At 49.4% G+C, this 460,971-nt stretch overlaps 9 protein-coding genes, 1 long non-coding RNA gene, 2 other non-coding genes and 3 pseudogenes across 14 annotated transcripts; 5 read left to right on the forward strand and 10 right to left on the reverse strand.

The window, feature by feature from the left end:
• Positions 1–4,193: 4,193 nt before the first annotated feature.
• Positions 4,194–4,310, forward strand: LOC133748912 (5S ribosomal RNA; annotated as a pseudogene).
• A 1,678-nt stretch (positions 4,311–5,988) lies between these two features.
• LOC133748492 (ATP-dependent RNA helicase DDX19B) lies at positions 5,989–35,195 on the reverse strand. Its single transcript, XM_062177316.1, has 12 exons — positions 35,048–35,195; positions 24,655–24,703; positions 23,412–23,465; positions 22,591–22,726; positions 21,850–21,942; positions 17,318–17,420; positions 13,902–14,016; positions 11,417–11,594; positions 10,536–10,773; positions 9,838–10,000; positions 9,179–9,370; positions 5,989–8,801 (listed from the first exon to the last, which is right to left on the reverse strand). Exons 1-12 carry the CDS (start codon positions 35,102–35,104, stop codon positions 8,740–8,742), a joined length of 1,440 nt encoding a protein of 479 aa, XP_062033300.1. The 5' UTR covers positions 35,105–35,195; the 3' UTR covers positions 5,989–8,739.
• LOC133748496 (dolichol-phosphate mannosyltransferase subunit 1-like) lies at positions 14,837–16,750 on the reverse strand (annotated as a pseudogene).
• Positions 35,196–41,034: 5,839 nt separating the features above from the next.
• On the forward strand, positions 41,035–62,756 carry AARS1 (alanyl-tRNA synthetase 1). Of its 2 annotated transcripts, none has more exons than XM_062177315.1 (21): positions 41,035–41,128; positions 43,687–43,851; positions 46,126–46,314; positions 46,952–47,097; positions 49,546–49,737; positions 50,251–50,395; positions 50,754–50,899; positions 51,770–51,878; positions 52,025–52,175; positions 53,162–53,286; positions 53,907–54,051; positions 54,856–55,034; positions 55,512–55,625; positions 56,534–56,740; positions 57,230–57,414; positions 59,016–59,124; positions 60,445–60,558; positions 61,053–61,172; positions 61,300–61,386; positions 61,696–61,809; positions 62,214–62,756. In XM_062177315.1, the coding sequence occupies exons 2-21, from the start codon at positions 43,708–43,710 to the stop codon at positions 62,397–62,399; spliced, it is 2,907 nt and encodes a 968-aa protein (XP_062033299.1). In that variant the 5' UTR covers positions 41,035–41,128; positions 43,687–43,707; the 3' UTR covers positions 62,400–62,756. The 2 variants fall into 2 exon arrangements, with proteins under 2 accessions (XP_062033299.1, XP_062033298.1); XM_062177314.1 differs by lacking the exon at positions 41,035–41,128 and adding an exon at positions 41,135–41,431.
• A 1,323-nt stretch (positions 62,757–64,079) lies between these two features.
• On the forward strand, positions 64,080–65,995 carry EXOSC6 (exosome component 6). Its single transcript, XM_062176658.1, has one exon. The coding sequence runs from the start codon at positions 64,107–64,109 to the stop codon at positions 64,920–64,922; it is 816 nt and encodes a 271-aa protein (XP_062032642.1). The 5' UTR covers positions 64,080–64,106; the 3' UTR covers positions 64,923–65,995.
• Positions 65,996–66,509: 514 nt separating this feature from the next.
• Positions 66,510–70,484, reverse strand: LOC133747735 (RNA-binding Raly-like protein). The gene is made up of 6 exons (XM_062176038.1): positions 70,414–70,484; positions 67,796–67,852; positions 67,570–67,715; positions 67,325–67,438; positions 66,912–67,054; positions 66,510–66,548 (listed from the first exon to the last, which is right to left on the reverse strand). The coding sequence occupies exons 1-6, from the start codon at positions 70,482–70,484 to the stop codon at positions 66,510–66,512; spliced, it is 570 nt and encodes a 189-aa protein (XP_062032022.1).
• Positions 68,783–68,853, forward strand: TRNAG-GCC (transfer RNA glycine (anticodon GCC)). The gene has a single exon. It is a non-coding gene; the product is annotated as a tRNA-Gly (tRNA).
• Positions 70,485–76,066: 5,582 nt separating the features above from the next.
• Positions 76,067–92,328, reverse strand: LOC133748156 (C-type lectin domain family 18 member A-like). Of its 2 annotated transcripts, XM_062176754.1 has the most exons (13): positions 92,302–92,328; positions 90,156–90,249; positions 89,548–89,639; positions 87,521–87,748; positions 80,874–80,971; positions 80,384–80,505; positions 80,095–80,202; positions 79,452–79,544; positions 78,685–78,791; positions 77,909–78,038; positions 77,504–77,600; positions 76,614–76,705; positions 76,067–76,156 (listed from the first exon to the last, which is right to left on the reverse strand). In XM_062176754.1, exons 1-13 carry the CDS (start codon positions 92,326–92,328, stop codon positions 76,119–76,121), a joined length of 1,326 nt encoding a protein of 441 aa, XP_062032738.1. In that variant the 3' UTR covers positions 76,067–76,118. The 2 variants fall into 2 exon arrangements, with proteins under 2 accessions (XP_062032738.1, XP_062032739.1); XM_062176755.1 differs by lacking the exon at positions 87,521–87,748.
• A 3,354-nt stretch (positions 92,329–95,682) lies between these two features.
• Positions 95,683–152,406, forward strand: PDPR (pyruvate dehydrogenase phosphatase regulatory subunit). The gene is made up of 18 exons (XM_062176563.1): positions 95,683–95,872; positions 107,137–107,419; positions 115,687–115,820; positions 132,319–132,400; positions 132,494–132,657; positions 133,295–133,416; positions 134,164–134,281; positions 134,991–135,140; positions 137,226–137,418; positions 139,349–139,473; positions 142,090–142,245; positions 142,418–142,551; positions 142,850–142,998; positions 143,437–143,549; positions 144,887–144,981; positions 147,295–147,384; positions 150,239–150,421; positions 151,353–152,406. Exons 2-18 carry the CDS (start codon positions 107,196–107,198, stop codon positions 151,752–151,754), a joined length of 2,634 nt encoding a protein of 877 aa, XP_062032547.1. The 5' UTR covers positions 95,683–95,872; positions 107,137–107,195; the 3' UTR covers positions 151,755–152,406.
• Positions 143,515–167,123, reverse strand: LOC133748042 (uncharacterized). The gene is made up of 5 exons (XR_009864431.1): positions 166,931–167,123; positions 154,342–154,479; positions 151,199–151,382; positions 150,547–150,650; positions 143,515–143,602 (listed from the first exon to the last, which is right to left on the reverse strand). It is a non-coding gene; the product is annotated as an uncharacterized LOC133748042 (long non-coding RNA).
• A 10,036-nt stretch (positions 167,124–177,159) lies between these two features.
• GLG1 (golgi glycoprotein 1) lies at positions 177,160–304,527 on the reverse strand. The gene is made up of 26 exons (XM_062177548.1): positions 304,080–304,527; positions 245,418–245,450; positions 236,263–236,349; positions 231,526–231,741; positions 228,384–228,587; positions 226,842–226,913; positions 225,465–225,648; positions 224,247–224,461; positions 216,967–217,088; positions 215,148–215,249; positions 213,596–213,749; positions 208,864–209,001; positions 204,333–204,419; positions 202,072–202,134; positions 201,252–201,365; positions 200,274–200,362; positions 198,031–198,148; positions 196,828–196,920; positions 191,903–192,040; positions 190,207–190,330; positions 189,008–189,150; positions 188,808–188,909; positions 187,790–187,897; positions 184,705–184,825; positions 183,909–184,015; positions 177,160–181,427 (listed from the first exon to the last, which is right to left on the reverse strand). The coding sequence occupies exons 1-26, from the start codon at positions 304,521–304,523 to the stop codon at positions 181,260–181,262; spliced, it is 3,546 nt and encodes a 1,181-aa protein (XP_062033532.1). The 5' UTR covers positions 304,524–304,527; the 3' UTR covers positions 177,160–181,259.
• A 565-nt stretch (positions 304,528–305,092) lies between these two features.
• LOC133747737 (interleukin enhancer-binding factor 2-like) lies at positions 305,093–316,130 on the reverse strand (annotated as a pseudogene).
• A 950-nt stretch (positions 316,131–317,080) lies between these two features.
• RFWD3 (ring finger and WD repeat domain 3) lies at positions 317,081–369,987 on the reverse strand. The gene is made up of 13 exons (XM_062176417.1): positions 369,879–369,987; positions 358,228–359,095; positions 347,539–347,741; positions 342,589–342,659; positions 340,401–340,592; positions 340,228–340,319; positions 337,591–337,705; positions 336,545–336,773; positions 333,126–333,276; positions 328,366–328,542; positions 323,771–323,985; positions 321,558–321,769; positions 317,081–319,370 (listed from the first exon to the last, which is right to left on the reverse strand). Exons 2-13 carry the CDS (start codon positions 359,091–359,093, stop codon positions 319,227–319,229), a joined length of 2,667 nt encoding a protein of 888 aa, XP_062032401.1. The 5' UTR covers positions 359,094–359,095; positions 369,879–369,987; the 3' UTR covers positions 317,081–319,226.
• Positions 326,849–326,955, reverse strand: LOC133748936 (U6 spliceosomal RNA). Its single transcript, XR_009864534.1, has one exon. It is a non-coding gene; the product is annotated as a U6 spliceosomal RNA (small nuclear RNA).
• Positions 369,988–385,113: 15,126 nt separating the features above from the next.
• Positions 385,114–437,970, reverse strand: FA2H (fatty acid 2-hydroxylase). Its single transcript, XM_062176959.1, has 7 exons — positions 437,701–437,970; positions 407,707–407,799; positions 396,818–396,960; positions 396,158–396,264; positions 390,200–390,372; positions 388,237–388,489; positions 385,114–385,280 (listed from the first exon to the last, which is right to left on the reverse strand). Exons 1-7 carry the CDS (start codon positions 437,968–437,970, stop codon positions 385,201–385,203), a joined length of 1,119 nt encoding a protein of 372 aa, XP_062032943.1. The 3' UTR covers positions 385,114–385,200.
• Between the last annotated feature and the right edge of the window lie 23,001 nt (positions 437,971–460,971).

A 460,971-nucleotide genomic window follows, 5' to 3' on the forward strand; every position in this document is an offset into this window, starting at 1 on the left:
AAAAGCATGGACCCTGGAGTCACACTGCTGGGGCTTGAAGCCTAACTTGCTACTTCTCACTGTAGGGCAAATTACTGAGCCTCTATGTGCCTGCTTCCTCACCTGTAAAATGGGAATCAAAAGGTTTGTGAGGAGTGAATGAGTTAATCATGTGGATTTTTAGAAGACTGCCTGACATAGCAATGTTGATAAAGAAAATACAGGGCACTGGAATATGATGATAGAGGGGCACACCTTCCTGAGAAGCAGTTTTTACCTTAGAAATAGGAAAGATTAGAGGAGCCCATGTTCTTTTTTTATTTTATTTTTATTTTTTGACAGGCAGAGTGGACAGTGAGAGAGAGAGAGACAGATAGAAAGGTCTTCCTTTGCCGTTGGTTCACCCTCCAATGGCGGCTGGCGCGCTGATCCGATGGCAGGAGCCAGGTGCTTATCCTGGTCTCCCGTGGGGTGCAGGGCCCAAGCACTTGGGCCATCCTCCACTGCACTCCCTGGCCACAGCAGAGAGCTGGCCTGGAAGAGGGGCAACCTGGACAGAATCCGGTGCCCCGACCGGGACTAGAACCCAGGGTGCCGGCGCCGCAAGGTGGAGGATTAGCCTAGTGAGCCGTGGCGCCAGCTGAGGAGCCCATGTTCTGACACAGCAGGTTAAGCTACTGCTTGCAAAGGCTGGAAACTTCAATTGGAGACCCAGTTGGAGTCCTGCTGCTCCACTTCTGATCCAGCTCCCTGCTAATGTGCCTGAGAAAGCAGCTGATGATGGTCCAAGTGCTTGGGCCCCTGCCACTGTCCTCTTCTCTTAGAAGGAATCTAGAGACCAACTACCAAGCTGTGAAGATCAAAGACCAGGTGAAGGGACCCAGAAGTCCCATGAGCCCAGGCACAAGCTCAGGGAAGGCAGCAATACAAGTGAGCCTCAGAGACCAGCTGAGCCATTGAGCCAACTCCCAAAACTGTGCAAAAGCTGCTGGTTTACACCATTGTTCTGAGGTGATTTCTGACACAGCAATGGCTTGTTCACACAAAAGGACTTGGTGATTATTGACTGATGGGCAGGGAAGGAATCCACAATAAATCCAAGGTTTCTGGCTTGAGCAAAAACAACTGTAACACTGTTCTGTGAGGTAAAGTAGAGGAAGAGCTGAGGGGAGGTGGCAGTTTTTATGGAGTAGGGTCTTTGGTGGCAGTATGAGATGATGGGCTTCATATAGGCCATGTTGGTACAGACATCCCAGGTGCAAGTGCTGTTGCTCCTACAATCCTAGAGCTCAGTAATTAGGTCTTGGTATAGATTTGGGAGTCACTAGCAGGCAAACAAAGCCACAGGAAAGAACAAGATTGTGGCCAGCGCTGCAACTCACTTGGCTGATCCTCCGCCTGCGGCGCCGGCATCCTGGGTTCTAGTCCCAGTTGGGGCGCTGGATTCTGTCCCGGTTGCTCCTCTTCCAGTCCAGTTCTCTGCTGTGGCCCAGGAGTGCAGTGGAGGATGGCCAAAGTGCTTGGGCCCTGCACCCTCATGGGAGACCAGGAGGAAGCACCTGGCTCCTGGCTTTGGATCGGCGCAGCGCACTGGCCGTAGCAGCCATTTTGGGGGTGAACCAGCGGAAGGAAGACCTTTCTGTCTCTCTCACTGTCTTAACTCTGCCTGTCCCCCCCCCCCCAAAAAAAAAAAAAAAAAGAACAAGATTGCTTGAAGCAGAGGAGAAGTGGTACAGAACAGAGAGAGGCGTGAGCAGTGGTCTTAAGTGAATAGAAGAGCTGGCCGAGGAGACTGAACTGAGTTCAGAGGGAAGGAAGATTACTGAGTGGGGAATGTCAGTTTGGTGGCCAACAAGAGTGGCTGCAGGGATTGTCCATGGTGTAAACGCTAAATCACATATGATGATGGAAGTGTTTTTAGGATTAGCAACATGTAGGCCATCAGCGTCCTGGATGAAGGTAACTTCAGGAGTGCTGGGGTAGAAGTCAGGCTGCAGAGCCATGAGTAATGGGATTCAGTACATAGAAGCCACTCAGACAAGAACTGGCAATCAAGGATAAATGTACAGGATGTAGAGGATGAGGACAATAGGGTTGAATGTTGTCAGGTATGTTTAAACATCATTTGAGAAAAAGGTAATGGGATGGGAAAATAGAATATATGAGGAGAGTCAGTGGAGCAAGGCCTTAAAAAGGACAGAGAATGAACTGGGAGAGAAATTTAGATAATAAGGAAATATCTCCCATTGGAATAGGCAGGAGAGGGGACGACAGGTACACTTGGAGAAGGTCTGGTAAAAGAAGGTTAAGAAAGTTTATGTTCATCATTCACTGGAGTAGGAAAATTATTTGTACGGCTGAGGGAGATGATTGGGTTGGAAGTCTAAGGTGAATTAAAGTCTTGAAATGGGCCCAGCAGAATGTGTAATGTGGGGAGTTACCCAGAAGAGCCATGGGAAAAGAAGCATTGCAGCTCTCTCTGACGCTGTCCTCTCCACTGATGTCATATAAAGTCTGGTTAATTGAACACTATTTAATTTGTTTTTCTGATATAATCCTACTTGTTTCAGAAATCAACAAAGCAATGCCTAAACACTGGGACCTGGTCTATTGCAAAACCTAGACTCAAGTGGCATTGGTTTATCTGGACAATTTCTAGGCAAATTTAGCAGGTACGGGGGAGGAAAATAAATTGACCAGAGGATAATAAACCTAGCATACTGCACCACCTAACTTAACCAGGGGCTTACTCAATGGAAGCAGGGAAGTTTGCTTTCAGAGATAAGCTGAAATCTAAGGCCATCTGTCTGTTCAACTGGGGAATCTCAAGGATGCTGGAAGCCTATAGATGAGGATATCAGGAAGTCATGAAGACTCCCAAAGCACGCAGCAGTGCTTCTAGAAGAGTTCTGTCTAGACAACTCCACCCCTCTGCAACCCAAAGATAGCCATAGGGTCATGCTACAGAGTCACATAAAACAAAGATCTGCTCCTCACTTCTTGACTCTGCCTATGAGACATGGCTGAGGCAGAGGGGATAGTGTCTCAGCTGAGCAAGCTTCATGGAATACTTTTTTCCTCTACCCACTAGTCCTGTCCCCCATTTCACAACTTGGAACTACTGTGGAGACGGCCTTTGCTGCATACAAAGCCAGAACTGTTTCTAAGTCAAGGTAGAAGCACCCAACATTTTCACCTAGGCTCTAATTTCACAACAGGTATTTGAAGTCATTATGGGGACACATGGTCTCAAATATAAAATTAAGGAAACAGGGTACAGGAGCCTCTTGGCATTAGCCCCTCAAGTTGCCCTCACCTCCACTGTCACTTTTGGAAGAAGCTACAAACAGATTTGGACCACAGAATAGGAAACATTTATTCTCAAGATGAAAAGCAAAGTCAAGTAAAATTGCAGGAGGTTCCCAGGTATCTGGTGTCCATATTCAGGACCAAGAGAAACATGAAGAGGGTCCCTGGAATCAATAACAGCTTGAGTGTGTTGGACAAAGAGGGGTCACTTCTTTCTTTTAAAGGTGACAATACAGCTAGGTATGAGATTTAACACTGATCTCAACCGTTCCTTCCAAACCTCCTATGTTATTTTTTCCCTGGATGATTTTGCATAGTCAGTCTAATTTTGAAGAGCCTCAATTCAGTTTGGAGTAACAATAAGCCTACCACTCCTTCGCTATCCCTTCAATAGTCCTTCATCTGTGTTCTCAATGCTATCTCGGCACTGCTGGGTGATGGAACTCATGCAATGAAATCTGATTTTTCAACTGCCAGTCTCTTTTTTCCTCCAATATAGTCAATATCCTTGTGTACCTCTGCTAGGCCAATTTTCCCAAAAAACAATTTCATAACTTCCTTGCTAAGATTTAACAATCTACGACAATTTACTTTTAAATCCAAATACAATTTGCCATGATTTGAATATAGTATTCTCTCTCAAATTCATGATGAAACTTAGATACCCAATGCCACAGTACTGAGAAGTACAAGAGTGATCGACAGTGTTGAGAATTATTAGGTTATGAGGGCTCACATGAATGGGATCAGCAACTTTATAGGATGGCTGGAGATCAAAAGGTTCATCAATGCCCTTCAACCTTTCTGCCATGTGAGGGAGGACACAGTCCTCCTCCCCTCCAGAGAAGGCAGCAACAAGGCACTACCTGGGAATTAGAGAGCAGCCCCCAATAGACAACAATCTAGTCTACAGCCTTACCACCCGAACACGCCTGATCTCGTCTGATCTCGGAAGCTAAGCAGGGCCAGGCCTGGTTAGTACTTGGATGGGAGACTGCCTGGGAATACCGGTGCTGTAAGCTGGGCCGGCACTGCGGCTCACTAGGTTAATCCTCCACCTGCAGCGCCGGCATCCTGGGTTCTAGTCCCGGTTGGGGCGCCGGATTTTGTCCCGGTTGCTCCTCTTCCAGTCCAGCTCTCTGCTGTGACCCGGGAGTGCAGTGGAGGATGGCCCAAGTGCTTGGGCCCTGCACCCGCATGGGAGACAGAGAGAAGCACCTGGCTCCTGGCTTCGGATCGGCGCAGCAGCCATTGGGGGGTGAACCAACGGAAAAGGAAGACCTTTCTCTCTGTGTCTTTCTCTCTCTCACTGTCCACTCTGCCTGTCAAAAAATAAATTAATTAATTAAAATTTAAAAAAAAAAAAAAAGACCACAATCTAGCCGGTACACTGATCTTGGACTCCCTGTTCTTTATTTTTATTTATCTATTTATTTAAAGATTTATTTATTTATTTGAAAGTCGAACTGGCGCCCATATGGGATGCTGGCGCTGCAGGGGGCAGCTTTACCCGCTACGCCAAAGCACCGGCCCCCTCCCTATTCTTTATAAATTACCCAGTCTCAACTGTTTTGTTATAGCAGCATAAAAATGGACCAACACACCATTCAGACAATCAGATATTTATTTTGTACCTGATGAGACTTTTCTCTGCCCACACAGCCAGGCTGCTCTGCTCACTATCCCACCAGTATCCATGGTAATCCTGGTAAACTTGCTTTTAGTCTTGATATTCCCATCTCCTGCTAAGTGCACTTTTCTTGTCACTTGAAAAAAAAAACAGGGAGAAGACCTATCTCCAAACCCTATTTCTTTTCCTTTCCTAGGACTAGAAGAATGGAAAGTAAATGCTTTATATGTACTGGGACTACCTTCCTTCTGAATAGTTAGCCCGCATCCTCTGGCTTACCAGCAGAAAAGGAGTATGAGTAACCCTCTGCAACTGAGCAGGGCCCTTGGCTTATGGAGACATGCCAAATACTCATGCTGAAGCAATGTCAACGCTGAAATAGAATAATAATACCTGGTCAGAACTAGCCTAAGGAATAACATGTGACTCTTCATTCATATATGATTGCTTATACCAACAGCCAAAAACATACTGTTCTTTCCTTCTTATGCTTATTATGTCTAAATAACAATGAATACTTCATAATTAAGTTCAATTGACATTGATAAAGAATACATCAACAGTTTAGCTTTTATGCACACAGCTAATGAAAGACACTAAGTAAAAAAGAAAATCCACTATTTATGAATAACAAACAACTAGAACGTTGCATCAAACCAAAATTACCTTTTTCCAAGTTTCTCTGTTTTAGAGTAGTTTTTTCATATATAAAAACTTACTAAAATCAGTAAAGAATGCCTGGAGACTGAAGGGCACCAAGCACAATACATTTTTACCTCACTGATGTATGTCTCTAGGCTGCACAAGGTCACTGAGGCAGCTATGGACAGTTGAGCCCTGGGAGCCAGGCAACAGCAAGAATAAATATGGATTGTAGTGACACTGAAGTGACATTCCAGAGCCATACACAAGTGGATTTTACCTTTTTTAAAGGCACATTTTCCGTTGGGAGTCTACCCAGGAAAACAGGTTTACTCAAACTACAGCATATACTTCTGAAGACCCCAAGAAAGCCATCTAGTGAATTCCTAGAGATCCAAAACCCCAGAGTAAGAAATGGTGATCTCTACTTCTTTTTTTTTTTTGACAGGCAGAGTGGACAGTGAGAGAGAGAGAGACAGAGAGAAAGGTCTTCCTTTTGCCGTTGGTTCACCCTCCAATGGCCGCCGCGATGTGGCCGGCACACCGCGCTGATCTGATGGCAGGAGCCAGGTGCTTCTCCTGGTCTCCCATGGGGTGCAGGGCCCAAGCACTTGGGCCATCCTCCACTGCACTCCCTGGCCACAGCAGAGAGCTGGCCTGGAAGAGGGGCAACCGGGACAGGATCGGTGCCCCGACCGGGACTAGAACCCGGTGTGCCGGCGCCGCAAGGCGGAGGATTAGCCTGTTAAGCCACGGCGCCGGCCGTGATCTCTACTTCTACAAGACACAGATTTGCTCCCACTATTAAACAGCCTGTAGCACACTACTTCCCACTCTGCTCAGATTTAGGGCTACGGATGTCGTGAGGAAAGGGGGAGGGTGTGAAGCCTGCAGCCTGCGGAAGAGTCCATACTTCATTAAGACTTCAGGACTTTCTCCTCACAAGATTCTCAAGACGGATCAGAGTTGACCGAGGCATATAGAACACTATGCAGTGAAGCACCTCCTGAGGAACGGTGGTGGATTTGGCAGTCTGTGGGGTTCTGTCATGTCAGAATTAAGGAAACCACCTGGAGGCTCAGAATGGCCTCCTCTTTCCCCAGGAGACCGAGCTGGCCCTAACACACAGAATATTTACAAGGAGGATCTGGGATCAGAACAGCCCTTATCAGTGGCTGGCATTGCAGCATGGCAGGTAAAGCCACTGCCTGCGATGCTGGTATCCCATATGGGTGTGCAGGTTCAAATCCCGGCTGCTCCACTTACAATCAGCTCTCTGGTAATGGGCCTGGGAAAGCAACCAAAGATAGCCCTAGTACTTGGACTCCTGTACCCACATGGGAGACCCAGAAGAAACTTCTGGCTCCTATCTGACCCAGCACTAGCCACTGTAACCATTTGGGGAATGAATCAACAGATGGAAAATCTCTTTCTCTCTGTCTCTACTACTCTCTCTGTAACCCTGCCTTTAAAATCAATAAAAATCTTTAAAAAAGAAAACAATCCTCATCGCATGAAATTCCTCTTCTAGCTCCTACACATAAAGTGGCCACAGATTCCTTTTGGCTGAGGTTCCACAATGCTCTGGTAACTCATTTTCAACTCATCTTTGCTTGGTCATTCTGTGGGTATCAACAGCCTTGGCCAGGCATGAGGAAGTGTCCATCACTGTTATGTACTCTAACTGTTCTACACAAAGAAGCCAAGTAAAGGACAAGCACAGGCAATGGTGATCACACTTGCCTTGGACACACGAATGGCTGTAGTCGATCTAGTCTCACAGCTGCACTTATATGTATCCCAAGCACTGTGAACACGGATATTCAGAATCCCTTTACAACAAAGACAACAAATATTTGGGCCAACATTGTGGTGTAGCAGATAAAGTTGCAGCCTGCGACACAGGCATCCCATATGGGTACTAGTTCGTGTCTCAGCTGCTCTGCTTCCAATCCTGTTCCTTACTAATGGCCTGGGAAAAGTAGAAGATGGCCCAAGTGCCTGGGCCCCTACTATCCACACAGGAGATCTAGATGAAGCTCCTATCTCCTGGCTACAGCCTGACTCAGCCTTGACTGTTACAGCCATCTGCAGAGTGAACCAGCAGATGGAAGATCTCTCTCCCTCTCTCTCTCTGACAAACTTTGAAATAGATCAATCAATATTAAAAAAAAAAAAAAAAAAAGCCAAATATCAAAAGTCATTTCCCTGCACTAACAAAACTTGCCTTCTAAAATCTGAAGAAAAGCAAGCACGTGTATCTATTGCTGACACATTTAGAGCTGTTCTGAGGCTGGCTATTAGAGACTTACACCATAAAATTCAGTAGGGACCCAAACCTCAAATCACCTCTTTTGTTTTTACTTTGGGGCTACTAAAGGGACAAGGTGATGTCAGAAATGGAAAGATGATGCAGAGATCTCTGAGACCACCTTTTAACCACTAATTCTCCACAGAAACGGCTCAAGCACAAGTAAAGGACCCACCAATAATCAGATACACACTATACACAGATGGCACCTGCTAAAAAACACAAGTGTGGGACCTGCAAACCAAGACCACATACCAGGACCCAGAAGTGGGCATTCTGATCTTTGCTTAGCAGACCCCATTCCTTCCTGTTTGTAGGTACTAGGACATGGGCCAAGTACTAAGAACTCCTATGACCAAAGCAAAACAGGGCTCACAGGCCTCCAATGCAGCTTCAGGCCTCCTCTAAACACAAGGGCTGGCTTACCCACCTATCCTACTTGGGCCTCTCCCTAATGCTTCATCTTCACCACTATACTACCACTTCAAATGAGAGGGAGACTGCCCTATAGCTCCAACCATGGAACAGGCAGGAGCTGCTCTATGGTACTCTGGGCAAGAAACTGGCCACAGCATCTGCATTAGCATAATGATGGGCCAAAAAAAAAAAAAAAAAAAAAAAGACAAAATTTGCAAAAGGTCAATTTCTGTGTATTCACGCCTAATCTTCCAGAGTTTTGTCAACAATTTTTTCTACCATCCCCCATCATTTGCACAAATTTTTGTCAAGTCCAAACGTAATTTAAAATGAGGTAGGTAGTTTCTACACGCGCCGTCTTCTCGGTGACAGTCAAGGTCTTGGCTGTGAAAGCTCTCATCTCCCAGCAGGGCCTGTGCCAAGGGTGGACACCAGTGACAGGCAGAACTTCTCAGTTGGCTATTTTCTCAATCTCATCCAAATCATCCGTGTCCAGTCTTTCTATCTTCTTATCTGGGGGGAAAACAAGGGTCAACGGGAGATGAAGACAGGCTTGGCGTGGAGACGCAGCTGTGGTGTGACTGAGAGGGACAGCCCAGCCGGAAAGGGAAGACACGGGAACACGCCCCGCTCAGGGATACAGCGATACTTCATCTCGCCCAAGGGCTTCCAGGCCCTGGGCAGCAGGCAGAGCCCCTTTCCCCCAAGCCCGGCCATGCCATTTCACTCCCTGAACTCTGCAGATGTGTTCCCCAAGAACTCCCATAAGGTAGGAAGGGAGAGGAGATATGCAGTGCAAAGGCCTCTCAGACCCGTGGGGAAACTTCCCCTCCCCAACCTGCCCAGGAAAGGGCACCGGGCGGGGGGGACGGGACCCAGCAGGGACTCACTAAAATGCTCCTGGATTCTGTTCAGGATGTTCATGCTGTGCTTGCTGTCAACCATGTTCACGGCCAGGCCCCTCTTGCCAAAGCGGCCGGTGCGCCCGATCCGGTGCAGGTAGGTCTCATTGTCTGGGTTCCCATCCTTGTCCACGGGAAGATCAAAGTTGATGACGACAGACACTTGTTCAACATCGATACCTGCATGAAGGGGGGTTGGAGACAGAAGGGAGTCAGGGCTGGAAAAAAGTCAGTGTTGCCCACAGTCAGGCCACTGCACATTCACATGCGGTGAGGGAAAGAGCCTGGGTCAGGCCACCTCTGGGATGTGAGGACACAGACTGGCATGTAGCAGAAGCCAGAGGAAAAGAACAGAGCGTTGGCAGGTGTCAACACAATGGTAGAATCAGTAAGAAAGCCCCTGCAGACGCAAGTATGTCCAGGTATAGCTAGAAGCTCAGGTGAGTGTACGTTTCCTCCCACCAAGCCACGACTCTGGGCTCTGTGCAGCTTCTCATCCCGAGGGGATCCTAGTCTCTCTGAGAAAGCAATGTCAGCCCAACCCCACCACCTTGCCTGGGCCACCTGAGTTTCCGTGGTAAAGCCTTTCTCTGGCTAACAGGGCCTGGGACCCCAAGCCTGGCAGGTAGGACACACTCTCTGCTCACCGCGGGCACACACGTTGGTGGTCACCAGAACCTTCTCTTTGCCCTCTCGGAAGCGCTCAATCACAGCTGCTCTCTGCTCCACCACCATTTCTCCACTCAGCAGGGCCACCTGGTGGCCTTCCTTTGACAGCTCTGCTGCCAACCAGCTGGCTGTTTTGCGGGTCTGGAGTGAAAAAAATGGTTTTAAATATAAAGACCTATGGGTAAAAAAATGCAGATGCTTGCAAAAGAGTGGTCTGTTGCCAATCAAATACACAAAAGCTCTGTGCTGAGTTCACTCAGCACAACAGGCTGAAACTGTCTCATAGAGAATGTCAGACCCATGATTGTTTTGGGAGAGACAAATTAAGTGCTCTTGGCTTTTCGTTCAGCAAGCGTACGCATTCAGCCCAAGATCTTTATTCCAAAACAGTCTACGTTCCTTATGCTTAACAATTACTTCAGGGGCTTTAACCTGAGGTTTTTCCCAAGTGATCGCTAAGAAGTGGGTAGAGGTAGGGATTCCACCCTCACAACAGCTCCCCCTGGTAACTCACTGCAGCCTGAGGAGCCTAGGCTCAGGGGCAGGAGGAGGCGATTCATCATTTCCTGCCTGCTGTGCCCTGCCCACGGTGGGAGCTGGGTCCTCCCCAGCACTAAGGTGGGGTCTCCAGGCAGTGGGCAGAGCAGCCCAGCAGGCACCTGCTGCTGCTACTCACGTGGCAGAAGATCATGGCCTGAGCGATGGTGATGGCCCCATACAGGTTGCACAGGGCCTGGAACTTCTCATCTCTGTTGTTGCACAGGACGTAGTACTGCTTGATGGTATCCAAAGTCTCCTCCTCGCGCTTCAGTTTGATCACGTTTGGGTCTGGGACCACTTTCTGGGCAAACTTCCACACAGAGTCTTCAAAGGTCGCAGAGAAAAGGAGCATCTGGCAGTTCCTGGGCAGCATCCTGCAAGGCAGGGCCCGGGCATCTGACATGACCCTGAGGCTCTCAGCAGGAATAACAGCCCCACAGCTTGCCCGCTTGCTTGGCTGTGCCCCCAGGGAGGCTACGGGTGCTGTGCAGCATCCCAGGGAGGCCCAGGGGAGGAGCTGAGCCCCAGGTCTCCTGTCTTGTCTTTTTTTTTTTTTTTAGATTATTTATTTATTTATTTGTCAGGTAGAGTTACAGACTGTGAGAGGGAGAGACAGAGAAAGGACTTCCTTTTCCGTTGGTTCACCCCCCAAATGGCCGCTAAGGCCGGAGCTATGCCATCCGAAGCCAGGAGCCAGGTGCTTCCTCCTGGTCTCCCAGTTGATGCAGGGCCCAAGCACTTGGGCCATCCTCCACTGCCCTCCCGGGCCACAGCAGAGAGCTGGACTGGAAGAGGAGCAATCAGGACTAGAACCCGGAGCCCATATGGGATTCCGGCGCCGCAGGCGGAGGATTAGCCAAGTGAGCCATGGCTCCGGCCCCCAGGTCTCCTGTCTTAACTCGGGCTGGGAGTATGCTCAGTGCTGATCAAGCGAATGCTCTAAGTCCCGAGCAGAGAGCCTGAGAGGGCTAGAAGAGGTGTCTGAAGCACGGGACAAGAGGCTGCCCCGGTTCCTACCTCTGGATGCGGATGCTCTGATCCTGGTGGCCCTGAGTGGCTATCATCACGTCAGCCTCGTCCAGAACAAACACCTTGATCTTCTTGGGGTCAATGAACTTGAGTTTGGAGCACCAGTCCAGGACAGTCCCTGGGGTGCCAATGACAATCTGCTCACTGATCTTCTGCCCTCTTTCCACTGTGGAGACAAGATGTTTTCCTCAGCAATTCCCATGGCAAGTTCTGCTTTCTCTTCTGAGAAATCCTGATGCTATCGTGTTTTTTTTTGTTTTGTTTTGTTTTGTTTTGTTTTTTTGACAGGCAGAGTGGACAGTGAGAGAGAAAGAGAAATAAAGAAAGGTCTTCCTTTGCCGTTGGTTCAGCCTCCAATGGCCGCCGTGGCCGGCGCACTGCGGCCAGCGCACCGCTCTGATCCCAAGGCAGGAGCCAGGTGCTTCTCCTGGTCTCCCATGCGGGTGCAGGGCCCAAGCACTTGGGCCATCCTCCACTGCCCTCCCTGGCCACAGCATAGAGCTGGCCTGGAAGACGGGCAACCGGGACAGAATCCAGTGCCCCGACCAGGACTAGAACCCGGTGTGCCGGCACCGCTAGGCAGAGGATTAGCCTGTTGAGCCACGGCGCCAGCCACTATTGTGTATTTGAATGCAAATGTTTTACTGTCTACATTAATATTTTAATAAAATGTCAGACTACCACTACAGTATAAGGGACAGAAAAACAGACAAAAATTCTGAAGATATAAGCTATAAAAAATTAAAAAGAATGAAACCTTTTTAGTGGCTTTCTTTTCATTATGTATAATCATCTAATTATTTCAGGTTTCTGGTATACTTATATTTTTCTAAATTTCCTTTTTTTAAAAAAGATTTACTTATTTATTTGAAAGAGTTACAGAGAAACAGAGAGACAGAGACAGAGAGGTCTTCCAGTCATTGCTGGTTCATCCCCAAACAGCCACAATGGCCGGAACTGAGCCAATCTGAAGCCAGGAGCCTGGAGCTTCTTCTGGATCTCCTTCAGTGCAGGGGCCCAAGGACTTGGGCCACCTTCCTTGCTCTCTCAGGAACATTAGCACTGAGCTGGATCAGAACTGGAGCAGCAGGGACTGGAACCAGCACCCATATGGGATGCTGGTGCTGCATGTCAGGATTTTATTTTTTAAAGATTCATTCATTTTTATTAATTTTTTTTTTTTTTTTGGGGACAGGCAGAGTGGACAGTAGAGGGAGACAGAGAGAAAGGTCTTCCTTTTTGCGGTTGGTTCACCCTCCAATGGCCGCCGCGGTAGGCGCGCTGCGGCCGGCGCACCACGCTGTTCCAATGGCAGGAGCCAGGTGCTTCTCCTGGTCTCCCATGGGGTGCAGGGCCCAAGCACTTGGGCCTTCCTCCACTGCACTCCCTGACCACAGCAGAGAGCTGGCCTGGAAGAGGGGCAACCGGAACAGGATCGGTGCCCCGACCGGGACTAGAACCCGGTGTGCCGGCGCCGCAAGGCGGAGGATTAGCCTGTTAAGCCATGGCGCCGGCTTAATTTTTATTTTTTTTAAGAATTATTTATTTGAAAAGCAGAGTTAAAGAGAGGCAGAGCCAGAGAGAGACAGACAGAAAGAGAGAGAGAAAGAGATAGAAAGGTCTTCCATCTGCTAGTTCACTCCCCAAATGGTTGCAATGGGCCGGAGCTGAGCCTATCCAATGCCAGGGGGTAGAAGCTTCTTCTGGGTCTCCCACATGGGTGTAGGGGCCCAAGGAGTTGGGCCATCTTCCACTGATTTCCCAGGCCATAGCAGAGAACTGGATCGGAAGTACAGCAACCGGGACTGGAACTAGCACCCATATGAGATGCTGGCACTGCAGGCAGTGGCTTTACCAGCTAAGCCACATTGCCAGCTCCACAGGCCGGGGTCTTAACCTGCAGTACCACAGCGCCAATCCCTCATCTTTTTAAATTTTTAAGATTCATTTATGGGGCCACGGCTATGGCATAGCAGGTAATGCTGCCATTTTTGCACCAGCATCTCATATGAGCACTGGTTCAAGACCCAGCTGCACCACTTCTGATCCAGCTCCCTGCTAATGTGCCTGGGAAAGCAGCAGAAGATGGCCATAGTCCTTGGGCCTCTGCACTCACATAGAAGCTCCTGGCTCCTGGCCTCAGAATGGCCCATCTCCAGCCATTGTGGCTATTTGGGGAGTGAACGCATGGATGCAAGATCTTTCTCTGTCTCTTCCTTTCTCTCTGTAACTCTGTCTTTCAATTAAAAAGTTTTAAAAAAGAAATAATTATAATGTCTGAAAATTATTGTCAAATGGTTCAAATAAAACATGCACACAAATATATAGAAAAAAATCAAATAGAGCAAAATGTTAGGTGAGAGCACATATGTATTCATTATTATTATATCAACTATTCAGTATCTTTTGAAATATTTGAAAAATCAAAGTAAGTAGTTAGGTTAATGATACAGGATCCCATCTTCATACTCACATTTATTGCCTCGGACAGCGTATGCTAGTTTCAGTTCAGGGTAAAATCTGCCCATCTGCTCAATCACTTTTCCGGTTTGAAGGGCAAGTTCATATGTTGGGGAGAGGCACAGACACTGGGAGGGAAAGAGTGCAGCGTTAGAATTCAGAACAACAGGCCTTTGCAAAGAGGAATTACACAAGGATTCAGTCATCGCTCCAGCTGAAGGTGAAGCAACAAATATGTAAAATTTTTTAAGATTTATTTATTGTAAAGGCATAGTTACAGAGAGGGAGAGGGCAAGACAGAGAGAATAAGATTTACCTTCCATCTGCTGGTTTCACTCCCCAGATGCCCGCAACAGCCCATGTTGGGCCAGACCAAAACCAGGAGTCGGGAGTTTCATCCAGGTCTCCCACTTGGGTGGCAGAGGTCCAAGTACTTGGGCCTTCCTAACGCACATCAGCAGGGAGCTGGATCAGAAGTGGAGTGGCCAGGACTTAAATGGGCCCCCACAAGGGATGCTGGCAGCGACTTAAGCCATGCCACAAAGAGGGCCCCAAAGAATATGCAAATTAATATGTAAACCATTTGACTCTTCAAGCTGCAGAGTCGTAATTCTTTTTTTTTTTTTTTTTTTAATTTTTGACAGGCAGAGTGGACAGTGAGAGACAGAGACAGAGAGAAAGGTCTTCCTTTTTCCGTTGGTTCACCCTCCAATGGCCGCCGCGGTAGCGCGCTGCGGCCGGCGCACCGCGCTGTTCCGATGGCAGGAGCCAGGTGCTTCTCCTGGTCTCCCATGGGGTGCAGGGCCCAAGGACTTGGGCCATCCTCCACTGCACTCCCTGGCCACAGCAGAGAGCTGGCCTGGAAGAGGGGCAACCGGGACAGGATCGGTGCCCCGACCGGGACTAGAACCCGGTGTGCCGGCGCCGCTAGGCGGAGGATTAGCCTATTGAGCCGCGGCGCCGGCAGTCGTAATTCTTCTCAGGGGTCAGGACCCTGCTTGGTAAAGACACGTGAAAACAGCCGTTCACCTCTGGAGTGCAAAACACCCCCAGGAGTAAGGATTTGAAATTCCAACTAGAGATTAGTTTCCTTTTCCTTTGCTAAGGAAGTTCTAAGAACTTTCTTTTTTTATGTAAAAAACATATACATTTATTTACAGGTCTTAATACAGCAAAAACATAAATCAAAGTTGAGAATATTGCTCATCCAACCAGTAAATTTGAAATTATTTTTTAGTATAAAATGGTATTTTTCCAAAAAATGGATTTGCATGGAATTTACCTTCCCTTTTTTTGTTTTTTTTTTTTTAATTTTTGACAGGCAGAGTGGACAGTAGAGGGAGACAGAGAGAAAGATCTTCCTTTTTGCCGTTGGTTCACTCTCCAATGGCCGCCGCGGTAGGCACGCTGCGGCCCGCAGCACTTGTGAACCTAGATATGAACCTAGATGTGAACCGATGGCAGGAGCCAGGTGCTTCTCCTGGTCTCCCATGCGGGTGCAGGGCCCAAGCACTTGGGCCATCCTCCACTGCCTTGTCGGGCCACAGCAGAGAGCTGGCCTGGAAGAGGGGCAACCGGAACAGGATCGGTGCCCCGACCAGGACTAGAACCCGGTGTGCCGGCGCCGCAAGGCGGAGGATTAGCCTACTGAGCCACGGCGCCGGCTTACCTTCCCTTCTTGTTCATGCTCTAAGAGTACATGTTACAGACATCAGTAATCAGGCTGCTTTCATGCTTAAATTCAAATGAACATGGTAAGCACAAAGCAGCAACTGTCTTTTATGTAGTAGCGGAAAGAGTCAATAATCCGTTCAAGGATGAGACTATTTCATTTCCTCCCAACTTGGATTCACCATAAACACGATCCACAAATGATATTGGGATCCTCAGCAATGATATAATTCAGCTGTCTTGCCCAAACAATCATCTTCATCTGGAAGAAGTTGCCTTCAGAAACACATATTTCTATTAACTTCTGTAGAACTTCTTTTCCATATACTCTGAAACTTCTTGTTAGATCAGATGCTCCTGGTCTCAATGAAATCTTGGTAATAAAATTGGCCCCAGGGCTGATCATTTTTCTTTTCAGATCCCAGCCATATACACCTTCATTTCCTTTGTAGTGAGTTCCAGAGACAATATCAAAATTTCCTTCCTTTTGTTTCGTGGTCTGACAGATCAGCATCCATTATAATGATGTAGTTTCCTGTAGCATGTTCCACTCCATGCAGTTCCTAGCCCCAACTTCTTCTCTCAGGTCTCAGAAGAATTTTTTCTGACCCGTGGATCTTCTCCAGCTGTTCAGCCACATCTCGTTCCATCTGGGCTCCCATCATCTATGATTCCACTCTCGGAGAAGCTTTTCACTAGCAGCCACACAACGGGCAGCAGGTTCTCATGCTCACTGTAGGTCGGCAAAAGCACGGAATACTTGTCCTGTCACCCGCCGCATCCCTCAGGCTCGCGCCAAAATCCGGTGAGCTTCTGACTCCCTTCCGTGGAGGCCATGGCGAACTACCAGAACTTTCTAACAGATGCCAATTGCAGATAAAGGAGCCAAGCCTGTCAGCAATATCCCAGAACTGGCAAATCACGGGAAAGGGAACAGTATTTTTGTTACCACTGCAAGATTAACCATATTGTTTGTGTTCAACTTGCAGAGCTCAAGTTTATGTAAAAAGTAATACATAGGGCACTCATTTGGTTCAGCAGCTTATTCTGCTCAAGACATGTCACTTATGATTCCAGCTTCCTGCTAATATGCACCCTGGGAAGCAGTGCTAATGGCTCAGGTTCCTTGGTCCCGGCCACTAGTTAGGAAACCCAGATTAAATTCTGGGCTCCTGGCTCCAGCTGTTGCAGACATTTGGTGGAGTGAACCAGCAGAAAGAATATCTCTGTCTGCTTTTCTTCCTGTCTCTGTCCCTCTGCTTTTCAAATAAATAAATAATTAATAATAATAATAATAATAAAATAACGCAGTTTGGCTTTCTGTCCACCAAATGGACTTTCCCTCCTAACTATACTTAAGTAGAAAATCCAGGGGGCTGGCGCTGTGACATAGCAGGTAACGCCACCGCCTGCAGTGCTGACATCCCTTATGGGCACTGGTTCAAGCCCCGGCTGCACCAATTCCGATCCAGCTCTCTGCTATGGCCTGGGAAAGCAGTAGAAGATGGCCCAAGTTCTTGGGCCCCTGCACCCGCGTGGGAGACCTGGAAGAAGCTCCTGGCTCCTGGCTGCAGATTGGCCCAGCTCCGGCCATTGTGGCCAATTGGGAAATGAACCAGCAGATGGAAGACCCTGCTCTCTCTCTCTGTCTCTGTCTCTCTCTCTCTCTCTGCCTCTCCTTTTCTCTGTGTAACTCTGACCTTCAAATAAATAAATAAGTCGTAAAAAAAAAGAAATCAAAATTTACCAGATCCTTACCTGGGGGTATTTGTTTGCAGGTTCCACTTGGCTGAGCATGGCCAACACAAAAGCAGCTGTTTTACCAGTACCAGACTGAGACTGGGCAATTAAATTCTGTGGGCTACACAAGAGAACCAACTGTTTAGGAGCTTAATTTCAAATAAACTTTAGTTAATAAAAATGAAAAATAAAGCCCAATAAGTTAGTTTAAAATTCATTTATAGAAGACGACATTGGCTTCTGCAACAATTACATATGCTAGGTTCACAAGTACAGCAGACTATAGAGAGAAAATTTTGTGGTGGGATTCAAAGCATTTTACGTCTGATCTGCTCTCTATACAGCTACTGATTCTTTTTTGTTGTTGTGGTTATTCAATAAACTCTTTTATTCTAGTTCACAGATTTTTCCATTATAACACTTGTGAGTACTAACACTAAGTAAGGAGACCCCTCCTCAAATTACACAGTAACTAACACGGAGTTTAACATGGAGTAAATTTTGGGTGAAAGGCATTAAAAATTAAGATACCAGGGCCACGACCGTGTGTATGTAGAGAAACACTTTAAGCTCTGGTTTTTCAGAATAACACCATTTTAGAAAATAATTCTGAAAAAGTATAACAAAACTCAACAGTAAACAAAAAGCAAAATCAAGCAAACCAAATACTTGGGGTGGACATGCAAACTTCCAGGCTTTTGGCCCTAGGACCTGGAAGTGGGTTTGTGGGTTTCATAGAAATTTCTCGGCCGGCGCCGTGGCTCAACAGGCTAATCCTCCGCCTTGCGGTGCCGGCACACCGGGTTCTAGTCCCGGTCGGGGCACCGATCCTGTCCCGGTTGCCCCTCTTCCAGGCCAGCTCTCTGCTGTGGCCAGGGAGTGCAGTGGAGGATGGCCCAAGTGCTTGGGCCCTGCACCCCATGGGAGACCAGGAGAAGCACCTGGCTCCTGCCATCGGAACAGCGCGGTGCGCCGGCCGCAGTGCGCTACCGCGGCGGCCATTGGAGGGTGAACCAACGGAAAAAGGAAGACCTTTCTCTCTGTCTCTCTCTCTCACTGTCCACTCTGCCTGTCAAAAAAAAAAAAAGAAATTTCTCTATAGAAGGGCCGATGCTGTGGCACAACGGGTTAACTCTGTGGCCTGAAGCGCCGGCATCCCATAAGGACGCCAGTTCAAGACCCAGCTGCTCCACTTCCGATCCAGCTCTCTGCTATGGCCTGGGAAAGCAGAAGATGGCCCAAGTCCTTGGTCCCCTGCACCCACATGGGAGACCCAGAGGAAGCTCCTGGCTCCTGACTTCGGATCGGCGCAGCTCTGGCCGTTGCAGCCAATTGGGGAGTGAACCATCAGATGGAAGACCATTCTCTCTGTGCCTCTTCTCTCTCTGTGTAACTCTGACTTTCAAATAAATAAATAAATAAATAAATCTTTAAAAAAAATTTCTCTGCAGAAAGGAATGTCAGGGCCTGGCGTGACCATGGTGGCCCTGCTCTGACACTGTGGTGTTCCCAAGTCCTGTCTCTTCAGAGAGGAAAGTAGTGTGTCTGTCACAGCTGCCTGGGACTGCTCAGTGGGGCCTATATTCCCAGTCCTTTTGAGAACAGTCCCAAATCCCAAAAAGGCATTGCATCCCTGAGGCAGCCCAGAGGCAGCAGGGAGACAATCAGCGTGGGCCCTAGGCTGTGCGGGAGCTGCCCAAGTAGTTTACAGAGAGCAGGTGGGCCTTGGTGTTGATCACCCAGTCTTCCAGGAAGAGCATGTCATCACTGGAGACCAGAAGGCAGAAATACTTCAGTGTCTCCGCTAGGAAGAAACTCTGCTGCTTGTTGTCGTGGCTGGGGATGATGCTCTACACATCCTGAATCCTCAAGGAGCCGGCTTCTGTCTGGTAGTATTTCTCCAAAGCCATTACCACTTCCTGTAGACTGTGTCATGGGTCTGGTACCACAGGTACATGCAGCTCTCAACCACCTCAGACTGCAGCATATAGTAGCTCTCACTCAGCTGGGTGGCCTCCTCTCTGTTAGAGTTGAATCAAAAGGCTTTGGGCTTTAGTTTGGAATCTGGGTGGGCACTGGCGCCACAGCTCACTAGGCTAACCCTCTGCCTGTGGCACCGGCATACTGGGTTCTAGTCCCGGTTGGGGCACCGGTTCTGTCCCGGTTGCTCCTCTTCCAGGCCAGCTCTCTGCTGTGGCCCGGGAGCGCAGTGGAGGATGGCCCAAGTGCTTGGGCCCTGCACCCTCATGGGAGACCAGGAGTAAGTGCCTGGCTCCTGGCTTCGGATTGGCGCAGCGTGCTGGCGTAGCCATTTGAGGGATGAACCAACAGAAAAAGAAAGACCTTTCTCTGTCTCTCTCTCTCTCTCACTGTCTAACTCTGCCTGTTTTTTTTTTTAAAAAAAAAAGGAATCTGGGTGGGCATACAATTCCTGGCATGTCTTGGTACTCTGGGGTGTGAAATCTCAGTGATACCACTGATTTTTAATTTTTTTTATTTTTTACTGCTTTATTTATTTATTTGAAAGGAAGAATTACAGAGAGGCAGAGAGAGAGAGAGAGAAAGAGAGAAAGGTCTTCCATCTGCTGGTTCACTCCCCAGATGGCCGCAATGGGCGGAGCTGCACCAATCCAAAGCCTGGAGCCAGGAGCTTCTTCCGGGTCTCCCACATGGGTGCAGGGGCCCAAGGACTTAGGCCATCTTCTACTGTTATTCTAGGCCACAGCAGAGAGCTGGATGGGAATTGGCACAGTCATGACTCGAACTGGAGCACATATGGGATTACGGCACTGCAGGTGGCAACTTTAACCCACTGCACCACAGCACTGGCCCCTACTGATTCTTTTAACATGTGAATCAGCTCATGGATACTTCTCCGCTCAAAAGCATTCCCATCACTGCTTATTTCATTCAGAATATAAAATCCTTATAGCATCCTGCAAGGGCCTTACCTGATCTGCCTTCCCATTATCTCTTGGATCTCATCTCCTGCTACTCTCTCTCCCTCCCTCCATCTACTCCACCATAATGACCTCAATGCTACAGAAGACATGCCAGCCAAGTCCCCTGTAGAACTTCTGTACTGGCTGTATTCTGCCTAAGACAAATGTCCCCAGTAAGACCACCCTAATTCTCTCCTCTCCTTCAAGTTTTTTTTTTTTTTTTTTTTTTTAATTTTTGACAGGCAGAGTGGACAGTAGAGGGAGATAGAGAGAAAGGTCTTCCTTTTTTTTTTTTTTGACAGGCAGAGTGGACAGTGAGAGAGACAGAGAGAAAGGTCTTCCTTTTGCCGTTGGTTCACCCTCCAATGGCCACCGCGGTAGGCGCGCTGCGGCCCGCGCACCGCGCTGATCCGGTGGCAGGAGCCAGGTGCTTATCCTGGTCTCCCATGGGGTGCAGGGCCCAAGGACTTGAGCCATCCTCCACTGCACTCCCTAGCCACAGCAGAGAGCTGGCCTGGAAGAGGGGCAACCGGGACAGGATCGGTGCCCCGACCGGGACTAGAACCCGGTGTGCCGGCGCCGCAAGGCAGAGGATTAGCCTAGTGAGCCGCGGCGCCGGCGGAGAAAGGTCTTCCTTTTTGCCGTTGGTTCACCCTCCAATGGCCACCGCGGTAGGCGTGCTGCGGCCGGCGCACCGCGCTGTTCCGATGGCAGGAGCCAGGTGCTTACCCTGGTCTCCCATGGGGTGCAGGGCCCAAGAACTTGGGCCATCCTCCACTGCACTCCCTGGCCACAGCAGAGAGCTGGCCTGGAAGAGGGGCAACTGGGACAGGATCGGTGCCCCGACCAGGACTAGAACCCGGTGTGCCGGCACCGCAAGGCGGAGGATTAGCCTGTTGAGCCACGGCGCCGGCCTTCCTTCAAGTCTTTGCCCAAGTGCCTCCTACTTTATGAGATTCTACCCTAATGAGCTAACTGAAAAGTGAAAGTGTAATCTACTTTGAAATGCCTTAAAATAAACAAGATGTAGGCTTCCAATGGCAGGATTTGGAGCAGGGATGGGAAGAATCAGATTTGGCTCCTTTAAGGTGGCAAAAAACAGTCCCCATAGTAGCCCAAGAGGTAGGGTCTCTCCCTCTCTGTAATTCTGTCTTTCAAATAAATATATAAATCTTTAAGAAAACCAAAATTTTAAAAAATAAAAAATTATTTGAAAGGCAGAGTGGCAAAGACAGAGAGAGAGCTTCCATCCCCCAATTTACTCTCTAAATGCCTACAATGCTGGAGCTGGAGCAGATCAAAGCCAGGAACCAGGAACTATCCTCTTCTCCCATGAACCCAAGTACCTGGGCCATCATTTGCTGCCTTCCAGATGCATTAGCAGGAACCTGGATCAGAAGTGGAGACAGGACTCAAGCCCAGGCACTCCAATGAGATGCTGTGTCTCAAACAGAGGCTTAACTCACTGTACCACAATGCCCATCCCTTTCACACTGTTTTCTAAATTTTCTAAATACAGCATGTACTATTTGCATAATTCTTAAAATCAATACAATTTTTAAAACACAGAAAATTAAAAATAGAAGACAGCCATATTAGGATACATACGGTTCAGCAAGCATCAGAGGCAAAGCGTTCTCTTGGATCTTGGATGGCCGGTTGAAACCCATGGCATAGACTCCCTGGAGAAGCTGTGGTTTCCTAGAGAAACAAAGATGAAAGCCACAGTCTCTTTAGTTGAGGAACACAGCAAAAAAAATTTTTTTTCTCTTTTTTAATGTTACACAGTTTATAAGTAATGATAATTGCATTATGATAACCTCCTTTTTTTTTTTTTTTTTTTTGACAGGCAGAGTGGACAGTGAGAGAGAGAGAGAGACAGAGAGAAAGGGCTTCCTTTTTGCCATTGGTTCACCCTCCAATGGCCGCCGCAGCCGGTGCGCTGCAGCTGGCGCATCGCACTGATCTGAAGGCAGGAGCCAGGTGCTTCTCTTGGTCTCCCATGTGGGTGCAGGACCCAAGGACTTGGACCATCCTCCACTGCACTCCCGGGCCGAGAGCTGGCCTGGAAGAGGGGCAACCAGGACAGAATCCAGTGCCCTGACCGGGACTAGAACCCGGTGTGCCGGCGCCGCAGGCGGAGAATTAGCCTATTGAGCCACGGCGCCGGCCGCACATTATGATAACCTCAACATAATGTGTGAGTGCAGTGAGTTAAGCCTCATTTGTAATTTACTTAGTAGTTCAAATAAAATTCCTTTATTAAACCTATGTTAGCTAAAAAATGTTCTGCGTGAAAAAAATACATATAATAGGTCTGGGAGAGACAGAAAGTACACAAATACTCACAGCCGGAGCTCCTCAAAAGACTTCACAGAGTAGAGGGGGGAGTTGGGATCCCGTTGTAGGACTTCCACTTGGTTTGTGTTATCGACAAGGTTGCTTCTGATCAGTTTGTTGAGCAATGACTGGGCAGCTCTGTCCTCTGTCAGGAAAAAGAAGAAATAGTTTCAAAGGTCCATAAACCACGAGTTGATGAACTCATCAACTGCCACTGGTATTTTAAGTAATAGCATGTAATTGTACAAGTACAAGGCACTTAACAGTTTAATCTGTAATTATAATTAAAAAGTTTGTTTTATTAAAAAGGTTATAATCCTCACATCACACGACTCAGGACCCTGTGAATATTTTAACAACCCTCCTTTCCTGAGGGTGTCTGTCTGTTCCTCTAGTCCCAAATATTTATTCTTCAGTTTGCATGCAGTATAAAGTTATTGTTATCAAGTGCATTCCAACAATGAAAACAACTGGAAGTAACAGTCTGTATCTTGATATGGTATAAGTTTTTCATAGCTTGTCATTCACATTAAATGCATCAAGATGCCATTGCATTTAACTTCATTAGACAATGAGGATACAACCTAAAATTCCTTTTAAAACACTCCTTATGAGAAAATCATTCAGGGAATTTTCTGCCCGAAGTTCATCAATGTTCAATGTAAAAATTTGTCTAAAATGTAAATTATTAGAATTTCTTCACTAATTGACTATTGAACACTTATAGGAGCACTGTAACTCCTGCTGAAGTCAAGTTGGATATAAAAATGAAGCCTCCCTAACAATCCATTTTCTTAGAACTTCATTTATAAGCTCTGAGGCTGTGTTACCTTTTTCTTCTTCATCTGTGTTCTCTGTATTAGCACTGGTCTTGACAACAGCACCTTTATGAGACACAAAATGACCATCAATCAAAACCATATCCCATAATCAACAACTGTAGGAATTCAAATTCTGAAACTAGGGGCCAGTGCCGTGGTGTTAATAGGCTAAGCCTCCGCCTGCAGTGCTGGATCTCATTTGGGCACCAGTTCGAGTCCCACTTGTCCTGCTTCCAGCTCCTTGATAACGGGCCTGGGAAAGCAGCAGAAGCTGGCCCAAGTGTTTGGGTCCCTGCACCTGTGTGGGAGACCCAGAAGATGCTCCTGGCTCCTGGCTTTGGCCTGACCCAGTGGGGAGTGAACCAGTGGATGGTTCTCTCCTTCTCTCCAACTCTCTCCCCTACTCTCTCTGTATCTCTGCCTTTCAAATAAATAAATACATCTTTTAAAAAAATCTATTACACTATAAATGTAAAGCCCTGGAGAAAAAAATTAGTAAGGAAACCCAGACACTGATTAAAAAAAATGTCAAAGTTTCTAAATCAGCTAAGGTATGAAACACTGTTGCTTCAATTTCAATTATTTTCTATTCCAGGTCCTCCCACCCTACTTCAAAATCTAACATTTAGTTCTCTCATAGTATCAATATCTCCAAAGTATTACAGAAAGATGATTATTAACAGTCAGTGATCAGAAACCACCTTGATGCTCAACAGTGGAGTATCTATGCAAATCACACAATGCCATTAAAATTCTAGGTGTATAAACTGCTGATTGGTAGAAATATAAAAACAAGTTATAGTTATGTAAAAGTATTATGTGAATTCAGAGTAGGGTAAATGCCAGATTTCTCCCCTGTAATATTAAATACATAAACAAAAATTTGGTGTTGAACCTAGACTTTTGATAGAATTTTGATATGATTTTAGATAATTAGAATAGGTAAACTCTCAGGTCACTCATAATCATTCCAAACTGATGAACATTTTAAAAAGTAACAAATAATAGTTGGCAGTATAGTGCCAAAGTTTGGAATAAATTTAATACTTTATAAACCAATTAGGTAGGCTCATTCTTATAATAAGCACTTTGTGATTACAATCTAGTTTATTAATTCCCAAACGGAAAGACTGCCAGTATCTGCCAGTCCTTTGGTACAAATACAGTTTTTTTTTTTTTTCTAGGCAGTTGTTATGCCAAAACAGAAATACTCAAGGAAATCACATTTGTTTTCAAACTAGCTTTTACTCACCATTGGCATCCGGTTTGATTTTCTCATCCTTAAGATGCAAGTTGCTCAACTAAATGGAGAATATGGAGGGAGGAAAGTGTCAGGAGAATCACTTACAAGATGTTAAAGTCAACAGAGGCTTCCCAACAAACAGGGAGAAAACAGCCCCTCTCCCAAGACCGATTCATTAGGCTGCTATTCTGGGTTCCTTTTGTTTGCCAAATGACTGAATGAAAATAAACAAAAATGTCCATAAATGCAGTAGGAAAAAATGATTACCGAGCCGCTTAAAATCCATACTTCCTAATTATAACCCTAGAGAGAATTATAATTGATGAGTTTGCTTAACTCCTGATTACAAAGACTCTCTCAGGGGAATATCATTGTTAGAGTTGTCACTCCCTCACAGTCCAAACAAGACACTGAAGATACCCAAAGAACGCAGTCACACTACAGACACAGCCAAGGAGGGAGCACTGCACTGACAGCACCTGCAGGAGGGAAGCAGTATAGTAGAGGACTTGTTGAAGCCACAGCACACAGCATGCTGACACACAGCCAACATCCAAGTCACCTTATGCTTCGTGTCTCATACTCTTAACTGGGAACAGCCCCGAGGATCACTGTGTAATCACAATACCCACAGGCTGAAGTCGGGATAGAAAGGAAGAGACAGATCAGAGAGACGTTTCAAAGAAAGGATTCTTAGGACTTAAATCAGACAATGGAACTAGGGATCTCCTGGCAGGACTCCTCTCTCCCCTGTAAGAACGCACCTATCCTGGGCAGGCACTGAGGCATAGTACATTAAGCTTAAACAGGTAACTGCATCCCAGCTGCTCTGCTTCTGATCCAGCTTCCTGGTAATGCATCCTGGGAGGCAACAGATGACGGCTCAAATGCTTGGCCCCTGCCACCCTCAGGGGAGGCCCAGATGGCATTCTGGGCTCCTGGCCCAGCTCTGACTGTTGCAGGCATTTGGGGAGTGAATCAGCAGACAGAAGCTATCTCTCTCCCTCTTTCTCTTTGATACTCAGCCTTTAAAGTAGATAGAAATAAACAAACATATGATCTGGACATTCCATTCCTGGGAATTTACTCAAAGAAATTGAAATCAGCATACAAAAGAGTTATCTATACCCCCCCATATTTATTGCAGCTGAATTCACAATAGCTAAGATATGGAATCAACCTAGGTGCCTGTCAACTGAAGACTGGATAAAGAAACTACATGGGGGGGGGGGGGACAGTGCTGCAACACAGCAGATAAAGCTGCTGCCTACAGTACCGGCATCCCATATGGGCGCCAGTTTGAGTCCCAGCTGCTCCACTTCCAATCCAGCTCTCTGCTATGGCCTGGGAAAGCAGTGGAAGATGGCCCAAGTCCTTGGGCCCCTGAACCCACATGCGAGACCTGGAAGAAGCTCCTGGCTCCTGGCTTCGGATTGGCGCAGCTCCAGCTGTTGCAACCAATTGGGAGTGAACCAGTGGATGCAAGACCTCTCTCTCTGCATCTCTTTCTCTCTCTGTGTAACTCTATCAAGTAAATAAATAAATCTTAAAAAAAATAATAATAATCTATGGGATATGTACACCATGGAATACTACAGTGGTAAAAAAAAATGAAATCTTGTTGTTTGCAACAAAATGGATGCTACTGGAAAACATTCTAATTAGTGAAATAAGCCAGTCCCAAAAAGACAAATACTATATGCTCTCCCTGATCTGTGGTAACTAACAGAGTACCCAAAAGGTAATCTATAGAAATGAAATTGACATTTTGTTTTGCCTTTTGTTGGTTTTTCTGGGTCATAAAATGATTTCCAATGAGGGCGCAAGGAAATTGATTTCTGCTTTTTTGGTCCAAAGAAATAGAGCAAAGAATGGTATCTGAACTAACTGCTTTCAACATAAGTTTTAGCATTAGTTCACTAACAATACCGCAGGTAATGCAAACTTTGCTGCAGTGCCACTTCTGTGTGTAGGCTTGAAAGCCTTACTACCTAATTATTTGAACTATTGCCACTGCTTCCTAGGGTCTGTGTTGGCTGGCAGCTGGGGTCAGGAGCTGAAACTGGGAATCAAACTCAGCTACTTGGCTGTAGGAGAGGAATCTGGAATCAACCACTAGGCCAAATGTCTACCCCAGATGAACTCTCACTGTTTTATGATGATTGCCGTTTTATGCTGATTTCTTTTTTTTTTTTTTTTTTGGCCAGCTTCCTTTCCTGCTAGTCTATCCAATGTGTTCTTCTTCTGAGTCTCCTTTCTCCAACACCAAAGCACATAGACACTAGAAATTTCTTATCAGCTTCTGTGAAGTGAAGCAGGGCTCCTCTATTCTGAACTAATCACTCATTAAAACAAGTTTTAATTACTCCCTCCCCAACCTCCCCCCTCTTTCCTTGGTTCTTGGGAGGAGGGCAATAAAATTTAATACATACAGAACCTGGTGGTGCTTTAAAAAATAAAAATTTGGTTTTGTTAATTTTCTTTTTTAAAAATAATTTTATTAAGATTTATTTATTTGGCTGGTGCCGTGGCTCACTTGGCTAATCCTCCGCCTGCGGTGCTGGCACACTGGGTTCTAGTCCCAGCTGGGGTGCCAAATTCTGTCTCAGTTGCTCCTCTTCCAGTCCAGCTCTTTGCTGTGGCCCGGGAGTGCAGTGGAGGATGGCTCAAGTGCTTGGGCCCTGCACCCGCATGGGAGACCAGGAGGAAGCACCTGGCTCCTGGCTTCGGATCGGCTCAGCATCAGCTGTGACGGCCATTTTGGGGGGTGAACCAACAGAAAAAGGAAGACCTTTCTCTCTGTCTCTCCCTTTTTCTCTCACAGTCTAACTCTGCCTGTCCAAAAAAAAAAAAAAAAAGAAAAGGATTAATTTATTTATTTGAAAGGCAGAGTTACAGAGAGGCAGAGGTGGGGAGTAGAGAGAAAGAGAGAGAGAAGAGGTCTTCCATTCACTGGTTCACTCCCAAGGTGGCCACAACAGTCAGAGCTGGGCCGATCCAAAGCCAGGAGCCTGGAGCTTCTTCTGGGGCCTCCCACATGGGTGCAGGGGCAGCCAGGACTAGAACCAGCACCCATATGAGATGCCAAGACTGTAGGTAGTGGCTTTAACCACTGTGCCACAGCACCAGCCCCAATTTTGGTAATTTTCATTCTTCTACCCTTTATTAAATGATGTCTCAGGTCTTGCTACATATTTTGTTCGTTTACCTGCCTTATACTAGACTCAGAGGTAAATTAAAAATAGAAATATCTTCTGTCATTCCAGGAATTGTGTTCTGTTTTTTTTTTTCCCCCCCAGAAACCTTTTATTTAAGGTATATAAACTTCTTTTCTTTTTTTTTTTTTTTTTTTTTTTTTTTTGGACAGGCAGAGTAGACAGTGAGAGAGAGAGACAGAGAGAAAGGTCTTCCTTTGCCGTTGGTTCACCCTCCAATGGCCGCCGCGGCCGGCGCACCACGCTGATCCGATGGCAGGAGCCAGGTGCTTCTCCTGGTCTCCCATGGGGTGCAGGGCCCAAGCACTTGGGCCATCCTCCACTGCCTTGTCGGGCCACAGCAGAGAGCTGGCCTGGAAGAGGGGCAGCCGGGACAGAACCGGCGCCCCGACCGGGACTAGAACCTGGTGTGCCGGCGCCGCAAGGCGGAGGATTAGCCTAGTGAGCCGGCGCCGGCCTTAAGGTATATAAACTTCATACATTTCATAAATACAAATTAGGAACATAGTGATTCCTCCCACCTTACCTTCCCTCCCACCCGTACTCCCACCCTTCTCCCTCCCTCTCCTATTCTCTTTCTTATTTTTTACTAAGATCTATTTTCAACTTGCTTTATACACATAAGATTAACTCTATACTAAGTAGAGAGTTCAACAAATAATATGGGAAAAAAAAAAAAAAAAACACCAAAAACCCTGTTCCTCAACAGTTGAGACAAGGGCTGTCAAAGTCATGGTATCTCAAAATGTCAATTTCATTTCTATAGATTACCTTTTGGGTACTCTGTTAGTTACCACAGATCAGGGAGAGCATATAGTATTTGTCTTTTTGGGACTGGCTTATTTCACTAATTAGAAGGTTTTCCAGTTGCATCCATTTTGTTGCAAACAACAAGATTTCATTTTTTTTTTTACCACTGTAGTATTCCATGGTATACATATCCCATAGATTCTTTTTTTTTTTTTTAAGATTTATTTATTTACTTGATAGAGTTACACAGAGAGAGAAGGAGATGCAAATTGGCCAAAGCCTTGCTCTTATAATATCTACATTTTTTCAATGCTTTTAACTAATATGTTAGTTTTTAAGATGTTAAAATAATAGAAAACTGGGGCCAGTGTTGTAGCACAGCAGGTTAAGCTGCTGTTTGTGATGGCAGCATCCTACATTGGTGCTCAGAATCAAGTCCCAGCTTCTCCACATCGAATCCAGTTTTCTGCTAAAGTGCCTGGGAAGGCAGCAGGGGGCCGTCTGGCTGTTTAAATCTTTAAAAAGATTTATGTATTTATTTGAAAGGCAGAGTCACACACACACACACACACACACAGATCTTCCATCCATTGGCTCACTACCCAGATGGCTGCAACAGCCAGTGCTGAGCCAGGCAAAGCCAGGAGCTTCTTCCAGGTCTCCCACATGGATGGCAAGGACTCAAACACTTGGGCCATCTTCTGCTGCTTTTCCCAGGCAAGGAACTGGATCAGAAGAGGAGCAGATAGGGTGTGAACTGGTGTCCATATGGGATGCCAACGTCGCGGGTGGCAGCTTTACTCACTTTGCGACAATGCTGGCCCCAAATAAATAAATCAATAAATTTTTTTTTTTTTGACAGGCAGAGTGGACAGTGAGAGAGAGACAGAGAGAAAGGTCTTCCTTTGCTGTTGGTTCACCCTCCAATGGCTGCCACGGCTGGCGCACTGCAGCCGGCGCACTGCGCTGATCCCAAGGCAGGAGCCAGGTGCTTATCCTGGTCTCCCATGCGGGTACAGGGCCCAAGCACTTGGGCCATCCTCCACTGCCTTCCCTGGCCACAGCAGAGAGCTGGCCTGGAAGAGGAGCAACCGGGACAAAATCTGGCACCCTGACCAGGACTAGAACCCGGTGTGCCGGCGCCGCAAGGTGGAGGATTAGCCTAGTGAGCCACGGCGCCAGCCCCAATCAATAAATCTTAAAGCTACTTGAGAAAGGATTCTTGAGACATAAGGAAAATCTAACATATGCTAAACAGAGATTACCTTAGGCAAAACATTGAAGCAGAAGACTTAAAAAATCTCACCAATTTTGGGATCCCTTTGTCCTCTAAACTGAAAAAGATGTCTCCAAGCAGAAGAGGAGCCACTGGGGAATGCGAAAAGTAAATAAACAGAATCTAATATTCACTTACCTAAAATGAGTAAGAGAGGAAGCTTGACAAATACTTAAAATACAGACTGAACAATGTGTGCTCTGTACACATCACAGACACCTACTCAGGCAGCCTCTGCGCGGTGCCTCGATGGGAGGAGTTCCACAGGACAGGAGTCAACAGCATCTTGACTCATTTCTCTGGTTTTACAATGCTCTGATCTATTACCATTTACTTGGGCATGGTTAAGCAGCATTACAAATACTATTTATGTTCAACTAACTAATTTGCACAAAAGAGATAATTCATTAAGACTGCTGCAAAGAAAGTGAGATACAGGTAACAGCACCAACAACAGTGGTAGCTGCTAAATCAGGCATGTCCATAATTCAGTGGGGTAGTTTCTACGATTATTCTCATCCTACAGATGAAGAGACTGAGGCAGACAAGTTACATAATTTGTCCAAGATCATATAACTAAGTGATGGACCCAGGAAAACCAATCAAAGTCTGTTTCTGAAGACTAAGGTCTTAACTTCTACGTAACAGTGACTCTCATTGTTAACACCAAGTAATTGCTGTTTTGGAAAACAGCCTGCCAATTTCTCCACAGTTAAACACAGAGTTTATCACACAATCTAGCAGTCCCACTTCTAGCGATGTGCCCAAGAGAACTGAAAATATATGTCCACACAGAAACCTGTCACAAACGATCACAGCAACATTCTTAAAAAAAAAAAAAAAAAAAAAAAAAAAAAAGGATGTATTTATTTATTTGAGAGGCAGAGTCCCAGACAAAGAGAGGGAAATACAGAGATCCACTGGTTCACTCCCCAAATGGCCACAATAGCCAGAGTTGGGCCAACCCGAAGCCAGGAGCCAGGAGCATTTTCCAGTCTCCCACATGGGTGCAAGGGCCCAAGCACTTGGGCCATCTTCCACTGCTTTCCCAGACCATTAGCAAAGAGCTGGATCAGAAGAGGAGTAGACAGGAGCATCCCATATGGGATGTCGGTGCCACAGGCAGAGGCTTACCTTACTCAGCCACAGCTACAGCCCTAGCAATAAAACAGAATAAAGCCCTGTACCGATACTATTGAAAACATTCTGCTAAGTAAAAGAATCCAGTCACAAAGGATGACTTAGGAGGTGCTGTGTGATACTGTGTATATTAAATGTTCAGAAGAAGCAAATCTGTAAAGAAGCAGAAGCCAGCTTATGGGTTGCCAAGCCTAGGGTGGTTTCAGAGAAATGGTTTTAGTGACTGCTAAGGGTTAAAGAGTTTCTTTTTAGGGTGATGTAATGCTGTAAATTTTAATATACTGATGGCTGTGCAATTTTGTGTATGAATCTACTGAGAACTAGCAAGCTATATACTTTATTAATTTATTTGAAAGGCAGAGTTACAGAGAAGCAGAGGCAGAGAAAGAGGGAGCGAGCGAACGAGAAAATCTTCCATCTGCTGGATCACTCCCCAAAGGACCACAATGGCTGGAGCTGGGCTGACCTGAAGCCAGGAGCCAGGAACTTCTTCTGGGTCTCCCATGTGGGTGCAGGGACCCAAGAACTTGGGCCATCTTCTATTGCTTTCCCAGGCCATAGCAGAGAGCTGGATTGGAAGTGGAGTTGCCAAGACTCAAACTGATGCCCATATGGGATGCCAGCGCTTCAGGCTGGGGCTTTAACCTGCTGCACCAAAGCACTGGCCCTAGAGCTATATACTTTAAACAGCTGAAGTGTGTAGTATGCAAATTACATCTCAAATACTATTATTTAAAAAAAAGTAACACGGGGCCGTCTTTGTGACAGAGGGTAAAGCAGCAACATACAACATTGGCATTACATATGGGCAACAGTGGTTCTTGTCCTGGCTGCTCCAATTCCGATCCAGCTCGCTGCTAGTGTTCATGGGAAAACAAAGGAAGATGGCCCAAGTCTCTGGGCCACTGCCACCCACATGAGAGACCCAGAAGAAGCTCCTGGCTCCTGGTTTCTGCTTGGCCCAGCCCTGGCTGTTGCAACTATTTGGGGTGTAAACCAGGGAATGAAAGATTTCTCTCCCTCGCTCTCTCTCCTCTCTGTAACTCTGCCTATAAAATAAATACATTTTAAAAAAATTAAATAGGGGCCGGCGCGGTGGCGCATTGGGTTAACACCCTGGCCTGAAGCACTGGCATCCCATATGGGCACCGGTTCAAGTCCCGCCTGCTCCACTTCCTATACAGCTCTCTGCTGTGGCCTGGGAAAGCAGTGGAAGATGGCCCAAGTCCTTGGGCCCCTGCACCCACATGGGAGACCCACAAGAAGCTCCTGGCTCCTGGCTTCCCATCAACGCAGCTCTGGCTGTTGCAACCAACTAGAGAGTGAACCATCGGGTGGAAGACCTCTCTCTCTCTCTCTGTGTAACTCTGACACTCAAATAAATAAAAATAAATCTTTAAAAAATTAAATAAAAATTAAAAAATAAATGCATATTATTAAATTATTATAAAGTTCGAGCCTAATAAAAACAAAAGGGGTTAAATGTTTTATATATGTTTTATTATCACAGAGAAAATTATTCTGAGTTTCTGTTTTGTGTGTTTTTTAAAGATTTATTTATTTATTTATTTGAAAGGCAGTGTTACACAGACAAAAAGTAGACATTTTGGGGGCCAGCTCTGTGGCATAGCAGGTTAGGTTGCCTGCAATGCCAGCATTCCATAAGGGCACCAGTTCCAATCCATCTCCCTGCTAATGTGCCTGGGAAAGCAGCAGAAGATGGCCTGAGTGCTTGGCCCCTGCTACCCATGTGGGAACCAGGATGAAGCTCCTGGCTTCAGGATGGCTCAACCCCAACTATTGTGGCCATTTGGGTAGTGCAGTGAACAAGCAGATGGAATATAACTCTATTTCTCCTTCTCTCATGTTCTAAAACAAAATTAAAGGGCCAGTCCAAGAGATCCAGCATTTAACTAAAAGAGCTCTGTAAAAGAGGGACTAAATAAAAGATGAAGGCGAGGAAATCAACAATGAATTAGTCAAGAAAATTTCCTGTAACTGAAGGACAAGAATGTTCCAAATTTAAGAGACTTGTCTAGTATACAAGTAAAATGGATGCAAACAGACCCATACCAAGCAAGACATGTATCACTTTTTGTATCTGCTGAACAAACAGAAGGATGCTCCAGACTTGTAAAGGGAAAAACAACTCACATGAGGAATCATAATTGTCTCACACATCTCAACAAATACCGAAGTCTAGAAGGCAATGGAAAAATGCCTTTAAAATCTGGAAGGAAAGTAATTTTCAACCTATAATACTATTATCCAAATGATAGGACAAAATAAGGTATCTTTAGACATGCAGTTTTTCGACAAAAAAATTTACTTCCCATACACCTCCAGAAAGCTGACCAAAGGCTGCACTAAAATAAAGGAACAAATCAAGGAAGATGAAGACAGGGATACAGAAAGGAGAGGATCTAACCCAAGAGAAAAAAGCAATTGCCAGAACAGGGCGAAATTAAATATTCTCTATTCCTCTTCACCTCCCAAAATGCACTGTGCTCTATACACAGGAGTGACTAGTTCAGTTTGAAACAAACTAACAGCCTGGGAGAGATGTAATTGATAGAATAGGTAATTGTCTGAACTTTTTAAAAACATTTATTTATTTATTTGAAAGGCAGAGTTACAGAAAAGCAGAGGCAAACAGAGACAGAGATCTTCCATCTACTGGTTCACTCCCGAATGGCCCAACAGCTGGAACTGGGCCAATTGGAAGCCAGGAGCCAGGAGCTTCTTCTGGATCTCCCACGTGGTTGCAGGGGCCCAAACACTGGATTGGAAGTGAAGCAGCCAGGACTCAAACTGCCACCCACATGGGATGCTGGCAAACATCTTGAGATAAGCTTAGACAACTGGCAAAGAGATTGGAATGAACTGATAATACATACAAAATACATGAAGCACAAACACAAAGCAAATAAAAGTTCAAAGGAAACAGTTTTATAGGAAAGTAGTTTTCATGAGTTGGTAGTATAAACATGGAATACTTTAAAAATCACAAAATTATAATGAAAAGAAGGAACACAGAAAAGTGTGTGCAATTGTGGTGGCGGAAGACATAGGGAAAAGTCACAAGTCAATATTTAAAACTGATTACTGAGGAAGTAGCAAAACAGGCATGTTATTTAGGAAATGAAGAGTAAATATTGAGGCTAGCGCTGTGGCACAGCAGGTTAAAGCCCTGGTCTGAAGCGCTCGCATCTCATATGGGTGCCAGTTCAAGTCCCAGCTGCTCTTCCGATCCAGCTCTCAGCTATGGCCTGGGAAAGCATAATTTGCCCAATTCCTTGGGCCCTGCACCCACACAGAAGGCCTGGAAGAAGCTCCTGGCTCCTGGCTTTGGATCAGCGCAGCTCCAGCCATTGCGGCCATCTGGGGAGTGAACCAGCAGATGGAAGATACTTCTCTCTCTGTCTCTACCTCTCTCTGTAACTGTCTTTCAAATCAAATAAAATAAATCTTAAAAAAAAAAAAAGAGTAAATATTGTCCATCTATCCCAAGAGAAAATTAAGTCGCCTTTCAGAAGGAAAAAATTGTCAAGAACCACGGTTTTAAAACTATTTGACTATAAATTACATTCATGCATAAACTGTTTTTATCAACTATAAAAAAATAAGACAGGCTTACAGAAACATAGTACTAACAGAAGTAGATGCAAAGCCCACCAGAACAGAGTGCTGAGGTGACAGAAATTAACGCTTAACACATATTCTGCTTACTGTGTGTCAGTCCCAGAAAAACAGAAGGAAGCTAAGAGGATCAGGGGAGGCTTTCCTGGCTGCCAGAACCCCCCAGCGCAGGGCGAGTGCAAGCTGGAGCAGTCCGGCGGCGGGCGCTGTAAGGATGGGAGCGCTCACCTGCCTTCCTGAGCCGGACTGCTCAGCCTCTTCTGGGGCAGGCTCTACCATTCCCCTCCCCAGGACCCACCCCAGCTGGGGCTGTTCTTTCCCAGGGATCAAGTCCCCATCCAGAACTGGCCCCTTGACCCTTTTATGGCTGAAAGCGACCCACCGACTCAGCCGCCGCTTCCTGCTCGTCTACCGCCAGAGCCCACGAGTCGGTGGCCATGGTCCCGAGCGCGGGTGGGACCCTCGATGTGGCGGATTCGCCCGCGCGCACAACGCGGCCGTGGGCTCCGGGGCGTCGCGGCGAGCCCGGTTCCGGCCCCGGCCCCGCGGAGGGGGAAGTCATTCGCTGCCAGTGCCGGGCACCGGAAACGGCGCGCCGCAGTGACGTCAGAGCCCGCGCCCCGACAGCCGCCGCCGCTCTCCGCTCCGGGCTGCGGCTTCCGCTGCCTTGAGACCCCCGCTCCCCAGCCCTCCACAGTGCAGGCTTCCTTCCTAAATTGAGGGAGTCATCTTCATGTGCACCAACTCAGGTCAACCGACTTCCCAACCAAAGAACAAAATCACATCGCGGCATAGCGTGGAGGCACAGAAGACGCTCACACACATCCGACAGACCCAAACAAATGTCAACAAGCTGCTGCTTGGGGTAATGGCATTCCATTTCAGAGCGTAAAGTGCAAGTTCTGGGTCCTCCGCACTTCCCACCTAGCTTCCTGCTAGGAGGGCACCCAGGAGGCAGCCCAGCCGATGATGGCCCAGGCCCAGGCGCTTGGGTTCCTGCCATATCAGTGGGAGACCCAGATGGAGGTATGGGCTCCTGCCTTCAGCCTGGCCCAGCCCTGGCTATTGCCAAGGAGTGAACAGGGCGTGAACCAGCAGATGGAAGCTCTGTCTCCCCGTCTCTGTCATTCTGCATTTCAAATAGATAAAGGCTACTTTTTTAAAAACTGTATTTCAGACAAGCAAGAAAGTAAACAACAGATATCTAGGTTTTCACCACTAGGCTTAAGAAATAAACACGCATCGAGATCCTAGACTCTCTTACGTTCACCGCCAACACGTCTGTTCGACGTGAGATTCTTGAAAGAACCCGGTTCCCCAAAGTAGGGCGCCGAGAAAGGAGAGCCAGGGAATAAGGGCACCCGGACTTGAATTCAGTCTCCGGCAATTACTCCCCAGTGACCGCAGGCGGCCTCGGCTTCCCGCGAAACCCCGGCGTGTACCCCCCAGCTCCCAATTCCGCACGGCGCCGGGCGCACCACCAGGGCTCCATGTATATTCGCTCCCATTAGTCCTTTCCCCTCTCCTCGGGGGTGGGAGCGAGAAAGACGCCCAAACAGGAGCGAAAGCGGTCTCGCTTCTACCCGCACAGATACTCACATCGGCCACGGGCAGGGGGAGCGGAAACCGCCCCAAGGCTCGACCTCGGAAACGGCCAGTCGCCCCAGCCATCGCAGCTCAGCATGGCGGTTAGCCTCCCCAACCGCCGCTGGCAGCCCCGGTGGTGCCCGAGTCTCATTGGCGGAAGCCGGTCCCGCCAGCCAATCAGCTGACGGGATGGCACATACAATTCCCGGGCATGCGCACACGAGGACTTTGGGGCCAAAGACCAGCGCTAGCTTCCCGGGGAGCTTCCTGAGGGCAGAGCAGTATCTGGTTTCTTTGATGTTAATCTTCAGAGATTGTGTAGTGATTGGTTATGCTGCAGCCTGCAGCACTGGCATCCCATGTAAGTGCCGGTTCAGGTCCCGGCTGCTCCACTTCTGATCCCAGCTCCCAGCTAATGCACCTGGGAAAGCAGCAGAACATGGCCCAACTGGTTGTACGTATGTAGGAGACCCAGAAGAAGCTCCCGGCCCCTGCCAGGCTGTTGGAGTCATTTGGGGAGTGAACCAGCAGATGGAAGACCTCTTTCTGTGTGTGTCTCCCTATCTGTAATTCTGCCTTTCAAATACATAAATATTTTTTTAAAAGACTAACATACAGGGGCCGGCGCTGTGGCGCAGCGGGTTATCGCCCTGGCCTGCAGTGCTGGCATCCCATATGGGCGACGGTTCGAGACCCGGCTGCTCCACTTCCTATCCAGCCCTCTGCTATGGCCTGGGAAAGCAGTAGAAGATGGCCCAAGTCCTCGGGCCCCTGCACCAACATGGGAGACCCAGAAGAAGCTCCTGGCTTTGGATTGGTGCAGCTCCGGCCGTTGCGGCCAACTTAGAAGTGAACCATCTGGTAGAAAACCTCTCTCTGCCTCTCTTCTCTCTGTGTAACTCTGACTTTCAAGTAAAATAAATAAATCTTTTAAAAAGACTAACATACAGAAGCCATTCAAATAGTGAATATAATGGATAAAGTAAGTGCACCTGCCAGGTAGATAAGTTTTTTTCTTTGTATCTAAACTAATAGGCGTAGACAATCCTGTAGTCCCTCAGCAAAACCTCAGGCCCCATCCAGAGCTATTAAACCAGGATCTGTATTTTCATTTTTTATTTATTTTTTTATTTTTGACAGGCAGAGTGGACAGTGAGAGAGAGAGACAGAGAGAAAGGTCTTCCTTTGCCATTGGTTCACCCTCCAATGGCCGCCGTGGCCAGCTCGCTGAGCGCACTGCACTGATCCGAAGGCAGGAGCCAGGTGCTTCTCCTGGTCTCCCATGGGGTGCAGGGCCCAAGCACTTGGACCATCCTCCACTGCCTTCCCGGGCCACAGCAGAGAGCTGGCCTGGAAGAGGGGCAATCGAGACAGAATCTGGCGCCCCGACCGGGACTAGAACCCGGCATGCCGGCACCGCAGGCAGAGTATTAGCCTATTGAGCTACGGCGGCACAGGCCAGGATCTGTATTTTTATTTTTTATTTATTTTATTTTTATTTTTTGACAGGCAGAGTGGACAGTGAGAGAGAGAGACAAAGGTCTTCCTTTTTGCCATTGGTTCACCCTCCAATGGCCGCTGTGGCCGGCTCATCTCACTGATCCGAAGCCAGGAGCCAGGTGCTTCTCCTGGTCTCCCATGCGGGTGCAGGGCCCAAGCACTTGGGCCATCCTCCACTGCCTTCCCAGGCCATAGCAGAGAGCTGGCCTGGAAGAGGGGCAATCAGGACAGAATCCGGTGCCCCAACCGGGACTAGAACCCGGTGTACCGGCGCCGCAAGGCAGAGGATTAGCCTGTTAAGCCACGGCGCTTGCCAAGGATCTGTATTTTTAAAAAATTATTTATTTATTTGAAAAGAAGAGTTACAGAGAGAGGGGGAGAGACATCTTCCATCTGCTGGCTCACTCCCCAGATGACCACAACAGTGGGGGATGTAACCAGGACTCGAACCACAACCTAATGGATGCCCACATTAAGCCACAATGCCAGTCCCCTCTTAGAGCAGCTTGAAACAAGCATTCAGGCACTTTCATTTGACCAGACAGCAACTCACTGAACATTCTAGGCCCATTTATAGACGCAAATATACTAAGTGAGAAAATATAGGACCATGTCCTTCCAAAACTAAGTATGTTAGTTGTGCTACCTTGAACCCCTGTTAGCTTCTTCAGGCCCCAAGGTGGGGTTCCACAAATGTTCTACTGGAGAGCAAGACACATGTACAGCACTCAGTGCCACCTACAGGCCTATTTGCTTAGCCTAGAATAAATTAGGAATTTGCCAGAGGCTTCCTAACATATACAAGTTGTGTATTGCATTGGCATTCTGACATGTAGTTGACATTATTTACAAGAGAAAAATATCCCAGAGAACTGGGTGATTACAAAAGAATGTTACTTTGCTGCTTCAATTACAATTTCTCTTAATGTATATCCAACCAGTTATTGGATGAGTGAAAAAATTTGTCTCTATTTTTTTCAATTAAGTTATAACAACCACAACTTGGGCAGCAGAGCAAAGTTACTGAGAGTACAACCTAGTCTAATTAATTTTGAAAGTACAATCTGGCCAGCGCCGCAGCTCACTAGGCTAATCCTCCGCCTGCAGTGCCGGCACACGGGGTTCTAGTCCCGGTTGGGGCACCAGATTCTGTCCCGGTTGCCCCTCTTCCAGGCCAGCTCTCTGCTGTGGCCCTGGAGTGCAGTGGAGGATGGCCCAGGTCCTTGGGCCCTGCACCCCATGGGAGACCAGGAGAAGCACCTGGCTCCTGGCTTCGGATCAGCGAGATGTGCCCGCCGCAGCGGCCATTGGAGGGTGAACCAACGGCAAAAAGGAAGACCTTTCTCTCTGTCTCTCTCTCTCACTGTCCACTCTGCCTGTCAAAAAAAAAAAAAAAAAAGTAGAATCTGTACACACATGTCATTCTGTGGTGGCATAGAAATCTCAATTTTCAGGTGGCTTAGGCTAAATGTGTTATTTGGGACCAATTTTTTTTTTTTTTTTGACACTGCACTCCCGGGCCATAGTAGAGAGCTGGCCTGGAAGAGGGGCAACCGGGACAGAATCCGGCGCCCCGACCAGGACTAGAACCCGGTGTGCCAGCGCCACTAGGCAGAGGATTAGCCTGTCGAGCCACGGTGCCGGTTTGGGACCAATTTTTTTTTTAAGGTTTATTTATTTATTTACTTGAAAGGCAGAGTTACAGCAAGACAGATGCAAAGAAAGAGAGGGCTTCCACTACTGATTCACTCCCCAAATGGCCACAACGGCGGAGGTGAGCTGATCCAGAACCAGGAGCCAGGAGCTTCTCCCAGGTCTCCAACCTGTGTGCAGAGGCCCAAGGACTTGGGGCATATTCCACTGCTTTCCTAGGTGCATTATCAGGGAGTAGATCAGAAGTGGTGCAGCTGGGACTTGAACTAGCACCCATATGGGATGCTGGAGCTGCAGGCTGGGGTTTTAACCCTCTGCGCCACAGAACCCACCCCTTGGAGCCAATTTGGATCAAAATAAACACTTGTCCCTCTTGCTATTGCTTTTATCTGTGTTCACTAACCCTCCTTAAAATGCATATAAGGTTACATGGGATCAATATCTTAGCTCAATGGCTGCTGCATACTAAGTGTCAGGCAATGTTAGGTATGATGATTATTAGTTTCTATGAACTGGGATGCTGAATCAAGTCTTTAGTTTTTACTGGCTTTTGAGCTTGACCTATTTTTTATTTTTAAAGGTTTATTTTATTTATTTGAAAGCATTATAGAGAGAGGCAGAGGGAGGGAGGGAGATTGAAATGTCTTCCATCTGCTGGTTCACTCCATAAATGACTGCAACGGCCAGAGCTGAACCGGTCTGAAGCCAAGAGCCAGGAGCTTTCTTCAGGTCTCCCACTTGGACTTGGGCCATCTTCCACTGCTATCCCAAGCCATAACAGAGAGCTGGATCGGATGCAGAGCAGCCGGGACTCACACCGGCATCCCTAAACCGGCACCCATATGGAATGCCCGTGCTGCAGATCTGGGCTTCAACCCGCTGCACCACAGTGCTGGCCTCTTGACCTTCTATTTGAAAGGATACATGTCTACATGAAGAAGTATTTTCTGAAGAGTCTGTAACCAAGTTATGATCAGCAGTACAAAAACCATGTATTTGGATATACCAGATGATGTAGTAATAATGCAAGGATTAAGAGGACATGAGTTTGGATCCTGGTTCTGCAACTTGGTAGTCACTGAGAAGATAGTTTCCATATAAATCAACAGGAGACATCAGCTGGTCTAATATACAGTTTAAATAAAATTAAGTAAAATGTTCAGTACATTGCATACAAATATTAACTATTATTTTTCAGAGGCAAATGGAGGTCCAGATGTCAGATGTCCGCCCAGTTGTCCCTCAACTGCTGCTATTTCTTTCACGCCAAATTTTAGAAAGTCTTACAAGTCTATGAATGGGCACCTTAAGTAAAAATCTTTAAAAGTCTGCACTTCAATTAACAGAACTATATCAGCACCTGTGACCTCTACCAAAAACAGAGTACCATCCCGCCTTCTAAGTGACGTCAACTATCGGTATTTTGCGTACGCAAACCAAAATGTCTGCCATCAGGAGCCGCATCCGTCCCTTTCCCGTGACGCATCCGCGCCCCGTCTTTCCCGGCCATTGCATCAGCCTACTTGGAGACGCCGTCCCAGAAACAGACTGATAACGGTGATTCGTACTCAAGCTGATTGGCATATCCTTGGACCAATAATATCCCGTGAGGAGTAGGGCGCAGCGGGGCACTTTCCATTGGCGCGCTCTGATTGGGCGCGGCGGCGCCGGTTGCGGCCAATCGTGGGCCGGGTTGGACACTACTGCGCTACGGCTGCAGCAGGTAACCTCGGGCTCCTGGCCGGTGTGGGGGCCCCTGAGGGAGGAACTAGACGACCCTGAGGAGAAGGAGGCGGCTCCCCACAAGTTCTGCGGCTGGGCCAGGGCTTGGATAAAGAGCGCGGCGGCCGCAGAAGGCCCCTGGGCCCGGCGGCGCGCGGCCGGAGGAACCCCGGCTTGGGCAGGAGTGGGGCCGGAGCGGGGCTTGTCAGCCCCCTGGCGTCCTGCAGGCGAAGCGGCCGCGGGTGGACGTGCTGAGGACCGCGACCTTGGGGGATCACCGTTGCCGTACCCACCCTGAGCTGAGGTTCGCTCCCCTGGGGGAGGTGTGTGTGGGTGGGGGGGATAAGATAGAAGGGTGACCCAAATGGGTGGAGTCTCGCTATCAGCCATCCCCTAAATTCTTAAAAAAAAATTAACGTTCCAATCCAGGCCTTCCTGGACCATCGTGTTAAGCCAAGTGGTCTTCCAGACGGTCTGCCTTTACCCCGTTGTACTCTGAGAGTTGATTCGGAACTTGGTACTAAAGGCTTGGTGCACCTGGTCATGAAATAGGTACTTGGCGACCATGTGGCCCTGTGCTGAGGGGACACGGTCGTGGTAAGCCCCTGCCGGTCCTGCTTGCCAGGGGACAGGACTTGGGCACTAACCAAGCCACCAAATGCATGTGAATATTATGGAGACAGGGTTCTGTGAGACAAAAAAAAGGGGGACCTAGCCTGGAAGAAGGAGCCTGGCTTAAATAAGTGTCTTTGGAACTGAGATATCAAAAATGAGAAATTGACACGGGGAAGGGAAGGGAGTCAGACTGGGCCAGACGGCTTACCTGGCCCATGAGGAGCAGGCTGCAAGGTCCTGCAGCTGCCAGCAGTGTGACTCCCGCAGGGGAGTGGAATCCCAGGTCTGGCCTTTGTGCTGCTGTGTATGGCTTTCCAGTGTATTTATGTTGAATAAATGAATGGGCGGTGGCGATGGGGACACAGCTTTGAATAGTCCCAACCTCCGTAGGGCTTCCTGTCAATGTTTGGATCCTTTAACACAGCACTGCAGTTCTTTCTGTACGTGATGGCCTTTCTCTGAAAGGCACAGACTCTCATTCATCTTGGTTCCCAGCCCGTAGTATGCGTTCATTGTGTTGAATGAGTAAGCAAAAATGGGGAGAATTTTTTAAATATTTATTCATTTGAAAGAGCTACAAAGAAACAGGCAGTGAAACACAGAGAATGTCATCCACTGTTTCGGTCCCCAGATGGCTGTAATGACCAATGCTGGGCCAGGCCGAAGCCAGGAGCTTCATCCGGGTCTTCCATGTGGGTGGCAGGGGCCCAAGTACTTGGGCCATCTTCTGCTGCTTTTCCCAGGCCATTAGCAGGTAGCTGGATCAGAAGTGGAGCAGCCAGGACATGAACCAGTGGTCCTGTGGGATGCCAGCATCGCAGGCAGTGGCTTTACCTGCTATACCATAACACTGGGCCCCGCAGGCAGTCTCTTACACAGATAGCTCCATTCCCACATCCACTTTTGCTAACACAAGCCCCACAAAGATATCTCGTCAAGTTTAGAGGATGCTGGCTTTGGAGATAAGAAACTTACTCTAGGCGTGTAGATTAACAGAGTTGGAAGGAGCTTTGGAGATCATCCAGCAGGCCCTCCTTATGTAAGTGAACTGAAGTGACTCCCTGAAGGATTTGGAACTCAGGTTTTCCCTGGTTGGTTTCCTTATTTGACTTTAAAGACCAAGGGGTGGGGGGCAGCATTGTGGTGCAGCCGATTAAGCCATCCTGTATCTGAGTGCTGGTGCAGCCTGGCCAGACCTGGCTGTTGTGGCCATCTGGGGAGTGAACCAGTGGATGAAAGATCTCTATCCCTTCTCTGTCTGTCACTCCTTTCAAATAAATAAATCTTTTTTTTTTTTTTTAAGATTATGACTGTGTTTTTTTTTTTTTTCTTTTTTGTAAGATTTATTTATTTATTTGAAAGAGTTACAGAGAGAGATCAATCTGCTGGCTCACTCCCCAGATGGCTGCAACATCAGGGCTGGGTCAGGCCAAAGCCAGAGCCAGGAGCTTCGTCCTGGTCCCCACCTTGGGTGGCAGGGGCCCAAAGCCATTAGCAAGTAGCTGGTTCAGAAGTAGAACATCCTGGACATGAACTGGTGCGTGTATGGGAAGCCAGTGTTGGAGGTGGTGGCTTTACCCTCTGCACCACATAGCTGGCCCCTGTGACTGTCTTTTTCTAATTCCCGACCTAGGGACTGGTACAGGGTAGGTATTTGGTACATATGTGTCGAATGAATGAATATATGAGCAAACCTCCTGCTCTCTTGGTGAGTTGTTGTATTGAGCCTGTTGAGGCTGGCATAGGAAGGAAGGATTGACGGGACTGCTGTCTGCTGGTACAGCAAGTTTTGCTTTGATGATGACTTTAACCTTGGACGTTACAACATAGGATTTTAGGACCAAACAGATGACTTGGCTTGAGAAGCTGGGAGTCTTGCATAATGCCTACTTATTTTTTAGTTTCAATTCTCCTAATTTTCTTCCCATCTTTTTTTCTGGCTAGTTCTCTCAGCTGACTTTCAAGATGGACTCATTCCTAACCGCAAGTGAAATCCGGCAGCGGTTTATAGATTTCTTCAAGAGAAATGAGCACACGTATGTTCATTCGTCTGCCACCATCCCGTTGGATGATCCTACTTTGCTCTTTGCCAATGCAGGCATGAACCAGGTAAGGGTTGTTTCCCTGTCCCCGTGGCTGGTTGTTCACGTGGGAAGCAGAATAGCAGGAATGAAAGCATAGCCTCTGGACTCAGTATTTTGCTCTCTCACTTACTTTGTAATCTTGTGGAACTTCCTTTATGTTGCGCACCTCAGTGTCCTTCTCTGTGAAATGAGGAATAATAATAGTGCCTTCCTGGAGGCCACAGCGAGGAGTGAATAAGCCAGTGCACGCACAATGCTTTTATTTAGCACGCATTGTTGGAAACTAATAAACACTCAAACAAGAGCTGTCATTTTTAATTTTTATTAATTTTTAATTATGATGATGGGAGGCCTCCCCACCATGGGTGAGACTTGTGAGACTGCTGTCTTGTTGTAAAAGATTTTTTTTTCTTCTAAATATACACACATACACATATATTAATGTTTATTTTTCATCTATTTAAACGCAGTATAACAGAGAAAGATCTTCTGTCTGCTTGTTCCCTCCCCAAATGCCTGCAATAGCCAGGGCAAGGTTGAAGCCTGGAGCCAGGAACGCCATCCAAATCTCCCATGTGGAAGGCAATGGCCAAGCACTTGAGGCCTCATCTGCCACCCTCCAGGATGCATTAGCACGCAGCTTATTGGAGGTCCTGGAGCAGCCAAGCTTCAAACCTGTACTCCGATATGGGGCATAGTGTCACAAAACTTAACCCACTGCACCACAAAGCATGCCTAAGGATTTGTGTTTTAAATTTCTTTCATATATTTTAAAAGCACAGGGAAAGAGAGGCAGAAACAGGCAGACAGAGAGAGAGAGTTCATCCATTGATTCACACCGCAAATGCCTGCAGTAGCCAGAGCTAGAGCAGGCTAGAGCCAGGAGCCAGGAATTCAGTCTGGATCTCCCTACCTGATTACGTGAGCAGTCACTGCTGCCTCCCAGTATGTGTATTAGGAAGAAGCTGGATTTAAGGGTAGAGCCAGGACCTGAATCCAAGCACTCTGAAATGGGGTGCAGGTGTCCTGACCAGTCTCAACCACTCAGCCAGATGCCTGTCCCCTGAGGAATACCTGACTTTTGTTGTTGTTGTTATTACAACTTGAAATAGAATTTATTGGGGATATGCTCTTGTTTAGGTACTGTGTTACCTGCTGGGCGTACAAAGATAAGGGAGATAATTTTTGCTTTTATGAAGTGCATGATGTAGGATAAGACAGTTCAGTTGAAAAGGTGTGTTTTTGCAATGACGGAAGTGTTCAATATCTTTGCTGCCCAGTGTGGTAGCTACCAGCCATGTGTGATTATTGAGCTAGTGTGACTGAGGAATCGAATGCTTACTTTTTTCAAATACTAATTATTTTAATGTTAATTAATTTTACTTTACATAATCACAAGTATCTAGTGGTTGCCAAGTTGAACAGCACCAAATTGACAGGCCTAGGAGGAAAAATTAGGCAGAGCTGCATGAATAACAGTGATGAATCAAAGTATGACTTCATAAAGCCAGAGTAAGGTAGCACCCTCTCTACACATCCAGTCATTCACCAGATTGTACTGATCCACTTCCTTACTATGTCTCAGATTTCTCCTCCTCATCACCGTTACTACCAAATGAGTATATCAGTTTTTTCAAAAAGGATTTATTTATTTATTTGATTGGCAGAGAGAGTGATTGGTCTTCCATCCACTGGTTCACTCCCCAAATAACCACAATGGCTATGGCTAGGCCAGGCTGAAGCCAGGAACCAGGAGGTTCTTCCAGGTCTCCCACATGAGTGCAGAGGCCCAAGGACTTGGGCCATCTTCCACTGCCTTCTCAGGCACATTAGCAAGGAGCTAGATCAGAAGTAGAGCAGCTGGGACTCAAACCAGCGCCCATATGGGATGCCAGCACTGCAGGCAGAGGCTTAACCTTCTATGCCACCGTGCCAGCCCCGAGCATATCAGATTTAGAATACGTTTTTCAGAAAGATAACATTAGCCCTGAACGTCAGATATTTGTGAAAAAGCACAGGTTTCACACGTGAACCTGTGGCTGCTCAGATTTAGTAGGCTGTTCCACTGCATGATAGTATCACTGTATCGGTAGCGGTGAAGAATAAAAGGAAACTAGGTCCAGAGAGAAGCTGCTCCGAAATAAGCTGCCTCTGCTTCCTTTGCAGCCAACCTCCTGCTTCTGTATTCCGGCCTCACTAAATCCAAACCGCAGTTTGTGTTTGTTTTCCTGCCAACTTGTGGCCACCTGACATAAACTGAAGAACTTTAAAAGTTGAACTGTTCCCCTTCTGTTTTCAGTTCAAACCTATCTTCCTGAACACCATTGACCCAACTCACCCCATGGCAAAGCTGAGCAGAGCTGCCAATACCCAGAAGTGCATCCGGGCTGGGGGCAAACACAACGACTTGGATGACGTGGGCAAGGATGTTTATCATCACACCTTCTTTGAGATGTTGGGCTCTTGGTCTTTTGGAGATTACTTCAAGGTAAGCCCAAAGCAGAAGAACCATTGGGGTTCTGAGTAAAGTGATCATTTCCATTGAGGAAAATAAGCTCTAATTGTACTTGTTTTGAAATACGGAGTATTATCTAGGAGGTTCAGGAGCAAAGGACATTTATGGATTCTAAGACTTCTTAAAGTGTGATGATTTTTTAAAAAGATTTGTTTATTTTACTTGAAAGGCTGAGTTAGAGAAGAGAGAGAGGCAGAAATCTTCCATCTGGTGGTTTACCCCCCAAATGTCTGCAGTGGCTAGAGCTGGGTCAGACTGAGCAAAGAGCTTCTTCCAGGTCTCCCATGTGGGTGCAGGGCCCTAAGCACTTGGGCCGTCCTCTGCTGCTTTCCCAAGCACATTAGCGGAGAGGTGGATTAGAAGTGGAGCAATGGGGAATCAAACCAGTGCCCATATGGGATGCCAGCATCTCAGATGGCCGCTTAACCCACTACACCACAGTGTCAGCCCTGATGGTTTATTTTTATATTGAATTTCTTGGGTGAATCAGTTCTGAATGTGGTTGAATTTATAGTGAAGATGTTATAGTTTTGAATCCATTCTCAGGGTCTTGTGTTTTCTACTCATCCTAAGTAGATGCTGGTTTGTTCATGTTCCATATCTTTTGTAGGAATTGGCGTGTAAAATGGCCCTTGAGCTTCTCACCCAAGAGTTTGGCATTCCCATTGAAAGACTCTACGTTACTTATTTTGGTGGGGATGAAACAGCAGGTTTAGAACCGGATTTGGAGTGCAAACAGATCTGGCAGAATTTGGGGTAAGAACACAACTCACTTGTTGAGCGTGTGGAGGATGAAGTGATTCCTGACCGCAGTGCCCAGGAGGGGTCTTATGGTTGGGAGTGCACTGCAGGTAGAAGTGACTCGCAGTGATTTACCTTTGATGCCTTCATTGCTTCTTAGTCGATTTGATCACTTTTTGTTGAAAGCTGACTCAAGAATCTCCAATTTTTTTTTTGCTCTTTATGTATTTTTTAATTTACACATCTAATGTGTATGTTGTAAAAATTTAAACCATAGAAATGTAGAAAATAGGAGGTATAAGATTGCTAAAGTTGATCATTGTTGGTAGCTGGATACCACAGGAATCATCTCCCAGACCTTTTTCATATTCCTGTATCTGTGTGAATGTGTACATGTGTCTTTCAACATAGTGGTATCCTTCGTATGACAGTTTGTTTTTTAGAAATGTACTGACTTAAAATAGAATTGTGAAAAGGGGAGTTTTGTTTTTGAATATATGTGAGACAGAGAAAAAGCTCCTACCTGCTAGTTCACTCCTCAAATGTCCATCACAGCTTGAACTGGGCGAGGGCAAAACTGGGAGTTGGAAACTTAATTTAGGTCTTGCACGTGGGCAGCAGAGACCCAGCTACATTACTCATGCTATTGTCTCTAGGGCCTGCACTACCAAAAAGCAGGAGTCAGGATCCAGAGCTGAGCATTGAATACAGGTGTCTTTTTTTTTTTTTTTTGAAAGGCAGAGTTACAACAGAGAGAGAAGTAGGGAGAGACAGAGAATTCATCCATTGGTTCACACCCCAAGTAGCCACAATGGCCAGGACTGGGCCAGCCTGAAGCCAGGAGTCAGAAGGTTCTTCTGCATCTCCTACATGGGTGCCAGGGCCCAAGCAATTGGGCCATCTTCTGCTTTCCTGGACTTATCAGCAGGAGCTGGATCAGAAGTGGAGCAGCCAGGTCTCTAACCGGTGCCCATATGGAATTCTGGCATCACAAGCAATGGCTTTACCTGCCCACCACAACACTGACCCAGAACCCAAGGACTTGAGCCATCACTGCTGACCCCAAAGGTGCCCTTTAATGGGAAACTGGATTGAAGCAGATGGGACTCAAACTCAGGCACTTTACCAAGTGGTATCTTAGCTACTGCATTAAAACACACCCCCGTTGTTTTAAAAAATTATTTTAAACAATTGTAAAGTATGATCATGTGGTAAAAAAAATAGCGTGATAGATAGACTACATGTGTTCTGTGCTTTGAACTTAGCAGAATTCATGAAATGCCATCAAGAGGACTCTTGAGTGTGGAGTGTCACCCTCTAGAGAGAGCAGGATGTCTGTCTCATTTCTTGTTGTTACTGATCTCTCTTATCCTTTGGTGCCTGTTGTCTTACTTTATGTGGAAGCAATGCTGCTTCTCTGTTTTATTTTTATTTGTTTTTTAAAAGATTTGCTTTTAAATTTACTTTACAGAGTTACAGCCCGGTCTTAATCAGAAGGCCAAGTATCCACCCCTAATTCTGATCATTTTCAATATAAATGTTCTGTATGTCACTTTTTAGGCTTTATCCATATCTTTACGTATTTTTATTGAATTATTGAGTTATAATTATAGCCTATGTATACTGTGTGTTCTGTGTTAGTCATACTTTATTTATTTATTTTTTTTTTTGACAGGCAGAGTAGACAGTGAGAGAGAGAGACAGAGAGAAAGGTCTTCCTTTTGCCGTTGGTTCACCCTCCAATGGCCGCCACGGCTGGCGCGCTGCGGTCAGCACACCGCGCTTGATCCGATGGCAGGAGCCAGGTGCTTCTCCTGGTCTCCCATGGGGTGCAGGGCCCAAGCACTTGGGCCATCCTCCACTGCACTCCCTGGCCACAGCAGAGAGCTGGCCTGGAAGAGGGGCAACCGGGACTAGAACCTGGTGTGCCGGCGCCGCAAGGCGGAGGATTAGCCTAGTGAGCCGCGGCGCCGGCCAGTAATACTTTTTTTTTAAATTTTTTCCTAAAGATTTATTTATTTGAAAGGCAGAATGACAGAGAGAAACAGAGATCTTCTTTCTGCTGGTTCACTCCCCAAATGGCTGCAATAGCTGGGACTGGACCAGGCCAAAGCCAGGAGCCAGTAGCTCCATCTGGGTCTCCCACATGGGTAACAGGGGCCCATGTACTTGGGCCATCCTTCCTTGCTTTGCCAGACACATTAGCAGGGAGCTGGATCAGAATCAGAGCAGCTGAGCTGGAGATGGCACTCTGATACAGGATGCGGGCTGCCCCTCTGGTAGTCACTCTTGAGGAGTCGAGTTCTGTCTCTGTAGTTGGTTTTGTATGCAGGCTTAGCATTAGTCATTGCCCAAGACTGAAACTTCCTTTACAGGCAATCATAAGGATCTCTTCTGTGGGTTAAAGTCTGGACAGGATCCTTGTCAGTGGCATAACTGGGCTTACCTTTCTGCTCTTTGCAGCCTGGATGACACCAAAATTCTCCCCGGCAACATGAAGGATAACTTCTGGGAGATGGGTGATACAGGCCCATGTGGTCCCTGCAGTGAGATCCACTACGACCGGATTGGTGGTCGAGATGCCGCACATCTCGTCAACCAGGATGACCCCAATGTGCTGGAGATCTGGAACCTTGTTTTCATCCAGTATAACAGGTGGCCTTGAGGTGGTCCTCCCTTCCTACCAAGAGCAGAACCTTTCTTTGAGCCAAGCAGAGAAGGTCAACTGCATGGCTGGTTTCTCTGCCAAAGGCTCCTGTGGGATCCTCATCTTTGGGGGCAGTGAGGATCCAGAAGTGCCCTGGAGTCTTGTGCAGCTCTTTAAATCTGATTGTCAGGTTTCCCTCTGATCTCTGGGGCAGAACCTGGCCTATTTCATAAGCTAGTCTTACCACAAAATACCCTCTTGAGGGCTACTCCTGCCATGTATTCTTGCTTTAATTTGGGCTGCTGTTTTAAAGCTCATTTCCTGGAAGCTTGCCTCACTTGTAAGTGGGCCTGCAAATACCTCTCCCTCCACTCCACTTTTCCCACCAAAGCAGGCAGAGGCAAATGGTAAATAGTCCCCGCCTGCATACTATGCCATGTAAATCAGTTTTAACCCACAGGAACTGGAGAGCTGGGAGCCCGAGTCCCTGCTTCAGCTTCCTTTTCCTTTGGACCATACAGGGAGACTGATGGTGTTCTGAAACCTCTTCCCAAGAAAAGCATTGACACGGGTATGGGCCTGGAGCGACTGGTGTCCGTGCTGCAGAATAAGATGTCCAACTATGACACTGACCTTTTTGTCCCTTACTTTGAAGCCATTCAGAAGGTACTGTCCCTGTTGCAAACATTGTAAACTTCTGTGGAGTTTCCTGGCGGAACTCTTAGCAGGGATGTCAAGATTAAAATAACCATGTCCTTTGCCAGCCACCTGTACCCGTTATCAGCTGCCTACTTCATTGTTGATCAAATGAGGCTGAAGGCAGAGGGCAGTGTATTTTGTTGAGTGTAGGGGTCTGGATGGAGGCTCTTTACTCCCCCTACTGTCACTTTTCTTGGGGTTCTTGGATCTGGCAAGATGGTTGTCATCCTTTCTCCTAGTGCTCCTTCATCCTCTGGGCACCTCCCTGGGCGAGGCAGCACCAGGACTGCCTCCCGCTGAGCTGACTCCTGGTTTTTATCTGTAGGGCACAGGTGCTCGACCATACACTGGGAAAGTTGGTGCTGAGGATGTCGATGGCATTGACATGGCCTATCGGGTGCTGGCTGACCATGCTCGGACCATCACGGTGGCTCTAGCTGATGGTGGCCGGCCTGACAACACAGGGAGGGGGTAAGTATGAGGCACATTGAGCAGTGATTGTACTGACACCATGAATTTGGTGATTGTGGAACTTAAAGCCAAATTTATTATTATCATTTCTTTTATATTATGGGTAGCAGGAAGGAATCCCCCCCCCCCCCTTTAAGGGACCAAGGGATTTTCAGCTTAATTTGATGAGTTGCCACTATATTAGATCTTTGCTATTCAGTTATTATATTTAAGGTTGTATGGTAGGATATTTGCAGAGACAGGTAGGGGCAAGTATTTTTTTTTTTAAGATTTATTTATTTATTTGAAAGTCACAGTTACACAGAGAGAGGAGAGGCAGAAAAAGAGAGAGGTCTTCTATCCTTTGGTCCACTCCCCAGTTGTCCACAATGGCCAGAGCTGTGCCGATCAGGAGCCAGGAGCTTCCTTCGGGTCTCCCACGAGGGTGCAAGGGCCCAAGGACTTGGGCCATCTTCTGCTGCTTTCTGAGGCCATGGCAGAGAGCTGGATCTGAAGTGGAGCAGCCCGGTTTCGAACTGGCATTCATATGGGATGCCTGCGCTTCAGGCCGGGTGTTAACCTGCTGTGCCACAGCGCTGGCCCCTGGGGCAAGTATTGATGAACCCTGGGAAACTCCATTACTGACACGCCAGACCTGGGGTCATGGAGATCTGGTCTGCACTTCCTTTGGGAAGCCAGACAAAGAGGGAACACAAACCAGAGTTTACCCTAGGGAGTGCAAAAAGAAGCAGGTTTAGGATAAAAGAAAGTCTCTGAAAGAGAAAGACAAAATGTTGGCCATGTTGCTTTGGCTAGAATTCAGTAGAAGCCATAACAGAATCCCCAGCTGGGACTATTGTCTACCAAGGGACTGCATTCTGCCTCTTACAGGTATGTGTTGAGACGAATTCTCCGCCGGGCTGTTCGATACTCCCATGAGAAACTCAATGCCAGCAGGGGTTTCTTTGCTACGTTGGTAGACGTTGTCGTCCAGTCCCTGGTAGGTACATTTCCCTGCTACCTCTTCGGTACAAAAGCAGCGCTTGAAGAGGGACAGGGTGGGAGATGGCTCACTGTCAGCGGGCATGAGGGGTCATGGACTAGTTTCTGATTTCACAGGGCACCACACCTGTTTCTCTTTGTCAGGGGGACGCATTTCCTGAGCTAAAGAAGGACCCAGACATGGTGAAAGACATCATTAATGAAGAGGAAGTGCAGTTCCTCAAGACTCTCAGCAGAGGGCGTCGCATCCTGGACAGGAAAATACAGAGCTTGGGTGACTGCAAGACCATTCCCGGTAGGGCCCAGTTTGTGTCCTCCTCTGTCCCACTGTCTCATCCTCCTGGGACAAGCAAACCTTTTTTCACAGACTGACCGTGGACTCCCGTGTTTCTCAAAGTTGAACATAATTGGTTAAACTGCTTTTGCTGTAAAATGGAATTTAGACCCGGTTGCCCCTCTTCCAGGCCAGCTCTCTGCTGTGGCCAGGGAGTGCAGTGGAGGATGGCCCAAGTGCTTGGGTGCTGCACCCCATGGGAGACCAGGAGAAGCACCTGGCTCCTGCCATCGGATCAGCGCGGTGCGCCGGCCGCAGCGCGCTACCGCAGCGGCCATTGGAGGGTGAACCAACGGCAAAAGGAAGACCTTTCTCTCTGTCTCTCTCTCTCACTGTCCACTCTGCCTGTCAAAAAAAATTAAAAAAAAAAAAAATGGAATTTAGAGTAAAATTATAAGTAATATAATGTAAGTAATACATGATTGTAGTAAAGCATTCAAACGTGTGGAAGTACAAAGTGAAAGTCTCTTTCCCACACTCATTTCTCAGATGTAACAACTCTTAAGATTCAAGGCATAAGTATCAGGATTTTCCTCTGTTTGCCTCTAAATGCAAGGAGTTGCCTGTGTGTATATTTTTCAAGCAAAAATGGGGACATTGGTATATACTGTTTTGCAGCTTGTTTTATTTTTATCAGATGGGAAAATGAATTTCAAAGTTTTTTTTTTTAATTGCAGTATCATGTGTAAAGGGAAAACATGATGGGTTTTTCACAAACTGAACGTGCTAGTGTTCAGATGAAGAAATAGAACGAGACTTCTTATGCTTCTCCCTGGTCAGTTCCAAAAGATTTCTGATGGACTTTGTGACAGGCACACAAAACCAGCACTGACTTGCCTTGTCTCTCAGTCCCCTTGTCACTCCTAGCAGCCGCCAGGGAGGGCTTGGCATTGTCAAGAAGGGGGTTATCTGTTCCTGTGTTGACATAGTTGCTTTGTGCTGTACAGGAGATACTGCTTGGCTTCTCTACGACACCTATGGGTTCCCAGTGGATCTCACTGGACTGATTGCCGAAGAGAAGGGCCTGGTGGTAGACATGGATGGCTTTGAAGAGGAGAGGAAACTAGCCCAGGTAAACAACTCGGAGAGTGAACAGGAATCCCAGCACTTACCAAGGCAGGTTGCCACAAAGCATACTTGAGTTTGGTTTCCTTAAAATCTTTTTTTTTTTAAGATTTATTTATTATTTGAAAGTCAGAGTTACACAGAGAAAGGAGAGGCGCAGAGAGAGAGAGAGAGGTCTTCCACTCGATGGTTCACTCCCCAATTGGCTGCAATGGCCAGAGCTGTGCAGATCTGCAGCCAGGAGCCAGTAGCTTCTTCCGGGTCTCCCACGTGGGTGCATGGGCCCAAGGACTTGGGCCATCTTCTACTGCTTTCCAGGCCACAGCAGAGAGCTGGGTCAGAAGAGGAGCAGCCTGGACTAGAACCTGTGTCCATGTGGGATGCCGGCGCTTCTGGCCAGGGCGTTAACCCGCTGCGCCACAGTGCTCATTATCTCGTTGGCAGAGTCTGAGGATACTGCTTAGCTTCCTGCAGTGCAGGTGGACAGCCCCTATGATGTTGCGTGAACTGACCCAAAATGTCACTAGTTCTGAGACTGGAGACTGTTGGCTAGCTTTACACAGGGAACAGTGTAGAAGTTGGAGTTTGTCAGAGTAAAGGTAACTAACGCTTTTCTCTTACTGGCAGCTGAAATCACAGGGCAAGGGAGCTGGTGGGGAAGACCTCATCATGCTGGACATCTACGCTATCGAAGAGCTCCGGGCCAAGGGCCTAGAGGCCACAGATGACTCCCCAAAGTATAATTACCACGCGGACTCCAGTGGTAGCTATGGTATGTACTGTGCTCCTTCTGTCTCTGTGTTGTCTGCCCCCCGGTAGGGGCTTTTCAGAGGCCAGATCAAGACTCGGCAGATCTCTGACAGCCTCTCCCATAGTGCTGCAGGAGTTGTGCTGTGTACTTCTGTATCCATGGCCATTCCTGGCTGCTAGTTTTCTTAACTCTTGATTTTGAAATAATTGTAGGAAGTTGTCAAAAAACTTGCAGGAAGGTTCCACTTAACTTTCTTCCAGTTTCCCTCAACTATAACATTTTACAAGAAATCAGGCAGTTTATGTCGATACACTGGAATTTTGCATCAGGATAATTGCATTCTAGAGTTAAGAAACAAACAAATAAATAGGCAATTCATGTTTTTGCTTTTTTGACCTGAGAGGGCACTTACACTGAAACCTATCTAAGGAAGCCCACAAAATGAATTCTGTACATTCTTTAGAAGATGACCTTGGACTTGGAAATTTATTACCATTTTATTGGGACTCACCAAGTTTTCTGCTAGGGTGAGCAGCCATCCCAGTTTGCTCAGAACTGTCCCAGTTTTGACACTGAAAGGCTGCATCCCAGGAAGCCCCCAAGGCCTAGACACCGGACCCTTGGTCATCCTGCTGAGTGCTGTGTTCTCTGGTGGGAAACCAGCATGCTGAGTCCTTTAGTGGAGTCCAATGGGTGCTTCCAAAATACAGTCAGACAACTGGGACCCAGGAAAAGTTTGAGAAATTGACTCCAGCAAAGCCAGCTACGACGGTGTGGATGAAGTCGCTGACCCTGTCTTCTCCCCTGTGCACTTCCCTCGAGCAGTGTTTGAGAGCACCGTGGCTACAGTGCTGGCTCTGCGCAGGGAGAAGATGTTCGTGGAAGAGGTGTCCACAGGCCAGGAGTGCGGGGTGGTGCTGGACAAAACCTGTTTCTATGCCGAACAAGGAGGGCAGATCTACGACGAGGGCTACCTGGTGAAGGTTGATGACAGCAGCGAGGACGTGAGCCAACACTTCTTCCTTGTTAGCTGGGGCGGGGGGCCAGGCATAGTGCCCCGTAGCTTCTCATGGTTCCTCAGACATTGGGGAGCAGACCCGACACTGGGTTGGGTCCCATCATCAGTGTCTGTAAAGCCGAGGGAGCTGCTGTTTGTACTTCTTTCTTTCCTAGCTATGAGATACCTTTGGAGGAGGAGTCTTGCAGCCTTGGTACTGAGGTTGATCTTTGGTTCATACAAGGTTTCTTGATAAATAGGGAGAGGCAGTTCTCTGAAGGGCAGACATCCTAGGAGAACACTCAGCCTGTGGCTCTGCCACTGCTAAGTTTTATCTTGGATGAGTTTGCCCATCTCCCCAGGCGTCAGGCTCCTTAGATGGATTGAATTCTCTGATGCTCCTTAATACTATGTGTGTATCTGAGAGAACTCATCTATCTCCAAGATGCGTTTGCCTAATGGTTCTCTCCTTGGCTCTTCTTAGAAAACCGAGTTTACAGTGAAGAATGCTCAGGTGCGTGGAGGGTACGTGCTGCACATCGGAACCATCTATGGCAGCCTGAGGGTAGGGGACCAGGTCCGGCTGTTTATCGATGAGGTGAGTGGTGCCCCCAGTGGGTCTTCGTAGTGGGCACCTCCCTCTTTGCTTGAAATTGGCCCCTCGGCGTTGACCCTCCTAAGTGAAACTGTAAGCAGAGCGCAGGAGTGTGTCTTGGTGCCTCTGTGAAGTGTGAGGGATGTAACTAAGAGCTACGAGCGGCTGTCCCCAGTGATTGCATACCTGAGTGCACTAACATCCTTGTGAACTTGTTCTTGTGGATTGCTTTTCTGACCTCAAACACTTGTCAGGACCAAGGAGCCTGTGTTGGCTAAGAGCTGGGCTCTGCTGTGTGTGACGGAGGCTCCAAAGTAGCAGCAGCCTGAAACAAGACAGCAATGCCCATTTGGCACCTAAAAGCCCAGCCAGACTCAGGGTCGCAGGGCCGAGGCTTTCCTCACTTGTTGCTCCGCCAACTGGAGTGTTGGCCTTGATTTCGTCATCCAAGAAAGAAGGGGTCAGGTACTACAAAGGGTCAGACACTAAATAATTTTGACTTTGTAGACTTTGCTTTCAAAGTTCCTCAGCTCTACTGTTTAGTGAACAGGCAGCTGTAGACAATACGTAAGCAAATGGAGGTGGCTGAGTTCCATACACCTTTTTATCAAAACAGACTATAGTTGGGATTTGGCCCATAAACCATAGTTTGCCAGTTCATGTTCTGGTGTTGGAAGAAGGGGAGAGGGGAGGGCATGCTCCTTTGCTTTCAGAATATGTGTCACTCCTGCTCTCAACCTCCTGACCAGAACTTAGTCACATGGCACAGGTATCTGCAAGGAAAGCTGGGCCGTGCCTTCATTGTAGGCAGCCATGTGTCTGGAGATTCCAGTACTGCGGGAAAGGGGGCGGTACTGCGGCATGGCTAGCAGTCCTACAGAACTCTCTGTGGCCACTTTGGCGCTTTACAGCCCCGACGGAGACCTGTCATGAGCAACCACACAGCAACCCACATTCTGAACTTCGCCCTGCGCTCAGTGCTCGGGGAAGCTGACCAGAAAGGCTCACTGGTGGCCCCTGACCGCCTTCGGTTTGACTTCACCGCCAAGGGGGCCATGTCCACTCAGCAGATCAAGAAGGCTGAAGAGATTGCTAACGAGATGATTGCTGCAGCCAAGGTAGACTGGATCTTGTCTCAGTTTTTGGGTTACGAGCCCCACTCAGTGCTCCCTCACCACCACTTTGTATTCAGAGGTTCAGCCATCCAGACGCTCTCACTGCGCTGCACTGTATTCTGCTCTGCACACAGTTTGTTTCAAGCAGTGATTCTCAAACATTGCTCTTGTAGGGGACGAGAGGGGCTGTTTGGTACATAAAGAGGGAGATCTCTGATTGCCTCTCCTTAGGCTACCTGGAGCTCTTCCAGTTGTATCTGTTTATGTAGAGCACATGCACGTACCGCCTGGGTCACAGCTTAATGGGGCAGGTGCACGTGCCCACCTTGATGCTCCTGCGTGTTCCATGATGCGTTATCTCAGGAGGCTGAGGGCACGTGCAGAGCCCTGTCAGAACCGTGGCATCTGCTTGTAAGAACCGTGCTCTTGCTGCAGCTTCCTGCTGCCCATCCAGAGAAGATTTTTCCCAGCTTTTTTTCTGTTCTTTGGCAGCCTGTCTACACCCTGGACTGTGCCCTGGCAGCAGCGAAAGCCATCCAGGGCCTGCGGGCTGTGTTTGATGAGACCTACCCCGACCCCGTGCGAGTTGTCTCCATCGGAGTGCCAGTGTCCGAGCTCTTGGAGGATCCTTCTGGGCCTGCCGGCTCCCTCACCTCTGTTGAGTTCTGTGGGGGAACGTGAGTACCGCAGGAGGAGCAGCCGTCGGTGGGGCCTCCTGCCTCTTGTGAACCTGGCACCACCCTCCGGGGACGTAGGGGATAGGCTAGCCCCGCTCTCAGTGAAGTCCTCAAAAGAGCATTTCCAAGAACCTTAGCAGTTTAGTGCCTGAGCCAGGCCCTCTGTGCCTGATGTTAACATAGCCTGGGTTGTGATGAAATGTTCTTCCTAGGAGGACAAGGTAAAAATACTGTGTTAATGCTCACCACACAGATACTTGCTGTGGTTCCCTGGGCTGACGCTAGGATTCATCAAGGCCCCGGGGTGCTCATCGAGCTCCTGATCTGGTGCCAGCCCCTTGCCACCCCAGGCACCTCACCTCATTCCTTTTCCAGCCTGAGCAGCATCTAGGGATGAGCTCAGCCCCTGAGTAGGCCACCTGGTAGGCCCAGCTCATTTTGCCTAGGAGCGAGGTTAGCATGGCCTAGAAAGTTCTGATTCCAAAGGAAGCCCACTGAAAAGCACATTCAGAAGGTCATGGTTGGCCCCATTGAGGGCCTGCAGGCCTCAAGCAGGTGGAACATGAGGCTGGAGGGATAGGATTGGGGGGACCGTGTCCCAGGCCCCTGCCCGGCTGAGGGGAGCCTCCACGTGAGTCCCACTGTGCCTGAGTACCAGTTTGCTCTCACTCTGTAGACCACAGCGACAGCTCTCAGAGACTTTGCCATGCTTGCAGAGTTAACTGTGGGAGTTCGTGAGCATTTGAGATTCTCAAACAACTGGAGAATAAAACCTGTTTGCTTAAGGGGTTGTGGTAAGATTTTAAAAAGAATCCTCCAATATTCTTACCTAGCAAACAGATACAAAAAAGGGCTCATGTTACACCAAAGGAAGGAAAATTCGCGTTTAGCCTAGTACTGCACTGGGTCGGAGCAATAGTATTGGATTAGATATTAGGGATTACACAGCACTTTTTTTTTTTTTTTTTTTTTTTTGACAGGCAGAGTGGACAGTGAGAGAGAGACAGAGAGAAAGGTCTTCCTTTTGCCGTTGGTTCACCCTCCAATGGCCGCCGCGGTAGCGCGCTGCGGCCGGCGCACCGCGCTGATCCGATGGCAGGAGCCAGGTGCCTATCCTGGTCTCCCATGGGGTGCAGGGCCCAAGGACTTGGGCCATCCTCCACTGCACTCCCTGGCCACAGCAGAGAGCTGGCCTGGAAGAGGGGCAACCGGGACAGGATCGGTGCCCCGACCGGGACTAGAACCCGGTGTGCCGGCGCCGCAAGGCGGAGGATTAGCCTAGTGAGCCGCGGCGCCAGCCGGATTACACAGCACTTGACTTCGTTTGGTCTTCACGCCCCCACAAGAGGGCGCAGTATCCCCACTTTACATGTATGAAAGCTGAAGCTCTGTATCAGAGTACTGTCAGAGTCAGGCTTTCTCCCCTTCCTCACGCGTCTTTGTCCTGGATTAGCCGGAGCCATGTTCTGGAATTCCCTGGAGCACGACGAGCCTCCACCCAGTGTTCCTGGCAGAGCTCCCCAGGGAAGGACTGCCTCCCAGGGGCCAGAGCGGGGGCACCAGGCTTCTTCCTCACCGGAGGCTTTGTGTCTGCTCTTCAGGCACCTGCGGAACTCAAGTCACGCTGGAGATTTTGTGATTGTGACTGAAGAAGCGATTGCCAAGGGTATCCGGAGGATCGTGGCTGTCACAGGTGCCGAAGCCCAGAAGGTGAGCCCACTGGGCTGCCGTGCGGCTTGTTTGAACGAGGAGAGAGGAGCCCAGCTTGAGAGCCCAAAGGGAAGACCGTGCTGCCCCAGAGTGTCCCTAGATTCGCAGCCTGGCGGAGCAGAGCCACCCTGCCTAGCTTTCCTGCCTGTCTGTGTTAGTCACCCTTTCATTGCTGTCACGGGATGCCCGGGGCAGCCTAACTTTGTAAAGGAGAAAGGTTTAGTTTGCTCACACTTCTAGAGGTTCCCAGCCCAAGATCCCGGAGGCCCCACTGGCTCCGTCCTGGCGTTGGGCTTCTTGTTAGCAGAGCCCTGAATTGGCACAGAGCCTCACATGACAAGGGATAGAGTGTGCCCCATCTATACCACCCTGGTTTCTCTCCCCACAAAGCCAGCAGGTCAGTCGTGAGGGTCCCACCCTGCTGACTTCTTCCTGGCTCATCACTTCCCAGAGCAAAGGTCCCACCTCTGAACGCTGTAATGAGATGAAGTGTCCGCCTTCTTAGGGCCATTAACAAGACCTGGGGGACTCAGCTGAGTTCAGGGGGACAAGTATTCAAGCCACAGCACAGTCTTTTTTTTTATTTGACAGGTAGAGTTATAGACAGTGAGAGAGAGAGACAGAGAGAAAGGTCTTCCTTCCGTTGGTTCACTCCCCAAATGGCCGCTAAGGCTTGTGCTGTGCCAATCCGAAGCCAGGAGCCGGTACTTCCTCCCGGTCTCCCATGCAGGTGCAGGGACCCAAATACTTGGGCCATCCTCCACTGCCCTCCCGGGCCACAGCAGAGAGCTGGACTGGAAGAAGAGCAACCGGGACTAGAACCAGCACCCATATGGGATGCCGGCACCACAGGCAGAGGATTAACCTAGTGCGCCACGGCGCCGGCCATACAGCACAGTCTTACACTTAATCGTTTGAAACGTGCGAGTTCAGCTCTGACGCATCTGTGTCTAGGAGGGGAGGCCGTGGCCCATCTCCTTGCCTATCCCTGTGCCCCTAAGGCTGTGTGCCTAGTCTGAGGTGCGGGCAGATAGAGGGACAGTTGCTCTGGAGTGGCAGAGCTGGAGAGCTGGGATTTCAGGGGGTGCCAGGGGCCCCCGATTCGCCAGTTCTCAGCCACACCCTGGACTTGAGTGTGCACTCTGCTGGCCAGGTGTGTGAGGAGGGTGCCCCTTTCCGGGGTGCGAGGCTGCCTGAGCCAAAGAGACCTCTGGTGTCTTGGGCTGTGTTGCTCTGGGACCTGCCATCGACGTGTACACAGTGAGGCTGCATGGAATTTGCCTTTCCTGGAGGTCCCAACTCTGACTGTCCCCCTCCCAGGCCCTCAGGAAAGCGGAGAGCTTGAAGAAATCGCTCTCAGTCATGGAGGCCAAAGTGAAGGCCCAGACTGCGCCGAACAAGGATGTTCAGAAGGAGATCGCCGACCTCGGAGAGGTGAGGCCAGCCCCCTCCCTGTTCAGGGACCCGCCCGGACCACACCTGCCTGAGGAACAAGAGCTCCCTGCATCCAGGCAGGTCCTGGTTCTGCGTGGCATGGGCCTTGGCTGACTCGCCCTGCTGCTCCCGGTGCTGCTGGCATGAGGGGGCAGTGGTGAAGGTGCTGAGGGAGGTGTTTCCACCCCTGCCTGCTGGTCACTGGTACCTGGGGCTTCTGGTAAGCCCACACAGCCTGTGTTCATGGCTTGGAAAGGACCAGCTCACAAGTGAGCCCCGTCTGTGCAGCTTCTCCCTCTCCATTCAGCTTGTTCCAACTGCTGCGGTCGCTCACCATGTGCCCAAGGCCCCTGCGTACCATCATGTTTGTTTTCTCTTCTGGACACTGCTCAGGGGGGACTTGGGTTCCAAGCCAGAGGGTGGATGCGCGGGCTGGAGCCTCGCGTCATAGCTCCGTGCAGCCAGATGCAGGTGGTCTTCTGTTCTGGTTCTAGGCCCTGGCCTCAGCAGTCATCCCCCAGTGGCAGAAGGATGAACTGCGGGAGACTCTGAAATCCCTGAAGAAGGTCATGGATGACCTAGACAGAGCCAGCAAAGCCGACGTGCAGAAGCGAGTGAGTCCTGTGGTGCGGCAGGCTGGCCGGGAGCCCAGAGGACCTCCTCGGCGGGCAAGACTACTGTCAGGGTGTTGGGGTCTGGGCCTTTGGCCTGAGCCTGACTTCTGGACTTACCCTCTTGCAGGTGTTGGAGAAGACAAAGCAGCTTATCGACAGCAACCCCAACCAACCCCTCGTCATCCTGGAGATGGAGAGCGGCGCCTCGGCCAAGGCAACCAGGGGCTGACCCTCACCATCACGTGTTCCCTTCCCTGCGGGTGGGCTTAGTGGCTCCGAGCCGAGTGGGCTCCTGAGGGCCCCTGTCCGGGATTGAGGTTCAGCTGAACCATGGAGAGTGGGTGGCTGGGGAGCTCTGGCTCCTGGCTGGAGGGAGGAGCAGCTCCCTGGAGGTGAGAAACAAATCCCCGAGCCAGAGTGTGGCAGGGGCCCCTCCTGGGGGGGATGGGACACTTCGAGGGCTGCACTTTGCAGGCTGCTCTGTGGCGAGCAGGGCTGTGGCCTGACCCCGGTCCTCCCACAGGCCCTGAATGAAGCCCTGAAGCTTTTCAAGACGCATTCCCCTCAGACGTCTGCCATGCTCTTCACGGTGGACAACGAGGCTGGCAAGATCACGTGCTTGTGTCAGGTCCCCCAGGTGAGAGGCGCTGCAGCCAGTGGGAGATGCCGCCCGGAGTGTTTCAGAGGGAGCTTGGTTCCTCGGGTTGTTTGCCGATGCCCATAGATGTGGGTGCAGCCCGGTTAGAAGTAGTGGGTCTCCTGCCCGCCTGCTGGTCACCGTCATCAGTACCCCACCCTTCCTGTCTCTCTGGTGAATGTGTTTAACTGTAATGGCTGTTGCCCAGCTTTGCCGCTGGCTTTGGACTCATGCTAACAGTGGCCACTGACTGCCTCCTGTACCAGCTGGGGCGTCTCTCAGCCTCCAGCATCATCATCTGGGGCAGGCGTGGGTGTCTGTGGCTCCCATCCTTTTCCTTTCTCTCCATTCACCCCGCAATCCCTCCTCTGTCCTGACCCCCATTTCGCCTTCCTGTGTTCCAGAATGCAGCCAACAGGGGCCTAAAGGCCAGTGAGTGGGTGCAGCAGGTGTCAGGCCTGATGGATGGCAAAGGTGGTGGCAAGGACGTGTCTGCCCAGGCCACGGGCAAGAATGTGGGCTGCCTACAGGAGGCACTGCAGCTGGCCACTTCCTTTGCCCAGCTGCGCCTGGGAGATGTGAAGAACTAGAGCAGGAGCAGCTTCCCTGGGAGCCATCTCCCCGTCACCCGTGTGCATCAGTCCAGCCCAGAGATCTCCGTCTGCCACAAAGACTCCTGAATGCTGGGATCTGCAAACAGCCATCCGTCCTCCTAACCCAGCAGTAACTGGACACCCCTGGGAGCTGTCCTGTGCCTCGGTCCCCCTTGACATTTCTGCCCGGAGGCCTGCACGTCAGCACTGCCCGTCTAGAACCACTGGCCCAGGATCGCTGTCTACCTGCGTCAAGTTCACATCCAGAAATGCAATTCTTTGCTGACCCGAGGCTTCTGGGTCTGCAGGTGGGAACTTGTGCTGCAGAGAATAAAGGACCATGTGCAATACTCAGTGATGCCTTCTGGTCATTACCTCCCCAGCATGCACCCCTGTGACAGCCCTTGGCTACCCGACGGTGTGTAAAACATGCTGGCTCCAGCTCAGTCCAGCCCTAAACCCTTGAACTCAGTGTTTGTGGAGACAGGGAGAGTGAGATGGAGAGAGAGGCTCTAATGATTCAGTGGTCCGAGGGGTTACAAAGCAAAGGTGCACCTGGAGAACCTCCATTGTTTTTTTCTTTTAAAGATTGATTGATTGATTTGAAGGGCAGAGTTACAGAGAAGCAGAGAGAGGTCTTCCACCCACTGGTTCACTCCCCAAAGGGCTGCAACGGCTGGAGCTGTGCCAATCCGAAGCCAGGAGCTTCTTCCTGGTCTCCCACGCAAGTGCAGGGGCCCAAGCACTTGAGCCATCTTCCACTGCTTTCCCAGGCCATAGCAGAGAGCTGGATTGGGAATGGAGCAGCTGGTCTCGAACCGGTGCTCACATCAGATGCTGGCCCTGCAGGCGGCGGCTCTGGCTCATGTCCCTCCCCTCCCGCAGAAGCTCTTCATGTGGGGTCAGGGTATGAGGTTGGAGGGCAGTCTCTGGTACAGAAGATGTTTAAGGTGCAGCTATTGCCTCCTCCTACTCTAGTGTCTGCCCATCACTCCCACTTGACCCAAAGACACTGGCCGGTCTCTGAGTCCAGTTTACCCAAGTCTAAAATGGCAGAGTTTGGAAGGTGAAGGTACTGCTTGCCTGTGCCGGCCCCAGTGGATGTCATGTCCTCTGGATACAGCGGCTGGCCCCAGAGCCCAGGTCACCGTGCTGCTGACAGTGGAGGGAGAAGGCAAAGCGGGTGCATGCTGGGGTGAGGGGCGGTTCTCAGGGTGGGGAGGGGAGGCAGAAGGGGGGTGTTGGCGTCCGTGTTAATGATACAAAGAGGCTTACATAAAGCCAGTGCTGGAGAGAGATTCCATCCATCATATAGGCCTTCGTGCCGGCCAGGGAAATGGGAGTGAGCAAGGCCAACTCGCTACTCTCTTGAGCAACCCGGTGGGGACATATAAAATAGTCCCACAGATTAGTGCAAAACTAAGATAACTACAGCCTGCATAAGTGAGAAGACTAAGCGCTCGGGTAGGACCTGGCCTGGGAGACAGAAACAACCGGCCGGTCCAGCCGTGGGCAACCTTGCTGCGGCTTCAAAGCCTCGGCGCCGCAGCCGTTCTCCCTCCGCGGCGCCAGGGGGCAGTGCAGCCGCGACTGCCTGCGGCTCTCCCGACAGCCCCCGCGCGAGCGCGCGTCTTCAAGTGGGCGGAAGAGCTGGAGCGCGCGGTGCGACAGCGGGCGGAAGCGGTGTGCTCGCCAGGCGCCGCCATGCCCGGGGACCACCGCCGCATCCGCGGACCAGACGAGTCGCAGCCGCCGCAGCTGTACGCCGCCGACGAGGAGGAGGAGCCCGCCGCCCGAGACCCGACGCGGCTGCGGCCGGTGTACGCGCGCGCCGGGCTGCTGAGCCAGGCCAAGGGCTCGGCCTACCTGGAGGCGGGAGCCACCAAGGTGCTGTGCGCCGTGTCGGGCCCACGCCAGGTCGAGGGCAGCGAGCGAGGGAGCGGCCCGGCCGGAGCCGGCGGCGAGGCCCCGGCCGCGCTGCGCGGCCGCCTGGTCTGCGATTTCCGCCGCGCGCCTTTCTCGGGCCGCCGGCGCCGGGCGCCTCCGGGCGGCGGCGAGGAGCGCGAGCTGGCCCTGGCCTTGCAGGAGGCGCTGGAGCCGGCCGTGCGCCTGAGCCGCTACCCGCGCGCGCAGCTCGAGGTGTCGGCGCTGCTGCTGGAGGACGGCGGCTCGGCCCTGGCCGCCGCCCTCACGGCCGCCGCCCTGGCCCTGGCCGACGCGGGCGTCGAGATGTACGACCTGGTGGTGGGCTGCGGCCTGAGCCGCGCGCCGGGGCCCACGCCCGCCTGGCTGCTGGACCCGACGCGGCTGGAGGAGGAGCGCGCCGCCGCCGGCCTCACCGTGGCGCTCATGCCGGTGCTCAACCAGGTGGCCGGGCTGCTGGGCAGCGGGGAGGGCGACGCGACCGAGACTTGGGCCGAAGCCGTGCGGCTGGCCCTCGAGGGCTGCCAGCGACTCTACCCGGTGCTGCAGCAGTGCCTGGTGCGGGCCGCCCGCCGCAGGGGCGCCGCCCCGCCCTGAGCCAGCGGACGAAGTGGAGCCGCGAGCGGACGGAGCGTGCGGAGATGGACGGTTGCGTTGGGACAGCTGTTTTCCAGTTCCCAGCCAGAAGCCAGTGGAGGAAGCCGCGGGATGCTTGCTTACTCCCGAGTCGGGAAGGACTTGAGCCGGCCTCGTCCGGAGAGCGGGACCTGTGTGACTCCGGAGACGATGGACAGGGCGCTGGGCCTTCTCGCAGCGGGACTAAACAACACCGTTTTTTGTTTGCGAAATACGCGTGTCTTGGTTCTTGGTACAGGATTTTAAGAGAGAGCAAGGCTCCCTGGCGGTGAGGCTCAGGACAGCACTGCCCCGCCTGTATGGCGTCCCTTGGACCGGTGAGCGGACGAGACAGGCCAGAATACTGAAGCGGCTTCAGGTTTAGATGTGGGCCATGTGCTTGGCAGGAAGACACGCCGCCACCTCCGGTGGCCCGTGAGGCTGCTGCACCGGGAGGAGAGTTGAACGGCCCCGGGAGCACTCGGGTGGCGGGGATCCCGGAGCTCATGGCTGTGCCGGGAGAGGCCGCAGCTAAGGGTTCCCGAGAGCTGGAAAGGGTTTTGCTCTGGATGGAAGCCGGACCCCAGCCTTCCGTGGCCAGGGGCACAGCAGTACAGTCAGAGGCCTGCAGTACGGCTGAGTGGGCCCCTGGGCTGCCTTCATCTGCCCGTTGTCCAGCCTGAGCCCCCGGGATCTACGCAGCATGGGCGGGGGGAGAGGGCCGGTGAACTGCGAGAAAGTTCCTGGCTTCTGGGAAAGCGAGGCTACGCTGTAGGGCAGGAGGGGAGTCTTCCTTGAACCCTGCTGGTTTGTGCTTAATGGAATCCACAGTTGGGGGGGGGGCTGGGCACCCAGCTCCGGATGAGCTGCTAAGCTTGTCTTGAAGGGCTGGCCTGGGGCAGCCCAAAGACCAGGGTGAAATTCTGGGGTCACACCACGGTCCTTTGACAGAAGAAATACAAATTTTATTTTTTTCTGTTCTGACCACATTGTCCTACAGCAGATCTACAAACACACAGGTGTCACACCAGTGAAAGACGAGATAGGAAGGGACGGGACAGAGAAAGGATATCCCTGTTCGTAAGGACAATCTGGAAGCAAAAGGGGCCCATGCAGGGCACAGACCCAGGACTTTACAGCTCCGTTTGGGGGGGGGGAGGGGCTGTGGGAACACAGGTGTGTTTCCTGAGCACCACTGGGCCTGGACAAGCTGTTGGGGCCAACTGCAGCCTGATGCTGCACACCTGGCAGGCCTAGTGTGTGGGGAGGGGGAAGGAACAGCTGGGGCAGTGCCAGGATTCAGGGCAGACGGTGCAGGGCGGGGGGGGGGTGGTTCAGGAGCCCCCTGCAAGCCAGGATGGTGAACTGTGCAGGGCGGTCTCAAGCAGCCTGTCTCCTAGCCCTGCCAGCCCTAGGACCACCATCTGGAAACCCCTCTCCCCAGGGAGGGGCTCTCCTGCTGGTCTGGTCAGTTTGCACTGCCCCGGCTCCAAAACGGGTGCCACTAGGAGGCCTGGAGATACAATACAAGAAGGTGCCTGGAGCTGGCAGGCCAGGGAGGGTTCCCACCTACTCACTGCCCTCCTGGTCTGATGTGTAACTCTTCACCTGTAAAAAAAAAACAAGCAGGTCTGGCTGAGAGCTGGGAGAAGGAAGACCGGCTGCCAACACAGTACCCAGCCCATCGTGCCGGGAGCGCGGCAGCCCAGGTCTCTTCTAGACTCCCTGAATGTCTGGGGGTCCAGACCAACCAGGAAAAAGCATTCTCCATGTGGCCCGCTCTCCGAGGGCAGCAATGCGGGCTGCTTGAGCCCAGCAGACCCAAGGACAGAGCTGGGATAAACAGCAGGGTGTTGCCTCAGGTTACAGTCCTAATCCCCACCCCCACCCCACACTCCTGTACAAGCCTCAGTGTGATCGTGCACACAGGGACCCCAAGTGGAGATGGGGAGGAGGAGCCAGGCCACTTACTGCCTGCTCTGTGCTGGTGCCTGCCTTGGCACTGTCCATCTGCGCACCGGCCCTCTGGCCCCTGGGCTCCCACTGGTTTTCAGTGCTTCTGCACCAGGCGCTCTCACTGCCTGGACCCTTGGTCTCTTCACTGTCCATTGTCCCTGTGCAAAGGGAGGCACCAGTCAGTGGAGGTCCTAGCTGGTCCAAGGAGCCACCTGATGCCCAGCACTGACTAGGTCCTGAGTCACATGGCCTGGGCAGTGTTCTGCCTCCAGAAAGTTGCTGAGTGGGTGAGGGTGATGGGACAGCCCTGGAGCCACAGGAAGAGCCAGAGCGAATGGGGAGAGGACCACCCAAGGAGAGCCTGGAAAACGAGGCAGGGCTCCAGGCACACCCCACCCCCTATCTTCAGGAACCAGGCGGGGTCTGACCTGCAGCCTGGTGCCTCTGCGGGTCCATGCGCTCCAGACTCTCCAGCAGGCTGTCCACCTGGGCCTTGATCTGGCTCAGCTCCTCCCTGATGGAGTGCAGCTCCCCAGTTGGGGCTGCAGGGAGAGGGGCCAGGGTGGGTACCCGCTGCGGGCACAGGGGCTGAGGGCAGTGCTGCCAGAGCTCCCTGGCCTGTCCTCACCACGGACACGGCCGCCCAGCTCCTCCCCACTGCCCCCTCACTCACGCTGTATCCGCCTTGGGGGCAGCGGGCCGTTCTTGGGGGCTTTGTGGGGCCCAAAGCTGCCCTTGACCCCCATGCCCGCATGGGTCCTCCGGATCCTGACGGGCACATGGTTGATGAGCGGGGGGATCCTCTGGTTTTCGTATACCCTGCGAGGACAGGGCAGAGGGAATGCGGCCAAGGTGTCCCACCTGCTCACCCCGAGGGCCGCCAGGTGGGACCCACCCACCTGTAGGGGACGTCTTCTGCGTACAGCTTGTAGTCCAGGTCACAGTGACCGCTGCTGCTGCGGAATGAGAAGGGGCCACTGTCCCGAGCCAGACTCTGGACTTGCGGGAAACACCCATGCAGCTGTCCCTAAGAACGCTGCACTCCTGACCGGAAGAGCCCCCTCAGATCTTGCCCAAGGCCTCCCCCTGGTTGGCCTCTGATAAGGAGTGGCTGCAGAGGGCAGGAAGGGGACGGTCGCCCCGCTGGCTCCTGGCCAGCCAGGCACAGCCTCCCCTTGACGGCTCCACTGCTGATCTTGGCCTGGCAAGGGATGAAGGGCAGCGTTGAGTCAGATCCCAAAGCCACAGTGGGAGTGTGGGAACCTTTAATCCTTGCGTGGGAATGGCCAGTAGGCGGACAGGCTCCGGCCGGCGCCAGCCACCTTCCCTGTTGCTGCAGGCTCTGGGAAGTAGGACCACACCGCTCCCCACCCCAACCCCCGCCTTAGGTCCCAGGTTCACACTCCAGCCACGACCCCTACTCGCTGCAGAGGACACGGCGGCCCCGTGCACCCCCTCCCGGGGATGGGGATGGGGGTGGGGGCGGGGATCCGAGCAGGGGGACTGGGTGTCTCCGGTCTGAGCTCCCCGCTGGGGCTGGGGAGGGGCTGCACCAAGGGTGGTGAAGCGCTGGGACGGTTTAGGGGACTGTGGCCCACTCCCCAGCTCGGGGCCTGCCCACGGAGGGCGGCGGGGAGGGTTCCCAGCCGCGGTCGGGGAAGCTGCTGCGGATGCTGGTTGGAGGAGACAGCAGAGCGAGCCTGCGGGTCTCAGGGCCGGGGAGGGCCTGCGCCGCCTCCTGCCGAGGTGGGGCCGGGGTCCCGGAGGACGCTGTGGTCGGGAGGGAGCGCGAGGTGACGAGTCTGGAGGGCTCAGAGGCGCTGTCGTTCGCCACGCCCCTCCCCGCCGCGACCACCTGAGCTGCAGCGAGAATGGTTCTTCCGCTTGCATTGGTGGTTCAGTGGTAGAATTCTCGCCTGCCACGCGGGAGGCCCGGGTTCGATTCCCGGCCAATGCACACTCCTCTTTTTTTTTTTTTTTCCTTCTCCCTCAGTCCCATTTCCCAAGATGACTGTTTTAAGTGTAATCCCGAATAAAGGAACCAAATCTGACCGACTGCTGCCCAAGTTGAGACAGGCAGGGTTTGGGCCAGCCTTCCCTAGTGCAGCAAGGGCTGCCCGGGCGCCTCTGCCGGGCCCATCCCCCAGGCCGGTGCCTGCACCCTTTTGGTGCCAGAGGAGCAGCGGCCGTAGCTGCCTCTGGTCTGGGTAACGGTTTCAGTCTGCAAGCCGGAAGGCTCTGTGGGTGGAGGCCAGGCCACCTCCTCAGGTATCCTCCAGGCCAGGCTGTGGGGCCAGGGGAGGGGATGTAGGTGGCCAGTCCTCACTCCATTTTGAGGCCCAAATCACGTTGCCTGGACTTGGCCAGATCTCAAGGAGCGGCCACTCAGCAGCTCAGCCAGAGCCCAACACCAACAGTGCCCCCTCTGGGCACTCTCCCAAGGGGCCAGAGCCAGCACCACAGCCTGCCCAGCACCCACTGCAGTCCCCTGGGGACAGTTGGTCCCAAAGAGGCTGCCTCTACCCATCTCTGTCCCATGTCTCTAGTGCCAGAGGCCCCTCTGAGTAGAGCCTGAGTGTTCCACTCGCCACTGCTTCTAGGTCCCCCAGGTACAGAGAAACCCAGGGAGGGCTGACACCACCGGATCCAGGACTGCTTGGGGAAGGGAAGGGGTGGAAAGAGGGAATCTGAGGGCAGCAACTGGAGCTGAGGAAGAACCGAGGGAGGAGTGGAAACGCGGGTGACACCTTCCATCAGACAGAGAGCTACAAAACCGGGTCAAGAGACCCCCTCCCAGATGAGAGTCTGCCTAGGAAACCAGCACACGGGGTACAGTTGAGCCAGTGTCTCTTGAGGTCCACCTGGAGGGTCAGAGGCACCTCGAGCAGCCCCCTGCTTCCGGGGGGATGAGCCGAGCCACAGGCCAGCAGGAACTGGCGCCGTGGGCACCGGGGTGTTTCCAGCAGCTGCCGCCTGCCTCTCCCCCCAGGCCAGCTCAAGGCAGGAGGTGCTGCAGCCATGACAGATACCCCCTGAGAAGACAGAGAAGCTGCACACACACCCTTGTCCGGTCTGTGAACGCGGATGGCGCGTTTGCTGGCAGAAGTTGGTGAGTTCCTTTCTGAAAATAGTTACACATTTCCTTAGACTTGTTTTCAGCTTCCCCATGAGGGGCAAGATGCCTCCAGGAAGATTTGCTTGCTGCTTTTCCAAATGTTTGAACCACAAGCCCCCCCACGGTGAGGCTTCCCTGGGAGAACCCAGGCCCCTGATGTCGGTGGGAAGAGGGGTGCCCTGCCCCTGCAGCAGGGCTGGGTGTGCATTCTGTCCACTGAAATGGGTGCTGGGATGCACTGGGGGAGCCCCTTTGTCTACAGACAAAATCTGAGATGGAGGGAGCTGGGACCCCTCAACCCTCAGCAGCTGAGTGAGCAGTGTCCCGTCCCAGAGGAACCCAGAGCCTGAAACAAGCCTGAAAGCGGCCTCCCTCCCAGGCAGGCCCGCAGGGAAGACTCACCCGAGGATGGCTGTGCTCCGTGGCCTCTTCTGGCCTGGCCGAGCAGGGCCAAGCCTGGGCTCCCGGGCCATGTCTACAGGAGAGCGAGCCTGAAGGGCCCAAGGAAGCAGCACATGCCACATGCTCCCTGGCTGGCCCTTCCCTGCCCCTCATCCCTGGAGGGGGCACCCACCCTGTGGATGGACAGCCTGGCCTGGCCTCCGAAGGCCCCACAGTCTCCTACCCAGGCCTGGTCCAAACCTCAGGGGTCATCCCAGGATCCCCTTAGACAAAAAGACACATGGTGCCTTTGGCACCCTTCAAAACAAAATTACCCCAAGGGCAGGAAGTGTGCCCTACTGCTTCCTTCAGCCCCAAACCATGGTCCCATTAGACCCCCATGGCCCAGGCCCTGGAACTTGGGGTGGTACCGTCCAAAGGCAGGAAGGGCTGCCTGCGATCCTCGTGTCCTCCAAGGAGACACCCAGCCTGGTCTGGGTTAATTTGAGAGTGACCTCCTGCCACCCACCCAGGACAGACAGCTTCTGGCAGGCTGCCTGCTAACTGGCCTGCCCACTGCCAGGCCCATGCCTTACACCTGCCCCTGGCTAAGCCCCTGCGCTGGCTGCTGCTCAGGGAGCCAGCGTGGCTCTGAGTAAGCAACGTGAGCGATTTTTACAAAACAGTTTGAAGTGCACAACATCATTGCCCTCAGATACACAACCACCCAGGCCCAAGATCCAGGTCGTTCACCTTGACCATAAGAGAAAGTATCGCAGAGCGATGAGGGACCTGGAGCAAGACTGGGCAGCCACCCTGAATATCCGCTCTGGCTCAGTGCTGTTGGGAAGAGGTAGCCCAAGCTCTTGACCTCTTGACAGGTTAGAAAGCCAGGAGTATTTTACTGAATCCTAATAAAGTCAATCTAACATATCTGAAATTCAAATGAAGAACCCCTCACCCTTATTTATTTATTTATTTAAAATTTATTTTATTTGAAAGATACAGACAGGCAGACAGATCTTCCATGTGCGAGTTCATGCCCCCAAATGCTCACAACAGCTGGGGCTGGGCCAGATTGAAGCCAGGAGCCAGGAACTCAACCCAGGTCTCCCATGTCAGTGGCAAGGATTCAATCAACCACTAAAGCCATTGCTTGCTGCCTTCCAAAGTGGGTGTTAGCAGGAGGCTGGACCTGAGAGTGCAGCTGTGACTCAAACCCAGGTACTCCACTATGGGACATGGATGTCCCAGTCTCTACCCCAGTCCCAAACACACATTTGCACCCACTCACACATCTCTTTTTTAGAAAATATTTTTACGGTGGTGAGTTGCATATACCAGCTAAATGCTAGCAGGAGATAGTTGTGAAAATACAAAGGCGTCCTGGATTCTGCTGACCAGTTCCCACTGCTGCTGGCGCTGAGCTATGCCCATGCTATACCCCTCTGGAAGGGTGCAGGGAGCCTCCCGCGGTCGCAGGGGTGGGGCCAGCTGAGGCTGATGGACGAAGTGGACACTGTGCAGGCAAGGATTTGAGCCAACTCTGGGGGTGGAGCGGAGGACCCCAGACTCCCCTGTATGAACTGGACAGAGATAGGGGCTGGAGGGTGCCCCTGGCCTCAGAACAGCCCTAGAATTTCCTGTGACCTGGAAGGCAGCTCGCTGGGCATCTACAATCAGCCAATCGCTGGGCCCAGACCCAGGTACACTAATATGGGATGCAGGCGTCCCAAGCTTCAGCCCAACTCCAGGTGTCGAATGCCCACCTGAGAAACGAGTTTATCATCCATGCTTTTCCCAAAAGCCAAGCACTCACTCACCGTCTCCCCAGCACCTAGCTCCACACCAGTGTCCCTTAGCCTTCACCAGGACAGCGCTGCTGTGTGGGCTCTTCCAGAGCCGATTCTCAGAGCTCTCCAGAGCTCCTGGAAACCATCAGCATCTGTGACAAACTCCTTTTCTGCCCAGAGCTGCCAGAATCGGTTTCTCTTGCTTAAAACTGAGAACCTTGATGACAAATAAAGGGCCATGGGTGGATGGAGCAAGAAGCCCTAAGGAAATAGGGGCCATTTAAGGCTGGGAGGTGGCCAGAGGACAGTGAAAATCCAGCTAGCATTAAGGGACAGGATGCTAGAAGCCATCACAGGCCACAGCAGACAGTTAATCCTCTGCAGTCCCAGAGAACAAAGCGCCCATCAAAGGCAGGGCTTTGGGGGACCCAGAGGCTCCTGGCATAGAAGAACACAAAGATCCCACTGCAGCCAGGATCTGCTGGGCAGAGTGGCTGTGCCACAGGCACCTGGCAGCTTAGGTGAGAAGAAAGACCAGCTCAGAGTCCAAATTCTTTTTTTTTTTTTTTCTTTTTTTTGACAGGCAGAGTGGACAGTGAGAGAGAGAGACAGAGAGAAAGGTCTTCCTTTGCCGTTGGTTCACCCTCCAGTGGCTGCTGCGGCCGGCGCATCGCGCTGATCTGAAGCCAGGAGCCAGGTGCTTCTCCTGGTCTCCCATGGGGTGGGGTGCAGGGCCCAAGCACTTTGGCCATCCTCCACTGCACTCCCGGGCCACAGCAGAGAGCTGGCCTGGAAGAGGGGCAACCGGGACAGGATCGGTGCCCCGACCGGGACTAGAACCCAGGGTGCCGGCGCCGCAAGGTGGAGGATTAGCCTATTGAGCTGCGGTGCCGGCAAAGTCCAAATTCTTGACTCAAGTCACCGTTAGAAAACCTAAGAATTTTAGTGGCAGCTAAGAGTCAAACAGATTAAAAAAAAAAAAATACAGCTTGATCCAATGGCTACAAAATGACTGTCAGGTGGAGTTATATACAGGAAACCCTGAAGATCAGAGACCATTAAAATAGGGCAGTATGGGAAGGTACATAGACTTTTTTTTTTTTTTTTTTTATTCGAAAGGCAGAGATAGACGGACAGAAAAAGAGAGGAGAAAGAGAACTCCTGTCTGCTGGTTCACTTCTCACGTTCCCACAACAGCTGGATCTGAGCTGGGGCAGAAACCAGGAGCTGGGAACTTAATCCAGGTCTCCCACATAGTAGCAGGAACCGGTCATCACCACTGCCTCCCAGGGTCTGGGTCACTGGGAAGGTAGACTCAGGAGTGGAGCTGAGAATTGAGCCCAGGTACCCCAGTGTGGGACACTCGCACCCTACCTGGTGGCTTAACGACTGGACCAAACACCTGGGAAGACTTGGGTGTCCCTTGGCCTCATGGAGCCCCCTTGCTGGCCAAAGCTATCCTCTGTCACTCTGAAGATCCCGGCGGCAGAAACCCACTGGCCCTTGTCCCCGTATCCCTCTCCTCCAGGGCGCACCGATAGGTGGAGCCCCAGCCTGGCCTGCGGTTAGGTGTGCTGTGCAGCCGAGGTGTGACCAGTGGTTACCAACCAGAGCGAGGAATGAGATCTCGGCAGCCGGGTTCCCCTTCCGCTCTGCGCTCTAGTGAGGAACAGATCTCCCTTAGCGGAGCTAACTTTCCCTTAAATATCTGAGGAGGAGTCTCCTGTGCGCTGTAGCCCAATACCCTTCATTTTTCTCAGTTGCCAACACATTGTTGTTGTCATTAGGCAGAGAGAGAGAGAGAGAGAGATCTTCCATCCACTGGTTTGCTCCCCAAATGGCTCTTCTGGGTCTCCCAAGTGGGTATGGAGGCCCAAGCCCTTGGGCCATCTTCCACTGCTTTAAGGGGCAGGATTGAAAGTGGAGCACCCGGGACTCGAACCTGGCGCCCACCTGGGATACCCACACCGCAGGTGGTGACTTAACTGGCTAAGCCACAGTGCTGGCCCCTACCCTTCAGTTTTCTCCAGACTTAAGAAGTCAGTGAATGTAACACAAATAGTCACTGTTGCCAAGTTGCCAACACGTTGTTGTTAGGCAGAGAGAGAGAGAGAGAGAGAGAGAGAGAGAGAGAGAGAGAGAGAGAGAGAGATCCCATCTATTGGTTCATTCCCCAAATGCCCAAATACCTGCAACATTTCGGACAAAGCCAGGAACCCAGAACTCAATCCATGTCTCCCCAGTAGATACAAAGACCCAGTTATTTGGGCCATCACCTGCTACCGACCTGGACACACGTTAGCAGGAAGCTGGGAGCAGGGAGCAGGGGGAGCCGGCACTGGAATCCAGGCTCCAGGATATGGAATTTCAGCTGTCCTAACCGCTGGACCGAACGCCCCGCCTTACCAACAGGTTTTGACCTCCCGGTCTTTACCGGCTCTCCGGCAAGAGCCAGGGAAGAAATAATTGAAGAGAAGCACGGAGGGCGTCAGGGCTCCCCCAGGTGGCACAGCCTGCAAGGGGCAGTGCAGGAGAGGGAGGCCGGGGAGCCAGCCCAAGGGCGAAGAGCGGCAGAGGAGGCGTCCTGGGGCCCAGCTTGCCCAGTCCGCACACCCTGAGGCCAATCGCCTGCCCCCCGCCGCTTCTGGCCATGAGGATCACGCAGGTGACCGGCACATCCCTCGGTCTCTCCGAGCACGGCCTGTGGACCCCTGTCTTCCCGCGCCCGCTGCCTGGAACTGAGGGGCCGTGACACCTGCCTGCCACACACCCACTGGGCGCCCGGATGGGATTCGCGATCTGGGCTCGGCTGCCCTGCCAGTGCCAGGGCTCACAGCCCCAACTCCTGGTCACCTTGAAGGTGTCCTCGCGGGCTGGGCATCTCTGGGCCGGAGGCGGGGCCTGGGGCTCGAGGGGCGGGGCCTCGGGGGCCACAGCTGCGCGTGCGCGGGCCTGGCTCCCCAAAGGGCAGGCGCGCACACCTGGCCGCTGCCCGGCTGCCCGGTGGCCGCTGTTTGGCGCGCGGGGCCCGCGGAGGTGCGCTGCGCGGCGCACAGCTGCTGCAGGCGAGGTTCTACGGGATCACACACGGGGCTGCTCTCCCAGCGCCCACGGGGCAGCAGGTGAGTGTCAGGCAAGCCCGGACCCCTGAGGCCTGCTCTTCGCCGGCGACCTTGGGCCGAAGTCGGGACCGGCTTCGTCCTTTGCGGATAGTTGATGTTGTTGAGCGCCTTGAGCCAGGGCACCGAAGACCTTGCCGTGCGTCCCCGGCTGAACAGGCTGACAGCGCCACGGAGAATGGAGAGGCTCAGGACGGCCAGACTGGGATTGGTGCCCAGCTGTGTGAACCAGGGCAAGTTACTCTACCTCTCTGTGCTCCCGTTTCTTTAATTGTAGAATGGCTGTAGGAATACTCTGCTCTCAGGGAGGACGTGTGAGCGTTTCAACGAGTTGATAAACAGCAGGTGTTTAACAGGTGTCAAGTGTTATTACACCGCGTCTGATGAGCTGGAGACCAGTCTGAATCCCCCCCCTCTTTAAAATGAGCACTTGCGAGGCTGGTGTTGATCGATAACTTAGTTTAATCCTCCGGGGGGTGCAGCTGACCCGGGCAATGTGGCTCAGATGGAAGAGGGCGTGACTTCGCACTGCTGACCCTGGCTTCTGCTGCTGTGGCCCCTGATTGAAGCCCACCTTTCCTGCCGGGGACCCCAGGCTGTCCTCGCCCCCGCCAGGCTCTTCTAGCACCCACTCCCCATCCCCCACTGGCCTCACTGCCACCCCCTGCCCAGCTCCCTGCGTGGGGCAAGACCCGAGACCCCTGGATGCTGGGATGCCGTCCGAGTCTGGCCCTTCTTCCAGTCAGGTGGGCAGACAGGCAGGCAGGGCTGGTGCACCAGGGGGTTGGCTGGGAGAGCAGCCTGGCCAGAGACCTCAGGGTCCTGGATCCCATCGGGAAATGTGCTCCTGGGCTAGAAAGGAAGAGGAAGAGAGCGAGGGTTGGTGGCAGCACAGGCAGTCCTGGGAGGGGACTGGGGCATCGGGTCCAGAAGTACCCCTCTAGCAGCTCCCTCCAGCAAGTGCTGCTGGGAGCCAGTGCAGGGCCGGGTTTCACTTCTGCCCTCCACGGTAGCTCACTGGGCTCTGAGCAGTCAGGGAACTGACAGGTCCCAAGGTAACAGCTTTCGTGGGGGGAAGAAAGGGGCCTTGGAGAAACCTGGGGGCTGGGGTGTGGCTGCTGTCCCGCCTCTGTGTGCATTTGCTGTTTGAGGCTGAGGCTGAGCCTCAGGCATCAGCACACACAAGGCCCTGTGTGCTCAGACGCACTGGGCCTGTGACTTCTATATCCTAGCAGCCTGGAGCGAGCCAGCAGTACCCCAGGGGACAGGGACCAGAGGAGAGGGACAGTATGGTGGTTTCGGGTTTTACCAAACTGGCAGATGTAACGGTTTCGGGTTTTACAGCGCTGGTCATTCCAGTTGAAAGCAGCTGAGGCCTGCAGCTCCACACAGTTGCCAAACCTGCTCGGCCAGGATGTCAGGTGTTCAGGGTAGAGGCATGAAATTAGGAGTCTGGGTCAGTTGTAAACCCTCTACCCTCAACGGGCCATCTGCATCTGGGGGCCCAGGTGCTGCAGCTCAGGGTTCCAGATCCACCCCCAAGCCCCGGTGCTGCTCCCAGATCACTGCACTCCTTCTCAGGTTAGCCAGGAGGGCTGGACAGACCCCCTCCCAGCCCCCAGGACAGCACACGCCGGGTGGCAGGGCCGGGCCTGGAACAGACGGGCCACGTCCTTGATCCTAGAAGGGAGGGTGGACTTCCTCTAGGTGGTGGGCCAGGGGCACAGGCCTGGCTGCCAGCAAGGAGGGGCCAGATACTTGGAGCCCCTGGTGGCCACACAGCCTGAGCCCTTCCACTCCTGCCACCCCTTGCCCCCCAGCATTCTTGGGTTTTGGAAACCAGGAATCTAGGTCCTCGATATAGGGTGGATGTGTGCCTGAATGGCTTAGGTGAGCAGGTGTTGGTCCAGGCACAGCACAGGTGGGGCAGTGCAGGGAGGTGAGCAGATAGCAGCTTTAGGGAAAGGAGGCACAGCCAAGGGGACAGTGGGGACAGAGGTGGCTGAAGCCTTCTGGAGTTCCCTCTCTCCTGTGGGGTGTTCCTGCTCATCTGTGTCTCCCTCCTCTCAGCGTCGTGCCCACACCGGCTGGGCCCAGACTTCCCTGCACCTGGGTACCAGGTGAGGCTGGGTGGCGGCTCTTCAGTGGGGGGTGAGGCTCAGCCAAGTGGCCTGGGGAGGGAGGGTGCCCCAGACTCACCCCTGGTTGTCAGGCTGCCCAAAGGCAAAACTGGTGAAGGAGTGGTGCTCCCCCGTGGTCCAGCGGAAGGAGTCCTTCGCGGTCTTGTAGGTGAGCCCTGGGCCGGAGTAGCCAGGGTTGGCCCATCGCCTGAGAGCCGTACCTGGGCCCCACTCTGAGCCCAGTGACCCTGAGAGGCGGGCTCGTGCCTGCTGCCTGAAGTCTTTCTGGTCCCAACCCCTAGACTCTTCACAGCGTCCGCAGAGCCCCTGGCAATCCCCCCTTCCTCCTCCCTCGCGGGGAGGGGTTGGCAGCCTGACTGTTGGCCCCGCCTGCCAAGCCCTCACTCCCTTCCTCCCCCGAAGCTGGTGGTACCTCAGCGCAGGCTGCGGCACTCACCATAGCCCCAGCCAGCCAGCTACTCACCGATCCAGAAGTTCCTGGTCTCAAAGTCCGTGTCGGTCACCTCGTTGGTGGTCTCCAGGCGGCCCAAGTAGAAGGCGAGGATGTCCTGCACTTTCTGGCTCTGGATCTGGGCTAGCACGCCGCCCTGTTCCTGTAAGTCCCACCCGGGGTCACACTGGCAGGGCCCCCAGAGCCTGAGCCAGCCCTTGTGCCCACCCTGTTGCTCCACCACGGCCACGAATGGCCAGGCTGTCATCAGCCCCACCCCCGACAGCCTCCTGCCTCTAAGCTTGGGCCGGGGCGGGGGGGGGGGGTCCCCTTCCCCTGCCCTGCCTGCTTCTCCTCTCTCTCTGCTCAGAGGCCCAACTGGGAGCCCACGGGCCCAGGCCAGGTCATACTCTCAGAAGGGTTTTGTTTGTCCCGCACAGTGTGTTGAATACATCTAAGTTGACTGCCAGCATCCATGAGTGGACACGGGCATTTCCGGTTCCCATGAGACCCCTGGATTCTGGCCACCCTGAGCTCGCATTCCTGCATGGCGGCCAACCACAGCTACAGCCCCATCCATCAGAACAGCTCCCTTAGGTAGAAGCAGGATGGGACCATGTCCTGGGCCTGTTGGGTCAGTAAGTGACCCTCTGGCTTCCGGGCCTCTGACTCTGTGACCATTGCTTTCTCCTTCTGAAGCGAATGGGATCAGGAGAAGTCAGAGGACCCATCTGTCAGCGCAGGGGCCCTCTGTGAAGACCCTTGCTTGAGACCCTGGCATCTTTGGGAAGGCAGGGGTCAGCCATCACCTGGCATTTCATCTTGGCTCCGTAATACGTGTCTGCCTCCGAAGACACCGTGAAGCAGTCTCCATCGATCCTCAGGTCACAGGTGTGGAAGGGAAAGTGCACCTTGGCTGGGGGGAGGGAGCCTGAGTTTGTGTGTGGATCTTGGCATCATGACCCTCTCCTGCTGTGCCAGGGGGCTAAGCTCAAAGTGTCCTCTCCTCTGGCCACCTGCTGCAGGCCACAGAGTGGAGAGTGGGTGTGCATCAGGGGCGTGCTGGTAGAAATATGAGTGAGTTCAATCACTTTTAAAAAAACAATCCCTGGGCCGGCGCCGTGGCTTAACAGGCTAATCCTCCGCCTTGCAGCGCCGGCACACCGGGTTCTAGTCTCGGTTGGGGCACCAGATTCTGTCCCGGTTGCCCCTCTTCCAGGCCAGCTCTCTGCTATGGCCCGGGAGTGCAGTGGAGGATGTGGCCCAAGTGCTTGGGCCCTGCACCCGCATGGGAGAACAGGAGAAACACCTGGCTCCTGGCGATCAGCGAGATGTGCCGGCCGCAGCGGCCACTGGAGGGTGAATCAACGGCAAAAAGGAAGACCTTTCTCTCTGTCTCTCTCTCTCTCACTATCCACTCTGTCAAAAAAAAAAAAAAAAAAAATCCCTGGTTTCTGGCATTTGCCAATTTCTCCCCGCCGCCAGGCCATGGTCAAACTCCTGATGTGATGGCACTGAGCGAGGAGGCGGGAAGAGATGGGAAGAGTCTCGGCAGGGGCCCTGGGGCAGGACTCACTGGCACACTGGGCTCCGCCGTAGCCGACCTGGCAGACGCAGGAGCATTCCTCCTCCCGGAATTGGCCGTGCACACACCGCACACCACACCGCACTGCCGGGACAGAACAGTGCGCTCAGCGCCCGCCCCGCAGCCCCCGTGCTGCCCCCTACAGGCCTTGAGCATCCGGGAGATGCCCACCACAGCAAGAACTTCCTGCTCAGAGACAAAGCCCACCAGGGCTTCTGGTGCTGCCGTGTGTGTGGTCTTTGATGCCCGTTATAGAGAGAAGCAAAGTGGGGTGTGGGCGGTCACCTGCCTGTGGTCACTGCTCAGGGTAGGTGGGTGGGGGCAGTGGGAAAGGATCCACCTTCCTCCCCCTGTCCTGGAGCCTAAGGGGCCCTATTGGATTCCACTTTGGATCCCCCAGGGAGCCCAGGGTCTGGCAGACGGCCTACGTGCCGTGGACGCTTATTCACTGCAGAGTGCAGAGCCGGTAAGTACATGGTCAGCGCCCTCAAGGCCTTCATGCACTTGGTGTCCTGGCCCCGGGGCACACCTGGCAGCAGGTGTGTGCTTGGCCTCCCTCCTCACCCCTCCAGGCTGTCTGTGTGTGCACTGGGTCTCCCGCACAGGTGTGGCCAGGAACGCCAGTGCTCCTCACCTTGGCAGTATCTGCCCGTGTAGCCAGGGGGACAGTGGCAGCGGCAGGTGCTCATGTTGAGTTGTCCGCCGTTCCGGCAGCTCACGCGGCATGGATTCCTGGGGACCTCTGGGCAGGTGAGGAGGGAGCTCTGAGAAGGGGCCTCCTCCCAGCAGTCCAGGCAGGTGCCTCCCAGAGCTCTGAGGGCCTGGAACAGCTGTTCAAGATGCTAGCACCCACCCCACGACCACCAGCCCAAGCCCTCGTGTGCCTGCTGCCCCAAAAGGAATGAGCAGTGGAGAGCACTTACCACAGAGCCCTCCTGCATGGTCCCAGGCTTTGAAGCAACCTGAGAGGCTGGCCGTACAGAGCGAGCACCAGGCGCCCTTCTTATAGGGGCTGATGGTCTTCCCGTTGACCTCCCAGTTGCCTCTGTGGGAACAAGCACCAGAGGGGCTGGCAGGGCCTGACCTTGGACAAGGCATGGCCAGGGACTTGCTGCCTGCCCCGCTGGCCTCTTTGGCTCCTCTGGCCCAGTCAAGGGGGTCAGGGAGCCAAGGGAGACAGGGTCTCCAGCCTAACTCTGGGCAAACTTCCAAAATCTAGGACCAGGCTTCCAGGAAGGGGCATCCATGAAGGAGCCCATGACCAGAATCTTCTGCAGCCTCTCCCTTTCTGCTTCTTCCCTCTCCCACCAACAATGCAGACTGAGATGTAAAGAGGCCTTTTGGGTGTGTCTCACCCTAAGAGGAAGGATCCCACCCAGCCCCACAGACAACCCGCCAGTCCTGGGAGCTTACCCTGGGGCATAGGCGCAGACAAAGGCTTCCATCGCCACCTGACCCACAGAGCACGCATGCCACCCGCAGCCTAGCTGGCTTGAGGTGGCCCACACGAGCTGCAAGAGATGCAGTGGCTCAGAAACCCTATCACATCACAAGGGAGACCAGGAGAAGCACCTGGCTCCCGGCTTCGGATCAGTGCGATGTGCCGTCCGCAGCGGCCATTGGAGGGTGAACCAACGGCAAAAAGGAAGACCTTTCTCTCTGTCTCTCTCTCACTATCCACTCTACCTGTCAAAAAAATAAAGAAACCCTATCACGGACTACCCCTACTCCGAATCCAGGATTCAGTGGCACAGGCCATGCATGCCAGGAGAGGGGAAGACATGACTTTTGCAACCATTCAGGCAGAGGGACAGCTTCCTTACCCACCCTGGGGGCCTCAGGAGCAGCGGCTGTGCAGGGCAGGGCTAGGGATAGGAAGGCTATCTGAGTGGAGGGGTCAGAGGGTGAGGGTTAAAGGTTATGGGTAAGTGGGGGAGAATGGCAAAAGAAGAATGTGGATGTCGTGGTCTTGTGATTGATTGCAAAGATGGCTGTGACTTATTGCCATAGTCCACTCTTTCATTTTCCATTTTTATTTTTTGAGAGGCAGAGAGAGACAGAGGGCCTCTATCTCCTGGTTCGCTCCCTAAATGCCCACAACAGTCAGGTCTAGGCTGGGGCTGGGCCAGGTTGAAGTTGTGACCTCCATCAAGGACTCCCATGTAGATGACAGGGACCCAAGTTCTTGAACCATCACCGTGTAAGGCCCTGGCACCCATGTAGGAGATCTGGATGGAGTTGCTGCCTCCTGGCTTCTGCCTGGCCCAGCCCTAGCCATTATTGCCATTTGGGGCATGGACCCACAGATGGAAGATCTCTCTGTTATCTCGCTCTTTCTGTAATTCTGTCTTATAAATATATTATTTTTAAATGACATAAAGAGGTGAGATTAATGAAATAAAGATTAAAAGGAATGAAAAGAACACTAAAAACACAAAGCTGAGTTGTTGAAAAGACTAATAAAATAGACAAACCTCTAGAAAGATTGGTAAAAAACAAGAGAGAAGGCACAAATAATACTGGGACTTTTTTTTTTGACAGGCAGAGTGGACAGTGAGAGAGAGACAGAAAGGTCTTCCTTTTGCCGTTGGTTCACCCTCCAATGGCCGCCGCGGTAGGCGCGCTGCGGCCAGTGCACCGCGCTGATCTGATGGCAGGAGCCGGGTGCTTATCCTAGTCTCCCATGGGGTGCAGGGTCCAAGCACTTGGGCCATCCTCCACTGCACTCCCTAGCCACAGCAGAGAGCTGGCCTGGAAGAGGGGCAACCAGGACTAGAACCCAGTGTGCCGGCACCGCAAGGCGGAGGATTAGCCTAGTGAGCCGCGGCGCCGGTCAATGCTGGGACTTTTTAAAAATTTGACCTATTTATTTGAAAGGTGGAGTGACAGCAACAGAGATCCATTTACTAATTCACTCCCCAAATGCCTGCAATAGCCAAGGTCAGGCTGAAGCCAGGAGCCAGGAACTCCATCTGGTACTCCCACCTGGGTAGCAAAGACCCAGGCACTTGCTCCATCATCTGCTTTTCCCAAGGTGTGCATTAGCAGGAGAGTCTGAACTAGACCCTGAGTGATCCTGCAAGGGATGTGGGCATCCGGAGCAGCAGCTTTACCTGATGAGGCAGAATGCTTGCCCCGATACTGGGAATTTACAAGGGACGTAGCTGCAGATACAGTCAAGATGTTCAGCAATCTTGGTTTAACTCTAAGTCTCTTTTAAATAATGAATAATCATGATCAATAAGTTAGAAAACATGGACTGTAGCTCTCTGCTATGGCCTGGGATAGCAGTGGAGGATGGCCAGGAGCCAGGAGCTTCTTCCAGGTCTCCCACATGGGTGCAGGGGCCCAAGCTGTTGCCTGCAGTGCTGGCATCCCATGTGGGTGCTGATTTGAGTCCTGGCTGCTCACTTCCCATCCAGCTCTCTGCTATGGCCTGGGAAGGCAGTAGAAGATGGCCCAAGTGTTTGGGCCCCTGCACCCATGTGGGAGACCTGGAAGAAGCTCCTGGCTCCTGGCTTCAGATCGATCGGCACAGCTCCAGTCGTTGCAGCCAATTGGGGAGTGAACCAGTGAATGGAAGACCTCTCTCTCTCTGTGTAACTGTGACTTTCAAATAAATAAATAAATAAAATATTTTAAAAAAAGAAAACATGGAATGGATAATTACCTAGAAAATAGAACGTGTCAAACTGCCTCAAGAAGAAATAGCTGAATCAGGAGTTAAAATCCATTCACATGTGAACATACACAGCCCAAACAAACAAACAAGTCAAAGAAGGGCCAGTTTTATAGGAGAGGAATAGCAAATATAGAAATTGTTCCAAATAGGCAATGAAGCTAACAACTCCAACTCACTTTGCACAGTCAGTGTGGCATTGCTATACCCCACATAAGGGCAGTAGGAACAAAAAAAATTAAAGGTAATTCTGATACCAATAATAACTTACAAATCAAATCCAGCAATGAATTTAAAGCAACACACACACAATCCTGCATCCCATTATTGCATATCATGTGATGAACCAAGTAGGCAGGCATTCAGAAATATTTAACCAGTAGGGCTGGGGCACTTGCCAATTAGAGCAGATCTGGGCAGGAGCACGGGCCCATGGAGACCCACTGCTGTGCCAGGCATTAACCCCTTGCTTCCAGATCGTGGGCAACATCCAAGGGATCCCTGGGAAGAAGCCTGGCCAGCTCTGTTTGGGAACTCGAGGTAGAAGCTCTTGCTTTTAATACCTGAGTATTTTAATATTTGAGGACCTGTCATAGTGTATTGGGCATAATTGAATTATAGCTGTGCAAGTAGAAATGCAGAAAGGGTTAACATTAAAAAAATGAATGTTGGGACTGTGGTTATGCTCTTTTTAAAAAAGAGCTATATTTTAGAGATAATACATTTAAGGTTTTATGGATAAAGTGATACAATGTCTGAAATGAGCTTAAAATGATGAGGAGAGGGAACTAGGCAGGGATACAGATAAAGCCACAAGGTGGTAATTGTTAAACTGGAAGTTCATTATACCATTCTGACCACTTTTTATGTTTGAAACTTTCTATAATAAGATGCTTAAAATATATGACCAGGAAGATCTGGTGATATGTGTCAGCTGTGTGTACACACACACATATACACATGCACACACACGCACACAGAGTATTCATAGAGTCCCTCACTTTAACAGGTGAAGGTAGAATCATCTAATTACTTGAATAGAGGCAGGGAGGTGTTAGATCAAATGCAGGCCCAGTCATGATTTTAAAAATGCTTAACAGGGGGCACCACTGTGGCGTAGAGGGTTAAGCTGCAGCCCCGCAGTGCCAGAATCCCATATGGGTGCTGGTTTGAGTCCCAGCTGCTCCACTTCTGATCCAGCTCCCTGCTGATGTGCCTGGAAGGCTGTAGAGGATGGCCCAAGTGTGTGGGCCCCTGTACCTGTGTGGGAGGCCTGGAAGAAGCTCCTGGCTCCTGGCTTTGGATTGACCCAGCCGCAACTATTGTGGCCATGTGGGGAGTGAACCAGCAGATGGAAAACTTCTCTGTCTCTCCCTCCCTTGCTATGTAACTCTGTCTTTCAATTAAATAAATGAATCTTTTAAAAAAATGCTTAACAGACTCAGATTAGAAGGACATGTTTGTAACTTGGAAAATTTTTTTTTAATTCATAGAAAAGAATCAAGAGCCATGAATAACCAAAATTTTTTAAGAACAATAATGTGAGGATTTTCCTGTCAAAACTTTTTATAGGCCGGCGCCGTGGCTCAACAGGCTAATCCTCCGCCTTGCGGCGCCGGCACACCGGGTTCTAGTCCCGGTTGGGGCACCGATCCTGTCCCGGTTGCCCCTCTTCCAGGCCAGCTCTCTGCTGTGGCCAGGGAGTGCAGTGGAGGATGGCTCAAGTCCTTGGGTCCTGCACCCCATGGGAGACCAGGAGAAGCACCTGGCTCCTGCCATCGGAACAGTGCGGTGCGCCGGCCGCAGCGCGCTACCGCGGCGGCCATTGGAGGGTGAACCAACGGCAAAAGGAAGACCTTTCTCTCTGTCTCTCTCTCTCACTGTCCACTCTGCCTGTCAAAAAAAAAAAAAAAAACTTTTTATAAAGTCATAATAGTTATTTTTCTTAAGATTATTTATTTGAGAAGCAGAGTTACAGAGTGAGACAGAGAAAGAGGTACTCCACCCGCTGGTTCACTCACAGGTAGCCGTGATGGCTGGGGCTGGGCCGACCTGAAGCCAGGAGCCAGGAGCTTCTCCCAGGTCCCTAGTGGTGCAGGGGCCCAAGCACTTGAGCCATCTTCCACTGCTTTCCCAGACCATAGCAGAGAGCTGGATTGAATGGAGCATCTGGGACTCAAACTGGTGCCTGTATGGGATGCTGGCACTGCAGGTGGAGGCTTAAAATTACTACACCACAGGGCTGGGCCCAGAGCTATAATAATTAAAACAAAATTTGTGCAGGGATCAACAAAAGGGCCAACAAAATGGAACAGAGAGCTGGGAATAGCACACGTGGAGCTGTGTGGCTATGGACTCTGAGGGCATCACCCATCAGCGGGGAAAACACTAAATACTCAGCAGAAGGTACCCAAGGTGAAATCAAGTCCTTACATCACACCGTGCACAAACGCCCTGGGTAGAACGACAACCTCAGGTTGAGAAAGGAGGCTGGGCATTTGACCAGTGGTTAAGCTGCTCCCAGGTCCCATCCCTCCCACACTGGAGGCTCCTGACTCCAGCTTCCTGCTAGTGCAGACCCTGGGAGGCAGCAGTGATGGGTCAAGTAGTCAGGTCCGTGCCACCCGCATGAGAGGCCTGCCTTGAGTTCTGAGCTTTCAGCTTTGGCCTGGCTGTTGTGGCATTTGGGCAGTCAACTGGCAGATGGAAGAGCTGTCTGCCTGTCTGATCTGCCATTCATATGAAATGAATAAATGAGTTGTTAAAAGATTTTTGGATATGGGCAAAGGCTATGAACGAAGGTGCAAATCAAAAACAGTGAGGTTTTTGTGCCCTTGAGATAGGCTGAAAGTAAGGAGGCTGACAGAGCCTGGGGACTGGTTTGCAGGTTTGGGCAACTGGGGCATCCACATTGGCAATGCCCAGAAGAGTTGCAGGTGCATACTGCGTATGACCAGCTGTTCCCTTCTGAGCCTCTCCAGAGAAACTCCGGACACATGCACAAGAGGCCCAGCAATAGGACTTGAGCTTCGCAGGGTGCCTTGTACTGGTAAAAATGTGGCGCCCAGCTGGATGCTGGTCAACAGCCTTTTGAATGAATAGACTGCAGCTTGTCTATAGCACAGTTTTTGTTTTGTTTTGTTTTGTTTTTGACAGGCAGAGTGGATAGTGAGGTAGACAGAGAGAAAGGTCTACCTTTTTGCCGTTGGTTCACCCTCCAATGGCCGCTGTGGCCGGCGCACCGCGCTGATCCGAAGCCAGGAGCCAGGTGCTTCTCCTGGTCTCCCATGCAGGTGCAGGGCCCAAGGACTTGGGCCACATCCTCCACTGCCTTCCCGGGCCATAGCAGAGAGCTGGCCTGGAAGAGGGGCAACTGGGACAGAATCCGGCGCCCCAACCGGTACTAGAACCTGGTGTGCCGGCGCCACAAGGCGGAGGATTAGCCTGTTGAGCCACAGCGTCGGCCCTATAGCACAGTTCTACATAGCAGTCAGGCACACGGGCCTTTGTGGACCAGAATACATCTTACAGCGCGGCCTGGCGTGACATTCACAGCATGTGAAAGGACACACATGGAGACAGCCTTCACGGAAGGTTTAAAAGTACAACCCATCTGCACAGGTGGAAAAGCTGCGAGGCTCGTGGACAGGGAGTGGCGGCACTAAAGCCTGCTTGCTGCTTGTTTCCTTTACAGTGCTCTACCCTACCAAGCACCTGAGCAGGGCCATGGATTTAACAGCTGGCACTCAGCAATGTATGTTGAATGAAGAAAGGAAATAAGGACATTTGCTTGGGAGTGATACACTTGAACTTCAGGAGGTCCCTTCTTAGGAGGGGTGGGAGGGAATGGGCAGGAGTTTAGTAACATCTACATCTAGGTAGTGGATCAGACAAGGTCTGTTTTTTGTTTTTTGTTTTTTGACAGGCAGAGTTAGAAAGGTCTTCCTTTTTCTGTTGGTTCACTCCCCAAATGGTTGCTACGGCCGGCGCTGTGCCAATCCAAAGCCAGGAGCCAGGTGCTTCTTCTGGTCTCCCATGCAGGTGCAGGGCCCAAGGACCTGGGCCATCCTTCACTGCCCTCCCGGGCCACAGCAGAGAGCTGGCTTGGAAGAGGGACAACCGGTACAGAATCGGCGCCCCAACCGGGACTAGAACCTGGTGTGCCGGCGCCGCAAGGCGGAGGATTAGCCAAGTGAGCCACGCCACCGGCCAAGGTCCGTTTTTAAATTTGTGTGTGACATAATGGACACTTAAAGTTGGAAAAAGCAAAACTAAACAATTTGGAGGAAAATTTAGGACAAACCCTAGCCTCTTTCGCGATGACCCAGCCGGCACCAGGACCTGGGAGCTGGTGTCCTGGCCTGGCCTCTGACACACTCACCTGGGTGTAGTGGGTGCAGGTGGCATTGTAGGCACACTCGGCTGCTGCGTGGCTGTACCACTGTCCCTCGGCGAACCACAGGTTGACCACTTGGACAAAGGATGCTGAGCCCCTGGGCAGCAGCTGCATGTTCCAGCCCACGTATGGGACCGGTGCTGGGCTGGGGGCCGCACTGCCGCAGAGGGCTGCCCTGGCTTGAGCCAGCTGGGCCAGGCTCTCGCTCCAGTCCTGGGAGACATCAGCGGGAGTTGTTAGTGTAAAGAATGAGACCCGTGGGCCAGGCCTCCGTGATCTGACTCCCTCATTGTCTTGGAGTTCCCATGGGTGCCGGGTCACGTGGAGGGAGATCACAGCACCGGGAGCCCTGCTTGGCTGCCTTACCCTCTGAGCATGTCGCTTTCCCTGAAACGGGGCCAGGGAAGCTCAGGCAGGACCCGTCAGGGGCTCTCCAAGGTGTGTGGGAAAGCGCAGGTGGTGTCTGACCCTGGCCACGCCCAGGGCAGAGCCTCCTCCTTCCTGAATCCTTAAGCCCCGATCAGTAACAGAATAGGCTGGGGGTGGGTGGGTGATGGGAGGGGCTTGCGCCTTTTCTTTCCCACCTGCGGGTGTGAGCCCTGGGCAGCAACCAAGCCTTGCCACGGTTTTGTGTTTGGCTAACAGTAAAGCGCCATTCACTGGCAGTGTCCCTCCTTCGATGTGCTGTGTCTCTCCCTCCTGCCTTCGTGCCCTGCCCCTGGGATGGGAGTCTGTAGGGGCCCCAGTGGGAACCAAGTGTGGGAGAGGTCTCCTGGGCCTCAGCTCTTTGGTCCCGGTGAACAGAATTCTCGGGAGCTGCCTTGTCCACGCTTCCCACCCATACAGCAGCTGACCTCCACCTGCTTAGTCCAGCTGTGTGACCTCCAGCCGTCGCCTCATCTCCGATACTCACCATCCTCATCTGTAACATGGGACAGTAAAGTGCCTACCGGCTAAGATGGTTGTGAGGATTAAACGAATGCTGGGAGGAAGGCGCCCTGCTTGGGGCTGGACCCTCAGCAGGCCACACCGCGATGTGGTTTCACTTCTGGTGGGCAAGAGTGGGGGTCGCCCTGGGGCCCCGCGGCCTGTGGGCCTGGGTCTCCAGTCTGTGCAGTGAGCAGAGCATGAGTGCTGGGAGCCCCAGAGGCAGCACAGAGGGAAGTAGCAGAGTGCCCTCAGTGGTGCTGTCTTGTGAAGCAGGGTTTTCTGCAGCTTAGACAAGGGCGCACTGGCACACTGGTCCCAGCATCCCCTGCAGGAGCACCCCACGCCAGGTGTCACAGCTGGGAGCACCCTGGCTGAGGAAGGGCAGGCAAAGCGGGGGAGAAGTAACCGCCCTCCTGGCTGCCCCACCCCCACCTCCTGGGAAACTGACCCCAGAGCTCTCAAGGTCACCTCTGTGGCCGCCAGCCTTGGAGGAGTTTATGCGAGGCAGCCATGGGGAACCCTGCCGGCCCCCACATGGTCCTGACCTCCCTCCCTGGCCGGTTAACCCAGCTGGGACTGCCAAGATCCCAACTCTGGGGCCGGAGTCGGTGAGCCCTAATTCCGCAGCCCCACGGGATGGTGCAAAACCCTACACCCCCTGCTTCTGCCATGCAAGCAAGAATGAGTAGGGAACTTGAGAGGATTCCCTCTTGGTTGTCCAGATACACCCAGGAAGGAGCACTGGGTCCTGGCCACACAGAAGGCTGCCCCAGCCCAGCGGGAGGCTTCTCCCTCCCTGTGCCCTGTCCCTCCCATCCTGCTGGCTCCTTTGTGAAGCTCCAGTCCCTGGAGGAGGGGATCCCCGCTCCATCCACAGCTCCTGATCTCCATGGCAACGGGAAGCCAGGGAAGGCCCGAGGCAGCCAGAGGGGCCTGAGCTCTGAGCCCCCTTGGGGAGGAGGAAGTGGCAGAGCCCCCAGCCATCAGGGCCCCCAGCCATCAGGGCCCCCATCCCGCTGTGGGCTTGGTGACTGCTGTCCCTTCCCACCCTGCCCTGCTGCTGGGGAGGGGGGAGTACTCACCAGTCTCTGCATGTTGGCCGCAGGGGGCTGGACCCGGCTGCGCAGGCGGTTGTGCAGGGAGAGGAGCAAGAAGCTTTCCTTCTTGCTCAGGCCTGGAGCCAGGGAGAAAAGGCTGGGCTGCAGGCACGGCTAGACCCGGCACCCGTCCCCACGGCCAGAGGGGAGTGCACCTGCCCTTAGGAAAGGAGACCTAAGATGGGAGTCTGGGGTGGGGGTGGGGGTGGAGAGCAAAGCACAGAGATGGAGGGCGAATGAGAGATGGAGAGACTAAGTAAGGCAGTGCTTGGATTGAGTGCTGGGGTTGGGGCTTGGAGGCAAAGGGGCTGGGGCTGGGCTTGCAACAGCTCCCTGACTAGGACCTCCTGGGCCGTTGAGTCTCTTGCGGGGCCTCTGATGCAGGCTGCAGCCGATACTCCTTGACCCCGATCCCAGGCCCACCCGCTTCGTTCACCTGCCTCCCCAGCCATCCATGCCTCCTGACCGCTGAACTTTCCGGGTGGGTCCCAGGTTAAATCACCCCAGGGCGGCCCAGGGCCTGGCTTGTGCAAGTCCCCTTCCAGAAGCTCACACCGCTCCCCAACCTCTGGCCTCTCTCAGGTGTCCCTTACCTCCGGGCATTGGAGCCTGCTCCTGCGGCTGCTGTAGCCTCACCTCTGCCCAGGCCATGCCAAGCAGAATCAGGAACACCGGCAGGAGGCCAGGCTGGCGGCCCCGGCCTCCCAGCCGCGGGCAGGGCTCTGGCCGAGGAATGGGCCTGTTGGGCACCGGGAGCATGGCCCGGCTCAGCCGTCCAGCTCGCTTCCAGACTGGATGGAGCTATTCACAACCTCGAGGAGTCAGGCTGGGCTGGCAGACAAAAGGGGGAGGCTGATGAGTAATCAGTGTATCCAAACAGCCTCCCTTCAGTGCTGGCATGAAAAGAGCTTCCCAGGACGCCTCTTTGCCCCGGCCTCAGAGCTGGCCAGCCCGCTCCACCGACAGCAGGCAGAGCAGTGTGCGCTGACCCCCTGGCCCCTGCTAATCATTGTAGGATTATTAGCACCCTCAGGGAGCCCCTGGAGACTCTGCTGATTGGCCCATAGACATTCCAGGGCTTTGGATGAGAGACCGATGGTGGTGCCCTGGCTGGGACGGTGTCCTCCAAGACCATCAGGGGCTTCCACTCCCAGCCTCAGCCCCAGTGAGGAGGCTGGGGCCTCGGCTGTGTGCCCTGTGGGTGGGCAGGAACTGGGTGAGACCCCAGGGGAGTTCTTTCCTTTCTTAGGCAGCTCGTATCAACCCCCAGTCATGAATTAAACATAGGCAGGAGGTAATCGCACACCACACAGGTGCCACTAGTGGGTTCCTAGGACAGTGGGCTGGGGCTGCACCTGTGCAGGGGTGGGGGTGTGCCTTTGCATACAGTCTGGTGGGGGAAGGGGGAAGGCTGGGTTGAGTCCCAGTGAATGCTACCCTCACCCACGTGACTGTGGACCAGGAGCGGGCAGAGCACGTGATGTGCTTGGCTGACTCCTGTACTGTTGGGAACAGGCTGCCCCTAGGGAAGCAGGCCGCGGAGAGAGTGGTGATTGCTGTGGTGCTGGGGCCCATGCAATCCCAGCAGAGAGAGCTGAGCCACATCTGCCCTTCAGCCCACATTTTCTTGGAAAATGCCCACATTCTTCCCTCCCACCATCCTTTGGGTTGACTGCACCATCCCAAAGGACGGCCTTGCAGGCCCACTACTTCCTCCTTGGCTTCTGACCCCTGAGCCAGCATCTTGTTTTCAGCCAGGTTTCATCTCCAGGGCTTGGCTGCAAGTGGGACCCCTGCTGGGTGGTGGACAGCATCATGGGTGTCAGGGAGCTGACGTAAGGCTGGGCCCAAGGCTCTGAAGCCAGCTGGGCTGTGTCTCCATGATATCCAGAGCCTCAGGAATGTCTTCTTCCACAAGCAAGATGATCCAGAATCTCAAACTCACAGCATGCAGATCCTGTCAGTGCTTAGCGATAGCTGCACCTTTATCAGTTTTTATTTATTTATTTGCATTTTATTTGATGGGCAAAGAGACAGACAGAAAGGAATCTCCCAGGTACTGGTTCATTTCCCAGATGCCCACAACAGCCAAGGCTAGGCCAAGTCAAAGCTGGGAGCCAGGAAGAACCTCTGGATCTCCCACATGGGTGGCAGGGAGCCACATACTTGGGCCGTCATCTGCTGTATCCCAGAGTGTACATTAGCAGGAAGCTGGATCAGAAGGGGAGCTGGGCAGGACAGGACCAGGCCAAAGCCAGGAGCTAGGAACCCCACCTCGGTCTCCCATGTCTGTGGCCAGGACTGAAGTACTTGAGCTGTCATCTGCTGCCCCCCAGGCGCAGTAGCAGGAAGTTGGATCAGAACTTGGACTTGAACTAGGCACTCCGGTATGGGGTATGGGGATCCTAGGCAGCATCTTAACCTCAGCACCAATTGTCCACACCGACAGCCAGGTTTTTTTTTTTTTTTTTTTTAGTTTATAAACCACGTTCACATAGTCACATTTAAGTTAATTCCATTGTCACAGCAATGCTGTGTGATAGCAGATTTTGTGCTCGTTTTGTAGGTAAGGAAACTGCGGCCAGCGTGTGACATGCCCGAGGTCCCCCAAGTACCTGGTGCATTCCAGCCAACCCCGCGTCTCTGCTTTCACATTCCCAGTGCTTCCATCACATCGCAGATCTCAGCACAGCATTCATAGCCCTGCTCCAGCCGGGCAATAAATGACCCCCTTCCTGCTCCTGGGCTCGTTGTCGCATGCAGCATGATGTCAGGCACTTGGGACAGGTGGGAGGATGCCAAATGCTGCGACAGGACAGGACCAGGCCAAAGCCGGGAGCTAGGAACCCCACCTGGGTCTCCCATGTCTGTGGCCAGGACTGAAGTACTTGAGCTGTCATTTGCTGCCCCTCAGGCTCAGTAGCAGGAAGTTGGATCAGAAGCAGAGGAGGGACTCAATCCCAGGCACTTTGCTATGGAACGTGGGCAACCCAAGTGATGGCTTAGTCACTGTGCCACAATGCCTACGGCCCAGATTTTAAAGTTCACATTTTGTTAGTGGACATAGTGGGTCCCTCTCTTGGGGGTGTCACCGAGTGATCAGCCTCAATCAGCCTTACTGTGACCATAAAGGCAGACGCAGGAAGCTATAGTTCCTGAGAAGAAACTACCTCTCCAAGAAGCAATTTCCTGGGGTTTTTATAGCAAGGGTTTGGCAAGTGTCCAGGACGTAGGAAATGGGGAGTGGGAGGGTGCCTCTTGTTCAAGCAAATACACCTTCATACCTTGCATGTGCAAAAACACTACTCGGCCTCCTCCTGGTGCCTTATCTTTCCCTGGTTTGTGATGGTTTGGCCTCTCTGATACAGTGTTACAAGATGAGCTTTCCCACACCCTCCTCTGAAACACAAGGTCAGCAGCCCAGAGTGTTTCAGGCCCTGTTCATCCCCCACCCCAGGTTACAGCTTTGCTGAATTTACTTCATCACGGGGGGTGCCTCCATTTACCCACCTCTCTCCGGCTCAAGCAGGGCTGACGCCTCTTCTCTCAGTCCGTATTTCCTTTTTTTTTTTTTTTTTTAAGATTTTATTTATTTGAGAGATGCAGTTACAGACAGTGATAGGGAGAGACAGAGAGAGAGGTCTTCCATCCGCTGGTTCACTCCCCAGATGGCCACAATAGCTGGAGCTGCACTGATCTGAAGCCAGGAGCCTCCTCCCAGTCTTCCACGAGGCTGCAGGGGCCCAAGCACTTGGGCCATCTTCTACTGCTTTCCATAACAGGGAGCTGGATCCGAAGAGGTGCAGCCAGGACTAGAAACAGTGCCCATATGGGATGCTGGTGCCGCAGGCAGAGGATTAACCTACTGTGCCACAGCACCACCCCCAGTATTTATTCACACACACATTATTTGAAAAGCAGAGCAGCAGAGATACACAGATAGATCTTCCCTCCACTGGTTTCCTCCCTCAAAGCCCCCAGCAGCCAGGGTTGGCCCAGGCCAAAGCCAAGGGCCTGGAACTTGATCTAGGTCTCCTGTGTGGATGTCAGGGACCCAAGCACTTGAGCCATCACTTGGCTGCCTCCCACGGTGCACATTGGCAGGAAACTGAATTGGAGGCAGAGAGGCCAGGACTCAAACCACCACTCCAGTATGGGATGCAGGCAGCCCAAGTAGTGGCTTAACCTGCTGTGCCACAACACCTGCCCCTATTTATTTTTTAATTCACACATAAAAATTGACCATATTTATAGGGTATCAAGTGATGTTTTGATACATGTATATATAGTGTAATATTCATATCAGGGTAAACATGTATCTCCTCAACTGCTTATTATTTTTTTTGTGGTGAAAACAATCTTTTAGCTTTTTTGAAATATACAGTATATTATTATTCATAGTCACCCTACTCTACAATTGAACTGTATCATGTATATTTTGTTTAGCCTTTTACTTTCCTTCATCTTGTTATGGTTTGGATAACAGATTGAATGTCCTCCAAGGCCCATGTATTAGGAGCTTGGTCCTCAAAGTCTTTTATTAATGGTTAATGAGTTAATGTTAATGGGTAATAGATTAAGAGTGCAGATTTAGGCTGGCGCTGTGGCTCACTTGGCTAATCCTCCACCTGCGGCGCTGGCACCCTGGGTTCTAGTCCCGGTTGGGGCGCTGGATTCTGTCCCGGTTGCTCCTTTTCCAGTCCAGCTCTCTGCTGTGGCCCGGGGAGGCAGTGGAGGATGGCCCAAGTGCTAGGCACCAAAGGAGGTTCATCTCAGTCCCTCCTCTGCGCAGGGCCACGCCGGAGGGGGCCTTCAAAGGGAGGCGCAGTCCTCCCTGGCTTGGTTTCTAGGTCATTCTGACAGTGTCTGCTCGCCTTCAGGGCCCAGGAACCTCAGGATGCTTCAACCCACAGCCCACAGCGCCACCTGCTGTTCCACGCGTGTGGACACAGGCTGGGAACCGGGTCCCCCTCTGTGGGCCTGGCAGACAGAACTGAGTAGCTGAACAGGGCTGGACAGGACGCCGACATCTGACGAACACTGATTCTGCGCCGCGTCTTCCCTAGGTGGCGGGGCCGTCTGCTGCTGCGTTCCCGGGGGTGGCAGGGAGCCGGGTCATAAGCAGCGCAGTCTGGACTGGAGCAGGCGCCCCAGTACCTGCTGTCCATGTTGCGGTCGGAGGCTTATCCAGCTGTGCCACAGCCCCGGCCCCTAGTGACAGAGGCCTAGAGACAGGCGAAAAACACTTCCCACCTATGGACAGAAACAAGGGAGATGTTTGCAAAGGAAGGAAAGCGAATCCAAGTCTCCTACGGAAAAATTACTCAAGAAAACAAGATCAATTCTCTGAGGCTCGGGAGTCGAGACCCGCACGGCAGCTCGTCCGGTGCCCTGTGGGAAGAGAGAGCCGCACACACACACGGAGAGCCCCGCCATCCTTCAGAACAGCGCGGCGGCCAGAGAGCCCACCGGGGCCAAGCCGCGGCCGGGAGCCCAGGACGCCGCATTTCAGGGTGGGCAGCGGAGGGCGGGGGCAGCGGACGGAGAGAGAAGCGCGCTCCCGGCAGTGCTGGCCGCGCGCGGGGTCCGGGGCGGACGCGGGTCAGCGCCCCATCGCACCCCTCCCGCCAGGAGCGCTCCTAGCCGGTGCCCCTGCCTGGTCGCCGAGCGGCTCAGGAGTCACGGGCGACGGCTCCCTGGACGCCACCGGGACTCCCCACGGCTCCTCCTTTCTCGTGCGCGCGGCCCCCAGCGTTAAACCCTCGTGGGCGCCAGCGCAGGAGCCCAGCGCCGACCGTGCGGCTGCGGGCGGCCCCGGGGACGCGGGGGCCCACGTCCCCGCACGGCGCCAGCCCTGCGGGCCAGGCGTCCCCGACGAGTGAGATCCGCCCGGGAGCAAACGGCGCGGGGCGAGGCGGCAGCCCCGTGCCCGCCGCCACTGCGGAAGTCCGGGGCCGCGGGCGCCCGGGGCTCCCAGGGCCGGGCCCCACCTGGGCGCCGCCCAGCGCCCCGGGGGCGGAGCCTCGCGAGACCCAAACAAGCCCACGCGGCGGGGGCGGGGCCTCCGCGATGACGTCACGGCGCGCCCGTGCGCGGCTGCGGTCGTGCGCCCGCCGTACCCTTGCGGAGGGGCCGTAAAGCGCGGAAGGTCGCGGGCTCCGGCTTCTTCGGAACTTGGAGTTCCTCAGCTTCGCCCCACCTCGCGGCCCTGGTCCTCGGTTCCGGCCTGAGGCGACCTCCGGCCCCCGTCGTGGTCGCCTGCTCGCCTCCGCCGAGCGGTTTCGGAGCGGGAGCCCGTGGGGCCCGTGAGGTAAGGGGACAGCGGCGGGCCGCCGTGGCCTGGCGTCCGCGCGGCCTTCTCGGCCCGGGACCCCCGGGCGTCCGTCTTCCGTGTTCGTGTCGCTCGGGGTGGTTCCCCAGCGCCGCTCCCCGTCTGTCCGCCTGGTCCTGGAGCGCGCGTCCGGGCGCCAGGACTCGGTCTGTGCCCGGTTGTGCGAGCCCCGGGCCCGCGCTCCGGCTCTTCTCGACGCCCTTCGTGCCCGGGGCGGCCGGGTGGCCTCGCTGGTGGCTGCGCCCCCGGGCTTGCACGCCGCGTCGCGCGCAGCCCCCCACCCCCGGCGCGGGGAGCCGGCTCGTGCGTCCGGCAGGTGCACTGCTTTCCCGCGGCGCGGCGCGGCTCACCTGAGCTTTAGGACTGAGCGGACCGTGCAGGGCGGGGCGGACCAAGTGACGTGGCGGAGCGCAGACCGGCGCAGCGAGCCTCCTTGTTCACGCGCGCCTTCTTGGTGCTGCTGTGGCGGTTCCCAGAGCCGAGTCAGGGTCCCAGATCCAAGTGTATAGGCCCAGGCGTGTGGACGGGACAGGCGGCGTTGGTGGTGGGCATTCGGGTCTGGCGGGAGGGTCCGGGGGTCAGTTGAGACCACCCGGCACCCGGGACCCGCAGGATCATATTCACTGGTCATGGAAACCAGGGATCTTTGGTAAAGATTTACTTATTTAGTTGAAAGTCAGAGTTACAGAGAAGACAGAGCCTGAGAGATCTTCCATCGGCTGGCTCACTCCCCAAATGGCCGCATTGGCCGGAGCTGGGCCGGACAGAAACTGGGAACTTCCTCGGGGTCTCCCACGTGGTGGCAGGGACCCGAACACTGGGGCCATCACCCGCTGTTTTTCCCAGGCCGTCTGCAGGCAGCTGGATCGGAAGTGGAGCAGCTAGAACACGGACCTGTGCCCACGTGGGATGCCCGGGTTGCCTGCGGTGGTCTTAGCGTCTGCACCACAGCCCCAGGCCGGGAACGAGTGTCCCAAATATTTCTTCAGTGGAGTCAAGAGAGAAGTTTGTGTTAATTCTCCTGTGCTTACCCAGTCTCCTGGGGACCAGCAGTGGCTTTGTGCACAGTGCTGTAACCATACAGCTAAAAACTTGGGAAGTAAGAGCTGTCGCCTTGCTCTGATTGATACAAGGAGATCTGAGCAGAACCAGCCCCGGTCTCAAAGTTGTTGGGCACAATTTATTTTTTGTAAAATATTTTATAATTTTCCAGAATTTTAAATACTTGCAATGTTTGTTTTAACAGGTAATGTGTTTTCTTTGTCTGTGACAGCACAATTTTCTCTACTGACTGTCCCTTTTTTGCTATCAAGGTTTGCTTTGGTTTTGCTGCTAAACCTGCTGTAGTTGGCTCTGGTGCCCTCCTCTCCCTGCTTTACCTCGAATCCTTTTTTTCTGCCCTCTTTTGAAGGTCACAAGGAACACAAGGTCAAAATGTTTTTCGTGGTTCTTCGTTATCTTATGCTTTTTTTTTTTTTTTAAGAGGCAGAGTGGATAGTGAGAGAGAGAGACAAAGAGAAAGGTCTCCCTTTTTGCCGTTGGTTCACCCTCCAATGGCCGCTGCGGCCGGCGCATCGTGCTGATCTGAAGCCAGGAGCCAGGTGCTTCTCCTGGTCTCCCGTGCGGGTGCAGGGCCCAAGCACTTGGACCATCCTCTACTGCCTTCCCTGGCCATAGCAGAGAGCTGGCCTGGAAGAGGGGCAACTGGGATAGAATCCGGCGCCCCGACCAGGGCTAGAACCCGGTGTGCCGGTGCCGCAAGGCGGAGGATTAGCCTGTTAAACCACGGTGCCGGCTTATCTTATGCTTTTAACATCACTTTTGTTCCATCTTGAGCCTCATCCTGTCTCTTCTGCCTCCTTTTCCGTTTCCTTTCTCCTGCTGGGGGAGGTGCGGCTTGGTCCTGTCCTCACAGCTGCCCTTGCTTTCTTTGCTCTTCAGGTTTATTTGAGCAGTGACTAAATGGGAGACTCTGGGGCCAAACCTGCAGTATTTGAAACCTGGCTGTGATGCTCACTAGGATTCTGGGATGCTGGGCCTGTTGCTGTCTGTGCCCTGTTTTTTGAACTATAGGGTGGAAATGCTGGTGTCTTTCTCATAGTGTTGTGAGGCATGAACTCATATATATATAGGAGTGCCTGGCACATTGTGGATACCTGCAAAAGCACTAGCTTTTCTCTTACTACTTTTTAAATGAAGCTCCATATTTTTCCCTAAGGTTTATTTATTTATTTAAAAGGCAGACCTACAGAGAGAGAGCGAGAGCGAGCGAGAGAATGAGCTTCTAGTGATTCACTGCTCAGGTGACTGCAGTGCCCAGGGCTGGGTCAGGCGGAAGCCAGGAGCCTGAATCTCCATCCAGATCTCCCATGTAGGTGCAGGGGCCCAAGCCCTTAGGCCAGGGAGCTGGATCAAAAGTGGAGCAGCTGGGACACGAACTGGTTACTATATGGGATGACAGTGTTGCAGACACTGGCCTCGGTTTTTTGTTTTAAAAATTGTTTCGGTTATTTAGGTATCTGCTCAAATATAAGGGCCTGGCTTTGAATTCTCTTGAATCAGTTTTCTCCCCCATCTGTCTCCTTTGTTTTCTCTTCTCTTTCAGTTATCAACATAGGAAATTACTTCAAAAAGTTCATGAAAAAGGGAATTTAATGAATTTTTTACTCTACTATCAACTTACTATGCAATTCCATGTTCCATGTAGTTTTTGAAGTTCTCTTAGATATTTCTTGGGTGTCTCTGGTGAATACTGTGGAAACTGTGAAAGAGTTAGAATTCATCCCGAGAGAGTCCCATAGTTAGGGGGAGTAATAACCAGCACTTCCATGCCAGTTGCTGTGTTCTCCTTGCATTGTGATTTGGTTTCTGCAGCAACTGTGTGACGTGGGTATTCCTGCCCACATTGTAGATGAGGGGCCTGAGGCACAGAAATTGAGCAGCACTCTAAATCATGCAGCTAACAAGAGATGGGGGAGGTGCTTTTTTTTTTTTTTTTTTAAGATTTATTTATTTAAAAGGCAGAAGTACAGAGAAAGAGGGAGAGGGAGAGACAGAGAGTGAGAGATCTTCCATCCACTGGTTCACTCTCCAAATGGCTGCAATGGCCAGGGCTCGTCCAGGCCAAATCCAAGGGCCAGGAGCTGTTTCTGAGTCTCCCATGTGGGTGCAGGGGCCCAAGCACTTGGACCATCTGCTGCTGCTTTCCCAGGTGTGTCAGCAGGGAGCTGGATTGGAGGTAGAGCAGCCAGGACATGAACCGTTGCCCATATGGGATGCCTGGGCTGCTGCGGTTTCACACACTGTGCCATAGTGCCAGCCCTGAGAGGGGGATTTTCAAACCCAGAGGTCTGCCTCCAAAACCTGGATTCCCAGCGGGGTCGCCCTGGTGCGGTGTGGTGGGTACTGTGCTGGGGAGACTACAGACTAGCCAGGGTGAGGCCTGAGACAGTCTGGACAGGCTTAGCTACCGGCAGCAGAGGTGGAGAGTAGTAGACCTAAGGCAGACGGATTTAGGACGTAGACGTGTTGGGCCTTGATGACTGACTGGGTAGGGGACTTCAGAGAAAGGGAAGGGCCCACTCAGGATTCAAGTGTGGTGTCCCTGGGGGACAAAGGAAGTGAGTGGGTTTGTGTGTAGGGTGAGACGGGTTTACCTTCAGATGTGCGATCCGGAGGAGATGGCCATTCTACATTAGATCTGCAGGCCTGAAATTCAGAGTTGTGGTGGGTTAGGCCGTGAGTCCCAGTAAAACAGGCTGTCCCTGTGGGAGAGTATGTGGAAGGAGAGGGTAACTGGGTCTCAGAGTCCTGAGGGACCGCAGCGCCCAAGGGGTGGGCCTCGGAGAGGAGCCAGCAATGATGCACTCAGGGAAGGAGGTGTGGAAAGAAACCCAGGGACTGTGTAAGGAGGAGGGAGGGGTCAGTGGTATCAACAGCTGCAGAGAGGTCGGGTGTGACCGATGGTGCCAGGAGAGTATACTTGCAAACTGGCGACAGCAAGTACTGTCAGTGCGGTGTGTGGGACAGAGGCCCAGCCGTCCGGCTGCTTTTGGTTCAGGGGAGAGCATGGGACGTGGAAAAATGAAAACAAGCAAGCCTTCCTGTATAAAAGGGTGTTTACTTCATAAAGTTCTTTGAAAAATAGAATTACGGGCAGGCGTTTGGTGCAGTGGTTAAGCCACTGTTTGAGGCCCTCACATCCCGTGTTGGAATGCCTAAATTGGAGTTCCGGCCATGGCTCCTGACTCCAGCTTCCTGCTAATGCAGCCCCTGGGAGGCAGCAGTGAGGGCTCAGGTAGTGGGGCCCTTGTCACTGAGTGTGGGAGACCTGGGTTGAGTTTGTAGTTCCCGGCTCTAGTTCTGCTGTTGCAGGTGTTTGGGAAATGATTCAGTGAGTGAGAGCTTTGTCTTTCTGCCTTTCAAATAAGGAAAAAGGAAAAAAAAAATTAAGTTCTTATTTAAAACAAAACAAAGTAGTGCTGGCACTGTGATGCAGTGTGTTAAGCTGCTACTTACGATGCCATCATCCCTTATGCTGGAGGGCTGGTTTGAGTCCCGGCTGTTCTGCTTCCCATCCAGCTTCCTGCCAATGTGCCTGGGAAGGCAGCAAATGATTGCCCAAGTACTTGGGCCTCTGCCACGTATGCAGGAGACCTGGATGGAGTTCCTTGCTCCTGGCTTTGAGCTGACCCAGCCCTGGCTGTTGTGGCCATTTGGGAGTGAACCAGCTCTCTGTGTCTGTGCCTTTTAAATAAAGAAATAAACCTTTAAAAATGGAATTTAAGAATAAGGGGTGGATATTTTGATTAAGTGAGTTAAGCTGCTGCTTGGGATGTCTGCATCCAATATTGGAATGCCTAGTTTGAGGCCCTCTGTCACTCTGCCTTTCTAATAAATAAGTCCTGAAAAAAAAAAAAAAAGGTTAATCTGGTGCAAAAACTTTTTGAAATTCATGTATGAGTTAATGTTTAGCATAGTGGTTAAGACACTGCTTGGGAAACCCACATCTCACATCAGAGTGCCTGGGTTTGAGTCCCAGCTCTGCTTCTAGTCTAGCTTCCTGCTAGTGCACATCCTGGGAGTCCGCACTGAGTGCTGATTCCCACGTGGGAAATCTGAATTAAATTCTGGACTCCTGGCTTTATAGCCTTCTCCAATCCTGGATGCATCTGGGAAATGTGCCAACTCGTGGAGGATCGCTATCTGCCTTTCAATGAAAATGAAAATGAAAAAAAATCTATGGGTAGTTATTTTTCATAATGTGCGTTTCTATGAGCTTTTTGAAGATGGCTCATGTTAATTTGTTACGAAGTAAAAAGGCCAGGTTGTTAAGAATGAATTTTGCTTAAGAAACCCTGGCAGCAGAGAATACAGTGACAAATGTAGAAGGAGAGGACTTGAGGGTGATAGGAGACAAATGCACATCACGGCACCCCGTTGCCGAACACACTGCAGTTCTGGGAAGATACCGTTAATGCTGGTTTGTGATCTCTGTGTGGTGGGAAATACTAATTTCTTCCTTTATTTGAGTTTCTGCAAAGACTGTAAGTGGTATAAGTTAGGATTTTAAAAGTTATTAATTGAAAAAAGTTGGAAAACTTTTGTTTCATTTTAGCAGTCAGGTGGGAGGGACGAGTATATAACATGGGGAGGAAGGGAGGAAGACATGGGGTTCAGGGCACTAGTGGAGGGAGACTTTCCTCCAGGTAGAGAGGGAAGAGATGGTTGCAGTTGCAAGAAGCTTCCTAGGAAGGGCTTCAGGAAATGCGATGAGACAGGCTGTCTGCTTGGAGTGAAGGAAGCCAGGAGCTGAGTGCAGCATTACTCTCAACGGAGGAAGCTGTGGGCTCAGAACCTGAATGTCCACGGAGACCTGCCTGTGGCTCACCGTGTCCTGGCCTGATAGCCTGAGCCCCCATGGAGCAAGGTCTTATTCTGTCATGACCGAGTGGGAATGGCCTGGAAGCCAGGAGGGAGTTGGTGAGGTCAGGGGAACAGGCTGGCCCTGTGGCAGTGGCCATTCCTTCAATTAAACCACATTTCCACTGGGACCAAAGGTTGAGAGGGTGTCTATGAAGGGGTGGGTGTTTAACTTGGAAGGGGTGTTCTGGTGGGCTCCGTAGAAGGAGGCTGGCTCTGGAGAGAAAAATTGGTCAAATAGGGGGCCAGTGCTGTGGGATAGCAGAGTTTAGAGATGCACTCTGTGCTGCAGTGCCGACCGGGGGTCTGGAGGCTGGCGGTGTAGTCTGTTGCTTTGATACCCATTTGTCTGTTTTCCCTCTTACCATAAGGCCTCATCTTCCTATACTTTAATTATTGCAAAATCGGGCAGTGTAGTCTTCAGTTTCTTGAAACTTGAACAGTCTTATGTTTTGTATTACATTAATTTTGTTATATATTTTGTTAATGTTTGTTATATTCAGCCTGTAATTCTGTACTGTCTACTGGACCATGTCAGGCCAACTAGCCAGAGTATTCCATAATCTGGCTTTACTTTTCTTCAGTTCTTCCTGCTCAACACTTACTGTAGGCATTCTTGCCTCCACACTAGATTTCCTTCTTTTTTGGCAAGGCAAAGCAAGAGAGATCAAGAGAGAGCGAGTGCTGTGTCTGGATCAGGCCAGAGCCAGAAACTCCATCTGGGTCTCTCACGTCGGATGCAGGAGCCCCAGTTTGCTTACCAGAGTGTTTATTAGTAGGAAGCTAGATCAGAAGTAGAGTAGTCAGGATTTTTTTTTTTTTTTAAGATTTATTTTATTTATTTGAAAGACAAAGTTACAGAGAGGTAGGGAGAGAGAAAGGTCTTCCATCTGCTGGTTCACTCCCCAGATGGCCACAACAGCAGGAGCTGCGCCAATCCCAAATGAGTTTCTTCTGGGTCACCCACGCGGATGCAGGGGCCCAACGACCTGGGCCATCCTCTAGTGCTATCCCAGGCCATAGCAGAGAGCTGGATTGGAAGAGGAGCAGCCAGGTCTTGAACTGGTGCACATATGGGATGTCGGCGCTTCAGGCCAGGGCTTTAACCCCTGCACCAAAGTGCCGGCCCTGGGATTTTTTTTTTTTTTTTAAGATTTATTTATTTGAACATCAGAGTTACATAGAGAAGGAGATGCAGAGAAAGACGTCTTCCATCCACTGGTTCACTCCCCAATTGGCTGCAATGGCCAGAGCTGCACTGATCCAAAGACAGGAGCCAGGAGCTTCCTCTGGGTCTCCCATGTGGGTGCAGGGGCCCAAGGAGTTGAGCCATCTTCCACTGCTTTCCCAGGCATTAGCAGAGAGCTGGACAGGAAGTGGAGCAGCTGGGTCTCGAACCGGCACCCATATGGGATGCTGACACTGCAGGTGGCGGCTTAACCCACTACGCCACAGTGTCAGTCCCAGTAGCCAGGATTTGAAACGGGTACTCTGATCTAGGTTGCCAATGTTCTAAGTGGCATTTAATGCTATACTACAACTCTCACCCTACACACTGGGCTTTTTACTGTTCTCTGCAAGTGTACATCATGGTCAGATTTGTTCTTTAACTTTGTTATGTTTTTCCCATTCACTTTTGTCAAAATTTGACTCTTTCAAGGATCAGTTTACATTGTAATTCCTATAGATCCTTTCCCTGGTGGTCCCAGCCTCTACTCTTCTTTCCATAACTTAATGTAGTTATTGTCTTGTGGAATTGGGTGTTAGTAAACCACCTGTGTGAATGCCAAGCATAAAATGGGGGCCCATGTTGTGGCATAGCAGGTTAAGCCACCGGCATCCCATGTGGGTGCCAGTTCGAGTCCTGGCTGCTTCACTTCTAATCTAGTTCCCTGCTGACGTGCCCGGGAAAGCAGCAGAAGATGGCTCAAGTGCTTGGGCCCCTGCACTCATGTGGGAGACCTGGAAGAATCTCCTGGCTCCTCGCTTCAGTCTGGGCTAGCTCTGGCTGTTGCAGCCATTTGGGGGTAAACCAGCGGATGGAAGGTCTCTGTCTCTATCTCTCCCCCACCCCCTACTCTGTAACTCTGCCTTTCAAATAAAATAAATAAATCTTAAGAAGAAAAAAAGCACCCTAACGTGACAAGAGTTCTTACCTTTTTTTTTTTTTTTTTAAAGATTTTTATTTATTTTACTTGAAAGAGTTACACAGAGAGAGGAGAGGCAGAAAGAGAGAGAGGTCTTCCATCTGATGGTTCACTACTCAATTGACCGCAATGGCCGGAGCTGTGCCGATCCGAAGCCAGGAGCCAGGAGCTTCTTCCGGGTCTCCCATGTGGGTGCAGGGGCCCAGGGACTTGGACCATCTTCTACTGCTTTCCCAGGCCATAGCAGAGAGCTGGACAGGAAGTGGAGCAGCTGGCTCTTGGACTGGCGCCCATATGGGATGCTGGCGCTTCAGGCCAGAGCATTAACCCACTGCACCACAGTGCTGGCCCCAGTTCTTACCTTTTCTAGGAAAAGACATTTATATTTATATTTCCAGCACATTACTCCTTTGGTTGGGCTCTAATCCTGCCTCTTTTCCTTCCTGAGGACCCCATTCTCTCTACTTTTATGGGGTTTTTTCCACAGCAGTGAATTGTCCTTGATACCTTAAAAAACAAATAGATAACTTTGCTCTACCCACATTCTATTTTTTAGAAAATAATTGTTTTATTTATCTGAAAGGCAGAGAGACAGAGACAGAAAATCTTCATTCACTGGTTTTCTCTGCAGATGGCTGCAACAGAAGGGTCTGTGCCAGGCTGCAGTGTGCCCTGAGCTCTCTCTGGGTCTCCTACACGGGTGGCAGGAGTGCATATGCTTGGGCCATTTTTGATTTCCCATGTACATTAATGGAACTGGATGGGAAGCAGGGATGCCAGGCCTGGAACCAGCTCTGAGCTATGGGATGCTGGTGTTGCTAGCAGCAGCTTATCCTGCTGCCATAACGCCAGTCCCTCTATTCCACTTTCTTCTGTAGCTTCTGTGCCATTTTTCTGATTCCCTTCAGAGTAGGATGTAGAAGGGCTGTTTCACTCCCTTATCACAGCTTCAGTTTGCTTTGATCGATCTGTTGTTCCTGCCTGTCCCCTGACAGTGTTTTTCTTCACGACATGAAAGTGTCCTCTGTGTTGTCACATCCTCGTTGGGTACCTGATCATCCTGCTTGACTGCTCCACACCGTCTGTGGTTACCCCTTCTTGAAACATTTGGCTCTTGGCTTTTGGATCACACCTCTGCCTGGCTTTCCTTATGCCTTCCTGACTGCTGCTGCTCCTCTGTGGCCAGTTCTGTCTCTGTGGCCGCTCTGTGAGTCTGCCACCTTGTCTGTATTCCTTTGTTTTCCCAATCTGTAATTGCTGGGGAAGCTCGCTCTTCTGCTCCTCTCTTAGCTCCCAGGGCTTTAGTAATAAGAATATGTTTATGCTAATGACTCACAGACCTTCTGCCCAAGTTTCCAGCTTTTGTAGCTAACAGTTGGTGTTCCCATTTGGATTCCTAGTGGGTATCTCATACTTTGACCTAAGAATGTAATATTTGCACACATACCCTTTCCCCCACTCTTCCTCCCTTCTTATTCCTAGTCTTTTACACTATATTAATTGGCATCAATTGTCTGTTAGAAAACTTAGCTATCATCCTTACTTCTGCCTTTTCCAACTGTAATATCAAGTTTGTTGGCAAGTAATTTCTATCAGTTTATTATTTTATTTGTATTTTTTTTTATTTGAAAGAGAGCTTATATCTTCTGATTCACCAGCTGGGCCAGGCCAAAGTCAGGAGTCTAGAACCCAATCCAGGTCTCAAGTAGGTGATAGGAACCTTACCACTTGAGCAATCACCTGCTGCCGCCCAGGGTCCACATTAATAGGAAGCTAGAATCAGAAGCATAGCCAGGACTCAAACCCAGGAACTCTGATTTGGAATGTGGGCCAGTTGGCACCTGAAACACTACACCAAATGCTTATCCCATGCACACTCTTATTTCTGTTCCTTCTTAACTGTCAAGTCACTTTTCTAGTGGCACTTCCTTAAAGTCCTTTCCTGACCATTCGGTTTTGTGGTTTTTTTTTTTTTTTTTTTTTTTTTACTTATTTGACAGGTAGAGTTAGAGAGAGAGAGAGAAAGGAGCCAGGTGCTTCTCCTGGTCTCCCATGGGGTGCAGGGCCCAAGCACTTGGGCCATCCTCCACTGCCCTCCTGGGCCACAGCAGAGAGCTGGACTGGAAGAGGAGCAACCGGGACTAGAACCCGGCACCCATGTGGGATTCTGGTGCCACAGGTGGAGGATTAACCAAGTGAGCCATGACGCCAGCCCTGACCATTCTGTTTTAAAAATGCCCTGGGTTACTGTATCCCATTAGCTTTATTTACTTGTTTGTTGAGTGTCCGTTCCCCCATTTGCACATATTCTCCAGTATAAGTTGCTTCCATCCGCTGGTTCACTCCTCAAATGACCACAATGGCCAGAGCTGAGCCAATTTGAAGCCAGGAGCCAGGAGCTTCCTCTGGGTCTCCCACGCAGGTGCAGGGTCCCAAGGACTTGGGCCATCTTCTACTGCTTTCCCAGGCCATAATAGAGAGCTGAATCAAAAGTGGAGCAGCCGGGACTTGAACTGGCACCCATGTGGGCTACCGGTGTTGCAGTCGGAGGATTAACCTACTGTGCCACAGCGCTGGCTCCCAGTATATTTCTTAAAGGCAGCAGTGTCCTTATTTTTGTTTATATCTGCATATAGCAAGATCTCAAAAACTTAGTAGGGCCGCAGATATTTGTGAATGAGTGATTACTGTTTTTTTTTTTTTTCTTTTCTTCTCATTTCTGGACAACTTGGAGCTTCCTGCCCCCCCCCCCTTTTTTTTTTGACAGGCAGAGTGGACAGTGAGAGAGAGAGAGACAGAGAAAGGTCTTCCTTTTCCGTAGGTTCACCCCCCAATGGCCGCTGTGGCTAGCGCGCTGTGGCCGGTGCACCGCACTGATCCGAAGCCAGGAGCCAGGTGCTTCTCCTGGTCTCCCATGGGGTGCAGGGCCCAAGGACCTGGGCCATCCTCCACTGCACTCCCGGGCCACAACAGAGAGCTGGCCTGGAAGAGGACCAACCGGGACAGAATCTGACACCCCGACCGGGACTAGAACCTGTGTGCCTGCGCCGCAGGCGGAGGATTAGCCTAATGAGCTGTGGCGCCGGCCAGATTACTGTTCTTTGTTAAATTATTTTCTTTACCTATGCACTGAGTTAAAGAGAGTGAAATAATGTCTTTTTTTTCTCTGTCTAGTTTGGACCCCTGGAATCTCAGCTACGTGAGAGCCCATCTCCGTGCTCTTAACAGACGTGATGTTCCATCGATGGCTCTCGATTGTCCGGAGACAGAGAGCCAGCCCAGCATGGCAGAGGTGTTCCTCAGCAAGAAGCAGCGCATCAGCTGCCGAGGCACATTCTGTCGCTCTGCCTGCCCAGGCACAGGTGGTCATCTGTGGGGGTGGCATCATGGGCACGTCTGTGGCCTATCACCTCTCTAAGATGGGGTGGAAGGACATCATCCTTCTGGAGCAGGGCAGGTAAGGATCTAACTGGACTTGGCTGTGGCTGAACAGTACTCACTGTATCGGGTTCTGTTATCCCCCTTCTTTCAGGGTAATGTCCCACTGAGAGCTAATCTAAATGTTGCTCAGGAGCACGAGAAGACTCAAGGTTAAATCTGTTCTTTTTAAAAATATTTATTTGTTTAAAAGGCAGAGTAAATGAGGGAGAAGGAGAGACAGAGAGAGAGCTTGCATTTGCTGGTTCCCTCCCAAATGGCTGCAACAACCAAGGCTGGGCCAGGCCAAAGCCAAGAGCCTGGAACTCCAACTGGGTCTCCCACATGGGTGGCAGGGATCCAAGCACTTGAGCCATATCCCACTGCCTTCCCATGAGCTTTAACAGGGAGATGGATCAGACATTGAGCAACTGGGACTTGAACTGGCACCCATATGGCGTGAGGTATCACAGGTGGTGGCCTAACTCACCACGCCACCATGCCAGTTCCAAGGTAGAATCTTTTGTACTTTGTTTAGTGATGCCTAATAATGATTGTGCTTTCTGGTTTTTAGAGAGTTGGCAGATTTAATGTAACAAGTGTCTTTGAAGGATATATTTGATTTTATGTTGCTCTTTTTGTTATAGTCATTCAACAGCATAAATCCTGGGGCTCAAGAGCTTTCTCTAAGCAGAAGTGAACCTGGCTACATTCTCCCTTTATTTTTATTACTTTTTTCTGTAAATAATTTTAGACTTACAGAAAAATCGAGTTCCTGTATTCTGTACACCTGTCAATGATATCTAGCATTATGAATCTTGCAGCTAATGAACCAATATTAGTGGATTAGTATTAACCTCACTTTATACTTAATTAGCATTATCCTGGATTCCATATGTGTTTCTGGCTCCTGACTCCCATCTTCCTGCTCATGTAAACCCTGGAATATTTTTCTCCCTTCTCCTTAATAACCTTATTCTGTTTCAACTTGCCGTTCAGGGCACCACAGAACATTTCATTGACATGTCTCCCTGGACTCCTTGAAACTGTGACAGCTTCTCAAACATCCTTTGTTTTTGGAGACCTTAATTGTTTTGAGTTTTCTGTAACATTTTAGTCTTTGGTAAGATTTTTTTTTTTTTTTTGACAGGCAGAGTGGATAGAGAGAGAGACAGAGAGAAGGGTCTTCCTTTTTGCCGTTGGTTTACCCTCCAATAGCCACTGCAGCCAGCGCATCGCGCTGATCCGAAGCCAGGAGCCAGGTGCTTCTCCTGGTCTCCCATGCGGGTGCAGGGCCCAAGCACTTGGGCCATCCTCCACTGCCTTCCCGGGCCATAGCAGAGAGCTGGCCTGGAAGAGGGGCAACCGGGATAGAATCCGGCGCCCCAACCGGGACTAGAACCTGGTGTGCCGGCGCCGCAAGGCGGAGGATTAGACTGTTAAGCCACGGTGCTGGCCTTTGGTAAGATTTTTTTTTTTTTTTTTTTGACAGGCAGAGTGGACAGTGAGAGAGAGACAGAGAGAAAGGTCTTCCTTTTTGCCGTTGATTCACCCTCCAATGGCCGTCGCGGTAGTGTGCTGCGGCCGGCGCACTGCGCTGATCCGATGGCAGGAGCCAGGTGCTTATCCTGGCCTCCCATGGGGTGCAGGGCCCAAGCACTTGGGCCATCCTCCACTACACTCCCTGGCCACAGCAGAGAGCTGGCCTGGAAGAGGGGCAACCGGGACAGGATCGGTGCCCCGACCGGGACTAGAACCCGGTGTGCCGGCGCCAGAAGGTGGAAGATTAGCCTAGTGAGCCACGGCGCTGGCCTGGTAAGATTTTTGATAGACCTAGATACTATCCAAATCTAAGGAAGTACAAATTACACAAAGATACTTGAACTTAGAAAACTCCACAGAATTCATCAAGGCGGGGCTGGCATTGTTGTGTAACAGGTTAAGCTTTCAGCTGCAATGCCCTTGGTTTGAGACCTGGCTGCTCCCTGCTAATGTGCCTTGGAGAGCAGTGGAAGATAACTCAAGTGCTGGGCCCCTGTACCCACGTGGGAGACGCGGAAGAAGCTCCTGGTATTGGATTGTGGCCATTTGGGGAGTAAGCCAGTAGATGGAATATCTTGTGTGCTCTCTCTTTATTATCTCTCTCTCTGTAACTCTGCCCTTCAAATAAAATAATAAATCTTAAAGAAAAAAAAAAGTAAGCTGCAGACCTGATTCCCCATTCACTGTAAGCATTTCAGAATATATGCTCAAAAACAGGCGCACCTTCCCGTATAACCACCATGCAACCATGTGCATCAGGAAACCTTGGATATGACAGTACCATTAGGTTCCTAGACCTCATTTAGATTGTACCGTGTGTCCCAGTCCTATCCATTTCCTTTCTGGCCAGGATCTTGTCCAGGAATATGAGTTGTTTGGTTGCTGTGTCTTTTTAGCCTTGAACAGTTCTTTAGTTCTTCTTGCCCCTCTTATCTGACAGTTTTAAAAAGTAGAAGCATTTTGCTCTTTGAGGTAATCCTCAACCTGGATTCAACTAAATATTTTCTTGTGATCAGACTCAGATTATATATTTTTTAAAAACACATGTGAGATAAATTTATATATTGTACCTGTTGTTCTTGTCAAGTACAAGTCCAGTGGCTTTAGTGTGTTCAGAGTTGCGCACCCATCACAAGCACATCACACCAGGAGGTTGTAGGGCTGGCCTGTTCTACCTCTGGTAGTGGTAACCCTGGTCACTCAGTTTTGTTAGTGTCCTCCAAGCACCTCTGGCACAGAAGTTAGTGTAGTCCCTCTTGTAATGGACCAGAGTACCCTGTGAGGGGGTAGGTTCTGAGATTATGCCAGTATGCTGTTCATACCAGACCTCTGCCTGCCAGACTTGGTATCAGTGACAACTACTGCCCGGGTCAGCCATCACCATGATGCTTGCCAAATGTCCTCTTACAGGCTGAAGCCAGGAGCCTGGAGCTCCATCTGGGTCTCCCATGTACTCCAGCCATCTTCTGCTTTCCCAGGTACATTAGCAGGGAGCTGGATGGGAAGTGTAGCAACTGGGACTTTAAACAGAACTCATAGGGGATGCTGGTGTTGCAGGCAGCAGCTTAAACCCACTGCGCCACAGTGCTGGCTCTTGCCCGTTATTCTTGCATGTTTACTTGGCATTTGACTGTATTCATCTATCAGTAAGGGCTTTTCCTCCTCCATTTGTTTATTTTCTCAGTTACTTACAGGATATTATTTATATATACACACACACACACACATTATCAGTTTAAACTCATATTTTTTTTTTAAAGATTTATTTATTTGAAAGAGAGAGAGAGAGAGAGAGAGAGAGAGAGAGAGATCTTCCATGTTGGGGCCGGTGCTGTGGCATAGTGGGTAAAGCCACCGCCGGCATCCCATATGGGCACCAGTTCAAGTCCTAGCTGCTCCACTTCCAATCCCGCTCTCTGGTATGACCTGGGAAAGCAGTAGAAGATGGCCCAAGTTCTTTGGCCCCTTAACCCACATGGGAAACCCAGAAGAAGCTCCTGGCTCCTGCTTTTGGATTGGTGTAGCTACGGCTTTTGCAGCCAGTTGGGGAGTGAACTAGTGGATGGAAGACCCTCTCTTTCTCTCTGTCTCTCCTCTCTCTCTGTAATTCTGTCTTTCAAATAAATAAATCTTTTTTTAAAAAAAAAGATCTTCCATTTGTGGAATTACTACACGAATGGCTGTAACAGCCAAGGCTGGGCCTGGCTGAAGCTGGAGCCCAGAGCTGCTTCCAGGTCTCAAACACTTGGGCCATCTTCTGCTGCTTTCCCAGGTACATTAGCAGGGAACTGAATTGGAAGTGGAGCAGCTGGGTCTCGAACCAGTGCCCATATAGGATGCTGGCATTGCAGGCAGAGGCTTAATCTGCTATGCCACAACACTGGCCACTTCTCATAGATTTCTGTTTTATTTAGTTAGATAATTTACAAAAGCAGAAGAGGATATTATTAAAATGGGACCAGCCTGTAAACAGAGACTATCCTAGGTTGGGATGCTTGATCTCTTACACCTGTTTTCTTAATTTCCTCTTCCTCCTCTTATTATTATTATTATTATTATTTTTAAGTTAATGTATATATTTTAAAATCAGAGTTAACAGAAGAAGAGACAGATTTTCCATTTGTGGGATCACTCCCCAGATGGTCAAAATGGCCAGCTCTGGGGTAGGCTAAAGCCAGGAGCTTCATCCAGGTGTCCAATGTGACGTGGGTGGCAGGGGCCAAAGTCTTGGGGCATCTTTTCCTGCTTGTCCCAGGCTGCTAGCAGGGAGCTGAATCAGAAGTGGAGTAACCAGGACATGAACCATCGCCCATATGGGATGCCGTGTCACAGGCAATGGCTTTACTCGCCACACCACAATGCTGGCCCCTTAATTTCCTTTTGAAAAAAGCTGTAGCTTCAAGTTCTGATGGGGAGAAGGTTAGGTCAGTTCACTTTTTGTCTCAGTAAGATGGCCATAGCTGTGTGTGGTGTTATTAAAGAGGTGTGGAGGGCCGGAGCCGTGACTCAATAGGCTAATACTCTGTTTCTCTCTCTCTCACTGTCCACTCTGCCTGTCAAAAAAAAAAAAAAAAAAAAAAAAGGTGTGGAAAGAGGACCTAGACATAGAAGTCATGATTTAATCTGTTCTTTGGTTTTTTCAGCATCAGAGCACTGCTGTGCTGCTGCAGGTGAATCCTGGCAGTCTACAGAGGTTTCCACCTTTCTGCATGGTCTTCTCTGTGCCAGGCCTTCAGTTTCTCACTTATTTCTGATGTTTTATTTCATTTATTGTTAATGTATTTTATTTGAAAGGCAGACTTAGGAGGAGAGGGAGAGAAAGAGAGAGAGATACCTTCTATCCATTGATTCGTTCCTCAAATGCCCTAAATGGCCACAACAGGACTGGGACCAAAAAAAAGAGCTTTATCCATCTCTCCCATGTGGGTGGCTGGGGCCCAAGTACTTGGACCATCTTCTGCTTTCCCAAGCCATTATCAGGGAGCTGAATCAGAAGTGTGGCATCTGGAACTCAAAACCGGCACCCATATGGGATACCAACGTTATGGGCAATGGCTTAACCCACTTCTCCACAACTCTTGCTTCCCTCCCTTCTTCCCTCAGGTTGATTTATTTATTTGAAAGGCAGAGCAGCACAGAGAGAAATTTTCCATCTGCTGGTTCACTCCCCAGCTGGCTGTAAAAGCTGGGTCTGGCCTGGGCAGAACTTTATGCTGGATGAAGCCGGGATCCAGGAGCTGTGTCTGGGTCTCCCACATGGGTGGCTGGGGCCTAAGCTCTTGGACAGTCATCCATCTGCTTCCCAGGCACATAAACAGGGAGCTGGATCAGAAGTAGAGTAGTCAGGACTAGAACTGGCATTCTGATATGGGAGGCCAGCATCGAAAAGCAGCAGCTTACCTCACTGTACCACATCATCCTTGAGAGTAGATTTTTCATAATGTAAATATTTCTTCATGGAAGGCCTTAGGAAATTTTGTCGGTTTAATTTGTTCCAAGATCATTTAATACATTAGAATTGACATTTATGAGACTGGTGCTGTGGTGTAGCAGTTAAAGCTGCCACCTGTGCTGGCGCCGCAAGGCGGAGGATTAGCTTAGTGAGCCGCAGCACTGGCCGAAAAAATTTTTTTTTAAATTATTTGCTTTTGTGGCTGGCGCCACAGCTCAATAGGCTACTCCTCTGCCTAGTGGCGCCGGCACACCAGGTTCTAGTCCTGGTCGGAGCGCTGGATTCTGTCCCGGTTGCCTGTCTTCCAGGCCAGCTCTCTGCTGTGGCCAGGGAGTGCAGTGGAGGATGGCCCAAGTGCTTGGGCCCTGCATCCCATGGGAGACCAGGAGAAGCACCTGGCTCCTGGCTTCGGATCGGCGCGGTGCGCCGGCCGCAGTGTACCAGCCGTGGTGGCCATTGGAGGGTGAACCAATGGCAAAGGAAGACCTTTCTCTCTGTCTCTCTCTCTCACTGTCCACTCTGCCTGTAAAAAAAAAAAAAAAAAAAAAAAAAAAAAAAACAAAAAAACCCAACTTGCTTTTGTTAGCTTAATTAGAATAGTTGTGTGTTTGTTTGTTTGTTTGTTTATGAGGCAGCATTGGAGGCAGGGAAAGAGAGCTTCTGTCCATTGGTTCACTTCCCAGATGGCCACAACTGCCAGGGCTGTGCCATGCTGAAGCCAGGAGCCTGGAGCTTCCTCCTGGTCTCCCATGTCGGTACAGGGGTCCAAGCACCTAGGCCATCTTCTGCTGCTTTTCCAGGTGCATTAGCAGGGAGCTGGATTGGAGTGGAACAGTTTAGTACCAAACTGGCACTCATATGGGCTATGCTACAATGCCGGCCACTGAGCTTGACTTTTTTTTTTTTTTTTTAAGATTTTATTTATTCATTTACTTTTATTTATTTATTTGAAAGGTGGAGTTATTTTATTTATTTATTTGAAAGGTGGAGTTACAGAGATACAGAGGGAGAGAGAGAGGAAAAAGAGGAAGAGAGGGGTCTTCCATCCACTGGTTCTCTCTCCAAATGGCCACAACGGCCAGAGCTGGGCCAATCTAAAGCCAGGAGCCAGGAGCTTTTCTCCCCTCTCCCCCCAGCCTGACCTTTTAAAAAAATTCCACTGGGTCTGGCACTTGGGTCTAGCCAGTAAAGCCTCTGCCTATGGCGCTGGCATCTGATATAGATGTTAGTTTGTGTCCTTACTGTTCCACTTCCAGTCCAGCTCCCTGCCTCCTGGCTCCTGGCTTCGGATCAGTCCAGCTCCAGCTGCTGTAGCCATTTGGGGAGTGAACCAGTGGATGTAAGACCTCTCCATCTCTGCTTCTCTCCCTCTGTAACTCTGTCTTTCAAATAAAATAAATAAATCTTTTTAAAAAATTAAGCCTAGCTTCTTAAAAGGTTTGGTGCTTCCTTTTGTTAGCCATTGTCCTTTATTATCTCTGCCTCCCTTCTTCTCTTAGGGCAGTGCTTCTCTACTCTGGCTGCACACTGGAATCACCTGGGGAACCTGGACCAGATACTAATGCCCAGGCTTCCCAGAACAAACCAGAACCTCTAGGAGTGTTGCTTAGCGTCCGTAGTTTTTATTTTTCAAATTTCCAGGGATCTCTGTTGTATACTCGAGGTGAGAGCCACTATCAGAGCTGCTCAAGGGGAGCTGTCCTGGTGAACTGTCACAGAGGTATAGGCAGCAGCCAGAGTTAACGGAGCTCCCATCCCAGGTCGAGTTCTACACAGTGGCTGTGCTGTGTGTCGTTCCTCGGTGTGCTGCCAGTCTGACCTGAGAAATACACTCATTCCAGTCAGGTCAGTAAGCCAGCACAGGTTAGGCAGTTGCTGAGTGCCAAATGAGTTGGAGAAAATGACCTGCTTACAACCACCACCTGCTTTCTTGGCTTCTGAGTCCTTTGTAAAACTGGGTATTTGGGCCCAAGCAATGCTTACTACAAATTAGAGGTCGTTGTTTTGCTGTGAGTTTATTTTTGAGTAGACAGTGGACTTAATGTGACTCGAGGTTGAAAACATGGGAAAGAATATGTGGGAAAAGTCTTCCTTTCATTGCTGACTTGATGACAGTGGTTTCCTTCTGTGGAGGCTGAGTCCAGACCCCTTCTCTCCATATACACAAATGTGTATCCGTAGTGAGGGGTGTGGGGGATTCATAATTTATTTTTTTCCTTTTCTTACACATGTGGTAGTTCACCTTAAATACTTGTCTTCATTTTCATTTTTATTATGATTATTCCATTTCTCATTCTTTAATAGCTGTATAATATCCATTATATAAATGAAATAATTCAAAATTTTAAGTCCCATATCAATAGACATTTAGATTATTTGAATTTTTTAGTATTTCAGACAGTACTATAATGAGAAACCATTTTTTTCCCCAAAGATTTATTTATTTATTTGAAAGGCAGAGTTACAGAGAGGCAGAGGCAGAAAGAGACGGTTCTCCATCCACTGGTTCTCTCCCCAAATGGCTGGAATGACCAGAGCTGGACCGATCTGAAGCTAGGAGCCAGGAGCTTCTTCCAGGTTTTCCATGTGGGTGCAAGGGCCCAAGGTCCTGAGCCATCTTTTACTGGTTTCCCAGGCCATAGCAGAGAGGTGGATTGGAAGTGGAGCAGCCAGGACTTGAACCAGTGCCCAGTGTCAGCACTGCCAGCAGTGGCTTTACCCACTGTGCCACAGTGCTGCCCCCATGAGGAACCTTGAACTTGTATTTACAGCTATGTGAGTCTACTTAATAGCACTTTGCATTCGTCCTCCAGACTGGCTGCTGGCACCACGCGGTTCTGTGCAGGCATCCTGAGTACCGCCAGGCACCTGACCATTGAACAGAAGATGGCAGACTACTCAAACAAACTCTACCAACAGTTAGAACAGGAAACAGGGATCCAGACAGGTAAGCAGGTCATCTACTGGTCTGACTCAGTATTGTATTTGGTCCCATACTAGGTTTGACCGGGGATTTGGTAATTAAGACTTAGGTTCTGGCCCAGACTCTGTCACTAGCCAGGTGTTAGGCAGCTCCCTTAGCTTGTTGAGCTGTCTTCAGTTTCCCTATAAAATAAGGGAATTCAATCAGAGCTTGTAATTCTTGTATTATGAATTGGCCCATTTAAAAATAGTAAACTTGGCAGCTGAACAGGAGGAGAAAGAAGTGTAGGTGCTTGACAGTTAAACTGTGGTTTAACCCACTGATGTTTACCAGTTGCTATTAAGTATGTGTCTTTTTATAAAGCATAGACATGTATTTCTTACCTGTATCATTGGTGAAAAATCTAAATAGTACTGTAGTAAGTAGGAACTGTTCCCAGAACAACAAGACTAATCTATAGCTTGACCCCATGCGATAATATGTGGGAAGAGAGCCTGTCAGTTCTTGCAAGCTCATGGTTACAGAAGCCCAGAGACAAGCTAGCCAGGAACTCTTCACTGTCCTCACCCTGAGGGACATCACTGAGTCACCATGATGTTATTGACCTCGGCCTGGCAAGAGCTGAGAGGCAGGGCTATAGCGTGAACATGGGAAAGGTACCTCCGCACTGTCTCCAGGTTTTACTGGCAGAGATGCCTCTGCATGGGACTGTTGGACACAGTTCCTTTCACTTGGAGTGAATTTCACGACAACAGCTGCTTGAATCCAGAACTGACTGGGATTTGAGTCAGAAGAGGATCCACAGAAAGAGCCAGAGATGGAGTGGCTGAGTCCAGTTACTGATGCTTTTTTGATCCCGCATTGCTCAGCTGGTTGGATTTCAGAAGAACCGTGTCATAGGCATCTGTTTCATAAGGTTAGTTGTAGGTCAGTCTGGAACTCCTTACTCGGCCTGATTGGTCTTTGATGCTGTGGAGCAGGGGTGGGTTGAATCCCCATTCAACCTCCTGAGGAGTTAGGCAAGGGAGTGTCGGGGGAATCCAGAATCTACCAGTCCCATGGAAGTATACCAGAGATGCCCTGGAAGATGACTTGGGGGGCCTTCGGCCGTGAGGAACTCTCTGTTGACTGGTGGTATTCACGTGTGATACTGTGATAATTGTTTCTCAGTGGACTGCTTTTCAATCACTGAATAAAGATGAAATGACATGCACAGTTTAGAGTTAATGAGAGGAATGGTACATGCTGATCCTCTGAAAATAATTCATCCAGATAAAGTGTGTATTGTAGGACCTCTCAGTTGCAGAGATGCCCACTTGCTCGGGAGGACGCCCAAAGATCCAGACTCCAGACCAGTTGATGCAAAAAGCACGAGGTTTTTATTGTACGTTTGCGCAAACGGGCCCCCACCTCAGGCAGTGAGGAGCCCTGAGCGGCAGTTTCACACAGGTTATATAGGCAACGAATTAGCATATTCCTAATGCGCATGCATAGGATTGGTCAGTTCAGAGGGACCATTAGCATATGGGATGCAGTGGCAACACGGGATTGGCTGGTTCGGAGGGACAATTAGCATATCGGAGAGTGCTGAGGGAGAGTGCTGAGGAGAGTGCTGAGGAGAGTGCTGAGGGAACGTGCTGAGGAGAGTGCTGAGGAGAGTGCTGAGGAGAGTGCTGAGGGGAGTGCTGAGGGAGAGTGCTGAGGAGAGTGCTGAGGGAGAGTGCTGAGGGAACGTGCTGAGGAGAGTGCTGAGGGAGAGTGGCAGCTCTGCTCTGGGCATGCCTAGAGGTTCTCTGAAGGGGATTGACTTTTCCTTCCCAGAGAACGTCCTGCCCGCTGGACTCTGGGGAACATCTAACCTCTTAAGAAGCCCCTGATATCTGCCCAGGCCTAGTTTCTTGTCCCTCTCCCCCATAAGGGTCCTTCATTCCCTCCTTTTCTTTTTGCAAAGATTTTAATCCTAAAATCTATTGGACCGGCCTGGGGAGAGCCTGCCTCACTGGAGGGAGGGAACTCTGTTCTTGCTGGACTGGGTTGGGTTCCACGTTAACAATTGTGGAGCATGGGGATTGGAAAAACAATGGGGAAAGGCCAGGAACATCACAAATATTAAACAGTTTTTGAAAGTCTTAGCTTGAGTGGGTTCTGAGTGCGCTGGAGCTTCCATTTGGCTGGTCTGTCCGGATCCTCGGGGCCCTGGGGAGGTGGTGCTCGCTTCACGTGTGAGGCGTGGACCCAAGCAGCGATTCCGTCGACCTTGAGAGCGGTGGGAGTTGTCAACAGCACAGTGAAGGGGCCTTTCCACCGGGGCTCTAGAGTCTTAGATTGGTGCCTTCGGACATACACAGCATCACCGATTTGGAAAGGATGTGGAATGGTTGTCGTCTTGGGTTGGTAGGCTGCTGCAAGAGGTTTCCAGACCTGGTTCTGGATGATCTGGAGTGCTCTCAACCGGGCCTGTAACTTAGGGGCATCGGCAACGGAGTCACTGACAAGGTCAAGCAAGCCTGCTACTGGTGGGGGCCCTCCATAAAGGATTTCGTATGGTGTCAGCCCGCAATGAGAGGGCGTGTTTCGGACCCGGAACAACACCATAGGGAGGAGTTGGACCCAGTCTTTAACACCAGTCTCCAACGCTAATTTGGTCAAGGTCTCTTTAATTGTTCTGTTCATTCTTTCTACCTGTCCTGAACTTTGGGGTCTATAGGCACAGTGCAATTTCCAATTTATGCCTAATGCTTTGGCCACCAACTGACTTACCTGGGAGACAAACGCTGGGCCATTGTCGGACCCGATTACCTTAGGCAAGCCGAACCGGGGGAAGATCTCCTCTATGATCTTCTTGACGACCACCTGGGCGGTTTCCCGTTTTGTGGGGAATGCCTCAGTCCATCCGGAGAAGGTGTCTACAAAAACTAGAAGATACTTATTCCCATAACTGCCCGGCCTTATCTCAGTGAAATCGACCTCCCAGTTGATTCCTGGTCGGTCTCCTCTTACCCTAGCTCCCTCCGGGAGCTTGAGGTGTCTGGCATTTACCTTGGCACACGGAACACAGGATTCAGTCACCTGCTGGACTAAAGAGTCAAGTCCGGGGATGTAATAAGACTGCCTATCTTCCTGTAAGGCTGCTTTTAGCTTTTTGTGTCCCAAATGAGTCCATTGATGGAGGCTGGTAATTATTTCTTTAGCCAATTGGTGTGGCAGGACTATTTTCTCTCCGAGCCTCCAAACCCTTATTTGTTCATCATACTCTGCACCGAGCCGCTGGATCGTATCTAAGTCTTGGTCCGAATAGAGGAAAGGTGGTTCCCTCGATACTTGGGTGGGCTCAATTGTCTTTAACGGGAGCACCTGTTGGCTCAGGGCTGCCGCCCTAGCGGCCTCGTCTGCCATCCTGTTTCCCCTTGCTACGGGGTCGTCTCCTCGTTGGTGCCCGGGGCAATGAATTATACTCAACATTTTGGGCAGGAACAGAGCCTGTAGAAGATCTAGGATTTCCTGCTTATTTTTAATGTCCTTGCCTGCTGAGGTTAAGAGGCCCCTTAGCCGGTATATCTCCCCATGTACATGGGCAGTGGCGAAAGCATACCGACTGTCTGTGTAAATGTTGACCTTTTTGTCTTGTGCCAGTTTTAAAGCTTGAGTTAAGGCTATGAGCTCGGCTTTTTGAGCAGAAGTTCCAGGCTTTAAGGCACTTGACCAGATAACAGTTTTTCCATCCACCACCGCTGCCCCAGCCCTCCGCTCACCGTTCTGTAGAAAGCTGCTCCCATCCGTGAACCAGGTCATTTCGGCATCCGGCAGAGGCTGGTCGGTTAGGTCTTTTCGGGTGCCGTGGGCCTCAGCCAGGATTTGATGACAGTTATGGATTACCTGGGCCTGGGGCCCCAGTTCCGGGAGCAGGGTGGCCGGGTTTAAAGAGGTGGCAGTCCCAAACCGGACCCGCTCTGAGTTTAATAACATAGTCTGGTAATGAGTTATCCGAGCATTTGAGAGCCACCAATCTGGTGGCTGGCGGATAACTGTCTCCACAGCATGAGGTGCCACTATGGTGAGAGGTTGGCCTAGAGTCAATTTATCCGAGTCTTTCACCAGAACTGCCACGGCCGCTATCATGCGGAGGCACGGAGGCCAGCCGGCCGCTACATTGTCTAGCTTTTTTGAAAAGTATGCCACCGGCTTTTTCCAGGGTCCAAGCATTTGTGTTAGCACTCCCTTCGCCACTCCCTTATTCTCATCCACGTATAATGTGAAGGGCTTGGTCATATCAGGGAGGCTCAGGGCTGGGGCTGACAATAGGGCCTTTTTTATGTTGTCAAACGCCCGCTGTTGCTCTTCTCTCCATTGAAAGGGAGCATTGGACTTCGTGAGGGGGTACAATGGGGCTGCCAGCTCCGCAAACCCAGGAATCCAAAGGCGGCAGAATCCCGCACTCCCGAGGAATTCCCGCATCTTTCTGGCATCGGTGGGGGGTGGAATTAGAGCAACCACCCTTTTTCGGCTCTCTGTCAGCCACCGTTGCCCTCCTTCTAGGAGGTAGCCTAGGTAGGCCACCTGTTTCTGACATATTTGGGCCTTTTTCGCGGAGGCTCGATAGCCCAATTCCCCCAGTCTCTGTAGCAGGGCCCCGGTACCTTTTAGGCAGTCCTGCTCAGTTTCAGCGGCAAGGAGGAGGTCGTCCACATATTGCAGGAGGACCGGGTCCGGATGGTTGACTCGGAAGTTGGCCAAATCTAGGTGCAGAGCTTCGTCAAACAAGGTAGGCGAGTTTTTAAATCCTTGGGGCAACCTTGTCCAGGTGAGTTGTCCTGAAAACCCGGTCTCTGGGTCTTTCCACTCAAAAGCAAAGATGGATTGGCTCTGAGGGCTCAGTCTTAAACAAAAGAATGCATCTTTTAGATCTAACACAGTGTACCATACGTGGGTCGGAGGCAAGGTACTTAGCAGATTGTAGGGGTTGGGCACTGTGGGATGCATATCCTCCGTTCTCCTGTTAACCTCCCGCAAGTCCTGTACCGGGCAGTAGTCACCCGTACCAGGCTTCTTTACTGGTAGTAGGGGGGTGTTCCAAGGTGAACGACAAGGTTTTAAAATGCCTAGGTGTAACAGTCTCTGGATATGTGGCCGGATACCTTCCTTAGCTTCCTTGCCCATCGGATATTGACGAACTGACACGGGAATGGCCGTGGGCTTCAGATCTATGATCAAGGGAGGCCGGTTGACGGCCAGCCCTATTCCCGCAGTCTCTGCCCAGGCCTGAGGAAAATCTGTGAGCCACTTGGGGTCCAGGGGAGCCATGGTGGACGAGGGCCTCTCGAATAATCGGTGTTCGTCCTCCAAGCGTAGTGTTAATACCTGGAGGGGCCGCCCTCCTGAGTCTGTGATGGTAGCTCCTTTCTCATGGAAGTGAATTTGGGCTCCTACCTTCGAGAGTAGGTCCCTGCCCAGGAGGGGGTAGGGGCAGTCTGGCACTAGTAAGAATGAGTGTGTCACAAGTCCTGTACTCAACTGGACCTCTCGATTGGTTGTCCAGCGATATAACTTCCCTCCAGTTGCCCCCTGAACCCAGGAAGTCTTGGAGCTTAAAGGCCCTTTTTCTGAAGTCAGTACCGAGTGCTGGGCTCCCGTGTCAATCAGGAAGGTTACCGGTCTGCCCCCCACTTCAAGGGTTATCCTGGGCTCAGGGGGGGGCTCCTGGCCCTGACTCACCTAGTCGTCTTCTTCCAGGGACAGGATTGGAACTGGTCTCTTCTTTGGTCCCTGTGTTTTCTTCGGGCAGTCTTTGACCCAGTGTCCTCTTTCTTTACAATAGGCACATTGATCTCTTTCCACCCGAGGCTTTCGTTTGTCTCCCAAGTCCCTATTCTGTCCTGGTCTACTCCTTTCTGTATCCTGCACTACGGTGGCCAAAATTCTACTAAGCTCTCGATTACGTCTTTTGTCTCTTTTGTCTTCCCTTTCCTCCTGCTCCTTGCGGATCCTTTCCTCCTTCTCCTCTCGGGTCTCCCTTTTGTTGTAAATCTTTTCTGCCTCCTTCATTAAATCTTGTATAGTATACCCCTGAAGCCCCTCTAGCCGCTGCAATTTATTGCGGATGTCCGGCGCTGACTGTCCTATAAAGGACATGATTACATCTCCCTGCCGGTCCTCTGCCAGGGGGTCAAACGGGGTGTACATACGGTAGGCTTCCATTAATCTTTCTAGGAAGCCTGCCGGCGTTTCCTCAGCCCCCTGTACTACTGCACGTACCTTGGCCAAATTGGTGGGGCGCTTTCCAGCCCCTCTGAGACCCGCAAGGAGAATCTGGCGGTAAAGACGAAGTCGCTCCCTACCAGCAACGGTGGTGTAGTCCCAATCAGGACGGGTTGAGGGAAACGCCTCCTCGATTTCGTTTGGCAGTAGGGTCGGTCGGCCATCTGCTCCAGGGACGTTTTTCCGTGCCTCAAGGTAGACACGCTGCTTTTCCTCAGTAGTGAGGAGGGTCTGCAGAAGCTGCTGACAATCATCCCAGGTGGGCTGATGAGTCAATAAAATTGACTCGATCAGCCCAGTCAGAGCCTGGGGGTCCTGAGAGAAAGAGGGGTTATGGGTTTTCCAATTGTAAAGATCGGAAGCAGAAAATGGCCAGTACTGCATCTGGCCAGCCACCGAGCGAAGAGGAAAAGCCTGCGAAGTCCAGACGCTTCCCGAGCCCCCTGCCTGCCCCCGACGGAGGCGCAGGCGGCTGGAGGGCGGGGAAGGCGCTGAGACTTCTTCTCCTGCCCTCGTGGAATCAAGGGGTGGTGCAGAAGGTTGCACATCCCGCTCTGGTTGTTGTGGGGGTTCCTGCGGGGGAGCAGGCTGGCCGGGAAGATAGGGTGGGGGAGAGTCAAAGAGCAGAAAGTCCTGATCAGCCGGAAGAACCGGTGGCTTGTCAGGTTTTGGATCTCGAATCTCCTTCAGAGGGTATAGGGAGGAGGTTGGCACAACCGGGATAGGAGGAGGGGGTAACGGGGTACGTATGGGCTCCGTCGGGAAGGAGAAGGGTTCTATCCAGGGAGGGGGGTTACGTGAAAGATCCTCCCACGTGGTAATGTAGGGCACCTGATCAGGGTGTCCATCGGATCCTGGCTGAAAGACTCGTTCCTTAATCTGTAAAATAATATCGAGGTTAAAAGTGCCGTTCCTTGGCCAGCCGACCTCGAAGGCCGGCCACTCTGAGGAACAGAATTTTGCCCATTGTTTCCTTTTAACCTCCAATGAGAGGTGGCGCGCGCGTTCTCGAACGTCCTTCCAGTGATCTAGAGTGAGACTTAAAGGGGTGGTTATTTGTTGACCCATGCGTACAAGGATTTCAGCCCAAACAAAAAGAACAGCCAATGCACAGACATATACAGTAAGCAAGACAAAACACATGGCTAGGACAAATCGAACGCTATTGCGCTATTTTTGGGAGCGGCTGCCTGACCAGCCCTCCCCGGGAAGGAGGGAGACTTGGTCTCCGACCCACCTCCAGACCACCCCGGTGCGTCTTCCGGGGGAACAGACCGAGGGTTTCCCCTCATAACCCGGAGCGTCCTCCGGGGAACGGACCAGGGGTTGCTGGGCACGCCTGCCTCCCCCACTGGTCCCACAGAGTCAGGTCAGATACTGGCCAGTCAGAATAGTTCAGTCAGAATCCAGTCAGAATACTCAAGACAAAAAACAACAGACAGAAAACACTTAATTATACCTCCAACTGGTCCTGCAGAGAATGGGTCTGAGGGCGACCTCAAGCCCCACGTTGGGCGCCAAATGTAGGACCTCTCAGTTGCAGAGATGCCCACTTGCTCGGGAGGACGCCCAAAGATCCAGACTCCAGACCAGTTGATGCAAAAAGCACGAGGTTTTTATTGTACGTTTGCGCAAACGGGCCCCCACCTCAGGCAGTGAGGAGCCCTGAGCGGCAGTTTCACACAGGTTATATAGGCAACGAATTAGCATATTCCTAATGCGCATGCATAGGATTGGTCAGTTCAGAGGGACCATTAGCATATGGGATGCAGTGGCAACACGGGATTGGCTGGTTCGGAGGGACAATTAGCATATCGGAGAGTGCTGAGGGAGAGTGCTGAGGAGAGTGCTGAGGAGAGTGCTGAGGGAACGTGCTGAGGAGAGTGCTGAGGAGAGTGCTGAGGGGAGTGCTGAGGGAGAGTGCTGAGGAGAGTGCTGAGGGAGAGTGCTGAGGGAACGTGCTGAGGAGAGTGCTGAGGGAGAGTGGCAGCTCTGCTCTGGGCATGCCTAGAGGTTCTCTGAAGGGGATTGACTTTTCCTTCCCAGAGAACGTCCTGCCCGCTGGACTCTGGGGAACATCTAACCTCTTAAGAAGCCCCTGATATCTGCCCAGGCCTAGTTTCTTGTCCCTCTCCCCCATAAGGGTCCTTCATGTATTAATGACTTTTTAATCTGAAAGACTGGACCGTTCTAATTCTACAGCCTTTGATTGTACTGAATATGAGTTTCTGAATTGCTTCTGTTTGCATGTGATAAGTTTTCAAGTTGAATGGAGTAAATGGGATCATCTGAAAATTTTAATAATTTTTTTTAAAGGGTTTATTTGAAACACAGAAGGAAGGAAGGAAAGAGAAAGAGATCTCCCACCTGCTGGTTCACTCCCCAAATGACCCTAACAGCCAGAAGTGGGCCAGACATGGGTGGCAATCACTCATGTACTTGAGCCATCTTGCACTGCTTCCCAGGTACATTAGCAAGGGTCTGGATTGGAAGTAGAGTAGCCAGGACTTGAACCAGTACTCAGATATGGGATGCCGGTGTTCCAGGTGGTGGTTTAACCTGCTGCACTGAAATTCCTGCCCCTTAATAATATTTTATTATTATATTTTTATTTGATAGGTAGAGTTATAGACAGTGAGAAATAGACAGAGAGAGAGGTCTTCCTTCCATTGGTTCACCCCTCAAATGGCCAGGAGCCAGGTGCTTCTTCCTGGTCTCCCATGTGGGTGCAGGAGCCCAAGCACTTGGGCCATCCTCACTGCACTCCTGGGCCACAGCAGAGAGCTGGCCTGGAAGAGGAGCAACCGGGACTAGAACCTGGCGCCCATATGGGATGCCGGCACCGCAGGCGGAGGATTAGCCAAGTGAGCCACGGCGCCAACCCCAACCTTAATAATATTTTGAAAGTATACCCTATATTGTTTGATCTTAAAATAAGAAAAGGTCATTCTTTTTCAGTGAGTGTTGAAGATCTGTTAGCTGCAGATGCATAGGTTTACTTGCAAGCTCTCTATTCTCCATCGGTTCATGTGTCTTATTTTTTGCCGGTATCGTGTTGTTGTTTTTTTAAACTTTTTAAAATTTTTTTTTAAAGATTTATGTGATTATTTGAAAGGCAGAGTTACAAAGAGGCAGAAGCAGAGAGAGAGGCCTTCCATTCTCTGGTTCACTCTCCAAATGGCCACAACAGCTGGTGCTGCGCCATTCTGAAGCCAGCAGTCTGGAACTTCTTACAGGTCTCCCACGTGGGTACAGGGGCCCTAGGACTTGGGCTATCTTCCACTGCTTTCCCAGACCATAGCAGAGAGCTGGATCGGAAGTGGAGCAGTCAGGACTCGAACTGATGCCCTCATGGGATGCTGGCACTGCAGACAATGGTTTTACCCGCTGTGCCACAGCTTCAGCTCCCAGTATAATGTTTTTTAATTACCATAGATTTGTTGTGTATTTCAGTCAAATAATATAATACTTCCTGCTTTGTTCTTTTTCGCACAAGATTACTTTTGGCTATTTGGGATCTTTTGTGGCTCCAAATATATATACATATATGTTTACATATATATTTGTATATATTTATATATACTTATATATAAATAAGCTTTGTGAAAAATCTCGATGTTCTGATAGAAATTGCATTGCATCTCTATATCACTTTGGATAGTGTGGAGATTCTAACAAGGATAATCCTTCCAATCCATGAATACAGAATGTCTTCCCATTTTTTTGTGTCCTCATCAATTTCTTTCACCAGTGTTTTATAGATTTCTTTGAAGAGACCTTTCGGTTTTTAGTTAAATTTATTTGTAGGTATTTTTTTCTTTTTAGCTATTGGAAATGGGATTGCTTTCTTTACTTCCTTATCTGGTAATATGCTATTGGTGTATAACCATGCTACCGATTTTTGCACATTGATTTTGTATCCTGCAATTTTGCTAAACTTGTTTATTCTAATAGTTTGTTTGTGGAGGCTTTGGAATTTTGTATGTATGAGATCATGTTGTCCACATATAGTGACAAATTGACTTTTCCTTCCCAATTTGAGTAGTTTTTATTTCTTTTTCCTATCTAATTGCTGTAGCTGGGACTTCTAGTGCTATGTAGAATAATAGTAGGCATCCTTATCTTAGAAAGACCTCAGCTTTTCCCATTCAGTATGATGTTACCTCTTGGCTTGTTAATATGTAACCCTTATTTTGTTGAGGTATATTCCTTCTTTACATATTTTCTCAATTTTTATCATGAAGGGATGTTGAATTTTTTTCTAAAAGATTTATTTATTTGAAAGAGTTACACAGAGAGAGAGAGAGAGGTCTTCCATCCGCTGGTTCACTCCCCAGTTGGCCGCAACGGCCGGAGCTGTGCCGATCCGAAGCCAGGAGCTAGGAGCTTCCTCCGGGTCTCCCACGTGGGTGCAGGGGTCCAAGGACTTGGGCCATCTTCTACTGCTTTCCCAGGCCATAGCAGAGAGCTGGACAGGAAGTGGAGCAGCCGGGTCTCGAATCAGTACCCATATGGGATGCCAGTGCTTTAGGCTAGGGCGTTAACCCATTGCACCACCACGCTGGCCCCAGGGATGTTAAATTTTATCAAATGCCTTTTCTGCCTCTATTGAGATGTATGGATTTTGTCTTTAATTCCATTGATGTGATGCAGCATGTTTTCTGCCTTGTGTATGTTGAACCATCCCTTGCATCCTGGGATGAAACTCACTGGGGCATGGTAAATAAGGTTTTTAATGTGCTGTCAGATTTGGCTCGTTAGTGTTTTGTTGAACCGTTTTGTTTTGTTTTGTTGAACCGTTTTGTTTTGTTTTGTTTTTTACAAATCTTGTGTCGAGGGATTACTTTAAATAGACTGCAGTGAGGGAGCTGCTCAGCACTACAGAACCCTGACCCAGAAGCAGGTCGTCTACGAAAGGTTTAGTGCCTGTTCCCCATGAACATGTGTTGCCTGAGAGATTTTTTTATTTTTAAAGATTTTATTATTTGAAAGACAGAGGCAGAAGCTTCCATTCTCTGGTTCACTCCTGAAATGCCCGCAACTGCCAGAGCTGGGCCGATCCAAAGCCAGGAGCCAGGAGCTTCTTCCAGGTCTCCCATGCTGGTGCAAGGGCCCAAGTAGTTGGGCCATCTTCTGCTGCTTTCCCAGGCCATAGCAGGTGTGACAGTGCTTTTTAGTTTTCTCAACATTGGATGTTATTTTAATTTTTAGTAACCTGGGAGAGGGAAAAAGTTATCAGGTTCTAATTTACATTTCTTTGACTTAAACATTATTTTATAGGTCTGTATAAAAATATATATATTTTTAAAATATTTATTTATTTCAAAGACAGAGTTACAGAGAGGCTGAGAGAGGGAGAGGTCTTCCATCCACTGGTTCACTCCCCAAATAGGTGTAATGGCTGGAGCTGGGCTGATCCAAAGCCAGGAGCCAGGAGCGTCTTACAGGTCTCCCATGCAGGTTCAGGGGCCCAAGCACTTTTGCCATCTTCTACTGCTTTCTTAGGCCATAGCAAAGAACTGGATCGGGAGTAAAGCAGCTGGGACTCGAACTGGTGCCCATATGGGCTGCCAGCACTGCAAGTGGCAGCTTAACACGCTATGCCACAGTGCCAGACCTATTTGTTCTTTGAATTGACTTCTAATATCATATATTTACTTTTATAAAAGATTTTATTTATTTGAGAGGCAGAGAGAGAGGTCTTTCATCCACTGGTTCACTCTCCAGGTGGCGGCAAGCTCCTAGGCTGATCTGAAGCCAGAAACTTCTTTCAGGTCTCTCATGTGGGTGCAGAGGCCCAATTACTTGGGCCATCTTCCGTTGCTCTCCCAGGGTATAGCAGAGAGCTGCATCGAAGAGGAGAAGTCGGGACACAAACTGGCAACCATATGGGATGCTGGTGCCACAGGCAGAGGCTTTATTACACCACAGTGCCAGCCCCCTATATTTATTTTTTAAAAAACTGATTTATAAGAGTTCTATTTTATGACTGTTTAAATTAAAATTTATTGACATAAAAATTGTATGCATTTATGGAGTGCCATGTGATGTTTCCATGTATGTATATGTTGTGTAGTGTGCAAATCAGGGCAAGTATAACTGTCTCAAACATTTATCATTAGTGGTGAAACATTAAAAATCCTTTCTTCTGGCTTTTTTGAGACAAAATACATTATCCATATCTGTAGTTATCTGACTGTGTGCAGTAGAACAGCAGAACTTGTTTCTTCTGTGTAACTGTGACTTAATACCCCATTCTGTTCTTCCCAGCCTCTACTCTGAGCTTTATGAGACCAGCTTTTTTAGATTCTGTGTATAAGTCAGATTATGTAATACTTGTCTTTCTGTCCATAACTTATTTAATGACCTCCAGTCCCATCTATGTTGTTGCAAATGACAAGATTTCATTCTTTTGTTTAGGGCTGAATGGCATTTAATGATGTGTATGTACCACTTTTTTTTCCTTTGTGTACAGTCTGTTAAAACACCATTGCTATTCCTTAGTATAAGAACACAGATCACACCTGTAGAGACCTAGGAACTACATGTAGAACAGAAACAAAATTGTAGCTGAAGCCTCACTGCTTACCAGAGCAGGATTCTGAATGGACTCAAGTGATAAAGAGAAGCTAGGCAGAGCAGGGGACAGTGCCCTCTGAATCAGACTTCATGTGCCATCATGATTATCTCCCAGGACTTTATCAGCCATGATGAGACGTCTGCCACATTTATAAGATACAGATGATCAAGGCCTGCATTGTGGCACAGTGGGTTAAGCTGTTGCCTTCCATGCTAGCATCCCCTGTGAGCGCCAGTTTGTGTCTAGGCTGCTCCACTTGCCATCCAGCTCCCTATTGACACACCTGGGAAAGCAGCAGAAAGTGGCCCAAGAATTTGGGCCACTGCCACCCACATGGAACACCTAGATGAACCTCCTGACTCCTGGCTTCAGCCTGGCTGAGCCCCAGCCATTGTGGCCATTTGGGGATTGAATCAGTGGATGGAAGGCCTCTCTCTGCCTCTCCTCTCTCTGTAACTCTGACTTTCAAATAAATTAAAAAAAAAAAAAGTCACATGAAATCACTCAAAGGCAAACTTAAAGAAGAGAGACACAGCCTTTTTTGATGGGCTGCATGTTCTTGTTACTTTCAAAAACTATTAGTTATTATTTTCTTTTAAAGATTTATTTTGGGGCCAGCGATATGGTGCAGTAGATTAAGCTGCCACCTGTGATACTGACCTCCCAGATTAGGGCATTGGTTCCAGTCCCAGTTGCTGTGCTTCTTGGTCCCGCAGAATAAATAGAAGGGGAGACACAGCGAGATCTTCCATCCGTTGATTCATACCCCAAGTGGCGGCAGCAGTTGGCTGTGCCAGGCTAAAGCCAGGAGCCTAGAACTCTATGTGGGTCTCCCACATGTGCAGAGACCCAAGCACTTGACTTCTCAGGCACATTAAGAAGAGCTTGGATTGGAGTGGAGCACCTGTGGTTTGAACTGAAACTCTGATGTGTAGGATGTGATGCCAGCACTGCTAGGGCATCGCATTGTTGCGCCACAACACCAGACCCTTTGATTTTCCTGAAGAATGGTTTAGACAGGAAAAACCACTGGAGATGCCATGGTGGCTCTTGAGTTAAGCTGCCAGTTGTGATGCCAGCATCCCATATGGGCATCAGTTTGAGTCCCAGCTGTTCTAATTCAGCTCCCTGCTAATGCACCTTGGAGAGTGGTGAAAGGTGGCCCAGGGAGTTGGGCCCTTGCCACCCCCATGGGAGACCTGGTTGGAGTTCCAGGCTTCTGACTTCAGTCTGGCCCAACCCCGGCCATTGTGGCCAATTGGAGAGTGAACTAACTGATGAGAGATCTCCCCCGCACCCCCCTTTCCTTTTCTCTGTAACTCTTTCAAATAAGTAAAATAAACCTTAAAGTAGTAAATAGGGGCTGACGCTGTGGTGTAGTAGGAAAAGCTGCCGCCTGCAGTGCCGGCATCCCATGTGGGCACTGGTTCTAGTCTCAGCTGCTCCACTTCCAATCCAGCTCTCTAGTATGGCCTGGGAAAGCAGTGGAAGATGGCCCAAGTCCTTGGGCCCCTGCACCTATGTGGTAGACCCAGAAGAAGCTCCTGGCCTCGGATCGGCCCAGCACTAGAGAGTGAGCCAACGGATAGAAGACCTCTCTCTCTGCCTCTGCCTCTGTGTAACTCTGCCTTTCAAATAAGTAAATATTAAAATATATATATATATATATACACACCTATAAAATGATGTTTCAGTGAACTTGTTGGAGTGAAGCAGCAGATGGAGTACCTCGCTCTGCCTCTGCCTCTCTGTATCTCTGCCTTTCAAATAAATCTTAGCAGATTGGCAGTTACTTTGGCTCTGTACTGCTTATCCTAACCAGCATGCTGCCTGTCACCCATGCAACACCAGGAATTGAGACAAATGGCACTGAAGTCATCTTGAGCTCGTCCTTTCATTTGAAAGTGATCTATTTGGAGCGGAGGCATTGTTTTTAAGAAAGAAAATCTCAGCCGGCGCCGCGGCTCACTAGGCTAATCCTCTGCCTGTGGCACCAGCACCCCGGGTTCTAGTCCCAGTCGGGGCGCCGGATTCTGTCTCGGTTGCCCCTCTTCCAGGCCAGCTCTCTGCTGTGGCCAGGGAGTGCAGTGGAGGATGGCCCAGGTCCTTGGGCCCTGCACCCACATGGGAGACCAGGAGAAGCACCTGGCTCCTGGCTTCAGATCAGCGTGGTGCGCCGGCCGCAGCGCGCTGACCGTGGCGGCCATTGGAGGGTGAACCAATGGCAAAGGAAGACCTTTCTCTCTGTCTCTCTCTCTCACTGTCCACTCTGCCTGTCTTAAAAAAAAAAAAAAAAGAAAAGAAAAAGAAAAAAAAAAATCTCAGCAGGTTTCTTAAAAGTAAAGTGCTTTCAAACTCTAAATAACACAAAAGACTGACATTCCAGTTCCTTCAAACTAGGACCTTCTTGTCATGGCAGTGAAGGATATATTTATCAGGTGTTTTCAAGAGAAATCAAAGAAATATTTATGATACCCTGTTGTTTTGTAAGGATACCCAATTAAACTTTGTTTTCATAAGAACTAAGACTAACTGCATTTGAGAGAGATTGTCATTGATTGACTCAAGTGAGATAATGGTTATAGATCAGGTGTGTTGATGCCAAATAAAAGAAACTCACTGTGGCTAGCTTGGGCAAAAAAAGGAGCTTGCTGGGGCCCAGCACTGTGATGTAGTGGGTAAATCCTCCGCCTGCAGTGCCAGCATCCCATATGGGCGCCGGTTCGAGTCTTGGCTGCTCCACTTCTGATCCAGCTCTCTGCTATGGCCTGGGAAAGTAGTGGAAGATGGCCCAGGTCCTTGGGCCCCTACACCCACATAGGAGACCTGGAAGAAGCTCCTGAGTCCTGGCTTCAGATCAGCGCAGCTCCAGCCATCGCCTGCGAGTTGACCAGTGGATGGAAGACCTCTGCCTCTGTAATTCTGCCTTTCAAATAAATAATCTTTTTTTTTTAATGTAAGTGCCTTTTTTAAAAAAAAAATCATTTATTTACTTGAAAGTCAGAGTTACACAGAGAAGGAGAGGCAGAGAGAAAGAGGTCTTCCATCTGGTGGTTCACTTCCCGATTGGCTGCAACGGCTGGAGCTGTACCTGTTAACGTCACAGCATTGGCCCCAATAAATACATCGTTTAAAAAAAAAAATGTAGCTTGCTGGAAGCACATTGAGGGCCTTGAGAGTTGGCAGAAAACTCTCCCCTGGTGGGGTCTGCAGGCCAGGACACTGCTGCTCCTTAGATGTCACCTCCAGCCATTCACCTCCTCGCTCAAGAGCAGGTATTCCGAGGAGAGTCTAGTTGACACGCCAGCTGCCAAGGATTTCCCTCGCCAAGGCTAGAAAGAGGAAGGGTGAGATTTTCTAAAAAGAATGAAACAGCTATGAGCTCTACATTGCATCCCCAATAGGTTTCTTCACCATGGTGACTTTATTTCGATGATGTACTTATAATATCATTTGATCCTCACAAAACTATGGACTGAGAAGGGTGGGCTGGGGAACGGAACCAGGGTTAGAGCGTCTGGTGCACTGCTCATTTTCATTGGAAGCTCAGCAGAAGCTCAGTTACCAAACATGGACACCTCGTGGCGGTCTAGGACTCAGGACAGGTCTTCTAGCCTGTAATCCAGTGGGTTTTCCACACCCATCTTTGGTCTGGTTTGTCTCAGTTGGGGCTGGTTTTTCTTGCAGGTTATGTGAGGACAGGCTCAATCTCTCTGGCCCAAACTCAGGACCGGCTGATCTCCCTGAAGCGCATCAATTCAAGGCTGAAGTATGTAAGAGGCTAGAAGCCTGTCCCGACTTTACCAACTGACCTGTGCAGGAGGGCCAGAGAATGTCATTGTCCCCTTGTGTTCTGTGGCAGTGTTATAGGCATCCCTTCTGAGATCATCTCCCCTAAGAAAGTGGCTGAACTCCACCCCCTGCTCAATGTGCACGATCTGGTCGGGGCCCTGCATGTCCCCGAGGATGCGGTGCTGTCCTCCGCTGATGTGGCTCTCGCCCTGGCCAGTGCTGCCTCTCAGAACGGTGAGCAGGTTTCTGCATTTTCTTCATGGGGGTTGGGAAGGAAGAAGTTACGTTAAAGAAGAGGTTATCTAAAAATTACTCTTCATTGATGTAGTCAGTTTCTGTTTCGGAAACTAGACCTTGAGATTTAAAAATACAATATTTGTTAAGTGTTTTTCCTCAAGACCAGATCTTTCTTGTAAGGTTGTAAGGAACTGCTTTTACTGCTAATTAATGCACTTCCGACTTTAGGTGATTTTTTTTCCTCCACAAAACAAGATGCTCCAAAGTTAGAACATTCCTTGGGGGTGTAATCCACACCATAAATGTTGGAGTGAACGAGGGGAAAATTTGCTAGCATACAGGGTGCTCTGTATTTTGGATTAACTTGATTCATAATGTGGATATTCTCTCCTCCCTGCCCCATCTTGTAAGATTCCTGGAATTTAATTATTGTGTACTGAAGTCTGATTTTAAATTAACATGCTATTTTTGATCTTGGACAAGGTCCATTTACAGTCTGAGATAGTGGTTCCTAGGCGTTTTTTGGTTTTGTAAATTAAAGCATTGACCTGATTTTTTTGTTGGGATGGAGAATCTGCTGCACTTGCCTTAGCTGTGGGACATCAGATGATGCTTCAACTCTGCCTCCACACAGGTGTTCAGATTTATGACCGCACTACTGTTCTTCATGTCATGGTCAAAAAAGGTCAAGTTACTGGTGTGGAAACAGATAAAGGACAGATTGAATGCCAGTATTTTGTCAACTGTGCTGGTCAGGTAGGTTAGCAGCAATACTGGGTTGCTGCTTTTTCTTGTTTAATGAGGATGTTCAGTTAGATACAATATTGTGACAGGCTAAACAGACATGAGTCTATACTGGGACTACATTGTTTCTTACTTGGGCTAGAAAACCCCAAATTCTTGTATTCTAAATCAGAAGCCTGTACTTATTCCTCCAAGAGTCATCGTTGACCTTTTCCTTCCTCCATGTTGGGTTCATTGGTGCCATCCTGGCCAGGAATACCAGCAAGCAGTGAGGCGCTGACGGAAATGCTTTCTGTGGGGTCTTGCTGTCGTGTTGTATTGCATTCTACAACCCAGCAGCCAGCATGTTAGGCTGTTTTACTCCCTTTCCAGAGTACTAAGCTACATCTACTTTTAAGGCCTTATACTCTACGATCTTAAGATGACCTAGGAAATACTTTTTGCCATATGAAGTTCATTTAATTATTAGTATTGGGGTTTGTGGTCGAGGTCAGGCATTTTATTAAAAGGGCCTCCTTTGACTAGCTGGTAAGTCTGTCTTCTTTTGATCTAGAAGAATTTTTATGGTTTAAAAGGTATAGTGTTGCTCCCCATCCAAACACTTGCACTAATGCAGGCTGAAACTTGGCTTCCCACACCTGACATTGTAGCAAGAGCACACAGAAGCCACTTGAAATTAAGCTGTTTTCAAGAGGCTGAACTTGCTCATTTGTATTTCTGTTCCTCTTTCCACCCAAAAATGAATCTGTCCATTTGTAGTGGGCATACGAGCTGGGTCTGTCCAACGAGGAGCCGGTTAGTATCCCGTTACATGCCTGCGAACACTTCTACCTCCTGACTCGCCCCTGGGAGACCCCTCTGCAGAGCAGCACACCAAGTGAGGACTTGCACTTTTTTTTAAGTCTTGTTTTCTTGCCAGTCTCCTGTCCTCTATGAGGAGAACTTTCTGTAAGGACAGATTGTGCCTGGAGCATGTTACAGGGAGGTGGACCCAATTCTAACATTTCATTAATAACTCTTTATGAAGGGATGGCCAAAATGGGCTTTCCATTAAGCAGTTTTTTTGTTTTTGTTTTTTGCAGACTAACTTTATTCTTAGAGGTCATTGAGAATATTTGGAGTGTAACTTGGGAGTTTTTAATTCCAGTGCTATAAATTGTAGAAATGTCATAAGTCAGCTATCAGCTTGGCTCTAGTGGCTATAGGAGAGGATCTGATAGCATTTCAGAGGTCCTGATGCCTACTGGTCTCTGCAGTCCCCATTTCTATATGGACTTTGCTTGGCACAGTGGCAGTTAATGTGGTTCATAGTTGTAAGGATTTGTCCAGGTGTCTAGGTTCCTGAGTAGGCTACAGATACTCAGAGCAGTAGTCTCTGCTGTACATCTGAGTGGGAAAATCCTCCCCCATGACCTCTAAGGATGTTTTACAGTGAATGAATGTCTGTGTTCATTAGACACTGTTTGTTAATAAGGCTATTAACTGTGTTTTTGGTTTCTTTTTCTGTCCATTTGGAGAGCTGACTTGCTTCTAAACCCTGGTTTTTCTCCTCTGCTCCCTGCTCCCTTTTCACTTCTGTCTCTCAGCTGTCGTGGACCCTGATGGAAGAATTTTTATTCGGAACTGGCAGGGTGGCATCCTGTCTGGAGGCTTTGAGAAGAACCCAAAACCAATTTTCACTGAGGGCAAGAACCAGCTGGAGATTCAGAATCTACAGGAGGACTGGGATCACTTTGGTGTGTGAACTGGGATTTTAACCATGGGCCTTGTGTTGTCTAAGGTGTTACATTTTTCAAAGCATTTCAGAAATAATTCCTTACTTAGTCTCTCTAACAACCCTGTGAGGTACACCATTGAGTTTAAAGGGCTGGCCAAGGTCGCAGCTGCTCGGTGGCAGAGGCTAGGGTTAATGACAGCTGACAGAGTTTGGCAGAGTCTAGGGGTAATGGCTCAGCTGATATTGGCTCACTGTTTGCCTAGAGTGACTGCTGAAATCTTCGGCGAGTGGGAACGTCCTTTTGGGAGCACCTCAGCTAACGTGGAAGGGCTTCTTACAGACCAGAATGATTCTGTTAATGTCATCTTTTATTAGATCATAAAATTATTTGTTGAATAATATAATCACATGGTTCCAAATTCAAAATGTGAAAGGGTCTCTCATGAAGAAATTCCCACCTATCCTTGATGGACTTGCTTTTTGTGTTTTTTTAAATGAAGTTCTTGTAAGAATTTTAAAATTTTCAAAGAGGATAGAGTAGTATGGTCCCCCTCCCAGCTCCAGTCTAGTTTCAGCTGTCAGCATTCTGCCGGTAGGTTACTCCAGGTGACACAGGTACTTTCCAGCAGGCCAAAGCCCTGTCTTCTGCAGCTATTCCGGCACAGGAAGACATTTTCTTTTAGTGTGGTCTCTTTAGAAGACACTGGAGGCCGGCGCCGTGGCTTAACAGGCTAATCCTCCGCCTTGCGGCGCCGGCACACCGGGTTCTAGTCCCGGTTGGGGTGCCTGATTCTATCCCGGTTGCCCCTCTTCCAGGCCAGCTCTCTGCTATGGCCCGGGAAGGCAGTGGAGGATGGCCCAAATCCTTGGGCCCTGTACCCGCATGGGAGACCAGGAAAAGAACCTGGCTCCTGGCTTCGGATCAGCACGATGCGCTGGCCGCAGCGGCCATTGGAGGGTAAACCAACGGCAAAAGGAAGACCTTTCTCTCTGTCTCTCACTATCCACTCTGCCTGTCAAAAAAAAAAAAAAAAACGACGACACTGTAGACTTTCCTGCTCAGAACAATCCCTTGGAGATGCCTGTCTGTAGCCACATGTGTCACCTGCCATTCTGTGACTCCTCCAGATCCTTTCTAAAGAGGTTTTTTTTTTTTTTTTTTTTTAAGTATTTTTTAAAGATTATTTTATTTATTTGAAAAGCATTGAGAGAGAGAGGAGAGACAGATATCTTCCATCTGCTGATTCACTCCCAAAATGGCCACAATGACTGGGGCTGGGCAAGACTGAAGCCAGGAGCTTCATCTAGGTCTCCCACATGGATGCAGGGGCCCAAGCACTTTTTTTCTCAGCCTATAAAGGCTAAGCATTTTCACGTGTCTTGTAATCCCATCAGGCTTTCTGTTTTCTGATAAATGTTCCAGCTAACTCTGCAAAAAAATCTTCCAGGCTGGCATTGTGGTGTGGTAGGCTAAGCTGCCACCTATGATGTTAGCATCTCATAAAGGTGCTGGTTCAAGTGCTGGCTGCTCTACTTCTGGTCCAGCTTCCTGCTAATGTGCCTAGCAAAGCAGCAGAGATGGCCCAAGTGCTTGGGCCCCTACACCCACATGGGAGTCCTGGAAAAACCCTGGGCTCCTGGCCTTGGTCTGGGCCAGCCCTAGCCATTGTGGCCATTTGAAGAGTGAACCAGCAGATCAAAGATATTTCTTTCTCTCTGCCTTTCAAATAAATAAATCTTAAAAAAAATTTTTTTTAAATGTTTTATTTGAGAGGCAGGAAAAGACAGCAAGCAAGCTTCCATCCACTGGTTCTCTCTCTTAATGTCTGCAATGGCTGGAGGTGGGCTGCTGCCAGGACTAGGAGCCAGAAACTCAGTCAGGGTCTACCATAAAGGAGTCAGGAACCCAGTGGGTCTGCATAGTGGGAATCAGGAGCTGGAGCTGGAAACTGAACCCAGGTACTTGGACGTGGTAGGAAAACATTTTAACTGCTAGGCTAAGTCTCTTTTCCTCCCAAGAGATTTTCTTCAAGGAGAGGGAATGAAGAAATATGACGAGATGAAAGTTTAATTCTCTAAAGATGGGCTTGTTTTTATTACTCAGAGCCGCTGTTGAGTTCCCTCCTACGTAGGATGCCAGAATTGGAGACTCTGGAAATCATGAAGTTGGTGAACTGCCCTGAGACCTTTACACCAGACATGAGGTGCATCATGGGCGAGTCTCCTGCAGTCCAGGGCTACTTTGTCCTGGCAGGAATGAACTCTGCTGGCCTCTCGTTTGGTGGAGGAGCTGGAAGGTAAGTCTGTCTTTCGATCATCTGTAAATACTCATCACCTTGCTGGACTGCCTCTTCTAGAATTACATATTGCTAACATGTAGTTCACTTAATGTAGTGTGATGATAACAAGAGGACACTTGTAGTTTGAGAATTGTCCCCTTCAAATTCACCTTGGAAGGCTCTCCTATATTCTATAAACAACATATTCTATAAACAACATGCAAAACATTTGGGAACTCTTCTATTGGAGTTAGCCACAGAGCTTGAAGTGAATTCTTGGTCCTTTACATGTGTGTTGGAGTTCAGACATAGCCAGGTGTTGCAAGGAAATTGCTGGATGCTCAAGCTTGGTAATGCAGGTTTTGTTTTTAAAGATTAGGTACTAATTACAAGTAAGTCACATAATCCTATGATTCCATTTACAGTGTAGTAGTCATATTCATAGAGACAGGAAGTATAGTAGTGGTTGCCAGGGAGAGAGTTTGAAAGAGATCTTCCATCTGCTGGCTCACTCCCCAAATAACCACAATGGCCAGGACTGGGCCAAGCCAAAGCCAGGAGCTTCATCCAAGTCTCCCACATGGGTGCAGAGGCCCAAGGACTTGGGCCATCATCCACTGCTTTCCCAGGCACATTAGCAGGGAGCTGGATCAGAAGTGGAGCAGCCAGGACTCTAACTGACACTGCCAGCCCCCAGAGAGTTAGTGTGTAATGGGGACAGAGTTTCTGTTTCATAAGCGTTCTGGAGATGGATGGCAGTGATGATTTCACAGCACTGTGAATGTAGCTAGTGCCACTGAACTGCACACTTAAGAATATTTGAAGATAGTAATATTATGTGTATTTTGCCATAATTAAAACATTTCTTTTAACTGAGGCCAGTTTTCCTGGCTGACATACAGAGTTGCTCTGAAAACAGTTACATAAAAGGAATTCTCAAAATGTCTGGACCAAAGATGTGGTCAGACAACTGTGTAATCTCTCACTAGGACTGATTATAGAAAGAGCTCACTGGGCTGGCACTGCAGCTCACTAGGCTAATCCTCCGCCTTGGGGCGCTGGCACACCGGGTTCTAGTCCCGGTTGGGGCGCCAGATTCTGTCCCGGTTGCCCCTCTTCCAGGCCAGCTCTCTGCTGTGGCCAGGGAGTGCAGTGGAGGATGGCCCAAGTGCTTGGGCCCTGCACCCCATGGGAGACCAGGAGAAGCACCTGGCTCCTGCCATCGGATCAGCGTGGTGCGCCGGCCGCAGCGCGCCAGCCGCACGGCGGCCATTAGAGGGTGAACCAATGGTAAAGGAAGACCTTTCTCTCTGTCTCTCTCTCTCTCTCACTGTCCATTCTGTCAAAAAAAAAAAAAAAAAAAAACCTCACTGGTTGTATAGAGTACACTTAAAAGTGTGTTTTGATTTTATTTCTTCATACATTTAGCTTATAGTTTTAATAAATTTATTTGAAAGACAAACAGAGGTCCTCCATTGGCTGGTTCACTCCCTAAATGTCCGCAGCAGCTGGGGCTGGGCCAGGCCAGAGCCAGGAGCTTCTTCCAGGTCTCCCACAAGGGTGCAGGGGCCCAAGGACTTGCACCATCTTCTGTTGCTTTCCCAAATGCATTAGCAGGGAGCTGGATTAAAAGTGGAGCAGCCAGGACTTAAACAGGTGCCCATATGGGGTGCCAGTATCACAGTGGTGGCTTTACCTGCTATGCCATGATGCCAGCCCCTTAACTTGTGTCTTAAATGCTCTAGTGAATGTTACCATTACAGTGGAAATCCTCATAGTAGTCTTACAAGAGCAGTACATGGACCCATGTTTGCTTATTCCAGAAAAGTTAAGGAAATTGCATAGAACTGTTCAACTTTGACGACATAGGATCTTTTGTTTGTTCTAGATTTGTAGAACATTGGTTTTTTCCTTCTGAGAATCATAGCTGACAATCCCATCTGAATAGGTACCTTGCTGAATGGATGGTACATGGGTATCCCTCAGAAAATGTCTGGGAACTGGACTTGAAACGTTTTGGAGCTCTCCAGAGCAGCCGAACCTTTCTGCGCCACCGGGTCATGGAAGTCATGCGTAAGTAAAGCTTCTCCCAGCGGCACCTATTAACAGTGTCTTCCCATGGCTGTTGGATCATTCTCAGGGGCAGCTTGTTCCTCAGTTCCTTAATGACTGCTATGAGTTGGGCTTCTGATATTTGACTATTTCAGACCTGAGAAAGGGGATTTATGTTCCATGGGACATTTAGGGAACCTTTTTAATATACAGGACCTTGGTTACTTCGGGGACTGGGAAGGTAGAACAGGATGTACAGGTGCAGGTGGTTTGCCGCAGCCTCACGTATGTGCTAGCCATGCTGACCTCTGTCACAGTGCATGCTCTCACTCCCACATGGTTTTGAGATCATTCTTTTCAAGGCAAAGAATTTACCATGTAATTATTTTTTTTAAGATTATTTATTTGAAAGAGTTACACAGAAAGAGGAAGAGATAGAGACAAAGAGAGGGATAGAGATCTTCTATCTACTGGTTCACTCTCCAAATGGCTGCAACGGCCGGGGCTGAGCCAGGCCAGAGCCAGGAGTCAAGAGCTTCTTCCTGATCTCTCACATGGGAGCCTGGGCCAAAGGACTTGGGCCATCTTCTGGTGCTTTCCCGGGCACATTAGCAGGGAGCTGGATTGGAAGTGGAGCAGTCAGTTCTCAGATCCGGTGCCCATATGGAATGTCAGTGTCACAGATGGTGGCTCTGCCCACTGTACCACAGCAATGGCCCCTGCTATGTTATTTTCAAAACCTTAGGCTTCTCCCAGTGACTTTGGTAATTAATCCACCGTATGGGGGCAGGCGCTGTGACGCAGCAGGTTAAAGCCCTGGCCTGAAGCGCCAGCATCCCATATGGGTGCCGGTTCTAGCCCTGGCTGCTCCTCTTCTGATCCAGCTCTCTGCTATGGCCTGGGAAAGCAGTAGAAGACAGCCCAAGTCCTTGGGCCCCTGCACCCGCATGTGTGACCCGGAAGAAGTTTCTGGCTCCTGGCTTTGGATTGGCGCAACTCTGGCAGTTGTAGCCATCTGGGGAGTGAACCAGCAGATGGAAGACCTCTCTCTCTAACTCTCTTCCAAATAAATAAAATAAATCTTTTTTAAAAAAAGAAGTCCACCATATGTTAGCAAGGTGGAAACCACACTTCTCATAAATAAAGAAGTTATTTTTGCTGTCTTTTTAAAATATTTGAAAGGTAGACACACACACACACACACACAGTACTTTCATCTACTGATTTACTCCCCAGATGACTGCAACAGCCTGGCTGAAGCCAGGAGCCAGGAACTCTATCCTGGTCTCCCATCTGAGTGGTAGGGACTCAAGTACTTGAGCAATCCCGCTGCCTCCCAGGTGCATTAGCAAGGAGCTGCATTAGAAGCAGAGTAGCTGAGACACAAATTGGCTCTCTCCAGTCCCAGGCAGTACACATCCCAAGCAGCGCCTTAGCCTGCTGTGCCACACTGGCCCCAAACATTTTTGCTCCTCTTCTCCTTGTTCTTCTTTCCTACTTTGAGGATTGGCCTCTTGATTTTAACGTGCTGTTCCTCCTTGTCTCTGATTTAGAGACAGCTTTTGTATCAGGAATTAAACCAAATCACGTAGGTTCTGACAGGTTTTAATAACATTTTCCAAATTTTGCCAAATGACATCTAAATATTTTGGGTACATGTATGATCAGGACTACATTTCCGTATTGGATGTAACCACCATTACAAGTACCTGCTTTGGGCCTGTGAGAGATGAAGGGTATAGGACTGAACCTGCAATGTGTTCAACTGCTAAGGCTCTTTAATTTTAGAAAATGTTTCAGTTGAAATGTTGAACTATTAGATTCCCCTACCCATCCTCTAGAACCTGTGGGTAACATCATTAAGTTTGAGCTTCTCCGTGGTGATATGCCACTTTTGGTGGCCTTCTGTGATTCTCATAAAATAGAAACTGCAGGCATGTTAGAAAATGCACAAGGGGAAAGGAGAACTTAGAGTATCGGGAGAGGATGACAGAGGGGCACAATACAAGGACCCAGTGTGGCTTCTGTTTCAGCCTTCCCCCCACTCCCCAATACCCATCTTTGGTTTGGAATAAATAGCGTGAGATCAGGGCTTGTCTTGGTAGAGATTAGAGATCACTCTCTTTCTGGCTGTTTTTACTTATTGCTGTTGCAGATTGGACATTAAGAGAAATGAATTCTGACCCTAGCTTTGTTATGTGAATAATGTCACTGGGACAATACAGTGCAACCTCTCAGATTTCAGAGCCACCAAATCAAGGTATGCTACGTACCCTTCACTTCAGAAATGGGTTAAATGTTAGAGAGGACATGCCTGTGAGATCTGAGACCCCAGCTCCACAAGGTGCTGTAAAGAATCAAGTGCCATTTTCCACATTGTTACTACCTGTGTCCTACTTAGATAAGGCCTTCATCTGTGCTATGTGAACAGACCAAGAGTTGTCACTGTGTAGCTCTATAGAGGGATAACGCTAGCTCTTGCAGTATTGTCCCTTTTTTCCTTCAGCATGCTTGTTATACTAGGTCGTATTTGATAAACTAGGCCACACTGCCTGGAAATTAGGCTGTTTTGAATAGGAACGACTCCAGAGTCTGCTGGATGTGCTTTGACTGACAGACTGTTCTTGTCTGTTCTAGCTCTGATGTATGATCTGAAGGTTCCCCGCTGGGACTTCCAGACTGGCAGACAGTTACGGACATCTCCTCTCTACGACCGGTTGGATGCACAGGGAGCCAGATGGATGGAGAAACATGGATTTGAGAGGCCGAAGTACTTTGTTCCACCTGACAAGGGTAAGAAGCCTCGTTTTTGCTCATTTTTTCCTCTGAGTTAATAAAAACTTACTTGTAAATCCATATAGCTAGAATGTGTCCCCAGAATAAATAGTAAAACCTACCAGACTATACGGGAGATGGCCTCATGTAAACATCTTCCTTTTTCCTCCACTTTTAATCTTTCTTGTAGACCTCCTTGCACTGGAGCAGAGCAAGACTTTTTATAAGCCAGACTGGTTTGACATTGTGGAGTCTGAAGTCAAGTGTTGTAAGGAAGCTGTGTGTGTCATTGACATGTCCTCTTTCACAAAGTTTGAGATAACAGTAAGTATTTGGGAAGCAAAATAACAGATTAGGAAATTGTGCATATTTATTGAATACCTCCATTTTTCATGTCTCTTCAAAAATGATTCTCTAAGATACTAAGATATACTAAGATATAGCTCCTTGTTTCTGACTTTTAATTTGCCTCAAGGCCCATTTAGTGTAAGAATCAATGGCTAGCTTCTCCTGGAGCTGCTCTCAATGGAAGAAATCTAGGCAGCTGAGTTTTCACAGCAGGGGTGCTGCTCCACTGTACCACCCAGCAGGTGTTGTTCTCTGCTCCACTCCCTCCCTGCAGTCTACTGGGGATCAGGCACTGGAAATCCTGCAGTACCTCTTCTCCAATGACCTGGATGTGCCCGTGGGCCACATTGTGCATACCGGCATGCTCAACGAGGGCGGGGGCTATGAGAATGACTGCAGCATCGCACGCCTGAACAAGCGCAGGTGAGGTCAGGCCCTGTTCGGTCTGTTCCCCCGAGGTACTGCTGTATTACGAGGCCTGAGGTGGAGAGGGTGCCTCGGAGACTTCTCCAGGAGACCATTATCAGCCCAGAAACTGCAGACCCATTTCCTGAACTCACGCCAACTCACTGGCGGCCCTGAACAACAAACTTCCATGGGGAAAAACCCTGGTGAAGAAGTTATCGTCCTGGGAGAAGATGCCTTATCTCCATGTTCCTGTGTCTACTTTCTTGCCACTCACAGGGCCATGGGATTCTGATTAGTCCTTGCCTGGTATACCCCAGGATGGTGCCACTGGCCTTCCCTAAAAGCTAATCGATTGTGGGATTCTCATTGCTTTGAAACCTAGATGAGAACATGATTGCTCTCTGTTCCTCTGTCTACTGCCTGGTTTTGATTAATTTGGGGTCTCACTTTCAGTTTCTTCATGATCTCTCCAACTGACCAGCAGGTCCATTGTTGGGCCTGGCTGAAGAAACGCATGCCAAGTGACAGCAGCTTGCTTCTGGAAGATGTCACCTGGAAATATACTGGTGAGGGGCCCTAGCCAGGTGTGCCATTTCTGCTTGCCACTTTTAGATGTGACCTGCAAAAAATGAGTGTAGGAATTAGCATCAAAGAGGGTATCTGGTCACAGGGAAGACTTTTTTTTTTTTTTTAAAGATTTACTTATTTGCTTGAAAGGCAAAATTAAAGAGAGATTAGAGACAGAGGAAGAGATCTTCCATCTGCTGGTTCACACCCTAAATGGTCACCATGGCTGGGGATGTGCCAGACCAAAGCCAGTAACTTCTTCCAGGTCTCCCACATGGGTACAGGGGTCCAAGGACTTGGGTCACCTGCTGCTTTCCCAGATGCATTATCAAGGAGCTGGATCGAAAGTGGAGCAGCAGAGTCTCAAACAGGTGTCCATATGGAATGCAGGCACTGTGTATGGCAGCCCAACCCCCTGTGCCAGCGCCGACCCCAGCAAAGAGATTTCTAATACTCTCCTGTTTTTTGATGAGTGGGTCAGTGCCTTGGTTTGTGTTTTTATCCATTGCTGTACCCTTTAGAGCTAACATGCAGGAGCTCAACTCTATGTTGATGAATGAGTAAATGTTACAAGTATTTTTTAATTTATTATCTAAATATTTTCCCTAAGTCCCTCCCCCAACTTTTAATGAGCACATAATTTTTAAGGATGACTTGATTTCCGGATTATATCTTCCTCAGCAGTTTTCTGGGGGATCAGCCCCTCTTCTACTTCATTCTAGGCTTAACCCTCTTTCTTCTGTCCCTTGCCCCATCAGCCTATGCTCTCCCAGGTCCTGTTCATCACAGTGGTTGGCAAACTGCGGAAGCTTACTGGACAGCAGCTGTGTTCCCGCTGCATCGGGGCAGCCAGTCTGAAATTTGCACAAGCTGCTCTCAGCAACAGCAGAGGACAGGGTGGCTGGGCAGCTCTCCTGCAGAGTCTGATTTGGGGTGGGAGCTTTTTCCATCCTGAAGGGAGGCAGACGAGAACGGGAATTATGGGAGTGGGGTATGCCTTGGGGTTGTGTCGCACTGGCCAGGACTTGATCTCATGACCATAACCACAGGAGGGTTACAGCACTTCACCCTCTTGGGCACCAGGGAGAGGAAAAGGCCATCCAGGCTCTCATGCCCGCTGTCAGTAGCTGCAGCAGCAGGCCTTGCAACAGGGCTGTATTTGCTAGAGTCAGGGTGCTTGGTATCTATCCATCCTTAGGTTGTCTGAGCAGCAGATGGACATTTTTGTGGTCTTACTGCCCAGGCCTGGCTATAGGTGAGGAAGTCCGGCAGAAGCTTCCCACTGGCTCAGCTGTCCCATGGAGCAGATGGACATCTCTTGTTCTCTTGCCTTTAGCCCTCAACCTGATTGGCCCTCGAGCTGTGGATGTGCTGTCTGAGCTGTCCTATGCCCCCATGACTCCAGATCACTTCCCAAGTCTCTTTTGCAAGGTGGGTGCTAGTAAAGTTGTGTTTTGTTTTTCGTTTCACTTATTTGAAAGACACACACACACCCCACACACACACACACACAGAGTTTACTTCCTAAATGGCACTGATGACTCAAGCCTGGATCCGGAAAACCAGTTATTGCCCCATCACCACTCCTCCCGGGAGTCTGCAGTAGTGGGAAGCTTGAGTCAGGAGTTGAAGCCAGGTATCAAACCCAGGCAGTCCAGGGCGAGATACCGGCATCTTTACTAGCGTCTTAACCACTCATCAAACACAGGTCCATTGGGTCTGTTTTCAAATGGGCCGAGAGTATTTCTTTTGTAGTGTTGACAGTTACATTTACTGTGGTGTTAGCACTGTGACAAAGTAGATGATCGTCTTTATTTTTCACCCTTCAAGCTCTTCTCATTTTAACAAGTATTAGGGTAACATCTCTGAATATTGGGTTTGTTATTTACTGGTTAAAGTTTTACATCACTGGGGCTGGCATTGTGGCACTGATTAAGCTGCCTCTTAGAATGCCAGCATGTTGTATCAGAGCGCCAGTTAGAGTTGGGGTTGCTCTGCTTCTGTGCAGGTCCCTGCCACTCGTGTGGGAGACCTAGGTGAGTTCCAGGCTCCTGGCTTCAGCCTGGCCCAGCCTCGGCTGTTGGAGACATTTGAGGAGTGAACTGATGGATGGAAGATCTCTCTTCTGTCTCTCCTGCGCCCTGTCACTCTGCCTTTAAATAAACGTGTGTGTGTGTGTATGTTGTTAGGATTATGAGACTAACTACAAACTGTCCATCAAGATCAGATCCTTTCTCTCTACTCACTGGTTCCTTTCTTATGCAGAGAGAAACTTCTGTACACCTGCTGTCTTTGGGAAGAATGGTGTAGGTGAATACAGAATTTCCTTTCTCATAAGCGGCTACCATAGCTGAATGACACAAATTATAACAATCAAAGCAGTGATAACTAAATGCTGAGCAACTGACTGGAGACCCAAACGGATATATTTCAACAACTTCTAGTAAGCAACCATGGGACAGTTATTTACTTATTTGAAATTCTGAGTTACACAGAGCAGAGGAAGAGCAGAGATCTTCCATCTGCTGATTTACTCTCCACGTGGCCACAAGAGCTGTGGCTGAGCCACGGTCAACCCAGGAACCAGGTCTTCCACATGAGTGGCAGAGGCCCAAACACTTTGGCCATCTTTCACTGCTTTTCCCATGCCGATGTTAGGGAGCTGGTTCGGAAGTGGATTAGCTGGGGCTTGAACCAGTGCCCACCTGGGATGCTGGCATTGCAGGTGGCAGCTTAGTCCGTCACACCGTGACACTGACCCCAGTACTTTTTTTTAAAGGATTTATTAATTTGGAAGGCAGAATTAGGCGAAAGCAGACAGAGACGGAGATTTCTCATTCGCTGGTTCACTCCCCAAATGGCCACAATGGCAGGAGCTGAGCCTCTCCAAAGTCAGGAGCCAAGAGCTTCTTCTGGGTCTCTTCTGTGGGTGCGGGTGTGTGTGTGTGTGTGTGTGTGTGTGTCAAGGACTTGCACCATCTTCTACTGTTTTCCCAGGCCATAGCAGAGCGCTGGATCAGAAGTTGAGCAGTAGGTTGTTTTTGTTTTTGAATATTTTATTTATTTGAAAGAGAGAGTTACAAGTTACAGAGAGAAGTAGAGCCAGAGAGAGAGGTCTTCCATTCCGCTGGTTCACTCCAAATGACCGCATCGGCCAGAGCTGAGCTGATCCAAAGCCAGAAGCCAGAAGCTTCTTCCGGGTCTCCCATGTGGGTGCAGTGGCCCAAAGAGTTGGGCCATCTTCCACCTTCCACTATTTTCCCAGGCATAGCAGAGCTGGATTGCAAGTGGAGCATCTGGGACTCAAACCAGCGCCCTTACGGGATGCTGGCACTGCAGGCTGGGGCTTTAACCCACTGTGCCAGCCCCGAGCAGTAGGGTCTTGAACTGGCACCCATATGGGTTGCTGGCACTGCAAGAGGCAGCTTTACCCGCTACGCCACAGCACTGGCCATCCCAAATGCATTTTTAATTTTAAACTGTCACATAGTAATTAATTTCAGCTTGGCTAAAACTGCTAAAATGGTGATTTTATGAGAAGAAATGTAAAGGCTGTGTTCCATTCTCACTGCCTGGAAATGGATGACTTTCAGGATGAAATCCTTTCATTAATGTGAATGGATTTCCTTTGGGCTAAACAAGGGGTACGGGCTAACAAGGGTTCCCCAGGCATCTGTTCCCTTGACACACTTACAGCCTCCCCTGGCTGGTCCCCAGGCTGACTTGTTCCCTTTGTCTGTGCAGGAGATGAGTGTGGGCTACGCAAATGGGATCCGGGTGATGAGCATGACGCACACAGGAGAGCCGGGATTCATGCTCTACATTCCCATAGAGGTAAGTGCGTTGTCTTCCTCACCCAGAGCTCCTGAGCACTGGCAGCACTGGGGCTCTAGCTGACTGGGCTTTGGGAGTTGAGGTCGGCTGCACTGAAGACATGTTGTCATTTTTAAGTTACCCTTTTTTTTTCTTTTGGCTTTCTAAAAATAGAACGCTCCAAAAAGAATTCAAAACCATCTGACCAGTTCCCCTGGACCACCACCAGTGTGTTAGTGTTAGCTTTTTTGTATATATCATACTGGAGATTTCTATGCATATGCAAGCAAATTGAAAGATGGTTTCTTAGCACCCTTAAACATACAGATGGAAGCATACTGCTGTTGTCATTTTGGCTTCTTTTACTTATCATAGAGCCCTTTATACGTCTGCACTCAAGATTTTTCTTTTTGAATTGCCACAATATTCCATCTTATAGTAGAATTGACTTTTTAAAACCAGTCTGGTTCCAGTAGACATTTCTGGTGTTTCTAAGTCCTTTGCTGGTATAAAAATTCTGCACTTGATTAAGAGTATCTTTTTCCATATTGTATGTGCCAACAGAGTTGTCAAACTTATGTCTGTTAGGTGCAAAATAGTTTGCAAGTATAATTTTTAATTGTCCTTACATGTGAGATTGGGCAATTTTTTTTTTTTTTTGAAAGATCTATTTATTCAAGGGGCAGAGTTACAGAGAAAGAGAGAGAGGCCTTCCATCCTCTGGTTCACCCCCCAGATGGCTGCAATGACCAGAACTGGGGCAGTAGGAAGCCAGGAGCAGCTTCTGGATCTCTCATGTGTGCGCAGGGGCCCCACTGCCTTCCCAGGCCACAGCAGAGCTGGAATGGAAGGAGCCATATAGGTGGTGGGGGTGAGCGAAAAAAAAAGAAATGTTAATAGTAGTAAGATTAAGGGATTATTGGGCGCATGAAGAACTGAACTAGGTCGCTGCTGTGGTCTGCCGGTGCTCACCGGGCGGCTCGCGGGTGCCGCAGTTGCTGTGGTGTTCTATCTGGAGGCCTGGGGCCTCTGCAGCCTCGTCTCATGTGGAGGCCCTGGATCCAGCCTCTGGGCCTCCCGGACTAGCTCCGTTCTTAGGATTCCCCGTGAGTCCAAGAGGTCACGGTGCCATGCCTGAATTATTTTTAGGTCACGGTGCCATGCCTGAATTATTTTTAAGCAGGCTTTGTGCTTTTGAGAAGCGGTTTTCCAGTACTACACGGAGGCAGATGGCTTGGTATCTACCAATCTCTGGTGTTTAGTGAGAAAAATGAATAGATGATGGAGACCCACGCTGTCCTTTAACAGTAGGCACCGAGTGTCAGGGCTTTCTCCTTGGCCGTCCTCTTATCTTCAGTGCAGAGGATCCAGCAGGACACGGGAAAGCTCCAAACCTGCCAGAGTTGCTGGTCGTTATTCTCATTTGTGTGCTGGTCTCTGGTGGCCTCTGCCCACCTTTGCTGATTTAATTGTTACACACACACACACACATGCTGCAGGTAAGTGCTGTCTTCAGATGCTTCTTCCACATTTGAAGCCATCTGGCTCAAGGTGGCCTACTGGCTGTCTTCAGCTTAGCGCTGCAGGAGCTGGGATGCAGCAGGTCAAGCCTCTGCCTGCAGTGCTGGTGTCCCACATGGGCACTGGTTTGAGACTGGCTGCTTTGCTTCAAACCCAGCTCCCTGTTCATATCCCTGGGAAAAGCAGCGGAACATGGCCCAACTGTTTGGGCCCCTGCGCCCCTGCACCAACGTAGGAAATCTGGTAGAAGCTCCAGGCTCCTAGCTTCAGCCATTGAGGTCATTCAGAGAGTAAACCAGCAAATGGAAGATCTGTTTGTCATTCTCTATTTGAAAGGCAGAGTTAAAGAGAGGCACAGCGAGAGAGAGGTCTTCTATCCGCTGGTTCACTCCCCAAATGGCTGCAACAGCTGGAGCTGCGCCAATTTGAAGCCAGGAGCCAGGGACTTACTCTGGGTCTCCCACATGGTTGCAAGGGCCCAAGTCCTTGGGCCATTTCCTACTGCTTTCCCAGGCCATAGCAGAAAGCTGGATCGGAAGTGGAGAAGACAGGACTCAAACCAGCACCCATATGGGATGCCGGCACTATAGGCTGCGGCTTTACCCGCTGTGCCACAGTGCTGGCCACAACTTGGCCTTTTCAACAAATTAAAAAAAAAAAAAAAAAGTCGCAGAATCAGTGAAGCTGATTTTTCCCTGTGTTGTCTTTTGCTTTCACAGTAGTAAACAGAGCATGTTTAGATAATGTTGACTTCAATTTGGAAAATCTGTTCACTTAAAATAGCTTGCAAGGCTTGATCATGTGGATGTGGCTAGTGGGCTGTTTCAGAAATGATGATTGGTCATTTGGTGAGGGCACATCTGTGGGTTGTAATTTGGTAACTGCTGTGTAATGGGATGGGCATTTGACACATTGTTAAGCTGCTGACTTGGAATGCCAACATACCCCAGAGTGGAGTGTGTGGGTCCACTTCCATTCCAGCTTCTTGCTAATGTGCATACTGGGCAGCAGCAGGTGATGGGTCAAATTTGTGGGAGATCCAGATGGAGCTCCTGGCTTCGGCCTGGCCATCACTACTATGGCCATTTGGAGAGTGAACCACTCTTTCAAATAAATGATTGCTGCACGTTAAAATCATTCTACTTGACATTTTAAAGATGTGATACAGGCATCCTGCTTTCACGGAGCAGTCGGGTTGGGGTAACCTCCAACTCTTTTCTCTGGGCTCTAATGCCAAGACTTGTCAAGGGTGACCCATTCTGGGAGTTTTACAGCCTGTCCATTCCAATAGCGTCTGCTATCACCACTTCTAGAAAACGGGGCAAACTGACCTCTCTAACGTCTCTCCCTGTAGTATGCTCTGCACGTATACAATGAGGTGATGAGTGTCGGGCAGAAATATGGAATCCGGAATGCTGGGTATTACGCTCTTCGCAGTCTCCGAATTGAGAAGTTTTTTGCCTTCTGGGGTCAGGATTTAAATACCCTCACCACGCCCCTGGAATGTGGACGGGAGTCTCGGGTGAAATTAGAGAAGGTAACGTGTTTGGATCTCCTCTGCCGCATGTGCGATGGGAAGAAGAGCTGCCAGGGCAGGGAGTGCCGAGTAGCAGCACCAGGCACATAAGGATGCCGAGGGTGTCTGCAGGATGAAGCCCTTACCTGTGGGGTGAAACACCTTCATAGGGAAACAGTTAGCATTGGCTCCGGCTTCTGAGCGGCTCTGGTGATTCATGTGGCACAGACTGTAGTCATCCTGCAGTCAGCTGCGTAATTAAAAAAAATTTTTAATGAAAGTCATCATTGAAGAGAATGTGCTGAGTCTCTCTCCCACCTCTGAACCCCACCGAGTCGCCTGCCCCTCTGCCAGAAGCAGCAGTTTCTTCGCTGAAGTGCAGCGCACCCACTCAGGTGGCTGGTACTACACACTTGCTGTGTTGTGCCTTTCCTCTGTCCACAACAAAATATCTTGGCAGCTGTTGCCTATGGTTCAGAGTATAGCTGTGGTCTCTGAGCACATTACATGACCTCTTTTTCCATTTCTCTGACATGAGTAACACGTAACTCATTTCAGAAAACAGGAAAAATGTACCAGTTACATTATGGCCCGTATTTCACCTGTCCAGACCACTGTATTGCACTCTAGTCTTGGACGTGCATTGTTTTGTACACACATGGACTTTTTGTTGGGATTATATAAAAATATTCTTCTAAAAAATCCTAGCAAGTATTTTTGAGTACTGACTTTTCATTCTGAAGATCTTTGTTTTGTGTAGTCTTCTGTTTGAAATCTGTTTAAAGGAAAAATGTTTACCTCTTGTTACAGAAATTCTGCTGGTATTTTTATATCACCATTTCCAAAGGCTGGCAGGGTGGGGCAGAGGACGCTGCGCTTGGCTGTGCTGCCTCCCATGCTCAGGGTCTTCCAGCAGATGGACAGACGCCTCAGCGTGTCCTCTCTTTCCCAGGGCATGGATTTCATCGGCCGGGATGCTCTGCTGCAACAGAAGCAGAATGGGGTGTACAAGCGCTTCACCATGTTTATCTTGGATGACCATGACACAGATCTGGACCTCTGGCCTTGGTGGGGAGAGCCCATTTATCGGAATGGGCAGTATGTAGGCAAGACCACCAGCAGTGCCTACAGCTACACCCTGGAGCGCCACGTCTGCCTGGGCTTTGTGCACAATTTTTCTGACACTGGGGAAGAGCAGGTGGTGACAGCCGATTTCATCAACCGGGGAGAGTATGAGATAGACATTGCGGGACACCGGTTCCAGGCCAAGGCCAAACTCTACCCTTTCACCTCCCTCTTCACACACAAGCGGCGAAAGGATGATGTGGAGCTGAGTGACTTGCATGGGAAGTAAACAGGGCAGCCTCGCCCCTCCTGTCATCTCATCCTGAGCAGCACCTAGGGAGCATCGCGTCGCGTCGCGACCGCATCCTGCCCGTCTTCTATTCCCTTGGTAGAATTTTCAGCCTGACCTCCTCCTAACCTTACCGCTTTGCAGCTTCTCTGGCCGTTCCATCTCCTCCTCCCCATCGCCTGAGGCTCTTCTCCCCTAGATTCCCATGGTGGCTGGGAGTCTGACAGGACAGGGGCAAGCTCCAGTTGTAGAGGTGGGTTAAGGTGACAGTCTCATCTGAAATTGTCACAAAGCAAGCTGGAATTGCACAGCTCTCAGGGTGAGAGTCTATCTCCTTTGGGCTAACATGAGTAGGGTTGCTGTGTGTGTGATGTAGCCCCAGGGAGTAGCTGTGCCTTTTAGCCAGGCAGACCGTCTCCTGTTCCATCGTGCTGTGGCTGGCATCCGATACCTCGAGCAAGAGGATGGTCATCTACCTCACTGACAAGAGGCATCGCAGGGACGCTGTCTGGCCTGCAGCAGAAGCACGCAGCTAACCTGGCACCATCCTCCTCTATCAAGGACCAGTGAGTGGGGCCTTGGGCCAGGGTGGTCTGCCTAGAGTTTTCATCCTTGTTAATCTCTGTAATAAAAATTTGTTTTTTGTTTCTTAGTGATAAGCCACAGTGCTTGAAAGGGAAAAACCATATTGCCTTTCTGTTGCTCTTCCTAGCTGATGCCCAGCAATGCCTGTGCTTGCTTTCCGCCATTCAAAGTTCCATGGCCCAGCCTGTCCGCTCTTTCGATCTGGGAAGAGGGTGAGGGCAGCTGTCTTCCTAGATGGTTAGCCAAACTTCACCGCCCTGTGACTTCCAGAGAGCTGCTGGGACCTCACGGTGTGCTCCCCCAGCCCAAACACAGCCACACAGACAGGACGGCATCGGTCCTCTGAGTGCAGAGTGTAAGTACACAAGGCTAGAGTAGACGGCTTTTCCTCGATCCAGCTATCCTTTCATATCCTCTGAATTAGAAAACGATGTGGGGCTCCCCGAAAGTGCCCTGCATATTTTTTAAGCAGTGTCTGTTCTGAAGATCAAATCTGGATGTCAAGCCAATTTTCCCTGATTTTTTGAAAGTGCTAACTGGTATTAAACTATAGCCTTTGTTGTCCTGGTGAGTGAAGGAGGTGGAAGCATCTAAGTCTACATGTGTATTAAAGGAAGTCATTTCACTTTATTAGAGAAACTTAGAATTCTTGAGTGTCTGCCTTTGGCACTTCTTTTTGATTCTTAATCTACTGAGACCGCCTCCTTCCAGACTTTTCTTGCCAATGTTCTTCTAGTCCACCTCTATCTGATAATTGACATCAGTTGTGTACCTTTTATTTTATTTTGACAGGCAGAGCGGACAGAGAGAGACAGAGAGAAAGATCTTCCTTTTCCTTTGGTTCACCCCCCAGTGGCCGCTGTGGCCGGTGTACCGCCCTGATCCGAAGGCAGGAGCCAGGTGCTTCTCCTGGTCTCCCATGCCGATGCAGGGCCCAAGCACTTGGGCCATCCTCCACTGCACTCCCTGGCCACAGCAGAGCGCTGGCCTGGAAGAGGGGCAACCGGGACAGCATCCAGCACCCTGACCAGGACTAGAACCTGGGGTGCTGGCGCCGCAGGCAGAGGATTAGCCTAGTGAGCGGCGATGCCGGCCCATACCTTTTATTTTGGAGGGAGGGTTGGTTTATTAAAGCAGCATATGATTAGAACTGTTTAAGGGGCAAGCCAAGTGTCTACCCAGCAGGGAGATGCTGTTTCCAGGCAACCAGAGAGCCGAGCAGTGAAACAGCAGTTATGAAGGAGTCGGGACGCAGGGAAAGGCCCCTGGCTAAATGCAGATGTTATGGAGATGGAAGCAGATGACACCAGGTATCTGTACTCCTCCAAGTACAAAGCATGTATACCACTCCAAAGCCATATTTGGAACTGAATCCAAACAGAAACTCTTGATTTATGCAAGTACCTTTCCAACCTCATGAACCTTAAACTTTGTTCTTTAATTGCTTCAAAGCACAACCAAATTCAGCAAATAAAAGCCACCCCTATAGTTTCAAATTGTGGTATACTTGTTCACTCATTAGCTGTGCTTGCTAAGGAGGAAGGGAAATGCGATGCTTCCAAGTCCCGGCCTCCTGTCCACCCATGTCTCATCTGTCCTTCCTCTGGCTGAGAAGGGTTAGTGAGGCAAGGTGAGCACTTGACTGCTCTGAGACACCTTGTCCGTAAGGGGGCGTCCTAGTCCTGGGGCATCAGTGAGTGCCCTGAATTCATCCGTGAAGTGACTCTTGATTCAAACATGGGCAGTGTAGATCTGTTTGGTCCTGATGTCAGCTCTCTGTGTGACCCTTCCCTGTCTCTAGCGTAACTGCTTTGTCTGTGGTGTCAAACAGATCCTAGATGGTCCAGAGGAAAGGCAAGTGTCACCTTCCTACCCACTGATGTCAGATGTTAGGACATCCTGGGCTCTTGACTAGGCTGGGGGAACCAACCAAAACACCCTAATTTGGGTGTCACTTCCATTCTTGGGGAGTGAGGCCTCATGGGTTTATGTGACCACTCACCATGGGGAGCCAGGGAGTCTCACATCCAGACCTCGCCTTTGTGAATGGGTGGCTGATACCCCTCTCGGGCATGGATCCAGCATCCCAGCTTGGCTGTGGGGCAGTGCTCCTCATTCTGTTTTACCTTGTCAGCAGAACCTGGAAACAGAAAATGCGTTGGCCTCAAACAGATGCAGACCCAGGGGTTTTAAGTTTTCTCTGAGATGTCTTTAAGTACTTCCTTCTAGCTGCTCATTGCCATATGAAGATCCTGTTTCATGACAGCGCCAAGGCCATCGGACTTACACGTAAGCTTGCCTCAAAGATTTCCCTGTGTGATACACTGCCGTCAGAAAAGCTCTGCTTCAGGAAGCTGAACTTAGAAAGCGCCTGCAGTGGCAGTCCCGTGCCACCTCCCGGGCAGGCAGGTTCAGCAGCAGCGCTCTTCCAGGAGTCCCTGCACCTCAAAATGTGAGGTGTCCCAGTGCAGCCAGACACGCCCAGCTTCCCGCTTCTTCAGCTTGTTCTTACAGAAAATTTACTGCATTGTTGTCTTCCAAGAAAGTAACTAAAACAAAGTATTCTTCAGCCTGGGTCATACACACCACCCTGCCTTGCATGCACTTGAACGCTGGTCATGGGTGGGGGTGCTGGTATGAGTGGCTTCACTACAACCCAGAGCCATGATTTCTGGCTGTTAACCCTCTGCATTTGCCCCAGTTCTCCCCATCTCAAAGAACCTAAGACAGAGGGCATCTTCTCTGACCCGCAGCCTAGTTCTAGCCCAGCAGTGGCACTGGGTTTACTCCTAGGGGAGAGCTGCTTTCAGGCCAGTGTAGTCTACAGTATTGATGACACAGGTCAACACTGAAGAATTTTCTTTCTACATTCTGCTGTCCCGCCCCCCCACCCAACAGTGATATAAGCAATATTTTTCATCAATGTAACAGACATGTTGTTATGGGTAAAGAATGTTGAACTCACAACCATGCAGGCACACAGACTCAGGAGTGCTACAGTTGAGGGGCCTATGGTAGAGGCTTAGCCAAACCCTGGTCTGTGCAGTAAGTTCTGAGTGAGCCGGGGGCCTGTCACACCTCCCTCCTCGCCACCACTTTGGCTTCCGTGTTACGGTGCTGAGCTGTCCGTCTCGCCCGTCAGCGTGGGCTTGCCTGGCTGCCCCTCATCACTACCAGCACACGGCTTCTCTAGAGGCTGGGTGTTTCTGGACATGCACGCCGCCTCTTTGTCCACAAGTCTTTTCTGCGAGCAGTACCTCTTGTTGAATCATGCATTTCTAACAGGACATTCTCCTCAGGGTGTTTCCATGTGCCTCTTTTTAATCCTTTGCAGACATCGCCCACTTTCTTGTTTCTGTCTACTAAAGAGGTAGGGACAGTGTTTTTGGCATCCTATGCCATGATTTCCTTTGCACACTGCAACCTGGCGCTTGGAGCCCCTCCCTTTGCTGAGCCAGGTTCTAGTGCCTTAACACTCCAGAATGTCATGGGTGGGCAGACACAGGAACACTGAGAAAGTTCATGTCCGGCTGGGTTCCTGTCTCCCACACAACATCTCATCCCTCAGCCCGTGGGCGGCTCCTTCCATGGGGACGGCCTAGCAGCACTCCCGGGGCAACGCGGGGACCCGCAGAGACGCACTGTAGTGCCTGCGTGGGTGAGTGTGCAGCACGCGGCCCTTTCCATGCCCCGAGACGTCAGAGGCATTGAGTAACTGGGACCTTCCCTCAAGGGCCTGGGTGACCCTGGCACACGGGTGACCGCCCTCTGTGAACACACTAACTCTGAGCACCGTATTCCCATCCAGCTGGGTTAGATGAAGGTTTTCTTTACATGTTACTGGGTTTGTAAGTGAATAAAGACGCATTTTAATCACTTGCACCATGTCCTCTGGTGAGGTGTTCTTTATCTGCCGGAACTTGTTGTGTTATGAGTTTATGTATCTGCCATCACAAAGGATCAGTGAGTACCTGGGTTACAAAGTGTAAGAAGAATCGAGCAAGGAATGCAATGCTAGCCTCCAACCTTCCTCTGAGGCCACTGTTGCTGTCACTGGACATGACTGCACAGAACCTGACACACGTGGCCCACCCATGCAGGTGTGAGCCCAGGTGATCTGCTCTACCCATCTTCCACGCACAGGTTGATTCACTGTATCTTCTCATTGCTGCATGAGAATCCCATGGGACCTCATCTGGTAACAAGTTGATCACTCACACAGCACACCTGGAGGCCACATGTACATCAGGAAGCTGGCAGCTCTGCCACTGCTGCTGCTCATCCCCAGAGCCCATGGGATGTCATGAGTCAGAGCTCTGCTGTGATACAGCTGAGATGCTTGTGGAAAAACAACCCCCCTGGACACGAGGGCTGCTGCCTGTCCTCACACAAAGCTCTGGTGCTGCAGTCTTGAGGGGCAGGAGCCAACCCTGATGATGATAAAATGATGTTGCTGAAGAATACTGACCCTGGGGCCAGCACTGCGGCGTAGCAGGTAAAGTCCTCGCCTGCAGTGCTGGCATCCCATATGGGCGCCGATTCAAGTCCAGGCTGCTCCACTTCCAATGCAGCTCTCAGCTCTGGCCTGGGAAAGCAGTGGAAGATGGCCCAAGTGCTTGGGCCCCTACACCCACGTGGGAGACCCAGAGGAGGCTCCTGGATTTGGATTGGCACAGCTCAGCTGTTGTGGCCATGTGGGGAGTGACCTGTCTTTCTCTCCTCATCCCCGCCGTTCTCTGTGTGTAACTCTGAATTTCAAATAAGTAAATCTTAAAAAAAAAAAAAAAAAAAAACCTGACCCTGATCTCAGAGGCCAACTGGGAAAGGCAGCAGCTGCTACTGCAGCTGGCCCACACAGAGGACAGCCCCCGACTGTCCTGGTAACAACCCCTAAGGTCAGAGCACCACCACCAGCAGGAACTTCTCAAGTAAACCTCCAAAGACAGCAAAGAAAGAACACTTAACTCTTAGTTGTAGAAATACAAGCTGTGGGGCCGGCACTGTGGCACAGCGGGTTAACACCTGAAGCGCCAGCATCCCATATGGGTGCCAGTTCGAGACCTGGCTGCTCCACTTCCCATCCAGCTCTCTGCCGTGGCCTGGGAAAGCAGTAGAAGATGGCCCAGGTTCTTGGGCCACTGCACCCGCGTGGAAGACCCGGAAGAAACTCCTGGCTTCGGATCGGTGCAGCTCCGGCCTTTGCAGCCAGCTAGGGAGAGAACCAGCAGATGAAAGACTCTCTCTGCCTCTCTTCTCTGTGTAACTCTTTCAAATAAATAAATAAATCTTTAAAAAAAAAAAATACAAGCTATTCTAAAAGATCTTAAAGCCACTGCGGGGTGTCCCAGAGAAAGATAGTTCCTAGAGGCACTGAGCTGTTTTTTTTTTTTTTTTTTTTTTTTTTTTTTGACAGGCAGAGTGGACAGTGAGAGAGACAGAGAGAAAGGTCTTCCTTTTTGCCGTTGGTTCACCCTCCAATGGCCGCCACGTTCAGCGCACCACGCCGATCCGAAGCCAGGAGCCAGGTGCTTCTCCTGGTCTCCCATGTGGGTGCAGGGCCCAAGAACCTGGGCCATCCTCCACTGCACTCCCGGGCCACAGCAGAGAGCTGGTCTGGAAGAGGGGCAACCGGGACAGAATCCAGTGCTCCGACCAGGACTAGAACCTGGTGTGCCAGCGCCACAGGTGGACGATTAGCCTAGTGAGCTGCGGCGCCAGCCCTCCCTCTTTCTCTTACCAGCCAAAGACAATAAAAATCTTTGGGCTCCAGGTGGCTAAAAGCCAGAAGAAAAAAGATTGCCAGTCAAGAGATCATAAATCCAAGTTAAAATTTTTTTGAAAAGAATACTAGCTATAGCAAATACAATGCTAGTCCTAGATTAGTGATTTATAAACAGATCCCTAGGGTGGGAAAATAAAAGGTAATGAACTATTTTAATACCAATGTAATAGTGCAGGCAGAGGCAGCATTGTGGCACAGCAGGTAAAAATGCTGCCTGCAGTGCCGGCATCCCATAGGGGCACCAGTTTGAGTCCTGGCTGCTCCACTTCCGATCCAGCTCTCTGCTATGGCCTGGGAAAGCAGTAGAAGATGGTCCAAGTCCTTGGGCCCCTGCACCCATGTGGGAGACCCGGAAGAAGCTCCTGGCTTCAGATCGGCACAGCTAGGGCCTCTCCTCTCTTCAAATAAATAAATCTTAAAAAAAAAAATCCACCTCTATAATTTTTTTTTAAGATTTATTTTTATTTATTTCAAAGAGTTACACAGAGGAGGAGAGGCACAGGCATAGAGAGAGAGAGGTCTTCCATCCAATGGTTCACTCCCCAACTGGCCGCAACAGCCGCGATGCGCCGATCCGAAACCACTAGCTTCTTCCGGGTCTCCCACGTGGGTGGCAAGGGCCAAGGATTTGGGCCATCTTCCACTGCTTTCCCAGGCCATAGCAGAGAGTTGGATTGAAAGTGGAGCAGCCAGGACTTGCATCGGCACCCACATGGGCTGCTGGCACTGCAAGTGGCAGCTTTACCAGCTACACCACTGCGCCGGCCCTGCCTCTATCATCTTGAGAAGGTAAGTAACACTGTAGCCTAGCCAGGTTTCCCACTTGTATATCTACTGCTGTGAAATCTGTGTTGGCTACACTGACACAATACATTACAGGTTTTTTTTTTTTTTTTTTGGGGGGGGGCAGTAGGTTAAACTGCTGCCTATGGAGCCTGCATCCCATGAACACTGGTTCAAGTCCCAGCTGCTCCACTTCCAATCTAGCTCCTTTCTAATGTGCCTGAGAAAGCAGTACAGGATGGCCTAAGTCACACCTGGGGGAGACCTAGATGAAGCTCTTGGCTTCGGTTGGCCACTGCAGCCATTGGGTGTCAACCAGTGAATGGAAAATTTCTTCCTCTAACTCTGCCTCTCACATAATTAACTAAATTTTTTTTTTTTTTTTGGACAGGCAGAGTGGCCAGTGAGAGAGAGACAGAGAGAAAGGTCTTCCTTTTGCCGTTGGTTCACCCTCCAATGGCCGCCGCGGTAGCGTGCTGCGGCCGGCGCACGGCGCTGTTCCGATGGCAGGAGCCAGGTGCTTATCCTGGTCTCCCATGGGGTGCAGAGCCCAAACACTTGGACCAACCTCCACTGCACTCCCTGGCCACAGCAGAGAGCTGGCCTGGAAGAGGGGCAACCGGGACAGGATCGGTGCCCCGACTGGGACTAGAACCCGGTGTGCCGGCGCCGCAAGGCGGAGGATTAGCCTGTTGAGCCATGGTGCTGGCCTAAATTTTTTTAATTAAGTTTTGGGCACTGACAAATCTAGCTTGGTAAAAATGGGATCCCATAAATCCCAGTTAATATGATCCCACATGGGCTGCAATGAGGCTTTCAAGGATGAAAATTATTAAATGAAGCCGGCGCTGTGGCTCAACAGGCTAATCCTCTGCCTTGCAGCGCCGGAACACAGGGTTCTAGTCCCAGTTGGGGTGCCGAATTCTATCCCGGTTGCCCCTCTTCCAGGCCAGCTCTCTGCTATGGCCCAGGAAGGCAGTGGAGGATGGCCCAAGTGCTTGGGCCCTGCACCCGCATGGGAGACCAGGAGAAGCACCTGGCTCCTGGCTTCGGATCAGTGCAATGCACTGGCCACAGCGGCCACTGGAGGGTGAACCAACGGCAAAAAGGAAGACCTTTCTCTCTGTCTCTCTCACTGTCCACTCTGCCTGTCAAAAAAAAAAAAAAAAAAAGAAAGAAAGAAAAAAGAAAATTATTCAATGAAACCTAGTTCATAACAGGGTGATTGGCCCCATTGCTTCTCCACTTAACAGCCCAACTGTGCCACCTTCTCAAACTTGAAAACAAAACCATACAAAGGGCACCTTAGGATAGATTACTACACTTCAACACTGTGATTTCAACCATCTGGGGCCCCAAACCTAATTAGTACTTAGTATCTAAACTGCTGATCCTGTTCAACCAACAACCAATAGATATTTTACTCTCAGAGATTTGGCTGCCTTTTTTTTCCAGTGCCTCTCAGCTGCACTGCCGTCACCTCTGAAGGGACTGTCCAGGTTTCCCATGGGGACCGCCTCGCCTTTGTCATCACATGCAGTCTGCAGACATATTGTGGGTCACAGCCTCTTGTAGTCTCATGCTATACCTCTAGAACACAGAGGACTCTTCGAAACAGAGGCTCCCACAGACCCAGAGCCTGTGACCGCTGTGCTGGGGTCAGTGGGAACTGCACCTCACAGCCATGTCTCCTGAGGCTCCATAAGACAGGGTGGAACCAAACCTGGGCCCTCTGGTACATTCCACCTGCAGGGGGCGGGGGCAGCTCCCCCATCCGCGGTTCCTTGCCTGATGCCAGGGTGCAGAGGAGGTCCTGCTCCCCCAGGACCTCTGACTACCTGGAAAACCTCTTGGGATTCACCAATGCCCGGTAACAGCAGCTCAGAGACTGCGAGTGGCACGACTGACCACCACACATGATGGAGCTGAGTGTAATGTCACTTTCCACCCTTCCGCCAGGAAGTCCAGAAGGTTCCTATTAAAGGATGCGACTAAGGAACAACACTCGGCTCCACTCCAGGCAGTCTTCCTAGTGTGGCCAAAAGATGAGCCAGCATCACCTTTGTCATAAACTACTGTCTCAGCACCTAACAACTATCCTCTAGGTTTTTTTTTTGTTTTTTTTTTTTTTAAAGGAATCTCTTGCCTCATAGATACCCAAAATCATCACACATCTCCATGTACACGGAGATCACAATACAAGGTCCTGCTGAGGCTGGTTTTGTGGCACAGTGGGTTAAACAGCCACCTGGGGATGCCAGTATTCCAGGCAGGAATGCCAGTTCAAGTCTTGGCTACTCTGCTTTGATCCAGCTCCCTGCTAAGGCACCTGGGAAGGCGGCAGATGATGTCCTTGGGCCCTTGCCACCCACATGGGGGACCCAAATGGAGGTCCTGGCTCCCGGCTTCAACCTGGCCCAGGCCTGGCCATTGTGGCCATTTAGGAAGTGAGCCAATGATGGAAGACTGACATCCTTCCTCCTATACCATGCTGCCTTCCAACTAATTAAGTTTAAATAAGTAAAATATAAAAACTGATGCTTATTCAGAGTTACAGACATTACATACCTCTCAGAATACACTATGACAGGCTCTTGAAATGGGCATTTCCGGGGCCGGCGCCGTGGCTCACTTGGTTAATCCTCTGCCTGTGGCACTGGCATCCCATATGGGCACTGGTTCTAGTCCTGGTTGCTCCTCTTCCAGTCCAGCCCTCTGCTGTGGCCTGGGAGGGCAGTGGAGGATGGCCCAAGTGCTTGGGCCCCTGCACCTGCGTGGGAGACCAGGAAGAAGCACCTGGCTCCTGGCTTTGGATCGGCACAGCACCAGCCGTAGCAGCCATTTGGGGAGTGGACCAGAAGAAGGAAGACCTTTCTCTCTCTCTGTCTATAACTCTACTTGTCAAATAAAAAAGAAAGACAGAAAGAAATAAATGGGCATTTCCAAATCCCTGATAGGTCACAGACAAACATGATGTTCTCACACAACTCCTTTTCAAATATCAATACAATAGGGGCTGCCACTGCCACTGTGGCATAGGTTAAGCCCCAGCCTGTGGTGTTGGCATCCCAAATGGGCACTGGTTTGATGGAAGATCTGTCTCTCCTCTCTGTATTTCTGTCTTTCAAATAAATGAATAAATCTTTTAACATTTTTTTTCAGTACAATAGACTACCAAAGGTTCTCCAGTTTATCTCAGACCTTAATCTAATTTTTTAAAGTAAATGTTCTCGCTTTACCCCATCCCACAAGACACACACACACCCCAGGACTCATTAGACGTAGACTGTACCACAGGTCAGTTAACTGCTTATGTATTCAAGGTCCCATTTGAACTTAACTTCCGCCCAAAATAAACCCTTCAGGTGCAGCTGATTGCTTGTCTGATTTACTACTGATTTGGATGCTTTCAATGGTTTATAACCAAGGACCAAGCCTTTAGGCAGACCACTATTTCAACCAATCATGACAAATGCTGAGGCCCTCATCAATTCAATTTGGTACATATTTGAAAAGGATTTTATTTTTATTTTTTGAAGATTTATTTATTTGAGAGGTAGAGTTACAGACAGAGGGAGAAACAAAGAAAAAGGTCTTCCACTTGTTGGTTCACTCCCCAAATGGCCGCAATGGCCAGAGCTGGGCCAATCTGAAGCCAAGGGCTTCTTTCAGGTCTTCCACAGGGGTGCAGGGACCCAAGCACTTGGGCCATCTTCTACTGCTTTCCCAGGCCATAGCAGAGAGCTGGATCAGAAGAAGAGCCGCCAGGACATGAACCAGTGCCCATAAGGGTCGCCGGCACTGCAGGCACACACCCAACAAGTCAGCCTGACCCAAAATCTCACAGCAGGAGCAAACAGTGCCTCAACCCAAGACTTCCAGGCTGTAAATGACATCATCCTTACACTAAACCTCTAAGACACAAGCGGACACGAGACAGGTTTTCTCTTCTGAACCCACAGCTCTGCCTAGGATCCTGATACACTCCTTGCTATCTGTTCAAATATCCACCAGGACACTTCCATACCGAAAGCGATCTAGGAGGCAGGCCACCACAGTCAGATTACTTTGCCCAGGAGGCACAAGGCCCATATCAGCGAGCCCTGAGAACAGCAGGGAGAAAGCCCCCACTGCCTGATGTTCTTTCTACCAGCTCTCCACAGCTGCCCTCCTGTGTCTCAGCTGTCTCTGAACACGACCATCACAAGCAGACTCTTCCTGGAGTCACTGGGCTGCCAGCCTGCAAATGATACCTGTGTTACATTTCAAGTACTGCTGAAGCCACACAGTAGCCCGCAATGAACTCTGGTAAGTTTATGTGGCCATGGCATTCTTGGTGAATACAGCTGGCCTGTCTCTATCTGAACCTGGCCTCTGTCACCCTTGACAGTTTCTGGTTTTCCACTTTCTCAACCTGGCTGGATCCAGATACTTGCTTACGCAAATGCCTCCTGCAGAGCACTTCCCTATGGACACAACCTACTGGACTGGCCCTGCTAACTCCCACATCTTACACAGAAAGTGACCTCTTCAGTCCAGTGTGACCTCCCAGAACTGGGCCTTCCTGCTCTAAATCCACCAGCTAAAATCCCCTGCAGCAAGTCTTTTGGATAATACTCTAGACCCCAGTAAAGTTGTTGGTCCTTGTATCCTTCTCGCTCCCTGTCTGCCCTCTACCACCTTCATGGTCATAGCCTCCAGGCTTGCCATGTACTCCCCAGGCCTGTAGCCTTTATTTTCATCTTGCTCCTAAGCATTAAAAGGGTGCTCTCCATCTTAAAGGTCCTAAATGAAAACAGATTTTTAAAAATAATTTATTCTGGCAGCCAGCGCTGTGGCAAAGAGGGTAAAGCCGCTGCCTGCAGTGCTAGCATCCTATATCGGTGCTAGTTCAAGCCCTGGCTGCTCCACTTCTGATCCAGCTCTCTGCTGTGGCCTGGGAAAGCAGTAGAAGATGGTCCAAGTTCTTGGGCCCCTGCACCCACGTGGGAGACCCAGAAGAAACTCCTGGCTCCAAACAGCGCAGCTCCAGCTATTGTGGCCAATTGGCGAGTGGACCAGCGGATGGAGGACCTCTCTCTACATCTCCTTTTCTGTGTAACTGACTTTCAAATAAAATAAATAGCCCTGGTCATTGCAGCCACTTGGGGAGTAAGTAAACCAGAGGATAGAAGATGGATCTCCTGTCTCTGCCTCCCTACCTGGAGGGAAATCTCTCTCCACAAGTGCTCTGGACCCCACGTCTTCCTCCCTTCCCCCGGCCCAGCTCCATCAACTGTCCTCTGTCTTCCATAGACCTACACTGATTCCCACTCCTTTGGCTCCCTCCCCTCAGCCCGGTAATATGCTCAAGTCCCTCCCATCTGACTTCAAAAATGAAACAAGTTTCACTACCTGATTCAACTAGCAATTTTTTTTAAAAGATGAAAATTGGGACACAGTTTGGAATTTATTAAAAAAAAAAAAAAAAGATTTATTTATTGGAAAGGTAGAGTTACAGGAGCTGGCGCTGTGGCGCAGAAGGTTAATGCCCTGGCCTACAGCGCTGGCATCCCATATGGGAGCCGGTTCAAGATCTGGCTGCTCCACTTCCGATCCAGCTCTCTGCTATGGCCTGGGAAAGCAGCAGAAGATGGCCCAAGTCCTTGGGACCCTGCATCCACGTGGGAGACCAGGAAGAAGCTCCTGGCTTCGGATTGGCACAGCTCCAGCTGTTGCAGCCAATTGGGAAGTGAACCATTGGGTGGAAGATCCCTCTCTCTCTCTGCAACTCTAATTTTCAAATAAATAAATGAATCTTAAAAAAAAAAAAAAAAAAGGTAGCGTTACAGACACTGTGCCAGGGGGCCTGCCCCTCAACTAGTAATTTTTAATTTAAGACTGTAAGGGTCGTGGAACGTCTACCACCATGGAACGACTCCAAGAGACACTCTCATGCAATCAGCAAAGGGTTTATTTTCTCCAGTATGCTGGGGCTGTCTGAACACTCAGGAACAGAGCAGCCCCGAGAGAAAGAAGGCTAGGGTTTTTAATACAGTGCAACAAACAAATGGGAGGGGGTGAGTTCATACAAAGGTCACTAAGTTACAGGAACTTATTGCAGCTCTTTCCCGGCACCTGCAAGCGTTCACAAAGCAGTTTCCCAAGGCTATTTCTCAAGCGGACGGGGACAGTTTCACAGGCAAGTGGGGACACATGTTTCAACAGAGATAGTTTGGTTCCTTATCACTATGGCTACACCTGGATTTTTGCAGTTTCAGTTTTATGGCTTTACTTTTAAGCTTTTAACCCTTCAAGACATTCTGACTGCAGAGTCAGCACTGTGGTGCAGGAGGTAAAGCTGCTAGCTACAGTGCTGGTATCCCACATGGGCGCTGGTTCAAGTCCCAGCTGCTCTACTTCCGATCCAGCTCCCTGCTAAAGGTGCCTGGGAAGGCAGCAGAGGATGGCCCGAGTGCTTGGGCCCCTGTACTTATGTGGGAGAACAGATGAAGCTCCTGGCTTCAGCCTGGTCCAACCCTGGCTGTTGTGGCCATTTGGGGGGGGGGGTGAACCAGCAGATGGACGACCTCTCTCTGATTCCGCCCACCCCCTCCCCTCTGTCTCTCCTAACTCTGCCTTTCAAATACATAAATAAATCCTTAAAAAAAAACCTGCATGATTATAAAAATTAGTCTAGGGCTCAGCACTGTGGCACAAGTTACACTGCTGCCTACAACACCAGCATCCCATAGAGGTGCCGGTTAGAGTCCCAGCAGTTGTTCCACCTGTGATCCAACTCCTTGTTAATGAGCCTGGGAAAACAGCAGAAGATGGCGGCCAAGTGCTTGGGCCCCTGCACCCACGTGGGAGACCCAGATGAAGCTCCTGGCTTCTCCTGGCCCGGTCTGGGCCACTGCTGCCATTTGGGGAGTGAACCAGCGATGGAAGGTTGATCTTTCTCCTGCTCTATCTTTCAAAAAAGTAAGTAAATGTTTTTTTTTTAAATTGATCAAACTTAACCTCCAGCTGAGGAACAACTCTTGTCTAAAAATCCGACTCAGGGACACAGCGGATGAAGCTGCACACGAGGTACCAGCATCCCTGACCGAGTGTGGGTTCCACTCCTGCTACTCCACTTCAGACATACTGCTTCCTGCTAAAGCATGCTGAGAGGGGTGCGTGGGCCCCTGCCAGCCCCGCCCACGGGAGAGATCTGCATGGAGCTCTGGACTAGTTTGAGCCTGACCCAGCTCTGGACGTTGGGAGTACCTGGGGGAACAAACCAACACATGGAAGACTTCTCTCTCTCTGTGCTTTTAAAGTAAACATACACAACAGACACATATATAAAAATAAATAAATATCAGACACTGAGCATCCACCTCCGGTGATACTGATCCTGCGGGTCCCGGGGGTCTCAGCAGGGCACGTTCTCCCACCACTGACCCCCGGACCCTCCCGCCAGACCCGAATGCCCACCACCAACGCCGCCTGTCCCGTCCACACGCCTGGGCCTATACACTTGGATCTGGGGCCCTGACTCGGCTCTGGGAACCGCCACAGCAGCACCAAGAAGGCGCGCGTGAACAAGGAGGCTCGCTGCGCCGGTCTGCGCTCCGCCACGTCACTTGGTCCGCCCCGCCCTGCACGGTCCGCTCAGTCCTAAAGCTCAGGTGAGCCGCGCCGCGCCGCGGGAAAGCAGTGCACCTGCCGGACGCACGAGCCGGCTCCCCGCGCCGGGGGTGGGGGGCTGCGCGCGACGCGGCGTGCAAGCCCGGGGGCGCAGCCACCAGCGAGGCCACCCGGCCGCCCCGGGCACGAAGGGCGTCGAGAAGAGCCGGAGCGCGGGCCCGGGGCTCGCACAACCGGGCACAGACCGAGTCCTGGCGCCCGGACGCGCGCTCCAGGACCAGGCGGACAGACGGGGAGCGGCGCTGGGGAACCACCCCGAGCGACACGAACACGGAAGACGGACGCCCGGGGGTCCCGGGCCGAGAAGGCCGCGCGGACGCCAGGCCACGGCGGCCCGCCGCTGTCCCCTTACCTCACGGGCCCCACGGGCTCCCGCTCCGAAACCGCTCGGCGGAGGCGAGCAGGCGACCACGACGGGGGCCGGAGGTCGCCTCAGGCCGGAACCGAGGACCAGGGCCGCGAGGTGGGGCGAAGCTGAGGAACTCCAAGTTCCGAAGAAGCCGGAGCCCGCGACCTTCCGCGCTTTACGGCCCCTCCGCAAGGGTACGGCGGGCGCACGACCGCAGCCGCGCACGGGCGCGCCGTGACGTCATCGCGGAGGCCCCGCCCCCGCCGCGTGGGCTTGTTTGGGTCTCGCGAGGCTCCGCCCCCGGGGCGCTGGGCGGCGCCCAGGTGGGGCCCGGCCCTGGGAGCCCCGGGCGCCCGCGGCCCCGGACTTCCGCAGTGGCGGCGGGCACGGGGCTGCCGCCTCGCCCCGCGCCGTTTGCTCCCGGGCGGATCTCACTCGTCGGGGACGCCTGGCCCGCAGGGCTGGCGCCGTGCGGGGACGTGGGCCCCCGCGTCCCCGGGGCCGCCCGCAGCCGCACGGTCGGCGCTGGGCTCCTGCGCTGGCGCCCACGAGGGTTTAACGCTGGGGGCCGCGCGCACGAGAAAGGAGGAGCCGTGGGGAGTCCCGGTGGCGTCCAGGGAGCCGTCGCCCGTGACTCCTGAGCCGCTCGGCGACCAGGCAGGGGCACCGGCTAGGAGCGCTCCTGGCGGGAGGGGTGCATGGGGCGCTGACCCGCGTCCCCCCCAGACCCTGCGCGCGGCCAGCACTGCCGGGAGCGCGCTTCTCTCTCCGTCCGCTGCCCCGCCCTCCGCTGCCCACCCTGAAATGCGGCGTCCTGGGCTCCCGGCTGCGGCTTGGCCCCGGTGGGCTCTCTGGCCGCCGCGCTGTTCTGAAGGATGGCGGGGCTGCCGTGCGGTTCTTTTTTTTTTTTTTTTTTTAAGATTTTTCATTTATTTATTTATTTGAAAGAATTGCAAAGACAGGTGGAGGAGCAGCTGGGACTAGAACCGGCGCCCATATGGGATGCCGGCTCTGCGGGCCAGGGCTTTAACCCGCTATGTCACAGCACCACCCTGCTTGTTTGGTTCTTGACTCCTGAGTGCACCGCACCCTGAGAATTGAGCTTGTTATGAAATTTGGAGGCCGGCGCCGTGGCTTAACAGGCTAATCCTCCGCCTTGCGGCCCCGGCACAGCGGGTTCTAGTCCCTGTCTGGGCGCCGGATTCTATCCCGGTTGCCCCTCTTCCAGGCCAGCTCTCTGCTGTGGCCCGGGAAGGCAGTGGAGGATGGCCCAAGTGCTTGGGCCCTGCACCCGCATGGGAGACCAGGAGAAGCACCTGGCTCCTGGCTTCGGATCAGCGAGATGTGCCGGCCGCAGCGGCCATTGGAGGGTGAACCAATGGCAAAAAGGAAGACCTTTCTCTCTGTCTCTCTCACTATCCACTCTGCCTGTCAAAAAAAAAAAAAAAGATTTTTTTTATAAAAAAGGGTAAAATATTTTAAGAGACATTTCACTAAAGAATATATGTGGGCCAGCACCGTGACATAACAGGCTAATCCTCCGCCTTGCGGCGCCAGCACACCGGGTTCTAGTCCCGGTCAGGGCGCCGGATTCTGTCCCGGTTGCCCCTCTTCCAGGCCAGCTCTGCTATGGCCCGGGAAGGCAGTGGAGGATGGCCCAAGTCCTTGGGCCCTGCACCCGTATGGGAGACCAGGAGAAGCACCTGGCTCCTGGCTTCGGATCAGCGTGATGAGCTGGCCACAGCGGCCATTGGAGGGTGAACCAATGGCAAAAAGGAAGACCTTTCTCCCTGTCTCTCTCTCTCACTGTCCACTCTGCCTGTCAAAAATTAAAAAAAAAAAAATATGTGGATGGCAAATCCATATAAGACCACAGTGTTGTCCACCATATAAGACCACCAGAGTTGTCCACCATATAAGACCACCAGAGTTGTCCCACAGCAGGTTAAGCCACCACCTGTGACAATGGCCTCCCACATGAACACCAGTTCCAATCCCAGCTGCTACACTGCTGATCCAGCGCCCTGCTAATGCATCTGTGAAAACAGCAGAGTATGGCCCAAGTGTCTAGACCCTTGCCACCCACGTGGGAGACCCAGATGGAGTTCCAGGCTCCCAGCTTCAGCCTGGCCATTGTGGCCATTTGGGGAGTGAACCAGCAGATGCAAGATATCTCTCTATGACACTCTCTCTGTAGCTCTGCCTTTCAAATAAATAAATAATATGATAAAACACAGTGAGATATTACGACACAACCAGTAGAAAGTCTAAAGCAAAAAAGGTTGACGTTAGCAGTGGTGTTGAAGATACTCTCACAGAATCACTTCCAAAAATAGCTTGGCCGTTCTCAGGATGCTAAACACACACTTAGCATATGACCCAGTCACATAACTCAAAAGTATTTACCCAAGAAAAACAACAACATACCTCCACATGAAGACTTACACACAGGAATGCCCCAGCAGCTTTACCTGAATGACCAAAAAATGGAGGAGGAAAATCAAATGTCCATCCACAGGAGAATGGATAATTAAGGTAGAGTCATACAATAAAACACAGCTCAGCAACAAAAATGAATTAACCATGGAAACGCACAACGTGAATGGCTCTGGAAATTATGGTGCTTAGGAAAGAAGCCAGGCGAAACACAAGTGTACTTACAGTCTTATTCCATGTCTATAATCATCTAGAAAATTAAACTCACCCTGAGTGACGGGAAGCAGAGCAGTGGCCACCTGGGGTGCTGGGTGCTGTGAGGGAGGGGTGACAGCCATGTTCAGGATCTTGGTGGTAATGGTTTCACAGACGTCTTCCTAAGTCAAAAACATCAAATTGTACACTCTGAGTATGTGCAGCTCACTGTGTGTTAGCTACACCTCATTTCAAGAAATAACAAATACTAGAGTGGAAAAGGAAAGAAGGGTAGGTGGAATGGGGCCCGTGGTGGTGGCCAACTTGGAAAAGGCTTCCTTCTCCAAGTGCTTCCCACCTGCTGGGCACACGTGCCAAGCCCTATACGGCAATGTCACTGGTCCCTCGAGACAAAGAAGTGACTGACACCGGTTATTTCGTGATCCGTGAGCCTTGAATCTTGGCCCCTGGGAAGGGTGGCTCAGTGCCCTGGGGGCTGGGGCCTCCCTGGCAGCCATCAGGAAACAGAGGCACCTGTTAGCTACTGGGCACTCGAGGAGGCTGGGGCACAGCCGCTGAAGGGAGAGAGGGGCAGCGAGAGGCCCCAGCACCTCCTTTGCGCAGGGGGATGCCTGCCCAGCACCCATTCTTGGTTCCTTTGCTAACTGCAACACAGCTTTCTTCTTGGAACTGCCTGTGCCGGCCAGAGTCACAAGGATCAGCTGATGGTCCCCTCTGTCGCCTGCAGCCTCAGGGCACCCGGCCCGGCCAGATCCCTGGCCACAGTGGGTGGCTGGTGTGGCAAACACCTGTCAGGTTCTGCCGTGTACACCAGCATGGTACCTAGGTCTGTGCTATCTCCCCACCACCTGTGGACGGCCTGAGAGTCAGACTGTGACAGGGACAAGGGTTGCATTTCTGACCTCAGGGCTGCAACCCCGCCTGAATAGAGGACATCTCTGGACAGCGCAGCTTTGGGTGGGTGGGTGGGGGGGCAATAAGTGACCTCCTCTGCACGACCAGCCGTGGCTGGGTTTGTTTTCACAACTGGAGCAGTTCTCTACCTCTGACCCCAGCACTCAGCTGTCTCCCCCTGCCCCTGAGGAGCCCCAGATGTTGGGGTTGGGCTGCAGCTGCACTGTGCCTGAGGCCTGGCCCCCACCCTCCACCCCTGAGGAGGAAGCTCCCAGGCCCCCCATGCTGGGGCCACAGAGAGTGCTCAGTTGAGAAGCACCGCGGCCTCACCCCAAGGCTGACTCGGAGATAGTGACCCCACCAAGGCACCAGGAAGGTGCCAGGAGGGGGATGGACAGGGCCCTAGGAAAGTGGGTGACGCTCACTGAGCTGTCTCTGTGCGCTGGACTTACCCAGCCCTACCAGAAGCAGGGGAGGTGGGCTCTATGCTCCCCACTTCATGAGTGGGGAAACAGAGGCTTAAATGACCTGTGCAAGGTCGCTCGGCCGGTGACCTGGGGCTGTGCTGGGGCTGTCAGGAGGCCGACAGGTGGCTGTCCAGGTGTTCTGCGAAGGCGGACCTGAGAACATTTATGTTTACCACATGTTTACCTTTTCCATTGCTCTTGCATTTCTGTATTTCCTCTCCCTCTAGGAATTCTTTTCATGCAAGCCTGATAGTGACAGCTCATCTCAGCTTTTCCTTGCCTATTTTAGTGGCTATCTTCATTAGGCATAAAAATGTGCTTTATATTTTTTTTTTCCATCCCCAAACTTCAGATGTGTCTTCTCATCGCCTCTGGCTCCGTGATGCTGGTAAGAGGTCAGCCGTCAGCCTCCATAGAACTCCTTTAGTGGCAGTCTCAAAAGCTTCCTTCTCCTGGCTACTCCGAAGACGTTTTTTCTCTGGGTTTCAGCTATGATTGTGTGTGTAGGTATGTGTGGGTTTTATTTTATTATTCATTTCAAATAATCCCCGACCCATCCTCTCTCCTTTTCTGAGGCTCTCATCTCGGAAGCCAGATCCTTACCCTGGGCCTCAGGGACCATTTGCTCCTCTTCTGTTTCTCATTTTCTCCTCTCCGTGCTACGGTCTAGGTATTTTCTATCAACCCACATTCTCCTGTAAAACGGAGCCTCTGCTTTCCTCCTCTGGGATAGCCAGTTGATTTTTTTGAAATAGACTTCGATTCTTCGTTGAAATTCTCTGGGCTTCAGCCACATTCTGATTTCTTAAGCATTCTGTTTGCCCTGAACATAGTCGTCTTAGTTATTTCAATTCCCTTGTAGCTGGTTACCTGGGGGTCTTACCTCTTGCCTTGTGAGTGGTGGCCGTCTCACTGAGCGCTCATGGGAACTCTTCCTGTGCCCACGCAGAGGGACTGAGTTCACATAAGGACCATCATCCTATCAGCTCAGACCCCCTCCTACAACCTCATTCAACCTTAACGACTTTTTTGGGGGGACCTCATTTTTCAAACACTGTCACACTGAGGGTTAGGGCTTCGATATATGAATTTTTGTGGGAATGGGGACACATTCAGTCCCTAACACCTAAAAGAGCTGATATTTCCGACTAGGAAACTGATACTGCGCATAAAGAACTGTAGAGGTTCTCAGTGATGTGACACCATCATAGAAAACTCTCTTCTCTGCCAGTCACACTGAGCTGACTCAAGGCTGGGATGACTTATCCACCCCCCGCCCGCCCATTTTTTTACACTTAGAAAAATCTTTTTTTTTTTTTTTTTTACTTTTTGACAGGCAGAGTGGCTAGTGAGAGAGAGAGGCAGAGAGAAAGGTCTTCCTTTTGCCATTGGTTCGCCCTCCAATGGCCGCCGCGGCTGGCGCGCTGCGGCCGGTGCACCGTGCTGTTCAGAAGGCAGGAGCCAGGTGCTTATCCTGGTCTCCCATGGGGTGCAGGACCCAACCACTTGGGCCATCCTCCACTGCACTCCTGGGCCACAGCAGAGAGCTGGCCTGGAAGAGTGGCAACTGGGACAGAATCCGGCGCCCCAACCGGGACTAGAACCTGGTGTGCCGGCGCCACTAGGCGGAGGATTAGCCTGTTGAGCCACAGCGCCGGCCTAGAAAAATCTTTTTATCTTTTTTTTTTTTTTTGACAGGCAGAGTGGACAGTGAGAGAGAGACAGAGAGAAAGGTCTTCCTTTGCCGTTGATTCACCCTCCAATGTCCGCTGCGGCTGGCGCACCGCGCTGATCCGAAGCCAGGAGCCAGGTGCTTCTCCTGGTCTCCCATGCGGGTGCAGGGCCCAAGCACTTGGACCATCCTCCATTGCCTTCCCGGGCCACAGCAGAGAGCTGGCCTGGAAGAGGGGCAACCGGGACAGAATCTGGCGCCCCGACAGGGACTAGAACCCGGTGTGCCGGCGCCGCAGGCGGAGGATTAGCCTGTTAAGCCACGGCGCCGGCCCTTTTTATCTTTTTTAAAAGTGTTTTTTTATTTTTTAAAAATCCCATTTTTTAAAAATGGGCACAGTTTTGCTTCTTAATGAGACAGAACTATCTTCTCATATGCAAGTGGCTTTCCCTGGAGTAAAAATGTCACAAGGGGCTCTCTCTCTCACTGTCCACTCTGCCTGTCAAAAATAAAAATAAATAAATAAAAATGTCACAAGGGCAAGACTTCTGTCTTGTGGTCTCCTGCATCCCAAACACTAAAAATAGGGCCTGGCCCATTCTGGACACCAGCACTTCCATATTGCCTGTTCCCAGCCCTGTGCGCCCCCTCCTAGACACACTTGTCTCCTGTCTTACAGAACTGTATCTTCCCTTCTCAGATTTCCTCACATGCTTGCACTGGGCCGAGCTGACGGCAAGTGCCTAACAGATGACCTTGGTGTTGTTTCAAGTGGTGACCCTGCTCTCTGCCCCCTCAGCTGTCTCAGGGGTCCTCCCACCCTCCCTGTTCCAGCCCAGCCTTCGGGGTGAGCAGCCACAGCAATCCACAGACCTGGTGTGCGGTGTGGGGCAGTTCTGTTAGGATCCATGTCTTGTCTTGGTACCAGCAGCTGACGGGGAGCAGCCCCACCTTCCTGCTGAGCTAGCGAGAAGGGCTCCCCTAATCTACGGCGTGGGTGAGAGCCCCGCTTCCTGGCAGAGAATGATCGACACACAAAGCCGTGCCTCAACGTGAGCAATGCCAACGCTGCCGACAAGGGCACCTCCTCCTGTGCCGTGTGGGTCTCAGGCCAGTGTATCCGGAGAGGGGTTCCTTCTGTGCTGCCAGGGCAAGTCCCAGGGTGCAGGCTGCGATGCAGCAGGGTGGCAGGGGCGTGGGGACAAAGGCTGAGGAGGCAGAGCCCAGGGAGGTGTAGGGCCAGATGAGAGGGGAGGCTGCAGGGAACGTGGAGCTGGCTGGCAGGGTTTGAGAATACACAGATAGCTCAGACCTGGACTTCCACGGCCCAGAGCAAAGAGTGCTCTGGAACACAAAATCCATGCCTGTCCTGTGCCCTCTAGGGAGTTGGGAGGTCCAGCAGAAGGGCCACAGAGCGGCGACAAGCTCAGAGCACACCCTCTGCTGAACAGGCCTGGGCTTAGAGAACAGGGAGGGAGGGGGACTCCCTAAGGCCACGGAAGGCCCGAGAGTGGAAAGGTGTGTGTGTGTGGGGGGTTTCCAGGTGACATCTTTTATTTTTATTTATTTATTTATTTTTGACAGGCAGAGTGGACAGTGAGAGAGAGAGACAGAGAGAGAGAGAGAGAGAGAGAGAGAGAGAGAGAAAGGTCTTCTTTTTCCTAAGTTTCACCCTCCAATGGCCGCTACTGCTAGCGCGCTGCAGCCGGCACACCGCGCTGATCCGAAGCCGGGAGCCAGGTGCTTCTCCTGATCTCCCATGCGGGTGCAGGGCCCAAGCACTTGGGCCATCCTCCACTGTACTCCCGGGCCATAGCAGAGAGCTGGCCTGGAAGAGGGGGGCAACCGGGACAGAATTCGGCGCCCCGACTGGGACTAGAACCCGGTGTGCCAGTGCCACATGTGGAGGATTAGCCTATTGAGCCGCGGCACCGGCCAGGTGACATCTTGCTACCTGTGGTTCCCTACAGCTCAGAGGCCACCCTGCTCCCCGATGCCTGCTTGGCTCAGCCTCATGTGGCCCCCGGACAGCACCCTGGCCCTTGACAGTCTCCTGGGTGGTGAGAGGAGGATGTCGCAGGGGAGGCTGGGGAGCCACTTGGTCAGCTGGCTGCAGCTGCCCCAGCAGGTGGCAGGGAGATCTGAGGCCTGCCGAGGCCAGCAGCACAGCAGGGCCTCCCAGGCTGTGCTGTCTCTGCATAGGGGTCCCGAGGAGTAGTGTCTGGTGCCCAGTATTCCTTCTGCAGCCACCACACCCACACCCCCATACCTGCTCTCCGCTTCCACCTTCCTCGGGAATCTCCACCTAGAGGACTTGGTGGATTGCCCCTGGCTACCTGGATATCCGGCTGGGCCCGTGTTGTGGCAAAGCGGCTCTGGCTCGGGCCTGCTGATGGCGGGTAGAATGTGCTTGTGGGACACCTGCCACGCTGTCCCACTGCCCCTCTGTTACTCCAGTGCCGCACTCCCTTTTGGGTACAGTGGAGGGAAGGTCCGTGCAGGGCGGTGTGCTCTTTCCAGGGTCCAGGAGCAGGCCAGCACTGGACTGGAATGAGACTCATGAGGACAGTGGAGACGTGGCCCTGGGTAGGGGCCCCACACACTGACCTGTCATCACCTGTGACGCCGTGGCTGAAACCGTGGCTTGACCTCCACGTCATGCTGATCCTCTCAGGTCGTCTTTGCGGAGTGAGGCATCTCCACGTGAGGGAGTCTGGGAGGCAAGCTCAGACCCTGACCAAGGCTTAGAACAGGAAGCGTGCCCAGGCTCCCAGCAGGGAACAGCCACTCAGGAGCCCTCGGAGGAGAGGAACCGCCAGCGGCCGACCACGCTGCCAGTGCTGCACTCTGAAATCCTCCTGGGGAAGTCGGGGGGCCCAGCCAAGAGCAGCTGGGTCTTGCTCTGGTTCTGCCACCAACCCTTAGTGGCCCCTGGTGTGCTTTTACCTTCTCTAGCCCTCAGCCCCACCTCCCACAGCCAGCCCTAAGGCTGTGCAGTGAATGGGACAGAACCTACACCTGTCCTTACAGAAAAGATGAATTCTCTCTGTAAGGTGGGGACCACACACAGCCCCCAAGAGAAAGCCAGGGAGGAAACGTGGCGGCGCAGGGCCAGGGGCCGGTGAGGCCAGCAGCAGACGGTTCAGCCCAGCCTCTCCCTGCACCCATTCCCCACAGCAGATCCTCCCAGCCATCACCTCCTGCTATCTGGGGCTGCTGGGCGCCACTCGGTTCTGTGGCCTGATCCTGGCTGCTCTCTTGTCCAGAAGCATCAGGGAACATCCCCTGGTTCTAGGCCGCAGGCAGACGGGAGACCCTGGAGGATGACGGACAAAGCCCTGGTGACTTCCCACTCCTTGCTCCAGCTGGCTTCCTCCTAGTGTCCCGCCCCTGCCAACACTCCGCTTCCCTCCGCTTTCCACCTGTCCAAGCCTCTCTACAAACACAGGGCGTCTGAGACAACACAGCTGTGCTGTGCTTGTTTGGGCGAGGGAGTTGGGAGTACAGGACCAGCCACACCCACAGGGTGCCCATCCAGGGTCTCAGAAGAGCCCCCACCACTCCCGGAACCTGGCTGACACCAGGGTTTCAGTTTGGACATCCAGTCCCAAAGAGGTGCCTGCAGCTCCGCCCACGCCCCCATCTCTTCATCCAGTGAGAGGCATAGGCTAAGCAAGCTCCAGTTTGGCCAAAACGCTTTACTTCTTAGCAACCTTGGAAGACAAAACCCACATGGCTTTGAGGAGTGAGAATGGCCCAGGAACGCTTACCAGAAAATCTTCACACACCAATCTGGGGGTGGGGGCAGCCCCTTCACCGTCTAAGGCCTCCGCCAGGCGGTTCATTCCGAGTCATTCCGGTGCCAGGGCTTTGGGGATGTGGTGCCCCCTGGATCTGGGCTGGGTGAACCCCACCTCCACAGGGAGCCTGAGCCGTGGACCACGTTTCCCCAGCAGGAAGCTTCCCCCAGTCACTGCAGGGCCCCGTGTGGTGTCCTCACACATGGGGGGCTGAAGGCTGCCCCAGACTCCCGGGGCAGGCTGCTGATTCGAGGAGTTTTGAGAAGAAATCTTGCATGCCAGCCTGTTTCCTCTCCCACTGACGCTGCATTACTGGAATTCAGCAGGGTCCTCACTACTTCAAGAGATCCCTGCCACGAGGAAAGTTCCTTAAGTTAATAATTTTTAGCACTCAGATGCACGTTAGCTTTGCCGAGAGTAGGAGAGGAAGAGAAAAGAGAGGCTTGGTGAAGGCCATGGACCTGAGGACCGTGTGCAAAGGGCAGATCCAGGCGCCTGTCACAGCCCTGGGCTGCAGGCACGTGCCCTCCCCACGCTGGCCCACACCAGCAGTCACTCTGAGCACATCAGCTCTGCCATGAAGAGGCCCGCTTCCCTATACAAGCCAAGAGCTCAGGCTCTCAGGAGCTCGGAGTGCGAGCAGCAGTCGGCAAGTTCGGTCACTGCTCCCGGCTTCCTAAGCTTCTCTGAGCAGGGCGGGTGGTTGGAGATTCCTCCCAGTCACCACAGAGAAGATGTAACAAGTAAAAACCTGCAAACTCTTTATTAAATTCTCCCATTTCATCTGTACAGAAAAAAATGCACATTATGTTCAGAATCTCAGTGACATCTCAAAATTACACAGCATGAACATGTAAAAACAAGTACCTGCCAGGGTTTTATACAGAGAGAGGAAACCCATTTACAAAGAGGCTGTTAATTGTACTTTTCTTTCTTTAAAAAAAAAACAAAAAAAAAAAACAAAAAGCCAGAACAGTCAGAGGCCTAGGGCCTCATACCACACCTGCTGTGCAGCCAGTCGGTGTCTTCTGCTAGGACCGACCTGGGAACGCTGTGCTGGGAGAAGCCGCTAGGGAGGCCTCCCTGCTGCCAGCTCTCCCATGGGCCCCTCTATCCAACACACTGCAGCCTGCCCTGGGGCCCTGCTGACCTCTGGGGTCGGACGTCAATTCTGTGCTGTGGGGAAGGCAAAGCACAGCATAGGGGCACTGTCTTAACTTCCTGCTTTCTGGGAAGACCCCTCGCCCCGCCCCGGGCCCTGTGCTGTGATGGATGGGGGGGGGGGAGACCACCCTCAGGGTCCTGCCGCCACCAGCCTGCACACAGCCCACCTCTTCTCGCCAGGTGACAGGCAGCTGGCTCGGGGGAGCCCACGACCCTGAAGGTTCAGGATGGATAGGATGGGAATTTGGCTTCAGACATGATTGCTCAACATGTGACCCTGGTCTGCGTGGAGGGAGGTAAATAGATCACCTGGGGGCCGGGGGCTGGCTGCAGCCCTCTGGGAACCAGAGCCCAGTGAGAGAAGAGTCCCCAAGGGCTGGGAGAGCCCACGACATCAGGATGCTGTGTTTTACAAGCTACTTGGACAGGTGCTGTGAGCAGCAAAGTGGTGAGCAATGCCAGGAGCACTCTCATCTCTGGAGTTTTTCAAATGCCTAAGAAGCTGAGATCCTCGTAAAATGCGCCCGAGCTTAGCCTGCCTGAGCCAGGCTGGGCTGGCGGAATCCTGAGGGCTTGGAGCGCAGCTGCCTTCGCCCGTCCGCGCACTCTGAATCAGTCAACTGTGGGAAAGCCCCTGCGCTCTGGATGGCAGGCCCTGGGCTGCTGGATCTTTGGGACAGCAGCAGTACCACGTGGGTGGGGCAGGAGAGCTCCCGAAGCGGCACTGATCTCGCAGGCTGCAGGAAGTCATTCGTACTACTCTTCCCTTGTGTGACAAGGTAGCAATGCGGATGTCCTCACCACTGGAAACAGGAAGACATGAAATCCGACAGCGACTTTCTGTGGCATCTTCCAGGAGAGCTGCACCTCTCCTGCCCCCTGGGCTGAGACAGCCCACAGCCGCAGTGAACGTGAGGCCGCACTTGCTCACTCAATGACAGCTCAGAGGCAGCCTGAGGATGCCCTCGGCTCCCAAGGACAGAACCGGGGCCGGTGCGAAGCCGGGCCTTTGGTGTGGCTCCCCCGTCCGCGCATCTCGCCAGCAGGCTCATCTTGGGACAGCAGTGACGGCAGAGAAGCCCAGGGTCTCACCTACAGAGCAGGAGCAGCTGGCTTTGTTCTTGACATAGAATCCAGATTTTTGGTCACCTACACCACGCGGCCTGCAGCCAGAAGCCTGGGCTCCAGTACCTTGGGAGGGCTGTGGACCACACGCTGTGTAAGAGTCCCTGAGACCCTGGCAAGGCCACATGTCAGTGACCTGGCTGCTGCACTGTCAGCCTTGCCATTGTCAAAACATCCTGACCTGCTACTGATACCATTCTTCAAGGGCTCCACACCAGAAGACACAAAAGCCAGGGTCAGGATCCACCATGGGCCCCTCCAGCAGGGGCAGGGGTCCTCTTCCGGCTGGGCTCTTGACCAGGTGACTCACACCCAGGGCTGACCTAGGATGCCAGGACCCAGGGTGCTCTGGGCTGCCAGTGAAGATGGTGCGGTACCACTTGGACTTGAGAGCAGCTCAGGCCTGGGACCCTCGAGAGCCAGTCAGGGGACCCATTCCAAGGGGGACAAGGAAGCTACTGATGACACAGGCAGAGGTATCCTTTCTATCTATCCCAACCACTTCTAAAGACAACAAACATCCCACAAACAAACTCATCACATTCCACATCTACTGCAACTAACGCGCTTTTCTCTCAGTTGGAAAGAATGGAAATATGGGAGGTATTAGAACCGCGAGGCTGAGAGGGAGGCTGCAGAGATGGTGGACCTGAACCCTGCGCTGTGGACCGCGGTGCACGTGCCCACAGCATCCGCAGTTCTTGCTCTGGAGCCTCTGCAACCCCCGCCCACCAGATGGGAACCCCAGCAGAGTGGGAATGGGCGTGCCAGAGGCGGGAGTGGGTGTGCTGCACACGTGCCACGTGTTTCAGGTTGTACGGGGCTGGAGGACGCCAGCACACGTGTGGAGAGTCAGAAAGGCCTGAGCAGCAGGACTGTGGGCACTGAGGGGCTCAGCAGCTTCCTCCGGCGACTTGGATGGCCTGGGCGGGGGTGTATGGCTGCTTCTGGAACCCAGTGCCTCCGGGAAAGGCAGCCAAGAGAAGAAAGCAAAGGAAGAAAAACACAGTACTCAAATATACGTCAGTCAGGTGAGACAGAAGGAACTTGGGCCAGCTGCTCGGCAAGCTGACGCCCCTGTGCTGACACCGCGGGAGGAGGCGTGTTCCCGGGGCCGCCCTGGACAGCAGCGGGAAGGGTGCCACGCGCGGGCCGGGGTCTGTGTGGACAGTTTTAGGCACGTCATTTATAATACTTTGTGGACATCTAACAGGTTAATAAAATATATTTATATAAATATATCTCCTACTGTACATGCTGCCCTCCTGTGCAGCCACAGGACCGCGTGCCCCAGCTCAGGCAGAGATGTGCCTGCCGGGCCAGTGACGCTGGTGCTGCTCCCCCACACCCCGAGCCTGCCCAGGAATAGGGCTCCTGTGGAGCTCAGCTCTGGAAAGGTCGATGAGTCACCAAAATACAACATTTAGCCAACGCCTACTAGAGTACGTACACGCAGCAAATAGACAAAAAGGGAAAAAAAAAAAAAAACCGGAGAAAAGTCCTCCATGTTTTAATGTAGGAACTTTCCACACCCTCTCCATGTAGAGGCCCAAAGGAGCTTGTCTGGGAATTTGCCTGGAGTGTGCGGAACAGCCAGGCTGGACTGCCAGCCGCACCCTGAGCCCACACGAACCCTCTCTAAGCCACTGTCTCTGCCTGTACTGTCGCCTGAAGAACAGAGCAGGCAGCCAAAGGCCCTGCTCCTCCTGGCTGCCCCCGCTGCCCCCACTGCCCCCGCCCGTCTTGAAGGACGCCTCCCCCACAGTCACTGTCTCCTGCTGAGGCGGAGGACTTCTGCAGCGTGGATCCAAGGCGACCGAGTTCTGGGGGAGGAGGCTTCCGGGGCTCCCACGGCCCAGGGACTGCGAGTCCAGCCTCTCGGTGCAGCGCAATGGGTGCCCGGCTTTGTCCAGGGTCGCAAACTCACGATGCCCGCGCATCCCATTTGCCTTGGCTGAGGAGGGGGCTTGTGCTTTGCTCCACTGAGATGAGATCACAGAAACACCTGGCCGTGGGGCTGCGTCCTGCAGGGGCTCCGTCAGCGTGGGAACGGGAAGGCGCTGCCATTTCAGCAGAAGGAGCAGGACAGGAGGACCGGGCAGGCTGGGGAGGGGCTTCCCACCGTCTGGCGTGCTTCTCTCCCCATCCTGTCTTCACATCACACAGTTACACAGGAGGAGGAAGAAGTGCGTTACTGTACACGTGTTCTTCTGTCCTGAAAAATTTTTTTGGTGGGTTTTTAAAAAAAGCATTTGAGTTGCAGGTCAGGTGAGCTGGGGCTGGAAGTCCTGGCCGTCCGGTTGGTGTGAGAGACGCGTCTACAGGCAGGAAAGCCCGAGGCTGCCAGCGAAGGCAGTCACTGAGAGGCCAGCTGCCGGTGCCGCGCAGGGGGCCGAGGAGGAGGACGCTGTGGACGGGATGGCGCAGTGGGCGCCTGCTGCTGCTCTACCATGGGTGTGGCATCACCTCGGAGAGGCGCGAGGTGAGTGGGGACACTATACAGGAGGGCTGTACAAACGGGCTCTGCACAGGCAGTTCCTTTGGGGGCCAAGGTGGCTCTACCTGTCCTTGAGCTCCCGTGTCACTCGCTTGGTGATCCGGCCACACATCAGGCCAATCAGGAACAAAATACAGATGCTGCCACTGATCACAGACAGGATGTAGTTCTTGGACGGGGACGTCATGACTTGCATGGCAAGGTCAGAGAAGCCATCAGCTGGGGCCACCTAGAACAAGAGACAGCAACGTGTCCACTGAGAACAGGCTGCGGGTGCTGCCGTAACCAACTTGTCCCTTTACTCTATGCTTTAGGAAGTGAAGGCAGGGGTCAAGGGGATGGACACAGGGCTACAGCTCTTTGGCCTGGTCACGAAACTGCACACGCCCACTGCCCAAAGTTAGAAACACAGACACGGTGACCAGCACTGCTGACACAGCCTGCTTCCTCGTGCCTCCTTGCCTCCCTCACAGGAAGACCAGTGGCTCAGGCAGGGGTGCGGAATGGCTGGCTCGAGGCCACAGGGGCGTACTGTTGGGTCTTCATTGTGTATGCTGTCATTTTTAGAAACAAAAGAAGAGACTGTGCTGTGTGTTGATTCTACATCCTGATTTTTCTCACCATTCCACTGTAAGCATTTCCTGCATCAAAAATAAGGTGCAGGGGCTGGCACTGCGGCAGCTCTGCTGGCATCTGCTGGCATCCTGTGAGGACGCTGTCCTGCAGGGACGCTGTCCTGTAGGGAGAGGATGCTGTCCTGTGAGGACGCTGTCCTGTGAGGACGCTGTCCTGTATGGATGCTGTCCTGTGAGGACACTGTCCTGTGAGGACGCTGTCCTGTGAGGACGCTGTCCTGTAGGGAGAGGACGCTGTCCTGTGAGGACGCTGTCCTGTATGGATGCTGTCCTGTGAGGACGCTGTCCTGTATGGATGCTGTCCTGTGAGGACGCTGTCCTGTAAGGACACTGTCCTGTGAGGACGCTGTCCTGTGAGGACGCTGTCCTGTAGGGACGCTGTCCTGTGAGGACGCTGTCCTGTATGGACGCTGTCCTGTGAGGACGCTGTCCTGTGAGGACGCTGTCCTGTATGGACACTGTCCTGTGAGGACGCTGTCCTGTATGGACGCTGTCCTGTGAGGACGCTGTCCTGTATGGACGCTGTCCTGTAGGGAGAGGACGCTGTCCTGTGAGGACGCTGTCCTGAATGGATACTGTCCTGTGAGGACGCTGTCCTGTATGGACACTGTCCTGTGAGGACGCTGTCCTGTAGGGAGAGGACGCTGTCCTGTGAGGATACTGTCCTGTGAGGACGCTGTCCTGTATGGACACTGTCCTGTGAGGACGCTGTCCTGTGAGGACGCTGTCCTGTATGGACACTGATTTGTATCCTAGCTACTCCACTTCCGATCCAACTCCCTGCTAACGGCCTGGGAAAAAACAGTGGAAGATGGCCCAAGTGCCTCGGGCCCTTCCACCCGCGTGGGAGACCCAGTGGAGTTCCAAACTCCTGGCTTCAGCCCGGCCCAGCCCTGGGCGAGGGCGAGGGCGAGTTCCCAGTGGAACTCTGTGTAGCTGTAGGGGCAGCATCAGCACTGGAAGGCTCCCTTGCTGCTGACCAAGCTGTGTTTGAGCCTTGACCTGGGTGCCTGGGAGGAGAAGGACGCAGGGACACTGGAAGCTCCTGTGTCTGTCCCACCTGCACAGCGTAGAGCAGGCAGGTGTGAGACCGTGGGGATGTGAACATCAGTGTTTGCCAGGACAGCATGGCAACCAACTGCTCAGAGCCACTCTGAAGCAACGCCTGGCCACTCGGAGGCATGGAAAGCAGCAGGGAGGCGGGACTAACGAAGGGTTCTCACCGCAGCTTCACCTAACCGACGGCTTCATTCCCCCGGGAGAAGGGGGAGGGGAGGTGGCCTCTGTGACAAACATGATCCCCTCCATCTCCTTCTATCTATGAAGACCCCTGGCTATGCCCTCTTGCCTTTTGACCCCTGACCTTGGGGCATAGGGGAGCCAGAAGAACTGGCCAAGGAGGAGTTCCTGTGGTCACTCTCCTGATGTAAGGTCACTGGAGCATCTACCCCAGGGTGGACTGAAACAAGCACAGGGATCTGGAAGCCTGGCCCAGGGGGAGAGAATCTCTGGGGTCAGGGTCCTGCAGCGCAGAGTGACCACCACGCTGTGCGCTGTGCGTGGTCGAATGAGGCGCACCCGGGAGACTGCTCTGCAGGCTACAAAACAGCGCGGTTCAGAGAACCAGGACAAACCGAGGCTGAACTTTCACGGGAAGAACATCTCCCCGGCCCGTGTCTGCCTGGGGACCAAGCACAGGGCTAGTGTCCCTGAGTCTGTTCTGTGCTCCAGGTTCCAGGCCAGCTGAGTACCCGTCCCGCAGATGCAGCCTCACGCTGCAGAAACGAGCGTCAGGACAGGTGAGGCGCATTTCTCTTCTCCCCAGCACGACGCCCCTCTCCGGTTCGGGTGACTCACTTTCCAGCCGTGGGTGACGGCCACTGTGGCACCAGGTGTGGCACTGGAAAGGCCTGCAGAGAGTCTGTGCAAGGGCGGGGGGGGGGGGTCCAGGCTTGTGGACAGCCAAGGAAGTTTAAAGGTTCACTGCCTGCTGTCTCAACAGCAGGGACAAGGACACGGGTCATCTCAAGGGGGTGACGGTGACAGAAGAGAAGGTGCAGGAAGCTGGCGCTCACCTTCGCAGCGTAGCTCCACATCTCGATGCGGTCATTGAGGCGCTTTTTGCATTCGGGCTGCAGCCTCACCCGCTTGTCCTCCAGCGCCTCCATGAGGCAGGACATTTCTGTGGAAGGAAAGAGAGGTGCGCGGCTGCGGGAACGGAGCGGCATGCGGACGGGGGAGAAGTGCGCAGCTGCGGGAACGGAGCGGTGTGGACGGGGGAAGTGCGCAGCCGTGGGAACGGAGTGGTGTGTGGATGGGGAGAGATGCAGATGGAGCCCCAACTAGGGGCTCAACGGAGTAAAATCCGTTCTGGGAGCTGACCTCAGGCCCAGCATGGACAGGAATGATGTCTAACCCCCAGGACTAGCTGTCCAGCCTCTGCAAATATCCTTTTTCTTGGGCATGCTTGGCTTGGCTCAGAAAAAACTTTTCTTTCTGTCTGGGTTCCAGCTGCACAAGGGGCCTGTTGACCAAGCCCGCGGTGGCCAGTGGGGAAGCTGATGAAGCTACTTTCGTTTGGACAAGGGGGAAAGAGGGCCAGAGTGAAGAAACACCCTTTGCTTCCATGACAAATGACTGTGCCCTTATCAAACCTTTAGCCCTGAGCAGGGCTAGGTCAGCTCAAACCTGCAGGATTTTCCATCAACTCAAGACGCCATAAAGGCCTAGCTTTGGCCTCATCTAGGCCCTGGGGATGTCGCCTGGGGTTGGGTTGCAGCTATTGACCAGGGCAGTGTGACTGATGTCTAACGGAGTATCTGCTCCTCCAGAGACAGCTTGGACCAGGCGAGAGCCAACACGGCAACTTACGGCGCCCTCGGCCGGGGGTGATGGCTGCACAGTGGTGTTTGATGTCCAGGGCACAGGCTGTGTGAAGAACGGGGTCCACAAAGATGTCCGCCTTGCTTTCCTTCAGCATGTTTAACACTTCCTGGAAGCGAAGGTCAACACAGAGAGAGCTGTTACAGCGGAAACACATTGGATCTGTTGCTGGTAAACATTTCACACACAAACAAGAAAGCCAAGCAGGGAAGGCTGAGGGTCAGCAACGGAGCCCTCACCGCAGGGGTGGCACCGTGGGGTGACGGTGGAACACAGATGTGTAGCATCTGCTTCATCCACTCATTACCTCTTCTATTTTTATTGCTGTTAATACGTTATTTTGTTACTCTAAGAAATCTGAGGAAAAAAACATCTGATCTGAAAATGAGAGTGGGGCCGGTGCTGTGGCGCAGAGGGTTAACGCCCTAGCCTGAAGCACCGGCATTTCATACGGGCACTGGTTCTAGTCCTGGCTGCTCCTCTTCCGATCCAGCTCTCTGCTATTGCCTGGGATAGCAGTGGAAGATGGCCCAAGTCCTTGGGTCCCTATACCCATGTGGGAGACCCAGAAGAAGCTCCTGGCTCCGGATCGGCACAGCTCCAGCAGTTGCGGTCCTCTGGGGAGTGAACCAGAGGATGGAAGACCTCTCTTTCTGTCTCTACCTCTCTCTGTAACTCTGTCTTTCAAATAAATAAAAGAAATCTTAAAAAAAGAAAAAGAAAATGAGAGTAATACGCTGTATTAAAATTCCCAAATAACTGTGTGTTTGTTTCACTATCCCTGTCATGCTCAAAAGGAAAAAAGAAGGGAGAGAGCATCATTTCTACTCCAACTAACCACTGAGGTAGAGAAACACCTCAGGCCTGCAGCCCCTGGCTGGTCCACTTGCAATAGCAGTTACAGGAGGCCTGGCCTGCCAAAGACGCCTCCGTACCAAAAACCAGTCTGCTCTCCATAGAAAGAGGCCATAGTCTATAAAAACAGTAACAAGGCCGGCGCCATGCCTTAACAGGCTAATCCTCCGCCTTGCGGCGCCGGCACACCGGGTTCTAGTCCCAGTTGGGGCACCGATCCTGTCCCGGTTGCCCCTCTTCCAGGCCAGCTCTCTGCTATGGCCCGGGAAGGCAGTGGAGGATGGCCCAAGTGCTTGGGCCCTGCACCCGCATGGGAGACCAGGAGAAGCACCTGGCTCCTGGCTTCGGATCAGAGCGATATGCCGGCCACAGCGGCCATTGGAGGGTGAACCAACGGCAAAAAAGGAAGACCTTTCTCTCTGTCTCTCTCTCTCTCTCTCACTATCCACTCTGCCTGTCAAAAAAACAAAACAAACACACAAACTACAAAATAAATAAATAAATATCAAGGGGGAGGAGGTTAGCCTAGTGATTAAGACACTAACTTTCCAGTTAAGACACCTATGTCAGGCTGGCGCCGCGGCTCACTAGGCTAATCCTCCGCATGCGGCACCGGTACCCTGGGTTCTAGTCCCAGTTGGGGAACCGGGTTCTAGTCCCGATTGCTCCTCTTCCAGTCCAGCTCTCTGCTGTGGCCCAGGAGTGCAGTGGAGGATGGCCCAAGTGCTTGGGTCCCTGAACCCGCATGGGAGACTGGGAGGAAGTATCCGGCTCCTGGCTTCAGACTGGCATAGCGCCAGCCGTGGTGGCCATTAGGAGAGTGAACCAACGGAAGGAAGACCTTTCTCTCTGTCTCTCTCTCACTGTCTATAACTCTCTCTCTGTCTAACTCTGCCTGGCAAAAAAAAAAAAAAAGACACCTACGTCAGATGCCACCTGCTGCTGGCAGCCCATACAGGTGCCAGTCCAAGTCCCAGCTGCTTCACTTCCAATCCAGCCCTCTGCTAATGTACCTGGGAAAGCAGCAGCAGATGGTTCAAATGCTTGGGCTCTTCCACCCACATGGAAGACCCGGAAGAAGTCCTTGGTTCCTGACTTTGGATTGGTTCATTGCCAGCCTTTTTGGCCATTTGGGGAGTGAACCAGTGGATAGAAGCGCTCTCTCTTTCTCTCTTTGTAAATCTTTCAAATAAATAAATCTTTAAAGAAAAAAAAAAAAAAAAGAAAGAAAAGAAAAAGATGCCTGTGTCCTGCACCTGAGTGTGCGAGTCTGACATCTGGCTCTGGCTCCCAGGCAATGTGCTCCCTGGGAGGCAGGATGATGGCTAAAGTAATCAGGCTCCTGCCAGTCCTCTGCGAGACCTGCACTCAGCTCTGAGCCTTGGAACTGGCTAGGGGTCACTGTGGGCATTTGGGGAGTAAACTAATGAGTGAGAGCTCTGCCTCTTAAAGAAAGAACAACATAATCAAAACACAAAGCTCAAATATTGCTTAGAACTCCTCCTCAAAGTTCTGTGGTTCTTTTTTTTTTTTTTTTCTTTCAAGATCTATGTAATGGGGCCGGCGTTGTGGCACAGAGGGCTGGGTGGCTGCCTGCAACTAGTTAAGAGTCCCGGCTGCTCCACCTCCCATCCAGCTCCCTGCTGATGCGCTGGGGAAAGCAGTGGAGGATGGCCCAGGTGCTTGGGCCCCTGCCAACCACGTGGGCTGAAGCTCTTGGCTTCAGTCCTGGCTGTTGCAGCCATTTGAGGAGTGAACCAACGGATGGAAGTTCTGTCTCTGTAACTCTGTCTTTCAAATAAATAAATAAATAAATACGTCTTTCAAAATAAAAGACAAAGCTTTTCAAAAAAGATCAAGTATATTATTTCTGAAATAAACTGAATTTTTAATTTCTTGGATTTTCACGAACACTCACTGATACACCGGTTCTGACATTTTGCTTCAGTACTGCACTCCCGGTGCCCTCCGACAACCGTCCCATCGCAAACATGAGAGGCTTTCTCCAGCAGTTAGTAGAGGTGAGAGAATGCTCAAATTATAGGAGTTTAGCAGTCAGGGTCCATATTACAGTTTGGTAAGAGGGAACAGCATAGAATGCCGGGTAGCAGGGTCTAGTTTGTGATTTTGTGAGTAGGTGTGTAGACTATAGCATTAAAATGAAGACGACAAAGGCGGAGAAAAGGAACTGAGGGAAGAGCAAGGCACTGGTGGTCACCTTCTTGCACATCTCGGTCTTGATCTTGAGCAGGTTCACTTTGAGGCACTCCTCCACTTGGCCTGTCTGCTCTTGGGCCGCTGCTTCTTCAGCACAGAGATTGGAGATCTGTTCAGACAAAAACAAGGTCTCCCCTTTGAGCACAGAAATGAGCAGTTTCCAAAGCAGGTGAATCTGGTGATTCTAACCGGGCCCTGTGCTTCACAGTGCATGGGCTCCTTCCACAGGGGCAGCTGCTGTGTCATGAACAAGGGACAGTGCTGCCAGCACCAGAAATCTTAGTTCCCAAACATGTTCACTTGGTGATCACAGCTTCCTGGTGGATTTCATGTCTCTCTGCCACACTGGCTGGCAGCCTCCATTTGGACACACAGCGCTGCAACTCAATGAATGTACCCATCTCACTGCCAACCCTGTGGCTGGAGGCAGTCTGTCCAAGAACTGTCACAAGAAAGGTGACTCCCTGACTCTGCCAAAGCAAATGATTAACAAACGTCTGGCCCAGACTCTCAATCGGGACTTATGTGCACAAGGGGTTCTAAAACACAGCCCACAGCAAAGATACAAACTTAACTTTATATACAAAGTTTTATGAGCAAGCTTCTTTAAAACATCTTTAGCGCTAATCTCCTAAAATTAACATATGTTGAACAAGGTTCTCTAGATGGCTACAAGGTCAAGTAATTTCCAAGGATGGACACTTCTTGAACAGCTATCACGGGAGCACTTCTATCTTTTTGGGCCTTCTGAGTTGACCATATAGAATAAAGAGAAGCAAAGAACAAATCATACATGGAGAACCATCAGTAAAGAATGCCCTTACTCAACAGAGAAATATGGAACCAACACTGTAGGACCCATGCTAAATCTAATCTAGTGTTGCAAAGAACCAGGAATTCAAGTGATAAAGGGCCCAGGAGATGGGTTTCAACCAAGCCTGGACTCAGCACTGAAGAGAAACTATAGTGAAGAATACCCCTCCTCCCGATCTCTGACCAGCTCTGTGCCCACGTCCTACCTCATCTGAGCAGTGCAGCTGGAGCTGGGGATCGAGTCGATAATCCAGGGCCGACTCCTGGATGATGACTCGGATTTGGTCTTCGCAGTCTGAAGACAGGCGCTGCATGGGATGCAGAGAGGACATGTCAGCCCGGAGAAGGGGGAAAAGGTCTGGGGACAACGGGACAAGAGGATGCTCCAGGGCAACCACCGGCCTACCTGGTCGGCGTATCGCAGCTTGAGGCAGGAGATGACCTGGCCTTCCAGCTCTGAATCATCCTTAGCCTTACTGAGGATCCCGTGACAGAACTTAGGTATGTCGGCTTTGCAGGCTTTCCTCAGCACGGGGTTTAAGCGGTAATCTGCAGCAGAAAGCAGGAAGTATGCCAGAAAGCTTCATCCCTGGGTTCACACGTTTTCAGAAATCCAATTCCCCATAAGGGATGTAGGGGTCAACAACCGGAGGGTGACTGGTTTGTTTCCTGGTAACTGTCTGCTGAGCTCTCACTCCTCTGCTGTCAATCGGCAGTACGAGTTCACCCAAGGGCACTGGGAATCCCTCTCTGCAGCACCTCTAAAGGGTTTGTGGGGGTGGGTGTTGTGATGTAGCGGGTTAAGGCACCGCCTGCAATACCAGCATTCCATATGAGCGCTGGTGCAAGTCCCAGCAGCTCTGTCTCTGATCCCAGACCAGTACTCTGTTGATGTGCCTGGGAAAGCAGAAGATGGCCCAAGTGTTTAGGCCACTGCAACCCATGTGGGAGACCCAGATGAAGTTCCTGGCGTTAGCCTGGCCCAATTCTGGCTGTTGTGGCCATTTGGGGAGTGGACCAGCAGGAGGAAGATCTCTCTTTTCTCTCTGTAAATCTTTAAAATAAATAAATAAATAAAAAAAAATCTTAAAAAAAACCAGCAGATAGAAGATCTGTCTCTCTCACACAATACATACATAAATCTTTAAATAAAAACAAAGGGTTTGTGGTCCCATATCCTAAGTAATCCACTCAAAGATCAAGCAAACCTCGGCAACCTTGCCCGTCACAGTTAAAACACTAGGAGACATCCTATTCTGTAAGGCAGAGTTGAAGTTTCTCTGTTCTGAACCAAATTACCTGCCACATGCATAAGTCATTAAATCTCCATTCTTTTCTAAGGAACTCAAGTCCTCATTCCTTTGCTTTGCTTTCTTTCTTAACCAATCCTCACTCCTCTTTTATCAAGGACATTTTTCTGGTTTTCAGCTTCTTCCTTCTTCCATTTTATTCTTTTTTTCTAGAAAGTCCCCCAAAGGAAGACGAAGGCAATTTGCTCACATCCAGACTCCACTGTTAAAATGCAGACAGCAAGGCACCCTGGCCGACTTTGGTAACCATATGTCCTTTCCACTCCACTCTCTACACCTATAGCCGAGCACTTACCTGTGTTCTGGGTGATCTGGCGCTTGGTTATCATCTGCTTGCACTTGGGGTCCATCAGTTCACTGTTTTTATTTTGCTTTAAGCACTGCAACATAGTTTTAGAGTCTGCTTCTGGACAGAACCTCTGCAAAGATACAAGGATTTATAAAAACAGTTATCCAATAGTGGCAACTGACCCCGACTGCGATCACTCTTCTATGACACAGCTTAGTAAAGAACTGTGTGAGAAACAGCCAGGCCAGAGCAGTGCTCATCCCAATTCTCCTTTCTTTACTTGTTCTCGACTATTTTGCACATTATTCTGCACCACCTCATTATTTGCTACTCTGTGTGGGATTGATTTCTGAACTAGATGGCTTTATTACATTACACGGCATCCCATGAGCTCAATCATTATTTAGGCATGGATGTAACACTGTACCAGGTGGCCCTCCAGCCCTCACGCTGTATGTAACTATCACCCAGTGTGATCAAGGTTGTGCCACAAGGACCCGTCTGATTCCCCCTTGCTGAGGGACTAGCCCACGTGTGCTTTACTGTGTCCTACCGGACAGGAATGAGTCTGGGGCTAGGAATCAGCCCCATTTCTGTCTACTAATCCTCAGGAATTTAAGGATCACAGTGTCTGATAAACTGATCGGGACAGTGGGGCATCACAGCTCCCTCCTCAGTTCTAATTGTAATCTACTGACATCTGAATATGGGGACATGGATTGCTGGCTGATTTTCTTTTTCATTCTCAAGATTGATTTATTCCTTTATTTGAAGAGCAGGGAGAGTGAAAAAAGAGGGAGAAGGAGATCTTCCATCGGCTGGTTTACTCTCCAAACAGCCATGTTCTGCACCAGGCCAAAGCTAGGAGCTCGGAAATGCATCCTGATCTCACTCTAGGCTGGCAGGGGTCCAAGTACCTAGACCATCATATGCTGCCTTCCCAGGCATATTAGCAAGAAGCTGGGTGAGGAGTGGCATAGCTGGGACTCCAATGTGGGATGCCAGCGAGTGGTGACTTAACTTCAGCACACAATGGTGGCCCTGGGCGCTGATTTTTTTTTTTTTTTTTTTTTAATAAAATATCACAGAACCTTCTGTACTCAGAGCTTGATAGGTCTACTTTTACGTACGACTCAGCTGTACCAGGCCCAGCTAAGGAGACTTCGTTGTTTCTAACGTTCAAAATTTTCTGTGGAATTGATTTGATAGAGTGAAAGAAGTAGCATTTTATATCAAAAGAAAACTGAAATAGCGAGTTGGAACCTTAAGGTTCATCTCTTATGTATGTGGACTGCCTAGAACATTCACCAGAGGGGCAGATGAAGCAGAGGAACCTGCAGAACAGAAACCTCTGAGTGTGGGTGAGGACCCCTGTAGGGTGCCTATCATTTAACTGCCCTCAAAACCTCTCTCAGGTTACTGCCATCCTTACACTTGTGTCTCAGGTGAGGTTGTGATTTTTAAGCATCACCTGAAGGGCTTGTGACAACAGAGTCCCTGCTCCCCTCCCAGAGATTCTGATTCGTAGATCTGAGCTTGGTTAAAAACTTGGTAAGTTCCCAGGTGTGGCTGCCACTGCTCTCCCAGAGACCACAATCGGAGAATGACTGCCTTAGCTATATAAAACAAGTTGCACAGACAAGAATTTGTTGATGTTATTTTTACCTACTGTGTGCTTGGCCCTTCGTTTTGGACTCCTTACCTTTATCATCTGCTTGCAGACCCGCATGAGTGTGTAGTCTAGTTCTGGGTCCATCATCTCTGTCTCCTGAAGCTTAAACACTTTCTGGTGGCAACGGGTACTTAGCTGCTTCTTGTTTTCTTTGAGGCATTCAATAATCTACGGCACAAAGGTTAAGGTCAAGAACCAGGGGTTGATAACCCATCAGCTGTCTGAGGAACACTAAAGCCATAAGGAAGATGCTAAGTAAATAAACCAAGGACTCAAAGCAAAGGCAATAAGGTTACAGAGTGATCAAAACAAATTCAAAAATACATTTAATATTCTCAGAACTATTCAGAAAGAAACAGTAAATAAGAATCAAGAACAGGAGTTACAAGAAGAACCAATTAAAGATGTAAGAACTGCAAAAACAAAACCCAATCGGTAGTGTCTTTAAAGAGCAAAATGGACAGAGCTGAAGAATGAACTGAAGCTGGCAAACAGGACCGAGGACCACTCACATAACGTACAAAGAAATGAAGACAAGGGGAACAGCAAAGAGAACGTTTACAGACATGTAGTAGACCAGACTCAGACGTCCAACAGCCTGGGGTGAGTTTCAGAAGGAAGAAAAACAAATGTACTAGCAGAGGTAACAATGATCAAGGGGCCAGCACTGTGGCGCAGTGGGTTAAGCCACTGCTGTGACACTGGTGTCCCTTATCAGAGCACTGATTCAAGTTCTTGGTGCTCTGCTCCTGCTTTAGCTTCCTGCTTAAGTGCCTGGGTAGGCGGTGGATGACCCAAGTACTCGAGACCCTGCCACCTAGGTGGAGCTCTGAATTGAGTTCCTGGCTTCTGGCTTCAAACTGGCACAGCCCTGGCTGTTGTGGCCGTTTAGGAAACTGAACCAGTTGTACAGAAGATCTCTCTGCCTTTCAAATAAATAAATCCTAAAAAGGAGAACAATGCTCAGGAATTTCCCAGAATTTAAGGGAGACATCAATTAAAAGACCAAAAGGGACAACTGGGATAAAGAGAGAAAAACAAAATACAAAAAAAAGTACCACCACCACACCTAATAATATTACATTTGCAGCCATGTGGGGAGTGAACCAGTGGATAGAAGATCTCTCTCTGTTTTTCCCCTCGTCTCTCTGTCACTGTGCCTTTCAAATAAATAAATCTTTAAAAAAAAAAAAAAAGACTTGCTATATATTTGAAAGGCAGAGTGGCAGAGAGGGAAGAGACACACAGAGATCTTCTGTCGACTGGGTCACTCTCCAAATGTGGAGGTATGGGCAAGGCTAAAGCCAGGAGTCAGGAGCCAGGAACTCCTTTCTGGTCTCTCACATGGGCCATCTTCCACTGCCTTGCTAGTTGCATTAGCAGGCAGCTGGATAGGAAGTGGAGTGGCCAGGACTAGAATCAGCACTCCCACATGGGAGGGTGGTGATGCAAAGGATGGCCTGCCACGTGCAGGGCGCTATGCCACAATGCTGGCCCCAGGAAAGAATTTTAATGAAGGAATTGTGCATTTCCTTCCCACAAATCCTGCTTTGGATTAGGAAATGACACTGTGACTCATTAAACTACAAGTAAAATATTACAAAACATTTACAGGAAAATATTAAAAATAAATCAAATACAGAGGCAAAATGAAATGTTTTTTCAGGAATTTCTATCCCATTGCTCATAGCACACAATACAGTTAAAACAAGTAAGATTCCCCTGGTAGCAAATTTGCAAAGAACTGGGTAGGAGGAAGAAACGGGAAGAAACAGTGGTGGGAACAGATGTTAGCAGTGCTGCTTCTATAGCCACTGTGCCTGAATGTAGTACCCTCTCTCATACGCAGGAGGTTCTGAGCAGGTGGAACTTCAGGATATTCCCTGAACTGACAGTAGAAAACACCCTGCCAGCAGGAGCAGCTATTCCCCTGTTTAGTAACAGCCGTTTTCCCTTGAACCTCTGCTGTGCATGGAAGCCCCTTCCAGCATCAAAAGCTGTCACAACGATGAAAGCTTCATGAACATCATCCCTGGCCTGCACTGACACAGGAGCAGCAGGCCCAGATCTGCAGGCTGCTTTGCCAAGAGGCACAACAGAGTATAGTTTTATTTGAAAAGCAGAGCAACACAGTGACACATACACACAGAATGATCGACCTTCCATCTGCTGGTTCAATCCTCAAGTGCCTGCAACATTCATGGATTCAATCCAAGTCGCTCACATAGGTGGCAGGGCCCCAATTACTTAAGCCATCATCTGCGGCCTCCTAGACTACATTAGAAGGAGGCTGGGTAGAAGTGGAGTTGCACACCTGTGGCATAGTGAATTAAGCAGCTGCCTGTGACACAAGTATCCTATATGGGCACCAGTTTATGTCCTGGCTGCTCCACTTCCAATCCAGCTCCCTGCTAATGTACCTGAGAAAGCAGCTGAAACAGCCCAAGTGCTTGGGCCCTTGAATCCACGAGACTCAGATGGAGTTCCAGGATCTTGGCTTTAGCCTGGCTCAGCCCTGGCTGTTGCAGCCATTTGGAGGAATAAACCAGTGGACAGAAGATCTCTCTCTCTGTTTCTGAATCTCTAGCTTGCAAATAAACAAATAAATATTTTAAAAAATAAAATAAAATTTAAAAAAGTAGAGTTGCTGGGACCTGAATCAGAACTCTGATATGGAATGCAATGTCTCAAGTGGTGGCTAACCTGCTGTACCACATATCTGACTTAAACACATACCCCCACCCCTCCAAAAAAAAAAAAGACTTGCAGGCTGGCATTGTGGTATGGTGGGTAAAGCTGCCGCCTGCAGTGCTGGTATCCCATTTGGGCGCTGGTTTCAGTCTCAGCTGCTTCACTTCCAATCCGGCTCTCTGCTATGGCCTGGGAAAGCAGTAGAAGATGGCCCAAGTACTTGGGCTCCTGCACCCGCATGGGTGACCTGGAAGCTCCTGGCTTCAAATCAGTTCAGTTCCAGCCGTTGAGGCCAACTGGGGAGTGAAACAGCAGATGGAAGACATTTCTCTCTCTCTGTCTCTCCTCTCTCTGTGTAACTCCGACTTTCAAACAAATAAATCTTTTTTTTTTTTTTTTTTAAAGCTGGTATCCCATGTAGATGTCAGTTTGAGTCTCGGCTGCTCCACTTCCAGTCCAGCTCCCTGCTAATTAATTAATTAATTAATTAAAACAGTCCAAGCGTTTGGGCCTCTGTATCCACATCGAGACCAGCAAGAAGCTCCTGGCTCCCAGCTCTGATCTGGCCAGCCCCAGCCATTACATCCATTTGGGAGTGAACCAGGGGATGAAAGATCTCTGTCTCTCCTCTCTCTGCGCAACTCTGCCTTTCTAATTTTTTTTTTCTTTTTTTTTTTTTTTTGACAGGCAGAGTAGATAATGAGAGAGACAGAGAGAAAGGTCTTCCTTTTTGCCGTTGGTTCACCCTACAACGGCCACTGCAGCCGGTGCATCTCGCTGATCCGAAGGCAGGAGCCAGGTGCTTCTCCTGGTCTCCCACGTGGGTGCAGGGCCCAAGGACTTGGGCCATCCTCCACTGCCTTCCTGGGCCATAGCAGAGAGTTGGCCTGGAAGAGGGGCAACCGGGATAGAATCCGGCGCCCCAACCGGGACTAGAACCCGGTGTGCTGGCGCCGCAAGGCAGAGGATTAGCCTGTTGAGCCACGGCGCCAGCCAGCTCTGCCTTTCTAATAATTAAGTCTTAAAAATTTTTTTTAAATAACTTATTTCTATATTATTACTAGTGATTCTGGGTAGGGCACTGTTTCCATGTACATAAAAATTTCCCAGGTGAGGGGCCAGCGCTGTGGTGTAGCAGGTAAAGCTGCCACCTGCAGTGCTGGCATCCCATATAAGTGCCGGTTCTAGTCCAGGCTTTTCCACTTCCTATCCAGCTCTCTGCTACGGCCTGGGAAAGCAGAAGAGTTGGCCCAAGTCCTTGAGCCCCTGCACCCACGTGGGAGACCTGGAGGAAGCTCTATGCTCTTGGCTTTGGATCAGCCTAGTTCCGGCTGTTGTGGCCATTTGTGGAGTGAACCAGCGGATGAAAGACTTCTTTCTCTAACTCTCCACCTTTCAAATAAATAAATTAACCTGGAAAAGCAGGAGAAGATGCCTGAATACTTGGACCCCTGCCATCAACATCAGAGACCAGGATGGAGTTTCTGTCTCCTGGCTCCAGCCTGGCTCAAATCTGGCAATTGCAGCCTTTTGGGAAATGAACCAGTACGTGGAAGAGCTCTTTCTATCTGACTTTCAAATAAATAAATAAATCTTAAGGAAAAAAAAGTTTCCCAGGTGATTCTCAAGTGCTATTAAGAGGTTCTGTGCAATGGAACACAGCAAGAGAATAATTCCTTTTGGAGCTGTAGAGTGTTGGGAAAGCTAGAGGCATCGGAAGGATCCTTAGGAGCTCATTAGGCAGACAAGATGGGTAAGGATGAAGTACCTAAAAGGGGGAACTAAAAGACAGGAGACAAGAGGACGGCACATGCAGAACGAGTGCCCTGGGCAGCTTCAGTTTCAGAACTCAGACTTTGCTGTCCTGTACCACCAGCAAAGAAGGAAAAATTAAAACGGCCACTTCACGTTATTTTCACACTTAAAAAATACAGGGGTTGGAGCTGTGTGTAGCAGATAAGGCCGCCGCCTGTGGCACTGGAGTCCCATGTGAGCACTGGTTTGGGCCCCGGCTCTCTGCTACGGCCTGGAAAAGCAGTACAAGATGGCCCTTGGGCCCCTGCACCCATGTGGGAGACCTGGAGGAAGCTCCTGGCTACTGGCTTCAGATCAGTGCAGCTCTGGCCGTTGCAGCCAGTTGGGGAGTGAACCAGCGGATGAAAGATCTCTCTCTCTCTCTCTCTCTGCCTCTCATCTCTCTGTGTAACTCTTTCAAATAAATAAATAAATCTTAAAAAAAAAAAAAAATACAGGCAAAAAACTACCTGCGCGTTGCCATACTGAACAGTGGAACAGTAGTTCTTGATGTCGCTCTTGCAGGCCTCGTATAGGTCTGGTTCCAGACGGATGTCCTCTGTCTGCATGAGAGGGAGCCAGTGTGAAGAAGTGAGCTTGTTTTACACAGGTCTCCAACATTCTAAAGCCTCAACTGCTAACTGGACCTTGTCTACTGTCACCATAGTCTTCACGGCACACAGGCAGCAGTGCAGCCACATGACAGGAAAACCCAGGACTGACTTTAGTTCCACCACTGTTGTTGCTAGGCGGCCTTGGACAGCAAAATATGTCCACCCCTCAGTGTCCTGTTGAGTCCTTCAGAGACTGCTATGAGATGACATAATATGGGAAAACCATGGTACAAATGCATGGTTCTATCTTTATTCTTATGTTTTGTTAAAAGAGCTAGGGCCAAAACCTCTGAAATCAAACAAGTCTCTATTACAGTAGCATATCGAGGCCTGATCCATTGATACAGAATTCTCACCAAATCACTGCCGCTACATGTGGACATCGGGTCAGTAATTTCTGGGATATTAATGGTGCTTGGTCTCCATTGCTAGTTTTTGCTTAGAATGAGGTGAAACAAGTATGTACCATGGCACTAAACATCTTTAAAATATTTTTAGCTGTCTTTTGACCATGCTTTGGGCTTCACCTCAAGAGTGAAACAAAAGGTCCTTTATAATGTACCCTGTAGATGCCTTTCCAGCATGCCTTGGTAATCTGTGAGCTCATCAGGGCGTGGCATTCCTGGAGAATGCTTGTTAGTCAGGGAGTGGGCTAATATCCTCCAAGCTGACACAATCAAATGCAAGGGGAAGACCTTTTGTATCGTGGCAGGGAGAGGTTGCTCTTTCCCCTCTATTCTTGTTGGGGTGAATGATGAACATTGGAGCAGGCAGCCCAGGGGCTGCAGGCAGTCATCGTGCAGGCATGTGGGGACATGGCCCAGCACAGCACAGGGGGAGGAACACACCCGGATCCTTGAGACCACTACTGATCCAATGATTATCTCACACACTTGGGGTCTGTCTTACAGCTGGACTTCCAGTTACTTATGGACATCAGCAAAACAATGAAACAAGGAACTGTCACATAGTAAAACTCTAGCACACGACGGCCTGTCTGCACCATTCGTGGCAGAGGCTCAAGTCTTCCACCTCGCCCTGGCCCTCCCCTGGCATTACCATCTCCAGCTCCTCCACGCGGAGCTGCTTGCGGCACTTCAGGGACACTCTGTGCTCCTTGGCTTCCTGCAGAGTGTCGTTGCGCACAGTGGTACTCAGGCAGATCACCACGTCCACCCTGCCAGGAAGGACAAGGCTTCAGCAAGGTGCAGGGGCCACACCATTCACCCAGAACGCATCACTCCTCTACCATCTGGCGAATGTCTGTCCTGGACGTCTCACTGCTATTCTAATGCTAAAAGCAGCGATCTGTACAGCAGTTCCCCTTATCCAGTTTCATTTTCCAGGTTTAGTTAACCTTGGGTCAACCACGGCCCAAATATATTAAACGCAAAATTCTAGAAATAAACAATTTAGGAGTTTTAAATTGTCCAAAGTTGAGTGGTACACTAATTAGCCACTCTAATCTGCCAGGGATGTGAAGTGCCCTTTTGTTCGGCATATCCACACTATGTACACTACACATTCATTAGTCACTAGGTAGCCATATTGGCTATTGGACTGACGGTCACTATACCACAGTGTTTGTGTTCAAGTGACTCTTATTTTACTTAGTAACATCCCAAAACACAAAGAGTGATGATGCTGCCATTCAGATACACCCAAGAGGAACTGTGAGGTGCTTTCTTTTAAGTGAAAATTCTTGACTTAGTGGGGAAAAACTGTATGCTGAGGTTGCTAAGATTTACAGCACTAAAAGAAATTCTGAGAGACACTCACATTCATGAAAGTTGTGTTATAGTATAGTCTTTAAAAGATTATTTTATTTTGTTTTTATTTATTTTCATTTTATTTGAAAGGCAAAGAGAATCAGATAAAGAGATGTTCCATTTCCTGGTTCACTCCTTAGATGCCCGCAACTGCCAGCCGGGAACTCTGGGCCTTCCACATGAGTAGCAGGGGCCTACGCACTGGAGTGATCATTTGCTGCATCCGGGTTACGCATTAGCAGGAAACTGGTTTGGAATGGAGTAGAGGTCCTCAAACCAGGCACTCCAATATGGGATGCGGGTGTCCCAGACTGTGACAGTCCCTCTGCCACATTCCCACACCGGCAGTATATTCTCACAAGTGTTCTATTCTATTATTATCTTATTAGTCTCCTATTGTGATTAATACATTAAATGTTACCAGAGGTATACATAGAAAAAAGCCATAAATGCATAGGATTTGTTATCGTCTGGGGTTTCAGCATCTACTAGGGATCTTGGGATTAAGAGGGTCCTACTGTGCGTCATAAAGGTCAGGGAGCAGTCTGAAGGCTGATCATGTGCCTCACTGGAGGGCAGGCCAGATAGGGGACACGTATAGGGACAGTTCACCATGTGTTTTGTTAAAAACGTGACCACATAGGAATGCTGCTCTTACTGCTGGGACTATGCCTATAACATACCTTAAAAACGCATTGCTGAAAGGCACAGAGACCTGAGAAACATGAGAGCCTGGTTTGCACCAGGGGAAACGTGGGGGCAGCCATGCTGTAGACGCTTTATCAATCTCATCACCAAGGCCTAATTCTTAAATGAACAGAGGTTGTGTGTCTCTGCTTGATAGCTAACTCAGTGAGGCGTCCGCTGCTTCTCGGAAGTCATGACGTCACGGATGAGGCGAGGGTAGACTGATTTATCCCTGACTCACACTGCAACTTACTTTGCTAAGTTCACAACCCGGATCTGCTTCATCAGTGACGCAGACTAAACCTGGAGAAAACACAAACGCTCCTGCAGCTGGTGGGCTCTTCAAATAAAAACCAGGGCAAGCATCCGGCACAGTGGCTAAGATGCCACTTGGGACACCTGCACCCATATCAGAGTGTGTGGGTATGTGTCCTGGCTCTCTCCCAATTCCGGCTTCCTGCTAATGCGGACCCCGGATGGCAGCAAGTGATGACACAAGTAGTTGTGTTCCTGGTTCCCAGTTTCAGCCTGTTCCCATGCTGGCCACTGTGGGCGTTTCAGCAGCGAATGGGAGCTTGCTTGTTCTCTTTCTCTGCCTCTCAAATAAATAAAAATAAAATAAATCATAAATTTTTGCAAAGAATTGCTACTAGGAGCTGTGGCTCTGGGTGGTCATAAAGATGATCGGTGTGACAACTAAAGTGTTTGGCAGCATGCCCGCAGGAGATAGGGGGCCTCCTGGGCTAATCCTGCCAGACAGCAGGAGGATGCCTGGCGTCCTGGTATTCATTCAGTAGCTAAGAGGGACTTTGGCAAAGCAGAACGAATCAATTAAAAGCTACATACTTCTTTTTTATGTTGGGGCAAAGTTTCAATACGTCTTCCTTGCAGGCCATTTTAAACTTGTAAGAGAACCGAAAATCCTTCATCTGCACCTGAAAGACAACAACAAAGAAAACTGGAAGCGATGGAAGCTACAGTCAGCCTCATGGGTGACATCTTCTTCACAAAGCCTTCAGAGCCTGCTTGCAAGAGGGCGGGCCTGGCCTCTGTCTCTCAGACTCTGGCTTGCCTGTCTCTCATCCGGGCCTTCACTGCCATTCCAACCACACTGGTGCCCTTTTCTCCGCCACAGGAACTATGCTCCTAGTTCTTTGCATGGTTGGCCCTGCTACTTCCTTGACATTTCTACTGCAGTACCTGCTTTTGAGATCCCTTTTCTCAACTTCACTCTCTAGCCCTAATCTGCTTAGTTTTTGTTCAGAAGCCCTGGAGACTCTACATGTATCTTCCCAGGGGTTAGGGGTGTGCCATCTCACTACCACCTCCCAGTGCTGGAACACTCATGGAATGGACAGTCAGACAGGCTCTGGCCCTGGGAAGAGGTCATTACCACGGCTGACCAGCCTGCTTCTTCCTTGTTAGTGCTTGCTGTACCAGAAACACCTCCTTAAGTCCATGTGGTAATTATGAAAAGGATGGCCTAACTTTCTTATTCAAAAATCAGATCTGGGTTGCATAATTTAAAAGGAAAAAGGGCTCAGAGTTCATTGTATTCAGACAAATTCAGTTACAGGAAATGCTTGCTTATATGTCTCTGTCTGCACATATTGGACACTCCCTAAAGGCAGGCACCAGGTTCTGTTTCTCACTGCCTAATTTCAAGGGGCCTAACACAGTGCCTGGCCAGGGCAAGTAAAATCCACCTTTCCTGAGAACAAACCTAGACAGGACAAGCGTCTGGGAAGGGCGAGCGTTCGCAGAGCAGCAGGGGCTCCAAACGAGGCAGGCAGCAGAGACGCCATCACACCAGGTGTCACTCACCAGCTGGAAGTGGGTGACTCCGATGGCGCACTTCTCATTCATGTCCTTCTGGTGCTTGTTCTGTATCAGGCACTCCATCAGGTCCCCCGAATCTATTTGGTTATCCGCTACGTCCTGGGGAAGACAGTGCACATTTACTCTTTGGTTTTAACAGGTGATGTACAAAATCTGTAGCTCAGCCCATGTAAAATACTGGACAGATTCTAGACCCCTTCACGAAGAAGACGCATTATACGTTATATCAAAATAAGCCTGAGAAATCACAAAGGAGAAACACTCAGTGGAACAAAATTTGCACGGCCAGTTGTTCTGCAAGAGACAAGAACACCAGAGACCAGTGCTCTTTTCCCTTCACTGTCCTTACAGGGTGCAGCAGCTGGCTCCAGGGTAATAATTACAGAGCCTCCTGCTCGGCAGAGCCCAATGCTTTACTCCTACAACCGAGGTCGTTCAAGGAGTGAACAAGTAATAAAATAACAGAATTCACTCAATCCTGAAGTATGAGGAGAGAGCTGGAAGGGGAAGGCACTATTTCAGATGACAATGCTTGAGCTGATGTGTGGGAAGTGACAGCCATCTTTTCCTACAAAGGGCATCCCATGACTGCTGCTAACCACAGAGGCGAATCATACAAGGCTTATGGGGATGGTGGCACCTCTCTCTAGAGCTTGTTCACATTTCCGACTTTAGCTTGTCAAAGCTGGCCATTATTCAAGAGTAATGCATGCTGAAGACAGAGAGGAGTCCAACACACCCAGGAGTCACAGTCCCAGTGAACTAAGGTCTGTTTCTAACCCTCGTTTCTCCAGACATCACTTACATGGCAGAAGTTCTGAATTATGGGCTCGCAGGCTCTCATCAGCAAGGCTTCTATTTGAATATCCTGCAGAAGATTACATACGTTAACAATTCTGCTTTAGAAAGAGCCAGAGATGGAGAGAAGAGTTTCTCTTTCTGAATCAGTAGCATCCAATGGGCAAATAATCTAGTATGTACATCTGGGGATGATCCTGGTCCTTATGCCAGACAGCCCCAGAACAGACAGAGTTTTTCCTCCACTATTCTCTGAAAGATGGATTTTCTGGAGGCAGATTCCCCCCTCCAGGCCTGAACCAAAGAGAAGGCAGAATTAAGAGGAGTGGGAGGACAAAGCACTTAGCAATCACATTAGAGAATGACAAACCTTTGGAATTTTTCAAAAAGCCACGCAGTTCAAATTGAAAAAAAGGCACAAGTGACACCCATCTCTAAGTTATAAGCTCCTAAGTCGGATCACTGGCCTCACGCCAGATGTTAAACCACCGCTTCTGGGGAGCACACACGAAACGGCTTCACGCTGAGGAACCCCGTGCAGCACTTGCCCTTCCAAGAGCTATGCACCCACAGAAGTCCTCACCAGCCCGCAGGACAGTAAGAGAGGGGCGAGGGGAGGCAAGGCACTTTTAAAAACTACACATAAATAAAAGATCAGGCCGGCGCCGCGGCTCACTAGGATAATCCTCCGACTTGCGGCGCCGGCACACCAGGTTCTAGTCCCAGTCGGGGCACCGGATTCTGTCCCGGTTGTCCCTCTTCCAGGCCAGCTCTCTGCTGTGGCCAAGGAGTGCAGTGGAGGATGGCCCAAGTGCTTGGGCCTTGCACCCCATGGGAGACCAGGAGAAGCACCTGGCTCCTGCCATCGGAACAGCGCGGTGCGCCGGCCGCAGCGTGCCAGCCGCGGCGGCCATTGGAGGGTGAACCAACGGCAAAAAGGAAGACCTTTCTGTCTCTCTCTCTCACTGTCCACTCTGCCTGTCAAAAAAATAAAATAAAATAAAAGATCAGGTGAGAAATCTAACTTTCTATCTTGCCAATTTTGACGATTCAAATAATACTAAAAGGCTTGATGAAAAATATAGCAATTCCCCATGTACCTAACTTCTGCTCTCACAAGAGAACTTTACAATTATTTTTAGAATGGAGTCTTTATTTAAAAAATAAATGTTTATTTTTCATTTATGAGCGAGCAAGAGAGGATGGCAGGGACCCAAGCACTTTAGCCATTATCTGCTGCCTCCCAGGTGTCTTACAGGAAGCTGGATCTGAACCCCACAAGCCAGGGCTCTAACCAGCACTCTGATGTGGGATGCGACATCCCAAGCAATGGCTTAAGCTGCTGCACCACAATGCCCATGCTCACCTTGACCTTTACAGCTGCCCCTCTGCCAAAGTAATAATCACTGTATTTGCAGATAATACGTGCCTGCATGAGGTTTCTGAAATCCCATGTTTTAATGTCAGTGGGTCTCAGGATGGAACAGGGATAAACATGTCTTCAGTCTTCCAACTTAACCTGGAAGTCTCAGGTTTTTATTGTGTTAAACACAGATATTACGAAATGGCCTAACAAGGAGACTAAGGCTAAGAGAACTGGAATGCGTGGACCACTCTTCAGTGTGAAGAGGAGGCTGGAAGCCCAATGGACACCCTTTATTCTGGGACAGGTTTTTTTCTTTTTTTTTTTCTTTTTTGGACAGGCAGAGTGGATAGTGAGAGAGAGAGACAGAGAGAAAGGTCTTCCTTTTTGCCGTTGGTTCACCCTCCAATGGCCGCCGCGGCCGGCGCATCTCGCTGTTCTGAAGCCAGGTGCTTCTTCTGGTCTCTCATGTGGGTGCAGGGCCCAAGGACTTGGGCCATCCTCCACTGCCTTCCCGGGCCATAGCAGAGAGCTGGCCTGGAAGAGGGGCAACCGGGACAGAATCCGGCGCCCCAACCGGGACTAGAACCCGGTGTGCCGGTGCCGCAAGGCGGAGGATTAGCCTGTTAAGGCACGGCGCCGGCCTCTGGGACAGGTTTTAACCACTGTGGTAACTCTCAAAGAAAACCAAAGGGCTGACTGCAGAGAGTATTCTTCTAGAGAAGCAAGGAAGAAGCCAGGAAGCAACACAATACACTTCTCTGTAAAGCAAATGGGCAGAACCTGATTAGATTTCTTCTGATTGCCAGGGAACCTGTACCCTCGAGTCTATGCACAGTAGAACTAAGCAGAAGAGGCCCTCTGCCAGCAGGCCCCTGCTCTCCGAGGAGCTGCATGCCGCTTACCTCCGACTCTAACTCGGTGAGGTTGCCAACTATATCTCTGCACTCCACGGCCAGGTCATCCAGATGGTCCTGGAGGCACTCGAGCTCCTGCAGACAGACAGGCAAGCCCTTGGCAATCAGCAGTCATATCAACACGTGGGGAGCTGAGATACCACTGGTCCTCTTTTCCTCTTTTAAAATCTTACTGACCAAAACACAAAAGCTTTGTTTGATTCCTGAAAACTAAGACCGTTAAAAAGATAATTACTCGGGATGTAGCCGGGAAAGGTGCTCAGGGTAAAATAGCCTTGCAAATCTCCCAGAAGGCCAAATGTATAAGTTCAGCAGGAACAGATCCTCAGGCGTCCTCAAGGTCTAAAGATCTTATCAGGCCTTTGTCTCACTCCATCCATTCCCTGCTACTCCATTTAAAATCCATGTTTTGAATACTTTTACATCTTACTTAAAAATCAGCACTTTGATGATGATCACTGGATAACACATTCATGGTGAAGGCATGGATCATTTTAAGTCTATTCATGGGTGAGGGAGGTGGGACCTGGGGTCTGGAACACAATACAGAGCTGACAGCTCCTGCAAGTTAGATCTGGGGTTCTGACCCCAGCCATCTCAAACGGATCCTCCGAGGGAAATTCCCAAACAAGTGGGCATACTAGGGCTTGGGTATCTTATGCTGTCTTGTCTGGCCTTTGGAAACCAAGCTGTAGTGACTGTAGCATTAACCCACTTGGATTTTGTTAAGAGGCTGAAGAACTCCAAGTATAACAGTAGCACATTTCTGGAGGTATAACCAACACCTATTTCTCTGTAAAGTGCTCTATTTAAGGGGTCAAGTTTAATTTACTGACTATCCCATAAGAATCAGAATGAGAAGGGAGAAGATGGGTTGTAGGAATTACAAAATAGCCATTGTAGAAGAAAAGCAGAAGGAAAAGTGCACTACACTTTTGGGAGTAAACTGGTCCCTAAGTTTCTGAATCACCACAGTCCTTGTTTCATAGGGCAGAGGCAGCATAAAGCTAAACCAGATATTTTCCTTTCCTTTTTTTCTTTAAAAAGATTTATTTATTTGAGGGGCCAACGCCGTGGAGCAGTAGGTTAATCTCTGCCTGTAGTGCCGGATCTAGTCCCAGCTGCTCCTCTTCCAATCCAGCTCTCTACTGTGGCCTGGGAAAGCAGTGGAGGATGGCCTGCGTGCTTGGGCCCCTACACCCGTGTAGGAGACTGTGAAGAAGCACTTGGTTCCTGGTTTCGGATCGGCGCAGTTCCAGCCATTGCGGCCATTTGAGGAGTGAACCAATGGAAGGAAGACCTTTCTATCTCTCCCTCTCACTGTCTGTAACTTTATTTCTCAAATAAATAAATAAAATCTTTAAAAAAAGATTTATTTATTTGAAAGTCAGAGTTACACACAGAAAGAGAAGCAGAGAGAGGTCTTCCATCCACTGGTTCACTTCCCAATTGGCGACAATGGCCAGAGCTGTGCCAATCCAAAGCCAGGAGCCAGGAGCTTCCTCTAAGTCTCCCACAGAGGTGCAGGGACCCAAGGACTTGGGCCATCTACTGCTTTCCTAGGCCACAGAAGAGAGCTAGACTGGAAGTGGAGCAGCTGGGACTCGAACTGGCGCCCATATGGGATGCTGGCAACTGTATGCGGCAGCTTTCTCCACTCCGCCGCAGCACCAGCCCCAACTATAGATATTTTCTAACAATATACCCAACAGAACTCTAGCAGGATCAGGAAGCAGACTACTGAAAATTATATTCCTATCCTCAACCGACCTGCATAGATAGCCATGTTGCTTCCCTAAATGGCCAAATCTGGTACATGTGACTTGGTCTCCCATGTAGGAGGGTGGCAAGGGTCCAAGCACTTGGGTCATCTTTTACTGCTTTCTCAGGCATATTAGCCAGGAGATGGATCAGAACTGGAACAGCCAGGACTCAAACTGGCACTCCGATATGGGACACAGAGGTTGTAAGCAGGGCTGAACCCACCGCACCACAATGCTGGTCCCATTTTTTTTTTTTTTCCAGTGTAACTTTAAAAAAAAAAAAAAGATATATTTTCTTTATTTGAAAGGCAGAGTTACAGAGAGAGGTAGAGTGAAAGAGAGAGATCTCCTATCTTCTGGTTCATTCTTCAAATAGCAACAATGGCCAGGGCTGGGCAGGCTGTAGCCAGGAGCTGCAGTTGGGTCTCCCATTTGGGTACAGGGGCCCAAGGACTTGGGCCATCTCCACTGCTTTCCCAGGTCCATTAGTAGGGAGCTGGATTGGAAGTGGAGCCGCCAAGACTTGAACTGGTGCCAATATGGGATGTTGGCATTGCAGGTGATGGCTTCACCTGCTACACCACAGCACTGGCACCTCAATGTCACTTTATAATACTCTAATTTCAGAGGGGGTTCTGCAGTGGTACATAAGCCTAAGTTACCTTCTTGGTCTAGTATTTATGTAGCTTTAAACAAACAGCTACTCCTCACTGCTGATTACTCTGCGTTCAGATGGAGCCTGAAATATCTCCCCAGCCTGGAGCAGTGAGCGCCCTCCACTGCCATCCTGGCATCTCCCGGAACAGCACTTCACTCACTCAGGGGCACAGCTTCTGTTTGAAACATTCCCCTGATGGCTGGAAACCGCGACACCCACTCCAGAGTTCCGAGAACTAGGTTCTTGTGTCACCTTCCAGGCTTTCAGTGGCCGCTGTTCAGCAGTGGGGGCCTGGTAGTCCCTATTCAATTTTTAGCCTATTCTCCGTTTTTTTCTTTTTCAATTTTTTATTTATTTGAAAGCAGAGAGAATGATGTTTCATCTGCTGTTTCACTCTCCAAATGGCCATAACTGACAGGTCTGGGCCAGGCTGCAGCCAGGATCCAGGAACTCCAGCCTGGTCTCCCACACAGGTGGTAGCTATACAAGTACTTAAGCCATCAACACCCACTGCCTTCCAGGGTGTACATTAGAAGGGAGCTGAGGGGCTGGCACTGTGGCATAGTGGGTAAAGCCACTTCCTGCAGTGCTGGCATCCCATATGGGTGCCGGTTCGAGTCCTGGCTGCTCCACTTCTTTTTTTTTTTTTTTATTTTTTTTTATTTTTGACAGGCAGAGTGGACAGTGAGAGAGAGACAGAGAGAAAGGTCTTCCTTTTGCCGTTGGTTCACCCTCCAATGGCCGCCGCGGTAGCGCGCTGCGGCCGGCGCACCGCGCTGATCCGATGGCAGGAGCCAGGTGCTTCTCCTGGTCTCCCATGGGGTGCAGGACCCAAGCACTTGGGCCATCCTCCACTGCACTCCCGGGCCACAGCAGAGAGCTGGCCTGGAAGAGGGGCAACCGGGACAGGATCGGTGCCCCGACCGGGACTAGAACCCGGTGTGCCAGCGCCGCAAGGCGGAGGATTAGCCTACTGAGCCGCGGCGCCGGCCTGCTCCACTTCTGATCCAGCTCTCTGCTATGGCCTGGGAAAGCAGTGGAAGATGGCCCAAGTCCTTGGGCCCCTGCACCCACATGGGAGACCCGGAAGAAGCTCCTGGCTTCGAATCTGCCCAGCTCCAGCTGTTGCAGCCAACTGGGGAGTGAATCAGCAGATGGAAGACCTCTCTCTCTCTCTGCCTTTCCTCTCTAGGTAACTCTTTCAAATAAATAAATATTAAAAAAAAAAAAAAAAAAAAAAAAAAAAAAGAAGGGCACGGAACTGGAGGCAGATCTGGGGCTCAAACCCAGGTACTCTGATATGGGACGTGAGTATTCCAACAGTGTCTTAACACATACCCCAAATGCCTACCCCTATCCTCCATTTTAAAGCAAGATGGAGGATAGGTTACTTTTCTATGTAACTGGCACTAATGCATTTTTTGGCTTCTTTCCCTGAACTAGGCATATCATTCACAGAAACTACTCACAACACGCAGGTAACTACTGGGAGGTGGGGTGAGACTGCCCCCTTGTTTCCATTTTCCTGTATGGAGAGGTCAGAATGGAATGGAGTAAACGTCTAGCTAAGATCAAACTGAGAAAATAACTCCACTTCCACCTGTCTGGTAGTGCTGTTCTAGGACTCCACACTATGTATGCAGACCAGTCTCTATGTATACAGTTGTATGCACCGATACTCTCCTTACTCAGAAGGACTTGCTGTGGTTTGTTAAAGTAAGAAAAAGACAATATAAGGTGGATTACGAGTAAGTTAAAAAAAATAAAAAGGAAAATATGTTAAGGAAAGCAGGAGGAACCAGCGGTAAGCTTAGTACAAAAATGGCTATCAGAAAGTCTTGGTTAGAAACAGACCATACCTTTGGTTCTAAGCTTTCTAAGAGGCAGCCGAAAAGAGGGAAAGTAATTGAATCCAAAATATGGTAACCATAACCTAATAACAAACTGGCTTCTTAGAACTTCTTCTAGAGAGAATACTGAAGAACATAATAAATTATATCTGTGAACGCAGCACAGACCTGGACTCCAGTGTTGAATTCTACATAAAAGTGTCATCAGCACAGTTACTACAAAGCAAACAGGAAGCTGTGTCACCTACCTGTCCGGTCTCTGTCTTCTCACTACACCATTTTCCCAGATCAATCAGGCACTTATCTTGCAGGGCAGGGTCCAGTTTAACATCCATGGCCCGCTGGTGTAGGATCCTCTGGACTTCAGCTCGGCACTCCCGAGAGAGCTGCATGAGATAGAGTGAGTAAAAGACTTTAATGGAACAGATCAAACGTGAGAGTACTTTGAAAGTTCATGGAAAATGAAATTAAAAGATAAATTTATTTTGGTGCAAATAATTTGAAATCTAGGGGCCAGTGTTGAGGCGTGGCAGGTTAAGCTTCTACGTGCAATGCCAGCATCCGAAATGGGTGCCACTTGAAGTCCCGGCTGCTCCACTTCCAATCTAGCTCCCTGCTAATATGCCTGGGAAATGCAGAGAAGATGGTCCGAGTCCTTCTGCCCCTGCCACCCACATGGGAGACTTGGATGAAGCCCTTGGCTCCTGGCTTCAGCTAGGCTCAGCCCTTGCCATTGTGGCTATTTGTGGAATGAACCAGCAGATAGAAGACCTCTCTATTTCTAGCTATCGCTCTCTGCAGCTCACTTTCAAATAAAAAAAGGAAATCTATAGTTTTTCAATAAGATGCATTTTCCATGAATGTTTTCTTTCTTTAAATTTATTTATTTATTTAATTTATTTATTAATTATTTGACAGGTAGAATTATAGAAAGTAGGAGAGAGAGAGAGAGAAAAGTCTTCCTTCTGCTGGTTCACTCTCCAAATGGCTGCTATGGCTGGCGCTGCGCTGATCTGAAGCCAGGAGTCAGGTGCTTTCTCCTGGTCTCCCATGTGGGTGCAGGGGCCCAAGCACTTGGGCTGTCCTCCACTGCCTTCCCGGGTCACAGCAGAGAGCTGGACTGGAAGAGGAACAAGTGGGACTAGAACCCAGCACCCATATGGGATACTGGCACTGTAGGTAGAGGATTAACCAAGTGAGCCACAGCACCAGCCCCTAAATTTATTTATTTAATTGCTGTTTTCCTCAAAAAGTTTTTAAAGATCTATTTATTTATTTGAGAGGTAGAGTTACAGACAGTGAGAAGGAGAGACAGAGAGAAAGGTTTTCTATCCACTGGTTCACTCCCCAAATGGCTGCCATGGCTGGAGCTAAGCCAATTCAAAGCCAGTAGCCAGGAGCTTCTTCCAGGTCTTCTGCATGGTACAGGACCCCAAACACCAGGGCCATCTTCTACTGCTTTCCCAGGCCACAGCAGAGAGCTGGATTGGAAGTGGAGTAACCAGAACTAGAACCGGCACCCATATGGGATGCCAGTGTTGCAGGTGGAGGATTAATCTACTGTGTCACAGTGCTGGCCTCCTTCTACAAGTTTTTAAAAAAAATATTCAGTTATTTATTTGAAAGGAAGAGTTAGAGAGAGAGAGAGGGAGAGATAAATAGAGATCTTCCATCCACTGCCCTGCTCCTTAAATGGCAACAACGGCCTGAGGTGCGCTGATCTGAGCCAAGAGCCAGGAGCCAGGTAACAGCTTGTAGCTTCCTCTAGGTCTCCCACATAGGTACAGAGGCCCAAGCACCTGGGCCATCCTCTGCACCTCTCCCAGGTCCATCAGCAGGGAGCTTGATTGGAAATGGAGCAGCTGGGACTTGAACCAGTGCCCACATGGGATTCTGGTGCCACAAGCAGCACCTTTATCCACTATACCACAGTGCTGGCCCCTCTTGAAGGTTATAAACAGCCCCTGGATATGTGGATTTCAAACCTTTCTGAACCATAATTAACTTATCTTTTAATTCCAGTTTCCATGAAATTTCTTTTTCTTTTTTTAAGATTTATTTATTTATTTGAAGGCAGAGTTACAGAGAGGCAGGGGCAGAGAGAGACAGAGAAGTTTTCCATCTGCTGGTTCATTCCCCAAATGGCCACAATGGCCAGATCCAAAGCCAGGAGCCAGGAGCTTCATCTGGGTCTCCTACGGGGGCACAAGGGTCCAAGGACGTGGGCCATCTTCTACTGCTTTCTCAGGCCACAGCAGAGAGCTGGATCAGAAGTGGAGCAGGAGCTGGCGCTGTTGTGTAGTGGGTGGGGCTGCTGCCTGCAGTGTTGGCATCACTTATGGTTCAAGTTCCAGCTGCTCCACTTCTGATCCACTCTCTGCTGTGGCCTGGGAAAGCAGTAGAGGATGGCCCAAGTCCTTGGGCCACTACACCTGCATGGGAGAACTGGGGGAAGCTCCTGGCTTCAGACTGGCACAGCTCCAACTGTTGCGGTCATCTGGGGAGTAAACTAGCAGATGGAAGACTTCTCTCTCTCTCTCTCTCTCTCTCTCTCTCTGAGTCTGCCTCTCTGAGGCTCTACCTTTTAAATAAATAAATAAATCTTAAAAAAAAAAAAAATAGAAATGGAGCAGCCAGGACTCAAACTGGTACCCATTTGAGATGCCGGCACAGCAGGCAGTGGCTTTACTCACTACACCACAGCGCTGGCCCCTCCATGAATTTTCTGATATTCTTCTATCCACGAAGACACTAGATCAAATCTGTTATCAGGGAGTGTTTCCCACACTTCATAGCTCTAATTTCTTCCAGATAAAGAATTAAGTGTTCTAGGAGGTTTGTCATGGTCCCTGTCTCCAGGAGTGCAATTATACACACCACATTTTTTAATATACTACTATACAGAATGACATCCTGTTCTGAGAGGATCCTGAAAAAATGAATTGGATTCAGTGAGATTAGAAAGTTTTCTGGGGGGCTGGTGCTGTGGCTCACTTGGTTAATCTTCCACCTGTGGCGCTGGCATCCCATATGGGCGCCGGGTTCTAGTCCCGGTTGTTCCTCTTCCAGTCCAGCTCTCTGCTGTGGCCCGGGAAGGCAGTGGAGGATGGCCCAAGTGCTTGGGCTCCTGCACCAGCATGGGAGACCAGGAAGAAGCACCTGGCTCCTGACTTTGGATTGGTGCAGCATCAGCCGTAGCAGCCATTTGGGGAGTGAACCAACGGAAGGAAGACCTTTCTCTCTGTCTTTTTCTCTCACTGTTTATAACTCTACCTGTCAAATAAATTTAAAAAAAAAGAAAAAGAAAAAAAGAAAGAAAGTTTTTTGTTTGTTTAGCAAAATTACTTTGTTATTCTATGAATGTGGAGTGGAATGCCAGATCCAGTTCTGGAGAGAATACATACTTGGTTCAGGAGAACTGAGGCACCCACAGGAGCAGGACCAGACTCCTCCAGACGAGTCAGGCAGAATTAGCAGAAAGCTGTCATTGGGGGCTCGCGCTATGGGGTAATGGGCTAAGCCTTTGCCTGCGGTGCCAGAATCCCATATGGGTGCTAGTTCAAGACCTGGTTGCCCTTCTTCTGATCCAGCTCTCTGCTATGGCCTGGGAAAAGCAGTTAAAGATGGCCCGAGTGCTTGGGCTCCTGCAGCTGTGTGGGAGGCCTGGAAGAAGCTCCTGGCTCCTGGCTTTGCATCAGCTCAGCTCCAGCTGTTGCAGCCATCTGGGGAGTGAAGCAGCAGGTGGAAGAAGACCTTTCTCTCTGTCTCTCCCTCTCATTGTCTGTAACTCTACCTCTCAAATAAATAAATAAAATCTTTTAAAAGAAAGAAAGAGAGAAAGAGAAAGAGAGAGAGAGCGCGAGAGCGAGAGAGAGCATGCGCAAGCAAGCTGGCATTGACAGGTATAGCCGGTGTCTCTGCCATGAGAAGCCCACACACTGAGGACAGGCAAGAAAGAGACTGGGCACAGGGGTTCCTTTTGGAGTCATGGAAGTTCTGAAACTAGACAGAGGTTGCAGTCACATAACATTGTGTGAATGTAATGAAAACCACTGACATTCTTTAAAACAGTAAATCTTATGTTATGTGCAATTCTGCTCCATTCAGAAAAATAGCTTATGTACCACATTCCAATCCTTTCGTCAATTGTAAGAGAAGAAAATTTTCACTCTAGTGCCTAGCAGGATGCTGGAATTTGGGAGCCCCTGTGGTTAATAAGAGGGTCATTATACAAAGAAAAAAGTAATGACAAATTCCCAGGCTTTTGTACACAGCCCTTTGAAAACTGGGTCAGGTGTGCAGCTACTGAAACACGATACTGCTTCCTCCTGAGTGGCTCTGTAAGTCCCAGACAAAATGGTTCTGCATGAAGCTCAGAAGAGGTCTTTACACACGTGCATGCAAAGTAATACCATTGCCAGTTTATGTAACAAAGCAGGAAGGAGCCACAATTCAGTATCTCAAAGCACCAGCCTGTCAGCACAGCACCAGGGCCAAGCACACTGGACTATTCTGTGAAAGGCAGCAATCGGGGCGGACGGGTAAAGAGACTGGGTGTGGATGGAGGCTTCTGCAGAGCTGTCAGGGAAGTCTCATCAATACCGCATTATGAGTTAACTGCCAAGAGCAGAAGCGTACAGAACCATTTGTATCCTGGCTAAAAGCTTCTAATGGATCTTTTAAGCTAAATAAAGTTAGGGCAGCAGAATTTAATTGCCCATTTGTGATTCAGATTTCGGTAATTTAAAGAAAAAACCTGGAAGTCTTCCCCCAATCACTTTGTTAAAAACATCAAGTCAGAAGCTGGTGGAGCAAGTGCAGACACACTCACTGAATGAAGAGGCTTCTGACAGTGCAGCAACCCCTCCCCACCGAACACTCTAAGTAGTCTTCCTCGGATGACAGAAATCAGAAGATACAGCAAACTATTTAAAAAACACGTGATGGTAAGACGAAATGAGGCCAATATGGACCACATACCCTCCTTCCCTGCTCCTCGGTGCGGTAGGCATGTCTATACAAACAGGAGAACACGGCTCCCGGAGGCATGAGTTCACTGGTTTCATTCCAGCCGTGCGTGTGGCAAAGACGCGAAGCATCTCCTTGGCACTTGCGGTAGAGGACAGGGTCCAGCCTGTAAGGTGAAGAGTCCAGGGGTAACACTGCTCACTGTACTTCCTCTTCCTATAGATGCTCCAGGTTTGCACCAGTACTTGCTTGTGTACTCACTGGTAATCACCTCCAGAGTAGCACAGAACGAAGACTACAAAAGTTTTACCTCAAAGATGCTGCCTTGGCCATGTGAGGTACTAACACTGTCACACGCAACACACACATGCCCTGGCCGAACATAAAAGCCAGGGTATAGCCACCATCAGGCAACTCACAACTTCTTATGAAGTACTTTTTTCTAAGTACAAATGAGGTTACTTGAAATTCAGTGAAATTAGAAAATGGCAAGGTAAACAGCCTCTGAGCCGACTTCCTCATAAAAGCACTCTTCCCAGGTGATCTGTAGTTCACCAGAACATGCTCACTAACCTGACATTTAACTTACAATCCAGGGGCAGTGGGCTAGGCAATGAGCCTGCTTCTCCCTGAAATGAGACCTGTGGATGTTTAATTCTGTCCACAATGTACTGTCAACTTCAAGGGAGGGCTATTTACTGGGAGGAGGGGCTCCTGGTTACCGAGTGGTTTTCAACACTACAGAGCACTTTTTTGATGAGGAGGGAAGGTATTAAAGAGAAGAAGAAAACATGATTTTGATCAAGGTGGTACACTCAGTAAACTCCAATGGCCTGAGCAAGCACAGGGAAAATGCTGCCTGGCTTTCTTTAGTCCTTTCTCAAGCTAAGCTGAAATCCCAGAAACAAAAAAATCATTAATTTCAAGTGAACTCTTTCTACATGTGGCTACAACATGTGCATTACCAGAGAAAGCTACAGACCACAGTCCTATGTCTCAGACAGAACAGGCAGGGGCTGACCTCGGGGAGCAGGAGCAGCAGTCAGAGGCACTGGCTGCCCTGGAGGTGAGGAGGGGCTGAGGCCGAAGAACTGGAAACAGTAAAAATGACCCTTCTCCGATTTCACACTGCATCCCCCCCTCCCAGCCCAGCCCCGCTTTTTTGCTAACAGGACAAAAAGGGAATTAGAGAATCAAACTGACACTTACTGATAAGAAGCTTATGATAAAAGCCAATTCCCATACCCTGTACAAATCAATAGATACAAATGTACTATTATCTTCTTAGTCATATCTGCAGATGCTTTTGCACCCCCCATCCCATGCCAGAATTGTTGAGAGATCTTTGTGGTATCAGAACATTTTAACCCTGACTTCTAAGGTAGTGGACAGACTGCTAGTGGGCTCACTCTGCTTTCAGATGCTGAGTTGAGTGCAATAAAGAATAGGTTTCTTTTCGGAGGGTTGGGGAGGATGAAGGATGTTAGCTACCTTAGAAATCAACAGTGACAAAACAGGGGAACATGCTGAGGCAATACACTTGCTCTTTCTCTAAAATACTCACTTCCAATCTCGGGAGATGAAATACTGCAGCTCTAGGAGACGGTGTTCACAGTCTTCCACCATCTTCTCTGTGTACAAATGCTCCATCAGGCAAGAGAGGATCCTAGCCGCAAAAAGAGTGGAATTGCAAGAGCTAAGTGTTCTGGATTTACTTTCCTGCGATCACTCAAGTCAACTGAACCTGACAGCGACACTGTCATCAACTTCAGAGCCACTTAGGACTTAGGGCTCACCATGCACAAGATCTGTGTGCAGTCACTTTATTTTTAACTGCTGATAAGGAAAATTTCCAACACACACATTAGCACAGAGTCATATAATAGTTACCTTTCTTCTCTATAGCTTTATCAACCTATGGCCAAGTTGTGTGTGTGTGTGTGTGTTCCCTTGCTGATATTCTGACGCAAATCCCACATACCATACACTTCAGCATGTTCCTCTAAAATATGAGAATATAACACCATTGGCACACCATCAAGAAATTTAAAAAAAAATCCCTAACATCACATAATATTTTGTTATTTGTCAAAAATTCCCCATTATCTGTCTTTTTACATATTCAATTAAATCAGGACACAGAAAAAGTTCACATATTGTATTTAGATGAAAATATCTTCCATCTACTGTAATCTGTCCTTCCTCCCTCTGCTCTCCCCTCTTTTGGTTGCTATTGCTATTTTTATATTGATAAAAAGATCTTACTTAGTCTCTAGAGTTGTCTATCTTCTCCAACCACACAACAAACATTAAGGACAGGAGCTGGTGTTGTGGCATCATGGGTTAAGCTGCTGCCTATGATGCCAGCAACCCATAACAGTGGGCTGGAAGCCCTGCTGCTTCACTTCCAATCCAGCTCCTTGATCATGCACCTAGCAAGGCAGCAGATGATGGCCCAAGTATTTCAGCCTCTACCACCCACATGGAGAAGTGGATAGAGTTCTGAGCTCCTGGCTCCAGTCTGGCCCATCCCTGATCACTGGGGCCATTTGGGGAGTGAAGCATAGACTTCTGTTTGTCATTTTACCTTTCAAATTAAAAAAAATAAAATCTTTTTCAAAAAATTAAGGAAAATGGTCATGGTTTTTCAGTTCTCCAGCCCAGCATGGGCAGCAGGAATTTCTGTACGGCACAACAATAATAAACACGGACTACATGCTATTTTTACCTTTGGATATAGCCAGCTGCAGGCTAAAAAGATTTTTGCAGAATGGGAAACCCGTCCTTATTTGCAACTTGATTTTAAGAGCTGTTTTCATACCATATGAAACAGAAGTAATGCATGGGAATCCAATACTTTTTTATAGCACTTATTCAGCCTTCCTATTCCTAGTTCTTGGATGAAAGTCCAGTATTCATTTTGTCCATGACCATCTACTACAAGTATCAGATTTTGTTTCCTATTTCAGTTATAACTGACCATTTTCTAATGATTACTAAGCAGCGAGTGCAAACAATGAGTCAATCTACAAACCAGAAGAAAAGTACAGGGCACCAACCTATGTATTATTTTATCCTGCGTGTTTTTCTCATGTTTACTTGACTACTAAACGGAATTATTTAGTGACTTAATATACAGCACAGGTCCACACATGCTCAACCACTGTCAACAAGCATCATCACACTGCTGGGTTTAGGTGTCTCTTCGTCACAGACTTAAAAGTTCTAACTCCAATACTAGTTTTGACAAAAGTTGGTATGTGTGCTCCTGGTTCAACAAAATTTCAGGGAGGATGTAAAGCACCCAAAAGTCAATGGAGGGAATGTTCTCTGCTGTCGAGTGAAACACAGTATGAATTAATACCAGAAATGAGATAACCTACATCGGGTCTCCAGATCTTATGTGTTTGCAGGCTGTCTGTATTACAGATTCACAGGCTTCATTCAAAGCTCGATCAATGCGGTAATCAGCACCAGGGTCAGTCTCCTGAATCAGTGTTTGAAGCTGCATTAAAACAAAGTAAAATGAGAAGAAAGGAAGACAGTCACTGAAGCCCCAGGGAAGAGCAGCGTCCTCTCTTCACACAATCAGCTGCTCTGACAAGGTGCCGCAGATGTCACCAGGCTAACTGAAGAGCTCTCACCAGATAACTTCCCAAGGCAGCTTATCTGCCGTGTTAGAATGTTTTCATGTTAAATCACTGTGGGGACTGCTTATCTACCTGTCCTGAACCATACCAGGATATCTGTAAAACAAGAGGTTTTTATAATCACAACTGTGCAATTAGGAAGACGGCTTCTTTCCCCTTATCTGCCTACTTGTTAATCAGACTGCAAATCTGAGACTCAGGGTGAAGTCAGGAGTGAGTGGAGAGGAACTAAGACAATTCCAGAGATCTAATTTGGTCCTAAGGACATAAAATGTGAAATTTGATGCAATGACACTGGTGTTAAAAACAAATGCCACATAACTTTTCAAGGAACTGCATGAGCCAAGTGATGAAAATTGGACAATACATGGCATAATGACAATTTTTTTAAGTAGAAGGAAAACAAGGGAATAGAAATACTGAAGAAAAAAAAGTCCTCAAAAGAGACCCATGGAAATTTTGAATTCACACCTAGAACACTTATAAAGACTTTTAGATGACCCCAATCAATGAACACGGACTACTGTTCTTAGGTGTCTTGTATTTTTTTTTTAAAGATTTATTTATTTATTTGAAAGTCATAGTTACAGAGAGACAGAGGCAGAGAGAGAGGAAGAGAGGTCTTCCATCCGCTGATTCACTCCCCAGATGGCCACAATGGACAGAGTTGTGCCAATCTGAAGCCAGGAGCCAGGAGCTTCCTCCAGATCTCCCATGCAGGTGCAGAGGCCCAAGAACTTAGGCCATCTACTATTTTCCAAGGCCATAGCAGAGAGCTGGATCGGAAGTGGAGCAGCCAGTCCTGAACCGGCACCCTTATGGGATGCCAGCACTGCAGGCAGTGGCTTTATCCACTATGCCACAGCACTGGCCTGTGTCTTGTATTTTAAGAGAGCCAGACGGCATGGGTTTTTGTGCTCCGATTATATTATATGTCCAAGGACAAATATAAGGCCTTAAGTAAACAATCTGTGTAGTTATAAAAAAAAATAACAAATTGTCCTGGGTCCTGAGATTACTGCATCCTGAGTGCTTGGTTGCAAGCCTAACTGCTCCATAAAGCAACTGGGAAACAGCAAATGATGGCTTTTGTATTCTGAGTTTCCACCATCTATGCAGGAGACTTGAATGGAGTTCTTGGCTCCTGGATTCAGCCTGTCCTAGCCCCTGCTGTAGCATGCATTTGGGGAGTGAACCAGCAGATAGGAGGTCACTGTCATTTTGCATTTAAAATAAATAAATAGGCCGGCACCGCGGCTTACTTGGCTAATCCTCCGCCTGCAGCACCAGCACCCCAGGTTCTAGTCCTGGTTGGGGTGCTGGGTTCTGTCCTGGTTGCTCCTCTTCCAGTCCAGCTCTCTGCTGTGGCCCAGGAGGGCAGTGGAGGATGGCCCAAGTCCTTGGGCCCTGCACCTGCATGGGAGACCAGGAGGAAGCACCCAGCTCCTGGCTTTGGATCGGTGCAGCGTGCCGGCCGTAGTGGCCATTTGGGGGGTGAACCAACAGAAGGAAGATCTTTCTCTCTGTCTCTCTCTCTGTCTAACTCTGCTTGTCCAAAATAAATAAATAAATAAATAACTCTTAAGAAAACAAAAAACAAAGGTCCTTTACCTTGTTAAAAGCAGATGGTATTTATTTTAACTTGCAGAAATATTAATTATTAGAACCAAGAACATAAAGCTTATAATTTACCATTTTTTTCCCTTATCTATTTTGACATAACCAACACATAAACCAAAGCTTGTTCATTCTAAGTAGACACAAAAATACCTGTCTTTCTTCAGCTGGAAATGAGAACATGGCCCTTATCATTTACTTTTGCTTGGTCCCTCCTATGTCATGTTATAAAGTAAAGGGACATGAGAACAGGTGTCTCGCGTTCAGTTTTCCATCTTTGAGGAGGCAGCTGGGATACAGAGTAAAAAGCTCTACATCTGGGACCAGAAGATCCAAGTGTTATTGAGATTTCTGACTTTGTCAGACATTAGCTTTGAGAACACGGATAAGCTGATAAAGCTCACAGTTTCAGTTTCCTTAACTGCAGAAGATGAGAAATAATAATATGCGAGGAAAGACCGGGTAAACTGCAAAGCATTTTACAGACATAAAAGATCATTATTTCTACAGATGGGGAGCAGATGGTGTTTTGGGGTGGGAATTTTCAATCCCAGAAAGCATATCTGGAAAACTACCATCGTTTTTTCCAAGTTAAAGATTGTGGAGCCTCTTCTGTGTCTCCAATTATCCTCTTTGGGCGTCGCCTGTGACCTGCACACGTCTGACCTGTGATCTCATAAGGGAGAAGAGGAAGGCTTGGTCCTTGCACGGATTTATCAGAACGCGGATCAAAGGGGAAGAACAAAAAATTCACTTCTGTTATTGTAAAAGAAGGCCAATTATCAAGGTAAGAGAAACACGAAACATTTGTAATATTTTAGGATGGAAGTTATTTGCAGTAATTCTTGGTGGCAATTTGGAGAAGCTACAAAATGCTGTAGATAGTTAGAAGATGGTCAAGTTATTAACAATTTTATGACATTTGCTGACAGAAAGCCAAAATATTTACATATTTTCTACAGAAAGTTAGGAGCAACATGGGCATCTGTAAGTCTTTGCAAGAACCACGATAGTCAAACCTTCCTGACAGGCACACTTTGAGATTCACGATGAATGTACTGACTGCAGCTACTAAAAGGAGAAAATGGGGGTAGGAGGGAGTGGTGTTGGGCACGTGGCCTAGTGGCTAAGACGCGGCTTGAGATGCCTGCATCCCACATTAGAACGCCTGGGTTTCAGTCTTGGTTCTGCTTCCGATTCCAGCTTCCTGCTACTGTGCACCCCGGGAGGCAATAGGTAATGGCTCAAGTAGTTGGGTTCCTGGCACTCACATAGGAGACATGGAATGAATTTCTGGCTCCTGACTTCAGCGGGCTCAGCCCTCGCACTGTAGGTGTTTGGGCAGTGAACCAGAAGATGGAGTCCTCGGTCTGCCTCTCAAATAAATAAAATTAAAACAAAACAAAAATAAAAATGAATGCCCATCGAACATAAGAGGCTAATGACTCAAGGGACTCTGTAACCATGAATTCACTGACAAGAGTAGGAGAAATAAATACTAAAAAAAGTGAATTGCTTTATGAGTAAACATCTGTTCCAGTCCAACACACCTCGGAAAATCAGAGAAACACTGCAGAGATGTGATTATTCCAGAGCCTTGTAAGCAGCCATGTTGGCGGGGAGAGCGTGGGCCCAGACTTGTTCAGCCATAACTGAAGAGAACTTAATAATTCGTGATCGTGATAAATCTGGAGGAGTATGTGCTCATTAACATGGTCATTTTTCTTATGCTTTACGGTTCACTACTTGTTCAGAGATCACGAAGCAGAGAATTGGGAACAAGAATGGTCAACCACGGACAGATACTGAAGACTGCTGTATTAAGGAAGAAAACTTTTGAGGTCAGAGTTGTGGTGTAATGGGCTAAAGCCTCTGCCTGCGGCGCCGGCATCCCATATGTACATGCAGCTGGGTCATGTCCACGCTGCTCCACTTCTTTTTTTTTTTGACAGGCAGAGTGGATATGTGAGAGAGAGAGACAGAGAGAAAGGTCTTCCTTTTTGCCGTTGGTTCACCCTCCAATGGCCGCTGCGGCCGGCACATCTCGCTGATCCGAAGCCAGGAGCCAGGTGCTTCTCCTGGTCTCCCATGCGGGTGCAGGGCCCAAGCACTTGGGCCATCCTCCACTGCCTTCCCGGGCCATAGCAGAGAGCTGGCCTGGAAGAGGGGCAACCGGGATAGAATCCGTGCTCCACTTCTGATCCAGCTCCCTGCTAATGCTCCTAGGAAAGCAGTGGAAGGTGGCCCAAGTGTATGGGCCCCTGCACCCATGTGGGAATCCTGGAAGAAGCTCCTGTCTCTGGATTGGCCCACGTCAGGCCATTGTGGCCACTTGGGAAGTGAACCAGCAGATGGAAGATCTCTCCGTCTCTCTCTCTCTTTGTCTTTCTCTCTCTATAACTCTGTTTTTCAAATAAATAAATCTTTTTAAAAAAAAAAAAAAATTAAAAATATTTTTCCCTGTTTGACTAACATTACTGTGGGCAAAACCATACATTTTACTATTTGAGATTACTCTCTAGGTTTTTGTTTCAGTTTTTAAAGATTTGTTTATTTATTTGAAAGGAGACAGAGACAGAGATATTCCATCTGCCGGATCACTCCATAAATGGCCACAACAACTGGAGCTGGGCCAATCTGAAGCCAAATACTTGGGCCATCTCCTGCTGCTCTCCCAGGCACATTAGCAGGGAGCTAGATCAGAACTGGAACAGCTGGGACTCAAACTACTGCCCATGTGGGATGCCAGCACTGCAGGAGGCTTTCACCTGTACCACATCGCCGGCCCCTACCCTCTGGGTTTGGGAAGCACTTTCTTTTTGGGGTACAAAGGTTGACTTCAAAGGTACTTAGCAGTTGAGTCACTTGTTCTTTTAATAAGCTAAATTCCAAAAAGCCCTAAAGTGAGCTTGCTGCCTTGAAATAAGTCAATCCAGCTTATTTTCTTTCTGTATACTTTACATGTAGCCTCAGTGGAAAGATAAGGATTATTCCTGACTGCTCCCAACCTCTGCATGATGAATTATCGATGAAACGTAAACACCACACAGGCTGTCTCCAGATTCATTTTATCTGGGCGCCGGGGCAGACCCTGATGGCGGGTTCCCTGGAACAGTCATCAACAAGACTGCTCCTGAGGAGCCCCGTCCGGACAAGCTCAAACCACAGCAGAGTCCTGCACCCTGTCCTCCAGAAGCTGGGTGCTCCAGGGAAGGGGAAGCGAGGGCCTGTTCTTCCCACCTCTGTGTGGGACACGTATGTGTGTGTGTGTCCGTGTGCACACAACAGAGCTGCTCTCTACTCTGGGTGGGTCAGGATGAGTCAGAAACTAACAGGAAATTTTATTCCACAGCAACATTCTAGGGAAATTTAGTGTTTCAGATTGTAAAATCCTGTTTATGATTAGCAGGAAAATAAAGTTCAATGAACATTTCTTATTTATTTGAAAGGCAGAGTTACAGGGAGAGGAGAGGAGGAGGAGGGAGGGGAGGAGAGGGGAGGAGAGGGGAGGGGAAGGAGAAAGAAAGAGAGATTGATTCTCCATCCTCTGGCTCACTTCCCAGATGGCTGCAACAGCCAAGGCTATGCCAGGCTGAAGTTAGGAGTCCAAGCACTTGGGCCATCTTCCACTGCTTTCCCAGGACCAAGAGCACAGAACTGGATTGCAAGCAGAACATGTGATTGGTGCCTGTATTGGGTGCTGGTGTTGCAGGTGGCAGCCCAATCTACTACGCTACAATGCTGGCTCCAGAACATTCAGTTTTCAATAAAAATGTCAACTATAGCGACTGGCGTTGTGGTGTAATGGGTTAAGTTGCTGACTGCAACACTGACATCCCATATGGGCACTGGTTTGGGTCCCAGATGCTTCACTTCCAATTTGGCTCCCTGCTAATGAGCCTGGGAAGGCACCAGAAGATGGCTAAAGTGCTTGAGCCCCTGCACCCACATGGAAACTGGGATGAAGCTCCTGGCTCCTGAGGCTTGGCCCAGCCCTGGATGTTGTGGCCATTTGGAGGTGTCTAGCTTCTTTCTTTTTCTCCATTAACTCTGCCTTTCTACTAAAAATAAAATAAATCTTGGGGCTGGTGCTGTGGCATAGTGGGTAAAGGCACCACCTGCAGTGCCGGCATTCCATATGGGCACTGGTTCGAGTCCTGGCTGTTCCACTTCTGATCCAGCTCTCTGCTATGGCCTGGGAAAGCAACAGAAGATGTTCCAAGTCCTTGGAGCCCTGCACCCACGTGGGAGACCTGAACAAGCTCCTGGCTCCTGGCTTCAGATCGGCCCAGCTCCAGCCACTGTGGCCATTTGAGGAGTGAACCAGCATATAGAAGACTTTTCTCTCTCTGCCTCTCTGTGACTCTGCCTTTCAAATAAATAAATAAAATCTTTAAAGATAAAATAAAATCTTTAAAAAATTCCAACTATAAAAAACTAATTCTGGTTTTCAAAAGTTTTTCTGATGGGAGGCTCAATTTTTTACTTGAGGACATAAAGCTAAAGTTAAATGATCTGTTGTGCTTCCTAAAATAAAGTTCACAGTACAGGGCATTTCTGTGTCATCTGGGGTTTAAATTGTCTAGTAAGGGGACAGCGCTGTGGCTCACTTGGTTAATTCTCTTCCTGCGGCACCGGCATCCCATATGGGTGCTGGTTCTAGTTCCGGTTGCTCCTCTTCCAGTCCAGCTCTCTGCTGTGTCCCGGGAGGGCAGTGGAGGATGGCCCAAGTGCTTGGGCCCTGCACCTGCATGGGAGACCAGGAGGAAGCACCTGGCTCCTGGCTTCAGATCGGTGCAGCGCTGGCAGTGGCGGGCATTTGGGGGGTGAACCAACGGAAGGAAGACCTTTCTCTCTCTCTCTCAGTGTCTATACTCTACCAGCCAAATTAAAAAAAAAAAAAATTGTCTAGTAAAAAGTAAAAAACATGGACAACAGTAACAGACATGTTGTATTTATGATAGTTGGTTAACTTTCTATCAGCTAACTGTTCTGTAGCTATTTAACTATTCACGAACTCTGGATCAAGAAAAACTATCTTCTCTGACAAAGTATGCTATCTTTATAGAATTGACTGCAAAGTTATGGTGAAGGAAGGAGGATCTCACAATTCATAGATGGCCTAGGCTAACATGAAAAGATGGTATGGTTTCAAAACGGATGTGCTCTCTTTCATAACCCTTTCTATTATAAGCTCAAGCTCTGCTCTGCAGCAAATGTCACATTTTCACTAAGATATGCCTGAGGAAATGATATTCCATGTCTGGTCCTTAGTAGCTGATGCTCACTGTGATGTCATAAATGATCCAGATAAAGCAATTTTGGACAATGTCAGGAAGAGGCCACTTAGCTGGTAAGACATGACTTTCAAAATGGCAACGAAAAATTTTCCTTACCGCCTGCTGGCAGTTCATTCCAAGGTTGCCCTTTTCGCCTCTAACTACTTTCATGAGACAATGCAGGGTTCGTCCTTTGCGATGTAAGCCGGAACAGTGGTGTTCAATCTCTCCCCGACAGCTTAGGATGATCTCAGGGCTCAGAGAAAAGTCCTCCATCAGCATGCGCCGGTAATCCAGCATCTCCCCCTGGCACTCACTGCTCACTTGTCGCCCTAGGTTAGGATGAAAGTCACAGCAAGACGGAGGGTGAGTATGAGGGTCAGCAGTCACCACATATTAAAGGTATATGTTCCCACTTGGAAGGTAATACAGCAGCTATGCTAATAGCTAGACCAAAAAGCTTGGAACTCAGCAAAAGCTTCAGCAGGGTAAAGTGAGCCCAGGCTCCAGACTCAGACTCATCCTGCCAGTGTTTTGTACTATGCAGACTTCAGACTCCTAAGCTGACACAGTGCAAAGCTTTGCCAATGGAAGTCTCACCAGTAAATTAGCTATCATGGTAAAAACAAAGCCAAACAACAATCTCTACTGGCCTATACAGTTAGAGAGTGTCGCAAGAAACTACACCTCAGATACTCACTTTAGTTCCCCCAACTTCTCTGAATCCTAAATGCCACACTGGGAAGACCTGAGATCAAAAAAATAAAAAACGGTCACCCAGCCACTGAGTTTAGATTTGAACTCATAATTTGAGGCTGAGTCTCTCTCACCCAAAGCTTATGTGCTAAATCATGCTACCCTGACACTCCTAAAAATGATGGAGTTTGCTTTTTTAAAAAAATCAAGATACTCATGGAGCCAGCGCTACAGCTTAGTTGGTAAAGCCACTGCCCACAATGCCGGCATCCCTCATGTACGCTGGTTCAAGTCCCAACTGATCCACTTCCGACTCAGCTCTCTGATGTGGCCTGGGAAAGCAGTAGAGGATGGCCCAAGTCCTTGGGCCCCTACACCCATGTTGCAGACCTGGAAGAAGCTCCTGGCTTCTAACTGGCGTGACTCCAGCTGTTGCAGGCATTTGGTAAGTGAACCAGTGGATGGAAGATCCCTCTCTATCTCTCTACCTTTATAAATCTGCTTTTCAAACAAACAAATGAAGCTTTAAAAAAATAATCAAAGATACTCTAAAGAGCAAATATTGGAAAAACCCAACATTACAGGAACAAGAGCATGAACCCAGAATGGAATGAAAGAGATAAAGAAATGGACTGCCACCTCTGTGCACGGCTGACTCCAGGCACATCAGAAGGTAGGAGAGCCTGGCTTCCCGGGACCGAGGCAGGTTTTCCACATTGCACCGGTATTTCTTCAGGTCACTCTTACAAGATTTCGCCAATGAATAACTGACTTTGTAATCCTGAGCAATCAGCTTCTGCCGAGTTGTTAGAGCTTCGCGACACTGAAGAAGGAGAACAGGCAGAGAGCTGTAAGTGCCCTTAGACAGCCCCCAGGTACCTCCAGGACAGTCAATTGTGCATCAATTGTAGTTATTACCGAAACGCCTCTCTTTGGGTGTGGTTGATCATGCTTAACTACTGTGGCAACAGTCAAGGAGCTCTGAAATTCTATGGTGAATTGCCGGTTGTTGCTACGATAGCAGTTATGTCAAACACATCAATATTTGGTAGACTCCAGCACACCACATTGACACAAAGTATTGTTTTGCTATTCAACAATATCTGTGATATAAATTTTACCAGGATCAAAGTGGCCACTGAAATAATACCTGGATGTTCCACTCTATACTTTCACAGTACAACTGTTCAATAGTAAATGATATAGGAAACTGAAATGAGAAACATGTCTTAAGTTGCACAAGAAAGTAAATGATAAAATAAAATTAATTACTTTCAAAAGCCATAAAAGATTCTTGCACTCACAGGGACAGAGAACAAACAGTAATGCAAATGCTTAATGACAGAGCTGCTGAAAATTAAATAGTGGATGACCCAGACTACCTGGTTTGGTTAGCCTAAACTGCCTGTGAATGTAGGCTGGCCTCTGTGGTTCTGATACAAAAACCTCTAATTTAGCAGACAAATCAATCTCCAACTTTTTACTGTCCAGACATCAAAATGAGAGCTTTTTTTTCGCAGTTTAAGCCAAACGTGCTTTGCTTCTTTACGTAAACCCAAGTATTTAACTTAGGGTAAGCTTTCTTATTCATTTGAACTTTGGTATGAGATCACAATAATGGGGCCGGTGCTATGGTGCAGAGGGTTAAGCTGCCACCTTTGATAATAGCATCCCACATGAACACCAGTTCAAGTCTTAGATGTTCTGCTTCTGATCCAGTTCCCTGTTGATGCACCTGGGAAAGCAGAAGATGGCCCAAGTGCTTGGGCCCCTGTCACACATGTAGGAGAACTGGATGGAACTCCAGGTTCCTGGGTTCAGCATGGCCCAGCTCTGGGTATTGTGGCCATTTGGGGAGTGAACCAACAGACTGAAGATCTCTGTCTCTCCCTCTGTAGCTATGCTTTTCAAATAAAAAAATGAATCATTTATTAAAAAAAAAAAAAGTATTAACAGGATTTGAGAAAGCTTTTAACAAAATTAATGAAATATTCATTTGTTCCAAGTAATACTGACCTTTTCACTCATGGATTCTTCAAATTTATGGTTAAAGAGGCACTTATACACTCTGCCTTCACCAGCTTGTGTCTGTAAGATGGAACATACTTATTATTATTACCATTATTTACATAGTTATGCTGTGTATTATCCACAATCTCATACAGAAATTTCTATTAAATAGAATTTGAGGGTAAATGACTTAGCCATTTATAAAACTGAGTAGCCTTTGAAAGAAAACAGTGACTATAATAAAGATGAAAAAAAATTTTCATGATGTTTGGCTACTGTCATTCGTTCCCAGATATATTGTTAATTAGGGAACCAAAAGAATGTTAGATTGAGTCTCCTTTCTTAGTTTATGACAGAGCCAATAAAACTCTCACTAGTGGCTCTGAGAGTTAAATCTGTTAATTCAAAGCAGTAGGCAGGGTAGAAGTACTCACAAGTCACCCTGGGTCCTCTGTTGTAAAGGTGGATACTATTCTATTTACAGTGTTAGAAAGTTGTTCTACAGGAGCAGCAGGTAGTAATCAAAGATTTGGTTTTAAAAGTTAGACACCTTTTGTTTCTTCACCTTAGCCAAAAACATAAATTAGTGCATCAAAGCTGAAGTCATTGAATAGGTATGAGCAGAGTTCTTAGCACAAAATAAGATGCTCATACATAAAGCAGACTTTTTGTGGTTGTTGTTTTTGGGTTTTTTGACAGGCAGAGTTAGACAGTGAGAGAGACAGAAAGAAAGGTCTTCCTGCTGTTAGTTCATCCCCCAAATGGCTGCTATGGTCGGCGTGCTGCGCCGATCTGAAGCCAGGAGCCAAGTGCTTCCTCCTGGTCTCCCATACGAGTGCAGGGCTCAAGCACTTGGGCCATCCTCCACTGCCCTCCCGGGCCACAGCAGAGAGCTGGACTGGAAGAGAAGCAACTGGGACTAGAACCCGAGGTGCCGGCGCCGCAGGCGGAGGATTAGCCTGGTGAGCCGCAGTGCCAGCCGAGCAGACTTATAAGAACAGGAATTGAGAAGATAGGGGCCAGCATTGTGGCTCAGCAGATTAATCCCAAGTTCAAGTCCTGGCTGCTTCACTTCCGATCCAGCTCCCTGCTAATGAACCTGGGAAAGCAGCGGAAAAAGGCCCAAGTGCATGGGGCCCTGCACCCACATGGAAGACCTGGAAGAAGCTCCTGGTTTCTGGCTTTGGATTGGCTCAGCTCTGGCCACTGTAGCCATTTGGGGAGTGAACCGGCAGATGGAAGATATCTCTCTCGCTCTCCCTCTATAACTCTGCCTTTCAAATAAATAAATAAATAAATAAATCTTAAAAAAAAAAAAAGAAAGAAATTGAGAAGAGAGACAAAACAGCAGAAACATATGCTGGGACAGTCAGAATCCAGCTGCTAACTAGATGGTAGATCATCAAGGATGAGCAGCCAACACTATTGTATTAGGCTGGGACCAATTCCACCTTTATTTCATGAAGGGCTTGTGATGGTCTGTTTTATTTGAGTACAGAATTTACTATATTTAAGAAGAAAAGAAGAACAGCTTCTGAACTGACTCACATTTTCACAAAAACGCTCTCGATCATCTCGGCAAGCAAAATATAAATGCCGATCCAAATGAAAGTCATCAGAGGACAGCTCAGCCACTCGAAGAATTGCCTTCTTGCATAGTTCAGACACTTGAATCTTGGGTTCTTTCTCTTCTGCTTCCTTCACCAGGCCCTTCTCCAAACACGACACCACTTCACCTTGTGAATGTGCATCCTATAAAATACAAAGAGCATGAATATTTTAAAACTTATATAGGTTTTAAATAAACATAATTTAGTTAGCAAAAAAAAGTAAAGCAAACAAAAAACCCAAGCAATACATAGCTAGCTTATTGATGCTGTATTAAGAAATCAATCACATTATAGAAGTTAAAAGAAAATGCCCTCAATAACAACTGGTTAGAATATACATATGATATATAAACAAAAATAGAGGTCCTTGGAGTTATAAGTATAGTTCACGCAGTGCTAGAACCAGGAGCCTGAAATTTTAATATCAGAAAATTCTTAAGGGGCTGGCACTATGGTGCAGCGGGTTAGTCTTGGCCTAAAGTGCCGGCATCCCATATGGGTGCTGGTTCTAGTCCCAGCTGCTCCTCTTCTGATCCAGGTCTCTGCTATGGCCTGGGAAAGTAGTAGAAGATGGCCCAAGTCCTTGGGCCCCTGCACCCACGTGGGAGACCCGGAAGAAGCTTCTGGCTCCTGGCTCCAGATCGGTGCAGTTTTGGCCGTTGCAGCTGACTGGGAAGTGAACCAGCAGATGGACGATCTCTCTCTCTGTCTCTACCTCTTTCTGTAACTCTTTCAAATAAATAAAACAAGTCTTTAAAAAAAAAAAGAAAGGAAATTCTTAAGAGATGATATTGATCCAACACTCTGATCATAGGTCATGTCAATACTGAAACAAAATCACAAATTTATCTTGATTTACTTCTAAGAGCTAGGCATTTCTCAAATAATAGTGCTTTTAGCCAGTTAAAAAAGAAAAAACTGGAAAATCCCTTGAGAAAAGAAGTTAGAGACCTTCTTTCTCCTTTTTCTACTCTATACTATCCATGACCACCACAACACTAAGTCTGTGACATTAATACTCTCTAACATTTTAAGTTTATCTTAATGTGAGTCACAAAAATTGTCACCGTTTATATACTGCTTTGGAGAGTTTTCCTAAAACAATTATATTTAATTATACATCATCCCCATAGAAACTAGAAGTATTTATTCACCTAATATTTAAGGGAATTTCCCTTAAATATTTTTCATTCAGGAGCCCCAATCTTCTATAACTCCTAAGATATACGTTAGGGGCTGGCATTGTGGTGCAGCGAGTTAAGTTGCCGCCTGCAATGCCAGCATCACATGTGAGCCCCAGTTCATGTCCCATTTCTGATACAGCTCCCTGTTAATGTGCTTGGAAGGCATCGGAAGATGGCCGGAGTACATGGGCCCCTGCCAGCCTTGGGAGACACCTGGATTAAGCTCCTGGTTTCTGGCTTTTGGTTTTGGTCCATTCCCAGCCGGTGCAGCCATTTGGGGAGTGACCAGCAGAAGGAAAGCCTTTGCATTTATATATACCAAAGGAGAAACAAACAGGCGATAGGAGAAATTTAGAGAGAAACTACCAGTCACTTATTGTTTACAATATACAAGAGATTCCTTTTGGGGCCAGCATTGTGGCACAGTGGGTAAAGCCACTGCCTGTGATGCCTGCATCTCATATGAGTGCTGTGTGTGCTAACCACTGTTTTTATGCAAACAGTGACGTATATATACAGCAAGATTAGAGAACTCATACAAGCAGTTAGAAGCTGGTTTGGTACTGAAATTTAGAGCTGGGGGAAGCTGATCAGCTGTGACCTTGGTGGTCAACAGGCAAGAATCACTACAAAAGACCTGTGGAGAAACATAATGGCCTATTCCACACTGTAGACCACCAACCACATAAGTGAAAAAGTGTTATTACTGATTCCTGCAAAGAGGGTACATAAAAAAGTCTGTGGAGGGGCTGACGCTGTGGAGCAGCTGGTTAAAGCCCTGGCCTGAGGTGCTGGCATCCCATATGGGTGTCGGTTCTAGTCCTAGCTACTCCTTTTCTGATACAGCTCTCTGCTTAAGGCCTAGAAAGGCAATAGAAGATGGCCCAAGTCTTTGGGCCCCTGCACCCACGTGGGAGACCTAGAAGAAGCTCCTGGCTCCTGGCTTTGGATAGGCGCAGCTCCAGCCATTGCAGCCATCTGGGAAGTGAACCAGCTGATGGAAGACCTCTCTCTCTCTGCCTCTCTCTATAACTCTTTCAAATAAAAAATAAATAAATTTTAAAAAAATAAATAAATAAAAAAGTCTGGAAAAACAGAGTTAAAAGATAAGTTTATTTTGGTGGAAAAAGGGTTTGAAATCCATAGGCAGTTTTTCTTGTATTTTTTAAAGATTTATTTATTTTGAAAAAGTTACAGAGATAAAGGAAGAGACACAGAGAAAGATCTGTTGGTCCATTCCTCAGATGGCTGCAATGACCAGTACTGGGCCTGGTGAAAGTCAGGGACCAGGAGCTTCTTCCAGGTCTCCCACGTTGGTGGCAGGGGCCCAAATGTGTGAGCCATCTTCTGCTGCCTTCACAGGCACATCAGCAGGGAACTGGATAGGAAGTGGAGCAGCAGGCGCCCATATAGGATGCTGGCATTGCAGGCAGCAGCTCAACCTACTACATCACAACGCTGGCTCCCATATGTAGTTTTTTTTATAATACACATTTTTCACAAACTTTTTGACAACCTCTCTGTGTATCTGAAACACTGGGGAGATTTCAACAGAGGTGAGGGCTGGAACTGGATACGCCATCCAATACCCAAAGTAAAGGCAGAAGAGAGATAAAGGCAGAAGAGCTTCTCCTTACTGGTGATTGGGCTACTGTTGTGATGACCACACTATCTTGGCAGATGCTACCTCACACTGTTTGGAAACATTCTGCTACAAACACATGAAAGGTATACCCAGGCCAACTAGCTTTGAAGGTAAGAATGCCTGAGCAAGTTTCTTTCATTTCAACTTTAAGGCCACCTCTGGTCCTCAATGTTCCCCTGCAAGCTATCCCTAGCTTTCCATTCATCAAACTCCTAAGACCTTACTACTGGTGAAGTCAATGCAGTGGGTACCTTTTCTCCAAGCCGAATGCTGCCACATTTCAGAATGTTGATGTCATTTTTGCAGTCGTCCATAAAGCCACAGATTAACCGGTAATCACTGAAAATGATGGCTGTCATCTTGGTGATGTATTGGTGACACTGATACTCAGTAATGTTGCCACGGTGATCCACCAAGCAGGAGACCAGGTAGCCTTTCCCTACTGGTTCATCAGCACATTCTTTAATCTGCTCAAAACAAAGTGGCTGTTTTATACAAGTATTCCATGCTCACATATTTTCCTGCTGATTTCCTGATCTCTTTATTTGGGAGATAAAAAAAAAAGGTTTAGAAATAAACACACTTTAAAGAAAAACACTGTACCATCTCTACTTAGATTGCTCTGCCGTCCAGGAAATACCTGACTAACATGTTTTTGCCAGAAAGTAAAAGTATGTCCAAATGCTTCCACATAATTCATCTCTAAATGAAGTAAAAAAGGTTCTTAAGATCCACAGCTTTAGTCAGTCTTACTGAGAAGTCCTTTTTGCCGAAGAATGCAGTGGACAGTGAGACGAATCTAGGCAGTAGCTCTGGAAAGCTGTGCTGGACCTGCAGTCCAGCGGCACGTCCCAAGCCAAGCTACACAGCAAAGTACTGTCGTTAGGTGAACCCAGAGGACAAGAGGAGAGAGGAAGGCAGGCACGTTACTTCTTGGCATGACATTAATGTGCTCTGAATAGGCTATGGATTTGGACACATGTGTTTTAATTTAGTAGAATCTAAGCTTAACCAGTTTGGTCTGGAACAGAAACATGTTTCGGATGATGTCCAGTACGAAAGCTGGGAGGCAAAGGCTGCTGCAAAGCTAGTCTGGGTGGCTTCGACTTGTAGTCCAGTGGATCAAACACAGGGTGACTCCATATGGCTAGTGTTCCCACAAAGTACATGCCAAACCACAACTGCTAATAAAGTAAACTGGCCCCTCAGACGCTGAAATTCAGGCATAAAAGCCTGGAATCTACTTACAGGGTTAAAAGCTTGGATTATAAAGCAGAGAAGGTTGTCTGGAAAAAGTCTATTGCGTGCAGGGAAATTAGACACAGAGTGGCATTTTCATTCAGAGGATGCAGACAAATGTAAATATTCGTTTTGAAGATAAAAAAGTGTTTCACTGACTTTTTGAAACCATTTTCTCCTCCAATACCAACTACTGAAAGTAGGCACATGAGATAAAACAAAGATGTTTTCCTTTTCCGAAAGGTATCAGTGAAGGACAAACCTCCCACTGACCAACCAGGTCTCTTTGTGTCTACACCCAGGGTCAAACTGGGAACAAGTTAAGAACTCAGTTTAAGACAGACAATTGTGTTTACTTTTAAAGAAGCAGATTTGAGAATTTTAAGTAAATAGTCACACACTGGCTCCAGAGACAGTAGAGGCCTCCAACAAAAGAGATGAATGAGCCGGCGCCGTGGCTCAACAGGCTAATCCTCCGCCTTGCGGCGCCGGCACACCGGGTTCTAGTCCCGGTCGGGGCACCGATCCTGTCCCGGTTGCCCCTCTTCCAGGCCAGCTCTCTGCTGTGGCCAGGGAGTGCAGTGGAGGATGGCCCAAGTGTTTGGGCTCTGCACCCCAGGGGAGACCAGGAGAAGCACCTGGCTCCTGCCATCGGAACAGCGCGGTGCGCCGGCCGCAGCGCGCTACCGCGGCGGCCATTGGAGGGTGAACCAACGGCAAAAGGAAGACCTTTCTCTCTGTCTCTCTCTCTCACTGTCCACTCTGCCTGTCAAAAAAAAAAAAAAAAAGAGATGAATGAGGGGTCAGCGCTGTGGTGTAGCGGGTAAAGCTGCCGCCTGCAGTACTGGCATCCCATATGGGTGCCGGTTCGAGTCCTGGCTGCTCCAATTCTGATCCTGCTATCTGCTATGGCCTGGAAAGGCAGAGGAAGATGGACTTGGGCCCATATGGGATGCCAGCACTGCAGGCGGCACTGTAACCCTGATTTTCAGATAAATAAATAAATCCTTAGAGAGAGAGAGAGAGAGAGAGAGAGAGAGAGAGAAAGAGATGAATGCAATTCTTTCAGTTTGTGTGTGTGTGTGTGTGCGTGATGCTTAAAAAAGGGGGCCATGAATCTATTATGAATTTATTTCTAGGGAAAGGTTTTGTTGTTGTTGTTGTTGAGCAAAGCACATTTTCTGAAGTGAAAGAGGAGGAGTAAGTTCTTTCAAAAATCCCAGCATTTCTAATTCAATCATGGAAAAAGTCCTGGATAAAAAATAGACCAGTGGTAGACACCTGGATTTTAAAATTATAGCAGGAAAGCCTTCATATCCTAATATTGAACAATTTAAAATTAAAAAAAAGCAAAGAAAAAGGAAAACAGAAGATATTTTGAATGACCACCCCAGTAAGAAATTACACGTACAGTTTAGCTTCAATCACTTTGGATTTTACTGAAACAGAGACCTGGTACCTATTTGTATTCCAGTTCACCACTAATTACAACAAGGTGTAGTGTGCAAAAGAGAAATTTATGCTTTTGTTCAACCGTTCTGCTGAACCACATGTATTGCTTCTCTCTTATTAAACTTAAGACTAACAGCAAAAACAGCATTAAACCACTGACACATTTAAGAACAGGAGTCAATGGGAAGTGCCTGGGGAGCAGACACACAAGGTGTCACTGGAAACACACGGTAGTCACGCTATCTGCTGACATGAGATGGAAGGCAGGCAGGTGGTATTGGCCCGGTTCCCAAGAGAAAATCAGCTTGGTCTGCGGTTTGCAAACAACTCTTCTGATGTTATTTTCTCCCTAAAGTATGATTCAAAAATTTTAAAAGAAGATTGGAGGAAGATGTATAATAAAATAGATTGCTGGGAACTATGTTCTTCTGAGTTCAATTTTCCTGACTTGAGTATAATCTCCCAGTAGAAAGAGAGAAGTATCCTGGTCACTTCAATCTTTTACAAAACTGCAACACCTCAAAAGGTCACAGAGGACCTTCATTATATAGACATTCTAAGGAAGCAGCGAATGCAGAGTGAAATCATTCTGGCAAGTATGTAAATACTCTGAACCAAATTTCCACACAGAATTCAAATTGGTATACTTTTTTTTTTTTTTGACAGGAAGAGAGGACAGTGAGAGAGAGAGACAGAGAGAAAGGTCTTCCTTTGCTGTTGGTTCACCCACCAATGGCCGCCACGGCTGGCACGCTGCGGCCGGCGCACCACGCTGATCCGAAGGCAGGAGCCAGGTGCTTCTCCTGGTCTCCCACGCGGATGCAGGGCCCAAGCACTTGGGCCATCCTCCACTGCACTCCCTGGCCACAGCAGAGAGCTGGCCTGGAAGAGGGGCAACCGAGATAGAATCCGGCGCCCCGACCGGGACTACAACCCAGTGTGCCAGCGCCGCAGGCAGAGGATTAGCCTATTGAGCCGCAGCGCCAGCCCCAAATTGGTATACATTTGATACTGACGCAAAATGGGGCAAAACAAACACCTTTATGTTTGCATGTAAGTGTACTAATGTGCCAAAAAACAAAAATCTCACCTTTTTACACTTTGATAGTGCCATAATATAGCAGGAATGCACACATATTTAAAGTTCAAGCCCAAGACCATTTGTTAGTATTTCTTTTTGTTATTAAGCAAACATCACTGCCCTTGATACTTTACATGAGCGGTTCAGTCACAGAGGTTGCTAGAGTCTGAGATGCAGAATACTAATGCAAGGAGCTAAAGGTCAGTTATTCGAGCACATACTGTTCTATCCCAAAGCTCCCAGGTAAACAGAAAGGGTCACTGCTTTAAAGATGAAAAGATATCTGATCTAGTATTAGCAGGTTTGAGGAAGACAAGAGGACCCCATAACGATGTGTAAACGAGGAACACAGCTAAGGGCTTAGCCAGGTGGGGCAAGGTGTTCCCTAAGAGCTCTGGACAATGTGGCCCTGACAAAAGCTGTCAATAGAGTCAGTTTGAAGACAGATTAGAATGGCACAAGACTTGTGACTATAATTTGGGGGTGGAAAATTAAGAATTGTTCTCTCTGAGATTCTCATCATTCATTATGCAGAAATCTTTGGCTTTCTGGAGGTTCCTATTCCTGATTAAAACAAAACAAAACAAAACAAAAAAACAAAACAAAACAAAACCCAAAATTTGAAGTAGCATGATGTTCATTAACATCAATTGTTGTTTACACTAAGCTATGAAAAATAATTCAGAATTTCTCCCATTACCATCTCTACAGAGCTAAAATTGTCACTAATTGTTTTAGTTTTTATCTTCCGTATCAATTTATAACAATATACATAATCATAGCCTCACCCTTTCCATCACAAGCTCCTAAAATCTGAAGCATATGCTGCTGGGGTTCAATGGATCCAGCTGCACAGCCAGGACACTGAGCAGTATCTGCAAGCCTCCCAGGGAAACCAGTGTCACGTGCCTCAGATCTGGCAACTGTGAGATGTGTGCAAGCAGCACTGATGACCTCAGCAGCACACTGGCTGTCTAGGGACCAAAGAACCTCATTTCCAACTGTTTCAGTCAATAGCATCCTCCTCCAAGTGTAGGTGGATGCTAACAAAAAGAAGTCTAATTACACCCTGCTTCCTAGCTCTCCAACAAGACAGATGTGAATCCTCAGACAAGTAAAGTAACTGAGTCATTCCTCTCTTAATGACTGGTCTGCTCAACGATGTAATTCTCTCTTCAGTTACTAAACATCCATCACACTCTTTTCAATAGCCTACCTCTGATATGGTAGATTTGCAAACTTCTCTGGCCACAGACTCGAATTTGGGATCTGTAGTTAGGTTCAGCTTGTAATTCCACAATAACTAGGTACAAGAGAAAAATAGAACAAAGGGGGAATATACCGTTAGAGTAGTATGCAATTGATCAACAGTTACTATAAATGACAAAAGTCTATTGTACAGAGTCAGATAAAGCATATTCCCTGTGAGGTAACAAACAGAAAGATAAAACACCACTGCATTCAAAGATAAAAAGGAAAAAACTGCAGACAAAATTAAAGTATTACCATTTTGACATACATTTCTCTTTAAGGACAATTTTTTAAGGTATGAATTAAAAATTATTTTAAAATAAATAAATATTAAAATCCCTGATCAAGTTTTCAAAGAAAATGATATATTATTTTTATAAAATATAAACAGAGGGAGAAAAATCTTCCTGTTAGTTTACTCCTCAAATGCCTGCAATAGACAGGGCTGGGCCAGGCCAAAGCCAGGAACCTGGAACTGAACCTGGGTCTCCCTTGTGGGTGGCAGGGAACCAAGCACTTGAGCCATCATCACTTGCTTCCTCAGAGGTTAGCATTAGGTAGAACTGATTGCAGAGCCAGGGCTCGAACCCAGGCATTCTGATATGGGATGCAGGTATCCCAAGCCTCATTTTAATTACTGTGCCAAATGCCTGTCCTTTCAAAGAAAACTATAGATAAGTTATCCAAGCTAAATTCTGCTTAAACCAAAAAGTCTAACCCAAGAGTTTAGATCTGCTGGGTTCAGTTTCAGATTTCATAATTGACAGTGCTTTCACAGTTCGTTTTTATTTTATTTTTTTACACTGCAAAAAGGTCATCTATTTACATGAGTGATTTAAAGACACTATGGTTTTCTTTACAAACAGATGTAGGAACAGGAATTGTCCACTTTTAAAAACTCTACATTTCAACCCTCCACTATTAGAATCCACTGAATTGTGGCATATCGAAGGCTATTTTCTGTTTCTTCCTGTTTGATGCTCCAAATGAATTTCCATCATTTCTCCATCATCTATGGCCCTGGCTCTCCTAAAAAGTCTTTGGGGACAAATCATATGGGCAGGTTTTTGACCTGCAATTAAAATACCCGAGAACGAGCCCCTCCCCTTGCCGTGTCCCCCGTCTGTGTGGTTCAGTCATCACTGTCCGACAGTGTCTCATACTGTGCTGAGAGCAGAGGGGCGGGCTCCTGCTCCCAGATCCTGTTCTGTTGGTGAGGAGCTGCCTGGTTCACAGCACAGGGGGCACATGCGATCGGTGCTGGTGGCATGCTGCTGAGCATCCGCAGTGTCAGGGGGTTATAAGGGAACTGTGTTGAGCCTGTTGAAGATGGCCTGTCTTCCCAGGCCCACCCTGGCGTCTGCCTGTGGTAGTCCCCCTCAGAATGCACAGAGGAGACCGAAGAGGGCTGTTCACTTCCCAGGTAGGCTTGCCCAGGGATGGGAGATTTGATTTCCTACTGTTTGACTTGCTAATCAGCTTTGGTTTGCAAACGCCTCCTGAATGAGGTGATGGGGTCCCCTTCCTCTCTCCGTATCTCACTACTGGTCACAACTGAGTGCTGGCGCCACTAGGCACTACTCCCACAGTCTGCGACAGGACCACTCCATGCTCCTTTACTTTGTCATCAAAGCTCCCCATGAGAGCCTTCCTGATAATGTCTTCTAGACCAAGATTACTGGCAGGATCAGCAAAAGAATGGCCTCGAGAGCTGAGCCTGATGTGGTAACCGCTGGCTGATTAAAGATCTCAGTTCCTGGCTGAGCTGCTGGAAAAATCTCCTGCTTCTTTGATTTAACCATGGGTGATGTGTTTTCAAGCTTGGTGAAGAATGAAGGCAAGTAGCTAATATCACAGTTCATTTTTATGAAAGTGAGTCACCTGGAGTCTAACTTCCAGCAATATCTATCTTCATTCCTTTAAAACACTTGACACAAATACTGTAAGTTGCATTTTACACATCTATTCTAACATTTGCTAAACTAGAAGCAGCCTAAACCCTTATTATGCTCAGGTGAGGGCTGAATATTATTTTTATCTTTATAGCTTCAAATTAAAAACTTCAATCAGCCTTTAAAACTGTTCAGATGGAGAGACAGGAAAACCTGGTAGGATGCAGGATATGAACAGATGTTTGCTGGAGGGCCCCATTCTTTTCTTTCTGACTGCTATCCTCCAAGATGGAAGGTCGGCATCAACCAGTCACTGAACCCGTCAGCGTCTCTTGAGCACCCATGACCGCGCACCACACACAGTCTCATCTCCTGCAGCACCACAGGCTCCCGGAGAAAACCAAGGTGAACATTTGTTGACTGTGTTCTAGGCACGGTGTTAGGAACCAGGAGAACAAACAGAAGTAGAGAGTAAGAGGCTGTCCAGTGGGTGGCTACGATCAGCTGTAGGAGGTAGTGAAGGCATCACCAGGTGCAACAGGAGTGCAGGGGAAGAGGGCTCTGGGCTGGGCTGGGATGGGGTTTGGCTAGGGAGCACTCAACAGAGAAAAGGCTATTTAAGTGAAACCAGTAGTTTCAGACTGAAGCACAGGGAGGAGACTGGTTTAAGTAAATGAAACGGCATGCCTGGGCGCAGGGCGAGAGAGGAATCCCAAGACCAGCAGAGGATAACTCTGGAAAGGCAAGCCACAGTCAGATCAGAAAGCCCTGTGCGCCATGTCTTTAACCCTGGAGTAACGGGCAGTCAGCCAAAGGAAAACAATGCTGGTGACATGGCCATACCTACTTTTTAGAAGTAGAAAAGGGGTCCGAGTAAAGAACATTAGGAATGACACAGACAGAGCAGCCAATTCTGGGTGAGTGCCAAGGAGTTGGTGAAGAAATAACCCAACAGGGCTGGTGTTGTGGTATAGCAGGTCAAGCTACCACAGGGACACCAGCAAGCCATATCAGAGCACCAGTTGGAGTCCTGGCTATTTCACTGTGGATACAACTCCCTAATAATGCACCTGGTAGAGTAGCAGAAGATGGTCCAAGTCCTTGGGCCCCCGACAACCACGTGGGATATCCAGAAGGAGTTCCAGGCTCTTGGCTTCTATGTGACCAAGCCTTAACTGTTGAGGCCATTTAGGAATTAGACCAATTTGATCTCTCTGTCACTCTGCCTTTCAAATAAATGAATAAATCTTAGAAAGAGTAGGATTTCTTCTCATCCCCGCAAAAACAAAAACTCTTATCTTCAACAGGACATATTAGGCCAAACTGAAAATGGGCATAAAAGCTTGACTGAAAGGATTCTGGGCCTCCTGAGATGAAGTCAACAATTCAAAGACAAGGCTGGAATTCAGGGAAATACATTCACTGTTATTTATTTACCTTTTAAAGTGTACAATTCAGTACTTTTTACTTTTTGTAAAGCTGTACAACTATCACCATTTTCTAATTCTAGAACATTCTTTTCATACCCAACAGAAACATTAAACCCATTCTATCATTCTTCATGCTCTCACCCCTATCCTCTGGCAACCTAATCTATTTTCTAGTCTTTTATTTATTATTAAATTTATTTATTTCTTTGAGAGACTGGGGCAGGGGGAGACACAGTAACACTGCTCCCTCATTTGCTGATTCACTCCCCAAATGCTCACAACAGCTGGGACTGAAGTTGGGAGCTGGGAATGCAATGCAGGTTTCCCCGGATGAGTTTGGGTGGCACAAACCCGACTTCTTGAGACACTACTGCTTCCTCTCAGGGTCTGCATTTGCAGGAAGCTGGAGTCAGGAGTCAGAGTTAGGAATTAAACCCAGGTACTCCAATGTGGGATTCAGGGTCTGACCTACCAGGTTAGATGCTTGCTCTGTAAATTTTATATTAAAGGAACTGGTCAGCAAATGGTTAATTTTAACCACAGAAGGCAACAGATCTGATTACAATTGGGAGAAGCACAAGACTGAGGGAGATTACTGACCAGTTAAGAGGCAAGAATTGATTTGGATGGAAGAACATGGTATATATTTGAGAAACGCAGAATGAAGTAATTACAGGACTAGGATATGTGGGGCAGGAGAGTGGCTCTTCATGTTCAAGCTCTTTAAAAATATAGCCTACAGCTTGTTTTATCTTTTTCCTCTTCCATCCACCCTTAATAATTTTATATCAAACCTATCTTTAAAAACCAAAACAGGGGAGCTGGTGCTGTGGTGCAGTAAGCTAAGCCTCTGCCTGCGGCACCAGCATCCCATGTGGGTGCTGGTTCATGTCCCAGCTGCTTCTCTTCTGATCCAGCTCTCTGCTTAAGGCCTAGGAAGGCAGTAGAAGTTAGCCCAAGTATTTGGGCCCCTGAACTCATGTGGGAGACCTGGAGGAAGCTTCTGGCTCCTGGTTTCGGATCAGCCCAGCTACAGCCATCGCGGCCATCTGGGGAGTGAACCAGCAGATTGAAGATCTTTCTCTCTCTCTCCCTTCCTCCCTCTATAATTCCATCTCTTAAATAAATAAATAAATAAAATCTTAAAAAAAAAAAAAGAAGCAGGCATTGTACAGCAGGTAAAGATGTTTCTTGGAACACCTTTATCCCATATTGGAGTGCCTGGAATAGAGTCCAGCTTCAACTTCTGATCCAGTTTCTTACTACTGCACCTGAGAGAGAGCAAATGATGGCTCAAGTACCTGAGTCCCTGCCACCTACGAGGGCGATGTGGATTGAGCTCCTGGCTCCTGGCTTCAGCCTGGCCCAGCTCTGGCTATTACAGGAATTTGGGGAGTAAACAGCAGGTGGAAAAATCTTTTTCTGTCGCTCTGCCATTCAAATAAATAAAAATTAGTATCTAAGCACTTTAAAAAAAAAAAAAAAAGACAGGACTATCAGGTCACTACCAAGTTCCTTTTTAAAGTCCTACATACTGGGCCAGCATTGTGGTATAGCAGGTAAAGCCACCACCTGCAATGCTAGCATACCATATAGGTGCCAGTTCATGCCCTGGCTGCTCTACTTCTGATCCAGCTCCTTGCTAATGGCCTGGGGAAAACAGTGGAAAATGGTCCAAGTGATATTTTATTTAAAAAACTTAAATAATAAAGTCCTACATACTACTCAGAGGTAAACACTGTAAATTTCTATTTCTTATGTTAATTACCTCCACATTTTTTTAAAAATGATTTATTTGAAAGTGAGAGTTACAGAGAGAGAGGGAGAGACAGATCTTCTATCCATTGGTTCACTTCCCAGATGGGGGTGTTACTTTCCATAAGGGAAGGGGGACGGAGTAAATGAGTATTCACACAAGGTGAATGTTCCAGGCAGAAAGAACAGCGTGTAAAAGCTGTCAGGCACTCTCATTCACTACTTGAGGATCAGCTGGAGGCTATTGTGGCTTCAGTGGATTTTGCATGGAGATAGCAGATAGCATCAGATAGCAAATGTTCATGCTTTTGCCTCAAGAAAGAACTCAGGATTAGAAGATAGTGAATGGTGAGCAGCAAGTGTTTTCTTGAGAAAGCGAAATTACATAGTCTACAGAGTGTAGGCTCACTGGGAGGGGAGTGGCCCAGCCTCTGACCTGTGTTTAACTTTATATGGGTCATTTAATGAAAGAGGAGCTACATTCTAACAAAGGAGAGGAATATTCCTGGCTTTCCTGGAAGTAAGCGGAGACTTCCCAGAATCTAGTTGCTGCCTTGGAGGCTGGTAGGTATGTCATTTAGCATGCTAATACATTACAAGGACCATCAATCTAGAGTAGCTCTGGCCCCCTAAACTGGTATGAGCCTGGTCCAGTTAGAGGGTCTGTTAATCCTCAGAGAGGAAACCTACCCTGCAGGCTTTGAAATCAAAGGAACCAAGAGAGGAGGTCAGGACCAGCATGTTCTGCAGGCTACAGCTAAGGACTTAGGTCAATCAGTGAGAGTATCATGATCTGACTTAGCGCCGGAGGGGTCACAGGATGCAGCACGGAGCACAGACTGTGGAGGGGCAAGACCAGAGGAGCATGAGCACTATGGAGGTTACTGCAGTCGTCCAGAAGAGACAGCAGTGAAAATGGTCAGATTCAGAACATAGTTCAGGAGAAGCAGTCAGCAAGGCTGATGATGGACTAATGGTTGCGCAGGAGAGGGGTGTGACCTGAGCAGCCTGAAGAATAGAGGAGCCACTGAGACGGGGACAACTGCAAGAGAAGAGGGTCGAAGGGCAGATGGTCAAGGATTTGGTTCTCAAAATGACTACTAGAAAGAGTAGAAATGTGGAATCACCATCGCATTGTGGAGTTTTGTGGAAAAATTTAGGCCAGAAAAGACAGGCACCACAAACTGTCAATTACTCCTCTTCAGTGGGAATCATGTGGAGGAATTCTCTCCTCCGATGACAGTTCAGACGGGAGACAGGACTCAAAGTGGGCACAGGGAGGAGGTGCCTTGGCTTAGAGATCTCATGTCCCACAGAAACCAGTACCTGTTTTTTTTTTTTTTAATGACTTATCTATTTGAAAGGCAAAGCAATAGAAAGAAGGAGACAGAAACAGAGGGGGGGAGGGGGGAGGGAGGGAGAAAGGGTGAAAGAGAAAGAGAGAGAGAGAGAGAGAATATCTTCCACCCACTCCCCAAATTGCTGCAACAGACAGGGCTGGGTCAGCGTGAAACCAGGAACCAGGACCTCTACCCCCATCTCCCACATGGGACTTGAGCCATCTTCTGCAGCCCTCCTAGGCACATTAGCAGGAAGCTGGATCAGAAGCAGAGTAGCCAGGACTTGAACTGGTACTCTGATACTGGATGCTAGTGTTACAAGCAGTGGCTTAACTCACTGTGCCACAAAACTGCTCCCAATTACTTCCTACAGATTTTATATCAACTCTCTCTATTGCTGTGCACTATTTGTTCCCAATTTCTCAATATCATGTCCTTCCCATTTGCCAGATTTTGAAGGTTTTAAGGCACACATATGTGGGTTTCTCCTCAGTTTCCATCTACTGATGGACTTGGGAGGTTCCCCCAAATCTGCCTTAATAATAATGCCACAACAAATGTCATTTAGTAAACACAACGCTATCCACGCTTAACTATACACAAATTTCTAGAAATAAAAGTTAGACAAAATCATATATATGCTGGACCAAAGCATTTTAAGTTGACTACTTTAGAATGACGTTTTTCTTATTTATATTCCCCCATTCATAGGCTTCAACAGCGTTTAGCAACTTCTTCTAAAGAACCAGAAAGGGTTAGAAACATTTTAAGTTTTGAGGAAATCCACAGTCACTGTTCCAAAGACTCCACTTTGCTATCTTGGCATGGCAAGCAACCACAGAAAATATAGAAATTCATGTGGCTATTCCAAGAAGACATTATACATAAAAACAGATAGGAGACAGGATTTGGCCCATGGTTGTAGTTTTTTAATCTGAGAGCTACAGAATGTTTAAATTATCAATACTGTACACTTATCAAACTTTTTTTATTTGCTAACCAAGTAGATAAAATACCCATTTTTCTTTTAATTTTCATGTTTCTTATAAGGGAGAATCAACTGTTTTGTTGTTTACTAGACATCTTTTTCTTCTCCTGTGAATAGTCTAATATTCATGTCCATCATCTGTTTATTAACAGTAGTTCCCATCAAAGAATATAGTCTTTTGAATCCATACAGCAAATAATTTTAAATAAGGCTGATTATATTTAGTGCAATCAAATTTTATATATATGTAATACATATAACAGATATGTAAAATATCTCTTGAGGTCATGTGATGTTTGTAGAAGTCTTCTCTCTCTTCATGTTTTCTTCTAGGATTCTGGGGATCTTATTTTATACTTTAAATCTCTAACCTACCTAGATTTTCTATAGAATGAATAGTTAGCCGAAACAGCAAAACTGCCTCTGTGTTTTGGCAGTCCCCTGTCTAATCCACCTACTACACTGTGACAGAGTGGTTCATATGCCTCTTTTAGTTCAAGTACAAACTCTCTCTTATTAAGCCTTTCCTGACATCAAACTACTCTGACACAAGTCACTTTTTTGTCTCCAATGCAAAGTACAGATTTTCCCCAAAATATACAACACTTTTGGCCGGCGCCGCGGCTCAACAGGCTAATCCTCCGCCTTGCGGCGCCGGCAACACCGGGTTCTAGTCCCGGTCGGAGCACCGATCCTGTCCCGGTTGCCCCTCTTCCAGGCCAGCTCTCTGCTGTGGCCAGGGAGTGCAGTGGAGGATGGCCCAAGTTCTTGGGCCCTGCACCCCATGGGAGACCAGGAGAAGCACCTGGCTCCTGCCATTGGAATAGCGCGGTGCGCCGGCCGCAGCGCGCCTACCGCGGCGGCCATTGGAGGGTGAACCAACGGCAAAAAGGAAGACCTTTCTCTCTGTCTCTCTCTACTGTTCACTCTGCCTGTCAAAAAAAAAATATATATATATATACAACACTTTTTGCATAGACATAATTTCATCACAGTCTCCTTTTGATGTGTTATCATGGTATCTGGATCACAGTTGACTGTATGATGACCATGAAAGAAGCCTAAAATATGGAATTCTAGGGGCTGGCACTATTGCATAACAACTAAAGCTGCGACCTGCAACACTGGCATCCCATGTGGTGCTAAATTGAGTCCCAGCTGCTCCACTTCAGATCCTGTGCCTGCTAATGAGCCTGGGGAAGCAGTGGAAGATGGCCCAAGTGCTTGGGCCCCTGCACTACTGTCGGAGACCAGGAAAAGATACTGGCTCCTGGCTCCTGGCTCCTGGCTCCTGGCTCCGGCTTGGGCTAGCCTTGGTTGTTGAGGCCATTTGGGGAGTGAAACAGTAGATGGAAGATTTCTCTCTATCTCTATCTCTCTCTCCCTCTACCTTTCAAATAAATAAATAAATAAATCTTAAAAAAAAAAAAAAAGGAATTCTGTAGCTCTAACTTGATCAGCAGAGAATACTTTCACTTAGTAGCTGTAACAGATAAAAACATTAAGCTTAAGTACATAAATATTACTTGGCAGACTTTGGTTTCTTCAACAAAGGAGTATTTGCAGAGTGTACCATGGTCCTTAAACAAAATGGATCATGCTTTTAAAGTTAAGAGAAGCAAAGAAAGCATGTTTCCCAGGACAACAGGAAAAGCATCCCAAATCTATCAACTTTTATATAAAGCACATATGAAGTACAGAAAACCCATACTTACATGATTACAGTCTGAAGAAATTTCATTTTCAGGCTAGGAGGAAAAAAAAAGAGATGATGTTAAAAAACAAGAACCTCAAGTTTTCAAACACCCTGAAATAAGCTCAAAACAAGAAATCTGAATATTCAGTATTTCTTCAACATAATGAGGAAAATGGAGTTTATCTTTTAGACTGCTGGTGAGAATTATACCAGAAAGGTACTTAAGAGACATAATCTCTTTCCTTCAATAACACATGGTAGAAAGGGGGAGATGGAAAAAGTGCACTAAATCAATAAAAAATGGTGACTTAGGGTCATTACGTGACACTTCATAATGCTGCAAGCTAAAAAGGGTCAGGTGCAATATAGGTGTCCTTTCTTTAAAGTGAGTTAAGAGATTTTTTAAAAAACAGGCTTATTAAAGAGTACAGATAAGGTCTGTCAGTGATTTGGAAATCAGTCTAATGTCACTTCTGGGGGAAGCTAGGTGACCGACACAAAAGATCTCTATGCACTACTTCAGAATTTCTTTTAAGTTTATACTTAAAACTAGAAAGTTGTCCTTTAAAGTTGGGAGCTATACATAGTCACATGAGTTCACTTTCTTCATAAGGGCAGATACATAAAGAGAAGACGAACTTTCAATTCTATGATAAAGAAAAACGAACACACCTACTAGGTTTTACCTAATATTGCACTTTGCACTGCATATCTCCTTTAGTTTCCTCATTCACACCTTTAAAGGAGATACAGCTATAGTAATACGCACCATAATAAAGCACTGCTTCTTTTGAATTTCTAAAGTATCCAACTATTAAAATGAATTAACTGAAATTTTACCAATTTAGGTTGTAAAAGGTGCCACCCACATGGGAGATCTGGCTAGAATTCCAGGCTCCTACTTCGGCTTGGCCTAGTCCGTGGCTGTCGTGGCCATTTAGGGAGTGAACCAGCAGATGGAAGATCTCTCTCTGTGTCTCTCCCTCTCTAACTCTGCCTTTCAAAGGCAGAGTGATGAGAGAAACAGGAAGGGAAAGAGAAAGAGAAAGAGAGAGAGAGAGAGAGAGAGAGAGAGAGAGACTGACCTTCTATTTGTTGGTTTACTGCACAAATGCCCACAATGGCCAGAGCTGGGCCAGACCTGAATTCCATCTGGTTTCCCACATGGGCATCACCTGCAGCCTCCCAGGATGACCAGCATCAGGAAGCCCAGGAGAGCCTCAAACCCAAGCACTCTAATACAGGATGCAGGTGTCCCAAGCAGCGTCTTACCACTATGCCAAAACTTTTAAATTTTCTTCCTATTTAAGTCACAACAGATACTTTAATGCCTTTCTTCTGAGTCTCAGGATTCAGCCTCCACGCAAAGTTAATCTAATCTCTCTACCCATTCACTTTGAATTGCTTAACTTAAATCTCTGAACAATTTTTAAACAAGAATGCTTCTAATTTACTTTGGTGGTTTTCGATCACATCCCTATTTAAATTATCCCTTAAAATTTTCCATGCCTTGTTCTCAAACAAGGCATGAAAGGCAATTAAAATCACAATCTATGGGGCTGGCGCTGTGGCGTAGCGGGTAAAGCTGCTGCCTGCAGTGCTGGCATCCCATATGGGTGCTGGTTCGGGTCTCGGCTACTCCACTTTTGATCCAGCTCTCTGCTATGGCCTGGGAAAGCAGTAGAAGATGGCCCTAGTTCTTGGGCACCTGCACCCGTGTGGGAAGCCCAGAGGAAGCTCCTGGCTCTGGATCGGCGGAGCTCCTGCTGTTGGGGCCAATTAGGGATGAAAGACCTCTCTCTCTCTCTCTCTCTCTCTCTCTCTCTCTCTCTGTGTAACTCTTTCAAGTAAATAAATAAATCTTTCAAAAAAAAAATCACAATCTACTTTACATGTATTCATTTCTATTAAACAACTTCTTTAGATTTAAGAGACATTCTTGAAAAAAAATTCAGAGGACTGGAGAACTTTCAAACTAGTGTAGTCAAATAAGATGTAAGTTGCCCATAGAGAGAAAAAAAAGTGTTGTCATAGTTACGGTCCACAGGACCTACATTAGCAAATTAATGATTGTTTTAATGCCTTGCTTTCCTACAATGGTCAACTGGATTTGTTCCCAAGTTATCACTCTCCTGTCATGGGACTTAAGTCAGATCCTCTGTTCTCTTGCAGTGATCTAAATATACATACACCTTGCTCCCACTGATGCTGAGCTGGGCCACTGACTTGCTTTGACCAATGCAATTTTAGGAGACACAATTGTGGTTGTGTGGTTTGGCCTGTAACCCCTACACTTCCACCACGCCCCAAGAGAAAAACATGTCCAGGTAGTTAATAGCAGAAAAAAAGTACAGACAGATCTGAACTCAATTTGCATTCTGGAACAAAGCCATCCCAAAGGCACAGCCATGGGTAAACAAATTGAGTGCTTGTCATTTGTAAACCCACAGAATTTTAAGAATGTTTTTTATGAAGAAGAAATGGCTATTATACTTACTATACACTTATTATACTTTCAAGCAAATAAAATAGTAAAAATCCCCCAAACTTTTAAGTTGTAACTGGTAAAAACTATGCTCTAAAATTAGTGAAGGAGGGTTGGCCTAGTGATCTAGCAGGTTGAACCACCACTTATTGGGACGCCTGGCTGGGGTCCCAGCTCCTTGCTTAGCAGCTAGCTTCCTGCTAATGCACGTGGGAAGATAACAGGTCATGGCCCAAGTATTTGAGTTTCTGCCACCCATGTGGGAGACCCAGACGTAGTATGTGGCTCCTGGCTTTTGACTAGCCCAGACTGAGATACTGCGGGCATTTGGGGAGTGAACCAGGAGATGAAAGTTCGATCTTTCTGTTGCTCTGCCTTTCAATAATTTTTTATTATTCTGTTTATTTTTTGAAGATTTATTTATTTAAAAGGCAGAGTCAAGAGAGAGAAGAGACAGAGAAATCTTTCATCTGCTAGTTTGCTCTCCAAAGGACTGCAATGGAAAGAATTGGGCCAAAGCCAGGAGCTTCTTCAATATCTCCCATGTGGGTGCAAGGCCCAAGGATTTGGGCCATTCCCTGTTGCTTTCCCAGGCTATTAGCGGGAGCTGGATTGGAAGTGGAGCAGCCAGGACACAAATCAGCTCCCATATGAAATGCTGGCATTGCAGGAGACTGCTTAACTCACTATGCCACAATGCCAACCCCTCAATATACTTCTCTCATCATATCAAACTCAAGTTGATTCTTTTTTTTTTTTTTTTTGACAGGCAGAGTGGATAGTGAGAGAGACAGAGAGAAAGGAGAGAAAGGTCTTCCTTTTTGCCGTTGGTTCATCCTCCAATGGCCGCTGCGGCCGGTGCATCTCGCTGATCCAAAGCCAGGAGCCAGGTGCTTCTCCTGGTCTCCCATGCAGGTGCAGTGCCCAAGCACTTGGGCCATCCTCCACTGCCTTCCCGGCAGAGAGCTGGCAACCGGGATAGAATCCAGAGCCCCAACTGGGACTAGAACCTGGTGTACCGGTGCTGCAAGTTGGAGGATTAGCCTGTTAAGCCACGGCGCCGGCCAAGTTGATTCATTTTGTAAAAGCAAATGTTTCTCATCACAAATTGGTCAACTTGAATAAGCAAGATGGATAACTCTGATCATTCAGTTTTAATGTTGGGGCAGAAGTTTGACATAGTGTGTGAGTAGCATCTTGGAAGGCCCGAATCCTGTTGAGTGTTTGGCTTATAGTCCCAGCTCCACTCTCCATTCCAGCTTCCCATTAATGTGCACCTTGTGAGGGAACAAGTAACCGCCCAAGTATTTGGGTCCCTGCCACCTACACATGAGACCCAAATTGAGTTCCTGGCTTCTGGCTTTGCTTTGGCCCATCTGTGGCTATTACAGGCAACTGGGGAGTGAACCAGTGGATGGGTGATCTTTTTCTATCTTGGTCTCTTTGCCTTTCACACACATAATTCTTTTTTTTTTGGGGGGGGGGGCAGAGTGGACAGTGAGAGAGAGAGAGAGAAAGGTCTTACTTTTCCATTGGTTCACCCCCCAATGGCCGCTGCGGCTGGTGCGCTCTGGCCGGCGCACTGCACTGATCCGAAGCCAGGAGCCAGGTGCTTCTCCTGGTCTCCCGAGCAGGTGCAGGGCCCAAGCACTTGGGCCATCCTCCACTGCACTCCTGGGCCACAGCAGAGAGCTGGACTGGAAGAGGAGCAACCGGGACAGAATCTGGCACCCCGACTGGGACTAGAACCCGGGGTGCCAGCGCCGCAGGCAGAGGATTAGCCTATTGAGCCGCAGCACCGGCCACATACATAATTCTTTTAAATTTTATTTATGTATATATTTATTTATTGAATTTTTAATTTTTATTTATTTATTTAATTTTTTGACAGGCAGAGTGGACAGTGAGAGAGAGAGAGAGACAGAGAGAAATGTCTTCCTTTTTGCCATTGGTTCACCCTCCAATGGCCGCCGCGGTTGGCGCGCTGCGGCCAGCGCACTGCGCTGATCCGATGGCAGGAGCCAGGTGCTTCTCCTGGTCTCCCATGGGGCGCAGGGCCCAAGTACTTGGGCCATCCTCCACTGCCCTCCCGGGCCACAGCAGAGAGCTAGCCTGGAAGAGGAGCAACTGGGACAGGACCAGTGCCCTGACTGGGACTAGAACCCGGTGTGCCGGCGCCGCAAGGCGGAGGATTAGCCTAGTGAGCTGCAGCGCTGGCCCAATTCTTTTAAATTTTAAAATGCTGGAGCTGGTACTGTGGTGTAGTAGGTTAAGCCTCCACATGCAGCACTGGCATCCCATATGGGCACCAGTTTGAGTTCTGGCTGCTCCACTTCCGATCTAGCTCCCTGCTAATAGCCTGGGAAAGCAGTGGAAGATGACCCACATGCTTACGCCCCAGTGCCCACGGGGGAGATCCAGAAGAAGCTCCTGGATCTTGGCTTCAGATGGGTCCAGCTGTGGGCCAGCAACTGGAAGACCTTTCACTGTATCTTTCCCTCTGTAACTCTGCCCATCAAATAAATAAATCTTTTGGGGAAAAAAAGTCACACATTTGCTGTAACTTTCTATCACCAGTCACCTAAGAACAAGTTGTACAAAAGGAGATCCAGAGCCTGTGCTACTGTAATTCTTTCAAATACTTTGGGACCTCACAATAATATATTTAAAATTTTGATTGTCACAATTATTCTGCTTCAGAAGAGCACTGGGGAATCTAATACCTAAAAATACAAGTACAAAGCATTGATTTAAGGCCTCTGAAACTTCGGTCTACTCCAGAAATGAAAAAAAAAAAAAGATAAGGATTCATGACTAGAGGCGGCTTTAACTTGGGACAATTCTCACACTGCAGCAAATTAATGAGGTCTGAAAAGAAACAAGTGAATTTACTAATTCTTCCTTCCCAAAAAAGTAAACACTGAACAAATGATCTCAATGCCCATGACTTACCAAAACAATGTGTTCAACAGGTTACTAACACTGTGCCTGCTGAGGCAAATCCCACAGTGGGTTAAGCTGCCCCTTGGGACACCTGCATCCCATGTTAGAGTGCTGGAACAAGTCCTGTCTATTCCATACTTCCAAACTAGCTTCCTGGGAGGCAGCAGATGATGGTTCAAATACACGGGTTCCAGCTACCCATGTGGGAAACCTGGATGAAGTCCCTTGCTCCTGGCTTCAGCCTGATCCAGCTTTGGCTGTTGTGGGCATTTGGGGAATGAACCACCAATGGGAGATCTGTCCATTTTTGTCTCTCTTTCAAATAAATAAATAAATGCTTAAAAATAAATAAATAATAAAATTGTGCCTGCTTCCAGAACAAATAATGCACTGGAATAGAGCTGGTTTATAACAGTCTTTTTCCTTTTTTAAAGATTTATGTATTTACTTGAAAGTCAGAGTTATACAAAGAGAGGAGAGGCAGAGCAAGAGAGAAGTCTTCCATCTGCTGGTTCACTCCGCAGTTGGCCGCAATGGCCAGAGCTGCACTAATCCAAAGCCAGGAGCCAGGAGCTTCTTCTGGGTCCTCCACATGGGTGCAGGGGCTCAAGGACTTGGGCCATCTTTTACTGCTTTCCCAGTCCATAGCAGAGAGCTGGATCAGAAGAGGAGCAGCCAGGATTTGAATCAGTGCCCAAAATGGGATGCCGACACTGCAGGCGGTGGCTTCACCCACTATGTCGGCCCTCTATAACAGCCTTTATTAGTTTATTTTGGAGCTGCTAAAAATTCCTAAATGTTTCTGATTTTGTTTTTGATCTCTAAGTGGGATGCAGTAGTATCTCAGTCAAAATCAAAAACAAAGCTGGCGCTGTGGCTCAACAGGCTAATCCTCCGCCTTGCAGCGCCAGCACACTGGATTCTAGTCCCGGTTGCCCCTCTTCTAGGCCAGCTCTCTGCTATGGCCCGGGAGTGCAGTGGAGGATGGCCCAAGTGCTTGGGCCCTGCACCCCATGGGAGACCAGGAGAAGCACCTGGCTTCTGGCTTCGGATCAGCACGGTGAGCTGGCCGCGGCGGCCACTGGAGGGTGAACCAACGGCAAAAGGAAGACCTTTCTCTCTCTCTCTCTCTCTCTCTCTCTCTCTCTCTCTCTCACTGTCCACTCTGCCTGTCAAAAATTTTTAAAAAAAGAAAAAATCAAAAACAATTCTTATAAATGTTAAGTTACCTCCTGAATATTTTCCTTGCTTCACCAACAGCTTATTTAATATATTACATTCTCTCTTAAAAATCCAGAAAATAAAAAAGGAAATAAAAAGGGAAAAAATGAAGAGCAGATCCTTTCCCCAAAGATGACTAACTCATTTGCTTTAGGATTTAAGATTAAGCAGATCTAGTTTACATAAGTAATTGCCACACAAAAATAGATCAGACACAACAAAATTGTCTTGCATCTGTGTATTGGCTTAAGGCTACGGTTTCCATTTATGATAAAATTCAAACATGTTTTCCCTATTTCAGTAGCTTTCTTTATGGATAGTGAGGATAGCAACCTGCTCACTGAGCAAGACTATGAAATTATTAATTGCTGTTCTCCTGGTTAACTTGTGCTAGGATTTGAGAGAAGTCATTAACCTCATTCTCTATCATGAGAATGCTTTGGATTTGAGCTATGGTGAAAAGAGAAAAAAACATCTTTCACACTCTTCTCCCATAAAAATTAGAGACTTATCTTTCTAAAACTCTCCGGTAACTTCAATAGTACAATTACCACTTCAAAATAGTTTAAAACTATGAGAAATGTCTATTTCAAATACAAGAAACTTCTAAAAAAATTGTTCTTTATTTATTTGGAAGGCAGCGTTACACAGAGAGAGAAGAGACAGAGAGCTAGACAGAGATCATCCACCCGCTGGTTCACGCCTCAAAATGGCCCAACAACCAGGGCTGGACCAGGCCAAAGCCAGGAGCCTGGAACTTCTTCCAGGTCTCTCATGCGGGTGCAGAGGCCCAAGTATTTGGGCTATCTTCTACTGCTTTCCCAGGTGCACCAGCAGGGAAGTGGAGCAGTTGAGGCTCGAACTGATGCTGAAAGGGGATGCTGGCATTGCAGGCAGTGGTTTAACCCATAACGCCACAATGTTAGCCCATATACGGATCATTTCAATGTCTCACACGAAAAGCTGTATTCTTGTGATAGGAAGTGTTCATTTAGTTCACCGATGAGAGCTTAAACCTACATTGCCAGAACAGAACATTGATTAATTCAGAAGGAAAATCCAAATCAACACCTGTTTCTGAATGAGACCTGGACTCAACAGTAAGCCATTTAGCTGTTCCCTGTTCTAAAATCGCCTGCCACAGGACACCAAAACAGTAAAGATTTCCATCCTGTATTCCAGGTCCTACTGGGCACAACCATATCACACAGCAGGAATACCAAACACATATTTGGTATAAATTTCGCTAAAAGTTATACTGATTTTGAAATTCTTCCTGAAAATACTAGAATTCTAATGAATTCTTAGTTGATGACTCCTCTTACTCCAGTGTCTGGCAGAATTTTTCATCTTAAGAAAAACTCTTTATAGATACTTAAATTTAAGAAAGTTCCTTAAAGGCATTAAGCATACCTTACAGACCGCAATACTAAGCACACACTGGGTACTCCATATAGTTTTCTTATTTGGCTGACACTGCCTCCCAGGATGCACATTAGCAGGAAGCTGGAGTCAGGAGCAGAGCCAAGACTCAAACCCTTATGCTCTGACACGGCCCCTAGGCATGCCAACTGGAATAAATGCCCACTTCTACTGATAGGAATTCTAACTTCTGGGTTTCCAAAAGCAAGCTGTCAGTTAACTGGGGGCAAACTGACAAACAGCTTCTTAAAAATGTCTTTTTGGTCCACTTTCCAGTATTTTTTTTTTTAACTGCAATTCTCTAACAAAGCTCCAAATCAAAGATCAAAGCTATGAGATGAATTAAAGCTGGACTTAACCTGCTGAAGCACAACGCCAACCCCATCTTCTAATTTTTAAAGTAAAAGTTGTGGGGTCAGCGCTGTGGTGCAGGGGGTTAAGCTGCAGCCTGTGATGCCAGCATCCCACATTTGAGTGCTGGTTTGAGACCCAGCTAGTCTGTTTCTGATTCAGTTCCCTGCTAATGGGCCAGGTAAGGCAGCTGAAGGTGGCAAACCACATGAAAGACCAGGATAGAGTTCCTGGCTCCATGATTCAGCCTGGCCCAGCCCTAGTTGTTGCAGCCATTTGGGGAGCTAACCAGTAGTTGGAAGATCTCAGTATGCCTCTCTCTGCCTCTCTGTGTCTGTCTGATGCTCTCCCTTTCAAACAAATAAATAAATCTTTTATTTAAGCAAAAGTAAATTCAGTTCTCAAGGAGCAGGTCTTTGACTTAGCAGTTAAGATGCAAATGTTGCACATTAGAGTACTTGGACTCAATTCACAGGAGGGAAAAAAAAACGTATTTATGTAGAGAGAACAAAGTCCAACAGTAGGTGGCCAATCCCAAGCAAATTCACTTGGAAATGTGAAAGGACTTCTGTTGTTGTTGTTGTTAATGATTTATTTATTTGAGGCCATCGTTAGGCTCACCAGGCTAATCCTCCACCAGGCTAATCCTCCACTTGCGGCGCCAGTACACCAGGTTCTAGTCCCGGTTGGGGCACTGGATCCTGTCCAGGTTGCTCCTCTTCCAGTCCAGCTCTCTGCTGTGGCCCGGAAGGGCAGTGGAGGACGGCCCAAGTGCTTGGGTCCTGCACCCCATGGGAGACTAGAAGCACCTGGCTCCTGGCTTCGGATCAGCGCAGTGCGCCAGCCGCAGCGGCCATTGAGGGGTGAACCAATGGAAAAGGAAGACCTTTCTGTCTCTCATTCACTGTCCACTCTGCCTGTCAAAAAAAAAAGAAAAAGAAAAAGAAAAAAAAGATTTATTTATTTGAAAGGCAGAGTTACAGAGAAAGAGGTAGAGAAGGAGGAAGAGGGGGGGGGGGAGAGAGAGAGAGCGAGAGAGCGAGAGAGCGAGAGAGAGAGAGAGACGGAGCTTCACTCACTGGTTCACTCCCCAAATGGCCGCAACAACTATGGCTGGGCTAGGCCAAAGCCAGGAGCCAGGGACTTCCTCCAGGTTTCCCATGTGGGTGGTAGGGACCCAAGCATTTGTGCTATCCTCTGCTGCCTTCCCAGGCACAGTAGCAGGGAGCTGGATGGGAATTAGAATGGGTGCCCGTATGGGATCCCAGCTTCACAAGAGAGAGCTTTACCTGCTACACCACAATGCTGCTCCCCCACCCCCCCACCCCCCCACCCCGGTCAAGGGACATTTTTAATCTCATTGACCTGAGGAACAAAACTGGTATTTACAGGCCAATGTCTGAACTACAATTTAGGAATATATACCATGAGCATTTAATAAAACCTGTCTCTATCTTACTGGGTCAAACAGTTGTAAGCAGGTATACAAATGTTTTAAATGAATTTTAAAACATAAAAATGGACTGAGTGTACCGACTGTCTTTTGTTGCACAAGACAGCACTGCATGGTGAGGAAGTGGCCCTCTGTGACAAAGCATGCCAAGAAGCACTGATTTAAATTACACTTTCCTGTTAGCATCCCAAATGGCAACATACATTCACCCACAGATTTTCGTTCTAGTCTACTGCCACTCCACCCTGAACACGCTTGATCTCATCTGATCTCGGAAGCTAAGCAGGGAAAGGCCTGTACTTGGGAAGGTTAGTACTTGGAGGGGAGATTTGTATTCTAAAATATCAATATTTTAAGGCATCTGTATTAAAAATAAAGATGACTTTTTTTAAATATAAAATACCATATTCAAATAAAAATAATTTACCAAAATTATAACTTTAAAAAGTTATACATAACTATAAGGTGTATAAATTTCAGAAATAATACCAAATATTTATACCTAATTTCTTAGTTATTTATCAATTAGCTTGAACTAGCTTTTTAAATTTCTCTCTGAGATATAAGCTATGGACTGAGCACTAACACAAGCAGTTCACAAGCAAAATCTTAATATTTTCCTTTGGGTCATTGGAAAGTTTAATTTTTTAAATTTTAATAATTTAAAAATATTTATTTATTTTATAAATAAAAGGAGAGTTACAGAAAGAGAGAGAAGCAGAGATAAAGAGAGATCTTCCATCTGCTGGTTCACTCCCCAAATGGCCCCAACAGCTGGAGCTGGGCCGATCTGAAGCCAGGATCCATGAGATTCTTCTGGGTCTCCCATGTTGGGCCATCTTCTATTGTTTTCCCAGGCTGTAGCAAAGAGCTGGATCGAAGTGGAGTAGTCAAGACTTGAACAGGTATTCATATGGGATGCCAGCGTCACAGGCAACCGCTTTACCCACTATGACAAGATGTCGACTCCTAGTTTATTTTTGTTAAAGATTTGTTTACTTTTTTGAAATGTACAGTTACACAGAGACAGACAGACAAACAGGCACTCCATCAGCTGGTTCACTCTCCAGGTGGCCACAATGGCCAGGGCTGGGCCAGGCTAAAGCCAGGAGCCTGGAGCTTATTCCAGGTCTCCCATGTGGGTGGCAGGGGCCCAAGCACTTAGAGTCAACTTCCACTGCCTTTCCCAAGCCATCAGCAGGGAGCCGGATGGGGAACAAAGCAACTGAAACAGAAACTGGCACCCACATGGGAGCTGGCACTGCAGGGCACAGCCTTACCCCTTACACCACAACGCCAGCCTCTGGGAAGTTTAATTTTATGAGCAGCCTCCAGATACAAGCACAGTAAACTGTGTGCCTCTCCAGTAAAGCATTGCACTGCCTCCATGTTCACTGAGGACTGTAGAATTCTGTCTGTTCTATTTTAAACTATATTTTAAATACAGTATATATTTAATAATAACTGTTCCAAGAATAACTGAATAAAATCACTGAAAACCAAGAAACATAATGTATATGGTAAACAAAACATACTTGTGTAATTTTTTATTTTCAGGAAAATCTGTTAATTTTATACTGGAAAGCAGTGAAAAAACAATTTCATAAAGTGAGAAACATTTAGATAAAGGACACAATGGACTAAATACCTGCTCCAGCAGAAGATGGACAATAGAAGGGGCAGAGGACAGTCATTTGAAAAACACAATGGTCTTGGGTCTAAAGGGATACAGAAATGAGGGAGGGGCTGTGGCACAGTAGGTTAATCCTCCGACTGCAACACCAGTATCCCATATGGGCACCAGTGCTAGTCTCAGCTGCTCCCCTTCCAATCCAGCTCTCTGCTACGGCCTGGGAAAGCAGTAGAGGTGGCCCAAATCCCTGGGCCCCGGCACTAGCATGGGAGACCCAGAAGAAGCTCTGGCTCCTGGCTCCTGGTTTTGGATCGGCTCAGCTCTGGCCACTGCAGCCATTCGGGAGTGAACCAGTGGATGGAAGAACTTTCTATCTCTCCCTCTCACTGTCTGTAACTCTACCTCTCAAAATAAATAAATAAAATCTTTAAAAAAGAAAAAAGAAATGCGGTAGAACGGCAATGAGTTCCTCCTATTTTGTCTAAATGCTTTAAAAGCTTCCCATCATTCAGAACATCTCAGCCCCTCTTCCCACACGCCTACACCAACTTCTGCCATCAATATTTGTAATTTCTTTTCCCTTTGGAAATCTGGTTAGGGTTGGGGAGGCAATATGAGAGGAGGCAATCAATACCAAGAAAGTACACAGTGGTGGGGCTGGTGCTATGGTATAGTGACTAAGCCTCTGCCTGCAGTGCCGGCATCCCATATGGGCGCCGATTATAGTCCCGGCTACTCCTTTTCCAATCCAGCTCTCTGCTATGGCCTGGGAAAGCAGTGGAAAATGGCCCAAGTGCTTGGGCCCCTGCACCCACATGGGAGACCTAAGAGAGTCTCCTGGCTCCTGACTTCAGTTCGGCACAGCTCTGGCTATTGTGGCCATTTTGGGGAGTGAACCAGCAGATCGAAGAACTTCCTGTATCTCCCTCTCTGTAACTTTACCTCTCAAATAATAAATAAAATCTTTATTAAAATGAATACAGTACACAGTGGTAGTAGGGTACTAAAATATTTGATTGTATTCTGAAAGGTACATACTTTCCTTGCCTGTAATAGTTACTCAGAAACTTCTGTCCAGAGCTGGGTAAGAGATTTCACAAAATTTTGAATCTGTGATTTCACAATGTGGCCAAATGTCAAAACTGGGCGGAGAAAGAACTCAACTACAGGATACCACAATGTACAGGATTCCTAATATATCCTGGTCAATACACTGGCTTCAAAGAGATAAGCATATGGGGAACAGCGGCTCTGATTCACACCAGGCAATTTCTCCTCGGTGTGGGTTTCCTGGGGTAACAGCAATCATGCCATATGGTGCAGCTTTTATTGGCATGGACAGGACAAAAGAAGCCAAAAACTTTATGTGCTATTTTGGGCCATGAAACGTGATAAACTCTAAAATTAAAACGTAAGCATCTTTAAGATTTAAAAAGAAACTTTTAAAAATTTTAAGATTTGAAAAATACTGGGCTTTTTTATAACTTAAGGCTCAATTAGAAACCATTTTTGTCAGTCTTTGCAATAAGAGATTAAACAAAAGTCAAGAGATAGAGAACAAGCATGGCAGCAATTTTCTGACAAAAAATATATTTAAGGTTTAAGAGAAACCTCTTTGGTTACAGTATAACTATAAAAGTGCAAGCCAAAGGAACAGCTTTTGGAATATTACATTTTCATAACACCAAATAAGGGCAAGTCTGCTCCTTTTTCCTGAATTAGGTTAATTATAGGTAATAAAAATAGTTTTTCGGCAGGGCTGGCACCAGGGCACAGTCGGTAAAGCCATAGCCTACAGTGCTGGCATCGAAAATGGGTGCTGGTTCAAGTCCTGGCTGTTCCACTTCCGATCCAGATCTCTGCTTTGGCCTGGGAAAGCAGTGGAAGATGGCCCAAGTACTTGGGCCCCTGTACCCACATGGGAGACCCAGAAGAAGTTCCTGGCTCCTGGCTCCTGGCTTCTGACTGACACAGCTCTGGTCGTTGCAGCCATTTGAGGAGTGAACCAACGGATGGAAGACCTCTCTCTCTCTCTCTCTCTCTCTAACTCTGTCTTTCTAATAAATAAATAAATAAATCTAAAAGAACACTACATATGTTTCTATTAAATCTATTAAAAATTAGTTTTTCCGGCCGGCGCCTTGGCTCAATAGGCTAATCCTCCGCCTAGCAGCGCCAGCACACCGGGTTCTAGTCCTGGTCGGGGCACCGGATTCTGTCCCGGTTGCCCCTCTTCCAGGCCAGCTCTCTGCTGTGGCCAGGGAGTGCAGTGGAGGATGGCCCAAATGCTTGGGCCCTGCACCCCATGGGAGACCAGGAAAAGCACCTGGCTCCTGCCATCGGATCAGCGCAGTGCGCTGGCCGCAGCGCGCCAGCCGCGGCGGCCATTGGAGGGAGGGTGAACCAACGGCAAAGGAAGACCTTTCTCTCTGTCTCTCTCTCTCTCTCACTGTCCACTCTGCCTGTCAAAAAAAAAAAAAAAAATTTGTTTTTCCTTTGCCTTAAGCTGACAAAATGGGTTTCACAAACAGCTTTATATAAGGCACTAACTTTTAAAGGCATTGCTCTCTAATATCTCCCATAACAATAAACATAAAATATCTAGAGCAGAGGTAAAATGTAAACAAGTAACATCCAAATAAAGAGCACTTTGGCCAATTCCAACATGTAAAAATATAATACAGAAGTATCAACACCACTTGTCAGAAATGCCAGCAAAATCACCATCATTTGCTAAAAATGCAAAATTCTTGGATCCTCATCCCAGACCTACAGAATCAAAACCCAGAGATGGGGCCGAGAGACCCATGCTTTGACTGGGTCACAAGGCGATTTCACAAATGCTCACATTTAAAAGCCACTGAGGTAGGGGCACTTGGACTTTTGACTTTTGAAAGCCTAGGTATGTAAATGCAGATCAGTATCACTGACATGCAATTTATTTTTTAAAAAGATTTTATTTATTTATTTAATGAGAGGCACAATGGCTGAAACTGAGCTGATCCAAAGCCAGGAGCAAGGAGCCAGGAGCTTCTTCTGGGTCTCCCACTCGGATGCAGGGGTCCAAGGATTTCAGCCTTCTTCCACTGCTTTCCCAGGCCATAGCAGAGAGCTGAATTGGAAGAAGAGCAGCCAGGACTAGAACTGGCACCCACATAGGACAATGGCACTGCAGGGAGAGGCCTAGCCCACTGCACCACAGTGCTGGGCCCTTAAAATGCAAATTAAGAACTTTTATTGTCATAAACATTCTGTTGTCCTGTTCTGGAATACTAGTATCTAGAAGCTACAAATTAATCAAGAGCCATCATAGGAAGAAGTGAGAAATGCTTTTTGGGTTTTACAAATATTTTTATTCCTTCTTGAGAGATAGTTTTGTTTTTATTTTTACCAAAAAAAAAAAAAAAAAAAAACTTTAAAGTTTCAGCTGCTTATCTGTGTGCAGGTGTGTGTGTATGCCTAGGAGTAAATGCTGGGGTGGCCTCTGGATGTCACTGCCAAGTATGATGTAATACAGCCCCTTTCAAATGTACCCAAAAAATTATTATTATTTTTTTAAATTTTTGACAGGCAGAGTGGACAGTGAGAGAGAGACAGAGAGAAAGGTCTTCCTTTTTGCCGTTGGTTCACCCTCCAATGGCCGCCGCGGCTGGCGCGCTGCGGCCGGCGCACCGCGCTGATCCAATGGCAGGAGCCAGGTACTTCTCCTGGTCTCCCATGGGGTGCAGGGCCCAAGCACTTGGGCCATCCTCCACTGCACTCCCTGGCCACAGCAGAGAGCTGGCCTGGAAGAGGGACAACCGGGACAGAATCCGATGCCCCGACTGGGACTAGAACCCGGTGTGCCGGCGCCGCAAGGCGGAGGATTAGCCTAGTGAGCCGCGGCACCAGACCAAAAAAATTATTAGGGAGAGGAAGGAAGAGGGAAGTAGGGAAGGCATCTTTTTTTTTTTTTTTTTAAATTAATTTGACAGGTAGAGTTATAGACAGTGAGAGAGAGAGACAGAGAGAAAGGTCTTCCTTCTGTTGGTTCACCCCCCAAATGGCTACTACGGCTGGCACTATGCCGATCCAAAGCCAGGAGCCTGGTGCTTCCTCCTGGTCTCCCATGTGGGTGCAGGGCCCAAGCACTTGGGCCATCCTCCACTGCCCTCCCAGGCCACAGCAGAGAGCTGGACTGGAAGAGGAGCAACCGGGACTAGAACTGGCACCCATATGGGATGCCTGCACTGCATGCGGAGGATTAACCAAGTGAGCCACAGCGCAGGCCTGGAAGGCATCTTTTTTTTTTAAATACTTTTTTTTTAATTTTTTTTATTTTTGACAGGCACAGTGGACAGTGAGAGAGAGACAGAGAGAAAGGTCTTTCTTTTGCCGTTGGTTCACCCTCCAATGGCCGCCGCGGTAGCGCGCTGCGGCCGGCGCACCGCGCTGATCCGATGGCAGGAGCCAGGTGCTTCTCCTGGTCTCCCATGGGGTGCAGGGCCCAAGCACTTGGGCCATCCTCCACTGCACTCCCTGGCCACAGCAGAGAGCTGGCCTGGAAGAGGGGCAACCGGGACAGGATCGGTGCCCCGACCGGGACTAGAACCCGGTGTGCCGGCGCCGCAAGGCGGAGGATTAGCCTAGTGAGCCGCGGCGCCGGCTCAATACTTTTTTTTTTTTTTTTTTTTAATGTACAGGCTCTTAAAAATCTTACCATAAGTAATATACACACAACAGAAGGTAAACTAGAACAAGAGGTGAATTTTAACTAGAAGACTCTAGTTTTTCTTCTACTAGTCATTTACCTTTCCTACTGAATTCAGAGAAGTCTGAAGTTTGTCATTTTACACCACTGCTATGACCTAGTTTGTGGGATATGGAAAATAGGATATATAAAAATTTTCCTGAGCAATCAAAAGCACACCCAACATTTACTGTCTTCTATGAACGGGTCAGCATCTTTTCCTTCAAATGTCCTGACTCGGAACATGTGAACTCCATTAATCTGCAGGTACTTTTGCTTAAGCCACTGCTTAACCTGTTCTTTGGTTCTGACTTCCTTTACCAGTTTTGAAAACAATTTAACTTGTATTTAAGTTCATGGTTGAGTCACAAATCTTGCTTTACTTCTTTATTAAAAATCTGACTATTTTGGCCGGCGCCGCGGCTCACTAGGCTAATCCTCCGCCTGTGGCGTCAGCACACCGGGTTCTAGTCCCAGTTGGGGCACCAGATTCTTTGCCGGTTGCCCCTCTTCCAGGCCAGCTCTCTGCTGTGGCCTGGGAGGGCAGTGGAGGATGGCCCAAGTGCTTGGGCCCTGCACTCGCATGGGAGACCAGGAAGAAGCACCTGGCTCCGGGCTTCGGATCAACGCAGCGCTGGCCGTAGCGGCCATTTTGGGGGGTGAACCAACGGAAGGAAGACCTTTCTCTCTCTCTCTCTCTCTAACTCTGCCTGTCAAAAAAAAAAAAAAATACTATTTATGGGTCAGGTGTTTGGTCTAGCATTAAGCTGCCATTATCCCATATGGAGTATCGGGATGCAATTCCCAGCTCTGACTCTTGATTTTTTTTTTTTTTTAAGATTTATTGATTGATCGATTTGAAAGGGAGAGTTACTGGGAGATAGAGGCAGAGGCAGAGGCAGAAACACACAGAGGGAGAGGGAGAGAGAGAGAGGGAGGGAGGGAGAGAGGGAGATTTCCCATTTGTTTTTTCACTCCCCAAATGGCCACAACGGCTGGAGCTGGACAATCCAAAGCTAGGGCCAGGAGTTTCTTCTGGGTCACCCACATGGATGCAGGGGCACCGGGACTTGGGCCATCCTCTGCTGCTTTCCCAGGCGTATCAGTGGGGATCTGGATCAGGAAGTAGAGCAGCTGGGATTCGAACTAGTGCCCACATGGGATGCCAGCACTGCAGGCAGTGGCTTTACCCACTACGCCACAACTCAGGACACCTCGATTCTATCTTAACACTAGTGCAGACTTTGGAAGGCACTGGTGATGGCTCAATCAGACTTCTAACTAGCACATTCAGCCCTGGCTACTGTCAGCATTTGGGGAGTGAACCAGTAGATGGGAGTATGTATATGTGTTCTCTCCATCTGCTCTCAAATTAATTAATTAATTAAAAATGTTTTTGATTATTCTTACAGATTTTAGCTTAACTGCATTAGTTAAGTAGCAATTATCTGGAACATTCTTTAAAATTGATGTAGACTCCACAGCATTTTCTTCATCAGATCCTACATTCTACTTTCATTTTTTATTACTTTTTAAGATTTTATTTATTTATTTGCGATAACAGTTATAGACAGAGATGGGGAGAGACAGAGAGAAAGGTCTTCCATCTGCTGGTTCACCTTCCAAAAGGCTGCAATGGCCGAAGCTGGGCCAATCCAAAGCCAGAAGCCAAGAGCTTGTTCAGATCTCCCACACAGTGCAGGAGCCCAAGCACTTGGGCCATCTTCCACTGTTTTCCCAGGCCATCAGCAGGGAGCTGGATTGGAAGTGGGGCAGCTGGGACTCGAACTGGTGCCCATATAGGATGCTGGCACTGCAGGCAGAGGCATAGCCTACTACAACACAGCACCAGCCCCATGACTTTCAAAATACAGTTTTCACTGTATCTCAAAATGCCTTAATTTGGTAAACAACACTTCTATGGAAGGAGCCATCTGATAATAGCAGGACTCGTATGCACAAGATATAATTATCAACTCCTATCTATCATGAAATTATTAAAAATCCTTCACTGGGGCTGGCATTGTAGTGTGGCGGTTTAAGCTGCTGACTGACACTGGCATCCTATTTGGATGCTGGTTCGAGTCCTGGCTGCTCCATTTCCAACCAGTTTCCTGCTAATGTACCTGGGAAAGCAGCAGAAAATGACCCAAAGTATTTGGGATCCTGTTACCCACACGGGAGACCCATATGGAGTTCCAAGCTCCAAGTTTTGGCCTCGCCCAATCCCTGCTATTGTGTCATTTGGAGAGTGAACTAGCAGAGAGATCTCTTCCTCTCTGTAACTCTGCCTTTCAAATAAACAAGTAAATATTAAAATAAAATCAGTCTTGAAAAGAATATTTTGTGCAATTCCTCAGTAGTGTTTTTACCTTACTTTCGGGGCCGACGCTGTGGTGTAGCGGGTAAAGCCACTGCCTGCAGTGCTGGCATCCCGTATCGGCGCCAGTTGCAGTCCCAGCTGCTCCACTTCCGATCCAGCTCTCTGCTATGGCCTGGGAAAGCAGGAGAAGATGGCCCAAGTCCTTGGGTTCCTGTACCCATTTGGGAGACCCAGAAGAAGCTCCTGGTTTCAGACTGGCGCAGCTCTAGCCATTGCAGCCATCTGGGGAGTGAACCAGTGGATGGAAGATCTCTCTCTCTCTCTCTCTCTCTCTCTGTGCCTCTGCCTGCCTCTCTGTAACTCTGCCTTCCAAATAAACTAAATAAATCTTTAAAAATAAAGATTAGGTTGAGAATTCTGTACTTTAAAAAAAAAAAAGATTTATTTATTTGAAAGTCAGAGTTACAGAGGGGCAGGGGTAGGGGCAGAGAGAGAGAAAAGGTCTTCCATCCGCTGGTCCACTCCCCAGGTGACTGCAACGGCCAGAGCTGCGCTGATCTGAAGCCAGGAGCCTGGAGCTTCTTCTGGGTGTCCAACATGGGACTTGGACCATCTTCTACTGTTTTCCCATGCCATAGCAAAGAGCTGGATTGGAACTGGAGCAGCCAGGACTCAAACCAGCAGCCTTATGGGAATGCCAGCATGGCAGGCAGTGGCTTTACCCACTATGCCACAGTGCTTGCTGGCCTGCTGTACTTTTCTTAATATATTCCTACTTACATGAATTTGTCACTTAAACTCGGCAGATGGGACTTCATTAAACCATGATGAAAATGGTCAGGAAAAGAGCTATTTTTACGGACAGGAACTCTGGTAAAGTTCATGAATAAAATAATTTTTGTGGATGTATCTTATTAATATTCATTTCCTCAACTTGCAAAGCAAAGTCAATGACATCATTGTTTGTCACTTTAACTAGCTCTCTGCCCAACAGTGGACCTAGTCACTGATGCTCAAATAAAAATAAAATGCTAATGCAAAATGATGTAATTTATTTCAGTTTAGTTTATAGGATTTTATGATGAAATAAAAAGAAAAGAAAAAAAAGAAAAGAAAAATCTGTTATTACTATACTTAGAGATATCAAATAGACCACTCTCACATACAGACCAAATGACTGTGGTGGTCCCCAAATTATAATCTTGCATTTGTCTAGTGCTCTGACCATTTGACTTGGTGGCTCTGTATCAGAGGGCTTAGGTTTGGTTTCTAACTCTACCACTGACTCCAGTTTCCTGCTAATACAGACCCTGAGAGCCTGACAGGAGGTGTTATAGCCATTAAGTAAGTAAGCCAGCAGATGGCTGCTCTCTCTCTCTCTGCCTTTCAAATAATAAAAATAAAAAACAAAAAGTAGGGCAATTATTCATGTTATAAAAGGATCTGCTCTACAAAAACAAAACTTAAAACTTAGCACAAGTTATCTTTCAATTGTGAACTCCATCTGTATGCTTAAAAAGTGTTTCCATTCTCCAAAAAAAGATTTGCAACTATTTTTATGTTTTGTGTAAAACGAACATGCATAACTCCAAGGTTTCTGTTAATGTATGCTAATTGGTTTCTGTAACATAGTATAGTAGTAGGGAAAATTTGACCTAAGGTGAAATTCCTATGGGAAGCTCTTGGGTCATTCTTGAGCTTTCTATTATTTATGATAACTAAAGAACTTATGTAGGGGGCCAGTACTGTGGTGTAGTGGCAGCCGCTGCCTGCAGTGCTGGCATCCCATATGGGAGCCGGTTAGAGTCCTGGCTGCTCCACTTCTGATCCAGCTCTTTGCTATGGCATGGGAAAGCAGTAGAAGATGGCCCAAGTCCTCAGGCCCCTGCACCCACATGGGAGACCCGGAAGAAGCTCCCGGCTTTGGATTGGCGCAGCTCCAGCCGTTGCGGCCAACTTGGGAGTGAACCATCAGATGGAAAACCTTTCTCTGCCTCTCCTCTCTCTGTGTAACTCTGACTTTCAAGTAAAATAAACTCCCCAAAAGCCTGCAACAGCCAGAGCTGGAAACTCAATGAAGGCCTCCCACATGGGTAGCAAGGACTAACTACTAGAACTGTCACTGCTGTCTTCCAGGATGCACACTAGCTGAGCTGAGCATCAAACACACGGACCCCAACGTAAATACAGACACCTCGACAGCTAGGCCAAACACCCACTCCTCCATACAGGTTCATCCGATACTGAACTAGGAAGTTGTGTTTGGGTGCGGGAACAACCACAGTATAAGTAATTTGGTGCCTAAGATGGTATTGAATAGATGGAAGTAAATACATGAGTACTTCAAAAAGTTCATGGAAACAGAATTAAAGGATTAATTTGGGAGCAAGAATGTTTGAGATTCACATAAACAAAAGGTCTTAAAAAACTTCATGAAAAGTAGATAGTAGGAAAAAAATATCAAAGGATTTTAATTCCCTTTTCCTTTAAGATTTTTGGAATGTCCGTGTGTAATTTGCAGATGTTGGTAATCCAAATTTCTGTGCAAAGTTAACTCAGACACTGCTTGCAGAGGATGTCAGAAAAACAGACAAGACAGACAAGAGCCTACATCAGGAGGTGTCTGAGGCTGAGCAAAAAACAGGAAGAAAGCAGAGTGAAGAACACAGTCAGAAGACCACACCCCAGAGCGTCTGGGAGAAGTCTGGTGCAGCTCTCTGCAAACAGCAGTCTGGGTCTTTGATAGAAACTGTCCTGTCTCAGAGAATGCGGGCCATCAATCAGTGTCCCCTAAACTGAAGGGGAAATAAAATAAAATAAAAGGGGAAATAAAAATAAGCTCTCTTTTACACAAGACATAGTAGTTATTCAGGAAGAATACATATTAAATGAGAACTTTTTTTTTAACAGGCAGAGGTAGACAGTGAGAGAGAGACAGAGAGAAAGGTCTTCCTTTTTTCCATTGATTCACCCCCCAAATGGCTACTACGGCCAGTGCTGCAACGATCCGAAGCCAGGAACCAGGTGCTTCCTCCTGGTCTCCCATAGTCTCCCAAGCACTTGAGCCATCCTCCACTGCCTTCCCCAGGCCACAGCAGAGAGCTGGACTGGAAGAGGAGCAACCGGGACAGAACTGGGGCCCCAACCAGGACTAGAATCTGGAGTGCCGGCGCTGCAGGCAGAGGATCAGTCCAGTGAGCCGCGGCGCCAGCCTCATTTTTCTTTTCTCCCTTTCTTTCTCTTTCCCTTCCTTTTCCTTCTATTCCTTTCCCTCCCCCTCCCTCCCTCCCCTCCCCTCCCCTCCCTCTCCTCTCCTCTCCTTTTTTTACAGAATGTTAATAGCATAGTACTGTATAGAAAAGATTAAAAAATACTATTTTACCATAGGGAGACCTGATTACATAAAGGCAGAAACCTGTTTAAATCAGCCAAGCAACACAGTGCATGGTTTTAACAGCTTCCAAAATGACTGCTGAGGGATCTCCAATTCAGGGGTGAAACGTTAACCCTGGCTTCAGAGAGGTTTGCTCAGCTTTGTTTTCTGGTGGGAGGGACACAGTTCAATTGCCTCTGTGATGAACACATCCTTCAGCTCAAGCTCAGGACGGTTTAAGTGGAATTTGCAATGATGGCTCTTTTTTTGAAATGAGAAACTGACAGATACCTTGATTCTAATGAAAGAAATGAATACAACTATTAGTTTCCTAGGACAGGGGAACTGTTCTTGATTTGGGTCACCTCAGTAGCAAAACTTCCAGAGATAAAAATCCCATTTCCCGTGCTGAATCTTACTATGTTCGCACAGTGTCACTGTCTGTCATGTGCCTCCCCAGCACGCCGGCTTTCTTTTGGGAACTCACAGCCCCTATCCCCCCCTCTCAGTCCAAGTGCTTCAGGTAAGATTAATTCCTGAGACTGGAGAGCACATGAGTCCAATCTAAGACCATCCACAGAACCTTCTTAATTGGCCCAGACAATGGCAAACAACACATTTGCAAAAACGCTGGCACAGATGGAGGAAAAGGGATCAAAGTTCCTCCTTGCCAGTACGTGGAGAGGGTGAAGGAAGTCAGCCCAGCACATGGAGAAATCCATTCAGTTAATACACTGAGCCCAGTAACTAGCTAAGCCTGAAGCCAGTGCTCTACTTTATCTTTATAGTACAAGAGGTAATTTTTTTAGTATAAATTTACAAAAGAATCCTAACTCCAGATTGATACAATAAGGAACATGTACTTTTTGCCTGAATCTCTGATGAAGCTGAAAGGCATACTGGAATAATTTTACTACTTTTTAAGGTAGTCCATTTATATATTTAAAATTGTAATGACAACATTTGTAAAGGGTTTATTTTCTTTTAAACAAATCCAAAGGGTTTATGCACACTATATGCTAAACAAAATGTGTCACCCAGTCAAATTTAAGGGGATACAGGGGGAAAAGGGATACTATTTTTATACTCTGACAAATAGGCCTGTTTAATTCTAAAAACATATTAAGCCTTTTTTTTTTTTTTTTTGGAGATTTATTTATTTGAAAGAATTACACACACACAGAGAGAGAGAGAGAGAGAGAGAGAGAGAGAGAACTATCTTCCATCTGCTGGTTCACTCCTCCAATGGCCACAATGGCTGGGGCTGGGCCAGATTGATGCTGGAGTTTCTTCTGAGTCTCCCACATGGATGGAAGGGCCCAAGGAGTTGGGCTATCCTCTGCTGCTTTCCCAGGCCATAAGCAGTGAGCTGGATCGGAAGTGGAATAGCAGGGTCTTGAATTAGTGCCCATATGAAATAGTGGCATTACAGTCGGTAGTTTTACCTGCTACGCCACAACACCAGCCCATACTTGTGTCTCATGAAAACTAACGTAACAGGGCCAGCACTGTGGAGTAGCAGTTTGAGCTGAGCTACTGCCTACAATGCTAGCATCCCATATGGTCACTGGTTCAAGTCCTGGTTGCTCCACTTCAACTCCAGCTCTCTGCTAATGCACCTAGGAAAGCAGCAGAAGATGGCCTGAATGCTTGGACCCCTGTACCCACATGGAAGACCTGGATGAAGTTCCTGGTTCCTGGCTTTAACCTGGCTCAGCCCCAGCTGTTGTGCACATTTGGGGAACAAACCAGCAGAAAGACTCAACTCTCTCTGCAACTCTGCCTTTCAAATAAATTAATCTTTGATTTAAAAAAAAAAAAAAAGTGGGGCCAGGGCTATGGCATAGTGGGTACAGCTGTCGCCTGCAGTGCCAGCATCCTATATGGATGCCGGTTCGAGACCCAGCTGCTCCACTTCTGATCCAGCTCTCTGATATGGCCTAGGAAAGCAGTGGAAGATGCCCAAGTCCTTGGGCCCCTGTATCCACGTGGGAGACCCGGAAGAAGCTCCTGGCTCCTGGCTTTGGATCGACGCAGCTCTGGCAGTTGCAGCCAACTGGGGAGTGAACCAGCAAATGGAAGACCTCTCTTTCTCTTTGCTTCTCCTTCTCTCTCTGTGTAACTCTTTCAAATAAATAAATGTTTAAAAAAAAAAAACAAACTGGGAAATCAAACCTACTGATAAACAGACCTTTTATGGCCATTGTCTTGTAGTTGGTGCTACCATAATGACTCCAAGGGTGCAAGAGTCAAGAGAGAAAATAAAGAGTGTATTAAGCAGAAAGGCTGGAGAACTTCCTCTTGCTTTCTGTACCAATGGGAGTGACTCACTGAAATAAAGATGTGGTCAATGTTTATAACCTGGTAAATATTAACATGCTCAGTTTTGCACTTCAAAAGCATTTTGAATTACTTCATGCTTGGAATAACTCCAGTTTAACTTTTAGTGACTCTCAGCTGACAATGATTCTACACATAATCCATGGTGTAAATGCAAACATCTGAGTTGATTTTAATGCATAATGAACAAAGGACTAGGTATAAGAATATTACAAAGCACATATAGTTGTCAAATCACAAGCAAAGGGTTTTCAGAAAGTTCACAGAAAATTAATATTATCTTTTAATTCTAGTCTTCCATGAGGTTTTTGAAGTACCTTTGTAGAACATAAAAATTTCATTCTTTATGGCACAATTACACACAGTAATTTATTTCTTCTTTTGCCTTAACAATTATAAATATGGAGGGCAAGCATTGTGGCACAGTGAGTTAAGCCATCAGCATTCCATGTAGCAGTACCAGTTCAGATCCCTGCTGCTCCACTTTTGATCCACCTTCCTGCTAAAGCACCTGGGAAGGCAGCAGGGAATTGCCCAAATACTTGGGCTGCCACTCCTGTGGGAGATGCAGATGGAGTTCTAGGCTCCTGGTTTTGGCTTGGCCACAGGCATTTGGGGAGTGAACAACTGGATGGAAGATCTCACGCTTTCTCTCCCTCTCTGTCACTCTACCTTTCAAATAAATAAATGATTTTTTAAAAATTACAAGTTTCAGGAGCCAGTGCTGTGGTGTGGCAGGTTAAGCTACTACCTGCAGTGCCAGCTCCCATATGGGCACTGGTTCAAGTCCCAGCTGCTCTACTTCCTATCCAGCTCCCACATGGGAGACTTAGAAGAAGTTCCTGGCTCCTGGCTTTGGCATGGCCCAGTCCCAGGCTTTGTGGCCATTTAGGGAGTGAACCAGTGGAGAGAAGATGTCTCTCTCTGTAACTCTGCCTGTGGGTTGTGCAGGCAAGGCCACGTGTTAAGACAAAGTTGTCATTTCTTCAAGTTGCAGCAGTATGGAAACCTAACAGAAGATAATCACTCGAGATTTACCATCTCGCTGGAAGACTTTATCTTAGACTGAAGAACGTCACATTATTTTTAATTTGCCCCATACCTCTAAGGTGGTTTAGAAAAAAAGTCACTGTAAAAACTGAACCCTAAGTTAAATTACTGGAATAAACTACTTTCAAAATAAGTCTAATGCAAGGGTTTAAATCATAAATATCACAAGGCATTTCACAGCCATGGAGGTGAAGTGGATAACCTTCTGTTATCTCAGGTACTGCAGCAGTGTTTTTCATTACTTTGTTCATATCAAGCCTGAGTATTCCGTAGTGGTAAGCACTCAACTTCCTACAGACTCAAACACATTTGATCAACTCAAAAGCATCCTACAAACTCCAAAGATAACAAAAATATTCTGTTAAATTCTTTCATAAACTAAAGTAAAGCAAGTTTTCTTCTGAAATACCTGAGGGCATATGCCTGCTTAAATTGAAATTAATATTATTCACTCTCTTAATGACCCAGGTTCTACTTCTTAAAACTTTAATATTTAATTTTTTATAGTTCTCTATATATCTTCTGTAAGTACTTAAACAACAGTGTTCTAAATCTAACGCGCATGCGAATTAGCAGGAAAACTTTAACAATGAAAAGATGTGGTACCCACTTCTGCTAATAGTGGGTTAGACTTCTTGGAAAAACCCTTTAACTATAAACAACTGAAAATGCTAAAAGATAAACATTTTCTTAACAGCAACAAAGAGTGGGGCTGGCGCTGTGGTGTAGCAGGTATAGGCACCACCTGTACTGCCAGCATCCCATATGGGCACTGGTTCAAGCCCAGCTGCTCCACTTCTGATCCAGCTCCCTGCTGTGGCTTGGAAAAGCAGTGGAAGATGGCCCAAGTGCTTGGGCCCCTACACCTGAGTGGGAGACCTAACAGAAGCTCCTGACTTCTGGCTCCTGACTTCAAATGGCTGTGGCGGTCATTTGGGGAGTGAACCAGTGAATGGAAGATATCTCTCTCTGCCTCTGCCTCTCTGTAACTCTGCCTTTCAAATAAATAAATAAATCTTCAAAGAAAAAAAAAGTTAACAATACTGTAAAGTATTACTAAGCCAGACCTGAATGAAAAAGGAGTTATCTACCTAGCAACACAGGAGAGTTCAGAAGTTCTTGCTAAAACCAATCAAAATGCATTTCCTTTTTGAAGGGATATGTGGATAGGAAACAAGCTCAAGGGAGCCAGCGCTGTAGCACGTAAAGTCACCACCTGAAACGCCAGCATCCCATACGGGCACAGGTTTGAGTCCCTGCTGTGCCACTTCCGATCCAGCTCTCTGCTAATGGGTCTGGAAAAGTAGCAAAGATGGCCCAAGTCTTTGGGCCCCTGCCCATGTGGGAGATCTGTCCATTGCAGCCATTTGGAGAGTATACCAGTAGATGGAAGATAAATCTCTCTATGTCTCTCCCATTCTCTGTAACTCTTTCAAATAAATAAATAAATCTGTTTTTAAAAAATAAAAAAGCCATGGGAATAAACTGATGGCTCATAGCAACAAAGAAGTCAAAAGACTGAAATGAAGAAAATATGGGAAAGAAGAAATGCCAACCTAAAATGCTGGTAAGTAACAGACATATTCTTAGGGCCATATATCCCTCCCATTTCTTTAAGAATAATCCTTTGGGGGCCAGTGCTGTGCAGCAGCGTGTAAAGCCAATGCATGCAGTGCAGGCATCCCATATGGGCACCATGAGTCCAGCTGCTCCACTTTCGATCCAGCTCCCTGCTAATGCACCTAGGAAAGCTCCAGCCATTGCAGCCACCTGGGAAGCGAACCAACAGATGAAACAATGATTCTCTCCTGCCCCTCCCCGCCGTAACTCTGCCTTTCAAATCAATAAATAAATTTTGGGAAAAAAAAAACCTTTGAATATGACACTGTTACTATGCATCCAAGTGATGAAGTCTAATTCTTTCACCCTTTGAAAATTTTCAATTTGTTTATTTTTATTTATGTGAAGAGGTGTGGGGGAGTGATCTCCCATCCAAAATACTTGCAACAGCTAGGGATGTGTCAGGCCTAAATCTGGAGCCTGGAACTCAATGTAGGTCTCCCATGTGGGGGGCAGGGACCTAAGTGCCTGAGCCATCTCATGTGGCCTCCAATAGTGTACAGCAGCAGGAAGCTAGATCAGAAGCAGAGTGGGAACTCCAACCCAGGCTCTCCAACACAGGATGCGGACAGCACAAGCAGGGGGTTTTTTTGTTTGTTTTTGTTTTGTTTTGTTTTGACAGGCAGAGTGGACAGTGAGAGAGAGACAGAGAAAGGTCTTCCTTTGCCGTTGGTTCACCCTCCAACGGCCGCCGCAGCCAGTGCGCCGTGGCCGGCGCGCCACGCCAAGCAGGGTCTTAAGTGTTCAACCAGATGTCTGCAGGCACTTCCCGCTTTTGAACCTAGCCCTGGCCACCTCACTTGATTTGATCAATGAAACATTAACTAATGTGACACGAGCAACTGGAAGAGTGTACATTTCAGATTGTTTTTTTTTCTGTATTGCTTTTGAACCCAGCACAACGCGAATTTGGGCTACCAGATGGATGATGAGAGACTACCACCTAGTTGCTTCTTTCATATCGGCAAACTATCAAATATTTAAGTGCGGTCATCTGGATCTGTCCAGCTCCCTGATGAACTATCACACAAGACAACATGAAGACCAGAGAAAATTTATCCCACTGAGCCCTGCCCAAAATTCTGAACCACAGATTCAGTGGCAAATAAGTAAGTAGTTGCTGTAATTTATGAGCCACTAAGTTTGGGAAGATTTATTATCTAAAGTAGAACTGTTTCCTGAGGTATGGTTCCTATAAGTCTTGGAATCTCCAGTGTTAATTAGATGAATGACGACTGGGAAGCCCTGGAGATAGCTTAAAAATAGGGGCTGGTCGGCTGGCGCCTTGGCTTAACAGGCTAATCCTCCACCTTGTGGCGCCGGCACACCGGGTTCTAGTCCCGATTGGGGCGCCAGATTCTATCCCGGTTGCCCCTCTTCCAGGCCAGCTCTCTGCTATGGCCCAGGAAGACAGTGGAGGATGGCCCAAGTCCTTGGGCCCTGCACCTGCATGGGAGACCAGGAGAAGCTCCTGGCTCCTGGCTTCAGATCAGCACAATGCGCCAGCCGCAGCGGCCATTGGAGGGTGAACCAACGGCAAAAAGGAAGACCTTTCTCTCTCTCTCTCTCTCTCTCTCACTATCCACTCTGCCTGTCAAAAAAAAAAAAGGGGGGGCTGGTCAAAAAGAACACCAGGGCCAATGTGCAATTGGAGAGTTGGGACTTTAGCATATCAGAGTACCTGGCTTTGAATCCAAGTTCAAGACCCTGATTCCAGCTTCCTACTAATGTAGACCCTCGGAGGCAGCAGCTATTGGCCCCAGTAACTGGATCTCCCTAACTGGGACACCTGGATTGAGTGCTTGGCTCCCGGCTTCAGTCTCATCTATCCCTGGTCTTTGGGGTTATTTGGGGATCAAACCAGCAGATTTGAGCTCTTACTCTTTTTGTTCTCAAATTTAAAATAATAATAATAAAATAGACATTGAGATCTGACTGAAATCAAATATTTTTTTTAATCTTTTTTTTTTTTTTTTTTTTTTGACAGGCAGAGTGGACAGTGAGAGAGAGAGAGACAGAGAGAAAGGTCTTCCTTTGCCGTTGGTTTACCCTCCAATGGCCACCACGGCTGGCGCGCTGCGGCCGGCACACCACGCTGATCCGATGGCAGGAGCCAGGTGCTTATCCTGGTCTCCCATGGGGTGCAGGGCCCAAGCACTTGGGCCATCCTCCACTGCACTCCCTGGCCACAGCAGAGAGCTGACCTGGAAGAGGGGCAACAGGGACAGAATCCGGTGCCCTGACCGGGACTAGAACCCGGTGTGCCGGCGCCACAAGGCAGAGGATTAGCCTAGTGAGCCGCGGCGCCGGCCTGAAATCAAATCTTTTTTTAATAAAACATTTATTTTATTTGAAAGGCAGAGTGACAGAGAGGGGAAGGAAGAGACCGACAGAGATCTTATATCTGCTGTTTCACTTCCAAAATGGAAGAGATGGTCAGGGCTGGGCCTGGGGTCCAAGCACTGCTTTTCAAGGCACATTAGCAGTCAGCTGGATCAGAAGCAGAGCAGCTGGGATTCAAATTGGCTGTCTGATATGGGATGGCAGTGGCCTGTTATGGGATGGTGGTGGTGCAGGTGGCGGCTTAACCTGTTCTACCACAGCACAAGCCCCAAAATCGTTTTTCCTAATGTCACAACACTGGCTCCTATTTTTTCTAATGATTTTTACCATACTTCATGCATAGAACCCCACTCACAAATCCGAGTTTCAATATAAGTTTGCAAAACACAGCTCTCAAAGGAAGATACTTTTCACTTCTCTGAATAGCAAAGCCTTCTGAGGTTATGACAACCAAAGAGAAGTCTCAGTACTAGAGAAAGGTCAAGCTTAGGGCAATAGCTTTTACATTAGTCCTGTCATAATATGTACTTGTTTATAGAAGGGAAAATAAAGTCATTGCTCGGTTTTATACAAATGGAATTTTGGTAGCTGTTGAGAGAAACCTGAGAAGATTTTTACAAGTTCTACATAAATCTTTTCTGCTAATTGTTTTGAGTCACAGAGGGAATCACCAAAAAGTAGATTCCAGAAATGTCTTCTGACAAAGAACTCTGCAAGGTAAGCCATGACCATGGGACCCAGAAATGTAAAAGAAATATGGGTAAAGGACTGCGATCTGTAACAAGAATCCCAAATGTAATAATGAACATTATAAAGCAGGAAGGGGAAATCATAGCAACTGAGTATTCTGACTTCTTACTAAAACACTCTAATAGCAATGACTTGCTAAAACCAAAAGCCTGAGTGAGATACAACTGGGTTGGTCTGGAGAGGGGAGTGTTCTACTTGTTTGCTTGCTTTTGTTTCCTAACTAGTAAGCTCTAAGCCCAGTCAATTTGAGTTCTTTGTAAAAACAAAAACAAAAACAAAAACAAAAAAAAACTGTTTACTATAGTTCTTTTATTTTTATTTTTTTTTTATTTTTGACAGGCAGAGTTAGACAGTGAGAGAGAGAGACAGAGAGAAAGGTCTTCCTTTTTCCGTTGGTTCACCCCTCAATGGCCGCTGCGGCCGGCGCGCTGCACCAATCCGAAGGCAGGAGCCAGGTGCTTCTCATGGTCTCCTGCACGGGTGCAGGGCCCAAGCACTTGGGCCATCCTCCACTGCCCTCCCGGGACACAGCAGAGAGCTGGCCTGGAAGAGGGGCAATCGGGACAGAATCCGGCGCCCCGACCGGGACTGGAACCCGGTGTGCTGGTGCCGCAGGTGGAGTATTAGCCTAGTGAGCCACAGCGCCAGCACTATAGGAGTTCTTTTTTTTTTTTTTTTTTTTTTTTTTTTTTTGACAGGCAGAGTGGACAGTGAGAGAGAGACAGAGAGAAAGGTCTTCCTTTTGCCGTTGGTTCACCCTCCAATGGCCGCCGCGGTAGCGCGCTGCGGCCGGCGCACCGCGCTGATCCGATGGCAGGAGCCAGGTGCTTGTCCTGGTCTCCCATGGGGTGCAGAGCCCAAGCACTTGGGCCATCCTCCACTGCACTCCCTGGCCACAGCAGAGAGCTGGCCTGGAAGAGGGGCAACCGGGACAGGATCGGTGCCCTGACCGGGACTAGAACCCGGTGTGCCGGCGCCGCAAGGCGGAGGATTAGCCTGTTGAGCCACGGCGCCGGCCAGGAGTTCTTAATGATGCATGATTGGTGAATCAGACAACGAAATGGACTAAAATTAATCTCATTCAAGCAGGTGAAATCTCTCCAAAGAACTCAACCAGTTTGTGCCCATCTCCAGCTACTGACTTGTCTGACTACTGTCTGTGTACAGTACAATTTATCCTTCAGCTTTGTAGGGTTTCTTGCTTCTATGAAGTTCAGTTTCAGAGTAAACACTGTCTAGTGTGTTGTAAACTGTTTGTAAGAAATAAACACACAATTTGCCGGCGCCGCGGCTCACTAGGCTTCCTCTGCCTGCGGCACCAGCACCCCAGGTTCTAGTCCCAGTCGGGATGCCGTATTCTGTCCCTGTTCTCCTCTTCCAGTCTAGCTCTCTGCTGTGTCCCGGGAGGGCAGTGGGGGATGGCCCAAGTGCTTGGGCCCTGTACCCGTGCAGGAGACCAGGAGAAGCACCTGGCTCCTGCCTTCGGATCGGTGCAGCGTGCTGGCCATGGCAGCCATTTGGGGGGTGAACCAACAGCAAAGGAAGACCTTTCTCTCTGTCTCTCTCTCTCTCACTGACTAACTCTGCCTGTCAAAATAAATAAATAGACAGGCGCCGCGGCTCAGTAGGCTAATCCTCCATCTGCAGCGCCGGCACACCGGGTTCTAGTCCCGGACGGGGCACCGATCCTGTCCCGGTTGCCCCTCTTCCAGGCCAGCTCTCTGCTGTGGCCCGGGAGTGCAGTGGAGGATGGCCCAAGTTCTTGGGCCCTGCACCCCATGGGAGACCAGGAGAAGCACCTGGCTCCTGCCATCGGATCAGCGCGGTGCGCCGGCCGCAGCGCGCCTACCGTGGCGGCCATTGGAGGGTGAACCAACGGCAAAAAGGAAGACCTTTCTCTCTGTCTCTCTCTCACTGTCCACTCTGCCTGTCAAAAATTTAAAAAATAAATAAATAAACACATAATTATAAAATAAGAGAACAGTCTAAATATTCTATTTAAGAATTTTGGTAAATTTAAGAATAAAAAGCTAAGAGCTGCAATTAGAGTACTGAGATGGGAGACTACGGTTTGTCACTATGAACCTGAAAGCATCTTTTACTTTTTTAAAAAAGACTTATTTACTTACTCATTTATTTGAAAGGCAGAGCCACAGGGAGAGAGAGAGGAAGAGACACACAGAGAGATGAAGACCTTCTATCTGCTGGTTTACTCCACAAATGGCCCCAACAGCTGGGATCGGGTCAGGCTAAAGCGAGGAGCCAAAATCTTCAGGATCTCCCATGTGGGTGGGGAGACCCAAGTACTTGTATTATCTTTCATTCTTTCCCAGGTGCAATAGCAGGGAGCTGGATCTGAGGTGGAGCAGCTGGAACTAGAATCGGTGCCTATATGGGACACAGGTGTCACAGGCTGTATCTTAATGCTATGCCACAACACTGGCCCTGGCATTATGACTTGAAAAACTATGAACATGCATTACTTGAATTATAAAGAAAGGAAGAGGGGCCGGTGTTGTGGTATAGTGGGTAAAGTTGTCGCCTGCAGCACCAGCATCCCATATGGGCACTGGTTCGGGTCCTGGCTGCTCTTACTTCCAATCCAGCTCTCTGCTATGGCCTGAGAAAGCAGCAGAAGATGGCTCAAGTCCTTGGGTCCCTGATCCTGCATGGGAGACTCGGAAGAAGCTCCTGGTTCCTGGCTTCAGATCGGCTTAGCTTTGGCTGTTGTGGCCATCTGGGGAGTGAACCAGTGGATGGAAGATCTCTCTCTGTCTCTACCTCTTTTTCAAATAAATAAATAAATCTTTAAAAAAAAAAAAAAAAAAGGGAGGAGGGAAGAAACTAAATCCAGGTGCCTGGCAGGACGCGTGGTATCCAGATGAGTATGCAGTATTTTCTGAAGACAACATCCCTACCGTATTCTGCTGTGTATGCTTTAGTACACCAAAAAAAGTTATCTCATCTAGAGATACTGGATTTTTTTTTTCTCATCGCTCAAAATGCAATTTGCATAGAATGTCATGAGTCATCCTGTTAAAAGAAGATTAAAGGATAAAGACCTTTGAAACAATGTTTTTCAAGATGACATGGTCTTATAAAGTGTTTCAGTAATCTTTTACCAGCTGAAAATAGGTAAATGTGCCCCGAAAGACCTGCATTTTTAAAGAGCATTTCTCGGGACCGGTGCTGTGGCATAGCAGATAAAGCCGCCGCCTGCAGTGCAATCATATCATATGGGCACTGGTTACAGTCCCGGCTGCTCCACTTCTAATCCAGCTCTCCGCTATGGCCTGGTGAAACAGTAAAAGATGGCCCAAGTCCTTGGGCCCCTGCACCCATGTGGGAGACCCGGAGGAAGCTCCTGGCTCCTGGCTTTGGAGTGGCGCAGTTCCAGCTGTTGCAGCCATCTGGGGAGTAAACCAGTGGATGGAAGACCTCTCTCTCTCTTTCCCTCTCACTGTCTGTAACTCTACTTCTCAAATAAATAAATATTTAAAAAACTATATTTCTCTTCTTGGAGACACTAATCAATCCCAGTGAGACTTTTCTGGATCTATCAGGAAAATGGGAGATTCAACAACTGGGCAGGAGAAAAGCAACAGTTCTTCACAGAAAGTCTGAGGGTCACATGTCACACTAACAATGAATGCAATTCTTTAACATCAGTTGCCAATTTTTAAAATTATAAGTATATATTAATATGTTTCTAGATTTTTGTTCTAAAGAGACAGGCATCCCACATGACACTGGTTCATGACCCGGCTGCTTCACTTCCAATCCAGCTTCCTGCTAGCCCAACCTACAGCATCGGCATCCCATACGGACATCAGTTTGAGTCCAGGCTGCTCCACTTCTGATTCAGCTCTGTGCTATGGCATAGGAAAGCAGTAAAAGATGCCCAAGTGCTTGGACCCCTGCACCTGCGTGGGAGACCTGGAAGAAGCTCTAGGTTCCTGGCTTCAGATCAGCTTAGCTCCAGCCGTTGTGGCCATTTACAGAGTGAACCAGCAGATGGAAGACCGACCTCCCTCCCTCCCTCCCTCTCTCTCCTTCTCCCTGTAACTCTTTCAAATAAATAAAATAAATCTTAATAAATAAATAAATAAAAAATAGGGGCCAGTACTGTGGTGTAGCAGGTAAAGCTGCCACCTGCAGTGCCAGCATCCCATATGGGGGCTGGTTTGAATCCGTGCTCCTCTTCTGATCCACTCTGCTGTGGCCTGGGAAAGCAGCAGAAGGTGGCCCAAGTCCTTGGGCCCCTACAACCATGTGGGAGAACCGTGTGGGAGCCACCGGAGGTGGCTCCTGGCTTAAGCGCAGCTCCAGCCATTGTGGCCATCTGGGGAGTAAACCAGCGGATAGACGAGCTCTCTGCCTCTGCCTCTCTCTAACTCTGCCTTTCATATAAATAAATAAATCTTTTTTTTAAAAAAATAAGTAAATAAATAAAAAAGAAATCTGGGTTCTATGAAAACTGTCCTATCTCAGCTTTAACAAAACCATGCTGTTTTCTTAATCATGAATCTTAATAGTGTTTTTCTATTTACCCTACCTCGCAAAGTTTCCCTTTCCTAGGCTTCTACAATTAAGCTCTTATAAATCTTCTAATCCCAGCCACTCCTTCTGTTCCCTACAATTCCCTCAACAAGCTTCTTTCAAGCCTTTCATTGTGAGTATTCCTGAGGGCTCAGTTCTTGGAATCACACTCTTCAATTTTACACATTCTTTAAGAGGGTTCTGCCATTTTTAGAGTTCCAACTACAGTCTTTCAAACTGAATGACTCTAGATTCAGTTCAAGATGTAGTCACAAATTTATACCCTCTTTCTGGAAATTGCTTGAAATGCCTGGCTGATATTTCAAATTCAACACAAACTAAGAATTATATATTTTTGGAAGTAGCCTAACAGTTAAACCTTTCCGTTCCCTTCACCTGGCTACATTCTACTGTTTCTTTAGCCCAATCATCAGTTTCTCAGGAAAAGACTCCCTGACTCTCCATTAAAAGTATCTATGTATCTCTCTTTCACATCACTTACAGCTGTAGTTTTCCACTGGCTTTGTGGTTCTGTAATGGCTGCCTCTCTCACTGGATGGCAAGCTACATGAGAGCAGGGCTGTGACTTTTAGGAGTAAGAGGTGAAAGGTATGACAACTGGGGTGGGCACTGTGGTTTAACAGGTAAGCTGCTGCCTGCAAGGCTGGCATCCCATATGCGCACTAATTCGAGTTCCCTCTGCTCCACTTCCAATCCAGCTTGAGCCCCTGCATGCACATTGGAGACCTGGAAGACGCTGCTAGCTCCTGGCTTCGGTCTGACCCAGCCCTGCCGCAGTTGTTGCAGACATTTGGGGAGTGACCCAATAGATGGAAAATCTCTATCATTTCTCCCTCTCTCTCTGTAACTCTGCCTTTCAAATAAATAAATCAAATCTTTAAAAAAAAAAAAAAAAAAAAAAGAGAGCGAGAAAGGTATGATAGCCACCTTATTCCCAGAACCTACCATTACGTTTTGGGCATGCAGTATTTCATTAAAGGGCCCAATTTGATGAGAACTGTGTCAGTTGCTTAGGGCAGCCTGACCAACTGATCCTGGCTTTGAAAATGCTGACAGATTCTTTCTATGATTATTCTTTTTTTTTTTTTTTTTTTTGACAGGCAGAGTGGATAGTGAGAAAGAGAGAGAGACAGAGAGAAAGGTCTTCCTTTGCCGTTGGTTCACCCCCCAAATGGCTGCCACGGCCGGCGCATCACGCTGATCTGAAGCCAGGAGCCAGGTGCTTCTCCTGGTCTCCCATGTGGGTGCAGGGCCCAAGGACTTGGGCCATCCTCCACTGCCTTCCCGGGCCATAGCAGAGAGCTGGCCTGGAAGAGGGGCATCCGGGATAGAATCCGGCGCCCCAACCAGGACTAGAACCTGGCATGCCGGTGCCGCAAGGCGGAGGATTAGCCTGTTGAGCCACGGCGCCAGCCGATTATTCTTTTTTCTAAACTCCTTGTAGAGCACCAATAGCAATATCATCACAGAAATATTATTATCAATAGCATGACAAATGCCCTAGCGTTTAGCCATTTTTTGTTAGGAATACATAAACCATCTCTTAGGGTGTGCTTTTCCAAGACGTGATAAACATTATTAACATTCTTGGGGCCACAGCTGTGGTGTAGCAGGTCAGGTTGCTGCCTGCAGTGCTGGCATCTCATATGGGCACCTGTTCCCACATGGAGCTAGCTCCCATATCGAGCTAGGCTGCTCCACTTCCAATCCAGCTTCCTGTTAATGTGCCTAGGAAAGCACCTAGGAGAATGGCCCAAGTGCCTGGGCTCCTGCACCCATGTGATAGACCCTGAGGAAGCTCCTGGCTCCTGGCCAGGTTGTTGGGGCCATGTGGGGACTGAATAGGCAGATGGAAGATCAACTCTCTAGTAACTCTGCCTTTCAACTAAATAAAATAAATATTTTTAAATGTTCTTTTTTAAAAAAAGAGATTTTATTTAGTTGAAAGGCAGAGTTACTGAGAGAGAAAGGAAGAGAGACAGAAATCTTCCATCTGCCATAGGGAAAGAAATACTACCAAACGTCTGATAGATTATTTTCAGAACACTTATTAACACTTCTAAGTGATTTAATCCCATGCCTCCACAATTTTACACACATTTCAACAAAAAAACTTTCTGAAAGAAAACTGCCTCATTAAAGTTGGAATATCTCTTGATTACAGACATCAGACAAGTGGACAAAAAGGCAGGCAGGTACTATACCAACAGAGGACCGTCAGCAAATACAACCCAAAATCTTTCAGATAATGGAAAATATCAAATAGTTTTTGCTAAATTTAATGCTTACAGAAAGTACAATGGACCTTTTTTTTTTTTTGGACAGGCAGAGTTAGACAGTGAGAGAGACTGAGAGAAAGGTCTTCCTTTTTCCGTTGGTTTACCCCCCAAGTGGCTGCTACAGCTGGCGCGTTGTGGCCGGCGCACCGCGCTGATCCGAAGCCAGGAGCCAGGTGCTTCCTCCTGGTCTCCCATGCAGGTGCAGGGCCCAAGCACTTGGACCATCCTCCACTACACTCCCAGGGCACAGCAGAGAGCTGGACTGGAAGAAGAGCAACAGGGACAGAACCGGCGCCCCAACCGGGACTAGAATCCGGGGTGCTGGTGTCACAGGCAGAGGATTAGCTTAGTGAGCCATGGCGTCGGCCCTCAGTTCATTATTAAATACAATTTTAGGAACCGGCTCTGTGGCACAGTAGGTTAATCCTCTGCCTGCAGCGTCCACATCCCATATGTGCGCCAGTTCTAGTCCTGGCTGCCCCTTTTCCAATATAGCTCTCTGCTATGGCCTGGGAAAGCAGTAGAAGATGGCCCAGGTGCTTGGGCCCCTGTACCAGCATGGGAGACCGAAAGAAGCACCTGGCTCCTGGCTTCAGATCGGCGCAGCTCTGGCCGTTGCGGCCATCTGGGGAGTGAACCGGCAGATGGAAGACCTCTCTCTTTCTGCCTCTCCTTCTCTCTCTGTGTACCTCTGACTTTCAAATAAATAAAATAAATCTTAAAAAAAAAGGAACTAAACAAGGTCTCCAACTGTTCTATTTCCAGTGTTATATTAAATCCAGAGACATTAAACAATTTGGCCAAAATTGAAAGGATAAAGAAAAGGGATAAAAATGACAGTGGCACAAAAACAGAGCTTGTTTTACATCGGTTAGGAACAATTACTCTTTATCTATCTTTATTTATTTATTTGAGAGGCAGAGTTACAGACAGAGAGAAAGCCAGAGGAAGAGAGGTCTTTCATCCACCGGTTCACTCCCCAAACAGCCACAATGGCCAGAGTTGGGCTGATCTGAGGCCAGGAGGCTCCTCAGGGTCTCCCACATGGGCTCAGGAGCCCAAGCACTTGGGCCATCCCCACTGTTTTCCCAGACTATAAGCAGAGAACTGGATCAGAAATAGAGTAGCTGGGACATGAACTGGCGCGCCCATATGGGATGCCGGCACCGCAGGTGGAGGCTTAGTTCACTATGCCACAATGTTGGCCCCACAATTACCTTTGATAAAGTTGAAAGCAAATATACAGGCCAAGACATTGAGGTAGAAGCTAAGCCAAACTGCAAAAACACATCACATCAAGAAGTCTTTACGGTTATGTTTTGCATTAACATAGGAGCCTGTAAAGTCTAATCCAAGTTTGCACCTAAGTTTCAAGTTAGCAAATAATGCATTAACCAGAAATGTTCCTTTAAATTACCTCAAAACAACTTGAAAATATTCTTTCATGAACTGTCCCAAACCTTGAATAAAAGAGCTATCATTCAGGAGGGCACTGTGGAGTTGAACCTCGGCTTGGGATGCCTGCATGCCCTAGCAGGAGGCTGGCTCCAGGCTACTTTGCTTCCTGAGGCACAACCTCCTAGGAGGCAGCAGATGATGTCTCAAGTACTTAGGTCCCTGTCACCCACTTGGGAGACCCAGCCCCAGCCCTAATCAGGGAGTAATCGCTGCAGGCACTTGGGAAGTGAATCTGCAGGTGGAAAATCGATCTCAGTATCTGCCTCCCCCAGCTCAACCTGCCTTTTCAAGTAAATGGAAAAAAAAAAAAAAAAAAGACTCCTAGTTCTTTCTCCCATTTAACACTAAATTGACATCAGGTAGCCTACCAGCTCCCACAATGACATCTTGATGTGTGGTGGCGTTTTTTTAATTGCCCATAGAAAGCTCTACAGTTTCAAAAATGCTTTTGGATCTATTATAACGCAACTAGTCATTTTTACAGATAAGAAAACTAAAGCTCACCAAACTGACCTGCACAAAATCACTTAGCTTGTACAGTCTTCTGACTCAAACTTTAAAAAAAAAAAAAAAAAAAGGCTAAGATGCTCCTCCTCTTAAACACTCAGTGCATGACCAAGTCAAATCTCACTAGCAGAGCGGGAAGGTCAGACTGAACCAGCAACTTGCCAAATCACACTGCATGATATCCAGAGTTGGACGGTAAGAGTCCGTTTCAGTAAGTAACTTTGTTTGTTCAGCAATTATTCAATTTGCTTGGGAAAATAAAAATTACAAATAAACACCAAATTGTGCGGGCACTACCACGTTGGTTATGTATAAAATGGCCAAATTTTTCCACAAAAATAACATACACAATTATTTCTAGAATAACCTGCTTCAGTAATGGCATGAAAAATTCATCTTGGTTCAATTTCTTGTTTCATTTTTCTCTGCTAAAAATCCGAAGAAGTTAACCATTTTGGGAGAAAGCAGTCCATTAATACAAAAACACTTATTTGTCTCAACAAGTACATTATCTCACAAGTATTTTAAATTCCAATCCAACCACCATCAATGAAAAATAAACCAGGACCCCATGTTCTAAAAGTCCTTCTGGTCAAAAGCAATCATTACAAGAGGGTAACTGTATTTTTACATATATCCAACCATGTCACATTGGCTCCTAGAAACCTCCAGCTAACAGCCAGCTTCTGAATCCAACAAAAATGAGCTGTGGTGGGCCGTGCTGTGCCGCAGCAGGGTTAAGCCAAGGCCTGCAATGTCGGCATCCCACAGAGGCTGTTCCACTTCCAATCCAGCTCCCTGCAGTAAGACTGGGAAAGCAGTAGAAGAGGACCCAAGTGCTTGGCCCCTGGCTTTGGATCAGCCCAGCTCCGGCCATGGGGGCCATTTTGGGAGTGAACCAGCAGATGGAAATTCTCTTTCTCTATTTCCCTCAACCTCCGAAACTCTGCCTTTCAAATAAATAAATAAACCTTAAAAAAAATAAAAAATCCCTAAATGGCTGGAATAGCCAGGGCTGGTCCAGGGACTGTGCACAGAAGGTTAAGCCTCTATCTGCAATGCCAGCATCCCATATGAGTGCCAGTTTGTGTCCTGGCTGCTCCACTTCTGATCCAGCTCCCTGCTAATGCGCCTGGGAAAGTAGCAGATGATGGCTCAAGTACTTGGGCCCCTGCCACCCACGTGGGAGACCCGGCGGGAGTTCCAGCCTCTTGCTTTGGTTTGGTCAAGCCCCAGTCATTGCAGCCATTTGGGGAGTGAACCAGCAGAGGAAAGCTGGCTTGCTCACACTCTTTATCTTTCTCTGCAACTCTTTCAAAAAAAAAAAAAAAAAATCTCAAAGGGGCCGGTGCTGTGCAGTAGCAGGTAAAGCTACTGCCTGCAGTGCCGGCATCCCATATGGCTGCCGGTTCGAGTCTCGGCTGCTTCACCTTTATCCAGCTCTCTGCTATGGCCTGGGAAAGCAGAAGAAGATGGCCCAAGTCCTTGGGCCCCTGAAACCATGCATAGAAAACCCGGAAGAAGCTCCTGGCTCCTGGCTTCAGATCGGCGCAGCTCTGGCAGTTGCGGCCAACTGGGGAGTGAACCAGTGGATGGGAGACCTTTCTCTCTCTGCCTCTCCTTCTCTCTCTGTAACTCTTTCAAGTAAAATAAATCAATCTTTAAAAAAATAAGTTTCAAATTTCAAACTGGTGTTCACATGGGATGCTGGCACTACATGCAGGTGGTGACTTAACCCACTGTGCCACAGTGTCAGTGCCAGCTCCCTTTTTTTCTTTTGAATTTACTTATTTTTCAGCTTAATTTTTTTGAGAAAACATTTTTAATTTACATTATAATCAAAGCCTTAATGGATCTACTAAAATAAAGAGCTCAACAAACAAAAAGTATGAAGACCACGGTCCAGCAGGAGAACAGGTAAGGGCTATTGACAATAAACAAATGAAAAGAGAACATAAACTTCTTGATATTACAAATCAAAGACTGGCACCTGAACTTGACCAAACTCAGCCGACAACTGTGAAAGAGACTCCTATCTGCTGGCACTGTGTTCCCTTCCACAGTGGGAACTCCTGGCCTGCCTCAGGAAGAGTGCTCCCACTCAGAACAAGAGCTCAACTGTGGAGGGGGTACAAGAACAAGAAATTAAACCCACGCGTTTCTTCTCAGGGAGAGAAGTGATGGGGGCATGGGGTGGGGGCGGGGAGCAGCAGAAGGGCTTCTTTTTCGTGCCTGAAAGCAGAAGACTCCAAAGCCCTGGGAGATGAAGGGAAGGAACCCGGGTCTCCAGATGGCTCCGTGGCCGAAGGCCTCCCACTTCTCTTATGGTAAGCCACTGATATTTTTGGGTTTGTTATGACAGTTTTGCCTTAAATAGTACCCAAAGTGAAAGGAAATTTTTTTTTTAATTTTGCTCAACTCAGTTTCAAGTTGACCCTCCAGTCATGTAATGAAATTATACTTGTGCCATTCTCATGATATTGGGTAATGGGGAAAAAAAGATCTTTAGTTTTTAAGTAAAATAAGTAACATATACTTAAGATGTGAATATTTTAAAAATACATATATAAAAAATACAGTGGAGGGGCCGGCACTGTGGCCTTATAGGTTTAAGCCTCTGCCTGTACTGCTGGCATCCCATATGGGCACTGGTTCCAGGCCTGGTTGCTCCATTTCTGATCCAGCTCCCTGCTAATGCGTCTGGGAAAGTGCTTGGGCCTCTGAACCCATGTGGGAGACCCCGAAGAAGTTCCTGGCTCCTGGCTTCAGATCAGTCCAGCTCCAGCTGTTGAGACCATTTGGAGAGTGAACCAGCAGATGTAGGATGTCTGTGTGTGTGTGTGTTTGTATGTGTGTCCCTCTCTCTGTAGCTCTGCCTCTCAAATACATAAATCTTTTTTAAAAAAATACGGTGGAGGGGGCCGGCACTGTGCCGCAGTGGGTTAAAGCCCCAGCCTGCAGCGCTAGCATCCTCTATGGGCACCAGTTCAAGTCCCAGATGCTCCTCTTCTGATCCAGCTCTCTGCTGTGGCCTGGGAAGCAGTAGAAGATGGCCCAAGTCCTTGGGCCCCTGGAGAGGCCCACGTGGGAGACCTGGAAGAAGCTCTTGGCTCCTGCCTTTGGAACAGCTCAGCTCTGGCTGTTGCAGTCATTTGGGGAGTGAACCAGCAGAATGGAAGACCTCTCTCTGGCTCTACCTCTCTCTGTAACTCTCAAATAAAATAATTCTTAAAAAAAAATACAGTGGAAAGTTCCCCACCCGTCCTTCCTTGGCCTAGTTTATTCCACATCCTTCCAAAGCACTCAAGTACAAACACAAATATTAATAAATGTTTATTCTCCTTATTCCTTCTCTTTGAAAATGGAGGTGGGTGCCCCACATTGAGGCATGACCTCACTTTCTTCATTTAACTGCAGATCTTGGAGATCTTCCCACACTGACACCAACAGCTTCTTTCTCACAGTACAGCAGCCTACTGTATGGATGCACCACAATCATTTTTAATCTTCCTTACTGAAGGATCTGATTGTTTCCAGCTGTTTGCTATCAGCCTTTCCAAAGCTCCAATATGCATCATCAAACATTGACCACACTGCTTATATGTAAATTTATCTGAATAAACTTCAAGAAATAGGATCATTGGATCCAAACCTACCCCCTCTCCATTTCTCTCTCTCTCTCTCTCTCTCTCACTCACTCACACACACACTCACGTACACAAAACCCAGAAATTTGAATAAGTCATTTTTTAAAAAATGTATTTATTTGACAGAGTAACAGAGAGAGATCAATCAATTGATTAACTGTCCATCCCATTGGTTCATGTTCCAAATGGCAGCAACAGTTAGGGCTGGTCCAGGCTGATGCCAAAAGTCCAGAACTCTATCGGGCTCCCATGTGGGTAGCAAGGGCCCAAGCATTAGGGCATCATTTGCTGCTTTCCCAGGCACATTAGCAGGAAGCTGGATCAGAAGTAAGCAGGCAGGACACAAAGCAGCACTCAAATGGGATGCTGGCACCATGGATGGTGGCTTAACCTGCCATGCCACAGTGCTTCAAGGCAGGGGTTAAGATTTATTTATTTACTTATTTGAAAGGCAGAGGAGAGTAACATAGAGAGACAGAGATATCTTGCATCCAGTGGTTCACTTCTCAAGTGGCCACAACATTCAGGTCTGGGCCAGGCCAGAGGCAGGAGCCAGGAGCTAGAAACTCCATCCTGGTCTCCCAGTGGTAAGGGTCCAAGTACTCAAACCATCATCCACTGCCTTCCCAGGTGCTTTAGCAGGAAGTTGGATTGGAAGTGGAGCAGTGGGGACTTGAATGGACACTCTGATGTGGGATGCTGACATCTTAAGGGCTTAGCCTACTGCGCCACAATGTCTGTTGGACCCTGGGCCTTTTTTCCTCTATGGATTCCATTTTCCCCTTCATTTTGTTTATGTTTTCCTTTATAGCCTTCAGTGTCCTTAGAATAGCTGTTTTAAGACTCTGGAGTGCTAACTCCATTATCTTATTTATCTTTTATGGCTGATTACATTTTCTTGTTATTGGTCACAGTCCAATTTGCCAAGTTGTGGTAATTTTTATTATTAATAGACTCAATGGCATCCCTCTGCAGACCCCCTACTCTTACCTGTGCAGTGCTCTTTCTTGTGTTTTCTCTCAGTACGGTATTCCTGGCTGTGTTAGATCCTCCTCGAGTCAGTTCCTCCTCCCTGTGCTGCAGCCTGGAAACCACTCCCAGGCAGTAAACTGGGGTAATCATTGGCTAACTCGGTTTGTTTTCCTCTCTCAGGATCATAGTCCTGTGCTGCCTGTTGTCCAATAGCTAAAGATTAGTCTTACATTTTGTCTAGTTGTTTATGGTGAGGGTAGGGGAGACACTTTCCTTAGGAATTAACCTTCGTGAGCAGAAGCAGAAATCATCCTCCCTTGAATTTTTTTTTACTTCTGACATATCAAATGCGAATGCATTGGGGAAAGGAGATTGAGGATAATTTATTCAGAGCTAGTATTTGTGATACAATAGGTTAAGCCACCACTTGGGATACCACCATCTCATATCCAAGTGCCAGTTCTAGTCTGGTTGCTCCACTTTTTTTTTTTTTTTTTTTTTGACAGGCAGAGTGGACAGTGAGAGAGAGACAGAGAGAAAGGTCTTCCTTTGCCGTTGGTTCACCCTCCAATGGCCACTGCGGCCAGTGCGCTGCAGCCGGCGCGCTGCAGCCGGCGCGCTGCAGCCGGTGCACCGCGCTGATCCAAAGCCAGGAGCCAGGTGCTTCTCCTGGTCTCCCATGCGGGTGCAGGGCCCAAGCACTTGGGCCATCCTCCACTGCACTCCCAGGCCACAGCAGAGAGCTGGCCAGGAAAAGGGGCAACCGGGACAGAATCCAGTGCCCTAACTGGAACTAGAACTGGGTGTGCTGGCGCCGCCAGGCAGAGGATTAGCCTATTGAGCCGCGGCGCCGGCCTGGTTGCTCCACTTTCAATTCAGCTCCCCACTAATGTGCCTGGGAAGGCACTGGAGGATGGTTTAAGGACTTGGGCCTCTCTCTGTATGTAACTCTGCCTTTCAAATAAAATAAATAAAACTTAAAACCTTTCCTGAACCAGTTTAGGGGGCTAAGGCTAATCTAGTATAACCTAAAGCACATTATACATTCATGTAATATATTAGCCTGCTACATGACAAGCCTACCAGCTGACACGACCAGAAACATTGGACCATATAAGTAATCAAAAGGGTTAGTAGCTACATTCTAGCAAATTTCCACCTAATTCCCAAAAAACCATGAATATTCCTACCCCTTAATAAAATATACCTCCCCAGGGCCAGCGCTGTAGTGTAGCGGGTAAAGCTGCAGTGCCAGCATCCCATTTGGGTGCTGGTTCGAGACCTGGCTGCTCCACTTCCAATCCAGCTCTCTGCAGTGGCCTGGGAGGCCAGTGGAAGATGGCCCAAGTACTTGGGCCCCTGCGCCCATGTGGAAGATCCAGAGGAAGCTCCTGGCTCCTGGCTTCGGATCGGCGCAGCTCTGGCCGTTGCGGTCAACTGGGGAGTGAACCAGCAGATGGAGGATCTCTCTCTCTCTGTCCTTCTCACTCTGTGTTACTCTGACTTTCAAATAAATAAATAAATCTAAAAAAATATTAAACAATGTACCTCCCCTTTCAATAAAGGGCCCATATAAAGTTAAACACCATTCACAGACATTCAGAGACCATTCCCCTCTAAGGAGGCCTGTGGAGTGTGTACCTTCTGTTTCTCACTAAAACGCTTGCTGCTCACTATTTACCATTTTCTAACCTGCTACTACACTGTTTCTTGAAGCAAAGTTAAGGACACCAGTACTAGGCAGCCCTTGCTACCCTGTGCCAAATCTAAAGACAGCAACAGTCATCATCAAAAATGAAACAGGCAGAGGGTAAGAACAGGGCCTCATGACTTGTGGGACAACAGCAATCAACTTAAACTACAAGATTACAGTTCAGGAAAGGGGGAAGGACAAGAATGAATGAAGATAAAGGCTTTGAATTTAAAAAGAGCTGGACTAGAGTCCAAAGTCTACTTAATCTATGTTAATCACAGTCTCTCATGTTTGTTTTGACTTTTTAATCTACAAAATAGGGATGCTATCTGTTCTACTGCATGTGGTTACCAAGATCTGTAAATGAAATAAAGAAGGTTCTATAAACTGAAGGTTGGACAGCAACTTGACTAAGAATAACTAAGTATTTAGGGAGGAGGTTGTTACACAAATACTCTGGTGAGTTTCTCTGTAATATTTACACTTGATTCCACATCAAGAAAATTTTTTCAGAACTCTATTCTAAATGAAACAAAATTCCTAAGTCACCTTTTTCAAGTCAAATAAAAATCTTGATTATTAACAAAACCATATAGTAAGTGGGCAGGAAATATCTCACAAATGAATAAGACCAGAAAGATAATCTACACTAGTTCTCTTCCTGCAATCCTGGGGACACCTGGGGACAGAGACGTCAAAGACTCCAGAGGTGACCCTAACTAATAATAACTAATTCTTTCTATCTCTGGGTTCTTAACTGTGGATTACAAGATGATACAAAAGGAAACAATGAAACTGCTGGAAATGCAGGATACCATTAACTCAAAAAATCAACTAGATGAACAACTAACTGGGTTTGAACTCTATGAAAATGCTGTTTTTATGTCAAACTGATGAAATACTACTAGTTTCTTTTTGGTCCAATCTTATAAAAACCACAAAGGCAGAAAATCATGTTTTACGAAGAGCTGGTGGTGGAGACAGGGCCAGAGGGCTGTGCAGAGGGAAGAGTATTAAGCAATATTCTGGTGCAGCAAATTCCCAAATCACTGAAAGTAAAGTCTTCCCCAACAATGACCCTTTACAAGTAACCATGTAAACTCAAGAGCTGTAACCCACACTCTCCAGAAGCCCACAGCACTACACAAATTAGTGGATGCAGAGCAGCACACCCTGGAAGGGGCTAGTAGGAAGAAGCAAGGCAAGACAGTAGGCAGAGAACAGCAGGCTAAAGAACAGGAATTGGTTTCCATAAGAGGAAGGGAACTGCACCAGTGTCTTCTGACTCCTGCTTTCACTGCTCTCACTTCTCTTATTCCAGCTATACTTTAAAGTTAAAAATAAGAACACACAATAGCATTATCTAAATTCTTTAAAGCTCTTACGAAGATTTAAAAACAATAACCACACTAAAAGCTTCTACCTATACACATAATAAACAGTCAAGTCCTAACAAACCTAACAAACTAAGTTTTAAAATGAAATTGTGAAATTTCAACTGTATCAAAACTAACTCTGCTGCCTAACTGCCTCTAAAAAAAGGTTTATATACTGAAAATATTTTGCACCAAAATTAATGTATTACTAAGCTTAGTGTTGATAAATTTTAATACTTTAGACTTCCTTTTTTTAAAAAAAAGATTTATTTATTTATTTGGAAGGCAGATTTACAGGGAGGGAGATATAGAGAGAAAGGTCTTCCATCCACTGGTTCACTCCCCAGATGGTTGTAAAGGCCAGAGCTGGGCTAGTCTGAAGCCAGGAGCCAGCTTCTTCCTGGTCTACGACGTAGGTTAGGGGTATAAACACTTGGGCCATCTTCTACTGCTTTCCCAGGCCATAAGCAGAGAGAGGGATCAAAGGGGAGCAGCCAGGACACGAACCTGCATCCATATAGGATGCCTGAGCCACAGGCAGAGGCTTAACCTACTATGCCATGTCACCAGTCCCAAAACTACAGACTTTCCTCCAACCTTAGCAGTCTAAGCACAATACAAACAACAGTCTTTGTTAGTACTCTCCCTTCGAAAAGTCAAGTATTTTCAGGAAAATTTTAGTGATTTTTGTTTTCAGCCATTCCACTCTACAAAGTGGAATTTTAAGCGAAAACATCTTCAGTACATAACAAATTTGTTTTGTTTTCCTCTGACATGTAAGAAACAAGTTTTCTTTCAATAGATAGTATATTCCAAATTTAGGCATCATTTAGGCCTAAAGCACTAAAGATCATCTGTCAGACTGCAATTCCTTTATTTACCCCTTTGCACTCGATTTTTTTTTTTTTTTTTTTTTTGACAGGCAGAGTGGACAGTGAGAGAGAGAGAGACAGAGAGAAAGGTCTTCCTTTTGCCGTTGGTTCACCCTCCAATGGCCGCCGCGGCTGGCGCGCTGCGGCCAGCACACGGCGCTGATCCGATGGCAGGAGCCAGCCAGGTGCTTGTCCTGGTCTCCCATGGGGTGCAGGACCCAAGTACTTGGGCCATCCTCCACTGCACTCCCTGGCCACAGCAGAGAGCTGGCCTGGAAGAGGGGCAACCGGGACAGAATCCTGTGCCCCAACCGGGACTAGAACCCGGTGTGCCGGCGCCGCTAGGCGGAGTATTAGCCTATTGAGCCGCGGCGCCGGCCTGCACTCTATCTTAAAGCATGTATGCTTAAATACTTGGACAAGTATGCAAATATTCCTGATCTTACTTAAAGCATGGAAGAAGTCTGAGGATTATATAAAAGAAGTGGAACATTACAGTTCATTCCACATTTCTGTTAAAGAACAGGAACATAAAGAATTATCTGGAACAATTTCATCTGTAAGAACAAAGAAGGGCTGGTGCTGTGGCACAGGGAACTAAGCTGCTGCCTCTAGTGCTGGCATACCACATGGGTGCCAGTTTGAACTCTGCTGCTCCACTTCTTCTCCAGATTGCTCTAATGTGCCTGGGAGAGCAGTGGAAGATGGCCCAAGCACCTGGGTCCCTGCCACCCACATGGGAGGCCAGGATGAAACTCTTGGCTCCTGGCTTCAGTCCGGCACAACCCTGGCCACTCGTGGCCATTTGGTGGTGTGAACCAGGGGATGAAAGATCTCTCTCTGTAACTCTGCCATTCAAATAAATAAATCTTTAAAAAAGAGAGAGAGAGAGAGAGAGAGAGAGAGAGAGAGAAGAGATTAATTCGTCCAGCTCATAGTAACTGGTAAATAAGCCAGGATTTGAATCCAAGACTTGGAGCTCCAAAGCCCATTATAAATGTTTTCCATTTGGGCCGTGGCTTAACAGGCTAATCCTCCGCCTTGCGGCACCGGCACACCGGGTTCTAGTCCCGATTAGGGCACTGGATTCTATCCCGGTTGCCCCTCTTCCAGGCCAGCTCTCTGCTATGGCCTGGGAAGGCAGTGGAGGATGGCCCAAGTGCTTGGGCCCTGCACCCGCATGGGAGACCAGGAGAAGCATCTGGCTCCTGGCTTCGGATCAGCAAGATGCGCCGGCCACAGCGGCCACTGGAGGGTGAACCAACAGCAAAAAGGAAGACCTTTCTCTCTCTCTCTCTCTATCCACTCTGCCTGTCAAAAAAAAAAAAAAAAAGTTTTCCATTTGCCACACTGCTTCTCTTCTTCCTATCAGAAGTTGTACATGATTACCGTATCTTTTCGGATTTTTATTTCATAAATAACAGGAGTGTGCACAGTAGATGGCACTAATTCACTGATGACAGATTTTGTTCACAATTAACTCTCCATCACCCCTCCTCCATCTGGGAAGTTACTATTCACTTGATTACTGATCAAAGCTGATTGGGCCACTGCAAAGCTAGTTTTGTTTAAACTCCAATGACAAATGAAACTTTCTAGGTACCAAAACATTCTGTGAACATGATCTGCTTTTAAAACTTGAATTTGAAAAACAAAAATTTAGAAAATAAAGAAAAAACACATAAAACTTGAATTTGAATTCAGAACTTATATTCATTCTAATTTTTCTCATATTATCAATTCACTTCACTGTTTATCTTGCTTATAATTTTAAATATATATATTTATTATTCTGTAAAGGAATAGGAAACACTACTAAGAGTTTGTCCTATTTTACAAGTATATAGGCCTAGTAATTCAAGTCAGTCACCCATTTTCACTACGATTCCCTAAAAAGTTATAGGTATTATTCAACCCTTTCATAGAATTTGCAGACATTGTAAATATCATGCATTCACTCTAACAAGATTTTCTGGTTCTACTAAAATTATCAAGGCTTAATGAAAATAGACATCTGTTTCTCTTAATTCACTGTTTTTAGATTCCAGTCCACACTCCTTGTTCCTCCACACTCTATTTTAATGCAGATACAGGGTGAGGACTGGCACAGTTTTGAGGGCCATCAATGGAGATTCTTTCTTAAATTTCAAATATATCTGATTCTACTAAAACAGGTGAGTCACTCACTGACTTCCAGCTTTATCACAGTATTGTTCCTCCAAAGCTTAAGGACAATTCAGAAGTTAGGCAGCAGCAGATGAGATTCACCCATTAACAAATTGAGGAGGCATTTTACAGTAGCTAAATTAAGAATTTCATTATACATGGGGCTGGCGCTATGACCTAGCATGTTATGCTGCCACCTGCAATGCTGGCTGCTCCACTTCTAATCCAGCTCCCTGCTAATGCACCTGGGAAAACAGAGGAAGATGGCCCAAGTGCTTGGGCCCCTGCACTCGTGGAGGAGACCTGCAAGAAGCACCTGGCTTCAGATCAGCCCAGCTCTGGCTGTTGCAGCCATTTGGGGAGTGAACCAGCAGAAGGAAGACGTCTCTCTCTGCCTGTGCCTCTCTGTAACTATCCCTTTCAAATAAATAAATCAATCTTATTTAAAAAAAAAAAAAAAAGACAGGGATGGGTATTGGTGTAGCAGTGAGGACATCACTTGGGACCCCATATCAGAATATCTAAGTTTGAGCCCCAGCTCTGTTCTTGATTCTAGCTTCCTGCTAATGTGTACCTTGGAAGGCAGCAGGTGATGGCTCAAGTGGTTGAGTCCCTGCCACTACACAGAGACTGAATGTCTAGCTCCTGGCTTCAACTTTACCTAGACCTCGGTCATTTGCCGAGTGAATCAGCTAATGTAAGATCTCTGTCTGGGGCCAGTGCTGTGACATAGCAAGTTAAGCTTCCACCTGTGGCGCTGGCATCCCATATGGGCACCAGTTCATGTCCCAGCTGCTCCTCTTCCAATCCAGCTCCCTGCTGGTGGCCTGCGAAAGCCATGGAAGATGGCCGAGGTGCTTGCACCCCTGCACTCATGTGGGAGACCCAGAAGAAGTTCCTGGCTCCTGGCTCCAGTTTGGCCCAACTCTGGCCATTGTGGCCATTTGAGTGGTAAGCCAGCAGATGGAAGACCTGTCTCTACCTCTCTCTGTAACTCTGCCTCTCAAATAAATAAATAACTCATATATGTGTGTGTGTGTGTGTGTCTTTTTCTCTCTCTGGCTTTCTGGCTTATTTATTTGAAAAAATTAAGTAAATTTTTTTAAAGAGTAAATACACTTTCAAAATAGCAATAACACATCTTTTGCAGTAGTAAATGAGATAACATCCAGAAAGTATCTGGCTCCTTAACAGGCACCTGGGAAACCCTCAATAAGGGGCCAGTTGGGGCCTGCATTGTGGTACAGTGAGTTAAGAACGTCAGTTAAGGCCGGCGCCGTGGCTTAACAGACTAATCCTCCACCTTGCGGCGCCGGCACACCGGGTTCTAGTCCCAGTTGGGGCACTGGATTCTATCCCGGTTGCCCCTCTTCCAGGCCAGCTCTCTGCTGTGGCCTGGGAAGGCAGTGGAGGATGGCCCAAGTGCTTGGGCCCTGCACCCGCATGGGAGACCAGGAGAAGCACCTGGCTCCTGGCTTCGGATCAGCACAATGCGCCGGCCACAGCGGCCACTGGAGGGTGAACCAACGGCAAAGGAAGACCTTTCTCTCTGTCTTTCTCTCTCACTATCCACTCTGCCTGTCAAAAAAAAAAAGTCAGTTAAGAGTCCAAACACCTCTGCTTCTGATCTAACTTATACTTGTACCCCTGCCACACGTGTGAAGGTCTCCGGTGGAGCTCCATCACACGTGTGAAGGTCTCAGGTGGAGCTCCATCACACGTGTGAAGGTCTCAGGTGGAGCTCCATCACACGTGTGAAGGTCAGGTGGAGCTCCATCACACGTGTGAAGGTCTCCGGTGGAGCTCCATGCCTGGCCCAGACCTGACTGTCGTGCGCACTGAGGAGTGAAACAGCAGAGGGAAAATGCTCATTCTGTCTCTTTTCCCCTCCCTCCCTCTCTACTGCCTTGCATTTCAAATGAACAAACAGAAAAAAGTCTTTTAAAAATCTTCAGTAAACGTTACTTATTATTTGTATTCTCTAACACTGAGCACAGTTCTGTACAAAGGACTCAATAAAAATCTGGTGAAGAAAAATTAACTTATCTAACAGCCTACAAGTCATTTTAATTACTTCTTTTTAAAATGAATAAATTCTCATACAAACAGGAAATTTTTTTGCTTGTGGCTGACTAGGCTTGTTTGAACATATTAGGAAAAATGTATAATAGAAATGTAGGGGCCAGTGCTGTGGCACAGATTAATCCTCCATCTGTGCTCCAGCATCCCATATGGGCATCAGTTCTAGTCCCAGCTGCTCCTCTTCCCATCCATATCTCTGCTATGACCTGGGAAAGCAGTGGAAGATGGCCCAAGCGCTTGGGAGTCCCGGAGGAAGCTCTTGGCTCCTGCTTCGCATCAGCTCACCTCCAATCATTGCAGCCATTTGGGGAGTGAACCAGCAGATGGAAGACTTCTCTTTCCATCCCTCCCTCTCACTGTCTATAACTCTACCTCTCAAATAAATAAATAAATAAATAAATCTTAAAAAAAAAAAAAGAGAGAGAGAGAGAAAGTAGCATTTTACCTTTTGGGATGTTCAAGTATTGCATTTCCTTCTACAGAACAATGGAATAATTAAGCAACTGTATGCTGTAAAGTTGGTAACTCTCCATTACCTGCTAGAATACTTGCACCTCAGTTTGTGGTAAAAACACATCCCATTTCTGGACTTCACCTGGAGAACCAGCCAGTGGTGAAGACACTTCAGGAGGCCAGTGCTGTGGTTAGAAGCTTAAAACTCCACCAGCCAGGGCAAGCACCGTGGCACAGTAGGCTAAGCCTCCACCTGCAGTGCTGACATCCCATAAGGGCACCAGTTTGTTTTCCGGCTGCTCCTCTTCTGATCTAGCTCTCTGCCATGGCCTGGGAAAGCAGTAGAAGATGGCACAAATGCTTGGGCCCCTGTACCCATGTGGGAGACCAGGAAGAAGCACCTGGCTTCAGACTGGCCCAGCTCTGGCCATTGCAGTCATTTGGGGAGTGAACCAGAGGATAGAAGACCTCTCTCTCTCTCTGTCTCTCCCTCTCTCTGTAAATCTGCTTCTCAAATATTTTTTTTTTTTAAAAAAGGCATCTCCCTTTTCACCCATGCTTTTGCCTCTTTTGTGCATATTTTTCCACACTTCACAAAAACATGAAGCACTAGAACCTTAAGGATCTTATGAGAAAATCCAGTCTTATGGTTTTCCAAAATATATGCCACTAATGGTATGTAAGATGATTTCAGGCGGTACGCTTGGTATTGTACATTCTGTGGATATATGTTTGGCTTAATATATATTTAAAAAACTACAGCTAGCACAACGAACTCTTTCACGTAGGACACAGCTAAAATAGCCTCTATTTTGGGGGAAAAATATGATTTTTAAGCTAGGCAGACCGGGGTTCCACCTACATCTAAGTCTTAATTTTGTGCTCATTTCACTGCCCTAAAAGAATGTATTGTGTGCATAACATCAAGTGATTAACATCTTCTTACAGAACTGTTTCTTAATCACGATCTCATTTATCAAACCAACAATAAGTAGTAGTGGTATCTAAAAAGCACTAGCTGTCCTTCCACAATGAAAGGTGCCTAAAAGAGACCAATTAGGACTTGAATATGTAGCTAGCTCACTTTAAACCACTAAGTTACCACAGGAAAAATTCCATATTGGCTCAAACAAAACCATTGTAATACAACCTAAAGCCGTATAATGTCTGGATTAATTACTACAGGTATTATTCATAACACTACTTCCATTCATGGATGAATATGCAATCAGCAGAGAGTACACATACAAACACCTTGGAAATGATACAATATATACACACAGAGAACATACCAAGGGGGGCCAGCGCTGTGGCACAGTGGGTTAACGCCCTGGCCTGGAGTGCCAGCATCCTATATGGGCGCCGGTTTGAGTCTCGGCTGCTCCACTTCCTGTCCAGCACTCTGCTGTGGCCTGGGAAAGCAGTGGAGGACGGCCCAAGTCCTTGGGCCCCTGCACCCATGTAGGAGACCTGGAGGAGGCTCCTAGCTTCGGATCGGCACAGCTCTAGCCAATTGGGAAGTGAACCAGCGGATGGAGGGCCCTTTCTCTCTCTCTCTCTCTCTCTCTCTCTCTCTCTGCCCCTCCTCTCTGTGTAACTCAAGCAAATAAAAAAATAAATCTTAAAAAAAAAAGAGAGAGAACATACCAAGGAAACAACTCATGAAGGCTAAAGATCTTAAAGGGGTTAGCTATGAGCACAGTGGGATAAGCCAACTGCTAGTTTGTGACACTGGCATCTCAGATTGGAGTGTAAGTTCAAGTCCCAGCTGCTCTACTTCTGATGCAGCTCCATGTTAATGTGCCTGGGAAGACAGCAGAAGATGGCCTAAGTACTGCAGCCCCTGGTACCCACACGGCTTCTGGCTTTGGCCTGGCCCACACCTGACTTTTGTGGCCATTTAGAAAGTGAACCACTGGGGCCAGCGCCGTGGCTTAACAGGCTAATCCTCTGCCTTGTGGTGCCGGCACCCCAGGTTCTAGTCCTGGTTGGGGCGCCGGATTCTATCCCAGTTGCCCCTCTTCCAGGCTAGCTCTCTGCTGTGGCCAGGGAGTGCAGTGGAGGATGGCCCAAGTGCTTGGGTCCTGCACCCGCATGGGAGACCAGGACAAGCACCTGGCTCCTGGCTTCGGATCAGCTCGATGCGCCAGCCGCAGTGGCCATTGGAGGGTGAACCAACGGCAAAGGAAGACCTTTCTCTCTGTCTCTCTCTCTCACTATCCTCTCTGCCTGTCAAAAAGAAAAAGAAAAAAGAAAAAAAAATAAAAAAGAAAGTGAACCACTGGATAGAAAAATCATCATTCTCTGCATTTCAAATAAATTGCCCACAGTCCAAATTTAGTTAATGGCAGTTCCAGTCCTAATCCCAGCTCTTTTTTTGTGCTGATCCATGGGTTCAATAAGAATAGTTGGGAAATATGAGCATAATACTTTTGTTCTATTAGTATAGATCCTAACTGACTGAGAAATCCACAATACATCAATACATAAGAGCAGCTGCAACTCACTTTTTTTTTTTAAGGATTTATTTGTTTATTTATTTGGAAGTCAGAGTTACAGAGAGAGAGGAGAGGCAGAGCGAGAGCAAGAGTGAGAGAGAGGTCTTCCATCCGCTGGTTCACTCCCTAATTCAACAGCTAGAGCTGTGCCAATCTGAAGCAGGAGCCAGGAGCCTCCTCTGGGTCTCCCACCTCGGTGCAGGGACTTGGGCTATCCTCCACTGCTTTCCCAGGCCATAGCAGAGAGCTGGACTGGAAGAGGAGCAGCTAGGACTAGAACCAATGCTCATATGGGAAGCTGGCACTGCAGGCATGGCTTTACCCACTGCACCACAGTGCCGGCCCCAACAACTCACTCTTTTTTTTTTTGGACAGGCAGAATGGACAGTGAGAGAGAGAAAGAGAGAGAAAGGTCTTCCTTTGGCCGTTGGTTCACCCTCCGATGGCCACCACGGCTGGCGCACTGCGCTGATCCGAAGCCAGGAGCCAGGTACTTCTCCTAGTCTCCCATGCGGGTGCAGGGCCCAAGGACTTGGGCCATCCTCCACTGCACTTCCTGGCCACAGCAGAGAGCTGGTCTGGAAGAGGGGCAACCGGTATAGAATCCGGCGCTCCGACCGGGACTAGAACCCGGTGTGCCAGCACCGCAAGGCGGAGGATTAGCCTAGTGAGCCGCGGTGCCGGCCCAACTCTCTCTTTTTTTGAAAGACTTATTTATGGGACCAGCACTGTGGCGGACCAACAGCATTCCACGTGGGCTCCGGTTTTAGTCCTGGCTGCTCCACTGTTAATGCACCTGGGAAAGTAGAGGAAGATGGTCCAAGAGCTTGAGCCTCTTCACCCATGTGGGAGACCTGGGGGGAGACTCCTCGCTCCTGGCTTCAGCCTGGCCCAGCCCTGGGGAGTCAATCAGTGGATGAAGATTGATCTCTCTCTGTCTCTCTCTCTGTGTAACTCTGTCTTTCAAATAAATAAGCAATTTTTTTTTTTTTTTAAAGCTCGTCCATTTACTGGTTCACTCCTCAAATAGCCAAAATGACAGGAGCTGGGCCAATCCGAAGCCAAAAATCTCCCCCAGGGATCTCTCAGGTCTCCCACTGGGTGCAGGGGTCTAAATACTTAAGCCATCTTCTGCTGCTTTCCCAGGAGCATTAGCAAGGAGCTGGATTGGAAGTGGAGCAACCTGGAATCAAATTGGTACCCAAATGGGACGCTGGTGTTGCAGGGGGCAGCTTAACCCTCTTTATCACAACACCAGCCCCTGCAAAAAATTTATTTATTTATTTAAAAGTCAGAGTTAAACAGTGAGAAGGAGAAACAGAGAGAGAAGTCTTCTATCCACTGGTTCACTTGCCCAATTGGTCCCAATGGCCAGAGCTGCGCCGATCCAAAACCAGGAACCAGAAGCTTCTTCCAGGTCTCCCATGTGGGTGCAGGGGCCCAAGGACTTGCACCATCCTCTACTGCTTTCCCAGGCCACAGCAGAGAGCTGGACTGGAAGTGGGGCAGCAGACTTAAACTGGTGCCCATATGGAATGCTGGCCCTGCTACGTCACAGCACCGGCCCCTGCAACTCACTCTTGATGGTGAGGAAAAGAGGATTCAAGTCCAGGTGACACTGCCCATTTTGTATCCATTTATAAATCTGTAGCATTCTCAACAATCACACAGTAGCTGCAACCATCTGCAGCAGACTGGAAAGAGTATGTTCTTGAACCTAAAAGGGACCTGCTGAGTATCAGCTCTGCCACTTATACATATCAGAAGCAGAGTAGCCGGAACTCAAACTGGCACTGCAATATGGGACACAGGTGCCCCAAGTGGCGGCTTAACCAGCTGTGCAACAATACTTAGCCCCCTTCTGCCCTCTTTAAAGAAAAAAAAAGTTTAAAAATAACTATCTACTCAAGAATATACACATGTATTTATGGTGTTCTTCTTTCCATGTTTCTGTATATAAACCTGCAGGAAATTTTTCTTTTTTTTTTTTTTTAATCTTTTTATTTTTGACAGGCAAAGTGGACAGTGAGAGAGAGAGACAAAGGTCTTCCTTTTTCCATTGGTTCACCCCACAGTGGCCGGTGTGCTGCGACCAAGCACCGTGCTGATCCGAAGCCAGGAGCCAGGTGCTTCTCCTGGTCTCCCATGCGGGTGCAGGGCCCAAGCACTTGGGCCATCCTCCACTGCACTCCCTGGCCACAGCAGAGAGCTGGCCTGGAAGAGGAGCAACCGGGACAGAACCCGGTGCCCCGACCGGGACTAGAACCTGGGGTGCTGGTGCCGCAGGCAGAGGATTAGCCTAACTGAGCCGTGGCGACAGCCTTGCAGGAAATTTTTCTAAATTGGAATTTAGCCCCTCATCTCCAAAGACACACCCCCATCCCCAATTTACATGATACCTTTCTTCCTCTAGAGCATAAAATCAGCTCCATAAGTTTACTCATCCTCAACATTTCACAGATGCCAGCACTGTATTAGGTACTACCCTCAGAGTTTAGGGATCACCCCTACAAAAGAAGAAAAATGTAGTTTTTCTTCTGTGATAATATCCTTGCTGGGAATCTTACAGTCACTGGGAGAGCTAGGAGTAAATTTTCAAGCCAGTGTAGTTTTCTACATACTAAGTAATATAACAAAGATAAAAATTAAGCAGATTCCAGGAAATCATCAAATCTATGTCATTTACGGAGTATGTATACCTCTACAACCGTCTACACGCACAACGAAGGAAGACTGCTCTTGTATGTGTAGATCTTCAAATGTTTCTAACACAAATGAAGGAGACTTGCATGGGACACTTTTTGCCACGTTCCCTAATCAGGTTCTGTTTCTGCCACACACCACTAGCAATGGGTTTGGCCACCAGGGTTAGGATCCGCGTGTGAGGAAACAAGCTCTATTAAGTATTCTGAGGGAACAAACAGAAAACTCCCTAATGCTGGCTAGCGTTAGGAACCGTAGCTGACGCTGCTAGAACCCTGAAGAAGAGCAGCTACACGTGAGACGTCACGGAGGCCCCACGTGTCTAGTGGCTCTGGAAACTTCTCCTGATTCTGGGTGTCTCTTCTGAATTACTTTATGGAGAATACTAGGATGAGCCTGGCAGTGGGCTGAAGGCAGAAAATGACCAAGAGCAGCACACTTCCCCAAGCCAGCGGTCTTCCCAAAGCCTTGCACGCCTTAGACAGCATTCAAGATGCAACATCCCGGACAAAACAGCAGCTTCTTCTCCTTGTTGGCCTGGTGGGCTGATTCTGTACCTCTACGTCTTAGAAAAGAGAATTCCCACCAGATCTGCTTCCAGACTTGGACTGAGAATGGCCAGACAGGCACTTAGGACCCCAGCATTAAATCCAGAGAAGCAAGGATCCACGTCCCTTAGCTGAACCCTATCAGGCAACATCCATTCCAGATTTCATGCCGAGGTGCTGCTGAAGTGTGACTCAGACCTCAGAGAGGGAAGATCCCACCCCCTGACCACATACACAGTTAGGCACTACAGCTTCACACGCTGCCCCAACTTTCCAAGCTTTGGGGCTCCAAGGTACATGGTGTTAACAGTTTAAAAACGAGGTTCGCTACAAACTGACCGAAGAGGGAGAGCACACACTCGGTTCACCAGGTTAAAAAAAAAAAAAAAGTGGGGGGGGGGGAGGACGACCAGCAAATTACAAAAGGACGAGGGTTAAGACAATACATTCTGCTGTTGGCTACAACACACACCAGAACAGACCCCCTAATCAAACCCGATCTACAGCCAATGAACAGCCGACTACCCCGGCAGCTGAAGTACGCCAAGCGTTTTCCAGGTTTAAATGGATTGCCACAAATCGCCCGAGTCGAAACCGAGGGCAAAATCCATCCTAAAGTGGCTCTCGGCGAGGAGCATCACACAAAAGACGGGAGCCAACAGAAACACGCTCTGGGCCTCTCGCCGGAGCAGGGAGGCCAGGAAGGGCCGGGTGGGGGTGGGGTGGGGTCCTCTTCCCCTAGGGCGCCCGGGAGCGCAGCGGCGACCTGCCCTCGGCGACACCCGCGGGCCCGCGCCAGGCCTGGCCCTCCCGGCCCGCCCGGCCGCTCACCTCCCTCACGTCCTGCAGGCACTCGAGCACCGCCAGGTTGTTGCTCCAGGTATGCCTGGGGCACACACGGGTCACGTCCTCCCTGCAGGACTCCTCCTCCGCCAGCTTCCAGCCCCCGCCAGCGCCGCCGGGCCCCGCTCCGCCCCGCCGAGCCGGAGGCCCACCCGCCGGGAAAGGCGGCTGCGGCGGCTGAGGCGGCTGCTGCTGCTGTGCCTGCTGCTGCGGCGGCTGCTGCTGGAGCTGCGACGACTGGGGCAGCTGCGGGCCCGCTGGGCCGCCGCCTCCGGCCTGCCCTGCCAAGGGCACCAAGTTGACCCCTTGGCCCTGGCCCTGGCTGTGGACGCCCTGGCCCGTGACTTTCTGGGCCCCGGCCGCCGCGAGCAGCAGAAGCGGCAGCGCCGCCGACCAGCGGAACATCCTCCGTACACGTCCACACGCCGCCATCTTGGGTCCGCGGCGAGCTCGACGCACCCGCCGGCGCCGCGTATTTAAATGAGGGGGCGGAGCCGCGGGGCGTGGGGTCGTCGTGGCCCCGCCGAGCCCCTCCCCGGCCGCCGAGGACCCGCGCGGCGAGGGCTGGGCGCGGGGGAGGCCGCGCCGTGGCGCCGCCGCCCACACCCGGGGCCCGGCGGGCGGGAGGGCCGCGCTCTTTACCCTGGAATTAAGAAACCTGGGTAGGGCCACGACGACTTGGTCTAAGTCCCTTGGTTGTCGTCACAGGAAAAAAAAAAAAATCAAAAAGGATTGGGGTTGCCACAACCAAGATGGCCGGTAGACAGGGTCCCCCGTTCACTTAGAAAAAAAAAAAAAAAAAAAAGTGTGTACACGTGAACGTTTCCCCAGCAGGTGCAGTCCGGGGTCTCTCTCGCCTCCAGGGCAGTGGTTAAGAGCACAGGTTAAGGAGAGAGGCCTTGGGCCTAACCCTTGCACGCGAACAGAAATGTAAAGAACGCACTTGAGTGTGAAGATGAGAAATAAGAAATGTGCCTAGCCCACGTATGGGCCTCGGAAAGTCACGGCGGTGTTCGCTGATGTGAGGCCCTCTGCGGGAGTCCTGATTCCAAGCCAGGAGACGACTCAGGAGCCAAGGCTGAAAGGAAAACGGAACACGGGTGGTCTGCGTGCTGGCCGCTGCTTTTGCGGACTTTGTAGCCTCTTCAACACCCGCTGCACCCCCACCAGTCGCCTCCTTCAGGTTGGGAGAGATGTCGTCTTCCCAGAGCCTCTTCACACCCCTTGCACCATTTGAGTCGCGCATCAAGACTGGGATAGGTTCCAGTTCAACTGGGGAACGGCATAAAGATGTTAAACGGGGCTGGTGCTGTGGCACAGAAGGGTAAGCCTCTGCCTGCAGTGCCGGCATCCCATATGGGCGCCAGTTGGAGTCCCGGCTGCTCCACTTCCGATCCAGCTCTCTGCTATGGCTTGGGAAAGCAGCAGAGGATGGCCCAAGTGCTTGGGCCCCTGCACCCACATAGGAGACCCGGAAAGATGCACCTGGCTTCGGATTGGCGGAGCTCTGGCCATTGCAGCAACTTGGGAAGTGAATCAGCAGGTGAAAGATCTTACTCTCTCCCCTTTTTTCTCTGTATCTCTCTTTCAAATAAATAATCTTTAAAAAAAAAAAAAGAAATGTTAAACAGTTCTGCACAGAGGAGTTAAATGAGCTGCCAGGATGAACTCTGCCAGCCCATTTACAGCCTTCAACCCCAATCTCTGGGTCTTCCCACCACCTTGGTACACTTTTATCCCATTCTGCCATTGCAGAATGGTGGGAAGGGAGGCACTTGGAGACATATAGTCCCCACTGACTACAAGTTATCAAATCCAAACTGCAAATCCTGCTGTCCCGGCCCACAGATGAGCAGTAAAGACCATAACTAGGACCTGAGAAGTTGGATGGGGGCTCAGAGGTTTCAAAAGCAGCCCCCCAAGGCTGAGAGTATTCTGTGGGTACAAATTGCCTACCGTGACTAACCCATGGCCCCCACCTCTGAGACTGAAAACAGGTTGGTATCTCCCAAGACTCACACTTATTTCTGCCATAAAATGACCCTACGGCTCTTCCCTACCGTGAGGGACAGCCAGCGTGGTGAGATAAAACGAATAGCATAGATAAGTCTGAGACAGGCCAGAGACATCATGAGTCCTTGAGAAGTCACTAGGAGCCATTAATTTTCAAAGCTGGATCTGCCCATGTTTAGATAACAAGTGAACAACTGTTTTAAACTAATTGAAGGCTAGAAATTGACAGTCTGCCCACTGAAGCCAGCAGTTGCCTATCTTTTATCAGGGCCCAAAGAAAATTCTATATTGAACTGCAGATTGCCCAGCAGATAGGGAGGAATATATGCACCTATCTTGAAATCACAGTGACTGAAAAGCAAGAAATTGAAAGAAGTCTGGGAACCTGGCCAACTCAAACCATGTCTGGCAATTCTAGACCTTACAGAAGGTACAAGCTCCCAAACCAGTGGAAAGATGGTTGACCTAAATCAGGTCTCCTGGACTTTTTGATGTATCTTTTCTACTAGAAAATACACATTCATTTTTTAAAGGATTTATTTATTTGAAGTGCAGAGTTACAGCAAGGCAGAGGCACAGGGAGAGAGGTCTTCCATCTGCTGGTTCACTCCCCAGATGGCTACACAACAGCTGGAGCTGAAACAATCTGAAGTTAGGAGCCAGGAGCTTCTTCTGGGTCTCCCACGCGGATGCAGGGGCCCAAGGACTTGGCCATTTTCTACTGTTATCCCAGGCCATACCAGAGAGCTGGAGCGGAAGTGGAGCAACTGGGACTCGAGCCAGTGTCCATATAGGATGCTGGCACTGCAGGTGGCAGCTGAACCTGCTACACCACAGCACCAATCCCATATTCTTTTTTTTTTTTTTTTTAAACAGGCAGAGTGGACAGTGAGAGAGACAGAGAGAAAGGTCTTCCTTTGCCGTTGGTTCACCCTCCAAAGGCTGCCGATCACCGCGCTAATCCGAAGGCAGGAGCCAGGGACTTCTCCTGGTCTCCCATGGGGTGCAGGGCCCAAGAACTTGGGCCATCCTCCACTGCACTCCCTGGCCACAGCAGAGAGCTGGCCTGGAAGGGGGCAACCGGGACAGAATCCGGCACCCTGACCGGGACTAGAACCCGGTGTGCTGGCGCCACAAGGCAGAGGATTAGCCTAGTGAGCCACGGCACCGGCCGCCATATTCATTTTTAAAAATACTGTTATTACTCTAGGAATTCTTTCTACCCCTTCCTCCCTTTTTAAAAATTATTTGGCCGGCGCCATGGCTTAACAGGCTAATCCTCCGCCTTGCGGCGCCGGCACACCGGGTTCTAGTCCTGGTTGGGGCGCCGGATTCTATCCCGGTTGCCCCTCTTCCAGGCCAGCTCTCTGCTATGGCCCGGAAAGGCAGTGGAGGATGGCCCAAGTGCTTGGGCCCTGCACCCGCATGGGAGACCAGGAGAAGCACCTGGCTCCTGGCTTCGGATCAGCGAGATGCGCCGGCCGCAGCGGCCATTGGAGGGTGAACCAACGGCAAAAAGGAAGACCTTTCTCTCTGTCTCTCTCTCTCTCTCTCTCTCACTATCCACTCTGCCTGTCAAAAAAAAAAAATTTTTTTTTTTTTAATTATTTGAAAGGCAGAGTTACAGAGAGAGAGAGAAAAACAGGGAGATACAGAGAGTTCTGGGGGCTCCCGGCTTCAACATGACCCAGCACTGAGTGTTGTATGAACTAACAGATGGAAGATCTCCGTCTGTCTCTCTGCCTTTCAAATTAAATGACAATAAATAAATAAATAATTGTAGGGACAGCATTCAGCCTAGCAGTTAAGACATTGGATAACAGGACTGGCACAGTGGCGCAGCAGGTTAAAGCCCCGGCCTGCAGTACCGACATCCCATATGGGCACCGGTTCAAGTCTGGCTGCTCTACTTCCAATCCAACTTCCCTGCTAATGCGCCTGGGAAAGCAGTGCAAGATGGTCCAAGTCCTTGGGCCCCTGCATGACTTAGCTCCAGCTGTTGCAGCTGTTTGGGGAGTGAACCAGTGGATGGAAGACCTACTTCTCTATCTCTACGTCTCTCTGTAGCTCTTTCAAATAAATACAATAAACCTTAAGAAAAAAATACACTGAATAAGACTCCCACATCTCATATTGTTTCCTGCTAAAGCAGATCCTGGCATGGGGCAGTGGCCGCCAATGGGGACAGGGAGCCAAAGCTAGGGTCCAGAAACTCAATCTAGGTCACCCTCTTCCACAGGGTTGGAATGGACCCAATTATTTGGGCCATTACTGCTGCCTCCCAGGGTCTACACTGTCAGAAAGCTGGAGTCAGGAACCTGAGCCAAGTATCAAATGCAGGTACTCTGGTGTGGGGTGTAAGTTAACCAGCAACATAACTGCTAGGCCGAAAACCTGCCCCTGTAGAATTTTTTTTTAAAGATTTATTTATTTACTTGAAAAGCAGAGTCGGAGGGAGTGAGGAAGCAGGGAGAGGGAGAGACAGCAAGAGACGGACAGATCTTCCATTTGCTGGTTCTCTTCCCAAATGGCCAAACAGCCAGGGATGGGCCAGCCCGAAGCCAGGAGTCAGAAAATCCATCTGGGTCTCCCACATGGGTGGCAGAGGCCCAAGCACTTTGATCATCATCTGCTGCCTTCTCGGGCACAATAGCAGGAAGCTGGGTTGCAAACAGGGTAGCTAGGACTTTGACTAGCTCTTCGATATGGGATGCTAGTGTCACAAATGATGGCTTAACCTGCTGCCACATAACACTGGCCCTAACTCCTGTGGTCTTTCCTACTAGGAATTATTTTAATCATTTTTTAAAAAGTTTTATTTATTTATTTATTTGAAAGGCAGAGGTAGCCGGCGCCGCGGCTCACTAGGCTAATCCTCCGCCTGCGGCTCTGGCACCCCGGGTTCTAGTCCCTGTCAGGATGCCGGTTCTGTCCCGGTTGCCCCTTTTCCAGTCCAGCTCTCTGCTATGGCCCGGGAAGGCAGTAGAGGATGGCCCAAGTGCTTGGATCCTGCACCCCATGGGAGACCAGGAGAAGCACCTGGCTCCTGCCATCGGATCAGCGCGGTGCGCCGGCCGCAGCGCGCCAACTGTGGTGGCCATTGGAGGGTGAACCAACGGCAAAGGAAGACCTTTCTCTCTGTCTCTGTCACTGTCCACTCTGCCTGTCAAAAAAAAAAAAAAAAAAAAAGAAGAAGAAGAAGAAAGAAAGAAAGAAAGGCAGAGGTAGAGAGAGAAAAAGAGAGGTCTTCACTCTGGTTCACTCCCAAATGGCTGCAATGGCCGGAGCTGGGCTGATCCGAAGCCAGAAGCCAGTAGCTTCTTCCAGGTCTCCCATGTGGGTGCAGGGGCCCAACGACTTGAGCCATCTTCTACTGCTTTCCAGGCCATAGCAGAGAGCTGGATCAGAAGTGCAGGAGCTGGGACTCAAACTGGTGCCCATATCTAATGCCAGCACTGCAGGTGACGGCTTTACCCACTATGCCACAATGCCAGCCCTGTACTTTAATCATTTTTCTTAGAAAACAAAAACCAAAAAACTTCCAGACATGGTTCACTTAAACAACAAAGGTACTGGTTGACGGGGATTTTTCAGGAGTTGGGGATTCTAAAGTTCTAGGAAGAAATGTTGGTATCCTGCTTCATTATAGATGGCAGAGGTCATTAATGGGAAACTTCTGCCCTCTAGGCCAATATCAAAACCCAGTGCAGTGACACTCTCTTTATAAAAGTTTGTTTTCTTTCCTGCTATCTCCTCTATCCCACAGAAATGCCCAGTAGCAACTAGCTTAGGCTCCAGTCTTCCTGTTGAGGAGGAAAGGGAAGGTCACTCAGTCTCCACGCTTCTTCTCCTTTAGATGGTTCTTCTGTGTTCTCTCCCTCGCCTTCCTTCTTCTCTCGTGGCTTCTCATAAGTCTTAATGAGTCACTATCACTCCATCCCAGGGAGAAAATTCAGAAGCAAGATGGTTGCATCATTTCCTGGCCAAGGATCTTCCTGAAGCCACCATGGACCACAGGCTGAGCTGTGTAGCACGCATGTCCTGCTGTTCCAGGGTCAAGACTGTGTGCCCTGAAGCTGCCATTCTCACAGGGATACCCACTAAACCTGGAAGGCACAGTCCTGCCCACCAGAATCTGCAAGCAATGCCTGGATGCCGCATTTACGGCCATAGGTTATCGAATGGGGTTATTCATCACAGTACAATGCCCAAGTAGGTCAAGGATCCAGGGTGAGAGGCTCAAGCCCAGAAGAGAGTCCTCAAGTCCTTGCAGTCTGATGAGAACTCTGTGGACTGAGAAGCATTTTCCTCAAACCAGCAGGTGTGTCAGGTGGCCAGCAAGGTACTCTGCAACACCAGAGGGAGTTCTAGGTCCAGTTTTCGGAGATTGGGTGGCACTGTTGTATTGGGAATCTTTGCCGAAGCATCAGGAGAACTGATGTCAGAAAGAGTCTTATTGGTCTAAGCTAATGAAGGATCCTGCGCTCTCAGGTTTTCTATAACTTTGTTCCCCAGGGCGGCAACAGCTTCCAGTGGTGGCAGAATCTTCAGCATTGCAGCCAGGGCGGTAACGTTGTGTCCTCTAGTCATTGTTCTTTTTTCCCTAAGATCCTACCTGTCTTCTTCAGTTTGCACTTCAAATGTTCCTGGAGCCACATTCAATTTGTCCATCACATTGCTTATGTTTTCTTAAAAGATTTATTTGTGGGAGACTGGGAGGAAGCTCCTGCCATTGCAGCCAACTGGGGAGTGAGCCATTGGATGGAAGACCTCTCTGTCTCTCTCTGCCTCTCCTCTCTGTGTAACTCTGACTTGCAAATAAATGAATATTTTTTAAAAAAAGATTTATTTATTTGAAATAACTAGAGAGAGAGAAACGGAGAGACAATTTTTTTTCAAATAAACTTGTGTTTTAATTCCATTTTTCCATAAACTTTTTTTTTAAGCATTTATTTATTTGAAAGTCAGAGCTACAGAGAGGAGAATCTTTGTCCTCCATCCGATGGTTCACTCCCCAGTTGGCCGCAACGGCCGATCCGAAGCCAGGAGCCAGGAATTTCCTCCGGGTCTCCCACGAGGGTGCAGGGGCCCAAGGACTTGGGCCATCTTCTACTGCTATCCCAGGCCACAGCAGAGAGCTGGATGGGAAGTAGAGCAGCCGGGTCTCGAACCAGTGCCCACATGGGATGCCTGCGCTTTAGGCCAGGGTGTTAACCCTGGCACCACAGCGCCAGCCCTAGACAAAGATTTTTCATCTGTTGGTTCACTCCCCAAATAGCTGCAATAGCTGGGGCTGGGCCATGGTGAAGCCAGGAGCCTGGTATCCATCTGGCTCCTATGTGGGTGGCAGGGTTGGGCCATCTTCAGCTGCTTTCCCAGGCACATTAGCAGGGAACTGGATTGGAAGTGGAGCTGCCAGGACTCAAGCCGGTGCTCAGATGGGATGCCAGCATCTCAGGCAGTGGCTTACCCACTGTATCACTATCCCCCACATCTTTTGTTTTGTCACCAGAGAAAGGAGAGGTCTGTTCAGCAGAACTGGGGGTAAGGTCCTGATCTCCCTTCAGCAAAGCTCCACTGAAGGAGCTGGCTTGACCGGGGGTGGGGAGGGGGGAGCCATTTCATGCAAATAGAAATCAAGTAAGATATGTAGCACAAAGGGCCTGAACTCTCTGCCTGGGCTGTCTCTGGAACCAAAGAGTCCATTACAACCATGGCCTCTCTCAACCCTCATGGTGCTCATCACACCAAGCTCCCTTTCCCCTGGGCAGCATACAACTGAATAATCCTATGATTTTTTTTAAGTATTTATTCACTTATTATTATTATTATTATTATTTTTGACAGGCAGAATGGATAGTGAGAGAGAGACAGAGAGACAGGTCTTCCTTTTTGCCGTTGGTTCACCCTCCAATAGCCGCTGCAGCCGGCGCACCGCGCTGATCCGAAGCCAGGAGCCAGGTGCTTCTCCTGGTCTCCCATGCGGGTGCAGGGCCCAAGCACTTGGGCCATCCTCCACTGCCTTCCCGGGCCATAGCAGAGAGCTGGCCTGGAAGAGGGGCAACCGGGATAGAATCCGGTGCCCCGACTGGGACTAGAACCCGGTGTGCCGGCGCCGCAAGGTGGAGGATTAGCCTGTTAAGCCATGGCGCTGGCCGTTTTTATTCACTTATTTACTTATAAGGCAAAATGAGGGCTAGCCAGCTGTGTGGGAGACCCAGATGGAGTTCTTGGCTCCAAACTTTGGGCTGGCCCAGTCCTGGCTTGTTGTGGCCATTTGGGAAGAGAACTAGAGAACCAGAGAGAACCAGAAGATGGAAGGAAGTCCTCTCCTCCCGCTCGCTCTCTTCTCTTTGACTCTCCCTCTTTCTCTGATGTTCTTTCAAATCTTAAAAAAAAAAAAAAAAAAAAAAAAAAGGCAACAGAGAGAGGGAGAACAAGAAAGAGATCTTCCATCTGCTAGTTCATTCCCCAAATGGCCACAACAGCCAGCACTGGACCAGGCCAAAGCCAGGTACCCGGAATTCCATCCAGGTCTCCTACACGGGTGGCAGGGTCCAGTGCTGCTTCCCAGATGCGTTAGCAGAGAGCTAGGTTAAACAGAGTAGACGGGACTCAAAGCAGTGCTCCAACACAGCATGTCAGTGTCACAAGCAGTGGCTTACCCTGCTGTGCCACAATATCAGTCCCCAATAATAAAATATGAAAAGGACATTTCTGTCTATAAGAAAAAAAAGTGAAATACAGACCTCTTCACACATAGAAAGCTAACATAGTTCTGCGCTAGCAGACATTACTTTAGTCTGAAGGAAAAGCACCCCAGTTGGAATCGGAGGACTAAAGGAAGGATAAAGAGCACTGAAAGGATAAATGTGGGCATAAATAATAATACTGATGGTTTATTTGTCTTTAAAGATTTATTTATTTGAAAGGCAGAGTTACATAGAGAGGGAGAGAGAAATCTTCCATCTGCAGGTTCACTCCCCAAATAGTCCCAGTAACTGGGACTGGGCCAGGTCTGGAACTCCATCTGGATCTCCTGTGTGGGTGCAGGGGTCCAGGACTTGGGCCATCTTCTGCTTTCCCAGGCCATAGCAGAGAGCTGGATTGGAAGAGGAGCAGCTGGGACTTGAACCAGCACCTATATGGGATGCTGGCACTGCAGGCAGTGGCTTTACCCGCTACGCCACAGTGCCAGCCCCGCTTTGGGTTTTCTAATTGAACAATCTATCCATTGCTAAAAATGTAGTATGAAAGTCCTCTACTATCAATTTTGAATTTTTGTTCTTATCCTTTTATATATTTCCCAGAGTGTCAACAGTTCCAACATTTCCCCTGATAAAATGAACCCTTTGTCAACATGTCATTTTCATATGTACTCAGCACTTATTTTCTGAGTACCTCCTCTGAGGATAGCACTGTAGTTGGGGGAACCAATCTAGTCTGGCTTCCATTAGCTACTTCACCATTACCTGCTGTTGAGTTATTCTGGGTCCTTGGAGAAGAAATCACCAGGTAGGGCAAACCATGCAGGGATGAAAGCCTAATGGGTCCACTTCAGCATCTCTGCTTTGCCCATTGACTGAGAGCAACTCTTGGGGAGAATGGCTTCAGAGTGAACACAGTGATGGATTTCAGAGCACAGAGTTGAGACACTGCTCAGTAACACTCCTCCCCACAACTGGAGGTTGGAGGCATATTTTCATGACCTCTATCTTCCAGACTTATTTCTCCGTAGTTCCCATGGGCCTCTCTATCTAGGGGAAAAACTGGAGAGGGAGATCAGTGGGATAAACTAGCATTCATCAGTCTAATTGTCTCAGAGCTGAATATTCACCCTGTGCCTCCTCCACTCTTATCCTCAGCCAGCATCCCCAAAGTTGTGGTGGCTTACCAGGTGATGTGACCCAGACCCTCACCCCGGAGTTGGCAGTAGTCTAAATTCCTGGTCACCATACCATTCTCATTGTACAAGTCTGTTCAACTAGAAAAGAGCAGAGCACCAGCAGACCCTCAAGTGGACTACCTAGACCTTTCCTCCTCCCACTATGTGAAAACAGTCCTATCTCTTATCAGGGTTTATGACTTGACAATATGATGACTTATCATCTACTGATCACTGGGAATAGCGAGCCTAAAGGTCCCCAGTAGCAGCTATGACTTGTATTTCAGTACGCCCTTTTGTGCCACTTGGACCCAGAACCATGCAGGGTCCAGAATGCAGGACTGGGAAGCACAGCCATGTGGGTCCCGGGATTAACAGACATAGCTGTTTTTCCACATTAGTTCCTAGATTAGTTCCATGTATTCTTCCCGCTATGGATACAGCACGATACAGAGGATACTTTAACATCGCATCCTGAAGAATAACACCTCTGCTTTCAAACAGTTGCTTAGTGCTTCAGCTGTACCTTTTGAAGGTCACAACTAGGATTCCATTAGCTGGCTCCTCCTGAACAGTGCGGTATAGTTTTCTGCACTCCCTCCACTGTTAAGATATTGATCAATTATGCTGTGTGGCAATCTGGGCCTCCATCAGTTATTCCACAGGCTGAGGCCCTGAACGTTAAGAAAGGCAAACCCACATCCATAATATGTAGTCTATCCTTGAAAGAGGAAGTGCTGGCCTTTGTAGAAGGAAGGGGCCCTGTGTAGCTGATTTGCCACCATGTGGCTGCTCGGTCCTCTCGAGAAAGGGTGTACACCTGAGACTCAGGGTTAGTCCTGCTGCTGACACACTGGTATTCAGAGTCAGCGTTTTAGTGAGTGGGAGGGAGTCCGTGTTATTGGGCTCACATGTAGCCTCCACTTCTGCTACCGCGGATGACTGCTCTGTTCATAGGCCCAGCATGTCAAGTCTGACATGGCTGAAGACTGGCTCGTGTCAACCGGCTGTCATTTTGTCTACTGTCTGCTCAGTGTAGCTTTCTGGTGGGCTTTTCAAGAAATTTTAGAAATCTCTATTTTTAAAGATTCATTCATTCATTTGAAAGGCAGAGTGACAAAGGCAGATCTTCCATCTGCTGGGTGAAAGTGGAGCAGCCGGGATTTGAACTGGCATCCATATGGGATGCCGGCACTGCAGATGGTGGCTTTACCTGCTATGCCACAGTGCCGGTCCCCCCGACCACCATTTTTTAGGGCCATGCTCCCCCCCCTTTTAAAGAGTGATTTGAAAGGCAGAATTACAGGGGTGTGAGGGAAAAAGAAAAAGAGAAAGGGGGGGAGGGAGGGAAAAGATAGCAAGAGATTCATCTTCCATTCAGTGGCTCACTCCTCAAATGGCTGCAATAGCTGGGGATGGACCAGGGCGAAGCCTGGAGCTTGCAATTTCATCCAGGTCTCACACATGGGTGGCAAGGGCTCAGTCACTTGGGTCATCTGCTGCTTTCTCAGGCACATTAGCAGGAAGCTGGATCGAAGTGGAACAGCCAGGACATGAACTGGCAGTGCTCATAAGGAATGCGGCTGCTGCACCACAGCCCTGGAGGCTCTAGGGCTACAAATTTCAAGACAGCTCTAATCTTCACTATCCTCCATCCTCCTAAGACATTATTTTAAAATTTAGTATCTCAGGGAACAGTTTAAGAGGTTTCTATTTGGCCTTTCCTGACACGATAGTTCTTTTCCTAAAGGCCAGGAATATAAAGTCTGACTATTATTGATCATTTTCAGTTATGTATTGGGGGACTGTAGAAAACACTAGGCGGTCCACGCATTCAGTGGGCTCAGTGAGCCATACTTTAGCCAGAGCTCTATTTTGATGAACTGTCTCCTGTTAGACAGAAGGCTATGATGATGCTTTGGCCTCTTATTGTCAATGTCAACTCAGAACCTGGGCCCAATAGTTGTTTGCTCATTTCTTTTTTCAGTGTATAGTTACCCAAGTCAACGGCCATGAGTCTTTGAAGAGGGACTGAGGGAACCACTATGGTGGTGTATATTTGCATGGTCTTTCAGGGTCATCCTACCTAGGCTGTTGGTCACCACTTCACCAGTGTAATCTGGATCTGAAAACTGGCTCATATCTAGAAGCCGAGCGAGGGAGAATGACTTACTGGGGGTGACTGCCCTCAGCTCCCTGCCCCTCCATCCTTGACGACTTTGATTACAGCTGTTAAATTGCATGCCTCTTAGCAGGTAAGGCAAGCAGCCTGTCCACTGCTGCGGCTTCTGCCAGAAGTGCTGCCAATAACTCAAAGAAATAAAGGAGAAAAAGTTCTCCTCCCATATTACAACCTCCTGGATTCAAAGAAACTGTCAGGAAGCCAGTAGGCAGAGGAGTCTGGGAAATGTAGATTCTTGGATCTGAGGACAGAAACCTAGGATCAGTACGGGGATAGAGGGAGACCATCAACAGGCAAACAGTTTCTCGCTAGCAACAGCAAAATAGCTGCATTACAGCTGAAGTGTCTTTTTTTTTTTTTTTTTAAAGATGTATTTATTTGAAAGAGTTACACGAGAGAGGAGAGGCAGAGAGAGAGAAGGAAAGGCAGGGCGGGGTGTGTGTGTGTGTGTGTCGTCTTCCATCTGCTGGTTCACTCCCCAAATGGCCGCAACACTGATCTGAAGCCAGGGGCCAGGAGCTTCTTCCAGGTTTCCCATATGGGTGCAGGGGCCCGAGCACTTGGGCCATCTTCCACTGTTTTCCCAGGCTGTAGCAGAGAGCTGGGTCGGGAGTGGAGCAGCCAGGACTAGAACTGGCGCCCATATGGGATGTCAGCACTGCAGGCAGCAGCTTTACCTGCTACACCACAGCACTGGCCCCACAGCTGAAATATGAACCACCTCTATTGTTTTCAATAAGATGTTTACTTCACAACCAGAGACTAGCTATCCTGGGTAACTCAGACATAGTATGCATACAATAGAAAAATCTACACCAGGCTGGGGTTACATCCCTCTGCCAAGAAGCAGATGACCTATTCCTGCCTATAGCAGTCAAAGAGACAAGACACTAGGAGATATTACACATGGCAAACTCTTTATTTTCTTATTAACACTAAAGCAGAAAATACAAACATTAAAACAGAATATGAACAACATTCCCTTGCCCCATTTTCAAAGCAGGCACAAGACATACAAAAGACATTTTACATCAGCTTAACTCCAAACCCTCTAATGGGAAAACCACCAGAGGTAGACAAAGGTAAGGGAACATGGTGGACAGAGACCCTGGTAGTGCTCAGTGGACTAGAGCTAGTCAGGTACAGCTTCCTGCAAGTAGGGTGGTCCCCCGTTTCCCATGGGAAAACTCAGTCATAGTCATGTCAATTTGCTTCCAAAACATCCAAGCATATTGTAGGAATGCAAGGTCAGGCAAGCCTTGAAATTCACCCAACCTCCCTAGTAACAAATCCCTTAGTTCCTACTCTTAGGGGAAACCAATGAGTATCAGTTGAGTAGACTTCAAGGCAAGTCAAATCCTTACCTATCCCAAAGAGAAAGGCAGTCAGAGGCTGACCACTCGCATCCTCTCTGGCAGTCTGCTGAAATCAGATGACTTTCTACTGAGGTGTCGGGCCCAGGGAGCCACTCTTAATCAACATATCATAAGGAACATCTCCGAGAAAGGAGAGCTTTGCCCAGACTCCAGAAGGTTGCTTTTTCAAAGATGTCCTCAAATAGAAGGAGGCCATTAAAAAGGTTAGCAACTAGAAATTGGAACTCTGGGGAAATCCACAACAATGAGAAAAATCCTGGCAACCTTCCATAGCTCAGAATTGTTTTATAATAAAAGTAGCATCTCTTTGACAATCATGTAAGAAAACATCCTGCATCAAAGAACAGGGCAGTGACCTGCCACCCCTTGAAGACGGTGGTTCAGCAGAGGAGCCTGAGGCAAATAGAAACTGAGCCTGCAGTGGAGAGCAGTGCTCAGTGCTGGCCAGCGCAGGAGTGGAACGAAAGCTGGTGAGCACCTCCCTGCCACCATGGAGGTCTCCAGCCACCACTCTCTTCCTGAGAATAACCTGTTATTACCTACACTTTTACAAAACATTATGGAGGAAAATCAGAGGAACTTAAGAGTCAAACATCAATTTCAGAGAGGAAAGATTTTACCTGGGAACTAAAAACAGGCTCAAGAACAGTCCCTTACTCTGAGGGATTGGCTTTATTGAGATAGAAACTCTCAAAATGGTAAAAAACAAGCCTTTCTATCCTCAAAAATGGTTTGAATGTAGCTTCTCTCCTGTATGCTCTTAGTCCTTTGCTCTCGATCTTAGGTGAGACTAAAATAAGAGCTTTGACATATCATTCATTTTTTTCCTAGTGAGAGAGGAAAGCAGTAGTCTTTAAAGCTTTGAATTGGATAAAACGAACCCTGAGATCCTAAAATAGCTAAATATACAAGCCTTCCCTATTGCTCAAACAACTGGTCTTTTGTCTTTAGATCTCAAAATATACAATGAGTTTAATGCACTCAGCATCAGCAAAGATTCTCACACTCATCAGTTGCCTTCATCACTGGGCTTGCTGACATTCCAGCACCATGTGCCTCAAACGTAACTACTGTTGCCACAAAGCATGCCAGATGTGTTCTACCACCCATTTCTGTGGAGATGACACCAAGGTACTAAAAGGTCAGCCATTAGGCTGAGAAATAAATTAAATCACACAAGGTTCCACAGTGCCCTCTTGTGTTTAACTGGAGAAGGACTCTTCTACATCCATGCTGCATCCAAGCAGCAAACAATGCAGGACTCTCAAAGCAATTAACCCAGTGAAAAGACCATTCAAGTGGGGTGTCATATCCCCTGGCAAATGCTTGGTGAACACTCCTATCTTAGAAGACTGCTGAGAGGATATTCTCAGGTCCAACAGAAAGACAGGAAATAAAGACAGATTCCCAAAAAAGACTCAAGAAGGCTCGTAACTCAAGAAATAGATAATGAAGATGGACCACCAGTACTTATTCTTTTGAGGGATATAGCAGATACACAATCTGTAGTGTCTAAGAGACCTGGAGCCCCAGAATCATATTAATCCAAAGAACCATGATCCCAAAAGTTGTCCACAAGTAATAAAAGTAATAAACAGGAATATTACTCAAGGCTGCTAGGTGCTAGCAAAAAGCATTTAACATGAACCATCAGCAGATCTGAAAGTTCAAAACCATGGTCACTCCCACCTATAGAGGTGGACCATCTTCTCTGTTAAGGTGGCCAGGTAGCTATTATGGTTCACCTCAAAAGGGCAGATGTCCAAGACAGGGTGATCAGTCTGCAGGTCCTGTAACTTTGAGCCATTGCTGGCATCCCACAGCTAAAGACAAGCAAAGACAAAGGTTAGTAGTCAGTTCAGGTTGGGGATTTGCTCTCTTAATCATCAAACAACTCTGAAAGAGCCACTGAGAGAGCCATGCCTGGGGAGCAAACAAACTGTTCCTAACCTTCACAAGGTATCACAAAAGCCAGCATACCTTACATGGTACAAGTATAGCCTCACCTAGGATGATCAGCAGTTATTCAAACTGAAATGAGTTTGAAAACCAAGCCTGGTACTCATTTCTTCAATTGACGTACCAGGAAGTCTTCTAGGGCCGTCATTTCTAGGGACAGAGGACCAGTAAGACAAAGCCCCTGTTCCAGTCCTCAGGGAACACACCTTTTAACTGTGCTTCCTTCTCCTTTCTAATAATTTTTAATATTACTAAAAACATTTAAAAGCACTTAAAAAAGTAGAGAGAATAGTACAATGAACTACTCATCACCTAGATTCAACATTACATTTTTACCATATCTGTTTTATCAACCCTATTTTTTTATTCTACCAGCTTCAGCCATTTTACCCTTATTTACTTAAGTATGCATCTCTAACACCTCAATGCCATCATGTCCAACAAAATAAATATACTATTACCTAAAACCTAGTACATAAACTTTCTGGAGAGTTTTTTTTACATCCTGTTTGTTTCTATCAGGTCCACATTACATTTGGTAGCTATTTCTTTTAAATCTAGAGCAGATCCAATCTCCAATTTTCCTCCTGCCCCAACTTTGCAGAAGCTGGGTCAGTTGTTTTACAGAACGCCCACAGCCTGGGTTTGTCTGCTTTCTGTGCTATCATTTAACTTGTGGCTCAATTCCCTACAATTCCAGTCAGTGAGGATTAACAACAGTCTCAGGATGGCACTCTTAAAACAGTGATAACTAGCCATGTTTATATTTAACCAAAACAAAGTTCTTCACTCATACTAACCACATTTCAAGTGGCTAGTATTCCGGACAATGTTGTTATCAACCTTGATTAAACTTAGGTTCAAGTATACTTTACAGGAGTCACTGTGTGCTTCCAATTATCTTAAACAGGCACAATAGTATTGGTTAACCCACGTACAGTGGTGCTAAGACTGGTCAACAAGTTCAGGTGATAGGCTGGTCCGTCCACCACCAAATTCCTTATCAACTTTTCATCCACTGACTTCATTCTGAGTTGATGAAGTTGATGCTTTGGCTCAATTATTTTACTGGAGTTTCAGTAGTGCCTTTTTTTTTTTCTCCTAAAAATGTATTTATTTCTTTGAAAGGCAGAGTTACAGAGAGAGAGAGAAGGAGCAGATTTCTATCAGTAGTCAGGAGCTTCATCCAGGTCTACCATGTTGGTGGCAGGGGCCCAGACACTTGGGTCATCTTCTGCTGCTTTCCCAGGCACATTAGCAGGGAGCTGGACTGGAAGTGGAGACTCAAACCAATGTACATATGGGATGCCAGCATCATAGATGGTGGCTTAACAATGCCAGCTGCTTAACAGTGTTTTTATCTATTTATCTGAAAAGCAGACTTAACAGATTGACAGAGAGAGAGAGAGAGACAGAGAGATCTTCCATCCACTGGTTCATTCCCCAAATGGCTGCAATAGCTAGGGCTAAGCCAGGCCAAAGGCAGAAGCCAGGAACTTCTTCTGGGTCTCCCACATGGGTGTCAAGGGCCCAGGGACTTGGGCCATCCTCCTCTGCCTTCCCAGTTGCATTAACAGGGAGCTGGATTAGAAGTGGAGTAACTGGGACTCAAACCAGCATCCATAATGATAGCTGGCACCACAGGTGGTAGCTTTACTCACTAGGCCACAGTGCCGGCCTCCCCCCCCTTTAAAAAAAAAAAAAAAGAGAGACAAGATTAACAATAGGGCCCATGGAACTATGGCTCAGCTAAAAAGAATGAAGTTGAGTCTACAGATATTAAAATGAAAAGATATCTAAGATAGGAAGTTAAATGGGGAAAAAGAAACCCAAACTATAGAGTAGTTAAGTATAGTACGACTCATGTGAAGAATAAGTCACAACCACACATACATACATATGTAGCTACAGGGGAAAATGGAATGTAACTCTGGCTTTTTACTTTACACACATTTGTACAAATTATTCAATATTTTCCCATCAACATTTTATATAAAATATAAAAACAGTGACTTTTTAAGCAAAAATAAAATAAAAAAAAACAGGCTCACCAAAGCAGAATTTGATGCTTCATCCCCAGTACACACCAAGATGCTACCATCATGCTCTGGACTTTGGAAAATGGCATTTTTGGTCAACAGTTTGCAAGTGGGTCCACCATGGAATGTTTGTACAGGATTGCAGGAGCAGACTGGTTCTCCAGCATCATCCAGCCTATAGGACATCTGCATCAGCACACTCCGCATGGTACTGTGGTTTTTATCTATGGGACAGAGAAATCAGTGCTGCAGATGGTGATGACAGAAAAGAACGTAAGCCAGTTCCTGAACCTCGGACACTTACAATGTAATTGAGTGAAAAGGCTACAAACCACCAAGTACACCTACAAAGCAAACACAGCAACAAGAAAAAAATATTGCACAAATGAAATTTAGAACCCTGGGCTAAGATGAAGCAAGTTTTCTATAATAGGTTTTGTCTACAATTAAATCAGTATACCTAGCCAGATTTCTACTAGGGGATTTCTTCCTTAAGAGTTTTAACTAAAAGTTTGGTTGTTTTTTCCCCCTCTTTTTCCCCGTTAGGACTCTACTGGCCTCTATCACAGTATGTTTTATAAAGTGAACACATTCCATTATACAAAGGGTTCTGAGCCCAGCTAAAATTTTTTTGTGTAGTTTGAAATACAGCCCAATTATTCCTCAGCCTATTACCCCAAACCCAACATACCTGTAAACTGCTGACTACAGTAACATCTAACAGTTAACACCAGATTCAGGTAAGTTCCCCTCTTTCTCCTCAAAGTGTTTTCTTTGAATTACCCAATCTGCCACCCTTGCAGTAAAGCTTAGGGAGAAGTGCCCATGGGCCTTAATAAAAACACAGTCTCACAGGTGCTCTTTCTCTCCCATCTGTGGTGAAGCGTACATGTTCCCCAGATGGCTCTCCCTTCTCCCAGAGAGGCACACTGCTCTCTTCTCTCCAGAATTTGTAATAAACCACTTGTTTTTTCATGTGTTTTGTTGAGTTGCCTCCTCTGTGTTATACTTGAAAAACAGACACCTGAATCTAACTTTTTTCTTGGCCAGGGTTATCCTAGACAGTGGCTATAATGATAGGAATATAACAGACACAGGTCAGACCAGAGTCACAAAGGTGGGGTCAGGGTTGTGGTGCAATAAGCTAAGCTGCTGCCTGTGATGCCAGCATTCCACACCAGAGCTCTGGTTTGAGTCCTGGCTGCTATGCTTCTAATCCAGTTCCCTGTTAATGTGCCTGGTAAAGTGGCAGATGGTAGCTCAGGTACCCCTGCCACACACTTGGGAGATCAAGATGAAGTTCCTTGTTCCTGTCTTTGGCCTGGACCAGCCCCAGCCGTTGTGGCCATTTGGGAAGTGAATCAGTGGATGGAAGATCCATCTCTCTCTGCCTTTCAAAAATAAGTCACAAAGCTACTGCCAGTATAAACAAATTTGCTTTGAAAGGAACTCCTGATCATAGATCAGAGAGATCATCCAACAGGATAAATAAGTGCTGGTGAAAGGCACACTGTTAAGCATCTACAACTAAACCCCTAGAGCCCTGTCAGGACAGAGTTACAGTTACAGCCAATTTCCTGAAAGAGACCGCAAGACCAAATTAGGAAGGGGAAAAAAACACTATAATACTGAATATCAGTATTATTCATAAAAAATTTAGATTCATGCCTTTTAGGCTACAGAAACTCCTGTGAATCCAAGCAGTCTGCTGTCAAGGGTTCTGCCCTGGTTCTGAAGACTGTTCAGCTGGCTAGGCCTACACACTCAACCATGGCTATCCATCTTCTCTTATTTACCTCTGTTGGCCCTAAATAAAGAGGATCAGCTAGCTAGTCTGGGTACCACATGCTTGCTTTCATCTGGGACTTTCTCTTACATGAAGTGAGGGATGCTCATCAAACAAGAAACTGATCTGAAGATAGCTCAATGGTCCCAAGAGTAGCCCTCCTCATTACATTACTGTTTCAAGTTGCAGAAGCTCCTAAAGTGGCTAATTCACTTCCAGGGAGACCTAGTGGAATGTGTTCTAGATTTTACAAGAAGCAGGGAGGCATGCTCTATGGAGAAAGAGCTACAAGAGGGCAAGAAGTGCAATGGCAGCTGTTAGCCTAGAAGGCACTTACCACAACCTCCCCAAGGGAAGGGTCAAATCCTCCTTCCTTCTCCTCTCTCAACTGTTCCCAAATAAACCGTAAGAGGCTCCATGAGAACAACTCAACACTTACCAGGCCTGTAGGTCACAAGACAGTGCCGGGTGCTGCTCTCTGTCTGGAAGTCTATACAGCCCCCTTGCTCCAAGGGCAGCACGTGAGGCCAATGGGAAAAGCCTGGTCTCAGCACCCAGAAGGAAGCATTCTCCAAGGTCCCAGCCAGTACTCCACCATATGGAAAGGCAGCCGAAGCAGCTTTAGGTATATATGACAGGGATACCAGCGGGCATCTGAAAGAAAAGAAAGGAAACTATGCCTCACATTCCAATACCTGGATGGCTCCAGATCCCACAACCAGGACCCCTACACTACATTCCTATCTCTACAGAAGAGTAAATACTTTTGAGATACTATCCTGGCACCTGACAAAAACTACCAACTCTTTGTAGAAAGGAAAAGGCAGACACATAATATTCTGCATCTATTATCAGGGGAGGTCCAGAAGCTCTACAAGAAACTAGGGGTTGGGGGGCAGGCCAACATTGTGGCACAGTAGGCTAAGCATAAGCCTGTGGTGCTGCCATCTCATATGAACGCCAGTTCGAGTCTCAGCTGCTCCATTTCTGATCCAGCTCCCTGCTGATGGCCTGGGAAAGCAGTAGAAGGTGGCCCAAGCACCCACACTGGAGAACTCGGAAGAAGTTCCTGGCTTTGGATTGGCTCAGCTCCAGTCATTGCGGCCATTTGAAGAATGAACCAGTGGATGGAAGAGTTTTTCTAACTATACCTCTCAAGTAAATAAATAAATCTAATAAAAAAAAAAAAAAAAAAAAAAAAAAGGAAAAGAAACTAAGAAAAAGGGAAAAAAATGACTAGGAAATTTAATCGATGCAAGATCATAATTAGGAAATGTAACTAGTGTGAAGCTCCTGGCAATGGCATTAGGCACATACACAAGAAAAGCCAGTAAGGAAACACAGCTTATGTAACAAATGAAAAGTCTAAGCTATAGTTAAAAAACCCCTATGATTAAAATATAGTCAATCTGGGGCCAGCACTGTAGGTTGAGCCTCTCCTTGCAGTGCCGGCATCCCATACGAGTGCTGGTTTGAGTCCTGGCTGCTCCACTTCCAATCCAGTGCCCTGCTGATGTGCCTGGGAAAGCAGAGGATGGCCCAAGTGCTTGGGCCCCTGCACCCACGTGGGAGATCCAGAAGAAGCTCCTGGCTCTTGGCTTCGGATCGTCCCAGCTTCTGCCATTATGGCTATTTGGAGAGTGAACCAGCAGATGAAAGACCTCTCTCTGTCTTTCCCTCTGTAATTCTGCCTCTCAAAATAAATAAAATAAATCTTTAAAAGAAATAAATAAGCTATATGGCCGGCGCCGTGGCTCAACAGGCTAATCCTCCGCCTTGTGGCGCCGGCACACCCGGTCAGGGCACCGATCCTGTCCCGGTTGCCCCTCTTCCAGGCCAGCTCTCTGCTGTGGCCAGGGAGTGCAGTGGAGGATGGCCCAAGTGTTTGGGCTCTGCACCCCATGGGAGACCAGGATAAGCACCTGGCTCCTGCCATCGGAACAGCGCGGTGCACCGGCCGCAGCGCGCTACCGCGGCGGCCATTAGAGGGTGAACCAACGGCAAAGGAAGACCTTTCTCTCTGTCTCTCTCTCTCTCTCACTGTCCACTCTGCCTGTCAAAAAATAAAAAAAAAAAAAAAAAAAAAAAGAAAAAAAAGAAAAAAAGAAATAAGCTATAGTCAATGGTTAGGACTAACACTGTGGCATAGCAGGTAAAGCTCCTGCCTGCGATGCTGGCATTCCATATGGGCACTAGTCTGAGTCTCAGCTGTTCTACTTCGAATCCAGCTCCCTGCTACTGGCCCAGGAAAAGCAGCAGAAGATAGCCCAGGTGTTTGGGCCCCTGCCACCCACCCACCCCTGGGAGATACAGAAGAAACTCCTACTTCCTCATTTCAGCCTGCCACCGTACCGGCTGTTGTGGCCATCTGAGGAGTAAACTAAGTGGATGGAAGATCTCTTTCTCTCTTTGGAACTTTGTCTTTCAAAATAAATAAATTTTACAAAAAAATCAGCCTATAGAATTGTGGTGAAGCGGATTAAGCTGCTGCCCATGAAGCGGGCATCCCATATATGTGCCAGTTCAAATCCCAGCTACTCTTCCAATCCAGCTCCCTGCTAATGTGCCTAGGAACACAGTGGAAGATGGTCCAAGTACTTGGGATCCTGCCACCCACATGGAAGACCCAGATGGAGTTCAATTTGTAGCTTCAGTCTGGCCCAGCCTTGCTATTTGTGGCAATTTGGGGAGTGAACTAGTGGATGGAAGATGTTTATCTCTCTAACTCTGCCTTTCAAATAAATCTTAAAAAAAAAAAAAAACCAAACATGTGACAAAGCAACTGCAGTTCAGAAACAGAATCATTTTAGATTTTCTAAATTTCTTCCTTTCTTTTTCTTTTTTTTTTTTTTAAAGATTTATTTATTTTTATTTGAAAGTCAGAGTTACACGGAGAGAGAGGTCTTCCATCCGATGGTTCATTCCGCAATTGGCTGTAATGGCTAGAGCTGCGCTGATCTGAAGCCAGGAGCCAGGAGCTTCTTCCAGGTCTCCCACATGGGTGCAGGGGCCCAAGGACTTGGGCCATCTTCTTTTTTTTTTTTTTTTAAACTTTTTTTTTTTTTTTTTTGACAGGCAGAGTGGATAGTGAGAGAGAGAGAGAGACAGGGAGAAAGGTCTTCCTTTTTGCCGTTGGTTCACCCTCCAATGGCCGCTGCAGCCGGCGCATCGTGCTGATCCGAAGCCAGGAGCCAGGTGCTTCTCCTGGTTTCTCATGCGGGTGCAGGGCCCAAGCACTTGGGCCATCCTCCACTGCCTTCCCGGGCCATAGCAGAGAGCTGGCCTGGAAGAGGGGCAACTGGGATAGAACCCGGTGTGCCGGCGCCGCAAGGCAGAGGATTAGCCTGTTAAGCCATGGCACCTGCCAACTTGGGCCATCTTCTGCTGCTTTCCCAGGCCATAGCAGAGCGCTGGATCGGAAGTGGAGCAGCTGGATCCTGAACTGGCACCCTTATGGGATGCCGGCGCTTCAGGCCAGGGCTTTAACCACAGCGCCGGCCCCATTTTTTTTTTTTTTTTAAATATGGAACGCTTCACAAATTTGTGTGTCAGCCTTGTGCAGGGGCCATGCTAATCTTCTCTGTATCGTTCCAATTTTAGTATATGTGCTGCCGAAGTGAGCACTAAACTTCTTTCTGCAAGCCTATGACCAAGACTGTATCCAAGAATCCTTTCAGAAATATCAGTCTGGGGGCTGGTGTTGTGGTGTAACAGGTAAAGCCACTGCCTGCAGTGTTGGCATCCCATATAGGCGCTGGTTCAAGTCCCAGCTGCTTCACTTCTGATCCAGCTCTCTCCTGTGGCCTGGGAAAGCAGTAGAAGATGGCCCAAGTCCTTGGGCCCCTGCACCCGTGTGGGAGACCCAGAAAAAGCTTCGGGCTCTTGGCTTCAGACTGGCACAGCTCCAGCCATTGCAGCCAACTGCAGAGTAAACCAGTGGATGGAAGATCTATCTCTCCCTCTGCCTCTCTGTAACTCTGCCTTTCAAGTAAATAAAAAAAAAAAAAAGAAATATCAGTCTGAAGAGTATGTTCCTCTGAATTCATTTCTACTGATTCTGACAAGAGGCCATTTTGCCCATTTTACTTCTTTTTCCCTAACACAATGAAGCCAACCAAAGGAAAATAAAATGAGTATTACATAAAAACATTATTTCCCTGCTATTTTTAAACTTGATGTACTTTATTGCCTACTTGACATAGTTCCCTCTACATCAATGGCAGTTACTTCTTTTGTCTGGGGTACATATCAATCATATTTATGTACATGAACCATGTTATTGAAGCATGGTTCCACGCTGCCCAAATGATAAAAACACTAATGTGCTGAGCCTAGGTCTTAGGAAATAGTGATTGCTATACTGATATCTTCATATTTAGATTACTCTGCTCCTTTTAATATATACTCACTCAAACTGGAAATGGAAAGTCTCTTTCAAGACAATTTTCATTTTGGCCAGGTCACAGAACCTCACTTCCCTTCTGAGAACTTTATGCATCCAGGATGGTCCAAATGGCATGCAACACATTCTAAGGAGCCACAGTGGTGCCACTCTTGAACTTGGGCTGACTTTACAAGCCTTGCAATAATATAACAGGATTACAAATGCAAAGTAATACTAATACATTATCCTCAGACGATGTTATTTAGCTTTGGATTAAGGAAGTTTTAAATCACTTTTTATGATGCTACCCTTTGCTCATCTCTTCTTGTGTGCTTGACATGTGGATACTAAAGCAAAACTATGATCATCATATTTCACAAAGTTTACAACTAGGCAAGAAACATGACCAAGGTCACATAACTTGTAAGTGGTAGAGCTTGGTTCTGTACATAGATCTGACTCTAGGAACCTGGATATACTTCATAACAAAGCTTTACAACACAATGAAAACATTAAGGATCTACTGATTACGAAGGAAGAATAGATCAGTGGATCTTAGAGAACTGTTAGGAACGTGCTCTGAAGACAGAATATAGTAACAATCCAAGAGAAAGCTGCTGTCTAGAGTGAAAACGTGGCAAGTTTCTTACCTGGCTTTCTGAGGCACCAGCTCCTGGACGTGAGAGTTTGTAATTCGCATGTCGTACACCAGAATTGAACCGTTGACCAGCCCAGCATAGAGATAATAGTTTTCATCAAGACACCAGCAACAGCTCCAGACAGGCCGACCAGTATTGTAAGTCTGCACCACAGTATTTGTCTCCAGGCTATGATGTTACAAGAGAATTTTATAATCATTCATTAAAATCACATGGTAACGGAGGGAGAGCAGTGTTGTGGTCCAATGGCCAAGCTGCTACCTGCAATGCCAGAATCTCATATGGTCTCCCGTTCAAGTTATGATAGCTCCTCTTCAATCCAGCTCCCTGCTAATGGTGTGGGGAAAGTGGCAGAAGATGGCCCAAATGTTTGGGTCCCTGCCACCCATGTGGGAGACCCAGGCAAAACTCCTGGCTCCTGGCTTTGGCCTGGCCCAGTCCTTGCCACTGTGGCCATTTGGGGAGTAAGCCAGCAGTTAGTTGGAAAGATCTCTGTCTCCCTCTCTCTGTGTAAATCTTTCAAATAAATAAATCTTTAAATAAATACAACTTTAAGAAAATTTCACATTAATTAGGAAGATAATCCAGAAAAGGTATAAGATGCAGAGATCAGTATTCCAAATCTATAGTCACTTTTTCCAAAAGATGTACTTCCTTCCACACCAAAAGTATAGTCCAAGTCAAAACATTCACTAAATGTCATGTTAGAATCCCACATGTGGGCCGGGGCCATGTCCTCGCTGTTCTACTTCCAATCCAGATCCCTGCTAATAGGCCTGGGAAAGCAGCAGAAGATGGCTCAAGTGCTAGGGCCCCTGCAACCATATAGGAGATGCAGATGGAGTTCCAGGATCCTAGCTTTGGCCTGGCCTGGCCTGGCCTAGTCCTGCTGTTGCAGCCAACTGGAAGTGAATCAACTGATGGAAGACCTCTATCTCTAATAAATAAATAAGTCTTTAAAAACAAAAATAAAGAATCCCACATGGACTGTATGTGACCACCTGCCACCTCTTTAATACAAATTGAGCTATTAAAAACACACAGAAAGAGCCAATGGTATGGCACAGCAGGTGAAGCTGCTGCCTGTGAGGCTGACATCCCAAATGGGTACCAGTTTAAATGTCAGGTGCTCTGCTTCTGATCTAACACTCTGCTAATTATCTGGGACAGCAGAAGATGGCCCAAGTGTTTGGACTCCTGAACATAACATGGGAGACCTAGATGGAGCTCCTGGCTAGCCCTGGCTGTTAAGGCCATTTTGGGGAGTGAACCAGTGGATAGAAGACCTCTCTTAACTGCCTTTCAAGTAAAGTAAATAAACCTTAAAAAACACAAACAAAAAAACCAAAACAGAACTATTTTCCCGAAATTCTGTAAGTACACAGTCAAGACAAAATGTGAACAATTTGTTTAAAAACATCCTATGTAACGTCTGTAAATAATTAGTATTTGAGGAAACTGGAATATTAATACAACTATTTTTAAGTAATTTTCTTCTCTAATGTGTAATTTTACTTCTATGGAAACTAATCTGATTAAAGCATATATTTTAAAAAGCAAGAGTGGCTAGTGTTATGGCATAGCAGATAAAGACACCACCTGCGACCGGCGCCGCAGCTCAATAGGCTAATACTACGCCTGCAGCGCCAGCACACCGGGTTCTAGTCCCAGTTGGGGTGCCGGGTTCTGTCCCATTTGCCCCTCTTCCAGGCCAGCTCTCTGCTATGGCCCGGGAAGGCAGTGGAGGATGGCCCAAGTCCTTGGGCCCTGCACCCGCATAGGAGAGCAGGAGAAGCACCTGGCTCCTGATCAGCGCGGTGCGCCGGCCGCAGCGGCCATTGGAGGGTGAACCAACGGCAAAGGAAGACCTTTCTCTGTCTCTCTCTCACTGTCCACTCTGTCAAAAAAAAAAAAAAAACAAACACCACCTGCAACACCAGCATCCCATATAGGAACATGTTCAAGTGCCAGCTACTCCACTTCTGATCCAGCTCCCTGATAATATGCTTGGGAAAAGCAGTGGAAGATGGCCCAAATGTTTGGGCCTCTGCAGCACCCACATGGGAGACCTGGAAGAAGCTCCTGGCTCCTGGTTTCATTCTGGTCCAGCTCTAGCCACTACAGCCATCTGGGGAGTGAACCAGCAAATGTAAAATCTCCCTAAGTTGTCTGAAAAAAAAAAAAAAAAAAAAAAAAAAAAAAAAGCCTCTGCCTGTGGTGCTGGCATCCCATTTGGGCACCGGTTGGAGTCCCAGCTGTCCTACTTCCAATCCAGCTTCCTGCTAATGGCCTGGGAAAGTAGTGGAAGATGGCCCAAGTCCTTGGGCCACTGCACCCATGTGGGAGACCTGGAAAAAGTTCGTGGCTCCTGGCTTTGGAGCCTACCTGTGGCCTTGCAGCCATTTAGGGAGTGAACCAGCAGATGGAAGACCTCTCTAGCTGTCTGTAACTCTGTCTCCCAAATAATGAATCTTAAAAAAAAAAAAAAAAAAAAAAAAGTTATAGTGACAGAAACAGGGAGAGACAGAGATCATCTTTTTTTCAAAGATTTATTTATTTGAAAGTCAAAAGTTACAGAAAAGAAGGCAGAGGCTCTACCTGCTTTATCCATTATGCCACAGAGCCAGCCCTCAGAGAGGGGTGGAAAATGTCTGGCCCATGAGCTGTATAAGGCCTATGGAGGCCAGCTTAACCCATTATTCCACAAAACTGGCCCCATCCCTGCCCTAATGCATTCCCCAAGTGACTGAATCCAGGAGCCAGGAAATTTCATTCTGGTCTCCCACATGGGTGGCAGGGGCCCAAGCACTCAGTTCATTTTCTGCTGTTTTCTCAGGCGCATTAGCAGGTAGCTAGATCAGGAGAGTAGCCTGTACTTGAAGTGGTGTGACAATAAGGGATGTCAGCGCTGGAAGCTGAATCACAATGCTAACCCTTAAATAATACCTTAAAAAAAAAGCATACACAAATAAAACATGTTATATTGAGTTTTTGGCCAAAATTAGTCTACAATATCTTGAAAAATCAAAAGGTTTGGGGCTGGCACTGTGGTGCAGCAAGTTAAGCCACTGTCTGCAGTGCCAACAGCCCATTTTGGCGCGGTTCTGAGCCCCAGCAGCTCCACTTCCGATCCAGCTTCTACTAATAGCCTAAGAAAGCAGCAGACGATGATTCCAGTGGTTGCGCTCCAGCATCCACATGGGAGATCTGAATGAAGCTCCTGGCTTTGGCCTGGCCCAGCATTGGTCATTGTGACCATCTAGGGAGTAAACCAGCAGATGGAAGATACCTTTCTCTCTCTTCCATTCTCTCTGTAACTCTAACTTTCAAAATAAATAAATCTTTATTTTTATTTTTTTTAAATTTTTTTATTTTTTATTTTTTGACAGGCAGAGTGGACAGTGAGAGAGAGAGACAGAGAGAAAGGTCTTCCTTTTGCCGTTGGTTCACCCTCCAATGGCCACCATGGCTGGCGCGCTACGGCCGGCACACCGCGCTGATCCGAAGCCAGGAGGCAGGTGCTTCTCCTGGTCTCCCATGCGGGTGCAGGGCCCAAGCACTTGGGCAATCCTCCACTGCACTCCCGGGCCATAGTAGAGAGCTGGCCTGGAAGAGGAGCAACCGGGACAGAATCCGGCGCCCCGACCGGGACTAGAACCCGGTGTGTCGGCGTCGCAAGGTGGAGGATTAGCCTGTTGAGCCATGGCACCGGCGGAAAATAAATAAATCTTAAAAGAAAAAAAAAGTGTTTTACAGTGTTCACAGAGCATGTAAAAGATAAATAATGGTATCCAAAGACAGCCAAAGCCTAATCATTACTTTTTGCTTTTTTTAAAGAATTATTTATTTATTTGAAAGGTGGAGTTACAAAGAAGGAGAGACAGAGAGAGATCTTCCACCAGCTAATTCACTCCCCTAATGGCCACAACAGCCAGGGCAGGGCCAGGCCAAAGCCAGGAGCCAGGAGCTTCTGCTAGGTCTCCAGTAGGTACAGGGGCCCAAGCACTTGGGTCATCCTCTACTGCTTTCCCAGGTGCATTAGCAAAGAGCTGGATCAGAAGTGGAGCAGCCAGGATTGACTTGCACCTACTTGGGATGCCAGCATTACAGGCAGTACCTTAACCCACTGTGCCACAGCACCGGCCCCAAATGAGTTGTTTAAATTTTTTTTAATTTATTGTTTGAGAAAGGGAGGGGGATAGAGAAGAAAGTGAAAGAGTGTGAGCTTCCAACTGCTTGTTCACTCCGTAACTGCCCACAACAGCCACAGCTGTGCCAAGACAAAACAGGAAGCCAGGAATTCAATCCAGGTCTCTCATTTGAGGGGCAAGGGCTCAACTATTTGAGCCATTATTTGTTGCTTCCCAAGGTATGTATAAGCAGGAAGCCTCTCTGATATAGGATACAGGCGTTCCAATCAGCAACTTGACTGCTAGGCCAAATACCTGGTCCCAGTGAGCATTTTTGTTATACACAATTATTCAAGTCACAGATTAAGTTGCAAGCTTATCTGGTAACTCCATAGTGTCAAGTGCCAAAGCCCCACTCCATTGTTATTCTATCATTTGCATGGTTTAGGATATATTTTTGAACAAACATAATCTTAAAAAAATGGGACACTACCTAAATACTTTTGTAAACTGCTATGTGCACTTTGAAAAGTATCACACAGGCCATCATAATACTGACAGTAATCCAATGCTGACGGCACTGAGCAGCCTAGGCTCCATTTTCTGTACTGAAACACTCACCTGGTCAATTTAACAGTGTTGTCCAGGGAAGCAGAGAGCAGCAAGCCTTTGGATCGGGGGTTGAAAGCCAATCCACGTATCTGTTTGCCATGCATTGGAATGTACTGACTACTTTTCATGTTGGCTGTACTCAGCATCCTAACACCAAAGCCTGAAAAAGAAAAGACAATATGAAATAGATTGTTGAAAGCCAACGTAGGGCAAAGCATGTACCTGTCATAGTAGGTAAATTCCCAGGAATCAGCGGATAAACAAAAGTAAGAATTCCTCAGTGTTATAATTTATTTTAAAAGGTATAATTTGGGGCTGGTGCTGTGGCTCACTTGGTTAATCCTCCGCCTGAGGCACTGGCATCCCATATGGGCACCGGGTTCTAGTCACGGTTGCTTCTCTTCCAGTCCAGCTCTCTGCTGTGGCCTGGGAGGGCAGTGGAGGATGGCCAAAGTGCTTGGGCCCCTGCACCTGCATGGGAGACCCGGAAGAGGCACCTGGCTCCTGGCTTCGGATTGGTGCAGCGCTGGCCATAGCGGCCATTTGGGGAGTGAACCAATGGAGGGAGGACCTTTCTCTTTGTCTCTCTCTCTCACTGTCTATAACTCTGTCAAATTAAAAAAAAAAAAAAAAAAAAGTATACTCTATTCTAAATATCCATCAATAGATGAATAAACAAACCTATTGTATATATACAAAGCAATGAACTCCCAATATACACAGTAATACGGATAAATCTCAAAAAACCAATTTCTTTCTAAGAAAAAAAGTAATACAGAGGACCAGCACCATGGCGAGTTGGTAAAGCCTCTGCCTGCAGCACTGGCATCCCATACAGATGCTGGTTCATGTCCCAGCTGCTCCACTTCTGATCCAGCTCCCTGCTGATGGCCTGGGAAAGCAGTGGATGATGGCCAAAGTGCTTGGGCTCTGGCACCTATGTGGGAGACCCGGAAGAAGCTCCTGGCTCCTGCCTTCGGAAAGGCCCAACTCTGGCAGTTGTGGCCATTCAGGGAGTGAACCAGTGGATGAAAGACCTCTCTGTCTGTAACTCTGCCTCTCAAATAAATAAATAAATCTTGAAATAAAAAAAAAAGTAATATAGATTCATTTCATTTGTATAAAATTCTAGAAAATGCAAACTAATTTATAATGATTAAAGACAGATCAGTGGTTGCCTGGGAATGTATCAGTGTATAACATTCCTGGGAGGGAGATAACAAAATATGTCCTTTATTGTTACTCTGTTCTCTTACCAGGCTGTAACAACATATTCTATTATTATCTGAGTTATATAAAAACAGAATCTGTTAACTTTTAGATTCAAGATAGCCTTGAATCTCACTTCAGCTATTACAGGGAACCAAGCAGGATGAAGTTTATTGTGTTGTCTCCTGGAACAGAATTAGGAAAGCCAGAGACAAACAAGGGAACTATAGGCTTTAAATCAACAAGGGAATCTGACCACCTACTAAGTTAATCATTAAGAAGAAAAAGGACATATTAGCACCAGCCTGCTATGAAGAAGTTTGCTCTAACAATGAGAATAGACACATTAAGAGAAAAGGATTGGGGACTATCAAAAGAAAAAGTATTTTCCAATTTATGGCAAACTTTTACTTGATGATAAATCTTTACTGGGATATAAGGAATACCATAAACAATCCTTTTACTTTCCCTTAAAATGAGAGGCTATCAGGAGCCTCCAACTCATAGCTTATCTCAACCAATATAGAAACATGTCAAATTAGGGATTCCATTCTCAAACTTGTATACATCTAGATTTAGGGACAAAGCTTTGAAGTATTTGAATGGAACTTTAAAAATTCTCTATTTATTTGAGAATCAAAGAGATACAGAGACAAGCCCCCATCCACTGATTTAATCATCAAGTGTCTGCAATAGCCCAGGTTGGGCTGGGGCAGAAAGTGGGAGCCAGGGATTCAATCCAGGTCTACATGGAAGGTGGGAGTGACCCATCACTTCAGACATCGCCACTGTCTTCCAGGGTCTGCATTAGCAGTCAGGAGTCAAGGCCAGGAATTCAACTGTGAGATATGAGACAGGCTTTTAAACTGCTGGGCGAAATGTTCACTTGAGTGAAACTTCTAAGTGGGGAAACAGAATAAATCAGGCTGAAGTAAAGGGACTTTATAGTCAGCAGAAATCATAAGCTCAAGACAGCAGAAAGACATTTAGGAGTGATTTAATTAGGCATCCGAGGAGATCTGATTTTCAACAGTAAGACAACCTAACATTAGGTTAAAAAGCACTAAACATTTGGAAAGAAAACTAGTATGATACTAATAAAATAATTAATATAACTCCTCAAATTCTCTAATATGGAATTCAACAACTTGAAAACTATATATATATATATATATATATATATATATATATATATATATATATATATAATTTCATGTTGACTTTAATTAGCCCTGGAGCAAGCACTCTGTCAAACATTTCTAACCTAAAATGAGCTGAGGAGCTGCTGTTGTGGTGCAATGGGTTAAGCCGCTGCTTAGGACACCACCATCCCATTATCAGAGTGCCAGTTCATGTTGCTTCACTACCAAAATGCAGCAGAAGATGGCCCAAGTACTTGGGCCCTGTTACCCACATGGGAGACCCGAATGGAGTTCCAGGATCCTGGCTTCAGCCTGGCCTAGTCCTGAATGCTGTGGCCATTAGAGGAGTTAATGAGTGGATGGTATTTCTTTCTTTCTCTGTGACTCTGCTTTTCAAATAAATTCTAAAAAATTAAATGAATCCGTAAGTTGAATGGAATATATAGAGAGTGATGGCCTTCTCCTCAGATTATTATAGGTGACCGAGGCTTCTAATACCACATCTCCCACTTTACCATGATTATTAGTATTTCTACTCCTTTGGTGAACAAATTTACAGACTGAAGGGCCGGCGCTGTGGCTTAACAGGCTAATCCTCTGCCTTGCGGCGCCGGCACACCGGGTTCTAGTCCCGGTTGGGGCACCGGATTCTATCCCGGTTGCCCCTCTTCCAGGCCAGCTCTCTGCTATGGCCCGGGAAGGCAGTGGAGGATGGCCCAAGTGCTTGGGCCCTGCACCCGCATGGGAGACCAGGAGAAGCACCTGGCTCCCGGCTTTGGATCAGCACGATGCGCCGGCCGCAGCGGCCATTGGAGGGTGAACCAACGGCAAAAAGGAAGACTTTTCTCTCTGTCTCTCTCTCTCTCACTATCCACTATGCCTGTCAAAAAAAAAAACAAAAAAAAACCAGACTGAAGGCAGTAGACACTAAAGACTTCCTGATTAACAGGAAGCTGAAAGAAATGGGTAATTTGGTGGGCTGCTGAGTCCTAGAATCTTCAAAAAGGGAGAGGAGAAAAACAAGTGGAGTCCAACGATGAATATGGAGGGCGAGGTCCTGGCATCTAGCATAGTTACCTGGAAGGAAGGAGGCTTGAGGAGAAGGCTGTGACACCACCAGGCAGCTAAGAGTTTCACAGTATTCCATGATCCGGCAGTTTCCTGTCTGAGACACTGGGAAGGTCTTCTGGAAGTGGTACTTGCGCTGGCCCTGGCTGGAAGACTGGCAGCCCAGGAACTGTGCTGGGGAGCCCCTGAGTCGCTGTAAAGCTTGTTCCTTATGCTGCATAATAAGGCTTTGCAAATCCTAAAATGACAATGATTTTGTAAATGCCAGACTTTTTCATTTGATATTCTCTTCAAACACAATTCCACAATCTAAGATTTCTTATCCATTATATGAAAATGTTAACAACAGTCCCACAAAATTGCTAAATTTATAAAAAGTCTTATAATGGTCATTTTGCTTGACGCTTTCATTTTACTGGGGGCATTGGGAGGAATAAAATAACCTAAGCTTAAGTTTAGAATTCTCAGCTTGCTGTTTAATTTTTTTCTGAAATTCAGACTGCAGAAATTATCATGTAAAGTGTCTAAGTTTTGCACAATGCCCTACTCAGAAATAAAAAGTTGGTCATGTTTACTTCCTAAACAACTGGACTAATCCTATTTGTATTAGAGATGAACCTAGTAATATTTAGATTTGGGGCTGGGGATGTGGCATAGCAGGTAAAGCTGCTGCCTGCAGGGCCGGCACCCATATGGGCGCCGGTTCGAGACCCAGCTGCTCCATTTCTGATCCAGCTCTCTGCCATGACCTGGGAAAGCAGTAGAAGATAGGCCAAGTCCTTAGGTCCCTGCACCCGCGTGGGAGACCCAGAGGAAGCTCCTAGCTTGTGGCTTTGGATTGGCGCAGCTCCGGCCGTTGCGGCCAATTGGGGAGTGAACCATCGGATGGAAGAACTCTCCCTCCCTTCCCCCTTTCTCTCTCTCTCTGCTTCTCCTTCTTTCTGTGTAACTCTGACTTTCAAAGTAAATAAATCTTAAAAAAAAAAAAAATAATATCTACATTCCTCTTAAATTGTTTTTCTGACAGTTCTTAGGGATCCAAAGGGCAAGCTTACCTGAACACGACTGTGCAGTTTAGTGCATTCATCAGTGAGGACCTGGAGTTGGAGCCGGCACTGGGCTGATTCTAACTCGGCTTGCTTCCTAAGCATTTGCTCCTTCAGTAGGGAACTACAGGGAGAAAGCCAGCAATGGGTGATGGGAACAGGGGTAGATCAGGAGGGCCACAGAATGTATGTTCACACTGTGATACACACAGTTTACTGAAAACATGTCAAGATAGTGAATAAAATATAAAAAGAGAAAGTTGTCTCTCAAGTCTAGAAAAACTACTTAAAAGCATACAGGGCTGAACTCATGTGCTGTGGGCTTTGGTGTTAAAGCAAACAATGAGGAGGGGAATGGGAACTAAGGGCAAAAGGAGGGACAGAGCCAATTCATTGCTTTAGTTAAGGCAAACTTGGAAAAAATTAAATTGACATGTTAAAAAGACCAAGGTTATATATTGGACATAAGCTATTGGTTGTTCGTGACATACTCAAATTAAGTAATATAAAAAAAAGTTAAAAAGATAGAAAGCATATATGGAGGAAATGCTAACAAAAGGATGGCCAGTTATAATTAAGGCAAAAAGTATGAACAGGTGAAAGGAACACCACATAACAAAAGTACACATTCACCAAGAATAACAATCACAAATGTGTATACACCTGGAAAGTTTCAAAATATGAAAGGCAGGCCGGCGCTGTGGCTCAACAGGCTAATCCTCTGCCTTGCGGCGCCGGAACACCGGGTTCTAGTCCCGGTTGGGGCACCAGATTCTATCCTGGTTGCCCCTCTTCCAGGTCAGCTCTCTGCTATGGCCTGGGAGTGCAGTGGAGGATGGCCCAAGTGCTTGGGCCCTGCACCCGCATGGGAGACCAAGAGAAGCACCTGGTTCCTGGCTTCAGATCAGCGCGATGCGCCGGCCGCAGCGGCCATTGGAGGGTGAACCAACGGCAAAAGGGAAGACCTTTCTCTCTGTCTCTCTCTCTCTCACTATCCACTCTGCCTGTAAAAAAAAAAAAAAAAAAAAAAAGGCAGAGAAAGAATTCCACACAAATAAAATAGAAAAGATATAAAAATTGACGGCTGGTGCTGTGGCGTAGCGGGTAAAACCGCCTACAGTGATGGCATCCCACATGGGCGCTGGTTTGAGTCACAACTGCTCCACTTCCAATCCAGCTCTCTGCTATGGCCTGGGAAAGCAGTAGAAGATGGCCCAAGTCCTTGGGCCCCTGCACCTGTGTGGGAGACCTGGAAGAAGCTTCTGGCTCCTGGCTTCAGATTGGGCAGCTTGGGTCCTTGCGGCCAATTGGGTAGTGAACCAGCAGATGGAAGACTTCTCTCTCTCTCTGCCTTTCCTTCTCTCTGTGTGTAACTCTGACTTTCAAATAAATAAATAACTTATTTATTTATTTATTTGACAGAGTTATAGACAGTGAGAGAAAGAGACAGAGAGAAAGGTCTTCCATCTGATGGTTCACCCCTCAAATGGCCACAACGGCTGGGGCTACACCGATCCGAAGCCAGGAGCCAGGTGCCTCTTCCGAGTCTCCCACGAGGGTGCAGGGGCCCAGGCATTCAGGCCACCCTCCACTGCCTTCCTGGGCTACAGCAGAGAGCTGGACTGGAAGAGGAGCAACCAGGAATAGAACCCAGTGCTCATGTGGGATGTCGTCGCCGTAGGCGGAGGATTAACCTAGTGTGCCACAGCACCAGCCCCCATAAATTAATCTCTAAAAAAATAAAAATAAAAGCTGACAAGGAAAAGACAAGTGGTGCAGCAGTTTAAGTTCCCATTTGTAGCACCAGCATCCCATATGGGCACCAGTTTAAGCCCTGGGCTCTCCATTTCCAAACCAGATCCCTGACAATATGCCTGGGATAGGGCTGGCACTGTGGCGTAGCAGGTAAAACCACCACATGCAGTGCTGGCATCCCATATGGTCACCGGTTCTATCTCGGCTGTTCCACTTCCAGTCCAGCTTTCTGCTCTGGCCCAAGTCCTTGGGCCCCTGCACCTGTGTGGTAAGACCCTGAGGAAGCTCCTGGCTCCTGGCTTTGGATCAGCACAGCTCCGACCATTGCAGTCAATTGGGTGGTGAATCAGTGGATGAAGACTTCTCTCTCTCTCTGCTTCTCCTCCTTTCTGTGCATCACTCTTTCAAATAAATAAAATAAATCTTAAAAAATAATAATAAAAAAAGATAATATGCCTAGAAAAGCAGCAGAAAATGGCTTAAGTCCTTGAGCCCTTGCCACCCGTGCAAGAAGCTCCAGGTTCCTGGCTTCGGACCAGAGCAGCTACAGCCATTCCAGCCATTTGGGGAATGAACCAGCAGATTGAAGATCTCTGTCTATCCTCTCTCTCTGCAAACTATTCATTTAAAATAAATAAATAAATCAATCTTAAACAAAAGGCTTGATGGAAAGCAAACCATGCAGGCACTATACCATTCACCCATACCAAAAGACAATCCTCAGATGATCAGATATGTATTCCTAACAGTATTGTGAGACAGACTACCAATGACCCACATACGTCAAGTTAAGCCTTGCACCACATTAGGATTGGTTCATACTCCTTTTTCAGGCGGGCCTACAAAGAACCCAAAGGAAATATCCCAGCTAGGCACACTCTCAACACCTACCTTCTTAAATGCTCCTGTTCACTAGTGTCCAAAGCTCTCAGGTTTCGGGCATAAAGGACAACGATGTCACTGTGCTTGGCTTTCTTATTGCACTAAAGAGCCCAATGGGACATAATTAGTATGATTGTAGGAATTCTGACTTAACATGCTGGGTCCTTAGCTATGGTCCTTACCTGGGGACATTTTCGTGCTTGTCCTTTGAGCCACTTAGAAATGCACTTATAACCAAAGAGGTGCCCACAGCGTAATGCTGTCAGCCGGTGTTCTCCAGCGTTTGTCCACTGTTCCAAACATATTGTGCAAGTGTCTCCTTCTTCATCATCAGCAGAAGTAGAAGGTACAAGAGGGTTGGATCCATTGGGAGACTGCTCAACAGAAAGCAGAATATACTCAAGGCAGAGAAAACACAAAATCAGTCTTGAAGAGGACTGCAATTCTATTAAATTAACAATGTATACAAAAATTATACAAATCTAACTGAAAAGGCAATAGGAAAACTGCAACATTTATGACTCACTCATCATTCCTTCTAGAATGTAATTTGGCAAAATTTAATATAAGCCATGAAAATATTACTCTTCTGATCTTAAGAAATTCTTACATTACTTTTATCTTCATTCATATGAATAAAAGCAGCTAAATAGCCAAAGATACAAAAAAACAAAACAAAGAAAACCCTAATAACTATCAAGATAAACAACAAGGAACTGTAGGTGTGTACATATTAAAATTACATTATCTTTTTTTTTTTAAATTTTTTATTCATGAAAGAATTTTCTTTTTTTTTTTTAATTTTAATTTTTTGACAGGCAGAGTGGATAGTGAGAGAGAGAGACAGAGAGAAAGGTCTTCCTTTTTGCCGCTGGTTCACCCTCCAATGGCCGCTGCGGCCGGTGCATCGCGCTGATCCGAAGCCAGGAGCCAGGTGCTTTTTCCTGGTCTCCCATGCGGGTGCAGGGCCCAAGGACTTGGGCCATCCTCCACTGCCTTCCCGGGCCATAGCAGAGAGCTGGCCTGGAAGAGGGGCAACCGGGATAGAATCCGGTGCCCCAACCGGGACTAGAACCCGGTGTGCCGGCGCTGCAAGGCAGAGGATTAGCCTGTTAAGCCACGGCGCCGGCCTACATTCATTATCAACTCAGGCTGTATTATTTAGCTCATGTGGGTCAAAGGAAAAAAAAAAAAATCCAAGGAAATTAAGAGAGGATATAAACAGTTACCTTACACACACACACAAACATGCAAAATAAATGTTCGTTTTTAATTAAAAAAACACAAATTAAAACAGACTATGTTCCATCTATTAAAATTGGTAGAAACCGAAGACACCAAGCAGTAGTGAGGGTGATGGAGAAACAGATAAGTTTACACAATGCTGTCACAAAAATGGCACAGATTTGACAGTGATTTAGTATTGTCTACCAAAATTAAAACACACCTATCTTTCCTTTGACTTAGGAATCTCTCTGCTAGAAATATCCCATGGTTATAGTCACAAATATTTGCTAAGGCAATTATAAAACAATGTTTAGTGCAGCAAAATTTTATCAAGGAAAAAAAAATGAAACCAACATGGTGTTCCTCAGGAAAGAATTAACTAAAAATTTGGGGAAAAAAACAGACGTAACACAAAGTATAAAGTAATCCTATGTAAATATAATATCGCAAAAATATACATGTATGTAAATTTTACAGAAGGAATAAAAACATGGAGATCATATACAAACATACAAAAAGTAGGTACATGGTTTTGATACTGGCAGAATTTACAGCAAACATAAAGTCTCATTTCAAAGACAATGATGTACAGGTGTTACAAAAACTATTATATATATAGTAATCATATTTTCCTTGATAGTTTATAAAGTACATTTCCATCAACCTTCTCAATTGATAATTAATTGTTAGGCAGGTAGGCAAATAATGAATGACTGGGACAGGTACCATTACAAGGATTTTTTTTTTAAAGATTTATTTTACTTATTTGAAAGGCAGTGACAGAGAGGGAGAGACAGAGAGTTCATCCCTGGTTCACTCTCTAAGTGGCTGCAACAGCCAGGTTTGTGCCAGGCAAAGCCAGGTGCCCAGAACACAGAGTACCATCTGGGTCTCCCATATGGCTGGCCATCTTCTACTGCCTTCCCACGTACATCAGCAAGAAGATATACTGGAGGTGCAGTAGCCAGGATCAAACTAGTTCTCCAACATGAGATGCTGATGAGGCGAGCAGTGGCTTAATCCACTGTGCCACAACACCAGCCTCTCACACTTGGACATCTTGCCCTTAAGCTTTCTATTTTAACCTGCACCCCCTTTTATAAATGAAAATTCAAGTTTTATTTAAAAAACCGTTCAGATTACCTGTTTGGAGATGGTCTTGCCTTCACTAGCGCATGTAACTTCTTGTTCTGCTGAGACACCTCCTACTTGCTCTGTCAAATTGTTTCCAGAAATGACAGGATATTAAAATAAAAAAGAAGATACAAATCAGGTATAAGAAACTAGCAGAAGACAGCCTGACTCACTAAAGCTATTTTTTTCTTAAGATTTATTTGAAATTCTTAAGATTTCTTTATTTATTTGAAAAACAGAGTTACAGAGAAGGGGTGAGGAGGGACAGACAGTGAGAGAGATCTTCAATCCTCTGGTTCACTTCCAAATAGTTGCAAAGGCTGGGGGTGGACCAGGAAAAAGCCAGGAGCTGGAAGCCCATCTAGATTTCTCACGTTGGGGGGCAGGAGCCCAAAAGTACTTGGGTCATCAGCTGCTGCTTTCCTAGGTGCATTAGAAGGGAGCCCAATGGAAGTGGAGTAGCCAGGCTCATATGAGATTGCAACTTTGTGGTCTGTAATCCACTATACCACAATGCCACCCCCACTAATGCTTTTTTTTTTTTTTGAAGATTTATTTGAAAGACAGAGTTATAGAGAGGCAGAGGTAGAGAGAGAGGGAGAAATGTCTTCCATCTACTGGGTCACTCCCCAAATATACTACAAAGGCCAGAGCTCGACTGATCCAAAGCCAGGAACCTAGAAATTCTTCCAGGTCTCCCACGTGGGCACAAGGAAGGGCCAAAGGACCTGGGCCAACCTCTACTGCTTTCCTAGGCCATAGCAGAGAGCTGGATCAGAAGTGGAGCAGCCAGCACCACAGGCACTGGCTCCAAGCTATTTCTAATTGACAGTATTTCTATAAAAGGATATCAATTTCCCCAAGTAATATTAATGAATATTTATATTTATTTATTAAGATTTATGTATTTACTTGAATGTCAGAGAGAGACAGAGATCTTTCCCATGTGCTGGTTCACTCCCAAGATGGCTACAATGGCTAGGGCTAGGCTAGGTTAAAGCCAGGAACAGAAGCTTCATCTGGGTCTCCCAGATAGATGACAGGAACCCAAGCAAGTGAACCATCCTTCGCTGCATTTCCCAGGCCATCAGCAGGGAGCTGGATCAGAAGTGGAGCAGCCAGAACTCAAACTGCTACCCATATAGGATGCTGGCATTGCAGTTAGAGGCTTTACCTGCTACACCACCATGCTGACCCCTTAACCAATTTATTTTTTAAAAAGATTTGTTTGAAAGGCAATACAGAGATAAAGAGAAAGAGGGAGAGGGAGTAGGAGGGAGGGAGGTCTTCCATCCTCTGGTTCACTCACAAATGGCTACAACAACTAGGTCTGGGCCATGCTGAAACTAGGAACCAGGAACTCCATCCTGGTCTCTCACTTACGTGGCAGGGACCCAAGTATATGGTCCATTATCTGTTGCCTTTACAGGTATATTAGCAGGAAGCTGGATCAGAATCAGAGCAGGGGCTGGAACTGTGGTGTAGCGGGTAAAGCTGTCGCCGGCAGTGTTGGCATCCCTTATGGGCAAGGGTTCGAGTCCTGGCTGCTCCACCTCTGATTCAGCTCTCTGCTATGGCCTGGGAAAGCAGTAGAAGATGGCCCAGGTCCTTGGGCTCCCTGCACCCACGAGGGAGACCCGGAAGAAGGTCCTGGCTCCTGATTGGCGCAGCTCTGGCCGTTGCAGCCAACTGGGGAGTGAACCAGCAGATGAAGACCTCTCTTTCTCTGCCTCTCCTTCTCCTGGTGTAGTTCTGACTTTCAAATAAATAAATAAATCTTAAAAAAAAAAAAAAAGCAGAGTAGCTGAGACTCAAACTGGCACTCTGATATGGGTTACAAATGGCAGAAGTGGCAGATAAACCCACAGCACTACAACTCACTGCATCAGAACGCTGGTCCTTGAATTTAAGTTATTAACTTTTTTAAAAGATTTATTTATTTATTTGAAAGTCAGAGCCACACAGAGGAGAGGAGAGGCAGTGAGAGAGGTCTTCCATCCGCTGGTTCACTCCCCAGTCAGCCGCAATGGCTGGAGCTGCATCGATCCGAAGCCAGGAGCCCCTCCCGGGTCTCCCACATGGGCGCAGGGGCCCAAGGACTTGGGCTGTCCTCCACTGCTTTCCCAGGCCACAGCAGAGAGCTGGATTAGAAGTGGAGCAGCCGGACCTCAAACCGGCGTCCATTTGGGATGCCGGCGCTTCAGGTCAGGGCGTTAACCCATTGCGCCACAGCATCAGCCCAGAGGAATATTTCTTTTCTTTTTTTTTTTTTGACAGGCAGAGTGGACAGTGAGAGAGAGAGAGACAGAGAGAAAGGTCTTCCTTTTGCCGTTGGTTCACCCTCCAATGGCTGGCGCGCTGCGACCAGTGCACCGCGCTGATCCAAAGCCGGGAGCCAGGTGCTTCTCCTGGTCTCCCATAGGGTGCAGGGTCCAAGCACTTGGGCCATCCTCCACTGCACTCCCGGGCCACAGCAGAGAGCTGGCCTGGAAGAGGGGCAACCAGGACAGAATCGATGCCCCGACCGGGACTAGAACCCAGTGTGCTGGCGCCGCAGGTGAAGGATTAGCCTAGTGAGCCGCCACGCCAGCCCATGATTTGTTTTTTATTTTATTTGAAAGGCAGAGTTTTGGGGTCGGCGCTGTGGCACAGCGGGTTAAAGCACAGGCCTGAAGTGCCAGAATCCAATATAGGTGCCAGTTTTAGTCCCGGCTGCTCCTCTACCAATCCAGCTCTCTGCTGTGGCCTGGGAAAGCAGTAGAAGATGGCCCAAGTGCTTGAGTCCCTGCACCCACGTGGGTGACCCGGAAGAAGCTCCTGGCTCCTGGTTTCAGATCGGCGCAGCTCCAGCTGTTGTGGCCATCTGTGGAGTGAACCAGCAGATGAAAGACCTCTCTCTCTCTGTCTCTACTTCTCTCTTTAACTCTTTCAAATAAATAAATCTTAAAAATAAATAAATAAATAAATAAAAGCAGAGTTGGGGGGGAGGGAGAGGGAGAGGGAAAGAGAGAAAGAGAAAGAGAGAGAGAGAGAAAGAGAGAGAGATATCTTCTGTCCGTCCTCTGGCTCACTTCCCAAATGGCCACAATGGCTGGGGCTAGGCCAGGCCAAAGCCAAGAGCCAGGGGCTTCTTCTGGGTCTTCCACATGGGTGTAAGAGACCTAGTACTTGGGCCATTTTCTGCTGCATTCCTAGGTGCATCAGCACGGAGCTGGATTGGAAGTGGAGCAGCCAGGACTTGAACCGGCATTCATATGGGAGGTGGAGGCTTAACTTGCTATACAACCTCAGTGCTATCCCCCTGCCAATCCCATCAACTTTTCAACCAAATGGCTTTAGGATCCATTGATCATCTTTGCATCATTTCATGAGGAGTGATATCATTCATGCTGTAACTGTTAGCTGGGATTTTTGTATTTATAAAAAGCTTCTTCAGAGGCTGGCACTATGGCTCAGTGGGTTAAAGCCACAGCTTGTGGCACCAGCATATGGGTGCTGGTTTGAGTCCCTGCTGCTCAACTTCCAGTCCAGCTCCCAGCTAGTACGCCTGGGAAAGCAGCAGAGGATAGGGCTCCTGCACCCACATAGGAGATCCAGGGGAAGCTCCTGGATCCCTTCACCCTGCCTCCATCCTGGATGTTGTGGCCATTTGGAGTGAACTAGCAGATAGAAGATCTCTGTGTCTCTCCTCACTCTCTCTGTAATTCTGTCTTTCAAGTACATAAATAGACCTCTAAAAAAAGTACACAAAAAAATCCCCCAACTTCTTCAATGAGCCATTTGGTTATCCTGGATGTATTTTTTAACAGGAAAGAAAGTATAAATGTACAATATTTCTTTTTCTTTTTCTTTTTTTTTGAGTAATGATGGGTTCAACAACGTATGATAGGGATGAGCATCTAATTACTACTTTACAGATTTTCACAAATCTGACATATTTCAACCCATTTAAGCCTATAATCCAAGAATAGCATACTCAATTGTCTTTTTCATTCAACTTATTCCATCTTAGACTACAAAGAGCCCTTTCAAGGTAGCTTCTATGCCTACTGACTTAATTCTATGATTTTTAGATGGCTTCTCATTTTCTAGTATAATAAAAAGTGGGAGGCTCATCCTGTATGTGGAAAGTTGTTTTTCCAAGATGCCCCATAACCTTTTACTGGGAAAAAGTACTGAAAGACCTCCATCGGGGTACTAGTGGGCTATATTTTATTTTATTTTTTATTTTTGACAGGCAGAGTGGACAGTGAGAGAGAGAAAGGTCTTCCTTTGCCATTTGTTCACCCTCCAATGGCCACCGCGGCCGGTGTGCTGCGGCTGGCGCACCACGCTGATCCGAAGGCAGGAGCCATGTGCTTCTCCTGGTCTCCCATGGCCATCCTCCACTGCACTCCCGGGCCATAGCAGAGAGCTGGCCTGGAAGAGGGGCAACCGGGACAGAATCCGGTGCCCTGACCGGGACTAGAACCTGGTGTGCTGGTGCCGCTAGGCGGAGGATTAGCCTGTTGAGCCACAGCGCCGGCCACTAGTGGGCTTTTAATGCAAGCAGAACATCTACTTTAGGATTCTCTGCCCACCTATCTATTGGTAAATAAAGTTGCACTTTTATAACACATAGCATTACTAGGATGTGCAAGTAGTAATCTAGACAGGGTGCTGAATTTATAAAACTTTTTTTTAAAATAAAGAATCTAGTTCTTAGATGTATAAAGGAATAAAAGGACATAAAATGCCATTATAAAATAACTGATTAGGTCAAAATCAACACTCAATTGAGGGTCAAATCCAATCTTCTCTTACAGCCAAGGAAAGCTCTCTATACTATTCAAACAGGAATCCATGACATTTGGGGGGCAAAGGGAAAGTATCAAAGCACAAATCTACAGAATTTCTGTTCTGAAGTCTAACCTTTGTGGATATTAGCCTTGTGAATCCAAACCTGGATGAAATACTGACCTCCTAAAATGACAGCTCCAGGTTCCTCTACCTGGGCAACCACCTCTTCATTCTCTGCAGAGCTGTCACTGTCAGAATCAGAACCACTTGAAAGATGCAAATCTTCGGACACAGGATTCCTAGTCTCTGAATTATCAGAGACGGCTGACAAGTGAGGCTGGGTCCTGCTCACCTGAAAATAGGTATCCAGTGGTGCTCTCAACCTATGTAAGCAGAAAGATAACAGAATTACAGGACCATGGTCCATAATCAAAAGAATTATCCACAGTATTTAGAGAGTAAATCCTAGTCATTTTAATCCATTTAATATATTTCCAGGCCACATTCAGGAAATGCTGGCTGATCTGGATATTGTAATTTCCACTCAATCAATGCTACATTATCCACACTAACGCTTGATCCTTTTGCTAAAAGTGAATTCTACCAATCTTTGGCTATGTGTCAATATCTTTAAAGAACTTAGGAGGTGCCGGTGCTGTGGTGTAGTGGGTAAAGCTGCTGTATGCAGTACCAGCGTCCCATATGGGTGCCAGTTCAAGTCCCAGCTGCTCCACTCCTGATCCAGCTTCCTGCTATGGCTTTGGAGAGCAAGGGAAGATGGCCCAAGTCCTTGGGCCCCAGCACCCAAATGGGAGACCCAGAAGAAGCTCCTGGATCCTGGCTTTGGATCGGCGCAGCTTCAGCGGATGCGGCCATCTGGAGGGTGAACCAGCAGATGGAAGACCTCTCTCTCTCTCAGCCTCTCTGTAACTCTGCCTTTCAAATAAAATAAATAAATCTTCAAAAACAGAGGGTGGGCAAGAAGAAAAGAAGTCTTGTTGCTCAAATATGGTCTCATAGGATTCTGCTACTGCAGCTATTCAAAGAACTTTTAGATTACAGTACAAAGTCTGAATGGCTTCAGTCATCACTGTCCCATCTCTTTCTTTTAAAATTTAAATGTTGGTTTAAGTAAAAAAAAAAATACCCCATGATATCAGAAAATAATTTAGGACTGGGCATTTAGCATAGTGCTTAAGACACCAACATTCGAATTCAGAGTACCTGGGTTCAATTTCTGGCTCTGGATCCTGATTCCAGTTTACTGCTAATGCACACCCTGAGAGCCAGTAATAATAGCTCAACTAATTGGGTTCCTGCCACTCATCTAAGAAACTTGGACTGAGGCCGGCGCCGTGGCTTAACAGGCTAATCCTCCGCCTTGCGGCGCCTGCACACCGGGTTCTAGTCCCGGTTGGGGCACCGGATTCTATCCCGGTTGCCCCTCTTCCAGGCCAGCTCTCTGCTGTGGCCCGGGAAGGCAGTGGAGGATGGCCCAAGTGCTTGGGCCCTGCACCCGCATGGGAGACCAGGAGAAGCACCTGGCTCCTGGCTTCGGATCAGCGTGATGCGCCGGCCGCAGCGGCCATTGGAGGGTGAACCAACGGCAAAAAGGAAGACCTTTCTCTCTGTCTCTCTCTCTCACTATCCACTCTGCCTGTCAAAAAAAAAAAAAAAAAGAAACGAAACTTGGACTGAGCTGCTGGCTCCCAACTACAGGCCTGGCCCCGCCCTAACTACTGCAAGCTATTTGGGGAGTAAACTAGCGTATGGGAGTTCTACCCATCTGTCTCCCTTTTTTTGGCTTTCAAACAAACAAACAAAAAAACCCACACAAAAACAAAACAACAAAAATCACAAAACAAAAAACAATTTAGGATGAAAAGAGTTAGTACCAGGCTAATTTTTTTTTTTAACTTTTTTTTTTTTTTCTTTTTGACAGGCAGAGTGGATAGTGAGAGAGAGAGAGACAGAGAGAAAGGTCTTCCTTTTTGCCGCTGGTTCACCCTCCAATGGCCACTGCGGCCGGCGCATCTCGCTGATCCGAAGCCAGGAGCCAGGTGCTTCTCCTGGTCTCCCATGCGGGTGCAGGGCCCAAGCACTTGGGCCATCCTCCACTGCCTTCCCGGGCCATAGCAGAGAGCTGGCCTAGAAGAGGGGCAACCGGGATAGAATCCGGCGCCCCAACCAGGACTAGAACCCGGTGTGCAGGCGCCGCAAGGTGGAGGATTAGCCTGTTAAGCCACGGCGCCGGCCTAACCAGGCTAAGTTTTAACCATAACCACAACTCAGTTTCTCTTTGGGAAAACAAACCAGAAGCTGTATTCTAAACTTTAGAACATGCTACCTAGTTAATAATTATAAAGTATTATTGGAAAGAGACCTACTTTAAGTTTTAGTAACTTTATGACATTAAGACATATTGATCATTACCCAGAAAGTGTTGGAAACTGCTCCAAAGAAGAATTCTGAATTCTAATAATCTGACTGAAACTTATGACAAACTACCGCTTCCTACTTAGTTTTAAAAAATGGATGACTGGGCCAGCGCCGTGGCTTAACAGGCTAATCCTCCGCCTTGCAGCGCCGGCACACCGGGTTCTAGTCCCGGTTGGGGCGCCGGATTCTATCCAGGTTGCCCCTCTTCTAGGCCAGCTCTCTGCTATGGCCCGGGAAGGCAGTGGAGGATGGCCCAAGTCCTTGGGCCCTGCACCCGCGTGTAAGACCAGGAGAAGCACCTGGCTCCTGGCTTCGGATCAGCGAGATGCGCCGGCCGCAGTGGCCATTGGAAAGTGAACCAACGGCAAAAACGAAGACCTTTCTCTCTGTCTCTCTCTCTCACTATCCACTCTGCCTGTCAAAAAAAAAAAAAAAAAAAAAAAAAAAGGATGACTGGAGGTCAGTACTGTGGCACAGCAGGAAAAGTCGCCACCTGCAGTGCTGGCATCCCATATGGGCGTCAGTTGGAGTCCCAGCTGCTCCACTTCCAATCTAGCTCTCTGCTATGGCTTGAGAGGATGGGGAAGATGGCGCAGGTCCTTGGAACCCTGCATCCACATGGGAGATCTGGAAGAAGCTCCTGGCTCCTGGCTTCGGATAGGCACAGCTCCGGGCGTTGTGGCCATCTGGGAAGTGAACCAGTGGATAGAAGACCTCTCTCTGCAACTCTGTCTTTCAAATAAATACAATAAATCTTGAAAAAACAAAAACAAAACAAAAAAACTTCTGAGGCCAGTGCTGTGGCACAGTAGGTTAAGCCTCTGCCTGTGGTGCTGGCAACCCATGTGGGCTCTGGTTTGTGTCCTGGCTGCTCCTCATCCACTTCACCTCTCTGCTTATAGCCTGGGAAGGCAGTGGAAGATGATCCAGGTACTTGGGACCCTGCTCCCACGTGGGAGACCTGGAGGAAGCTCTTGGCTCCTGGCTTCGGTTCGGCCCAGCTCTGGCCATTGCGGCCATATGGGGAGTGAACCAGCTGGTAGGGGACCTTTCTCTCTGTCTCTCCCTATCTGTAACTCTGCTTTTCAAATAAATAACAATTTTTTTAAAAAGACCTTTGTATTCATTTTCTCTTTTTTATTCTCTATTTCATGTATTCTTACTCTTACTTTCATTAGTTCCTTCTGCCTATTTTGGATTTTGTTGTTGTTCTGGGTTATTAAGGAGTTCATTTCCACCTATTTATGAATTCTCCAAGTTTCTTTGATATCTAATTTCATTCTACTGTGGTCAGAAAACATATATCATGATTTTAATCTTTTAAAATTTATTGAGGGGGCAAGCGTTTGTGCTAGCAGTTAAGACATACGTGTGTCTCCTATCAGAGTACCTGAGTTTAATACCTGGCTATGGCTCCTGACTCTAGCTTTCTGCTAATCCAGACTCTGGGAGGCAGCAGTAACGCCTCAAGCACTGAGTTCCTGCCTAGAATGAGCTTGTAGTTCCCAGCCTCATCCTGACTCTGCCAGGCCCTTTGAAACATTTGGGGAGTGAACCAGTGGATAAGCTCTTTCTCTGCCTCTTAATTAATACACATTTTAAAAATAAATTTTAAGAGTTATTTATTTGAAAAGCAGAACTAGAGAGAGAGAAAAAGAGAGAGAGAGAGAGAGAGAGAGAATCTTCCATCCGCTGGCTCATTCCCCAATTGGCCGAAACGGCCGGAGCTGCACCGGTCAGAAGCCAGGAGCTTCTTCCAGGTCTCCCATGTGGGTGCGAGGGCCCAAGGACTTGGGCTACCTTCCACTGCTTTTCCAGGCCATAGCAGAGAGCTGTACTGGAAGTAGAGCAGCCGGGACTCAAACCTGTCCCCATATGGGATGCTGGTGCTGCAGACCAAGGCTTTAACCAGCTGTACCACAGTGCCAGCCCCCACTATATATTGAGTTACTTAAACAAAACTATTTATTAGAGAGGAGGAGGGAAAGGGGGAGGGGAGAGGGAGAGAGGGCTCCTATCTTCTGGTTGACTTCCCAAATGCCTACAACAGCCAGGACCAAGATGGGTGGAAGTCAGGAGCTAACAATCCAATCTAGGCCTCTCACATGGATGGCAGGAACCCAGAGTCAGATACTGAATGCCAACATGTATATGGGCATCCTGTCTACTAGGCTAAATGCCTACCCCTTGATATTTTCTTAACAGTTTTCCTCAGATTTACAATTAACACAATTTCTTTTCTTTCTTTTTTTTTAAACAACACAATTTCTAACAATCTGGTTCAGATTAATATCTGCGTCCTTCAAAAGTATATTAAAATTTTATTCCTATAAATTTTCATTTCCTTTCCGATTATTTTTTGTTTGCATATAAATTACATCTGACAATATGCAACCTTCAATACAGATTTATACCTATTTTCTTATCTTACTGTTTACTAATCAGGAGTTTTAAGCAAAAGATGTTTATATATTTTACTTTACAAATGTAGTTATCTTTGCTGGTGCTCTGTATTTCTTCATGTGGATCCAATTTAAGTTTGGTGTTCTCTAATTTCAGCCTGAAGGACTGTCTTTAGTTTCCAGCATCTCTTCTAAGAAATTCTGCTTTTCTTTTTTAATCCCAGAATGCCTAATTTTTCATGTTTGAAGAATTCTTGGTTAACTATTATTTTCTTTCAGAACTTTCAAAGTCATCCAATTATCTTCTGACCTCCAATGGTTCCTGATGCATAATCAGGTATTAACTTTATTGAGAAGGGCCTCCACCTGTAGTGTCAGCGTCCCAAATGGATACAATCATTACTAGTTCTGGCTGCTCCACTTCCAATCTAGTTCCCTGCTAATATACCTGGGAAAGCAGTGGAGGATGGCCTAAGTGCCTGGACCTTTTCAGCTATGTGGAAGACATGCAAGAAGCTCCTGGCACCTGGTTTCTGCCTGACCCAGCCCCGACCACTGCAACCATTTGGTGAATACACCAATAGATAAAAGATTCCTCTCTGTAAGTCTGCCTTTCAAATAAATAAATAAATCTTCAAAAAAATTTTTATTGAGTCTCTTTTATATAATTTTCTTGATGATTTCAAGATTCTTTCTTCAGGTTTGACAGCCTGATCATGTCTCTACGTGAAGGTCTCTGTGAATTTAACCCATTTAGAGTTAGTTTTTCAAATATATAGTTTTCTATCAAATTTGAGAAGTTTTCAATCATTACATCCTCAAATAATCTTTTTGCCACATTCCTCTCTCCTTTTCTTCCGAGACTCCCATTAAACATGTTGGTATGCCTAGCAATGTCCTTTGTGGCTCTCTTTTCATTATTCTTCATTCCTATCTGAGTACTTGGGTTTGATATCTGGCTCCTTTCTTGATTTCAGCTTCCTGCTAACACATACCCTAGGAGTCAACAGGCGATGGCTCAAGTGGTTGCATCCCCATGACCCACGTGGGAGACCTTGGTCAAGTTCCTGGCCTCTAAGCTCACTGTTGCACATATCTGGGAAGTTAATCAGTAGATGGGAATTCTCTGTCTCTCAAATTTAAAAAAAAAAAAATTTTTTTTTTTTTAAATTTTTGACAGGCAAAGTGGACAGTGAGAGAGAGAGACACAGAGAGAAAGGTCTTCCTTTGCAGTTGGTTCACCCTCCAATGGCCGCTGCAGCCGGTGCACCGTGCTGATCGGAAGGCAGGAGCCAGATGCTTTTCCTGGTCTCCCATGGGGTGCAGGGCCCAAGCACTTGGGCCATCCTCCACTGCACTCCTGGGCCATAGCAGAGAGCTGGCCTGGAAGAGGGGCAAACGGGACAGAATCCAGCGCCCCAACCGGGACTAGAACCCGGTATGCTGGTGCTGCAAGGCGGAGGATTAGCCTGTTGAGCCATGGCGCCAGCCAAATTAAATTTTTAAAAACTTAGAAAGTTAAGCTGTTGCTTGGGATGCCTGTATAAGTCTGAGATACTCTGCTTTGAATATAGATCCCTGATGTATTGCAATGGGAAGCACTGGGTAATGGCTCAAGTACTTGAGTTCCTGTCACCCATGTGGGAGATCCAGATGGAGTTCTGGGCTCCTGACTTCAGTTTGAACCCAGCCCTGGCTGCAGCCATTTGGGGAGTGAACCAGTGGACAGAAACTATCACTCTGCCTTCAAATAAATATATAAATCGGGGCTGGCGCTGTGACATAGCCGGTAAAGCCGCCGCCTACAGTGCTGGCATCCCATATGGGTGCTGGTTCAAGTCCTGGCTGCTCCACTTCTGATCCAGCTCTGTTATGGCCTGGGAAAGCAGCAGAAGATGGCCCAAGTCCTTGGGCCTCTGCACCTGCATGGGAGACCTGGACGAAGCTCCTGGCTCCTGGCTTTGGACTGGCCCAACTCTAGCCATTGTGGCCATCTGGGGAATAAACCAGCAGATGGAAGACCTCTCTCTCTCTCTGCCTCTACATCTCTGTAACTCTGCCTTTCAAATAAATAATATTTAAAAAACACATTATAACATTGTTTTTCATCACTAGATTTATACAGCAAAATCAGCATTTCCAAGGTTATGTGGGGACATAGGAAAGGAAAATTGTGCAGAGACTAACAGAAGGTAATGTTAGAACCCAAGAAGTATTCTTCCATCTCTGTACTTGTCATCTCTGGATTTATTTTGCTCTTAACCTCTGTAGTCCTAGATTCCTTATGTTCCATGAGAACATATCTCCTGAACTGACTTGTTCACTAATATACATCTCTAGGACAAAGTTCAATCTCCTACAAAGTGGAGGATTATAAATACCGATAAGTAAGTGACAACCCTAGCATCCAGAATCAAGCAGTCTCAAACAAAGAAAAAGGAAAGGAAGTTCATGATCTTGACTAAGCAGCCTACTGGAAAAGCAGGATCATTATCTAGCTTTCTTTAACTTTGGCTTCTTGGCCGAATCTGACAAAAGCTGTCCACCCTGGCCAGGATCTCAACTGGCTCAGGCTCTCAACAGTCTGTGTGGGAAGTAAAGGCCAAATACCATTTGAGAAATTGATCTCAAGAAAAAAAAAAGTCCAGATATTATAAGCCATTGGTTCTGGGAAAGCTCACACTTGTATAAGTCTAGAATGTGCTTACAACACACCTAAGGAAAAAATGTTTTAATATCATATTTATCTGGCTTCAAAATCCATGTTTTTTCTATTGAACAGCACAGTTCTTGCCTTTTAGGTTTATTTCCTTTGTGGAAAAAGATATATGGCTATCGATCAAATAGCTTGACTGACATCTTCCCACTGTGAAATTTTTTTTAAAGGAACTATCTTCTATTTCTTTATTTGAAAGACAGAATTATGGAGAGTGGGAGAGCAAGGGACAGAGGGAGAGAGGGGACAAGGGGAGAAGGGGAGAGGGAAGAGAGGGGGAGAAGAGAAGAAAGAGAGAGGGGGGAAAGGAAAGAGACAAAGAATCAATCTTACATTCAAAAGTTTACTCCCCAAATGGTGCAACAGCCAGGACTAATCCAGGCCGAAGTCTAGAGCGTGGAACTCCATTCAAGTCTCCTTTGTGGGTGGCAGGAGCCTAAGTACTGCAGCCATCTTCACTGCTTTCCCAGGCAGATTAGCAGGGAGCTGGATAAGAAATGGAGCATGGGCCAGCATCATGGCAAAGCAGGTTAAGCTGATGCCTGCAAAGCCAGCATTACATGTGAACGCCAGTTCCAGTCCTGGCTGCTCCATTTCCAATCCAGCTTCTTGTAATGTGCGTAGGAAAGCAGAAGATGTTCCCAAGTATTTGGAGCCCTGCATCCATCCAAGTGGGAAATCTGATAAAGCTTCAAGCTCTTGGCTGTGGCCTGGCCACTGTGGCCATTTGGGGAGTGAACCAGCAGATGAAAGATTTCTCCGGGCTGGCGCTGTGGCATGGTGGGTAAAGCTGCCACCTGCAGTGCCAGCATCCCATATGGGCACCGGTTTGAGTCTTGGCTGTTCCATTTCTGATCCAGCTCTCTGCTATAGCCTGGGAAAGCAGTGGAAGATAGCTCAAGTCTTTGGGCCCCTGTACCTCTTTGGGAGACCAGGAAGAAGCTCCTGGCTCCTGGTCCAGCTCCAGCCGTTATGGCCATCGGGGGAGTGAACTAGTGGATACAAGACTGCTCTCTTTCTCTCTGCCTCTGCCTCTCTGGAACTCTGCCTTTCAAATAAATAAATAAATCTTTAAGAAAAAAATGGAGCAGCCAGGACTGTCACAGGCAGGAGCTTAACCCACTGTGCCACAACACCAGCTCCAGGAACTATCTTTTAAAATAAATATTTATTTGAGAGTCACAGAGGCAGGTAGAGCTACACTATCTGCTGGTTCATTCCCCCAAAATCCACAACAACCAGGGCTGACCAGGCCAAAACTAAGATCCTAGAATGTGATACAGGTCTTCCATGTGGGTAGCAGAGATCAACTACTCGAGCCTGCTGACCTCCAGAGTGCACATTAGCAAGACAGAATTGGAAACAGAGCAGGGATTCGAATGCAGATACTCTGACATGGGTCATGGACATCCCAAGCATCATCTTAACTGCTAGGCCAAGTTCAACCACAACATCTAAAATCTAAATCCCTTCCCTGAGCACAGATTCTACATGCATCAAGCAATTTTTTTGACTGTAAGTTTACCTTCTGACTTTGACAACAGAATTTGGTGTGTAATGGTTCTATTTCTGATTGTAAATTGAATCTGGCTTATAAGTGTTACCTTCCCATGAACTGGCTAATACAAGTCAGTAGGCCCAACTAAGAGCAATCAACTCAGAGGTCTCCCCAGCAATAGTGTGATCAATAAGCTAGGCTGGGGACAACTCCTCTAACAGGCCTCTAGGCAATTTGCCAGCTCCTGGGGATACCACTCTCAGTTCTTAGCCATGGAAACGTGGTCCACTTGCTTACTTCAACAGGGGCCCCAACATGTGCTACAAAGGTGCCTTCACCTCACACCAATGTATGGACTCTTACTCTACCTTTATAATCCAGGGGAAGACAGTTTAAAGTAAGAGTAATGTGTAGGGGCTGGCGCTGTGGCACAGCGGGTCAACGCCCTGGCCTGAAGTGCTGGCATCCCATATGGGCGCCTGTTCTAGTCCCCGCTGTTCCACTTTTGATCCAGCTCTCTGCTATGGCCTGGGAAAGCAGTAGAAGATGGCCCAAGTCCTTGGGTCCCTGCACCCACCTGGGAGACCTGGAAGAGGATCCTGGCTCTGGATCAGCGTAGCTTGGCCATTGCGTCCATCTGGGGAGTGAACCATCAGATGGAAGACCTCTCTCTTTCTCTGCCTCTCCTGTCTCTGTGTAACTCTGACTTTCAAATAATAAATAAATCTTAAAAAAGAGAGAGGTCGGCCGGCGCCGTGGCTCACTAGGCTAATCCTCCGCCTTGCAGCACCGGCACACCGGGTTCTAGTCCCGGTCGGGGTGCCAGATCCTGTCCCGGTTGCCCCTCTTCCAGGCCAGCTCTCTGCTGTGGCCAGGGAGTGCAGTGGAGGATGGCCCAAGTGCTTGGGCCCTGCACCCCATGGGAGACCAGGAGAAGCACCTGGCTCCTGCCATCGGATCAGCGCGGTGCGCCGGCTGCAGCACGCTACCGCGGCGGCCATTGGAGGGGTGAACCAACGGCAAAGGAAGCCCTTTCTCTCTGTCTCTCTCTCACTGTCCACTCTGCCTGTCAAAAATTTAAAAAAAAAAAAAAAGAGAGAGAGGTCCTCCCATTTGCTGGTTCACTCCCCAAATGGCTGCAATGGCCAGAGCTGGGCCAATCCAAAGCCAGGAGCCATGGAAATTAATGTAATTGGGCAATTTCCCACTGCTTTCCCAGGCCATCAGCAGAGAGCTGAATTGAAGTGGAACAGCCAGGACTCAAACCAGCACCCATATGGGATGCTAGCACTACAGGCAGAGGCTTAACAGCCATGCTTTTTAAAATTTTCCCCAAAAGTACCTATTTATTTATTTGAAAGATAAATCTTTCTGCTGCTTCACTTCCCAAATGTCATTAACAGCCAGGGCTGGATGACCTGCCTTCAGTCTGTCCCAGCCCTGGTCACCTTGGTCATTTGGGGAATGTCTATAACTGCCTTTCAAATAAACAAAATAACTTAAAAAAAAAAAAAAAAAGACGACTCAAATGATCTAAAGAGCTAACTTCCACAAAAACTATTGTCAAAAAACAAAACTACCACCTAGTTTTCAAAGCACTTCAGTATAACTTATATCTTCAATTATTTTGCGATGTAAATGGGGCAGGAACTTCCCCATCTGACTTACAAGGAAGCAGCAGGTTCAGAAAGGTTATCTGACATGCTAAAAGGTCACACTGCCAGTCTGGCAGCACTGGGGATAAGATCTGAGTCTGAGTTTCATAATTCCTAGTGGTATGGCACTAATCACATGACTTATACATAAATATTTACCTGGTATTATCAGTCCTCTGCGACCCTCCAGCTCTTGCTCTGCGTGAGGCAGACCCCCTTCTCCTCACTCTCAGTGGCCCCACATTGTGGTCTGAAGATGAAGGTCTCAGGAATTCTAGCATACCATGAAGTCTCTGCAGACCATTAATGAAGCTATTCACTGACTCTAATGAAGCCCCTCGGGGTGTGCGAGCAGCACCAGGTATCTGCCTACGCTCCTCTGAAGCTCCTGGATTCATATCCACACTCGCTTCTCTCGCAAGCTCCACTTCCTCTGTCAGACTGGTGGCCACCTGTGGAGCAGGCTGGAACAGAGGCGCTACCAAGTGGCTGCTGACCACTTCAGCAGGAATGGGCTGGAACAAGGATGGCGTCCCTTGGCTGCTGACAACGTCAACAGCAATAGGCTGAAGAAAGGGTGGTTGCTCTTGTCTGCTCACGACTTCGACAGGAATAGGCGGGAGCACAAGCGGTCCTCCTTGGCTGCTGACAGCTTCAACAGGAGCAGGCTGCAGCAGGAGCGGTCCTCCTTGGCTGACAGCTTCAACAGGAGCAGGCTGGAGCAGGAGCGGTCCTCCTTGGCTGACAGCTTCAACAGGAGCAGGCTGCAGCAGGAGCGGTCCTCCTTGGCTGCTGACAGCTTCAACAGGAGCAGGCTGCAGCAGGAGCGGTCCTCCTTGGCTGCTGACAGCTTCAACAGGAGCAGGCTGGAGCAGGAGCGGTCCTCCTTGGCTGCTGACAGCTTCAACAGGAGCAGGCTGCAGCAGAAGCGGTCCTCCTTGGCTGCTGCTGACCTCAGGAACAGCTTCTGAAGCAGGATTATCTAACTGTGCTTGGATACTATATTCCATTGTTTCATGAGCCATAACTACAGAAATATTTGTAAAAAGTATTATTAGTAAAATAGACAAAACACGTTACACAGATGATAGAATCATACCTAGTCTTTCAGAATTTTGTTAATACCATTCTGTCAGCAAAACTGACAGGCTTAAAGATTTTAGTCATTTTTTTACCTGAGAGACACAGATAGCTAAGAGAGAGAGCTCTTGTTTGTTGGTTCACTCTCCAAACGCCTACAATGGTTAGAGCTGAATGAGGTTGAATTTGGGAGCCAAGAACCCAATCCAGGTTTTCCATTTAAGTGGCAGGAATCCAACTACTTGAACCGTCATCTGCTGCCTCCCAGGGCTCGCATTAGCAGGAAGATGGAATCAGGCATAGAGCGAGATGTGAATCCAAGACACTCCAATATGGGATGCAGTACATGTCTCAATGCAAGTCTTAACTGGTGGTAGGCCAAATGTCTAGGCCTAGTTACTTATTTGAGTTGAAATGTTTTGGTCATCATGTACTTTTTTTCTCCCACAAAAGAAGCACTTATAATCAGTTTCCCAGTTCATCTTTCAACAATATGAAATCCTGTGACCACAGATGTATCATCCAAATTATATCTATAACATAAGAGGATTGAACTATTGGGTCGGAAACCAACCTCCCAGACACTCTGCAGTTCTGTCTTGACTGGAATACAAACATTTTGCAAAAACAAATGCATCTGATTACACACCTAGTTTTAGATGGTAATATTCATCAGGACATCAAAAATTACAAACAGCACCTTTTAACACTTGCAAAATTAACTCAGTTACTAACCAACAATAGAAATTTAATATCTCCAAAAAGGCTAAGCAATCTTTCTTTATCCAATTTGTTTTGTTTCCCATCTCTAATTTCATTAGGTTGGTCCTTTCAACAGATATTTATTAAGAATCTTGGGGTTGGCTCCACACAACTGTTTGTAAAGTGGCTGCTCCACTTCCAATTGAGCTCTCTGCTAATGGCCTGCGGAAAGCAGTAGAGGATGGTCCAAGTCCTTGGGCCCCTGCACCTGTGTGGGAGACCTGGAAGAAGCTCCTGGCTCCTGGCTTTGGATCAGCCCAGCTCTGGCTGTTACAATCATTTAGGAGTGAATAGGAGGATGGAAAATATCTCTCTGACTCTCCCTCTCTGTAACTCTACCTTTCAAATAAATAAATAAATCCTTTTTGTAGTTTTTAAAAATGTTTTAAGATTTATTTATTTTATTTAAAAGGCAGTTACAGAGAAGGAGAGAGGGAGGGAGGATTGATCTTCCATCTGTTGGATCACTCCCTAAATGGCTGCAACAGCCAGGGCTGTGCCAGGCCAAAGTCAAGAGCCCAGAGTCTTTTCTGGTCTCCCATGTGGGTGCAGGAGCCCAAGCACCTGGGCCATCCTTCACTGCTTTTCCAGATGGATTAGTAGCAAGCTGGATTGGAAGTAGAGCAGCCAGGTCTCAAACTGGCAGCCAGATGGTATGACAGAGTTGCAGGTGGGGCTTAACCCACTATGCCACAAAACCAGACCCAATAAATAAATCTTAGAAAAAACAAAACAAAACAAAAAATCCAAACAGTTGTGGAGGAAGGCCTTTCCAAAAAATGAAAACTGAGTAGAAGCATACAGGATTAAAAGAGGCTGGCCATATGAAGAACCAAAGGAAGAAGGGTTTCAGAGGAAATTGGTACAAGGTCCTTGCTGAAGCTTGGTGTCTGGTGTATTCAGAAGCTAGCACACTAGTTCAAAGAGCACAGTGAGGAAGAATGGATAGTATCTGAGGCTGATGGTCAGAATATTATCAGTAAAGGCCTCATGGATACGGAGTTTCTTGTGTTTCAGGAATAGATCTTAGAGGACTAAGCGTGCAAGTGTGGTAACCAGGGTAGAGGCTATTTTAAGAGTCAAGCCAGGGGCCAGCACTGTGACGTAGTGTGTAAAGCTGCCACCTGCAGTGCCGGCATCCCATATGGATGCTGGTTCCAGTCCCGGCTGCTCCACTTCTGATCCACTTCCTGCTAATGCACCTGGGAAGGCAGCAGAAGATGGCACAAGTCCTTGGGCCCCTGCACCCATGTAGGAGACACAGAGGAAGGTCTTGGCTCCTGGCTTCAAATCAGCCTAGCTCTGGCAGTTGCAGCCATTTGAGGAGTGATCCAGCAGACAGAAGATCTCTCTTGTTCTGCCTCTCAAATAAATAAATCTTTAAAATTTAAAAGTCAAGTCAATGATCACAAATGCTTGAGCAAGAGTACCAGCAGTGGAGACAGAAAATAACAGACATCTTTATTAAAACATGCTTCTTAAAATCCCAGAAGCAGACCACACCACCAAAGGAGATTGATAGAAGAGGGCCAAAGACTAAACTCAGAGACACTAATATTAAAAGGAAAATAGCATCAGAAAAAGCCAGTAATGAAGACCATGAAGTCTTAGAATATTTCAAGGAAGGCATGGTCAAGAGTGTCAGTGCTTGCGGGCAAGAATGGCAACTAGATTTAGCAATTTGGAATACTAGATAACCTAAAAGAAGGAACAATTTCCCTGAAGTGGTGGGATTGCAGATTGGATTGGACTGGGCTGAGTAAATTTAGGCAATTATACAAGGACAATGCAAATGTAACTAGGATATGAGATACACAAACTAGCTTTTTGAGACCATAAATAAAGGGAACTGACGACTGAATATTACTTAGTAGAAATGAAAAGGTAAAACTCATTCCTGCAGAGTAGGGGAAAACATGTATTTGAGAAGCTAGCTGAGTTCCACTAAGGAGTTTGGGGAAACCAGGTATCACAAAAGTCACTGTTAGAAAATGACGCCGAAGTGGTGGACACTGTGGTGTAGCAGGCTAAGCTGCAGCTTGGGATGCCAGCATACCATACTGGTGTGCTGGTTTGAGTTCCAGCTACTGTGCTTCCAATCCAGTATTCTGTTAATGCACCTGGAAGGCAGCAGATAATGGCCCTGGTACTGGGGTTCCTGCCACTCACATGGGAGATCCTGAATTAGAATTAGAATTAGAATTATTGGCTTCTGGCTTCAGTCTGCTTCAGTCCTAGCTATTGCAGGCTTCTGGGGAATGAATCAGTGAATGGAGATGTTTCTCTGTCACTTTGCCTTTCGAATGAATGAATGAATCTTAAATGGAGCTGAAGCAGGTTAGTTAAGAGCCTGTAAAGTAGTTAGCCTGTCTCCTTTTCAAAGAAACACTATCCAGTCAAATAAAAAAAATTCCTTCTCCCCCTAATTTGTAGAAAACTAAAAGTGTGAACCAGACAGGCTTACGACCAGAATAGAAGGCAGCACAGCAGTGAAAGTAAGTGGGTAAGTAAAGTCTACAAAGGAGGAACATCAGATAATCCCAACCTTCCTCCTCAGCTTCTGTGACCTGCAAATAACCAGGTACATCTTCCGGTTTATGGACTGTACATTCCTTATGCCCTGAGGCAGCTGACTAGAAAACTGCTCTCTAAAGAACACTAGTTCAATAAAAACAGATCTTTATAGACTCACGACCATGAGTTTCCCAAGAAAACAGATGGGTCTATGAATATTATCTAGCAGTAAAAGCACAATAATTGATAAGGCTTAGCAACTCAAAGCTTCCAATCAACTTTCCAAGGGTCTCCTTTTAAAAATAAATAGGTCAATGTTATGGCAAAGCAGGCAAAACTGCTGCCCACAATACTGGCACCCCATAAGGGTACAGGCCATGTCCTGGCTGCACGGCCTGGGAAAAACAGAAGATGGCCATGTCTTGACTTCAGCCTGGCTCAACCCTGGTCAATGTGGCTATCTGGAGAGTAAAACAGTGGATGGAGGTTCTCTCTCTCTGAAACTCTTTCAAATAAATAAACCTTAAAAAGAGGGATTGGCACTGTGGTATAATGGGTAAAGTCACCATCTGTGACACCAGCATCCGACATGAGCACTAGTTCACATCCTGTCTGCTCTACTTCCTATCTAGCTCCTTACTAATGGCTTGGGAAAAGCAGTGAAAAATGGCCCAAGTGTCTAGACTTCTGCCACCCACATGGGAGACGCGGATGAAGCTCTCAGCTACTAGCTTCAGCCTGGCTCAGTGCTCGCTGTTATGGCCATCTGGAGAGAGACCCAGCTGAGGGAAGATTTCTTTCTTTTTAATTTTGACTTTCAAAATAAAGTAAATATTTTGTTTTTTTTTTCTTTATTTTTAAAAGATTTACTTTAGTTACTTGTAAGGCAGTTACAGAAAAATAGAGGGAGAGAGGTCTTTTATCTGCTATTTTACTCCCCAAATGGCTACAGTGGCCAGAACTGGACCAGGCTGAAGCCAGGAGCCAGGAGCTTCTTCTGGGTTTACCACGTGGGTGCAGGGGCCCAAGCACTTGGGCCATCTTCTACTGCTTTCCCAGGCACATTTGCAGGGAGCTGGATTGGAAGTGGAGCAGTCGAGTCTCGAACCAATGCCCAAATGGCATGCTGGCATGATAGGAGGCAGCTTTATCTGCTTCTCCACAGTGGCAGCCCCAATAAAATAAATCTTAAAAAAAAAAAAAAAAAAAAAGCCGCTGTTTAACCTTAGGAACAAAATTAAAAAGGACATGTGTCCTACATAGCAGAGTTAAGACTCTTACATTTCATATCAGAGTCCCAGGGTTTGAATTCCAGCTCTTATTTTATTATTATTATTATTTATTTGACAGAGAGAGTTAGATAGTGAGAGAGAGAGAGACAGAGAGAAAGGTCTTCCTTCCGTTGGTTGTCCCTCCAAATAGCCGCTACGGTCAGAGCTACGCTGGTCCAAAGCCTGGAGCCAGGTGCTTCCTCCTGGTCTCCCATGTGGGTGCAGAGGCCCAAGCAATTAGGCCATCCTCCACTGCCTTCCCAGGCCACAGCAGAGAGCTAGACTGGAAGAAGAGCAACCGGGACTAGAACGTGGCACTCATATGGGATGCCGGCGCCACAGGCGGAGGATTAACCAAGTGAGCCACAGCGCTGACACTCCCCCCCCCCCCCCCCCGCCCAGCTCTTATTTCTTAATTCCATCTTCCTGCTAATGTAGACTCTTGAGAGGGAGCAGGTGATGGCTCAAGTAATTGGTCCCTGCCACTGGTGTGTGAGATCCAGATTTATTTTCTGGCTCTCAGCTTTGGCCTAGCCCAGTCCTGGACATGTGGGGAGTGAACCAATGGATGGGAGCTGCCTGTCTGACTTAAAACAAACACAAAAGCAAGCAGTCAAAGATCAATTGACATTTGAGGAAAGCCCCAATAAGACAGAGAGACTAAAGCAGACAGAGAACTACTTGGAAGAAAATGTTAAGAAAGAGCAGAGAAAAAATGTTCAAATTTACAAAACCAAACTAGTTAAAATCTTAGGATTTTAGGAGTATAAATCCATTTTTAAAAAATGCTAGGGGAGCCGGCGCCGCGGCTCAATAGGCTAATCCTCCGCCTAGCGGCGCCGGCACACCGGGTTCTAGTCCCGGTCGGGGCACCGATCCTGTCCCGGTTGCCCCTCTTCCAGGCCAGCTCTCTGCTGTGGCCAGGGAGTGCAGTGGAGGATGGCCCAAGTGCTTGGGCCCTGCACCCCATGGGAGACCAGGATAAACACCTGGCTCCTGCCATCGGATCAGCGCGGTGTGCCGGCCGCAGCGCGCTACCGCGGCGGCCATTGGAGGGTGAACCAACGACAAAAAGGAAGACCTTTCTCTCTGTCTCTGTCTCTCACTGTCCACTCTGCCTGTCAAAAATAAAAATTAAAAAAAAAAAAAATGCTAGGGGAAAAAAGAACAAATCAGAAAACAAATGGGTAGAGACTTCTAGGAGCTCAGTGAGCAATGGCTATGCCCAGTCTTCTGGGCCACCTGGTCTGTTTGGGAACTCATGGAGACCTATAAAGAAGCCCAACAAACCCCAGATCCCAGCTAACCACATCAGAGAGCTGCACTGGGAGAGGATGAGGTGACCTGTATCACAGAGATCTAGGCGATGATGTTTGGCTGGAAGCAGAATGATTTCCACGATGGACTGTGCGGAAGAGATCCAGGATATCCTTGGCTGTACTCCGAGGGCTCAGGAAACCTGACAGATGAGAACACTCCAAGAGACATGGGGAGTGTGGGGTTTACCCCCAAGAATCGAGTAAGTTCATAACAGAGATTTCCTAGCAAACCCAACATCAGTTGGAAAATAAAGCCATTTCCAGACACTAGAATATAGCTCTTGAGGACTATATTAGCTTTACTATTATTATTTTTTATTATTTTTTGACAGGCAGAGTGAACAGTGAGAGAGAGAGAGAGAGAGAGAGAGAGAGAAAGGTCTTCCTTTGCCGTTGGTTCACCCCCCAATGGCTGCTGCGGCCGGGGTGCTGTGTCCGGCGCACCACGCTGATCCGAAGGCAGGAGCCAGGTGCTTCTCCTGGTCTCCCATGCGGGTGCAGGGCCCAAGCACTTGGGCCATCCTCCACTGCCTTCCCGGGCCACAGCAGAGAGCTGGACTGGAAGAGGAGCAACCGGGACAGAATCCGGCGCCCCAACAGGGACAAGAACCCGGTGTGCCGGTGCCGCAGGCGGAGGATTAGCCTATTGAGGCGCGGCACCAGCCTATATTAGCTTTTTAGACATTTGTACTGCCGTGACCCTGTGAGAACTCATGAGGCAAAATACTTTTTTTTCATTCTTTGGTACCATGGTCTGGATGGAAACTATCTTTATCTTGAAACAAAGTCCTTTGGGGGCCAGCCCTATGGTGTGCCAGTATCCAATATGGGTGCCTGTTTGAGCTCCCGATTGCTCCACTTCTGATCCAGCTCCCTGCTAATGTGCCTGGGAAAGCAGCAGAGGATAGCTCAAGTACTTGTGCCCCTGTACCCATAGAAGCTCCTGGCTCCAGATATGCCCACCTCCGGCTGCTGCAGCCACAGTGGATGGAAGATCTCTCTGCCCCCCTCTGTCTTTGTAACTCTGCCTTTCAAATAAATAAATCTAAGAAAGAAAGAATCAGTCCTTTGAAGAGGAAAAAAAAAAAAAAAAAGACAAGAAAAACAAGAAAGGGCTCTTGGAAATAAAGATTTTGTAGGACTGTAAGAAAAAAGAAAAGGAGGCTGGCACCGTGGCTCACTAGGCTAATCCTCCGCCTTGCGGCGCCGGCACACCGGGTTCTAGTCCCAGTCGGGGCGCCGGATTCTGTCCTGGTTGCCCCTCTTCCAGGCCAGCTCTCTGCTGTGGCCAGGGAGTGCAGTGGAGGATGGCCCAAATCCTTGGGCCCTGCACCCCATGGGAAACCAGAAGCACCTGGCTCCTGGCTTCGGATCAGCGCGGTGCGCCGGCCGCAGTGCACCAGCCGCGGCGGCCATTGGAGGGTGAACCAACGGCAAAGGAAGACCTTTCTCTCTGTCTCTCTCTCTCACTGTCCACTCTGCCTGTCAAAAAAAAAAAAGAAAAAAAAAAAAGAAAAGGAACTGTTCCAGGAGACAAAAAGACAACCAAATAAGAGAATAATGAGGGATCGGCGCTGTGCCATAGCAGATAAAGCTGCCGCCTGCACTGCCGGCATCCCATATGGGCGCCAGTTTGAGATCCAGATGCTCCACTTCCAATCCAGCTCTCTGCTATGGCATAGGAAAGCAGTGGAAGATGGCCCAAGTGCTTGGGCCTCTGCACACACGTGGGAGACCCAGAAGAAGCTCCTGGCTTCGGATCGGCGCAGCTCCAGCCATTGCAGCCAATTGGGGAGTGAACCAACGGATGGAAGTCCTCTCTTTCTCTCTGCGTAACTCTGACTTTCAAATAAATAAATCTTTTTAAAAAATTAAGAGAATAATGCAATTAGGAGCATGAGCCAATATATGACTAAGTGAAACCCAACAAAGAGAACTCAGAAAATGGAGGAAAAGAAAGTAAAGAAAAACTCTGGTCACGGCAGAACCATAAACAGCCATCTTCTAAGAACCCTAACACCAAATTCTCTTCAAAAATCACACTGAATAGAAAAAAAGCAGATTGCAGATGAAATCACTAGGATTCCAACTCTTAAAGAGATTATTTAAAAGGCAGACTGACAGAGATCGAGATCTTCCATCTGCTTGTTCACCACCCAAATGCCTACAAGAACCAGGGCTGTGCCAGGCCACAGCAAGGAGCCAGGAACTCCATGCAAGTCTTTTTTTTTAAGATTTCTTTCTTTCTTTTTTTTTTTTTTTTAATTTGAGAGGTAGAGTTACAAAGAGAGGGAGAAACAGAAATGTCTTCCTTCTGTTAGTTCACTCCCCAGTTGGCTGCAATGGCCGGAGCTGCGCCAATCCGAAGCCAGGAGCCAGGAGCCAAGAGCTTCTTCCTGGTCTCCAACGTGGACACAGGGGCCCAAGGACTTGGGCCACCTCTACTGCTTTCCCAGGCCACAGCAGAGAGCTGGATTGGAAGAGGAGCAGCCGGGACTAGAACCAGCTCCCACATGGGATGCCAGTGCCCCAGGCGGAGGATTAACCTACTGCGCCACGGCGCCGGCCCCCTCCATCCAAGTCTTCCATGTGGGTAGTAGGAACTCAAACATTTGCGTCATTATCCACCACTTCCTGATGTTGTGGTATAGTGGATTAAGCTGTCACCTGCAATGCCAGCATCCCATATGGGTGCCAGTTTGAGTCCCAGCTGCTCCACTTCCAATCCAGCTCCCTGCTAATGTATCTGGGAAGGCAGCCCAAGATGGTACAAATGCTTGGGTCCCTGTGCCCATGTGGGAGACCTAAAAGAAGCTCCTGGCTTCAGCCAACCCCAGCCGCTCCAGATGGAAGATTCTTTCTCCATATATAACTGCCTTTCAAATATATAAATCAATCTTAAAAAAAAAAAAAAAAGGAAAACAATTATATCAAGGATGGGTATTGTCACACAGGGGGTTAAGCTGCCCATTGGGAAACCTGTATCCCATATGAGGACGCTCAAGATCGAGTTCCACCTCTGCTTCCAATCCAGCTTTTTGCTAACGGGCCTGTGAGGCAGCAGATGATTACCCAAGTGCTTGGGTTCCTGCTACAACACAGGAGGCCCAGACAGCGTTCCTGGCTCCTGGCTTCTGTGTGATTCAGTCCTGAGGGAATTTAGGGAGTGAACTAGTTGATGAGATTTCTGTCACTGTGATTATCAATTAAATTTTTAAAAAACCCACACACACAAAAAAAAAACCCTCAAGATTTGTTAGATCTTTGTTGTGACTTCATAGATTTTTAAATTTTTCTTAGCATTTTTCAACATGGCTGAATTTTAATGAAATTTCTTCCCATCACATGCCTGGTGAGCAACCAGTTCTGATTTGAACAGGAAAATAGAAAAGTAGAATCCAAGTTGAATTCGTCACTGTATTCCCTAAGCATCAAATTCAGAAAAACCCAAAACTCATAATCAAACAAAACCAGATAACTAAGAATATACCACGTGCTAAAATACTTAAGTGCTATACTACAGTATATATAAACTTATATACAATAGTAAAACTTCTTAGGGTTACTACTCCAAATAAGAACCTACCAAGCGGCCAGCAATGTGGCACAGTGGGTTAAACTGCTGCCTGCGACGCCCACATCCACTTCCCATTCAGCGCCCAGTTAATGTGCCTGGGAAAGCAGAGGAGGATGGCCCAAGCACTAGGGCTTAGCCATACGTATGAAGCCCTGGATGGAGTTCCAGGTTCCTGGCTTTGGCATGGCCCAGTCCCAGCTGTTTACAGCCAGTTAGGAAACGAACCAGCAGATAGAAGATCTCTCTCTGACAGCCACTACTCACTCACAAGCGGCTCTTTAAACTTAAATTAAATAAAAAATCAGGTTCCTCAACTGCGCTGGCCACATTTCAAGTGCTTACAAGCCACGCGTGGACAGCAGACGAAACGTACACTCCCATGGTCACAGAAGGTTCTATGGAACAGCGAGCGCCGTTCCGGGACGCTTCCCAGGCAGCGTGCCCTACCAGGGGCTGTCTACAGTCGGAGACCGTGGCCCTGGGGTCCAGTCCCCGCTTCCTACTCACGAGCACCTAAGACGCAGCGGACGATGGTTCAGGAGACTGGGTCCCTGCCACCCACACGGGAGACCCGCTTGGAGTTCCCGGCTCCTGGCATCGCCATGGCCCAGCCCTGCCTATTGGTGCGCGTTTGGGGAGAAAACCAACGAATGGAAGCTCTCACTGCTCTTCAAATAAATACATTTTTTAAAAAATCCAACGCGCCAATTTCCCACTAGGCACCTTCCTAAGCTTTGAAACTTTGGCGTCGGTCAACACGCACAAGCTGTGGGGACCGCCCGAGCAGGCGGGGTGGGGGTGGGGGGTCCGACCTCGGTTCGAATGGGGTGGAGCGGGGGCTTAGGTGGGTCTCCCGACCTCCTTGCTCAACCTGTTCACCCTTAAAATGGGGGTAATAAGGGTGTTCGGGTTACAGACTTGCAGTGATAAAATCAAGTGTTTTTTTTTTTTTTTTTTTTTTTTTTCGGGGAACTTGAAAGCGACCCGAGTAACGGGCGCCCAGCCAGACGGAGAGAAGTGCGGGAGGCTCTCCCCTTGGGGCAGGAGCCCAGAGACCTGGGACCCCCGCCGCACAGGCCAACGCGGCCCCTTCCGCCCCCGCCCCCCAGGAACGCAGGGAGGAGGAGGGGGTAGCGCCCCTCAGCCCCGACGGTTGGGGCGCCGCCGAAGGCCCGCGGCTCCTCAGGCCCCCTCGTGCAGCGTTCGGAGCCTCCGAGCCCACAGATCAAGCCCGGAGAAGTTTCCCCGGGACCAAGGCCCGAGGAGAAGCAAGCACCCCCGCCTCACCTGAAGGTTGAAGGGCGCGGCGGGGCTCGCGGGCCCAGCGAAGCACCTTTGCTTACTTCAGTAGAACTCCCAACGAACGCGCGCCAACAACCGCCACTTCCTCCGCAACGCGAGCGCCCGACCCGGCCTGCTCCTATTGGATAACAGCCCCAGCCAGCAGCCAATACCGTCCCTTCTTCTTCCTTGGGTGGCGGGGTCGCTGCAACAGCGGCGCTCTCATTGGCTGAGCCTATGTAAACTGGCTAGGCGGGACCACGCTCGAGGAAGCCTCGTACAATTGGTAGAAGTCGGTGTCCGTCACCTCGCGCCCATCCCCCGGACTAGTAGAACGCGGAGGGTTGTTTGCCGCGCTCTGTTTTGAACTTCCTTAGCGGGATAAAGTTAGGGGAGGAAGATGTGTTCAAACTGTAGTTCCTGCTGCTGCTGCTTAACCTGTAGTGAAGGAGCTGCCTGTCTCCGAAGAATGTCTGTATCCAAAGGAATAAATTCAAAACGTTGTCCCAGAAGAGCGGCGAGACGGTCTCGTTGTGTGGATCCTGTCAGGGGATCGAAGAATCCGCCTCTGCCATTCCAACCGCGGCGTAAACTGCCTGCTGCCAACCACGCTTCACGTCACGCGGCGGCAAACGTTTCTTTTTCTTTTCTTTCTTTTTTTTTTGACAAGTAGAGAGAGAGAGACAGGTCTTCCTTCCGTTGGTTCTCCCCCAAAATGGCCGCTGTGGCCGGCGCTGCGCTGATCCGAAGCCAGGAGCCAGGTGCTTCTCCTGGTCTCCCATGCGGGTGCAGGGCCCAAGCACTTGGGCCATCCTCCACTGCACTCCCTGGCCACAGCAGAGAGCTGGCCTGGAAGAGGGGCAACCGGGACAGGATCGGTGCCCCGCCCGGGACTAGAACCCGGTGTGCCGGCGCCGCAAGGCGGAGGATTAGCCTAGTGAGCCGCACACCTAGCGGCACCGGCACACCGGGTTCTGTCCCGGTTGCCCCTCTTCCAGGCCAGCTCTCTGCTGTGGCCTGGGAAGGCAGTGGAGGATGGCCCAAGTGCTTGGGCCCTGCACCCCATGGGAGACCAGGAGAAGCACCTGGCTCCTGGCTTCAGATCAGCGCGGTGAGCCGGTTGCGGCGGCCATTGGAGGGTGAACCAACGACAAAAAGGAAGACCTTTCTCTCTGTCTCTCTCTCACTGTCCACTCTGCCTGTCAAAAAAAAAAAAAAAAAAGTCACAGATGACCTAAATACTGACTTTGTCCTCCAAACCTGTCACCAAAGCCAGTATTAACATTTGTACTGTTCCATTTTCTGAAATGGACGCACAGCTGAACCATAGGATGGCTAATATGAGTAATGATTTTTTTTTATAAACGAATATAGAACAAAATAAAGTTTTGAGTGATTCTTTTTTGACACAAAAACCACATATTTATGGGGTACCTTGTGATGTTTTGATATGTATATACACTGTGTAATAAGATTGTCATCGTTATAAGTACTGTATGTTCAACAAAAACAAATTAGACAATTGAAGAAGCAAAGAAAGAAAGAAACAGAAAACAGATTGGAGGGGCCGGTACTGTGCCGCAGCGGGTTAACGCCCTGGTCTGAAGCGCCGGCATCCCATATGGATGCTGGTTCAAGTCCCGGCTGCTCCACTTCCGATCTAGCTCTCTGCTATGGCCTGGGAAAGCAGTAGAAGATGGCCCAAGTCCTTGGGCCCCTGCACCTACATGGGAGACCTGGAAGAAGCTCCTGGCTCTTGGCTTCAGACTGGCGCAGCTCCGCCATTGCAGCCAACTGAGAGTGAACCATTGGATGGAAGACTCTCTCTCTCTCTCTCTCCCACTCCTCTCTTTGTGTAACTCTGACTTTCAATTAATGAATGAATCTTAAAAAAAAAAAAGAAAGAAAGAAAGAAAACAGATTGGAGCTCAGCAGAGGCTACTCTCAAAGCTCATCTTAGGCTGGCGCCATGGCTCTCTAGGCTAATCCTCTGCCTGCGGTGCGAGTACTCTGGGTTCTAGTCCCAGTCGGGGCGCCGGATTCTGTCCTGGTTGCTTCTCTTCTAGTCCAGCTCTCTGCTGTGGCCCAGGAGTGCAGTGGAGGATAGCCCAAGTCCTTGGGCCCTGCACCCACATGGGAGACCAGGAGGAAGCACCTGGCTCCTGGCTTTGGATTGGCGCAGTGTGCTGGCCGTGGCGGCCATTTGGAACAGCAGGGAAGACCTTTCTCTCTGTCTCTCTCTCACTGTCTATGCCTGTCAAAAAAAAAAAAAAAAAAAGCCTATCTTAAAGCTTAAAGTTTGGGGCTGGCACTGTGGCACAGTGGGTTAAGCATCCACCTGCGGTGCTGGCATCCCATATGGGTGCCTGTTCGTGTCATGACTACTCCTCTTCCGATCCAGCTCTCTGCTAATGACCTAGTGAGGCAGTGGAAGATGGCTCAAGTGCCTGGGCCCCTGCACTCATGTGGGAGACCTGGAAGAAACTCTTACCTCCTGGTTTTGGATTGGCCTAGCTCTGGCTGTTGCAGCTATTTGGGGAGTGAACCAGTGGATGGAAGACCTCTCTTTCTCTGTAACTCTGCCTCTCAAATAAATAAATCTTTAGAAAAAAAAAAAAAGCTTAAAGTTTACTAAAGACCCTTCCAGGCCCAACTTACTCACTTCAGTTCCCTCTGGGCCATCTAGGCATTAGGGTTTATAATACGTGTGGGAGAACTGTAGGATCCGAAATAGAAATCAGGATAGGGTCAGAGATACGAGGCGATGGACCTCCTAATGGGGAGTTTGTACTTACTTCAATGGGCAAAAGTAAGGAGTGAACAGCATGTGCTCAGTTGCTACTGCTGTGTAACAAAGCACCCCACAACTAGTGGCTGAAGACAACAATAATTTCTTTAGCCCCATGGGTTCAGTTGGGAGGTTTTTCTAGTTCTGGCAGGGCTCACTCATGTAAATAAGGCTGGCTGGTGTGGTGTGACCTCAGCTGTGACAAGTAGTCTCTGCTCCATGTGGTCTCTCGTCCTCCAGGACTGGGTGGGGTTCCAAGAGGCACCTCGGAAGGCCAGGCGGGGAATCATCACATCATGACTACTTCCACATTCAACAGACCAAATCAAGCCACAAGGCTGGGCCGTATTCAAATGGCAGGGAAACAGACTCCTCTTCTGGATGGGAGGATTGAAAAGTCGCATTGCCAAGAGACGCAGACACTACCTTGTTGCAAACCATCACAGTGCGCTTCTGGAAATCTCCCTAGGAGAGGGATGTGTGCTGTGTGAACAGCATTATCTTCTATTTGTAACAGAGAAGCACAGCCTCTCTGTACCCAGAAATAACTTGATGCCAAAGAATTTGAGAGATGCCCAGCTTGTACCTCTCCCAGCTCCCTGTCCAGGGAACCCTTTGTTTAGGTTTCAATACACAACTTATGAAGGCAAACAGTTTCTCTAAGATTTCTGTGAGTGAATGAACAGAAAGTTCCATAAACATAGGGAGTTGAGAACCAAGCTAGAAACACAAAGACAGTAGTGTAGATACTGATATGGCTGGTGCCCAAACCATCTGCACTCATGCCTTTGCGATATGAACTCTTTAATTTTTAATTAAAAAAAGTATGTGCTTTATTTTAAGTTCTTGAGAGATTTTTTTTTCTAAAATTTATTTATGAATTGGAAAGGCAGAGTTACAGAGAAAGACAAACAGAAAGATCTTCCATCTACTGGCTCACTCACCAAATGGCAGCAACGGCCAAAGCTGGGCTGGCCCGAAGCCAAAAGTCAGGAGTTCCTTCTGGGTTCCTTCATGGATGCAGGGGCCCAAGCACTTGGGCCGTCTTCCACTGCTTTCCCAGGCACATTAGCAGGGAGCTAGATCAGAAGTGGAGCAGTGGGACTCGAACTGGTGTTCTGATATGGGAGGCCCCCATATCAGTGACTTAACCCACTGTGCCACAATGCCAACCCCCCTAGGTGATTTCTGAATAAGCAGCAATGTTCTATTCCTGAATGAATCATGTTATTTTGCACTGATGTTTTAACTGCACTCATAAACTGCTGTACGACGGTATGTATCAACATAAAGATAAGAAAAAGTGGGTTGAGTGTTACTGTGCAGTGGGTTAAGCTGCCCGTCGGGATACCCAATCCCATATCACAGTACCTTGTTCGAGTCCAGGCTATTCCACTTCCTAGACAGCTTCTTGCTAAGGCACCTGGGAGTCAGCAGATGATAACTCAAGTTCCTGAGTTCCTGCCACCGATGTAAGAGACCTGGATGGAGTTCCACGCCCTTGGCTTTGCCCTGGCTGAGTCCTCCCGGCCATTGCAGACATTTGGGGAGTGAACCAGGGGATGGAAACACCGATCTCTCCTCTCTTTTTCTATCTCTTTCTCTCTCTGTCTCTGCCTTTCAAATAAATAAATATAAATCAACCAATCAATCTTTTTTTAAAGGCAGGAAAAAATAATTTTGTGTCTTTGAACTCTGCAGCAAATCCAGTGGAGAGACTTCTCCAATCCAAGAAGCCGCAGGTGAACGCCTCTCTTTCCTGTCTGGTCCTGTGCGGAAAGTCTGGGAGATGTGGGTCTGGAATGGGAAAGGGAGACGCTCCCAGGGAAAGGGACGATGTCAAGGAGCCACGGAGAAGCAGCTGATGACAAGATGAGATGAAAGTCTGAATTAAGGAAGCAATCCCCAGGATGTGGAAGGGAGGGAGGGAGAAGGGGAGAAAGGAAGAGTGGGAGGGAGGAGAAAGACAAAAAGAGACCGAGAGAGGTAGGAAGAACGGAAAGAAGGGAGGAAGAGAGAATGATGGAGAAAGGAAGGAAAGAGAAGTCATCTGCCTTCTCAACCCGTTTTACACAACGCCCTGAGGGTGGATTTTCTGAAGTGCTACACTACCGACACGGGGGCTGGACAGTTCCTGGTTGTGCAGGGCTGGTCTGTGTGCTGTAGGACACTGAGCAGCACCCCCAACCTCTACCTGCCAGTAGCACACCCCATGTTACCTCCCCCCGAAAATGTCTTCAGACATTGCAAATGTCCCCTGGAGGGCAAAACCACTGTGAACCACTGCCCTGGATCTTAGAAAGAGGAAACCTTCAGCGAGTGTGAGGCAAGAGTGGGGCTTGTGCACCTCACACCAGGAAGCACCGGCCACGCGCAGAGGGCCACCTGGAGGCTCATAGGCCCCACACTGCTCCACAACCTCCCAGGGGTTCCTGCTGCTGGTCCACGGCCACCAGCTGGTAGACTGTCTTAGAATCACAGCCTGGCATGGGGAATGGCAGGACGGGAGGTGAAAACACTGCCCTGGCATATCTCTGGATACAGATGGCTGTTATCAGAACTAGGGGTTTGGGGGTTGGGCTGCAGCCTGCAACACTGGCTTCCCATATGAGCGCCAGTTAGAGTCCTAGCTGCTTCCAATCCAGCTCCCTAATGAAGGCAGGGAAAGATGGTCCAAATGCTTGGGCCCCTGCTACCCACATGGAAGACCTGGGAAAGCAGTAGAAGATGGCCCAAGTCCTTGGGCCCCTGCACCTTCATGGGAGACCCAGAAGAAGCTCCTGGCTCTTGGTTTTGGATCGGCGCAGCTCTGGCCGTTGCAGCCAATTGGGGAGTGAACTGTCGGATGGAAGACCTCTCTCTCTCTCTCTCTCTGTGCCTCTACTCTCTCTGTGTAACTCTGGCTTTCAAATAAATAAATAAATAAATCTTTAAAAAAATAAAAAGAAAAGGCAGGCATTTGGCACAAATGTTAAGCCACTGCTTAAAAAAAAAGACTTTATAAGTTCAGCCCCTCTTGGAGGCCTTGGTACTGAAAGATTCAGTTATTTTCCAAGTCTAGAGGAATCACAGTAGACATTTTTGTTGCCTACAACATACAACACATCAGATTTATTTATTTTATTTGAAAGGCAGAGTTAGAGAGAGAGAGAGGGAATTTTCCATCTTCTGGTTCACTCCCCAAATGGCCACAACAGCCAGGAGCCACGAGCTTCACCCAGGTCTCCCATGTGGGTGGCGGGGCCCCAAGTGCTTGGGCCACCCTCCCCTGCTTTCCCAGGTGCATCAGCGGGCATCGGGAGTGGAGAGGCCACGCTGGAACAGGAGCCCAAATGGGACTCCTGGTAGCCCTCTGTGCCACAACGCAGGCCCCAGGAGAAGAAAATATATTACAAACCACAATAACGAACATGGCCCGGGGCTTATTAAATGTATGATAAGAATATCAAAGGGATGAAAGGAAATAAATACAAACAAACTCAGCAATTTGAATTTCTAGGAACCTAGGCCGTAGAAAAGCTTGGGCGTGTGGGCAGAGGGATGAAGACGGGCTACAAGACGCCCGGAGCCTTGCTGTTTATAACCTGCAGAATGAACTCAGTTCCTGTTACTCCTGGGGGGAAAGCGAAAAACCTTCCAGCGGTGGTAAAATAAACCCACTTCCCCACGCTGTACGACACAAACTAGAAGGCGCTGCAATGGGCTCCGGCGAGGGAAGGAGCCTCAGCTCCTGCAGAACCCGAGGTCCCCGAGACCCTCGCCGCCCGAGCCCCGCTGCGGTCCCGGCGTCCCAGGTCCCCAGCACAGACGGCTGCACCACCCGCGCCGAGGGATCGAAGCCAACTCGGTGCTGGGTTCCAGGAAACCGGAGAGCGCCGGGTCCTCCCCTCCGCGCCCAGGCGCCCCGCCGCCTCCCGGGGACCTCGGGGCTCACCTGCGTCCCACCTGCTGCGCGCACCGCTTCTTCCGCCTCGCCGCCCCCTCTGCCTTCCGCTCCGGAGAGAAGTCAGCCCCGGGGGCTCTCGAGGCCCCTGCACCGCCTTCGCTTCGGTGCCCGCGACGTGAGTGTCCCTGGTTTTGCGGGTCCCCGCAGGTGAACGCCAGGGCCACCAGCGCTGCGCCGGGGCCTCGCGCTCCGTTCCTGCCCCGGGGCTGGGATGCCCGCAGGGAAGGCCACGCACGCCTCGCCGCGTCCTGGCTCGCGCGTGGCGCACGCCTTGGTCCTCCCGCCCTGCCCACCTTCCGCGAACCCGCTCCAGGCCCTTCCTGGTCACAGGTGCCAGGGCCCCTGCGTGGGGGCCGCGCAGCTGTTACAACCCGGACTCTGCGTGGGAAGGGCTGGAGGCTGAACTGAGGAAGCTGGAGAGGGGGTCCCAGGTCAGCCTCTCCGGGGGCACGGCGGAGTGAGGGGGTGGGAGGAAGGCTCTGCCCCCTCCCGGCTCCCTGCTGGGCTCTCTGTCACCTGAGGAAGCAGGCTGTCCGAAGGTCAGCTGTGCCCCCAGCTGGAACGGGGCAGTACTGGCATTCAGTTGCACATCAGCCTAGTTTCCACTGAAAGGGAGGACGTTTTGGACTGGAGAGATGTGAGGGCTGGCGCCTGGCGTCCTTGCTTATTCTCTTGTTTGCCCCTGCTGCTGTGCTCCGTCTCCCACACCATCTCGGCGCTCTTCTAGCTGCAAGTTAGGCGTGGGCTCAGGTGCATTGAACGAGGGCTGTGGGGACAGGGGGCTGTGGGGACAGGGAGATATGGGGACAAGGAGATATGGGGACAGGGGGATGTGGGGACAGGGGGCTGTGGGGACAGGGGGCTGTGGGGACAGGGAGATGTGGGGACAGGGGACTGTGGGGACAGGGGGCTGTGGGGACAACGAGATATGGGGACAGGGGGATGCGGGGACAGGGGGCTGTGGGGACAGGGGGATGCGGGGGACAGGGGGATGTGGGGACAGGGGGATGTGGGGACAGGGGGCTGTGGGGACAAGGAGATATGGGGACAGGCTTCCTGGGGGCTATCAGGTGCCAAGCAGAGACTGCAGCACAAAGCTCTGGGGCAAGAGGCAGCTTCCGTTCTGCCCAGGGCTGTTCCCCAGAGCAGGAGGCAGCTGGGGGAGCCCTCACAGCAGCTGCAGGCTGTCCTCCACCCCTGGAATCGCGCTGTGTAGAACCTCCTGGGGTTGTCGTGTTACAATCCCACCACCCATGTCCGAGATAGCCATAACTCAGCACGCATGCTCATGAGTGTTGGGTTTCCTCACTGTTTTTAAGAGCTGAAAATGTTAACAGGTGTGTGGTGATACCTCCACATGGTTTCAGAGAGCATTTCTTGAACAGGTAATGGTGTCGAGGGTGTTTTCATGTGTGTCCACTGTCTGTATAGGCTCTTGGTGAAATGTCTATCCATGCACTTTGCCCATTTAACAAAAAAGATATTTATTTTTTATTTTTTAAAATTTATTTGACAGGTAGAGTTATAGACACTGAGAGAGAGACAGAGAGAAAGGTCTTCCTTCTGTTGGTTCACTCCCCAAATGGCTGGTATGGCTGGAGCTGCTCCAATCCGGAGCCAGGAGCCAGGAGCTTCTGCCTGGTCTCCCATGCAAGTGCAGGGCCCAAGCACTTGGGCCATCCTCCACTGCCTTCCCGGGCCATAGCAGAGAGCTGGACTGGAAGAGGGGCAAGAGAGAGAGAGAGAGAGAGAGAGAGAGAGAGAGAGAGAATGAATTTCCCATCCACTGGTTCACTCCCCAAATGCCTGCAACAGCTAGAGATCAGCCAGGTCAAAGCCAGGAGCCAGGAGCTCCAGCTGGGTCTCCCATGTGGTGGCAGGGACCCAAGTACTTGAGCCATTACTGCTGCCTCCCAGGGTGCACATTAACAGGAAGCTGGATTGGAAGTGGAGGTGGGACTCTAACCCAAGAACTCCAATATGGGACTCAAGTGCCCCCGGAGGTGACTGAATGTGCTGTGCTGCCATGCCTGTCCCTCTTTTGTTCATTTAATTTAAAAATTTTTAGTGTGATGTTTGCTTACTCTAGATGTCAATCATTTAAGACAGGTGATGTCCAAATGGTGGTGGCGTAATTGGACAAAAAAAGCAACTTCACCTAAACTTTGTACCCTATACAAAAGTTAATTTTTGGCCGGCGCCATGGCTTAACAGGCTAATCCTCCGCCTCGCGGCGCTGGCACACCAGGTTCTAGTCCTGATTGGGGCGCTGGATTCTATTCCGGTTGCCCCTTTTCCAGGCCAGCTCTCTGCTATGGCCCAGGAAGGCAGTGGAGGATGGCCCAAGTCCTTGGGCCCTGCACCCCATGGGAGACCAGGAGAGGCACCTGGCTCCTGGCTTCGGATCAGCGCAATGAGCCGGCCGCAGCGGCCATTGGAGGGTGAACCAACGGCAAAAAGGAAGACCTTTCTCTCTGTCTCTCTCTCTCTCACTGTCCACTCTGCCTGTCAAAAAAAAAAAAAGTTAATTTCTGTGTAAGGTGGATCCTAGATTAAAATGAAAATGGTTTCTTTTTGGGAGCCATATTTCTGCTCTCTACTCCATTGTCACAAGTCAGGCAAGCTTTCCCCTGAGGAAGAAGAAAAACTTTAGAAGGGGCCAACACTATGGCATAGTGGGTAAAGCTGCTGCCTGCAGTGCCGACATCCCATATGGGAGCCAGTTCAACTCCCGGCTTCTCCACTTCCGATCCAGCTCCCTGCTGATGTGCCCGAGAAAGCAGTGAAAGATCTGGAAGGAGCTTCTGGCTCCTGCCTTCAGCTTGGCCCAGCCCTGACTGTTTGGGCCATTTGTGGAGTGAACCAGCAGATGGAAGATCTCTCTCTCTGTCTCTTCCTCTCTCTATAGATAGCTCACCCTTTCAAATAAATAAATCTTAAAAAAAAAAGACTTTAGAAGAAGGTTGATAGAAAAGAGAAGAACTAATGGACTTTTTTTCCTGTGGAAAAATATGAATTTTTGAAAAAGTTTTGTATGAACCTATTTAATAAGAATGGCAATTCATACTAAAACATGTACAATATTTAGAATAATCTCCACTTTGGGATTATCATGGAATTGCCATTTGAAAAAAATCACAAGGATAAAAAGACTTTTAGGAGAAAAGCTTCAGTACCTAAAGCTAGGTAAAGAATTATTAGATTCAGTACTAAACTATCCATAAAATAAAAAAAGATAAATCTGATTTATTCAAAATTTAAAGTTTGTTCTGTAAAGATTCTGTTAAGAGGATGAAAAGGTAAGCGATAGACTGGGAGAAAACATTTTAAAACTTCTTATCAAATACTTTATTTCTAAATAATCCAAGTTAAAGGAGAAATTTTCTCAAGGGAAATGAAAATATACTATGCTCAACAAATTTAAATCAAACAAAGTATCTTCCCTAATCACAGGGGAATGAAGCTAGAAACCAGTAACAGAAGAAAAAAACAGGAAATTCACAAATTTGTGGAAATCAAACAGCACACTCTTAAACAACCAGTAGATCAAAGAAGAAATTAATTACAAGAGAAATTAGAAGCTACTAGAGGTGACAGAAAACAACAACACAACATACTAAAGACTATGGGATGCAGTGAAGGCAGGTCCCAGAGAGAAATTTATAGCTGCCAATGCTTACCATAAAAAAAAAGAAAGATCTCAAATCAACAATCCAACCCTAAAACACGAGGAACCAGAAAAAGATGAAACCAAACCAAAAGCAAAGCTGAAGGAAGGGAATAATAAAGATCAGGATACAGATAATCAACAAAACCAATGGTTGCTTCTACAAAAAGATTGATACAGCTTACACATCTTCAGCTAGACCAACTACCATAAAAGGAGATGAGAATAACTAAAATCAGAAATGAAAGTGGGAACCTTATAGAAATAAAAAGAACTATAGGATAATATTGTGCAGTACATCATCAAATTACATCACCCAGATGAGATGGATAAATTCCTAGACACAAAACTTCCAATGGACTCAATGAAAAATGGAAAATTTGAACATACCTGAAACAAGTAAGGAGATGAAATTAGTAATCAAAACTCTCAACTAAGAAAAGCCCAGGATAGATTCTTTCACTGGTGAGCTCCATCAAACCAGAAGCCTGGAACTCCATCCTGGTCTCCCACATGGGTGGCAGTGGCCCAAGTACTTGGGCCGTCTTCCATTGCTTTCCCAGGCGCATTGGCAGAGAGCTTGATAGGAAGTGGAACAGCCAGGACCAGAACCAGTGTTCATATGGGAAACGGCCTCCTAGCTTCAACCTGGCCTAGCCCTGTCCATGGGGTCATTTGGGAAGTGAACCAGTAGATGGAAGATATCTCTCTGTCTCCTTTTCTCTAGTATCTAGCATCTGTAACTCTGCCTTTCAAATAAATAAATCTTTTTTTTTTTTTTTTGACAGGCAGAGTGTACAGTGAGAGACAGAAAGGTCTTCCTTTTGCCGTTGGTTCACCTTCCAATGGCCGCTGCGGACGGCGCACCACGCTGATCCGATGGCAGGAGCCAGGTGCTTCTCCTGGTCTCCCATGGGGTACAGGGCCCAAGCACTTGGGCCATCCTCCACTGCACTCCCTGGCCACAGCAGAGAGCTGGCCTGGAAGAGGGGCAACCGGGACAGGATCGGTGCCCCAACCGGGACTAGAACCCGGTGTGCCGGCGCCGCAAGGCGGAGGATTAGCCTAGTGAGCCGCGGCGCCGGCCTCAAATAAATAAATCTTTTTAAAAAATTATGGTTAAAACAATAAAGCCAGTGAAGAGGACAGATGAGGTGAGAGAGTGCAGGAATTTTGAAATCAGATACCTGCTTCCAACACACTGGAGGCAGCCATAGTGGGGGCAATGCTGCATGCTGCCACCAGAGGGCAGTAGAGGCCAGGGATCAGGAGGAGTGACACCGCTCAGAGATTGGGTGGAGACAAGACCAGAATTTATTGGGCTGTGTTACAAGTTGGTCATTATACTGGCACGATGGGAAATAGCACAAAGTTCAAAGGCAGAGGCCAGAGGCAATAGAGGAATGGAATGGCAGAATCAAGAGGGCAGTTCTTCAGATCAGCCAGGAAACACCCAAAGACAGCATGTCTGGAAGTATAAGCCCAGTGCCATAAATGAATACAACAGCTTAAGGGCTTGTCTCTGGCCACGGTGGCTGTGTCTTTGTGGGAGGATCGGGCGAGCTAAATTGCTAGGGTTACTGAAGCTCAGTCCCTCTCATTTATTCTGTTAATCAGAATGTAAATGTGCTTCGCTGAGCAAAGATTACACTTTCTTGATGTTTTTGTGTCTTCCTCCACTACAGGCATAAACACAGTGATGTGTCATAAGTGCCAGGCCGTCCCATTGTGCTACATGTGTTGGCATTTTGATGAGAGAGAGAGAGACAGAAAGAGAGATAGTCCATCTGCTGGTTGACTCCCCAAATAGCCCCAATGATGGGGGCTGGGCCAGACTGAAGCCAGGAGCCTAGAACTCCATCCAGGTCTCCCTTGTGGTTGCAGGGGCCCAAGGTTTGGGCCGTCTTGCACTGCAGAAAACAGGATTGGAAATGGAGCAGGTGGCAGCTTAACCCACTGCACTGCAGTGCCGGCCCCCGCACCTGATTTTTAACTCTTACACTGCTGGTAACATTCTCCAGCCTTCCAGACAGTGACTGGGGTGGGCACTGCACCCAGCATGCCAGCCAGCTTGAGGTTAGGGGCCACATGGCCTTCCTGTGGGGATGCAGGTGAGTGACCTTGCACTGTTGTTGCCTCCCTCGCTCACTCTCCAAGGCCTGTGGACAATCCTGACCCCACGGAGCAGGGCAGACAGCGCTGGGGAAACCTGCCAGAAGCTGACTGATTGGGCCTTTTCATGAATAGGGTTCCTTGGTTTTATGTTTTCACTTTTCCTTTTGAATTTTTTATTTCTTTATTTTCATTTTATTGGAAAGGGCGGGGAGGGGAGAGAGAACTTCCATCCTCTGGCTCACTCCCCAGATGCCCACAACAGCCAGAGCTGAGCCATACCGAAGCCAGGAGCCTGGAACTACTTCTGGGTCTCCCACACGGGTGGCAGAGACCCAGATACCTGAACCATCACCTGTCTCCTCCCAGAGTCTGTGTTAACAGAAGGATTTGTGTCCCAACAACTCCAGCGGCTGCTTACCCTCTGTTGTCTTACTGTCCATGGTTGGCTGATCAGCTGCTCCTAAGGAGGGCTGATGGGAGGTCTTCGGGTGGTGGGGACTGTGCCCTCCGAGGGTGGGTCTCTGGAGAGGTTTGAGTATTTCAGTTCCTCTTTGCTGTCACATGGGCCATGACCAGACGCCAGGCCACGGGACCGCCCGATCTGAAACCTCCACCATCTGCTGACGTAACCTCTTTTCCGAAGAAGCTCCCTTCAGGGAGTTTATTTAAAGTAATGAAAAGTGGACCAAACAACTCATTTTTTTTTAAAAGATTCATTTATTTCCTCAAAAGGCAGAGTGTCAGAGGAAGATCTTTTTTATCCACTAGTTGATTCCCCCAAATGCCTGCAACAACCGGGGCTGGACCAGGTCAATGCCAGGAGCCAGGAACTCCCACATGGGTGGCAGGGACCCACGTACTTGAGCCGTCGGCCGCTGCTTTCCCAGGGGCATTAGCAGGGAGTAACGCCACCATGTCGTCCCCTCACTCTTGTGAAAGGAGTCAAAGTCTTTCGCTAGAACTTGCTCTTTGTAAAGCTTCCTCCACGGAGATGGAGGCTGTGGTTCTGCACAGACCACGTTCCACTGACGGATTCCAGGAACTTGAGTGATGGGTGGCCCAGACAGATGCCACTTGTCTTTAGGCTCAGGCTGCAGGGATGAAGCTGCCCATGGGTGCTGGAGCAGGAGAGGCAGCCGGGGTGGGGCTGCTTCCTTGTGCCTCCCGTCATTACTGCCTTCCACTTCTGCACGCTCGGGCAGGTGAGTCCTGGGCCAGCCCCCTTGGAGCTATCGATTAGAGGAGCGCCGGGCTTCAGATCAGCACTTTGCCAGGAGCCCAGGTGACGCTGACGTGGTGGCCAAGCAAGCCGTGCTGGGAAATGGCTCCCCTGCACTGAGCTGGCCTGAGGTCCTCGTGCCCGCCATGGGCATTTTGTTGACCTCAGCGGAGGTCAAGCTGCAGATGGGATGCCCCTCCCCAGGGGTGCATCGAGGTGATTTTTCAGGCATGATCTCTCCGAGACAGACAGTGTCTATAGGACGTTTAATAACAGAAATAATAAAACCAAGCAAGAGGCTAGGGCACCAACCATCTGATGCATCCCGGTCAGTGCCAGGGCCCCCTCCCCACACCCGGCCCCCCCTCCATCGCCGCCACCAAGCAGCAAAGCATCTGTGTTGATTTCTTTTCATTGTTTTATTTTTCAAAATATACAATTTATTTACATCTTTATTTCACAAGTGTAGTTGTGGATATTTATTCAAAAATCTTTAAATAGCTCCGCCATAAACAGTACAGATCGCAAGCACTGCTTCCCGTTAGCCTCACGCTGGTTGAGTTTTTACAGTTTCAAGTAGTAATGGTTTGTGGGTGAGAAGGGAAAAACATGGGGCCAAATACATTTTTTTTTTTTTTTTACAGAAGCGGAACACAGAGGGTTAGAAAGGGCGGTTGGGCCAGCGACCTGGCGTTTAGGTTGATTATAAATAAGGCCCTCTCGGGAAAGGGGAGGTTGGGTTACGAGGACGAAGAGGTGGGCACCTCATCTGCTGGGTGGGAGACGAGGTGCACCATGAAGGCTGCTTGTGGCTCCAGGAGGCACTGGCTGGCAGGGTCCTGAGTGGGGGCCGGTGCAGGCCACGCGTGGCTGAGGCTGGGTGGGGCTCCTGCCAATGGAGGGGCCTCGCGGCCAGCCCTGGGTGGGGGCAGCTCTGTGGCTCTGGAGGCAGGGGAGCAGCTGGTGACGCCAGGGCTCCCACCAGCAGTCCCCCAGCCCTTGCACAGGCTGGGGAGGGCACTGTGTGGGCGCTAAGCGCCTGGCAGCAGAGGCACAGCTGGCTACTGTGGTCGGCAGGACAGGTGGAGGGGCTGCCGTGGGGCCTGGGCTGGTGCGTGGGAGGCGTCATGCATCCCTTCCGGTGTGACTCCTTCATCATCGCACATGGTGAGATGTCTTCATCCACCTCGTGGCCACCAAGCCGACCTCAGGAAGGCAGGAGGGGAGGACAGGGCTGCAGGCTCCCACGGAGCTGGGGGTGCTGAGGCGCTGAGGGCCATGGGGCTGGCTCTGGGGTCAGTTTCCATCATTCCCCTGGGGGCTGCTGCCCTTGGCTGGTCCTGCCAACAGTCCCATGGGCTGGGGCTCCCTGCTAGGCCGCCAGCGTGGAGACCAGGCCCGTGCGTGACCCTCCCAGGGTGGCCAGGAAGGCAGTCTGGCCTCAGGGTCTCCTTGGCACTTCTACCAAGCCCCAGGGTGGGACAAGGCCATGCTGCCTGGCCCAGCCAAGCTCTGTAGCAGAGTTTGGATGGGGGTGGGGGAGCAGGGGCCAGGGCGGGGCTGAGGACAGGTGAGGGGCGGTGCTGGGAGTTGTCACTGTGTCTTTGCGTGGGGTTCCTCTGGGATGAGGGTGTGGAAAAAGTAATCCCATAATTTAGTGCTGATGCCGAAGCCTGCACAGGGAGACAGATGGGGAGAAGGTGAGGTAGTGCACCAGGAGCCGGGTCTGCGTGCTCGGCAGGGAGCCAGGAGGGCACGAGCCAGCCTTTCCAAGCCCTGGGGCCATCCTGGCAGAGGCCAGGGCCCGGCACCTGCCTTTCCTGTGTTGCCAGGGCGTGGTGGGAACTAACCCACGTTGCTTATCTCACCTGGGATCCTGGGACAGCCCCAGCCTGCCTGCTTCCCTCTCTCCCACCTCCAGCCTCTTCCGGTTCCTCACAGTTCACCCCTGCCCCAGAGCTATTGCTTCCTGGGGCCATGCTGGCCACACATGGGGGACACCGGCTTTTCTTCTTGTGGTTCTTAGCTCTGCTGGCATCTCTGCAGTGACCCCTTCCGGGGCCGTTTTTCTAGAGCTTTGCTGCCCAGCACGTGGCTGCTGTGTACTGGCAATGTGCCTGCCCTCACCGTGGAACTACTCCTTTCACTTCATTAAGTTTCAGTGTAAACAGGGACAGTTTTGGTACTAGAAAATGTTGAGGCATGTCTGGAGCAACGTACGTATGTGAGTCTACTTTTAGATTTTCAATTTTATGAATCCTAGATACAGATCAAGTATTTCCAGTGAAAATACAGCAACTAAATTGAGATGTACTGTCAGGGCGAAATAGACCCTGAATTTCAAAGACTTTGTCTAGGGGCTGGCGCTGTGGCATAGCGGGTAAAGCCGCTGCCTGCAGCACAGGCATCCCATATGGTCACCGGTTCGAGATCCAGCTGCTCCACTTCCCATCCAGCTCTCTGCTATGGCCTGGGGAAGCAGTAGAAGATGGCCCAAGTCTTTGGGCTCCTACACCCATGTGGGAGACCCAGAAGAAGCTCCCGGCTCCTGGCTTTGGATTGGTGCAGCTCCGGCCACGGCAGCCATTTGGGAAGTGAACAAGGGGATGGAAGACCCCTCTGTCTCTGTCTCTGTCTCTCTATCTCTGTCTCTCCTTCTCTCTCTGTGTAACTATGACTTTCAAGTAAATAAATATTTAAAAAAAAAAAGACTTTGTCTAAGAGAAAGAATGTAAGATATCCCATTACCAGTGTTTTAGGTCAGTTACATGTTAGAATAGTGTGTTGGTTATATTTGGTTAAATGGATACTTTATTAAAATGCTTTTTAGGACCAGGCATTTAAGACCCATGTGCTGGGGCTGGTGCTGTGGTGTAGTAGGTTAAGCCCACACCAGCACCCCATTTGGTGCCAGTTCGAGTCCTGGCTGCTCCTCTTCCAATCCAGCGCTCTGCTATGGCGTGGGAAGGCAGTGGAAGATGGCCCAAGTGCTTTGATGCCTGCACCCATGTGGGAAACCCAGAGGAAACCCTTGGCTCCTGGCTTTGGATTGGCTCAGCTCTGGCCTCTGTGGCCATTTGGGGAGTGAACCAGCTGATGGAAAATCTGTCTGTAACTCTGCCTCTCAAATAAATAAATAAATAAATCTTTTTTTTTTTAAGTCCCATGTTCTATAGCAGTGTGTGGTTTTCATTCCAGGCTCCTGTTCCAGCTCCCTGTTAGTGCAGACCCTGGGAGGCAGCAGTGATGGCTCAAATAATTGAGTCCCTGGCACCCACATGGGAAATCTGGCTTCTAGCTTTGGCTCTGGCCATCCATTGTGGGCATTTGAGGAATGGATTAGCAGAGGGGAGCTCTCTTTCTCTCTGCCTCACAAATTCAAAAAAATGATTTTCAGTTCTATGTTTTTACTTTAAAGTTATTTATTTATTTGAGAGGAAGAGAGACAGACAGACACAGAGAGACAGTCTATTTACCGGCTCATTCCCCAAACGCTTGCAACAGTTGGGGCTGGGTCAGGGCCTGAGTCAGAAGCTAGGAACTCAATCCAGGTCTCCTCCATGGGTGGCAGGAACCCAATTACTTGAACCATCACTGCTGCCTCCTAGGAGCTGCATTAACACAAATGTGGAGTCAGGGCTGGAGTTGGGTGTTAAACCCAGGTACTCTCATGTGGGACGTGGGCAACCTAACCAGTGGCTTAACTGCAAAGCAAAATACCTGTTTGGTTTTTACTTTTAATGTGGCCACTAGAAAGTTTAAAATCATCTATATGGCCTGCTTAGTACAGTTATCACCTGTCAATTGGTGGGGATGTGCTTTGAGAAATGTCTTGTTGGGCAGTTCCATCACCATGAGAACATCAGTGTACTTACACAAGCTAAGGCAGCTGTAATGACATGAAGTGCTATAATCCTACAGGACCACTGCTGTATACGGGGTCCACTGTTGACCACCACAATCTCATTTTGTGGTGCATGACTGCATTTTAATGGGCAGTGCTGGGCCCCCTCCCCCCACCCAGGGATACTCAAGTATCACCTTGCTTTATTTTTCTTTAATGGCATTTCTTTCTTTCTTTTTTTTTTTTTTTTTTTTTGACAGGCAGAGTGGATAGTGAGAGAGAGAGAGAAAGAGAGAGAGAGAGAGAGAGAAAGGTCTTCTTTTTTGCCATTGGTTCACTCTCCAATGGCCGCTGCGGCCGGCGCATCGTGCTGATCCGAAGCCAGGAGACAGGTGCTTCTCCTGGTCTCCCATGTGGGTGCAGGGCCCAAGCACTTGGGCCATCCTCCACTGCCTTCCCGGGCCACAGCAGAGAGCTGGCCTGGAAGAGGGGCAACCGGGACAGAATCCGGTGCCCCGACTGGGACTAGAACCTGGTGTGCTGGCGCCGCAAGGCGGAGGATTAGCCTGTTCAGCCACGGCGCCAGCTGCTTTATTTTTCTTTAATGGCATTTCTGTTCCTTGTCTGTCTCTGTACAGCCACCTGTCCCCATGAGCAAGATGGAGGAAGCTCTGTGTGTGCCCCAGCACCCAAGACAACACCTGGCCCTTCGCAGGGACTCCAACAGCTATTGTCCAATCAATCCCGGGCCAACGGGAAGGCGGGGAGGCTCCAGCCCGTCTCACCTGACTTCTGATGTGCAAAGTGGTGCTTGACGTGGTGGGCCTTCATGCTGTACAGGTAGGAGCCCTTGTTCGGCGAGCCGAAGTGCAGGTAGTAATGGGTCATGTCATAGAGGACATAGCCCAGGAGGCCCCCAGCGAACATCGTGCCCCCCACCGCCTCGGGCAGGATGAGCCGCAACAACACGTAGAAAAAGGCGATCACCAGAGAGGCTGGCACGGGGGGAAAGACCAGGCGGGAGCCGTCGAAGGGTGCCTGTGGATGGAGAGGCCCGAGTGTCAGAGGTGGCGCTGGCTCGGGGTCGCAGCGTGCCTCACTGGAGACGCTCCCCAAGATGAGCGTGGAGTAGCCTGGACGTTTCCAGTGAGGGGACAGGGATCTGTCTTGGGTGGGCCTGGCATGTTTGATGGCTTTGGGAAGGGCAGGCTACCCAGGTCCAAAGCCCTGGAGAGATTGCCCGAGCCAGGAACACAGGGCCAGGTGTGACGTGGGAGGGGGCGGATGTAGGTGTGCTGATGGCTCAGGGCCCACCTGGAACTCAAGAGACCACGTGGGCCCTGGTGCCAGACAGGAAGGCTCAAGGGGCTTTCTGGAGACAGGGGGCCTAGCCTGAGGCCTGCGGTCTGGGAGGGTGTTCCCGGAAGTGTTGTGTAGAGATGTGGTTTGCACCGCCACCTCCCCACACAAGGCCCTCTGTGCAGGGAGAAAGCAGGTGTTGCCAACAGAGAGATCCGCAGGTGTGGGCCGCCCTTCCTCAAACCAGGGCAGCAGGACCAGTGCTGTGCAGGGAAGCAGTGCTCAAAGGCAGGCAGGCAGGCTGGGGGAAGAAGGGATAAAAAGCAGGAGGGAGGAGGAGGGCGCTCAGGTCGGCAGTGTTTGTCGATTCCTTGGTGTAAACACTCCTGATGTGGCCAGGGTCAAGTTAGGCATGAGCCCAGGCCTCAGACCCCTAGACACAAAGGCTTGGGTATCTGAGGAGGTGGCCGTGGGCCACACAAGCCCCTCCTGTCCTTGTGCTGTGCCATGATGGGACTACATGTATTGAAGTGGAAATGTCTTGGAAGAGAGAGCCCGAGACTGTCCCTCCAGCCCCCAGAGGGTCCGTTTGTCCCCTGAAGATGGGAAAGTTGACCAATAGGGAGCGATAGATCTGAGATGTCGTGAGGGGGGTGAGGGACAGGGCCTGGACAGCAGAGGCCCGATGGGCTGCCGTTAGCCTAGAAAGAGGACACTGGCCGTGGCACCTCTTAGAGCCAGGCTGGCCCAGGACTGGATGTGCACCCAGATACCAGCTGCCATGTGAGACCCCCAGAACACAGCTCAACACTGGGGAGAACAGGAGGGCAGCCCACCCCAGCAGAGAAGAGAATGTGGGGGAAGGCCCTGCCTTGGAGGAGACGGGCCAGGAAGGGGCCCCTGGGCCAGGCCGAGGACAGCACCGTGCAGGCACAGCGAAGCTGCCAGGGGGTCGGTAGCTCCCCTGGGGCTGACCTGGCTTCCAGTCCCACCTTCGGGCTCTCTGATACTCCCAGGGCAAGCGGGTGCTGGCGAGTGAGCCACAGGATGGGGGACAGTGTGCTGGCTGTGCCTGCGTGACCCTGGGTGAGCCCCTTAGTGCCTTAATTCCCCCTGGCCTATTTCCTCCTCTGGAATTGGGGAAAACTGCGGGAGCTTCGCCTGCTTGGCACAGAGTAGGCATTCAGCCTCAGGACACCTGCAGAATGAGTGAGTGAATGAGCTGTGCGGTCATGAGGGCTCGTGGAGGGTGATGCAGAGGCACACGTGCACACACATGTACACACGTGCACAGCACTTACATGCATGCTTACACACGCGTGTGCACACACATACTCACTCACTCACTGTCCCGTCTTGCTCAGACTCGGATGCCTGGCCCAGTCTCCCCTCTGTGCAGCTTCCGATGCCCTCGGGTTTGCCGATGTCCCACCCCACGGCCACACCCACCTTGTGGTGCTGGCCGTGCAGCACGAAGTGCAGCGTGATGAGGTAGTAGCTGTCGCTAGGGGGCTTCATGTGGAACAGGAAGCGGTGGATGAGGTACTCGATGAGGCTCCACAGGAACATGCCCAGCACGAAGAGGCCGGGGAACACGGACTCAGGCACCGCCACCGAGTACTCTGCAGGGGCGGCAGAGAGAGGTGCAGGCAGGGTCAGGGCCAGCGGCTCCCCGGGTGCAGCAGCGCCTGCCTGGCGGCTCCAAACGTCCCTGTTTCATCACCTGGGGCAGCGTGGGAGTGGCTGCCCTCTGTCCAGCACCTGTGGCGTCCTGGCCCTGTCGTTGGGGCAGAGCGGGAAGGAGGCCGAGAGGGTCTGTTGCGGTTTAGGAGAGAACTGCTCTTTTCCCTGGGGGTGGGGGTAGGGCTGCAGGAGGGGAAGGGGACCAGCAGCTGAGCCGGTGGGGTCAGGGGCTACGGATGAAAGACATCGCCCAGAGCCTGCAGGGCCAGAGGACAGGAAGAGCCAAGGACAGGAGTGTCAGGGGAGAAGCACCTGGGGGAGATCTGGAAGTAGCAGATGTGGCCAGCCTGGAGACGGACCGTCTCTCCAGTCCCCCCGCCCCCCACGGCCCCTGTGGCCCCTGCAGCTCTCGTGTCATTCCTCCACTTGGCTCATTCTTTGGCCTCCTGGGAACTTCACCTCCCACACCTGTCTCCTCCATTTCCATCCTCACCCTCTTAGCTTTTCTCGTCTCCACAAACCATTGCTTGGGCCCTGCTTTCTCTTTTTAGGTAACAGCTTTATTGAAACGCGACATATGAGCATGCAGCTCATCCATACAAAGCACGGTCCGTGTTTGGAGTCAGAGCTGTGCAGTCACCACCACGGTCATGGTGAGGACATTTTAATCACCCCCGAAAGAAACGCTGCACCTGACTTCAGCACCCCGATTCTTCCCAGCCTCTCCCAGCCCTAGGAAGCCACAGATCCACTTTCTGCCCACGGGATTTGCCTATCTGGGACATTGCATGTGGACTCCTACAATCTGTAGCTTCTTTTACTTCATCTTAATCAAGGTTCATCCATGTCATAGCATGGATCAGAGCTTCCTTTTTTTTTTTGACAGGCAGAGTGGACAGTGAGAGAGACAGAGAGACAGGTCTTCCTTCCATTGGTTCACCCCCAAAATGGCCGCTAAGGCCGGTGCACTGTGCTGATCCGAAGCCAGGAGCCAGGTACTTCCTCCTGGTCTCCCATGCAGGTGCAGGGCCCAAGCACTTGGGCCATCCTCCACTGCCTTCCCGGGCCACAGCAGAGAGCTAGATTGGAAGAGGAGCAACCCGGACCAGAACCCGGTGTGCCGGTGCCGCAGGCAGAGGATTAGCCTAGTGACCCGCGGCGCTGGCCGCTTCCTTCCTTTTTAAGGCTGAATAATATTCTGCTTTATGGCTGCACCATCCTGTACTTATCCATCCGAGAGTGGATGCCCCAGGGTGGTTTCCACTTGTTGACCACGTCACTGTGAACATTTGGGTCTGAACTGTGGTGTGGATGGATGTTTCCACCTGCTGGCTCCATACCAGGGAGCAGAGTTGTGGGGCCACGGGGCACCTGTGTGGTTCAGCTTGGGAGCAGCTGCTGGGCTGGTTTCCGAAGCCAGTGATTCTCCTCGGATCTTTCCTCCTTCCCTGGCTCCATTCACCCCAGGCCTAGATCAGCACCAGAGTCTACCGCTCCATCTCATACCCAGGCGGCTTGGCAGGCTGCTGATGTATTCAACTTCAGCAAGACCCCAAACCCTCCTGGTGGTCCTTCAGCATCTACCCCTCCTCTCCGCCCTCAGACACCTTCCCCTCTTCCACGCGGCCTCCGCTTCACGGGGAAGACAGGCCTGTTGTGGGGCAGGGCGGGGAGAACTGTTGCCTCCAGTCCTCCCTTCCTCCTCTGTCTACCTGTTGTTGCCTCCCAGGGAGGAGGCATGACCTTGGGTGGGCTCCTCTGTCCACCTGGGGCATCCTTGTTGCTTCCTGGGGAGGCATGACCCGGGTGGGCTCCAGGCCATGGGTGATCAGGACGACATGGCGGCAGACATGGGTGGCCCAACGCTGTGCTTCGGTGGTTATTCCCTACGTTCTGTCACCACAGCCTTATGCGAGGGTGCGCTGGCACTGCCTCCACGAGGCAGGTGTGGAGGAACAGGCGGCCGTCCCCACTTGCCAGTGTCACCCCACTAGGCAGCTGCCTCCATGCCAGCCAAGTCCCTGGGCACAACCCCCTCTGCTCATCTTTCACTTCACCTGTTGACAGCTGGGCCAGACTCGCACCTCCACCTCACTGGTTCCTGAGGCCTCATCAAGTCCCTAAAAGCTGTCTTCTGCCCTGTTTGCCAGAACCGCAAAGGCCATTCATGATGTATTTCTGCTAAATCAAAATAATTTTCTGATCCTTCTCCCACTTGGCTGGGCCATGTGACATTAGTGACCACTCTCTTCTTGAATCTGTAACAGCATACATTCTTCTTCTTCCAATTAGAATATTATTTATGTGAGCAAGACAGAGAACTCTCACTGCTGGTTTACTCCCCAAGTGCCTGCAACAGTGGGGGTTGGGCTGGGCCAAAGCTGGGAGCTGGTAATGTAGTTGGCATTTGGTGGTAGAAACCCAGTTAGTGGAGAGAATCCAATTATTTGAGCCATCGCTGCTGCCGCCCAGGGTGCACATCAGCAGAAAGCTTAAATCAGTAGCCAGAGTCAGGGATTAAAGCCCAGCACACGGATGTGGGAGATGGGTCCTGATCATTAGGTCAAATGCCTGACTATGCACTGGTTCCCAACCTGAGCCTTATGAACATCAGGGGCTCCTAAGCTGGGTTGCAGGGTGTTCTTGAACCTACTGAAGTGACCCCACAAGTATGCACCTGTGTGCATGTTCCTGGGGAGGGAGTCCACAGCTTCTCAGAGTCTAAAAGGGACTGGGGTCAATAACGAGCACACACTGTCCCACCCCTGCCTGCTGGGCCCACGTTTTCTCCTCTTGTCTGGACACTTCCTCTTAGGCTTCATGGTAGAAACTCTGCCTCTGTCCCCAGGGTCCAAGCCTTGACCCTCCACCTTCTCTGCTCCATCCCTGGTGACCACCACACCCTCCACGATGCCTTCCTGCAGATCTGAGTCCACCTCAGCCCTGCATGGCCACCTGCACTGAGCATCTCCAGGGAAGAGGGAGAAATGCGGGGTCCAGGGTTTGCTTTGGAGGTGATGGCCGTGTTTTAGATGAGTGCAGAGGTGGTAGATGTAATAAACACCACTGAACAGTACACTCTCAAATGGCTAATTTTCCATTATATGAATCTCACCTCACATTATCCCATCACTCATGTTCCCAGTACAGCGTCAGCCATCAACCCTACCCCCTTCTCCACACGCTATCGAAGCCTCCCACGGAGGCTCCTGACCTTCAGGCAGAGCCCAAACCCCATGGGGTGGCACTCGAGGTTCTACAACACCTGACCCTGGCGGCCACGTCCCTGCCTCTGCTCTCCATCACCACCCAGCTCCTTAGGTGTGCCGCGTCTCTCCTCCCAGCTCCATCAACTGCTCACGTTTCCTTCCCTGGAAGTCCCTCCTCCCTGCCGGCTTACTGGGGTGAGGCAGCCCACGCGGGAGGCCCCTCCCTCACCACCCTGGATCACACTGGCTGGTGGGGGTCACCTCGCCTGTCTTGTCTTCCACGTGGTGTTGAGCGTTACAAGGGCAGGGTCTGGCCTTTCATTTGGCATCGCCGGTGCCCACTGCGGCAGGTGCTTGGAGACTGGTTGGGAGTATATGGAGACTGGTTGGGAGTATAGTCAGTAGAAGAAGCCCTTTCTGAGGGCTGTGTGCCCGTCTCAGAGCAGAACCCGGCCCAGAGGGCAACAGCTTTGGGTGCAGTTAAGGAAGTGCCTTGGAAGGGCTCGAGGCATCTGCACAGGTGGATGCTGAAGGAGGGGGCAAGCCCAGGAGGGCAGACAGGGAGAGGTGACCCCCAGCTCTTTCAGACCAGGCTCTAGGCCAACTACCCACATCTCTGTGCTGGCAATCCCATGTCACTGACATTCTACCCCCTAAGGATCCACCTCTCTCAAATCAGGTTTGAGTGGACACAGCAGAATCCTAACATGCCCGTGGGCTACCCTAACTCTGCGGAACCCCTCTTGCCTTCCCAAGCCTTGTCGTAGATGCCCCTAGGAATTCCAGGCTCCAATGGCTGTCTGCAGTCAGTGTTGTCAATGTCCCCTGCTTCCCTGCACGCTGACCCCTCTGTGTTTATTCCAGCCACCTCCCCCAGCCTTGCTCTGTGCCCTGGGCCTTGCGTGGGGAGGGTGAGCGAGGCGTCTCTCATGCCACTACTGCTGGCATCGTGGCCGCAGGCTTGTGAACCCTCCACACTGGGCCTTTATCACACAGGCACATTTGGGCCACCTGCAGAGCTCACGGAGCCCTTGAGTCACCCTCCCTGCCACACAGAAAAGTCCCCTCCTATAGGGCAAGCCTCTGCCCGCCCCCTCACCCCAGCATCACCCCTGTCTGCCCATCCGGCCGGAGCTGGTACTGAGTGGCATCTCTGGAGGAATCCGGCAGAGGGACTTGGGCCAAAGCTTCAGCGTCCCCTTCCCCCTCCGGTGGCCAGCCCTGGCGGCCCTGCCACTGTTGGTGATTGTTAGGGGAGCGCCGGGCGAACAGTGGGCGATTCAGCGAGCAGGCCTCTGAGCAACAAGCCCTGGGCTGTGCCGAGCTCTTCAGAGTGGGCAGAAAGGGTAACACGGGGTGCACACGGCAACCCTCGGGGACCGACAGCAGCTCTGGGATGGGTGGAGGGGGTCTCCCTGCAGCTTGCATGTCCCCCACCCTACCCTGGGTCAGATGGTCACCTTGACATCTGAATCACTCAGACTCTGACTAGCTGCTCCCCGAGAGGCAGGCTGGAGAGAAGCTTCTGAGTGTGGGGCCATGGAGCTGGAGATAGAGCCTGGCAGAGCGAGGGGACTCAGAGGGCCAAGCGTGAGGAATGCCAGGTGTGGTCAGGGCCAGGAGCCCACCTAAGAAGCCTGTTCCTCCTGCACCTGCTTGAGGCAGGCTGGGCCGGGACAGACAGACCACCTGGTGGGTGGCTTGTACCTGGGGGCTCCAGGTAGGCAGTGAGCCTGCAGGGCAGGCTGGCAGAGTGGCCGCACCTGAACCCATGGCTGCCCTGGGCAGTAGAGTTCTACTGGCTTTGTGGACATTGCCTCACATCAATCCCTCTCTGGGTCCTCTGCCAGGACTAGAGTTGGGAGGGGCACCTGGTACCCATGTCCCAGCCACACGACCTTGAGTCACTCGCTTGACACTTGCCATTCTCTCGGCTCTACTTTATTTCCTTATTTAAGCCAGTGGGTATCACTGCATGACCTTGGGTTAGCTGTTAGAACATGACATGTTGACATCATGGTATGTGGGAATGAGCACACTCTCTTCACTCTTAAGGGGGATAATGATGGTGCCTTTCTCACAGGGCTGCTGGGGTTCAAAGAGGCATCCCTGGGCAGCATGGCGTGGCACGAGGTCACTCAGCCGTCCCCTGCCAGGCTGGGGTCCTGCTGCATGGCTCTTTGCCTTGGGAATTCTCAGGGATACTCTTGGATCGCTCTCTCCCAGGTTCTCTGCTGATCTGTGCTACCTTCACCAACCAGCCTGAGCCCAGCGCTTAGCTGTGTCACCAGTGAAATGACTTTTAGTTTCTGCTGAGGTGTTGCTGGTGTTTGTATCTATCTGCGTGGCGGCACGATCCTCTTTTGGAAGACTGCTTCTACAGACAGGCCTCCCTTAAACGAGTTTTGTGGTGTGCTTTGGGGTCCTGTGCTCTCAGAAACTCAGGACTTGGGAGAACACTGATGTCTCCGGCATCAGGGACCACACAGCAGGTCAGGAAGGGACCAGGCGTTACCTGTTGTGAACGAGGTGAAGAGCCGGACGTTGCCGTGGGCGAGCGCCTGGTAATAGGACCAGCTGAGGTACAGCATCAGGGGCACCCAGATGATGGGGACACTGTACCTGCAGGAAGGCCAGGGTCAGAGAGATTCATGCACAGGAAATCAACAGGGGCCGTTTCCTAAAGACCTACATCTCAATAGGGTACACAGTGACACCAGAGCACATGCAGAAGGTGTGTGGGTCGAAGCGGGCAATGGTGTGGGGAAGAGGGGAAGAGGAGAGGAGGCTATAAATCCATGTACCCATCTCTAAGATGAGTTATTGGCCCATGGCTACCGACGCAGTGCATGCATTTGGGTAAACACTGACCTCTTGTGGCAGAGGTGCTAATTGCAAGCAAAATTGTTCCCATGGGCGTTAAAGGTTGTAAATCCCTCTCAGAAGTCTGGACTAGACCAGGGGTGGCATTCAAAGTGGTTTCTGGCCATGTGTTGGGCTGTCACCTGCTTGGTGGATAAAATCACGCACATGCCTATGGCATGTTCTGCCCTCCCCAAGGGCTTACAGCATTTCCCTGGGCTCTGGGGAGGGGCTCGTTTGCTTCTCCCCCTTCCAAATCTGATTGGCACCATCAAGAAAGAGGGACAGCCCACCACAGGAGGAGCAGGCTCACCAGACAGTCTTGGACAAGGCCTCGATGAGATCTGAGTGGAAAAGGCGGATGGGCCTGGCCACTGGCTGGTGGACCCACTCGTCGTACTTCTCTCCCAGGTGGCCCACCTGCCACAGGAGAGGCTTCTTCCAGTCCACCAGGTCCTGCGAGGAACAGAGCCAGAGGACTTGACGCGCATGCCTTTGCACAGTCTCCGGCTTGCTTCCAGGTGACCGCTGTCCCCCCCCACCCCCCACCTGTAGTGTTGGCAGTGGGGGACTCCTCACCCTCCTGCTTCCGGGATCCAGAACTGACCAAGCTGCTTCTCCCAGGCCCCTGACCACAGCAACAGGACCCAGGACAGGCCTAGGACCTACGCCGGTGCCATGAGCCAGCAGACACCCTCTCTTCCTGGAGCTGCTAAGATGGCAGAGCCTGCCAGAGGAACAGGCTAGCACTGAGGACGCCAAACCAAGAGCTACCGATGCAGAATCCTGGGGGTGACGTCTGAGCACCCAGATGAAGCCGCACCTGAAGCTCCAAGTATTGCCCAGGACACTTTTCTTTTTGTCTAAGACAAGGACTTGGGTCATTGTTGCCCTGGACTGTTTAGCAACAGGAGCCAATACCTTCTGAATCAGGAGTGATACAGGGACTTTCCCTTCCACCATGGGCTGTCCGCTTGGTGTTGGCCTGGGTAATTCACTCATTCATCTAACTAATCACACATTCCACAATTTGCTTCATATTTCACAATGGGAAATACGTATTATGAAAAAAGAATGGATTTCAATTTTTTTGCACCAAAGTAAATTTGCAAAGAATCAACAGTAATAGAAGAGACTTTTTTTTTTTTTTTTGACAGGCAGAGTGGATAGTGAGAGAGAGAGAGACAGAGAGAAAGGTCTTCCTTTTGCCGTTGGTTCACCCTCCAATGGCCGCCGTGGCTGGCGCATCTCGCTGATCCTAAGCCAGGAGCCAGGTGCTTCTCCTGGTCTCCCATGGGGTGCAGGGCCCAAGCACTTGGGCCATCCTCCACTGCCTTTCCGGGCCATAGCAGAGAGCTGACATGGAAGAGGGGCAACCGGGACAGAATCCAGCACCCTGACCGGGACTAGAACCCGGTGTGCCGGCGCGACCGTCTTTGCTTTGTAGAGCGTAGGGCTTATCTGGAGTTCAAACTTTGGAGTCGGGCTTGACTACAAATCTTGGGTCCACCACTTCCTCTGTGACCTTGGGAAAATTACACTTTCTCTCCGAGCCTGTTTCCCTGGCTACAAAATGGAGGTAATAATAACGGTACGCGCATTAAGTGCTCAGCGAGATGAAGCATGCCAGGCGGGAGCTTCATGGTGACCCACGGCAGGCTGAGCTCTGGATGCAGAACCATCGGTGTGAACACAGAGGTCCAGGGTAGTGAGGACCTGGGGTTTGGGTTGGCACTCATGTGACATGGAGGAGTTGATAACAGGGTGAGGAGTGTAGATGGAGATGTGGGGTTGAGAATGACGGGGGCCCAGCTGGGACCTTGACCAGTACCAGCGGGAACTCTGTGAGTGGCAGATCAGCTGAGAGCTTTAATAGCAGACAACTTGCACCAGGTCCAGTGGTTGGTGCTTTGTCCCCAAAGGCAGGAAGTATGGGCACCACTGGTACTCTCAGGCTGACTCCCAGAAGCAGGAAGAAAATATTAAAGACCTTACTTCGGGGCCGGCGCTATGGTGTAGCAGGTAAAGCTCCTGTCTGCAGTGCTAGCATCCCATGGGGCACCGGTTTGAATACTGGCTGCTCCACTTCCAATCCAGCTCCCTGCTATTGTGCCTGGGAAAGCAGTAGAAGATGACCCAAGTCCTTGGGCCCCTGCACCCTTGAGGGAGACCTGGAAGAAGCTCCTGGCTCCTGGCTTCGGATTGGCCCAGCTCTGGCCACTGTGGCCATTTGGGGAGTGAACCAGTGGATGTAAGACTCTCTCTCTGCCTCTGCCTCTCTATAACTCTGACTTTCAAATGAAAAAATAAATATTTTTTAAAAAAGAAAGACTTTACTTCCTTTTTTAAAAAATTAAAAAAAAAATTTATTTGACAGGTAGACAGTGAGAGAGAGAGACAGAGAGAAAGGTCTTCTTTCTGTTGGTTCATGCCCCAAATGGCCGCCACGGCTGGCGCTGAGCCTATCCGAAGCCAGGAGCCAGGTGCTTCCTTCTGGTCTCCCATGTGGGTGCAGGGGCCTAAGGACTTGGGCCATCCTCCACTGCACTCCCGGGCCACAGCAGAGAGCTGGCCTGGAAGAGGGGCAACCGGGACTAGAACCCGGCACCCATATGGGATGCTGGCGCTGCAGGCAGAGGATTAACCAAGTGAGCCACGGCGCCGACCCCTTACTTCCTTTTAAAAAACATATTTATATAAGAGGCAGAGAGACCTCCCTTCTGCCAGTTCACCCCACAACCGTTGGGACTGGGAGCCTGGAATCAGTTTGGGCAGGGACCCGACTGCTTGAGCCATCATCTGCCACCTCCCAGGGTGGGCATTAACAGGAAGCTGGGATAACTGGAAGTGGAGCTGGGATCTGAACCCAGGCACTCCAACGTGGGATGCAGGCGTTTTAACCGTTAAGCCAAGCACCTGCCCTTAGAGAGCCCATATTTCCAACTGTGAGATGTTTATCTCATCTTTAAGCCGTAGTTGAATGTGTTCTAATGCACAGAGTACAAGAGTATGTTAGCCGTGCAAATAATGAATAATCAAAACGGACACTAACACAGAGTGTGTTCAAAAAGTTCACTCCTAGGGAAGAAAGAACAAAGAGTTCAGAGGCCACAGCTGTAGGCATTGAGAAGCCGTGAAGATTTCCGATGAGTCAGTGAACTGAAGTTGTTGAGAACAATGAACTTGGAGGTGGGACCACCTTCAGAGCCTGCCTCTGCCCATCAGCAGCCGTGGAATCCCATGCAAGGGAGCCACTGGGCCCCAACCTACCCCCACAATTGGGATGAGGTGGTGGGTGTTCGGGTGATCTCCAGAACAAGGGGGTGGGGGGTGATGCAGCCACAGCAGGAGGGCAGGGTCTGGACAGGCACGGGAAGAGCAGGAGCCAAAGCTGTAAGTGGAGGCACAAGACACAGGTCTGGGAGACAGAGCCAACAGAGATCCTGGGGCCCAGGTGGACTCTCCTCCCGGCACAGGTGTCCCCAACCAGAGCCGGCCCAGCCCCAGCGGGTCTCCCAGGAGCCAGCCTTCACGTGTGCCCAGCTGCTTGAGGGTGAAGCTAGTCCTTGGGAGCGGGGACGTGAGGGTCCTGGCACAAGCAAGCAAGGTCCTGGGCATTCTCCTGTGACTGTGCCAAGGGGGAAAGGTTGTGGCTCCTGCCATGTGCGCCTGGCAGGTCCCCGGTGCTGGCTGCTTTCCTGAGGCAGGGGGAGGGGATCACTTCCTGCTTCTCAGGCTGGAAGATGACCCAGGTCAGCCCGGAGCCATCCCGCCCTGGCACCAGCCAAAGAGGCAGCTGTCCAAACCCCGCCCACTTGCTGCTCCCTCTCTGATCCCAGGCTCCTTGACCTCACCCCTTGGGTTCAGCAGCAGGTGGCCTCATGGGATGCATGCTGTCTCATTCCTCCTGTCTCTCCACCCTAGATCTCTAAATGTACACTCCTGCATACATGTGCGTGCGTGCACACACACACACACACCACCCTGCCACCTGCACCAGGGAAAGCAGCTCGAGGAAGCAGCCAGCAGCCCGTGTGTACAGCTTATCTCGCAGCAGCCTGCAGAGCCCCACCTCCAAGGAAGCTGGACCAGGGTCACAGGCAGAGCTTTAAGCTTTGGCCCAGTTGCAGTAACTGAGCACTGACACGGAGCACTTGTTAGGATGCCAAGCGTGGTTCTGAACACTTTCCACGTGGTAAATCAATCGCTCCTCACCGCACACCTACCCGGGTGGGCCCTGCAGTTATTGCCACGCCGCAGGTAGGGACACAGGGGGACTGCGCTGCCTGAGGTTGCCTAGTCATGTCTTCCTGACGAGGTGGCCCCTTGACCACTGGGAAATCGCCATCGTGGTCCTGGTACTGTTCCGAAGTCCACTTTGATGTCGTGAGAGCTGCACAGCTTTCTGAAGCCTGGCATTGGCAGGGCCTGTTTTTTTCCACCCTTTACTTCCAACCTGTGTATGTGTTTACGTTTCAAGTGCAGCTCTTGTAGACAGCACACAGCTGGGTCTTGCTTTCTGCTGGGCCAGTCTCCTTGGATTGGTGTGTTTACACTATTTACATTCAGTATCAGCATAGGTCTACCTCCTGCTGTTTTCTGTCTGTCTCCTCTGGTCTTCCCTTCCTTTCTTGCCTCAAATATTTAAAAATATTCTATATTACTTCCTCTATTTATTTTTAGCTGCTTCTTTTTTTATTATTTATTTGACAGGTAGACTTATGGACAGTGAGAGAGACAGAGAGAAAGACCTTCCTTCTGTTGGTTCACCCCTCAAATGGCTGCTACGGCAGGAACTGTGCCAATCCGAAGCCAGGGGCCAGGTGCTTCTTCCTGGTCTCCCATGGGGGTGCAGGGGCCCAAGGACTTGGGCCATCTTCCACTGCTTTCCCAGGCCAAAGCAGAGAGCTGGACTGGAAGAGGGTTGACTGGGACTAGAACCAGCACCCATATGGGATGCCAGCACCGCAGGTGGAGGATTAACCAAGTGAACCATGGCACTGGCCCCTAGCTGCTTCTTTTTACATTTTCTCGGCCTGCTGTTGCTCTGAGGGTGATAACGTGCATCCCTCACTTATCACTATCTGTCATGAATGAAACCCTGGTTTCTGTATACTTCACAACTCCCCTGTATCTGAGCTTCCTTTGTGCACCTCATTCAGAGTTAGCCAGCTTAGATAATGGATATTTCTAGCTACAGGAGAGGGGTGTGGCCAGGTGGACCTTGCTCTCCGCATGGACTGGTTTGGGCAAAATGTTTACCCACTATTCTGTGTTGTCCTTATTCTGTAAAGCAGATGGAAAAAAATGCCATAGGATGCATGAGTTTAATTCGGCTGGGACACAGCTGAGCACTGAGCAGGGGCGCCAGCCTGAACCCAGACCCTAGTTTGGAGGAAGCAGATCAGAAGGAAAGGAAGGCTGGAGCCAGGGCGCTGAAGCGGGGCTCACAGATGCGGTGGGAGCGGAGTGCCCAGCACAGGGCTCTGTTGTCTGACATCCGGTCGCCAGCTCAGCCTTTGGAGATGAGGAACAGACTTCCCCGGGCAGAAGGGCAGGTGTGGGCCAGTCGTACAAACGACGAGCTCCCTGTCTAGGGCCAGTCCTGTGGCTGCCTGTGGCCTGCCCGTGGCTTTGCAGGGCCTCCAGTCTGAGCTCTGGGAGGAGCCCTCCTCACTGCCCTGGGACGACCACTCGGCGGGGGCGGGGAGGGATTCCAAGCAAGTTTTGCTCCATCTTTTCCCCTGCAAAATTCCTGCCCGTCATCAGAGGCCTCGGGTCTGCTCTCCCTGGGATGTGAGCCCATTTTATGGATGAGAATACCGAGGCCCAGGTTCATGGGCTCTCCAGAGGCGGCTGGCTGGTTCCAGTAGGAACCTCTCCTCGCCCTTCCCTCGGCTCATAGAACCCTCCACACAATCTCCCAAAGTTGGGACGTCCCCCTGAGGGCTTGACCTTGATCTTGCCATAGGCGGACCTGCACTGACCGATGTCCTTCCTCAACCCTCCTCGAGTCCTGGCCATGGACGGAGAGCCTCAGCTGGTGCACCCACCTCCCACAGGCTAGCCATTTTCAACAGGGCAGCTGGCTGCGAGCTGGCTTTGGGCAGGAAGGATGGGGCTGCTCGGGATCCAGCGAGGTGGGAAGCGGCTCCAGGTCAGTTTCACGTCCTACTGTTCACCATGAGAACCCCTTGGCTCCTGGTCTGGGCCCCTCCCGCTAGAGCTTCCTAAAGCTTGGGGGACTCGGGCAAGGCACCAGCCAAGCTCTGGGGGGAGGGGAGGGGGACCACGCCTCCAGCTCCCCCTCCCTTTATAGCAGGGGAACCTATAGCTAAATCCAGGTCGTGTGGATGAAGGTGAGATGTACCCAGAAACCGCTTTGTAGTGGGCAGCTTGTAGAGGTTGGGGGTGGGGCCTTTGGTGATCCAGAGACCACAGGAATAGGCCCCGGGAGGCAGACGCAAGTCGGGGTGATTTGGCCAAAGCACCTTCCGCCCACGCCCACCGTGTGGGCCCGTAGCCCTCCCCCCAGCTCTGTCCCTGCCCCAGTGGGGAGGGGTGGGGGAGGGCCTCTCAGGCTATGCCAGGAATGCAGCCTGAGCCAGCAGGGGAAAGGGCAGCCCGCTGCCCCCAGGGTGGGCGGAGGGACCGCTGCCCGGGTGGGGAGGGAGCCTCCTCTGCCCCCCCCCCCCCCAGGTCCCCTTCTGCTGCGCAGCACAAGGCCCAGGTGGCCCAGGACGTGGTCCCAGGGCAGCCCCGGTCAGGGAGCCACCGGGCTGAGAGTCTGTTTCTCTTCGACAGTGGAGGGGAATGTGGGAGCCGGGCAGCGGCTGGTGCCAGCAGTCCCTCCCACCGCCAACATTGGCCAAGACAATGGTCTAAAGAAATGTCTGTGGAGCCCAGAGCACATAGCTCCAGGGCAGCTCTGTGAGCCAGGGAGGCGGAGGATGGACTCTGGGGGCGGGCAGTGAGGACAAGATGCTCTGCCCCTCCCACTGCTTGCCCCTGACCTTGCCAGGTGGGGGCTGTGGCAGCTTCATTTAAGATGAGAAGACTGAGGGCTGGAGGCGTCCAGCCCAGACCCGGGGTTCTTTCCATCTGGCCTGGAGGCCTTAGCTCAGCACAGCCAGGCCCCGTGGCTGTGACCTCCTCAGCACAGAGGCTTTCAGGAGCCTGGCGCCGAGTCTGGGGCAGGGGTCAGTGGGGCCAGCAAGGTGGGGCTTCCGGGGTGGCTCTGCAGGGGGCTGCAGGCCCACCCCGTGGGGTCCACCTGGGCCAGGCTCAGGTCCACTGAGCAGCCCCTGATCTCGAGGGTTTTTTGTGTGCGCTGGGTGAGAGGCAGGGGGTTGAGCGGACCACTGCATTTTGTTTTGTGACACACCTAGCTGACAGCCTCCCTGTCTTAGAGAGAAGAGGACAGCCACGCCCACCGGCAGCCTGAAGATGCTGGAAGGGAGCCGGTTATGCTGTAATCTGGCTGGGGCTTCTGGGAGTTATAGGAGAGGATGTGGCTGGGTTTTGGAGACACCTCCAGTGCCTGCTCAGCCTCCCGCCTCCCTCCTGCTACCCCCTCTCCAGACACGGGCCTCAGGGGCTTGTACTTGGCCAACCATCAGGGTTCTAGGATGTGCGGAGGGGAGCAGCGGTGGAGAGGCGGGCTCAGCGGGTACCGCCAGCTGGACCACTAAGGTCCCCACCAGGTGACTCTGGGTGGGAGATGGAAGCTCTTTCCCATCAGTTCAATCAGGACAGCTGTAATCCTTATGCTGTTGGAAGGCTCAAGTCAGATAAGAAATGATCCAAAGTGCTTGGCACCAGTAGCTGCTCCGTAAGAGCAGTGTGGATGTGGTGCCAGCTGCACTGCCTGAGGCACCTGGGCAGGGAACTCGTGCAGACCCCTCCGGTGGCGCCTGTTTCCTCTGCTCCCTGGGCTGCTTCCCCAAGCGGGGAGGGTGGTGGAGAGGGTGCCCAAGGGAGGGCTCTGAGAAGGACACAGCCGAGCACCCAAAGGAAGCAGGCACGTACCCAGACACCAAGAGCAGTGGGCAGCTCCGGCCACCAAACCGGCTCAAGCTCCAGGACAGCCGGGTTCCAGAAAGCAGGGAGAGAGGCACAGAGGGTGAGGAGCCACAACCTGGCTTCTTGTCCCTGAAGGAAGCCCCAGTCCTGCTTGGCCGGATGATCAAAGAGATGATTTAGAAATTCTTCCAGTAAAATTCCACGCAGGGCCCGAGCCAGACTGTGTCTCACCTCTGAGCAGGCTGGGCAGCTGGACTTGCTTCTTGCTATTTATTTATTTATTTATTTAAGAGGCAGACAGAGAAAGAGAGAGCGAGCGATATGGTATGCTTATCTACTGGCTCACTCCATAAATGCCCATAATAGCCAGGACTGGGCCAAGTCACTCCAGGTCTCCCACGTAGGTGGAGGAACCCAAGTGCTCGAGCCAGCACTGCTGTAATAGCAGGAATTCCAGAACTGGATAGTGGAGCCTGGGCTCAAACCAGGCCCTCTGACATGGGATGTGAATGCCCCCAGCTGCGTCTTCACCCCGGCGCCACGCACCCGCCCTGGCCTCCTGCCCCTCCCTGCTGGCCTCCTCTTCTCCCCGGGCCCAGCATCCCCATCCGTTTCCCCTCACTCTCTCCAGCATGGCCTACGCTGGCCCCGGCTGCTGCGGTCAGGGAAGGTTGGTAGCTCAAGGCTCCCTTCCTCTGCAGACCCAAGGACTCACCTTGAACGCAAAGCACAAAGAGTTCCCTTTGGCAAACCCTCAATTTCAGGACCAGATGTGCAAACCTGCCTGGGGCCTGCGGACCCCCAGCTGGGAAAAGCTTCTGCCTTGTGGGCCTCTCTCCACCGCTCCTCAAGGTCTGGTCCTACGAGACCCCCTCCCGCCATGGCCTCCTCAGTCCTGCTGGGTAAGGATCAAAAGCAGGGCTTAGGGGAGTCCTGCGCCCACCTGCTCTCAGCCCCTCCGCTCCCTCCCAAAGGGTGCATGGACCTTGTGGATGAGCTGGGACCAGAACCCTTTTGAGAAAACAAAAATGGAGAAGAAACCAGCAAAGCCCCTCCGACCCTCGCCTCCCTGAGCTGGCTTTTCCCAGGGTCCTAAGGGAGCGCCCAGACAGCCCAGGTTGGCGACAAATCCTTGCCTGGAGGAGGCTCAGCCAGGCCAGGGACACGAGAGGACAGGGGGAGAAGGAAGAAAGTGAGTGCAAAAGGGAATCTAAGACAGGCCTGGCGTCTGGCACCAGCCCACTGGTCAGGCTAAGCCAGGAGCAGGCCCTGGGGAGGAAGTGCCCGTCTTCCCCTCCGAGGCTGTCCCCCTGGGGTACAGGTGATGGCGATCAGCCTGGATGGACTTGACCCACCCCTGGCCTCACACGGTAACAGGCCAGGGTGAGCCCTGATCCACAGCTCAGGGACCTTCCCCAGAGCAGGTCTCCTCCCCTCCTGGGCAGTCTTTCCTGCCCCCTGTGCCTGCCTCACGTGTCCAGCCTGGGCCACCTTTTTCTTTAGAGAACTTCTTCCCAGCGTCCATGCTCTCAGCCATGCCCACAGGTGCTGGCTCCTCTCCGCATTCCTTCCCTGGGCTGGGACCCGCTGCAGCTCCCTCTGGTCCCATGCTCATTTGCGGAACCCTCAAAGCTCCTGCTGCCTCAGGGCAAGTAGTCAGGGGGCGTGGATGGGGGTTACTGGCCCTGGGGAAGGGGCCTGCCTGTCTTGCTCAGCTCCCGGGGTCTGTGAACTACCCAAGCTGTTGTCCTTTTGGTCCTCCAAGCACAAGTCCCCCAAAGCATCCAGAGAAGTCTCTCTTCTGTACCAAGACCCCCACCACCATGCCTGGCCTGGGTGAGGACACTTGAGCAAGTGTGGCCGTGCTGAGGGTTGAGGCCTGGTTCCAGGGAGCCAGTAGGAGGCCTGCTGTGTGGCTGCAGCCAGTCTTTCTTCTCGCTGGCCTTCCTTCCACTCTCATGCCTCCCTGGAGGGGATGGCCATAGAATACCTTCTCCCAGCCTAGGTGGAAGCCCTCAGGCGTCTTTCCTGTGGACTGAAGGCTCACCCACGTGATAGGTGCCATCTCTGAACCCTGAGGTCAGGGTTCAAGGGTCCTGGCCATGGGAAGGCAGTGGAGGATGACCCAAGTGCTTGGGCCCTGCACCCGCATGGGAGACCAGGAGGAACACCTGGCTCCTGGCTTCGGATTGGCGCAGTGCGCCGGCCATAACGGCCATTAAGGGGGTGAACCAATGGAAGGAAGACCTTCTCTCTCTCTCTCTCTCACTGTCTAACTCTGCCTGTCAGAAAAAAAAAAAAAAGAGTCCTGGCCAAAAGGGCCCGGCAAGCTGTTACCCATCCCATCTCCCGTGGTCGCCTGTGTCCCCTGGGCACGCTGCCGGCACTCGCTCACATTGTCATGAGCACTCAGGGGGTGTGGATGGGGGTTGCTGGCCCTGGTGGGGGGGCTGCCCTGCTTGCTTCTGTCTGCAGCGCACAGACCAGGCATTTTCATCTGCACCAAGAGGAAACAGCACCATGACCACGCACAGGCAATCCTGTGCCCCACACTACAGCGAAACAGCGTCCAGGCCTGGTCCCCTCCAGAACCCCCAGGCAACACCTCCTCCCCTGGCCCCCAGCCGGGGCTGCATCTCCATCAGCGACTGCTCGGCACCTCCAGATCTCATCTCCCCCCACCACCGGCATCTGCCTGACCACAGCAAGGTGCCGGCCTCCAGACACCAAGAGAGTGTGCCATCACCTGTTCCCTGCATACCTGTGCGGCCTCCCTGCCCTGTAGCCATCAGTGACTCAGGCGATCGCATGCCGAGGGCAGCTCTGCCTGGTGCCTAGGCCGTACTGCGCAAGTCAGGGTCCACTGCCCCTGCCACTGTCCCCTCCTCAGCTCTGGGAGTCCTGGTAGGAGACTTCTATTCCTCCAGGGTTATCGGACAGGCTGGTTCTGGGCAAAGAGAGACCTCCTTGTGTGCTGTACCCCTGCTGTCCACCAACAAGGCGCCCCCACAACCTCGGCATGGGTTTGCTGCCCCAGGTCCCGCTTGTGAGCTGGGGCACCTGCTGCCTCGCCCCTCATCTTCCTGTTGTGAGTCCCCCGGCCTCTGGCTCCACACACGCACTCCTTATCCCAGCGGTCGTTAATGGTCAGTCGCCCCTCCTCCATCCCACGCCAGCTACCTTGTCCCAATCCACCACTTTGAACCTTGGTTCGAGAGCTGGGTCTGTCTTCTGAGTTTCTACCAAGGCTGCAGCCTCTTTCTCCAGGGAACCCTGAAAAGAGAAGACACGAGGGGATCACTTACAGCAGAGGTGGGAAGGGAGCCAGCTCTGAGCTCCCGGAAGATGAGGAAGCAGCCAGGAGCCCCGGGAGCCCTGTGGGCGGGGCAGGTGGGTGGAATTCAAGGGCGTTGAGCACTATCTGACAGCAGAGGGACACTGATGTGGGGGTCATTCTTCTCTGTACTTTTCTTCTCGCTCAGAAAACAAACTTCTACAAAAAGAAAAGAGGCATAAGATTGGGGAGAGGGAGTGAGTGTTGGGAAACAAGAGCGGCTGGGGGAGTCCCTGCCAGGTGCCTCCAGACCCCTGGCAGGTGTCGGGTGGGCATCACCCACGCCTGATGTCTACCCTGCCTCCCTCCCTCTCTCCCTGGTTGTTCAGTAGGTCCTGTGGCCATGGCGGTGGCCTCGAGGTGCACACAGCGGGCAAGGCAGCAGGGAGGGACGGAGCCTGTCTCGCCAGCAGCCCCACGTGGAACTGGCAGAGGAGTGCCCTAGTAGGCTCAAGGTCAAATTGAACTGCAAAGAGGTAAAGTTGGAAAGAAATGGAATGTGCTGGGAAAATCACACAGCCCCAGCCAGCCCTGACGTCACACGGGGTGAGGCCAGGGAGAACAGGCTGGCTCGGAGGTGAAACTCATACTTCCCCGTAGAACGCTCACCAACAGCGCCTGCCCCCTGAGACGGAGGGAAATCAGGGTGCTGCTGGCCACCCAGGGGCCCCTGGAAGCTGGGTATTGGCAAGAGGTAGAGGGGACTGGATGAGGAGTCACTTGAGGTTCCTTTTTTCTAAAAGTTGCCATCCTTGAAGTCAGAGTTACAGAGGGAGAGGGACAGAGAGAGAGGTCTTCCATCTGCTGGTTCACTTTCCACATTGAAGTCGGGAGCCAGGGCCGGGCTGAAGCCAGGAGCCAGAAGCCAGGAGCTTCATCCAGGTCTCCCACATGGGTGCAGGGGCCCAAACACTTGGGCCATCTTCCTGCTGCTTTTCCCAGGCCATTAGCAGGGAGCTGGATCAGAAGTAGAGCAGCTGGACACTAACCGGCACCCACACGGGATGCTGGCCCCGCAGGCAGTGGCTTTACCTGCTACGTCACAATGCCAGCCTCTCACTTGAGGTTACACTGTCATGATGCTTACGTTTTTGTTGCTAAATGAAACTGATGGTGACAGTGACCAGGTCGGCCTTCCTAGGGAAACCCATCATGTACCCCAAATAAAGGTAGGCTGTCATGGTCCTGTCCTGCTATGTCCTTGGTACATTTATTTCGTGTCCTCAAGCTCATACCTGATTTTTTTTTTTTTAAAGCATCTCATGCTGTCTTGAGGACAAAGAGAATGAATTTCATAGCGCATCTTGCACTGAAACTCCTTAAGTATCCATTTATATGTCCTCCCTTTTCCCCACGTCGGTCACTCCATCATCTTGTTCCTTCTGATTCTGTTTTACCCTCAAAATACCCCAGAGTTGGGGCAGGCATTTGCTGCTGCAGTTACAACACTGCCTGGGACACTTTCATCGCATATCAGGGTGCTGGGTTCGAGTCCTGGCTCCACTTGGGATTCTAGTTTCTTGCTCATGAACATCCTGGAAGTGACAAGTGATACCTGAAGTAGTTGGGCCCCTGCTATCCATGCGAGAGATCTGGGTAGAGTTCCAGGCTCCCGGCTTCCACCTGGGCCAGCCCTGGCTGCTGCAGGCATCTGGGGGAGTGAACCGGCAGATGAGAGCTCTCTGCCTTTCAAATTCATAAAAAATAAAATACCCGAGAGTGCCGCCTGTCACTGGCCCATCCTGCAGGAGAGGTAATTTATTGTGGTCACCCCAAGTCTTTCTTTAGGGAAAATCTACCCCTTCTCTGCACCCCCAGTTCCATTCATTGCAACCCCATCTGCCTCTGTGTCTTCCCAGTCTTAGCAGGAAGGGGTTGCCATGTAAAATATCACTAGGTGCTTCTATCCCACACACCTCAGGGAGACAGACACAGATCTGCCTGGGGCATGCCCACCTGAACCATCGCTGGCCACGACAGAGACGATGTTGACTGCCACCTCCTAGCACCAGGCATGCACCTCACACTTCCAGTCCTTGTACACCTGTCCCTTCTGTTCAGCGGGCCACCTGCACGCTTCCAGGTATCACTCCTGGTTCTGCCCCTGCAGGGCTGCCCGAGCCCCTGCTCTTTCACCCTCAGGCCTGCAAACATCTAAGGACAGCTGGTACTCCCGCCCCCTGCCATCTGCTTCCTCTAGGACCCTTTGGGACCCAGCGAAATCTCTTCGCCTGCCCACTGGCCACACTCCTCTTCCACGGCAGCCGTGAGGGGGCCCACACAGGACCCAGCACTGCCTGCGTGGGAAGTTCTTGTAGTTCTGATCGTGGGAACCAAGCGACCACTGGCCCTTCTAGCAGGTCACTCTGCTCGTGACCACCTGAAGCTTTTTAAGTAGAACAGTGCTGCCCACAGGGGCAGAGAGCTGGTGTGGGCCAGAGCGTGATCCAGACCTGCGGCCACACAGAAGCTGTGGAGGAGGCCTTGGATGCTCTGGGCGTAGGGAGGAGTGGGAGGGCAGTGGGAGACAGGGAAAGCCCAAGAGATGACCAGGGACAGGAAGCCCCGCCGTCAGGGTCGGTGGTCTTGGTCCCTTCCTCTTCCCAAGTTCTCCGCACTGCAGTGGAACCCCATCCACCTGCACCGCACTGGCTCCGCAGACCCGGGGACGGCCCTCTCTCTCCAGCCCCTTGCCCTGGGAGACCGGTCCCAGCTTCCCCCATCCGAATGGAATGGACGCTCTGGGAGGTGCACGCGCTATCATCCTCTGCCCTTTGCTTCCCCTCGACTTCCCCGGAGTCTGCCCCATCCCGGGCTTCCCGGCTCCTTGGGTTGACACTAGCTTCTCCCTCTCACACAGGGACAACCGGCTGTGTCCTCACGTTTTCCTTCTCAAACGTCTCCCCGTGTGAGATGGAGTCAGAGGCGATCAGGTCACGAAGGCTTGCTGTGCACCCAGCCCCGTCACCTTCCTCATGGCTGTAGGAAGCAGGTGGAGTTACGGCTCTCATTAGCCGGCGAGCGGTCCCCTGCGGCTGAGGGGTCGAGCTAGACGTAGGGCTCTGGAACACTTCTCTTTACCCTCACGCTCTTCTTCCCTAACCGTTCTAGCGAGAAACAAACTCTTCATTCTCCAACTGCACAAAAAGCACACTTTCTATGTATGCAAAGACCCACCACCTGCAGTGGTCCTTATAACGTCTTGCCTCTGGTTTTCGAATGTTGGGGTCATTATCTTGTTTGTCCACTGGTGTTCCAGAAGCCAATGGGGCAGGGACCTTGTGAATTACCACTTCCTGTTCCTGTGGCTGCAGTGGTTGGACCCTGAGATATGCTAGATGTGCGAGTGCTGTGGCATAGTAGGTTAAGCCTCTGCCTGTGGCGCTGGCCTCCCATGTGGGCACCAGTTTGAGTCCCAGCTGGTCCATTTCCTATCTAGTTCCCTGCTGATGGCCTGGAAAAACAGTGGAAGATGGCCCAAGTGCTTGGGCCTCTGAACCCACATGGGAGACCTGGAAGAAGCTCCTGGCTTAGGATTAGCCCAGCTGTGGCCGTTATGGCCATTTGGAGAGTGAACCAGCAGATGGAAGACCTTTCTCTCTGTCTCTCCCTCTCTGTCTGTAACTCTACCTACCTCTCAAATAAATAAATAAAATCTTAAAAAAAAAAAAAAGAAAAAGAAATGATAGGTGCTCCAGCCACAGGTCCTAAGGGTTGAGGAGGGAGCCATGTTTCAATGCTGGGCCTTAGCAGGGGAGCCTCTGCCCCTGAGACACTACCATGTGGTGGGCCTGGCTGCTAGGACTGGAGCCCACAAGTGTGGCATGACTCTCGCTCCTTGGGAATGTGAGACGAATAGAGCAGGCTCACCGCTCAGCACCTCCAGACAGCGGAGGGGGGAAACACGGCTCTGCCTGGCAGGGCTGCCCTGGCATACGGACCGTGCCTTCTTAGAATGCCACTCTGGGCAGGCTAGGGCAGTGTCAAGATATAAGGGTCCAAATTCCAACCAGATCCACGCCAAAGCTTCTCAGTGGCCTTTGGCCAAGTGTATAGGACAGGCACGTGCAGAACTGAATGTATGTAAGCTGATAGGAGCCTGGCAACATTTTATTTTGCCAAATAAAAATTGTTTAAAAAATGACTGCAAGCAACATATGCCCAAGAGGCAATGTCAACACCAAATGCATAGAAAATAAATGTTTTCAGAATAAAAGACCGTTCTTCCCGAGAAACAGCAGTTAGCAAGCTTATATTGACGTAGACAGAGGGGTTCCTTTTTTAAATATGAGTGCAGACAATGACTAAGCAAAACGCGGGCTTTATGACCATGGCTCATACATACATAGTTGTTTTCTGGGTTCGAGTTTGTGACTGTGGGGCCCCGAAATGGAAGGTGGGCCACCTGTTCATCACATTCCAGTGCTAAGGTTTCACTTAAAAAATGACTAAAGATCCAGCTCACGAGGGATGCTGGCTAAAACTGGGAAGAGCACTTGGAAGGCTTTTTTGTGCAAATGGAGTCCAGTGCGGCAAGGGGAGGCGCCACGCTCTCTGCCCTCTGCCTCCCTCCCAAGCACCAGGACAGGAGCCATCTGGGGCCCAGAGCCTGGCTGCCCACTTACATCCTCAGCTCCCAGCAGTCAGGGACTCCTTCTTGGGGTCCCTGGGAGCCACTGTCCAGCACCGGCCAGGCGGCTTGCATCGAGGGAGGACGAGGAGGGCACGTCAGGGAGAAAGGGAATAGGCACGGCCTCCCCCCACCCTGCTGACCCAGCTTAATCATGCCTCAAGGTTCCTGGGGCCACCCGGGAGAAATGTCACGAGTGAGATACTTTGGATAAATAAATCCCCTAGAAGCAAGGTGCTTCTGGGGTGGTGTCGTGAGACCACACCCCTCCCTGGCAGCAGCCAGGTTATCATCACGAGATTGGACACGCTTCCAAGGCAGGGGGAGACTCCAAGGAGAGCAGAGCTGGCGTCACTCGGAGCCAGGAGACCTTGAGGTGCTGCAAAATGCCCCGTGGGGCGTCTTCCACTGCCCAGTGTTCTCAAGTCACGTTGGCTGTGAGATGCCAGGAAGCCTAAAAGTCTTCTGTGCATGGGACCAAAGACCTTCCTGAAGGAGACTCCCATTCTCCTCCGGCGGCTGCGTGGAATGAACCGAGTCCCTCTGGGAGCAACCGCTCTACACGCCCTGCGGGCTGATCGAACCCTTGCTTTCCAGGCGTCAGGGCCCTGGTGTTTATTTTATGGTCGAGCCAGGCTCACCCTTGAATTCCACGGGCCAACACCGTCCATGAATCAGGAGTGTCTAAAGGTCATTCCAGGGAACTAGGGTACAACCCCAGCATGACAAGCTTTTGAAACAAGTTTCTTGGAAACTTCCACAATGCATTATTTAAAAGACTCCTGATCCTGGAGGGAAGCCAGAGAGCTTTAAAAACCAAAAAGCAGGCCGGTGCCGTGGCTCAACAGGCTAATCCTCCGCCTTGCAGCGCCGGCACACCGGGTTCTAGGCCCGGTCGGGGCACCGATTCTGTCCCGGTTGCCCCTCTTCCAGGCCAGCTCTCTGCTGTGGCCCAGGAGTGCAGTGGAGGATGGCCCAAGTGCTTGGGCCCTGCACCCCATGGGAGACCAGGAGAAGCACCTGGTTCCTGCCATCGGATCAGCGCGGTACGCCAGCCGCAGCGCGCCAGCCGCGGCGGCCATTGGAGGTGAACCAACGGCAAAAAGGAAGACTTTTCTCTCTGTCTCTCTCTCTCACTGTCCACTCTGCCTGTCAAAAATAAAATAAAATAAAAAAAAAAATAAAAAAATAAAAAATAAAAACCAAAAAGCACCTCCACGTGAAGCATCTGAGCGTGTGCCTTTTTTGCAGCGTTAGGAAATTGTTCTGGTGGTGCCTCTGGATGCAACACACTGAAGTATTTGGCCAGGGCAGTGAGGGGTTTTATAGCCAGGCAGATACTACCTGTCACTGAGAGAATTGGCATGAGGGTGGCCACACAGGGGCTGTCCAGCCTGCCTGGGGCGCATGACAGATTTTTCACAGAGTCCACATGAGGGACACACAGTAGCCTTGCCGCCCTGGCCTCGCCATGGGGTTGGGGGAGCACTTTCACGGCAGGTACCGTGGCTGAAAGCACCTCCTCTCCTTCGGCCCGTAGCCCTGTTGACTCTCTCCCAGCTGGAATGGAGCCTCGGTCCGTGTGGAATGGATACATCTGGAACCCCAAGTGGAATGTGCTGGAACCCAGCACAGCGGCGGCACTCAAGCAATTGCAGAAGGAAACGTTCCCGAGCAGGTGGGCACCCTGTGGAGGCTGACAGCCTGGGCCTGGCGTGCAAAGAGCCACCCTGGTACCTTTCATAGCCTGTGCTTATAGGGGAGGTGAACAACAGGTGCCCTACCAAGGAGCCAGGGAGCGGCCCCCTTGTCCAGTCTGAGCCGAGAGCCGCCGCTCGTGCAGGGCGGTACGGTGGTGGTACATGGAGGGCACTTGGACCCTTGGGTCCTTCTAGCTGCAGTCTGAGGCCACCAGAGAGAGAAGCCTGCCAGGCAGCTGCACCAGCCTCACTTCTCCCAGCACAAGGCCAAGTCCTGGTTGGCCAGGAGGCGCTGAACTGTAGCCTCCCTCTTGGGGCAGTGGTCCTGCCCCCCCCCCACTTCCTCTGGGCACTCTCCTCTGCCAGTTCTCTCACACCAAGGCCAGCACCCTCAGCCCCGAATACACAAAGCACCTAGCAGTTGTTCCCTACCAGCTCCTGGGAGAGGCGGTGCTCAGGGGGCACCTGGAAGGGAGAGAATCCAGAGCCGCTGTCCAGGCCCAGCCTGAGTCAGCTCCAGCCCAGGACAGAGTTCCAGACCAGGTCCCATCACCGACTTGGTGCATGACCTCAAGCTCTGCCTTTGAGAACAAGAAGTGGCTCTTGGCTGGCAGGGACACCCCAACTTCTGCTCTGTCCTCACAGGTCAGGCTGGTGACAGTGTCGAGAGAGCAGGAAGGGGACGATTCATAATACAGACACGTTTTGCTTGTCTCTCAAACACGTAGGACTATTCTTCCCTTCGGCAAAGAAAGGTGCTTGGTTTGAATTTTTTCTTACAACATGGGTACTAAGAACCCAGACAAAACCAGGATGCTCCCTTTTGCTACATGCATTGGTATGGAGGAGAAAGAAACTCAACAAGGGCAGTGACAATGGCCATTGCACTTGGCCTTGGAATCAGGGAGCCCACAAGGAATGGAGTGAGTGGCCTACAGTGGCACAGAGGGGCCATGCCCTGTGATAGAAAACAGCCCTGGCAAAGGTCAGGTTATGGGAGGGGGGGACCTTCTGGTTTCTATGAAAAGCTGGAGCACAAGATTTTAATGTGAAGTCTCCAGATTTTAAAAATTGATTTGCATTTAGAACGAGCAAGTTCTATGGACCAAACCAACATGTCTGACTATATGAGGGTAGTTCAAAAAGTTTATAGAAAATGGAAATAAAAGATCGGTTTATTTTGGTGCCAAAAGATCTAAATCCATGCATTTTTTTCCATACTATGTATTTTCTTTTTCTTTTTTTTTTTTTTTTGACAGGCAGAGTGGACAGTGAGAGAGAGAGAGATAGAGAGAAAGGTCTTCCTTTGCCGTTGGTTCACCCTCTAATGGCCGCTGCGGCCAGCGTGCTGCAACCGGCGCACCGCGCTGATGCGAAGGCAGGAGTCAGGTGCTTCTCCTGGTCTCCCATGCGGTGCAGGGCCCAAGCACTTGGGCCATCCTCCACTGCACTCCTGGGCCATAGCAGAGAGCTGGCCTGGGAGAGGGGTAACCGGGATAGAATCCGGCGCCCCGACCAGGACTAGAACCCGGTGTGCCGGAGCCACAAGGCGGAGGATTAGCCTGTTGAGCCACGGCGCCGGCTCCATACTATGTATTTTCACTGAACTCTTTTGAAGCCCCTTTGGTAGGCCAGGCTGAGACCCCTTTTGGTCCCATTCCCAGGGAAGGGGGACGGGGCGAGGCCCCCACAAGTCTCAGAACAGGGAATCTAGATGGAGGGCTGTGCTGCACCCCCAGAGCCAGGCCTGCAGTGTCAGCTGTACCAAGGCCCTGGGTAGAGTGGGGATACGCTGACTCCAGGGGAGCCGGAGCCCAGCAAACTCCAAGGAAGGGTGACCCCAGACCTCTTCCTCTTCCAGCCTAGGGTGGCAATGACTGGCTTGAGAAGGAAGCGTCCACAGTGGACGCAGGTTTCTACTGGTTCTCTGCCCCTGGTGTCTCCAAAGGCGACAGAGTCTGTGAGGGTGGGAGCGTCAGAGTGGAGGCGCAGGCCACACACCAAGGCTGTTGTTCCCTCCTGGGTCTCATTGCACTCCACAGATGGGGAAACAGAGGGCACTCACGCAGGATCTGTTAAACAGCGGCGGGAGGGCCAGGCAGGAGGCCACTTCCAGGGCTGTGCCCCATCGCCCTGCTCAGACACCCCCCAAGTCCCTGCCTCAGTCCCCAGGCCCCGTCTTCCCTAGAGAGGCCTTGCTCGGAGGGCGCCTGGGCGGGTGTGTGGGGAGGGGGGAGCTGGAGAAGAACAACAGAAAGCCTGGGCCCTGCCCCACAAGCGAGCAGGGCCCAGAGGACCTGAAAGGAGGCAGTGTGTGCGGCAGGCGGGGGTGGGGGCCCACATAAAGGAATGCTGTTCGGGAAAGCCGGGGCTGGGCCTGCGGGATGGACAGATGGCCCTTTATCCCTCGGCTGGGGTTGTGCCTGAAAACCCTTTCTCTGCACCGAGATGGTGCCCTGGGCCCTGTGTCCAGCAGCCTCCATCCCACCCCACAGAGGCACAGAGGAGGCGGGGCTCCAGGTGGAGAGGGGCAGATGGGAGGAAGATGAAGGAGCTGGGCGGGCAGAAGCCGCATCTATACCGAGAGCCTCCTCGGCTAGGCCACCCTGGTCCTCCAGTGTCTTGGAACTGGCTGCTTTTGGGAGCCAGCAACTTTTGGCTTGGATGAAGGCATCCAGAGTGGGAGTGGCTTGCTCCCATCTCTAGTGAGCTGTCCTTGGCCTTGCTTAGTCCGAGGACCAGCAGAGGCTGAGCTCTACCCACAGAAGGGTGAGGTCTTGGGGTCTGGGCAGGTGACAAGTCACAGGACCCCCAAAACACACCCACCTTGTGCCCTGCCCAAGGTCACCTCAAGGTGATTAGTTCTGTGAGTCTCTATCCCTGTATTCGTGGTAGGAGGAAGAAAGGATCAAAGAGAACCATGTGTGACCTCCAATGTGTGACCAACTTTTGCCTGGGACAGGCCCAGCCCTCCAGGCCCCTGTCTTCCATTTACAGGAACTGGCAATCCTTGTACTCGCGAGACGAGGCTCCTCTGATGCCATGGCCAACAGCCTTGTCGGCAGAAGCAGACACCAGCACAGGTGAACACTCTAGGACATCCGAAAAAGGAGCCAGTGGCTTCAAAACGCGAAATTACTGGGCCAGGTGTGGGCGCAGTGCTGCAGATACCACCCGGGCCACCTGCATCCCGTGGCGGAGTGTCCGGCTCGAGTCCCGGCTCCTCTGCTTCTGAACCGGCTTCCCGCTAACATGCACGCATCCTGGGAGGGAGGCAATAATGTGAGGAGTCGCGTACTGGGGTCCTGACCATCCACGTGGGCAACTTGGCTGCAGCTCTGGGCTCCTGGTTGGCCCAGCTCTGGCATTTGGGGAGCGGAACAGTGCACTGTCACTCCAGTCTCTGTCTCTCCTCTTTTCAAATAAAATGAAAAATAATAAAATAGTAAATCCGCACTCAACATTCACCAGGGTGCCCCCACAAATTGTAGGCTAGCCACTCGATTCTCTACCACACCCTGCCGCACCTCATCAGCACCCGCGTGGAGCTTCTGCTCTCTGGCCTCCAGCCTCAGACGAGGGCAGCATTGCCAGGAACGCCCTGAGCCATGTGGGGGTGGGATATACCCAGGGGAAAAGGCCCACTGTAGTCCAGTGGGTGGGGACGTGGCCTGGGCTTGGCTGGGTGGACAGGAGGAGGTCTTGCAGGCTCACTTTCTGGGTCTTTCTTACCAAACCCCTGCATCTTGCGGCAGTGGCAGGACAGGAGGGCCCGGAGTTCCAAGTCCAGGGGGCAGCGCCAGCAGCTTGCCGTATATGAGATCCTCAGTGGCATTCTTTCATAGACCTGCCGAGGCCACGGCCAGACTGCAGGCTCCTAAGACTCCGACTGCAAGGCGCCTCAGGTGCTAATGGACATCTGGACCACAAGGAACAGACACTGAGGCCACGTGGACTGCAGTGTCCCCTCATCAATCAACTTGTATTGAAAACGAACTTCTGATCTACCACGCAATCCCCAGTCTGCAGAGGGTCACCCTCCCTGGACTTCTACTTCGCTATTTTTCAAAGACAGAGAAGTCAGTGATTTGCTAATAACCTCATCTATCCCAGATCCAGAAATAATGCTCCTAAGTTTGTCTTTTATCATTCAATAATTTAAGAAAAATAATACATAAAATGCTTGCCACTGTTTACAAAACGGTAAATGATTGCATTGCAAAAAATATTCTGAACTGTTTTGTAAAAAAAAAAAAAAAGAATCCAAAACAACAACAACATTAAACAATCTACTTTATTCCTATTACTTCTTATTGAGTCAAACAATCACCCCTCTCCCGGTCAGCCATGCAATCTCCTGTTCTTTATTATTGAGAATATTTATGCTGACTTGTGTGGTTGTAATGGTTATTTCTAGAACACAAGTCTGTCCGTCTTATGCCTATGCCCTCCTTTGCATTCTCATTTAACCTGACGATTTCCAAACCCATTGCATGTTTCTGAAATTAGCAAAATCTGCAGGGTGAGCCCTAGCACTGTGATGCCTGGTGAGCCACAGCCTATGCTCCAAGTTCAATGCCATTTTGTATACCCATCTGTCACTGCAGTGGTACTTCAGCCTCAGGGGACCAGCTGTCCTCCAGGGTGGTGGGAGGAGGGGTGGTCAGTGCCTGCTGATGTGGCCACAGGTGTGGGACAACACTGAACACATGTTCTGGTGTCATTGAGCACGGAGGGCAAGAAGGAGCCGTTTGTCACAGGGACGCCACCCTAGAGTGGAATCACCCGAGCAGATGGCCGCCATCTCCTAGAGAAAGGCTCTGAGCCACAGGACTTCCTGCAGTGATGAGCCTGCCCTTCCTCTGCAAGGTCCAGTAGGGTAGCCATGGGCCACATGTTCTACTAAACACTGGAAATGTGGCTAGTGTTTTGTTTTGCTTTGATTTCAGTGGCCCTTTTGGCTAGTGGCCACCATATTGAACAGCATGGTTCTGGACTCATCTATACTTGAAATCTTGACTTGGGTGTTTTCTTGGCATCTCAGACCTTCTCCAGCCCCAGTCAACTTGGATTCTTCCATCCCAAACCTGGGCCCTCACCCCAGTGCTAATCACCTCCATTAACCAAACCACTCAGTTGCTCAGGTCAAAACCTCTCTTTCCCTGTGTGCCAACGTTTAATCCATCAGCGAAGTCTATCATCTGTGCAAGCCAACTCCAAATCTGTCCATCCTCGTGGGCCCCCAATGCAGGCCACCCCCCCCGTCACGTGCACAACAGCAATGGCCTCTTAACTTCCCCTGCTTCTGCTTTTGACCCCTTCATTTATCCTCCAATGGCAGCTGAACTGTCTACTGAGATGTAGACCAGCTTCTTCAGTCTTCCGCTTAAAACCCTGCAGCGGCTGCCCACTGCTCTCAGAACAGACTTGACAATGACCCGGGAGTCCCACCGAGACAGGGCCCCTGTCCACTTCCTGCTCCCCAGCACCCTCCAACAATGCCAGAGCCTCCCTTGGCCTCTTCAAACCTCAGCGCCTTTGCACTTGCTGGTCCTTCTGCCTGGAATGTTTTTTACCCAGTCCCTTTTTAAAATTTATTTATTAAGATTTATTTATTTGAAGGGCTGGTGTTGTGGCGTAGTGGGTAAAGCTGCCGCCTGCAGTGCCAGCATCCCATATGGGTGCTGGTTTGAGTCCTGGCTGCTCTACTTCCAATCCAGCTCTCTGCTATGGCCTGGGGAATCAATGGAAGATGGCCCAAGTCCTTGGGACCCTGCACCCATGTGGGAGACCTGGAAGAAGCTCCTGGCTTCAGATTGGCAGTTGCGGCCAACTAGGGAGTGAACCAGTAGATGGAAGACCTCTCTCTCTCTCTCTGTCTCTCTGCCTCTGTCTTTTAGAAGGCAGAGTGACAGAGAGAGGCAGAGACAGACCAAGAGAGATCTTCCCTAAATGCTCCTAACAGCCAGGGCTGGACCAGGCCAAAGCCAGCAGCCAAGAACTTCATCCGGATCTCTCATGTGGATGGCAGGAACCAAGGTGCATGGGCCATGATCTGCTGGCTCCTTGGGTGTGCATTAGCAGGAAACTGGATGGGATGTGGAGGCAGGACTCAACCCCAGGCACTCTGCATTGGGATGTGGGCTACCAACCAGCAACTCGCGGCACCACAACGTCCATCTCTACCCAGGCCTTCTAATGACGGCTCCTTTTCAGCTCCTCAAAGATGCCTCCCCTGGCCATCATCATCCAAATCTGTGGCTGCCACTCGGTCATAGCCTGCTGGGCTCAAACATGTTACTGATTCTGCTCTGTTGTGTAATACCTAACTACAGGATATTTCTATCTTGTTGTAGTACTTATTTATTTTTTTGACAGGCAGAGTGGACAGTGAGAGAGAGAGACAGAGAGAAAGGTCTTCCTTTTTGCCGTTGGTTCACCCTCCATTGGCCACTGCCTTCCTGGGCCACAGCAGAGAGCTGGCCTGGAAGAGGGGCAACCGGGACAGAATCCGGCGCCCCAACCGGGACTAGAACCCGGTGTGCCAGCGCCGCGAGGCGGAGGATTAGCCTGTTAAGCCACGGCGCCGGCCTTGTTGTAGTACTTATTGCCATCTGTAATGATTCTGTCCCCCCCAATGGCAGTTAAGTCCTGTGAGAGCAGTGACCAAGTATCTTTTAACCCCCGAAACACCAAGCATCATTCTAGGCATGGAATTGACAGGTGCACTGTGCGTGGGGTTGGAGAGAGGAACAGTGGGGGCGGGGGAGAGCCAGTCCTGCGAGCCTTGACCGCCTTTCTCGGAGACTGTCCTTTCCCAGCCGGCCTGTGTCCCAGTGCAGCCAGGACGAGCAGCCCACTGGCCCTGGCCCGGGGAAGGGGCAGCTGTGAGAGAACAGGGTGTCACTGCTCTCTAGCTCCTCCCGGGGGCAGGCGGGTCTGCCTGCGAGGGCCCAACCATGTTGCAATCCAGGTTCTAAAATGCCCACCTGGAAGCTGGACCTGGGAGGACACGCGAGCCCCCTGTTTGAGTTTAACCCACCTGTTCTGCTTTACAGATCTCACAGGCTCTCAGGGCTGCCACTCAGAGCAGGTGGGGCACAATGCTCCACCTCCAATCCAGGTCCCTGCTACTATGTGTGGGAAAGCAGCCCAAGATGGCCCAAGTCTTTGGGCCCCTGTCACCCACATGGGAAACCTGGATAGAGTTCCAGGCTCCTGGCTTTGGCCTGGTCCAGCTCCAGCCATTGTGGCCATTTTGGGAGTAAATCCACAAATGGAAGATCACTCCATTCCGCTCCCCCCTAAACACTCCCCATAACTCTTTCACATAAATAAATCTTATAAAAAAGAAAGAAAGAAACCATAATTCCAAGAGGTAAAGCCACAAGTCATTAAGAGGCTGAGCTGGGGTCGGGCCCAGTCTTTGGGCTCCAGACTCCAGGCTCCCTCGTCTGTCCCAGGGCAGCAGGTGGGCTTCCAGTCAGTATCCCCTGCGCGAGTACTCCGGGCCGAGCCCACGCTGGGAGCCTGAGGATGCCGATTCCTTCTGAACTCCCCGAGTTCTGCCCACCCAGCCACTCTGAGTACCTCTGGCTTGCCCATGTTTATTTCCTCTGCCCTTGGCCTTCTAGGATAGCAGGTAGCAAACTGAGCCGCTTAGGGGACTGGCTAGAAATGCAGATTTCAGGGGTATTGCCTCTAGAAAGTCTGATGTAGCAGGTTGGGGAGTGGCCCAAGATTTTAAAAATTACACAGACCTATCACCTTATGCAAGTCTTCAGTTACACGTGGTCTTTGTCCCCTCAAGGGAAGAAACATACTTTTCACATGAGTCAGCAGCATGGCATCATTTTTGTGGTTCCCTGGTGCACAGTTATGTCCCTTCCATGGCAGGGGCTCAGGGGTGGGAGGGGCCGGAGTTGTCCGGTGATATCTGTCCCGGGGGAATAGTGTCCCTCCCAAGTTCACGTGTACCCAGGACCCGTGCATGTGACTCTCTGGGAACACGGTCTCTGATACGGTCAAGTTGTAATCACACAGGGTCAGGCTGGGCTCTAACTTGAGCAGACTAGTATCCTCCCAAGAAGAAGGACATTGTGGGGACACAGAGAGCTACAGGGAAGAGCACGTGCAAGGAAGGAGGCAGAGACTGGGGGGTTATGTCTGCAAGCCAGGGGACAGCCGCCTTGCACGCAGCCCCCAGAAGCCACCAAGCCGGCGATGTCAATGTTAGATGCCTCCCAAGACTGGGAGGGGACATGTTTCTGTCACTTGGAGCCACCCAGTCTGTTGATGCGTTGTGACAGCGAACCTGGGAAACTCAGCTTCAAAAAAAAAAAAAAAAAAAAAAAAAAAAAAAACCCTGGAAAACGATCCTTGGCTGCAGATCTCTGTTCATGTGCGGTTACTTTGCTTTTCCACTCAGCCTTGAAGAACAAACCTGTGAGTGATTTTCACAAAGTAATCGCGTAGTATTTGTTCCCAACTTGTGTTAGGAAAAATTTCAAAGAGGCAGCAAAGCTGGAAGACTCGCACCAGGAACACCTGCATGCATTCTGCCTGGAGTTCACCACCCAAGCCTGCTGCTTCTAATTTATTTATTTGAAAGGCAGAGTTACAGAGAGAGGAGAGACAGAGAGAGATCTTCCATCTGCTGGTTCATTCCCCAAATGGCTGCAGCAGCCAGGGCTGGGCCAGGCTGAAGCCAGGAGGCAGGAGCTTCTTCCAGGTGTCTCCTGTGAGTCTCTCATGTGGGTCAATAAAAATAGATGCCTGGGACTTTGCAGGGTGAGGGAAATGTTCTGTATCTTGACTGGGGCACTGGTAGGAGGAGGCATGGAACTGTCACAATGTATCAAGCTATACTTTGAGATCAGTACTTTTTTTCTTTTTACAATATGAAAATTATGCTCAATGGAATTAGGAAAGGAGGCTAATAAATTTAACACTGATTTCATAAACACAATTCCAAGAGTTGGACTGTGATCTATGCAAACCTTCAAAAGCTTGCTTCTTAAAAAGAAACAGCAGGGATTGGCACTGTGGCATAGCAGGTTAGGCCTCTGCCTCTGATCCTGGCATCTCATTTGGGTACCGGTTTGAATTCTGGCTGTTCCACTTCCGATCCAGCTCCCAGGTAATGTGCCTAGGAGAGCAGCAGAAGATGATCCAAGTGCTTGGGCCCCTGCGTCCCCTTGGGAGACCCAGAAGAACCTTTGGGCTCCCAGCTTTAGCCTGACTCAGTCCTAGCCATTGTGGCCATTTGAGGAGTAAACCATGGATGGAAGATCTCTCTCTCTCTCTCTCTCTCTTTGTCTCTCCTCCTCTCTCTGTGAGTCTGTCTTTCAAATAATTTCTTTTTAAATATTTATTTATTTGAAAGGGAGAGTTACAGAGAGGCAGAGAGAGAGAGAGAGAGAGTCTTCCATCCACTGGTTCGCTCCCCAGATGGCCGCAACAGCTGGAGCTATGCCAATCCGAAGCCAGGAGCTTCTTCCAGGTGTCCCACACAGGTGCAGGGACCCAAGGACTTGGGCCATCTTCTACTGCTTTCCCAGGCCATAGCAGAGAGCTGGATTGGAAGTGGAGCAGCTGGGACTCAAACTGGCGCACATATGGGATGCCAGCACTGCAGGTGGTGGCTTTACCCACTATGCCACAGCGTTGGCCCCTCAAATAAAATTTTTTTGTTAATGTCCTCAAACAACTCTGATCCCATATGGTTCTAGTCCCAGCTACTCCACTTCTGATCCAGCTCTCTGCTGTGGCCTGGGAAAGCAGTAGAAGATGGCCCAAGTGCTTGGGCCCCTGCACCCATGTGGGACATCTGGAGGAAGCTCCTGGCTCCTGGCTTCGGATCGGCCCAGCTCCAGCTGTTGAGATCATTTGGGGAGTGAACTAGTGGATGGAAGACCTCTTTCTTTCTTACTCTGCCTTTCAAATAAATAAATCTTAAAAAAAGAAAAAAAGAAAAAAAGATGGGGAATGAGCATCACCTCCATTGGCCAGCAGAACAGGAAGCGTGAGGTTTGCGAGCCTTTCCAAAACAAGGGCCGTGCCAGGGTCTGCACCAGCAAACACGGCTGCTCCCCGACCCTCCTAGCTGCCTGCCAGCCACACACACAGTGCCTGACCTCCAGGCCTCTCCTCCAATCACAAGCTCCAAACACAGAGCAGGAAAGGTACCTGGGACCCACCCAAACTGAGTTCGAAGGGCAAAGCTGCTTCCATCCGCTTCCTCCACACCCGTCACCCCCTGCGCCCCCAGGCTGGAATCACGGCCATTCCATGACTGCTTGGACAGACTCTGCTTTGGACACGTGGCCCCGTGGCCAGGGGGTCTGCCAACTGTGTGGTTCCTGTGACTTCCTCCCTGCTCTGCCCGCATGACCTCAGGGCCCAGTGCAAGTGAGGCAGCCCCCTGCAGCGGAGTCGAGCCGCAGTTAGGTTCCCCATGACCAACAACACAGCCCTGAAGGACGCCCAGCTCCTGCCCTGCCTTTTCTTTGTCTAGTGGGGCAGGATCTTGGCTGGGATGGAAGAGAAGCAGGAACATATCTACGGACTAACATCTAAGAAAAAAAATTATAATTTCATTGGCACCAAGTGGAGTCCCAAGCAGACCTAAATTCATATGTAAATGATTGATGTGTGATAAAGGTGGGTTTTTTAAAATTCAGTGGGAAGAGATTATTCCATAAATCAACCAAGACAACCTGTTGTCATGGAAATATAAACATCAAACAATCCCTACTTTGTTCCTTACAGGAAAAAAAAAAATTCAGAGAAGTAAGAAACTTCAGCACAAACAGATGAGAAGAAAAAGCATTGAGCATAAAACTATTGACAGGATTCCAAATATTTCTGGTTTTGTTTTTAAGAACTTAAAGTCCAGTTAGTCTTTCTAAAAATAAGACTTTTTTTAATTACATGGAAAATGTAAAAGTTTTTGTATGGATAGAAAAATTAGTTAAAAGATGAATGAAAAGTGGAGGGGAAATAGTAATATAGTAATGCATGTGGTGGAATATAAAGTAAAATCCTTTATACGTAGGGCATGATTAGAAATCAACAAGAAAAAGACCAGCTGTCCAGTGGAAAGACAGACCTGGCACATCAAAGAGCAGCTCAACAGAAACATGCAAATCGCTTAAAACAATGAAAAGACACTGAATCTCTCGCTCATGTTTTATAAAAATGTAAACAGGGAGAAACTGTTTTCCTTATAGGCCAAAATGAAAACCACTGATAAGAGCATTCACAAGAGGGTGCAGAAATAGACACGCTTCCACGTTTTTGGAGGGAGCACGATTTAGACGGCCATTTGGCGATCTCCATCAAAATTCAAAACGTGTATCATTTTGGTTCAGAAATTCCAAAGCTACGACTCTACATTTTACAGATTTATTCACACACATATGCAAAATGAGCCCGTACGCTGCTATTACAGTGTTGACGTAATAGAGAAAACCATCAATAGGAGCAGCTGCTGTTAAAAAGAATGACGTAAACCAACACTTCCAAGATGGAAGATGTACAGAATAAGTCATTACCAGGAAAAAAAGCGGCACGTTGCCAAGCAGTGTGTACCGTATGATTCCTGAACGTGGGAAATTAAGAGAACAGTTGTGTGTGCATGTGTAGAATGTTCCTGTGAGGCTACACGAGGGGCTGTTGATGGTATTTACATATAGAGGGACTAGGGTGGGAGGGACACTCCTTTTCCGTACTCTTAATGATCTAAATCTTTGTAAACTATGTTCACATGTAATTACGATGATAGAGAAGCCAAAGGAAAGTCCGTAGTCAAATTTAAAACATTTTAAAAAATTTGAGAGGTAGAGAGAACACCCCTCTGCTGGCTCACCCAGTAAGCCTGCAAGCCCGGGGGCTGCAGCTGGGAACTCCTAGGTCTGCACACGGGAGGCAGGGATTCAAGGACTTGAGCCAATGCCCGCTGCCTCCCAGGACCTGCCTTGGAAGGAAGCTGGAACCAGGAGACAGAGCCAGGAATCCAACCCAGGCTCTCTCATATGGGACCTCCCCCCACCCCGACCCAGTCTAATTTATCAACTGTGCGTCCCTTCCCCTGGACAAACAGTGCCGCTGAATATGATAAACACTCAACACGTATCTACAGTGAAATGCCTTTTTCAAGTCTTAACCAATGTCAATTACAATGACAGTTTCTGGGACACAGTGGACTTGAAAGAGCCCGGGACCAAGGTCCTTCCCAGCTGTATCTGGAATAATCCAGGGGTGCCCTCCTCAAGGTCACAGTCTTGGCTACGTGCAAGGCTTACCAAAGAGAGAGCGCTGCCGGGGTTGGCACCGAAGTTCATGCCTCTCTTGGTCCCTGGCTTTATCAGACCCACCCTCCCCATCGCATCTGGCAGCTTCTCCCGGAAACAAGCTCCAGACCCCTGACGTCTCTTCTGGGACACGCTTAGAAAACTTGGTGCCAGGAACTCCAGGATTCATTTGCCTCTGTAAGGGGGTTTCCATGTCAGTCCTCACTCCTCCAAACGTGCACACACAGGCTACCTTCCTGACCCGTAACTGCCTGCCTCTCTCCAAGTCAGATCTGAAGACACCAGTGTGGCCACTGAGACGGCGCTTCCTTCTGCAGGGGGCAACAGGACTTTGGCTGATTGGCTGAGATCTGCTCCAGCTCCACCCAGGCCACAAGCTGAGCGTGCTGTTGTGGGCATGTTGAGTGCAGTACAGGAAGCAACAAGAAGGGCCCACTCCTTTGTTTTTTTCCCCTTCCTGCTAAAGACTCTGCCCTTAAACCTGTTGGATGAGCCGAGATGCACCACTGGCATCCCTCTCAGGGATACTCATTGAAAGACCAAAACAAGCAAAACCCAGATTACAAGAACTTTGCCAACGTCCTTCTTGCCCTTGTAGGCTCACCTCTGCCAGTCTGGCACCGCAGTCGGCGATGGCATCACTCAGGGTCACCACCACGCAGGCCAGAAAGCGCACATGACGACGGCTGCCCACCAGAGGAGCTGCAGGGCCCACTGGGGTCCGCGCTATCTTGCCCAGACAGCCGAGGGAGGACTCGCAGCAGCCGCCTGCCCGTCAGGAGTCCCAGACTCCTCCCCGGCTCTGCTGCAGCCCCAGGGCAGGCTTTAGGGGAAGAAAATGGAGTCCTACAAAGTCACCTGGCCCTGAACGCCCCAGGACAACAGGAATGGGAACCTTGGCCTTGGCAGCTGCCTGCCTGACCTGACAAGCCCCTTCCACATCTCTAGGATCAGACTGAACTGCCTACGCCCCAGGTGCCCCTGCTTCTCTCCACAGCGTAGGCCAGACACGAATGATCCCCAGAACATCAGGCCCCTTAGGGAGCGCTTCGGGGGCCACAGGTCACCCCCATCGCAGGTCCCCCACTGATCCGGCGTGTTTCCCAGGCCCCACTGCTCATGCGGGAAGTAGGTCTTTGGCCTGGCTAAATTAGCGCCGTCTACATTCAATACTCCAGAGCCAGTGTGGCAAGCCAGGACCCTCCCCGACCCTCTATGTGCCCGTGATTACAGAGGAAGCTTTGGAAGCCAACACCTGGCCCCGTCTCACACTCGGACCTCCAGCCCCTCACCCTGTGGAGGGGCAGCTGCCAGGAGGTCACAGTGTTGAACCCACGGATTAATCAGTAACTGGCTGCTCGGTGAAGGAGTCACGTGGCCAGGGGAGGAGCGCCTGCTCCCCTGTGGAAATCGCCCTCACCCCTCGCACACACATCATCGTCCTGGAAGGCAAAGCACATTGAGGAGACCCAGAACGCACAGATTCAGCCGAGGGTCCTTCCCCTCTCTCCTCAGAGGCCAAAATTCAGCCCAGCGAGAGGGGTAAGAGGGGACCCGGAATCGCACGTCATCCCCCCCGCCCCACAGCTCCAAGACAAGCGCGTTTCCTGCTTGGCCGAATCCCATGCCCGAGATTCCTCTCCACTGGGTACACAGTGGAGGTCCTGGGCTCCTGCAGCCCCCAGACCCCAGGATCTCTCTGAGCTACAGCTTCCTACAGGTGTCCCACCTACTTGGAAATATTCACACGGGAACCGACATGGGAAATTCTTTGGGACATAGGAACTGCTACACAAACTTCACTACTGGTTCCACATCGTTATCCAAGTGTGCGTTATCTGGGGGCCAGATTCAAGCTGCAAAGGGCAGCAACAATCATCTTCGCACGCCAATATTCCTGAGTCATTGGATCGCTCATCCCCGCTGAAGCACTGACCACCTGCTCTCCCAACTTTGCCCCGCCCACCTGGGCAAAGTATTCTTTGATGACAGGAAGTTGGCTATCATCGGACAACATACAGTATAACACAAGGGAAACTGAAAATCAACCCAAAACAGTAGAGGAAATTTCATGACATCAATGCAGCCAGAGAGAACTGCTTGGCTCACAATGTCATTGCCAAGCACGGATCTGGCAAAGTTGACACTGAAAGACAGGTCATCGACAAAGGGTTAGGGCCTTCAAAGGAGGTTGACTCATTGATCAAAGGATCCAGAGAGCCCCTCAGCCTGTGAATACACTCGTAAGGGGGACCCTCTTTATACTCGCTCACAGGATGGAGCGCTTGCACACAGCTGTATCGGAGAACCACAGGTACGTGGAAAGAACGCTACCGACTATTTGCCGACTGAAGGATCGGAGCACAGCTGCCATCTTCATTTTGAATGCTTGCTCATTCCTTGGTTTGAGATCATCAATTCTCCTCCAGACCCTGTCCCTTCATGTACAAAATTTCGATTCTGTACCTTAAGTGATGTTTTATTCTAGGATCCACGAGGCTTCATACTTAGGCCCAAGGAACAACCAGAACTTCTTCCCGCACCCTGACTCTGACCAACATAAGCTCTTAACTTGGGGCCCCAGAGGACCGTGGCCCAGACGAGGCAAAGCAGCGCGCAGGCCGGTCTGGTCTTTTCCCCGACTGGGGGCCACACAGGGTCCTGGAAGCTGCAACGTTCTGTCCAGCGTGGGTGCCCCTTAGCCCTCCACAGCAGCCAGTCTCAAAGCGTAGGCCTTGACCTGACTTTGCCGTTTCTTAGGTGATGTCACGTTTCATAGACTTGCCTCATTACAGGAGACAGAGGGCCACTCGTCTTACGTAAGGGCCTTGAGCAGCCGCAGGTTTCGGTATTGAGGGGTTTGGGAATGCAGACCCTCAGAACAGAGGGACGACTGTACGAAGACACGGGGCCCTGAGAAAGCGATCGGGTCGGAGGGCTCTGCCCTTGGGAAGGAATTAGCGTCCCTACAGAAGGGCTGGTGGGAGTGTGCCATGTGAGGACACGCGGCCGGGGTCACCCTGGAAGCAGAGAGCAGCCCGCACCAGACAGCAGATGTCATCTCAGACTTTCCAGCCTCCAGAACTGGGAAAGAGAAATTTCTGTTTACAGATAAATTAAAAAAAAAAAAAAAAAAAAAAAGCAGTAGGGGCTACTTAGGAGCACCTAAGTGGGTTGTTTTGGAATTTTGGCATTTGGCATTTATAATCTAAATCCAGCCATCTCTAGAGATTCCTAAACACTCGGATTCCAGGGGCCAGCGCCGTGGCATGACGCACGGACACAGGCTCCTTCTGGCAGGCTTGGGAACAGGTCCTAGAATACCCCGGATACGCACCCACTCAATACTCAAGGCAGCAGTCTGGGCTTCAGCCCCAGGGCGCTGGCTGCTGGGCTCACACCCGCATCCCCACGAACTCGGAGGCTGGCAACCACTCGTGTCCCAACCTTTTCAGAGCCTCCTCAACCCCGCAGGCCCCAGGGTCAACTCCTGGCTGGGACCTCAAGCTAACGGTCTTCCCATGCCCCAGGCTCCCTTGAAATGATATGGACGCCACACCAGCTACCTGCTGAGAAGGTGGGAAGAGCTCAAGGAAGTCATCGCTCTCATTGCAAAGCAAGCGCACAGCACGCACGTGCTGTTTCCACACTTCTGTGGTACTGGAATCTGGCCCCGTGGCCCCACACCTTTCCACGGCTTCTGACTGCCATCAGGTCCCACGTGTAACACTGAGCCTGCTACCAGGGCCCTTTCGGTCGCCTTTCCTATCATTTCCCATCTCTTTCACTGTCACAACCTTTGTTGGCGGTAAACCATGGGGACCGGGCGCGATGGTGCCGGGAGACAAGGCAGTGCGGTGGTTAGCAGTCTACACTGGCATCAACTGACGGCTCCAAGAGTGCGTACTGCAGTAGGTGACACACAGGCAATGATCGATGAGCGCTTACCGGGTTCTGCTTACCCAAAGTGCTACCAAAAATTCAAAGTCCATCCTCTAGTCTACAGCACTGGCAAACGTGAGCAACCCAGGATCATCACCTTAGCACAGCACAATGGAGGGGGGAGGGCAGGGGAGATGGGGGTAGGAGAAAGAAAGAAAAGAGGAAGAACTGGCATCTCTAGGGGAGAAGAGTTGGCTCAGGCCCCGGGGTGCCAGGGAGGGAAGGGCACCTCTCTAGGGGGAAGGGCTCCCTGGGGGACTCATCTTGGAGGTTAATTTGCATGAGAACAAGAAAACATCCATTAAATTATCTGTATTAATAAAGACTCCTAGCCCCCAGTGGGCACTGACAGGGTTGTGTCTCCAACTCTGGATCACCAAGGATTTGACATAACAGGATGCCAAAGAGAACTCCCAAGTATGAGGCGCACAACGCCAAGTTTCGCGAGGGTTGCCTGTATCCAGTCGGTTGGTGTCCAACTTTTTTCTGACCATGGGACTTGTTTTTCTTGGTGGGAAACGGCAGCTGGTGAGAGGGTGTTCGGTGCCTTCTGCCTGCCTTAGATGAGCAGCAACCCGAGAAGACGGAGAACCACTGTTCTCAAGCTTTGTGCGTTAAGGAAATGTGCAGGAAGAGATATTGGAAAGAGTAGGCAGGGCCAGAAATCCAGGTAAACTGAGGCATGTCTGTGATTGGCACAGTGGGCCTGGCCACATCTCTCTCAGCACCGTGGCTCTTAACTGGTGTTTTCTGGGGTTAACTTCACTTCAAACCCTTGCTAGGACTCAGCAGAGAGGTGACCTGCAGGAGTGCAGTATGGAAGACATTTTGCTGAACTCTCTCTGGCTGCAAAGAACTGAGGGCCAAGGCAGAAATGAGAGATACAATCGGTAGCTTCCATCTTTCCCATCAACTCCCAACCCTTTTAGCTACCAAAGAGGAAATGGGAGAGACTTCTGCTTTGCATTTTAATCCTTGAAGTATCTGGGATGTGTTAATATTACCACTTTCCCTTTCAATTAGGGGCTTAACCCATTAAGTCTCAAGTTTTCACAAATATCTGCAAATATTTCAAAGACATAACATTTATTTCAATAGAGGTGTATTTACTGCTCAATGTAAGTCTTTATGGGTGTCCTCTGTGTAGGACGACAGAATGGGTTAACTCAGTTCCCCAGGCAGTTCATTCAATTATCCAAATGCTTATCTTTTCTTGTTGACATGCACCTTGCGCCAGCACTATGTCCTAGAGACACCCAGATGAATCACACAGTTCTAGTCTCTCGAAGTATACAGTTTACTAGACAAGATAAGACATGGAATGATTGTACATTAAATAGGGAAGAATGTTGTAAATGCTGCAGAATTGGTACAGGTGAAGTGCCGTGAGTCTAAGAGAAGGACGGACAGTTTTAGACGACGATGTATGCGGAATCTCTGTTGGAGAAAAGAAAAGCAACTGAGCTGGACTTAGGATCAGGCGAGAGGGAGCTGCTGAAGGCCTAGGAGCACTGCCGCCACCTGACCAAGTTCTCTGTGGAAAGATTCCGAGGCAGTGAGGTGCAGGGGGAGACCTGCCCGGGAGTCGCCGCAGGAATGAGCACAGCAGGGCTCTGGCCAAAGTAGGGCAGTGTGGGGGGCCGTTATGGAAGGAAGACTAAGGCGTCTCCGGCTCCTCCTTTTCTACCTACTCCTCATTTCCCCCCTTCAAACACCTATGGATTCTCTGGGGCGGAGCAAGCAACGGAGACGGTTGCTGTTAAGAGTGGGGAAAAACACTGGTAATCTCCCAGACAATACGGGCTGAAAATTGTTGTCCAGCAGAGTGCACGACTCTGTTCAACAGAAGTTGAGAGACAGGCAAGCCCTCCCCTGAGGGTAGCGGTGTAGGACAGTGGCCAGCTCTGGGAGCAGGCGGGTGCCCACCACAGGCACCGGAAGAGTTCTACATCCTGGCCTGGGTGATGGCAGCAGAGGGGTCTACCTCTATCCCACCCCCAATGCCCAGGTCCCAACACCTGCAACCTGTGACTACATCACCCTCCTTGTCACACGGGACTTTGCTCTTGTGGGGAAGGGTCTTGAGCTTGGGAGATCATTCCAGTGGGCCTAAGGTCATCACAAGCATCCTTCACGTGGAAGAGGCAGGCAAGGAGAGAAGGCAGCAACAGAAGCAGTGGCCCAGGTGAGGAGACGGCTGGCTGGCTGGGGGCCACCAGCCAAGGCAGGCAGGCAGGCAGGCAGGCAGGCAGATTTCTCCAAGAGGCAGGTCACAGACCCTGCCCCAGAGCCTCCACAAGGAAGCGGCCCTGCGGGTTTATTTTTGACTTCTGACCCCCAGGACTGTGAGGGAGTACGCCTGTACGGCTTAAGTCATTCAGTTCATGCTGACTGATCACAGGAGTAACAGAAAATGAGAGCAGGTGGGAAACTGACAAGGCAAGGCATCCAGCAGGCACGAGGAGAGCGAGCATCAGGGAGGCGATGATAAGTGGGCCAAGAGCTGCCCCCCAGCCGGGTAAGGCAAGGTGAGAACCGATGGCCAGGGGCAGGGAGATGGTGTCCGTGACCCTGGCAAGGGCTGTTCCAGTGGTGTGGTGGGTTTCAGAGAGAACAGGGTGGGTGCTTGTCACCTGTGTGTCTGAATGAGCGAGGTCCACCTAAGGACGGCTGATGAGTGTGCGCCCTGAGACAGTGGGGGAGGGGGTGTGATGGAAGCTGCACAGGCATCGCCTTGACCTCTTCCCGGACGTATTTCCAGAGTTGCTTTTTTGATTTCCCCCAGGGAATCCTAAATCCTGACCTCTTCTCACCCCTCCTACTTCTCAGTCCCAAAGCCTCTCCATCCAGTGGATCCTGGGTGTGGCCACAGAACACTCCAGGGACCTGTGTTTTCCACGGGGTGGGCACGGAAGCCTGATGACCTGGTCCCTGAGTGCTCCACCAGCGGGCCCTGGGTCATCCTCCCGAGACAGCAGACTGAGCTGGTGCTGCAGCAGGCCGGGGGCTGGCAAGTCCCTGGCAGGTGGGGCTGAAGGGTGACTGCTGATTGGCCAAGCCAGCCCCACTGGGAGGCCCTCTTTGGGCCACGTGACCCTCACTCTCTTCAGTGAGCCCCTTCCTCCCTCTTTGCGCTGCAGTGGGGCGGATGAGCAGGTTCGCCATGCACCGGCTTTAGTCTGAGCTCTCAGCTCAGCTGACTTCTAAGTGGGGTGTGCTTGAGGTGTTCCAAGGGGCCTGGGTGTGACCCCCTCCCAGGTCTTTGTGCACTGAGATCTCTATCATCCATCCCATTTAATTGCTCAGGTTCCGAAGCTCTGTTCAGATCCAAAAGCCTGGCCGAGCCAAAAGTGGCAGGACCTGTGCACTCTTCAGCTACTTGGAGCAGAAGTGCCCCATGGGACTAGGACATGGCACCCTGGACCTTCAGATATTGGGGTTACCCCAGCGCCACAGTGGGGGATTTGAGGCTTGCCTTCCTCCAGATAACTCTCCGGCCAGCACGGTCAGATGTTTGGCCCTGGAGGGACCACTCTGGGTCTGTGTGCACCAAGTGGGGGAGGATGAGCCTCTCTGACAGTTACCAGCCCCTCACTGGCAGGGTTGGGGTTGGCCCTGGTTGGACTGTGATGAACGCTGCGGCATTCTTATGAAAAAAAAAAAAAAAAAAAAAAAGCCCATTCCCATGTTTTTCACATACAAGTTCATTTCTCTCATCAATGCTAGAAAATGATCCACTGGGTGGGGGACTTAGGGGCACTGCTTTGTGTGTTCCTTAAAGTGTGGTCTACATGGCACTGGGGAGCGAGGGGGTTTCCAGGGTGAACATTTCTTTTTCAGTATTTTGGGTTTATTTTAAAGTGCACGTAAAACTAGTGATTTCTGGGAGTAGGTGTTTAGCCTAGTAGCTATGACGTCTGCACCCCACACCCGAGCGCCTGAGTTCAGTACCTGGTTCCGGTTCCAGACTCCAGTAATTGGGTCTGCATCACCCATGTGGGAGACCTGGATTGAGTTTGAGGCCCCTGGGTTCAGCCTGGTCCAGTGCCAGCATTGCAAGGCACATGGGGAGTGAACCGGTAGCCAGAAGCTGTGTCTCTCAAAAGAATTTCGAAACCCACGTATGATGTCATTGGCATTATCACCTAGGATGAGTAAATGATAGAATAAAAAGTGAGTCAATTAAAAGATAAATATTAAGTATAAGAGTTCAAGTGGAATGCCAATTCAGAAAGAACGGCAACAGTGATTCATCGATGACCAAAGCCTGGAAGACGCAGCACCCACAGTGTGGCGAGGGAGCTGAACGCGAAGTCCTTTCCCAGTCTCTGTTATGGAGAGTGCCAGCTGCAGCTCACATGAGCTTCATGGGCACCAACCAGCTGCCGGTGCTGCAGCTGGAAAAAGATTGCTCTTACCCAAGCTTGCGGTGAGCAGCAGGGGCAGGGAGCAGGCCCGGCTCAGCCGCAGCTCTTCCACTTGTTCCATGTGGGCAGCTCAACGTCCCCAAAGTCAAGGCCATGGCCACAGCAGATTGTGCCTCATCTCTTACACAGTATGTTGGTTGGTTCAGACAAGTTGGACTTGTTTTGTGTGTGTCTGTATGAGTGTGAATGTGTGTGTACATGCGGGGTGTGTGGCCCAGTGGTGAATGGGAGAAACAAATGGGACCAGGCCTTCTCCCTGGGAGAAGACAGTGGGTGGTCCCACCCAGGGACAAGGCTAGGGGAGGCCTCCTTGGAGGGCCACCATTCAGAATGAGCCCTGGCAGCAGAGCTGGCTCCTGGCACTTCTCTCCTGCTCCTGACCCTGGAGGCGGCTCTGACCTCAGGAACCGTGGGCAGTCCTGGGGTGGGGAAGGCAGCATGGGGGTCGCTGGAAGGTCCTGTCTTTATCCAGGCTTCTCCAGATTTGAGATAATGCTGTACCAGTTCCTGGATAAGAAACCTGCAGACAGAAGCCATCAGGCAACTGGAGTGTCTGGCTAGTGTGGCCAGTGGTCAAGTCTGGCCCCTGGGTTTGTAGATGTGCATGGTTTTCTCACATCCTTAGGCTGAGGCTGAGAAATGGGGATACTTGCAATATGGCCACACTGGAACTCTCGGGGTGACAAGGACTCTGAAGGTGTAGGAAGCAAATGCAGACTTGGCATGCCTTCTGGATCTGTCGTGAGGACGAGGTAAGGCAAAGCAAAGCAAAGCCAAAGCAAACTCCGGTGCTGGGTGGTTGGCGGAGCTAGGGGGTGGGGCCGTGGAGGGCAGCTGGCCAGGAGTGATATTCAGGATGGTGTTGGGAGGACAGGCCACACCCCGAGGCTCCTGACTGTAGGGGAGTTATGATGCATGGCCAGCCCCAGGAGCCATCACAAGCCTGGGAGTCTCTGGTACTCTGGTCTCATTTCTCTCACTCTATTTTACCTTTGTCCATGGCTGGACCTTCTACATAGTCAGCATGGCCTGGCATCAAGTGGCAACTTCCCAGATTGCATTGGGCTCCCACGGAGGGGCTTCCAACCACGCAATCTCCCAGATTCAGCCCCTTCAGCCTCGCCACCACAGTGCGACCCGAGTGGGAGCCTCCTGGCTGCCTCCTCCATTTCTTCCCAGCACCGCAGCCGGGACACCCTGCCAAAGATGCAAATCTGACCACACCACGCCCCTGCTTGAATCCCTTCCCCGGCTTCTCGGCAGTCTTAGAATCCAGTGCCTGCATGAACTGGCCCCTCTGACCTCCTCCCACCTCCCTCGCCTGGCCCACCCACTGCTGATCACATTGGTTTCACTTCCATTCTTTGACGGTGCCAAGTCCTTCCCCTGCAGAGCCCTCGCACATGCTGTTCCCTCTATGTGGAATGTCCTTCCCACCATGCTTTGTCTGGTTAAGCCCTGTCCACCAGTTAGCTATCATGTCAATGTCACTGTCTGGAGAAAGCTCTCCCCTCCAGATCCGCAGGCTGACAGCACCGTGTAACATGTAACGGTCATGGGACTAGCCTGCGAACACCATGAGAACATGAGCCATTTTCATTTTGCTCATGGTTCCTGCCTGCGCCTAGCACAGTGCTGTCGACCCACGGAAAAACAAGTGACTGGATACATGAAGAAGTATTAGCCAAAATGGCCTGCAGAGGAGCCACCTGGAGCAGCGAGTGGGCGGTCCTTCCAACCCAAGTTCTAAAGCACCTGCTGAGTCCACAGGGCAAGCAGGAGCTAGAAGCAGGGAACAACTCTTGGTTTGTATCCAAGCATGGTGGCCCCGCTGCCACCAGTCCTGCAGCCAAGACGGGGGAACTCCCAGAGTTAGTTGGCCTCTGGCCTGAGTCTACCTGGAGCCCTGTGGCCAGAGCTCCTCTCCCTGCCCGAGGATCCTTGGGTTGGAAGAGAGCCTTGATTTTGGCATTTCCACTGAGTAGCTGTCAGCTGTTTGACATTAGACGCATTTTGAGCTTTAGATTCCACAACCTAAAAGCAGGATAACCAAACCCACGGCAGGACCAGTCCAAGCCTGGAGGACCATGATGAGCATGGACCAGGTAGCCCGGCAAGGTTCACCAAATAGTCTGGGTTCAAGGTGCTCGCCCCTTAGCTTCAGCAGAACTGGCCACCCCCTTTCCTTTCTCTCTTCTTCTGCCCCCCCCCCCCAGCCAGTGCAGGACAAGAAAGGAGAGGAGCTCTTGGTTGGAGGACACAGTCCCCCCAAGTCACTGCCCAGACCTCTCCACCCACACAGGGTAGCCCTGGAACAGCCCCGCCAGCACCAGGAAATCCAAGCTCTGGGAAAAGACCTTCTGAGCCAGGGCTGTTGGAAGCAGGAGCCGGATGGGATGGGGAGGGGGCGGTAGGACAGGTGAGCCTTGGAATCTATTACTCACACAGGAATGGAGAACAATTGTAAAGAGGGAGAGGGTGAAAAAAGAAGAGGAAGGAAAGGCTGGGAGCGCGGGGGAGCTGGGGCCAGGACTTGGGGACCCAGGCCGTAAGAAGGTAGGGGTTGCAGCAGGAGCGACTTGGGAGGAGGTGGGGGAGTTTGTGGGTCAGGGAAAAGGCTGGCAGAGCAGGCTGGTGGAGAGGAAGGGGACCGTGACCTGTTACCTGGAGAGAGGACAGGGGAGTGGAGCGAGGGAAGGGCCGACGCTGTCACCTTGGGTCCTCCTGGAGGGGGGAGGGCAGGCGAACGGGGCTCGCCCGGGAGCGCCTTGGGGGAGGGGTGGGCGGGAGCGGGGCGCGGGTGGGTGTGACCCCCGGCCGGCTGTACCTGCGGCTCCCCGCGCAGCTCGCCCACGTAGTACTGCTCCAGCCAGCGGCGCGCGTTGGCCGAGTGCCTGTGCGGGGGCCCGTCCAGGTCTGCGCTGATGTCCTGGCCGGCCCGCGCCCGCAGCAGCTGCTCGCCCCCCGGGTGGTGCCGCGCGAAGCCGGTGAGATCGTAGAGGCGGGCCCCGCGGCGGACCCAGCAGGCGCCGGCCGCCAGGCGCCGCTGGACCTCGGCGGGCGAGAAGGAGGCGGCGGGGGGCGGAGCGGGGGCCATGGCGCGAGAGCGGAGCTAGCAGCTCGGAGCCCGGGCGTCTGCTCGGCGGCCGCCCAGCGCGCCTCTAACATCGCCGGGGCCGGGGCCCGGGCGGTCGCCGCGGGCCGGCCGCCACCGCACCTGCTCATTTGCATGCCGCTTTCCCATTGGCCGTTCCGCGGGACGCGGCCGGAGCCCAGAGGGCCCCCGCAGCCCATTGGCCGGCAGGAAGGCCCGGCAGACCCGAGCGGGGAGGGCCGGGCACGGATGCTGCCCGGCAGGTGGCCCTGGCCAGGTAGAGGGCGTGCCGGCCAGGTGTGTCCCGTAGCAGGAGGAGGGCGAGCGCATGCGGGCGGAGCAAGTCTCCGGTGGCAGGCGGCTGTCTGGACGGACGTCCTTGGCGACTGCCTGCTTGCTGTAGCTTCAACTAAGAAAAGCTTTGGATCCTCTGCCTGCAGGAGGGGTCCAAGAGGGGGAGCGAGGGCCTGGGATCAGGTGAGAGAGGCAACTTCCCTCGGGTGCAAGCTTTAGGGCGCCCCAAACTCAGCACATCACAATAACCTCAAAGTTATATTTTCAGAGATTCTGCCGTTACCCAACGTGGATGTACTTAAAGCCACTGAACAGTAAAAAATGGATGAGGTGGCAGGTTTATATTATGTGTATTTTACTGTGTGTGTGTGTATATATATATACATATATATATATACTTACTTCATATATATTTCATATATATATAATGGAGGACTTTTAAAAGCCATATTGGCAACTATGGGGTGGGATGCACATTGCTTGCCTTTGTCAATAAAGCTGTTTTGGACCGTGTCTGGGATTGGTGAAGCAGAGTGATGCAGGTGCAGGGTTGGATCCTGTCTTTCATTAAGACGTGCATATCTCACTTACTGTGGAGCTTTTGCATTAATTTTGAATTCTTAAAAGATTGCATTAAAATATTTCTTTATTATCAAATTAAAAAAAATTTTTTTTGAATACCCTTACATTTTGCACCCAGGGCCAGTGTCTTACTCTCTCCCACAGTCCTGGGCCCTGTGGGAGGACCCTGAGGTGGGGAACAGAGCACACTGTCTGCATTTTTAGAGGGGGAAATAGGGCTGCAGGGGATGCAGGCTGGCATGCGCTTACCACAGTTGTGTTTAGAACAGCGAGGAGCCGCACACAGCTTTGCTTGCCCGGCCACGGGAGATTCCCTGACACCCACAGTTTGCAATCAAAGGCTTCTGTTGTGGAGGCTACCCCATCCAGGTGGCCGTTGTTCCTCCCAGGGAAAGGTACTGCTGGCTCGCTCGGTCTCTGCCCCGCTGGAGAAGGCCTCTGTGCCAGGCCAGGGCTGTGTGGGAAGCCTGGCCTAGAGGCCCCCGGGACCACCCCAGCAACAGAAACGCCCAGCATCAGACTAGCTGCCCTTTCCTGCCCAGCCCTCTCTGTTCTCACCCTCGGGGAGTGGGCAGGAGTTCTGCCCGGCTCCGGCTCTGCTGTGGAGCAGCTGTCGCTCAGCCAGGGGCGCCCTACCTCTGAACCCTGCTTCTCGCAAGCAGTGAACACATATCTAGTGGCCGTCCTCCACTGCCAGGGTCTGTGGGAGAGCCCCGGCTGGATCTCTCACTATTGCCTGAAACTATCATTGCCTGAAGGCAAACAACCTGGCCATCCATTCAGAACTGTAGCAGCCTCTCTCCTCTCTCCCCCTCTCCCTCCCCATCACCTCCTCTCTCTCCCTCTCTCTGTTTCTCCCTTTCTCTGTTTCTTTTCCTCTTCCTTTTTAAAACATTTTATTTTACTTATTTGAAAGGCAGAGTTACAGAGAGAGAGATTGAAATCTTCTACCTACTGGTTTATTCCCTAAATGGTAGCAATGACTGGGGCTGTACCAGGCTGAAGCCAAGAGCCAGGAGCTCCATCCAGGTCTCCTACACTGGTGGCTGGGGCCCAAGAACTTGGGTTGTCCTCTGCTGATTTCCCAGGTGCATTACTAGGGAGTTGGATCAGAAGTGGAGTAGCTGGGACTGGAACACGTTCCCATATAGGATGCCAGCATTGCAGGCAGTGGCTTAAACTGCTGCATCACAAGGGTGGCCCTAATACTTGTTTTCCTGCCCTAGTAATTCCACTTCTAGAAATTTGGTCTTGGGAATATACTGTATCAAGATGTGGAAATAACATTGATTACAACTTTGTTGATAGACTATAAAACCCACAAAAACTCACTATTAGAGAGGACTTAATTAAATAAATTATGGTATATATAGACAACGAAATTTTATGTAGACATTAGAATTAATGAGATAGATCTATGAGGGGCCGTCGCTGTGGTGTAGTGGATAAAGCCGCCACTTGCAGTGCTGGCATCCCATATGGGTGCTGGTTCGAGTCCTGGCTGCTCCACTTCTGATCCAACTCTCTGCTATGGCCTGCAGGGGAAGATGGTCCAAGACCTTGGGCCCCTGCACCCACGTGGGAGAAGCTCCTCGCTCCCGACTTCGGATTGGCACAGCTCCGGCTGTTGCAATCAATTGGGAAGTGAACCAGCGGATGGAAGATCTCTCTAAGTATAGTAGAAAAGAGGGCCGGCGCCGTGGCTCAACAGGCTAATCCTCCGCCTCGCGGCGCCGGCACACCGGGTTCTAGTCCCGGTCGGGGCACCGATCCTGTCCCGGTTGCCCCTCTTCCAGGCCAGCTCTCTGCTGTGGCCAGGGAGTGCAGTGGAGGATGGCCCAAGTGCTTGGGCCCTGCACCCCATCTCCCCATGGGAGACCAGGAGAAGCACCTGGCTCCTGCCATCGGAACAGCGTTGCGTGGCCTGCCGGCCGCAGCACGCCTACCGCAGCGGCCATTGGAGGGTGAACCAATGGCAAAAAGGAAGACCTTTCTCTCTGTCTCCCTCTACTGTCCAAAAAAAAAATTAAGTGTAGTAGAAAAGAAAAAAACGGCATATGATATGCTGTGAGTTTGTAATTTGTAATTACTTAATCTTTCAACCTATTTCATAGGTAAACAAATAAGTATATGTAAAGGTTTTTTTGCTTATTTGTTTTTTTAAAGAGAGAGAGAGACAGAGAGAGAGAGAGAGAGATAGACAATGATTTTCTATCCACTGGTTCACTTCCCAAATGGCTGCAACAGCTAGAGCTGGGCCAGACTGAAGCCAGGAGCCAGGAGTGACTTGTGGGTCTCCCACATGGGTGTGAGGGCCATCTTCCACTGCCTTCCCAGGCACTTTAGCAAGGAGCTGGATCAGAAATGGGTCAGCTGGGACTCCAACCAGGCCCACATGGGATGCTGGCAGTGCAGGTGGTGGCTTTACCTGCTACACCACAATGCGGGTCCCCATTGGCTTGTTTTAAATTTGAGATGTAGACAGAGTCCCCATTTACTGGTTCACTCCTCAAATGCTCAGTGGCTGGCGCTGGGCCAGGCGGAATCTGGGGAGTCAGGAGCTCAATGCAAGTCTCTCACATGAATGTTAGGAACCCAATTACTTGAGCCATCCCTGCTGTGTCCCAGGGACTACACTGGTGGGAAGCTGGAATCGGGAGCCAGATTCAGAAATTGAGCCTGGGTACTCTGATGTGGGAACGGGTATCTTAACCACTAAATGCCCACTCGGACACGTAACTTTTACAGCAAAACATGATGAACTCCTTGTCTCTGCCTCTCAGCCCGAGCTGGGACATCACCAAACGCCTGTACCTATTTCTGTGCTGCCCACCGTCCACCTCTCTGCCTCCTGCTTACCAAGAGGCAGCCACGGCCTTCGCTGCTCATCTTTCCTCTAACTTTTAACATTTTTATCACCTCTGCCTGTGTGCCCACAGAATTTTTTTAGATGATCTTGTTTTTGTTTTTAAAAGCATATGAGTTGTGTTCAGCCCTATGTGGCCTTGCAGACATGGTCATTTTGTTCTTTTATTGAGGAATAATTTACAAACAGTAAAATTTGACCTTGTTAGTGTGTGGCTACATAAGTTTGGAGCATCTTCTAAAAGTTAGGTTTGTTTCTTCCTTTGCTGGTATCTCCTTGTCTTTATTGTTATACCTCTTAATAAGTTTTGACATCTGACAATATTACCACACGCATGCTGTTCTTTGAGTGTCTTGGTTTGTGTTTGTGTTTTCCTTTTTTTTTTTTAAATTTATTTTTATTTATTTATTTATTTTTGACAGGCAGAGTGGACAGTGAGAGAGAGACAGAGAGAAAGGTCTTCCTTTTGCCGTTGGTTCACCCTCCAATGGCCGCCGCACCACGCTGATCCGATGGCAGGAGCCAGGTGCTTCTCCTGGTCTCCCATGGGGTGCAGGACCCAAGGACTTGGGCCATCCTCCACTGCACTCCCTGGCCACAGCAGAGAGCTGGCCTGGAAGAGGGGCAACCGGGACAGGATCGGTGCCCCGACCGGGACTAGAACCCGGTGTGCCGGCGCCGCAAGGTGGAGGATTAGCCTAGTGAGCCGCGGCGCCGGCTTGTGTTTTCCTTTTTATCATATAAACTTTAGAATAATTTTCTCAATGCCCACAAAGAAGCCTTTTGGGACTGTAAAAGCAACAGTATTGAACGTATAGTGTAATCTGCAGAGAATCAGCCTGGCAGTTAAGATGCCCAGGTCCCACACCCAAGTGCTGGGCTTTGAGTCCGGCTCTGCTCCGGTCTCCCGCTAATGTGCACCCTGAGAGGCCGCAGGTGTGGCTCAAGTGCTGGGTTACTACCCTCGTGGGACACCTGGATTGTATCCCTAGCGCCTGTCTTCAGTGCCAGCTGGGGGCCATTGTTGGCATACAAGAGTGAACCAGCAGATGGGAGCAGTCTCTTTCACCCCTTCCCTTCCAAATAAATATTTTTTTAAAAAAGTTGCTCCCTATAGGACTTGCACATAGGAGGGGGTCTTCAGAAATTTACAGAAAATACATGTTTTAATTCCATTTTCCATTAACTCCTAAAAGTACTAAAAGTACTCTGGAGTGTACTAAATGAATTCTGACAAGTGGTTTCTTTTTAGAGTAAGCTTTTACTAAAGTATGAAGCCAAGGGAAACGTTCAGCTCAATCAGTCTTCATGAGGTGCACATAACCCACACTTCTCAGTAACAGGACCCGAGCAGCCCCACCTAGGTCCCCTCCAGTGTTTCCACAGTGCCTATCTCATTTCTTCCCCAGAGAACCACTTTATTGGTTTCAGGTGCTGCACATTGGTTTTTGTCTGCTTTTGAGCTTTTATATGTGAAATCAGGTAGTGTGGATTCTGTTTATTCTGTTTTTACACCACCTTTTTTTTTAAAGATTTATTTATTTATTTGAAAGGTAGAGTTACAGAGAGGGAGGTAGAGAGGGAGGGAGGGAGGGAGGGAGAGAGAGAGAGAGAGAGAGAGAGAGAGAAAGAAAAGCCTTCTATCCGCTGGTTCACTTCCCAGATGGCCACAATGGCCGGAGCTGCGCTGATCCAAAGCCAGGAGCCAGGAGCTTCTTCCCAGTCTCCCACGCAGGTGCAGGGGCCCAAACACTGGGACCATCTTCCACTGTATTCCTAGGCCATAGCAGGGAGCTGGATCGGAGGTGGAGCAGCCAGGTCTCAAACTGGTACCCGTACGGGATGCTGGCATTGCAGGTGACGGCTTAACCCACAGTGCCACAGCACCGGCCCCACCGTCTTCTTTCAACTTACTGTTTGTGAGATCCACCCAGCTGTATGATTTGGCACGGTGACAGTTTGTACATTGTTATTTCTGTATAGAATTGTACGGTAGGAATATACCTCATTTAATTTGTCCATTCAGTTACTGATGGACATTTGGGATGTTTGCTGCTTAGGGCCAGTAAGAGCTGCTATGAGCATTTTTGCACGTGTTTTAAAATGCATTTCTCTCAGGTAGATAGCTAGGAGTGGATCTGTGTGTGTTAAACTGCAGGAGATGGAGAACCAGATTATACTCCCACCTGTAGCGTGGGGGAGGATCTAGTATCTTCATTGTTTTATCTTTCACATTTAGGTTACAATCAATGTGGGATTGATTTTCAAGAATGATATAAAATATAGGTCAAGAGTATCAGAAGTGGAGAAACCAAGACAAGAACAGGTGCCCATTTGGGATGCTGGTGGCACAGGTAGTGGCTTTACCCACTATGCCACAACCCCAGCCCCTCAAATATTATATAGTTCTTAAAGTAGAAGTTTGAATTTGTTTTGGTATTTTACACTTTTTGTTAAAATTCATTCCTAGGAGGCCGGCGCCGTGGCTCAACAGGCTAATCCTCCGCCTTGCGGCGCCGGCACACCGGGTTCTAGTCCCGGTCAGGGCACCGATCCTGTCCCGGTTGCCCCTCTTCCAGGCCAGCTCTCTGCTGTGGCCAGGGAGTGCAGTGGAGGATGGCCCAAGTGCTTGGGTCCTGCACCCCATGGGAGACCAGGAGAAGCACCTGGCTCCTGCCATCGGAACAGCGCGGTGCGCCGGCCGCAGCGCGCTACCGCGGCGGCCATTAGAGGGTGAACCAACGGCAAAAGGAAGACCTTTCTCTCTGTCTCTCTCTCTCACTGTCCACTCTGCCTGTCAAAAATAAAAAAAAAAAATTCATTCCTAGGCATTTTATTCCTTTTGATACTACGTTTTCCATAGTTTCATTTTAAGATCATTTATTACTAGTGTATAGAAACACAATTGATTTTGTACTCTACAACCTTGAGGAACTTATTTTTGAGTTCTAATAGTATTTTCATTGGAGTCTAATTTTTGGTATATAAGATCATGTCATTTGCAAATGAGATAGTTTTACTTTTCCCTCTCCAATCTGAATGTCTTTTACTTCATTTTCTTGCCCAATTGCCCTGACAGGCGCCTCCATTGTTGAGTAGTTGATGATAGAAGACATCTTTGTGCTTTTCCTAAAGCCAAGAATAAAGTTTTCAGTCTTATGTTCTCATTATGGTATTAGTTTTTGTTTTTTTTTTTAAAGATTTATGCATTTATGTGAAAGGGAGAGAGAGAGAGACATATGGACCTTCCATCTTCTTCTGGTTCACTCCCCAAATAGCCTCAATGGCCATAGTTGGGCCAGGCTGAAGTCAGTAGCCTGGAGCTCCATCTGGATCTCCCACATGAGTGCAGGGGTCCAAGGAGTTGGGCCACGTTCCACCGCTTTCCCAGACGCATTAGCAGTGAGCTGGAGCAGAAGTAGAGCATCTGGGATGGCTGCATTGCAGGTGGCGGCTTAACCCGCTGTGCGATAGCACCGCCCCAGCTTTTGGTTTTTTAGGTACTTCTCATTAGGCCTAGGAAATTGTCTTCTAACCCTAGTTTGTGGAGTATTTTTTACCATGAAGGTCACTGAATTTTGTTAAATGCCCATTCTGCATCTACGAAGACATTCATGTGGTTATTTTTTCTTACTCTATTGACACAGCCTGTTATATTATTTTTTTTTGTTAAGATTTATTCATTTGAAAGAGTTACAGAGAGAGGGAGAGGGAGAGGGAGAGAGAGAGAGAGATAGAGAGAGAGAGAGAGGTCTTGCATCTGCTGGTTCACTCCCCAAATGGCTGCAACAGCCGGAGCTGAGCTGATCCGAAGCCAGGAGCCAGGAGCTTCTTCCAGGTCTCCCAGGTGTGTGCAGGGGCCCAAGGACTTGGGCCATCTTCTACTGCTTTCCCAGGCCATAGCAGAGAGCTGGATAGAAAGTGGCGCAGCCAGGACTAGAACCTGTGCCCATATGGGATGCCGCCACCACAGGCCAGGGCTTTAACCCACTGCACCACAGTGCCAGTTTTCTGGTGACATCTCTGGTTTTGGTATCAGATACTGGCTTCATTTGATGTATCGGGAAGTGTTTCTTCTTCTACTTTTTTGCCAAGTTACAAAGATTTGGCAAAAATTCCTTCCAAATTGGTCAGTAGAATTCACCAATGAAACCAGGCCTAGGTTTTTCTTGGTGGATAGTTTTATTTATTATTTTATTTGAAAGGCAAATGATCGATTTGTTGCCAAAGAGTTGTACCTAGTATCCTTGCATAATCCTTTTCATTTCTACACTTGATCTTAGCCAAAGGCCAAAAGTAATCCTTTTCATTTCTGTAAGGTCATAGTGATGCACCCTCTTTCATGACTGATTTGTGTAACTGAGTCCTCTCTCCCTGTCTGTCTCTCCTTCCCTCCCACTCCAGTCTAGGTAAACTGTTTAACTATCTGACTGATGTTTTCAAAGAATAACTTTTGGTTGTTTTGATTTTTCCCTTTGTTTCTCTGTTCTCCATTTAATTAATTCCCATTCAATTTTCTTCCTACTGCTTACTTTGGGATTCGTTTATTCTTCCTTTGTAATTTCTTTTTTTACTTTTTTTTTTTTTTTTGACAGGCAGAGTTAGACAGTGAGAGAGAGCGACAGAGAGAAAGGTCCTCCTTTTTTTTTTTCTGTTGGTTCACCCCACAAATGGCCGCTACAACCGGTGCCCTGCAGCTAGCGCGCTGCGCCTATCTGAAGCCAGGAGACAGGTGCCTCCCCCTGGTCTCCCATGTGGGAATAGGGCCCAAGCACTTGGGCCATCCTCCACTGCACTCCCGGGCCACAGCAGAGAGCTGGACTGGAAGAGGGGCAACCGGGACAGAACTGGTGCCCTGACCGGGAATAGAACCTGGTGTGCCGGCGCCGCTAGGCGGAGGATTAGCCTAGTGAGCCGCGGCGCCGGCCATCTTTTCTTTTAAGATTTATTTATTTATTTGAAAGGCAGAGTTACAGAGAGGCAGAGGCACAGGGAGAGAGAGGTCCTCCATTCACTGATTCACTTTCCATATGGCTGCAACGGCTGAAGCTGCGCTCATCTGAAGCTAGAGCCAGGAGGTCTCCCAAGAGGGTGCAGGGGCCAAGGACTTGGACCATCTTCCATTGCTTTCCCAGGCCATAGCAGAGTTGGACTGGAAGTGGAGTAGCTGGGACTCGAACCGGCATCCTATATGGATGCCGGCACTCACTACAGGCAGCAGCTTTACCCACTATATCACAGCACCAGCTCCCTTTGTAATTTCTTAAAGTTAAGGTGAGGTTTTTAATTTGAGATCTTTCTTACTTTTTCTTTTGTAAAGATTTATTTATCTTACTTGAAAGGAAGAGTTAGAGAGAGGGGGGGGCAGAGACAGAGATCTTCCATCCACTGGTTCACTTTCCAAATGGCTGCAATGGCTGGAGCTGGGCCAAAATGAAGCCAGGAGCCAGGAGCTTCTTCCAGGTCTCCCACAAGGGTGACAGCAGCCTAAGCACTTGGGCCATCTTCCTCTGCTTTCCCAGGCACATTAGCAGGGAGCTGGATGGGAAGTGCAGCATCCAGGACTTGAACTGGCACCCATGTGGGATGCTGGCACTGCAGGCTGTGGGTTTACCCATCATACCACAGTGCCGACCCCAATCTTTCTTTCTTATATATGTAGGTATTTATAAGTAACTTCCCTCTAATCCCTGCCTTCACTATATCCCATAAGTTTACGGATGTTGTGACTTCATTTTTTTTTTTTTTTTCAGAACATTTTCTAAGTCCTCTTAAGATTGTCTTATTGATGTATTGGTTACTTGGCAGCATGATGTTTAATTCTACATATTTATGAATTTCCCAAATTACCTTCAGTTATTAACTTCTAACTTCACTCCATTGTAAAGGAGAGCACACTGCATGTGATTTCTACTCTTGGATCTACTGAGGCTGCTTTTACACCTGACACTTCTTGCAGAATGTTCCATGATTCTCAAGGATAACCTGTATTCTGCTGTTGTTAGGTGGAATGTTCTAGATAGGTCTGTCAGGCCTGGTTGGGGTCTAGTATTGTTCAAGCCCTCTACTTTTGATCTTCTGCAGCCTCTCTTTCTCTCTCTCTCACTTGGTACCTTAGGTCTCCTCAGCTCTGTCAGATCCATGTTCAAATTCTGCCGCTCCTTTGGAGAACCTGTGGGCAAGTCGTAAGTGGAGCCACACAGAGGCCCGAGGGCCAAATCCAGGCCCAAACCCAAGGTTAGCAGCCTGCTGAGGAGGGAGACGGGCCACGCAGCGTGCTGGAGAGCGGGCGGCCCAGCACCTAGCAGGCTCCTCAGCCGGGCCCCTCCTGCTGCTTCTGTGGCTTCCCGGAGCCCAGCCATGCAGAGCGTCCGAGGGCCTGTGCAGATGGACTTGGGGAAAGGAAGAAATGCCTCCCAGATGCCCTCTGTGTGCGGCCTCCCAGCATCTGCCCTGGGACCATGAACCTGCCAGACGCACAGCCGGCCTCCCGCAGTGTCCCTCAGAGCAGGAGGCGATCTTACACAGTAATATTTTTAAATTTTAAAAAATGTTGGGGACAGCATTATGGCATCATGGCTTAAGCTGCTGCCTGCAGTGCCGGCATTCCATATGGGTGTCCATTAAAGTCCCAGCTGCTCCACTTCTCATCCAGCTCCCAGCATTTGGGAAAGTAGTGGAAGATGGCTCAAGTCCGTGGGTCCCTAAAGCCATGTGGAAAACCCAAAAGAAGCTCCTGGCTTCTGGTCTTGGCCTGGCCCAGCTCCAGCAGTTGTAGCCATTTGGGGAGTGAACCAGCAGATGGAAGACCTCTCTCTCTCTCTCTCTCTCCCTCCCTCTCCCTCTCTCCCTCTCTCTCATCTACCTCTGCCTTTCAAATACATAAGCCTTTAAAATTTTTTTTTAAAGTTTAATTATTCACTTTAGAAGCAAAGAGAGAGAGAAAGACAGACAGACAGACAAACAGACACACCCAGAGAGCTCCTGTCTGTCGATTCACTACCCAAATGCCCCAATGGCTGGGGCCAGGCTGAACCCGGCAGTGGGAAGTCAGTTCAGTTGTACCACATAGGTGTCTGGACCCAAGGGCTGGGGCCAACACCTGCTGCTTTCCAGGGTCTGAACAGGCAGGAAGCCAGAATCCAGAGCCAAAGGGCCATCAAACCCAGACCCCTCACTGTGTCACTGTGGGACTGACGGCACGCCCCACTTTAAATGCCTTAGTAAGAACTCGATTCCCTTTTCAAAGTTGCGCCCTCTCCCCCCCCCCCAGGCCTTTTGATTGTCAGGGAGAAAGCCTGTGTTTGGAGCTAGCAGGTCTTTACCACCTTGCTGAAGGTTAGCACCTTGGACAGTCAACCAAAGCCTAGCTGGGACCAGCAAGATCATTGTCATTGTGGTGGTGTCCTTGTGGCAAGGTCAAGCTTTCTTTTTATATGCATTTATTTCATCTTTTTTTTTTTTTAAAGCGAGTCTTTTAAAGAAGTCACGTGGGCTGTCCTGACGGAGCTGAGTTCAAAAGCAAGGCCCCTGTTAAGGCATCTGTGTGGCGGCTGCACCTTCCACGCTGTCCAGGCCACAGGGCCGCCGCGAGGGAGGCGAAGACAGCATCTGCACTCAGAGGAAGAGAGGTCGGGGAACGGCCACCAAGCGGGTCCTGGGGGTGGGCGGCGTGGGCCGCGGGGACAGCGGCTGCACCGGATGCCCCACGGAGGCCGGGCACGGGCGCGGGCCGGGGGCCGGGCGCAGTGCCGCCTTTCAGCACTAGGGGGCAGACTCGCGCTCGCAGGCAGCCGGGCGAGACCGAGTCACCTTCAGCCTCCTTCAGAACCAACTCTTAGAGCTGCTTGAGCCCCAGAGAAGAGAACAGCCCCACCGGGAGCCTTCGCCTGTTTGGTGCCCAGACCGGCGGCTGTGCCGTCTCAGAGATTTTTAAATGCGTAAACTCTCTAGCGATGAATAACGAGACCCAGGAACTTCTGAAAAGTTATTTATAGGAGAAGCAGAGATTCACTCCTCAAATGCCTGCAATGGCCAATGAAGCTCGGAGTCAGGAACGCAGTCCAGGGCTCCCCCTGGTGAGTGGCAGGGGCTGGGTGATTGGAGGTATCACTGCTGCCTCCCAGGGGGCACGCCAGACCACCCCAGGATCTTGTAACTCTATTTATTTTTTAAAATTAACTAAGGGAATCAATGGCAAACAGGCACCATTCCATTTCTTCTTCTTTAGATTTATTAAAGGCAGTTACAGAGACAGAGAGAAATCTTCCATCTACTGGTTCACTCCCCAGATGGCCACAGCGAAGGGGCTAGACCAGGTCAAAGCCGGGAGCCAGGAGCTTCTTCCAGGTCTCCCACGCAGGTGCAGGGGCCCAAGCACTTGGGCCATCCTCCACTGCTTTCCCAGGACATAGCAAAGAGCTGGATTGGAAGTGGAGTAGCCGGGTCTCGAACCAGTGCCTACATGGGATGCTAACACTGCAGGCTGGGGCTTTATCTGCTATGCCACAGCACCAGCCCTCTCCATTGTTTTTGGCTGGGATTTCACACACCTGTATCCAAGACCAGTGGTGGCCGGTGCCGTGGCTCAGCAGGCTAATCCTCCGCCTTGCGGTGCTGGCACACCGGGTTCTAGTCCCGGTTGGGGCGCCGGATTCTATCCCGGTTGCCCCTCTTCCAGGCCAGCTCTTTGCTATGGCCCGGGAAGGCAGTGGAGGGTGGCCCAAGTCCTTGGGCCCTCCACCCGCCCGCATGGGAGACCAGGAGAAGCACCTGGTTCCTGGCTTCGGATCAGCACGGTGCGCCGGCCCCAGCGGCCATTGGAGGGTGAACCAACAGCAAAAAGGAAGACCTTTCTCTCCGTCTCTCTCTCACTATCCACTCTGCCTGTCCAAACAAAGGACCAGTGGTATCATCTCCCCAAAATGAAAACACACGGTCCCTGTGCAGACACGATGAGAAATTCCACAGCGGGGACAGCAGAGCCTTAGACCGAGCCAGAGCCCAGTGCGATTCCACAGGTCACACAGCCACCGCGGTGGCCCTGCCTCTAACTAACAGTTGTCTCATGAGCACCTCTGGCACCTAGGGGTGAAGGTCACGTGAAGGGGGAGCCTAGGTTCACAGAAGCCTCAATGGCAATTTGCACTTCCATCGTCCCAAGGGGGACATGTGTCTCTGCCTGATGGACATCCTGTTGGGAGCGAGGATTACCCTAGGCGTGCTAAACCCTGCTGGGAGTCTGGGAATTTGTGTTAAGCAGTCCTCCCTGATAGGAGGCCTACAGAAAGCCTGGGGCAGTGAGTGGGGAAAGAAGCTGAGGAAAGCAAATAGGGGCCAACCAAGAGAAGTGACCAGGTGAAGGGCCACATGGTGTCATTGCAACAATGACCAAGGTGCCAGGAGCCCTCTCAGTGGACCAACCTGGGCTGGTGTGGTGACCACAATCCCTTGAGGCCTGAGGGTGGAGGTGATGCCTAGCGACACAGGCATGCAGAAATGAGGACAGGATGGGACAAGGGTGGGGGTGGGGGTGCTGCCTGGGAAGGGGCAGGGGAGACAAAGTGAGTTTGAGGGTTCGGTTTAGAAAGGCATGGCAGGTCCGGGTCAGAGATGGTAATTCTTCCAGCTGCTCCTGCCACCCACGTGGGATTCTGTCCCCCAGCCCATCAAGCCTGGCCTTTGATCTGAGATCCTCCAGAAACCCCCCACAGCTCCACTGAGCCCCAAGAAGCTTTGAGAGGCTTAGAACCAGTCAAGGTCTAGCCAGGAAGACAGCAACCTCACTAGTTATTTTAATGGAGAGAAGTTAATACAGGGAATTAAACAGGCACAGGGTGGGGAAGAAGGCAAAAGCAGGCAACCGATAGAACGCGTAGCTCTTTCTCCCATATTACATCTTTGAAATCCAGTACACTGTGGCAGCACATCCTGATTTCTGTCAGCCACATTTCCAGTGCCCAGTGGCTGTGCTACTGGGCAGCCTAGATTGAGGACATCTGCGACATGGCAGCCGCACCTCGGGGCACTTTGCACCCACATCACTGTTCCGTGAGCGTGGGCTGCGTGCTTTTGGGTTAGACCACACGGCACCACCTGCTAGGCCTCGACGAGGATCATTGCATTTAATCCTCCCAGCAACTCTGAGAAAACCTCTGCCACTGCTGTATTCGCCTTCTGTGCGAGGCAGCTAAAGACGGGTGGTGTGAGGAAACCAGGCCACACGACGCCAGGCCAGGGAGCCTCAGGCCGAAGTGTCCTGGCCAACAGCTTGCACCTGGTCTCCCAAAGGTCACCCCCGCACCCACCCACCCTTACAAAGCCGGTGCTTACTATGGCTTCTAGAGAAGTGAGGCCGAGATAGGAAGGATTTGTGCTCTTTCTGGTGGACTTAATCCTCCCCACCACGCATCACTGACTGCTTAAACACTGTTAAGAAACAGGGTGTGAGCGCCACCGCAGCCTTCCACTACCTTTGGTTCAGAAGGAAAAGGCCGTAGCCGACCTCCCTGTTGACTTGACGATGACCATCAGCTGTGCGGGCGGTTACTTCTCAGGCAGAGATGGCTGTTCAGACCTCCATGCGTGTTTTGCTCTGTGACTTCAATATGTCTGCCAAGGATTAAAACCATATCACCATATCATTGAACCGTATCACCCTCAACCTTCTCCAGGACATTGAAATATAAGGGAGAGCTGCACGTGTCATTCAGAAATATTTCAAGGTACCCACACCCCATGTCAAAGCGCCTGGGTCTGGGTCCTGGCTCTGCTTCCGATTCCAGCCTCCTGCTCTGCGTACCCTAGGAGACAGCAGACGCTGGCTTAGGTGTATGGGTCCCTGCCACCTCCGTGGGAGGCCCAGACTGAATTTCCATCCAGCGCCTGGCTTTGGCCTGGCCCCATCTCTGCTATTGTGAGCATTTAGGGAATGAGCCAGCACATGGAAGATCTCTGTTTCACATAATTAAAATTATAATAATGTAATAATTAATAAAGAAGAAAAAAGAATGAATGATTAAAAAGTGTTTAAAAATACAACTTCTGGGAGAGTATGATAACTAAGAAATCTTTCACAAGAGAGACTGAAGGGGCCAGCGCTGTGGTGTAGCAGGTAAAGCTGCTGCCAGCAGTGCTGGCATCCGATATGGGCGCCAGTTTGAGTCCCAGCTGTTCCACTTCCAATCCAGCTCTCTGCTATGGCCTGGGAAAGCAGTAGAAGATGGTCCAAGCCCTTGGGCCCCTGCAACTGCATAGGAGACCTGGAAGAAGCTCCTGGCTTCGGATTGGCCCAGCTCTGGCTATTGTGGCCATCTGGGGAGTGAACCAGTGGATAGAAGACCTCTCTCTCTGCCTTTGCCTCTCTGTAACTCTGCCTTTCAAATAAATAAACAAATAAATAAAACTTTTTTATAAAAAAAGAGAGACTGAAAGCAGATATGAATAGGCAAGGAAAAAACCAGAGAGATAGAAGATAGAGCCATTGAGATTACCCAAGAGAAAAAGGAACAGAGCTTCAGAGACCAGCAGGCCACTATCAAGTTTACCAATGTACATAATTGTGGGAGTTATAGGGGCTGGCACTGTGATGCAGTGGATGAGCCACTGCCTGTGAAGCCAGCATCCCATAGGAGCACCAGTTCTATTCCTGGCTGCTCCACTTCCAATCCAGCTCTCTGCTAATGCCCTGGGAGACCAGTGGAAAATGGCACCAAGTCCTTGCCCCTGCATCCACATGGGAGACCCGGAAGAAGCTTACAGCTCCTGTCTTCCGTCTGACCCAGTTCTGGCCACTGGAACCATTTGGGGGATGACCAGCAGATGAAAGATCTCTCTTTCTCTCTCTGTCTCTCTCTCACTCTGTCTCTAAGTCCCTCTCTCTAATTCTGCCTTACAAATAAAATAAATAAATTTTTTAAAAAATTGGAGTTACAGAAGAGAGAGACAAAGGAAAAGAAAAAATATCTGAAAAGTTCAAATAAGTTGATTTCAAAGGAGTGGGTTGGGTGATGGAACAAGGACATAGGCCATAATCATTTTAGGTTCTCGTTGCCCCTGCCTTCTTTTTCTTTTTCTTTTTCTTTTTTTAAAGATTTATTTGTTTTATTTGAAAGTCAGAGTTACACAGGGAGAGAAGGAGAGAGAAAGAGAGAGATCTTCCATCCGTTGGTTCACTACTCAATTGGCCACAACAGCTGGGCTACGCCGATATGAAGCCAGGAGCCAGGAGCTTCTTCCAGGTCTTCCACATAGGTGCAGGGGCCCAAGGACTTGGGCCATCTTCTACTGCTTTCCCAGGCCATAGCAGAGAGCTGGATCAGAGAGGAGCAGCCAGGACTAGAACTGGTGCCCATATGGGATGCCAGCACTGAGGTGGTGGCTTTATCCACTATGCCACAGTGCTGGCCCCAACCCGTGCCTTCTTTCAAGAGACCAGCTCAGTCTCCCATCCTGCATTGTGCCCCATTCCACCCCCTGCATTCTTCTCCAGGTTTGAGGAACCTGTGTGGGGAAGCTCACCTCCACCTGCTGCCCCACACCCCACCCTTAGCCACCTAAGATACAAAAAGGCCCAGCCTGCTGGGGTCTGGGCCCTCTGCCACGTGTTCAGTGTGTGTGCGCTCTGGCATTTGGTCACCCACCTCTACAAATTTATTTTCTTTGAATAAATTTGGTCTGGCTGTGAGTTAATACCCTGTCTCCTCTCTGTTCTGCACCCTTTTCCTTACAGCGGGTACTGTGGCACAGTGGGTTAAGCCACTGCTTGGGAAGCCCACACACCATGTCAGAGTCTGAGGTCGACTCTTCCCTCTGCGTCTGATGCAGTTCCCTGATAACGCGCACCTTGGGAGGCAGCAGATGATGGCTGACGTACTTGACTCCCTGCCACCCATGTGGGAGACACAGATGGGAGTTCCCATCTCCTGGGTTTGTCCTGGTCCAGCCCTGACTGTTGCAAGCATTTGCAAAGTAATCAGTAGATGGAAGATCTCTCTCTCTCTCTCTCTCTCTCTCTATCTCTGGCACTGTGCCTTTCAAACACAAATAAATAAACTTTTTTTTTTTTTTGACAGGCAGAGTGGATAGTGAGAGAGAGAGACAGAGAGAAAGGTAAATAAATAAACTTTTTAAAAACAAAGTTGGTCTCATAGAAGTCAAGACAGCAGTGGTCATTGGAGGCAGGGAGGGGAGAGGGGACTGGGATGGAGGCAGGTTGGATAACGGGCACAGTCAGGCAGGAGGCCAACGTTCTCACACAGCCACTTACACTTTATAAGGAGCTGGAGAGAGGAGTTGGAAACCTCCTAACACGAAGAAATGGCAAACGTTCAAGCAGATGGAAATGCTAATTACCTTGATTTGACAACTACACATTGTATATATCTACCAAATTATCACACTATACCCCCTAAATATGTACAATTATTACGTGTGAATTTTTAAAAAGGTGTACTAGAAAATCATCATGGAGAATCCAGCATTGCGGTGTTAGCAGGTAAAGCCGCCTCCTGCGATGCTGGCATCCTATGTGGGTGCTGGTTCGTGTCCCAGCTGTTCCACTTCCAATCCAGTGCCCTGCTAATGGCCTGGGAAAAGCAGTAGAAGATGGTCCAAGTGCTTGGGCCCCTGCCACCCACTGTGGGAGACCCAAATGAAACTCCTGGCTTCAGGCTGACCCAATGCTGGCCATTGTGGACATCTGGGGAGTGAACCAGTGGATGGAAAATCAATCTCTTCCTCTCTTTCTCTCTCACCACACATCCACATCTCTCTCTGTAACTCTGACTTCAAAATAAATAAATAAATCTTTAAAAAGTAGAAAATTTGCCAAATTTGTTTAAATTCCAACTAGAATAAACAGAAAGGCCCACATCAAGACACATCATAGGGGGCCGGCGCTGTGGCATAAGTAGGCTAAGCATCTGCCTGCGGCGCCAGCATCCCATATGGGCACTGGTTCAAGTCCAGGCTGCTGTAATTCCAATCCAGCTCCTACTGATGGCCTGGGAGAGCAGCAGAAGATGGTCCAAGTGCTTGGGCCCCTGTACCCACATGGGAGACCCAGAAGAAGCTTCTGGCTCCTGGTTTCAGATTGGTGCAGCTCCGGCTGTTGTGGCCATTTGGGGAGTGAACCCCCAAATGGAAGACCTCTTTCTCTGTTTCTCCCTCTCTTTGTCTGTAACTATGCTTCTCAAGTAAATAAATACATTTTTTAAAAAGATACATCATAATCAAATTATCCAAAGCCAAAGCCAAATAGAGAACCTCAGAAGCAACAAGAGAGAAGCAACTCATCACGTTCAAGGAAGCCCCAGTAATGCTGACATCTGATTTCCCATCACAAGCCATAGAGGTCAGAAGACAGTGGAAAGACACATTCAAAGTGCTGAATGAAAGATACAGTTAAGCACGGATTCTATATCTGGCAAAACTCCTTCTAAGGTAAAAAAGAAATTAACACACTCAAATAAACAAAAACAGAGTTTTCATTACTAGCAAACTTGCCCTCAATGCATTCTAGAGAGAGTCCTAGAATTAAAGAACTTATTCTTACTAGATAGTAAGTTGAATCCACATAAAGAAATTAAGAGCACTTGATTACTACATAGGTAAACATAAAAGGTGATATTAAACTGTTTTTGTTGTAACTCTCTTTTACCTCCTATCTGATTTAAAAGACAATTGCATTGGGCAATAACTATAACTCAATGTTAACATGTAAATAATCTATAAAGATGTAATCTATATGACAGTAACAGCACAAAGGAAGGGCAGAGAACGAGCCAAGTTTTTCTGTAGAACTGAGATTAAGTGTTACGGAACTAGATTCTTGTAAGATGCACATTGTGCTTCCCAGTACAACCACTAAAACACAAAGAAAAACAAAAACCTTCAGAAAGTACAGCTCAAGAAAAGACAAAGCAATTAAAACGACACCTTAGAAAACATGTATTCAACACAAACACAGGCAGAGGAGTGCTGGAGGAGGACCAAGGAGGCTGGGCTGAGAACTGCGCAGTGTGCGAGACAAAGCTGGCACTGAGGGAGAATCCCAGAGGTCGGCAGAGCCACAGCCATGGTGGCGGGGAGTCTGGAGCTTATTCAGAGAGCCAAAGTGAGATGGATTCTGATGCCTCCGTCTCTGTGTCTGTGTGTGTCTCTCTCCAACAGAGAGTGCAGGACCTGTGTTGTGGCACAACAGGTTAAGCCACTGCCTGGGACAGCAGCATCCCACGATGAGCACCAGTTCGAGCCCCTGCTATTCTGCTTCTGGACCAGCTCCCTGCTAATGTGCCTGGGAAAGCAGCAGAGGATGTTCCAAGCACGTGGGCCCCTGCCACCCGTGTGGGAGATCAGGATGGAGTCTCAGGGCTCCTGGCTTCAACCTGGCCCAGCCTCCCCCTGCCCCCACTCACTCTGCCTTGCAAATAAATAAAATTGATCTTGAAAAAAAAAATGGAGTGAGTAGCAGGCCATCTTGAGAGTGCCTTCTGTCTCCTGAGGACCCCCTGACAAATTAGCAGTGTTCAGCTGGGTTAGAACATCCACTGATTATTCCAGAACAGCATCTGAATGTGTAAGAATAATGTATGCCATACTATTTTGATATGTTGTCAGAGAGCGTACATTTTTGTTTCTGTACTAATTCCAAGGATCTTCCTGCCTTCCTGATCATGCTCATTTCTTCATTCACACTTTGTGTGAAGTCGGTGTCTACTTGGATGCCTTCCAGATTATCCAAGTGCTGCACTATGGAGGCTTCATTTTGTAAGATCCTCGCTGGTGGCCCGAAGCAGCCTGAACCCTCTCCGAATCTCTCGGCATGAGTCACCAAGGAGATGTTGCCACATCCGTCCCCGTTGGCCATCAAAGCTGCAGGAAGCAGGGGTGTAGAGCAGGTTTCTGCGGGTTTCAGAGGGGAGCAGGGTCTCGGGTCTGACGGGCAGCTGTGCAGGGGCTCCCAGCGGGAGCGACAGAGGCTCCAGGGAGAACTGAAGCCCCGCGCCGGGACTCCAACTGGGTTTCTTCTCTTGCTTGCCCCCCCCCCTTAAAATATTTATTTATTTATTTGAAACTCAGAGTTACACAGAGAGAGGAGAGGCAGAGAGAGGTCTTCCATCCGATGGGTCACTCCCCAATTGGCCACAACAGCTGGAGCTGTGCTGATCCAAAGCCAGGAGCCAGGAGCTTTTTCCAGGTCTCCCACGTGGGTGCAGGGGCCCAAGGACTTGGCCCATCTTCTACTGCTATCCCAGGCCATAGCAGAGAGCTGGATCAGAAGAGGAGTCTTGAACTGGTGCCCATATGGGATGCCAGCGCTTCAGGCCAGGGCATTAACCTGCTGTGCCACAGCACTGGCCCCTTGCTTGCCCCCCCCCCCTTTTTTTTGCCAGGCAAACTGGACAGTGAGAGACAGAGAGAAAGGTCTTCCTTTGCCATTGGTTCACCCTCCAATGGCCGCCGCGGTAGGCGCGCTGCGGCCAGCGCACTGCGCTGATCTGAAGGCAGGAGCCAGGTGCTTCTCCTGGTCTCCCATGCGGGTGCAGGGCCCAAACACTTGGGCCATCCTCCACTGCCTTCCCGGGCCACAGCAGAGAGCTGGTCTGGAAGAGGGGCACCCGGGACAGAATCCGGCGCCCCAACCGGGACTACAACCCGGTGTGTCGGCGCCGCAGGTGGAGGATTAGCCTAGTGAGCCGCAGCACTGGCTTGCTTGTCCTTTTAAGAATGAAATTTCATTCCCCCTGCTTGTCTTCGTCAGAGCTTCCGGCAAGTGAAAAGTGAAAAGAAGGCATTTAGGGGCAGGAACCTTGTGGCGGTTAAGGTGTTCACATCCTGTATCGGAGTGCCTGGGTTCAAGTACCGGCCTCACCGTGGCTCCAGCTCCCTGCTAACGCACACCCTGTGAGGCAGCGCTGATAGCTTAAGTAGCTGTGTTCCTGCCACCTACCTGGGAGACTTGGACTGAGCTCCAGGCTCCTGGCTTAGGCCTCAACCATCCTGGCTACTGTGGGCATCTGGGGGGTAAACCAGTGGACAGGAGCTCTGTCTGATTAATTAAGTAATTAATTACAAGAATTAAAATGGCCAGCTTTCTTGCCACCTCACTACCCACAGTTCTCACGACACACTCATTCTTATCCTACTCCTCCTTTTAGTCTTATATTTCACTCATTCACTCATTAATTCGTTCAATAAGCATTGACTAATGGACAGTCTCATCCTCTGGGCATGCCCGAATGCCTGTGTTAGTCATGATTCTTGGTTTCAAGCCCCATAAACCAATGATGCACAGAGAGGGAATGTTCTGGAAGAAACAGATGGGAGGCAGAAGTTGACTTACAAAACAGGAAATAGGGCCCCTTCGAAGGCCCGGGAACAGGAAAATCACCACTGTTTTTCACAGAAACCATTTGGTCATGCTGATACTAGCACTGCCACGGTGGGATACCGCCACCTTCACCACCAGCGTCACAGCGTTTCACTCCCTGTGCTTCCTCCCAGGAGGAAGGAGGTGACTGGCCACGCCAGGCCTCATTTCCCTATCCTGGTCACTTGAAACAAGGTAAGAGGTCACTTGTCCACAGCGGGGGACGGGTAACGATAGGCAAGAGAGTTTGGAGCCTTGATACTCAGAAACAAGCACACATTTCAAAACCTCAGGCCGTGGGAAGTTCCAAGTCTTGAAAGAGAGACAGATACAAAAATAGACAAAACCCAGCACCGAATACCAAACGTTATGGCAGAGCTCAGAGCTCGGCTCTGTTGGATGGAAGCTGGGCGATCTTGAAGAGCGACTTAATCTCTGGCTGCTTCATGATCTGTAAAGAGAGGTTAACTGCAGGGGCCGAGTATCCTTTATCCAAAATTCTTGGGACCAGAAGTATTTTCTCTGGGATGGGGTGGGGACTGGGGTGGGGGATAGAATATGTACATGTACATAATGAGATATCTTACAGATGGGACAAAGTCAAAATATTAAATTCATTTATGCTTTAAATATATTTTACCCACATAGGCTGAACGTAATTTTGTGCAATATTTTTGCTGTGCCCGTGTTTTGACTGCAACTTGTCAAGTGTGGAGTCTTCCACTGTGGTATCAAGTTGGCCACAAAACGATTCAGGTTTTAGATTTTCAGGTTAGGGACGCTAAGTCTCTGGTGAGCTCTCTGGAGGCTGCTCTTAAACAAAGCATGCACAGAAATTAGTGTCGTGCCTGATACAGCAACGTCGCAACACACGTTAGCAGCTATTATTATTATTATTATTATTATTTTATTTATTTGACAGATAGACAGTGAGAGAGAGAGAAACAGAGAGAAAGGTCTTCCTTCCATTGGTTTACCCCGCAAATGGCCGCCAAGACCGGAGCAACGCCAATCCAAAGCCAGGAGCCAGGTGCTTCCTCCTGGTCTCCCATATGGGTGCAGGCACCCAAGCACTTGGGCCATCCTCCACTGCCTTCCCTGGCCACAGCAGAGAGCTGGACTGGAAGAGGAGCAACTGGGACTGGAACCTGGTGCCTATATGGAATGCCAGCATCGCAGGCAGAGGATTAACCAAGTGAGCCACGGCACCGGCCTCAGCAGTTATTATTTTTACAAGACTTACTGAACAGTCTCTTGTTGACTCACAAAAACTCAGACCCTGGAGTTCTATCTACTCAGTTTGTAGATTCTTTTAAAATGGAGTTGTTGGGGCCTGCACTGTGGCGTAGTTGGTTAGGCTGCCACTTGCAACAACTGACATCCCATATGGGTGCTGGTTCGAGTCCTGGCTGCTCCACTTCTGATCCAGCTACCTGCTAATGACCCAGGGAAGCAGCAAAAGATGGCCAAGTTCTTGGGCCCCTGCTACCTGCATAGGAGACCTGGAGGAAGCTCTTGGCTTGGGCCTGGCCCAGCCCTGGCTGCTGCGGCCACTTGGAGAGTGAACCAGCAGATGAAAAATCTCTCTCTGTCTCTCCCTCTCTGTAACTATGCTTTTTTTTTTTTTTTTAAAGATTTTATTTATTTGAAAGACAGAGTTAGAGCAAGAAGTTGAGACAGAGAGAGAGAGAGGTCTTCCGTTCTCTGCTTCACTCCGCAGATAGCTACAATGGCCAGAACTGAGCCGATCCGAAGCCAGGAGCCAAGAGCTTCATCTGGATCTCCCATGTGGGTCCTGAGGCCCAAGCACTTGGGCCATCTGCTACTGCTTCCCCAGGTGCATCAGCAGGGAACTGGATCCCAAGTGGAGCAGCCAGGACTTGAAATGGCG

This window comes from Lepus europaeus, chromosome 19, assembly GCF_033115175.1.
Source record: "Lepus europaeus isolate LE1 chromosome 19, mLepTim1.pri, whole genome shotgun sequence".
Lineage (NCBI taxonomy): Eukaryota > Metazoa > Chordata > Mammalia > Lagomorpha > Leporidae > Lepus > Lepus europaeus.

Excerpts from the sequence above, each read along its gene's own strand:
- LOC133748492 (XM_062177316.1), bottom strand. The coding sequence starts at position 35,104 with ATGGCCACCGACTCGTGGGCTCTGGCGGTAGACGAGCAGGAAGCGGCG. Across the intron at positions 23,466-24,654 it reads AATCAAACCGGATGCCAATG|GTGCTGTTGTCAAGACCAGT; the intron begins GTGAGTAAAAGC and ends TGTCTCATAAAG. Across the intron at positions 14,017-17,317 it reads CTGCAAACAAATACCCCCAG|TGTCTGTGCCTCTCCCCAAC; the intron begins GTAAGGATCTGG and ends TTTCCCTCCCAG.
- AARS1 (XM_062177315.1), top strand. The coding sequence starts at position 43,708 with ATGGACTCATTCCTAACCGCAAGTGAAATCCGGCAGCGGTTTATAGAT. Across the intron at positions 57,415-59,015 it reads GTTGAGTTCTGTGGGGGAAC|GCACCTGCGGAACTCAAGTC; the intron begins GTGAGTACCGCA and ends TCTGCTCTTCAG. Across the intron at positions 60,559-61,052 it reads AGATCGCCGACCTCGGAGAG|GCCCTGGCCTCAGCAGTCAT; the intron begins GTGAGGCCAGCC and ends TTCTGGTTCTAG.
- EXOSC6 (XM_062176658.1), top strand. The coding sequence starts at position 64,107 with ATGCCCGGGGACCACCGCCGCATCCGCGGACCAGACGAGTCGCAGCCG.
- LOC133747735 (XM_062176038.1), bottom strand. The coding sequence starts at position 70,484 with ATGGCCCGGGAGCCCAGGCTTGGCCCTGCTCGGCCAGGCCAGAAGAGG. Across the intron at positions 67,716-67,795 it reads GCAGAAGACGTCCCCTACAG|GGTATACGAAAACCAGAGGA; the intron begins GTGGGTGGGTCC and ends CTGTCCTCGCAG. Across the intron at positions 66,549-66,911 it reads GCACCAGCACAGAGCAGGCA|GTGAAGAGTTACACATCAGA; the intron begins GTAAGTGGCCTG and ends TTTTTTTTACAG.
- LOC133748156 (XM_062176754.1), bottom strand. The coding sequence starts at position 92,328 with ATGCTGCATGCGACAACGAGCCCAGGA. Across the intron at positions 89,640-90,155 it reads GCAGGCTCCAATGCCCGGAG|GCCTGAGCAAGAAGGAAAGC; the intron begins GTAAGGGACACC and ends CCCTGGCTCCAG. Across the intron at positions 76,706-77,503 it reads GGGCAGCCTGACAACCAGGG|GTTTGGCAACTGTGTGGAGC; the intron begins GTGAGTCTGGGG and ends CTGGCCGAGCAG.
- PDPR (XM_062176563.1), top strand. The coding sequence starts at position 107,196 with ATGTTCCATCGATGGCTCTCGATTGTCCGGAGACAGAGAGCCAGCCCA. Across the intron at positions 135,141-137,225 it reads GGAGGACTGGGATCACTTTG|AGCCGCTGTTGAGTTCCCTC; the intron begins GTGTGTGAACTG and ends TTTATTACTCAG. Across the intron at positions 144,982-147,294 it reads TCCCAAGTCTCTTTTGCAAG|GAGATGAGTGTGGGCTACGC; the intron begins GTGGGTGCTAGT and ends TTGTCTGTGCAG.
- GLG1 (XM_062177548.1), bottom strand. The coding sequence starts at position 304,523 with ATGGCGGCGTGTGGACGTGTACGGAGGATGTTCCGCTGGTCGGCGGCG. Across the intron at positions 201,366-202,071 it reads TAATTCAGAACTTCTGCCAT|GACGTAGCGGATAACCAAAT; the intron begins GTAAGTGATGTC and ends TGTCTTCCCCAG. Across the intron at positions 189,151-190,206 it reads CCAGATCACCCAGAACACAG|ATTACCGCTTAAACCCCGTG; the intron begins GTAAGTGCTCGG and ends TTTCTGCTGCAG.
- RFWD3 (XM_062176417.1), bottom strand. The coding sequence starts at position 359,093 with ATGGCTCATGAAACAATGGAATATAGTATCCAAGCACAGTTAGATAAT. Across the intron at positions 347,742-358,227 it reads CAGAGGACTGATAATACCAG|GTTGAGAGCACCACTGGATA; the intron begins GTAAATATTTAT and ends CTGCTTACATAG. Across the intron at positions 333,277-336,544 it reads TCAAGCCTCCTTCCTTCCAG|GCTTTGGTGTTAGGATGCTG; the intron begins GTAACTATGCTA and ends TTTCTTTTTCAG.
- FA2H (XM_062176959.1), bottom strand. The coding sequence starts at position 437,970 with ATGGCCCCCGCTCCGCCCCCCGCCGCCTCCTTCTCGCCCGCCGAGGTC. Across the intron at positions 388,490-390,199 it reads TGCACGGCCAGCACCACAAG|GCACCCTTCGACGGCTCCCG; the intron begins GTGGGTGTGGCC and ends CTCCATCCACAG. Across the intron at positions 385,281-388,236 it reads CTTTGCACATCAGAAGTCAG|GCTTCGGCATCAGCACTAAA; the intron begins GTGAGACGGGCT and ends CTCCCTGTGCAG.